The 576,716-nt window shown below is 39.9% G+C and overlaps 1 protein-coding gene and 1 long non-coding RNA gene across 2 annotated transcripts; both read right to left on the reverse strand.

The window, feature by feature from the left end:
- Positions 1-133,183: 133,183 nt before the first annotated feature.
- LOC149186782 (U2 small nuclear ribonucleoprotein auxiliary factor-like protein) lies at positions 133,184-420,399 on the reverse strand. Its single transcript, XM_089411123.1, has 7 exons — positions 419,930-420,399; positions 394,311-394,431; positions 307,933-308,094; positions 260,674-260,720; positions 176,611-176,770; positions 133,829-133,901; positions 133,184-133,735 (listed from the first exon to the last, which is right to left on the reverse strand). The coding sequence occupies exons 1-7, from the start codon at positions 420,125-420,127 to the stop codon at positions 133,693-133,695; spliced, it is 804 nt and encodes a 267-aa protein (XP_089267249.1). The 5' UTR covers positions 420,128-420,399; the 3' UTR covers positions 133,184-133,692.
- Positions 420,400-515,469: 95,070 nt separating this feature from the next.
- Positions 515,470-515,872, reverse strand: LOC149186783 (uncharacterized). The gene is made up of 2 exons (XR_016256154.1): positions 515,697-515,872; positions 515,470-515,558 (listed from the first exon to the last, which is right to left on the reverse strand). It is a non-coding gene; the product is annotated as an uncharacterized LOC149186783 (long non-coding RNA).
- Between the last annotated feature and the right edge of the window lie 60,844 nt (positions 515,873-576,716).

A 576,716-nucleotide genomic window follows, 5' to 3' on the forward strand; every position in this document is an offset into this window, starting at 1 on the left:
GCTGATGTTAATGGCCCTGTATATCGGAGGATCGTTGATCGCCCTTATGCCGATCCGCTGATCGCCGATATGCCGATTTGCCTATCGTTGATATGCCGATTAGATCTAGACCGTTGATCTGTTTCTTGATTGGACGATCCAGATTGCGTCGCATGTCGTTATTGCATCGCCCCTTGGTATCTAGGATCACCAATCTCCCGACCGCCGATTTAATCCTGGTCGTTGATTTGTTTTCCGATCCGATGGTAGAGAACGCGTGTCGTTGATCGGCATATCGCAATCGAAACGGCCTAGAGGTCCTGGTCTTATGCCTTGTGTTTTGCCAACCTAATTCGCCGATGCTGATCGCTCCATCGCATGTCTTAAGTCCTCGATATCGCTGATAGCCTGCCTTTCTCCGACCCAATATATTGGCAATCACTGATCGGGGGTTTTAAAGGCCTTGCGTTAAGTTTGCCCTTTGCACTTCTTTCGATGTGATTTTCCCTTTTAAGGCTAAAAATCCATTTTTTAGGGAAAAAGCCTCATTTTCCAAAGGAACAAGGCAATCTTCTTTCTGCCATAACTTCATCATCCGGACTCGGATTGGAGTGCTGTTCGCACCGTTGGAATCAAGGTGACAACTGCTTCGATCTGATGTCAAGATACTTGCCTTTCTGCCACTTTGAATTTTGAGCTTTTCCATGCCATTGTATCTAAAGATCCACCTGGATCAATCCTCCCCATTGAGGAGCTTTTGGACCGCCAAAAGCTTTATTAGTCAATTGGCAAGTGAGGGAATTGTTCCCTCACCCTTTCCTTCTCTAGCCATCTTGCCTTGATGGGATGCATCCCCTTGAAACCAACTCGAAGGTATTCCACATCTCCTCGCCGTGAAGTCCTGGTTCTTCTGTCAAGGATGATGTCTTCAGGTAACTCATCAAGATACTCTGGTGCAAAATCATCAACTGTAGGAACTATGCCCACCTCCTCAGTGTCCATAATCAATGGTGGTTCATACAGCTTTAAGTTCTCCACATTCACTATGGAGTACATCTGCATATATATTGGCAAATCAAGACGAAAGGCATTGTTTCCAATCTTCTCCAGAATGGTGAATGGACCATACCAGATTGGTCGCAACTTCTTCCCTTCTCCCTTCATCCTGTCCTTGCTGATATGGAACCACACTTTGTCGCCCACTTGAAATTGATGGTCGACTCGGTGTTTGTCATGTCGAGCCTTGTAACGGGCTTGACTTTTCTCCAACTGCTCTTATACTGCTTGGTGAATCAACTGGATTTGCTGAATGAACTGCTGAGCTTTGTCCCTGTCATTACATCCACTGGAGTCATCTTCCCTTCCAAAGACCATATCAAAAGGGTCCTTTGGCAGGTAACCAAAACATGTCTCAAATGGTGAATGCTGCGTAGATGAGTGCACTGCTCGGTTGTAGGAATGCTGCACATATGGGAGATGCATATCCCACAACTTAGGATGTTTCCCACAATAGCCTCGTAACAAGTGTACCACGGTGCGGTTGACAACCTCTGTCTATTTGTTAGTCTGTGGATGATATGTCGTGCTTCATTTAAGCTTGGTGTCCATCATCTTCCACAAGCTAGTCCAAAACTCCCCGAGAAAGCAAGAGTCCCGATCTGACACAATCGATGTGGGCAGCCCAAAATGGACCCAAACATGCTGAAAGAAAAGATAAGCAGTTTGCTCTGTAGTAATCTCCTTTTTACAAGGCATTAAAATACACATCTTACTAAAACGGTCAACGACGACATACAAATAGTCGTGACTCTTTCTAGACACAGGCAAACCTCCTACAAAGTCCATCGACACACTTTCCCATTGACGACTCGGAATAGGGAGTGGTGTGTAGAGCCCAAGTTTTCTATTAGAGGGCTTTGAAACAGAACACATCACACAACCCTTTACATAGCAAGTCACAATGTTCTTCATATGAGGCCAAAAACAAAATCTTTGTACATGACATAAAGTCTTTTCGACACCAAAGTGTCCAGACACAAGAGAGGTGTGGGCCTCTCGAATTACATGTACTCGTTCCCCTGTGGGAATACACAATTTACCAAGGTGATACAACAATTTCTCCTGCAAGTGATAGCTGTCCACCTGTGAACCATGGGTTAGTTTTGCATAAATCTCCTTAAAGTCATCATCGTTAGCATATTGTTCAACATAACTCTCAAAAGACAACGAAGCATTATGCAAAATAACAGAAGCAGAAATAGGAGGGCGAGATAGCATATCAACCACTTTGTTGCTAGTGCCCTTCTTATACTTTATTACCAGATGAAACTGTTGAAGAAAACCCATCCACCTGAAATGACGAGATTGCTGCAACTTGGTCTGTGACTGAAGATACTGCAAGGGCTGATGATCCGTATGGATGATGGTTTCCTTGCCAATCAGGTAGTGTTTCCACTTTTTCACACTCTGCAACAAGGCATAAAGCTCCTTATCATAAGTGGGATAGTTTATCACAACATGAGAGAACTTCTCAGAAGGGTAACATATCGGCTTCTTTTGCTGCATCAGTACAGCTCCCATGGCATAATTGTTGACATTTGTTTCGATCTCGAATGGCTGCTGGAGATCTAGTAAGGCTAAGACTGGCGCGGTGCTGATCTTTTCCTTCAATGTTTCAAAGGACTTCCGCTGTCTTCCTCCCCATTGGAAGACCTGTTTCACACTTGTCAATGTGTGCAGAGGTGCTACAATAACAAAGAAATTGGCAATAAATCTCCTCCACTACTGGACTGCACCTAAAAAGCTACGGACCTCGGTTACACTAATAGGCTTAGGCCAATTTACAATTGCTTCAACTTTAGAGGGATCAATTTTTAACTGACCATGACCAACAATATGACCTAGGTAACCCAAAGAGGTTTTCCCAAACCCATACTTTGACAACTTTACATAGAGTTCTTCATTTTTCAATACATCAAGCACTTTATTTACATGACACACATGTTCATTCCAACTTTTAATAAAGACAACTATATCATTTAAATATACAAGAACAAATTCATTAATGAAAGGCCTAAAGTGATCATTCACGACCCTCATGAAAGTGGCTGGAGTGTTGCAAAGTTCGAATGGCATCACCATCCATTCGAACAACCCCTGTTTGGTCTTGAAGGTGGTTTTCCACACATCCTACTTTGCAATTCGGACCTGGTGATAACCACTACGCAAATCCAATGCTGTGAAATAAATAGCAATCTTTAAATGATCTAATAAGTCATCAATGCATGGAAGAGGGTAGCGATTTTTCACCGTGATTTTGTTTAGTGCACGGTAATCCACACACATCCTCCATGTGCCATCTTACTTTGGGACTAAGACAAGCAGTGACCCACATGAAGAAGTGCTCGAAGTGCTCGACCTAATGACCCCTTGGTCCAACAATTCCTGCACCTGCTTCTTGATTTCCTCCATCTCAATGGTTGACATCCTATACATTCCAATATTTGGTAAAGGAGCATCATGTTGCAAATGGATCTCGTGTTGGATTTCCCTCTTTGGAGGTAATCCCTTCGGTTCCTGAAACAACTCATCATAATTAGAAATTAATTCACAAAATTCCTGTTTATGTTCCTGATCACAACCCTAGAAAGTATCAACTACTTCTGCATCTTTTTCCCTTACAACCATAAGCATGCAACCCTTATTGGAATTCACCAACCTCTTCATTTGTCCTGCACTGACAAGGCTGGCATTGATTTTATTTTGATGAGCCCTTACAATATATTCTACCCCATCTTTTGTGATTTGATATTTGTTTTCATGACGGAAAAAGATTGCCTTTCTATCATATAGATATAGACTCCCTAACACCATGCCACAGATATCTAATGGTATCACATCAAGTTCTACTTCATCCACTAGCTTAGAAGCGATCACAAATTTTACTTTACACTGCTTAGTTACATTCAGTTTTGCTTTATCATGTATCCATCCCAGCGGGTAAGGTTTCGGATGTGGTTTTGTTTCTAAGACGAGTTTCTTTACCAAGGATTCTGCAATTAAGTTTGCTTGGGATCCAGTATCAAATAGAGTTTCTACTTTGGTATTATTTATGACAACTCTGATATGAAACAATTTGATTCTCTTGCGATCATTAGGAAGGGACTCATTTACAAAACTTGTGCCTTCATGCAATTCAGAATTAACATGAGGTGTAAGGGTACCTTTTGTTCCCGTGGCTGTGATTAATGCTTCATTGCCCGAATCAGATTCAAGGTCTTGCTGCACAGTCACCACTGTCTTCTGCTTGCCTTTTCCTCCATACTTCTTCGGTCTCTTTTCTGGGTGCTGTTTCCAACAGTGATCGTCATCGTGACCTTCCTTTTTGTAATGATTGCAATACGACCTTTCTCCTTCTTTGGCTGCTACCATTTTCTTCTCCTTTCCTTTCCATTTCGCTTTAGATTTGCCATTAGGAGGTTTGAACGGTGGTTTTCTGGAATGATCATCTCTTTCATTTTTGCCCCTATTCTCAATATGAATTGCCTTCACATTGGTGGAGTTAATAGTAGTTGGTTCAAACAACAATAATGAATGCCCAATGTAACTATGTAATGAGCCAACGTACTTAGTTACTACTTTAGGGGTATCAAGTGCAATACCCAAATTCAGTGCTTGCTTTCTAAACTCCTCTGTAAAACTTTGAACATCTTGACCTTTGCGTTGCCTTTCATCTCTTTCATTTTTGCCCCTATTCTCAATATGAATTGCCTTCACATTGGTGGAGTTAATAGTAGTTGGTTCAAACAACAATAATGAATGCCCAATGTAACTATGTAATGAGCCAACGTACTTAGTTACTACTTTAGGGGTATCAAGTGCAATACCCAAATTCAGTGCTTGCTTTCTAAACTCCTCTGTAAAACTTTGAACATCTTGACCTTTGCCTTGCCTTAAATACTGCCAATTCATTAAAGCCTTTTGCTTGTAACCCAAGGGATAAAACTATTCCTTTAACGCAGAAATAAAATCAGGCCATGAGGAAAAGAGGTTACCCACATTCTTATTGCTCTGCAATTTGCTCTCCCACCAAATGAGAGCGGTGCTGCTCAGCCGTAGAGAGGCCAACTGAATCTTTGCCTCATCCTCCACGATCTGCTGAATCCTGCAGTAGACCTCAATCTGCCTAATCCAATTATTAAGCTTTTCTGCATTACTTTCACCATTAAACATGGGAAGATCAAATTTGACATCTAATTTAAAGAAAGGTTTCTTAGATGCATCCCTTGAATTTCTACGATTATGGTGGTGAGAGGAAGAAGAACTTTCACTCGTGGAAGGAGAAGGAGGGGGTTCTTCTCCACCATTTCCATGCGCTGAACCTTGTTCTTCTGGATTTCTCTCTTCTACTTTCTCCAGCCTTGAAAGCAACTGACCGACATTCTCTGCCATTGAATAGAAGGTCTTGCGGAAATTACGCTCCTCTTCAATACGAGCCTCATCTTCCATGTTTCTCCTTCGATGTGCACGCCCTGCTTCGGGATCGAAAGGCTCTAGTTCCCCTTTGCCTCTTCAGAGTCTGTTTCTTGTTAGCATACAATCATGCAATTCACATCTAAAAATACCTGCTTTGATACCACTTGATCCAGGGATCTTTTGCTTATAGATGTATCAAAAGAATCACATGTAGAAATTGCAGCTTAACATAGAAATTTAATGTGCACATGAGAGAAGAAGAAGAAACACATAAGGCATGAAAAGAAGACAACAAGACTTGATAATGAAGTTCGTCCAACTTGGACTATGTCTCCGGGCCCTGCTCGATCAATGGGGAGGCCTTCATTCATTAAATGGCATGAAAAGAAGAGAATACAATCATCAATTACATAAAAGGAGTCTTATACCTCCATTTTGAAAAATGGTTGAGAAATGGAGAACTCAAATGGAGAAATGGATAGCACCACTACGTCCGTGGCATCGAGAGGGGCTGAAAACATATAAGATTTGTCCAATTCAGACAAAATGCACTTTCGCCCTTTCCTGCAAGCTCTGCCTCGAACTGCATGCCAAAAATTCTCTCCCTCGTACTTTTTCCAATCATCGGGCTTTTATAATGTCTCTTTTGTGACAAAGACCGCTTAAATCAAGGGTTGTTTTGTTCAGAATAGAAACCGGTGGAGTAGAAGGATCAACGGGCTCAACTAATCATCGAGAATAGCCTCTTCTTTTTTTTTGTTCACTTGACAAAAACTCGTAATGCGATAATACACAAAAACTCGTAAAACACTAAAAATCTGACCAAAACCTTAAAAACCGGACTTCAAATATATCAAATCGGGCTTATAGACCCATCGGGTCTGGCCCTTTATCGCAAATCGCTATCGTTGATGTCAATGGCCCTATATATCGGGGGATCACTGATCTGCTGATCACTGATATGCCGATCGTCGATATGCCGATTAGATTTGGACCGTTGATCTATTCCTTGATCGGACGGTCCAGATTGCATAGCATTTTTCTATCGCATCGCCCCTTGGTATCTGGGATTGCCTATCTCCCAACCGTTGATTTAATCCTAGCCGTTGATCTGTTTTCCGGTCTGACGGCGGAGATCGCTCATCGCTGATCAACATATCGCAATCGAAATGACCCAGAGGTCCTAGTCTTATGCCTTGTGTTTCGTCGACCTGATTCGTCGATGTTGATCGCTCCATCGCATGTCTTAAGTCCCCGATATCGCCGATAGCTTGCCTTCCTCCGAACCGATATATCAGCGATCACTGATCATGGGTTTTAAATGCCTTGCGTTAAGTCCATCCTTTGCACTTATTCCGATGCGATTTTCCTTTTTAAGGCTAAAAAGCCATTTTTTAGGGAAAAATCCTCATTTTCCAAAGGAACAAGACAATCTTCTTTCTACCATAACTTCATCATCTGGACTCGGATTGGAGTGCCATTCACACAGTTGGAATCAGGGTGACGAGAACTTTGATTTGATGTTAAGATACTTGCCTTTTTGCCACTTTGAATTTTGAGCTTTTCCATGCCATTGTATCTGTAGATCCACTTGGATCAAGGAAAATGGTGAAACAAGGCTTGTTAATGTGCGAAGATGAGTAAAAAATGTGGAACGAGAAAACAAGACCACACTACCAAAATTGGGGTTTTCGAAGTAATGTCCTTCCTAAAACTATAGGTTAATAGGGAAGATTCCCTAGGACTAGGATTGAGGATTAAGCCCCCCATTTAAGATGAGGAAATAAAACCATGGTCAAAACCATTCCTTCCAAGTCACTCAATAATCCATGCCCAAGATGCCCAAGAAAAACAAGCATAAGCACCTGATTGGACAATGAAAAAACATACCTTTTGGGTTGAATTTCCCACCTTCTAACATATGCTCTTGACAAATGGACGATGGGACATATGACTGATGCATGGAACATAGATCAAATGATATAATATATCAGATACATTGATGGCTATTAGGGGATACTAGTTGCTGGTTTAAGAGATAACTAGGGGAAACATTCTTCTATGGGGTCACCCACTTTGGGTGGGTAATAGGCATCTAAGCTATTAAAATCATCTCAGAATCATGCCTAGCCCGGGCCACACTAATCCTTATCATGGATGGATATTTTGGTATATCCTCCCAGCTACTGTGAGTTTCAAACCTTAGTCGCTTTATATGACAAAACCCTCGAAATCCAATCATGCTAGTAGGATTTGACCCTTGTGGGTAATAATGAGAAGAATGAGATAAAACAATACCATAGTCGAAACAAAAGTTAGATAAGCCTATTAAACTTAGAACTTTTCCATTATTAATGGTGATTTTAGGTGGACACCGAGTCTTATAATTATCTTATGGTCTAGGAAACTCACAACAAATTCTTTAGTGGTCTTCTTTAGGCATAGCCTCTACCCACTAGGTGAATTAATTTGTGGCTGTTAGAATCTATTGTTATATGTTACTATAGTTGTTTTTAAATTCACCAATAAAATCCAAACACCATTATTGAAAGATTGTACTACAACTAGTTTCAAAGGTAAGGCGAGCACATATAATTTTTCTTGCAAAAATTGGGCATGGTTGACAAGACTTGACAATATGAACATCTATGAGTAGTGTAGGCCAATAGTACCTTGCTTTCAAGATTTTGTGTAGTGGTGCAAGTTGAAAAATTCCCCCCATAATATCCTTAATGGAATTCTTCTACTAGTTTGTGGGATTCATCTTTATTAACACATCTAAGAATAATTTCCTTGGGGTTTTTCTAACCCAGACCACCTTGAATCAAACAATATCTCATGGTTTTCAATCTCAATGCTCCTCTTATGATTAACCAAGTGCCCAAGACACGAAAGATTCTTTAAATAATAAACGATGTTTGAATAACAATCAAGATTTTCCAATTTATCTAGGACAATATTGACTTTTTCAACACTATCCAGTCCTAAAATCTTTTGTGTTCCTTCCACTGACATTTTAGCTAAGCCTTGCCCCTCTATGATCTTTGTAAATTTAATTTCTAAGTCATACTCTTGAATTTTTGACACCCATTTCACCGTGATTCCTAAACAATCCTATTGTGCTAAAACATCTTTAACAATTGGATAAAAAGATATAGGCTATAAATTTGGAATACCTGACATAACTTCTAAATATTTTAATTATTGAACAAGGGCATAAGCTTGTTTTTTATTAATATTGTACTTTAATTCTACATCCTAAGATTTTTACTCATAAAAGCAATGAGTAGTTCCATATTATCTTTGTTTTTACGCAAGAGTACACCAATAATCGCATCTTCAAAATCTCTTCGCTATCTGATCTAGATGAAGTCTCCTCTGGTCATGGTTATGAAACATTGAATAGGGCAAGATCATCCTTCTTTTATTGTATTTAATATGGGGACGTTCTATATTGACATATGTTGTGTAATCTTCATGCATGTAACAGTCTGATCATGCATGTACCAGAGTGTTATAGGGGCGAAGAACATGATAAAATTCGATGGAATTAAATTGAATAGGGAGCCCTTTAATTCTATCAATCATTAGAAAAAGTGAGGAATGATATCCATGTTAAATATTTCTCACTTGATCAATGATGAGTGAAATCTTCAAAGATCAAAACCTGCTTGATCCCTAGGTTCGAAAAAAGGCGCTGTCCTTGACATAAGGGAAACACTTTGTTGAATTGTTAATTTCCACTCTCAATCCCCAAGTTGAATTCTTGTACTACATCAGACTTATAGATAACCCCTGCACCTGTGGCATTTTAAAAACTTTACACAACAATGAAAATATGGTTATGTTCAAAATTAATTTGTTTATTTGTATTTTTATTCATGTATAGTATTTTTATAATTTAATTAATGCATCTTATTTAAATGTTTTTTTTTTTCTTTAAATTGCATATTGAAATTATAGAAACAAAGAAATGTATTTAATGAAATGATAATTAATATACTTATGAAGTGGAGAAGGGAAAGGAAATATTAAAGAGAGTTTGGATGGTTACGTGGAAGATTTATTATTATTATTTTTTAATTAATTAACTGTTTATCAATTTATTATGGTTTATTAATAATTAATAGAGGTTTTGTGGATCAAAATAAAAAAATAATTAAGTATTGTCTTCCATGTTGAGAATATGTGATGGAAAGTCCTAAGATACTTGTTCATTGGTAATATAGTGTTAGGTCCATAATAATAAAGGGTTCTTGATGTAGCCAGGCTTTGATACTATTTGATGTAAACTGACTCGCTTATTCTACTCTTTGTTAGTTGGTCTCACAGCTATACCCACATTTACAACTATGACCCAGGCTAATTCTTGTAAATAAAGACTATGGATTGGGGTTCCTTCTCCCTGCTGTGCTTCGAGCACTATCCTCACACTTCAACAATGTCCAACCAATCCTTGGACCCTTGTTCTTTACACCCAACTCTTGGCATTGGGATTTTCCTTTGTGCCCCTAGCTCCAACTCATTCCACGAATTTAGTTCCCGCTCGCAACCACAACGCTACAAAGCGCTCAACCCCAATCAATACCGTGGGTTGTATTATTCTTCCACCCACAGTGCTCTCACTCTTTCATTAACTCTCACACGCTGCATTGGGACACTTTTTCACTACCACGATCCCACATTTTGATGAGCGATATAACTATTGACTAGAAATTTTCTGTCACTCGTCTTTGTTAGTCGACAAGACCGCCCATCATTCGCCACCATTCCTCAACTTTTCAACACTTCATGGGTTGACAGTAGAGTGGTGACTGCTATGCAACATATGGGAATCTATCTGTTTGTCAGGTGTGTCAGTTGATGGGACTGCTCCTCACTCCATCGCCCAACATTCATTGCAACCTTGGCAAAATCCATCATGGCGGTGGTGCTGACAAAAATATACATGATTGGTTCTCGTTTATCGGGCCCGTTCGATGATAGGGCCACCAACTCCTTTGTTGATGTTCACAACGAGCTCTTAGATCTCGCTTACTTGCCAGTTTTAGTCGGTCATTGTCCCTAGTTGTCGTATCACGACCATATCTCATTCTTTGGACTCACACTTCAATGGATTCAGAGATTGTAAATCTTCTATGTTGTATTGCATTTAGATCTTAGAAGGCCAAAGCTATGAATTTTCCAAGTATTGACACGGGTGACTCTACGATCTCTCTTCATGGCTGCTCAAAGTTGCTTTGGTTGCGTAATTTCCACACATCTCTTTCTCACATGCAGGGATTTGACTGTCTTCGCACACAGTCCTTAAAAATCACTTTAACATTGAAATAACAACATATATAGGAACAATCATTTATAGGGGCAATCTACCAGTTCCAAAGCTTAAGGAATTAAAACACGATTTGGAAGATATTTCACACAACCTTTATATTAATCAAAGATCTATACAATCGGCTAAATTTCGCAATAGTCATCCCTCTCTTTCCCTCAGACCTCTCTGGTCATTAGCCGCCCTCTCGACTGCTTCTATTCTACTCTCTCTTCTATTCTTTATCTCCTCCTCCTTTATCTACCATCTTAACAAATTAAAATATCTATTACAATATGACGCTGCATTCATAACTGTCCCTCTTCTAGATGCAATACAAAATATCTCAACCTGTTATTTGGCTCTTTTACAATGTGGCAGATAGCCAAAAATGTCAACTCACCAAAACCACCTAAAAATCTAGATTCCTTCTAAAACTAGAACACTTACCCTTGCATTAAAAATTCCTAATATAGAAAAAATATAATTGAAAGCTTTCACTCCCTTATGGAAATTCTAAGATGCCTTCATTCTATATTGAACTTGAGAATTTATGCTCCTCCATTATTTCTAAGGGATATTAGATGATGCTCCAATAAAAATCTTCGTGAATAAACTAAACTAGTGATCTAGATCTTTTAAGTTCACAAATGCTTACATAATTGGATATAAAAGAGCATATTAACCAAGTAACTTAACACATGGAGAAGAAACATAAATCATAAAGCAACCATAAGATCAAAGGCACACGAATTATTTGATTACAGAGTTCACCCAATGTGGGTTGGCCCTGCTCAAAGTGGGGAGGCCTTCTTTCATTAAGTGGCAGCAAAGAAATGGATTACAATCAACTTTACGAAAATGACCTTTATACCTCCATTTCTAATGATGGCATGAAAATGGATACATCAGATGGAGAAACAGACTACATTGTTGGATTCCTGGTGCGAAAACGTACAAAAATGACTATAAACTTGTCAAATTATGACACTGGCACCTCTAGCCCTCCAAGGGAATATTTTCAACATCTAAATAGATTCCTCGCTCATGGTTCCACTACCTCTAGCCGCTCAAGGTTCCGTGCTCAGACCCGACCTGCTCCTCTGCTGCCCAGTCGAATGGTGAATTTGTGTTTATGTAGGATTTCGTGGGTGAAGTTTTCAAATAACAAGCCAACAACTTGTTGGCAATCGTCGACAAGTTATGTGGGGGCGAGATGGGTTCAAAACCCACCCACCCCATACTTGTTCGAATTTTGTTTTTAAAAAATGCGGCATATCTTTTAATAGGCGGGAGGTTTGAATGTAATGTGGGCGACCATTGTATATGTGGTTCCAACGGGGGTGGGTCCGCTGGAGGTGGCCCGCCCACCCTATGCAAATATGTATTATGTAATGCCGTTGGGAGGGGTGGCGGCCCGCCACCCCATATATATTATTTTTTGTTTTTTTGTTTTTTAATACAATATGGATGAATTTTTTTGCCAGTTTTTAAGGGTTACTGGATGAATTGAGGAGGTCACAAATTCAAACTTTCGGACTGCTGTTTTCCGTGCACCATCCTTTGGAAAAATTCTTGCCTTTTAGTCACTGCCACTTGGCCAAGTTTGACCACAACTTTGACTGGCTATAACTTGAGCATACAAAATCAGATTTGAGTGCCATTCACACCATTGGAATCAAGGCGATGAGCACTATGATTTGGTCCTAGTTTCACTTCCATTTGATGACTTTGATTTTTGAGATATTTAAATGCCACTTATATTTTTGGAGCCACCTGGATCATTTCTCCCCATTGAGGGGCTTTTGGTTCTCCAAAAGTATGAACACATCCTGCACACTGCCTGTGTCCATGTCAAACCACACTTTCAACATCTGCATTGCATGCAAATCTGGTACATTCTTTGCAATCACATACAAATCCACACATGACTCAAACAACCCCATACTTGCTAAGAGTTTATAACACACACTCTTTGGTCAAGTTTACATCATAAAAGAAACCAATACCCCAGCTATCAAAAAGGCCAAAAACATCATTGTTTCTTTAATAAGCGATGAAAAACACATCATCACTTTTACTATTATTCGCGCCACATGATTTACAAAATGTGGCCATGACAAGCTACTATATCTAGGAAAACCATCTCTTACTCAACAAAGTGAAGGGATCATCATCTTGTAGCTGATTTGCTTGATGAATAAATTTTCCTGCTCGTTTATTCAGAGGTGATTTCTAAGCCTTGAACATCTGAAACGTGGCTCTCTAGTGTTCGACCTCATTGCAGTGACTATAATGATTCTTTCTCCTCCAAAATTTCTGGATCATTTGAACGCTTATTTCTGGTGCGCCTCTGATAAGTTCCCATGGAACCCTCACTATCGCTGGAATGTGATAAAGTGATCTCATCATCTGTCATTGGTTGGTCACTGGCTGTCTTGGAACATTCCCCAACCTCTTTTTGGACATATCCAAGTCCTGCATTACGAGGAAATTCCTCCACTTTGATGAGTGTTACACAGTAATTTGTCACTGTCTCCCTGTCAGTCACCCTACTGTGTCAGGAATTCACAATAATCAAGTTCATGCCTTCTGAACTGGCCAAAAAACCCACTTTTCCAAAGTTTTCCTCATCAGCGCGTCTGTTTCCAAAATATCCGCGATGACTGGCACTTCATAACAGACCGCGTGCGCTGCCAGCGCGGAAGCACACGACTTTTCCGCGCTGATCGAATTTCATGACCAGCGCAGCCTCTGTTTGTATTTACCCGCGTTGACATGGCCCTTTCCATTATGTCTTTGCGACGTCAGCGCGCTAGACCAGTTATGCACCCACGCTGATCCAGTTTAGGCGAATTTGTTCCAACAGCCAGCCTTCCAGATAACTCCAGACTTGGTTGTTGGCTTTGTGAGTATCGCCTCCCTTCTATGGCATGTCTGTTCGACCCTTTGCAACTACTTCCCTTGAAGATAAGCTCATCCTTCCACTATTCAAGGAGACTCCTTCTCCTATATAAACCTCTACCATTACCATGAGCAGCTAGTTTGGAATAGCTTGGATTGTGTGGAGCTTATAGTGCTCAGATTGCTGCTACTATAGGTAGTTGGTGTGATAAGTGTGGAAGTGCTTGATAGCTTAGGGAAGGTTGTTTTGTGTTGCTTGTGTGAGAGAGAGAGTTTCTTGTCTTGGGAGAATCATTTCCAAAGGTGAATGCTTAAGAGACTTGCTGACTGGCCCCTCCTGAGAAGGATACCGACGTCAGAACATTTGGTTGTACTCTTCTCTGCTTGATTAATAATAGATGACTACTATTATTGTTCCATTCTCATTTGTCTATGCAATGGTTAATGTGAATTACATCCTTTCTGACTGATGTATGGTTGCTTTTATTAGATTTCACGCTTGTGTTTGTTTCCTCTTCGTGTGTGCAGGTATCTATTCGCGGAGATCGCGGAGGATCGTGACCAGCCAGAGCGAAGGAGCGAAGGTGGCATCTCTTCATCAAACAACAACGCTGGAATCCAAGTAGGTGTTCTTTGCCTACCTTTTAATTGCAATTAGGAACTTGCATAGTAGCATTGACTGATTGTTGCTAGACCCACTCTGGGCTAGTAGGGATCGCCTCTATCTGTAGAGGGGATTTGCCTCTCCAACAATTTGGCGACTCCGTTGGGGAACACAACCTTTTGTCTCTTGTGTCCATTCTTGTGTTTGAATTTGATTGTTCTCTCTTTTCAAGATTTGGGGATTGATTCTCTGCTTGTAGACTTCCTGGGTCCATCTGGGAAGTGTCTTAATTGTTAAAGGGTTTCTACCTTTGGTTTGGGAGCTTTTGCTTTGATTCTACTCGTTTTTTACCCTCAGCGCGGTTTAATTCAAAACAGACGCGCCGACGTCGCATACCTGCTTCTTTGTTTTCCCTGTCATCGCTCCTGTACGACTAACAGTCGCGCTGACCTCGTTTTTGAGACAACGCGCTTAATCCATGTGCTTCCGCGCTGATGGCGCAAAGTTGCTACAGGCCTTCTCTTGTCAGCGCCGAGTTGCTGAAGGCCACCCGCGCTGATCCTGTAGAGTTCATTTTTTCCCAAATTAGCCTCCTGAACCTGTTGCTTTGACTTTCCCCTCTTCTCTCCACTTGGTCTATGACTTGTTTTTCATTGCCTGAACTCTGAGGTACTTGTTTGCGAAGTCTTGTTCCACAGGGTTTCGTTTTTGCTCATTGTTTGATTTTGCAAATACCTTCCTCTTTGCTTTCGCTGCTTGGTTTGTATTTCGGCCATCACTTTTACAGTTGCTGGATTGTGTTGAATCTCTAATTGACTGGTTGTAACTCTCATCCTCCGGGTGTTTGCTCTTCTCCATTGATTTCACACTCTAGCCCTAGGGCATCTAGTGGCCGTGTGTGTGTCAAGCCTTCCGTAAGGATCTTGTTCTCTTGTTTGACCAGCCAACTTCAGATTTGTTTTTTACACTTGTTCAGTGATTGTTGAAGTGTTTTTGGTTGTGTTTCCGAGCGGTTTTTGCTTCTTCCTTGCTTGAAATCCTGTTTGTCTTGCCGAGCTTAGATCACATAGCTCGTGCGGAACTTGGTTTTCCCTTTGATTTGGAGATCTTTTTTGGATGTTTTGGGAACTTTGTGTGCTTTCATTAAGTGATTTGCTTGGTGTTCCTGTTCCTCAAAATTCATTTGGATGCTTTGTGCCATTGAAAGAAAATCAAACTAGTAGCTTTGCTTTCGAGAATTGAAAAGGAAAAGAACATTTCATTGATTCGCATTTTCAAAAGAAAAGTTTCATTTCCTTGCTTGTAGCTGCATTAGGTTGTTTGATTGCTCGTGTTCGTTTTGTTTGATCAAAAAATTCTTTACCTTCTCATAGCTAGAATTCATCGAACAAAATGGTATTCTTTGGCATGTAGTTTGCATCTAGGTAATTGTGAGAGAACACACGATAGGACCTGAAATCGAAACTTAATTCAAGGTCAACCATAAAATGAACCGAATGAATCTAAAAACGCATTGGAACTAAACGCAAACATCTAGAGGTCTAGGTTAGAGACGTGTTCCGGCATCTTTAAACATAGTCACTGTTGTTTCACATTATGGTTGGGTGATTCCTCCTTTTGTGACTCGATAGTGGTCTAACACGGACTGTGCTCCCACGTACCGTCGCGTATATAGGGAGACCCCACTAGGCTTTTATCCTTTATCCACAGGAAGCCGAGTCTGCCGCCTTGTGAACCGTAACGCACCGAACACAGCATTCGGGAAGATTGACTGCAGTACGGAAAGTCCTTGGCTCTCATACGATTGCTAAGGTGTATAAGCAGTTTTACGGGTCGCTTGGTAAACCCTATACCTAGAGTCTCCAGAGCAGTCACTTTTGATCCTTTTCGGACTCCCTAAATGAAAAGGTGCCTGTGAGCGTCTTGTCACTTCGTGCTCATTAAACATTCGAAGGAGACTGGAGTCATCTTTTCGTCCTTTTCTCGACTCTTGAAACATGAAAAGGTCAAGTTTGGTTCTTGTGTCTTAAAATTTATTTGGCCACGATAACATCACCTGGTTAGATCTTGTGTGCGTTAGTTTTGAGTAGGGTTTTTATCGTTAGTTTTCTTTAGGTTTACTAAGGGGTCTTGTCATCCTGGCTGACCCGTCAACTCCCGGTCCGAGTGATCAAGGTTTTCCATCTTCTGTTGCTCCAGAGGTACCAGTTGTAAGCGATACTCTTCCCATTGTTCCGAGTATCCAGCCTATCAACGTACGTGCCCCGGGCGACGAAGATTACATAGAAGATTGGAATCCTATCTGGGAGCCTGACAGCGATTATACCCCTCGTACTCCTCTCGGTATGTCGTCTCCGATGTCTACTTCCCCCATGGATGAGACATCTTCCAGCACAGGTGAGACACCCGTGGTGACGGACATTGAAACTCCGACCCCAGCTACCTCTCCACTCCCTCCACAATATCAGTCAGTGAGGGATAGGATAGCTGCTAGAACTACTTCTACGACTATATGGGATCCTAGTCTTATTGCCACCACGGGGCCCTTTATTTCGCGACCTCTTAATACACCTGTTACTTCAGGTCTTAATATGCCTGTTACCTCAGTTCCTACCAATCCAACCGTTTGTGTAGCGCACTCGACTCCGGTCGTCAGTGCTGTGACAACATCCTCATCTACAAACCCTGGAGCTGGTCCCTCTTACAGTCAGGGCCGGCCAGGGGTTTCGTCTGGAGTCATCGATCCTGCACAAAGTGCTCAGCCCTCTTCTGGTGGTGTTCCAGGAGCAGGGCCATATGATGCCCATGGGCAGCCCATTGTGGACCCAGATTACCAAGGTCCACTCTTTTATTATGATGCTAACGGTCAGTACCTCGAGAACGTTTCATCCCTGCCTCGTCAACCTTTCGTTGAGAACTCGGCACCGTTGGACGTTACGTATGATCCCGTTACTCATACTTTTCGAGGGCGCCGGAATCCTCCCGGACAGCCCCAAGGACCGCCAAATCAAGGCCAGCCGCCTTATGTGCAAACCCCTCAAGGGAAACCACTTTATGGCCCGCCTTACCCAGGACAATCTGGGGGCCCGCAGGGACAACCCTACCCGGGACAACCCTCGGCCATTGGAGGTCCGTCGTTTTCATATCAGAGTCAACCTACTGGATATCCAGGGCAACCTGGTACCCAGCAAGGTTACCCAACTGGACAACCAGGGCAGCCTTACGTTCAGCAAGGCCAACCCGGTTTCCAGCAGGGGTACCCATCTGGACAAGCTGGGCAAGTTTATACTCCTCAAAATCAACCAGCAGTCCAGCAGGGATATCCTCTTGGGCAGGGGGGCAACCCTACTTACAGCAGGGCCAACCTACTGCCCAGTCTGGTCATCTTTCTGGGCAGGGTGGGCAACCCTACGTTCAGCAGGGTCAACCCACTGCTCAATCCATGCATCCTTCTGGGCAAGGGGGGCAGCCTGCTATACAGCAAGGCCAACCCACTGCTCAGCCTATGCACCAAGGGGGGCAGCCTGCTATACAGCAAGGCCAGCCCTCTGCTCAGTCTGTGCACCCTGGGGGGCAGACGGGCCAACCTTCTATGCAGCAAGGTCAACCCGCTGTCCGCCCTAATCATCCATCTGGACAAGCTGGCCAACCTCAGGGTCAACCAGCTGTTCAGCCAGCTCAGTCATCCGTTCCGCAAGGACAACCCTTGGTGGTCCACGGACAACCTGGCACCCAGCAAGTTCATCCTGCTGGCCAGCCAGGTCCATCTCAAATCCAACCAAGTCAACCTTCGGGCCAGATGATCCAACCCCAGCCGGTTCAAGGACATTACTCTGGGCCTCAAACTCAAATGGGTTATCAAATGCAAGGTGGGCCACAGCCTCAACCTTCTTACCAGATGCAGCCTCCCTATCAGGCTCAGTATGGGGCCCAGCAGTCATATGGCTACCAACAACCCCAGGGGCAAACTCAGTTTGCCCCTTATCAAAATTATCAACAGCCACAGGTCGCTCCTTACCAAAATTATCAGTATGCCGCACCTGTAGGGCAAGTTGCTAATACATGGGGAGCTGGGGGGCAGACACAGGGACAACTGTCCGCATATGGCCAGAATCCGTATGGACAGAACTCCTATGGGCAAGGTCCCTATGCACCAGGCCCTTTCGGGCCGGGTCCATCTGGACAGGGCCCATGGGGGCAACCACCACCTGGTTGGAACCCTAATGTTGCCTCGAATCCACAGCCACAAATGTCCTTTAACCCTCAGTTACCATTCTTAGCAACGTTGGAACTGCCTGATGTGTCCAAGTTAACAAATGATCCTATTTTGCATAATCCATATTGGCCACCGGTTCCAACCAAAATACCATGTGATTGTCCAAAGTTCGATGGCAAAGCTGGTGAAGACCCTCAGGCCCATGTAATGACTTATCACCTTTGGTGTTCATCGAACTCATGGCTTGATGATTCTATCCGGCTCCGCCTCTTTCAGAGAACTCTCACTGGTTCAGCCGCTAAGTGGTATATCGAGCTGAATCGCGGCATGTTTCAAGATTTCAACTCGTTGGCTATGGCCTTCTTGACTCATTTTCAGTTACCTATTCGGTACGAGACTGGGACGCATCTCCTCACATCTCTCAAACAGGATACGGCTACGCACATCTCTGATCATATACATGAATGGAGAAGGCGTCGTCGCTTGATCAAATTTTGGATTCCTGATCAACTCCTGACCGATTGGTTCACGACTTCCTTTGTCCCTAAGATTGCAAAAGACATCGCAATGGGAGCGTGTGTAACTGAAGAGCAAGCAATCGCGCGAGCTCAGTACCTCGACTTAGTGTACTCTCAGTCAGGTACTTTGTATGAGTACTTGCCAGATGCCCCGAGGCCTGGACAGCCCAAGGCTCCACCAAAGCCTTCTGTTGATGGAGTCATTGGTTCTGTGAATTCGTCATCAAAGAAATCGGTCGCGAACCCTGGGAAGCAGAAACAGAACGCCTCTAACGAAAATGCTTCTCAGGGCCAATCAATTTCTGGGAGTACCTCCGAGGTAAACGCCGTTCAGTCCACCGCGGCGGACAAATCCTCGAAAGGGAAAAAGAAAGGGAAAGCTAAAGATAAATCTGGACAGCCCAAGCAGGATCCTCCTAAGCCTCCCTCCGAGGAAGGAGCTAAACGAAAACCTAAGTATCCTTGTCTCATCTGCGATGAGGATCACTATACCAAGGATTTCCCAAGGCGGTCCGAGGTTAGTCGACTTTTGAAAGGTGCTCCGGGGCCTCCTGCTGTGCTTAAAGAACCTTTCCCTTCCCAGCAGACCCAAATGGTGGCAGATCCCTCTCAATCCTCTTCCTCGTTCAGTTCTCAAGTGTTCATGGCTGGAACGATTCCCATCCATGTTTCAACTCAAGCGAAAGATTATCCATCTCCAGCCGGGAAAGAGCCGGAGATTCCCTCCAGCGCTCCTCCATCCAGTTCTGGTCCCCTTCACATTGAACGGCCCAGCACTGAGACGATCCCCCGACCCCCTCCCAAAGGTGTACTCAGGAATTCATCTTATAACCCCAATGCTTGTGCTGCCCAGCACTATAGCATTGTCGAGGATTTAGCTCAGGCTCCGTCTGCTATGTCCGCGTTAGAAGTCCTCCAGAGCTGCCCCTCCCAGAGGAAGTCCTTGCTATCAGCCATTGGTGGCATCGACCCGGCATATTCGGATTTAATTTCTTTTGATCTCGAGGGTTTCACACAGAGACTGCCCCACCAAGTGGCTTTCCTTATACATGTCCTCATCAATGGCAAAACGATTCACCGTACAGTCATTGATGAGGGTGCCTCAACCTGCATCATGTCTATTGCTTGCTGGAAGGCTATTGGTTCTCCTGCTCTGAGCCAGTCTCCTACGACCCTGGAAGCTTTCGATGGAAGAGAATCTCGTCCATATGGTATCCTCCCACGATTGCCTATCTCTTTAGAAGGGAAAACCGTAGAGGTAGAGGTTGAAGTTGTTGACGCTAATCTCACTTACAATCTCCTCCTTGGACGAAGCTGGACATACGCCATGCAAGCCGTGGCTTCCTCCTTGTTCCGTGTCGTTCGCTTCCCTCATCAAGGAAGAATCGTCACGGTGGACCAGCTGTCCTTTTTTGCTTCTTATTCTGAAGGAAATGTGCCGTTCGTGGAGCATACCTCGGATGAAACATTGTTTCTCATCAGCACCCTCGACCCGTGGTACGGGGACATTATCATATATTTGCAGACGTCTTCCTTCCGTCCAAATGTATCGAAAGATGCTCGACGGCGAATTCGTCACCAAGCTCAACCCTATCGCATTTTGGGCGATACCCTGTACTGCCTCGGCGTTGATTCTGTTCTCCGCCGATGTTTGACTCTCGAGGAAGCTGAGCGGGTGTTGAATGACTGCCACTCTGGTGCTTGTGGCGGTCACATGTCCGGATATGCTACCGCCCAGAAAATTCTCCGTGCTGGTTACTTTTGGCCTTCTATCTTCAAAGATTGCATTCTTGCCGTTCGCGCATGCCATGAATGCCAAGTATACCACCGGAAAATGCGTGCTCCTCCTGCACCACTGCACCCTGTTGTCACCGTAGGTCCATTTGCCAAATGGGGCATCGATTATACGTCCTGTAACCCTCGTTCGGCCGGGGGGCATGGGTACATCATCGTTGCCGTGGATTATTTCACCAAGTGGGCCGAAGCGATGCCTACATTGAACGAAGACGGTTACACAGCGGCGCAATTTTTATTTAATCATGTCATTACTCGTTTCGGAGTCCCTCAGGCTATCGTCACGGATCACGGAAAGAATTTCCGTAATCACATGATGACGGAACTAACAACCCAACTAGGCTTGCGTCAAGATAGTTCGACACCGTACTATCCACAATCCAACGGTCAAGTCGAGGCCGTGAACAAAGTTTTGATCACTATGCTTCAACGCACCGTCAATACGCACAAGTCTAATTGGCATCTGATGCTGTTCCCAGCCTTGTGGGCCTACTGGACTTCCGTGAAGGACGCCACCAGTTTCACTCCATTTCAGTTGGTTTACGGACTGGAGGCCACCCTTCCCGTCGAGTGTGAGATTCCTTCGTTGAAATTAGCTGTCGAGTTGCTTCCCAACACCACTCCGGTGGAGGAACGGCTTCTTTACCTAGAACGGTTAAACGAGACTCGTCGTTTAGCTTCTCTGGCTATCGAAGCGCAAAAGAAGAGAGTCAAGGCTCACTTTGACCAGAACATTCATCCTCGTTCCTTCGTTGAGGGAGACCTAGTACTGCTCTATGATCAAGCTAAAGATAAGCTGGGGGTAGGAAAACTCGAATCCATGTGGCTAGGTCCCTATATCGTGAAGAGAGTTTTACAAAAGGGCGCATATGAGTTGATTGATTACGAAGGAAATCCTCTTGACAAGCCCCGCAACGGGCTGTATTTGAAGAAATATTATGCATGACTTCATGCACCCAGTTTGTACATACGCGTGTTTAGTGTTTTTTGTGTGCATGATTTCATGTTTTGCTTTGGTGTGAAGGCTTGTTTGCCTCTTATTGTGTTTTCTCCTTCTTGTGCAGATGTCTAGTGCACCTTATGTTGGTTTCGCTGATGGCGCCTGCCGTAGTACTTGCAATTTGTCCTCTGCAGCGTGGGCAATCTATGATCCTCACAGAGAGTTGCTAGATCTTCAAGGAGTCTGCCTCGGTCGTACCACTAATAATGTTGCCGAATACAGTGCCGTAATTGAGCTACTAGCCGAAGCAGTTGATCTCGGCATTCGTGCAATGATGGTAAACCTGGACTCCCAGCTTGTCGTTCATCAACTCAACGGGCGATATTCCGTCAGAGACCAACGTATCCTAAGGTTGTATCTACGTGTCAGATTGTTAGAAAGGAATTTTGACTATATCACATATCAACATATTCCGAGATGATTAAACACGTTGACTGATGCATTGGCAAATCATGTGTTAGACAGACATTTGCGAAATAGATAAGCATCATACAAGAAAACATAGAAAACGCAATAGAGTAAAGCATATGTAAATAAGATATTTCTCAAGCATAGTTTGCATGCGTGCCGTGTGTGCTTTTAAGCTTGCATTTAAAACATTAAAATAGATGGGTCGTGTGTTGTGCAATTCATACATAAGATTACATTTGTACTGAACATTTGCATAGCATAAACAAAACATCATCACATGTAACAAGATCCATCCAAAAATCGGTATGTATATATATATATATATCGTGTGGCGCACTAAGGCGCTCAAAAATAAGTGTATATGTCAAAAATGGAATCACTGTCCTCAGTACATCCGAGACATATGTCTCTCAAAACATCAGTGGAAATAAACCTAGGCGACTACTGTGCTGGGTTATGCTCTCTGTAGCATACAGCTGCTCGTGCCACCCGCCTCAAGAGGCGGTGCATCCTGGGTTCCACCCCCACTGTGTGGATCTGATGAGCTATGGGGACCTCCTCGACCCCCTGGTAATCTGGCACCCCCTCCAGTAAACCCTCAAGGTTGCGAGCTACAGTCTCCGACGTGTCAACTCCTGGAGGAACTAGGGCCAGGGCTCCAGCTCCTTGCCCCTCTCTCCTAGCCTCTGGGGCTAGGCCGATGGGTCTAACAGGTCCCACATCTGCACACCGTGATGTTTATCAAGACATGTACATGAAAAATAAAAAACATTAAAAAATTAAAAAGAGATGAAGTGTCATACCTCCATCATCCCAATGCTCTCCCGCGGGCAGTGGCATGTCAGGATCGTTGCGGAAGTCCATACCGGCATATGGCCAGTCCTCTACGAAAATGACCTGCTGGTCCAACCACTCTCGAAAGTACACTCCCCAAGCCACTGGGCAGCCACCACCCCCACGCGGCATGATACGGGCCCATCGAGTGGCCCTCGTCTCCCGGGGACCTCTAGGTGGATCCACGGCCATGGTCTGTAGCCGCATGGCTGGCACCCGCTCCAGAATGAGCGGGAGTAAGAGCGACCCGTAGCCAAACTATTTCGTCTCCCCGCGACGACAGTTGCTAAGTTGCCTCTTCATGCTGTTTGTCACCGCCGTTGCCCAGTTGAACACAGTAGGTTGTAAGCACTCGAGAGCTAGCAATAGATGGGTCTTCGAGGCCTCATGGTTGGCCAAGCTCCCCGCTGCCCAGGTTACCATAAAGAGTATGGAACGAAGGACCATATCAGTCACCGTGGGAATTGACACCTTTCCACTTCGCGATTTTACCGCCTCTGGACACACTCGAGCCATGAGCTGGTCAAGTGTCTCGCCGCTGGGCCGTTGCCCCTCTATGATAGGCATCACGCCCCGGCGCGACAATCCAGTCAAAAAATAAATGTCCATGTGGTCAAACTCAATGTCACGGCCTCGGATGGTAAATTTGCCATCTACTGGGTTCCATGCCCTGATCAGGAACTCAAGCAGGTCAGGCTGAGCCCTCAGACGTGGAGTGAGAAAGAATTTCATGAATCCGCACGCCCGCATGGCATTTCGGCAATTCGCATCTGCAAAAGCAGCTATATCCTCGACATCATGGGCCCTCTCTTGCCACTGAAAGGCCATTGCGTCCTGCATGAGCATCAAAAAATATTAGAGTGCTGACTAATGAGTTTTTTACGTTCAAATCTTAAAAAACAAAATTTTACAGCGTCAGCGCGACTGTTTTTAAAACAGTCGCGCTGACCATGGCAGCCCGTTGTTTTTCCCCAGGTCAGCGCGGAAGAACACTGGTTTTCCGCGCTGACCGGGAAGGTGGTACGTGTAATTTTAATTCGATCAGCGCGGACCCGCGCGGGAAATCCGCGCTGACCGAGAGCGCACCAACGCTCAAAGAATTCGCCCAAACGGCCAATTCCCACCGTTGAAATGCTCAAAAAGGGACTCAAAATAGAGCGCATGGCAAGGGGAACCTACCTGGAGCAAGCCGTTCGATGAATGGTGTCCGCACGGGGAAGAATTCGCTCCGTCAACTTCGCAGCTTCACAACGTTCTCAAAGGCTCAATATGGTAACAATGGTAAAAATGACTATTTACCCTTCTATTTATAGTAAAAATGGCTTAATTAACTATAGATTTTACAAATGTGGGTTTTTGTCATGCTTTTACCATGGATTTAGCGCTTCTGTCAATGTCTTATGCCTTTATGCATGTTTTACTATGTTTTTAAACATGTCGAACAGATTTATGCGAGTATTTTTACTGTGCAGGTCCTCAGAAACGGTGAAGTCATAATGGTCCTAAATACACTTGGTCCCAAAAAATGTCGTCTTTGAGCTCTTTTCCGACATGAAACAAGAAAAGATGGCCGAGCTTCCTTTCAGCTCGTTAAAGGGAACGAGAGGCGGTCGTTTTAAGCTCTTTTTCCGACCGTGTAACTTAAAAAGATTGCCGGGTGTTTGTCGTTTCGCACTCGTTATTGGCTCTAAAACGACGTGTTTTCGACCGCTTTTTTACTTTTTCGGGTCGAAGGCACTATTTACGAAAAGTACTCCTCGATCGTAATGGTCGGGCGGTTCTTTCGAGCATTGTTTTATACTTTTTCGGGCTCGAGAGACACAACTTTACGAAAAAGGACCCCCCTGGAGTTTCCTTTTCCGCTGTCTTTTCAGACTCTCTAAACAAGAAAAGACGCCGAGTTTTTCCTTTGTCAGGCTCGTTAAACACTTGATGACATCGGGCATCGTCGAAATGACACTCTTCAAGCATATTCTATCCCCGTCAAGCTTGTCATCCAAAAATAACCGGGGTACCTGCCAAAAATGGTGGGGAAAATGAAACTGCAATTGTCGCATCGGCAGTATGTCGCTCTTGAACATGGCACTGGTCTGCATTCGTGTCGGGTGGGAATTTCTCATTTTGTTTCACAACTGACCTCCGTGGGTACGGGTTATCCTATTTGACCTCTCATTTGCTCATTGCCGCCGTCATCATACCCTCTGCTTATTTGATGTCAAATACTACCAAATCCACTGTCGTGCCGCCGATATGTTCAAGAGAAGTTGACCTCTGCAATAATACAACCTCATATGCTATCTCACACAAATCATTTTACCTCTGTCTCGTGTCAATGATGTGGGAAACATTATGACCCACCTTCGATCAAGGTCACTTCCTGTCGACTTCAGCTCATTATCCAGGAAGGTGACTTAGAGACTCCCTTTAGGTGCCTTAGAGCCTGCACGCCTCAATGGCAGGTTCTTCGTGTTCGACGCGAGGTTTTCATCATTGACCTCCGATCGAATGATTCTGCGGGTGTTCGACACCAGCTCATTGATTCACACGCTACAGATTGTGCCTATAGTACCTTGAGGACCATTGTCATTATTGGTGGTACCTCTCGTGTCTGTTAACAGTTCTCATCATTGACTGGTAATCAGACGATGTCCATGCATGTTCGACTTCAGCTCATGTATTCACATGCTTGGACTTGTACTTTGTTCGGGTCGGGACAGAGCGCAAGACCCTGGATCTCTCTCTGTTATGGTCCAGGTTGCGATTTTGTGGATGATCATTACATGACTCATTGATGGATGGCTGCGCCCATACTTGAGTCTTCATGGATGGCTGCGACCATACCTTATTATTATTTTGGTCTCTTTCGCTGGGTGGCTGCGTCCATTCCACAGACCTTTTCGCATGTCTTTCGGATGGCTGCGCCCATGCTTAGACTGCATGTATTTGATTATCAGAGACATTCGGTCCTTCCTGGTGGTGTTCCAGTTCGGCGAGTTTTGTAAAGCATTTCACCCCTCCCACTCTCTCGGTCTTCATGCTTTAGGGGGCATCTGTTACACAGTAATTTGTCACTGTCTCCCTGTCAGTCACCCTACTGTGTCAGGAATTCACAATAATCAAGTTCATGCCTTCTGAACTGGCCAAAAAACCCACTTTTCCAAAGTTTTCCTCATCAGCGCGTCTGTTTCCAAAATATCCGTGATGACTGGCGCTTCATAACAGACCGCGTGCGCTGCCAGCGCGGAAGCACACGACTTTTCCGCGCTGATCGAATTTCATGACCAGCACAGCCTCTGTTTGTATTTACCCGCGCTGACATGGCCCTTTCCATTATGTCTTTGCGACGTCAGCGCGCCAGACCAGTTATGCACCCGCGCTGATCCAGTTTAGGCGAATTTGTTCCAACAGCCAGCCTTCCAAATAACTCCAGACTTGGTTGTTGGCTTTGTGAGTATTGCCTCCCTTCTATGGCATGTCTGTTCGACCCTTTGCAACTACTTCCCTTGAAGATAAGCTCATCCTTCCACTATTCAAGGAGACTCCTTCTCCTATATAAACCTCTACCATTACCATGAGCAGCTAGTTTGGAATAGCTTGGATTGTGTGGAGCTTATAGTGCTCAGATTGCTGCTACTATAGGTAGTTGGTGTGATAAGTGTGGAAGTGCTTGATAGCTTAGGGAAGGTTGTTTTGTGTTGCTTGTGTGAGAGAGAGAGTTTCTTGTCTTGGGAGAATCATTTCCAAAGGTGAATGCTTAAGAGACTTGCTGACTGGCCCCTCCTGAGAAGGATACCGACGTCAGAACATTTGGTTGTACTCTTCTCTGCTTGATTAATAATAGATGACTACTATTATTGTTCCATTCTCATTTGTCTATGCAATGGTTAATGTGAATTACATCCTTTCTGACTGATGTATGGTTGCTTTTATTAGATTTCACGCTTGTGTTTGTTTCCTCCTCGTGTGTGCAGGTATCTATTCGCGGAGATCGCGGAGGATCGTGACCAGCCAGAGCGAAGAAGCGAAGGTGGCATCTCTTCATCAAACAACAACGCTGGAATCCAAGTAGGTGTTCTCTGCCTACCTTTTAATTGCAATTAGGAACTTGCATAGTAGCATTGACTGATTGTTGCTAGACCCACTCTGGGCTAGTAGGGATCGCCTCTATCCGTAGAGGGGATTTGCCTCTCCAACAATGAGATTCACAATCCTTTGGCCATTAATGTCGAGACCCTTTCCTTGATACCCCATTTTCTTCATCAATTTTAATCCAATTCCTGTAGTATGTTTCTCAAAAGTAGTGAAATCATCATCATAAAAAGTACATGAAATTGAAGAATCACTTTTTGCCTTAGGCTTGTTATGCTACAACTTTTCCAAGGCCTCATCCTTGGGTTGCAACTGATGTTGCAACCTTTTTTCTCCTTCTCTGCTTCTTGTAGGAGTCTCCTTAGTTCAACATTCTCCCCCTGAATTCTTTGGTTGATTTCTTCGATTTCTTGGAGCCATGCTGCATTTGGTGCCCTTTTATTTTTTGGCACAACATCTGCTGAAATATTTGTCTCATACATGAATCGAAACCCAAGTCGATGGGTCCTGTTATCACCCCAAGAAACTCACCTAGGTTGCATATCGGTGATGCTCGGGAACATTACAAATTCAACCAAATATAGTTGGATAAATGGTGGATGAATGGAACAAATGCTGCATATTCAAGCCAGATAACCACTTCTACTATGATTGACCCCAGACATGGGTGAACACCCCCAGACTACAAGGCTTTTAACCACCTGTTACTCACAGTTTGAGGATAAGGTGATAATGGAGAAGACTGACCACACCAGCAGATGCACATGACCCTGTGATGGCCGGCTGCAACCAGTTAAGAGGTCTGTAAATCTAGTTTCTAATGCACAGACAAGATGACAACTCTCTATGCATTAAACAATAGAAACCTGCACACATGTTCTATGATACATGCTAAATCCTAACACAGAGGTGGGATGACAACCCCTCTGATGCTAAACATTCACAACAATAGAACAAGTGTAAACAGGCACAGCCTGGAACAAGAAAGAGAAGTGGAAAGTGAGAAATAAACAACAAAAGAAGCTTGTATTAGCTGGAAATGAAGACGAGACGCTGCAGGTTACAAAGTAGTTACAGTCTCCAGAAGTCTAACCTTACAACATGGTTCTCTTCATCTAACACTCATCAATCTATTACATCTGTTTTTTGAGTATATATAGTGTCTCATTACACAATATCTCTGCTAAACATGCGTGGAGGAGCCAATAAATGGTCACCAACCGCATTTACATTTAGAAATGGGCCTTTGATACAAATCTGGCTGTGTTTAAATGGATTTGACCCTCTCTGGCAGCTGGAGTATTAACTGAAAGACGCCCCATAACTGATAAATGCAGTGATCTGCTCGAGGCTATCCTTTTCAATTTTTGGCCACTCTGTTAGTTAAATGCGGTTGCTGGAGAATCATTGAGCCGGGTGTAGGTAGCTGGCTGTCATTTTCCTTCGGCGGCAGTGGACAGTTGGGAATGGTACAGGCAACATGACAGAGGCGTGCATATGACAAAAACAACTATTGGTGGTCAGATCCAATAGAAGAACGATGGACATTGAATTGGAGGGAGCTATCGGGGGTAATATAGATGGAGGAATGAGGGCCGTTGGATTGAATGAACGGACGGTGGAGATCGGTCTTGCGGGGAAAGCTATACAATATGGCAAATACACTATTGAAGGCGGGCCTGCGGACCTGAAACTTTATGCACGGAATCAGTGACTCGCATCGGATCCGGCAGCGAATATCGCATCGCTATAATGGAAAACACCTTGTCGCATTGAAAGTGCCGATTGCGATGATGCTACGGACCCGACGGAGTTCATTAACAGTGGCTCATAATCACATCGCGTCCGATGTGGGCGGTCGGCAATCGGCGATCGGTGAGGCTGAACTAGACTTGCTGAAAAGCTCTGATTGTGACCTGCGACTAGCCCACGGACCCGATAGAGGTTTTAACCATATTTAAGACTGAAGAAGGGGCAACGCGATATCGCATCGGCGGGACCCAAGGGGTGTAGCCTTTATTCATATCCGATTGCCGATAGCAATAAAGGCCCAGACCCGACACACCATTTCACAATCATTTATCGTAATATCGCATCCGAGGGGCAATCGGCAATCGGCCATTGGCGATTGCTAGACACCCGACTTATGAGAGACCTGCTGAAAGCTCCGATAGCGATGAGAAATGAAAGTGCCAAGGCCATATGGTAGGGTCCTATAGAGGCTTTGCGCTTCACAATTAAGGACTAGGGTTAAACAGGGGCTTTGATGGATTTCGGAGGGATTTGAACGGGAAATGAAGAGGTTACAAAAGATAAAAATAGAGATAGCGGGGCTATGGAGTAGAAGGGACATGAAAGGGAAGGGAGGAAAAGACTGCTGCGGGCTACCTTTCTGAGCATAAACACACGACCGATCTGAACTTTGGCCCTCCAAATGTTTAAGTTTGTAGCAGAGCTAACACTGGCTCCTTCTGGGGATGAGATCCTCCCTGTGAGGTCTCAAGAACTTGCAGACCAATGCCTTCATACTAAACAAGCTTAAAAACATTTGCCTAGTGTCCATTGGGCATGGAGTCAACTAAGCATACAACATAAAACTGTAAAAGAACTTAATTACAAACATAAAAGCCTGAAAACATAAACTTCAAAATTTTCCCATTTGCAGGGCAACCAAAATTGTTTCTCCTGCTCTCAGCCCGGTTCATCATAGATCAGGACAGGATTTATTTAATCCCCCACCTCAAACAGTTTAGGACATTTGAGCTTTATAGGTAGATATGGATCAAATTTCATTCCCTTTCTGAGTATTTTCCTCCTTGGATGTTCTTGACAAGAGCCTCTGTACACCTGCTGAATAACAATGAATGCTGTGTACTTATTTTTATCTTCTATGGCCTGCAAAATAAATATGAAAGATACATCATTGTTTTCTTGTGCAGGGGACATAGAGATAACATTTGCTCCTGAATCTTTGTTTGAACAGCCCTCATCCAAGGAGGATTTCCAAAACTGTACATCCTCTCCCTCTATCATCTGGTAAGCTGCCCTTTCAGGCTGTGTGGGGGCCAACTGAGCAGGTTTCTGAATATCAAGACTGAGGTGATCAGTCTCAGCCTGGAGCATTGAATTATGTTCTGCTTCAGTGTTCAAGGGGCAGCAATGAGGGCTTTCCTCTTGAGCAGGCAAGGAAACAAAAGATGATGATGGAGAGCTTTCCTCTTCCTTTTCAATCACTGGACTGAGGACAAAAGCAGGCTGGAAAATTGGCAGATCTGCATAGTCATGAGAAGTTGGGCTGTCTTCGGGCACAAATTCTTGGAGGAAGAAAGGATCAGCTGCTGACTGCTGCTGCTCATAAGCTTGTTGTTCTGCAGGTACAACAAACTGATAAGCAGTGCTCTTGGATACTGCTTCTTCGTATGCAGCTTTTGTTAGGAAAGGAGCACCTTCCAAAACATGGACCTTCTCCTCCTCTTTATACAACTTTTCTTTCATGACTGTACTTTGACAAAGGGTCTTCACCCTTTGATCTTCGTTTGCATCTCTATTTCTCTGCAAAATCTGCAAAGGCGCATCTGCTTCCTCAGAGTACTGCTCAACCACTAATTTGGAAACTTTAGAGGACAAAAGCTCAATCATCCTAGCTAATTTATCAATCTCGGGCTCATAGGATGATGAGGATTCACATCCCTGACTTCTCCTATCAGCATCACCTTCAAGTCTTTCTGCAGCCAGAATGTTCGATTCTACTTCAAAGGCTGCAGCTTGCATTTCAGCCAAAGAAGTGCATCGTCTTTCTCTTAACAGCAGGCAGAACTGAGAATCGAAGGCATTGGCATAAGTAAGCATAGCAGAAGTAGGGGTGGGTTTTATTTCTGCTGGCATTCTGCTGTACAAATGATTGAATCTGATATTAAAATCGGACAACAGCTCACCATCTTCCCTCTGCAAGTTCCCAAATTCATCATGATAAAAGAGCAGATCTTTATTATTTCCCCAGTGCTTTAAAAATACATCATCTAAAGCATCAATGTCTGCAATGGACCTAGGGGGTAAATTTCTAAACCATGTTCTAGCTTCCCCATCTAGGCTTTGGACAAAAAGCCTCATCCAGACATCCTCTTCATTGATATCCAGGTTATCAGCGTAGCTATAAAAAGCCTCTAAATGCTCTTCAGCTGATACTCCTCCTTTACCAGTAAACTTTGGCATAAATTCTTGATAATCTCCAGCAGGCATGGCACGTAATGGGACAGGCAAGACCAGGGGTCCATACCTAGCGGCAATGATTCTTTCCATGACTGAGGTATACGAAAAGGATACTGGTGGACTGAGTGGAGTGAATCAATGAAAAGAATGACAGAAACAGAGGAATACGATGGACAACGTGGGACGCTTTTGTATGGACTGATATCCGAAAGGGAAATGAATGAACGGGAGCGGGATGAATCTCTGAAGGAAATACTTCACTAACAGAGATACATGGGACTTTTTCGGCTTACCTGATCCTGATGCTCCCTTCCGCAAAGTTTCTTCTGCTTATCGCTCTTCTCAGGATCAGGCACTGGCTAGCTAATGATTTCTGAAGATTTCTCCGAGCATGCTTCACGAACTAGACCAGAACTTCAATGTGGAGTTGCCAAAGGATGGTCTTCCACCAATGGAGTCGCCAGATAGAAGATTACAACCAATACTGTGTTCAAACCTTGTCTGTCATCAAAGCTTGAAGCTGTGTCGTCTCCCAGGGAAGCTGAGCTTCGATTCTCCTCTCCCCGAAAACGGCGCCATTTAATGTTATCACCCCAAGAAACTCACCTAGGTGGCATATCGGTGATGCTCGGGAACATTACAATTTCAACCAAATATAGTTGGATAAATGGTGGATGAATGGAACAAATGCTGCATATTCAAGCCAGATAACCACTTCTACTATGATTGACCCCATAAATGGGTGAACACCCCCAGACTACAAGGCTTTTAACCACCTATTACTCACAGTTTGAGGATAAGGTGATAATGGAGGGACTGACCACACCAGCAGATGCACAGGACCTTGTGATGGCTGGCTACAACCAGTTAAGAGGTCTGTAAATCTAGTTTCTAATTCACAGACAGGATGACAGCTCTCTATGCATTAAACAATAGAAACCTGCACACATGTTCTATGATACATGCTAAATCCTAACACAGAGGTGGGATGACAACCCCTCTGATGCTAAACATTCACAGCAATAGAACAAATGTAAACAGGCACAGCCTGGAACAAGAAAGAGAAGCGGAAAGTGAGCAATAAATAGCAAGAGAAGCTTGTATTAGTTGGAAATGAAGACAAGACGCTGCAGGTTACAAAGTAGTTACAGTCTCTAGAAGTTGAACCTTACAACAGGGTTCTCTTCATCTAACACTCATCAATCTATTACATCTGTTTTTTGAGTATATATAGTGTCTCATTACACAATATCTCTGCTAAACATGCGTGGAGGAGCCAATAAATGGTCACCAACCGCATTTACATTTAAAAATGGGCCTCTGATACAAATCTGGCTGTGTTTAAATGGATTTGACCCTCTCTGGCAGTTGGAGTATTAACTGAAAGATGCCCCATAACTGATAAATGCAGTGATCTACTCGAGGCTATCCTTTTCAATCTTCGGCCACTCTGTTAGTTAAATGCGGTTGCTGGAGAATCATTGAGCCGGGTGCAGGTAGCTGGCTGTCATTTTCCTTTGGCGGTAGTGGACAGTCGGGAGTGGTACAGGCAACATGACAGAGGCGTGCATATGACAAAAACAACTATTGGCCGTCAGATCCAACAGAAGAACGGTGGAGATTGAATTGGAGGGAGCTATCGGGGGTAATATAGATGGAGGAATGAGGGCCGTTGAATTAAATGAACGAACGGTGGAGATCGGTCTTGCCGGGAAAGCTATACAATATGGCAAATACACTATCGAAGGCGGGCCTGTGGACCTGAAACTTTATGCACGGAATCAGTGACTCGCATCGGATCCGACAGCCAATATCGCATCGCTATAATTGGAAAGACCTTGTCGCATTGAAAGTGCCGATTGCGATGATGCTACGGACCCGACGGAGTTCATTAACAGTGGCTCATAATCACATCGCGTCCGATGTGGGCGGTCGGCAATCGGCGATCGGGGAGGCTGAACTAGACTTGCTGAAAAGCTCCGATTGTGACCTGCGACTAGCCCATGGACCCGATAGAGGTTTTAACCATATTTAAGACTGAAGAAGGGGCAACGCGATATCACATCGGCGGGACCCAAGGGGTGTAGCCTTTATTCATATTCGATTGCCGATAGCAATAAAGGCCTGGACCCGACACACCATTTCACAATCATTTATCGTTATATCGCATCCGAGGGGCAATCGGCAATCGACCATCGATGATTGCTAGACACCCGACTTATGAGAGACCTGCTGAAAGCTCCAATAGCGATGAGAAATGAAAGCGCCAAGGCCATATGGTAGGGTCCTATGGAGGCTTTGCACTTCACAATTAAGGACCGGGGTTAAACAGGGGCTTTGACGGATTTCGGAGGGATTTGAACGGGAAATGAAGAGGTTACAGAAGATAAAAATAGAGATAGCGGGGCTATGGAGTAGAAGGGACATGAAGGGGAAGGGAAGAAAAGACTGCTGCGGGCTACCTTTCTGAGCATAAACACACGGCCGATCTGAACTTTGGCCCTCCAAATGTTTAAGTTTGTAGCAGAGCTAACAGGTCCATCTGCTACAATCCAAAGATTTGCAATCTTTATTTTGTCACCTGAGTCTCATCCCAGGTCAATTGGTCCACTATCTGCAAATCCCGCAACTGTAATCTTCTCATCATCCTCTAATTTAGATTATTGGTCTTGCTGCATAGTTGCAACTGTCTTCTGCTTCTCTTTTTTGTCATTCCTCTTAAGCCTTAATTCTAGATGCAGTTCCCAACAATTCTCCTCATCATTCCCTTCTTTCTCATAATGAGTACAATATGGCCATTCTTCTTTTCTCTTAGCTGGTGCTGCCTTCTTCGGGTGGTCATCTTGCTCATACTTCCCCCTGATTTCAAGATGTACAACCTTAACACTAGCTTCATCAAGAGACTTAGGTTCAAATAATAATAATGAATGACACAAATAACTATGCAAAGAGCCAATATATTTCATCAGTGTCTTAGAAGTGTCTAGTGGAACATTTAATGCTAGTGCTTTTTCTCTAAACTCTGTAAAATTCTGAACAATTTGACCTTTACTTTGTTTCAAATGTTTCCATTCCATGATGGATTTCTGTCTGTAACCCAATGGCTAAAATTGTCCTCTTAAAGCATAAATGAACTCAGACTAAGATGAAATAACTTTACGACTACTCTTACCACCTTGCTACAACTTTCCTTCTCACCAGACGAGAGTAGTGCCACTCAATCGAAAGGATGCTAGCTGGATCTTGGATTCATCCTCTTTGATTTATTGTATGCATAAATACGCTTCAGCCTGCCTTATCCATTGATCTAGCTTTTCTGCATTAGATTATCTACTAAATACAAGTAAATAAAACTTGACATCCATCTTGAAAAAGGGATTTTTAGATGCATTCCTCTGATTCTTTTCAGAATGATGAGAAGAGGAAGAAGAATAAATTTCACTGGAGGATAGAGAGGGAGGAGGCTCTTCTCATCCACCTTCATGATTTACCGAGGCATGATCATTTGGTTCTTTCTTCTCAGGCTTGATTTTATTCTCATATTCTGCAAACAATGTGTCAACTTTCTTTACCATGGTGAAGAAGATCTTATGATAACTTCACTCTTCCTCCAATCGAGCTTCCTCATCTGCCATGTTTTGACTTCGTGGTGCATGCCCCTCTTCAGGATCAAAGGATTTAAGTTTTCTTTCACCTCTTTGGAGCTTGTTCCTGGTTAGCATTTGCTCATGCGACTCGCATCAAGAAGACTAACTCTGATACCTAACTTTATCCAAATCTTTTAACTTCAAGGATGCTTACAAAATTGCATATAAAAGAGCATATTAACCAAGTAACTTAACACATGGAAAACAAACATAAATAATAAAGAAACCATGAGGTCAAATACACACAAACATTTTGATTATAGAGTTCATCCAATGTGCGCTACGTCTCTGAGCCCTGCTCAAAGTGGGGAGGCCTTATTTCACTAAGTGGCACCAAAAATGAATCCTATACCTCCATTTCTGATGATGGCCTAAAAATGGAGACCTCGACTAGAGAAACGGATTGCACGGTTGAATTTTTGGTGCGAAAATGTGCAAAAATGACTATAAACTTGTCAAATTCTGACACTGGCACCTCTGGCCCTCTAGGGGAATCGTTTCAACATCTAAATAGATTCCTCGCTCATGGTTCCACTACCTTTGGCCGCCCAAGGTTCCATACCTGGACTCCGCATGCTCCTCTGCTGGCCGACCAAATGACGAATTTGGGTTTATGTAAGATTTCGTGGACTTTGTTTTCAAATAACAAGCCAATGGCTTATTGGCAACTGCCAACGGGTTATGTGGGGGCGGGCCAGGTTCAAAACCCACACACCCCATACTTGTTCGAATTTTGTTTTAAAAAAATGTGGCATATGTTTTAATAGGGGGGATGTTTGAATGTAATGCAGGCCGACCATTGTATACGTAGTTCCAACGGGGGCGGGTCCGCCAGGGGTGGCCTTCCCAAGCTATGAACATATGTATTTTGTAATGCCGTTGGGAGGGGTGGTGGCCTGCCACCCCATATATATCTATATCTATATCTATATCTATATCTATATCTATATCTATATCTATCTATCTATATATATATATATATATATATATATATGGTCAATTTTTTACTTTATTTTTTTAAGTGTTACTGGACAAATTAAGGATGTGACAAATTCACCCTTTCCCACCGCTGTTTTCCATGTGCCATCCCTTCACCAAATTGATTCCTCCTTAGTCATTGCCACTTGGCCAAGTTTGACTAGAACTTTGACTGGCTATAACTTGAGCATACAAACTCGAATTTGAGTTCTGTTCACACTGTTGGAATTAGGGCGACAAGCACTACAATTTGGTCCTAGTTTTACTTCCATTTGATTATTTTTATTTTTGAGCTATTTCAAGATCACTTCTATTTCTGGAGCCATCTAGGTCATTCCTCCCCACTGAGGATCTTTTGGTCTTCTAAAAGCATGAACACATCCTGAAGACTGCCCGTGTCCTCATCAAGCCACACTTTCAACATCTTCATTGCATGAAAATCTGGTACATTCTTTGCAATCACATACAAAACCACACATGGCTCAAGCAACCCCATACTTGCCAAGCATTTATTACACACTCTTTGGTCAAGTTTATATCATAATAGAAACCAATACCTCAGCTATCAACAAAGGCCATAAACATCATCGTTTCTTTAATAAGCGATGGAAAACACATCATCACTTTTACAATTATTCACAACACATGATTTACAAAATGTGGCCATGAAAAGCTACTATATCTAGTAAAACCATCTCTTACTCAACAAAGTGAAGGGGTCATCATCCTGGAGCTGATTCACTTGATGAAAAAAATTTCCTGTTGGTTTCTTCAGAGGTGATTTCTGGGCCTGGAGCATCTGACACATGGCTCTCTAGTGTCCAACCTCGTTGCAATGACTATAATGATTCTTTCTCCTCCAAACTTTCTGGATCGATTTGGAACACTTATTTTTGGTGCGCCTCTGATAAGTGCCCGTGGAGCCCTTACTATCACTGGAATGAGATGAAGTGCTCTCATCATATGTCATTGGTTGGCCACTAGCTGTCTTGGAACATTCCCTAACCTATTTTCAGACATATACAAGTCCTGGATAACAAGGCAATTCCTCCACTTTGATGGGATTCACAATGCCTTTGCCATTAATGTTGATGCACTTTCCTTGATACCCCATTTTATTCAAAAAATTTGATCCAATTCATGTAGTATGTTTCTCAAAAGCAACAAAATCATCATCATAAAAAGCACATGAAATTGAAGAATCACTTTTTACCTTAGGCTTGTTATGCTGCAACTTTTCCAAGGCCTCCTCCTTGGCTTGTAACTGATGTTGCAACCTTTGTTTCTCCTTCTCTGCTTCTTGTAGGAGTCTCCTTAGTGTTGAAGAACCTAGGGAAAAGTAGTGTTGTGATGATTCTTCGTTACTTGATAACAATTTGTGGAGTCTTTTTACTTTTCTTGTTAGCTTATGCTTCTTCTTCTTCTTATTAGTGTATATGTGTGTACTTCATCAAACTTCTACCAAAACAAAATAACTAGAACACAAATTTTGGCTCTCTACCAAGGACAAAACCTCTCCACTCTTGAGAGCAAAGCCCTTTGTAAGTTTTCTCTTATTGAAGCTTCTTATTTGAACAACTGCCAAACCCTAGACCCTTGACTAGGATATCCTCCAAGCATAAGTCAAATCCTTCCTCTTTCAGCATTGTAACTTCCGGCACACGGACCTCTATCTTCTGACACTTTTTTCTTCCTTCTATAATAAGTAGTTCTTCTAGGAGAGATACTTCTACTTAGTGATATCCTTCACCTAAGGATACTTACTCCTTCTCTAGATCATCCGAGTTACCTTTTGATGCATGGTAGTAGGCTGAGTGTGATAGCACTGCAGCCCTAGTCTTCGCACGTGGGAGGGTCCTAACTGTAGGTATATGTCTCCTTCTAACTCCGCTTGAGGTCCTTCTCTCTTCTCTTGGATGGGAGGCCTTGTAAGCCTATTTAGAAGCCCAAACAATGATAAACTTGAGACTGTTATATTTCTGATGCTGTGACCACAGAGGTGACTCTATTTCTCGCACGTGTGACTATGTTTCTGTAGAAATTCCCACTGTAGATCAACAAATTATGCAATATACTAAAGCAAAATATCAGATCTACTTCTACAAACAAACTTGTGGAAGCTTAATCGATTTTGAGCAAGATCAAATAGAACACATATAACTGAGAATGAGAAAGCAATCACACATGAACACAGAAGAATACTCTGGGGAAAGCCTCAGCTAAAAACCCTGATCTGTATTATCATACAAGTGGAAATATGTTCGGATTACACAAAGCTTTAGCTCACAAGCTATCCAGCTCTTAGTACAATCCCTCTGCTGCTCATAGAAAGTCAAAGACTTCTCACAAACCTTCTCCTCTGCTCTCCAAGCCTCCTATTTCCTTGTACAGTTTCTCCTGGGGTCCAATGCTACCACCTGTGTGAATTCACCTCTCACCCTACTCACCAAACTCAGAAGTAACTGCGCAATCCTGAAGGAGATGATTCCTTCTACATGGATGAGTTTCCTATATAGGAAAAATCCTCCAACTGATAGTACACTGTCCCTTCCTCTGATCTCAACTGGGTCTCTGAATGAACTGACACACATGAGTTATTTATGAGAGAATATTCAGTTATCTGAAGTGCAACAGTTACATGCATGTATGCATTAACTAATTGAACTCACAATTAGTTCAACAAACTATTTGAACTAATCTAATTGGAATTAACTCAGTTAAATGAGCTAAGTAATTACAACTCATCCTGATCTCCTTTAATCAAGGGATAACTTCATCAATCAATGGAGAAACTGTTGCATGTCTTCACATAGACTTCATGTTTGATTTCCTACAACTAATTAGCTCAAGATGAATTAATTAATTATTTTACAAACAACTGCTAAGATCAAGTTCGAATTTTACTTCTCAATTTTAGTTCAGGGACTAACTAAAATTGGAATCTATCCCGAAATACTATTTATAGCAATGCTATTTTTAGAATTTCCATTTTTTAATTCCTTGTTGCTATGTCCAACACTGGTATTGATACATCCATGTTGCTGCTGGTCCTATCTCCCAACATGCATCCGCACTACACCTCCTCTCATCATGTTGCATCGTGCTTCCCATTGTTGCACTGAAACTTAGTTACTGATAAGTAAGTAATTGATCTCCCAACTGACCTCCTTGTTGGGCTAGAAACACCCTCTAATGCTGAAGCTCCATCTGCTGCTCCATCTGCATCTGTCTCTACCCACTCAGGCAGTCCTGCTAGCCCTCATCGGGGCTCCTATAGCAAGGTCTAATAAAAGAGGTTGGGTACCTCAATGATCCTGCTCCTATTCCAGCCTTCTTGGGACTGCCACTCTACATCGCCCCACCTCCGACTTGGAGGTATGGATGCATGTGATCCCTCTGCCCACTTGGATCGAAATTTCCCCCTATTGGAGCTCTCTGCATGAGTGGATTCCTCCACTCGGTCTCCTCTCGGCTTCTCTAGTTGTGGCTGCTCCACAATCTCCCAAAGCTGTTTCACCAATTGTGGCTCCTCCACAATTGTTTGAGACTTCTTCTGGCGCTGCATGTTGAAAGGTAATGTACTCCCTCTCAGCCACCAAGTCTCCATCAGTTGCCTTGCTCCTCAAGGATTTGCATGCATCTTGAACCTCAAGAGCATACATGTTCTTGACTCGTGAAGCGATCTGCTTCACTTGTCTCGTGGTGACGTGTCTAAGGAAAACCTTTCCCTTACTGAAGACTACATCATAGCCTTTTTCTTCCAGCATTGCGATTGATACCAAGTTTTTCTTCAGTCCTGACACATACTTCACATCTGTCAAGGTAATGTGAGCTCCCTGCTCCCTCTGAAAAACAACTATGCCTACTCTTGAGACACTATACTTTTCATCATTACCCATCGCTATGAGTCTCTGGAGATCTTTCTCCTCCAAGGTACTGAACAAACTCTTATCGCCGATCATGTGGAATGAAGCTCCACTGTCAAGAAACCAACCAAATCCCACCATGGATGAAACTAATGCCAATGCCTCACCTTCAAATCCTTCCTTGGATCCCATCTTGGATTTCTTTAGTGGACAATTTGTAGCAAAATGACCCACCTCATGACAATGAAAGCATCGCACTTTCAATTTGTCAAACTTCTTCCCACCATAGGAAGAACTCGATTTGGGATGAGAATCCTTCTCCTTCCCTTTCTTTGCTTTACTCGCTAAGGCGCAATTTTCTTCATCCTCCTTGGATGAAGAACCATCTCTGGTGCTTCTCTTTATCTCCTCTTGCATCAGATTCGACCAAAGTCGTTCCCAATCTGGCAATTTCTCTCTTGCATTTACCGAGTCTTGGTAGCTATGCTAGCTCTTAGGAAGACAGAGGAGAGCAAGACTCACCATGTCATCATTGGCTGTCGTGATCCCTACACTTCCAAGCTCATCCCTACAAGTGGTGAGCTTGTCCAGATATGTAGAGATCCTGTCGCCATTTTCACATTTGATTTTCCGAAGCTTGTCTTTTAGCGCCAGCTTCCTCTGATCGCTGCTGTTCTGATATAGATATTTCAATTTTTTCCACATTGAAAATGGTGCCTCCTTCCCATGGAGACTCGAGACTATGTGGTCTCGAACTCCCCCCAGAAGGATTCTGCTCACTCTAGCCCCACATTTCTTCCATTCCGCCAATTCTGTAGCATTAGCTGTTGCTGGCTTGGGGACTTCTTGATCAATGAAGTACTTTAGACCGTTTTCCTTTAATACTACTTCCATGCGATCCTTCTAGGCTATATAATTCAAGCTGCCGTCAAGGGAATACTCGAGTCTTAAACCATTGAATGCCAATGGTGAAATTTGAGATGTGATAAGAATTCGAATTCTATGATCATGAACTTCAACCTTCGAACTTCTCCCTTCTTTGTATACTGTTCTTCGCTTTGATCATCTTTGCTATGATACTATGTAGAAATTCCCACTGTAAATCAACAGATTATGCAATATACTAAAGCAAAATACCAGATCTACTTCTACAAACAAACTTGCAAAAGCTTAATCGATTTTGAGCAAGATCAAATAGAACACATATAACTGAGAATGAGAAAGCAATCACACATGAACATAGAAGAATACTCTAGGGAAAGTCTCAGCTAAAAACCCTGATCTGTATTATTATACAAGTGGAAATATGTCCAGATTACACAAAGCTTTAGCTCACAAGCTATCCAGCTCTCAGTACAATCCCTCTACTGCTCATAGACAGTAAAAGGCTTCTCACAAACCTTCTCCTCTGCCCTCCAAGCCTCCTATTTCCTTGCACAATTTCTCTTGGGGTCCAATGCTGCCACCTGTGTGAATTCACCTCTCACACTACTCACCAAACTCAGAAGTAACTGCGCAATCCTGAAGGAGATGATTCCTTCTGCATGGATGAGTTTCCTATATAGGAAAAATCCTCCAACTGATAGTACACTGTCCCTTCCTCTGATCTCAACTGGGTCTCTGACTGAACTGACATGCATGAGTTATTTATGAGAGAATATTCAATTATATGAAGTGCAACAGTTACATGCATGCATGCATTAACTAACTGAACTCACAGTTAGTTCAACAAACTATTTGAACTAATCTAACTTGACTTAACTCAATTAAATGAGCTAACTAATTACAAATCAAAGTACAACTCATCCCGATCTCCTTTAATCAAGGGATAACTTCATCAATCAATGGAGAAACTGTTGCATGTCTTCACATGGACTTCATGTTTGATTTCCTACAACTAATTAACTCAAGTTGAATTATTATTTTACAAACAGCTGCTTAGATCAAATTCGAATTTTACTTCTCAATTTTAGTTCAGGGACTAACTAAAATTGGAATCTATCCCGAAATACTGTTTATATCAATGCTATTTTTAGAATTTCCATTTTTTCATTCCTTGTTTCTATGTCCAACATTGGTACCTGAAATGATATTTATAGTGATGCTATTTTTAGCATTTCTTGTTGCCATTTTCAACACTCCCTCTCAACAAGAAAGGCATTCAACTCGAACCCGATCCTAAACCTTTGGAATGTTCTACATGCAACACTTCTCCCAAGTGTTGTTTCTCTAGCAACTCTAGGAACAAAAAAATAATCAACCTGAATCAGAATGATGCCTCTGTCATCAAAGACTCTGACTGCTATTGCCTCTGTCGACTGAAAACTCTGTAACTTTATGCTCTTCAATATTTGACTGCTCTAGCCTCTGTCACTTTGATCTCTAACTGCATCAATCACACTGATTCCTGCTACTGCATTCATGCTGCTACTGGTCCTATCTCCCTTCATGCATCCGCACTGCACCTCCTCTCATCATGTTGCATCGTGCTGCCCACTGCTGCACTGCAACTCAGTTACTGAGAAGTAAGTAATTGATCTCCCAACTGACCTCCTTATTGGGCTAGAAACACCCTCTGACGTTGAAGCTCCCTCTGCCGCTCCATCTGCATCTGTCTCTACCCACTCAGCTGGTCCTGCTACTCCTCATCGGGGCTCCCGTAGCAAGGTCTAATCAAAGAGGTTGGGTACCTCAATGATCTTGCCCTTATTCCAACCTTCTTGGGACTGTCACTCTACATTGCCCCACCTTCGACCTAGAGGTATGGAGGCATGTGATTCCTCTGCCCACTTGGCTCGAAATTCCCCCCTACTGGAGGTCTCTGCATGAGTGGATTCCTCCACTCAGTCTCCTCTCGACTTCTCTAGTTGTGGTTATTCCACAACCTCCTGAAGTTGCTTCACCAATTGTGGCTCCTGGACAATTGTCTAAGACTTCTTCTGGTGCTGCGTGTTGAGAGGTAATGTACTCTCCCTCTCAGCCACCAAGTCTCCATCAGTTACCTTGCTCCTCAAGGCTTTGCATGCATCTTGAACCTCAAGAGCATACAAGTTCTTGACTTGTGAACTGATCTGCTTCACCTGTCTCGTGGTGACGTGTCTAAGGAAAACCTTTCCCTTACTGAAGACTACATCATAGCCTTTGTCTTCCAGCATTGTGATCGATACCAAGTTTTTCTTCAGTCTTGGCACATACTTCACATCTGTCAAGGTAATGTGAGCTCCATGCTCCCTCTGAAAAAAAACTGTGCCTACTCCTGAGACACTATACTTTTCATCATTACCCATCGCTATGAGTATTTGGAGATCTTTCTCCTCCAAGGTACTGAACAAACTCTTATCGCCGGTCATGTGGAATGAAGCTCCACTGTCAAGAAACCAACCACATCCCACCATGGATGAAACCATGCATGCGAAGAGGGTGAAATCCAACTCGAACTGTGAGGCCAATGCCTCACCTTCAAATCCTTCCTTGGATCCCATATTGGATTTCTTTAGTGGACAATTTGTAGCAAAATGGCCCACCTCATGACAATGAAAGCATCGCACTTTCGATTTGTCAAACTTCTTCCCACCATGGGAAGAACTCGATTTGGGATGAGAATCCTTCTCCTTCCCTTTCTTTGCCTTACTTGCTAAGGTGCAATTTTCTTCATCCTCCTTGGATGAAGAACCATCTCTAGCACTTCTCCTTATCTCCTCTTGCATCAGATCCGACCAAAGTCGTTCCCAATTTGGCAGTTTCTCTCTTCCAGTTACTGAGTCTTGGTAGCTATGCCAGCTCTTAGTAAGATCGAGGAGAGCAAGAATCACCATGTCATCATCGGCTATCGTGATCCCTACACTTCCAAGCTCATCCCTGTAGGTGGTGAGCTTGTTCAGATATGTAGAGATCGTGTCGCCCTTTTCACACTTGATTTTCTGAAGCTTGTCTTTCAGCGCCAGCTTCCTCTGATCGCTGCTGTTCTGATATAGATCTTTCAATGTTTTCCACATTGAAAATGGTGTCTCCTTCCCATGGAGACTCGAGAATATGTGGTCTCGAACTCCCTCTAGAAGGATTCTCCTCGCTCTAGCCACACATTTCTTCCATTCCACCAATTCTGTAGCATTAGCTGCTGCCGGCTTGGGGAATTTTCGATCAATGAAGTCCTTTAAACCATTGTCTTCTAATATTGCTTCCATGCGATCCTTCCAGGCTATATAATTCGAGCTGCCACCAAGGGCATACTCGAGTCTTAAAACGTTGAACGCCATTGGTGAAATTTGAGATGTGATAAGAATTCAAATTCTATAATCAGGAACTTCAACCTTCGAACTTCTCCCTTATTTGTATATTGTTCTTCGCTTTGATCACCTTTGCTTTGATACCATGTAGAAATTCCCACTTTAGATCAATAAATTATGCAATATACTAAAGCAAAATACCAGATCTACTTCTACAAATAAACTTGCAAAAGATTAATCGATTTTGAGCTAGATCAAATAGAACATATATAACTGAGAATGAGAAAGCAATCACACATGAACATAGAAGAATGCTCTAGGGAGAGCCTCAACTAAAAACCCCGATCTGTATTATCTTACAAGTGGAAATATGTCTGGATTACACAAAGCTTTAGCTCACAAGCTATCCAGCTCTTAGTACAATCCCTCTGCTGCTCATAGACAGTCAAAGGCTTGTCACAAACCTTCTCCTCTACCCTCCAAGCCTCCTATTTCCTTGCGCAGTTTCTCCTGGGGTCCAATGCTGGCACCTGTGTGAATTCACCTCTCACACTACTCACCAAACTCAGAAGTAACTGCGTAATCCTGAAGGAGATGATTCCTTCTGCATGGATGAGTTTCCTATATAGGAAAAATCCTCCAACTGATAGTACACTGTCCCTTCTTCTGATCTCAACTGGGTCTCTGACTGAACTGACATGCATGGGTTATTTATGAGAGAATATTCAGTTATCTGATGTGCAGCGGTTACATGCATGCATGCATTAACTAACTGAACTCACAATTAGTTCAACAAAATATTTGAACTAATCTAACTGGACTTAACTCAATTAACTGAGCTAACTAATTACAACTCAAATTACAACTCATCCTGATCTCCTTTAATCAAGGGATAACTTCCTCAATCAATGGAGAAACTGTTGCATGTCTTCACATAGACTTCATGTTTGATTTCCTACAACTAATTAACTCAAGATGAATTAATTAATTATTTTGCAAACATTTGCTAAGACAAAATTCGAATTTTACTTCTCAATTTTAGTTCAGGGACTAACTAAAATTGGGATCTATCCTAAAATACTATTTATAGCAATGCTATTTTAGCATTTCAATTTTTTCATTCCTTGTTGCTATGTCCAACACTAGTACCTAAAATTCTATTTATAGCAATGCTATTTTTAGCATTTCTTGTTGCCATTTTCAACAATTTCTCCTTAAAGACTGTCCCTTTGACTTCAACTTTTAGTACTTCTTCATTGCACTAGAGGCTACTAAAAATGCCTTTTCTCCACCCTCACTTGGCTATCCTTCATTGCTGATTTCAAATCTTGATGATGTGTTGTATGAGGAGTGGACAACCTCTATAAATAGAGGTATGTCCCTCCTCTTTAGGCCGACTTGACTGTCTTTTAGTCCGACTTACAGTTTGCACTATAATTCAGTTTTTATCCATCGTTTTTTTGTTTGGAGACTTCGTTGATGCTAGGAGAAGATTTGCCTTATCTTGGAGGTGTTCCCATGACCTTGTACATTGACACACTTGATGTGACATGCCCTCAAAGTGTCTTATCATAATTACATTCTGACTTTGAGTTTCTAGAATCATTTTAAAATGTGCTTGACCTATTTTCAATGAGAAAGAAACTCATTGAAAAATATTACAAAAATAATTTCTTTTTTCTTGAATAAATACAAATATCAAAATTACATTTATGAAGAGCTAGCATAGTTACATTTCCTTCAACACTTAGTTCATCATTCTCCACCTGAATTCTTTGGTTGATTTCTTCAAGTTCTTGGATCCATGCCGCATTTGGTGCCCTTTTCGTTTTTGGCACAACATTTGCTGAAATATTTGTCTCATCACCCAAATTGGAACCCAAGTTAATGGGTCCATCTGCTACAACCCAAAGAGCTACAATATTTAATTCATCACTTGAGTATGATCCTAGGTCTATTGGTCCACTGCTTGCAAATCCAACAAATTTTCTCTTCTCATAATCCTCTAACTCAGATTCTTGGTCTTGTTGCATAGTTGAAACTGTCTTCTGCTTATCTTTTTTGTCGTTCCCCTTAAGCCTCAATTTTGGATACAGTTCCCAACAATTCTCCTTGGCATGCCCTTCTTTCTCACAATGAGTACAAGAGGGCCTTGCTTCTCTTCTCTCAGCTACTTCTGCCTTCTTCGGGTGGTCATCTTTCTCATACTTCCCCCTGCTTTCAAGATGTACAACTTTCACACTAACTTCATCAAGAGACAAGCTCAAATAGTAATAATGAATGACACAAATAACTATGCAAAAAGCCAATATATTTCGTTAGTGTCTCAAAAGTTTCTAGTGGAACATTCAATGCTAGTGCTTGTTTTCTAAACTCCTATGTAAAATTATGAACAATTTGACCTTTACCTTGTTTCAAATGTTTACATTCCATCATGGCCTTCTATCTATAACCCAATGGATAAAATTGTCCTCTTAAAGAATAAATGAACTCAAACCAAGATGAAAGAAGTTTACGACTACTCTTACCACCTTGTTGCAGCTTGCTTTCCCACTAGACGAAAGCAATGGCACTCAATCGAAGGGATGCTAGCTTGATCTTGGCTTCATCCTCTTTGATTTATTGTATGCAAAAATACACTTCAACCTATATTATCCAGTTATCTAGATTCTTTGCATTAGATTATCCACTAAATACAAGTAAATCAAACTTGACATCCAACTTGAAAAATCGATTTTTAGATGCATTCCTGTGATTCCTGTGAGAATGATGAGAAGAGGAAGAAGAAGAACTTTCACTGGAGGACAGAGAGGGAGGACGCTCTTCTCCTCCACATTCATGATTTGCCGAGGCATGATCACCTGGTTCTTTCTTCTTAGGCTTGATTGTATTCTCACATTCTGCAAACAACTTGTCAACTTTCTCTGCCATGGTGAAGAAGATCTTGCAATAATTTCGCTCTTCCTCCAATCGAGCTTCCTCATCTTCCATGTTTCAACTTCGTGGTGCATGCCCCACTTCAGGATCAAAGTATTTAAGTTTTCATTCACCTCTTTGGAGATTGTTCCTGGTTATCATTCACTCATGTGACTCTTATCAAGAAGACCGAATCTAATACCAAACTTGATCCAGATCTTTTAACTTCAAGGACGCTTACAAAATTGCATATAAAAGAGCATATTAACTAAATAAATCAACACATGAAAAAGAAACGGAAATCATAAAGCAACCATGAGATCAAAGGAACACAAAAAATTTGATTACGCAGTTCACCCAATGTGGGCTACGTCTTCGGGCCTTGCTCAAAGTGGGGAGGCCTTCTTTCATTAAGTGGCAGTAAAGAAATGAATTGCAATCAAATTTAAAAAAATGGCTCTTATACCTCCATTTTTGATGATGGCATGAAAATGGAGACGTCGATTGGAGAAACAAATTGCATGGTTGGATTTCTGGTGCAGAAATGTGCAAAAATGACTAAAACTCTCAAATTTTGACACTGGCACCTCTGGCCCTCCAAGGGAATATTTTCAACATCTAAATAGATTCCTCGCTCATGGTTCCACTACCTCTGGCCGCTCAAGGTTCTGCGCCCAAATCTTGCCCACTCCTCTGCTGTCCATTCGAATGGCGAATTTGGGTTTATGTCAGATTTTGTGGGCAGAGTTTTCAATTAACAAGCCAACGTCTTGTTGGCAATTGCCGGTGGGTTATGTGGGGACGAGGTGGGTTCATAACCCGCCCACCCCATACTTGTTCGAATTTTGTTTAAAAAAATGTGCCATATGTTTTAATAGGCAGGAGGTTTGAATGTAATGTGGGCTGAGCATTGTATACTTGGTTCCACCAGGGGCAGGTCTGCCTGGGGTGGCCCACCTAGCCTATGAGAATATGTATTATGTAATGTCGTTGGGAGGGGTGGCAGGGGTGGCGGCCCACCACCCCATATATATTATTATTTTTTGTTTTTTAATACAATATGGTTGAAATTTTTTGCCGGGTTTTAAGCGTTACTAGACGAATTAAGTAGGCGACAAATTCACCCTTTCTGACCACCGTTTTCCGTGCACCGTCTCTTTGCCAAATTTTTGCCTCGTTAGTGACTGCCACTTGGCCAAATTTGACCAGAATTTTAACCAGATATAACTTGAGTATACAAACTCAGATTTGAGTGTCGTTCGCACCGTTGCAATTATGGTGACAAGCAATATGATCTGGTCCTGCTTTCACTTCCATATGATGACTTTGATTTTTCAGCAATTTCAAAGCCACTTCTATTTGTGAAACCACTTGGATCAACTAAACATGTAACAATTATAATAGTGATATATAGAATACTAGAATAGGGAAAATCAAGGATGATCATTATGTTTGGGCACTAAACTAGATATGTGACAATAATAATGGTGATGTATAGAGTATTAGAATAGGAGAAAATCAAAGGTAATCATGTTTGAGCACATTTTTGAGGAACTCAAGAACCATCATTATATTTAGGCACATTTTCATAAAATAATAACTCATGATTTTTATATGTTTGTAATTTGAAAAATCACGAAATATGTAATTTGAAGACCACAAAATATACATTGCTTTATCAAATTTATGAATGATAAGTAACATGTTAAAAATATGATACACCTATATATTGTTACATTTAACTCAAAATGAAATTGCAACACATTCTTTAAAATCTCTAAAAATTAATGTCTGTACATGTGATCTGCTAGTCAATTTGATATGCAAAAATACCATATTGAAATATTTATGTGTTTAATTTATTTTAAGCAATTAAATTATAATAATGAAAAAAATATATGTCATTTGACTTAATTTTTTTTTTCTAATTTTAATAAACATCAATTTTTTATTTTGTAATTTTCAACTTTACAATTATATATATATATATATATATAAATAAAATTTAATTTTAAGAAAAGCCCCAAGAGTTAGCTCAATCGGTCAAATCAAGTGCCTCGCCAATGGGAGGTCACAGGGTCGAATCCCGAAAGCTCTTGGGGTTAGGTCAGTAAATAGGCCGAGGGGTGTTGATGCCTTCGGGTGCGTCCACTCAGTGTTGAACAACCCTGGATGTAGCGGCTACCCATTGACCCGGGTATCCATGAACCAGAAGTGAAAAAAAAAAAAAAAATAATTTTAAGAAACATCAATTTTTTATTTTGTAATTTTCAACTTTACAATTATATATATATATATATAATCTCGTACATATTTAAAATTATGAATACAATTAATATTCTCAATACAATATAATAATTTTGAAAAACTAATCTCAAGATAAGGAAATATATTATTTATTTTATTTTTTAATATTAATAATCAATAAAAAGAATTATTTAAAATATTTTTTTAATCATTATCTTATATTCTTATTATTAAATATTTCTATTTGCAAACAAATCAATAAGATTAATAATATCAAAAATAAAATATTTCTTTAATCATTATCTTATAATCTTATTATTAAAATTCACAAAATTGTAGATTTTCCACAAATTTTTGCTACTGCTTAATGAACAATTCTGAGCCTAGTTCTATACATAAGATACAAAAATTCTCTACTAGAGTGCAGCGAGATACAAAGAATAAAACATAGTCACATAGTTCAAGACACAATTCTTTTTTACTAGGGAACCCATATGGGAAAGTCCTCTGCTTGTTTGAGAAATTTATTGATAGAAAAATGGATCAATAGATCTCTTACAAAATAACTCTATCTCAATAGAAACCAATTTGATTTCTCTACTAGAACTAAGCTTGAAACACATGCAAGACTGTTGATCTCTGCTGCCCTCTACCAATTTATGCACAAACTTCTCTTGCACACCTGTTCCTCTCACAAGCTCCACGCACAAACTCATGCTTCCAATTGCTTGGTCTCACCAACTCGTGCTCACCAAAACAATGATTAAACTTGTGCCTTCGTTCGTCCTTTTAAAGGCAAATTGTATGGTTAGAAATAGTGAGTTATATGTTTGGAAATGACTAGTGCTTTTCTAGTTAACAACAATTAACACAACTTGTTAACTGGTTCCTCCTAAAGTTTAGGAGGTTAACTCCGCTTGTTCTTTCAGTTTCCAAACTAACTCACACTAGAAAATCAAGAAATTGACTTTCAATTTGAACATATCAGTTAACTGCTTCATGCACTCCTAATTTTTAGGGAAACTCCTAAATTTTAGGAACTTGACCATGCACAAAAAGAAACTCAACTTTAACTCCTTGAATTAAGTCACAAATCAAGGAATCACTTTTCTTGCTAATTTCAATGCCCCCTCTTAGCGAGGAAGGTGTTCTTGGAAGAACCTCATTCACTTGGATCTATCTATTGATTTGGGGTAACATCGGATGTGCTCTAGCCATGAAATTTGGTGGAGAGGTTAGGGCACATGAGATCTCCAATACCCAGAAAGAGTTTGGGAAGATTCTAAAGAGATCAGGAGATATTAAAATAATTAATATTTTTAATGGAGTCCCTAAGTCTAAACTTAGGGAAAATAAAATATTAATGTGTATTAATATGAATCTGTGTTAGAGTGGTCCAAAAGACATGGATCAAGCCATATATAATCTTAGCGATTGATTAGGGACTTAATCTCGATCGTTGAGATGTCAACAGGAAAAGTATAAGAGGAGGCTTTAGGGTCACTTGGAGAATACGCTAGAGTGATCAGTCATTCTATTCTCTAGAGCGGGGTTTGTTAAGAGAAATAGAATCAGTGATTGGGAGAGAAATTGAGGGGTATTGAGTACAGAGAGATAGAGAGGCAGAGATGGTGCCGGATAGCAGTAGAGCAACCAGAGAGAGAGACGCAGGAGCAGCCACTGCTCACGCAGGGCCACGCAGAGGCAGCTAAGTGCTGCGCAAAGCACCAGAGTGGCCACCATCGCTGGCGCATAGGCTTAGAGAGCTGATGTAGGGCCTCCTCGGGTCAACGCAGGCCAAGATAGGCTAACAAAGTGCCAGCGTTGGGTTAGGAGAGGTTGACGCAGTCAAGATTGGGCAGACGCTGGGGTTTCTGGGGCAGATTGGTGCTGAGTAGCTGCCGGAAGGATTATTCGGGGTTTCAGCCAATAGATTTATCAGAAACTGAGAGGTATTACTGCTAAGGAAATTCTCTGTTGGGTAGGCTAGTTTCGGCACCCAGATTGTACTATGATATTGCTTAATAAGAAAACCCTCAAATAGCTGCACCGATTTCTCGCATTGGGTTTTTCTGGGGACATTAGTCCAAAAATAATGGTGTCATATGGTGTGTTTGTTCTTGTTTCTTTTAGTTGCTGATCTGTAATATGTTGAGCATGCACTAGTGTTTATTTTCAGTATTTACATTGTAAATAACTTGTTAAGGGAAAATAACAAGTAGGTAGGAAAATCAGATAAAGTGCATGGAGGGTTTCTAACTGATTAAACTTAGAAACTTCAACATGGTATCAGAGTGTGATTGCAGATCACAGGAGGACTAAAATACATTAGCCGAGTGGAGCAATAGTAGCAGAAAACAGCTGTCCCGAGGTGACATAAGATGTTTCTAGCAACGCAGAAGCCATGGAGTGTGATGCAGAGCCATCCAGGGCCAAGCAGAGGAAGCCGGAAGCTACGCAGAGCCCAGAAAGGCTAGCGTTGCTGATGCAGAGGGCCAGAGGGCTGACGTAGGGCATCCCAGAGCTGACGCAGACCCATCTGGGGTGATGCAGAGCAAGCGTGAGGCAGAGAGGGGCTGACGCAGTTCACAGAGAGGCATTTGTAAGGGTCTAGAAGGCTGTAACAATATTGCAGAGTGGAGCTGGTGAGGTACTGTAGTCAGAACAATACCTGACAGAGCAGGGCCAAAGGAGTTGTTACCGAGGGTTTCTAGCTGAGGAACCCAGATTAGAAGTGTAGCTGCATAAGTCGATCAGAGTAGGGTCATCTCGACAAGTGGAAAAAGGATTTCTAGGAGGGAAATCAGGACTCAGAGGGAGTCTAAAAGAGAACTTATAGATGGGAAGTAGAGACTCAGAGGAGTCGAACAAAGAACTTCCAAGGGGGAAGTAGAGGAGCATCATGGCACTACACAGGGTAAGAGACCAGGATAGACTGGACGAAGCATCAAACTTCACAGTCTGGAAGGCCAAAACTTATTAGTGCTTGACAGGAATCGTGTCAAGAACTTTACCTTGAAGGTAATAGCTGTCCCAATCGACCCTAATGATAATGATAGGTACGAGGAGGCGATGGTGAGGGCTAAGTAAATTATCCTTGACGGGGTCAAGGATCATGTGGTACCACATATAGCCGAGAAGGAAACGACATTTGAGATGTGGGAGGCTATCAAGAAGCTGTACTAGCATACTTTTGTGCAGAGAAGAATGATACTTGAGAACCAGATGAGGTCGTATTAGATGAAGAAGGGTCAATCGATTGACGCCTTCCTCGAAGGACTGAATGAGATCCGAGACTAGTTTACTGCTACAGGAGCGACACCAGATCAGGAGCTTATGGTGAGGACAACCCTGAATGCTGTCTCAGAAGATTGAGAAGTATTTGTCCAGAGTATCCTGGGTAGAGGGACTCTCCCACCTTAGGACGAGATGTGGGCAGCTCTTCGCCAGGAAGAGATCAGACGACAGTCAAAGACAGGTAGCAACAACAAAGGGATCAAGGTCAAGTAGGAGGAGGAGGATGTGGCCTTATCATTTGAGGGAAAGCAGGAAAAGCAGAAGAAGAAATATTTCTCCAAGATCAAGTGCTTCCACTGTGGGGAGATGGGTCACTATACGACCCAGTGTCCAAGGAAGAAGTGTAACGGAGAGTCTTCCAAGACTAAGGCAGCGCCGACATGGGCATAGAAGGAAGTTTTGATAGATGATGATTGTGCCATGAGTGCACACGCACCACTTGAGAAGAAGTGGGGAGACATCAAGTTGTAGTCAGGTGGACTACAGGCGATGAAGGGTAGGATCCTTGAGGTACCTAGCCTCTTGGATTAGACCTTGCTACGGGAGCCTCATCGAGGAGTAGTAGGACTGACTGAATTGGGTAGAGATGGATGTGGATGGAGAGGCAGAGAGAGCTATAGTGCAGGAGTCACGAGACAACGTAGAGCTAGTAGGCTGCAGCAGTACGAGAGGTACAAGAGTGTTGCACTAGTGAAGAAAGGCACAGAGAGGTGTGCAACAATGTGATATTTAGGGAGTTTTTGCAGCAACGCAGAGGTCAGAGAGAGGGAGCACTTGTCAGTGACAGAGGGAGCTTCAACATTAGTGGGTGTTTTTGTCCCAATAGGGAGGTCATTTGGGAGATTAGTTACTTACTTCTAAGTAACTGAGTTGCAGTGAAACAGTAGGCAACACGATGCAACATGATGAGAGGAGGTGCAGTGTAGATGCAGTGCCGGGAGGAAGGACCAGTAGCAGCACGGATGCAGAGGGAGCTGTCGTTCAGATGTAGCAGTGGCAGTGGAAAAACCATGGGAAGAAGTATAGGTTGTAGCAGTGCAGATGATGTTGGGCAGGAAGGCCTAGCATCAACACAGGTACCGATGCCAGATGATCAGAGTAATACTCAGTGAGGAGTATTGCTAGAGCACAGTCCTCGCTAAGAGAGAGTGTTTATTTTGGGTAGCATTGGATGTGCTCTAGCCATGAAATTTGGTGGAGAGTTTGGGGCACAAGAGATATCCAATACCCAGAAAGCGTTTGGGAAGATTCTAAACAGATCAAGAGATATTAAAATAATTAATATTTTTAATGGAGTCCCCAAGTCTAAACTTAGGGAAATAAAATATTAATGTGTATTAATATGAAACTGTGTTAGAGTGGTCCAAAAGACATGGATCAAGCCAGATGTAATCTTAGACATTGATTAGGGACTTAATTTCGGTTGTTGAGATGTCAACAGGAAAAGTATAAGAGGAGGCTTGAGGGTCACTTGGAGAATACACTAGAGTGATCATTCATTCTATTCTCTAGAGCAGGGTTTGCTAAGAGAGATAGAATCAGTGGTCGAGAGAGCAGATTAGGGGCATTGAGTACAGAGAGATAAATAGGCAGAGATAGTGCCGGGATAGCAGCAGAGTAGTCAAAGAGAGAGACGCAGGAGCATCCAGTGGTCATGCAGGGCCACATAGAGGCAGCTAACTACTGCGCAGAGCACCAGAGGGGCCAGCGTAGCTGACGCAGAGGCTCAGAGAGCTGATGCAGGGCCTCTTGGAGCTGATGCAGGCCAGGATAGGCTGGTGCAGTGCCAGCGCTAGGCTAGGAGAGGTTGACACAGTCCAGATTGGGTAGACACTAGGGTTCTGGGGCAGATTGGTGATGATTAGTTGCGGGAAGGATTATCTAGGGTTTCAGCCAGTAGATTTATTAGAAACTGAGAGGTATTACTGCTAAGGAAATTATCTGTTGGGTAGGCAGTTTCGGCACCCAGATTGTACTATGATATTGCTTAATAAGAAAACCCTCAGATAGCTGCATCGATTTTCCCACATTGGGTTTTTCCAGGGACATTAATCCAAAAATAATGGTGTCATATGGTGTGTTTGTTCTTGTTTAAATTAGTTGCTGATCTGTAATATGTTAAGCATGCACTAGTGTTTATTTTTAGTATTTACATTGTAAATAACTTGTTAAGGGAAAATAACAAATAGGTAGGAATAAATCAGATAAAGTGCATGGAGGGTTTCTAACTTAGTAAACTTAGAAACTTCAACACTATCTTCAACTCTAACAAGTTCTCCACTGCTGCAGCTACTCCCTCTGAAATAGAAGACTTCCCTGCTTTCTTCAGCGGAACTTGCTTTGAAGACATGTTCTTTCACACCATTCTTTACGATTCCACAACTTTAGTCATAAGTGCCATGTACCCTATGTATCTCTGTGGCTACTTCTTGATGCTGGGAGACTCAACTCTCTTCTGATCTCCCTTAACCAAATCCTCTGCCCACTTGGATCGAACTCTCTCTATATTGGAAGTCTCCGACTGAGTGGCTGCCGTCACTCTCCCTGGGCTATGATCCTCATCATCATCATCCTCTTATTCAACCCAACTAAAAACTAGCTTAGACTGAAACTGAGATACTATCTAAGGCTCCATCTTGGGAGATCTATCCTGCTATTGCTCAACCATCACTTCTCTGCTCTATGCACTACTTGCCTTGCTACTCAAGGCTACACCTGTCTGTACCTGCAACTTGTAGAGATTTTTCACCATCACACCTATTTTCTTCTTACATCCATAAGCTAAGTGTTGGAGGTATGGCTTACCTCTGTTCAAGATCATATCATATCCCTTGTTCTGAAGGGTGGCTTCTAAAACAATATTTCGCTTGAATCCTGGAATATAAAGAAAATCTATGAGATGAAGGGAATTACTCGACTCCCTTTGAATGCTGACAATACCAAATCCTCTAGCTGCATACTGACCATCATCTCCTAGTTCAATATGAACCTGCATGTCCTTCTCCTTCAAGTGGCTGAAACTCTTATTGGTCTCGGTCATGTGGAAGGAAGCCCTTGAATCAATATACCACATACGACTATCTGTTGAGCTTTCCATGTAATATATCAATGAGAAATCCTTCTCGAACTGGGCAAAAAAGTCATCTACCTCCGTTGATGCAATAATATGATCCTTCCTGACCCCCTTCTTATTACCAAGACACTTAGAAGCACAATGTCCAAACTCATGGCAATGGAAGCACTTGATCTTACTTAGATCCTTCTTCTTTCCCTTCTCATTGGAATCAACGTTTCCTTGGCCCTTCATTAGTGGAATTTTGAGGCCTAAAATGGGTCTCTTAAGGAAATTATAAAATAATAGTGAAAATAATAAAATAATATTAGATTACATCATCAAATTTTAGAGGGAAAAAAGAAGAAACCTATTTTTTGAACTCGTATTTTCAACTTATCTCCTATGGGTTTTGTTATGTAACCATCTCACAAAATAGAAGAAAAGATAGATCAACAACTTCAAAATCAGCCTCTTCGAGGAGGAAACCTCCTTTACATTACACAAATGAATAATTATTGGATGATACAAGTGACAAGACCTCCTTTCTATATATAGGAGTATAAGGGGTTCCAATACAATTCGAGCCTATATAACAATAATATTGTAAGGGCACACCAATAACAATAGTGGGCTTCTATGGGGCATAATAATAACAACATGGGGACTATATGGGCACAATAATACAATAAGGAGGTTGCACTAATAACAATAAGGGGTTGCACTAGTATAGGGACCTAACATTCCCCTCTCCTTCAAAAAGTGTTGTCCTCAACGCTTGAGTAGTTCTGGATGCTTCTGTATAAAATGTTATGAAACTAGCTCACAAAAAGATAGAAAAGATAGATCAACGACTTAAAAATCAACCTTTTCGTACAAAAAAAGTTATAGCGAAAATGCCACTAGGACCTATTTGGAGCAGCGAAACCCCAGAATCCAAAGCTCTGATACCAAATGTTATGTAACCAACTCACAAAATAGAAGAAAAGATAGATCAAAGACTTCAAAATCAGCCTCTTCAAGGGGGAAACCTCCTTTACGTTACACAAATGAAAAATTCTTGGATGATACAAATGACAAGACCTCATTTCTATATATAGGAGTCTAAGGGTTCCCAATACAATCCAAGCCTACATAACAATAGTATTGTAAGGGCACAACAATAACAATAGTGGGCTTCTATGGGGCATAATAATAACGACATGGGGACTATATGGGCACAATAATAGAATAAGGGGGTTGCACTAATAACAATAAGGGGTTACACTAGTAGTACAGGGACCTAACATGTTTACTCAAATTTCAAGCGAGAACACTTGTTGGATGCATAGTTTTATTCCTCATCCAAGGAGTACCAATGTTTCATACTTTTGATGGACCCTGCAACACGAAAAATGAGAAATACATGAAAAACGTGATTGCAACAAAAGTATGCAACAATTTCATTAAAGGTCCATAGAAAGTATGCAACGATTTCATTAAAGGTGTTTGAAAAATGGGCGATTGGATTTGTGGGTCCAATACAACCACCAGGGAAAAAGACGGGCGCGCAGTACATTATTACTGCGACAAAGTATTTGACAAGATGGGAAGAAACAAAACCGGTGAAGACTGTAGCGCTTCTACAACCGCAAAGTTCCTGTTTGAGTATGTCTTGACAAGGTTTGGGTGTCCTAAGATACTGATGAGTGATAGGGGTACGCACTTTCTAAATGAAACTATTGCCGCGATGCTCGAATAATTTCAGGTTTATCATCAAAAGAGTATGCCCTATCATCCTCAGGAAAATGGTACGGTTGAAGCATTCAATAAAATTATGGAAAACACATTGACAAAGGTCTGCAACACGTAGAGGAATGATTGGGATGTGCACATACCAGTGGTCCTATGGGCATATAGGACGACGTGTAAGAAGTTGACAAGACAAACCCCGTTCAGGCTAGTCTATGGGATAGAGGCTGTGATGCCCATGGAGTATATTGTGCCGAGTTTGTGAATTTCAGCATTGATTGATATGGCGAACCACGAGACTATGGAGGAGCACCTCGCGTAATTGTTGGAGTTAGAAGAAGACATGTTTTTAGCAGGATTTCACCAATAGGTGCAAAAGGAGCGTGAAAAGGCATGGCATGATCGACATATTAAGCTGCGCACCTTCAAGGTGAATGATTTGGTCTTACTTTATGATATAAAATTCACAAAGTTTCCTAGGAAGTTTCAAATGCACTAGTTGGGACTCTATGTAGTCAAGGAAATTACAGATGGTGGCACGGTTCAGCTAGCGAAGCTGAATGGCGAATTATTTCTGGGAAGAGTCAATGGGAGTCAACTGAATTTATATCAAGGGGATCCTACCCTTGCTCAATGAATACATGATGATAGGATAGTATTAGTACTCCAGGCAGCTGCAAGGAAGTACAAGATAATAAACTACACTACTTGAAGACTATGAAAACGAAGTAATGGGGCTGCGCGAGGGAAGCTAGAAGTGCGCCAGAAGGAGCTGCGCCAAGAGAGGATGGTGCCACGCAGATGAATCTAAAAATAACTATTGGATGCACTATAGCTGATTGGATGGCGAAAATGCCATTAGGAGGAGTGGGTAGGGTGCATTTATGGCGCAAATCTTTGGAAATCTGTTGCAAAAGATGGATTTATGATCAGAAATTGGAGGGAATGGTCGGATTTGAATTTGAAATTGCTTATAAATCTAACATGCTGGCATGTAGTAGAACACTTTGCCTTCTGAAAATCACTTGTGAATTTTCTTACCTTAAGTCCATGAACCAAGAATATTGGGAGGAACTTCTTTCATGGTTGGAGTTGGAAAAATTGCCTGATTGGAGCTGTAAGATCCTCCTTGAGAAAATGACTGGTCTAGTAGAAGCCACTGTCTCTAAAGCCACATCCACTGAAATTACGTCAGCAATGGAAGCTACACCATCTGTGCCTATGACACTGAGGTTGTCTAGGCCTAAACCATCCACTGCTAAGAAAAAATAGAAGAAACCACAGGCTGTTCCGATGAGGCAGTCAATGAGGAAGAACCGTATGGAGGTTCAACAGAAAGGGAAGATGGACAAGTCAAAAGAGCCATACGAACCCTTGGATCTTGATGAAGAGGAGCTTCATGAAGGGGTTGAAGAGTTGGATGTTGAGGAGGGAGAGCCTATCACTAGGCTCTTGAAGTATATCCCTCCATGAAAGGGCAAAGTGAAGGTACCCAAGGATCCTGATAACACTAAATTCACAGTCTCTACACTGTTATTACAGGAGAAAGTGCTATTTGAAGGCACACTCTTAGGGCACATTTCCGCACTCAAAATGGAGGATTGGGATCTAGTTGATCATGAGAAATTCCCACATTTGGTGACAAAAAAAATATTTGGAAAAGATATACTAAGAGGAGACCAAAGTCACGTGACTGGAGCCTATGAAGTGAGTCATGGGGGTTGAAAAGGTTGGGTTGATAAATTTGCCATGTGTACTGCATTTTAGCAGAACCACTATCAACACGATATGCATACGGCAATTGCTTATACTGGTTCATGATGGGTGTCTTTGGTTGGGAGAGCCCATCCGCATCACATATATGCTGATCCACCGCATCACAAGGTTGCCCTACCAAGGGGTGGATCCAACCGAGGAGTTTGGAGGCAAGAGTAAATAAAAACAACTCACGAACTGAATGAAGAGCAAGTTTGGCTTAGTGAAGAAGTCACGTAACTACTCTGTCCATTCCATCATAGACAAGGCGGTGCAGTTTGCCGCCCAGATTTTGGCTTGCAAGGTTATGAGAAAGTGTTGCGCAGATGAGGTGTCGGCGTCAGTCATTTCATTGGCTACAAAATGTGTGAAGGGGGTTCCGTACAACTGGGCACAGTATCTCTACAAAGAATTTCTGTTGAATTGTCGCGAAGCATAGGACAATGAAAATGCATTCCACTATGCCTAGCTGCTGTTGTTAATTTCCCTAGTTGCGTGGAGACTGCCAGAATACAATTAGTTCTCTCCATAGGATGCCAATTTACCAGAGGTCATGAAGTTCACTTCGTTGTGGGAAACAAAGGATCCGGAGAGGGTCATGGAGACGAAGATATTCTGGGTGTTGGTCGAGATGGACCTCCACACGGTGATTAGCCAGAGGTTGAGGCTGTCACCTACCTTGTTTGAGTAGTTGGAAGCCTACGTGGAGTTTAAAGCATATTTTCACAACATATCCATCCGCACGAGACGAGATCCTATGAAAGTATGGTACAAGTTACTGTACCTAGTCAATGAGGCCGATGTGTAGGATATTGTGGGAAAATGACCGGGTGAGTAGCGACAACCATCAAATCTCGGCAATGGCACAAGCAAGGCGTGGAAAGTTCCTCTGCGCAAGCACAAGCAAGGTCGGGGAAAGTTCCACTGCCCAGGCCACAACATCACAGAATAAAAAGGAAGCTGATCAGTGCCACTCGGGAGAAAGTAGTGCAGAAAAAGAAAGAGGCTGAGTAGGCAACAACCCAAGAAAAAGCAGCACAGAAAAAGAAGGAAGCTGCTGACAAGGAGAACACCAAGAGGCCACATTGGAGGTTGAGGAGTTTTCTTCTCAACATACTGCAGACAAGGAAGGGTCCGAGGAGGAAGGAGGTGGTGGTGAGGAGAAAAGAAATCCATTTAAATTGCAGAAGCAGAGTAGGGAGACCACTTCCAGGCCCTGAAAGAAACAAAAATCTGATAAGCATGCACATGTGGATCCAATGTTCCTCATTGAGGGGGACTTGGATGAGGTCAAGGATAAGGCCCGTGACACAACGACGGAGCTATGGACACAGTTCGAACAACAATACGTGCAGACATTGGGGAATGTGTAGAAGGATCTACGTGACTTGCAGATTCAAACAGGTCGACTTCAGGTGAGCGTGGGACAAGCGAGTGGGATTCAAGTGAGCCTGCAGCAAGCGAGCACGAATGTGCTAGAAACAGATAGGACTCTGGACCTTAGAGTCATTCCATTACCAGAGGGATCTCTATGCACAGAGGCGAATGAAGAAAATTCCCAACTTAGACAGATCAAGGATGTGGGTGTCAACTTAGCCAAGCTGCTTATTCAGACCCTCCACACGCTTCATATGGGGGTATCATACAAGCTCAGGATCAGGGAACAACACGTGCTATCAGTTATCAGCGAGGTAAAGATGAACAATGAGCAGATATTCACCGAAAAGGCTTAGGCGTTGAAGGAAAAGGAAGAACTGGCTGCGCGAAGCCAGAGCTTGGAGGTGACAATTACACAGGCATGTCAGACGCTGCCAGAACTTCACATTCCAGAAGATACAACAGCAGAAATGAAGATTCGGAAGTTGGTTGCAGCGGTCAGAGAATCGAAGAATGAGGTCAACCGAGTAACATTTGAGTTCCAAATGAATATCTCAAAGCTCGAGTTGAAATTACAACCAACCACTCCACCAGAATTCTGGGAGCAGTGCGGAGCAACCATTAGGGAGAGCATGGCCACTTTGGATGCAATAGTCACGGTTTGCAAACTGATCTTCGAGAAGACAATGGAACTATGGATGACTCTGTAGGAGGACCCAAACTTGCAGAAACTTGGCACAAATATCTGAGAGACGCAACAAAAGTTGATGAACTTAGGGCGACTGTGCACACTTTGGCGCCTGTCCAACGCCTTGATCGATTGCAAGAAGGAAAACAACTACAATAAAAAATTAAAGAGATGTAAAGGAAAGAGGCCGTCTTAAAGGCCAGAATACAACCATGGATAGAGGAATCCAACCGACTTACTCTGTCAGTCCTAGAGAAGTTGAAGGCACTCCAGGAGACACAAAGGATGATGCACCTCGGGATGGAAGGCCCGAATACAGAAAAGCTGGTAGAGGAAGTGGAACAGGTCGTGGTGCAGGGTTCTGTTGACATAGAGGTGTTGAAGTTGGAGTTCAATGGCCTATGCAACAAGATAGATGCGCTAGTTGAGTGAATCAAGGGCGAGTCACCCAATTTGTGTTCGGGGTCTGTTGGGATGTGGTCCCTGGGGTCAATTTTGTTAAGTTTTGGGAAAATTTTGTAATATATTTTTATAGTGAATGTAAAGTCTCCATGAAATGTGAAAGTGGAGTGTGAAGCTAGTAGAAGTCAAAGGGGCTTTAGTCCCTTAGTTGGGTAGGTGATAGAGTTGTTTTGAGAGTCGCCCATGGTCCGCAGACCATGGTATTGTAAAGCAAATGCTATAAATAGATGAGTCTAAGTAGAAATCTAATAATGAAGAATCATTGTAAGGGAAATATGCTAAGGCAGGAAAGGTATATTTCCTATACTTAGGCGAAAGGGGAAGGCCCCTGTAGCTGAGTGTGCCGAGACCTTGGTAAGTCCACAGGTTAAGTGTGCGGGCCCATACAACTGGGTGCGTAGGGATAAGAAGTTTGTAAGTGAATGTTTATACTTAATAAAGACTGTTTGAGATGATTTTGATGTATTTGTGCCTTGTTAATTACTTATGCTAAAGTGTATGTATCTTTGCTATGTGATATGTTTTATATGAATTAATGTTTATTTACTGCACAAAACTAGTAGGTCTGTAATATTTTTACATGTTGAGCGTAGTTAGCTACCTTCACGAAGATCTGGGATCCATTTAGATAGATTTATAGTAGTTGAATGTTCGAAAGGGATAAAGCTACGCGAAAGTAGATCTAAGCCATAAGGATATTAGGAAACCATCACACATGACTTTGGATGCAGAAATCTGCTTCTATCATCCCCCAATACTGCTTCAAGTGAGAGTGCAACTTGCGCTATGCAGGTTGTTTCCAAAAGGACCAACAGTTAGGGTTTTTTTGGTTTTTTCTGATAACGCTGAACCTGGGTCAGGCCCCATCAAGCCAACACACGTAACTTGGTACTTGCAATAAAATATGATGTAGCTATTGATCCCTATGCCCTCTTGCGCTTTCCTTCTCTTCCTTTTCCTTCTTGCTCCAAGAATCCAATTATGCCACACCCACCAAGAGTGCTCCAAGAAAACTCTAAGTCTCCAAGAGTATGAGTTAAAGAGAGAATAATGAGAGAGCTCCAAAACTAAACTGAAAAAAGGTTACCAACTGATCCTCAGAGGCCCTTTTATGAATGAGGCCTCCATTTTCTTCATTTTCCTCCTCACATGCAACTTGTGACCTTTCACATCTTTTTTCTCCTAATTTCCATTATTTTCATAAATAAATGTGCCAAAAATGCCATTCTTCCTTTCGAAAGCCTTAGCCATTGCCTTTTCCAATTTCCTTAGCCATAAACAATCACAAGTGATCCCCATCACTAGGATTTTTCCCAACATTCAACTTGGAATAACTGTCCCATCATTTGTGGTTATTATTTTGTCTTTATTTATTTTTATTACATGGAATTTTCACTAGGGTTGTTACAGAACCCTCCCCCTTGGGGGAACACCATCTTCGGTGTTCAACAACACCTATAACCATAAAACTGTTGTAAGCAAAATATACTGTCGACGGAGCTTTATAACATAGCTCGATGCAATATTTACAATGATCAACCTGTTGAAAAACAAACCATTATGAAAACATAACAACATAATATCATAATGACATAACACCCATATCTCTTACTAGAGCTTTATAACATATCTCATGGTGGTATTTACATCCATATACATATGTACATATACAAAACATCACCAAAACATATATAAAAATACATACCAAAGCATATACCAAAATCACACAAAAACACCAAGCCAAAATCGCTTTGCCTCAACCAACAAACAAGGAAGGATACCTAACTGGCATCTGATCCGCCATCTCCCATGTAGCTTCATCACCTTAACTTGCTCAATTTCTCAGTTTTGAAGCATGAACAACTTTTTCTGAAATTTATGCGGAGGCTCCGACTAGAATTATCCATTTGGTTCCACCTACAATATGGACCAATCAATCACATGATCAACATACTTAATATACTTCCTAAGCAATGACAAATGGAACAAATCATGGACTTTCACTGCTGGAGGAAGTGTAAGTTGATAGGCTACTTTCCCAATCCTCTTAATGATACTGAAGGGTCCACAAAACCATGGTACCAACTTAGCACATGATTCAATCCCTAAGGAGCTCTTCTTCGGTTTGATGTGTAAATACACCTATTCCACAACTTGGAACTCCTTGAACAACCTGTTCCTATCCGCGTACCTTTTCTGCATTTCGTGTGTTGCCTTTAGATTCTTCTTTATAACCTGCATTTCTTATTCCATGTCTGCCAACATGTCTAGTCCAATCAACACCCTATTAACCGAATCACTCCAAATAATGGGAGTATTGCAACTCCACCCATACAATGCCTAAAAAGGACTCATGCTCAATGATTCCTGATAACTATTGTTGTGTGAGAACTCTACCAATGGAAGGTACTCTTCGCACTTCTGTTGTTGGTGCATCACATACATCCTCAACATGTCTTCCAATATCTGGTTGATCCTTTCTGTTTGTCCATCTGTTTGTGGAAGATATGCTGTACTGAAAGCCAACTCTATGCCCAAACCTACAAACAACTCCTTCCAAAACTTGGAAGTGAACTTTTCATCCCTGTCTGACACAATCTTCTTTGAAACACCGTGCAATATAACCATATCTATGATGAACACCTGTGCTACATCACTAGCTGAGAATGTAGACTTCACCAAAAAGAAATGTGCAACCTTTGTCAACCTATCCACAATAACCATGATGGAATCATGCTATCTCACTATCCTTGACAACGCTGTAATGAAGTCCATGGAAATGACCTCCCATTTCCACTTTGGAACGTGACTGACTGTAGCAGTCCACCTTGATGATTACATTATGCTTTTACTCGCTAACAATCAAAACGCGTAGCCACAAACTCTGCTACATCCCTCTTTAGATTCAACCAATAGTAAAATTTCTTCACTGCAGTTAATGTCTTCTGATAACCTAGGTGACTTGAATAAGGTTTCACATGAAACTCTCTCATTCTTACTTTCTTGAGCTCACTATTATTCGACACATATATCCTGTCTCAGAATTTGACAAATCCATCTGTTATAAGGCAATAGTCCACATCCTGTGTACTTGCACTTGTACTTGTACCATCACCTTTACCTGTACCATCACCTATACCTATATGTGTAATCTGCTGCAACCAGTGCATAATCTCCATATATCTGACATCTTGCTGACCTGCCGGCAAGATCCTATCTTGTAGATCTGTCCCATAGGAGCTCATAGCTTCCAAGTGATTTACCTATACCCGTTGCTAAGAGCATCTGCTAATATGTTTTCTTTACCTTTGATATACCAGATCTCAAAATCAAACTCAATAATCGTAGCCAACCATCGAGCCTGCCTTCCATTCAAATTCGGTTGTTCAAATAGATACAACAACCCACTGATCACTCATTAATGTGAACCTCTTGCCCAGGAGATAGTGTCTCGACATCTTCAATGCATTTATAGTCGTTGCCAACTCAAGGTCATGCATGGGGTAGTTCTGCTCATGCTCATTCAGTTTCCGTGACTCATAGCATACCACCTATCCATCATGCATAAGGATTCCACCAAGTCCTCTCTTGCAAGTATATGTGCATACTACAAACTCTTTTTTCGGATTTGAAATCTTTAGCACTGGTGCATGTGTCAACAACTGCTTGAGATGCTCAAAACTAACCTCACACTCCTCTATCCAGTTGAAATCCTTACCTTTACTTTGCAATGATGTGATAGGATAAGCAATCTGCGAGAATTTCCTGATGAATCTCCTATAGTACGCTTCCAAACCCATGAAAGATCTCACCTCATCCACATTCTTAGGAGCTACCCATTCCATGATGGCTCTTATTTTTTTTGGATCTACTACAATTCCCTCCTTGGAGACAACATGCCCCAAGTAATGTACCTCAATGTGAAAGAAACTACACTTGCTGAACTCAACATACAGTTGACGCTCTCTCAACAACCTCAACACCATTGCTAAATGATTGGCATGCTATTCCTCATTTTTATAATATACCAATATATCATCAATGAACACAATAACAAACTTATCCAAGTACAGACGGAACACATTATTCATCAAACACACAAATGTAGCTGGAGCATTAGTTAAGCCAAATGGAACTACAACAAACTCATAATGCCCTTACCTAGTCCTGAACATAGTCTTGTAAATGTTCTCCTCTTTGATGCGTACCTGATGATATCTGGATCATAGATCAATCCTCGAGAACACTACTTCTCCCTTCAACTGATCGAACAAGTCATCAATCCTCGACAAAGGATACCTGTTATTGATGGTTACTTTGTTCAACTGTGTGTGGTCAATGCATAATATGAGAGTTCCATCTTTCTTCTTCACAAACAATACCGGTGCGCCCCATGGTGATACACTTGGCCGAATGTATCCCTTGTCTAACATTTCCTTCAATTGCAACTTCAACTCAACCAACTCAGGTGTGCTCATCCTGTAAGGTGCTTTTGATGCTGGAGCTTCCCCTAGCACTAACTCAATAGAAAAGTATACCTCCCTGTGAGGTGGAAACTTTGTAATGTCCTCAGGAAATACATCCTTGAACTGTTGTAAAAATGGGTACCTGCTCAACGCATTTAAATTCTCAAATTCCTTACCCTTATTAGTAGACCTGTGCACTAAAAATAGCTTACACCCTTTTCTGCAACTACACTTTGCTTGCATAGATGTCACCATCCTAACTGATGTGGGTTTCTTCTTATCCTATAAGACTCTTGGTTCTCCATTGTCATCAACACACTCAATGGATTTGTCATAACAGTCTACCTTAGTTCTATGAAGATACAACAAATCCATATACTGTATGATCCCAACAGTAATACATTCAAATGTGTTGTGGTAGGCATACCATTCAAATCAAATGCACAAACTCTTACCCAATGATGAAATCACTTCTTTGTACCTATAGCTAACTACACTAACCAATATTTGGCATGCAATTCCTTACTCAAACCACACTTATCCACCAAGTCAAGAGCAACATAGCTATAATTAGATCCAGGGTCAATCAAAATAGAAATAAATTGATCACAAATCTTACCGTCCATCTCAATGATAGATTCCTGATGCTATGCTTATTTGTTATCCAATGTTTCATAGATGCGCAAAATACTCTGACCAACATCCCCAACAGTTTGTGCCTCCTGTGCACTATATATTTTAGGTCTACCACTCTGGTACTATGGACAATCCCTCATGCGATGATCTACTTCACAAGTCCAACACTGCAGGGGGTCCTTATTCTGCTCCTTAGATATGTGTCCCTGTCCTCTATCTGATGCATTGAACCTCTTAGGTGGTGCAACATTCTCCTTGTTACATGAATCCTATAGTCTTACTCGCTTCTTGTCCCATTTTCCTTTGTTCTTTACATTACCTCTCCAGCCTGGAGTAGTCCTAGATCTTTGGTTCGATTGTTCATATCAATACTTCAGATTTTGGATGCCCTCCTCTAATGATCTAGGCTCATCGAACTCGATCCTATATTTTAATGCCATCGGTAACCCAGCGGTGAATCTTTGAATTTTGGCCTTCTCCTCCTTGAGGTAAGGCAAATACCTCAGCAACTCCAAGAACCTGCTAGTGTATTCATCATATTTAATGGATCCCATATTTAGGTCATAAAATTATTTTTCTCTGTCATCAAAGTATCTCTCTGATAGATTCTTATTCTTGAATAACTACTCAAATTCATTCAAAGTCAAATATTCCTCATGTGTAGCTCTGACATTCTTCACATTTTCACACCAAATGTCCGCTTTACCTTTGAGGCTAAATGTAGCCACTCTCGCCTTTGTGTTCTCTGAATAGTCATGAAACCTGAAGAAATTCTTCATGCCTAGAAACCATGCCTCTACATCTTGGGGATTTCTTTACCTCTCCATCAAAAGTGGGTGGCTTTTCTTTCTTAAACTCATCTACAAAGTACCCCTTATCACTCCTCCTACAAGGATGATAATGATATCGATCATCATGTTAGGTCCCTATACTACTAGTGTAACCTCTTATTGTTATTAGTGCAACCCCCTTATTTCATTATTGTTCCCATATAGTCCACATGTTGTTATTATTATGCCCCATAGAATCCCTCTATTGTTATTGTTGTGCCCTTACAATATTATTATTATATAGGCTCTGATTGTATTGGGACCCCTTAGACTCCTATATATAGAAAGGAGGTCTTCTCATTTGCATCATCGAAGAATTGTTCATTTGTGTAATGTAAAGGAGGTTTCCTCCTTGAAGAGACTGATTTTTAAGTCATTCATCTATCTTTTCTATCTTTTTGTGAGCTGGTTTCATAACACTTGGTTTCAGAGCTTTGGGTTCTAGGGTTTTGCTGCTCCAAACAGGTCATCGTGGTAGTTTCGCTCTAAATTTTTCTATAAGTCTCAGAAGCTAAAACAAAAACTCATTTGAGCCTAAATTTTTCTTAACCTCGGGGCCAAATTTCAGATTTTGGATCGCTATATTTTTGGAGATATGATATGAGGAATTTAGGGTTTTTGCAGGTTCCACAATTTCATCTTAAACAGGAAATCGTGGCATTTTCACTATAATTATTTTTCTACGAAGGTTTATAATTTGAAATTAAAACCCATTTGAGCCGAAATATTGATGAATCTTGGGCTCGAATTTCAGATTTTTTTTTGCTACATTTGCGGAGATATGGTCCAAGATATTTTGGGTTTTTGCAGGCTCCCGAATTACATCCCAAACAGGTGACTTGGGGAAAATCATCATAACGTTCGCTCTGAGAATCATATTGAAATTTCGTAAAAAGTTACAAAAAGAGGACGACTTGTAGTTTTTGTTATATCCAGTTCAAGTCCTAAGGTTGAAACATTGACACGTGGAACTTCGTACAATTTCGCTCTACTGAACTAGTCTATAATCAGGTCATTGTGAGAGATTTAGCATAACTCTTCCTTGGAGAATCCAATATTGATTAGCCTTGTCGGGTTGGAAATAGGACTTAGGGGGCTACTTTAGGAAAAAATTTCAGAACTTGAAGACTTGAAATTACAGAGTTACAGTCGTTTAAATATTGAGCTCCTAAAAGAAAGAAAAATAATGACTCTAATCAAGAAAATAGAAACACCTAGTAAGCAAAATTGGATGGATGATTTGAAGAATACGATCGAAGCTAAGATAAATAGTTTTATATGTGACATGGAATCTAATATCAATGGTATGAAAGTAGATTTGAAGAAAGGCATGGAAGATTTGAAGAAAGACATGGAAGGTTTGAAGGAAGGTGGGACAAAGCTGCCACAAGAAAGGCCTCCTAATGAGGAAAAGGTAGTAGAGGAAACTCATGATGAGAAAAAAATAAATGTTAATAAATATTTCATAGAATATAACATTGGATTGAAGACTCACCATATTCCAAAGATCGATATGGGGAAGTTTGATGGTAAGGATCCCATAACATGGATACCATTGATGGAGAAATATTTTGATCTACATGATGTGCAACTGTTACAAAAGGTATGTATTGCATATTTATATTTAGAACCGAATCAATTTTTATGGTATAAAGGGCTTTTTTTCTCGTAAACCACTTGTCACTTGGTCAATTTCACGGAGGAAATGATAGCACATTATGAGGATACAAAGAGCAACACCTTCTTTAGCCAATTGATAAATCTCAAACAAAAGGGTTCAATGGTAGAGCACATTGAGGACTTCCAAAAATTGAATATAAGGGTAAATGATATTCCATAGAAGCAGAGGATTGATGTCTTCATAGGGAATTTAAAGGATAACATTCAATATGAGGTTCGTCTTTGGGAACCTGATTCATTGGAGAAGGCATTCAGGTTGGAAGGAAAAATTGAAAGCAAAATTATGGCAACATGAAATCCTACCACTCACAATTATAAAGATGGAAGTGTTGTTGCTCCTAGACTTCCACAACTTACAAGGTTGACACCACAAAAATCAGAAGAAAAAGGATAAAACGACCTTTGTTACAATTGTGATAGAAAATACACTAAATGTCATAAGTGTGCTGAGAAAAAATTATTTTACATTGATTGTGAAGAGGAGGAAGAAAAGGATCAAGAAATGCCAAGAGAAGAGGATACACACCAGGAACCAATCCCAAAGAAAGAAGAAATGAATTTGACCATATCTGGTAATGCATTGGTGGGAATTAACACTCCTCAAACTCTCAATATATAAGGACATATCAAGAAGAAAAAGGATAACCTCACTTTCGCACAGAATCGAATGAAACAACAGGCACATCAACATCATAGCGAAAGAATTTTTGACATATGCGATTGGGTATTTTTACGAATACAACCATACAAACAAATGTCCCTCAAGCAAGCTAAGAAGGATAATAAATTATCACCAAAGTACTATGGCCCTTACAAGGTGCTACAAAAGATTGGTACTATGGCATACAAATTGGCTCTTCCTGCATCTTCCCAAGTGCTCCTAGTTTTCCACATTTCATGCTTAAAGAATGTTATAGGTGACAAGATCCCAGTTCAAACAATATTGTCAGAACTTGACGAGGAAGAAAAAATCATATTGGAACCTAAAGCATTCACGGAAACAAGAACCTGATAGCTATGAAATCGATCAATTTCAGAGTATCTCATCAAGTGGAAGAACTTACCCGCTGAAGATTCCACCTGGGAGGACACAAATTTTATATAGAAGAATCCATAACTACTCAAGCATTGAGGATAACACTTTTTGAAGGAGAGGAGCATGTTAGGTCCCTATACTACTAGTGTAACCCCTTATTGTTATTAGTGCAAACCCCTTATTGTATTATTGTGGCCATATAGTCCCCATGTTTTTATTATTATGCTCCATAGAAGCCATCTATTGTTATTGTTGTGCCCCTACAATATTATTGTTATGTAGGCTCTGATTGTATTGGGACCCCTTAGACTCCTATATATAGAAAAGAGGTCTTCTCATTTGTATCATCCAAGAAATTTTCATTTGTGTAATGTAAAGGAGGTTTCCTCCTCGAAGAGGTTGTTTTTTAAGTCGTTCATCTATCTTTTATATCTTTTTGTGAGCTGGTTTCATAACACATCATGCCTGTCGGAACCAGAACTAGAACGGTACCTGTGACTATCCCTTCTCCTATCTGGAGTGTCCAAAATTCTGATATATCTTACAATGTCATCACTATCCTACCTATAACCACCATGCGACCTACTACCACCATGCGACCTACTACCATATGCCCCATTAGTTCTATCCTCTTTCTCATGGCTGATTCGAAGTGGCCCCTGTCGCTGCAAATATGACAAAATCTGAAGTATGACCGCATTTACCTCCACTAGATTTTCCTATGCCTTTATGATTATGTCATTATCTGCCTTACAACTCCTTATCTCTTCCTTTAAGCTTCTCAATGTACTTACCAAATCGGAAGAGTTCCAGACACCATACTACTCTTGAGATTCATAGGGAGAGTATTTGTAGTCAACCATCGTGCTATCCATTGATATTTGTCCTTGCAAGGTATATCATGTCAACTAAACCAAATCAAAATAAACCAACGTACCTTAGTATAGCTCGGGGAGGATACCCTGTTTGGAAGATCAACAAATTGACATGATACATGTATAACATAATGATGATAACATATAGAAACTTAATACATAATCATATGAGCATGCAACCATCATTATATCTAGGGTTCAATTATCAATGCATGACCTTAACAATAACACACACCATGACCTCATGCATGACAACAACTACTACATCACTATACACTTTACCACATGCAAACATGAACATGCATAAGCAATACATAACCAACTACACATATGCATAATCACATATGATCAAGCATGAATGAACGATACTTGAAATCAAACCTGCAAGAGTGATACATGCAACCAATCATACAAGAATGTAACCAAACATGCAATATTGTAACTAAACCTACTACAATGGTACATGCAAGCGACATAAATCTACATGTAACCATTCATACACTCACAATGATGCATCCCACAATAAAACACATCAACTCTACATGACGACAACACTACCACCATGAACAACATCATGAAAATGCAACAAGCACATGGAATGCAAGTGTGAGAGACACACATGCAACTGACATGCATGCATGACCAACACATAGCCCATCCAGTGCAAGGGGTGAACCATGCTTTGATACGACTTTGTAACACCCTCCTCCCACATCTACCCAAGAAACCAACCAGCCGGGGTAAAAATGCGACGAGAGGCCACAATGATATGATTCAACCTCCTAAGTAATGTTAAGCAAGTGGAATCGACGGAAACACACCATACACACATTCAAAATCATCTTGAGGACCCTTAAGAACCAATCCAACACTTTAGACAACTTGCCCTTGGGTCCCACTAATATTTTGGACTACTTAAGCCTCATTCGCTCTCATGCTATAGGCATGACAATGTCTAGAAGCCTAGAGTCACTCTCACAGGCTTGCCTGATAACATCTAGAAACTCATTTAGTCAGTGCTATGCCAACGTCCTTGGGATTTGAGCCACTTTTTTAGGCCCAGAGCCCAGGTCACTGCCCAGAATTGAACCATCTCTTCAGAACAGTAAAATAACATGGAAATGACAGTACTAAAGCAAATACTTGTTTAAGACGTTGACTGGACCCCTACTAGCCATGATAGACATTTCTTCAAACATATGACGAATATGTAATCTACAGATGTAAAGAAAAGTTTTGATCATAGGAGTGTCATACTTACCATCCATTAGGTCATAGATACATTGATAATTCAATTACAAGTAAAAATATGGTGAAAGCCATATATAACTGCTGTCATAAAAGACATACATAACAAGCATAATAGCAACAAAAATATTCATGAAAGTACAACCATATAGACCACATATAATCCATAAAAATGATCATAGAAATACAAGGACAAGTAACCTTTCATTAATGATACAATTTCCAAACCCGAGATGGGACTTCCACATTCCACCCGACTGTAGAATGGCTGAGCCAATTCTCTCTTCAGCCATTCACCCCCATGCGATTATTCGAAGCATGAATGTGGGATATCATAGAACACATCAATCAAAAATCATCCAGGGCTTCTACAGGCCATCCACCTCAACCCATCAAATAGTCATTCCACCTCACGACCGGACATCACAAATCCATTATCAAATCGGTCTCTGTCCAAGCCTTCCAGGGCTTCAGAGCATTTGTCCAACCAAGGCTCCAGGACTAATAACTCAACCCACAACTTTTACTGAGCTCCATACCGTTTGTCCAACCAAGGATATGGGACTAATAACTCAACCCAAGCTATTCGAGGGCTCCAAAGCATTTTTCCAACCAAGGTTACGAGACTAATAACTCAACCCAAGCTAAGGAAACATGAGAACCAACAAAAAACACAACAATGAAAATAAACCTACAATCACCATGAATATCCAGGAAATGGAAAGGCTAGGCAATCCAATGTCAATCCCGACCATACTCCATGCTAATGACAAATCATGACCAATAAACCACATGCATATGCCATGCATGCCAAAACTAGTGAAGGAAACATACATGCAACTCGCAAGAAAATTTGATTTAGCTGCTGATCCTGATGCCCTCTTGCGCTTTCCTACTCTTCCTTTGCCTTCTTGCTCCAAGAATCCAAGTATTCTACACCCACCAAGAGTGTTCAAATAAAACTCTAAGTCTCCAAGAGTATGAAATAAAGAGAGAATAATGAGAGAGCTCTAAAACTGAACTGACAAAAGGTTACCAACTGATCCTCATAAGCCTTTTTATGAATAAGGCCTTTATTTTCTTCATTTTCCATTATTTTCCTTCATTTTCCTCCTCAGATGCAACCTATGACCTTTCACCCATTTTCTTCCTAAGTTCCATTATTTTCATAAATAAATGTGCTAAAATTCCATTTTTCCTTTCCAAAGCCTTAACCATTGCCTTTGCTAATTTCCTTAGCCATAAAAAATCACAAGTGATCCCCACCACTAGAATTTTTCCCAAAATTCAGCATCGAATAAGTGTCCCATCATCCGTGATTATTATTTTGGCTTTATTTACTTTTATTACATGGAATTTTCACGAGGGCTGTTACAGACCATTTCTGATGGCGATCATTCTGCAACTTCCCTTGTGTCTGTATGAGCTGCAGGGGTCGGTGGTTTGTGTGGATGATCGTTTCCTTCTCCATAATGAAATTCTTCCATTTTTGGTAGACATGCACAATAGAATACATCTCTTTGTCATAGATGGGATACTTTCAGGCTGTGTTTGAAAGTGTCTCACTGTGATATGCCATCCATTTTCCTGTTTCCTTCTTTGTCTTTGTGGTGTTTTTCTTTGCTTGCGGCTTCAGCTGGTTGTCCTAGGTGGCCCCACCTTGGCTTTGTCCTTTGCTCTGCGTTTTGGTGGCATCTTTTCCTTGCTTCATATTCGCAAATCCAAAGTCTCTCCTACCCCCTCATCTTTCGTTTCTTTTGCCATGGGAGGCCATTGGTGTTGGGTGTGGAGACTGATTATCTTCTTTATTCAGAGGTATCACCACATTGGACCCTAGTCCGTAATGTGGCGGCAACGCCGCCCGTAATATTTGCGCTGCAAGGGGGGTCCAGGGGGGGGGCGGTTGCGATATTTGGGAGCCCCCCCTAGTGGGGGATCGGGGGCAGCGCCCCCGAAGCTAAAAATAGATGTAAAATTGCCTTGTAAAGTGTTGTAATTTTGTATTCAATTTGGGCTGTTCATTAGGTGGAGATTTGACGGTAGAAGTTATGTTTAATTTAGGGTTTTTTTCCCTAGAAGGCAACCCCTCGCTATATATGAGGGAATTGTATTGCGTCTATGTAGATATGTATTCTGAGTGAGAAAGAGAGAGGAGATTGTGTGAGCGCGAAGAGAGAATTACAATGGATCTGCTATAGGTTGTATCTCTTCAATTTGCTGGATAATATAAAAGGAAGGACTAGTTGTTTCTCGTGGACGTAGCTCTAATTGGGTGAACCACGTAGATATGTGTCTCTCTTGTTTTCTGTGTTTTCTATGTTTATATTTCTGCAATATATTTTATGTGTTCCATTGCTCTATAATATATAATTTTCTAACAATTGGGTTTTGCGAGGCTTGTCTTGCAAAGGTTCAACCAGATCGAGCCATAACCTTATACCATGACCTCGTTGGGGACATGCAAAGAAAATAGAGAAAGAGAAAACCACTCTTATACTACTAATCCACACTTATGTAGGAATGCAACAAAATACATAAATACCCATATACACAGAGATGAAGCAGAAATAAAACTTCATTTCATTAATATCAAATCACTGGGATATGCTTACACACATAAATAAAAATAATTAGCTCGGGCGATGGTAGCTTATCTCTAAGAAGAAATGTGGCATCTACATGCCTCTGAACTGGGTTAGAATGAGGCTCAAAGGCCTATTTATTATTTAGAAACAATGGAAAACCCTAAACATCCAAAAACCTAACCCTAGGAGATGAAGCGCCAAAATGGTGGGCCTCGTTTGGGTAAATTGGTACATCAACTTCCTAGGGTCGTAACTTTGGCATACGATCTCTGTTTGGCTACCATAATACCTCATTTTGAAGATCTTGAAAAGATGCTGAAAACAAACCAGGACACTAGATTTAGATTCTTTCGGTCTCTCTGTTTTCCCTAAAAAGCCTTTTAGTCCCTCAAAATGGCTCCAGAATTTTAGGACCTGAAAAACTACCAAAAATAATAAGTTGGGCTACAATTAAGGAATATAAAAAGAAAAAAGGGTGGGGGTCCAAGTGGAATAGGTAGGTAGCCACCAATATCCACCTAGATCAATCCTCCCCCCTTAGGAAATAATGGTCCCCATTGCGTTGAGTGCCTCCATGATATGGGGAAAATTCTGGTGAATTTGGTCCCTGGTGAGCCACTTGCCTTGGTGTAGGAGTTGGCCAGCTTTGACAACTCGATACAGTTGGATCTTTTGTTGGCGAGTGTTCTTGATATGTGTGTTCATGACATGATCTGTTGTGGCCTGTTCCATGCAGTCTAGGTTTAAGTCTGTTGATGTCAGATGTTTTTCAATGTCTAATGTGTTCAATAATGGTGGAGGTCCACATTGAACACTGGGTGCAGGATAAGGAATGGTGGAATGCTAAGCTCGAAATTATTGTCCCCTACAGTCTTAGTGATGGTGTAAGGCCCATATCGGAGCAGGAAAATATTGCGGTGGGGTCCAACGAGGTGCTCCTTCTGCAAATGTAACCAAACTTTGTCACCCACTTGGAACTTGTGTGGCACCCCATGTTGATCATGATGCTGCTTGTACTTAGCATCACTCTGTCCAATATGTCATGGACCTACTGGAGGATGTGCTGAATGTGCTCAATGAAGCTATTAGCCTTGACAATTTCAGACTGGACATGATCTGAATATGCTTGAGTAGCTGCAAATAGTATGGCCACATCAATGGGACATATTGGATGGAATCCCAACCCCACTTGAAAGGGGTTGTGGCCAGTTGAGCTATTGAGAGCTCTGTTGTAGCTGTGCTAGACATAGGGGAGGCTTCCGTTCCATGTGCATGGATGCTTCAAGTTGTTTATACGCAGAATGTGTACGATCATCCTGTTGACGACCTCTGTTTGGCCATCAGTATGGGGGTGGAAAGACATGGACTTAGTGAGCTTGGTATCCAACATCGACTAGAGACTTGACCAAAATGTACCTAGGAACCTGCTGTCCTGATCTAAGATAATGGATTTTGGGATCCCAAAATGTACCCACACTTGTTCAAAGAAGAGCTTAGCAGTGGCTTCTGCTATGATACTCTTCTTGTAGGTCTCCATAATTTCCATCTTAGAGAATTTGTTGATGACCACGAAAACACAGTCGTTTCCATGCTTAGTAGAAGGAAGGCCCGACATGTAATCCATGGAGATGGATTCCCAAGGTTGACTAGGAGTAGGCAGAGGAGTATACATGCCTTGCTTCTTGATGGTTGTTTTGGCAATGGCATAGAAAATGTAGGATATGATGTACCTCCCAACATCCCGTCGAAGGTTCAACCAATAAAAATACTTCTGCAACACTGCCATTGTTTTCTCTACCCCGAAACGTCCAGCGACCCTATTGTAGTGCGCCTCCAAAATCATCTTGGCACGCTCGTTTGAAGGAACACATATATGTTTTAGGTGGCATAACAATGAATCCTGGAGGTGAAAATTTGGAACTTGCTTACCTTCTAGGAGTGTTTGGTATGTGCTGCAAAATTCTGGATCTCTCTTGTAAAGATGTGGCCACCTCACAGTCTCATGCCCACAAGAGTTGAGCATAGTGGTCAGCGCCATGATTGGTGGTCGATTGAGGAAGTCTACAACATTTTTGGTGCTGCCCCTCTTATACTTAATTTTCAAATGGAATTGTTGCAGGTATGTGCGCCATTTCTGATGGCGATCGTTCTGCAACTTCCCTTGTGTCTGTATGAACTGCAGGGGTCGGTGGTCTATGTGTATGACCATTTATTTCCCCATAATGTAATGCTTCCATTGTTGGTAGACCTGCATAATGGAATACATCTCTTTTTCATAGGTGGGATAATTTTAAACTGTATCTGAAAGTGTCTCACTATGATATGCCACTGTATGCCCCTGCTGAGTCAGAATTGCACCAATAGCATAGTCGGAGGCATCCATCTTGATCCCAAATGGTTGTTATAGGTTTAGTAATGTGAGCACTAGTGCAGAGTAGAGGCGATGCTTCAACTCGGCAAATGCCTTCTATTGGGATTCAGACCAAAATAAATTTTCTTTCGCTTCGCCCTTGGTGACTTGACTTAAAGGCAAAGTGATATGAGAGAACCCCAACACAAACCTGCTATAGAAATTGGAAAGACCTAGAAAGGCGCAGAGATCTGTTAGAGTGGTTAGGGCTGACCAATCCAAAATGACATGTATCTTGGCTAGGTCCACATGCACACCCTTGTCATCAATGATGTACCCTAGATATTGAACCTAGGTCATGCCAAAGGTGCATTTCTCCAAATTGTCACACAACTTGTGTTGTTTCAGGATTTGAAGGACCTGTCGAATATGGTGGAGGTGCTCTTCCCAACTCTAGATGAAGATCAATTTTATCTAAATACACTACCACGAATGCATTGGTGAAGGGTCACAAGATGTCATCCATCAATCTCATGAATGTTGCGGGGGCATTCGTCAACCCGAAAGGCATGGCCAACTATTCAAAAAGATTCTCCTTAGATATGAAGGAAATCTTCCACACATCCGAGGGTTCGATAGGCACCTTGTTTTGGAGAATTTGGTATCTACGGATAAATACTAATTCCCTAGATAAGCAACCATATCTAGAACAACAAATTAAAGTATTTTAGTCTTTCCCTATAATCAATAGATAAGATGAGAAGATGAGAATATGTGATCTGACCATGTGAATATGTGATCTGAAGTCGAACATGGGAAGACACCATCTGATTACCAGCCAATGATGTAAGCTGTTAACAGATGTGAGAGAAATCATCGATAATGATAATGATCCTCAAGGTACTGCAATACATTCTGCATAGTGTGAATAGATGATTTGATGTTGAACACCATAGAAAGTCTTTTGGTCGAAGGCCATTGATGTCAACCTATCACCAGAAGCGAGAAACCTGCCATTGATGTATGCAAGCCTCAAGGTACTGGAAGGGTGCTTCTAAGTAAACTTCTTGGATAATGTGCTGATGTCAACAAGAAGTGACTCGTCGCAGGAGGGCCTTGATGTATCCCACATCAACAACATGAAACGAGTGTAGTGATTTTAGAGATGGAATTTGATTGACGACACAAGGTTCAGGAATGGAGGTCATGAAAATCAAGGTTTATGATATTGCAAAGGATGAATTTTGACTGAATGACTTCTCTTGAACATGTCAGCGACACTGAAATGAATTGGTAGCATGGACCCAAAACAAAGTGATGGATGGTACGAGAGACCAACAATGTGATAACCATCAAGCTAATAGCCAAACCCAAATAGTCACAGTGATGGAGTGAAAGTGTCATGTTCAAGAGCGACCTGATACCATAAAGTGGTTTTCCCCCTTTTCCAATTTTCCCCAGTCATTGCTGACCAATACCTCTTTATTTTTATCAAGCTTTAGGAGGATAACATATGCTTGTTGTATAATTCCACCCTTCGGGTGAATCCATCACTATTTTTATGTTTTAACAAGTCTAACGAAGGTGAAACTCAGTCTTGTCTAGATGGACAAGTTTTTCGCTATTGGATGTTTTAACAAGTTTAATGACAAAGATAACTCGGTCCTTTTCATGTTTAGAGAGTTTGAAAATGGAAAAAAAGAAAACTCCACAAGTTCTTTTTCATAAATTAATCTCCCAAGCCTGAAAAAGCGTAAAATAATACAAGAGAGAACCTATTGAACATGTTCAGTCAACATATTCCTTTTTCGTAAATAATCTATCTCAACCCGAAAAATGGTTAAACTTATACTGAGTAGATGTCGTTTCCAATCCATTAACGAGCTGAAAAGGACAAGAGCTTAGCAATCTTTTCATATTTCGAGAGTCTAAAAAGAGCTTAAAGAGGACTCCACTTTGAGGAATGAGTGGTGTCTAGGATAGCAACTGGTTTCAGTGATGTTGGAACTTCTCAAAACATGTTAATTTATGTGAAGAGGCTAGCTAATAAGACCACTTATTGTAGCTGCTCCTCAAAAAGGGTAAAACAAAAAAGTGAAAGCGTATGATCGGCCAAGAAGATAGTGACAATGGAAGGAGAAAAAACAAGGCTTATCTGGCGGAAGAGGCTGGTAGAATGGAAATCACGAGAGTTAAAATAGAAATGGGTTCATTTTTAGACAAGCTTGAACCATAGGGAACTATGCTTGGATTTAGTTTCATCTTTACACAAGCTTGAAACGAAAAACTATGCTTGGATTCAGTTTCATTTTTACACAAGGTTAAAACGAAGAACTATGCTTGAATTTAGTTTCATTTTTACACAAGATTGAAATGAAGAAATATGCTTGAGATTGGTTTACATGCCCCCAACATCGTGAAAGGGAGAGTCTCCTGTAACCAGATGGAAGTCGCTGCGGTGAAGCAGGACGATTATCCAACACCTTTTTGTCTTCATCCAGATAGGGACAAAGGTGAATGAGGTGATTCCCTTCACATAACCTACAGGGAAACTTAAATTTACCACTAGGTGCATGCCCCCAAGCTTCATTACATTCACCTAAGTAGACTACTTGTGGCTATCAGGTGGATGGAATGAAGGTTCGTTTACGAGATCAAGTGAAAGACTCGACTGGGATTTTACGAGATCTAATCAAAGACTCGAATTGGAACTTTGCTCTAGGGGACCTTGTTTCATTTTTTAATGAGCTTGACACAAGACAAGGAACTCTACTCAGATTCCTTGTTTCATTTTTTAACGAGCTTGACATAAGACAAGGAACTATGCTCATACTCCTTGTTTCATTTTTTAACGAGCTTGACACAAGACAAGGAACTATGCTCATACCCTTTGTTTCATTTTTTAACGAGGTTGACATAAGACCAGGAACTATCCTCATATCCTTGGTTTCATTTTTTAATGAGGTTGACACAAGACAAGGAACTATCCTCATGGGAGTTGTTTCATTTTTTAATGAGGTTGACACAGTAAAAGAACTATCCTCATTTTCCTCGATCATGACTCATAAGAGGTCATGAATTCCAAGAGGTTCTCATCAGATGGGAGAACAATGCTCTAGAAGGGATCCGTAGCAAGGAATCCATTAGAGAGATCTGGTTCCAATGCCCCCAGTACATAATGTACAACATCACTGAATTGATCGTCAGTTGATGTAGGCATGGAACAGGTTGCCACATAATTAACCCGTGGCGGGGATGATACCATTGGTACAAAAATACCATTTAGGGAAGATGGTTGACTGGAAGCCATATTTGGATTGGGAAATGAAAGTTGGTCAACGGTGACAATTCTGCCTTCATGCGGGAAACACATTACTCGAAAGAGTGTTGAAACAATAGCTTCGATGTCATAAACATAGTTGCGCCCAAGAAGTAAATTGTAATCTAAAGGGCCTGGGACTACCATCACATTCAGATAAATGATTTTTCCTCCCAAAGTAATAGGCAACTGAGGAAGGATCCCTAATGGTTGACTGGTTCCTCCGTTAAAAGCCAATAGATTCTGGGTATGAGGCACAAGTGGCGGCGAACCGAGCGCTTGACAAGCAGTGGAGGAAAGGATAATAACAGATGCACCTTCATCTATAATAGTGCTAGATACGATCATATTACAAACCTATAATATGATTTGGAAAGGCACATAAGAAGGAAGACGAAATCCTGCCAGTCGATTCCAATTAAAGGAAGTGACCAGACTACTTGGAGGGGGTACCATAGAAATGGGAGAATTAACCCATTGAGTTACGAGAACGGGAGGATTTTCCTCTTGTATTGATGGAACAGGAGGATTTCCCCCAAGCTCATTTGAATCTGAAGAAACGAAAATAACCTGAGTGGTATGATACTCACTCTCTTCGGGAAAAGTACGATTAACTGAAGGTGAAATCAGGTCAACTGTTTCCTCGACCTGTTGATTTGGGTCGGGTATAGACTCATAAGATTCACTTTCAGAGAGAGTGGGTTTAATTGACAGTTGATTTGAGTCAGTCAATTCATCAACTAGTGAAGATTAAGCGAGAGTCTCCTGTAACCAGATTGAATTCATTGCAGAGAAGCAGGACGGTTATCCAACACTTTTTTGGCTTCATCCAGATAGGGACAAAGGTGAATGGGGTGATTCCCTTCACATAACCTACAGGGAAACTTAACTTTACCCTTCCTTCCATGAACTTTACTACCACTAGTTGATGGTGTGTCACCAACATGATCTCGAGAAGTTGATGACACAGGATGATGTGAACGAGAAGACCATTCTTCTAATATATGAGGAATATCAAGACAATTTCGAAGAAGATGGTCTCCCACACAAAGTTTGCATGGATATCGAACTTTGTGAGGCTTGATGGACGGTTTCTCATCAGATGTTGCATTCAAAGAAATGGTTGCTTGGTTGCTCCTCTGCTGAATTTGCTTCTTCTTCTTCTTCCCTTTCTTCTTCTTCTTAGCCACCTGCTTACTAGTACCAATACTTTCACGAGGCGAAGAAGAATAAGGGGAGGAAGGAAAAACCAAGGAAGAGGGCAAAGGGTCAACTTTAGGATCAACTGGAGGTTGATTTTGTCCAGTTGGAGGTGTACTTGATTGCGGTGAAATCACGACATTTTGAACCAAGGAGGTTGAAAACAACCATACTGGCAAGCCAATGGTAATCCCGGTAGGGATAATGTAGCCATATAAGGAGCACCAATATTTCCAAATGGAGGAAAAGGACTAGGATTCCCATCAAAAGGAATTCCTTGATCGGTGGACTTCGGATTTGTTGCCATATGTCTCAACCTAAGACCAACTAAGGAGCAAGCGTGGAGGATGTTATCTATGGTCAACTAATTTTATTTTAATCAAAGTAACATAACAAAACAAAAGAGGTATAATTTAGGAAAAAGGTTTACCAAGCAATTGTGAACTGCAGAATACCTCCTGACGAACAAGAAGTACGGGCATGTAATCTCCCCGAATGCTGTGTTCGGTGTATCACAGTGTACAAGGCGGCCGACTCGGTTACCTAAGGATGGATAAAAACTTAGTGTTGTCCTCCCATATATACTCGAAGGTACATGGAGGCCCAGTCCGTATAAGTGCTGTCTAATGCAAAACCGCACAGCGAGAGCATTCCCATATACTTTACGTACTGTAACACCGCCCTATATACCCAAAGGTACATGGACGAGCTACGATATACTCACATACGTGGAATGAGGTATCACACTCGGAATGTATTGTAGTCAAATTAGCGACAACTGCTATGTTTTATGACGTCGGAACACGTCTCTAGCCTAGACCTCTAAATGTTTTTCATTAGGTGACAATGCTCCATTAGGTAAATTCAGATAAATTTTAAGTTGATCTTCTTTAGAATTTGCCTTTCAAGGTTCACCACGTGATGTATGTTTGCAATTCCTAAAATTCAACTACCATGATAAGCATTCTTTCCATTCAATTTAACAATGAAAATCCTAGCTACTTAGGGATAGAGCAATTAGATTTCTTTCGATCAAAGAGCAAAGAGCACAATCTAGTGCAATTTCCATACACCATTCCTATGAGCACACATAAAATTTTTCAATGCAACATGCATGTATTTCTTTTCAATTTCCTTAATGTGAATATGAACAAAGGAAATATGCACATACAATCAATCGATCTTTCATAAGAATGAAGACTTTTACGACAGTTCTGTTTCGAAGGAAAAGAAGACTTTACGACACTTTCTTTCGAACAAAGATTAATAAATTCTATTCTAAATTTGACTATAGAATTATAATGGAAAAGAAAACATTTAAGAAACATTAATCAATCAAGTGAAAGTAGGGCTAGACAAGGAGATAGAGACTTGTTCTCTGAGCCATGACATTCATTGATCAATCAGCAAGAAAACAAGCAGAGAAAACTTGGCCAAAAACACATTCCAAAGGTGAAAATTTCCCCTAAGGTGGATCAGTGTGGGTCAAAGAGGGCCTAATTGCATTGTAGAGTACTGTCTCTCACTTAAGGGTGCTCTGCAGAGCAATGTCCCCTGACCAAGCCTATGCTGATTCCTGAGAGGCCACTCAAGAGTCATCTAACCTCAATTTTTGACCAAAATTCAATGTAAAAGAGCTGAATTACAATCAATGAACACAATTAGGGTCTACAAGGATGTCCTAGGAGGTGGATAAGCTACTAGGAAAGAGGATCTTCCTGAGAAGATTTGCCAATTTTTTTATAGAGAATTTGGTATCTACGGATAAATACTAATTCCCTAGATAAGTAGCCATATCTAGAACAACAATTTAAAGTATTTTAGTCTTTCCCTATAAGCAATAGATAAGATGAGAAAATGAGAAGACCTACTTGTATTTTTGCTTTCCTCTCGTCTCCTTTGTATCGATCCTATCACTCCTTCTCGTACTTAATACGCTTGAGAAGTACCTGTAAACACAACAGAAAACAAAGAATCGATCAAAGCAAAAGATCTATTGAATATAGGTGAATGGAATCAGATACATTTCACACATATAAGCATTATAAGACAATAAAAACATATGGGAGAAAGATTCAAACACTTTATTAAATAGAAGAAGGAATTACAACCATTGTGTCTGATTCAAAGTCATTCCTCTAGCTTGGATCCCATCCACATCACATCAAAAGCATGACAAACTTGTAGCATTATAATACTTGCGTCAAAGCCAAATCTCACAACAACATTATCTCCTTACAATTCAACATAATCCAACCCCTGATCACTTAGATGAGTGGTAATTTTATAGGGAGATGAAGGAGGTTTTGTCATAGAAGGTGGCATTGAATGGCCTTCCATACTTAGAATTAGTTCCATGAAAGAAGGGATGAGAGGATAGGATGTATATTAACTCATTCCTCATCCATTTTTGAGCTCATAGGAGTTGGTAAGTGAGGGAACCTTCTAGATGACTCCAAAAGATAAGAATATTCCCCAAACCCTATGTGAATTTCGCTCAAACTCGCCCACCGCAGGTGAAAGGAAGCCTAAGTGCTCTGCAGAGCACCCTGGCATGAACTTAACTACTCTACAGCGCACCCTTACACGGGCCTACCTGCACTGGTCCCTTTAGAGGTCATTTCTGGATGTATTCAAGTCATGAAACTGTTTGGGAAGGAGGCATTCAAAGGGGTGACTTGTTTAGGGCATGTAGAAACTGAAATTAGGGTTTGATGAGCCCTAAAACACTGATTTGAATGATGGGATTGATGTGCCCAAATGGATCTATAACACACCTGGTGATAACCGAACTTAAATTCAAGCTTGTTGAAATATTTGGCCCCCTTGAGCTGGTCCAGAAGGTCATCAATTTGTGGGATTGGGTACCTATTCCGGACAGTGATCTTGTTCAACGCTTGATATTCAATATAGAGTCTCCAGGTCCCATCCTTCTTCTGTACAATTACAATTGGGCTCCCACAGGGTGATGAGCTTGGATTGATGTTCCCTTTCTACAACAACTCCTAAATTTTCCTTTGATCTCATCATTCTCCAAAACATAGCGTCGATAGATCAGTCCATTGGGTAGTGGCACTCCCGGGGTCAGATCGATGGACTCCTTGACCTGTCAATGCAGAAGTACCCCTGTAGGTGACGTGAAAATGTCCCTGTACTCCTTTAGGACCTTGTCCATATGCTGCTGCTGTGTGAAGGAGCCCTGTCTCGAAGTCATGGTGTTGTGGCCACAACCACCACACTATCAAAACCTGCTTTGGTAGCAAATTTGAATGGGTCCCCTAGAAGTTTGATCTTTCATTTCTCCAAATGATATCCATGCCGCATGATTCATGGATAACCCAGTCCAACCCTTCATTCATATCTCTCATCGAGACTTTTCTCAACCCTCATAATCATTCATGGTGCCCTATGCCCACACATATAATCGCCCCACTCTTTACCCCTCAAAACCTTCCATTGCATCTTTATTCCCATTATAACTCTTTTCGCTTTGCAAAGCATGCATAACTTGCCCTCTCCACTTATCACAATCAACACTAATACATAACGCACACCACTATACACCGGACCCGACTGCATTGTTAACCATAACACATATATATTTTAGGTCCGGAGCCCCATCACATATCGCAATCGACGGGGTCCAAGGTCTGTACATAAAGCGCAATGTGATCTACCAGACCCGTCAGGATCACTAACTACAATATATATATATATATATATATATATATATATATATATATATATATATATATATATATATATATATATATATATATATATATATATATATATATATATATATATTTCGGGTCCGGATCCCATCACATATCGCAGTCAAAACTCGCACGTTGATATATATATATATATATAGCGCGATGCGATATGGCGGACTTGCCGAACTATTAAATATAACATATATATTTTCGGGTCTGGTCGAATTGCATATCGCAATTGGCAGAGCTTGGGGTTTATATATATAGAACATTGCAATACACTGGACCTACCGAGGTTATTAAATATAACATATATATTGTCGGGTCCAGCCTAATCGTATATTGCAATCAGCAGAATCCGAGAATCATACTAAGGCGCACTGTGATATGGCAGACCCGACGATAATTATACGCCCGGGTATATATTATTTGAAATTTGGCCTTATGGCTCGGCTGTTGGTTTTCCTATGTATTGCTATAAAAGGCTGTGGTCCGGGTTTTCAAGGGAATATCCCGTAAAGTGAATGGTCCACTTTTAATGCATTGATTAAGCAATCCTTGAGTAAAAATGAATGTTATGGGAAAAGGAAATACATGTCACAGCAGGTTCGGTGGGTTGATAATCATAGTTTCTCTGCGTTGTAAGATTAAATAGAAATTGTGGTTGAATGCAAGATTTGTTTGTGAGCATGTTTATCATATTTGTCATATGAACTATTTCTGCAGGCGAGTTCAAGTGGACCCAGTTACGGACAAAGGTGAATTATATCAAGATGACACCTCTGCACCATCGGTGTCAATATTGCAAAGGCATGTTCTGCAGAAAGGGATATGAACCGCCATAGTGCATAATGGAGGCACGCTCCATGTCAAGAGGAACCACAACACCAATACATCAAGATGTTATTACCTCCAAACAAACCTTCAATCATGCCAGATGGGGAATGATGAGCACGGTGTCTTCAGTTTCCTTCAGGAAATGATAGGGAATAACGTTCGCTCAATACAGGTGCGAAAGGATGACACACAATCATTCTCTTTTAATCAACATCCATTCATTTCCCCAGAAAATGAAGTATCGCAGCAGAGATGCCTTCTACGTGTCAACAGTGACACCAACTGTTCTATGTCTGTGTATTCTGATTTGTATATTGAAAAGAATAGGGGGGAGGCGAAAAGTTAAGGGAAGACCGAGAGTCATTTCTAGGGGAATAAGTATTACCTCCGGATAGGAGAGGAGGGCTTTTTTTTGGGGGTAGAACAACTTTTGATTTATTGTGAGTAAAGAAGACTGTTTGGGTCTAAAAGGAGTGTTTTGTTTCAGATCTATTTTCTTCCTCTTTTATATGTTTGGAATCAGGGTGTGACTGCTTGGCTCGAAACTCACTTGTGTTGTGAGTGGAGCTCTTATTGAAATCACACCATTTTCCTGTGTCCTTCTTTGTCTTTGCAGTGTTGTTATTTTCTTATAGCTTCCTGGGTCACCCTGCCTTGGCTTTGTCCTTTTCTCTGTGGTTTGCAGGCGTCCTTTCCTTGCATCAGATTCATAAATCCAAAGTCTCGCTTTTTCTGTTTAAAATTCTTCTCAATCTTGACAGTGTATCGGTACATTGTTCCAAGCGAGGAGATGTCCAAGAACTTCATCTCGTCTTAGATGTACATGTGTAGATAGCCATGGTACTTGAGTACCAAATGTCACTCAGAATCCATGATACCTAGCTTCGTACGAAAGGTATGAAAAACATTTGTAAAATCTGGCATATATTGGTCCCTTCCTTGGCGTAGCGTGTTCCACTTTATGTATTTATATTCGTAGCTCCCGACAGGGTAATATTTTTCCTCGATGGATTCTCGGAAAGAATTCAAAGTGTGTACGACTGAAAATAGTGAAGATTCCATCTCATCCTTTAGTTCACAGTAGGTTTCCCACCATTACTTGACATGTGGGGTGGCTTTGAGAAGTGCAAAAGAAATCTTTTCCCAATTGGAAAAGTCATGAATTGAAAAATATCCTTCCAATAGATTTAACAATTTATCTATGGCATCTGCATCTATTTGTACCTCAAATATTGGAATATCAAAGTTAACTTGTACCTTAAAAGGAGTGGAGCCTCTAGAGTGGCTGCTGGATGAAGATGCATCATCTGTGTGTAGCCGTCAAAGGATCTGGGCAAAGTTATCCATCATTAATCTATTGCTCAAGGGATTCCTTGAGCATTATTTTGAAAGGATCTCCTGTCCCCTCATCTTTAGTTTCTTCTGCCATGGGAGGCTGTTGGGTTTTGCGAGTCTGGTCTTGCAAAGGTTAAACTAGACTGAGCCCTAACTCATTATACCTTGACATCATTGGGGATATGCAAAGAAAAATAGAGAAAGAGCAGACCGCTCTGATGCCACTAATTCAGAATTTTATAGGAACACAAAAAAATACATAAATACCCATATACATAGAGATGCAACAGAAATAAAAATTCATTTCATTAATATCAAAGAACTGAAATATGCTTACATACAAAGATAAAAATAAACTAGCTCGGGTGATGGTAGCTTATCTCTGAGAAGAGATGTGGTGGCTACATGCCTCTGAACTGTGTTACAATGAGGTTCTAAGGCCTATTTATTATTGAGAAACAATGGAAAACCCTAAACATCCAAAAACCTAACCCTAGGAGATGAAGCACCAAAACTGTGGGCCCCGTTTGGGTAAATTGGTACATCAACTTCCTGTGGTCATAAATTTGGCATACGATCTCCGTTTGGCTATCATAATACCTCGTTTCGAAGATCTCAAAGAGAAGGTTGAAAAAAAGTAGGAAACTAGTTTGGGACTTTTCTTGTTTCTCCATTTTCCCTAAAAATGTCTTTTAGTCCATCAAATCGGCTCGAGAAGTTTAGGACCCAAAAAACTGCCAAAAATAGTAAGTTGGGCTACAATTAAGGAAACTGAAAAGAAAAAACAGTGGGGGTCCAAGTGGAATAGACAAGTGGCCACCAATATCCACCTGGATCACTATAGGATTGGGTGCTTTGATCGTAGGCTCAACGATTGGGTGCTAAAGTCTTCGTGCTCCTATTAGGGGCCTATCTTCCTTTGTAATCCTGCTATGCCCTTGGTTATTTTGAATGCTTGTGACCAAGTTCCTCTCCCCTTGAGATCTCATCTCATTGGAAGTTATCCAATAAGGAATTAAAAATAGAGTTTCGATGCCACCTCCCTCCGATATTCTCTATAGAACTTAGGTGCTCAGCCCAGCTTTGCACTCTTAGTCCTTTGGGTCCTCATGACCAAACATCATTCAACATTAGAGCCCCTTTCATCGAAACCTTTTCAAAAATAAATTGCACAGGAGTTCCGATATTCACATCCCCGATATGGTTCATAGCACTTGGTGCTCGGCCCAAATCTTTGCCCTTGGTTTTCTTGGGTTCCCATGACCGAGTGCCAATCATACATCGGAGCCCATTCACCGGATCAAAACATTTTATAAAACAAATTTAAACAGGGGTTACGAAATCTATTTCCTCCAAAATTTCGACCTCCAAGATGACATCATGTTGAGGTCATCATTCCACGTGTCTCCTCTTGAGTGGTGACACATGTCATGCAGATTTGCCCATTAGGCCCCTGAAAATGCTGAAACTGACTGCCACATGTCCATTTTATGGCTATGTCATGCTGACGTCATCTGCCATGTCTTCTTCTCGGAGCTAATCACCTGCTGCCATGTGTCTTGTCGGAGGAGAGAGAAAGGGGTCCCTTGGTTCTTGATTTTTCATGTGATTTCCTTTGTGATTCTATTTTCCTTGCTACCTCGGGGCTTGTAAAAAATTGTAATGGGTAAGGAGTTACAAAACTCTGAGGCTTCCAAAATTAGATCGCTCTGAGGTTCCGATATCGAGTCCCGAGATACCTTCCTTCCCTCTGATTGCTCCGATATTCCATTTTAGGCTGGTTTTGGAATAGATTGCCAAGGTCCCTTTTTTGACCTCCAAAATCCTAGAGTCCCGATGTGCCTTTGTTTCGGTCCCCGATATTCTGAGTCTATCTCTAATATCCATTGTTCCAAAAATCGAGTCTCGATATTTCAGCTTTCCTTTTTCAGCTCCCTTCTAGATCTCAGCTTCCAAACTCTGACACTTCCTTTTGGATATCAGCTTCCAAATTTCAGCACTTCCTCTTGGATTTTAGCTTCCAAATTTTGACACTTCCTCTTGCATTTTGGCTCCAAAATTTTGATTCTCCCTTTGATTTTGTCCTCCAATTTTTGGCTCTCCTTGTTGGATTTGCCTTTAGTCCACCAGGAATGCACCTGTCCTTCTCTACACTAGGGATAAAAAAATAGGACCATTTTATACACATATAAGATGGTATGACAAGTGACAACATTGACTCCAATTGGGGATAGTGCATTATTGGCAAGGTATTGAGAACTTGTAGACTAGTAGCCTTTACAATTGGGCATGGAGTCAAACATAAATTGAACCCGTAAAACCAGAAAATCTTCATGGATATTTATTCATTGGGAGTTCTCTCCTCATAATACTTGAAATGTATAACTACAACTTCTAAAAAATGCAAATTAAACACTCACATAATCAGCTTATTTATGCACAACTCCTACTTATGTCCAAGGCTCAATTCACCCAAGTGAAGTCAACATTCCAATGATACCAACTCAAGATCTAAGTACTAGACCTTATGCCATTGTTCTCTAGAAAGTTAGTAATTAAAACATGCTTGTACCATTTTAATTTTTCAGGTAAAACATTTAATACATTCCCCATAATTGAGATATGTTTTTGACCAAAGAAATATTCCATATAGTCAGCTACTAGATCATAGAACTGATGAGAAAAAATTACAGTTGCCTCCCTTTCTTGAACAATTTCTAGGCAGTAATCTTTTTGCAAACGGCAGCCACATACACTGCTTGGCTCTTCAACTTTGTATCTTCTTGAAAACGTTGTTCCTAGTAAACTTCTCCCCACTCGCTGATAAGAAAATCCATTTGAAAATTTGCAACGATGTCATCCTCCTTTGAATCATATGAATAATAAATATTTGAATCTTCATCAACTTTATTGGTAGATTCCTCAACTTAAAAAACAAAGGTAGGTATAAACATGGGCCAATAAAATTGATCTACAACTGCTGATATATACTCAGAAGAAGAGGCTGTCTTTATATTTTGGGAGTCATCTTGTTCTTGTGGTTGTCTTGGGCATTGTTAGGTCCCTATACTACTAGTGTAACCCCTTATTATTATTAGTGCAACCCCCTTATTATATTGTTGTGGCCATGTAGTTCCCATATTGTTATTATTGTGCCCCATAGAAGCCCACTATTGTTATTGTTGTGCCCTTACATAATTATTGTTATGTCAGCTCTGATTATATTACGACTCCTTAGACTCCTATATATAGAAAGGAGGCCTTGTCATTTGTATCATCCAAGAATTGTTCATTTGTGTAGCTTTCCACCTCGAAGAGCCTAATTTTTAAGTCGTTGATCTATATTTTCTATCTTTTTGTGAGCTGGTTTCATAACATTTGGTATCATAGCTTTGGATTCTAGGGTTTCGTTGCTCCAAATAGGTCATCATGGAGTTTTAGATATAATTTTTTCTATATGAAGTTTCAGAAGCTAAAAAAACCCATTTTCACTGAAATCATTCTGAACCTCGGGTCCAAATTTCAGATCTTGTCTTGCTATATTTTCGCAGATATGATCCGAGGAAGTTAGGGATTTTGCAAGCTCTAGAATTCCATCGCAAATAGGTCATCATGGAATTTTTGCTATAATTTTTTTCTACAAAGTTTCAAACTCTGAAATTAAAACCCATTTGGGCCGAAATCTTGATGAAGTTGAGGCCATAATTTTAGATCTTGTTTAGCTATATTTTCAGAGATATGGTCCAAGACATTTAGGGTTTTTGCAGGCTCCAGAATTACATTCCAAATAGGTGACCTAGGGAAAATCATCATAACGTTCTCTCTGAGAATCAGATTGAAATTTCATAAAAAGTTACAAAAAGAGAAAACCTGTAGGTTTTTTAATATCAGTTTCAGGTCCCAAAGGCAAAAGAGGAACACGTGGAACTTCGTACAAGTTCGCTCTACTGAACTAGTCTATAATCAGGTCATCGTGGGAGATTTATCATAACTCTTCCTTGGAGAATCCAATATTGATCAGACTTGCAGGGTTGGAAAGAGGAATCAGAGGGCTATTGCAGGGCGCAATTTCAGGCCTTGGAGATACAAAATTACAGAGATACAACAGATTCAATATCGAGCTCCTACAAAGTGAAAAAATTTGTGTAGCTTTTTTTAAAGTTTTGCATAAGTTTGGTTGAAAAAATAGTTTGAAGGAATTAAAAGGGTGTGGAAGCTAAGATGGATGGTATAGAAGAAAAACTTAAAGGCAACATGGAATATTTAAAGACATATTTGACAAAGTTTCTACAAGAAATTCTTACTAATGGTGAAAGGGTGGTAAAGGAAACTCATGATGAGAACAAAAGAAATGTTAATCATGATTTCATAGACTGCAACTTTGGATTGAAGACCCACCATGTTCCAAAGATTGATATGAGGAAGTTTGATGGAAAAGATACCATAACATGTATACTACAGATGGAGAAATATTTTGATCTACATGATGTGAAACTGTTACAAAAGGTACATATTGCATATTTATATCTAGAATCAAATCAATTTTTATGGTATAAAGGGTTTTTTTCTTGTAAACCACTTGTCACTTGGTCAATTTTCACGGAGGAAATGATAGCACATTATGATGATACAAAGAGCAACACCTTCTTTAGACAATTTATAAATATCAAACAAAAGGGTTCAATGGCAGAGCACATTGAGGACTTCCAAAATTTGAATATAAGGGTAAATGATATTCTAGAGAAGTAGAGGATTGATGTCTTCATAGGGACTTTAAAGAATAACATTCAACATGAGTTTCGTCTTTGGGACTCTGTTTCATTGGAGAAGGCATTCAGGCTGGAAATAAAAATTGAAAGCAAAATTATGGCAACAAGAAATCCTACCACTCACAATTATAGAGATGGAAGTGTTGTTGCTCATAGCATTCCACGACCTACAAGGTTGACACCACAACGATTGGAAGAAAAAGGAGAAAACGACCTTTGTTACAGTTGTGATAGAAAATACAATAAAGGTCATAAGTGTGCTGAGAAGAAACTATTTTTCATTGATTGTGAAGAGGAGGAAGAAAAGGATCAAGAAACATCAAAATAAGAGGATATACACTAGGAACCAACCCCAGAGAAAGAAGAAATGAATATGACCATATATTGTAATGCATTGGAAGGAATTACCACTCCTCAAACTCTCAAGATAGATGGACATATGAAGAAGAAAAAGGATAACCTCACTTTCGCGCATAATCGAATGAAACAACATGTAGATCAACATTGCAGTGAAAGAAGTTTTGATATAGGTGATTGGGTATTTTTACAAATACAACCATACAAGCAAATGTCCCTCAAGCAAGCTAAGAAGGATAATAAATTATCACCAAAGTACTATGGTCCTTACAAGGTGTTGCAAAAGATTGGTACTATGGCATACAAATTGGAGATTCCTGCATCTTCCTGAGTGCCCCGAATTTTCCATGTTTCATGATTAAAGAAGGTTATAGGTGACAAGCTCCCAGTTCAAACAATATTGTCAGAACTTGAAGAGGAAGGAAAAATCATATTGGAACTTGAAGTAGTCATGAAAACAAGAACCCGACAACTACAAAATCGATCAATTTCGGAGTATCTCAAAAGTCGAAGAACTTACCCGTTGAAGATTCCACATTGGAGGAGGAGAATTTTATACAGAAGCATCCAAAAATACTCAAGCGTTGAGGACAAAAATTTATGAAGGAGAGGGGAATGTTAGGTCCGTATACTACTAGTGTAACCCCTTATTGTTATTAGTGCAACTCCCTTATTATATTGTTGTGCCCATGTAGTCCCCATATTGTTATTATTGTGCCCCATAGAAGCCCACTATTGCTATTTTTGTGCCCTTACATTATTATTTTTATGACAGATTTTATTATATTATGACCCCTTAGACTCCTATATATAGAAAGGAGGTCTTGTTGTCTATGTGGGGCCTGACCCAAGTTCATCGTTAGTTAGCCAAAAAAATCCCTACACTACTGGCCCTTTCGGCATCAGCTCGTGGAGCGCGGACCGAAGTCTCACCCAAAGCAGTATGGGGGGATGCAAGAACCAAGTTTCCGTACACTAAGATGGTCGTGATGTCGGGTTATACCCTTTGTTCCTACTTTCATGCAGGTCACCAAGCTTTAGGGCTTAGTCAGTCTAGCCCTTTATTCCGCCCTTCAGTACCCCTGCGAAGGTGTATGATTGACCTTCGTGCAGCCTTAACCTGTAGTCCAGGTACTTTCGCATTGCTATGACAGCGTATTGTACAGGTTCCCAAGTTATCTTATGTGTTTTACTTATCTTACTAAACAATCACAGTTAGCGCCGCGTAGACTGATATTCTTACTTGCGTTCAATTAACCAATATAATCACATACATTCGCGCATCACATAAACATTGTAAATGAAACCCAAAACGTAATATAACCAGATGCATTAACAGGAAATAAATACACAGAATTTGCAAAATACTTCTCTTTATTGATATCTTCAGATTATTATAGACTCTATTCGCCCTGCGCACACAGCTGCAGGGGTCTGCGCACTCAGCTGTGGACTTCCACCCTAGGCCTCTGCGCACTCAGTTGCAGAGCCTCTACCTACGCTAAGACCCGAACACTTAGACTTCTCTACCAAGACTCTTCACTTCATTCTTCGAACTACAACTAAAACTTACTTAGAGCTTACTTACTTAGCTCCTTTTTATACCATCCCATGGTCTACGGACCATGGGTGGATCTTTACAGCCGACTTTACACTTTACAAAATAAGGGCAGACAACCCTTTATGACTCTTGACACCTTCGCGCTCCGCGACCACAAAATGCGGAGACTTTACAACTTTATTACACAATTGACCCAAAACATGGGCTTTTAGCCCCAAAACTATCCTTGGGGGATCCCGTTTCCAACAGGTCTTGTCATTTGTATCATCCAAGAATTGTTCATTTGTGTAATGTAAAGGAGGTTGCCCCCTCGAAGAGGCTGAATTTTAAGTCGTTGATCTATATTTTATATCTCTTTGTGAGCTTGTTTCATAACAATCATATGCTAATACTTTGTTCTCCATCTAAAGGATGTAAATCACAAACTGGAGCTTCTTTGTTAACCCCATTGTTAACTTCCTCTTTTTGCGCATCTTCCCATGAATGGGATTGTTGTGGTTTTGCAGCACCCAACTCTCCATCTAAGTCATACAAATCATATAAAGGAGAACCCTCAAGTTCAACAAAATACGATCTTCGAGGGTTTGTTTGTAGATTGATAATGTCTCCTTCTTCCTTTTCTTTATTGTTGGGTAATGCTTCTTCATGCAAGTATATGTTTTCTTTGATTTGATCTCCACAGATATCTTCAACAACTTCATTATTCTTGGAAATATTTTAAACATTAAAATATTCACAACAATCTTTAAACAAAGAAGATGGTGGATATAATCTTTTGTAAAAATCATTATATGCTATATGAAAGCTCTTCAAATAGGATATTATGCCATGAGGTGAAACTCTGCCTTGAACTTTGTGTACCCCTGTAGGTTGGCAAACACAGTAGGTGACAACGCGGTTTGCGATCGATAGCCATGCGGATGTTCATCTCCATCAAGATCTAGAAGATCTTTCTACCCTTGATGCACTGAGCTTCCTTGGTTGCCCACAACGAAGCGTACTACGCTTCTTCTGGTAGGTTCGGCGTGACCGAGGGTAATTGACTGTCTTTTGGTAGCACCCATGCTACCAGCACAATAGACATCAAGAGCCACGCATACTGGAAGGTCTTTCTGAGCTCCTGTGCCTCGCGATAGTTCACAAGGAACTCACCGGAGAGATAGTGTGCCCAATTGAATTGGACTCCTTCGGCGCATTGGGTTGCAAGAGCAATGACTGGTGCTAGCACTTCATCTCTGCGACACTTCCTCATAACCTTTCCCACCAAGATCTATGTGGCCACCTTGAATGCAGTGTCACTGATACTTGAGATGGCATAGCCTCACGATTTCTTCAAAAGCTTAAATTTCTCCTTCATGGCCTCCTCAAGCGCTTTCTTGCCACCTTTTCCGCCAAACATCATGGCCATATTTTCTCCTGTGTAGGGTAGCCTTGTGATCCTATGGATTAATCCGTTGGTGATGGGTATTGGCTCCTCCAGCCACAAACACCCATCATGCACCAAGCATAGTAGCTTCTTGATGACCAACATTGTAATGGGGGTGCGGTTGTAGTGTGACACCCATAGTAGGTTGAGTAGACCTGCCTTGTCTACTCCCTTGAGCCACTTCCGTAGTTCCAATGCGGTTAGCTCGGTGGTTGTGTCAATAATGCGGTGCATCAACTACTTGGTCGACAAGTGCAGGAAATTCTCATGGTTAGCTAAGTCCCAATATTCCAACTTTAACATAGGAACCCACCCCAAGTGCGGTCCTTCAAAGACAATCTCGTCCGGCAGCAGAGGGGTTTGCAAGGGGACCTTGCTCTCGTCAATGTCCTTTGGCACCTTGGTCTTGCCCTTGTGCGGAGGGACGTACTCAGGAAACCGAGTGATAGGATCAAAACCCTGGACTTTAACTTCCTCCACGTCTATCCCAAAGTCCTCATCATCCATCAGGATGTATTCAATTTCTTCCTGCTCCGGTTCTAGGTTAATGGCATTGCCCTTCTCCTGTGCGGTGGGCTTGTCCTTTGGTGGATTCCTTCTCGGAAATGCACACACCGGTATTGCAGGATTCTTTCCCTTTTTATCCTTCACACTCTCCTTGGTTGGGGTCTGCTTTGGTCTAGGTGTTCGTGGTGATTTGGGAACTTTAGCTAATACTTTTGCAACCTACGGGGCAACTTCCTTTGCCTCCCTAACAAACTCCGGCACAGCCTCCTCGGCTGTCACTGCTTCAGTGTCCATAGCTTCTGCGGGTGCCGACATGATGCTATTCAATAGTTCTTGTGTCGCCTGTGGTAATTTCTCAAATGCCAAACTTGCTATCAGAGCTTCAAAGAATTCATGGTTCATGGGCGCCTGAGATCTCAACAACTCAATTCTCAAAATTCCAAGTGTCTTTCACTGGACATCCACCTGTAATTTATAGGGCATTTTGATTTCAAATCCGACCGTTCCCTCCCCCCCCCCTTTCGCTTCATTAATGCCGGATTGGTGGTAGATTTCCAAGGATCTTACCCATAAATTTCATCTTAAATGTCGGCTGCCCGCTCCATTTGGCCACATTTCTACCATCAAATCATGAACAATGACTTTAATGGTCACTTTTTGGCTGACCTACGTGATTTCTCCCTCGGTAGCGCAACTCCCTTCCCGTTATCATGAATCCTGTTACATTTCCTTGCTTCGCACAATCCTCCAATAGCGCAAATCCCCAACCCAAGCAGTGTAGTTTATAGTCCCGCGTTGCCTTTCAGCTTCCTGGAGTGCTAATACTATCCTACCCTCATGTAGTCACATGGCCGGATCACCGGTGTATGGCTTCAATCGGCTGCCATTCACCTTTCCTGGGAAGGGATCTCCATTCAATTTAACCAACTAAACTGCTCCACCGTTGGTAATCTCCTTAATGACATAACGCCCTAACCAGTGCATTCTGAATTTCCCTGGAAATTTATCAAACTTGCTGTTATATAACAAAACTAGGTCATTTACCTTAAAGGTGCGCAGCTTAATGTGCTGATCATGCCATGCTTTTTCACGTTGCTTTTGGACCTGTTGGTGGCATCCAACTAGAAATATCTCTTCCTCAAGCTCGGCGCGCGAGCCTCTCTTCCAGGGCTCCATGATTCATCATACCCGTGAGTGTCACTATGCGTAGACTAGGCACAATGTATTCCATGGGCATTACTGCTTCAACACCATATACAAGCCTAAAGGGTGTTTGTCCAGTCAACTTTTTGCATGTCGTCCGATAAGCCTGTTAGCGCTTGAAATTTCACCTCAGGCTGAGAAAGGTAAACTTCAAGGCAACATCAAACCACTTAGCCTCGTAGCTAGCCCTACGGGGCAGGAGAGGGCTCTCTTCGGTCTATCTCAGTAAATATCTTCAATGGGCGAGATGACCAATAGGAAAACACTGATTTTAGGCTAGTAAACTGATCAAGAGGTTTAAATTTGGGATTTTTAAAGTTTTGGTGGAAAATTAGGGAATGGCAATTTCGGGTGCGGGGATTGGACACAGTTTTCGCAGGGGGTTCTTTGGGGCAAGGTAGGAAACAATATTGATGCCTTTAATAGAGATGGATGGATGAGAATGACCGGTGAGGAGTTAAAGAGAGCAAGCAATAACCTTGAATTCCCTTTAAACAGTTGAAAACATTGATATTAAGCAAACTTAAAAGCAGAGCATGACAGTCATGAGTTCTACTTTAACACTTCATTTGCCTAATGTGCAGAAGGAAAAGTAAGGAAATGATTCACATAACACACTTACAAGTACAAAGAGAAACACACCATCAATACATGTGACCACAAGAATCCCAAAAAGGACTGCAAAACCCTGGTCTTCCTTTGCCAAAAATTGCAGAGATACAGTGAGTAATACAATAAGAGCTTCTCCCTCAAGAGTCCAACCCTCCAACCCCTGAAAATGATTAAGAAAATACATAATATAGACCATGCCAACCCATTCCCTAGCCTCTAGGGGTCGAGCTCATCCTTCTAGGAGCTGTTTCAACCAATTCTAAACTGAGCACTAAAATCTAGGCAGTCAAAACAACTTGCCTCTATAAGCTAGGAAACCAATTCATTCATTTAATTTTCACCTATCTCATGAATGAATCTTCTAGAAGAGATACATAAGTGTAAAAGTGTCATAAAATTACATCATTTACAACAAGGAGGATAAAAATCAACTCCAAAAAGTCAAACATAGTCAAAACTGCGTTTTGCTGAGCTGTAGGCTGAAATCCTGAGCAATTTGCCTGATGGGTCGCGTGCCATTCCTGAACGGGTCGCGCGCCTTTGAGAGCACTTTTGGGGCACTTCCAGGAGTCCAAATGGGGCAAGAGTAGGCTTGTTGGAAAGGTCTGGATTTCTACTTTCCAACCCAAGTGGAATTTCTGAATTTGGTGGTCATTTACCCCTCCAAAATTGCAATCTCCCAAGACTGCTTTCTGTGTGTCAAAAATGTGGCAGAAATTCATTTTTTGTTTGTTTTTTGAATTTCTGGAGGCCCAAAACTTCATAAAATCTCTTGGCAATGGGTGAGAATGTGTAACGTTTCATGAAAAATCCAGAAATGCTGAGTTTTCCCGGAACGGAGTAGCCAAATGAAAGGGTCGCGCGGGGGGTGAGACCCGTTGACGGGACAAAACCTGTTTTTTGCTTGAAAAAACCAAAAATGACCCAAAATGCTCAAAATTTCTTGGAATTTGTGCTGGGGCTGAGCTATTTAGTGCCATGCTCCTTCAAGGAAGCCTCGGCCAAGATGTGGAGGGGATCGGGCCTTTTTCTCCGTTTTTGTGCTTTGACCAACCGCCTTTGGAGCACCTTCATCTTTGCCTTGCACACGTGCATCTGTGCCCAATAATGATTCTTCATGTTTCTCAGCAATTTCTTATCTTGGTTGGCCTTAGCCAACAGCCTCTCTAAATGAGCATTGAGCCGAATAAGCATAGCCTCTCGCTCAACTGGCACTAAATCACCGGGTCTTCTTCGATTCAAGTTGCGGTCACTACGAATCCTCCACAACTCATCAAGAGTTTGCGCATCCTCCAACTGCTTGTTGTGCTGTTCTAGATATGAGATTGTCCATTGTGCTCCTTCTAATCTCTTCTGCAATGCATCATTTTCAGCTCTAAGGTGCTGAATGATCTCCTTTGACTCTAGGCTAGGAGAAGACATCAAGATCAACAAGCTCTATATCTGGAACACCTGATGGCCCCTCATCAATCCTGGGCTGTTTGCCCCTCTCTGATACCTGTGCTGCTGTCGGAGACGAGGCCCCTTCCACCTGGTGTGGAGATAACACTCGTGGTGCTGATGAAGAAGGCGAGACCCCTTCCACCTGGTGTGGAGAAAATACTCGCCTAGCTGCTGCAAATAAGGCCCTGTGGCCTCTCTGATAAGTGACCAATGGAGAAGAGCTGACATGGCTAGTCCCGGGGATATCATGCTGCTGTGATGGTCCTCCCTCCTCATGAACAATCTCCAGATGTGGTGGTGGTGCTGTAAAGAACTCACGAGAGATGAACTCCTCCCATGTGATGCCCTGCCGAACCAACTGATGTCTGACCACAAGCTGAATCAAACCGTAATGATAGAGGCTCCTATACTGCTGTGCTGGGCTCTTCCTCTGCATCAAGGGCACCATCCTCTCAATGTTCTGGCACATGAAAACAGGGATGTTCATCATCCGTACCCGTGTGAAATGCATCATCAGGCGAATATGGTACGAATATATCTGTGAAAATCTGCCCTCATAGGTGAAAAAGAGCATGATAAGCCTCATCATGGGAGCATACTCACTCCTAAAAAATCTGAAGGGAAATACACCCGTCAAATGTCTCATGAATGCAGGTCTAATGAAAGGCTCAAACTGAACACTGTCCAACATCCTGCGCTTGTTCCACACCTCTCCGACATTCGGTATCCCTGTGGCTTGAGCAATCATCTCGGGTGTCAATGTAAAATCCACCCCAGCAAGGTTCACATGTCCATCATGCAAATGCAAAACAAATAAGCGAGCCAACTCCCTGTGATGCTGAATCCGAGAGATCCTCTTGCAAAACTCATAACAAGACATATAACGGAAACATGATACTGCCATTGGACAAGCCTGCAAATCGGTCAAAGAGGTGGGCTCCTCTCTCCTATGATGACCGCCCTTTCCACCCTTGTGAGGCCTCCTCTGTTCCTCAAACTCTGAAGCTGATGCATGGTCATCACTTTGCTCATAATTGGTTTCGGTTTCTGACATTGTTTTAGGAGCAAAGTGGTTGAAATGTACTGCTGTTTCTGCTTTGCAAACTGCTGATTAAAATGCTTGCACAATTTAGCAATTTGTGGCTCCTTGGAAAATTTGCTGGCGGTTTTGCAGAGAGAGCGCTGATGGGTCGCGCGCCTCACCCAACGGGTCGCGCGCCTCTGACGGGTCGCGTGCGTTGTGAATTAACACTGGCGGAGGGTGCCTGACGGGTCGCGCGCCTGGTTCGACGGGTCGCGCACCTTCCCAACTCACAAACTTCACTCAAACTCTCTTGCAATGAGTTGCTCTATCACTTGGATGCATAATGAGGCTTGATAGAGGGAGATTAGGGCTTTTATAGCCTTGTTTGAATTAATTTCATATCATAACCCACTTTATAATGTTTTTCCATGACATTTTATAAACTTGACTTTTTGGTTTCCTTTTGTTCTGAAACTGATTGATTTGATGCTTTTCTTTGATTATTTTTGTAGGGATAGGATCTGAGGGATCTTGGCAAGGGAGCCAGGGTTATATGCTGTCCTTTGAATCATTTTGAATTTTTTACAATTTTCACAAAATTTTTGAGAAATGACTTTGGCTTTAAAAACAGGGTTTTTAAATCCAAGGTGAAAATTCACTGTACAAGATAGAATCTTTTGAAAAAACACTTTAAAAATCATCCCTCTGGCTTGCTGGGTACTTATTGACCTTCAGAGACATGAGCTTGAAGACAAACTTGACCAAAAACCCTAGACCTAAAAATTTGATCTCAAGACAATAGACAAGTAACCTTGACAAAGTTTAATGACTGAAACAAGCTGATCCAGCAGTGCCCAGAGGGGAATAAAGACACTAGCTCCTCCATCAGGGTTATGGCATGCCTAATGGAATGCAAATGAGATGACACTGATGAGACACCTACTTATGCAAATGCAAAGAGCTTTGATCGCTGATGGAGGGCTTCTAGACCGACTCTAACAAAGCCCATAGAACTGAGGGTATGCGTAGGTCCCAATCACTTCGCTGAGCGTTGCAAACTTTGTTCAGTGCATTTTCCAGCACCTTATTGAATGCTTCCACCATCCCATTAGCTTGTGGGTGATAAGGCGTGCTCTTATGGTGATATACCTTAAATTCCTCCATCAGCGCACTGATCATCTCGTTCAGAAAGTGCGTACCACGGCCGCTCATCAAAATCTTTGGACACCCAAATCACGTCAGTACATACTCAAAGAGAAAATTCATAGTGGTTGTGCTTGTACAATCCTTTAGAGGCTGTGCCTCCGCCCATCGAGTCAAATACATAGTCGCCGTGATAATGTACCGTGCTTCCATCTTCTTCCCTTAGGGCTGAATGGGTTCCACAAAATCTATTGCCCATTTCTCAAAGGGTTGTAACGTCATCTTTGGATTTAGAGGAAGCTCATCCCTCCACGATGCTCTGCCCATCCTTTGACACACATCACACGCCTTGCAGTAAGATTTAGAATCCTGATGGACGTTTGGCCACCACAACCCTGTGCGTAGAATCTTTTGCGCGGTCGGTCTCCCTACATAGTGACCTCTTGCGGTGCCCCCATGAGCATCCACGAGGATACTGCTCCTTTCAAACTCCGGTACATATCATTGTAATACTTCATTAGAACCAATTTTGTACAGATGCCCGACAATGACAGAAAAGTCTACCATGCGCACCACTAACTCCTTCTTCTGCTGGATGGTGTAACCTTCCGGGGCAGTTCCTATCATTAGGAAGTGTATGATGTCTTCAAAGTGACCATCTGTGATGCGCACTACAAATAGCTACGCGTTAGGCAATCCCTCCTCCAAATTAGTGGGCTCTTCCCCTATTTTGATGCGCGACAGATGGTCTGGTCCCACATTCAGTCGTCCAGGCTTCACAATAACCTCAAAATCATACTCCTGGAACAATAACAACCACCTACAGATTCTCCCCCACAACACAGGCTTATTGACCAGGTATTTCAACACGGAATGATCCGTATACATCTTAAAATGTCCACCCAACAAATAGTGTCTAAACTTCTGGAGCACGTATACCATGGATAACCTTTCGTGCTTGGTGGTGGAATAGTTCTTCTCAGCCTTGGATAACCTCCTACTTGCAAATGCTATAAGATGCTCCAATTCTCCTTCGCCAGCTTGTGTTAGTAAAGCTCCCAGTGCTATACATGACATGTCTACATGTACGTGAAACTCTTTCTTCCAATCCGAGAAGACTAAAATTGGTGCCGTAACCATTTTTCCTTTCAATACATCCAAGCTCTTCTGATAGTCCTCATTCCAACAAAACATGATATTCTTTTTCAACAACTTCTCCATAGGTGCGGTGATATGGGCATAGCCCTTGATAAAATTTCTGTAATACCCAGTATGTCCCAAGGTTGCGTGCAATTGTTTCACACTCCTCGGTGCCTCCAAGTTAAGTATCACCATGGGATCTACCATCAGTCCTTGTCTACAAACCACATGACCCATCATGGTCCCAAAAGGGAGACAAAACAGGTATTTCTTCAAATTGAGCGCAATCTGGTACCTCCGACAAGTATCTAGCATCAGGCGTAAACTTGCCACATGGAATTTTACCAACCCAAACACAGTCCAGTCATCAAAGTACACCTCCATAAAATTATGAATAAATTCCTTGAATGCGGCAATGACTACGCGAAAAAATCGCAGGTGCATTTTTCAATCCGAAAGGCATTATAGTGTACTAAAAACATCCCCAATCAGTCGCGAAGGTCATCTTGCTTCTATCCTCTGGCACGATTTTGATCTGATGGTACCCAGAGAACCCATCAGTGAAGGAGTACGCTTCCTGGACACCTACATTATCTAATACCTCATCAGTGAACGGAGTTAGGAAAGGATCATGCACGCAAGCGTCATTTAACTTCCTGAGATCTACGCATATCCTTATTTCATTCTTCTGCTCCTTTTCCTGTACCACCACTGGGCTTTCCCAATCAGATTCTTCTACGGGCTCAATGATGTCTACCGTGAGCATCTTGTCTAGCTCTAAGCGGACCTTCTCCTTATACTTTGGATTGAGACGGTAAGGTATTTGCTTAACCGGATTTGCGTCGAGTTTTAACGTGATCTTCATAATACCCAAGTCTCCTATTATCCCTTTTAGCTTTGTAAACTTGGTAGGGAACAAATCCTGGTATTCGCGGAGCAATTCAGTGACCTTATCCACCGTTGTGTCATCCCAGTATTCTCCAATCTTCACGAATTTGGGCTCCGCCTCCATACCAATATTTACTTGTTTCGTTTTCAGTGGCGCAGTTATATCCGGATTCTCAATTTTTGGTCCCTCAACCTCACGGTGACCCTATGTTTTAGGGATGTTAACCTTTAGTGGATCCTCATCTTCTTCTTCAGCAGTCACGTTATAGAATTCTAGCGCGTGGCTCAACTGAGTAGTCTAATCGGGTTGAATCAGATCCAAAGGATCCTATGGTATCCTAAAGATTGTTGCTTTCACTTCTTGTAGTGCTTTGTCAATACAGTGAAACCCATCTTCAAAGCTGAACGTCATTATGAATCCTTCACGCAGAATATCCCATTCACCTGTACCATGGCGGAGCTATGTTTCCAAGTACCAGTTCATCGGGATGACATCCAGGGTATGACAGAACAAGTACACCCATTCAAGTTGGGGTTTTGCTCCATAAGCCTTAGCCCATTTGGCCAAGTGTGCATGTAGATCATCCTTCCCATCATATTTGTCTGTTATTCGTACCTTCGGCTTCCCAAAGTGTGTTATCATCATCCTCATACACTCGCACCAATCATCAAAGCTACCCTTGTGCGTAACCCACCATCTTGTGGGCGTAGCACACAATGCCCAGTCCAAAGCCTGGAAGCGCTACTTCTCTGGTACTTCCCTCTCAAAGGCATCAAAAAATACATCTACATCATTCAAGCCATCGTAAGTGGGAAGATTTCTTACTTCTGATTACACACAACGCAACAACCAGGTCATCATGTTACAACTTAGCGTGGTTACTTCATGTAGTCGATTCTGCCAGCGCTCTAATTCTTCATCAGAATCCGAGGTGCAGGAACTCTTGCGATCCCATGTAATTCATCCATCCATTGTTGGATTCATCCAATCTTGGTCTCGTGCTGTTATCTTATATATGTAGTCCAAATCATCATCACTCTCATAATCGCGGACTGGTTCAGTATAGTGCAACCCTTCAACAGGATCTAGGGGTACTATTACGTGGAGCGATTTCTTCTCAAATATCATATTTCACTTCTTTAGGTTGATTACTCCATTTATGTCACTAGCCCAATCAATGCCAAGGAGCACACGGTAGGGGTTTCTGTCATCCACAATTTCTATTACCTCAAAGTCAGCTAACACGCTCGCGCCTTCAATATCTATAGTCAGTCCTTGCAGCTGTTCCATGGGGATGATCTTCTACTGATTTTCCATCCTTAACTGAATCGGAGACCACTACAGCGCGGGTCTTCCCATCCGCTCCCAAGTTTGCTTTGGTAGAATGTTCGTGTCTGACCCCAGATCCAAAATAACCTGATCCATTTCATATTCTCCTATCTGCGCGGTCAGTCTCATCTCTCATCCTGTCCTTGATTTATGCTTACCAATCTTCTGTACCACGTGTAGTTCACCCGGAGTGTTTCCGACACATCTATTTATAAGCTCCTGTAATCCCTTCACAGCCTTGCTGTTACGCAACGGCTTCATGCAGGTTTCTAGAAAGGTCGTAAGCATAGAAGGGTCCATTTCCTGATCAGGCTTATCCTTGCTCCCTGAGGTGGAGGCCTCAATGAAGCTCTTCTTTTCCTCCATGAACGTTTCACGTGCATACTCCAAATCAAATTTAGCCTCCTTCGCCAGAGCTTTGTGAACCCATGCGCTGTCTTCGGGCTGTTTCCCCTTATCATCGCCCATTGCAATTCCACTTCGGAGCACTATATTCACATTCGGATCCTCTTCGCGAGGCTCAGACCTCATCATTTGCAGGTTCTAAGTTGGCTGAGGTGGTAGCACCCCTTTGTCATGTATCCTTGCTATCAGCATAGGACAGTCCTCTGTCTCATGATCAAACTGAGTACAATATTTGCACGATGGTCGCGTTGGGTTAGTGCATTCACGGGCATAATGTCTTGGTCCTCCGCAGTTGTAGTAGATTAACTGTCCCTGACCTCTGCTAGGTCCTCCTCTGCCTCAGCCTCGTCCGCGCCCCTGAAATCCTATTCGCGCCATCCCAGCGTTCTGGTCAGGAGGCCGCGTTTCTGCCTGAACCCTATAGGCGGGTGTTCTGTCCATCATCAATTCATAACTTCTGTAGTTGCACTCATCATGACCTACTGAATTGTAGAAGTTGCAGAACAATTGTTGCGATGTTTGTACAATCTTCTACAGCAAATGATAGTTATCTATCGCATGTTTTCCTGCTACTTGACATATAGTGCACCACAATGTAGGCCCCGCACTGGTCCTGCTTGGGCTTCCGACCTAAAAGGCATCGGTACTCCTCCTGCAATATAGTTTGAAAAGACTAGGTAGTGGTCTTTGTCATGCCCCTGGCATTTACATTTCAGACACCATACCTCTTTGCGCACCTCTGGTCGAACTGTTCTATCCTGCTTCAAACTTTGCATTTCAAGGAAAACATTTTGTTACTGCACATGGATCTGTTGAGCCCCCAGATTCGGATCTTGCATCGGTGTTTCATGCACTCTCATTGCAATCTCCAAGGCCTCTGCCTGAGTCGTAATCTTCTGTTGTGACAGTGCAACCCTTAGGTGTGGTAGGAGCGAAGCCACAAACCATTCACGGTGCTGTCCATCTGTTAAGTTCATATTGGCTTCGCGGATTTTTCACTTCAACCTCTGATCCAATTCCCAAGGTGTCTCGCCTAGTTTCATTGTGATTTCCTTGAACCCCACAATTGACTGTGCCTCAGATTTAGGCCTACTGAATTCTTTATTCAACGCGGTCTAGATGTCTGCCACTCCAACATTTGGGTTATCATTAGAGTACTTTATGTACCAGGTTAGCATGCGATCCTGAAAAGCACTAACCAATGTTGCCTTCTTCATGTGATCATCTGTGACACCCTGAGCTTCCCATACAGCTTTCACGACGAACCAAAACTGGTCTGGGTCCTCATTTCCCAAGCCTTTAAACAAAGGCAGCTTCACTGAATTTTCCATGTTGAACTGTGGTGGAGGTGGTGGTGGTATGGGTGAAGTTGCAGGTGATGGTGGTGAAGTTGGAGGTGGTGTGGGTGGAGGTGGCAGTCACAGGAATCCCTGTCTTATTAACTAAATTTCACTTCGCGGAGAAGCCCACGCTACTCCCTCTTCATCACCCAATGGAGGTGAAATCAGTGGACTATACTCAGGACCCTTTGTTCCTTTGTTTATGTAATTCTTTCCACTTCGTGTAGCTCTGAACATTAGGGTAGCTACATAACCCATTTTTTGCACAATAACATCTTAATCTAGGTATTCAAAGACTTCAAGTACTTACCTCGTAGACCTTTGAAAAAGCGTTGCTCCGCCTCGCTGCAACTAACTGAGGTATCGACTATGAATTTAGTCACAAATCCTTCTATGATGCAATCGAGCCAATGATCAACAACATGGGCGATCTTATCCTTAGAGGCTTCCAATCTCTGTACCAGCTCCGAGGTCTAGACAATAGGTCGTCAAGTCTCCACCTTCCTTGGCTATCCTCTAGCTTCGTGATCCACTCATATAACTCAACTGGAAAGGAACAAAAAAAGATCTCGTGGATTTTTGTATACAGGTATTTGTCTAGACACTGTTCCTTTGTCAACCATGGATTTATGTTCTCTTGCACCACGAATTTGTGGATCTTCTTGTCCAACCAATCTTTGATCTCTTTCTTAGTTGGATTTAGTCACAAATCCTCCTATGATGCAATCGAGCCAATGATCAACAACATGGGCGATCTTATCCTCAGAGGCTTCCAATCTCTGTACCAGCTACGGGGTCCAGAAAATAGGGCCGTCAAGTCTCCACCTTCCTTGGCTATCCTCTAGCTTCGTGATCCACTTGTATAACTCAACTGGAAAGGAACAAAAAAAGATCTCGTGGATTTTTGTATATAGGTATTTGTCTAGCCACTGTTCCTTTGTCAACCATCGATTTCTGTTCTCTTGCGCCACGAATTCGTGGATCTTCCTGTCCAACCAGTCTTCGATCTATTTCTTAGTTGGATTCCAGTGATACGACATCACACATCTCTTATGAAGATTCCGGTCCTAGAAAGGGAACCATTTCTTGGTTGTGAGGGGCCTGACCCAGGTTCAACGTTAGTTAGCCAAACAAATCCCTACACTACTGGCCCTTTCGGCATCAGCCCGTGGAGCATGGACCGAAGTCTCACCGAAGTAGTATGGGAGGATGCTGGAACCAAGTTTTGCACCCTGAGATGGTCATGATGTTGGGTTATACCCTCTGTTCCTACTTTTGCGCAGGTCACTACGTGTGTTAAACTATATAACATTAAACCACATACCAAACATTACCTCAAATATGGTGTGGAGTCAATATATATATTCCAATGTTTAAACTTTGGTTATCAACTGTATGTTATAAATGGCGTGGGGAGGTTCCATGTATATCTGCCAATTCAATTGTATACTATGTTTAAGCCTTTGGTTATAACGAAATGCCAAAGGTTGATTATTGTATCAATGCTGACTATGGTAAAACCATATATTACATATGTGGCGCAACCATATACTATGTATTGCAATGTTGTTTTAACCTAACACTATGTTTTGCCAAACCAATCTAGGGAGGCCCACGAGTTTGACCGCGGGACCTCTCATGGGCATTATAAAATATTTCCCACTGCGCCAGAGCCAATGGAGTTATAAGGAGTCGAGTCTATAATTATTTTATATAGTGCTTGTAAATTCCTTTTGAGGCATAACTTGGCCAATATTAGGCCTTTTTATAATCTGAAAGTTGCGTTGGAGAGCTGAGGTGGAAGCATGTAAGTTGAAAGTAGCCATTGATGCCTGTGAGCAGTTTCCATAATGGTGAATTTTGATGTAAAGAGACTTTTTGAGCATTGTCAATACAACAGACACCCATTGGAAGTGGACCCAGAGATGTAGTCCAGGAGGGACGAGCTCCGTCATCAAATTTGTTGTGTTTGCTTCTTATTTTTGCTATTCATGGTTGATTTCAAATTGCAAGTTTTAAAGTTTAAGGCACATAAAAATCCATTTTCCTTATTAATTCACTTAAAAAGAAACCTTAGTTAATATTTGAAGAAATTGAGCAAATAGTCAATTCTGTTGTTTTTGGATCACTTGCATTCTGGTCAAAATATTTGGTCACACATTAGATTGCATAATAGGTGTCTTTAAGGGGGTGAATTGAATGGCCTTTCTTCAACTTGGCTCTGATACCCTGTTGATTTTTTCTAGTGCCAATTAGACAAGCACAATTTTCTACAACTTATAATTACTTCTAATGATATATGATATTAATTTAGCACATTATCATTATATACTTTAGAAAATTCAATTGTAAATGCAACAACAGTAGTTAACATCACATTAGAAAAGCCATGCACAATATACACCAAATTTTTTCATTGGGAAAACCAAACTAGAGAAAACACAATAATATTTCTAGAAGAAATTGTTCAATTAAGAAAAAGTACAATATGATATGTTCAATACAACGTAAACCAAACATGGTCAAATAGGATGAATTTTGAGCTTTTCAACTTCCCAGAAACTTGGTCAAACTCTACCCAAAAATACTCAATCAAAACAATTCAAACAAACTTCAGAAAACTTGGTCAACTATGGTTTAACAAATCTCGAGAAACTCGATCAACTGTGGTAAAAAAAATCTAAAAGAATTGGTCAACTTTGGTCAACATTGGTCAAACTCCAGAAATCTTCTTCTTTATCTCACACGTGTGAATAGAAGAACTATAGATCTGTTAGTGATCTGAATTATTCAAATGTTGGAGGTCGACTTGGTATTTATAGTGGTCAAAAGATGTGGGTTTTGACTAAGGGTCAAACCCATTCACATGGTGGGGTTGGCTTGAGCACCATAAAATTAATTTTAATTTTCTTTCTTAGTCAACTTGTGTAGATGGGGAATATCTCCTATAGCTACCCAAAAATTAACATAAATGACATGCATATGCCATTTTCAATATTTCTCTTTTGCCCCTTATATTTGACTCATACATATATTGATATTTCCTTTGATGTTGGTCTTGTTTCCTAGTATATGAAAACACTCAATGAAATTCATTGGAAAGAAACAAAAATGATACTTCGATATATTCGAGGTACAATTCAGTTTGGGATATATTACAGTTTAGGGGGGACTCTGTTACTAGTTGGTTTCATTGATTTAGATTGGGCTGGTAATCCTGGTGATTGAAAGTTAACTAGATGGTTTTTTGTTTTTTTTTGTTTTTGTTTTTGTTTTTTTTTTTTCGAGAAAAAAATCGAACTTTTCATTGCAAGACAAAAAGTTACATTGTATATGCTGTTGAGCGTTCAGGTGACTGTATGATTTTTAGTCATAGAGTGCTGAGATTTTGCATGAGGGATACCCCTTCCTGCCATCTCAAGAGTTTGGATTCGGTTCACTGATCAGTTGTGTGATCGAGGTCTCCTTAAAGCAGAGAACCCCCTGCTGAACGATCAGTTTCCTATGCATCTTAAGCAAAATTCATTGTTCCCAGTTTTTAGAGATTTCTGCTTTGGCTGATCCATTCCTGAGTCTCCTCAGAAGGGAAAATAACCCAAACAGGAATGAGTCAGTTATGTATTTTGATTTTTTTTGAGAAGTTTAATGGTTGTCTGTAGTGACTGTTCTGAACTAAAGAAACAAAAACAAAACAACAAAAAAAGAAAGGTGCCAGAGCCTTAGTTGTGGCTTCAAAGTGAGAAGTTTTATGCATATGGTGGACGATCCAACACACAGATCTCGTCCATCTCTTTGTCCTCTATTCACCAACTGCCCATATTTTGTTGCAGACCCTCTTTAGAAAGCTGGTCTGCAACATCATTGCGTTCCTTGTATATATGACATAGAGAGATGATGTTAAAATGAGTTTTTAAGTGCATGGTTTCTTCTAGAAGTGATGATAACATGTAGTTCTGACATCTGTTTGATCCATTGAACCATTTGACAATGTTTAGAGAGTCCTCGAAGATCTGAATCGTGGATATTCCCAGATGAATGAGCTAGCAAAGGAGGAGTTTTAAGGCTGTCAGCTCGACGAAATTATTGGTTCCATTCCCTAAGCCTACTGAGGCTTTGAGGCTTCTATGGGGGTTTAGGTGGATGATCAACCCTGCTCTGCATTTGTTTTCATGGCTGGAGGCCCCATCGAAGTATGCCCATGGAATCCCTTCCCTGATATTCTCTTCTATGTTCGGGCAAGGAAGCTCCTCGTGGGTGGGTTCAGGGATACTTGTGAAGATAGACGCACTTCCAATAGCTATGCTTTCCACCAATGGGATATGGTCTTGAAAGATGCTTTTGTTTCTTGCGATCCATAATCCCCAGGAGATGATAAGGGGCAGGTTCCTCAGGTTCCCTTCAGGATGTTGGGTCCACCATGATTTCCAGGCTGTTGCTATCAATTGCCCATTCCATACAGCCCTTTTGTGTATTAGGTCCCCTACCATTTTCCAGACTACTTGGAGAAGGAGCAATCCATAAAGAGATGCGAGATTGTTTCAGAGGCTGCTTTGCAAAGGGCACATCTTCCTGGTCCTGATTTGAATCTTTTCTGGAGGATGTCCCAGGTAGGAACCTTCTCCTTTAGGATACACTAGAAGAACATTCAGGCTTTTGCCAGGCATTGTAGTTTCCAGATTGAGGTTACCCACCAGTCCTGATTCCCCCAACCTTTCTTTGTCATTAAGAACTTGTATCCTTGTTTTGGGGAGTATTTCCCTGTCTCTGCATGGGCCCAAACTAATTGATTTGGTCTGTCTCTTAGTCTGACATTTGATCGAGACAACTCCGAGGTGAAGGTATTCCATTCCCTTGTCCATTGGGGGGTAAGATTTAGATCCGATCCTCAGAGCCATGCTTGACCCCAAATGGAGGAATGTCCATGGTTCTCTATCTGGCTAAGGTTATTTATGCCTCTGGAGTTGAGATAGATGGTGAGTCCCTGAGATAATCTGAAATATTCATTGCATCCTACCCAAGGGTCCTTCCCTAGGCGAACATGTTCACCATTTCCAACCTGTTAGGATAGGCCTTGTTCTATGATCTTAAAGCCTTCCAATGTTGCTTTCCACACCACTGATGCACTACCTTTATTTTTGGTTGGACTTCTGATCCAGTTTTCTAATGGCATTGGGTCGATATATTTCCTTTTTACCACTGTAGTCCAGAGGTTCTCCGATTTGATGAGCCTCCATCCCAACTTTGCTGCTAGCGCTGATCCGAATTCTGTTAGGTCTTTGATGCCCCATCCTCCCCATTCCTTTGGCCTTGCCACCTTATCCCAGGCCACCCATGGGAGTACTGAATCTTCCTTTGAACCTGCCCACAATAATTTGCTGCAGACTCTTCTGATTTTCTCCAGAATCCCTTTCGAGATCCAGGTTAGTGCAGCCTAGTAGAGCGGAATAGCTAGGAGGATTGATTTGATTAGTGTCAGTCTGCCAGCCCTAGATAGCCATTTGAAGCTCCAGTGGGAGACTCTTGATTCTATTTTTCCTATTAGCCAATGCCAGTCCTGCTTCCTATATGAGCAGGGTTTTAGATAAAACCCAAGATATTTGAAGCAGTCTTGGAGCTTCTGATCCTCAAAGGGCAAGTCCTCTTTGATTTGGGCTACTTTGAGCCTGTTGAATCCTTCCAACAGAAGTTGAGATTTAGCACTGTTTATTTGAAGGCCTATTGCTTTTAAGAAGAGATTTAGTAACCTTTTTAATTCTAGGGTTTCAGATCTTCTTCCTGTAGAGAAAAGCAGGATGTCATCCACAAATAGGAGATGGGTTATTTTCAGATTGGCTGCCACTTCCAGCCCTTGAATATTGCCTTTCCTTCGGGCATCATTGATCAGTTGGTTGAGTCCTTCCGCTGCCAGTAGGAAGAGGAGGGGCGAGAGGGGACATCCCTGGCGAAGTCCTCTTTGACTTTGGAAGAAAGAGGTGGCTGCTCCATTAATGAGAATAGAAAAGCTTACACTGGTTAAGCATCCCATTACCCAGTTTATGAATTCTATGTGGAATCCCAAGTGCATGAGAAGCATCCAAATGTACATCCAGCTGACCCTGTCAAATGCTTTAGATAAGTCAATTTTCACTACTGCTCCTTTGATTTTTTTTGAATGATACTGTGGATGGATTCCTGGGCTACTCCAATAGCTTCATGGATATTCCTTTCGTTCAAAAAGCCGAATTGTTCCCTTGACATGTGCCTGGATAGGATTGGTTTAACCTGGAGGGCTATCACCTTTGCTATTATTTTATAGATATAGTTACAGAGGGAGATCGGTCGGAAGTCCTCAAAGGAGGAGGGTTCTTCTTTTTTCGGAATGAGGGCTATGAAGGTTGAGTTGAAGGGCGGGTAGATTACTCCTTTCCTTCTGGATTCTTCAACCACTTCGGTTAGATCTTGCCCTAACTGCTCGAAGAAATGCTGGAACAACTCCACTGTCCAGCCGTCTGGGCCAGGACTCTTGTCTTTTGGCATTGCTTTTACTATTCCTTCCACCTCCCCCCTGGTGACTTCTCCCATTAGTTCCTGCGAGTCCTCTTCTTCCACATAACGAGGGAAAGTCTGGGCTATTTGGATCACTTCTGCCAAGGAGATTTCACCTTGGTCAGAGAAAAGGTTCTGAAAGTGTCTTATGCCCATCTGGGAGAGATCCTGGAAGGATCGGGCCTCACTGCCTCCTTCTTCTTTTAGATGCCAGATGGTGTTTATGTTCTTCCTTCCTCTGGCATAGTTCTGGAAGAATTTAGTATTTTCATCACCTGCCTTTAGCCAAATGGCTCTGATTTTCAATCACCATTGCTCTTCTCTTGCCAAGAGGATTTTATTCCTTTTGCCTTCCTGCTGCATGATTTTATTTATTTTTTTTTTTCCTGGGTTTCATATCCATCGGCTTCAGGGCTTTCAAGCCAGTGGAGATTCCTTTCTATTTGGATGAGTTCTTCATCTTCTTTCAGCTTCTTTTCCTTGGCCCAGTTCACTGTGGCTTTTTTAAGACGATTCAGATTCTCCATAAAGAGGAAGGCTTTATTGTCTGATTCGTTGGTGCTTGCTGGTCTCCAAGTGGATTTAAAGAGGGAGTTGAAAGAGTCCTCTTGAAGCCAAGCGGGGTTGAATTTGAAGGGGGCTGCTGGTTTTTTGGGGGGCTTGGATAGTTCAAGCAGGATTGGCATGTGATCTGAATTCCCACCTTCCCCAACCCACTGGCGAAAGACTGGTATTTTGGCAGTAGTTTCCTCCCGGAGGAGGAATCGGTCTAGTCTTTTTGCTACACGACCTTCCCCTGCTCTTCTATTTCTCCAGTAGGTCTGATCTTCAGTAAGTTAATGTCCAGTATTTTGTTTTCTCTGAAAAGGTTGGTGAAGAATTCTGACAGTTGATCTTGTCTGGCCGAGGGACCCCAAGTTTCAGAAGAGCCTATGGAGAAGTTTAAGTCTCCCCCGATAACCAGATTGGGGCTGTTCATAGAAGACTTGGAGAGTAGGGTCTTCCAGAAGTGGGCTCTTCCCTGGAAGGGTCCATAAATGTTTACTATCAGCAGAGAGGTACAGAGTTCTTGGGAGTAAACTTCCGTCCCTATCACCTGATCCATTCCCCAGGAATTGAGGCCTTTGAACTTCTCTTGCTTGTAAGCCAAGGCTAGGCCCCCAGAGTGTCCTTTTGCATCCAAAACCTGGATGATCCAGCTTGGCAGAATTTTTGATAATGTTTTGGAGACCTCTTCTCCAGCTCCCAGGGTTTCTTGAAGGAGAAGCATATCCAGATTGTAGTTCCTGATTACTTCTTTTAAGGCCAACTTTTTGGGTTGCTGGCTAACCCTCTGCAGTTCCAGGAGAGAATGATCATTGGATAACCTCTGGAAGGGGGTTTGCTACTCTAAGCGCCCCAGAAATGGACATCTACTTGCCATCTGCAATGTCTATCTTGGCTCTTAGCTGAGCCTTGGATAAGTTTGATTTTCGCCCTCTTGTCTTCCTATCTTCTGGTTGGGAGGATTGCATGTCAATGCCTCCTACTACCTCCAAGGTTCCCCATGGGGGAGGTTGTTTCTCATGGGGCTTGAGGTTATAAGGATTGGTGGCAATGAAGGGTTCCTCTCTCGGGGCCTCAGAATTGGAAGGAGCATATTCATGATTCAGATCTAAGTTGGGGATGGAAGTAATTATACTTTCCATTTGCATGGTTTCTGAAAGAAGCAAAGGAGCTACCATGTTCTGATGCCTAGAGGGACCAGGCATTGATTCATTTATATTTAAAGAATTTATAGGATAGAAAGAAGGTGGATTTAGTGCTAGACCCATACCCTCTTTGGCGATCGAATGGCTTCTTTCCATGTGAGCTTGAGAGTCCTGGATCGTTCCCGTCCCTTCGAGCTGGATGGGAGGCTATTGATCCTAGGTAGCTTGCTGCTGCTGGTCTGTTCCCTCTCCTGAATTCTTCCGGGGTCCCTCCATGTCTAGGTCCATCGACTCTTCCTCCTTGTTACCCTCTGCTGGCCTGGTTCTGAGAGTTTCCACTGATGATCCCCCTGTCCCGACCTTCTTCTTCTTTCCTCTGTGTCTGTGGGCCATCGGGCATTCTTTTGCCAAGTGTCCATAAATGTGACACCTGTGGCATCGGAATGGTAGGTGTTCATAGTCGAGTTGCTGTAGGTATTTGAAATCTTTGTAATGCAACTGTATTTCTTCAGCTAGTCCTGCCCAGGGAGTGAGGCTTACCAAGATGCGAGCCATCCCCATATCCCTGGTTTGGAGGAAGGACATGTCCATTTCCATGTACTTCCCTAGATGGTTCCCGATGGATCTGAAGACAGATTCAACCCAGAGGAAAGGTGGGAGCCCTGGTAGGCGGACCCAGACTGGTAACTCGTCGGTTCTTTCCCTCTGGGCGTCGAATAGGGGGTTCCATCGTTTGAATAAGATCGGTGTCCTTCCGAAAGCCTAGTTCCTGTCCAGTACCCAGTCCACTGCTTCTTTGTTTACAAATTTAACCATAAACCAGCCCTTTGCAAGCGTCGACACCTGGAAGGCTGAATTTGGGGCTTCCTTCCATTGTTGGGAAGCCCATTCTTGGATGAATTTTGCTGAGTATTTTTTTCCCCTTGCCCTTCCAACCAGTGTCAGATCTGCGACTTCCATGGCTTCATCTATTGACACATTTGTCCCCAGGATCAGGTTTGAAATTGATTCTTTTCTTTTTATTAGCTTAGGTTTTTTCCTCTTCTCCCCCTTCTGCCTCTGCCATGGCCCTTCCTCCCTATCCAGAACGATCATTTCCACATCTGCCACTTCTCGATGGATCTCGTTCATTCTACCCTCCTCCTGGGTGAGATCTCTTCCGTCCTTGGTGCTGCTTTCTGCTTGTTACTTTTCACTATTTCCCATAGCCCCCCCGAGTGTTACCTCCTCCCCTAGCTTTAGTCCCCGCTCCGCTGTCATCACTTCTTCTCCCAGCCCATCTTCAAGGTTCAGGATCCCCGCAAACCCTGGCCCCGGACTCAGGAGTTTTTGTTTAGTCTGCCTGTGGCTGTGTGGAATTTTGGATTTTGCGGCTTGTAGATGTGCAGTTCCCAGTTTCAGCTCTGAGCTGTTCCCTTCTAAGTTCCCTAACCCGCAACATATTACAACATCTTCTAGCCCTCCGGAGAAGAATAGGCTGAGGGGGTGAGGGTTTGATGTACTTACATGTGGATTTTTTGCTGCCACTTCTGCCGAATTGCCTAGAGTCTGTGTCTCTTGAATGAGAGGGAATTCCTTCCGACTGCTTAGGAAGGGCAGGCCTAGATTTCCCTCTAGCCGCCCTAGGGTATCCTTCAGGTCCCAGACCTCCTCCGAACCACGCGATTCCTTCCCAAGACTTCCAGCTGGATGAATATACCGTTCAATGTTCTAATCTGTAACTTCCAGACCCCAGACCGACATGATATCGCTAGGTTTAGGGTCCAGATCAACGGTGTCGTTCGGATAGACCATCCTCTTGCCGACTGCTCCTTGGTAATTACTGGCTGCGCCTTGGTAACTGCTGGCCATAATTTTCTCTCCTGATCAACCTTCCACCGTTTGCGAGCTGTAGACTGGGAGTGGTTGAGCTTGTAACCTGTTTTGTTAATCCCGTTTTAGTGCCCATGTCTTCCCTCATACACCGCACATGGATTTTCCCCGGTTTTGGCCTGGGGCTCGACCGTCGTCCTTTCCCAGTTGTCGCCTTTCTCGGGCCCTGCTCTGACATCCCTTCTCGTGCTGCTTCCATCCGTTTGCCTTCCGTACTCACCCCTGTCTCTGTCCAGGCCTCGTGGCCGTCACCTACAGGCTGTCTTGCCCCTACATCCACCTGGTTCCATTATTCAAAACCCTAGGTGTTCTTCCGTCTGCCATCGCCCCCCATTGAAATATTTTATTTATCATTCTTCTGATCAGTTTACTACATGTTATGTTTTCAATTTTGTTTTATGGCCTATCACTTGGGATTTCAAGAAGAAATAAGGTATTTATCTTTCTTTAGTAGAATCAAAATACCAAGCAATGATTAATGTATGTCAATAAATCTTGTGGCTTTAGTAGATCCTTTCAAATTTTTCATTCTAATAACAACATCTGAGAAACCTATGGTGTCACAATCAGAGTGACATCAAACTCAACAAAGATAAATTTTAGTATCAAAACAACAAACACATTAAGTTACAAATACGCTTCATTAAAAATATCATTCATGATCGTGCTATTGAGGTGCTATTTTTCCCTACAAAATATCAACTTGTATAAACTTTTACAAAGTCTCTTACGAAAGAAAGGTTGCCAAAAATTTAATTTGTGTTAGGAGTTTAAGAATTTTTCATTAAGGGGGAATACACTCTAACGCCTCCTTCCTTCTTGATTCACTTTTGTAAATCCTCCAATACCATCCCAAGTTTTTCTTAAGGGTGGATGCTAGGGTATTTCAATACTTAGGAGCTAGTTTATATCAACTTGGTCTAATGTGTCTTTAGGTAAAAGTGTGGTTCTTAGTGTGTTTCTTTAGTATGTATTAGTTGCATTATAATTTGACAATCATAATATGTTTTAGATATGTAGTGATTTGATGGCTCATATTCTCTTCAATACTAATGCCTATTTATTTATCTATTAACACATTATTATTCCATGATATCTATTTAAAGAGCATGGAGGGTTGTTTCCAATGATTGATTGTGAGAAATTATTTCATGCACAATTTTTTTTGCAATAATAATTTTTTCTTAGGTGGCCATGTTGGTTGGTGTTGTGGACTATTTCCCGCTTAGAGGGTTGTAACTAGATAAAAGTACTAGTGTGAGATATTTTATTTGGTTGTTTGAGTGGTTACTTAATGTGATCGTCCTATATGGAATGACCTATTTTCTCAAATAGGAAAATACAAGAGATAGGAAAAGGAATTTTCAAGAAGAAGTGATCAAATCTATTTGGGGACTTGAGCCAAAAAAAGCTCTGGGGTCCAATGGATTTCAATCCACTTTTTTGTGCACGATAGAGAAACATTAAGCATTATGTTTCCTATATGTTAAATTGGTCTAGAAGGAAGCTCTATCTCGGTGGTGGAATGAACTCTTCCTTTATTGCATGCATTCCTAAAGAGAGGATCCATGCATCTTTTTTTAAGTTCATGCCTATCTCCCTCTACAACATTGCTTTTAAGATCCTGAAAAAAACATTGACAAATTGATTAAAACAATATTATTCCAAATCTTATCTCAAAAAGTTAGTGGGTTTCATTCAAAAAGGAAAGTCATAAATAATATTTTCTCATGTAAGAAGAAATCCACCCTATTATAGGGAATTATGGAAAATAATAATTATTAAAAAGGATATGGCAAATGCTTTCAACAGGGTTTGTCATATTTTTGTTTGTTTGAAGTCTTACAAAATTTTGTTTTGTAGATTCTATTATTCATTAGATTAAATATTTGCATAGTAAGTCCATGTATAACATCCTTGGTGAATGGAAATCCCACAAGTCCCACCCCCTTCTTCCAAAGTAAAATAGGTTTACAACAAGGCTGTCTCCACTTCTCTATATCATTATGCCATATTATTTAAGTAGAGGATTAAAGCACTAAACCTTTATACGCATCTTCCATTTTTCAATTTGTTGATGATACACATCCCATGGGAGGAACCTTAACCATAATAGCTAAGTGATTTATGAAAGTTTTATATTAGTTTTTGAGTGCATCAGGGTGAAAGACAAACAAAGGTAAAAATCATATTTATGGGTGAAGCCCTCCTCCTCTTCTTTTGTAATTCATAACTATAATTTTAGAATTTTTCTATGTTTTGAATTTGCTACTGTTCAAATATTTGGGGGTACTTATCACCGTGGGTATCCATAGAGCTATAAACTTGAAAAATAAAGTTCAAAAATCAAGAATAAAATATGAGAGTGGAGATCCCAATGGCTAAATCAGATATGTAGAGTAGTCATGATAAAATTTGTATTGTTAGCCTTGCCTATGTATCAAGGATCAACTTGTTGGCTCTAACAAGGATAATGCAACAAATTGGAACATAAATTAGGAAATTTTTATGTCAAGGAAAGAAGACTAATATTGAGAAGTTTCATTTGTTTAATTGGAACATAGTGAGAGCTCCAAAGGAAAAGGAGGGTTGGATATTAATGATCCTTTGATTATAAACCTGAATTTAGGTGCAAATTTATATGGATATTGGTGATAGGGGAAAAGGAATAGTGGAAAACTAGTTTTATAAAAAGTATTGACAAGGCACTAAAATGAGATGCTTGGATCAAGTCATAAAGGAGAGTGGACCATCCATTGGAAACCTTGAAAGTTTACATATCATATCATCTAATATCATCTCACATGGGTTCCTAAACAGAAAAAATATCGAGACATGGGATGATAAAATCATGGGGTACAATAATAACAATATGGGGACTACATGGACACAACAATACAATAAATGGGTTGCACTAATAACAATAAGGGGATACACTAGTAGTATCGGGACCAAACATGCCCCTCTCCTTCAAGAAAGTGTTGTACTCAACATTGAGTAGTTTTGGATGCTTCTATATAAAATTATCATCCTTCCATGTGGAATATTCCACACATAAGTTCTTCTACTTGATGAGATACTCTGAAATTGATAGATTTCATAGATATCAGGTTCTTGTTTCTGTGATTATTCAGGTTTCAATATGATTTTCCCTTCCTCATCAAGTTTCGACAATATTGTTTGAACTGAGAGCTTGTCACCTATAACCTTCTTTAAGCATGAAACATGGAAAACTCGATGCACTTGGGAAGATGCAAGAAGCTCCAATTTGTATGTCATAGTACCAATCTTTTGCAACACCTTGTAAGGACCATAGTAATTTGGTGATAATTTATTATCTTGTTGATTTTTAATGTACCTTGGACAACTGGTTTCCCATGGGTTAGTCTCTACCTAGGGAAAAGTGTCCAAAATAATTCTTTTCCTAAGTGTGACTTTATAAAGTGAAAGTGACTTTATAAGTGGTAAATTCAATGTTAAATTATAAAGTGAAAAGTGAATTTAGACATAAAGTACAATGTGGGTACTTTATTTAATGGGTGAGTTAAAAAATATAAAGTGGGAATTAAATGCACATTCATTCTCATCCCTTGATCTAAATGATTTTGAGCCATTAGATATTAGGGTTGCCCAAAAGTCATTTAGGGAAACAAAAGGGGGGAAAGAAAAGAGAGACTGCATTCATTCTTCATAAGCAAATTGGAGAAGGGAGGCTGAGAGCTGGAGAAAAGTTCCGAAGGAGAAATTTGTTGCAGCAAGCTGAAGGAGTGATTTCTGGGCAAAGATGGGCATGGAAATCAAGGCATAGAAGACAACAGAAGGTATAGTACGAACACCATTAAATTTTTTGAGCTACACGCCGTTCGAGAGAAGTTTAATTTTTTTTGAAAAAAATCCGTATAGTATGTACGAAGTCCGTACAATACATATTTTCAGCTTCAATTGGGCACACAAATTGAGGAAAAGTGGGCATTGTTTTCAAGGAGTTTTGGGCTGAAGAGATAAGTTGTATTTTCCTGTTTTGTTTTGTCTGCAAATGTATTTTTCCTGAACTTAAATTTGAAGAGATCTCCAATAGGTTTTCCTCGGAGAAGATTGAAGGGGTTTTGCCTGGGTCTAAGTTGACCAAAAATCTGTGTGTATTTTTATGTGTGTTGCTGGTTTGGTTATGTTCATATTTATTTTCAACATGTGTTGACAGTCCCATGTGTTTTAATTTGAAAATTTAATTTCTAGAATTCTATATGTTGAATTTATGTTTATGGGAAAGAGCATTTAACTGAATGGGAGTGATAAGGTGAAATTAAAACCGGGTTGGGATTGAAGGAAACTTCTTTTTAGTCATCAAATTTCAACATGGTATCAGAGCTATAGGCTGAAAATTGCAGTTTGAATAATAGAAAATAGTTTGGGCCAACAAATAGTGCTTTGGACAACAAACTGAATTTTTGAACAACAAACTGATATTTTGGGATAGCAACGTGAAATTTCACACAGACTGAACTTTTGGGACAAAAAGCTGTGCTGGAAAGTTCATTTCTCCAATTTATTGGTTTTGTAAATTTTGGAAAACAGTCATGGCCATGTTCTTAAGGATAGAGACAGATTGGATGGGATATCCAACTATGCCATTTGGAAGGACATAATTCAAAGAGTGTTTGATGAGGCAATAATTTGGGACATAGTGCGGCAAGTGGTTGTACCTCCTACTGCGGTAGATGAACTTGTTGAATTCACAAAAAATAATGCAAAGGCAAAAAGGATTTTGATGGACAGTATGAAGGATCATGTGGTTCCTCAGGTGAGAGGAAACACATATGATATCAGATATGGACAACCCTAACCACTCTCTATCAGAGTACCAATGAGAGCAAGAAGATGGTACTCAAAGAAAAATTGAAGAACATTAGGATGACAAAGGTTGAAAGTGTAGTTCATTACCTTGACAGGATAGTTGTAGCGAGACTTCCTAAGTCTTGGGAGGTATTTGGAGATGTTGTTACCTCTAGGGAGAATCTTCCCAATTGGGACAAATTATGGGATGATTGTGTGCATCATGAGATACAGAAGACTGGTAGTGGTGGGGTGAAGATAGCAAATGAGGAGGATGTAGCCTTGACAGCCAAGGGGAAGAACAAAGGGAAGGCCAAGAAAGGGGCCTCATCACATGGGGCTAAGGGAAAGGAGAAGAAGAATAAGAAGAAAGATATGGATATGTCCAATGTCAAATGTTGAGCATGTCAGAAGATGGGACACTATGCTGCTACGTGTCCTGAGAGGAAGAGAAAGGGGAAGAAGGGTACTACAAATTCAATAGAGGTGGAGCAGTTTGCTTCACAGTTTGACCAAGACTTTGCATTTATTACTTCTACATATAGTAGGAGTACATTATCAGATGTGTGGTACATAGTCAATAGGGATTTTCGCCATATGGCAGGTGCACGGGAGTTCTTTTCAGAGCTTGCAAAGAGGGAACTCGATATTGAGATTGTACCACTAGATGACCGCACTATGAGAGCTGTTGGTGTGGGGATTGTAACCTTTGAGAGGGAGTCTTTGCCTCCTTTGAAGGTCATGGATGTTTTGTATGTTTTGGGGATGAATAAGAACTTTATTTCAGTGTTTGCTATGGAGGAGGATGGGTTTGACGTCACTTTCTCCGGAGGGAAGTTACTGAGGCATCCCAGGGGAGCTTCCATCACTTCGGCCAAAGTGATTGGAGTCCGGTCTGGGAAATTATACAGGTTCAGTGTTCAGTTGGCATGAGAATTTGTGAGTAGCACATCCGGTAGCACTCACACTAGTACCACCATCAGTAGAGACTTGTACAAGTTATGGCACAAAGGATGGTGCATATGCATCATGGAGCTTTGAGAGTACTAAGGGATATCACTACTGGAGTTCCTGATTTTAGTGTCGAGCATTATGAGGTCTATAGAGTGTATGCTTTGGGAAAGTACACCAAGTTACCATTCCCAATGAGTGACAACATATCTACACGTATACTAGACTTGATTCATACTGATGTTAGTGGCCATATGTCTCATGTGTATTTGGGTGGTTATGAGTATTATGTTATATTCATTGATGACTACTATAGGACTTGGATATGTTTCCTAAAGACCAAGGGTGAGATATTCAGTTGCTTTAAATATTATTGAATTGAGGCTTCTGTGATCCATATCAAGTTTGAGAGAATTTTTGGGCATAAATCACATGATATTTCTTTTGTCAATGCGTTTCGAACCAACCAGTGTGGTTCATCATCAGGATAAGTTGAAGAATCAGATCCAGCTTTGCATGTTAAATAGTGAGAGCGGAACCTCCAACGGCTATAATTCTAGATCAGGTAATGGTTAAAATGAATAACGGCTAAATTAGACTGGGAAACAGTTAGATGGACTGGACCAGGGGCATAACCATACTTAGTAAAGAAGTTAATTTAACTAAATATTAAAATATTAATTATTAAAATAGAAGTCAAATGGATATATTACCCAGAGGTTTTACTTATTATAAAAATTATATATTATATATATATATATTAAATTAATAGTTAGCTAAAAAGGTCATAATTATTTAATGAATATATATATATATATATATATATATATATATATATATATATATATATATGAAACTATTTGTATGGGGATATATGAAATTACATAGAGGTTAAAAATAATAATTTTTTTTTTTTTTTTTAATAAATATATCAATATATAAAATAAATTTATTGAATTAATAGTTAGTTAAGAAAGGCCTTAACTATTTAATGAAAATAAATAAATATATAAACTATACTCATTTAAATATTTAGATTCAATTAAATGTTTATTTCAATTGTAAATCCTAGATTAATTTCAATATTCAAGTAGTTATTTTTCTTTAAAAAAAAAAAAAACCTTATTCAAAGAATAAAGGCCAATGGTTACAAGAACAAGCTAACAACAAGGGAAGGGAGGAAGGGAAGAAAATGACTAGGAAGAGAGTGCTGGGACCCAACAACTACTGATCTTCCAGCCATCCTCTCTATTGAGATTGCTCGGCCTTTTTTCAATCTCCAGGGCTTCCCTAAATTTCCGGTGATGGAACTGCGAAACTCTAGCAAGAACACTAGCCTCTTCAATACAAACATGATGCTTGGTGATGTTGATGTGTCAAGTTGTAGGATGGTCCATTAGGGATCATGACATATCTCATCTATAACACTTGAGATCTACTTTATGAGGCCCTAATCGATGTGAGTCAGATGGTGACTCGGATACCTGAATTCAAGAAGAGCATGAAGGTACATGTCTGAGATGTACCGAAGGAAAATCTTACAAAGGGACCATTCCCCTCATTCCCCTCATGTAGCAGGTCCACAGGTTTGGAACAACCTGATGGGTTTACGATTTATGATTGGGAATCTCATGTATACAGGTGGAAGAAACCTCTTTATGGCTTGAAGTAAAACACCCTGGGCCTAATATGAGAGGATTGATAGCTGTCTGATGAAGCTGAGATTCACTAAAGGTGAAACCGATCCAAACCATTATTTGAAGGTTGTGGATGATAGACCTCTCATACCAACACCTTTTGAGAAACAACCTATTTCTGACAGGTGCAGACCCTCTCACTTGCAGAAGTAAGAGGGAGTTGGATTCCAGATATGGAATGGTAAACTCCAAGCCTGTGACTACCTCGGGGATCTTAACTTTCCGAAGTTATATGGTGGTGATGCCGGACCAGATTTGGGAAATGCCTCTGAGTTTCATAAACTCATATGCATTGATGTTCTTGGTGAACTTCCGTTCATATATATGCTTTGCAGTTAGCATGGTGAGCTCATATTTGGTTGAGCCTCACTAGATTGGTGTCAAGAATCTTCTAAGATGTCTTCAGGGCACAATCTCTCATGGATTGAGATACACTGCCGAAAATATGAAGCTGCATGTTTATTCGAATGCTGACTGGGCAGGCAGTGTGGAGGATCGGTAGAGCACTTCCCAGTGCTGGTTCTCTGTGGATTCTACTTCGATATCATGGATGAGCAGGAAGTAGAAGTCGGTTGCTATAAGCACCGCGGAGACCGAATACATAGCTACGAGTATGATCTCCTGTGAAGCTGCCTAGTTGTGGAAGCTCTTCAGTGAGTTGTTTGTACACATGATGAATACCACTGTGATTCTTTGTGACAACCAGGGGGGATTCGATTATTGACGAATCTCGTGTTCAATGATTGCTCCAGCAAATAGACATCAGATACTACCTTATCTGGGATATGGTAAGTCAATGAGCGAGGAGGCTCCATCGCATTGAGACTGATGTACAGGTCGCAGACACTTTGTCAAAGCCTCGGGTAAAGGTGAAATCTGTGATTTTCTCGAACGACTTGGAGTCGTTGAGAGACCTTCGTATAAGGGTCCTGCATGTTACATGCATTGAGCTCTGGGAGCTTTGGGGGGCTTAGGGTACCTACTGGAGCGACATACGACCACAGGGCAATTCACCCTCCCTTGGTGGTGCGCTATGTACAGGGTGACAGGTTCAACCTTTCCCTATGATACCTCGTGGCGACTATGGAACATGATGATTAGTTCTCCTGTGGGCCGAGATGATTAGTTCTCCCATGGAAACTATGGAACAGGATGATTAGTTCTCTTGTGGGCCAAGATGATTAGTTCTCCCGTGGCGACTGTGGGACAGGATGATTCGTTCTCCTGTGGAAAGGATGATTAGTTCTCCTGTCGAGGCATCCTACCCATGCAATCTGGGACTTATGGGAAGTACCTCTCAGCTGATCAATGAGTAGGGAAATGGGGTTAGGGACCATAGTAGTACTATCGATGGACGCATCGTTGTATCTACTATACTCCTTATGCTAGGATGACCTCCATTGATTTGGGATCAATGAAACTGATCTGGGATCAGTATGAGTGGTTTGAGACACTCTCTTGTGATATTGATATGGGATCAATGAAACTGATATGGGATCAGTATGAGTGGTTTGAGACACTCTCTTGTGATATTGATTTGGGATCAATGAAACTGAGTTCGGGTCAGTAGAGAATGGTATGAGACATTCTCAGTCAATTCTTCTTCTTCATGGTTCAACAGAGAAGAGCAGAGCTCCGAAAAGCAGAGCAAAGCAGAGCTCAGTAGAGAAGAGCAAAGCAGAACTGAGAAGAGCTCAGCAGAGAAGAGTAGAGCAAAGTAGAGCAGTACAGGGCACTGATGGAAAAGATAGTACAGTCGGACATATGGATCAATGGATGGAGTTCTCCCTAGTTGAGAGGGGGTGTTAGAATTGGAAACTAGGGCCAAACTCCATGTGGGTCATCTTATTAATGGCAGCTGATATTTTTCTTGGATCCATCTCATCGAGAGGTGTAGGATTGATCTAAAGGTCATCCGATTCCGATAAGTATTCATGGAGATATGAATTTATTTGTGTTATAAGACAATTTGTCAAGGTCGGCTAACAACCAAATAAACCCCTTATGTGCTCCACGATTTAGTATAAAAAGAGGTGACTTGATAGTCATTTCTACACACACTTCTTTCTTGATTTCTCTCCACTTGTCTTGGGTTTTAGTGGAAGAGAAATCTAGGAGTGGAAGCCCTAGACGTTGGAGGAAAAGAGGTTGCTATAGCCATAGTAAAAAAGAAGAAATACGTTGCCCTAATCTAGAGGACGTAGTCATGAAGAAAATCCCTAAACGCTACCAATAAGGAGCCCTAAACCTATACGTTGGTCCCTACCCTAACACAAAACTAAAGGCTGCCCTAACATAGACCTAAAGGCAACCCTCACTAAGACCTACACAACCCTAACAAAGCTATCCTAAGGCAACTCAAGAAGAAGGAGGACAATGATGTGAAGGGTCCGTTTTGGGCAAGAAAACATTTGTAATAAGGCCGAGCTGCTACAGGAGGTAAGCCACACGCCTAGAGGCAAATCTGGGCAAGATTTAGGGTGTTTCTCTTCACTGTTTTGGGTCCGAGTTTGAGGAGGTGACAAGGCCAAAGAGCAGCATTGAATCTAAACTGTTTGGTGAGGATTAGGGTGAACTTCTTCCTGAAATTGAAGGCCACAAATCCCTGTTGTAATTACAATGGGACAACAGCAAGGTATAGTACCGCTAAGATGCATGGGACAACAGATAAGATGCATGGTACAACAGCAAGGTATAGTACCGCTAAGATGCATGGGACAGCAACTAAGATGCATGGAACAACGACAAGGTATAGTGCTGCTAAGATGCATGGGACAATAGCAAGGTATAATGCAGTTAAGATGCATGGGACATCAACTAAGATGGATGGGACAACAACAAGGTATAGTGCTGCTAAGATGCATGGGACAACATCGAGGTATAGTGCTGCTAAGATGCATAGGGCAACAACTAAGATGCATGGGACAACAACAAGGTATAACAAGTTGTGATGGTACAACAGTGACATCAACAAAACAATGGGACAACAAGCAACCATGGTGCGGCAGTATGAGCAGTGACAACATTAGCAAGATGTCACAATATTGGAAGGTGCAACATAAGTTGCAGCAGTATGATGCATGGTCATGAGGTCCAACATTTTGATGATGGGAGCAACATGGTGCAGCACGGTGAGGTGCAGCATGATGCCGAGATGCAACACAATGATAGGTGAAGGAGTCACCTTGGAGAATCAGTTAAAGCAGCATGTCTTCAACTAATCTCATGTATCATCTTCTTAGAGATGATCTAAGCTCTTATTTAGACAAGTCAAAGTATTGACTTCTATTGTAAATGTACTATCTCCCTCTCTCTCTCTAATGAACTATTGAAGAACATATAAGAAGAATTGATCAAGGGTTTCCCCACATTGGGGTTTGTCCCTGGCTAACGCCACATCTCATGTCCTCTTGTCTTGGCTTGTCTTCTGCGATTTATGTTTATGTTCTATCTGTAGTTTACTTTAATGTTGATGTGATTGCTAATTTGGAAAAGATATTGAGCTAACTATGAAAATTGAAATAAATTGCTCTAAGCATAGAACATACCTAAAATTAACATTACTACATAATAATAAAAACCCTCAGAGTTGCTGCATCAGTTCTCTCGCATTGGGTTTTTCTAGGGATATTTGTCCAAAAAATATTGTCCTTTGTGTTGTATCTTTCTCTATTGTTCTATTCTTGGTTTAGGCATATTATTTAATTGGTGTAGGTTGCAGTGTGTTAGCTTCGATATTTGTTGTAGGAAGCAGTGAATAATTTGTTTCAATAATTAACAAATAGGAGAAGTTTAATCAAGTTGCTACATTAAGGATTTTGGTTTACAAAATTTTCACATTTCACCCCTCTGGCCAATATGTGAAGAGACTTGGGATAGTTGTGATCCTTACCTCATGGTAAGTGGTATCCTGCCCAAGTAAGAGGATGTAGGTGTACTACCACTGACTTTTGAGGGTCAAGTTGGGAAGATTAGTAGGCAATTATATAGTTGTGATCCTTACCTCTCGGTAAGTAGTATCCTACCTATTTTCCTTGGATAGAGGGTGGTAGCTTGATCTCCCCTTAATGTTAAATTCTTCTTCTTTATATTCGAGAGTGTTCAACAGATGAGCACATAAGAGCAAAGATGAGACGACTTGATTCAGTGATGGCGATGATGAGATGTTTAAGATGAGATTCATGATGCAATCAGAAATTTCTATCCACTGAGAGGGAGTGTTAATTTGGTAGCTCATGGACATATTCCCTCCTTTGGAAAACCTTCCCCATCAGTAAAAAAAACCTTCCTAGCCCTTGTAAGAATTTAATTTGGTCAAAAAATATTATTTTTAATGGAAAGCCGACAAGTGCACAAAAGTTCAGGTCGGCCTAAAGTCATAATTGGGTCTCTAAAGATGCATTTAAATACACATCAAAGCAACCTCATTTGAACATCATCATCACACTTCTCTTCTTCTCTCTTTTCTTGTGATTGGTGCATACATTTTTGAAGCAAGAAAGTTGAGCTCACATGTGTGAAGGGAAGAAGGCTAAATCTAAAATCTATGTTGATTTTTATGTTTGGGAACTTTGACTTGGCATATTGACTTGGTTTGATTTGCTAAATTTTGATTTTTGGAGGCTGTTATATTTTGTGGAAAGATCGAACTTTTCTGGGCACTTTGACCTTAGTTGATTGCAGATCTAAAACTGCTACTTGACCACAACAATTGACTTTGACTAGTTTTGGAAGCATTTTGGGATTGTTTTGACTTGACTTTGACCAACAAGGGAGGTTGAGTCTTTTGCTGCCAAGATAAACCTTTTTAGGGTTAATTTGATTGGTGAACGTTGACTGGTTAGGGAATCATTTGTTGCTATTGACTATTGTTGACTTTGACCAAATTGACTAGATTTGACTTTTGGGCTCATCTCTTGGATATTGGTTGGTTAAATGTTGGTTAAGTCAAAGATTTGACTTCGACTCTATTGTTGAATTGGAACATTGTAATCTCTTTGTTGATCATTTGATGACAATCGAATAGAAAAAGAATTTGAAAGGGTTTTCCAAGCAATTATTGTTAACCCATATTTGCATATTATTGCATTTTTCATTTTATTATAATAATTTAATATTTTAATTTCAGCGCTTTGTCCTAGCTACATATTATTTCATAATTAATTTAATTATAATACTTTAATATTTTAATTTTAGTTTTTTGTCCTATTTTAACGGCTAATATTTTTAGATTCATAGACTTTAATTTAGTCCATTTATTTGCCATTTTATTCGAGATTCCATTTTCCCCTTTTAATATCTATAGTTTTGATTTTTCTGAACAAGATTCCAAGCCATCTACCTCTTTTGTAACAATCTATTCTCTATTCATTCACAAGGTCCCTCAAAATTAAGAGCTTCCTAATTTTTTACCCTTATGTTTATAGCTAGTCCTTGCATCACTATAATGTCTATTTTTTAATTGTTTTGTGTGATTACCAAAACATATAAAAACACTTATTTTGTTGTCTTTCATACTCTATGCTCCATCCTTCCCTAGGTACCTATTGTTGTTTAATCAATTTTTAAATATGACCACGTTTTAGAGACCAATTATAAGAAGGCTTCCTAGATTGGGCACATTTTTAATGTCATATAAAGAATTCTTCACTACTAAAATAAAAATAAAATTCAAAGGAATATCTAGTTGATATCATATTCATCAAATGCAATAACTCACTAAGGTAAGCTTGCCAACTCTAACCCTCATTGTAAGTTAAGCTAAAAAGAAACAGCTACAAAGAACCTCTACAAACATGATTCTAATATTAATGAATAAAACTAGTATGTAATCTATTTCATTATAACTATATCAAATGGATAGGACTCACTAAGTTAATGTTCCCCAAGGTAACCTTTAGCATTGGATGGTAGGTTTTGTATGAAATTTTTTATAGTTATAATGGAAGCCTAGAGGATTTGACCTTCTGTCAAGCAAAGTGTGAATCTACCTAAATAATCACTGCCCCAATTGGTTTACAAACACAAAAAAAAAAACAATGATATATCTACTGATTACAATTAAAAAATGTTCAGATACATAAAAGCATGTTGACAGCCATTAAAAAGAATGGAATACCCTTAAGCTTATTAGTCATTAAAATCATGATTTAGTAATTGCTAATAAATATAATATGATACTAACTCCTTACGTAGCCAATCATCATACAACGCTACTTTATGTCCTTTAGTAACCTTCTTGAAAGGATCACCAATATATATGTGAACTCAGGAAATATGCATTGATTCCCTTGTGTTTTTCAATTTTATATTGATTAATTTAATGCGCTCTAAGTTGTATTGTCAAAAATACAAAATTGATACTAATGAGACTAATGTTGATGATCACCTCAAATTAGATATGTATGGATGATTAGTGATGCATTCGAATCATGATATCGTGATAGTTAGATATGTATTAATGGTTAGTGATGGATGAAATGATGCATACTTGCAAATTGTGTCATCATAAAGAGAACTATGTTTATGTATATTAATTTTAACATGTATTTTATTTATACTTTTTATTTAATTACTATGGGTAATTTAGGTTACTCAAATTTGATTAAATATTAGTTTTCAAAAGTCTTTTTAGAAGACTTGGGATTACGCATATAAGGAAAACAATTATAAAATAATTATGAGAAAAGGATTTTGATGATGCAAATTGTTTTATGGTCCACTGGATTTCAGCTATTTGGTATTATGCTATTTTGCTAAGCAAGTGATGAGGAACATTAAAAGTATTTTCCATCTAGTATCAAGAGTGAGTAGTGACATGCAATTTCTTGTCTTCTTCATTCATTTCTAGTTTCTTTGCTTAAAAACTGTAGTCGAGGGGAAGCAAAAAAATCAATTGAGTCGCAAATCAATTCATTAATAAGCCTTTAGTTAGTGCTTGGAACTAGCACTAATAATAGACATGTTAGATGCTCAGGAAATATCCACATTCATGAATAGCTAATTGTATTTCATACCATAGTTTTAAAATTCGGCCATTTTGAAACCGAAATGGCCGAGTTGATCTGTTTCGTTGCCCTCAGAAGTGACTCGGTAGAAGAAACGGTTCATTTGGCCGAGTCAGCCATGACTCGGCCGAGTCATGGCTGACTCGGCCAACTCGGCCGTTTCCATACTGACTCGGCCGAGTCACAAACAGCGGCCCTTAACCCCAGTAAAACAGCGATTTAACAATTTTTTAATGATTTTTTAAGGTGTTTGCTGATTGGTTTGGACTCCAATGTGTTTTATGAATTAGTTAAATGTTATTTGGGGTCCATTTCCCCCTCCCAAACCCTATTTAACACACTCAAATGCTCTGTACTATTGATATGCTATTCAAATTTCATGGTAATGTTAAATTCTTAAAGTAAAAGTGACATTCTCCTTAATCTTCATTTTCATCCTTTTACTTAAATTTTTAACATTACCATGAAATGACTCAGGATGTTTGAGAGTGGTTTCAGCCTCATTGGATTTCATATGGAGAAAGTGGAATTTTAGATTTCATTCAAAATCCAGCAGACTTATCAGTTTTTCAGGATTGAAGGATTGCAATGTTTCCATTGAATTTTGTCATGTATTAGGGTATGGAACTCGTATTTAATCAAGAGCACCAATCCCTCTATGTACCTTGATGTTAGTGACATTGGTTGTCGAACTCCTCTGGGATTCGCTCCCAAACCAGGAGCTTCTGAAAATGTCGCTCTCGCTCCCCACTTTCGCTCCTGCTCCCAAGTAACACTGAGCCAGATGATGTTGGCAACTCTAGCAGTAGCCACTAGCCAGTAGTACTGGTCACAGACTTTTGTTGTAGAGGCCATTTATAGCCTCCTTGGTTATGTGTTTTTGTTTTGATCTCTATATCATCATCGTGTATGTATTGGACAATGCACTGGGTGCCATTTTGATATAATGGATATATTCATGAGCCTACTTTGATCATATGTTGTCTTCTATCTATATTCTAATGCTGTGTGTTTGGAAACATGAATGAAAATCTTTAAAATTATGTGTTTTTATAAAAAATAAATATTTAATGTATTTTTTACAACGACCGAGTCATTGAAATCGAGCCGGCTGAGTCGATACCGAGTCGGAGTCGACCCTTGGCCGAGTCGGAGTCGGAGTTGGAGTTTTAAAACTATGTTTCATACAAATAATCATTTAAAATAAATGTCGATTTATGGATGCTTCACATCTATCACTCATAAGAAATACCTAGTCAGCAACATCGAATGACCGGTGTTTGGTGTTCCTAGGATCCAAAGGGACCATATTCATGTCATAATCTGTTCGAATATTGCACAATGCTGAGAAAATCGATTGGTTTACAAATAACTCTTACAACCAAATGGTTGGTCCTCAAGTTATATTAGGATAAGCTTTATAATGAGTTCTATGTGCTACATGAAAGCAAGGGAAGATCGTCCTTTTTTGAATTTTCTATCCATGTACAAAAACCCTTGAAGAAACAACCAGGTAAACTTTATGAGAAAGCTCTCTTTTGGGCACAATGTGCAAATTCAAAGCAACATCATGAAATCAAATTTAGGTGATTCCATGCAAGCTTGAAAAGCTAGGTACAGATGTACATGGATTTAAGCTAGCATTTTCATTTGACAGCTTGCACTGAAAAATTGCTGTGTTTGCAGCCATAAAGAACAAACTGAACGAAACACCTTACTGGCACATTGTGGCCTCCAGATTTAATACTTGAATTTCGATATAAAACAAGTAACATTATAAATTTAGCAACTTGAATTATATCAAATAGTTTCCTTGGTGACTATATATCTTACAAAAAGAAATGCAAATAACATCAGATTATTGTCATCTAGTGTATGAGACATCATGGAAGCCCTTACAAACAACATGGTGGCTGTAATATGATCTAAGGGCCACACGTAGTCTAGCAATAACCAATTTCTAATTAGCTAGTCCTCATCATTTGCTAAATGGGCACCTCCTTGCTTGGCACACATGCAGCATGTCAAGTAATAAAACTGAACTGTAAAAAGGGCCCAATTAAAGGAATTGGAACAAAGTTAAAAAACTCTTACCCACGGAGACTGTAGAGCCTATACCATACATAAAAAATGCAAATAACATACATCAGATTATTTTTATTGCCATACAGTGTATGACACATCATGGACGCCATTACAAACAACCTGGTGGCTGTAACCTGACCTAAGAGCCACATGTAGTCTATAGCAATAACCAATTTATAATTGGCTAGTCCTCCTCATCTGCTAAATGGGCACCCCTTTGCTTGGCCCTACACACATGCAGCACGTGCCATGTAACAAATCTAAACTGTAAAAAAGGGCTCAATCAAAGCAATTGGAACAACGTTAAATAGAACTCATACCTATGAGAAGCTGGAGCTGCTCGAACTCTACTTCTAGAAGTTGCTGGCTTGCCCAAGACATGAGATTGTGATTCTGTTGGAAATGAAACAACACAGGTACAAATATTATCAAGCAAAGGATGAAAGTTACATTATCTAAAATTTATTTCCAAACAAATCCAGCCCTGGCCTAAAGAAACCAATCTGTAGACTCCAATTTATTACATTATGCTTCCCAGCTTTTATAGGTAGACATCCAACAAATTCTATAGTTAAAAAACTAAAAAAAAATAATAAAAAAGAAAAGAAAAGAAAAAGAGAAGGTAAATTCACTATGAAATACTAATCGTGATGTAGCGATTTTATGGTGTTCTCAACGAAAAAAGTCTAGCCCAAACTCTTGTGTTGAATAAGATAAGATAGGTTCCTGCTCCACAACCACACAGCACCTAACATGCATCTTTTCCTCCACTAAGATGCAACAGAAACAAAGAAATAAATAAAGACAATTAAAAAGAAATAAAATATATACCATGCCACCTCAAAACATGCAGAAGAAAAGTTTTCACCTGAAGAAAAGGATGCGAGAACAAATAAAATCTATTAGTAGTCTGTGAAATAGGCAATTGCCTTTTTCAATAATACATTTTATTCAACATTCCACAAAGTTTCTGGGAAGGGGGATGTGGGAACAGGGAGACGCACAAGCGAGACATGTGGAAGCACCCGACTTTTAGGGAACTTCCAGAGGGACAGAGGGGCGTTGGAGTGTGTGTATATATATAAACATGATTCAAATTCAAATTCAATAATGAAATAGGGCCATTAGTTTATCAAATATTTTTGAGTTGATTTGATGGTGTTTTTGTTTGTTAAATTGTCAAAAATTCAATGTGTTTTGTCATGTTACTCATGTATGTAAATTTTTTTAATTTTTGTAACTTGCAATCCTTATTTTGCCATAGGTTCACCATTCAACTTCAAAGTTCAAACTTCATCTTAAAAGTTTAAAAATCAAGATTCAAGAGTTCAACCAAGTTACAAACATGCCAAGGAAATTGGACTCTCTGTGGGAATTTGGTGAACCTGATGGAGGGTTTGATAGAATAAACTTGTCTTGCAAGTTGTGTGGGCAGCATATGTCAGGGGGGGTTTATAGATTGAAGTATCACCTTGCACAAATCCCTAAATTTGATGTAGGGCCTTGCTCAAATATAAATCCGGAAATCATCCAAAGAGCCATGAGATCATTGGAAAATTTAGAGCACAATAGAGAAGCCAAAGAAGAAATGAAGAAGCAACTAGCAAAGAGAGTGTTAAGCTTAGGTGAACAAGGAAGTGGCACTAGTTCTACTTCAGCCTCAATATCTACAACCAACCCGGTAGCTGCCTCATCATTTTTTGTTCTTATAACCACGCCTAGTTCACAACCATCTATCACTTCAATGCTTAAAAAAATTGAGAAAGAACAAGCTGACAAGTTGTTGGCCAAATTTTTCCTTTGGAGTGATATTCCTTTCAGCATTGCAAAGAATAATCCATTTTTCTAGCCTGCTGTTGATGCTATTGCAATTGTTGGCCCAGGGTACAAAATCCCTTCTCATGATAACTTTAGAGGTCGGATTCTTCAAAATGAAAAGGTTGACTGCACCAAAAGATTTGAGGAGTTTAGGGCATCATGGGCACAAACAGGATGCACTGTGATGTCAGATGGTTGGACCGACCAAAAGGGGAGAACCCTTATAAACTTCTTGGTTAGTTGTCCCAAGGGGACAATGTTTATGAAATCTATTGATGCATCTTCACATATCAAAGATGCAAAAACTTCATGTGATTTGTTGGATGTGTTTATTTTGAAGGTGGGTGTAGAACATGTTGTCCAAGTCATAATGGACAATGCTGCAAATTATGTTGCCGCTGGCAGAATGTTTATGGAGAGGCATCCTACTTTATTTTGGATACCTTGTGCTGCACATTGTATTGATTTGATGTTGGAGAACATAGGGAAAATTTCCTTTGTCAAAGATATTGTTGAGTCATCAAAAAGCATTACAAAATTTATATATAATCATACATATGTGCCTAACTTGATGAGAAAATTCACCAACAACAAAGAGTTGGTGCACCCCGCCATTACACGGTTTGCCACCAATTTCATATCTCTTTAATCCCTCTTGAATTCTATGTGGGATGTGAAGAGAATGTTTCTTTCAGAGGAGTGGCGTGCTTTGACAATGAGCCGCAAACCAGAGGGAGAAGCCATATGCATATTAGTTTCATACCAGGAAGACTTCTGGGCGAGAGTGCAGGAGGTGTGCACCATTACTAAACCTTTGGTAAAGGTTCTTCGATTAGTTGATGGTGAGAAGCCCGCAATGGGCTATTTATATGAGGCCATGGTCAGGGCCAAAGAATCTATTCGAGCCTACTATGATGATAAGGGAGATGAGGGGTTTCAGAGACAACTCCTATGGGAAGTGATTGATGAACAATGGAACAACACACTTCGTCGTCTCATTCACGCTGCAGGGATCTACCTGAACCCTGCATTTTCTTACCTATGTGGGTTCGTATTTGATGCTGAGATCATGGATGGATTCTTAACCTGTGTTCAGAGGATGGTGCGATCTCTAGCAGAACGTACAGAAATCTCCAAAGAAATTGAGACATACAAGATGGCAGGTGGCACATTTGGCTTTGACATGGCTATGACTGATAGGACGACTAAAAGGGCAGGTATTTTATGGTTTGTTTCAAATTTCATTGTCTCTTCAAGTTTATAACTTCATACTTTGCTTCAACTTTCAAATTTCATTTTTTTTCTTATGTTTATTTAAAATTTTATTTGTAATTTTGTTGTAGATGCATTGTGGAGAATGTATGGTGCCAGGGTACCCCTTCTGCAAAAGCTTGCCATTCGAATCCTCATGCAAACATGTAGCTCCTTAGGATGCGACCGCAACTGGAGTGTATTTGAAAAAATACACAACAAGAAGCGCAACAGGTTAAATTTAAAACTTAAAATATTGCAAATTTCCAAATAATTTTTTGAATTCATTAAACAATATTTTTTTTTTTATAATTATTATTTCATGATCTTTGTACAAGTTGGAATCCCAATGACTTAATGACATGGTCTACGTCTACTACAATCTTCGATTGTGGGTGAGGCAATTTGAGAGGATACCTGATATGGAGGGCATCTCATTGGATGGGATTGACACCATTGCTGCATGGAGGGTTGAGGCCAAGAGGCCTCTCATGGAGTCTGTCGATGATTGGTTAGGGCAGGAGGTAGCGGAGGGGGAGGAGGAGGAGGAGGAGGCGGAGCAACAGGAGGAGGTGACACCACAGTTCCAACCATACAAATAGTTTTCCTTAAAACAAAAAGGAAAAAATAAATTGGCACCAAAGTTCTATGGACCATACCAAATCAACAAAAAGATTAGCCAAGTTGCATATTAGTTTAAGCCTTCCGGATAAAAGTCGTATCCACAACATCTTCCATGTATCATGCCTTAAAAGGGCACGTGGTGACCATCAATCGGCACAAATAACGCTTCCATCCTTAGATGATGAAGGAAGGGTCATTTTAGAGCCAGAAGGTATCATATCCATCAAGGAAAAGAAGCTCTGATATCATGTAATCAAGGAATACTTGATCAAGTGGAAGGACTTACCAGAAGAAGAAGCTTCTTGGGAGAATGAAGCATTTCGCCAACAACATCCGTCGTTACATATGCTTTGAGGACAACGTAGTTTTTGGGAGGAAGGCAATGTTATATAAAAATTAGGTAATTGTAATTAATAGTTTATTATTAGGCAAAGGGCATGATCAAAGATCATATCCATTCACCAAGAGGCACCCAAGGCAGTATAAAACCAAGGGCCTCCATCATCTATCTATTGATTAATAATAAAATATGTCTTTGATGAATCACTAAGTTCATCTATTCCAGTTTACAAAAAATATCATAATAAATATGAAAGAGTCAACAGTTCCAAAAGCTACTAGAAACTATAAAATACAAGTAAATCTATTATCTATTGCTAATGCTTGGGCCTCTTGCCACCACAAGAAAAGTCTAATTTCTAAGAAAGCATTTAGAATGATGAATTAGTTATAAAAAAGCATAAAAACATGGATTAAACCATATAGCATCTATCATCTAGTAGTTACAATCTTCATCAACCACAGGTACACAAGTTACAAGTTTTGATTTATATAGCATGTAAGGGTGCACATAACCAAAATAGCATCGAGTGCAATCCATCTCTGAATCGAAAATACATCAACAAACAGGCTCTAGATGGCCTCTATCATCCAAAAAAATCATGCTACAACAAATACCTACATATCATCAAAATAATTGCCTATATTAGGACCTTTGTCATTAATATCACCCTATAAGCATTAGCATAAGAGAGAAAAATGTAGCATGTCAAGTCAAGATTTTGTTTGAGTGATGGGTACATTTTTATTAGGGTCATAATAGAGGAGTTTGACAACCAATGTCACTAACATCAAGGTACATAGAGGGATTGGTGCTCTTGATGAGTTCCATACCCTAGTACATGACAAAATCCCATGGAAACATTACAATCCCCCCGATCTTGAAATCCTGAAAAAACAGATAATTTTGTTGGACTTTGAGTGAGATCTAAAATTCTACTTTCTCCATATGAAATCTAATGAGGTCGGAACCACTCTCAAACATCTCGAGTCATTTCATGGAAATGTTAAAAATTTAAATAAAAAGATGAAAATGAAAGATAAAGGAGAATGTCACTTTTACTTTAAGAATTTAACATTACCATGAATTGTACATCAATACTAGGGCCATAGGCTTGATCATTAGGCTACCTCACTCAAAAATTCTTGTTTCATTGAAAAAAAATTGTGTTTGCATAAAAAAATTGCTAAAAAAGCTAGGGAGCAACTTTTTTTTTAGGGAGCGCACTCCCAGGGTCGTTGCGCGCTTCGGGAGCAGGTTCGAGGGGGGGTGCTCCCATGCAACCCTCAATTCACCCCCCTCTCAATATTTCCAACAGTTTTCACTCTTAGAGTCTTAGTTACTGTTTTGTTGCTAATTAGTATGCAGTATTTTGTAAACTTTTAGAAGCAAATGCTTCCAACACATTTGATGAAGATAACCATTGCATTGAATTCTTCATTTCGAGAGGACCAAAATCAACCTAAAGATCACTCAAATCGGTAAAGGAAAAGTGTGTTTTTGCAAATGACTGGGTTTCAATTCAAAAACACACTTTTCCTTTACCGATTTGAGTGATCTTTAGGTCGATTTTGGTCCTCTCGAAATGAAGAATTCAATGCAATGGTTATCTTCATCAAATGTGTTGTCCAAAGTGGAATTTGACCTCAGTTGTATAATTTAACACTCCCTCTCAACTAGGGAGAATTCCACCTGTCAATACCTGTCCAACGATCATCATGTCATATCGTCATCATGTACCATCTCTGCTCATCTCATGCTCAACATTCTCAAATCTAAAGAAGAAGAAATGTTGCAGGGGAGCTCCAGCTACCACCCTGCCTCTATCGTCATCGGGGCGACTCTGCTACCACCCAGAATCATCATCATCATCGTCATCATCATCAGGGAGCCATAGCTACCACCTAGAACCAAAGACAATGGGCGAGACCAACCTACCCCAAGCATAGAGATCACACTCTATCCCAAAGTCCCTAACAATAGGTGAGATCAACTTATCGGGGGTAAGGATCACACTCTATCCCAAGTCCCTCAACCCATTGGCCAGATGAGAGAGGTTATCCCCTAAGTCACCACATTTGTGTTCGTGTTCGAGTTCGACGACTTTGAAATTCAAATAAAGTTCGACACCTAAAATTTTGCCAATAAAGTTCGGCATAAAATTCAACATATAGAAATTTGAAATATATATATATATTCAATTTTAAGTAGACAAAAACACACATGTGACATACATAAACCATTGTTACAGCGTACAGGGTTGATACATCAATATATGTTTAGTGAAGATGACATCGAATTCCAGTGCTCATACTTGGTGTATCAGTGCTACATTTAAGTTTTTAACCATACACCATATGCTTGTCACAAATTACAATGCTCTTTAAATTTGTGAGGAATATTGCAAAAAAATTATGAGAGATCATTCATCATAACGTGAGCCACATTTATGTTCCATAAATTAACACATAGATGACAAATCCTAGAAATGTCCACATCCACCAGTCTTGTCAATTACCATTACTGGATTTGTGAAATTTTAATGGAGTGTTTATGTTGAGAATTATTAACATGAAACACTAATGACAATGAAAATTCTCACGTGCTCTCTTCTATTTATGTCCACTCTCATTAACACCGACTATTGCTAACATTGAACAGTCACCGGCATATAAAATAAAACACAACCTGCGGCTGCAGGATGGAGACTCGAGAGCCGAGAGTGAGAGTATGGACACGTGAGGGATTGAGTAAGCATTAAGGGTCAGGGGATGAGTGTGCAGGAAGTAGCGACGAGAGTCGATGGTCATATGCAAGAATGAAATTCTCATGCCCGCCTAACCCTCGAAAACACCGAACAAAAAAATTCCTAAATCGAACTCCATCGAATTTCTGGCAAATTTTATCGATTTTTTTTCAAATTTGTCACGGGTTCGTGTTCGGCGAACAAAAACGAATTTGTTTGAATTGCTTTGAGATTCAGCGAATTTCAAACCCGAAGGATTAAATTCATCGAACTCAGTGACTTAGGTTATCCCACAGAGTGGGCAGGACGCTAACTGGGGCATACCCTAATTAGGGGAGATCTCAAGTCTGAACATCCTATCGATCAAAGGTCTCTCATCCCCAGGAGCCCTATAACTCCATTCCACACCCTGGGAGCTCAACCACGGGGGAAGAGCATTGCTCAGTGTTCTTGATTAGCCCAGAACCTTATTTGAAAGGGTCATTTCAACCAGTCCAAGCTTCTCTCTGAAGACCAAGAACTCCCCTTTCGGCAAAGCCTTGGTGACAATATCAACTATCTGCTCATGTTAATTTTTAGATAACAATGGTATGTTCTATGCTTAAACACAATTTACTTTAATGTTCCTTTAGCAACCCAATGACAAATTCAAATTATATCTAGTAGCAATCACATTAACTTATAAACATTGACAGTAAATGTAGATAGAGCATAAAATCATATGTAGAAAACAAGCCAAGACAAGACAGCACAAGATGTGTCGGATGCCAGGGACAAACCCCAATGTGGGGAAACCCTTTGATCAAATCTTCTTATTAATCTTCAATAGTTCAACAGAGAGAGAGAGTACAAATATCATAAGTACAAGCCCAAAACAAATCTGCCAAATCAACATTCAAACCAGCAGTTAATGCAGCCCTAACTAGAAAGTCAACAGTGGTCAAAGTTGTCCAAAAATGTCCTCCAAACAACAGTCCAATTCGGTCCTCTAGGACAGTCAGAGTCAACCCAAAACAATTCGGTCAAACCAAGTCAAAGGAGAGAGAAACACTGTTGTAATTTTTTGTAGTCAACTTGAAGTCAGTGCTGGTCAACCTATCCCAAACTCATCAATTTTTGTGCCAATAAATGAGGCCTAGAGAAATTGGAATTCTAGCCCAAAAACTGAGGTGAACGTTGGTCAACGCTTTGAAACTTTACCCTGTTTTGACCCAGAAAAACTCGGCCTTCCACCACACATGCGAAGAAGAGAAGTTGCCTCCAAGTGGTACGAACCAAACAAGAGAAGCGAGAGATGATGTGATGTGTGATGATGATGGTGTCCAAATGAGAGAAGGGTCACTCTTATTTATACAATTCGTTGAGGGTGAGGAGACCCATCCATTGGGCTTCATGAGCCTACATTTGACTGAGGTCGACCTTGACAATTTGTCCATAAGAAGAATAAATTCATAATTCCATTTCTACTTGTCAGAATGAGATGATCTTTATATCAAAATTGTACCTCTCTGAAAGAGGAATCCAATGCAATAATCATCTCCATCATATGAGTTGTCCTAAGGTGGAAGTTGGCCCTAGTTGTCAATTTTAACACTCCCTCTCAACTAGGGAGAATTCCACTTGCCAATCCATCATCGTGCCAACCTATCATCTTGAACCATCATGCCATCACTGCCCTGCTCTGCTTTGTTGAACCATGAAGTAATAATGAAGAAGATTTGATCAAAGGGTTTCCCCACATTGGTCTTTGTCCCTGGCATCCACCACTTCTTGTCTTGGCTTGTTTTCTGCATATGATTTTATGTTCTATCTGCATTTACTGTCAATGTTTATAAGTTAATGTGATTGCTATTGGATATAATTGGAAATTGTCATTAGGCTGCTAAAGGAACATTGAAGTAAATTGTGCTTAAACATAGAACATACTATTGTTATCTAAAAATTAACATGGTATCAGAGCTTAACTGAAGATAAAGCCCAAGCAAGAGTGAAGCAAAGCAATCACTAAGAGAAATTGTTGGACAAGGACTTGGAATTAGTCCCAATGACGACTACAACTTTCTTCAAATCTGAGGACAAGCTTAAGGACAAGTCCGACTATCACGCATGGAAAATGACTTTGGATTTGACTTTGGAAGAGAATGATGCCATGGTGTTAAGTTATGGTATGTTCTATGCTTATAACAGTTTACCTTTCTTTCTTATTATATTCCACAGATTAGCAATCACATGTACATAAAGTAAAGTGCAGATAGAACATTAAACGATCGACAGAAAACAAGCCAAGACAAGAGACACAAGATGTGGCGGCTAGCCAGGGATAAACCCCACAATGTCTGGGGAAAACCTTTGATCAAATCTTTTCTTTATCTTCAATGATTTAGCAAAGAGAAATAGTACAATAAATCTGATTTATATCAGCAGTAGCAAACCCTAGATCAGCAGCATCAGCATTAGCAGCTTCATCATCAAAACTAAGGTAGTCGATATCTCACAAACCGACCATCGGATCGGCTTGATTCCACCACCAAAAGTTGCAGCCTTCAGAGGAGGTTCAAATGAACCTACAACGTAGTTCAGAAGAGGAGGTTTGATGGTCCACGGTGGTCAAACTTTGGATCTGCAATTGCAGCTTCAGTTTCAGCAGCTTCCTTCAAACTAGGGCAGTCGATATCTTGCAAACCGACCGTCGGATCGACTTGATTCCACCACCAAAAGTTGCAGCCTTCAGAGGAGGTTCAGATGAACCTACAGTGTAGTTCAGAAGAGGAGGTTTGATGGTCCACGCTGGTCAAACTTTGGATCTGCAGTTGCAGCTTCAGTTTCAGCAGCTTCCTTCCACATGTGTGAGAGAGAGACTCTTTTCTGCGCAGTAGAGAAGACCCTCTTTTCTGCACAGGAGAGAGAGAGAGATGTGATGAGATGAGTGAGTGCAAATGAGGAAAAGTCCTCTTGTATTTATACACAACTGATGATGTTTGAATAGATGCGACTGTTGGGCTTCTGAGCCTACATGAGTTGTAGGTCGGCTTGATAATAATTCCATAATCAAAATAAATCCATATTTCCATAAATACTTATTGAAATCGCATGATCTTTAGATCAATCCTACAGCTCTCGACGAGAGGAATCTAATAAAAATATTATTAGCCATGAATAAGATGACCCGCATGAAGTTTGGCCCTGGTTGCCAATTTAACACTCCCTCTCAACTAGGGAGAATTTCATCTGCAATTTGTCTGTCAGTCGCTACTATTCATCCATCAAATGCACTACCCTATACAGCCTAACCCTTGCCCTGCTCTGCTCTATTTTACCTGTTCTGCTTTGTCTTGTTCTGCCCTGTACTGATCTGTATTGTTCTGCTCTGTTCTGCTCTGCTCTTGCATTGTTCTGTTTTGCTTTGCTTTTGTCCGAATTATGAAGAAGAAGAAATGATCAAGGATGTATCATACTGACTCAAAGTCAGTCTCAGAGTATGTACCACTGGTCCCAGACCAGTCTCAACCAACCCAAAGTCAGCGTCATAGTGAGTACAACTCCATTGGTCCCAGACCAGTATCATCCTCAATTGACTCAAAGTCAGTCTCAAAGTGCGTACTACTAGTCCCAGACCAGTCACAACTGACCCGAAGTCAGCTTCATAGTAGGTACCGCTCCTACCACTGGTCCCAGACCAGTATCGCAGTCTCAGAGAGTGTACCATTGGTCCCAGACTAGTCTCAACCGACCCAAAGTCAGCGTCATAATATGTACCACTCTCACTGGTCCCCGACCAGTACTGCACTGACATGAAGTCAGTCTCAGAGTATGTACCACTGGTCCCAGACCAGTCTCAACCGACCCAAAGTCAGCATCATAGTATGGTACAACTCCTACCACTAGTCCCAGACCAGTATCATTAATCCCAAATCAATGGAAGTCATCCTAGCGTAGGGAGTATGGTAGATACAGCGATGTGTCCATCGGTACTACTATGGTCCCTAACTTCATTTCCCTGCTCATTGATAAGATGAGAGGTACTTTCCATGAGTCCCAGACTGCATGGGTAGGATGGCTCGACAGGAGAACTTAATCAATCCCGTCCTCACAGGAGAACACACCAATCTTGCTACAATCGCCATGGAGAACACATCAATCCAAGCCTCACAGGAGAACACATCAATCCTGCTACAATCGCCATGGAGAACACATCAATCCAGGCCTCACAGGAGAACCAATCATCCTGCTACATAGGAGAGAGAATCATCCTGTCCCACAAGAGAGTGAATCATCTTGTCCCACAAGAAAGCGAATCATCTTGTCCACAGGAGAGCGAATCATCCTGTCCACAGGAGAGCGAATCATCCTATCTCACAAGAGAGCGAATCATCTTGTCCACAGGAGAGCAAATCATCCTGTCCACAGGAGAGCGAATCATCCTGTCTCAAAAGAGAGCGAATCATCTTGTCCCACAAGAGAGCGAATCATCTTGTCCACAGGAGAGCGAATCATCCTGTCTCACAAGAGAGCGAATCATCCTGTCTCAGTGTGCACCACCAAGGGAAGGTGAGTCACCCTATGGTCGTATGTTGCTCCAGTAAGAACCGCAAGCCCCCAGAGCTCCTAGAGCTCAATGTATGCAACATGCAAGACCTTTGTACAAGGGTTTCTTGACGACTCCAAGTCGCTTGGGAAAATCATAGATTAGATCTTTCCTCGGGGCTTTGACAAGGTGTATCGACCTGTACATCATCTTAATGTGATGGAGCCTCCTTGCTCATCGACTTACCATATACTAGATGATGTCTATCTGCTAGAGCAATCGACGAATACGGGATTCCTCAATAATCGAATCCCACCTCTGGTTGTTACAAAGAATCACAGTGGTATGTGTTCAAACAGCTCACTGAAGAGCTTCCCCAACCAGGCAGCTTCATACGAGTTCATACTCGTAGACATGTATCCGGTCTCGGCGGTGCTTATGGCAATCGACTTCTGCTTTCTACTCATCCATTATATCTAAGCAGAATCCAAAGAGAAATAGCACCAAGAAGTGCTCCAATGATCCTCCACACTACCTACCTAATCAGCATTCGAATAATCATGCAGTTTCATATTTCCGGCAGTGTATCTCAATCCATGAGAGATTGTGTCCTGACGACATCTCAGAAGATTCTTGGCACCAATCTAGTGAGGCTCAACCAAATATGAGCTCACAATGCTAACTGCAAAACATATGTTCGGACGGAGGTTCACCAAGCACATCAACGCGAATGAGTTTTTGAAACTCAGAGGCATTTCCCAAATCTGGTCCGACATCACTACCATAATTCTGAAAGTTAAGATCCTCGAGGTAGTCACAAGCTTGCAGTCCACCATACCAAATCTTTTCAAAATCTTCACCACATATTTTCCTTGAGATAGGAAAATCTCCCTTGGTTTCTACCACACTTCAAGTCCTTGGTTCTTCATTTCAAATTCAGAAGCCAACTCCCTCTTACATTTGTGAATGAGAGGGTATGCCCCTGTTAGAAAGAGGTCATCCACATAAAAAACCAGTATTAGAGGCTTGCCATCTTCAACCTTTAAGTAAAGGTTAGGATCGGCTTCACTCCTAGTGAATCCCAGCTTCATCAAGTAGCTATCAATCCTCTCATACCATGCTCGGGGTGCTTTCTTCAGTCCATAGAGAGCCTTTTTCAACCTGCATACATGAGATTTTCAATCATAAATCTCAAATCATTCGGGTTGCTCCACATAGACCTCTTCTTTGATCGAATCGTGCAAGAACGCGGTCTTGACATCTGTCTGATGTAGGTTCCATCCTTGTGAAGCCACAAGGGCTATGATCAAGCGGATGGCCGTATATCTGGCAACAGGTGCAAATATCACATCATAGTCTATACCTTCCTTCAGGGAGAAACCACGAACAACAAAACGAGCCTTATACTATTCCGTACTTCCATTTGCTGCTTGTAAAGCCATTTTGAAGTAACAATTGTCTTGTCCTGGGGTCTGGGAACTACTTCCCAGACATCATTCTCCATAATGGTCATAGCATCCTTCCATACTTGATGCTTGACGGCATCTGAGAATGATGAAGGCTCATTTTGTATGATTGTGCTCATACTGGTCAAGTATCCCTAATACCTGTTGGGTTTCTTACTTTCACAGAAGGTTCCTCGGGGTGCAGCATGTCTTTCAGCATCATCAAGTATCCCCCTAAGCCATGAAGGCCTCTTCCTGGAAGAGGAAGGCTCAGGTGGATAAATAGGATCCATCGGTTCTTCCACATCAGGCATTGTTACATCATCTACCCATAGAGACAACTTCCACAATTGTACGATGCCACACCAGTCTGCTCTGGCGTATGTGGTGTAGTAGTCTCCCTCTTAATGCCAACCTCAGTTATGCCTGAGTGAACCAACTGTAATATATCAGAGGTCTTGCTTAGGCTTGAGGGGAATGGTCCCCTTTTGAGCTTTCCTTCGGCACATCCCGAACATACACCTTCTTTTTCTACTCCAAATTCGGGCATCCCTATTACCATTTGTCTTACACCGGGTAGAGCTTTATAATGAAGGTGGGGAAACCTCCGATGCCAAAGTTCGGACTGAAGAGATGTGTCATAAGACATGACACCTACCTGACTTTCATCGACCTAATATAATGAATCAACACGAAACCCAAGAGTAAAGGCATCTTTAACATTATTTTTCGATACACGTACCTTGCCATCGCTGAAGGTTACCTTGTAGCCTTTGTCTTCCATTGTTGAGATGGACACTAGGTTCTTTCGGAGGTCAGGTGAATTTAATACATCCTGGAATTTCTAGCCTTCTTGAATGGTTGTCCTCTTCCTTGATTTCCAGCATTCCTTTTACCTTTGCTATTGAATTTTCCATCCTTTCGATTACCATGAGAGGGATTTTGATCATCATCACAGTGAGATTCCTTTCTATCAAGGCATTCCCTTGCATAGTGACCTGCTTTATTGCAAATGTAACATCGTCCTTTTCTTCCACCCTTAGGTCCAACCTTTCTTTTCGATTTAGACTCAGAATTATTTCTTTTCTTAGCATGAAAAGAAAAGGCAGCAGGAGGACCTTTAGGCAAGGGCATTTCTTGCTTTTCTACCCTTGTTTCTTCTAGAATGCATCTAGCCATTAATTCCTTGAAACCAAGAATTACATGATTGTTCAGAAGAGTGGTCCTGAACACGTACCATTCAGAGGGTAATCCTCCAAGAGTTGTGAGTGCCATTTCCCGATCAGAAAGAGTTTCTCCGATAGATAGGAGATCGTTCCTGATCTCGGTGATTCGTTAGAAGTATGCTTGCATAATCTCATCTTTACCCTTCTTGATTTCCCTCAGCTTATTTCTAAGAAACAAAACCTGATTTGCATTAACTTTAAATAAACTCACCAGTCTATCGTAGATTTCCTTGGAGGTGTTCAGGTCAAAGATGTAGGCCACCAAGTGCTTGTCGATAGAGTCTCGGATGATCTTTTTTGTTTTGACTTCTCCGGTTTTCCATTTGTACCTGGCAGCAGCGGATGCATTTGATGGAGGCTCAACAATATTGCCTCTCACATGGTCCAACACTCCTTGTTCTTCTAGGATAGCCTTGCCTATCTTCTCTTCGGTGATTTCTCTTGCTCTTGCTTGGGCTTTGTCTTCACCTCAACTCTGATACCATGTTAAGTTATGGTAAGTTCTAAGCTTATAACAGTTTACTTTTCTTTCTTATTATATTCCACAGATTAGCAATCACATGTACATAAAATAAAGCGCAGATAGAACATTAAACGATCAATAGAAAACAAGCCAAGACAAGAGACACAAGATGTGGCGGCTAGCCAGGGACAAACCCCACAATGTGTGGGGAAACCCTTTGATCAAATTTTTCTTTTATCTTCAATAATTCAGCAGAGAGAAATAGTACAATAAATCTGATTTATATCAGTAGTAGCAAACCCTAGATCAGCAGCATCAGCATTAGCGACTTCATCATCAACACTAGGGCAATCAATATCTCACAAACCGACCATCGGATCGGCTTGATTCCACCACCAAAAGTTGCAGCCTTCAAAGGAGGTTCAGATGAACCTACAACATAGTTCAGAAGAGGAGGTTTGATGGCCCATGGTGGTCAAACTTTGGATTTGCATTTGCAGCTTCAGTTTCAGCAGATTCCTTCAAACTAGGGCAGTCGATATCTCGCAAATCGACCGTCGGATCGACTTGATTCCACCACCAAAAGTTGCAGCTTTTAGAGGAGGTTCAGATGAACCTACAGCGCAGTTCAGAAGAGGAGGTTTGATGGTCCACGCTGGTCAAACTTTGGATCTGCAGTTGCAGCTTCAGTTTTAACAACTTCCTTCCACATGTGTGAGAGAAAGACTCTTTCCTGCGCAGTAGAGAAGACCCTCTTTTCTGCGCAGGAGAGAGAGAGAGATGTGATGAGATGAGTGAGTGCAAATGAGGAAAAGTCCTCTTGTATTTATACACAACTGATGATGTTTGAATAGATGTGACTGTTGGGCTTCTGAGCCTACATGAGTTGTAGGTCGGCGTGATAATAATTCCATAATAAAAATAAATTCATATCTCCATAAATACTTATCGGAATCGGATGATCTTTAGATCAATCCTACACCTCTCGACGAGAGGAATCTAATAAAAATATTGTTAGCCATGAATAAGATGACCCACATGAAGTTTGGCCCCGATTGCCAATTTAACACATGGACTATGTCAAAGGAAGAATAGTCGAGTCTCATTCAAATGCATCCGCAGCTACACAAACCAAGTATAAGAAAGGTGAGGTAAAAGCTAAGAAGATTATTGTTGATTCCATTCATAAGCCTTTGGTTGCATATATTTTTGATTTGGAAACATCTAAGGAGATGTATGAAAAGTTGGTTGGGATGTTCAAAGTAAACAATGCAAATCAAATTCTATTTCTCAGGGACAAGCTTAAAGATATCAAGATGCACAGAGGAGAATCCATCCAATCCTATTTCACGAGGATTACTGAGATCAAAAATGACCTTCTATCTATTGGTGAAATCACTGGTGATTGGGAACTCTCTCTTATTGCACTTGGGGGTCTTACAAGAGATTGGGATGTGTTCAACACTACCATTCTCAACAATGATAGGATTTCGGGATTTGATGAACTATTGGCCAGATGCACTCAAGAAGAAATAAGGATGATGGAAAGACACAAGCCCTCGAATGGAAAAAATCCTACTGTCTTCTCCGCTCATTCTAAGAGAAGGAACAATGTTGGTCCAAGGAATTAAGGACAAGGGTTCAAGTTGGGATTCAAAGAAGGAAGAAAAGGAAGGTGCTTCAATTGTAACAAGTTTGGCCACTTTGCTAGAGAGTGTCCTCACAAGAAAGATACTCCAAGAAATGATGACAACAATAACAACAACAACTTCAAGGGCAATGGCAATCAAAGGAACAACATGTTCAATAACAAAGGAAAGAGGAATGCTCCTGCTGCTCGAAATGGAGGTGGTTGTCCTCCCAAGAAGTCGAGAAACTCCAGGTATGATGAAGTTAATGTTGTAAAGCAAAAAGAATTTTATCTTATTTTTGCCCTCTCCACCGCCTCTCCTCCAGATACATTAGACCATTGGTTGATTGATAGTGGTTCCTCAAGGAACTTCACTAGGTATAAGCAGACCCTCTCTTAGTTGAAAAGAAGACAAATATGGAGATTATAATTGGGGATAATGGCACTTATCTCGTGAAAGGAACTGGGATCGTTACTCTTCACTTAAATCAAGGTCAAACCCTCTACTTACAAGAAGTGCTATATGTACCTGATTTGAAAAAGAACCTAGTTTCTATTTTTGCGATGGAAGATAAGGGTTTCAAGGTGTCATTCATTAATGGGAAGGTTCATATTTGGCAAAGGAATCCAAGAGATGCATTCACTCTAGGATTCAAGGTTGAAGGTCTTTATCAGGTTGGAGGAAGTTCGTTGGGAGCAATGACTTGTGATACTTCTCTTCAATCTAAATTATGGCACCGGAGATTTGCTCACCTTCATTTCAAAGCCTTACATGATGTAAGGAAGATGGTCACAGGGATGCCCGAATTCAACTTAAATCATGAAGGTGTTTGTCAGGGATGTGAAGCTGGAAAACATACAAGGGTACCATTCCCCTCAAGTGAGACTCAAACCACTGATATTCTTCAATTGGTCCATTCTGATATATCAGGTATGTTGCCCGTAACATCTTTGGGTGTATATTTGTATTATGTTATTTCTGTGGATGACTTCTCTCGCAAGACATTGATCTATTTCTTAAAGAAGAAGAATGAAGTATTCAAATGGTTCCTCTCCTTCAAAGCCTTGGTCAAGAACCAAACAAGGAAGAAGATCAAAATTTTGAAGACCGGTAATGGGATTGAATATGAGTCTAATGAATTCAAAGACTATCGTGGATAAGCGGGCATTGAGAGGGAGACTATGACCGCATATACTCCTGAACAAAATAGTGTTGCCTAAAGGAAGAATCATACTATCATTGAAACCACCTGGGCTTTGCTTCTTGATCAAGGTCTTTCGATGTTCTTATGGGGTTTGTCCTTGGCATCCGCCACATCTTGTGTCCTCTTGTCTTGGATTGTTTTTTGCATATAATTTTATGTTCTATCTGCATTTACTGTCAATGTTTATAAGTTAATGTGATTCCTACTGGATATAATTGGAAATTGTCATTGGGCTGCTAAAGGAACATTGAAGTAAATTGTGCTTAAGCATAGAACATACCATTGTTATCTAAAAATTAACAGCTCATTTGTCTAAATGTGGAGGAGTCTCACCGCTCCTCTCTACACCATGTCACAGATGTAATGATATATGATCTCGATATGTTGGACTTGTCGTGAAACACACGATTCTCTTACAAACAAATCCCACTCTTGTTGTCAAAATAGATGTTTGTCGTGTCCATAACCTGCTCAAATAGCTCTGCAAAGAGCTTCCTCAACCAAATTGCTTCACAACTCGCAAGTCTAGTTTCTATATACTCAGCCTCAACATTGCTAAGGGCTACAAACTTTTGCTTCCTGCTCATCCATGATATCATGGCAGATCCTAGACTAAAACAACATCTGGAAGTACTCTTCCTGTCGACAACATTACTAACCCAATCTGCATCTGTATATCCATGTAGTCTAATGTCTCCAGCAACATATCTCAATCCAAGGTTAATAGTCCCATGTAGATATCTCAATACATGCTTGGCAGCAACCCAATGTACATGGTGAGGCTCGGTCATAAACTAGCTCAAGGTGTTAACTGCAAAACATATATCGGGGCGAGTATTCACGAGAAACATTAGAGCACCAACCAGTTGTCTATACTCAGAAGGGTTTGCTAGGTCTGGTCCAACAACTTCTCCACACAACTTCTTGAAATTCATCTCCATAGGTGTAGGCAAGGACTTGCACTCAACCATGCCAAATCTCTCTAGTAGTTTCACAACATATTTTCCTTGTGAAAGGAAAATCTCGTCCGACTTTTGCCATACTTCTAGTCCCAGGAAATAGTGCATCAAACCAACTTCCTCTAAAATTCTAGAATGAGAGGGTCTGCACCTATCGTGAATAAGTCATCAACATATAATAGCAAAATGAAAAGCACACCTTGGACCATTTTGAAGTACAAGTGTGGATCAACATTGTTCCTTGTGAATCCCAGCTTAATCAAGTAATTGTCGATACAAGCATACAAAGCACGGGGGGCTTGCTTCAATCCATAGAAAGCTTTCTTCAATCGACATACATGGGTCTTCCTGTCATAAACTTCAAATCTTGGAGGTTGCTCTACATACACTTCTTCTTAAAAGCAAACCATGTAAGAAAGCAATCTTCAATCCATTTGATGGAGAGTCCATCCCTAACTTGCAGCAAGGGCTACTATCGAATGGATGGTTGTATATTGGACCACAGGAGCAAATATATCATCGTAATCTTCTCCCTCTTTTTGAGAGAATCCACAGGTTACGAACCTTGCCTTGTATTTTTCGATGCTTCCATTAGCCCCATGCTTGATCTTATAGATCCATTTGGAGGTTACCACAGATCTTCCCTTTGGTCTCGACACAATATCCCATATGTCATTTTTCATAATAGACTCATATTCTTCGGCCATTGCATCCTTCCAAACTTGTTCCTTCACAGCTTCTTCAAAGGTACTAGGTTCAACTTGAATCATATTGCTCATAGCTACAACATATGCTTGGTACCTGCATGGCTTCTTGCTTTCCCTGAAAGTTCCACGAGCAGCAGCATGTTTCTCAGCATCTTGTAGTGTGTCTTTGAGCCAAAGTGGTATTTTCCTAGAAGTGGATCACTTGGAGGAGGATCCAAGGGGTCCATAGGCTCCATGGGATCATCAACGATGTCCTTCTCGGATTCAGGCATAGAAGGACCTTCTAGAATATCCATATCATCACTCTTGTCCTTAGGAGGAGGAGGCGGAGGGAGGTCCCTTGCTTTTCTAAGAGCAACATCTTCATCGAATGTTACATCCCTGCTAACTTCAACCTTCCTTTGACCAGAAATATATATTCTAAATGCTTTAGAATCTTCACTATATCCAACAATCGTACCATTTCTCCCTATAGCTTCTAGCTTGTTTCTTTTGTCCTTCGGCACATGGAAGTATATGGGGCAGCCAAAAATTCGAAGATGACCAATATCGGGCTTGACACCTGTGAATACTTCCTCGGGAGTCTTGTTGTCCAAAGCTTGATGAGGCAACCTATTTTGAACATATACCGTTGTGTTTGTTGCTTTAGCCCAAAGGAACTTTGGCAACTTTTGATCATGGAGCATGGCTCGGGCAACTTCTACAATGGACCTGTTCTTTCTCTCAGCCACCCCATTTTGTTCGGCGGTGTAGGGCACACAATAGTCTCATTCTTAATTCCTTCCTTCTTACAAAAGTCTATAATTTCATTTGAGGTGTATTCCCCGCCGTTGTCGGACTTGAAGATTTTTATTTTCTTCCTTGTATGATTTTCAACCAAAGCCTTGAACTCTTTGAACATTTTGAATGCCTCACCCTTGTGCTTCAAATAGTATATCCATGTCTTCCTTGAGAAATCGTCGATGAAGGTGATGTAATATAGGTGACCCCCAAGAGAATGCACAGGCATTGGACCACATATATCAAATGAATGAGATGAAGAATTTCTCCCCTCTTGTTTTCACTAGAGAGGAATGATCCCCTTATCTTCTTTCTGCTAGCACACCCAGGGCATACTCCATCATGTTGAGCTTGAACATCGTGGATCCCAGAGACCAACTTCTTCTATTTTGGAAGAGCATCATAATGTAGATGGGTTAGCCTTCGGTGCCACAGCTTGCTTTGAAGATTTGTATTATGGACCATAGCTAGAAGATGTCTTCTTGTGACTCTATAGAGTCCTTCAAACCTAGATCCCAATGTGAAGGCATTTCTCATATAGGATCCAACAGGTCAAGAAAGTACTTTTCCTTTAATGAATGCAACCCTCATTCCTTTATCCTCCAAAGCAGATATCGAAACCAAATTCTTCTTTAATCCCGACACATATAATACATCATGAAGCAAGACAGATTCCCTAGAGTTCAAATGAAATTTGACAGACCCAAAGCCCTTTACGAGATGAGTGGTATTGTCACCAAGAATAATGTTCAAATTGGTCTCCCTCTCTACCAAATTAGAGAGAACCTCCTTATATCCAGAGAAGTGATGAGAGGCCCCACTATCAACCAACCAACTATCCCAAGAATCCGAAGGAGATGAACTAGATAATGCAAAAATAAGAATATATTCAGATTGATTAGTAGCATTGCCTTCATACCTGGAGTTCCTTGACCTCTTTGGAGGACGATAGCTATCTTCACGATCATTGGGGGAGTCTCTTCTTCTTTCATTCCTTCTTCTATCATCTCTTCTTTCATGTGACCTGTTGTTGTTGAAGCCACAGTTATTGTTGTAGGACCTTGAAGAGTTTCTTCTTGGAGCATCTCTCTTTTCGAGACAATCTCAAGCATAATGACCCTTTCGATGACAATTGTAGCACTCAACATCTCTATCTCGCCTTCTTGAATCCCTAGAATCTCGATTAGATTAAGGAGGTTTTCTTGATTTAGATAGCTTTCCCTTTCCTTTCTTGCATTTTTTTTCTTTCCTCGAGCAACATAGGCAATGGGCTCTCCTTCCATTCATCCTTGAACTCTTCCTCTAGATATCATCCTTGATTCTTCTTGAATGAGCTTTCCAACAAGCTCATCAAATGACGGGAACCTATTGTTGCTTCTGGTAGTAATGAAGGCTTCCAAAATGGGAGGGAGGTCTCTAAGAGTTATAATCACCAACTCCATGTCAATTGTGGTTTCCCCAATTTTTTGCAATTGATCTCTAAGACGAGATATCCTCATAATGTATGATTGCACAAATTCTCCTTTCTTCATCTTCGTATATTTGAGTTGATCTTTTAGGGAGATGACTTCATTCAAGTTATTGACTTCATACATGCCAGCTATCTTATCATACACGTCCTTAGACCTTCTCAAATTTCCAACATACGCAAGTAGATTGTCTTGTAAACCATCAGCTATAATTTTTTTGCTTTTAACTCGCCTTTCTTATGCTTGTTTTTCACAGCAACGAAAACATTTGTCGAAATGCGTAACTAGGTTCGGTCTTCATAATGACGTGTAATAATTGTGATTTTATGTAATTGATGAAAGGAAGAAAAATAAAATTATTATTGTTATGCTTGTCTCATGAGTTTCATGAGCAAGGAATTTTATTTTTAGTAATAGCTCCCATTGTGAGCCTTTAGGTTTTGTCATCTAGTCATAAAAGTCAAATTGAGTCAATGTCATGTATGAAGGACCCTTCTTGGGCATGTTACATTTTGTATGAGTCATTAAATAAGTATGAAAGCCCTCCAAGACAAGCACAAGACCTCTCCTTCAAGTCAGCTTCAAAATAGAATAAATGATCTCCTCCAAATGACATGTCGGCTCACTCTCCAACTTGTCGGCTTATTTGATGAGGAAACAACTATAAATAAGCAAGCTCCACCTCATTTTAGAAGCAAGGATTTTTGGTTAACATTTGAAGTTAGTAAGTGACGTGAAGGTCAGCGAAAGGGAGCCTTATGGTCAGTGAAAAGAAGGGAAGGAAGAACAAAGTCCCTAGCATTGTTTTGGGTCTGTTTTGAGAGTTGACGTTATCCACACGTGCAAGGAATCTTTGCTGTCCAAATTGCAAAAAGAAGCCGAAGTATAACAGTCAGATTTGAGCACAACACAAGGAGAAAGTCAAGGTGATACTCAAGCCGAATTCAAGGAGAAGAAGTCTGCTTCTAGATCAAGGAAAAAAAGGGTCTAAGTTGGTCCATCTGCATGACCTAGGGTTCTAATCTAGGACTGAAAATTGCAGGTCTGTCCCTAGGAACCAAGACTCAGAAAGGTAGCCGAGAAGGAGGAAAAATCGTGAAGTGTGTCTATTGTCGACACAAGGAAGAAAGAAGTCATCAAAGAAGGTTTATGACTTGGTCTTGGAGTGGAAATTAGGTCAAGGGTCTTGGTCTTGGTATTTGTCGATTGGAATCTCTATAAGAAGAAGAATTTGTTCGGGTTTTCCTCTCAAGTGGGAGAGGTTTTGGCCTTGGCTTATACCCTATATTTTGTGTCTCCTGTCTCTTTATGGTTCATGCATTGGTAGTTGTTCGATGAAGAATAATACTATACTAACATAAGTAAAAGAAGATCCTAATCTAAGAAGTAAAAAGCATTCACAAGCATTACTAATAGAAGAGAAATCACTTACCCTTGATGCCCTAGATTTCTCAACATGGTTTTAGAGCTAATGTGACTAAGTCAAGGAAGGGCATCTTATCAAGGGACACTTAAGGATCTATATCGAGGAACGCATCAAATTGAAGATCATCTTGAAGTCAAAATCTACAAAGGAAGCATCATAACCCTAAATTGAAAAATAAATCTACACCAAAAGAAGTCTTGGGGTCATCATCAAGAAAAGAAGGCCAAGACCCTACATCTACTCAAGTTGAAGAGATCTTCGAATCAAGGTAAGCTTGAAGTTTATTCATCCAAGAGAAGCACTTCAAGATCAAGATTATATCATCATCTTGAAGAAAGTAAAAACCCTAGATCAATCAAAGAAGCATTCCTAGGATCCGCTCTAAATCAGTTTGAAGTTGAAGCGTCTTGAAGACTATTCATCCAAAGCTAGATCAAAAGGCGTTGTCATCAAGATTCTAAGGCGATCTCTCTCTCGTTGAAGCAAGGTCCTTACCATTGAAGACATCACCAAGAAGTCATCATTGATCTTCATCAACAAAGACATCACCATCAAAGGATCCAAAGAGATCTCACTCTCTGTGGGATCAAGGATCATTCTTGAAGAAAACTACCTTTATCAAGGAGAAGTTTTCTATTCTCTATATCATCATCAACATCAAGGAAGCAACAAGAAGAAGGAGCATCCTATCAAGTAAGTATATTTATGTCCACATTTGAATCTGTCAAAATGTCTTTTTGCAAGGAAAGCAACAAATTGGTTGGGGCTTCAAACTATCTTGCATGGAAGAAAAGGACAGATCTGAATCTCATTGAAAATGAGGTTATGGAACATGTCAAAGGATCTATCACTAAACCAGGAAAGGAAGATGCTCAAGCTCTTGCAAAATATATGAAAGGGGAAGTTAGGGCTCAAAGGATTCTCATAGAATCTATCAAGGATCCCCTCATCCCATATGTATCAAAACTCGAAACTTCAAAAGAAATCTATAACAAACTGGTAGAGTTGTATTCCGTAAGCACTACTGGAGAAATTATCTCATTAAGGCAAGATCTCTACAAGTTGAAGATGTCAAGGGAAGATGGAATAGCCTTATACTTTATGAGGATATCTAAAATCCAGGATCAACTACAAGATTTGGGAGAAGTCATGTCTGATACAGAAATGACTAAAGTTGTACTAAATGCACTACCGGAAGAGTGGGGTAGCTTTACTTCAAGTATTTATGGGAAGAAAGAAGCTACTCCATTCCAAGATCTATGGTCACAGTGCAAGATTGAAGAATCTAGACTAAAGGCCAAATCTGATGTGGGAACAGGTGAGCAAAATCAAGCTTATGCTACAATGACAAGGAGAAACGGTGGAAAGTCTGGTTCTCGGAAAAAGAAAGGGGACATGGCTAAGATTCAATGTTATGGGTGTCAAGAATATGGGCACAACAAAAGAGATTGTCCAAAGATCAAGAAGGACAATAACATAAGAGGAAGAGAAGAAGCCCACATCACTGAAAAAGTGGAGGAAGTTGAAAAGAAAACGTCCAAGAAAGAGGAAGTAAGAGATCTCTATTATGACTGAGATAGTCTATCTCACATAAGTTTTTTTCAAGTTCCTAAGTCTTCTATTGTAAGATATGGCTATTATGATTCACTAAGAAAAATAATGGGATGCATCAAGACATCATAAAAGCATTGAAAGCAAGAGCTCGGGACATCATCATAGAGAAGCATAAAAGATGGTTGGAATCTATGGCAGTCAAAAATGAAGGATATAGCTCTTGGAAACCTCATTGGAAGCATAAGTGGCACTTATGGGAAAGAAAAAGCTCATCTAATACAAGGTTCATCATACATCTGTCAAAAGGAAACATCTGTTGGATGGGGATACTCTAGATCCCCAAGATTCTCTAATGGAATCTTCATCGAAAGGTTCACTGATCAAGAGAGGAAGCAAGTGTTTCATCAAGAATTCCAAACTTGTGGAACTCATGGGATGATGGTATGATGACATAAAAGAATCAGAGCAAGGGATTGAAGTTTTTTCAATCAACGGAGCTACTACATAAAGTCTGGATGACCCAAAGGAAAAATGAGGTATGTATGCTTACATTTGATATTGTAGAATCATGTCATATGGTTGCAGATAACATGGATCAATGCTCTATCTTCAAAGCATAATCAAAAGGAAGGATCTCCTCCCTCGAAGGAATGCAGAAATGCATGGGTCACACATTCACTAGATGAAATCAACATAATATGTCCTCATATGAAGTATGAGGTGGTTGACATTAATTGGAGGAACTCTGATTGGAAGTACCCGAGAATGAAATGTGTGAAGAAAGGAAGGAAGAGATCATGGATATGCAACCATGGAGAAAGGCAATCAACATCCAAAGACCAAGAAGATTTGACGAGGATACCTCCATGAAAGATATGAAGACTCTAATGGAGTCTGAAAAAAGAAAAAGACCCTTAACAATATATATCTTTGGGAGATGTGTCGATATGTATGCAGGATGCTGATGCAAACTAGAAGATGTCATGATGAAACACCATCACAATGGTAATTTTGATTTAAGTGTCCATTTCCTAGTTTTGAGCAAATATCTGGATGGGCTTATGCAGGTTTGCCAAGGGAGGATCAATGGATGTCTTCCATCACCGATGCCAATGTAGTAGGATGAAAGATCCTTTTGGAAACATGGCATGAAGAAGGTAGCATGGCATGAAGGAAGGTCAGATATGAACAGATAGATCACTTTCCGATGATGATATGACTGACTAATGAATAAAAGTGATGGATGGTTTGTGCCCTATGAAGAAGTCCCAAACATGAAGACTCTTAAATAACGAAAAGAAGTTCACGACATCGTGAGGAGTAGTTCTTCAAGCAGCTGGTTATCCCATCATCTCCACCTGAGGAGCTATTGTAGGTCCCTAATTAAGAGGGAGCCTAGAAACAAGTTTCTTACTTGGTAGAAACTTGGAATAAAAATACCTAAGCCAAGAGGGAGCTTAGGTACATTCCAACCATGGGGATATGTACATTCCTTTATTGGAATAGATATGTCTTCCCTAATTAAGAGGGAGAGATAGACACATCATTCTTGTCTTCACTTGGGAAGACAAAATGGAGTATTGGGTAAACATCTGGCATCCGATAATCTTTGAGGATGAGCTAGGGCATCCAAGACAAGAGTAGCCGTAGAGGACTAATATACTTTGAGGACTGGGAATCCAGGATAAGAATAGCCCTGATGGAACACGCCCTAAGAACCGTAGAAAAATCCAAAGTGAGGCAGTTAAACAATTCTCTTATCTTGACATTAACTTGTGATGTTTTTCATTATTATTATTTGTTCTTTCGAATTATCTTTTCTTATCATCAAGACTAATGCCAAGCAACAAAGAAAAAAGAGAACACAAGATGTAGGCACATTGTCAGGGAAAAACCCCACTCTAGGGGAAAACCCGATAAAAAGTCTTCCTTCAGTAGATTCAAAATGAGATGACCAAGACCGTTTACAACTTAGATCCAAACCTACCTCCCCATCCATTAAGTCAACCTTGTAATGTCATACTTTTAATTCTATGGTAGTTTGATCATGCCCCTGTAGCAATTAAGCCTCTTCACACTTCAGTCCTAGGTCCTTGTGATTTCACCAAACTTGCATTTTTTTAATAGCACTGAGCATTGAATTTCACTGTGATAGCACTGAATTTCCTGTGATAGCACCAAAACATTCATACTAAGATAGCACTGAACTCATTGTAGTAGCATCAAAAGATCCATACTGTGATAGCACTGAAATATTCATACTAAGATAGCATTGAATTCATTGTAGTAGCATCGAAAGATCCATACTGTGATAGCACCGAATTTTACTATGATAGCACCAAAATATTCTCACCCTGATAGCACCGAATTACTGTCCTTTTGGTTTCCATAGTAATCCGCATTGTCTTACAGTGATTGTACCAAACTTACTTCAAATATCTAAACTAATCTAGGCTTCTTCACTATAATACCGAAACTTGTCTCTGAAATTCTTATCCAAACTTCTTGTCTTGTCCTTAAAGCAAAGTCTTTATTCTTGTATATATAGTGGTTTGTCCATCATAAATGAGCTGACATGATCATCATGAAGAGATGTGTCTCTGTGTAGGCCGACATGTGTTCTTTTGAGGGAAGCCGACTTGATGAGGATTCTCTTTGAGGCCGACATCAAGGAGACTTTGATGGAGGAGGAGTTTTAACATGACAATATAGACTTTGACTCAAACTAACAATCCTAAAGCCTTCAATGGAGGCTTGACCTATGACAATTGACCCAAGCATGAAACCCATGCTTTAACAAGTCAATTCAATAATAATAAAAAATATTTTTGCTTTTCTTTTGACAAATACATTTCATTTTGACTCAAGTACAATTATGAAGACCGAACCTAGTTACATTCTTCAACACTCCCCCTTAACTAGGGAGGTATTCATATCTACATATAACCATAGGGGTACATGGAAGATCTCAAAACACATCATCTACAAAGAAGTTTAGGCACCACAATGCCATGGACTAGATTCATTACCAGAGTAATCTATCCATTGGTCTCTCAACAATCTAGGCACTGCAATGCCACGAACTAGATCCTTGACCAGGGCAATCTATCTGAGTGGGACTAAGATGGACTCAAGCTTTCAACCACTCTAGGTACCATCAGGCTTACTTGCTAACCATCAACCCAGGGATCCAGGTGCGTATCTGAGGTCAGAGCTCTATGAACAACGCCACCCTCCCTACTTCGGGATCCAGAGATCAACACAAAGTGTCGGCCAGATGTCCTCCCAAGCAATGCTTCACAAAGCCTCAACACTCCTCGATCCAACAGATCAAGAACAACAAATCTCTCCTGATCAAACTGTTCGGTAACCAACATGTTATCAAAAACTTTGAGAGATTTACCTATACAAACACAACCCCAATCAATAATATACATGTTCATAAATAAATACAAACCTCTGGGGTCTTTCGTACCACTAGATGTTGTTTCTCAATTTATCGTTGTAGGACTATCAACCAAATCTTTGACAAAAGATTCCTCAATCAAATTTTCTTTCATATTTCACATGCAACAACATATCCTCCAAAATGCATTCTCCAATCAAAACTATGATATGCCCTCCCTCTCAACCAAGGAGGTTCCTTCTATCCAGGCTCCCTCTTAATCTCAAGGAGATCTCTTCTATCTAGGTTCTGTCTTAACCTCAGGGAGATCTCTTCTATCCAGGCTCCCTCTTAACCTCAGGGAGATCTCTTCTTCTTATGACATTAGAGAATATTTCATGGCTTCCATCGTTATTATCAGAGTCATGCTTATCACATCTTACAATCATCTTCACCATCTTGAAGATGATGCACCTACACAACTTAGATAGCAAGTACAACCAAAACTATAGAAGCATGAGGTTAGCCATATCAAAATCTTATAATAACAGAAGAATTAAACATAATCAGCAAGAGATTATACTTCAATACTTCAACTTCTTGCCCAGGGTTTGTTAAACACTAAATCGCATCAACAACTCAAAATATTAAACTCATCTAGGGTTTCAATATTCTTTCAACGATATGACAAGTTCTTTCATATAGAAAACCCTATAAACAATTCAAACAAGTAATGTGTCTAACAATTATCAAAATTCATCTGTTATACTCCTCACTAGGATTTCATACATATCCTAGATTTCATACATGAGATTCAACAACGATCACAGCTTAATCAACAACATAACTAGCTTCTACTAGGGTTTGATGTACACCCTAGATTTATCATTTACACAATCTCAACAATCACTATATAAATTCATAGGTTCCAGATTGTCATATCATACATACTAGAGAATTTAACTACAAGGGTTTAACTGCAAAACCCTAGATTTCCCAAACAACATCATCCTAGAATATCAAACTTTAACTAGGGCTTGTTTCCAAACCCTAGGACTTATGACCATTAATAATTAGGTCAAGCACACATATCTAGGAATTCATTATCAGGCATAAGCACATCATATGTCAGACAATACATTAGACATATACCGACCTAGACCAGGCTAGGGATTCAACCAATGGACATATACCTAGGGTTTCATTCCTAGGACCTTACATTACAAGGGTTTTGCTTATAGACCCAACCAAACCCTAAATATCTAGGGTTTCATAACATAACAAAGCAAACCCTACATTACCAAAACCATCAAAGGTTCGGGATTTCAGACAACATCATTCAACCCTAACAAGTTAGGGTTTTCATGATCATGCCAAAACCCCAAACATGACATTATCATCAAAAACTTCAAATAGCATTTCCAATAACCCTAAGCAAGCTAGGGTTTCACACATTAACATTAGCATACCCTTAAGTTAGGGTTTTCCAGAGAACCTATCTAGGGTTCTATAAGAACAATCAAGGATGTAAGGAGGGTAGATTTATCAAGTGATGAATCACCCTAAACAAGAATCTTTATGATTCAAGACAACTAGACATAACGATGTTAGTAATGTAATGCAAATTACAAAAATAAGATGAACATACTTTTTATATTAAGAGAGTTTTTATAAGGTGTATAGTCTAAGACATACCTGGAGATTGACAAACCTTGGAAGGATTCCTTGAAGTGTCTTCTTTGTATTGAGCCATGATCTTTTATACCTATAATACATACTTACAAGCAAAACATGTGATACCAAGAACATGATTTAATTTCTCAAGTTAGATCTTCTACATAATCATGGAGGATGGAATCCTATGATATTGAAAATCAAGTTATTCCTTCTTCCAATCAATATTAGGACTTTTGCTTGACATCCTAGATTACTTATTAGGATTAAGGTTCTTGTATGTTATCTAGGGATTACATTCTTTTTACCCTAGACTAACTGTAAACTAGGACCATCTAAGATTAGATATATTACAAATCTAAAAGTGTACCTTGTATTTACATACCTCTGATTAGATAACTCATTAGACTTGTTGCAAGTGCATCTTGTTGAGTATGGAATACTTGCTTGATTTCCTTAAGTTGGTTCCTTGTGCTTGTACTTGATAGATCTCCATAGGCAGCTGTACCAAGTTCCATTCCTTCAATGAGTGGAAGACAAAATATACTTTTTCACTGCTTTGACCTTATCATTGCTTCAGCACTTAGTGCTTCACTATAAACATATCACTGAGCCTGAATCCTTCTTATGAAATCTATAGCGAAGTCATGACTGTGACTATGACTTTACCAAAAAACTATGAACCCAATTTCTGAAGTGATCGAGTTATCTCACTGTAGCTTACATCATACTGTAATCCTCATTTACTTCTGAGATTATATGTACTCAATGATCGAACTTGTCTCCTTGTGATTTTCACCAAAACTAATTCGAACTGTCTTGTTGAGGCTTGTACTTACCTTATACTTGTGATACTAGATGTCTCGAGTTCATCACTGCAACTTTTACGAATTCCTCACTGAAATTTGGTTTGAACTTCACTTGTTTTTGTGGATTATATCATTGTCCTGTGGAGCGAAGTTACATTTCTTCTAGACTGTGAGATCATCGAACCTTTCTCTCTGAAATGATTTGACTTTTTCACTGTGAAATTTTTGTTTCTCTCTGTCTCTTTAAGATATACCGAAATCCTCCTTCTTCAAGGTGTCTTGAAAAGACTGAACTAGCTCTCTGTAATCTTAATTCTATGAGCCCAGAGATGTCCTTAAGCTATGAACCTTTCACTGAGAATACTTCAAAGATGCATAAGCTCTGAAACCGGACTCGCTCTTAGAGGGCCACGTGTCCGAATCCGTTGAATCCGATACGATTCAACCTAAATTGAGTCCGGATTTCGTGACACATCGTCTCCAATTGGGACACGATCGAATCCGGATCGTGTCCCGATCGAACACATCGTGTCCTGAAATTCGGACATGAATCCGGAAAACTGGGACCCGCGCAACCAATAAAGGGCGGAAATGCCTCTTATTTTCATGATTTGTTGTCATTTCTTTTGCAATAGTTGAATTATGGGTTTGCTGTGAGGAGTTTGGATCAAGGAGCCAAGGGTTTGGAGCGTTTCAAGGAGATTCACGCAACAGGTAAGTGCATTTCCCCTCTATTTTTTTGCATTTGCATTACAACAGTTTGTATATGCATTTCTTTTACAAATTTGTGCATGTTTTGTTTATTTTTTTACAGTATTCATGGCTCAAACAAGGGCAGCAGGTAGGGGGCAAAGGAAGGGGAAGAATGTCCCCATTGGAGATAACCCTCCTCCCCCAATTTCATCAAAGTTTGCTACAAGTAATGTTGAGGGAAGACTTCCTCCTAAAGGTAACATTGAGAAATATCGTTTCTGGAAATATGTCACAAGAGAGGATGGGCCAAGTAGCAATGTGAAGGGAGGAGGCAATGTGAATTGGAGATGCCAATTTTGCCACAGTACTTTCACAAGCACATCTTTTCGTGTGAAAAGACATTTGTTGGCTTTACCAGGTTGTGGAGTTGGAGCTTGTACACAAGTTCCTTTACAAAAGAGGAAAGAAATGGAAAAAGAGTTCATTGTTGGTATGGCAAATGTGACTGCTAAATTAAAAAAAAAAAAAAAACCAAGAATGATGACCCCCTTCCATTTTTGAGTAAAGGCAGCGACAAATTTCCATTTGAGAGTTCTAGTGGGGGATAAGCAGCAAAAAGAAAGGCAATTTCACTTGGTCCAATGGACAAGATTTTTCAAAAAGAGAAACGGGAAGAGCTTGATCTTACCATTGCCTTTTTTCTATCAAAACTTCATATCCTTCAATGTTGCACGCTCACCTCTATTTATTGAGATGTGTCGAGCTCTAACTCACAAGGCCCCATCATGGTATGTGCCTCCTGGTTCAGAGAAGCTTAGAACCACATTGTTGATGAAGGCAAAAAAAGAGGTGCAAAAAATGCTTGAGCCTATTAAAGCATCATGGCCAACATCTGGGGTTAGCATTGTTTCTGATGGATGGACAGATCCAGCACGACACCCACTCATCAACTTCATGGTGTCTTCCTTGAATGGTCCAGTTTTCTTGAAAGCAGTGGATACACTTGGAGAATACAAGGATGCACAATATATGGGTGAGTTGTTTATTAAAGTTATTGAAGATGTAGGTGTTGATTCTTGTGTGCAAATCATTACAAATAATGCATCTGTTTGCAAGGTTGTTGGCATGATTGTGGAAGCTAAATATCCACAAGTGTTTTGGACACCTTGCATTGTCCATTCATTGAACTTAGCACTGAAATCCATTGCTTCTGATGTGCTTTGGATTGGTAACATTATTGAGGATGCACGACATATCCGTAACTTTGTACAAAATCATACAAATGCCCTCACTATCTACAAGGAGTACAACAATATATCATTGTTGAAGATTGCAGATACACGGTTTGCCTCTTCATTCATCATGTTGAAGAGGTTGAGGGAAGTCAAGACCGCTCTTGAGGCCATGGTTATTTCAGAGTTTTGGTCTTTTTGGAGAAAGACAAATCAACTAGCCTCTAAAAGAGTGAAGGACACAGTGCTAGATGATGCTTGGTGAGAGAGGGTAGATCTAATTATTCAGATCATGGACCCTATCATTTCTTTGCTTCGATTTGTAGATACAGACAAACCCATCCTAAGAGAGGTTTATTAGGGATGGGATTCCATGATTGAGTTTGTGAGGAGCATTATTCTACAGAGTGAGTGCCCCGACTATGAGACATCACCAGAGGCCTTATGTGGTACTATACAGGATATTCTTGTCAGCAGATGGGACAACAATTGCACACCTTTACATTGTTTGGCTCACTCATTGAACCAAAAATACTACAGCCATGAGTGGCTGAATGGTGGACCTTCCCGCGGATTCCCTCCTCACATGGATGGTGAAATTTCACAGGGAGGAAAGATGCATTCAAGCAGGTTTTTCAGGATAGAGCATTGCTTGATGAGGTGGAGGATGCCTTTGCGGAGTTTTCCACTGGCACTGGTCGATTTGCAGGATATGATGTGATTAGAGACAGGGGGGCTAAGAAGCCCTATTCTTGGTGGGAAAATCATGGGGCAACAAGCCCTCCTCTACAGCAGTTAGCCATGAGGCTCCTTTCTCGGGTGACTTTATCCTCTTGTTGCGAGAGGAATTGGAGCACATATGGGAATTTGTATAGTGTTAAGAAGAGCAGGCTTGAGCAGTCCAAGGCAAAGACAATGGTGTATGTGCACACCAACCTTCGTCTTATTTACAGGCAGAGGGAAGAGTGGTTGAAGGGAAAGACAAAGATGTGGGATGTCTTCCCTGATGATATGGGTCTGGACAACAGCGTTGAGTTGGCATTGGCCAACATGGATCTCAATGATCCAGTGCTAGAGCTTGTTAGATTTGATGATGGTGATACTGTAGAGGGGTCATCCTCCACACCAGCAGATGCAAAGACGACTTTGGATACAGGGGAGGAGGAGGATGCAGAGGAGAGCAGTGGTGACCATGATGATGAGGACAGTGATGCTGATTTTGATGATGACTATGAGGATTGATGACTCATGAGTCATGGGATACCTACTACCTTGAGGCTTGTATACTTGTAGTTGTTTTGTATTTTCTATTTCTATTGCCATTGCCATTGCACTACCTATGTAACACATTTTGATTTTGATGACTTAATGAGAAAACTACAATTGTCAGTGTCTTTATCTTACTATCTCGTCTCTCTCATATTGGATCATTGATGAATTGAATAGGTATTATGATTTACCATTTATGGATTTAGAATTTATGATTCATTGATTTATCATTTATGTGAAATGTATTTGAATTTTGTATGTACTATGCATGCTATAATGTTACTAACTTACTTTGTAAATAGTAAAACTTACATCTAGATGAAGATCTATGTTTGAAATCAATGAATTTGTATTATTAATGAGAATTTTTGTAAGAAATATCTAAATTTTTATATATCTATCTATCTATATATATATATATATATATATATATATATATATATATATATATAACGTATCCGAATGTGTCCTGTTTCGGGGGGTCAACATGTCTGAATCCGACACTCGAATCCCCATATCCGATGAATCCTGAATCCACATGTCAAGTTACTTAGTGCATAAGTGATCTTCAAACTGCCTTTGATCATGACCTAGCTCTGATACCATGTTGAGAAATCCAAAGTGAGGCAGTTAAACGATTTCTCTTATCTTGACATTAACTTGTGATGTTTTTCATTATTATTATTTGTTCTTTCGAATTATCTTTTCTTATCATCAAGACTAATGCCAAGCAACAAATATAAAAGAGAACACAAGATGTAGGCACACTGCCAAGGCAAAACCCCACTCTAGGGGAAACTCGATCAAAATTCTTCCTTCAGTAGATTCAAAATGAGACGACCAAGACCCTTTACAACTTAGACCCAAAACTAACTCCATCCATCAAGTCAGCCTTGTCATGTCATACTTTTAATTCTATGGTAGTTTGATCATGCTCCAGTAGCAATTAAGCCTCTTCACACTTCAGTCCCGGGTCCTTGTGATTTCACCAAACTTGCATTTTTGTAATACCATTGAGCATTGAACTTCACTGTGATAGCACTGAATTGCCTGTGATAGCACCGAAACATTCATATTGAAATAACACTGAATTCATTGTAGTAGCATCGAAAGATCCATACTATGATAGCACCTAATTTTACTATGATAGCATCGAAATATTCTCACTATGATAACACCAAATTATTGTCCTTTTGGTTTCTACTGTAATCCGCATTGTCTTACAGTGATTGTACGAAACTTAATTCAAAGATCTAAACTAATCTGAGCTTCTTCATTGTAATACCGAATCTTGTCTCTGAAATTCTTAGAACTTCTTGTCTTCTCCTTAGAGCAAAGTCTTTATGCTTGTATATCTAGTGGTTTGTCCATCATAAATGAGCTGACATGATCATCATGAAGAGATGTGTCTCTTTGTAGGCCGGCATGTGTTCATTTAAGGGAAGCCAACTTGATGAGAATTCTCTTTGAGGCGGACATCAAGGAGACTTTGATGGAGGAGGAGTTTTAACATGACAATATAGATTTTGACTCAAACTATCAATCCTAAAGCCTTCAGTGGAGGCTTGACCTATGACAATTGACCCAAGCATGAAACCCATGCTTTAACAAGTCAATTCAATAATAATAATATCAATATTTCTGCTTTTCTTTTGACAAATACATTTCATTTTGACTCAAGCACAATTATGAAAACCGAACCTAGTTACATTCTTCAACAAGAATTTGGGTCGGGTATGTTCCGAGAGTGACAATGATGGTGGTGTTTATACATCATTGGTCTAGCCATCATTGTGCTCAGATCTCGTGGAGAGATAAAGCTGTTAGTCAAGGCCTTCCCATGTGGAAATGCTGGGTGATATAATGCTAAACAGATGGGTTACCAATTCGACTCTTCTTATGAGAAATGCTTCAGATTGAGAATGACCAAGTACCATTATGAATACCTCCCTAGTTAAGAGGGAGTGTTGAAAAGTGTAACTAGGTTCGGTCCTTATAATGTCATGTGTAATTGTGATTTTATGTAATTGATGAAAAGAAGAAAAATAAAATTATTATTGTAATGTTTGTCTAATGGGTTTCATGAACAAGGAATTTTATTTTTAGTAATGGCTCCCATTGTGAGCCTTTATGTTTTGTCATCTAGTCATAAAAATCAAATTGAATCAATGTCATGTATGAAGGACACTTCTTGGGCATGTTACATTTTGTATGAGTCATTAAATAAGTATGAAAGCCCTCCAAGACAAGCACAAGACCTCTCCTTCAAGTCAGCTTCAAAATAGAATAAATGATCTCCTCCAAATGACATGTCGGCTCATCCTCCAACAAGTCGGCTTATTTGATGAGCAAACAACTATAAATATGGCAACTTGACCTCATTTCAAAAGCAAGGATTTTCGATTAAGGTCTGATGTTAGTAAGTGGTGTGAAGGTCAACGAAAGGGAGCCTTATGGTCAACGAAAAGAAGGGAAGGAGGAACGATGTCCCTAGCATTGTTTTGGGTGTGTTTTGAGGGTTGAAGTCATCCACACGTGCAAGGAATATTTGTTGTCCAAATTGTAAAAAGAAGCTGAAGTATAACAGTGATATTTGAGGACAACTCAAGGAGAAAGTCAAGGTGATACTCAAGTTGAATTCAAGGAGAACAAGTCTACTTCTAGATCAAGGAAAACCAAAGGGTCTAAGTTGGTCCATCTACATGAGCTAGGGTTTTTGATCTAGGACCGAAAGTTGCAGGTTTGTCCCTAGGAACCAAGACTTAGAAAGATAGTCGAGAAGGAGGAAAAATCGTGAAGTGTGTCTATTGTAATATTCCTAACCCAGAATATCCCTCAAAACCCCAGCAAACTCCAACCAAATACGTGCAAATGATATAGAAACCCAGAAGTAATAAATAATAGTGAAACAACATATAATAACATAAATCGGAAATATAAGAAGATACACAAGAAATGTAGCAAGAAAGGCTAAGCCATTTTATTATACTGAGCAATAAAATGAGTATATGGCACCTCAACTTGCACAAGGCAAGTGAAGAAATACTCTCAGAATGACAAGAATGGCCTCTCTGCGTGGATGTTGTTGCTGTGCTGCTGCTGCTGTTAGAGAACAAATGATGATTCGGGGCTGCTCCCTCCTCGGAAAAAGTTGAAACTCTGGATTTGGGCTCTACTCAAGAAACCCAGAAAAACCCAGAAAGCTTTTCTGGAATGGCCAACCCCTGAAAAACACCCTCTTGGGGTTCTGCGCAGTTCCCCAATGCCCTGCACTGCCACTGAGGAAAACCCCTCCAAACTCTGCTTGAAACACTGCTAGAAACCCTGCCAAAATCCTCCAATGGGATAAGAACTGGACCCCTGCTCAATCTCCCTGCATAAATCCACCTGCAAACCCCAATCCAGCACTGCAACCAAAAAGAACTGTGTTCCTCTCCAAGTGCTGCGCAGTCCTCCAAAAAGCTGATGAGACCAATGTTGTACGAAGCGGGGACGAAGCAGGGACATTTTTTGGAAGCAGGGATGCGGAAGCGTCATTTTCCAAAAATCTAGGAAGCGAAGCGTCCGCGGAAGCGTCTGCTATATATATATATATTTTTGCATTTATACTCAAAACAAACATCCCAAATACCAAATTAATTGTAGAAGACATGAAAACATGCATATTTTTGCATAAATCAAGATAGATATGGCATCCATGATTCCATTGTAGTTACTAGTATGTACAACAATCATCTATATTCTAGCTATTACAAACATACATCAAATTTTTAAGCATATTATAAAACATAAAACATTTAAGCATATTATAAAACATAAAACATAGAGCATATTATGATTTATCTAGCAAGTGAGCAAGTGTCAACATTTGTCATGTCCAAAATTCAAATAATAATGTTTACAAAATATGTCACTTGGTCACCGCCAAGACAAAAAAGGTTCAAAATTCAAATTCACAAGCCTACAAGTCTAATGAGTAATCTATGACAAAAAGTAGTAGATTGTGAATATATCTACTAATCTCTCCTCCTTCCACCACGAAGAGAACGTGGCGGCGGGCCTCCACGTGGTGGCAATGAAGAAGATGGTGCCTGTGGAAGTTGTGGCACTGAAACTGATGAAGAAGAACCCCCTGCTGTTGGTGTTGAACCATGGAACCTAGGGACCAAGGGACCAGATGGGGGTGGGGGTGGAATATCAACACGATCATCATCATCCTGGAATCGCTCAAAAAATTCATGCAAAAAAAGAAAAACACTAATTAACAAAAAAATTAAAAACATGAATTAGAGAAATGCTTTATAAGGAAAAATTGGAAAATTCATACCACAATGGACATACCTAGATAAGAGCATCCTCTAATTGCTCTAATTGCAACACTCCATCCTCCAAATTGGGCTCCTCTGGATTCTTGTCCCAAATCAACAGGTCTTTATTAGACTTTGCATCTTCACAGTAATGGGACAACAATCGCAAGCTGTAATGAACATAAACCAAGCTCTCTGCCTGGTCTAAACTCAACCTGTTCCTTTTAACACTGTGGATGAAAGAATAAGAGCTCCAACACCTCTCTGTAGAATAAGTGTTTATCACCTATGATAGCACCCGCAATGCCAAAGCCTGTAGAAGTGGAGTACCCCCTCCATGCATGTTCCACCACTCAAGAGAAGAAAAAGTCTCTCGATCTTTAATTGCATGCATGCTCCCAAATGGACCAGTGTTAAGCGTATAGTTGCTCACCTGTCTCCGTACCAATGCAGCCTCCTCCTCATCAGGGATTAATTTACTCAATGCAACCATATATTTTCTGTGAACCTCTTGATCTTGGTGTGGTTTTCTCCTGCTTCCCCCCCCCCAGGTGCTGGTGTTGAAAGCCATGATGGATGATAGTATTTAGGTGTCAAAACATATGCTAATGCATGCAATGGAACATTTATCATTTTCCATCGGTTTTCCACCTCTGCACGAATATAATTGTGCAAGGTGGTATCTCTAGGCTCAACAATGTCTTTAATCTGCCCCAACATGCTATCCATTTGCTCAGACACCTCCCCAATTACTAGTTGATCTGAATCTGCAAACTTGATCATGTAATAAATTGGTTTGGTGAATTGCAAAACATATTTAACCTGTGCCCAAAAGTAACTGTCAAGAACAGTGTCCTTGACTGCATTAGCACCATCTATGTCAGTGTTAATTTCATCCCATGATTCAACACACACTAGATTAGTTAAATCTTGTCTCACCTTCACTAGCCGCCTAAAGGTGAGGTAATAACTAGCAAATCTTGTCTTTGCAATTTTAAGCAACTGCAACTTGGAGTAAGTGCCATAGAAGTAGTTTACCCTTGTATGCCCTGTGATGAATTTAATGAGTTGCTTCCCTCTCCTGTAAAGCTCAGTAATCCACCCACATTCTTTGTGCTTCACAATATCATGCATCAAAAGGTTCAATGTGTGAACCAGGCACCCAGACCAAAAGATGCGTGGATAAGTACGCTCAATAATTTTTCATGCTGCCTTACAATTTGTTGTATTATCTGTGATCACTTGAACCACATTATTTGGACCAACATCTTTGATTGATTTCAATAGGAGATCTGCAATGTTTTGTGCAGATGCAGTGATGGAGGAGGAGTCATGACATGTAATAAATACTGCACCACTAGAAGAAACACCAAGAACATTTATCAAATGTTGGTTTCTAATATTTGTCCACCCATCTGATACAATGGATACGCCAGAATCTACCCACTCATTTGTAAAACGTGTCAAAGCTCTTTGAACCTTAGCTTTTTCTCTTTCTAATAACACTGTTCTAGCTTTCTCATAGTTGGGGGCCTTGTATCCTTTTGGGGCTTCATTGATGGCCTTTACCATTTCATGCCAATAGGGAGAGCGAAGCACATCGAATGGTACACTGCAAGCACAAAGAAAACGGACTATCTTTCCATCCACATCATCCCTCCCAACGACATTAAGGAAATCCCCTATTGTTCTTTTACCTCCAGAGCTTGCAGAAGTACCATGAGGAGATGAGCAGCTACCAAATTTAGAGGTTGCACCTGATTCATAATGAGTTTTTTGTTTCTTGTTTTTTTTTTGTGCAACCTCCTCTATTTGGATGTATTTTCTTCTTTCTTCAGTTGAAATGTTTGGGCAAATTTGTACCCCCACAGGACCCTTTTTTTCATCACTGTCCAGCACCCCACAAAGATGCCTCCTCACACGGGTATATGAACCACAATATGGTTTTCCTCCATGACAACCATGAGGGCACACAAATCTGTAAGATCCACCACCCTTTCCCCCATCAAGTTTGGTCACATAGTTCCACAAGGGTGTTAATGTAGCTTTCCCATCTTGTGTTTCAGTGTCCCCTTCAGGTTCATCCCCTTCCTCTTCAAACCCTTCCTCCTCATCATACATTGGGTCACTCATATTGGGACCACTGTCCTCTTGTGTTTCTTCCCTTCTATTCCTATTCCCCTTTGCCATCATTAAAACCAAGAGTGGAATGATACATAGAAGCCAAAAGAACACCATCTTGGAATATGGATATAGGTGGTGGACAACCTGTAAGTAAAGGAGCAAGTAGAAACAATGGGAAAGAGTAGGAGAGGGAGGAGAAAAATACAAAAAAATTGTCAAAAAAATAAGGGAGTTTGGGGTTTGAACTTACCTCTTTAGCTCTTGTAGATGAAGTCCTCCAAGCTCTTGCTCCAAGCTCCTCCTCCTTCTCCTAGCTCCTCCTCCTTCACTCCTCCAAGCTCTCCTCTCTTCTCCTCTCCTTTCCTCTCTTCTCTTCTCCTCTCCTCTCTTCTCTTCTCCAACTCTCATAAACTCAAAGTGAGAAAATGAGGAATGAATGGGGGCTTTATTCTCTTCATTCCTCACCTTAACCTCACTCTAACCTCACCCTAACCCACCCCCTTTATGCTAAGTTAACATAAATTAAAAAAAAATGATTTTTTGCCTTGCGCGCGGCCTCTTCCGGAAGCGTACGCTTCCTCCTCCAAAGCACCATGCTTCTGACGCCCGAAGCGTCGTACAAAGCGCGCTTCGGAGGCCTGGAAGCGGCGCTTCCGTACCACGCTTCCGAATTTCCAGGAAGCGGCAAAAAATTCGGAAGCGACGCTTCTGAATTTCGGAAGCGCGCTTCCGTACGGGACGCACTTCGGGGCTTAGAACCGGGGGGGGGGGCTTCGTACAACATTGGATGAGACTGCTGCTGAAATGATAATAAAACTACTGCTGAAATACCGATGGAAATACCTTGCCCAAGCAGGCACTTGAAGTCCCCTGGGGCTAAGGGTGAGATCTCCGAACGGAGACACTCAATGCACTAAACAGTTCTGCAGACCAGCTAAACAGCCAGCGTGCTCAGAAGTCAAAACGACTAGCTCAAAATACACATAACTGAATGATCCCAAAATGAGGGGGCTCCTATCTATTTTACAGCCTCTGCCTCTCACAATCCCTAGGCTCACCTCCTCCTGCGTGATTCCCCTCTTGCCACGTGTTCTTTTCTTCCTGTGCAGTTCCTCCATGTGTCTGTGTGGGCTCCATTTATGCGTCCCCCTTTGGCCCCCTTGGCTCCCCTTTAAGTCACAAAGTTGTGCAACCTAGGAAGTGACTTTTTATTCTAAAGTGAGTTATGTTCCCCCTTTCTCACTTTTTATTTACAAATAACTATAGAAGGCAAAAACTGAACAAAATTGAATATTCCAATTAGCCATAGCTAATTAGGAATATTACATCTATTGTTGACACAAGGAGGAGGAAATTCATCAAAGAAGGTTTGTGACTTGGTCTTGGAGTGGCAAATAAGTCAAGGGTCTTGGTCTTGATATTCGTCAATTGGAATCTCTATAAGAAGAAGAATTTGTTCGGGTTTTCCTCTCAAGTGGAAGAGGTTTTGGCTCTAGCTTATAGCCTATATTTTGTGTCTCTTGTCTCCTTATGGTTCATGCATTGGTAGTTGTTTGATGAAGAATAATACTATACTAACATAAGTAAAAGAATATCCCAATCTAAGAAGTAAAAATCATTCACAAACAGTTACTAATAGGCTCAAGTACTCTTGAATGAAGTCCAAAACATCATTTTGTCGAGTGTGATTTCCAACCTGACTTCCCATGCAACAAAGTTAGATGAGTCACCCAACTCATGCTCCTTGAAGAAAGAGGAAGACATTTTCACCGAAAGATTTTTCCCTCTTTCGATCAACTGCTAGAAAATGGATGCTCTTGCTCTACGTCTCTTGTGCTTGTCTTCACCTCAGCTCTAAAACAATGTTAATTTTTCATCAATTTGTTTTATGTTGCAACTATTACTTCAGCGATATCCAATAGCATCCAATTTAACAATTTACTTCTTCAATTATCCAATGACAGTAGAGCAATAGTAGATAGAAAAATTAGACAAATGCACAATGAAAGACAGCCAAGAGACACAATACTTGGTCAATGACCAGGGAAAACCCCACTAGGGGGAAAACCCTTGCAAATCTTCTTCTATTAGATTGTCTTCAAATGTTCAGCAGAGAGAGTACATCATCCAAGAGTCAAAGTCAAACTTTGACTAGCCAATATCCAATATCCAAAAAAATCAATATACCAATGTCAAAGATGATGAGGAAGAGTAAAATCTGGTCAACTGTCAAATCTGCAAAAAGTCAACAACAGTTGACTGCCTTAATGAGTCAAGTCAACAACAGTCAAATCAAGGTCAAATCTGCTCCAATTTAATTCAGTCAATGCCCAGTCAACGCAGCCTCTTTTGCTAGTCAAGGATTAGTTAAAAGAGCTCCAAAAACTTAAGTCAACCTTGGTCAATGGATAGAGAAATTTTGATGTCACCGGCAATTTTCTGCGGCAAACCAGAAAGTCAACAACAATCAAACTGCTCTAAATTCCTCGATTTTGGTGTCCTTCAATGCGGCCTGCAAAAATCGAATTTTTCCACCCAAAACCGAAGTCAAATGATGTCTATTTCACCCTGGTCAACGCTGGTCAACACCCTGCAACAGACCTGCAATTATCCTGCAACTCGGCCCAATCAGAAACAACCATCTGTCCTTCGCAAGAGAGATAAATCCTTCCAATCTGAGCTGTACAAACCAATCAGAATAGGAGAGAGAAGATGTCATGTGAGGTGATGAAGTGCCAAATGTTGTTTGAGGTCTCTTGTATTTATACGAATTCATGTAGGTGAAAAAGACACGTCCTTTGGCCTTCTTGAGCCTACATGTCGTTGTAGCCACCCTTGACAATTTGCACGAGTGGGTTTTAATTCAAAAAAACACTTTTCCTTGACTGATTTGAGTGATCTTTAGGTCGATTTTGCTCCTCTTGAAACGAGGAATTGAATGCAATGGTTATCTTCATCAAATGAGCTGTCCAAAGTGGAATTTGACCTTAGTTGTATAATTCAACAGTTGGGCTCATAACGTATATGAGATTCTTATTCATTCATGATATTTTAGACATCTATTGATATTATACATTGTTTGGACATGGCTTTATTGAATATCAATGAAAATTGGTTTCTTTATTCAATATATGTGTATATCTTTATTTATTGTATTCACTGATTTTTTCCCGATTCGATCAAAACTCTTCGCTCTTTTCCCTCGTTGATTTATTGTAAATTATGAGTCTGGTAACATTGGTATTTTGTCATCAAATGCATTTTAGGATGTGGAAATCAAAAGAAGTCGGCACTAATTTCAAATTTACTCTAGCTATACATGTTCATATTAATTTTGAATTTTCTAAACTTACAAACAGGGATAACTGAAATTGTATAAAACTGAAAATAATGGAAATGGGAAATTGAAACAATGAACAAATAACTTATCCAAAAACTCACCAGAAGGAATCTGTGTATGCAGAAGCGTCTTTGCATCTACCTGATTGCTTGTATCCAACATTGAAGGTGGAATAGATTGGGATGAAACCACCTTGCGTCCTCTTTTCTTGTTACCAAAACTGTATGCATCAAGTTGTTTCTGAAGCTTTTCTACCTTCTCCTATTGAACATGGGAAGAAAAGTTGCCAAATAATCAACTTCATAGCTATAAAAACATTATAAATGCATAAGGTACACTTTAAACTGGGAAATAAATTCTTACATAAAGAAAAGAACAATTATCTCTGTTAACACTCAGGTTCTCACTTCATGTAATAGTTCCAACCATAAGTGTAAAGACCCCAAGGGTGACTTTACCCACAGTCATATTGGTAGCCGTATCTCTCTCTTTTGGCTAGCTCGGCTAGCTCTCCTCCAGATCAAGGGGGAAATTCCTAAGGCAATCTGAGTCCAACAATGTATGAAGTAAAAAGGGTTATCTAGTTTTAAGGTTTGGTTGTAGCAAGTGAAATTCCAGATTTGTACTTTATGACATTTAGCTCAATTAAAGAATATAAAACAGCAAATATTTCTTAAGCTAATTAGCAAATCCAATGTCAAATATGGTGCTGGATATAATAGATTTGCATGCAGCAATTTAAAGTCTAATTTAGGGTAACAAAGTGAGGGCTTATTTGACTTGAGGAACTACCTGAAATAGAGCATTTTCTGCTGTTAATTTTCAAATTGCAAAACAGAAAATAAAATTGGATCTTTTACGAGTTTTTTGGTGGCTGAAAAAGGAGAATTAGTGCCTTTGTTTCCAGATTGAGCTATGGGGTCAGATGGGCCTCTTAGAGAGTTGTTTTAACAAAGTTTTAGAGACAAACGTAGCTGCAAATTGCATGCTACAGCAGTCCTAAGTTGGCTAGAAATTACTGTCAAGAAACTTAATTGTATTTAAATTCCTTCATTAAATTATCGGCTGGCATTAAATTATCCCAGAGGCAGAAGGCCACCGCGAAGTTGACGAACCACAGATAGAGAATCCAGACATCACCGCACCATTGAAAATTAGACAAGTGAACATCGGCACAGAGGCGGAGCCGAAATTTGCGAAGATTGGAGATTACTGGGATGATACCACAGTAGATAAGGTCGCCGAGTTGCTCCGTGAATACCAGGATTTGTTCCCCACCAAATTTTCAGACCTAAAAAGTATCATAGGAGACTTGGGCATAATGAAGATTACCTTGAAGCCAGACGTGAAGCTGATTAAGCAGAGGCCATATCGCCTTAATCCCAAGTATAAAGAAAAGATACGCTTAGAGTTGGACAAGATGCTTGCAGCGGGTATTATTGAACCGGTGGAGGAATCTGATTGAGTGAGTCCAATGGTCGTTCAAGAAAAGAAGCAGAGGGATGAAATAAGAATTTGCGTAGATCTCAGGAAGCTTAACGATGCTTGCATTCATGATCCTTTTCCAACGCCTTTCATAGATGAAGTACTCGATAATGTTGGAGGACAGGAATCATATACATTCATTGATGCGTTCTCTGGATACCATCAAATAAAGATCGCACCAGAAGACAGGAGTAAAACCACCTTCGCGATGGAGTGGGGATATTTACAGCATACAATGATGCCATTCGGGCTTAAGAATGCGTCGGCGATCTTCTCACGCGTAGTCATCGCGACATTCAAAGAATTCATTCACAAGTTCTTGGAGGTATATTTTGATGATTGGACAGTGTTTGGGCTAGTAAAGCACCATGTAGCCAGTGTGCACATGATGTTGGATACATGCCGAAGGTATCATATTGCGCTAAACCTGAAGAAATGCTTGTTGCGTCCCTTTTGGAATCTTGCTGGGTCATGTGGTATGCAGGCAAGGACTTATGGTGGACCCTGCTAAGATCGCGGTAATAATTAATTTGGAGGCACCAAGAAGTGTTAAACAGCTGCGCGCAACACTGGGCCACACTAGGTACTATCGGAAGTTCATCAAAAGTTATGCTCAGATTACCGCGCCTATGGAAAAGCTACTGAAAAAGGACGCTACATTCTGTTGGGATGAAGAATGTCAGCGGAGCCTAGATGTATCAAAGGAGAAAATGGTCACCGCACCAATCCTAGTCCTCGGATAGTCTTTTCATGTGCATGGAATTTCATGCTTCATGTATTGCGCTAGGAGTAGTGCTGACATAGGCCGGTGAAAGAGAATTGGATCACCTGTAGCATTTGCGAAAGGTAGAAAAGAATTACTCGATGACAGAGCGCAAAGGGTTGGCTATGGTGTACACACTCCAGAAGTTCAGACATTACCTGTTAGGCGGACATTTCAAGATGTACACCGACCATTCTGCATTGAAATATCCAGTTAATAAGCCTATGTTGGGGGGAAAATATGCAGATGGTTGTTGTTGTTTCAAGAATATAATTTTGAAGTGATTGTGAAGCCAAGAAGGTTGAACATGGGACCAAACCATCTGTCGCGCATTGAAACAAGAGAAGAACCTACTAATTTGGAGGAAGGACTGCCTGACGCGTGCTATTCGCAGTGCGCGTAGCAGATAATCACTTTGCGGACATTATCCACTTTTGACTACAGGGACGGCTCTAGAAGGATACAACAATCAACAGAAGAAAGAAGTGGTGGTGCGCGCGACAAATTTTTCTGTAATTGCAAACCATTTGTATAAGATGGGATCGGATGAGATACTTAGACGCTATGTGCCCGATTTTGAACAGAACAGTATCCTCGCTGAAGCTCATGTTGGAGCTACGGGAGGGCATTACGCAGGAAAAGCAACAGCACAGAAGATTCTACGCGTTGTATTGTGGTGGTCGACGCTGCATAAGGATTCTAAAGCCTATTGTAGGGCATGCGATGCATGTCAGAGAACGGGCAGGCCATCGTGGAGGGATGAGATGCCTTTGAGTCCGCATCGTCATTGTAGCCATTTGAGACATGGGCAATTGATTTTGTAAGACCGATTCAGCCTCCAGGCAAGACGACAAGGTGTGCGGTATATCATCATTGTGACTGAATATTTGACCAGATGGGAGGAGGCATAGCCAGTGAAGCACTGTACGGGGGCAACAACGGCAAAATTCTTGTCCGAATACGTATTGACTAGGTTGGTTGCCCGAAGGTTTTAATGAGTGATCGCGATACGCATTTTCTCAATGAAACGATTAGCGTGCTGACAGAAAAGTTCCAAGTTTATCACCAGAACTGTAAGCCATATCATCCTCAGGCCAACGGAATGGTCGAGGCCTTTAATAAGATATTAGACAATGCGCTAACGAAGGTTTGCAACGCGCAACGAAATGATTGGGACGTGCGCATACCAGCAATGTTATGGGCATACATAACTACTTGTAAAAAGCTTACTGGTCAGACACCTTTTCGGTTGGTCTATGGCGTGGAAGTTGTAATGCCTATGGAGTATATCGTGCCTAGTCTACGCATAGCGGCTTTCACAGGAATGGCAAACCGCGGAGCCTTAGAAGAACGGCTCGCACAGCTAATGGAGCTCGAGGAAGATAGATTTTTGGCTGGATTCCATCAGCAGGTTCAGAAGGAATGTGAAAAAGCTTGGCACGATCGGCACATCAAACTGTGCACCTTCAAGGTAAATGATTTGGTTTTATTATATGACAGTAAGTTTGATAAGTTTCCAGGAAAATTTCAAATGCACTGGCTGGGACCATATGTCATCAAAGAGATTACAGATGGTGGAGCAGTTCAGCTCGCGAAATTGAATGGAGATCCATTTCCGGGAAGGGTAAATGGAAGCTAATTGAAGCCATACACCGGGGATTCGACCCAATGACTACATGACGGTAGCACAGTCTTATCGCTCTAGGCAACTGCAAGGAGGCGCGGGACTATAAACTACACCACCCGGGTTATAGAGCTACGCGACAGGGGGGCTGCGCGAAAACGAATGATGTCACAGTACCAAAAGAAGCACGAAGGGAATTACACTATAGGAGGAGAGACCGCGCAGCACAACCATAAAGTAACTGTTACAGTCACTGTTCATGATTTGACTGCCAGGAGATGGTTAAGAGCGGGGGAGTGGCATTTAAGGCTGAAATCTGTGGCGATCTGCCGCCAAATCAGCATTTATGGATGGATTTTGGGGGGAACGGTCGAATTTTAATTCGAATTCGCTTATAAATTACGCGTCGTCGTCCAGCGAAAAACACTTTGCATCCTTATAATTTTTGTGTTGCGCTGTCGACTGTTTATGAATCCTCAGTTTTTCACTGATTTAATCGTTGCTTCTGTATTTGGTAAGTTACCCGAGGATACCAAGCGTTGATTCTCAGCACGATGTCCGATCCAGGAGAGACTGTTAGTACTGGAGGGGTTGTCACCTATGAGGGAGCTGCTCCAGAGGTAATGAGCAGGGAGGCTCCAGCTGATGTGCCTACGGCGCCGAGGTCACCTAGGCCGAAGCCTACACCAGTGACAGAGAAGTCCTCAAACCCAAGAAAAATAAGCAGAAGTTGCCCATGTCGTGCACGAGTCACCAAGGAAGCATGCTACTACCCAGGTCCACAAGAAAGAAAAACTGAGCGTTAAGGATAAGGGGAAAGTGGTGGATTTGGAGGCCGAAGAGGGCGCGGAGGACATAAACATCGACGAGGTGGATCCTATATCAAAGTTGTCAATTATATCCCTTCGCGCAAGGGAAAAGTGAAGGTACCTAAGGACCCAGATGCTGGAAAATTCCTCCTCAATACACCCCTGTTACCGGAGAACATCACTTTTGAAGGTCCGCGCTTAGCGTGGATCCCACATTTAAAGTTGGGTACTATCGGAATTTCATCAAGATTTATGCTCATATTACCGCGCCTATCGAAAAACTACTGAAAAAGGACACTACATACTATTGGGATGAAGAATGTCAGCGGAGCCTAGATGTATTGAAGGAGAAAACGGTCACCGCGCCGATCCTAGTCTTCTCGGATTAGAAGCAGGAATTTTGTTATATACGTAGGGGGGATAATATGGGGTACCAAGGGAGGTACCCAAGGTAATAATGTAATAATGGGATGGGCCATAGTAATAAATAAGGTGGTTAACCCATATCATGTAAGGGACCACAAGTAGTTAATAATAATGTAATGGGCCCATGGTATTAGTTGATGGTATGAGGGAACCATGGTAATGACCCATGGTATTGTATGTATGAGGCCTATATAGTCAGGATTTCTAACACATGGGCAGATGCAGAATGATTGTTCCATTTCTGAAAACAGGTCATAATAGGGATTCTGAGCAATATTGACGAAACTATGACAATTTCAAATTTTCGCCAAGTAAGTGAATTTTTCTCAAACCCTCTTCATGGAGATGCTATATTTTACAGGGAAAGATAATAGTCCTACTATTGAAGAATTCATACAGAGATACAAGTACATACATGGGACACATTGGAAGATTCTAATGAAGCTTAATATGAGAGATGAGGCTGAAAAATGGTGGTTATCACTTGACCACAAGCAGTTGACCAAACTTTCAGATGCAGAATTTGAAAAACTCTTTTTGGACAAATGGTCTCGGGCTAGAAAAAAGGAGAATGAGACACATAAGGGGTTATTTGCTATAGGTGTCTCCTTATTGCAGGTTCATGGATTGATTCAGAAAGAGAAGATCATTGTTTCTATAAATCCTAGTTGCAAGCATAATTTCATCAATGTTAATTTGGCAAAAAAATTGCAAGTTCCAGCAAAACAAATTGAAAATACACAGGTTGATGATGAGGTTGTTCAAATTTATAAGGATTTGAAGCTTTCTATGGATAAGTATGTGTTGCATGGTGATTTTTATACTTCAGAGATGGATGATAGGGATGTTGTTTTGGGATACCCTTGGATGGAATCAGTGGGTACTATCAATATTAATGTACAGAAGAAATTCCTGAAGCTCTGGTATAAAAAGAAGAAAATTACATTGCAGGATATTTCCATTAAGACCCAAACAAAGAATACAGAGGCAGTAGCACAAAGCTCTAATGACACTTACACATCAGATGATGAGCCTTTGATGGTTGACAATCAAACACAAACAGAGGCTGAAGCAGAAAAGGTTACAGGTACTGATACATCAGATGAGGACTCAGTGGTTGAAGTCATATTGGAAAAGAAGACACCACAACAGGCACCACAGCAGGGTGAATTAAAGAAAAAGACACCGTGGGTTAAAACTTCAACATATCATCACCCACATCACCCCGCAAGAAAACAACCAACAAGATGGCAACCGATTAGCCACAAGGACAACAACCCCCGTATGACGGATAGCGAGGAGCGAAGATCCACCTACTACACATCAACACAAAAGCGCTGCCATGGTCAACTTCCATCTCAAGCGAGCGAGGCACTAGCGAGATCGAGGGTTCACCTTTCTCTTGGATGGCTAGATGCACGTGCATGGTACCAGTGGACTACTCTTTTGAGTAGATCTTATTATTTGTGTTCTTCCCATGTTTCGGGGATGAAACATGCTAAGGGGGGTGGAGTGTTATATACCTAGGGGGGATAATATGGGGTACCAAGGGAGGTACCCAAGGTAATAATGTAATAATGGGATGGGCCATAGTAATAAATAAGGTGGTTAACCCATATCATGTAAGGGACCACAAGTAGTTAATAATAATGTAATGGGCCCATGGTATTAGTTGATGGTATGAGGGAACAATGGTAATGACCCATGGTATCATATGTATGAGGCCTATATAGAGGCTAGAGACTCCACATGGAGAGAGTCAAGGATTATTGTATGAACAGGCATATGGCTTGTGGAGTGCTCTCCTTCCTTAAGGAGTGAATGTATGGTGTTGCCCTACCTTAAGGGTTTGATCAATAAAGAATCATTTCATATTATTTCTGGGTTTATTTGCATTATCTTATATTTTCATATCAGATCTATAATATTTCCGGGCTAGATCTACAACAAATTTCTTGTGCATGTGGATGCTTCATGTATTGCACTAGGAGCAGTGCTGACACAGCCGATGAAGGAGAATTTGATCACCCTATAGCATTTCCGAAAGGCTAAAAAGAATTACTCGACGATAGAGCACGAAGGGTTGGCTATGGTGTACGCGCTCCAGAAGTTCAGACATTACCTGCTAGGTGGACATTTCAAGATGTACACAAACCATTCTGCATTGAAATATCTAGTTAATAAGCCTGTGTTGGGGGGCAAAATATGCAGATGTTTATTGTTGTTTCAAGAAAGCATTTGAAGTGATTGTGAAGCCAAGAAGGTTGAACGCAGGACCAGACCATCTGTCACGCATTGAAACAAGAGAATAACCTACTAATTTGGAGGAAGGACTGCCTGACGCATAGCTATTCATGGTGCACGTAGCAGATAATCACTTTGCGGACATTATCAACTTTCTGACTATAGGGACGGCTCCAGAAGGATACAACAGTCAACAAAGGAAAGAATTGGTGGTCGCGCATCAAATTTTTCTGTAATTGCAAACCATTTGTATAAGATGGGATCAGATGAGATACTTAGACGCTATGTGTCCAATTTTGAATGGAACAGTATCCTCACTGAAGCTCATGGAGGAGCTGCAGGAGGGCATTACGCAGGAAAAGCAACAGCACAGAAGATTCTATGCGTTGGATTGTGATGGCCGACGCTGCATAAGGATTCTAAAGCCTATTGTAGGGCATGTGATGCACGTCAGAGAACGGGTAGGCCATCGCGGGGGGATGAGATGCCTTTAAGTCCGCAGATGTCATTGTAGCCATTTGAGACATGGGCAATTGATTTTGTAGGACCGATTCAGCCTCCAGGCAAGAAGACGGGGCGCGATATATCATCACTATGACTAAATATTTGACCAGATGGGTGGAGGCATAGCCAGTGAAGGACTGTACCAGGGCAACAATGGCAAAATTCTTGTCTGAATACGTATTGACTAGGTTTGGTTGCCCGAAGGTTTTAATGAGTGATCGCGGTACGCATTCTCTCAATAAAACAATTAGCACGCTGACAGAAAAGTTCTAAGTTTATAACCAAACTGTAAGCCATATCATCCTCAGGCAACGGAACGATAGAGGCCTTTAATAAGATATTAGACAATGCACTGACGAAGGTTTGCAACGCGCAGCGGAATGATTGGGACGTGTGTGTACCAGCAATGTTATGGGCATACATAACTACTTGTAAAAATGTTACTAGTCAGACACCTTTTCGGTTGGTCTATGGCATGGAAGTTGTAATGCCTATGGATTTTATCGTGCCTAGTCTACGCATAGCAGCTTTCACAAGAATGGCGAACCGCAGAGCCTCAGAAGAATGTCTTGCGTAGCTAATGGAGCTCGAGGAAGATAGATTTTTGGTTGGATTCCATCAGCAGGTTCAGAAGGAACGTGAAAAAGCTTAGCACGATCGGCACATCAAACTATGCACCTTCAAGGTAAATGATTTGGTTTTATTATATGACAGTAAGTTTGATAAGTTTCCAGAAAATTTCAAATGCACTGGCTGGGACCATATGTCATCAAAGAGATTACAGATGGTGGAGCAGTTCAGCTCGCGAAATTGAATGGAGATCCATTTCCGGGAAGGGTAAATGGAAGCCGATTGAAGCCATACACCGGGGATTCGGCCCAATGACTACATGACGGTAGCACAGTCTTAGCGCTCTAGGCAACTGCAAGGAGGCGCGGGACTATAAACTACACCACCTGGGTTATAGAGCTACGCGACAGGGGGCTGCGTGAAAACGAATGATGTCAAAGTACCAGCAGAAGCACGAAGGGAGTTGCGCTATAGGAGGAGAGACCGTGCAACGCAACCAGAAAGTAACCAGAATGTCAGACACCTTTTTGGTTGGTCTTCGGTGTAGAAGCTGTAATTCCTATGGAGTATATCGTGCCTAGTCTAGGCATAGCAGCTTCCACAGGAACGGCGAACCACAGAGCCTCAAAAGAACGGCTCGCGCAGCTAATTGAGCTCGAGAAAGATAGATTTTTCGCTGGATTCCATTAGCAGGTTCAGAAGGAACATGAAAAATCTTGGCACGATTGGCACATCAAACTGCGCATCTTCAAGGTAAATGATTTGGTTTTATTATATGACAGTAAGTTTGATAAGTTTCCAGGAAAATTTCAAATGCACTAGCTGGGGCCATATGTCACCAAAGAGATTACAGATGGTGGAGCAGTTCAGCTCGTGAAATTGAATGGAGATCCATTTCTAGGAAGGGTAAATGGAAGCCGATTGAAGCCATACACCGGGAATTCGACCCAATGACTACATGACGATAGCACAGTCTTAGTGCTCCAGGCAGCTGCAAGGAGGCACGGGACTATAAACTACATTGCCCGGCTTATAGAGCTACGCGACAGGGGGGTTGCGCGAAAACAAATGATGTCACAGTACCAGAAGAAGCGCGAAGGGATTTGCGCTATAGGAGGAGAGACCATGCAACGCAACCAGAAAGTAACCGTTACAGTCAATGTTCATGATTTGACTGCTAGGAGACGGTTAAGAGGAGCGTGGGGCCGACATTTAAGGCTGAAATATGTGGAGATATGCCACCAAATTAGCATTTATGGATGGATTTTGGGGGGAAAGGTCGAATTTTAATTCGAATTCACCTATAAATTACGCATGGTCGTCCAGCGAAAAACACTTTGCATCCTTGCAATTTATGTGTTGCACTGTCGACTGTTTATGAATCCTCAGATTTTTGTTGATTTAGTCGCTGCTTATGTATTTGATAAGTTACCCGAGAATACCCAACGATTGATTCTCAGCATGATGTCCAGACCAGGAGAGACTGCTAGTACTGGAGGGGTTGTCACCTCTGAGGGAGTTGCTCCAGAGGTAATGAGCAGGGAGGCTCCAGCTGATGTGCCTACGGCACCGAGGTCGCCTCAATCGAAGCCTACACCAGTGAGAGATGTCCCCAAACCCAAGAAAGATAAGCAGAAGAAGCCCATGCCAGTGCGCGAGTCACCAAGGAAGCATGCTGCTACCCAGGCCCAGAAGAAAGAAAAACCGAGCGTTAAGGATAAGGGGAAAGTGGTGGATTTGGAGGCCGAAGAGGGCGTGGAGGACATAGACACCAAGGGGCTGGATTCTATACCCAAGTTGTTGGATTATATCCCTCCGCTCAAGGGACAAGTGAAGGTCCCTAAGGACCCAGATGCTAGAAAATTCCTCCTCAATACGCTCCTGTTATCGAAAAACATCACTTTCGAAGGTCCGCACTTGGCATGGATCCCCCACTTGGCAACATAAAACTAAATGAAGAGGGTCTTTTACAAAGAATTAGGTGTCACCGCGTTGGAGCCTGTGGAGTGGATTCGTGAAGTGAATTAGTTGGCATTGTTGAACCTGTTGTGGGTGCCCCACTACCACTGCTCCAACATCAACCTCATTGTGATCAAGCAGTTGTTGACCCTGGTGCATGATGGTTGTTTGTGGCTGAGCGCGTCATTCCCCATCACTGATATTCTGATCCATTGGATCATTGTTGCCGAACTCAGGGTTGAATCCGGCCAAGGAGTTTGGTGGAAAGAAGAACGAGCACGACCTCGTTGAAAAGATGAAGGACAAGTTCAAATTAGTGAAGAAGCCGTGTGGTTACTCGATCACCTCTCTCACCAACCCCGCGGTGCAGATTGCCACGCAAATTATTGTGGGCAAAGTCATGAGGAAATGTCGCGCAGACGAGGTTCTGACACCAGTGATTTCTTTGGCTGCCCAGTGCATGGAGGGCATGCAGTTCAACTGGGCGCGCTACCTTTGTAGCGAGTTCCTCGCGAACTGTCGAGAAGCGCAGGACAAGAGTAAAACATTCCACTATTCGTGGTTGTTGCTCTCCATTGTGCTCGTCGCTTGGGATCTGCCGGAGTAATGTCAATTTCCTCCTGTGGATAAGGATTTTCCAAAGGCTGCACAGTTTGCATCCCTCTGGGCAACAAAGGACGTCGCGCATCACAAAGACCAAAATCTTCTGGGTGCTGATGGAGGCGAGCATTCGCATGGCCATCAACCAGAAGCCACGATTGTCACCAACCGTGTTTGAACAGCTCTTGAACTATGCAAAATCAAAACAGATTTCCACCATGTATACATAAGGGCACAGAAGGACCCGCAAAAAAAGTGGTTTGACTTGCCATACTTGGCCACGGACGACATCATCCAGGAAACGATTAAGCGTTGTCCAACAGATTGGCATTCTCCATCCGATCTGGCCACAGGCACCAGCGAGTCCGCGGAAATGAAAAAGAAGGAAGCGGCCAAGCAAAAGGTCCAACAGTTGGCCAAGAAGCACAGAAAAGAGGCCGAGGAGAAGGCCTGAGTGGAAGAGGAGCGCGCCACAAAGCAGCAGGCCAAACAGGAAGAGCGCGACTCTGAGCGCAGTGATAAGTCTCCTTCGCCCAGAACAGAGAAGGAGGAGCAGTCAGAGCAGGGCAACGATGAGGAGCAAAGCACTCCCTTCCGAATCAAAAGGTACAGGGAACAAGGCAAGGAAGGGCCACAAAAGAAATCCAAAGCGACCAAGCCGTCACTGGATCCAATCACTCTGACAGATGGCAACCTTGATGAGATTGGAGACAAGGTACGCGATACCACCGCAGAACTGCTGTAGCAGTTCGAGAAGCAGCAACAACAGGCGCTGAGTATCTTTTAGAAGGATCTGTGTGAGCTGTAATTTCAGATGAATAGGATCTAGGTAGGCGTAGGGCAAATCAACGCTGCATCAAGTTTGGCACCGGGGACCACTCAGGCAGCAGAGATGGTTCGATCACTGGATCTTTGGGCAGTCGTGCTGCCAGATGGATCCTTGAGCGTAGAGGCAGCCAATGACAAGGTCATCGTAAGCTCTTTGAAGAACATCTACCTCAACCTGGCCGCGCTCCCGAACGAGTACCATCACACGCTGCAGGCAAGAGTGATAGCAGAGTTTTGCGCATGGGAGCAGCGCACACTAAGCCTGATAAGTGAATATAGAGTGAACAACGAACAGATGTTCATTGAGAAGTCCAAAGCATTGCAGGCACAGAGCGCTCAGCTGGCAGCCGCAGTGGCAGAAGCCTGCTGAACAATGCTAGAATTGAATATTCCAGAGGAAGCACCATTGGAGGCGAAGATCAGAAAGCTAGCTATGGGCGTGTGCGACGCCAAGACGAAAGTGGCTCAATTTCAGTTCGAGCTGAACCCGAAGATCACAAAATTCGACTTGAAGTCACAACCTTCAAGCCCGCCAGAGGTAAGGGAACAGCATGAAGCCACTGTAAAGGATCAAGTCGCAATGGCGGATGCCGCGGTCGGGGACTACACCGCACTGTTTGAGCAAGCCATGGAGATAATAACGACTCTGCAGGAAGATCCCAACCTGCAGAGATTGAATACAGAAGTCTGCGAGCTCCAGCAGCAATATGATGAAGTGAGGGCGATGGCGCGCACCGTTGCTACAGCACAACGCCTTGCCAAGCTGCAGGAGGCGAAGCAGCTGCTTACACAGGTGGAAGCAGCGCAAAAGAAAGAGGCAGTCCTCAAGGCCAGATTGGGGCCTTGGTTGGATGAGGCTTACATTGTCTCCGCCAACATTCAGGAGAAATTGGCGAACTTGCAGAATGCACAGTAGAAAATCAAGGAGAGCAGTGCAGGACCAACCACAAAGCAGCTGGTGGAACAAATCAAGCAAGCAGCCTCGCAAAGCGCGGCTGAGGTAGTAGTTGCACAAGTAGAGCTAAGGGATCTTCGCAGTAAGATCTCTGTGCCAACCGAGTGACTCGAGGGCGAGTCACGATCTTTGTGTTGGGGGCCTGTTGGGATAGGGTCCCCTAGGGTAAATTTTGGGGTAAAAGCCCAAGTTTTGTTGTATAAAATGTAAAGTCTCTGCAAGTTGTGGTCGCGGAACGCGTAGATAGTTAAAAGAGTCATAAAGGGTTTCAACTTTTACCCTTCTTTATGTAAGTCAAGTCGGCTTTTTGAGGACCTACCCATAGTCCGCGGACCATGGGATTGTATAAATATGTGTCTTAGAGAGTGTAAGGCATGAAGCAATAGATGAAGACGAATATAATGGGTCAATAGAAAGAAGAGCATAGAATTCTTAGAGTAGAAGGAAGGCTCTGTCGCTGTGTGCGCAGAGGCCTGGAGTAGAGCCCGCAGCTAAGTGTGCAGGGAGGTCTTGAGTCTATAAGTTGGAACTGATTATCAATAAAGAAGATCTTTGCAGAAATTCCTGTGTTTCGTCTATTTACTTCTGTTATGAATGAATGCACTTATGTTGTGATGAATGATGGGTTTATGAAATAATGATGTATTGATGCGTGACTTTATATGATTTATATTGTTACATGAATGCAATTAATGTTAATTGTTTACGTGAAGATTATCTTATCATATGTTAAAGTTATCGAACACTTAAGCTGATCTAAGTAATTACTGGGATAAAAGTAATCTCTAATGTGCGTAAGTAGCTAATTAGTCTGTCCAAGGTCCGCGGAAGACAGTGGTAGACCTTCACAGAGGTCTAGAGGCTGATTAAAGGAGTTATATTGATAAGCCATAAGGGCTTATCGATCTGCGCGAAGGCAGATTTAGGGACTAAAACGGCATCACGCTGATCTCTGGGTGCAGAAACTTGGTACCAGCATCCCCCCATACTGCTTTGGGTGAGACTTCAGTCCACGCTCTACGGATTGATGCCGAAGGGGCCAGTAGTGTAGGGATTTGTTTGGCGCAACTAACTTTGAACCTGGGTCAAGACCCATTAAGCCAACAAATCTTGTGAAACATAAACACAATATGTGTAGGAACTAGCAACTAAAACTTAATTTCAACTAAATAAGCAAATATACTGCAAAGGTTAACCTAATCAATGGTTTATTCATTGCTTTAATGTCTCCAACTACAATTTAACCTGAGGATAAAGATGCTAGTGTCTGTAATTTGCATGAAGCAATTACTCAAAATCACGAGAACATATCTTAACCCCTAGAGTTCAACTATAGCAGAAAAGACAAAAGGAAATAACATTGCAGAAAGATAAACACACCACACTTGCATCAAATTAAAGATTAACTATGAAATCAAATTGCATGAACTAAAGACCACCATGTTCTTGTGGAGTGAACTTTGTCTCTTAAGAAGTCATGGCAACAAAATACACTATAACATTAGAAACTTAAATCAAACTATGTGAAGAGGAATTTAAGAAGTTTTATTTATTACATTATAATATGGACATATGCTCCAAGAGTCCTCCCTTTGAAATGGTGAAGGCACTCTTATTTATAGAAAAAAATCTAAGATAACCAATAAGTTCAGATCCACAAATCTCTCCTAAGTTGACAAATTTCTCATGTGGCTACAACCAATTGCTAATAACTAGCAAGTAATATCTCTAAAGATCTTTCCACAAATCTTTCTAAAATATTTGATAATAAATCTTCCATGATTCTTTCCATCCAAGATGCAAGAGTGATCTTCCCAAATCTTCAAGAGTTGAAAGGGAAATTCAAATTTGACACTGAGTGGTAAAAATCTGCATTGAATTTGTTACAGAATCTGCATTTTCTTTAGTCATCACCAAACTCGCCCAACTTTCAAAGATAAGTGAAAAGATGCTACTTTTCTAATATTTAATCATAAACTTACTAAAAGTATTAGAATAAATGCATTGGAAAATACAAAACCTAATCCTGCATATAACATTAAAATGTTATTGGTTCAAGGTTACAAACAAGCAGAAAATGGTTAAAAATCAAGGAAAAGATTGGTAAAACGATTGGCATTTTACCATTAAGGTGGCTTCAAGAGTGTTATTTCACTAGGAAACTAACTAAGGCAATGAATGAAATGATATTGTTATGAATATAATTATGTAAAAGTAATAAATATAGATAATAAATAATAAACATAATAATATGTAAATAAGTAATAATTAGTTAAACAAAGAGGCATGTCTAAGGAGACATGACCATTCATAAAGGGACATCTGCTTGGTATATAAGCAAGCCCCTCACTCTCAATTGTATCATTATTCTCATTCATACATTTTAATATATATTCGTGTATCTCAATGGAGCTCTCTATACTCCAATGCTTCTGGAGTATTAAACCTAAAGATTTAACTTTGTTCGCTTCATTTGGTATCAAAGTTGTTTGATCCTCTAGATGCTCAGCCGCTACATAGATCCAGTTTGACCCAGGTCCTTGGCCATCGAAATTCGTCAACATTGTTGTTGTTGAAGCGTTTTGCTACTAGAAATTGGGGTTTCTCCATATCGCCATTTAGGCTTTTAGACATTTGATAATAAGAAAAGAGCACAAAAACAAATAAAGAATAAAAAAATCAAAATCAAAATCAAAATTTGAAATATAAAGTCAAAAAAAATTATTAGAAAAAAAATATAGTCTGATGTAAATTTTGAAGGAGAACATTCATATATATATATAAAAGGTTCTACATTATTGATAAACAGTGCATGATAAAGTCAAGAGGGAATCTTTCCAAATATCTTTAAAACTATACGTAAGAAGAGGAAGAGTAGATAATATTATCTTGATTCTTCATTAAGTGGTTTACAAGCTCGTGGTATTAGCAGCCCATGGTATTTTCAAGGTAAAAGAAGAAAAAAAGGAATACAAATCTCTTTATGTGAATGGTAAGTTTTACTTTTATGTGGAGAAAATTAACCGAGTCAAATGAACATAAGTGGACATATATTTTATATTATACTCCAAAGAGATGAATAGCCACGTTTCACTAGGGTTGTAACTTTTCAAAAAGAAAAAGAGAAGATTATAAGTATATATAGAAAAAAATAAAAATAAAAAAGAGAGAGATATTAAGGGAAATTATAAAGTTATAAAGGTATCAAAGGGTTTCAAGGTTTTTATAACTTGGAAAAAAAGGGTATTGTTATTGAAAGAAAGAATATTTTTTATAAAAAATACAAGGGAGTCAATTTGGAAATAAAATCAAAACGAAAGAAAGAAAGAAAGAGACGTATTATATTTTGAAGAAGTCCTTACTCACACGAAGAATATATAAGTTTCATAAATCATTCAACCAAATTATCAACAAAGCCAAAATGGAGCCTAATTCAAAAATATAAGAAGGAAGATTCTCCTATAAAGGTATTCCAATTATAGATTTTAGATTAATTAAATTAAAATGGTGTAATGTTGACACCTAATCCTCATAATTGGGTGAATATAATGTAAATAGATAAATGAATAATATGAACAGTGATCGGGAGATGAACTGAACAGTTTCTCCCTCGTGTATTTAATGAAGACCTACCTGAAGGAATAAACATGAATCAATTTTTGGTTGAGTTACTGCTTGGCCTGACATGGTATCAGAGCCAGCTCCTTTTTTTAGTTTTTATGTCCTTTGTAACTCCCTATTCTGCTCCTCTGCTCTCCATTCAAAAGCGTTGTCCATACTGCCATTTTCCCTGTCTAATGTCTGTCCCAATTGCTATTTGTGTAGCCTGAATGACCTGCTCCACGCAGTAGCCTGAACCGTTATCAGCACAAAATGACCTGCTCCACGCAATGACCTGCTTCACGCAGTAGCCTAAACGTTTGACCTACTATCGTTTCTTTTGCCTGAGAAGACTCACGAGAGCCTGGAGCTCCAATTCCATAACCGCAAGTTCATTTTTGTATTTGTTCAAAGATTTTTTCTTATCATGAAGCTGGCGTTTCAGGTGTCGATTGTGTTGATTAGCTTCAGTATCTGCTCGCGTGGATTTCAACTGTCTATCCAAAATAACTTCTAGAGAAGTCTGATTAAGCTTCTGTGATAGCAAAGCTTCTTTGCAGACATCTCTCATCCCATATTCCTCCTTGTCTCCGCCTTCAAAATCATCTGCGTCTTGGGCTGCAACTCTCCACCTCCACCATCCGAATGAGCTTGTCGTTGCATTTCTGTTATTCACAAAACCATGTCCGCAATCGATTTCTAGCTGTCCAATGTTTTCACAGTGTTTGAAATGAAAACATTGGTAGCTACAACAGAAAACTTTCATGGTAAGAACAAGCGTGGTGAGGGAAGATTTGGCGCTGTGTACAAGGGAACTACTTGAGATGGAACCATAATCCTGCGTGCTTGATAACCTGCGTACAAGAATCAAAGCACACCTGCGTGCTTCATTGTGTGATAACGTGCTTCATAGCTTGATAACATGCTTCATAGCTTGATAACCTGCGTGCTTCATTGTGTGGTAACGTGCTTCACGTACATGATACTTTTTGGTTCCATTATATGTGATGCTTTTAATGGGCATATATTACATTATATAAAATTACCATTGGGGTATATGGAAGATATATGTTGGAGCCTTTCATTTAGTTCTCGCATAAACAATGAGGTGAGGGAAATATGTTGCATAAAGGTGTAGCGTGAGGTATTGGCGTCCATATTGGTATATGAGGAAGAGATTTGAAATCTTTTGAGAATGCCTAGCTGATTTATGTTTTATATTTTCATTAAAGACAAAGACAGTACATGGAGAGAATGCCCTTTTGAAATGTAAAAAAAAAAATTACCATCAGAAGTACAATTTTATTGTATATTGGCAGAAGTATTTTTCTATCAGCAGAAGTTTTTTTTTTACAGAATGCATTCAATCATATCCATGGTGGGAATAGTTCTCACTGGCAAGGAGAACTATCCTGAATGGTCCCAGATGATAAAACACACCCTCATTTTCAATGAGTTGTGGAAAGGAGTGTGTGTCGGAGACGGAGACAATGAACCAGTACAACCTACCTCAGACAAAGAGCTCGTCATTTGGGAAAACAAGAACAGCAAAGCTTATGCATTAATCGCAGCATCTATAAATGAAGAGGTGAATCGCCATATTTCGTCATATTCAACTGCCTTTGAAGCCTTACAAAAGCTGAAAGAACTCTATGACTCACATTCTGCACTTGAAGTTGTTCAACTCATCATTAAACTCTTCACTCTTGAACTACAAAATAATGATCCTCTTGCTCTTGCATCTGAAGTAAAGACTATAATGCATGGTATCAAATCCGATAAGGTTGAATTGAATATTCCCCTTATCGCTTTTCTCAAGGCACTTTATCCTACTTACTCCAATTATCATGAATCATTGCAAGCAAATGGAAATCTCAAAGATATCACCTTTGACTCTCTTGTGAAAAAGTTTGCTGAAAGAGAGAAAGCTTTTGGAAAGAAGACAACCCCTAAATCTTCTGAAGAGGCTATGTGCCTTGCTCATAAAGAAAAAAATCCTGCTCAAGATTCTACAAGAGGAAGAGGTGGTCGAAGAGGAAGAGGAAGAGGAAGATATTTCAGAGGCAAGGGGGGCAGACATTCTCAAGGAGAAAAGGCAGATTTGCACTGCATTTGCTGCAAAAGAATTGGATCACATGATGCCTCTACATGCAAGCGACCATGGGACAAAATTGAGTAGAAAAGAAACCAACAGAAAGGTAAAACTAATGATACAGACAAAGGTAAAGCACCTAAATCCACTCACTATGTTGTGGCACAATGTAACATTGGAATAAATGAAGATTTATTTAATGCTTCACTTGCTTCTTGGAAAAACGCTTGGTTGCTTGATTCAGGAGCAACCTGCCACATGACTCATAGAAAAGATTTTTTTGAAGATTTCACTGACAATGTTGATGGAGCAGTATACATTGCAGACCAATCAAAAATCAAGCCATCAAGGCTTGGCACAATCAGGCTTAAACTGCCTGGTCTTCCAGACTTTCTTCTGCATCATGTTCTATATCTCCCACAGCTCAAGAGAAACTTGTTGTCCATGGTCCACGTCTGCTAGCAAGGTCACTCCATTCATATGTTTGATGGCAAGCTTGAGGTAAGAAAAGCATCTGACCACTCACTTGTCATGAGGGGAATAGAAGAAGAAAGGCTTCTCAAGCTACAAGGAACCTCTACTCGTGCACAACATTTCTCATACAATTCTTATCATGAAGAAGCTACACTTCCACCAAGTTTATTATGGCATGCTAGATTTGGACATTTGAACTATGACAATCTCCGCTTGTTGAAGAAAAATGGTGTTGTTGGTTTGCCTACAATTCCTAGGAAACTTAAGCAATGTGATGCTTGCATTCTAGGAAAGCATAGCAAACAGTGTTTTCATGATTCACATTCAAGAGCACATAGAAAACTTGAACTCATTCATTCAGATTTATGTGGTCCAATGCCTATTCCTTCTGCAAATGGAAATAAATATATCATGACATTTATTGATGAATACACCAGAATGTGTTGGGTTTATTTATTGAAGAACAAATCTGATGCTTTTCAAACATTCAAGAATTTTCATAAATGGATTGAAAATGATGCACAATCTCATATTGGGTCTATTCGCACTGATAATGGAAAAGAATACACATCAAATGAATTTGAAAACTATCTTCGCCAACATGGGATCAAACATCAAACAACTGTGCCTTATAATCTCCAACAGAATGGTGTAGCTAAAAGAATGAATAGGACAATCTTAAATATGGTACGATCCATGCTCTTCTTCAAAAATGTAAAGATAATGTTTTGGGTTGATGTTGTTCTATGTGCTGCATATATAAAGAATAGATGTTCATCTAATGCTATAAGAAACAAGACTCCATATGAAATGTGGTATGGACATGTTCCTTCGGTAAAGCATCTCAGGGTCTTTGGTTCCACCTGTTATGCCTTGATACCAAAGGTACATAGAAACAAACTTGGTGCTAGAAGTCGTAAGTGTATCTTTCTGGGGTATTCAAACACCTCCAAAGCATACCGCCTCTATGATGAAGTAAATAAGAAGTTTGTTGTATCTAGAGATGTAATTTTTCTTGAATCATCCAAAACTGACAATGTTGTTGAGCGGCAACTTGATCGCTTGGATAGATTCACAAAAGCAAAATCATTTCAAGAATTTGATAATCAGATTCCACATCTTGAAGGGGGGATTCCTATACTAGATCAACATGTGGAATCTTCTTCTGAAGAACACTCTCCCCCACATGAAACTCCAACAATGGATGATGCTTTAAGTGATGTGATTGATAGAATTGGGAGACTCAATCTTGATTCAGTCCCAACTCAATCAACGGAGCAGCGTGGGGGATCTGAAAAAGGTCCCCCAAAGTGGCTGACAAAGACGCTTGAAAGTGTTCATCTCGATGAGGTTGGAAAGACAGGAACTAAAAATTCAAACTGGAAAAATGGAGGTGATGTGGATGACTCTAATTCACCTGTTGATATGGATGTTTCTTATGATTGTAAATTGAACTTGTCTACAGATTTTGAACCAACTTCCTTCAAAGAAGCTGCTTCTCATGATGAATGGAAAGAAGCAATGCAAAAGGAGTATGATGCCTTCATAAAGAACGACACTTGGAAGCTTGTTGATCCTCCATTAGGAACCAAACCAATTGGCTGCAAGTGGGTCTACAAGAACAAGTATAAAGCTAATGGCTCACTTGACAAGCACAAAGCTAGGCTTGTGGCAAAAGGTTTTGCACAGAAGGAAGGGGTCGATTATGAGGAGACTTTTGCCCCCACAGCAAAATGGGCTACCATCCAGACACTATTTGCACTAGCAGCTCAGAACGGTTGGAAAGTCCATCAAATGGATGTAAAAACTGCTTTCTTAAATGGAGATCTAAAAGAGAATGTTTTTATGTCTCAGCCTGAAGCATTTGTTGTGAAAGAACATGAACATAAAGTATGCAAACTTGTGAAGTCCTTGTATGGCCTCAAACAAGCACCGCGAGCCTAGTATGAAAAACTAACTGAGCATCTTCTGAAACTCAATTTCAAACATTATGATCTTGATGATGCAGCTTTATTTGTCAAGAAAGTTGGCAAAACAGTTGTATATCTTGTGGTATATGTAGATGATCTTTTGATGACAGGGAACAATGAAAGCTACATTGCATCCATAAAGAAGGAATTGGGGAAAAGTTTTGAAATGACTGATTTGGGCTATGTTCATTACTATCTTAGCATTGAAGTAACCCAACATCCGAAGTCCATATTTCTTTCTCAAAAGAAATACATTGGAGATCTGTTGAATAGGTTTGGCATGACAGAATGCAATCCTCTTACTACTCCAATGGAACAAAACTTAAAGCTCACATCTATTAAAGGAAAAGAATTTGAGGATGCAACAAAGTATAGATAGCTTGTAGGAAGTCTCAACTACCTAACTACTACCAGACCAGACATTTCGTTTGTTGTTGGAATCCTCTCCAAGTTTATGCAAAAGCCTTGTGAGAGGCATTGGTCTGCTGCAAAAATAGTTCTAAGGTACTTGAAGGGAACTCAAGACTTGGAATTAAGTATACACAAGTGGACGACTTCATCTTGATTGGATACTCCGATTCAGACTTCGATGGAGACAAAGAAACTGGGGTATCTACTTCAGGGTATGCTATGAGTCTTGGATCAAGAGCTGTCTCCTGGAGATCACGCAAACAATCAGTTCCAGCAGATTCCACAACAGAAGCAGAATACGTGGCAACAGCTGAAGCAACAAAAGAAATTGTGTGGCTCAAGAAAATTCTTTAAGATTTGCAGGTAAAACAAGTACAATCAACTCCACTCATGATTGAGAATACCTCTACAATAAAATTGGCCAAGAACCCAAAGTTCCATGATCGAACAAAGCACATCAATACTAAATATCATTTGATTCGACATCATGTTGAGGCCAAAACAATCCATCTCCATCATTGTTCCACAAATGAGCAAATTGCAGACATCTTCACCAAAGCGCTTGGAAGAGAAAAGCTTGAACGATTCAGAATGATGCTTGGACTCACCAACATCCCTTTAGATTAAGGGGGGGAATGTTGACACCTAATACTCATGCTTGGGTGAATATAATATAAATAGATAAATAAATAATATGAACAGTCATCGGGAAATGAACTGAACAGTCTCTCCCTCATGTATTTAATGAAGACCTACCTGAAGGAATAAACATGAATCAATTTTTGGTTGAGGAGTTACTGCCTGGCCTGACTTATCCAAAGGAAAAATATTAGTACCACTCTATTAATCCAAATATTGCGGATAATTACATTAATATTAATTTGGAAAATCAACTATTAATTCTAGAGCCAAATATAGGCGAACGAGAAAGTCATTTTGGAGGAAAAGAATATGAAATTAATGATTTGCAAGTGACAATTGATCATTATGAGTACATATCTAAATTTTGTGTCGTAACTATGCTTAACAAAGAGGTTGACATAATTCTCGGTCGACCTTGGTTCAAGGAATTAGGTACATTCATTCTAAACACAAAAAACAAATTCTTGATGTTCCCTTACAAGAAGAAGATGGTCACGTTCCAAGACATGACAACAAAATCAGAACTGATAATGCCTTCATCAAAAGATCTTAAGTATATTGTGAAACTAATGTTTCAAGAGAATCCAAAAATAGTATCAAAGAAGCAGAAAGAGCTTGAAGAAGTCATATCCAACAAAAATAAGGAAAATTCATGTTTGAAGGAGCATAATCAGAAACTACTTACACAAGTGAGGAAATGTAAAGCTAAGAAACACCAGTTAGAACAAGAAAATAAAATTTTTGAAAAGAAACTCAACAAAAGTCTATCAAGAAAAGAAGAGGAAAGTTTATGCTTAAAGAACCTTAACCAAAGGTTATTAGAACAAATCAAGTGTTTAAAAGATGAGAAGCTTGAAGACCAAAATAAAGTTGATTCAGAAAATGAGGAACTCTTATGTCTCAGAAACCATAATCAAAGTCTACTCACTCAAATTAAGAAACTTAAGGATGATAAGAAATCATTGAAAAACAAATTAGAAGAACTTATCACAAAAGAAGTGTCGAAGTCTTCAATCCAAGTGGAAGAAAGAGAACAAATACTGATCCAGTCAATATCACAACTCAAGAAGAGGACAAACTAGTTGAAGTAAAGATGTACTCAGAAGTTGCAGTTCCAGCAACAAAAGATTCAAGTGAAGATCCAAAAATCAACCATTCAACTTTCATAACTAAAGTCATAACTAAAGGAAATCAGGCACTTCAAATAAATCAAGAAAATGACACAAACAAGATAAGGAAAAATCAAATCACTAGAATTCCTTATCGACATCCGAATCAAAAGAGTAGACAACTCAATCAAGCTACGTATTTAGAACAGAAACAACAAATTGACGTTTTGAAGAATACTAATGTCAATGTAATCCACTCAAGTGATAACAATTCATTACAAGCTTCCAATCACTGCAAGATTTGACAGAAGATTAATTTACGATGGCTTGATCCCTTCTCAGTGCCACAGTTTTGTTTGTCACTTAAAGGATCATATCAACTGGTATCGACAAAGATGACTGTCCCGAGACAAAAAGACATTCGCAGCAAAAAAAGATCAAACAGAAGACATTCGTAGCAAAAAAAGATCTCAATCCCTTTCATCAACAAGCTTTGAGGACAATTTTTTGAGGAAGGCAATGTTATCAATATAATTATGTAAAAGTAATAAATATAGATAATAAATAATAAACATAATAATATGTAAATAAGTAATAATTAGTTAAACAAAGAGGCATGTCTACGGAGACATGACTGTTCATAAAGGGACATTTGCTTGGTATATAAGCAAGCCCCTCACTCTCAATTGTATCATTATTCTCATTCATACATTTTAATATATATTCTTGTATCTCAATGGAGCTCTTTATATTCCAAGTTTTCTGGAGTATTTAATCTAAAGAACGAACTTTGTTCACTTCAGATATTCGCTGCATGTAGATTCATTTCCATAATAAAATAGCAAAGAATTTAAGGAGAAAGAACTATCACACCTAGTTTACATATATGCTCCTCCTTGGTTGCTTGAACTATCTTTGATGTTAAAATTTCTGAATCTAACACATTAGAAACCCCTACTGCAATTTCTAGTTTACTATCTCCTACTTGTTCTTTACATTAACAAGTTATTTAATTGCATAAACATCGAAGTAAACACAAATGCAGCCTTCACAGATATACAGATCATACACTGAAGTAAACAGAAACAATAACACAAGGGACACGGTTATTTTTGGACAATCGTCCCCCAAAAAACCCAATGCGAGAAAATCGGTGCAGCGTATAGACAGTTTGTATAATTACGCAGATTCGTGAATACAACTAGGGTGTTAGAAATGGCTCACCCTTCAAAGAATATCCTTGGCAATAGTACCTCTCTCCTGAGACAGATATTTCGGCAAATCAACAACTAGATGATCAATCCCACAGTGACTCCGGTCGTTCCTTGTGCTGGACAGCGAAAGTTGTTCCAAACACTACTCTGGAATAGCGTCACCCTCTCCGGCTTAGGATCTGCTAATCAGCTCCTAGTCTGCCCCACAGAATCTCCCAGTGCAACCTCTGAAGCCCTCTACGTCCTCTACGTCAGCCTCTATGGCTTCTGCGTCAGCCTCTATGGCCCTCTGCATCCTCTGCGCTAGCCTACTTAGCCTCTGTGTCAGCCCTCCTAGGCTCTGCGCTGCCTCTTCTGCAACTTAGTTGCCTCTCTGATATGTATTCTTCAGCCTTGGATTGAAATCCTTTGTTGAACTGCCCCTCACTGCAACTGATCTTTAACTCGATTTTCTTAGCAAACCCAGCCCCAGAAAATCGAATTCTTAATCTCCTTTGGTGTGTCTCCAACTAACCCTCAAGCCTCCTCTTATACTTTTCCTGTCGACAATTCAACGGCCGAGATTAAGTCCCTAATCAACGGCAAAGATTAGAACTCACTTGATCCTCGTCACTTAGAACTTTCTCACCCATTTTATATTAATACACATTAATATTTTTATTTTCCTAAGTTTAGACTTAGGTACCCATTAAAAATAATAATTATTTTATATTCTCTTCATCCGGGCGGAATTACCCCAAACGATTTTTGGGTCTTGGAGATCTCATGTGTCTTAGCCTCTTCACCAATTTTCATGGCTAAAGCACATCCGATGTTACCAAAAATCAACACTCCCTCTTAGCGAGGAATGTGCTCTAACAATGCTTCACCATAGAAGCATCACACTGATCCTGCGCATCGGTCCTCTATGCTGATGCTCAGCCTGCTGCCCCACATCCACTACACTGCTTCTTCCTGTACTACTGCCTATGACACTGCCACTGCCACTGCTACATCTGTACTGCAGCTCCCTCTCAACATGCCACATCATGCTGCCCATAGCATTGCCACTGCTAACTGATGCACTGCAACTCAGTGATCGAGAAGAAAGTAACTGACTTCCCCCAAACACTGACATCCCGGTCAGTCTGGAAGCCTCGTGATGTTGAAGCCACCTCTGCTGCTATTTTGTGCTCCCTCTATTGCCACTATGCTGCTGCAACTTCTTCTATGCCTCTCGCACTGCTACAACCTCCACTGCGCTGCTACAGACTTCTGCACTCGAGCACTGCGTTGTCGCTCCATCACACTTTGCTCCACCTGACACCTATCATCATGCTACTATCGTTAAGGGCTCTCGTAGCTAGATATGATCCAAGAGTTTGGGCACCTCAAGGATCCTGCCCCGGTTACGTAGTCCTCTCAACTACAACTCAATGTCTCCCCACCTCTTCTATAGAGGCACATGAGCACTCATGGCACAATCATCATCAGTCTCGACATCCTTCTCCGTCTTTGCTGGAGCAGCCTTTGAGTCAGAAGCTTCTCCCTTGCCTTTTTTCCTTGGGCACTGAGAAGCATAATGTCCCAGCTCCCCATAGTTGAAGCACTTGACCTTGGAGATGTCTTTCTTCTTCCTCTTTTAAATCCCTTGTTGTCCCGCAAATGCTAGAGTTGCATCCTCCTCCTCTTTCTTGATTCGAACTCCCTTATCGCTACTCCCTGCCTTAGTCAACCTCTTGATCTCTTCCTGTCGAAGAGTTGCCCACATCTCCTCTCAACTAGGGAGAGTCGCTCTGCCCAAAATGCTTTGGACAAACGTCTCCCAGTCCTCGGAGACTGCATTCAAAGCAGTCTTGACCATAAACTCTGGATCCGGTGTAGACCCCACGGAAGTAAGCTGGTCACGAATTCCTTGCAACCTAAGAAGGAACGGATCTATCTCCTCTCCTTTCTGCATTTGATATGACCTCAGCTGATTCTCTAATAACATCTTTTGCTGCACGGAAAAGCCCTGGTATAAGGTGGTCAGCGTCTGCCACATTTCCCTTGTTGTGTTCTTCTCAGCAATATGTGGTATGACATGATCCTTGACCACGTCTAGAATCATGCATTTTGCTTTTGCCTCGGCCTCCTCATACTTCTCATTTGAATTTGGGTCAACTGGGACACCTACGGTTTTCAAGGCATAGTCCTTGATGTGATGTTTATCCAGGATTGCCAGGATCCTGGCCTTCCAGATGACAAAATTGGAAGCCCTATCCAATCTGTCATGATCCCTCAATCTGTTCACTGCCATCTCTGCTCCTCTTCTCTAGACTCCATCTGAGTCTTGATTTCCCTCTCAAAAATCCTCTGGCCAACAGTGGAATCACTCCTCTCCAATCCTCCTTTGCCACTGCAACCCAGATCTAGATTTCCTGGCTAGAAATTTGTCGAGGTAGTGCTTCCTTCTACCTTGGTTCAGTCTCCTTAGACATTATTCTACACACACAGAAACAACATCCCACCAGCTCTACAAATAAAAATCTGCTTAGCTCCCTTAGCCCTGGCAACTAAAGAATTTGAACCCTTTCAGCTCTGCGCAATCACAATGAGAGTTCGATCAGCTCCTCCTGGCCACTGCGTCAATCCTTCCTGGCTGAGAATGTTGATATGGGGTAGCATCGGATGTGCTCTAGCCACGAAATTTGGTGGAGAGGTTAGGGCACATGAGATCTCCAATACCTAGAAAGGGTTTGGGTAGATTCTAAACAGTTTGAGAGATATTAAAATAATTAATATTTTTAATGGAGTTCCTAAGTCTAAACTTAGGGAAAATAAAATATTAATGTGAATCAATATAAAATTGTGTCAGAATGGTCCAAAAGTCATGGATCAAACTAGATCTAATCTTAGCCGTTGATTAGGGACTTAATCTCGGCCATTGATATGTCAATGAGATAAGTATAAGAGGAGGCTTGAGGGTCACTTGGAGAACACACCAGAGTGATCAGTCATTATATTCTCTAGAGCAGGGCTTGCTAAGAGAGATAGAATCAGTGATCAGTTTGTTGAAATTTGGTACCGGAAGACAGGTGGTTCCCTAAGGCTTTGATCTTTGGCCTAGGGAAAAGTGTCCAAAAAAATTTAATTTTTCTCCTAAAGTGACTTTATAATTTTTATAAAGTCAAATCTAATTTAAAAGTGACTTTAAGTGATAAAGTTACTAAAGTCTAATTTTAAAGTGACTTTAATAAAGTCAATGTAAAATTAGAAAGGAAAAGTGACTTTGGAAATAAATGACTAAGTGAGTCTTTATTAAAGTGGGGTGAATTAAAAAATAGAAAGTGAGATTTAAATGAGCATTTAATCTCAGCCCTAGATCTCAATCTATTTCAACCATTGGATTTAGGGATCACCCAAAAGTCACTTAGGGTTAGATTAAGGGAGGAAAAGGAGGAAAAGGTCATTCATTCTTTCATGAACAGATTGAGAGAAGGAGAGCAAGAGAGCAAGGGAGATTTCTGGACAGGGAGGAGAAGGAGACAGCAGCTTGGCACACATTCCAAGGCAGCAGTTTAGCAAATCCATACAGCTGAGTTAGCACAGTGAAAGGCAGATTTTGGCACAATTTTCTAGAAATTCGTACAGCAGTTTGCACAGAAATCGAGGAGCAGTTTGCTGGCACATTTTACAAAGAAATCCGTACAGCGTATTGCTATTTTTTCTGCACGCAAATCGAGGTCCGTGTGGTGTATTTATTGCAGGTCGTACAGCAGCATTTAAGGCTGAAAGTGGGCATGAAAATCGAGGAGGCCGTACAACATTTATTGTTGTCTTGTTTTGCTATTTGCTAGTGTTTTCCAGTTGGCTATGAGGCACGGAAAACGAGATAAGTTATAAAGTTTGCTCGCTGAATTTTTTGCTGAATATTTCTCACTGTAAAAAGCATTTTTCAGAAATAAGAAAGAGCTCTCGAACTGGTTTTCCCCAAGAGTTGTAGGGGGTTTTTCCAGGGTCACCTTGACCAAAAATCACTATGTTGAAATGTGTTAAATGGTTGTTTATACCTGCTGATTTTTTATTTCTGCATTTTCCAGCGTTCTGTAGAATTTCCAAAATTTGTGTTTTCAGCGAAATTTTATTTTTTCAGTTGTTGAATGTATGGATATGGGAAAGGGCATTTAACTATATGGGTGAAATAAGGTGAAACTGAAAACCAACGTGGGAAATGAGAAAATTTTTACACAGTTGCAGAGAGGGGCAGTGAGTACGAGGCAGAGAGGCAGGGACAGTGTCGAGAGACCAGTGCAGAAGCAGAGAGAGGCAGACGCAGAGCTAGAGGGAGCCACGCAAAGGCAACAGAGACTACGCAGAGCCAGAAGGGATCTGCGTCATCCACGCAGAGACTGCAGGAGCGACGCAAAGAGCCAGAGAGGCTGCGCAGAGCCTCAATAGGTTAACGCAGAGGGTTTCAGGCTGACGTTGGGCTTCAGATTGTGTTGGAGAGGTATTTCGCGAAGCAAGCTTTCCAAATACCTGTTTCGTAAGAGAGGTATTGTTGCCAAATTTTTTTATCTCTGTCAGGTTAGCCAGTTTGGCACCCAGTGTACTCAGAAAAGAGTTGCTTAATAATAAAACCCTCAGATAGCTGCACCAGTTTTCTCGCATTGGGTTTTTCCGGGGACATTAGTCCAAAAATAACGGTGTCATTTGTGTGCTTGTTTCTGTTTCCTTCAATTGATGATCTGTAATGTGTTGAGCATGCACTTGTATTTATTTTCAGTATTTACATGGTAAATAACTTGTTAAGTAACAGAACAAGTAGGTAGGAATAAATCAGTAAAGTGCATGGAGGGTTTCTAACGGGTGAGACTTAGAAATTCCAACATGGTATCAGAGGGTGGTTGCATATCACAAGGGAACTGAAGACATCAACAAAGTAGAGCAGCAGCAACAGAAAATAGTTGTCCCTAGTGACAGAAGTTGTTCTTAGCAGCAAAGCAGCAAGGAAGGGGTGATGCAGTGCCTGCGTCATCAAGCTCGAGACAAGAAGAGGTTGCGCAGAGGCTGAAGAAGGCAAAAACAAGCTCACGCAGAGCCATGCAGAGGCCAGGAGGGCTGACACAGTTGGCTGAGGGAGCTAGTTTGCCAGTGTCGGGACTGCGTAGAGCCTAGGAGCTCTCACCTTCAGGTTGCTGGGGTTTAAGAGGTTGTGGGTAAGTTGCAAAGTGGAGTTGGTGGGTACTGTAGTCAGAACAGTACCTAACAGGGCAAGGCCAAGGAGGAGGGAGTTGTTACCGAGGGTTTCTAGCCAAGAAATCCGGATCAAGGGTGCAGTTGTACAGACGATCAGAGTAGGGGGCATCTCGACATCGGCAGAAGGGTTTCCAGGAGGGAAATCAAGGCTCAGAGGGAGTTGTTACTGAGGGTTTCTAGCTGTGAAATCTGGATTAGTGGTCAGTTGCACAGACGATCAGAGTAGGGGGCATCTCAACATTAGCAAAAGGGTTTCTAGGAGGGAAATCAAGGCTCGGAGGGAGTCACGTCGAGAACTTCCAGGGGGAAGTAGAAGAGCAACATGGCACTACACGGAGTAAGAGACCAAGACAGACTGGACGAAGCCTCAAACTTCGCAGTCTAAAAGGCCAAAATCTTATCCGTACTTGACAGAAATCGTGTCAAGCACTTTGCCTTGAGGACAATAGCAATCCCAGTTGACCCGGCTGATAACGACAAGTACGAGGAGGCAATGGCGAGGGCCAAGAGCATCATCCTTGAAGAGGTCAAGGAACATGTAGTACCACACACTGCCGAGAAGGAAACGGCAAATGAGATGTGGGAAGCCCTAAAGAAATTGTACCATCATACTTTTGTGCAGAGAAGGATGTTACTAGAAAATCAGTTGCAGTCATACCAGATGAAGAAGGGAGAGCCGATCGACACCTTCCTCGGTCGACTAAATGAGATACGTGATCAGTTGACTTCCATAGGGGCCACGCTGGATCAGGAATTGATAGTGAGAACAACCCTCAACGTAGTCTCAGAAGATTGGGAGGTATTTGTCCAGAGTATACTGGGCAGAGCGACCCTTCCACATTGGGAGGAAATGTGGGCGGCTCTTCGCCAAGAAGAGATCAGAAGGCTAAGCAAGACGGGAAGCAGCGGCAAGGGGATCAGAGTCAAGCAGGAGGAGGAGGATGTTGCCCTAGCATCTAAGGGAAAGCAAGAGAAACGAAAGAAGAAGAACCTCTCCAAGGTCAAATGCTTCCACTATGGGGAGCTAGGTCATTATGCGACCTAGTGTCCAAGGAAAAAGAGCAAGGGAGAGGCCTCCGAGACCAAGGCAGCGCCAGCAAGGGCAAAGAAGGAAGTGGAGACAAACGATGATTGTGCTAAGAGTGCACACAAGCCACTTGAGCGGAAGTGGGGAGACATCGAGCTGTAGTCAGACGGACTATAGGAGATGAGGGGCAAGATCCTCGAGGCACCCAACCTCTTGGGTTAGACCACGCTATGGGAGCCCCGAAGAGGAGTAGTAGGACTAGCAGATGTGGGTAGAGGCAAATGAAGCAGCAGAGAGAGCTACAGTGCAGAATTCCCAGGATAGTGTGAGGCTAGCAGGCTGTAACAGTGCAAGAGGCACGAGAGTGTTGCACCAATGTAGGATGGCACAGAGAGGTGTGCAACAGTGCGAGATGCAGGGAGTTGTTGTAGCAGCGCAGAGATCAAAGAGGGAGCACTTATCAGCGGTAGAGGGAGCTTCAGCATTAAGAGTACTCAAGCCCAACAGAGAGGTCAGAGTTAGGAGATCAATTACTTACTTCTCAATAACTGAGTTGTAGTGCAGCAGTTAGCAGTGGTAGTGCTATGGGCAGCACAATGCAGCATGATGAGAGGAGATGCAGTGCTAACGCAGTAGTGGCAGTGGCAGGGCCATGGGCAGCAGCACGGATGCAGAGCGAGTTGTCGTACAGATGCAGTAATGGCAGTGGCAGAGCTATGGGCAGCAGTACAGGATGCAGCAGTGTAGAGGATGTTGGGCAGCAGGCCTAGCATCAGCATAGGGACTGATGCCGAATGATCACGGTAATACTCAGTGAGGAGTATTGCTAGAGTACAGTCCTCGCTAAGAGGGAGAGTTGAATTGGGGTAGCATCGGATGTGCTCTAGCCACGAAATTTAGTGGAGAGGTTAGGGCACATGAGATCTTCAATACCCAGAAAGTGTTTCGGCAAATTCTAAACAGTTTGGGAGATATTAAAATAATTAATATTTTTAATGGAGTCCCTAAGTCTAAACTTAGGGAAAATAAAATATTAATGTGAATTAATATAAAACTGTGTTAGAATGGTCCAAAAGTCATGGATCAAGCCAGATCTAATATTAGCCATTGATTAGGGATTTAATCTCGGCCATTGATATGTCAACGAGAAAAGTATAAGAGGAGGCTTGAGGGTCACTTGGAGAACACACCAAAGTGATCAGTCATTCTATTCTCTAGAGTGAGGTTTGCTAAGAGAGATAGAATCAATGATCAGTTGTAGCGAGGGGCAATGAGTGCGAGGCAGAGAGGCAGGGACAGTGCCAAGAGACCAAGACAGAAGCAGAGAGAGGCAGAGGCAAGGACAGTGCCGAAAGACCAATGCAGAAGCAGAGAGAGGCAGACGCGGAGCCAGAGGGAGCCACGCAGAGGCAACAAAGACTGCGCAGAGCCAGAAGGGGCCTGCGTCATCCACGCAGAGGCTGCAGGAGTGATGCTGAGAGCCTCAATAGGTTGACGCAAAGCCTAGCAGGGCTGACGCTAGGCTTCAAATTGTGCTAGAGGGGGATTTCATGGAGCAGGCTTTCCGAATCCCTGTTTCGTAAGAGAGGTATTGTTGCTAGATTTTTTTTATCTCTGTCGAGTTAGCCAGTTTGGCACCCAGTGTACTCTGAAAAGAGCTGCTTAATAATAAATCCCTCAAATAGCTGCGCCAGTTTTCCCGCATTGGGTTTTTCCGGGACATTAGTCCAAAAATAACGGTGTCTTTTGTGTGCTTGTTTCTGTTTCCTTCAGTTGATGATGTGTAATGTGTTGAGCCTACACTTGTATTTATTTTCAGTATTTACATGGTAAATAACTTGTTAATTAACAGAACAAGTAGGTAGGAATAAATCAGTAAAGTGCATGGAGGGTTTCTAACAGGTGAGACTTAGAAATTCCAATAGAGAAAGATGACTTGGCAATGCGTAGCTCTAATCTGCCCCTCCTCTACTTCTGCACTGGCCTGGGTAGCTAACGCAGCTACTGTGTGGGCTCCTCCCAGCTACTGTGTCACCTTCACCTGGCTCAGAATGCTGACGCAGGCACTGCATGATTCTCTGTGTCACGTTCTCTGCACTGCATCCCTCCTCCTTCTACATTTGTGGCTCTGGAACAGCGTTGTCTCTCGGGACAGCTACTTTTCTGCTGCAAATTCTCAGATTTCTAGGCTGGTGTCTTCAATCGCTTATGATCTGCAATCTGGTGGCCTGGGTGCAGGTGATATTGACAAACACCCTAGTCCTAATATAATTTCCTCTAATTCTGGTTGAAACCCTTCTTCAATCCTAACTGGAGTATCTATCATTTATTCCTAGATTGATTGTTTCATAATTTTCCCCCTTTTAGCCATTATTACCAATCCCTTTCCTTTAATCGCCCAACCCTTGTTATCGGGAACAATTTACACAATAGAGCCTCTTTCCCTCTATTAGAACTGTAATTCCATGGGAATTACAAAATACACTATCGGTAGGCTTTTGAGTGGAATTAATGCCATTGTGCATAAAATACACTATCGGCGGCTCCACACTACCATAAAGCGATTACCCGTGGAAATACACTATCGGCGGGGTTAACGGTCGTAGTGCTATTTCACAAGAAATTACACTATCGGCGAGGTTTTTACAAAGGACAACATTAATATACAAATACACTATCGGCGGTGCTTTATTCAAAAAAATGGAATAACACTATCGCAATCGCTATCGGCAGTTCCTATGGAACGGAACATAACATAACGGTCCTTTCGATGCGATAACACGTGGAGTTATCGGCAATCACAGTCAGTGATTCCAATGTCTCCTTGCCAGACTTCCTCCGCTTAAAGACTTGCGAATGCGATAAGCCACGGACCCGATAGGTTATTAAAGCCTCCTTTATATTGTTTCGGATCTGAAAGTCGCACTTCGGACGTCGGCGCTTCGAAGGGCTAGTCCCTCCCCGCTCCAACACTGCGATGCGATATTGGTTGCAAACTCGATAAGGGTATCGGCCACACTTAATAGAATTTCAAGTCCGGAACTCGATTCCGACTAAGTTTTCCACAGTTTTCCAGTGTAAACTAGAGTTTCTGCCTGCGGAACTCAACAATGCATATAAGGGAAACAGGGCATGCCGATATAAAGGAAAACCACTCCAACAGGCTTAAATCGAAGTATTAGTTGGAAAATAAGGCCAAATCACTATTATAAAGACTCAAAAGGGAAAACGAAGCCGAATACATGCATAAATACTAGTTTAACAGGCAAATACAAGTTCAGATGCACAGAAACATTTTCGGAGGTCACCACGCCTCTGGGATCGACCAATACACAGAGAAATCCCCTCTTCCTTTGAGAAATACACGATAAAAGCATGCGGTCCAAATCCCTTTACAATAACATCAAACTTACATATATACTGGTTCGTGCTAACAACCAGATCCTAAAACAGAGGTTCAATTTATTGCAATTATCAGTTCTGCAATACATCCTCCTCGAGAATCTCCATTATGCTTAACTAATCCTATCTGTTCAGCGAGGTATTATTCTCGAGAACCTCCACTATGGCTTAACTATTTAACATTTATTACATCATGATTTATCCCTAGATTCTATCTCTATGTTAAACTAGAAAAACATGGAAATTGATGGTTAAAGGATCCCACTCCTTTGCTTGTAGATTTTTTTGTATTTTTGGAATAAATTTGAATTTTTATTCCCTCCAAGTCTCATGCTCCTGAGGACAAAATTCTTCATGGGCTCCTGTCCATGAGCTCTTCTACAAAATTGCCCAGCTTCTGTAGCATGCTTTCTGTTACCCAAGTAGCTTCAGCAATTCGTTAATCATTCCATTTGACCAAATACTAAAAGTACTCCTGTCCTCTAGTTTTCTTGAACACTTTCTTGTCCAAAATCCTTTCTGGTTGTAATGCTTTTGCTGTAGGTAACTATTTTACCCATTCAATTTCTTGTGTTTTCTGATCTTCTTCTGTATCATCTGCAGTTTCACCTTCATACTTATACAGGTCAACAACATTTTAAATTGGAGATATTCCAACATCAGGGGGTAATTCAATTTCATATGCATTTCCAGAAAAATTCCTTAACACTCTACATGGTCCAGTTTTCTTGAACATTAATATGTTATACTCCCTCTTTGGAAACCTTTCCTTTCTTAGGTGTGTTAAAACCAAATCTCCAACTTCAAAGTTCATCTCTCTTCTTCTCATGTCTGCTCTGGTTTTGTACTTGATGTTGCTATCCTGTAGTTGTTGTTTCACTTGTTCATGTATTGCTTGCATTTCTGAAGCAAAATCTTCTCCCTCTGCACTTCTTATTTCATCTTTTCCCAAGTTTCTTAACTCGGATACTCCTCTTGGATGCATTCCATAGACTATATGGAATGGACTCTGTCCTGTACTCTTGTTAGGTGAGTCATTATATGCATATTCAACTTGTGCCAATACTCGATCCCATTGCTTTGGATTTTCTGTAGTAAGACTCCTTAAAAGATTGCCCAAACTCATGTTCACAACTTCAGTCTGTCCATCAGTCTGTGGATGATAGGCAGAACTGAAACTCAGTTTAGTTCCCAACTTCTTCCATAATGTCCTCCAGAAATGTCCAACAAATTTGGAATCTCTGTCTGAGACAATACTCTTAGGCAACCCATGCAATCTTACAATCTCCTTGAAAAACAAATTAGCAATGTGAGTAGCATCACTAGTTTTATAACATGGAATAAAATGTGCCATTTTTAAAATTTGTCCACTACAACAAAAATTGAATCATTCCCTCTTTGAGTCTTTGGTAAGCCCAAAACAAAATCCATACTTACCATATCCCAAGGCCTATCTGGAATTGGTAATGGAACATACAAACCTGTGTTTTGGCTTCTTCCCTTTGCATATTCACAGATTTTGCAAGTTTTCACATACTTCTCCACTTTAGTTTTTCGGCCAGAAATAAAATCTGTTCAACTGTTCATAAGTCTTTTCTATATCAAAATGTCTTGCAAGTCCACCACTATGTTTCTCTTTGATTAAGTTCTCCCTCATAGAACAGTTTGGTATGCACAGCTGATTTCTCTTAAACAACAGTCCATCTTGTAAGAAATAATCCAACCATTTATTCCTATCCATCAAAACAGGATTCTTACAAGCTTCAAATGCCTCTTTAAAATCTGAATCTGTTTCATATAATTCTTTAAGAAATTCAAAACCCAACACTTGAATTTGACTCTCTTGAAGTAATACATTTCTCCTACTTAAGGCATCTGCAACTTTATTTGATTGGCCATTTATGTGCTTCAAGACAAAATGGAAACTTTGAAGATACTCTACCCATTTAGCATGTTTCTAGCTAAGTTTTGGTTGTTGCATAATATACTGTAGTGCATGGTTATCTGAATAAAGTATGAACTCCTTTGACATCAGATAATGTCTCCATTTCTTCAATGACTGCACAACTGCATAGAACTCTTTATCATAAGAAGAATACTTCTTCTTTGAATCATTCAGCTTTTCACTAAAATAAGCTATAGGTCTGTCTTCCTGACTTAAAACACCTCCAATAGCTTCTCCGCTGGCATCACACTTCACTTGGAAAGGCTTACTAAAATCAGGTAGAACCAAAATAGGTTTTTCAGTGATTTTCTTCTTCAACAGCTGAAAATTCTTTTCTGCTTCAGCAGTCCATCTAAATGGTTGTTTATCCTTCTTTATGGTCTCAATAATAGGAGCATTGATCTTACTAAAATTCTTTATGAATTTCCTATAAAAACTAGCAAGACCATGAAAACTTCTTACCTCAAAAACACTTTTAGGTGAAGGCCACTCCATGATTGCCTTGATCTTTTTTGGATCCATCTTCAGCCCTTCAACAGAAATAACAAAACCCAAATACACTAACTCCTCCTTCATGAATGAACACTTCTTCAAATTCAGCAATAATTTCTCCTGCTATAACCTTTGTAAGACATAATTCAAATGTCTCATGTGCTCCTCCTTAGACCTGTTGTAAACTAATATATTGTCCAGATATACTATTACAAATTTACCAATAAACTCTTTAAGAACTTCATTCATGAGTCTCATAAACGTACTTGGTGCATTTGACAACCCAAAAGGCATTACTCTCCACTCATACAATCCCTCATTTGTCTTAAAGGCAATTTTCCACTCATCCCCTTCTCTTATCCTTATCTAATGATACCCACTTTTAAGATCTAGTTTTGTAAAATACCTTGCCCAACTCAAGCAATCCATTAAATTTTCAATTCTAGGTAAAAGAAATTTGTACCTGATTGTGATTTTATTGATGGCTCTTGAATCAGTACACATTCTCCATCCTCCATCTTTCTTTGGACTCAACATTGTTGGGACTACACAGGGGCTCAAGCTTTCTCTGATCAGTCCTTTGTCAAGCAGTTCCTGAACCTGCTTCCTAACCTCTTCATTTACTGTAGGAGTCATTCTGTAAGCTGCTTTGTTAGGTAGATTTTCTCAAGAAATCAAATCTATATGACGGTTGATTCTTCTAATGGGTGGTAACTCATTAGGCAAATCATCAACAATGATATCACAATAGTTGTCCAACATTTCTTGAATTTCAATGGGTAAATCAGAAACTTCCGTAGAAGTCATTATTACCTTGGGCTTGCAAATTACAGCAAAATTTACCTCATTCTCTTCAATCTACTGCAAGTATTCCTTTCCTCCCAGTAACAAAGTTTTTGGATCAGTCTTTTTTCTTGATGCATCTTCTTCTCCCATAGGAAGCAACGTATGATTGACAACATTTTTATCAAACTTGTAGGTGTTTCTTTTTCCATTATGCATAACTCCTCTGTCATATTGCCAAGGTCTTCCAAGCAATATGTGACACACATCCATTGGCATCACATCACATACAATTTTGTTCTTATATTTGCCCAACTGCAACTCCACTTCACACTGTTCATTCACTAGCAGCTGATGTCCCTTTTGTAACCATGACACCTTGTAAGGTGTTGGATGTTTCATTGTCTTCAGCTTCAATTTCTCCACCACTTCTATAGAGACCAAATTATCAGTGCTTCCACTATCAATGATCATCTGACAGCATTTCCCTTGAACCTTACACACTGTTCTGAACAAAGTCTTTCTTTGTGATGGTTCAACTATCTCCTTTGCTGGCTTGAGCAAAACTTTATTGATTACCAAAGATTCTCCTCTCTCTGGTATATTTTCTTCTTCTGTCACTGCTGTTGTTGTTGCTTCTCCCTCAACTTGAGCAACAATTGCATTCCTCTGGCTTGTTCCTGCATTCTCTGGGCACTCAAAAGCTCTGTGTCCCAGTTTGTTACATCTGTAACATCTTACTTCTCTTCCTCTTCCTCTACCTCCTCTTCCTCTAGAAAAACTCCCTCTGCCACTTGCATCACCTCCTGTGGTTGCATGTTGGGTTGAGCTGCTGCTAGCTCCATCTTTAGGTGCTGTAGATCTTCCTCTACCACCTTGACTTCCCCTTCCTCAGAAAGTACCTCTCCCTCTAGCAAACTGCTTCCTCATGAGTTTTTCTTCAGCTTTCAGTACCATCTGATAAGCTTCCTCTACTGTTTTAGGAGACAGTATACTTATCTCATCTTGAATGTCCATCCTAAGACCATTCACATATCTAGCCACCTTCTCATCTGTATCCTGAGTTTGTCTAGCTCTTATGCTTACCTTATAGAATTCCTCTGTGTATTCTTTCACTGTCATAGACCTCTGTCTAAGATTCTGCATTTGTCTGAGCAAGGTTTGTTGATAATTAATTCGTAGGAACTTACCTCTTAGCTGTGCTACCATCCTACTCCAATTTTTGATAGGTTGCTTGCCAAGTCTCTTTCTTTCTGCTTGCACTACATCCCACCAAAGCACTGCATGTCCTTTAGCTTGGTGACAACAAACTTTACTTTCTTCTCATCTTCTGTTTCTTCATAGTCAAAGAATTTCTCCATGCCATTGATCCAGTCTATCAATTCTTTTGGATTCAATCCTCCTTCATATATTGAAACCTCATTCTTTGGCCTAGCTGTGGATCTCAACACTGACTGGAAGAATCTCATCGCAAGAGTAACTGCTACAGTTTCCTCCTCTCCTTCAGCTTCAACCTCAGGCTCACTAATATCCCCATCATCTATATTTCTCTCTGTTGTTAATGCCTCTAATCTAGCCTGCATCTGGTGCACAGCTTCCATCACTTCAGCATTTGCAACTGGTCGACCTCTTCCACCACATCCTTGTCCTCTTCCAACTCTGAAAGCCATATTAACTTTCCTCCTCCTGTTTCTGAGATTCAATTCAGTGTCAAAAGGTTGCTCTGATACCACTAATGGTGGCCTGGGTGCAGGTGATACTGACAAACGCCCTAGTCCTGATATAATTTCCTCTAATTCTGGCTGAAACCCTTCTTCAATCCTAACTGGAGTATCAGTCATCTATTCCTAGACTGACTGTTTCATAATTTTCATCCTTTTAGCCACTATTACCAATCCCTTTCCTTTAATCGCCCAACCCTTGTTATCGGGAACAGTTTACACAATAGAGCCTCTTTCCCTCTATCGGAACTGTAATTCCATGGGAATTACAAAATACACTATCGGCGGGCTTTTGAGTGGAATTAATGCCATTGTGCATAAAATACACTATCGGCAAATCCACACTACCATAAAGCGATTACCCAGGAAATACACTATCGGCGGGTTAATGGTCGTAGTGCTACTTCACAAGAAATTACACTATCGGCGGGGTTTTTACAAAGGACAGCATTAATATACAAATACACTATCAGCAGTGCTTTATTCAAAAAAATGGAATAACACTATCGCAATCTCTATCGGCAGTTCCTATGGAATGGAACATAACATAACGGTCCTTCCGATGCGATAACACGTGGAGTTATCGGCAATCACAGTCGGCGATTCCAATGTCTCCTTGCCAGACTTCCTCCACTTAAAGACTTGCGAATGTGATAAGCCGCGGACCCAATACGTTATTAAAGCCTCCTTTATATTGTTTCGGATCCGAAAGTCGCACTTCAGACGTCAGCATTCGAAGAGCTAGTCCCTCCCCGCTCCAACACTGTGATGCAATATTGCTTGCGGACCCGATAAGGGTATCGGCCACACTTAATAAAATTTCAAGTCCGGAACTCGATTCCGACTAAGTTTTCCACGGTTTTCCAGTGTAAACCAAAGTTTCCGCCTGCGGAACTCAACAATGCATATAAGGGAAACAGGGCATGCCAATATAAAGGAAAACCACTCCACTAGGCTTAAATCGAAGTATTAGTTGGAAAATAAGGCCAAATCACTATTATAAAGACTCAAAAGGGAAAATGAAGCCGAGTACACGCATAAATACTAATTTAACAGGCAAATAAAAGTTCAGATGCACAAAAAGGTTTTCGGAGGTCACCACGCCTCCGGGATCAACCAATACACAGAGAAATCCCCTCTTCCTTTGAAAAATATGCGATAAAAGCATGCGGTCCAAATCCCTTTACAATAACATCAAACTTACATATATATTGGTTCGTGCTAACAACCAAATCCTAAAACAGAGGCTCAATTTATTGCAACTATCAGTTCTGCGAGACATCCTCCTCGAGAATATCCACTATGCTTAACTAATCCTATCTGTTAGCGAGGTATTCTCCTCGAGAACCTCCACTATGGCTTAACTATTTAACATTTATTACATCGTGATTTATCCCTAGATTCTATCTCTATGTTAAACTAGAAAAACATGGAAATTGATGGCTAAAGGATCCCACTCCTTTTCTTGTAGATTTTTTTGTATTTTTGGAATAAGTTTGAAGTTTTTTTCCCTCCAAGTCTCATGCTCCTGCATCACAATCCCTCTGATACCATGTGAAAATTTCTAAATCTAACACATCAAAAACCCCTACTGCAATTTTTGGTTTACTATCTCCCACTTGTTCTTTACATTAACAAGTTATTTAATTGCATAAACATCAAAGTAAACACAAATGCAGCCTTCACAGATATACAAATCATACACTGAAGTAAACAGAAACAATAACACAAGGGACACCGTTATTTTTTGACAATCGTCCCCAAAAAAACCCAATGCGGGAAAACCAGTGCAGCATATAGAGGGTTTGTATTATTAAGCAGATTCGTGAATACAACTAGGGTGCCAGAAATGGCTCACCCTTTAAATAATATCCTTGGCAGTAGTACCTCTCTCCGAAGAAAGATATTCCAACAAATCAACTATCGGATGATCAATCCCACAGTGACTCTAGCTATTCTAAACAGTGAAAGCTGCTCCAAACACTGCTCTAGAATTCCGTTACCCTGTCTGGAACTACGTCACCTTCTCTGGAACTGCGTCACCCTCTCTGACTCATGATCTGTTGATCAACTCCCAGTCTGCCCCACAGAATCTCCCATTGTTGCCTTTGAAGTCCTCTGCTTCAACCTCTATGGCTTCTGCATCAGCCTCTATGGCCCTCTGTGTCCTCTGCGCTGGCCTTCTTAGCCTCTGCATCAACCCTCCTAGGCTTTGTTGAAGAAAATGTACTAGGTTCGGTCTTCATAATGACATGATCTTTGTAAACAATGTAATAAAAGGATATAAATTATTTTTGTATGCCTTGCTACATGGGTTTCATGAGCAAGAAGTGGCACTAGGTGAAATACTTCTTCTTGATGTCTTTAGGATTTATTTATATGTCAAAAGAGTCATGCCATATGTATAGAAACTCTTTATGAGTTTATGTAAATGTATTCAAGTCTACAAAGTTGTGAAAAAACCCTCCAAAGACCAAGCATAATCCTTCAAGAAGTCTGCAAGCGAAAACAATGAAGAGGTCTTCATGTCGGCTCCAAATATGAATTAAAATGAATAAATATAAGTCATGTCAGCTCAAGGAATAGACACATCCGTTCATACTCATGTCAGCTCAATATAGGTTGCTCACCACTATAAATACCTCATCAAGGTATCCTCCAAACGCAGATAAGAACTTCGCATTTTTCCTCTCTGAAATTTCGGGTGAAGGAGCCGCACTCAAAGCTTAAGGTATCCACAGTTGAAGTGAACTAAACATGGGTACAAGGATCCGCAATCAAAGATGATAGATCTCGCATTATCTCTCTCTGAATTTTTCGCATTAAGGAGCAGTAGATTCGCATTGAATTAAGGCCTCCTTGTCTAAAGGCTTGACTGCACCTCGGATGGGTATAAGGTGCAGTCAAGTTGGATCCCAGATTGATGGAGCAACAAGGTCACCAAATAGACAGTCTCGGCATAGAGATGTCTCTGAGGTACAGTCGTGACCAGATCTCGGAGGTGTGATGAGGACGCAGTGTTGACCAAAGTTCTAGGCAAAATACACACTCGACATACCTATGACTTGAAGTAGAGAAGAGCTCAGATGAGGGTATAGTATTGTCTTGGCATATAAACCTCAGTGGTATTCCTGTAGCAGCCCAGACACAATGAACAGCAGTGATAGATCTACTCTCTCGGCTCAAAGAAGATTATGTTAGATGTTGTCTCAATCTACTATATATATATTACAGTCTTGGCATAACTCTGATGACGAAATAAGTTTCGGTGATGATCAAGAGATCCTTGGCATACCTGTGAAAGGAGACAATATTCGGATCTAGTATGATGCAGTCTTGACGTGCTACTAGGAGCAATAATAACCATGATGATCACAACCTTGATACAATGATGATAACAAGGTGCAGACACAAGATATGATCTTGTACTTGAAGATCATGTTCTTGATGAAGGTATAGAGATTACATCGGTGGTAATCTCTGGAGCAGTCATGATGCAGTAATAATGCAAAAGCAATAAGGGTCTCAATAATGCAGCACTGAAGGATTGATGTCTTGGTCTTGGAGAGGCAGAATGTGTCAAGGGTCTTGGTCTTGGTATTCGTCAATGTAATCTCTATAAGAAGAATTTTTGCGTGGGTTTTCCTCTCCAAGAGGGAGAGGTTTTGGCCCTAGCAAAAAGCCAAATATTTGTGTTCTTGCCTCTTTTGTTTTGATAGCAGTTTGATGAAGCTAACATACACACTATAATGATGAAAGAAACATCTAGCTAAGACAAACTGTTATCATGTAGCGAAGAATCATTCTAATTTATGTGTGCCCTAGATCTTCAACAAGCTCTGTGCTGCCTCTTCTAGCACTTAGTTGCCTCTCTGATATGTATTCTTCAGCCTTGGATCGAAATCCCTTACTGAAATGCCCCTCACTACAATTGATCTCTAACTCAATTTCCTCAGCAAACTCAGCCCCAGAAAATCGAATTCTTCATCTCCCTTGGTGTGTCTCCAACTGACCCTCAAGCCTCCTCTTATACTTTTCCTGTTGACGATTCAACGGTAGAGATTAAGTCCCTAATCAACGGCTAAGATTAGAATGGGTTGGTCCTCGCCACTTAGAACTTTCTCACCCATTTTATATTAATACACAGTAATATTTTTATTTTCCTAAGTTTAGACTTAGGGACCCATTAAAAGTATTAATTATTGTAATATCTCTTCATCCGAATTATTCTCACCCATTTTATATTAATACACAGTAATTATTTTTATTTTCCTACGTTTAGACTTAGGGAATTCCTCCAAACAATTGCTGGGTCTTGGAGATCTCATGTGCCTTACCGTCTCCACCAAATTTCATGGCTAGAGCACATCCAATGCTACCAAAAATCAACATTTGACAAGTACAAATTAACAACAATGATCTGTGATGAGTTCAGTTTGTGATTGAGTAATTAATTCAGTAGTACAAAGATGCAGATTCAGTTACCAGTATTTTGAGATCTATACGCAAGTCCTCTTTAGGAGAAGCGTGTACATACGCGAGTATGACTCAAAACAATAGCATATATATTCTAGCATATGGTTGATTAGGGTTTGTAGTAGCACCAGTTGGTTTATGTGATGGGTAACAATGTTTGGATTGGTATATTGATGAGTAGTGCATTGATATGATATTTTCTGGTTTAGTTTGATCAGTTGCAATAGTTGATTGAGACTTGGTGATTGATTTGATGATTTGATTGGTTTAGTGATTAAATAATTTGATATAGCAATCAGTTTCAATGTTGTTATCTAGTATTGGGCTTAAATGATGCTAATGGGTCCAGTCTGAAAATATGATGAAAAGTGACCTACAAGTTTGATGTTTTGGGTCAGGTGGATCCAGTATGAAATATTACGAAACCTGGTCCACGGAGGTGTTGAGGGATGGAGCCTTCAGTGAGGAGTCGAAGCTTCCTTCCAGAGTTAGATGGTAAATTTGATCAGTGAGTTGGAGCTCCCTTCTAGTGGGTGTCGTTAAACAAGATCAAGGGGTTAGAGCTCCCTTCTAGTGGGTGTTGGAGAACAAGAGAAAGTTGTGGCTTCTGCAAGTGGATGTCTGCGTACTAGTACGAGTCTGCGCCAGTACAAGATTGTAATATGTTTTCTTTTATAATAAAAGATGAAGACAGAGATGATGGCAATGGTGATTTTCTCCCACATTGGGTTTCCACCTAAAATTCTTGGTGTCCTCATGTGTTGATGTGTTGCTTATGTGTGATGATTTATTCTATTCTTACTGCTCATGGTTATTGTTCAATTAAAGGCTAATGAAGTAATAACACACTGGTTAAAGTAGAACAGATGATGAAATATATGAAAAGTTAACTAACTGGATATATGATGTTTCCTTTCATCATAATCGCATACATAGCCTAGTTTACTTTATGACAGTAGCGTACAGAAATATGAGTAAGAAATTGAAAGGTGTAAGTGTGTTTTAAAATATTGATTCACCGCCCCCCCTCTCAGTATTTTTCCCAACATAGAACACCTTCCTCACTATGAGAGTGTTAATTTTTGTAGCGTCAGACAAGTGTTCTAGTCTCGATTTGTGTCAAAGAGGCTAAAAACACGATATCTTTCAAACCCGTAAAAGGTTTCACGAGATAAGCTTGCGAAACTTCTTAATTAAATTAGTTAACCATCATTTAAATTTTAAATTTTTCGTAAGTCTAACTTAGGAAAATTGGTAAATTAATAAGAATTAATTAAGGAAAGTTGAGAAAGCTCTAAAAACTCACATGGATTGAGTTTGAGATAATCTTAGTCATTGATAACGATTTAATCATGGTAGTTGGTGATTCAGCGAGAGATTATAAGACAAGTCGATGGGGATGAAGAAGACACACTTGAAACAGTTGTGAGACATAGGGAGAGCGAGTTCCTTGGCAGATCGAGCTATCTAGTTGCAAAGGTTGCGCAAGGAATAAGAGTTCAAGCCAAAAGGAAAGCAGAGGCAAGAGGAGCAGCAACAGTGATTTCCGGTGGAGTTCCAGTGTTGGAGAATCAGTAGCAAGAGGGTCGCATTATTTCTTCAGTGAGGCTACACAGAGGCAGTGCAAAAGCTTAAGAGGGCAGTTCAATTCAGCTAAAAAGGAGGTCGATTTAAGAGCTAGAGACTGGGAATTTTTCCAAGAGGCCAAGTGAGTCATTTCTAGAGGCAGAGTCAGGCAGAACGACAGATTCCAGGCAGCTCCACAGGCAGTGCAAGTAGAGCTTGTGCTAGGCTGACGCAGGGGCATTTGAATGGCCCAAACAGAGCCATATTTTGGAGCAAGATCAGTTTCCAAGTGAAACAAATAGCCTCACAAATTATTTGGCCAAATTATTTTTGCTAGAGGATTGCCAATCGAGCATCTAGATTATTGTACTCAGATTTCGCTGCATAATAATAATAAAAATAAACCCTCATCTGCTGCACCAATTTTCCCTTCGGAGTTTTTACAAGGACTTTTGTTCAAAAATATTGGTGTCATTTTTATTGTCTGTGCATCTATTTTTCTCAGTTCCAGTGTATTTTCCACTGTGTAATTGTATTGTGAAGAATTGCAGTGTGATTTATTTGTTATTTGTCATAACAAATAAACTGCATAATTAATCAGTTAGAAGAATAAATTTCCAGTTGCCGCAATTTCAATGAATTTTCACAATGTCACTATTAATCATTAAGGTCATTGTCAAGAACAAAACTCTGCCTTGATTAGTCAAATAAAATGTCTATACTTCCTGCATTTGTTCTGCCAATGATCTGCCATCAATCTTATGTCATATACTTCTCAAATTGACATGCACAGGTCTCACTGTTATATCATTGGTAAAACCTGATCCAACTGCAAGCTCATACTACACAGGATTCTCAAGGATGCCTTCAGGATGCTGATGTACTTTGCTACTGATTCTTCTAGTGATAAATCTTTGTAGAACTCTGTTACAAATTGATCAATGAAGCCCTAACTGTTGCACAATAGTGTCAATGACATTGTCATAGAGATACACAACGATACATCAAGGTTACTGCTATAAGAAATACTACCATACACCTCACGTCAAGATCATAGTCATGTTGTGATTACAACATAGGGTTACTGCCAGAAATTGTCATGAATATTGTCATCGTAAAGGATCATTGCAGTCGTTGTCATATCTTGAAGATGCCACACACTGTAACTAAGGGTTACAGTCAAATCCAGTCCTCTGTCATATGCTTAGAGTACTGTAGGAGATCACGGTCATTATATGGTTCATACATCAGGATTTCTCCAAGGTTTACTGGGTTACGGTGTATTATAGGTTACACAACAATTTGCGAGCCACAAGACAGTTGGTAATAACAGAGAATGAGCCCTAGCAATGTAGCAAACCATAGTACAGAGCCACTTAATAATGCATAAGGACTGCAGACAGAGGATGAGTTAATTAGAGAAGACAGGAAATCTGGCGTGCAGGCTACATGAGTCAAACAAGTGATGTGAAGCTACGTGTATGCAATACTCAAAACCCATTTTCGGTGAAAAATGCAAGTTCTGCGACATATTCCTTTTGGTCAAGCATTGCCAATGTACTTGTCAGAATTCCCAACAGTATATTGTGCTATAAAACTTCATTGTTGCTATTTCATGCTACAAGGGCCCTATCTAATTTTATCATCAAGAAGGACAGCAGTTTCAAAGCTTTTTGGGACGAACACTAGATTTCTTTTTTTACTTCAGGTATCAACAAGACATCCACAGGAAGAGCTACAAACATATGCAAACATTACAATATTGCCCAGGTGTATGCCGTAGCAAGACCGAATTGTCTTGCAGGTGCAAATGTTTTAATTTGAGAGCCCTATGGCGAAATGCCACAACCCCAATCTTAATTTCAAAATGAAGAGCGAAACCCAATTAAGATTATAACCCAACGTTGAGATCTTCAAGAGGCCGCATGCAGATCATTAAGAACAGATTCAATTTTAGAGAGAAATTCCATTTCTTCAAATATTGTCCGTCAAGCAAAGAGAATACAATCTCCACCAGTAATCGAGCCTCCGTTGATGTGTCGCTGGTTCTATAGACACCGCAGAGATAGTGAACACCTGCAATCAGATTCGAAACCCCCAACGAGTCCCTAAAGATAAAAAATAAACGCGAGCTAAAAGAAACCCTTCCTGGTCGCAAGAATATTTTTTATTTACTTCACAGGGCCAAGAATGATTTCAGAGAGACAAATTGCTTGTGTGCTAACTGATGAAAATCAATCGTTATAAAGACCTTAAAAGAGTCTAGGAAGGGAGCCGACCTCCATAAACATTTGAATTTTTAATTTATTAAAACTGGAGCCAAACCTTGAGTTCGTTACCCTTACGAGGGAGAACTAAATTTTATATGGAGCTAAAAATTAATAATTAATGAAGCCAAATTTCAGCATTAAACGTTTAATACCCTTTTTGGACCATATTTAGTTTAATTTCCTCCAAATTAATTTTAACCACCTCCGCTTTTGGTCCTTATATTTAAGACATTGACTTTGACCTCCTCAACAAAGCTTAAATTCATCTTTTTAAAAAACGCTCCTTAACCTTATGATGTGTGCCATAATCCTAATAAATTATATGCTTCCACATCATTATCAAAGAGAATCTGCCACACCATTGTAATGACATGTCATCATCCATTCAAATTGCCACATCATCCATAATTGACATTGCCACATCATCATGCCTTCATTTGCCTAAGCCAATTGATCATCCATAATTGACACAACGACATCATCACGCCTCATTTTCCTAAGCCCACTGAATGATGCCACATAAGCATCCTTGGATGCAAAGAGAATCTACCACATCATTAGCCCTTGGGGTTTTGGACCCCTGGTTGGGGTCACTAACTTTGACAGCGCTTATCTCACAAACCGTGAGGACCCACAAAGAGCTCCACACATTAAGAGAACTAGCATGACGAAGAGAATCCAATGGTGAAGGTCTCCAAAACAAACTTAGTTATCTGCATCGTCAAAATCTGCAACAAGTGTGAGGTATGAACATCATCCAAGGAATCCAAACCCTAGAGCTAGGGTTTTACCAATGTATAACCTCATCCAAGACAACCAGCATACCGAGGATATCAATGACGACATTTTGCGCCTGTTGCACCCACTTTGACCTCTGACAACATACTCAACACAGGTGCACCTTACCAAAGCCTTGTTATCCAATGGTTACTACTCTCAAATTAACAAATCCTTTCATTAAGCCCTTCATCCCAAACCCAAAACCCTCCCATAGTCTCCTCCTTTGACCACAATTTCTCTATCCTACATTCATGGGATCACAGATCATATAGCCAAACTTTTGTGCAAACAAAACATAAAAACTTTGTTTAAGCCCCAAAATACCCTCCAACAACTCTTCATGTGGCAAGTTTTAAATAGGCCAAATAGGAAGGTCCTTTAAGGCTCAACTAAAAGAACATATTGTTGACACCTCCCATAATAGAGTCACAAAATCTGCTATTGTCGAGCATTCCCACATTTCAAAACACTTCATATGCTTTGAAAAAATCAAAATTTTAGCTTCTAATCCTTTCTAATCTTCTCGCATCATCAGAGGAGCCATTGAAATCGAAAAGAACCCCAACAACTTTAATCGAGAAGATGGCTTCAAACTCAGTCAATCATGGAAACCCACCATCCACCATCGGTTCCGTAATCCTTCCCTTCAGGCTATTTGGTTTCCTTCTCACGCATCTTCAATCATTGATTTCCTTTCAATTTATCCTTCATTGGATCATTTTATATCTTTCCTTTCATCTCTCTTTTCTTTATTTGTTTGATCCTCTAACTAAGGTTCTTTCTCTCCTTAGAATCCCTACCTATTGATTATAATATTACAATAAATTAATAATATAGTCACTTGATCCTTTGATCTTTCTCATGTCATTTCATTTCTCTTCTTTATTCTTTTGATCATTTAATTAAGAGTTCTTTCTCTCCCTATCTATCAATTATAATATTATTATATTAATTTGAAATAATAGAATCTATTAATATGATCCAATACTATGAAATATAATATAATACTATGATCTAGTACTAATAATATTAATACTAATACTAGATAAACAATATTTAGTAGTAACAATAATAATTTGCCTAATTAACAATCTTAATAATAATAATAATTTAATAGGATACCTTTTCTAACTGTTATTATTATTATTATTTTATTTTATTTTGTTTTTAATTTTTTTTAATCATTACAATAATCTTCTTGATTACTCAAGAATTAATTATAGCCTTTCCTTTCTTGAGCTTACCCAATCTTATTTCTAATTTATTATTTTATTATTAATTCCTTACAATTTATTTGAAGATTCAACCTTTAAATTTATTTAAAATATTTATGAATAAGCATTCAAAACCTTTTAATTAATCAATTAATTGTTCCTCCAATGGCCAATTATTATAATATTTTTGACCTTTCCTTCCTAGGTCTTACCCACCCCTATTTCTAATTTATTATTTTATTATCAATTCCTTCTTACAATTTATTTGAGCATTCAACCTTTACATTTATTAAATTATTTATGAATAAGCATTTAAAACCTTTTAATTAATTAATTATTATTTTTTCCTCTTATGACTAATTATTATACTATTTTTATTATATATATTTTTATCATTAGAGTAATATCCTTAATTACTCAATAATTATTTAATGATTATTTATGACCTTTCCTTTCTCGGTCTTACCCACCCTTGTTTTGTGATATCCCCAATTTCCTAAATTATTTAGGAATAGCACAATTTTGACAATGTTAGATTTGGAGACATTTTTGGCATTCGGACTTGGGAGAAAAAGGAAAATTACAACCTTAGTTGAATGTGGGGACCAAAAAAGAGGCAACTCGACCCCCAAGAGGCAACTCGACCCCCAAGAGGCAATTCGCACTTGTGAAGGAAGAGAGAGAAGAAAGGGGTGTGAACTGGTGCAATTCGCACTTGTGAAGGAAGAGAGAGAAGAAAGGGGTGTGAACTGGTGGAAGATGGGGTCCACCAAGGGAGAGAGAGCCAACAATTATAAATAAGCGAAGGAGGCCTCATTTCGTATCATTTGTCTACCTCATTTCAGAAATCGAACTCTCTTGGAGTTGTTGAGAAAAAGAAGAGAAGTGTTGTTTAGCACAAGAGCTCCAAGCCGAATTTCCACCCTCATTTCGGAGATCTTCGAGTATCTCCCTAGGGAGGAAATTTGGGTGTTCATTCCAAGCACTCACAGATCTTCATTATAGGAGCTATTTCCCAAGTTCTGCGAATTTCCTGGGCACAGAGGTAGCTCGAATTGTTCACTTGGGGGTCAGCGACAGCAGGTTAGGAGACCGACCAATTTGCAGAATATTTTCCTGTCTATGTCAGAGATTTTGTGGTACATTTGCAGGGGCTGAAGTGCAGGGATATTGAGGATCGAATTTATCTTAATTTTGGCAGTGTGCACCTCTTAATTGGGTAGGGCCCTTTTTATTGGTTTGGTGCGGGAACCATTCTAGCACTTGGGTCATCAAATTCCCCCCTGGGTTTTGCATAGCTTGCATGACCAAGCAGATATGTACCAATTTCTTCAAGTGGATAAGTATTTCACAGAGGCAGAGGTCTTTGCAGAAGAGGTCGAGGTAGAGGAGTGGGTCCTCACCCTTTCTCAAACATTGAGCTAGAGCAAGTTAGGGAACGTGAAGATTGGGACGAAGAGCACATGAAGAACCAAGGAAACCATGAGCAGCCTAAATAGCATGAGAAGGGCTGACTCTAGAGGAGTTGACAAAGCAGAACAAAGTCTTGATGGACATGCTAGCATAGTTGATGGGAGTGCATTAAGGAACCAGCAAGGTGAAGCCAACAATGGGGAAGGTGGTTCCCAGACAAGAGAAGGAATCCACACACATGTACGCACAACTCAACAAAACAACACCCATATGTATGGCTAGTCTAACTGCCTTACCATGCCTCAATTTCAGGATTAACTGGAGAGGGAGAGAGAGTCGGATACATTTGCATATTTTTTGAGATCCTTCTTAGACAAGTTTAATTAGTATGATGCGTTAGACCCCATGATTAGGAGGGCTCTATCATTTGGGGAGTTTTGTCATTTGAAAGAGAGGCATAGATCCAAAGTTGGGACATCATATAGAGGGGACTAGCAGAATCAGGATACCCAGAAGTTGGGAGGAAAGATTATGCTTTCCAACTTTGATGGGTCGACCGAAAGTTCAACCAAGGCATGGATACAAAAGCTGGACACTTACCCCCAGTTGAACCCCATGCGAGAGGCAGATGCGATTAGGTTCACCACCTTGCACTTGGATGGAGATACGCAAGAGTGGTGGTACCATGGGTTGGTTACGTTGGGGCATGCTACCATCACCTCTTACACAAAGTTCTCAAGGAGGCTTATAGAGAGATTTGACCAAAAGGACCCAGAATTGCACTTTCAGGAATTAGCAAATATGAGTTAGACAGGGACTCGAAGGCGTACATGGCAGAGTTCCATAGTTTGGCTATGATGGTTTCTGACAATTCAAAGGCGAGTTTATTATTAAGGGGCTATCAGAACCCTTGTGTGAATGGGTGAGGACTTATAGGCCCTTATCTCTATAAGACGCTATCACTGAGAGTAGGGACATGCGCGATGTAGTCCATAAGACTAGAGCATCAACACCTTCCAGACCCACCTTTCCTCAAAAAGGTAGAGACACCAGACCTCCACAGAGGGAGTTAGCAAGACGGGGGCAACTTGATTATGAGACTAGGAGGGACTTCAAGAGGAGGAAGCTTTGCTTCACTTGCTTGGAGCCATGGGCCCAGGACAAAGATGCACCAAGGGAAAGTGATCTGAGAATGAGATCTTAGATTAGTATTAAGGTATTACAGACTCATGTGCAGGATTTGCCTATATCATTTAGTGCAACGGATTGATAAGATTGCGAATAATATAGACAATGAGCAGTTAGAGAAACATAATAGACACACACACATAACACAACAAAATAATCAAGGAGTTCACCCAAAACTCTTGGGCTACGTCTCCTGGTCTAGCCTTCAATGGTGACCTCTCTATTATGTATTCAAGAGCAGAATTTTACAAAAGTGAGCTCAATTTGAGTCTCAACACAACAAATACAAAACAACAGGAGTTTACTTGAATCCCTCAAGTCTCTGTGAGTACATAGACTCCTCCTCTTGCTTTTTGTCTCTGTATTCCCTGTCTCAACACTGCCTCTCTCTGTCTCTGTCATTCAATGGCTTTTAAGCCAATCGACACTTGTCTGTTCAGTGTCCCTTTCAGGCTCTCTGGCTCCCGGCCTTTGTCCGCTCAAATCCCCTCTGAGCGTTAAACAATCATTTGTTAAACGTCTTCAGGGAAGGTGGCCACCTGTTCTGCAATGGAAGGGACCATCAGTGCATTAGAAATCCCAAAACGGTGGTTCTCTGTTCACACAGAGAAATACACAGAAACACTGTAAAAATCTGCCCAAACGCCTTTTATCGGACCTGAAATATTATCAATTCTGCCCTAGACTCCTATCGGGTCCGCCTTTGATCGCTATCGCAAGTCACAAGTGCCCCTGTGCCGTGGTTTCCTTTGTATTTGCGAAATACATTAAAACACAGAAAATCCCGACAAATGGCCTTATGGCGGACTTCAAATAATATATAGCTACATTTATAAACACTTTCGGGTCCGGTTTCATCGCATCGGGCACATTTTCTTTGTATTTTGTTTATTTAACGAAATTGCGAAATACATAGAAAAACCCATTTACCGGAACTCAAAATATTTTAGATTTCATTCATAACCCTGTCAGGTCTCGTTATCACAAGTCGCAAGTGTATCAGCCCCACTCCTTTGTATCACCCCGATGCGATCTATCACATATCGCATAGTCCTCGAGCCGTTGTTAAGCGCTCCCTTGTATTTTGCCGATGCAATATTGCGAGTTAACCTGGGTTGTCGATCTACGTGTATGATCGACGGTCCTCGTTGACTCGCGCTGATTGTTGTCGCAACTGTCATATGGTAGCCTCCGATGGACTCTGCTTGCCAACTCCAATTGTGATATGCCAATCGGATCTGGACCATTGATCGGCCAGATCTAACGGCACCTGTGCATTGTTGTTTAAGCCGTCGATAGCTCTGTTTTCATCATTTCTTCATGTTTTTTTTTGCCCGATAGTGTAATCCGCCTGTTGTAAAGGTTTTTCTCATGCGATAGTTTTTAAGTATTGAAGACTTAGAGGGTTTTTAGGATCCATTTTGGATCATGCCTTCCCACTGAAAAGCTTTTGGACCACCAAAAGTTGGTTTTTAAGCATCGATCAAGTGAGAATACAACTTCCTCACTTGTCCAATCTCTATCTATCGTGCACTGCTTGGTTTTGAACCTTTGAGTCCGATTCTCAGGTACTCAACATCCCCTCTGCGCATAGTTCTCACCTTCTTGTCCATAATTGTGTCTTCCTGCAACTCATTGAGATATTCAGGCAATAGATCATCAATAAAAGGCAACTAACTTTGCTCTTCGGGATCTTCAATCAATGAAGGTTCATACAGCGTCAAGTTCTCTGCATTAATGACTGAATAGATATGCATGTAAGCTGGCAAATCAAGGCGAAATGCGTTTTCACCAATTTTCTCAAGTATCTTGAAAGGCCCATACCTTATTGGTTTCAGCTTCTTCCCTTCACCTTGCATTCTGTCTTTGCTGATGTACAACCAGACTGGATCACCAACTTGGAAGTTATGCTCAATTCGGTGCTTGTCATGCCTTGCCTTGTACTGGGCCTGGCTTCTTTCTAGTTGTTCCTACACTGCCTTGTGAATTTCTTGGATCTGCTCAATGAACTTGGTTGCTTTGTCCACATCACGGTGTCCATCAACTACTATGTCTTTTCTAAAGACAAAATCCAAGGGAGACTTTGGTGTAAAACCAAAACAAGTCTCAAAAGGAGATTTCTGAGTAGAAGAGTGCTTGACACGGTTGTAAGCATGTTGCACATAACACAAATGTTCATCCCAAATCTTGGGATGCTTGCTACAATAGCCTCTGAGCAACTGGATCACTGTCATGTTGACCACTTCTGTTTGACCATCTGTTTGTGGATGAAATGTTGTGCTTTTCTTCAATCTGGTGTCCATCAACTCCCATAGACTTGACCAAAACTTCACAACAAATCAGGAATCTCGATCAGATACAAAGGAAGTGGGTAACCCAAAATGAACCCATACATGCTCAAAGAACAACTTCGATGTTTGTTCAGTTGTAATTTGCTTGTTACAAGGTATTAAAATACACATTTTGATGAACCTGTCCAAAATAACATATAAATAATCATGACCTTTTCTAGATTTTGGCAATCCCCCAACAAAGTCCATGGAAACAATTTCCCATGGATGGGAAGGAACTGAAGGTGGAGTGTACAAGCCTACTTTTCTATTACTGGGCTTGCTTTTAGCACACATAGTACACCCTTTAATATATCTAGAAACTATTTCATGAATTCTTGGCCAATAACAGAACCTTTGCAGCTATGCAACTATTTTACTTACCCCAAAATGACTTGATATTAGAGAAGTATGTGCTTCTCGGATTATGTTAACTCTTTCAGTTTGTGGAATGCATAACTTTTCCAAATGATACAAGAGTTGGTCCTTAACATAATAATCCAATTCTTCTACTTGTTTGCCATGACTTAAAGTTGCATATACATCTTTAAAATCTACATCTTGAGCATATTGTTCAATGTAGTTTTCATGCATTACTGAGTTATTCTTAAGTATAGTAGATGCATTTATGATTGGTCTGGATAACATATATGCAACCTTATTGTGTATGCCCTTCTTATATCTGATGACAAGATGAAACTGTTGTAGAAAACCCATCCACCTATAGTGTCTTGATTGTTGCAGTTTAGTTTGTGAGTGCAAATATTGAAATGGTTGATGATCTGTATGTATAATTGTTTCTTTGCCCATTAGGTAATGTTTCCACTTTTTCACACTCTGCACTAATGCATACAATTCTTTGTCATATGTGGGATAATTAACTACTGCAAAATTAAATGTCTCAGAATGATAGCATATGGGTTTACCGTGTTGCATCAACACTGCTCCCATGGCATAGCCACTGGCATCTGTTTCAATCTCAAATGGTCGTTGAAGATCTGGTAGTTCTAGTATTGGGGTTGTACTAATTTTTTCTTTTAAGGTGTCGAAGGCTTTCTGTTGTTTGCCTCCCCACTGAAACACCTTGTTCAATCATGTTAAATCATGTAAGAGAGCTGCAATCGAGGAAAAGTTAGCAATAAACTTTCCCCAATATTGTGCTGCTCCTAGGAAACTCCTAACTTCTGTAGCAGATTTGGGTTTAGGCCAGTTCACAATGATTTCGACCTTAGAGGGATCTATCATCAATTCACCACCCCCTACAATATGACCCAAATAATTTAAAGATGTTTTGTCAAATTCACATTTTGATAACTTCACATAGAGATTTTCTCTTTTCAAAACATCTAAAGTCTGTTTTACACGCTTCAAATGTTCTTCCCATGTTTTACTGAAACAAAAATGTCATCTAAATATACAATTACAAAATCATCAATAAAAGGTCTGAGTACATCATTCATAACCCTCATGAAAGTGGCAGGAGCATTAGTTAAGCCAAAAGGCATAACCAGCCATTCATACAGCGCTTGCTTTGTCTTGAAAGCAGTCTTCCATGCATCTTGTTCTGCAACTCTAACCTGATGATAGCCACTACGCAAGTCTAACTTGGAAAAGTAAACTTCTTCTTTCAACTGATCTAATAGATCATCAATGCGAGGAAGAGGATAATGATTCTTGATTGCTATTTTATTCAATGCTCTATAATCAATGCACATCCTCCACGAACCATCTTTCTTTCTCACCAGTACGATTGGAGATCCACATGGCGATGTGCTTGGTCTTATGAACCCTTTATCGAGCAGCTCTTGTACCTGCTTCTTGATCTCTACATTCTCTAAAGCGGATAACCTGTACATTCCGATGTTAGGCAATGGAGTATCTTGCTGCAAATGAATATCATGTACTATTTCCCTTTGGGTGGCAGACCTTTAGGTTCTTGAAATAGGATATCATATTCTGAAACAACTTTATCTAAATCAACTTTATGTTTAGCATCACAGCGTTCAAATACATTGGTTTTATCGCGTTCTTTTCCTTTACAACCATTAGTAAAAATTTCTTGCATGAATTTACAATTATTTTCATCTACCCTGAGTTTATGAGAGAATAGTTATTTTTGAGTTTATGAGCTCTTACAATATATTCTATTCCATCTTTAGTGAGTCGATACTTATTTTCAGCCCTATAGAAAATGGTTTTTCTATCATACAAGTAAGGACTTCCTAAAACAATACCACATATATCCAAGGGAGCTATATCTAACTCAACCTCATCTACAAATGTTGACCCAATAGCAAACCTAAATTTACATTGTCTAGCCACTTGTAGCTTTGCTTTATCACATACCCAACCTAATGGATATGGCTTCTTGTGAAGTGTTGTTAGTAATCCCAACTTCTTTACAATTGCTTCAGAAATCAAGTTTACTTGTGATCCACTATCAAATAAAATATCAATCTTTTGGTGCTTGGAAGTAACTCTAATACGAAAAATCTTATGTCTTTTCCTCTCATTATCTTCATTATCAATAGATTGTGCAGAATTACTTGTAGATGCTTCAAAAATTTTACCTTTTTATACTTATGGTTGTGATTGTTGTTTCATCACCTGAGTCTGACCCCAAGTCCTTCTGAATAGCAGCAGCAGTCTTCTTCTTCTTACCACCAAACTTCTTAGGTTTCAGCTCCGGATGCAAAGACCAGCAGTGTTCATCATCGTGCCCATCCTTCTTGCAGTGAGTGCATGAAGGTTTGTCTTTTTGTACAGCATTTGTCTTCCTCTCCTTCCATTTTAGCTTCTTCTTTTCCTTGTTCTTGCTTGCAGAGGGTTTTGATGATCCCCCAATCTCTAGGTTCACATTCTTGCCTCTAGCATCTAGATGTGTAGCCTGAACTGATACATGATCTGGGCTAGTGGGATTAAACATGAGAATGGTGTGCTTCAAATAGCTATGCAAACCACCTATATACTTTAACAAAGTTTCAGGTGAGTCTAGAGAAATGCCTAGAGTTAAAGCTCTTTTTCTAAATTCCTGGGTATAACTTTGTACACTTTGGCCCTTTAAGTGGCGAAGAGTTTGCCAACTCATTATTGCTTGTTACATATAAGCTAGTGGATAGAAATGTTTTTTAATGGCAAAAACAAACTCATTCCAGGTAGAAAGAATTTTACCATGCCTCTTCAGATAAGCTTGTGTCTTGTCTTCCCACCACACTAGTGCAGTTCCTCCAAGGCGAGGGCTAGCCAGCGAAATCTTGAATCTTTCTCCTTTCTAAATCAATGTTATGCACCCTGCAATATACATCAATCTGTCTAATCCAGTTATCTAGCTTTTCTGCATTTAATTCTCCATCATAAATTGGCAAATCAAACTTTACATCTAATTTAATCAAAGAAGTTTTCTTCTTTTTCTTTTCAGGGCTAGTTTTATGTGAAGAAGATGATGAGGATGGTGATGATGGAGTAGATGGTGGAGAAGGCCTCTCTTCTTTTCCTTTGCCTTTTGGATGGGCAACTAGAAGAGGTTCCTCTGCTCCTTTATCTGGTTGAGGTGCTGAAGTGCTTTCACCTCGACCTTTCTTAAACTCTCGATACATCTCTTCCACCATGGCTCGCATGGCCATAAAAATTTCCATGAATTGGGCTTCTGATTCCCATGGAGTTTCCTCTGTCATTCTCCTCTGAGAATAGACTCTCCCATTCTCTGTATTAGCCTCAACAAGCTCGCCTTCTCCTAGTTTGAGCTTTGACCTAGTTAGCATTCAAGAATCCAGCACGAGCTTGTCTAACCTTAGCAAAACCTAAAGGCTCTGATACCACTTGATCTGATAATGAGATCTTAGATTATTATTAAGGTATTACAGACTCATGTGCAGGATTTGCCTATATCATTTAGTGCAACAGATTGATAAGATTGTGAATAATATAGACAATGAGCAGCTAGAGAAACATAATAGACACACACACACATAATACAGCAAAATAATCAAGGAGTTCACCCAAAACTCCTGGGCTGCATCTCCTGGTCCAGCCTTCAGTGGTGGCCTCTCTATTATGTCTTCAAGAGTAGAGTTTTACAAAATTGAGCTCAATTTGAGTCTCAACATAACAGATACAAAACAGCAGGAGTTTACTTGAATCTCTCAAGTCTCTTTGAGTACACAAACGACTCCTCTCGCTTTTTGTCTCTGCCTTCTCCTGTCTCAGCACTGCCTCTCTCTATCTCTGTCATTCAATGGCTTTTAAGCCAATCAACGCTTGTCTGTTTGGTTTCCCTTTCGGGCTCTCCGGCTCCTGGCCTCTGTTCGCTCAAATCCCCTCTGAGCGTTAAACAATCATTTGTGAAACGTCTTCAGGGAAGGTGGCCACCTGTTCTGCAACAGAAGGGACCATCGGCGCATTAGAAATCCCAAAACAGTCGTTCTTTGTTCACACAGAGAAATACACAGAAATACTGTAAAAATATGTCCAAACGCCTTTTACTGGACCTAAAATATTATCAATTCCGCCCTAGACTCCTATCGGGTCCGCCTTTGATCGCTATTGCAAGTCGCAAGTGCCCCTGTGCCGTGGTTTCCTTTGTATTTGCAAAGTACATTAAAACACGGAAAATCCCGACAAATGGCCTTATGGCGGACTTCAAATAATATACGGATGCATTTATAAACCCTTTCAGATCCAGTTTCATCGCATCGGGCGCATTTTCTTTGTATTTTGTTTATTTAACGAAATTGCGAAATACATAGAAAAACCCATTTACTGGAACTCAAAATATTTTACATTTCATTCATAACCCCGTCGGGTCTAGCTATCGCAAGTCGCAAGTGTATCAGCCCTGCTCCTTTGTATCACCCCGATGCGATATTGCGATGTGATCTATCGCATATCGCATAGTCCTCGGGCCGTTGTTAAGCACTCCCTTGTATTTTGCCGATGCGATATTGCGAGTTGACTCGCACTGATCACTGTTGCAACTGTCATATAGTAGCCTTCGATGGACTTTGCTTGCCACCTTCAATTGCAATATGCCAATCGGATCTGGACCGTTGATCGACCAAATCCGACGGCTCCTGTGCATTGTTGTTTAAGCCGCCGATAACTCTGTTTTCATCATTTTTCATGTTTTTTCTTGCCCGATAGTGTAATCCGCCTGTTGTAAAGGTTTTTCTCATCCAATAGTTTTTAAGTATTGAAGACTTAGAGGGTTTTTAGGATCCATTTTGGATCAGAAAGGCCCATTATATAGAGGTCTTTTTAGATAATGAGCCAGAGGAGGATATGGAGCATGATGCCATTGGAGGAGAGGGTGAGCCTCAGGGCACAAGAGGAGACACGAGTTTCACAGTTCCCACAGCCGGTGTCATTGTTTCACGCATGGGGGTTCCGAGATACTTGACACTACAAATCAGAGGCACCATTCAAGGGCAGTGTGTGTCAGTGCTAGCAGACAGTGGGGCCACCCACAATTTTATTAATGCACAGATGGTAGACTGGAGAGGGCTACACATGGAAACCTTTAAGGGCTTCTAAGTACTGGTGCTAGGGAACCAGACCATGCAGTGCATGAGATATGTCTCCAAGTTGACCTTGACTATGAGGAACTATTCAGTCACCAACCACTTCTTTGTAATGAACATGCCAGACACCCACGTGGTGATGGGTGTCCAATGGTTGTACTCTCTTGGGCGTGTCACTACAGATTACAAGCCATTGGAGATGGAGTTTATGGGGCCCAATGGAAAGTTGGTTGTGTTGAGAGGCATGCATTCTTATCAACCACAGACAGTATCAGCTAACCAAATGGACGCAGATTTCCGATATGGGGATATAGCATGGGTCGCAGAGCTCATGATTTCAGAGACAGAGACCTAGGCGAGGCAACCACACCCAAATATTCTAACTATGTTGAAGAGGCACCAAGGGTTTTTCGGAGTCATTTCACCAAGCCGACCACCAGAAGGAGGCTTCGAGCACACGACTGAGCTAGAGGAGGGGGTCAATGCTATCATCAGTAGCCCCTATCGTCATCCTAAGGCTTACCGGATTTGACTGAGCGAGCATACAAGCGCTGCTAGCCTTGGGCCATATTAGGCCAAGTTCCATTCTGCTTGCTTCTTCAATGGTATTGGTGAAGAAGAAGGATGGGACTCTGCACATGTGCATAGATTACAAGGCCCTAAACAAGAAGACACTAAAGAACCAATACCCCATTCCGTGCATTGATAAGTTGATGGATGAGCTTAGATGGGCCAAGTACTTCTCTAAAAGATAGATTTGTACTTATGGTATCAATAGATTCGGGTGAGGGAGCAAGACATCCCGAAGATAGCATTCTTATGCCACTATGGGCATTTTGAGTTTCCAGTTATGCCCTTCAGGTTAATAACCACTGCTCTAGCTACTTTCCAGTCTTGCATGAACCACATGTTCCGCAAGCAATTGTGCAGGTGTGTACTGGTGTTCTTCGATGACATCTTGATATACATCAGGACTTGGGAGGAGCATCTACAACACTTAGAGGAAGTGTTGCACATCTTGGAGGAGAAACATTGTATGCCAAGATGTCTAATTATGAGTTTGGCCTGACAGAGATGTTGTACTTGGGCCATGTGATTGGAGAGGATGTGATGCATGTACATCAGGAGAAGATCTGGGCCATAATAGATTGGCCTACCCCTAGGAAAGTGAAAGAGTTGCAAGGATTCTAGGGTCTATGCACCTACTACAAACGGTTTATGAAGGGGTTTTCAGTATGAACTCATGGCACAAATGAGACTGGAATGCAACACGGTCTTCCCCTCAAATCTAGTATAAAACTGATACTAAGCTTAGCCCCAAATCTAGTATAAAACACAACCCTAAATATGATGTAAAACTGATATAAAACCCAGGCCTAAAATCTAATAGGAAAATGAACTCGGCCTCTTGAGGATTTTGGTAGCCCTGCAAAAATTATTTCCAAACTTGCTTCAACACCTGCAATAGACACAAATGGAAGGTCTGAAGTGATCTTCCACAAGAGCTAATTAGGGTGGCACTCGAAGTCCATTGAAATTAGCTATTGAGTTTCCTTTAAAACTCTTGAAACTCGCTTGAGTTTCTTCTCAATGTCAAATAGAAATGATAGGAATAGAATGTTTCCCAATTGAGTCCAACCCTCTATTTATAATTCTCCATTGAACCTCCTTCTAGCTTCTAGATTCTCCTTTTTCCTTATTATTTTATTGATGGGGCCCATTTTCCACTAAGAGACTTTTTGCCGCCATTTTAAATAAAATAATAATTTGCCTCCTTTCTCAATAAAATATTATTTTGTCGTCATTCTCCAATAAAATAATCGTTTTCCCTTCGCTCTCCAATAAAATATTATTTTGTCGCCATTCTCCATTAAAATAATATTTTGCCTCCCTTCCTCCAATAAAATATCATTTGTCGCCATTCTATTAAAATAATAATTTCTTCCATTTCTCACAAAATAATAATTTCCCCTTTTGTAAATATTATCAAAAACTTTGCAAAACTCCTAAGTGATTTTTGCATGCATAAAAATTGGGAACATCACATTCAAGTTACATGGTCTTCCAAAGACCAGTATCAGTGACAGGGATAACCGGTTCATGAGGGGCTTTTGGCAAGAACTCTTTAGATTGGTGGGGACCGAGCTTACACCCAGTACCAGTTACCATCCCCAGACCGACGGACAGACGAAGATAGTGAACAGGTGGCTAGAAGGCTACTTGCGAAACTATGTGACTGGGCAACAACAAGCATGGGTGAAGTGGCTACACCTTCAGGAGTATTGCTACAACACCACCTATCATATGTCCATCAGTATGTCACCTTTTTGCACTCTTTATGGTTATGATGCTTTGTCTTTTGCTAACATGGTGTTTGGAGATAGTCAGGCCCCAAGGGCTAGATATTGGATTCAGGAGAGACAAGAGATCCTAAGGGCTCTCAAGGATAACTTGCAGACTGCTCAAAACCAACAAAATATGTATGCAGATCGGCACAGAGTTGAGAGGTAGCTTGAGATTGGGGACTTAGTAGCACATGAGTTGGAGCTCCCACCAGGGAGCAGGGTACATAATGTGCTCCAGTGTCATGCTTGAAGAAGGCCCTAAGTCAACAAATTACAACTACTACAGAGTTGCCACCGTTGGATGATGGGGGCACTTGGTCTTGGTTCTAAAGGCTATTTTGGAAGTCAGAGAGAGGAAGCTCAAAAATAGGGTCATCCGAGAGTTCCTTATCAGGTGGAAAGACTTGCCTAAGGAGGATGCCACATGGGAGGGTGAACAAGTATGACAACATCCAGTATTGCATTTGGTTGAGGACAAGCAAATTTTGGTGGGAAGGACTATGATGTCCCCAATTTTCCTAACTTTTTTAGTAATAACACTATTTTGACAATTTTGGCTTTAGAGACATTTTTGGCAATGGGACTTTGGAGAAAAAGCAAAATTACAACCTTAGTGGAATGTAGGGGCAACAAAAGGAGGCAAATAGACCCCCAAGAGGAAATTCACACTTGTGAAGGAGGAGAGAGAAGAAACGGATACGAACTGGTGGAAGATGGGGTCCACCAAGGGAGAGAGGGCCAGCACTAATAAATAAGGGAAGGAGGCCTTCATTTGATATCTTTTCTCTACCTCATTTCAAAAATTGAACTCCCTTGGAGTTGTTCAGCACAAGAAGAGAGTGTTGTTTAGCACAGGAGTTCCAAGCAGAATTTCCACCTTGATTTTGAAGAACTTCTAGTGTCTCCCTAGTGAGGAAATATGGGTGTTCATTCCAGGCACTCATAAAGCTTCATTGTAGGAGTTATTTACCCAGTTTTGTGCATTTCCTAGGCGCAAATGTAGTTTGAATTGTTCATTTGGGGGTCAGCTACAAGAGGTTAAAAGACTAGTCGATTTGCAAAAGATTTTCCTATCTATGTTGTAGATTTTGTGGTACATTTGCAGGAGCTGAAGTGCAAGGATATTGAGGGCCAAATTTATCTTAATTTTGGCAGTGCGCAGATGTCATTGCGCAGAAGCCTGCGTGAGCGTTCGAGGAAGAGGAGTTTGGAGGAGATTGGGGCTGAAGACGAAGGGTGTATCCAGAGGATATTTTGTAGGGAGATTGGAGGAATTTTCAGCGGTGGGTTTGGGCATAATATAGCAGAGTGTTTCCTGTAGTGCGCATAGCCAACTAGAGAGGGCAACTCACACTTTTCGGAGCTTCCGAGGATAGTTGTAATCAACCCAAACCCTTTTTGGGTTTTTGTGTGTTTGGTGAGAGGAGGTAAAAGTTATTTTTGCAAAATTTTCCAAGCAATATTGAGGGAACAATTCCAATTTCACTCTAGCAATAGTCCACAAAATTTTTGGGCAGTGCACAGATTTTGTGGGGGAGCCATTCTGGCACTTGGATCATTAGATTCCCACATGGGTTTTGCATAGCTTACATAAGCAAGCCCAGGTTCCATTGTTCTCGTTCATATGCACCCATTTCTTTAGTTATAAATAAAATAGCTCACTTATTTTGCCCTATTTTTTGGCATACTAATTTATGTGTTTGAACTTAATTTCTATATTTTTGTTCCTAGTTCCAGTATTTCCAACAATGGTTTCAGCTATTCCAAAGCATCAAGTGGAACATGAAGGTGTATGTCAAGGATATGCCAGTGGCAACAATGTCAAAGGACCATTCCCTTCTAGTAACAATAAATCTAACGAGATTCTTCAACATATTCATTCTAACCTTTGTGGGCCCATGTCGCTGACATAGCTTGGAGGATATCAATACTATGTGTGATCTTTGTTGATGACTTCTCCCATGAAACTTGGATTTTTTTCTTTAAGGCCAAGGATCAGGTTTTCAGTATGTTCAGGGGTTCTAAGACTCTAGTGGAAAATCAAACTAGAAAGAAGATCGAGATCTTGAGGATAGATAATGGAGGAGAATACACCTCAAATGATTTCAAAGATTTCTGTAAAGATGCTAGGATTAAGAGAGAGTTGTTTGTTCCATACAACCCTCAACAAAATGGAATTGCTCAGAGGAAGAACAAGACCATCTTGGAAGCAACCAAAGCCATGATTCATGATCAAAAGCTTCCCATGTTTCTATTGGGAGACGTAGCTAATACAACAATATATGTTCAAAATAGAAGCCCTCATCGAGCCTTGGGGGACAAGACTCCTAAAGAGGCATTTCCTGGTGTGAAACTGGATGTTTGGACACATGAGAATATTTGGTTGCCCTGTCTACATTCATGTACTGAAAGAGAAGAGGTCAAAGCTAGAGGCTTCAGGAAAGAAAGATATGTTTGTTGGTTATTGTGAAAATTCTAAAGCTTACAGGATATATGTGCCAGGACAGAGGAACATTGAGTTCACCGAGATGTGACCTTTGATGAAGATGTTGCCCTTGGAAAAGCAAGGGACTCTCTTGTCCCTACCAGCACTAAGAGAAGAGATGATACTATGGATGTAGATGCAGAGCCATACATGCCAGAGCCATCCATGCCAGAGCCTGACCTTCCAAATGAGTTATGGAACCTTTGGATCCTTTAGATCCTCCTCCTTGTGATCTTCCTTCTTCTAAGAAGAGACCTTTGTGGCTTCATGATACAGTAAAGGGTGCAAAGAAACATTCAGCCCCTATAAGCACCTTCAGAGAAAGGAAGAAGCCTTGCAGATATCATGGATATGTTGCATTGATGAGCAACATCATACAATCTGAACCTAGCAACTATGAAGAAGCAGTGAAGGAACAAGTTTGGAGAGATGCCATGATAGAGGAATATCAGTCCATTCTGAAACAATCTAAACCTGGCAGCTAAGAAGAAGCAGTAAAGGAACAAGTTTGGAAAGATGCCATGACAGAGGAATATCAGTCCATTATGAAAAATGATGTATGGGAGGTTGTTCCGAGACCTGAGGGGAAGTTTGCAGTGACTTCCAAGTGGATATACAAAATCAAACATGCAGTTGATGGTAGCATTGAAACGCTCAAAGCGAGGTTCATGGCTGGAGGATTCTCCCAAAAAGAGGGAGAAGATTTTCCCATGTTTCCAGATACACTACCATCCGATCGATCATTGTTCTAGCTGCTAATCAAGGTTGGAGTCTTCAATCAAGGTTGGAGTCTTCATGAGATGGATGTAAAGATAGCTTTTCTTCATGGTATACCTAAGGAAGAAGTGTACTTGGAACAACCTTAGGGCTTTCAGCAAAATAACAGGAAAACCCATGTTTGCAGATTGAAGAAAGCCCTTTATGGACTGAGGCAAACCCCCAAGGCTTGGTATGCTCGGATCAATGGATATTTGATAAAGATGGGATTCAACAAAAGTAATGTTGACCCCAACCTTTACTTCAAGGTTTTCCAAGGTACGCCTTTGATTTTGGTTTTATATGTTGATGATTTTTTCATGATAGGAGCAGAGCCTATGATCATCCAGTGTAAGAGGGAGCTTGCCTTCGAATTTGACATGAAGGATCTTGGATTGATGCACTATTTCTTGGGCTTAGAAGTGTGGCAGGAACCTATAGAGATTTTCCTCAGCGAAGTAAAATATGTTGTCAAACTGTTGGAGAGATTTGGGATGGTGGATTGCAAATTCATGGCCACATCGATGGAGGCAAACTTCAAGAAGTTATGTGGTGAAGTTGCAAGACCAGATCTAGCGGATCCTTCTATGTACCAAGAGTTGGTTGGGGCTTTGATGTTTCTGGTCAACACTAGATTGGATATATGTTTTTCTATTAAGACCTTGAGCCAATTCATGGTGGAACCTTTGCATGCTCACTAGGTGGCCGCAAAACATGTGTTGACATATCTACATGGAACAATCAATCATGGACTGAGATATTCTTTCAGTGATGATTTGAGACAACATGGATATGCAGATGTAGATTGGGCTGGGAGTGTTACCGATAGAAAGAGCACATCTGGGTGTTGCTTTTTCCTAGGATCTACCATGATTTCCTGGATGAGCAAGAAGCAGAGATATGTTGCTCTCAGTACAGTCGAGGCAAGATATATTGCAACTAGTATCGCTAGCTATGAGGAAGTGCGATTGCGGAAGATTTTTGCAAAGCTATTTGATCATGTGCCAAATGCGACTACTATACATTGTGACAATCAAAGCAGGATCAAACTTTCAGAAAATCAAGTATTCCATGACAGGTCGCAGCACAGCGAGATCAAGTGCCACTATATCAGAGATATGGTACAGAGAGGAGTAGTGAGGCTCCAACACATCTCGACAAATGAGAAGGTTGTAGAGATTCTCATTAAGTCTTACCGAAATCAAAGTTCATATTCTTCAGTGTTGAAAAATCTAGGGCGGCTAGATTAGAGGATTTCTCTTACTTTGAAAACTACTTGTGATGTTCTTTTACTTAACTTGATGTACTTGTTATTAGCTTCTTCTTTCACTTGATTATTGTTATGTTCTTATCATCAAATAGCTACCAAACTATGAAGATCAAATAGACAAGAGGACACCAAAATGTAGGTTGCTAGCCTAGGTCAAAACATCTCCTCTTGAGAGGAAAACCCAGAAGAATTCTTTTTTTCTTATAGAATGTTCAGATGACGAATTCCAAGACTTAAGACCCTTGTCTAAGATCCCTCCAAGACCAAGTCTTCTCTTTTTGATGAGCTTGTCCTCCACAAAGTCAACCCAAGTTAACCTGCTCCAAATTTCAGATTTCAGCTCCTCCTTCATAATTTCATCTTGCTTCTTCAGCACTGCAATTTCAGCTTCTACTGTAGAAACCCTAATTTGGCACGTGTGAGAAAAGATGGTGAAATATGTCTTTTTCTTCCTTCGCTTGGGAACTACTTCTTCCTTGAAAACTTGACTTGCAAGATCATCCCTTTGATACCTGATTCCGGCTTCCTAATATGACTATAATTTTTCAGCCCATGCTGTAGTAATGGGAGATCTAGCCCTAAAGCAATGACTTTTCAAATTCAGTTTTGGCTTCCTTTTATCTCTCTTTTCTTTGCTAGGTATGAGACCTACCTTATGCTTTAACGAACTTGGATTGAGGCCCCCTACAAATGAGGTCGAGCTCTTTATATATAGGCTTCTTCATGGTGGTCAAATAGTTGTTAATGAGGACAACTTCACTGCTTGAAGACCGACTTGTTTCTTGTAGGCCGACTTGGTCTTGGAGGGAATCTTTTGACTCTTTTTGACTTACAAAAAATTCTTTTAAATGATAAAATATGCCCAATGGGGTCTTTAGATATGACAATGACTTCTTTGACTTCTTCACTCAATGACAAAACCTAGATGCACACAATGGGTGCTTGACCTACAAATAAAAATGCCCTTGAGCATGAAACCCTTGCTTGAAAATAATAAGAATAATATATTTTCTTTTTCTCTTTACATCAAATGCATAAAATCATTGTTGGAATTTCTAAGTTTAACTTGTAAGAAATTCTTCCTGTGCTATCTGATTTATTTCTTCCTACTTGTTCAATTACTTAACAAGTTATTTACCAAGTAAATATTGAAAATAAATACAAGCACAGTATCAACACATACAGATCAACCACTGAAAGTAAACAAATACACAATGACACCATTGTTTTTGGACTAATGTCCCCAAAAAAACCCAATGCGGGAAAACCAGTGCAGCTATTCAGAGGGTTTTATTATTATGCAGTTTCATAATACAACCAGGGTGCCAGAAATGGCTCACCCCACAGAGAATGCCCTCGGCAGTAGTACCTCTCAGTCGGAGATAGATATTCTGGCTAAATCACCGATGAACGATCCCACAGCAACAATACAACTTTTGTTGCTCTACGTCACCCTGATAGGGACTGTGTCACCCTATCCAACTCTCCAGCTCCAATTTGTCCCACGAAATCTCCCATCACTACCTCTAGAGCCTGCGTCAGCTTCTCTGGCCCAGCATCAGCCTATCTGGCTCAGTGGCAGCCTCTCGAGGCTTTGCATCAGCCTCTACAGCCTCTGTGTCTCACACGCTAGCCATCTCTGGCTCTGCGCAACTCCTGGTTGCCTCTGCGTGGCCTCTCGCTGGCTCTGCGTCAACCTCTCCCGGCTTCTGTGCTGATCCTCCCAGTACTAACTCTACCTCTCTGCTATGTATTCACTGCCCCTCAGCTACAACTCAGATCACTTCACTCAATTTCCTCAGCAAACCCTACCCCAGAAAATCGAGTTCTTGATCTCTCTCGGTGTGTTCTCCAACTAACTCTCAAGCCTCCTCTTATACTTTTCTCGTTGGTCCATCAACAGCCGAGATTAAATCTGTAATCAACGGCTAAGATTAGATTTGGCTTAATCCATGACTTTTGGACCCTTATAACACAATTTTATATTAATACCCATTAATATTTTATTTTTCCTAAGTTTAGACTTAGGAACTCCATTAAAAATATTAATTATTTTAATATCTCTCAAACTGTTTAGAATCTGCCCAAACCATTTCTGGGTATTGGAGATCTCATGTTCTTTAGCCTCTCCACCAATTTGCGTGGCTAGAGCACATCTGATGGTACCCCAAATCAACAATCATGATTACATTAGACATTATGAAGACCGAACCTAATTACACATTTGAACACAGAGAGCAGCTTGGAATGTAGCAGAATGTATCCCTCCTTGGGAGGAAACATTGTTGATTGAGAACATTGAGCATGTGCTCTTCCCCCATTCTTTCAACTAGCCATGGACTTGCTGGGGGGGTTGCATAGTGAGGCTCCTGAGCGTGAGGGTTGTGAAAATTTCTGAATCTAATACATCATAAATCCCTACTGTTATTTCTGGTTTATTATCTCCTACTTGTTCTTTACATTAACAAGTTATTTAATCATATAAACATCGAAATAAACACAATAGCAGCCTTCACAACTATACAGATCAACAACTGAAATAAATTGAGATAACACAAGGGACACCGTTATTTTTGGACAATCGTCCTCGAAAAAACCCAATGTGGTAAAACTGGTGCAGCAGATGAGGGTTTTATTATTATGCAGATTTCCGAATACAACTAGGGTGCCAGAAATGGCTCACCCAACAAAGAATGCCCTCGGCAGTAGTACCTCTCTTCGAAGACAGATATTCCATCTAATCAGCAATCGAATGAATAGCCCCACAGTGACGTCGACTGCTTCCTTAGCTGGAAAATGAACGCTGCTCCAAACTACCCTCAAGAACTGTGTCACCCTCCAAGGACTATGTCACCCTTCTACGGCTTTGCGTCAACTAATCAGCTCTCAGTCTGCGCCACGAAAATTCTTCAATGCAGACTCTTCAGCCCAACGTCAGCTCTACATCCTTCCACGCTGCCTGCTTCAGCCTCTTGGTCCTATGCGTCCTCTGCGCTGGCCTCCTCAGCCTCTATGTCAACCTTCCTAACCTCTACACTGTCTCTCTGACACTCTCTCTGCCTCTCTGCGATGTATTCTCGGCCTTCTGCCAAACTTCCCCTTGTTGCAACTGCTCACTAGTTCGATTTCCTCAGCAAGCCTCACCCCAGAAAATCGAACTGATTGATCTCCCTTGGTATCTTGGTGTATCTCCAACTGACCCTCAAGCCTCCACTTATACTTTTCCCGTTGACAATTCAACAACCGAGATTAAGTCCCTAATCAACGGCTAAGATTAGATCGAGCTTGATCCTTGTTATTTAGAACTTTCTCACCCATATTATATTAATACACATTAATGTTTTAATTTTCCTAAGTTTAGACTTAGGAACTCCATTAAAAATATTAATTATTTTAATATCTCTCCATCTGGGTGGAATTTCTCCAAATGATTTCTGGGTCTTGGAGATCTCATGTGCCTTAGCCTCTCCATCAATTTTCATGGCTAGAGCACATCCGATGCTACCAAAAATCAACACTCCCTCTTCGAGAGGAATGTGTTATAGTAATGCTCCACAATGGAAACATCACACTGATCTTCCACATCGGTACTTGTGCTGGTGCTTGGCCTGCTGCCTAACATCCCCTGCACTGCTGCTTCCTGCCACTGCTACCCATGACACTGTCACTGCCACTACTACATCTGTACTGCAACTCCCTCTCAACATGTTGCATCATGCTGCCCATAACACTACAACTGCTAACTGCTGCGCTGCAACTCAGTTACCAAGAAGTAAGTAACTGTCTTCTCCCAAATACTGATATGCTGGTTAGTCTGGAAGCCTTGTGATATTGAAACCACCTATGCTACTATCATGTGCTCCCTTTGTTTCCACTGCGCTGCTGCAAACACCTTTGTGCCTCTCGCACTGCTGCAACCTCTGTTGCGCTGCTACAAACTTCTGCACTCTAGCCCTGCCTTGTCACTCCACCATACTTTGCTCCACCCAACACCTGTCATCATGCTACTATCGTTAAGGGCTCCCGTAGCCGAATGTGATCCAAGAGTTTGGGTACCTCAAGGATCCTGCCCCTCTTATGTGGTCTTTCGACTACAGCTTTATGTCACCCCACCTCTTCTCTAAAGGCGCATGAGCACTCATGGCAAAATCGTCATTAGTCTCGACATCCTTCTCCACCTTAGCTGGAGCTGCCTTTGAATCGGAAGCTTCTCCCTTGCCTTTCTTCCTGGGGCACTGAGATGCATAATGTCCCAGCGCCCCACAGTTGAAGCACTTGACCTTGGAAATGTCCTTCTTCTTCCTCTTCCCTTGTTGTCCCACAGATGCTAGAGTCACATCCTCTTCCTCCTCTTTCTTGACTCGAATTCCCTTACAACTACTTCTCGCCTTGGTTAACCTCCTGATCTCTTCCTGTCGAAGAGTTGCCCACATCTCTTCCCAACTGGGGAGAGTCGATCTACCCAAAATGCTTTGGACAAATGTCTCCCAGTCCTCGGAGACTGCATTCAACGCAATCTTGACCATAAACTCTGGATCTGGTGTAGATCCCACAGAAGTAAGTTGGTCATGAATTCCTTGCAATCTGAGGAGGAAGTGATCTATCTCCTCTCCTTTCTACATCTAATATGACCTCAGCTGATTTTCCAATAACATCTTCTGCTGCACGGAAGAGCCCTAGTATAAGGTGATCAACGCCTCCCACATCTCCCTTGTTGTGTTCTTCTCAGCAATATATGGTATGACATGATCCTTGACCCCATCTAGGATCATGCATTTCGCCTTCGCCTTAGCCTCCTCATACTTCTCATTAGCATTACAGTCAACTGGGACAGCTACGGTTTTCAAGGCATAGTCCTTGATGCAATGTTTATCCAGCATTACCAGGTTCCTGGCCTTCCAGATGACAAAATTGGAAGCCCCATCCAATCTGCCCTGATCCCTCAATCCGTTCACTGCCATATGTGCTCCTCTTCTAGACTCCCTCTGAGTCTCGACTTCCCTCCTGGAAATGGGCCAACTAGCAAATCACTCCTCTCCAATCCCCCTTTCTTACTACAACTCGGATCTGGATTTCTTGACTAGAAATCCGTCGAGGTAGTGATTCCCTCTACCTTGGTTCTGTCTCCTTAGACATTGTTCTGCAGCTAACAGAAACAGTATCCCGCCAACTCCTCAAATCACAATCTGCACAGCTCCCTTAGCCTCAACAACTGAAGAATCTGAGCCCTTCAGGCTCTTCGCAATCACGGCGAAAGCTAAATCTGCTCCACCAGCCAACTACGTCAATCCTACCTGGTTGAGAAGGATGATGCGGCTCTGCATGAGCCTCTTCTGCCTCTCCCCGCCTCTGCGTTGACCCTTCCCTTGGCTCGAAACGCTAGCGCAGGGTCTGTGTGTGCCTCTGCATCACCCTCTAAGCACTGTGTCACCTCTTCTCTCGTTGCTTCAGCTCTGGAACAGCACTGTCTCTCGGGATAGCTAATTCTACTGCAAATTTTTCAGATTTCATCTGTTGGTGTCTTTAGTCCTCCCGTGATCTGCAATCAATCTGATACCATGTGAAAATTTCTGAATCTAATACATCATAAATCCCTACTGTTATTTCTAGTTTATTATTATCTCCTACTTGTTCTTTACATTAACAAGTTATTTAATCATATAAACATCAAAATAAACACAATAACAGCCTTCACAAATATACAAATCAGCCACTGAAATAAACTGAGACAACACAAGGGACACCGTTATTTTTGGACAATCGTCCCCATAAAAACCCAATGTGGGAAAACCAGTGCAGCAAATGGGGTTTTATTATTATGCAGATTTCTGAATACAACTAGGGTGCCAGAAATGGCTCACCCAACAGAGAATTCCCTCGGCAGTAGTACCTCCAAACTACACTCAGGAACTGCATCAGCCTCCAAGGACCGCGTCACCCTTCTATGGCTCTACGTCAGCTAGTCAGCTCTCAGTCTACCCCACGAAAATTCCTCAGCGCAGCCTCTTCAGCCCAACGTCAGCTCTGCAGCCTTCTACGTTGCCTGCATGAGCCTCTTGGCCCTCTACGTCCTTTGCGCTGGCCTCCTCAGCCTATGCGTCAGTGCTAGCTGCCTCTGCATCAGCGTTCCTAGCCTCTACACTATCTCTTCGACACTATCTTTGCCTCTCTGTTATGTATTCTCGGCCTTTTGCCAAACTGCCCCTCGCTGCAACTAATCACTGGTTTGATTTCCTCAACAAACCTCGCCCCAGAAAATTGAACTGACTAATCTCTTGTTATATACCTAGGGGGGATAATATGGGGTACCAAGGGAGGTACCCAAGATAATAATGTAATAATGGGATGGGCCATAGTAATAAATAAGGTGGTTAACCCATATCATGTAAGGGACCACAAGTAGTTAATAATAATGTAATGGGCCCATGGTATTAGTTGATGGTATGAGGGAACCATGGTAATGACCCATGGTATTGTATGTATGAGGCCTATATAGAGGCTAGAGACTCCATGTCAAGGAATATAGTGAAGGATTATTGTATGAACAGGCATATGGCTTGTGGAGTGTTCTCCTTCCTTAAGGAGTGAATGTATGGTGTTGCCCTACCTTAAGGGTTTGATATCAATAAAGAAGCATTTCTATCTATTTTAATCTTGTTATTCTTGGGTTTATTTATATTATCATATATTTCTGGGTTAGATCTACAACAAGTGGTATCAGAGCACTTTTCATATCAATAAAGAATCATTTCATATCATTTCTGGGTTTATTTGCATTATCATATATTTTAATATCAGATCTATAGTATTTCCGGGTTAGATCTACAACAAATGGTATCAGAGCACTTTCTTGGGCAAAAGTGGAGAAATTTTTTTTATTATTTTTTGCAGGATTTCGGGGGCGGCGAGAGTGCAGATCAGATCTGTACGTTTTGGTGCAAGATCTACTAAATCTAATCGCAGATCTGGATTATTTATGAAAAAAAGCCGATTTCAAAAAAAAAAATTGGTTGAATCAGAGTCCGAATGAAGGAGATATCAGGGCAGCGAGTGAGTTGCGGCACAGATCTGGACGTTCTGGTGCAAGATCTGCAAAATCTAATTGTAGATCTGGATTCTATGTGAAAAAATACCCGATTTCAAAAAAAAAAAATCGGTCGAACCGGAGTCCAGATGAGGGAGATATAGCTGATTTAAAATCAGCGCTTTTTTGCAAAAATTTTGGTGACGGCGGGAGAGTTGCAGCACAGATCTGAAATTCTAGTGTCTGGATCAAGATTTCTATCACATGGGAAGATGCAAAATGATTGTTCCATTTCTGAAAACAGGTCATAATAGGGATTCTGAGCAATATTGACGAAACTGTGACAATTTCAAATTTTCGCCAAGTAAGTGAATTTTTCTCAAACCCTCTTCATGGAGATGCTATATTTTACAGGGAAAGATAATGGTCCTACTATTGAAGAATTCATACAGAGATACAAGTACATACATGGGACACATTGGAAGATTCTAATGAAGCTTAATATGAGAGATGAGGCTGAAAAATGGTGGTTATCACTTGACCACAAGCAGTTGACCAAACTTTCAGATGCAGAATTTGAAAAACTCTTTTTGAACAAATGGTCTCGGGCTAGAAAAAAAGAGAATGAGACACATAAGGGGTTATTTGCTACAGGTGTCTCCTTATTGCAGGTTCATGGATTGATTCAGAAAGAGAAGATCATTGTTTCTATAAATCCTAGTTGCAAGCATAATTTCATCAATGTTAATTTGGCAAAAAAAATTGCAAGTTCCAGCAAAACAAATTGAAAATACACAGGTTGATGATAAGGATGTTCAAATTTACAAGGATTTGAAGCTTTCTATGGATAAATATGTGTTGCATGGTGATTTTTATACTTCAGAGATGGATAATATGGATGTTGTTTTGGGATATCCTTGGATGGAATCTGCGGGTACTATCAATATTAATGTGCAGAAGAAATTCCTGAAGCTCTGGTATAAAAAGAAGAAAATTACATTACAGGATATTTCCATTAATAAACAGGTAGAGTCCATGGAGGCTGAAGGAGAAGATGTTCTAGGGTCTAACGTATTAGATGATGAGCCAGTGATGATAGACAATCAAACACAAACAGAGGCTGAAGCAGAAAAGGTTACAGGTGCTGATACATCAGAGGAGGGCTCAGTGGTTGAAGTCATATTGGAAAAGAAGACACCACAACAGGCACCACAGCAGGGTGAATTAAAGAAAAAGACACCGTGGGTTAAAACTTCAACATATCATCACCCACATCACCCCGCAAGAAAACAACCAACAAGATGGCAACCAATTAGCCACAAGGACAACAACCCCGTATGATGGATAGCGAGGAGCGAAGATCCACCTACTACACATCAACACAGAAGAGCTACCATGGTCAACTTCCATCTCAAGCGAGCGAGGCACCAGCGAGATCGAGGGTTCACCTTTCTCTTGGATGGCTAGATGCACGTGCATGGTACCAGTGGACTACTCTTTTGAGTAGATCTTATTATTTGTGTTCTTCCCATGTTTCGGGGACGAAACATGCTAAGGGGGGTGGAGTGTTATATACCTAGGGGGGATAATATGGGGTACCAAGGGAGGTACCCAAGGTAATAATGTAATAATGGGATGGGCCATAGTAATAAATAAGGTGGTTAACCTATATCATGTAAGGGACCACAAGTAGTTAATAATAATGTAATGGGCCCATGGTATTAGTTGATGGTATGAGGGAACCATGGTAATGACCCATGGTATTGTATGTATGAAGCATATATAGAGGCTACAGACTCCATGTCAAGGAATATAGTGAAGGATTATTGTATGAACAGGCATATGGCTTGTGGAGTGTTCTCCTTCCTTAAGGAGTGAATATATGGTGTTGCCCTACCTTAAGGGTTTGATCAATAAATAATCATTTCATATTATTTATGGGTTTATTTGCATTATCTTGTATTTTCATATCAGATCTATAGTAATTCTGGGTTAGATCTATAACAAGTGGTATCAGAGCTACAACATCTCTCTTGGTATCTTGGTGTATCTCCAACTGACACTCAAGCCTCATCTTATACTTTTCATGTTGACAATTCAACAACCAAGATTAAGTCCCTAATCAACGGCTAAGATTAGATTTGGCTTGATCCTTGTTATTTAGAACTTTCTCACCCATATTATATTAATACACATTAATATTTTAATTTTCCTAAGTTTAGACATAGGAACTCCATTAAAAATATTGATTATTTTAATATCTCTCCATCCAGGTGGAGTTTATCCAAACGATTTTTGGGTCTTGGAGATCTCATGTGCCTTAGCTTCTCCACTAATTTTCATGGCTAGGGCACATCCGATGCTACCAAAAATCAACAAGGGTAATCCTTGGAGCCATGGATTTGGCATTTGGTTAAGCACGTACCCTAGTATGCATCCTACCCACAAATCACCTTTGTGTCATTATTGACCAAGGGCCATATTGAGATGGTTAAGCTTGCCAGGATTACCACCCATCTGGCCAATGGGTGAGGAGACTTAGGTGTGTGTGATCTTTACCAATGTCAGACGCGACTTCCATGGAGTCGGTTGTGGTAAATTGATCTCCCCTCATTGTTGGATGCAGGAGTTCTACCACTTGATCGTTGAGGATCAAGTTGGGTGAGAATTAGTCAGTGGACATAGGGTGTGTGATCTTTACCAAGGTCATTTATGACTGCCATGGACTTGATTGTGGTAAATCGATCCCCCCTATTGTTAATGTGGATCATTCTTCTTCTTCTATAGATGGAGTCATCATTGTTCAGCTGAGTTGAGATGAGATGATGGTGTAGCTATCAACGTCCCATATGTTGAGACATGTACATTTAAGATGAGACTTATGATGCAGCCGGAAATTCCTCCCTAGTTGAGAGGGAGTGTTGAAATTGGCAGCTTTGGTCATAATTTCATTCGCAAAATGATGAAAAAATTCATATTTACCAGCATAGATCCATCTCAAATACGGATCTAACATGAGCCGAGATGGATCCAAATTCTTCACTTGCAATTTTTTTTATGAGTAGATATAATTTAAATGTTTTATATAGTTATTAATTTTTTTTTTTTGGGATTTTTTAAAAAAATTGTTTTAGCTTACATGAGCAAAATTTCAACTTTGATGACACACAAACAAGGTTACACATCATACTAGGTTGTAGAATGAGCCTCTCGGCTCAATCAGTTTGACCAAGTCGGCCTCATGAACATCAAGTCGACCCCACATGTGTGAACAGCCACATCCTAAAATGCATATAAATAGAACTTCATTGAGCCTCATTTGGAGCATCTCATCACATCAATTCAATCTGAAATTCGCAAGAGTCTGCTCACACGTGCGAAGTAGTCAAAGCAACATTTTCTTCTCTGTGTTGACCAACATCTCTCTCTATTTTGACTTGCTTTAACTTGCGTTGACTTCGGTTTTTCAGGATATGTTTGACCAAGGGTTTTGACTGTGGTTGGACGCTAAACATCGCAGGAGACTTTGACTCTGTTTGACCGCACTTTTCATCTCTATTCTGGGCATGTTGACTGAGGTTGATCGCAGGTCAACTCTCTCTCCTTTGACCGAGAATTACAAGGACAAATTGACCAAGATATTGACTATTGAAAGAGACGGAAAATTAAAGTGATACGTTGACCATCTTCGACTAAGATATTCGCTCCTGTTTTGGCTCATTGACTTGGTTTGACCGCAGTGTTTGACTAGCGCGTTGACTACATGCTTTGACTGTGATTTGATCGAGGTTGACTATGGAAGTTATAGGCTGAAATTCAGCCCTTTGACAAAACTATTGACTGGTAACAGACTGTTGATTTTTCTCTCTCATTTGACTAGATTTGACTTGGTTGACTTGGAAAATCAAAGGTTGACTTTGACTATTTATGGATGTACAAATTGGATTATGTATCTCAGCTGAACATTGATTGAATATCTAAGAAGAAGAAGAATTGATTTTGGGTTTTCTCCCTTGTGGGGTTTTTCCCTAGCCTTTGACCAAAAATATTTGTTTCATTATGCTTGGTTATCTTCTATTGTGCATTACTATATATTGTTCTATCTATAATTATGTAACTACTACTAGGGTGAATGAAATTGAATGATACATTGTTTCAAGTAATTATAACAACAAAACTTATGGAAAATTAACAATAGGTATGGCCTCGACCCATTTCATGAAATAGTCCGTGGCAGTGAGGATCCACTTGTGCCTGTTGCTTGAATTATATTGAAATTCTCTGATGAAATCAAGACCCCATTATTAGAAAGAAACTTCTAACACTCTTAAGGGGTAGAGCAGGAAGGTATTGTTTACCAGTGAACAATTGGTACAATTGGCACTTCTTGACAAAGTTCAAAGTATCAGCGAAAATAGTAGGCTAGTAGTACCTTGCTCTCAATATTTTGTGTGTGATGGTCCTAGCAACATAATATCCCCCAAAAAAACCTATGTGAAATTCTTTGATCAAATTCTCAGATTCCATGTGGTTTACACATCGAAGAATAATTCCATCCAGGCTCATCCAACCAAGGCCATCTTGAGTAAAACAATATTTAGTCGCCTTTAGTGTAAGAGCCCTTATTTTGTGATCCACTAATTCGGGAGCAGCCGAATAATAACTAAATCACCAAAAACTTAAATCACTGGTATCATTAACTTCTAGAATTAAAAATATGCAACAAAAATAAACCAGAGAGATGAATCACACATTGCAAAATTAATTAACCCACAAACAATTCTCTTTCATTTCATTATCTGAGGGTTTTTCGACCAACAGAGATACAAGGAAAAATACAATTTGAAACCTGCAACTCGACTCCCTCAAAAATGAATTCAGCCCGAGTAAATTGGCCCCAAGGAAATCTGCCACAAGATGAAATCGTTCTAAAGAAATAATCACTAATGAAATAATAATTGAATCACCAAAAATTAAGATCATTTTAACTTCTAGAATTAAAAATATGCAGCAAAAATAAACTAGAGAGATCAATCACACACTGCAAAATTAAGTAACCCATAAACAATTCTTCGTCATTTCATTATCCAGAAAAATTGGGTTTTTCAACCCACAAAGATACAAGGAAAAATGCAATCTGGAACCTGCAACTCGGCTCCCTTAGAATGAATTCGGCCCACGTAAATCGGCCTCAAGGAAATCTGCCACCAGATGAAATTGCTTTGAAGAAATCGACCTCCAACAAGCAGATATGTGCCCTCCAGCAACTCGATCTGTGCCCAGCCACTAATGTGCACCGGAAAAACACCAACACTCCAGCAACTCAGCCTCCTCCAAACAAATATGATCTCCTTCCGGAAACTCACCCCTACAATCTCTATTGAACGACGAATAAACCAACACTCCCCACGTGTTTCGCGATATGTGCCTAACCACCTCTCATGGATCTGTTAACTCTGGCGATGTGTCCGTTTACTAACACCTACGAGTTTTGGTGTAACGAAGATCATAATTCCAACAAGTGGTATCAGAACCAAAGGTCTCAAGTTCGAATCACACTCGACTCGCATTAGGGACATTGGATAAACCAACACTCCCCACATGTTTCACAACATGTGCTTAACTACCTCTCGTGGATCCGTTAACTCTGGCGATGTGTTCATTAACTGCCACCCTGCAGGTTTTTGTGTAACAGAGATTGTGATTCCAACAATCTCCTCCAACTCAACCCTCCTAGATTCACTGAAACCCACTCATACTTCCTCCTTCTCTGCAGATTGGTCACTGAGCCACTCTCACTACAGAGAAAATCACTCACACACTTGTGCTCTTCGTTGTGTGTTCACATTCATTGCTAACCTCCATTTATAACCTTCATTGATGTTGATTTCCATAGGGCCTTCTATACTAGTAAGTACTTCTAATAATTTAATTCTTTTACACATTTTATTCATGATTTCATCATTAAGTAAATAACCAAAAGACATCAACAGTATAACATTTATGACAAAAGAATCATGAAGAGATAGCCAAAACAAGGAACACAAGAGTTTACCCCGGCAAAACCCAACAACCTTTTCAACAGAGAAATTCTTTAGTTCAATAGAGATACATCTTCGTCAAACACTAGGTCAAACCTGGTCCATCCTCCTAATCAAGTCATTTGCCCACAAAATTTGATCTGAATAGGTCTGCTTATAATTAGGCCTTTTTCCTTCCATAGAACTTGATTCTTCCATAGAAAATTTGGACCCTTCACAGAGATTCAGTCCAGCATTTCATCTTCTCTTTTCATTCAACACAAAGATTTGGTTCAGCACTTCGTCCTACTCCTTTTCATCCATCACAGAGATTCGTTCTTGCAACAGAGCACAAAGAATTTCGGTCCCTCAACAGAAGTACTAACACAAAAATTCATATGTGTGTGTGTGTGTGTGTGTGTGTGTGCTAGCCTAATGGGTACCTTTTAGACACTAGGCCGACTTGACTAAGAAACGGTCAACTTCATATTTTTAATCCTAAAATTCATTTTTTACAAATTCAAATTTTTATCTTTTACAATTGACATGAAGAACGTGTCTTTTAATATTTTCTTTTTGTTAAAATTGGCAACTAGGGCCAAACTCCATGTGGGTGATCTTATTTATGGCAGCTGATATTTTTCTTGGATTCCTCTCATCGAGAGGCGTAGGATTGATCTAAAGATCATCCGATTCCGACATGTATTCATGGAGATATGAATTTATTTGTATTACTTGACAATTTGTCAAGGTCGGCCAGCAACCAAATTACCCTAGTCAACCTCAACCTTGCACTATAAATAGAGGTGGCCTTCAAGTCATTTCACACACACTTCACTCAAGATCTCTATCCACTCGTTTGGGTCTGGTGGAAAGAGAGGTCGAGATGATGATGCCCTAGACGCAGGAGAAAAGGAGACAAAGAGAGATGCCCTAGCCGCAGATTAAAGGAGGCCCTAATTCTCTGTCCTAAAGGGGATAAAACCACAGTGAAGAGAGGCTCCTACACTTTCCAAAGGAGCCCTAATCCACAGCTTAAGAAGGCCTAAATCCGCAGTCTATTGAGCCCTAATTCACAGCTAAAGAGTGACCCTAACTCCGCAGCAATTAGACCCTAATACGCAGCTACAGGAGACATAATCTGCTGGTCAAAAGTTGTCCTAACCGCAGTCAAAAGAAGGCTTAGTCACAGCAAGAGGGAGGCCTAAGTTGCAGCCTAGAAGGAGGCCTCATACGCAGCTCAAAAGAGACCTAGCTGCAGTCACCTAAGCCGCTGTCATGATGAATGATAAAATCACATTGTTGTAGGTGACAGCATAGCCTGTTTCAGGATTGTTTGGGTATGATCAAGCTGTTCTTGAACTCGGTATGTTGGGCAGAAGAATCTGCAAAAAGGAGGAGCTACAGACTGTTGTTTAAGGGTTGTTTGGATCACTGTTTGAAGGGACCAAAGCTACAGTCCACTGCTGGGCTAGGCCGCAGGCCATAACCAGCAGTTGGGGCCTTTTTAGGAGTTGTGTTCAAAAGGTTAGCAGCCTATAAGGCAGCGTATCATTGGAGGACTGTATGAAGGCTAGAAGGCTAGCAGTAAATAGGTGAACTGTGGGGTATGTTTAAGGTGTTGTGCCACTCAGAGCTTGTGCCCTAACAAGTGACCAGGTCTGCCATGAAATGCACTAGTCCTTGCAGTGTATGAAAGATGCCAGATTAGCAGCCTTGTCATGATCAGTGAAGCAGCGAAGGAAGGAGAGTCTTATTGAAGGAAAGCCTCAGTATTCTGGGTAATTGGTTGAGTTGTTCTAGGCCTATCATCTGCTGCATATCTTCAGTCCTTGGTGTCAGAATTCTAACCTCATTGTGTCATTTTCATGGAGAAGATCTTTGAGCTCCTATTTGGCAAGTCAAGTATTGACTTCAAATCATTGTACTCTATTTCTTTCTCTCTGCTGAACTATTGAATAATATAAGAAGAATTGATCAAGGGTTTCCGCACATTGGGGTTTGTCCCTGGCTGGTGGCACATCTTGTGTCCTCTTGTCTTAGGTTGTCTTCCACTGTTTAGGTTTATGTTCTATCTGCACTTTACTATCATGCTGATGTGATTGCTAATCTGAACATTGACATTGGGCTAATATGAAAAATTGAAGTAAATTGCTCTAAGCATAGAACATACCAAAATTTAACACTTTTTGACCCAAGCCTAAAGAACATGCTTACAAAATACATTAAAGTTTAAAATAGTAATTATGAAGACCGACCATAGTTACAAAATTCAACATTTGAGTCCAAATATCTAACCCCACTCTCCCCTCTAAAAACATCCTGAATCTTCCTTCTAGAAACATCTTGAAGATCAGCAGTTGAGATTATTTCTATGTCACTTAAATAATTAAATGATTTATCCTTATAGTCCACAATAATTAATTGACTTTAATTATTGTACTTTTCCTGAAAACTTAGGAAATAAGATAAAAATCACTAGAAGAGGCAAATAACGTCTTCTGCATGCTAAGACACCAAGCAATTCTGTAAGACCTTCCAATGCTACTTGCATCAATAGTTTTTAGTCCAAATTGAATTCTGGAAGAAGCGTCACAATCAAGGGTCTGTAATGAACAATCGTAGAGACCTAAGAAGTCTTGATGTTGTGTTTTGATGATTGAAATCTTATTATAAGTTGTAAAGGCTTATGAGCAGGTTATAGAAGTTTTGGATACAATGACAAAACAAGTTCCAAGAAGGGGATCTGGCTGACAAGATTGATGAACATGTTGAGTTGGGCATGGACATCTTTCAGTGATAGTGATTACAGCAAAGGAAGTACTTGCAAGATTGGCTGTGACAATGGCAGTATTTGCAGGTCGACAGTGTTGTGACAGCATAACATAAGTTAACTATTGGACAGAAGCAGTGGCAATTCAGGGTCATTAACAACAGTGATTTGACAGGTGATCATAGCAGTGGTTGTGTGTACAGTGATCATGTGCAATGGCTAAGTAGCATAATCTATTTTGTTATCTTCAAGGTGGTAGGGTTGTGCACGGAGGAGACCGAAGACTCCTTTAGGTTGGTGGCTAAGAATATCTTCATTCTTTAGAGTGGCAGGATGGTGCTAAGGCAAGTTGGTTCTTGTGCAGCAGAGGGTGTTGGTGCATCGTTTCAGTTGGAACTGATAAAATCAGGGGATTGGTGCCTCCTTCCAGTTGATGTTGGAAAATCTTGGAAGTTGGTGTTTTTTATGTAATCCTTAAGATATATAATAATAGTGTTTTGTGGTTTTCTCTCGTTTGGGTTTCCACGTAAAAATCTCGAGTATTGTGTGTGATGTTCTGCATTGTTGAATGGTATTGTTAATTGTTAATGTTTACATGATATTATTTATATGTTAAAAAGTAACCAAAATTGATTCACAACCCTTCCCCCCCCCCCCCCCAAATATTGGTGAATATTCCAACAGTTTGCACATGCAAGGTAATGGTAAATTCCATCTAGGATTAGTGGGTGACTCGTCCACATTAGATATAGGCCTAATGGTTAAGAGCATGTGCTTCTTCATAAGGGGTCACATGTTCAAATCCAGAGGGGGGTAGAGTATGTACATCTTTGTAGACTCCAGCAATCAAATTGTTGCACAAAGGCAAGTCCCTTGTCCCGTAAACAAGGGGGTCTCATACACCAATTTGGTGTTTGGCTTGGCTGTGACCTTAAAATTAGATAATTATTATTATTATTATTATGAATTTAAACCTTACATTTTTTACTCCACGTATACATCGTCAAAATGTACATCCTACCTCTTGTTTCCAGAAAGAGAACAGCAAGAGCCAGTAAACCATTTCCAAGTATTTCTTGGCAGATTCTGATAAGAAAATTATAATTCCATGCTGTAAATATAGCCTTTTTCTAAATACATTTCAAAAAGAGGTGTGGGCAGATCCCATGACTTAGAAGGTAGTTAAGAAAATAATAAAGAAACTAAAGGTTTAATACTGTTAAATAATGTTGTTTCTATACTATAAATTCATCTTCTGCAAATTGTAGCTATTTTTGAGATGGAATCCTCTAAACGTCTGCAATTAAAGCACAATACACAATATCTAGCCCAGGTGTTAATATACAATATTTTGGTGAAGCTCGAGATTATTTTTGTATTGCATTTATAAAGAAATTTCAACATGTTATCCTGATGGTTATATTCCATGTTATTTTAGATTTATGACTTGCTTTCACACCCGCACATTGTATTTACACTGATGCACTCCTTTTAGTCCCACTGACCTACTTTTGTGGTCATTTCTTGGGCATTAATACATTATCTATTGTATCATATCTTATCAAACCTTTTTCTTATGCTATCTAAAGAGGGCCTTACCATGCTTTCTCAAGAGCCTCACAGAAATAGGTAGGTCAGTAATTTGATAGATGAACATATAAGCTTACATAGACAGAAATTAACATAGGTCGAGTCATTGCAAAAGATAAGCACAGTTAACCCCACAGATGAAATAAGCACACAAATCACCTTCAGTAACACAATTTTCAAAACGTTATCAGTGTCTGTTTTAGACTCTAGTCACACCTTCTGCTGAGTGACGTAGATATGGATTTCTCAATTAAGTGTATATAAAGGACTTTTACATACCTTTTCTACAGCCAAAGTGGCCGTCAACTGAGATATGCGTCCTTGTTCTGTTCAAACAAAGAGCATGTAAAAGATCTATCAGCCAGTAGAAGAAAAGTATGGCTCTTAAAGAAGCTCCAGTGGAAGAATGTTTCAAAGAAAGTATGGTTTACAAGAAAGCATACTAATTAGAATAGTATTTTACTGAAATTAAGCATGCACTGAAAAGTTGGAAAGAAGAAAATGCAAAAATAATCTACTCATATCACTTCACCCTTAATGTCATTGTCACGTTTCTAGGTGTAAACACAATTGGAGTATATTTGAGGATCTGAGTGCATTCAAACAAAGAAATTATACTCCTTACAAAAACAGCTAAATGATTTGATTTTCAAGTAATATGACTGTCAATGAGGCACGATCAATTGTCAAAATCATCTATGAGGATCACATAGTCTTGGAGTAGATCGATCTCTCCTTGGATTGGATTGCAAAGAGTCATCCACCAACTTTTCCACAAAATGTGACTTTATCTAAATGGACTTAGAACCTCCTAAACCACTGAATGTGGATGAGTTAAGGTGGAGAAACTGTGGGGATAGCCCCTCAAAAGGGAGTTTTTCAACAGAAGCAGAGGTTAATACAAATGACATTCTTGAGGAATCAGCATATGATGGTGATCCTAATGAGTCATGGCTCATGACTCCTGACAATGCTTACTACCTATATCTGGGTTGGATGAGTTTTGGACTTTATTGGCCATCTATTGCCTCAACATTTATGTATTATGTCTAAATCTATGAATTAGTTTCTCAAAACATTACCAATAAGTATCCCAGAACATTTAAATTATGTATTTAAATGTGATTTTTCCTATTTTCACCCCTGCATGCAATATAAAGTATCAAATTTGCATATTTGGCATCGAATTGTTCATATATCCATTCTTACTCATGAATTTATATTTCTTTTAATAAAATATTTTGAATATTTATGTATTTTTTAATTTTTCCAAGTCAACTTCGAGTTTTGTGACTGAGGTTAAAACAAATCCAAGCTGAAGGGTTCACTGAGCCTGATCCAGATTCCAATCCCGAGAAATATAGATTTGGTACACATGATATTGTGTATAGAGAGTGCTATATACATAGCATGCAGAATGTCCAATGCTACCTGCCAGATGTACCTAGCAGAGAAAGGAAGAGAAACATCAAAGTTGGACAAGGCACTGGTCAAAGTTTCAAGTCCAAAAGTCCTGCAGGGCAATTTTGCCCCAACTTCTTCTCTCTTCTTTCTCTATGCAATTTCTGTACCCCATGAGGGAATTGTAAAAGATGTCACTACCATGATGAACTTATGTATAAGGAAGTTGCTCCAGAGTGTTTTTTTCATTTAATTATGTTTTGCTTTTTAGAGATTAATAATTAATTGAGTTTTTTCACTCACATCCTCCAAAGCTAGATTGTGTCTTAATCCCTGGGCCCTAAAGGTGCTATTTAAGTCTAGGATCAATGTATATTACCATGCTAGGCATTATATCGAGTCTTACGGAATTGCATTTGGTTTTAAAGGATTTTTTAATAATTAAAAATTTCCCACAAAAAGAAAATTTTAAAATAAATTTCATGTCATAAATAAAAAGTGGTACTAGAATGTTTCATAAGACATCTAGGTACTCGATTTTCATCCTCAGAGTACCCATATTACCTTAGAACCCCTTTTGGGTGAGAATTTTGATTTTTTCTTTAGGAAAAATCAATTTTCCTCGAAAAGGTGAGAAAAACGACAAAAAAACAAGAAATTAAATAAAAGAAAACATGTTTTTCCTTGTCTCTAGTCAAACTAGTGCTCTCAACCACTTGAGAAAGGTTGATGAGGCACTAAGTAGAGTTCACAACACATGTGGCTTTGGGAGGAGTTTCCAAAAAAGGGGATGCAAATCCAAGGACAGGGACATGTCGCTCATATTGAACACGAGAATGCGACAACGCTCAGGACAGAAGTTGTCACTCGGATCCCTATCCTCTCTGTTTAATTTGTCTCCTAATTGCCGACTAAGGGGGGTAGTCCCTATGGATGAAAAGATAAACCACTTGTTGGGAACCAACAAGTGAAGGAGACACAATTGAATGGCCTTGTTACAGCTTAATTTTGCAAGGGTCCTACGAGGGGTTCCAAAGGGACTACTACTAGATCAAGTGACAACAATGGGACAAGACCAACTGTCACCTCGGACAATGTCCCCAGTGCTTTAAAGATTTTCACCGATGGGAGGAGTCCCGGTATAGGGAAATCACTAAAATGATGAGGTCAATAATGATGCGCAATGTGATTTCCAATGCCCATTCAAACATGAGGCTTAGATAATAGGTTTCTTGTTTTAGAAGCAAAAGAAGGGCTCTCCAAGAAAGGCTTAAGGGAAGGATGACCTCGAGTTTAGGAATATTCAAAAAATGATGAATGCTTAAGATCAAAACTTCAAAAATCCCTCACTTATGATTGATGTGTTTATACTAGGGTTCAAAGTGAGGCAAGGATGGCTCATTCAATGGAAAGATTCAATTAAAGTGTGAGTTTTGGGCGAGCCTAGGGTGACTTTCCACAAAAAACCCCTTGAGATAAATACTATAAGAGACTAAGGGTTGAGAGATATATCATGGTAAAGGCTCATCCAATGATAACCTATAGTTAAAAGAAAAGGCTTTGAATGATGAACTACAAAGTGGGAAACCTTCAAGAAATCCCCAAGTCAAAGGAGCTTCAAGGGTTACCTCTTCGTGTGATAGCTAGGGCATCAATTTATTTCAAATTCCACCATCGGAATTCGTTCAAAACTAGAGGATACCTAGAGGAGACATAAATGAAGAAATTTGTTCGGATTGAATCCTAGAATTCCTCCTCCCTAAAATTTCACACGAATCCCTAAAAAATCTCCTTATCCTTAGCGAACAAAGAAAAGAGGTGAAAGAATGATATTTCGTTAAGTTAATGTGATCACCATGGAACTGGGAATAGTGCTTACTCTATTGGGAGAATGGAGTCAAGAATGAGATTGATTTAGGGTTTTGTTCTATCAAGGAGGCTAATTGCAGTTTCACATGGCCTAATGAAACAACTACCTAGCTACAAGGATTTATACTTCGACTTGTCAAAAAATGGAGTTTTAGGGTTAGGTTTTCAAAAAAAAACCCTAGGAACATTCGCTTTTTCTTGCCCAATGAATAATGCATGCAATAGATCAAGACTACCAAAGTGATTCAAGATTTTCGCAAAATTTGGAGCAGAAGCAACATCATGATGCAGTTTTTCATACATTAAACATATAATGAAAATTTCGCATAAAAGAGAAACCTACATGGCAGAAAAAGTATATCCATCCATCACATTTGCAGGAGAGAACCTACAAAATAGAATAGCATTAACCCAAACATCAAAATGCATTAAATAATCTCCAATTCGTCCTTCAATAGCTATAGCAAAATTCCAAAAGAAAAATCGATCCATATCCAAGTCATGATGAGTTACAAATGAGGCCTCACGTGTATTTATATGAGCCTCTAATAGATCAATGAGTCTAATAGCCTAGCAAACCCCTAAAATTGTCTCTAATGTGAAAAATAACACCCTAATTGGTGACAAGCCCACCAAATAACTCCATAGCATGAAAAATAAACCTCTCAGGAGGGCCGAAATGATAATACAATAGCTATGAGGGTCATTGGAAGGCCTGGTGAAGTCCAACATGTGCCAAAATGGATGGAAGGGCTCCAAAAATAGTAATGAAGGGGTTGGCCCCTTCATCTCCAAGCAAATAACCTATAGTGCCCCCAAGTGGTTGTGGAGTCACAAAAACATCATCATGGGTCTCCAAGTGGATTGAACAAGCCTATATCCCATCTGTAAGGGTTGGAACAATGATGCAAGCCCTCCTTTTCTCTCCCATGGTGAGACACATCCTCATCTGGGCCCTAAAATAACTGCCAAGTGTGTGGTGCAAGTGTGTAGCCGATTGGGCATGGTAGTCCAGGTACATCATCATCGTCAAATAAACGAAACACGAACGAGTATTGAGCTGAGCTGAAGGATCCCATGATGTGGTTATCTTCTCTCTGTTATAGTGGAGGCCAATGGCTCTCTACGTTCACCCTACAAATTCCAATATGACCCTCTAGAGGGCTTGGACCCCGTATAGGGAGACCAAACCCCAAGACGAAGACCCACCTACAATCCTGTATAAGATCCAATGCGTCTCCTCACCTTCCAGTACAACAAATCATCAATGTAATTGAGTAAATGAGCTTACAAATCATGGAACCAAGTGGACACTTCACAATGGCATGCCCTTCCATAATGGGCTTTAGAACGTACAAGTGTCTCCAAGTTCAAGAAGGAGGTTAATCAAGGACTCTATTAAGTGGTTTCAACCTCTAAGGGAGTGACAAGTCCATGGTAAATCCCTCAAGTGGCAGGTGTCATGTGATATAATGATGGAACGGAGTGGGACATCAAGGGAAGTCACATGCCACAGTACAAGGGTAGCCATGATGATAGAAGCCCAAATTTGGGTGTATGAATGTAGGACGGAGCAATCATGGTACATGAATTACCCTGACCTTTGTTTTTCTACCCTTCTTCATATGACTTTGCCTTTTATTGATTTTTCTTATATAACTGCTAGGGGGCCCAGGGGATGAGAGCATGATGTGAATGATGTAGCAGTGAATACCCCCTTAAGGTTGAGCAATTCATCGTCCACCAGGGGTTGCAATAAACATGGGTTCCTTAATGATGAAGGGGGCTCATATAGGGGCCCTAGGAACCAAGGTGATTGCCATAATGATCGAGGGTAGAACTCATGTTGGCTTTTGCCCACATGCTAAATTTGCATGTCCCAGCCATCTTTTGCATCTTCTGGTACATTTCCTATTGAGAGTGGCGAAATTATGCCTTGTACTTTTTTTTTAGCTGCATCAACCTCTGGGGCATCTTTGCAGGTCCGACCCAAAGTGTGGACAAGGGGAGGGGGAGGCTAACTCCTTGTGGACCCAATGGACAAATGTCGATCCAGATGCGAAACATTGTGAAAGGGGTTATAAAGAGTGAAGGGGAGTGATGTACCTGGGGTCGGGAAACGGGGCCAAACAACCAAAATTGGGATTTCCCATGTAATGCCACTCCTAAAGCTAGTAGCCAATAAAGGTGATCCCACGGGACTAGGATACAAGGTTAACCACCAAGTTGGACAAAGGAGACAAGTACAAACCAAGCCCATTCTTTTTGCCAAATCCCCCCACTAATCCATGCCCAAAAGTGTCGATGATAAGTAAGCCAAAATACCCAACTACATAATGAAAGGCCATACATAATGATCATAACAGATGGGCAAGGGAGCATAATGGTCGGCTCAGGTGGTGGGGATGGTGGCACATTGAGCTATCTGGTGGCTACAAGGGGTTGTTGGCTACCGACTGAGGACCATCTAGGAGAAAAAATTTCTCCTATGGATATCACCCACAAGTGGTGGGTAACATCTAGCTCCAACTAGGACATGATCTCTCAGAAGAATGCACAAAAGTACTTGAATGGGGAGGTCATGAGAATTCCAACAATCTCTTAGGACCACAAACTTGTTACCTACACATCAAAGATTCAAGCACACGGGGTAGCATGTTTTTGCAACGTCTCATGATCGCCCATGCTTATATTAGGCCATAAAAATCGACAGGAAATAAAATTTATTGTTAAATGCAATTCTAATCTAAATGCATCTAATTTAGCATGATAATATCATATGACATTAGTTCTAATGCGGAAATCAACATGCAATGCATCTTATTCTAACATGCATATGATATTACGCAAGTACTAAGTGTAATCATAGACCCAATGCAACCAACATATCATCCAATCAATATGAGAACACCTACTCTGCTTACTCATGCAATAGATCCAAAGGTAAGGGCATGAATGGCCATATGGAAGGTCGCAAGGGTGGGAGGTGGGAAAACGAAATGACCACACATAGGGAATCATGGGTGAAAAGGGAATGACGGGATGCAACCTACTCCATGTGATCATCTTCTTTAACCAAAAGATAGAGATATCAACAATCAAACTTATAAATCTCTTATGAATGGCAACCTCAAGCATATCATCTTCGCTATGGCCCCTTCTTAAAAATAGTGTAACTAGGCTCGGTCTTCATTATGTCAAATATTGTAACGATGTATTTTTGTATCAAAGAATTATTTTTGCTCCAATTGAGAGCCCTAGACAAGTCATGTAAAATGAAGACAGTCATGTATTATTATTCATGTAAATGTAATGAATGTAAGTCCTTCTAGATCATCAATGAAATACTCCAACGTGTACCCACAGATTTATTGCAAGGAAACTGCTCAAAGAAAAACTATGGAAGCCTTCCAGATTCACGTCGGCCTAATTAATTAATCAAAGGACATGTCAGCCTAATCTAGGCTCATGTCGGCTCAATGGATGAAAGGGTAAGCCTATATATAGGCTACGTTTGGCTCCTCCTAAAACACAATTCATTCACTCTCACTCACGAAGAGGAGCAGCAGCAATAAGGTCGAAGGAAGGAAGGGTAGCCGCAGCAAGTGAGGAGGTATGTTCCCTCATGCGAAGACATCAACGAGTCTGCTCTCCCTCATGGCATTCAGATCTGGATTAGGGTCTTGCGTTTCATAATTGTATGGTTGGGTTGAAGGGTTGTTCTAGCCGCAAATACAAGAAGGAGATTGATGTTGAAAGGTGCGAGGGTATCGTAGGGCTAGGAGAGCCCTAACTCTATTCTCATATGTGCATTCGTCTAAAATCAAAGGCTTCTACCCTCGTTGTTCTGGGCAGTCGATATCGTTGCCTTTCGAAGACCTATAATCAAGTCCTAATCATCACTACAACAAAGTATGAGGGATCTACATGAAATGCGAGGATAGATCGAGGCTAGAAGAGCCTATCCGAATTGGTTGGTGAAGACTATCATGCTCATTCACTGCAGAAACGTACAACATGATTGGGTACACGTTTGGAGGTGTTGTCATTTGATGTTGAAGGCATTTCTGAGACAAAGTTTGGGTCATGTAACTTCTCAATAAAGATTCTGTTAGCACTTGAAATTTCACCTCAGGCTGAGAAAGGTAAACCTCAAGGCAACATCAAACCACTTAGCCTCGTAGCTAACCCTACGGGGCGGGAGAGGGCTCTCTCCGGTCTATCTCAATAAAGATCTTCAATGGGCGAGATAACCAATAGGGTAACACTGATTTTAGGCTAGTAAACTGATCAAAAGGGTTGATTTGGAATTTTTAGGGTTTTTGGTGGCAAATTGAGGAGTGGCAATTTTGGGTGCGGGGATAGGACACAGTTTCTGCAGGGGGTTCTTTGGGGCGAGATAGGATACAGTATTGATGCCTTAGATTGAGGTGAATGGATGAGAAAGACAGGTGAGGAGCTAAGGAGAGCAAACAATAACTTTGAATTCTCCTTAAACAGCAGAAAACATTGAAATTAAACAAACTTAAAAGCAGAGCATGACAGTCATGAATTCTACTTTAACACTTCATTTGTTTAATGTGCAGAAGGAAAAGTAAGGAAATGATTCACATAACACACTTACAAGTACATAGAGAAACACACCATCAATACATGTAACCACAAGAATCCCAAAAAGGACTGCAAAACCCTAGTCTTCCTTAGCCAAAAATTGCAGAGATACAGTGAATAATACAATGATAGCTTCTCCCTCAAGAGTCCAACCATGAAAATGAGCAAGAAAGTACATAATATAGATCATCTAACCCCTTTCCCTGCCTCCATGGGTCGAGCTCACTATCCTAGGAGTTGTTTCAACCACTTCTAAACTAAGCACTGAAAACTAGGCAGTCAAAACAACTTGCCTCTATAAGCTAGGAAACCAATTCATTCATTTAATTTTCACCTATTTCATGAATGAATCTTCTAGAAGAGGTACATAAGTGTAAAAGTGTCATAAAAGTACATTAATTACATCAAAGAGGATAATAATCCACCCCAAAAAGTCAAACAGGGTCAAACTGCGTTTTTCTGAGCTGTACACTGAAATTTGGAGAAATTTGCCTGACGGGTCGCGCGCCTTTGGGACCACTTTTGGGGCACTTCCAGGTGTCCAAATTGAGCAAGAGTAGGCTTGTTGGAAAGGTCTGTGAGTCTACTTTCCAACCCAACTGGAATTTCTGAATTTGGTGGTCATTTGCCCCTCCAAAATTGCAATCTCCCAAGACTGCTTTCTGTGTCTCAAAAATGTGGCAGAAAGTCATTTTTTGCTTGTTTTTTGACTTTCTGGAGGCCCAAAACTTCATAAAATCTCTTGGCCATGGATGAGCATATGTAACTTCTCATGACAAATCTGGAAATGCTGAGTTTTTGCAAAATGGAGTTGCCAGGATGAAGGGTTGCGCGGGGGGTGAGACCCGTTAATGGAGAAAACCTGTAAATTGCCTGAAAAAACCAAAATTTACCAAAAATGCTCAAAATTTCTTGGGATTTGTGCTGTGGCTAGGCTATTTAGTGCCTTGGTCCTTCAGTGAGGCCTCGACCAAGATATGGAGGGGATCGGGCCTCTTTCTCCTTTTTTGTGCCTTGGCCAACCGCCTTTGGAACATCTTCATCTTTGCCTTGCACACGTGCATTCTCGCCCAATAATGGTTCTTCATGTTTCTCAACAATTTTTATCTTGGTTGGCCTTAGCTAACAACCTCTCCAAGTGAGCATTGAGCTGGATAAGCATGGACTCTCGCTCAGCGGGCAATGGATCACCGGGTCTTCTTCGATTCAAGTTGCGGTCACTACGGATCCTCCACAACTCATCAAGAGCTTGCTCATCCTCCAACTGTTTGTTGCGCTGCTCTAGATATGAGATTGTCCATTGTGCCCCCTCTAATCTCCTCTGCAATGCATCATTTTCAGCTCTAAGGTGCTGAATGATCTCCTTCGACTCTAGGCTAGGAGAACTGACATCAAGATCAATAAGCTCGATAGCTGGAACACCTGATGGCCCCTCATCAATCTTGGGCTGCTTGCCCCTCTGTGCTGCCTGTGCTGTTGAAGAAAGCGAGGCCCCTTCCACCTGCTATGGAGATAACACTCGCTGAGCTGATGAAGAAGGCGAGACCCCTTCCACATGCTGTGGAGAAAGTACTCGCCGAGCTGCTGCAAATAAGGCCCTCTGGCCTCTCTGATAAGTAACCAAAGGTGAGGAGCTGACATGTCTAGTGACGGGGATGTCATGCTGCTGTGATGGTCCTCCCTCCTCGTGAATAACCTCAGGATGTGGCGGTGGTGGTGTTGTGAAAAGCTCACGAGAGATGAACTCCTCCCATGAGATGCCCTGCTGAGCCAACTGATGTAACACCACAAGCTTAATCAAACCATAATGGTAAAGGCTCCTATACTGCTGTGTCGGGCTCTTCCTCTGCATCATGGACACCATCCTCTCAATGTTCTGATAGAAGAAAACAGGGATGTTCATCATCCGTACCCGTGTGAAGTGCATCAATAGGCGAATATGGTACGAATATACCTGTGAAAATCTGCCCTCACAGGTAAAATAGAGCATGATGAGCCTCATCATGGGAGCATACTCACTCCTAAGAAATCTGAAGGGAAACACTCCTGTCAAGTGTCTCATGAGTGCTGGTCTAACGAAAGGCTCAAAATGAACACTGTCCAACACCTTGCGCTTATTCAATACCTCTCCGACATTAGGTATCCCTGTGGCCTATGCAATCATCTCGGGTGTCAATGTAAAGTCCACCCTGGCAAGGTTGACATGTCCATCATGCAAGTGTAAAACAAATAGGCGAGCCAACTCTCTGTGGTGCTGAATCCGAGAGATCCTCTCGCAAAACTCATAGCAAGACATGTACTGGAAACATGAGACTGCCATAGGACAAGCTTGTAAATCTATCAAAGAGGTGGGCTCCTCTCGCCTATGATGACCGCCCTTTCCACCCTTATGAGGCCTCCTCTGTACCTCAATCTCTGAAGCTGATGCCTGGTCATCACTCTGCTCATAGGTTTCGGTTTCTGACATTGTTTAAGGAGCAGAGTGGCCAAAATGTACTGCTGTTTCTACCTTGTAAAATGTTGATTTATATGCTGTTTCAAGGGGACAAGGAGCACGAGGGGAATGTTAGGGGAGGGACACCTTTAAAGGGAAAATGGGAATAAATATATAAAACAGGGATTTAAGGGAAAAAACATTGCAAAAATCATTGCATATGCATCATTATATACATTGTTTACATGGGTATAATGAGAGGTAGGATTAGGGCTTGATTCTTCATTTTTTAAGGAAAAGGGGTAGGGTTTAGGTTTTCTTTACAAATTTAAAAGGGAAATTTATATAGAAAGACAAGGAAAATGACATGGGAAATGGGAAAAATGATTTACAAGGGAAAAAACTTAAAACAGCATAAAACCCTTGGCATATTTTACAATTTTAAACCACAGCCATATATAGCTTTTTCTCTTGCACAATGAGATCTTTAAAACATGTATTCATGATGTCTTTAACCATAACAAGCAGCAATTTGTAAGTTGGAGGGCCTACCTTAGGCAATTTAGCAATTTTGTTGGCTCCTTGGATGAATTTGCAGGTGATTTGGTAAGGAGGGCGCTGACGGGTCGCGCGCCTCACCCAACGGGTCGCGCGCCACTGACGGGTCGCGCCCGTTAGAAAATAACACTGCTGGAAGGCGCTTGACGGGTCGCGCGCCTGGTCTGCTCACAATTTCGCTCCAACCCTCGCCCAATCTCTCTTGCAAGTGAGTTAGATGCACAATGAGGGTAAATGGAGGGAGATTGGGCTTTTATAACTTTGATTTGAAATAATTTCATGCCCAAACCCACTTTATAATGTTTTTCTTTGACACTTTATAAAATTGACCATTTTGGTTTCCTTTGTCTTGAAATTGACTCATTTAATGCTTTTGCTCGATACTTTTTGCAGGGATATCATCTGAGGGATCTTGGCAAGGGAGCCAGGGTTACATGCTGTCCTTGGAAGTTTTTTGAAATTTCATCACTTTTTACAAAAATTTGAAAAATGACCTTGGCTTTAAAAACAGGGTTTTTAAATCCAAGGTGAAAATTAACTGTACAAGATAGAAATTTGCGAAGAAACATTTTGAAAATCATCCCTCTGGCTTGTTGAGCACTTATTGACCTTCAGAGACATGACCTTGTAAACAAACTTGACCAAAACCCTAGACCTAGGAATTTGACCTCAAGACAAGACAAGACAAGCCTGAAAGAGATTAAGGACTGAAATGACTTTGATCCAGCAATGCCAAGAGGGGGACAAAGACACCAGCTCCTCCATCAGGGTTATGGCATGCCTAATGGGATGCAAAAATTGACACTGATGAGACACCTACTTATGCAAATGCAAAGAGTTTTGATCGCTGATGGAGGGCTACTAGACCGACTCTAACAGATTCTATAAGAAAGAGTTCAAAGGGTTTTTCCTCTCAGATTTTGGAGAGGTTTTTGCCCTGGCATGGTGCCAAAATCTTGTGTACTTGTGTATTTTGATCTTCTTGTTTCTGGTAACTGTTTGAAGATAATAATAGATAAGAAGCAAAATCTAAAGAAGTAATATCTCAAGCAGCTATCATAATTAAGAGAAATTGAATAATTCAGATTGCCCTTAATTTCTCAACATGGTATCAGATAAAGGTTCTACAAAGGGCATGAAGAAGATCAGAACTTCACACTTTCTGTCTGAAATTTCGTGTGAAGGTATACGCAATCTAGAAGGGAGAGATCTCGCATATCTTTGAGATCTGGTATGGAGCAGATCCGCATTGAAAAGGGTTCAAGTATCTGTCTGCACCTTGGATGGGTATAAGGGCAGACAGACCAGGTCTCGTCTCGGTGGACATTACAATATGTAGATCTGTCTCTTGTGGTCTCGATATCTATATATATATATATATATATATATATATCTTAGTACATCGTTGCTATAGCCTTGGCATACCTATAGGTGTAGTCAAGAAGGATCTCCGAAAGGATAGACAGTCTTGGCATAGATAAGATCTCAGTGATGCAGCAGAAATCTCAGTGTTAAAGTTATGGTTTTGGTAAAAGCGCAGAGATGATCTTAGTAAAAGAACAATAAAGTTCTCAGTGAAGATGTGACATTAAAAATAGCAATCATGATCTTGTTCTTTTATGAAGACAAGGTCATGGGCATGATCTCGGCTATGATGAAGTCAAGGTCTTGATCCCTATCTCAGTGTAGCTATCATAAAGACCTCGTTGTTATGATCTCAATAAAGGTACAGCAATGATGATCTCGGTGAAGGAGCAACAAGGATGATTGCAGTCATGGTGCAGCAGTGACCTAATTGAAATGCTAGAAGACGTACTCTCTGAAATGTAGTAAAGAAGGTCATCTTCATGAGATCTCAATTGGGAGATCTGAGAAAGATGATAAGAAGACAATCATCTATTTTTTCTTAATAAGCAAGATGTCAAGTGTCCTTCGGACGAGGAAACTAAAGGAAAGAGGGAGTAATAGATCTCCAGTATGAATGAGATGGTATCCCTCTCAAAAGGATCTTATCAGAAGTCCTTGCAGATATGATCATAGTAAGAAGATGCATCGTGGCATCATATGGGAATCATGAAGGACATAGCTCTTGGGAATCTCATTGTACATTAAAGGAAAGGAAGAAGTCATCCAGGACAAAGGAAGCATTTGCCAGATGGGGATATACAAGATCTTGAAGATTCTCTGATGGAAACCTCAGTGGAGGATCCCCTAGTCAGGAAAGGCAGCAAGTGTTTCATCAGGAAATCCAACTTTTGGAATTCATGAGATGATGGTCCGATGACATGAGAAATGAAGCAGATCAAGGGATTGAAGATCTTTTCAATCAAGGAAGTTGTTGGAAGTAGCAAAGGTAAAACGAGGTGTGTATGCTTGTGTTTATATTTAATATTGTAATATCATGTCATATGGTTGCAGGTAACATAGATCAAGCATGATCAAAAGGAAAAATGATCTCCTCCTCTGAAAGGATGCAGAAGGACATAAGTCACATTAGATGAAATCAACATAATATCCTCATATGAAGTATGAGGTGGTTGACTACGATTGTAGAACTCTGATTGAAAGCTCCTGGGATGGAAGATGCGAGGATGGAAGAGATCATGAAGTATGCAACCATGATGAAGGCAATCAACATCTAGAGGATCAGGAAGACTTGACCAGGAAATCTCCCGAAAAGATGTGAAGACTTTGATGGAAGTCTGAAAAGATGAAAACCCTTGACAACAGATATCGTTGGGAGATGTGTCAACATGTATGCAAGATGTTGATACCTACAAGAAGATGTCATTGGAAAAAGACCATCACCAAAAGGTAATATGTGATTTGTTTTGGTGTCTAACCTCTTGGAAAAGTTTGGGTATGTGTGTAGGGCCATGGTAAGAAGAGTTGTGAAGGATGCCACAACTATGTACCTCGTGATCTAGAACTATAACCATTGAAGGAAAGGTGAAGATAGATGGCCCTATGAAGGAAGCCCCAGATGTAAAGCCAAGGAGGATACTTTCCAAGATGACATGATGACGGAAAGTGATGGATGGCTGAACCCTACATATGAAGAAATTGATGACATCGAAGTCTTGGATCATCAGTCAACTAGAAGACCCTATAAAGGTATTGATGATAGAGTCCCTGGGTAAGAGGGAGCTCTGGGAGGTTTCGATGTGTAAAGGAACTCGAGATAGTTTCTGAGTGAAGAAAAACTTGGAACTCATCCCTGGTTAAGAGGGAGAGTTAGACACGACATTCTTATCTTCAGTTTGGAAGAAAGAATGAAGGATTGAGTAATTATCTGGCATCCAACATTCTTTGAGGATGTGGTAGGGCATCCAAGACAAGAGTGGGCAAGAGGACCGATATTCTTGAGCGTTGGGAACCCAAGATAAGAATAGTCCTAGTAGGGCATACTCGAAGAACACCTAGGTGGGTATGACCCTAAGAGAGACAATGATGATGTGTGCCTATCAGTCATTGGTCTCGCCAACATTGTGTGCTCTGATCTATTTGAGAGATAGAGCTGTTAGTCAAGGCCTTGTTATATGGAAACAATGTTGGTTGAAATGATGCTAGAACAGATGGATAACTAAACTGACTCTTTGCTTATGAGAACTCTTGTATCGAGGATGTCCATGTACCATGTATGTATGAATACCTCCCTAGTTAAGAGGGAGTGTTGAAAATAGTGTAACTACGTTCGGTCTTCATTATGTCAAATATTGTAACGATGTATTTTTGTATCAAAGAATTAGTTTTGCTCCAATTGAGAGCCATAGACAAGTCATGTAAAATGAAGACAGACATGTATTATTTATTCATGTAAATGTAATGAATGTAAGTCCACCTAGATCATCAATGAAATACTCCTACGTGTACCCACAGACTTATTGCAAGGAAACCGCTCAAAGAAAAACTATGGAAGCCTTCTAGATTCACGTCGGCCTAATTAATTAATCAAAGGACATGTCAGCCTAATCTAGGCTCACATCGGCTCAATGGATGAAAGAGCAAGCCTGTTTAGCTCCTCCTAAAACGCAATTCATTCACTCTCACTCATAAAGAGGAGCAACAGCAATAAGGTCGAAGGAAGGAAGGGTAGTCGCAGCAAGTGAGGAGGTCTGTTCCCTCATGCGAAGACATCAACGAGTCTGCTCTCCCTCACGGCATTCAGATCTAGATTAGGGTCTTTCGTTTCATAACTGTATGGTTGGTTTGAAGGGATGTTCTAGCCACAAATACAAGAAGGATATTGTTGTTGAAAGGTGTGAGGGTATCGTAGGGCTAGGAGAGCCCTAACTCTATTCTCATATGTGCATTCGCTCTGAAATCAAAGGCTTCTACCCTCGCTGTTCTGGACAGTCAATATCGTTGCCTTTCGAAGACCTATAATCAAGCCCTAATCATCGCTCTAACAAAGTATGAGGGATCTACATGAAATGCGAGGATAGATCGAGGCTGGAAGAGCCTATCCGAATTGGTTGGTGCAGACTGTCATGCTCATTCACTGCAGAAACGTACAGCATGATTGGGTACACGTTTGGAGGTATTGTCATTTGATGTTGAAGGCATTTCTGAGTCAAAGTTTGGGTCATGTAACTTCTCAATAAAGATTCTATAAGAAAGAGTTCAAAGGGTTTTTCCTCTCAGATTTTGGAGAGGTTTTTGCCCTGGCATGGTGCCAAAATCTTGTGTACTTGTGTATTTTGATCTTCTTTTTTCTGGTAACTGTTTGAAGATAATAACAGATAAGAAGCAAAATCTAAAGAAGTAATATCTCAAACAGCTACCATAATTAAGAGAAATTGAATAATTCAGATTGCCCTTAATTTCTCAACACCCCTATCATTTATATTGGGCTTTCTAGCCACCACAAGGTCATGATCGGAAGGAAAGGGAGATCGATGACATGGAGAGATACAACAAGCAGGTTGCTCATGATGATCACACTTAGGAGAGAGAGAATTCCTCCTCATTAGTGATAGCGCATGGAGGGTTGAGGAAAGGGTCCACATAAGACTCAACTATAACCCTAGGATTGTGAGGAAAGACAAGGATCCTATTGATATCGTCATCATCGGTGTCATAGATAGGGTCCTTGTCAAAACGATGCTCATGAACTTCCCATTTCCCCTCTTCAATATGTAAGTACTCATTGATGTCAATGCCCGAGGGGTTAGCGAGGCCATTTCCCTCAAGGGAATCCCCTTCTTCATGATTCTCCTCATGCTTATTGAAGGCTTCCTCTTGAATGTCAATTACTTGGCAAACTTGGAAATGCTCAAGGAAGCTATCAAATAATTCCTCAATAGATGAGATTTATGTAACCATGAATTATGACCATGGAGGGATCTCATGAACAACATCATGAGGACATCATGATGAACCAACTCAGATTATTTGGCATATGCGGAAAATCTTGCCACATGATCAACTGCAGATAGTGGATCACCATCAAACTTGGGTACCCCACGTATGATAGTCCAGGTAAGACACTTAGGGCGTCCAAGAATGCGAACGATGTCCAAGGCAGGGAATTCATCAAAGAAAGACATCCTATTAAGATATACATGTAAATTATGTGGGAGTTGCCAAGGTGAATTTAGAGATGCCTAAAGAAATGATTGCCTCACCCTACAAGAATTAACCTTAAAGTTCAATGAAGAACTAGGGCTTCGTTCTTCCAACGTAGTCGAAAAGAATGATATGTCAATATGTCATATGGGGAACAAGACACGTCTCGTTTCCGTGGAAATGGCGCCAAAAATGGTACCGCTTAATTTAGCAGGGGTCCTAGGAGGGGTTCCAAAGGGACTACTACTATATCAATATGCAACAATAGGGCAAGGACCCAATGTCACCTTAGCCAATGTCCCCTGCTCTTTACGAACTTTCACAGATGGGAGGAGTCCCAATATAGGGAAATCACTGAAATGATGAGGTCCATAACGATGCACAATGTGATTTCCAATGCCCATTCAAAGGTGAGGATTAGATAATAGGTTGCTTGTTTTAAAAGCAAAAGAAGGGCTCTTCAAGAAAGGCTTGAGGGAAGGATGACCTCGGTTTCAGGAATATTCAAAAAAATGATGAATGCCTAAGATCAAAACTTCAAAAATCCCTCACTTGTGATTGATGTGTTTATACTAGGATTCAAAGTGAGGAAAGGATGGTTCATTCAATGGAAAGATTCAATTAAAGTGTGAGATTTGGGAGAAGCTAGGTTGACTTTCCACGAAAAACCACTTGAGACAAATACTATAAGGGACTAAGGGTTAAGAGATATAACATGGTAAAGGCTCATCCAATGATCACCTATAGTTAAAGGAAAAGGTTTCGAAAGATGAACTACAAGGTGCAAACCTTCAAGAAATCCCCAATCAAAAGGAGCTTCAAGGGTTCCCTCTTGGTGTGATAGCTAGGGCATCAATTTATTTGAAATTCTACTGTCGGAATTCATTCAAAACTAGAGGATGCTTAGAGGAGACATAAATGAAGAAACTTGTCAAGAAGGAATCCCAAAATTCCTCCTCCCTAAAATTTCACCAAGCCCTAGAAAATCTCCTTATTCTTAGGGGACGAAGAAAAGAGGTGAAAGAATGATATTTCATTAAGTTAATGTGATCACCAAGGATCTGGGATGAGTGGCTACTCTATTGGGAGAATGGAGTCAAGAATGAGATTGATTTAAGGATTTGTTCTATCAAGGATCCTAATTGCAGCTTCACATGCCCTAATGAAGCAACTACCCAACTACAACAAGGATTTAAACTTTGACTTGTCAAATAATGGATTTTTAGGGTTAGGTTTTCAAAGACGACCCCTAGGAACATTCGCTTTTTATTGCCCAATGAATAACACATGCAATAGATCAAGACTACCAAAGTGATTCAAGATTTTCGCATAATTTAGAGCACAAGAAGCATCATGATGCAGTATTCCATACATTAAACATATAATGAAAATTTTGCATAAAAGAGAAACTTACATGCCAGAAAAAGTATATCCATCCATCACATTTGCAAGAGAGAAGCTCCAAAATAGAATAGCATTAACCCAAACATCAAAATTCATTAAAGAATCTCCAATTCATCCTTCAATAGCTATAGCGAAATTCTAGAAGAAACAATGATCCAAATCAAAATCGTGATGAGTTACAAATGAGGCCTCACTTGTATTTATATGAGCCTCTAATAGTTCAATGGGTCTAATTAGACTAACAAACGCCTAAAATTATCTCTAATGTGCAAAATAACACCCTAATTGGTGACAAGCCCACCAAATAGCTCCATGACATGAAAAATAAGCCTCTCAGGAGGGTCGAAATGATAATACAATAGCTATGAGGGTCGTTGGAAGGCCTAGTGAAGTCCAACATGTGCCAAAATCGATGGAAGGGCCCCAAAAATAGTAATGAAGGGGGTGGCCCGTTGATCTCCAAGTAAATGACCTATGGTGCCCCCAAGTGGTTGTGGGGGCACAAAAACATCCTCATTGGTCTCCAAGTGGATCGAACAAGCCTGTATCCCATCTGTAAGAGTTGGAACAATGATGCAAGCCCTCCTTTGTCTCCCATGGTGATACACATCCTCATCTCGACCCTAGAATAACTGCCTAGTGTATGGTGAAAGTGTGTAGCCAAGGTGGCATGGTAGTGTAGGTACAATATCATAGTCAAATAAATGGAACACGAGCGAGCATTGAGTGGAGTTGAAGGATCCCATGATGGGGCTATCTTCTCTTTGCTAAAGTGGAGGCCCATGGGTCTCTACGCTCACCCTACAAATGTCAATATGACCCTCTAGAGGGCATGGACCCCGTATAGGGAGACCAAACACCAAGACCAAGACCCACCTAAAATCTTGTATAACATCCAATGTGTCTCCTCACCTTCCAGTACAACAAATCATCAATGCAATTGAGTAAATGAGCTTACAAATCATGGAACCAAGTAGACACTTCACAGTGGCATGCCCTTCCATAATAGGCTTTAGAACATACAAGTGTCTCCAAGTTCAAGAAGGAGGTTAATCAAGGACCCTATTAAGTGGTTTCCACCTCTAAGGGAGTGACAGGTCCATGGTATATCCCTTAAGTGGAAGGTGTCATGTGATATAATGATGGAACAGAGTGGGACATCAGGGGAAGGCTCCAAGTCACGTGCCACAGTATAAGGGTAGCCATGATGAGGGAAGCCCGCACTTGGGTGTATGAATGTAGGAGGGAGCAATCATGGTACATGAGTTACCATGGCCTTTGTTTTTCCACCCTTCTTCATATGTCTTTTTCCTTTAATTGGTTATTCTTATATAATTGCTTAGGGCTCGAGGGGACTAGAGCATGATGTGAATGATGTAGTAGTGAATACCCCCTTAAGGTTGGGCAGTTCATCGCCCACCAGAGGTTGGGGCAATCATGGGTTCCTTAATGATGCAGGGGGCTCATATAGGGACCCTAAGAACCAGGGTGATGGAAATAATGATAGAGGTTAGAGCTCATGTTTGCTTTTGTCCACGTGCTAAATTTGTATGTCCCAGCCATATTGTGCATCTTATGGTACAATTCTTGTTGAAAGTGGCCAAATTATGCCTTTTACTTTCTTTTTAGTTGCATCAACCTTCGGGGTATTGTTCCAAACCCGACCTAGAGTGTGTACAAGGGGAGGGGAGGCTAACTCCTTATGGACCCAATGGACAAATGTGGATCCGAATGGGAAATATTGTGAAAGGAGTTATAATGAGCAGAGGGGAATGATGTATGTGGTGTCGGGAAACAGGACCACGTAACCAGAATTGGGATTTCCCATGTAGTTCCATTCCTAAAGCTAGTAGCCAATAAAAGAGATCCCACGGGACTAGGATACGAGGTTAACCACCAACTTGGATAGAGAAGACGAGTACAAACCAGTCCCATTCTTTCTGCCGAATCCCCCCACTAATCCATGCCCAAAAATGTCCATGATAAGTAAGCCAAAATACCCAACTACATAATGAAAGGCTATACCTTCAGGGTTGGAAGGCCCACCTTCAAACAGACAAACATAACAGATGGGGAGGGAACATAATGGTTGGCTCAGGTGGCGAAGATGGCGGCACATCGAACTATCTGGTGGCTGCAAGGGGTTGTCAGCCGAGAACCATCTAGGAGAAAAATTTATCCTATGGATGTCACCCACCGGTGGTAGGTAACAGGTCTAGCTACCTGGTGAAAATTAAAGGAAAGTTTAATTATTTAGCACCACTTAATTAGATTTATTGAAACTATCAATTAGAGACCAATGCCTTGGGAGTCAATTTACAAGCACAATACGAATTAAAACTCCAAGTTACCGGATGAACAGTTACTGCAATATGCAAATCTATCCTATATTAAGTGCAAGTCCTGGATTCTAAGTGAAATACAAAATCTTGGTAGATTTTAATTAGAAGCCCTATCTAGGTGAATCCTTACTCTCAATTGTTTTGAAGTTAATCTAGAATGTAAGTTGTAGAAGGAAGTCCAAAAGGAGGCTGTGGCCTCATTAACAATACCTCCCGTGGAGTTCTAACCACCCATGTGTCTCCATTCCTACAAGGGATTGCCCACAAGAGAACTGTAAGGTCACCTATGTTAACCACAAATGAGGATCTAAACTCCGCAAGTTGGGTGAGAAAGGTTGTCCTATCTTCTTACAACCAAGCTTATGCTTGGAGGTTTATTTTATTATTGCATTTCTAACCTTAGAATGAAATGCAAAATGTGAGTGAACTAATCTGATTATGTACTTCAAATTATTTTGATTCACACGCTTAAATATGAGAGCAATTAGGTGAAGCACTTAAGTACTTATCCCAAATGAAGCAAGATGGAACACAAGAGAGATCACAATTGGCACTTGTTATCACTTATGATCACAATAGTACTTAAAGAGACAATATTAGCTAACAATTCCAAGATCTTATATTTGTGATTAGCAATATGAACTTGAAATCACAATGCTTCAAGATATGATGCCCAATTTGAATTACTCCACTAACTCAATGCTCATCAATGATTTTCAATTATGAGACAATAAGTGACAAGATATCAATAACAAGATCTCTTTAAGCTTGATATGTCAATTAGAAACAAAAGAGACAATAATAACATCCACCACAATGATTATCCAAGATTACTATTTATGCCAATTAAGATTCACTTTTGCCACCATGAAATCAATGCTTATTGTGAGAGCACAATTATCTTGAAAAAAAGATTACTAATAGTGATTTCTCAATGTGTGATTAGATGCAAGGAGAACAAGATCAAAGCATTCAAGGGATCTTTTTACCACTTCAAAGATAAACAAGATTTCTCAATAACAATCACTTAACACTTCACTATTAGCTTAGAAAGACTTAGAGATGAGTTTTTATGAGTGTCAAGCCTTGGCAAAGTGATTTCATGTTGCTCCTACCTTGTATATCAGACCTGTATATTCTTATATCAGACAATAAGAAAATTATATCAGACTTCCAAATTCACTTAGCACATCAATCACTAAGAGCAAATAAATTTGATTAGCCTTTTATATCAAGTGTGCAATGTTCTTAGGCTTAGCACTTTAGAAATGAATATATGAGATTAATACCACTGTTGCAAGGCTACTTCAGATCTGATCATGAAAACAGTGAGGGCAGGAAGGGGTATGAGAGCAAACCCTTGGCCTAGAGGCCTTGTTCAATGGAGAGATGGGCTTCTTGTATGCACTAGAATTCGTTCAAATGCCTGCAGTACAAGTATAAGCTTGACAAATGATAGATCAGCCCTCTTATGTTTGAAGCTAGGGCTGCTAGTGCTCTCGAGATGCTTCCTCAACCAGTCATAGGTTTGCAAACCAAATTGTTAGTTTGAAAAACAATGGATTAATGGCAAAATTGATATGTAAATCACTTTAAGTTTAAACCCTTGCCAAATTTACCATAAGCCTGCAACCACAAAGATTAGTCCCAAAAAACAAGTGCCAAGACCACAAAATTGCCCAGAAAAGACTGCAGCTAGGGGATAAAGGCCTAAGGAGGTCTGCGTTAGAGCTAAAATGGCCAATACAGCGTACAGCTTTAAGCCCTCTAAGGCCTGCAGCCAAGGGGAAAAGCCCTTAAAAGGGTTGCCGCTAGCAAGAAAAGGCCTCAAAGGCCCGTGGCTCACAAGAAAGAGGTCACAGAGGCTTGCGGCAAGGAGAAAAAGCCTTCATAAGGGTTTCCACTTGGGAAAATAAGCCCAAAAGTGCCGTGGCTAAGGGAATGAGGCCCCTTGGGGGTTGCAGCCTAGCAAAATAAGCCCACAAAGGGCTGCAGCGGGCCTAAAAGGTCTTAAAAACCTTACGGCTAGCCTCCAGGAGACTCCAAATCCTCACAGCCCCCTTACAACAAGAGAAATAACCCAAAAGAAATTATCAAACCCTCCTCCAAAAGTTGTGGCTTCCTTCTTAGGGCTAGACGGCTCCTCCAAATGGGCTAGAAGCCTCTCAAACCCTAGCCATTTATGCTAGGTGAGGGCTAATGGCTTCTAAAATTCAAAATCTCTTCTAATCCTTGAGCCAATGTACCTGCAAAAAATGAGAAATAGAGGGTCAAGAACCCAATATATACAAAAAAACCCCAATAGCTATACAAAATAAAAGGTTAGTATTTGAAAATACAAGGGCTAGTGGAAAAATAATTTTACGAATATTCACAAAATAAACTTTGCTCTCATTGGCATATTAAAAATTTATGGCACAAGTAAAAAAATTTGAAGATAATGAGAAAAAAATTTGAATTTTTGCAAAGCCCTCCTGCATAAAATTGTTAGATCAAGACTTGGAGCCAAACAAGGGTGTAATCCCCTCACAGTGTGTGAACTTGGAGGCCAAGGGCTAGAGCAACCTGTAACTCAATGCACTTCAAATGATAGATTATTAAGTGAAAAGGGGTTCGATTCACACAAAAGATCTATAAATCTGGAGATACCTGCCAGACTTCGCTAGATCTAGAGTGTTTACTCTAACCAAACACCTAAAGAAAGATACTTGTGCTAATAGATGTTCCTACTACTAGCAATTGAAATAATAATCAACATTATAATAGTTCAAAGCATATCAATAAATCATCCAGCACATACCACAGATCAGCAAGCGAGAGACACCTTGAATTGAACCCCAAAGACTTTTTATTAAGTGCAAAGAAATTTCAACAGAGCCTTGCTCAGTACATCAGATAATCGTTACATCATCCAAAGATGAAATGAGGAGCTTGATAGCTTCCTTATATAGAAAATGAGAGAAGAAAACCCCTCCAAGTGGAAAATAACGACTAGTTGGGTTGATCCTCGTCAAAATAATCTCATCCATCAATCTTCATTTGAAATAACTTGATCTCCTCCATCGATTGAATTTTATTTTTTTATTTTGAGGAAAAAATCGAATTTCTCTTAAAATCCCTTTTTTCTTAGTCCAAAAAATAATATTTTGGACTTTTATCCTCAAAAAATTCACTTTGACTTAACCACCAAGGTCCAAGGGGTCAATTTTTCTTAAAAAATCCATTTTTCCCTTCGTGGAGGACCTCAAAATTTAATTCCTTTTTGACCCACGAATTTTTTATGATTTTCCACTTGGAGAGAATTTAATTTCTCTCAAATTAATTTTTTGACTCAAAAATAATTAATTTTCTAGCTAATTATTTTCTTTTTATTTTTGCCAGAAAAATTAATTAAAAGACTCAAGAGGGGAATAAATATTTTTCCACCCTCTAAGTGTGTCTATAATAAAATAATTTAGCCATGGTGTCTAAATATGAGTAACCATGCACTAAATTATTCCTAGATACACTTTTACATCAAATAATTACAATATCAACCCTTAGAAAGGGCAATACACATTTGACATAGGCCCTCAAGACTTTACCCAATTTTGCAACAAAACACATGTTCTAGTATGAAAAATACATAGACTCGATAAACACTAGGACTCACCTAAGACCTCATCAATGAGTTCCACCCTAGCTTTGGGGTATATCTAGGAGAAAAACTCTACCAATTATCCATGTTTAGAAACACATATAATTTGGTGAAGTTAAAAAAACTCCCTAGGTTGAAACCCTTTGAGATGAATCATAGGCTTACCAAGGTGTTATTACATGGCTTAATAGTCATACTACAACCATTTACAATAAATTTGCAGAATTTGGGATTACAATGATAAAACTGATGTTGAATGATGACAATGATATTTGAAAAAAATTGTCCACTACTTTGTACTCTACTTCTTGGAACTGTTGACATGTACATGGTCAACTAGGCATAAATCCCAAGGAGGTTAGCATAGATCCCAAGGACAATCTGACCCTCCCTTGCACATGTGGCAGTTTTGAGTGTTAGTTTAGTGGTGTATAGAGGGAGTTGTGGCCCATAACTCACACAAGTGGCAACTCTCTCTTAGGCTAGTGCAGATTCTGAGGTCGTCCATCCCCCTCTCGATATATAAATTGAAGCTATCTCTCATTGTTATGAGAGTTTGAACAATTAGGGAAGAGATTTCTATTGTGCTTTGTAACTGCTCTATTGTTTTGGAATAAAAGGAAGGCTTTGGAGGCTACATGGTGTACTTATCTTATGTGGTTGCTTGATCCTCATATGAGGTAATATTACTGATATGTTGTCTTGAATTTCTTGCTACTATAGGCCTTTTAAAGGGTATTGTTGCCCATAGGAGAAGATAAACAAGCTTGGCTATTTGTTTACCTTCTTCTTGTCTTGCATTTGGAATTCAAAATTATATGTTCTTCTACTTTGATTGCCATGTTTTTCTAAAGTTCATATGCAAGATTTCACCTATTTTAACTACTTTCTTGGCAAGTTGTTTTTAAGAAGTTGCAGGTGCCTCAAGATTGAAGGATCGAATTATCCATTGCCCCTCAACACATAACGAGCTACATTGCCACAAAACACCAACTCTAGTCTCCATTTGCTTGAAGATTCCACCCAATTTCTCCCCCTCTTCTTGCTTACAAGTTCTAGAAAAATCTCATAAAATTCCTTCTTATATTTTATGAAATTTCATTGTCATATCTAGCAATTTAAAGTGCTAATTTGTGTTGATTTTTTAGTGCAATTAAGACGAGCACAATTTTCTGCCATATAATTACTTCCAATGATACAATTTATCTTCTTAGCACATTTCTGATCATTAAGCAATTACACTTCAGAAAACTTCAACCATAAATACAATAGGGCAGTCGAGTATAGGAAAAGTAGCTAGGTTCAGTCTTCATAATTATCTTTGTACTTGTATCAAAAGCAAAAAGAAGAAAAAAAGATTTATATTATTATTATTTCTTTAGTCAAGCATGTTCTCCATGCTTCTAGGTTTTGTTGAATCAAAGAATTGAATGAGTCAAAGTCCATTTGGACTCTTTGTAAGAAAAGGAAAAAAAATTGTCAAGTCAAAAAGAGTCCAATTGTCATCCATTAATACCAAGTAGGCCCTCCAGATGGTCAGGTCGTCCTACTCAACAGATCTAACCTTCACATTGGCAAACAACTATATATTGGCATGAATCCTCCACCAAAAGGCAGGTAATTTCATTGAAGGTTTGTGGCAATTTTGAAGGCAAGTAAGCGAGTTTTTTTATGTCATGTGGAGTATGGCATAGATGCAAGTTTTCTGTGACAAAATAATCTTTAAGGATGCAAGTTTTCCTGTGATCTGTGATCTGAAAAGTTGTGAGTTCCTGAGGCAATATTTATGTAGTGATATGCGAGCTAAAGGAGGACTACCTTTGTGACAATATGTGAGCTAAAGAAGGACAGTATCGTGAGCCATAGAAGTGTGAAAAATTCTAAACTGAAATTCTATTACTGCAGCAAATAATTTATTTCACCTACTTATTATTCTCAATAAGTTATTTACGAAATTCCTTCAGCAAATATTAAAATAAATTCTACTGCAGTTATCACACAATTACCCAGAGAAAAAATACATGCACAAGAATCAATCACATCAACACAGTTATTTTTCGACAATTGTCCCCGGAAAAACCCAATGCGGGAAAACCAGTGCAACGGATGAGGGCTTTATTAATCTTCAGCGGTGATTGCTTTTACAAGGAATGATTTTACAGAGAAACTGAAAGAAAACACAAGAGACTTTCCCTTTGAGACCATCTGACATGTTGAAGTTTCTAAGTTTACTTAGTTTAGAAACCCTTCATGCACTTTTTTCTAATTTATTCCTACCTACTTGTTATTTTTCTTTAACAAGTTATTTACAAAGTAAATACTGAAAATAAACACCAGTGCATGCTCAACATATTACAGATCAGCAACTAAAAGAAACAAGAACAAACACACCACATGGCACCATTATTTTTGGACCAATGTCCCCGGAAAAACCCAATGCGGGAAAATCAGTGCAGCTATCTGAGGGTTTTCTTATTAAGCAATATTAGAGTCCAATCTGGGTGCCAAAACTGGCTTACCCAACAGAGAATTTCCTTAGCAGCTATACCTCACAGTTTGAGAGAAATCTCCTGGCTAAAACCCTGGAAAACCCTTCCGGCAGCTCCTCAGCTCAAAACTACTCTGCAACCCCAACGTCTACCCAAACTGGACTGCGTCAGCCCCTCTCTTTCTCACGTTGGCCCTGCGTCAGCCTTTCTAGGCATGTGTCAGCCCTAGGAGGCCTTGTGTCAGCTCTAGGAGCCTCTGCGTCAGCTGTGTTGGCCCCTCTGGTGCTCTGCGCAGCACTTGGCTGCCTCTGCGTGGCCCTGCATGAACCCTTGCTGGCTCTGCGTCACCCTCCTTGGTTGTTGCGCTGCTCTCCCGGCACAATCTCTGCCTTCTCTGTTTCTCTGTACTCAATGCCCCTCAGCTGCTCTACCGATCACTGATTCTATCTCTCTTAGCAAACCCCGCTCTAGAGAATAGAATGACAGATCATCTAGTGTTCTCCCCAAGTGACCCTCAAGCCTCCTCTTATACTTTTCCTATTGACATTTCAACGACCAAGATTAATTCCCTAATCAACGGCTAAGATTAGATCTAGCTTGATCCATGTCTTTTGCACTACTCTAACACAGATTCATATTAATACACATTAATATTTTATTTTCCCTAAGTTTAGACTTAGGGACACCATTAAAAATATTAATTATTTTAATATCTCCTGATCTGTTTAGAATCTGCCCAAACCCTTTCTGGGTATTGGAGATCTCATGTGCCCCAACCTCTCCACCAAACTTAGTGGCTAGAGCACATCCGATGCTACCCTGTGATCTGTGATCTGTGATCTAAAAATTTGTGAGTTCTTGAAGCAATATTTTTGTAGTGATATTAAAGGAGGACTACCTTTGTGACAATATGTGAGCTAAAGAAGGACAGTATCGTGAGCCATAGAAGTGTGAAAAATTTTAAACTGAAATTCTATTACTGCAGCAACTGATTTATTTCACCTACTTATTATTCTCAATAAGTTATTTACGAATTTCCTTAAGCAAATATTAAAATAAATTCTACTGCAGTTATCACACAATTACGCAAAGAAAAAATACATGCACAAGAATCAATCACATCAACACAGTTATTTTTGGACAATTGTCCCCGAAAAAACCCAATGCGGGAAAACTGGTGCAGCAAATGAGGGATTTATTAATCTTCAGCAGTAATTGCTTTTACAAGGAATGATTTTACAGAGAAATTGAAAGAAAACACCTGAGACTTTCCTTCTGAGACCATCTGACACTTTGGAGACCCTGCTCCCACTTTTGCGTCACCCCTGCGTCACTCTGATTGACCCAGCATGGCTCTGAGTGGCTCTGCGTCCCTCTGCATCAGCTTGTGTAGGCTCTGCGTCTCTCCTCTGGATTGCGTCTCTCTTTCTACGCTGTCTTCCACTGCCCCTGTGTCACCTCCTCCTCGATCACTGTTCGTTGTTGAAGCCCTCCTCTTCCTCCACTCTGCAACTCCCTCTGAAATTGATCTCCTCTTCCTTGAGAATCGAATTTCCTTGAGATATTGAGTATCTGTTGGTGTGTCTCCAAATGACCCTCAAGTCTTCTCTTATACTTTTCCTGTTGATGAATCAACGACCGAGATTAAGTCTCTAATCAACGGCTAAGATTAAAACAAATTTGACCCTCATCTCTTAGAAGCTTCTCATTCTTATCTTCATTAATACCAATTAATATTTTTATTTTCCTAAGTTTAGACTTAGGAACCCATTAAAAATATTAATTATTTTAATTTTAATAACTCCTCATCCGAATGGAATTTCCCAAAACGATTTCTGGGTCTTGGAGATCTCATGTGCCTTAGCCTCTCCCCCAAATTTCAAGGCTAGAGCACATCTGATGCTACCAAAAATCAACACTCCCTCTTAGCGAGGAATGTGCTCTAGTAACGTTTCATTATAGAAACATCATACTAATCTTCCGCATCACTACCTGTGTTGATGCTTGGCTTGCTGCCTCACATCCCCTGCACTGTTGCGTCCTGTACTGCTGCCCATGACACTACCATCGCTTCTCCTGTACTGTTGCCCATGACACTGCCACTACTTCTCCTGTACTGCAGCTCCCTCTTAACCTGTTGCATCATGTTGCCCATAGCACTACCACTGCTAATTGTTGCACTGCAACTTCTGATACTTATCCATTATTGAAATGGATTCTTTACCATCCCAATCTTCTCCGTGAAATGAACAAACTTTGTTCTCCTAAGAGCCTTGGTGAGGATGTTTGCCACCTGTTCTCCTGTAGGAGTGTACCTCAACTGTACTACCCCTCGTTGGACACAGTCTCTGACAAAGTGACACCTGATATCAATGTGCTTTGACCGATCATGAAATACTGGATTCTCAGAGAGCTTGATGCAACTCTGATTATCACACATGATCCTAGTCGCTTCCATCCTTCTCCTGAATAGATTCACAAGCAATTTCCTAAGCCATATGGCTTCGCACGAAGTTGTGCTAGCTACCATATATTTTGCTTCAGCTAAGCTCAGAGCCACGGATTTCTATTTCCTACTGCACCAGGAGGTCATTCCTGATCCAATGTTGAAACAGTACCCAGTTGTACTTTTTCGATCTACTGAACTTCCAACCCAATCTGCGTCAGTGAACCCACTCAACCTGATGTCATTGCCTCTGGTGTACACAGTCCATGCTCGATTGTTCCTTGTATATACCTACGAACATGTTTGGCTGCTGCCCAATGCGCCCTCTTAGGTTCTACCATGAACTGACTGAGGGTGTTGACAGCAAAACAAATGTCTGGCCTGGTATTGACCAGATACATCAGGGACCCTATAAGCTGCCTGTACAAGGTAGGATCAACATCTTCATCTTCTGATGCTTCAATCTTCTTCCATTTGGTGATCATTAGAGTAGCCATAGGTCTACAGTCCTGCATTCTGAATCTCTTCAGGATTATTGTAGTATATCTCCCTTGTCCCAGGAAGATCTCACCCTTCTGCTGCCAAACTTCCAACCCCAGAAAATAATGCTCCTGTCCCAAATCCTTCATGTCGAATTATGTGGCTAGGTTCTTCTTGCAGTCTTTGATGAGCCTGGATGATCCAGTCAGGAAGAGATCATCCACATATAACACAAGGATTAGAGGCTCATTCTCTACGACCAGATAGTAGAGATTAGGGTCTGCGTCACTCTTAACGAACCCCATCTTCTGCAAGTAGCCATCAATTCGACTGTACCATGCCCTAGGTGCCTGTTTTAGCCCATACATGGCTTTCTTTAATCTGCATACATGAGATTTCATCTTGAAGTGGTAAAAAAACTTCTGATATGCAGAAATATATGTATAAATATTTTATTAAAAGATGAATTGACAGATGATGAATGTTTACAATGGGGTTCCTGGCTTATATACTGCCATGGGCACCCTTTCGTCTTAATTAAACCTAAAATTAACTAAATTTTTACATAACATTGTCTTCCTCTCGAAGAATGCTTTGTCCTCAAAGCATACGTAACGACGGATGTTGTTGACAAAATGCTTCATTCTCCCAAGAAGCGTCTTCTTCGAGTAAGTCATTCCACTTGATCAAATATACCAAGATGATCAAGGTCCCACACTTTAAAAGGTCTTGGATTAATCTCGCAATTTTCCTTTTTTGGTGATGTGGATATCGGTATGGCTTGATGTTGACGGAGTCTGATCTTGCCTTGACTTCTATTGTATGCTCAATTTCCCTATTAGGCGGCGTCTTCATAGGTAGGTCTTGAAATACTTTTTCATGCCTCCTAATTAGATCTTGTATCTCTGGTGACTTTTCACTGGTCATATTTGCAGATAACATTTCTAACTGGTGACATTGTACAGTGTACTACATAAGCGAGTGCTCCTTTTCGACTCATCTTCATCATCTGAGATGATGATACAATTTGATTCTCTGGTGCTTGGAATCCGTGTAATTTGTACTTTTGACCTCCCCATTTGAATTTTATAAATTGTACTTGATGGTTGGCGACATAAGTACCTAAAGTTCATAGCCATTGAATACCTAAGACTACATCTACTCCTCCTAACGATACCGTGAAGAATGAAGACTCTAAATTAAAGTCTTGAATCTACAAATTGACCTTATGGCATTTCCCCACCTTTTCAATCTTCTTACCGTTAGCTACCATCACTTTCATGTTTGGTAAGGGAAATGAAAAAATATTGAGTCTCCTTGCCACGGTTGCATCTAAAAAATTGTGTGCTACCCGAGTTGATGAGAACCACTATGTTGTTCTTCTTTATGTGTCCTTTTAACTTTAAACTCTGAGGTTGTGATATACCTGTCATAGCTGATAATGACACTTGCGGTATACTTTCGTCATCTAATTCTGGCGAGAATTCTGGGGCGTCTTCTGTTTCTTCTATGTCATAATCTTCACTATTCGAATCATTGGTTGCTTCACAATTATATAGGTTCTTTGGTTCTTTTCCTTTAGCACATCTATGTTTGGGGTCCCACTTCTCACCACAACGTTTACATTTACCCTCTTTTATCCTTTGCATTTTCACATTAGATTTTTCATCTTCACGACGATGTGGTGGAACATATCTCGTATTATTTGAGTCCACATACTGGGGTATACTTCATCTTGAATATGTTTTTTCTGCTTTTGACCAAAATATTGGTTCGAATTTCTTTTCGGCTGTTTTTGCTTTTCGTCTTGCTACTTCTATTGATGTAATGTCATGCATCTCAAGCTCTGTTTGTAAATGGGCTTTGAGTCCCGAGATGTATGATTGAATTAGACGAGATTTTGATAACCTAGGTACTCGTGTTACTAATGTCTCCCATTCTTGAGTGTATTCATCCACACTTCCTTTTTGTCGTAATTTGATGAGTTTTGAAAAGAACTCTTCTTCCTTTACACCTTGGAATCTTTTAAAAAATGTGTCCTTAAATTTTCTCCAGCAAATGACGTGTGTTATCTTTTTCCACCATATACCAATTATATGCTTCTCCTTCCATTTTCATGGATGCGTGCCTGAGCTTTTCGTCATCGTCATTGATGTCATATATCTCAAAGTATTCTTCTGCTTTATTTATCCATGCAACATTGTTTTTTTTCGTTTCCATCGAATTTAGGCATCTCGACTTTTGCTCTTCGTTGGTATGTTGGTAATGGTTGAGCGAAAAAGGGGTGTTGATTGGTAAAGGTATCCCAAAGTTGCTTGTTTGTAAGGGTTGCATTACTCACTTCTTGGTGAGGTGTCGCTGATTTTTTTGGGGATTCAACTTTTTCATGAGAGTCTGTTGACTTTGTTGAATCTGATGAGATGTGCTCTTGATTCTCTTCTTTTTCTTTTAGTAGTTGTGTAGGTGTACAATTCGCCTTTTTACACAGAAGTTTCGGCATTGTTAAGGCCTCACTAATTTCTACCTCTGTTTGGACACGATTATTTTCCATCTTTATTTCTATTCAATCTGTCATATCTTGAAGTCTTTTGATATTGTCAGTCTGCTTTTTGATATTGTCAGCTTGCCTCTCAAGCTTGATATGGAATTCATCTAATCTTTTACTGACCTCATCGTGGTTGCTATGTATCTTATGCTCTGCATCCCACAATTTTTTTGGAAATCCGCCATTGTCATTGTCGAGATTGAGCGAGTTTGTGGGGGCGTGTATTTATCTGCCAGCTTAAATAATTTTTTTTAAATAATTAAATTAAATTAATTAATTTAATTATATGACATAAGTACTTTTTTAATTAATTAAAATAAATTTAATTAATTAAATTAACTTATATATATATATATATATCACTTTTAATTAATTAAATTAACTTTTATATATATATAACTTTTAATTAATTAAAATAAATTTTAATTAATTAAATTATATATATTATATATAATATATAATATAATTATGTATATATGTTATATATATTATATATTTCACGTTATATATATAAATAAATGTTATATATATATATATATATTGGAATATATATCTTTTACGTTATATATAATTTTATGTCTACCTTCACGTCTGCTGGTGGGGGAGGTCATGTTCCCCGAAATATCACGCAGCCATCATAAAGGAAGGAGCCCACGGCTCACACCAGGTCACCGCAACGTTATTCCACACAGAACTTGCCGCAGGTTCGATCTTAATGGTAGCAAAAAATCGACTGGCGGGAGGCGGAAGCAGCAATGTAGTGGACAGACGCAGCGATAAGGCGGGTGGCAAGAGGGCCGAATGGCACGATTTCGATGGAAACGACGGGAATTGTGGGTTTAGAAATGGCATAGGCAACGGAAGTGGTGTGCGGACTGGACGTGGGTTTTAGCTTACCCGCAGAGAATTGTATGGCGAAAGTGCATGGACAGGGAGGTGGACGAACAGATGCAGGGATCACGATTGGCAGCGGATGGATGCGTGAACCCAGCCAGGCGAGAGGATTCGTTCGCTCTGATACCAATGAAGTGGTAAAAAAACTTCTGATATGCATAAATATATGTATAAATATTTTATTAAAAGATGAATTGACAGATGATGAATGTTTACAATGGGGTTCCTGGCTTATATACTGCCATGGGCACCCTTTGGGGAAAGGGCATGATCTTATGATCGTTCCCTTTCGTCTTAATTAAACCTAAAATTAAATAATAAACCTAAAATTAACTAAATTTTTACATAACACCTCTCATGTGTTTCAAAACCTTCTGGTTGTTCGATGTATACTTCATCTTCTATTACCCCGTTCAAGAATGTTGTCTTCACATCCATCTGATGAATCTCCCACCCCATCTGCGCTACAAGAGATATCACAGTCCTAATAGAAGTATACCTAGCTACTGGGGCGAAGGTTTCTTCGTAGTCTATTCCTTCCTTCTGAGCATACCCCTTAGCCACGAACCTGGCTTTGTATTTCTCCACACTGTCGTCTGCAGCATATTTGACCTTGTAGATCCATCTCGAACCTACCACTGATATGTCCTAAGGCCTAGGTACCACTTCCCAAACATCAATGACCATTATAGAGTTGTATTCCTCCACCATAGCATCCACCCATACTTGATGTTGAACGGCCTCCTGAAAACTAGAAGGTTCCCCAACTTGAGCTACTAAGGCATGATATCTATCTGGCTATCTTCGCTCCCTTTTACTATTCCTGGGTGCACCAATGAAGTCTTCTGCATCCCGTAGAATCTGTCGGAGTTCCCGGCTCGTTCTTCCACTAGTAGTAGGTACATCTGTCAACTCCTCTTCTTCCTGAGATTCCTCCTATTCTGAAGCCTTGTTTTCAGGAGGATTTATGGTACTAGTTTTCGTTGGTTGAAGTGGTCTGACCAAAAAATCGTCTTTCGACTGCTCCTCGGAAGGCATTTCTCGAGATTTTCTGAAAGCCCTATCCTCCATGAACTCTACATCCCGTTGAACCACTACCTTCCTACTCCCTGGAAAATAGACTCTATATGCCTTAGCATTCTCGCTATATCCCACAAGATATCCTTTCTCAGCAGTTTAATCTAATTTCTTTCTCTTCTCTTCAGGTATACGGCAATATGCCAAACTCCCAAATATCCTAAAATGACTGCCTTTAGGTGTTTTCCCAGTGAAAACCTTCTTCGGACTGATTTTGCCCAATGCCTGTGAGGAGTCCTGTTCTGGACATAAACTGTCATGCTGCATGCTTTGCCCACAGGAATTTAGGCATATCTTGATCATACAACATTGCCCTAGCTGCTTCCACAATAGTCATGTTTTTCCTTTCTGCCACTCCATTCTGCTCCAGATTGTAGGGAGTTGTCCACTCTCTTTTGATGCCTTTCTTAGCGCAAAAATCGGTGAAGTCCTTGTCAACATACTCTCCACCATTGTCCGAACACAGAACTTTTATCTTCTTTCCTGTCAGATTCTCCACTAGAGCCTTGAACTCTTTGAATCGACCGAAAAGCTCATCCTTGGTTTTCAGAAAGTAGATCCAAGTCTTCCTGGAATGGTCATCGATGAAAGTCACAAAGTATTCGGCACCACTAAGAGCTTTTGTGGACATCAGTCCATAGATGTCTGAGTGTATCAATCCTAGAGGTATCTCGGCTATCATGGTGAACTCCTTCTTGTCAATTTTCGCGGCTGCAACCTTCAAATCATGCTTCTCATCCTTATCCTTTTTCTTCAAAGAACACTAGGATGCATAGTGGCCCATCTCGCAACATCTGAAGCACTTCACCTTGGAGACTTCCTTCTTTCGTCTTTATTGCCCCTGCTACCCCTTGGATGCAAGGGTTGCATTATCCTCCTCCTCCACTATGGGCTTTGACCCACTGCTACTACTGCTCCCATCAAGTTTGACCTTGAGCAGGTCTCCCCTCAGTTCTTCTTGTTTCAGAGTTGCCCACATCTTGTCCCAATTTGGCAATGTTGCTCTGCCCAGGATACTCTGGACAAAGATCTGCGAATCATTTGAGACGAAATTTAGAGCCAATCTCAATAACTCTAAGTCCTTAGGTGTATATCCCGCAGCTAACAGCTCATCATGGTCTCCTTCAGTTTTGTGAAGAACAGATCAACTCGCTCCCCCTTCTGCATCTGAGCAAATCTCAGCTTCTACTCTAGGTACATCTTTTGTTGCTCGGAAGATCCCTGATACAATGTGGCCAAGGCATCCCACATCTCCTTAGTGGTCCCTTTGCTTGCAACGTGGCACACCACATGATCCTTGACTCCATCCAAGATCATCCTCTTCGCTTTAGCTATCTCAGCTCTATACTTCTTCAGCGGATCTGCATCCGCCAGGACAGCTACCACATTATCAACATACATCTTGAGGGCATGCTCATCTAGAAGGAAAGTCATCCTAGCCTTCCAGATGGCATATAGTTGGAAGCAATGTGGAAAAAGTCGAAGTCCGGATTAAATCGGCAAGGGTCCAAAAGTTGAAAACTCGTTAAAGTCTGGAGTTTTTTGAAAAAGTCGGCAAAATTAAAAAAACACAAAAATATTCATTTTTTTTTTAACATCTAGAGTATCCACAACATCAAATAAATGCATTTCGACATAAACATGTAAATAAAGCTAATATATAATATGTATATGAAGTCTAGCGCTACATCACATATCAAAATAGTGAATCAACTCCTGAATCTTGAGTCTTCTCTGAGTTTCAACTCTCAAGAGTCAAAATATCAACAAAAAATATAATAAATGTATATCATAAGTCATCTAAAAGTCATTAGGTAATCAGTCACTGAGCTCCTCTTCCCCTTTTACGAGAATAGGGAATGACTTTGCCTTTTCTTCTAGAGGAAGAAGGCCCAGCCCCTGGAAATACAAATGGAGTCAGTCGTCCTCTAGAAGCCGATAAAAGAGGTGGCCTCTGTCCTATGTTGTTGTTGCCCATCCTAGATGGTGTCACCTCCTCCTCATCATCCTCATCTAGCTCTGCCTCCTGACCCTGATGTTGCTCCTCCTCCTCTACCTCTAGCTCTCCCTCCCCTACAACTGCTACCTCCTCTAGATCCACACCTAACCAATCCGGGATCGAGTCCATGGTCGGCCTCTCAGTCTTGACCCTCCATGCAGCAGTGGTATCAATATTGTCCAATGAGATGGCTTCCACATCAAGAGGTGTTTGAAGTTGTCTCACCCACAATCGAAGATTGTAGTAGACGTAGACCATGTCATTGAGGCGTTGGGACTCCAATCTGTATTAGGATCATAAAATGTAAATTAGTACTTAGAAAGTTTAAATATTAAAAATAATCAAATGAATTCAAAAAAATTAATTTGAAATTTTTTTAGATTTTGCACTTTTTGTTGTGTATTTTGTCAAATACACTCCAGTTGTGCTCACACCCAAAGGAACTGCATGTTTGGATGAGCACTCAAACGGCAAGCTTTTGGAGATGGGGTACTCTGTCACCATAGCTTGTCCACCAAGCATCTACAAGTTAAAGAAAAATGAGAAACATAAAAAAAACATTGAAATTATAAACTTGAAAGTTTGAAACAAACTAAAGCTTACCTGCCATTTTGGTAGTCCTATTCTTAATAGCCATTGTAAAACCAAATGTGCCACCCCCCATCCTACATACCTCCATTTCTTTAGAAATATCTTCACGTTCTTGCTCAGATGACACCATCCTCTCCACACAAGTGAAGAATCCATCCATCACCTCAGCATCAAATCTGAAACCACAGGGGTAATAAAATGTGGAGTTGAGGTAGATACCTGCAGCATGAATGGGGCGATGGAGGGTATTGTTCCATCACTCATCAATCACTCTCCATATGACCTGTTGTTTCTCTAACCCCTCATCTCCCTTATCTTCATAATAAGCACGAATGGCTTCTATGGCCATATCCATGGCCTCATACAAGTAGCCCATTGCGGGCTTGTCTCCATCAACCAACCGAAGAACCCTTACCAAAGGTTCTGAAATGGCACGCACCTCCTCTACTCCTGCCCAAAAGCTCTGATCATATGAAACTAGTCTGCATATGCCCTCTCCCTCTAGTTTGCGGTTAATAGATAAAGCACGCCAATCCGGTGAAAGAAACATGCTCTTCACATCCCACATAGAATTCAACAGAGACTGAAGAGATATGAAAGTAGTGGCAAATCGTGTAATGGCAGGACGCACCAACTCTTTGTTTTTGGTGAATTTTCTCATCAAGCTAAGCACAGATGCATGATTATATATAAATTTTGTTATGCTCCTGGATGATTCAACAATATCCCTCACAATAAGAATCTTACCTATATCCTCCAACATCAAGTCAATGCAATGAGCAACACAAGGTGTCCAAAACAAGTTAGGATACCTCTCCATAAGCAACTTGCCAGTTCCAACATAATTTGCGGCATTGTCCGTTATGACTTGGACAACATTGCTTGGACCTATTTCTTGAATGAAGAGGTCCAACAACTCACATAATGTACGTGCATCTTTAATGTGTGCAGATGCATCCACAGATTTCATAAACATTGTCCCCTTGGGACAACTAACCAAGAAGTTAAGAAGGGTACTACCCTTCTGGTCAGTCCAACCATCTAACATGACTGTGCATCCAGTTTGTTCCCATGATGTCCTAAATTCCTCCAATCTAGAAGTGCCATCAGTCTTTCATCTTGAAGAAGAGACCCTCTCAATTCTGCAAAGGTGGGGGCCTTGTACCCTGGGCCAAAGACAACAACAGCATCAAACATAGGTTGGTAGAATGGGTTTGTCTTGGCAATGTTGAAAGGAACATCACTCCATAGAAGACACTTACTGACCAACCTGTCAGCTTCTGCCTTTTCCTTTTTTTAAGTGTTGATTTGATGCCAGGTTGTGCACCAGGTGTGGTTCTAGGAACAAAAAAAGATGAGATAGATAAGGGGTTGGGACATATGGGTGAGGAAGGTGATGCTGAAGAAGCACTGTGAAAATTCTATCACTGCAACATCTAATTTACTTTTCCTACTTATTCTTCAATAAGTTATTTATGAAATTCCTTCAATAAACGTTAAAATAAATTTTGCTGCAGATGTCACACCGTAATACAGAAACAAACACATGTACAAGAATCAACACATTGACACAGATATTTTGGACAATAGTCCCCGGAAAAACCCAATGTGGGAAAACCGGTGCAGCAAAGGAGGATTTTATTATTCAGCAATTCTTCAGTACAACAGGGTGCCAAACTAGCTTACCCACAGAGAGAAAAAATTCTCCAACACTTCTCCTAGTCCCAGTGTCAGCTTGGCCGACCTCTGCGTGACTCCCGAACACTTTGCGTCAGCCCTGGGCCTCTCTGCGTCACCCAAGCAGGCCCTCTAGTGACTCCGCAGTCTCATGCTGCCTCTGCGTCTGCCTGAAATGCCCATGCGTCTGCCTTTCCTACCTTAACTTTGGTCTCCAGTGGTTGATCCCTTCTCTCTGTTCCGTACTTGCTGCCTCCTGACTGCTCACCAGACCACTAGTTCGAATCTCTCAGCTAACCTCACTCCAGAAATTGAACTGACTAGTCTCACTCAGTGTGTTCTCCAAGTGACCCTCAAGCCTCCTCTTATACTTCTCTTGTTGAGAAATCAACGGTCGTGATTAAGTCCCTAATCAACGGCTAAGATTAACTCTGGCTTGATCCATGACTTTTGGACCCTTCTAACACAGTTTTATATTAATTCACATTAATATTTAAACTTAGGGACTCCATTAAAAATATTAATTATTTTAATATCTCCCAAACTGTTTAGAATCTGCCCAAACCATTTGAGTATTGGAGATCTCATGTGCTATAGCCTTTTCACCAATTTTCATGGCTAGAGCACATTCGATGCTACCCCAAATCAACAAGCACTGCCACTCTCAATTCTGCCCACTCTTGAGGGCCCTACAAGTTGGAATTTTAGTGCTGCCCTGGTGTCTTTTCCCTCCTCTTTATCCATCAACAATTGAATGGCCCGTCGGATGATTTCTGGAGATATATTTGGGCAAAGGTCAACATTTTGCCCCGGAATTTGCCCCAAATGGAATATTAATTTGTTGATACCTCCTGACATATGCTTGCCACACAACTTGCAAGTCAAATACATTCTATTGATCCCCCCAGATTCGGGTATAGTATCAGGTTCACCATATTCCCACATAGCGTCCAAAAGCCTTGGCATTTTGTTTTAAACTTTGAACTTGAATTTAAACTTGGGCACAAAAAAAAATTGAAACAAATTGAAAATTTCCCATCACATAAGAAGCAAACACAAATGCAATAGTTGATTTTAGATTTTAAATGCCTCTTCTCAGTCACTTGAAAACACTCAGATTCAGTAAACAAGGGTTTGACTTTTTGTCATTTTATTCTTGAAAGTTGAAGTTTTGCTTCAATCTAGATTCTAAACAATATTTCCCTTTCAAAATTCTAGGCAAAAATAAGATATAAACAAACTAATAGAATTATAGAGAATTACAGAAAGATTTAAGAAGCCATTTGTGTAAAAAAAACTAAGAGAGAAATTAAAATACATACCTAGCAACAGCAATTCGGCACTTTGAATCTCTCACGTTGAGCAATGGACAAATCTCCAAATCCCCACCTCAAAACTAGCAAATCTTCTCCTCTAGGGCAATGGCAAACAGCTATGAATCTCCACAACACCAAATGGGAGAAAAAACAACAACAAATGATATTATTTTCGGCCTTTTTGGCCTCTATCCGCAGTCTGGGAGGACAGCCAACTTTTTGGGTCAACTCCCGATAAAATCAGGCATAAAACGATTTAATCGTGATTTTCTTGGGACTGGAAAAGTCTGCGAAAAATCGGCCGATTAAATCGTTTTGCTGAAAAAATTGCCATTTTGGGATTTAATCCTAATTTTTTGCAGACTTTTTCCACACTGGTAACTTGGAAGCCTCGTCCAATATGTCCTGATCCCTCAAGCCACTGGTTGCCATCTCCTCCGAAAATTGTGGAACAACTCCCTTTTTCTCCCTACTCCGTAGCTCCTAGGCTGACTTACACACTCCCTGATGGAGCTAGTAAGCTGTTGTTCCTTTGTTGCTCAGCAATTGAGAAATGTTGATTTCCTCGAGAAGAAATCACTAAGGAAGTATTCCATCACTATGCTCTATTGCTTCTTTCTTCTGACGTATTTTTCAGCCCGGCAAAGCAATCCACTGAAAAATCTATGTCCACCAACTGCTCCTCACGTTGATGCTCAGTGCTGCTCCCTCTGCCATGGCAAAATTCAAACTGGAAGTTCTTTCTCTCCGTCAACTCACTTAGAGAGAAACTACCTCGAATTTTCAACCCTCCGGCTAGAACTGTGCAAACCCTCTGGGGTTTCGACTTGCTGCCTCCTGCAGCTTTTCGATTTCCCCTTTTTCTCAGCGTTGGGGTTTCTGGTTCTGCTCTTCTTGTCTCACCTGCACTAGCTCTGATACCATGTGAAAATTCCTAAGTCGGAATCCCTACTGCAGCAAACTGATGTTACTTCTCCTACTTCATTAAATCATGCAAGTTATTTACTGTGTTCTACGGTAAATATCGAAGCAAATACATCTGCAGCCTTCACTTAATTTACATATATGTGGAAACAAAATACTGAGCAAGAAAGAAAATACAACACATAGGACACAATTATTTTTGGACAAATAGTCCCCGGAAAAACCCAATGCGGGAAAACCAGTGCAACAGCTCTAAGGATTTATTATTATGCAGGAGAAATTCTGAGTACAATTCTAGGATGCTCAACTAGCAATCCGATACAGAGAGAATACTGAACAAAAGACTAGTGAAATGATCTCACCCTATCACTGGAGAATCAGTGATTGATCCTGCTGCTCTGGAGGCTCTGCGTCACCCTTTGCATGGCCTCTGCACAAAACTGCGTCACCCTGGGCAGCTTCTACGTCACCCCTCCTGGGTATTACGTTGCCTCTCCTCTGGATCCTCTGTTGGTTGAGAAATCGACTTTCTGCCTCCCAGACTCACACCCTGGCTTTCGGCAACTAAACTTCGACTTCCCTCATCAGGAACTCGACTTCCCCTCAAATGATTTCGTTGCCTCTGCATCAGCACTGCGTAGGCCAGTGTCAGCCTTCCTCTAGACGTCTTTCTGTTCTCTCTCTGCCCGGTACTCTCCGGAAATTCCTTCTCCCGGATTCTCACTGCCCCTTTGCTGCAAGATCCCCTCAATCGATTTTCCTCCTTAGAGCTTCTCACCTTAGAAAATCGATTTTCTCAATCTCTCTCTTGTTATCTTCCAAATGACCGTCAAGCCCCTTCTTATATCTTTCTGTTGGGCAACCAACGGCCTAGATTAAAACATAATCAAAGGCTCAAATCGTTTTGAGTTGATCCACGGCTTTTTCTAGAAGAATCACCCCTGATTAGATTAATACCCATTAATATTTTAATTTTCCTAAGTTTAGACTTAAGAACCCCATTAAAAATATTAATTATTTTAATAAAATCACTAATGGGTAGAATTTCCCAAAATACTTTTTGGGTTCTTTCGAATACCTATGCCCAAGCCTCCCTGCAAAATTTGACGCTTAGAGCACATCCGATGCTACCCCAAATCAACATGATCTTCAAGCTACCTTTACTTGTCACCTTAGCTTTGATACCATGTTGAGAAATCTAGGGTAGCTAGATTAGATGAGATTTCTCTTAACTTGATAATTGTTTGTGATGTTCTTTAACTTCAACTTGTAGAATTTATAATTAGCTTCTTCTTGTCTGATTAGTATAGTGTTCTTATCATCAAACAGGTATCAAAACATGAATATCAATAGAACAAGTGGACACAAGATATAGGCTGCTAGCCAGGGCCAAAACCTCTTCATGAGAGGAAACCCATAAGAATTATTCTCTTCTTATAAAATCTTCAAATGATGAATTCCAAGACTTTTAGACCCAAGAAAAAGACCCCTCCAAAACCAAGTCAATCTTCCATGTAGATGAGCAACAAATTTTGTCCTTCCAACAACTTTAGCAACTTCAACCTTAGCAACTTTCTGCAACTTCAACCCCTAGCAACAATTTCGGCCTTTACTGCAGTTTTGCAACTTTCTGCAACTTCAACCCCAACAATTTCAGCCTTTACTGTAGGTCTGCAACTTTTCGGCCCTACTGCAGCAGCTACAACTTCACACATGTGGGATAGATAGGCTATTTTAGGCCTCCTTACTCCTTTTCATGGTTTGCTTCTTCTTTCTTGAACAAATAGATGATATGTCTTGTCTTTTGATCACGGATTTTGACCTTCCTTGGAGATCTGAAATTTTGTCCTATATAGCTGCAGAAACCCTAGCTTCCTCTTCGCATGTGTGAGAGATATTGACCCAAAAACTTCAAATTTTGTTGTCTTCTAGTCCTCTTGTCTTTCGCTCTTCTTTCTTGCTCTTCTACTTCTTCTAGTGATCAAACTTCTTGGATGATTTTCAAATGAGGTCGAGTTCTTCTTATAAATAGGCTTTCTAGGAGTGTGAATTACATTTAATGAGGTCGACTTCTTCTCTTGCAAGTCGACTTATTCTCTTATAGGCCAACTTGGTCTTGCAGGGACTTTTGACACAATTTTGACTCAAATAAATTCTTTTGACTCTTTACAAAAAGGCCAATGGGGTTTATTACATATAACAATGACTATTTTGACTTCTTCACTCTATGACAAAACCCTAGAAGCAAATAATGGGTGCTTGAACTAAAAATAAATTGACCTATAGCATGAAACCCATGCTATAAAATTACAATAATAAATTTTCTCTTTGTTACATCAAATAAGTAAAATGAAGAATACATAAGATTTTATGAAGAACGAACCTAGTTACATATTCCAACAAAGTTTTCTAAGCATTTTCAGCTATGTTACTGAAAACATGGGGGTGAAGTTAAGGATCCGCGAATCCACGGATTTGATCAAGATCTACATGGGATCCACTAAGTGGGCTTTTTTTCGAAAAATGAAACTATATCACATTGTTTAAAAGCATTTCAACCAAAACGTTAGCATATTTCGTGCTTTTGGAGGCAGATCCTATGATAACGAACTCCACTGTGTGCGGGTTTCAAAAATTAACTATTTTTTTGGCACATTCACTTAGCATCTAAGAGGGTGATTGTTCCGAGTGAGAGAGAGGGCGATTGTTCCAAGAGAATAAGATGGTGTTTTAAGGATTTCACCATGAAAGGATTTTATCGAGTTTGAACTAGTGTTTTCTATATCAAAGGTCCTCATAGGATATGTTGACATAAAGTAGGTTACCATATAAAGTATATAACAGTGTTGCGAACATCTCGATAACATCCTGATTTTATCTCGAAATCACGATTTTTTGGCCTAGCCAATGTTTGCCGATTTTTACTAATATTTTGATGGTATCTTGATTTTGCCGATGTTTGCCGATTTTTACTGATATTTTCCTGATTTTTACGATTTTTTGGTTTTCCAGACCCTTGCCGATTTTATCCCGATGTCGATGTTCGAAACATTGGCATATAACTTAGAAGTGAATGATCTAACTTGTGATTTTATTTTGGAAGATGTGGGAATTTATTATCTGATCTGAGTGGAAAGTGGTATTCACCCATGGTATCCACCTACGGTATCCACTTGCAATATTCACTCATGGTAAAAGAGATGTAACTGAAGGAGGCATCAAAAACACTATAAATATCAAGCTTCACCCTTCAAAAGGACATATTCTTTTTCACAATGTAGCGGTAAAAGGATACATTCTTCAAAATATTTATATTATTTGTACTTTTCGTTTCCCTGTCGTATACAGATCCTAGATTTTCAAAAATTTTACAGAGTTGTATCTGAATCCACATCCGAATCTATATCCGTGTCCAATATCCATACCCTAGTAACTTATATTTTCAGTCATTTTCTAGTGTTGACGTCAAGGTTTTATTTGTTTTTATATGCCTTATTAACCGTCAAAAATTATTGTACCTTTGTCCCAAGTTTACTCTCTAATTTAGCCTTCATTTCCTTATTCACTATTTTCACATTTAAATTCCCGATTGTTATAGACTATCCTATTGCTGCAATTTTCTGATTTAAAATGCTACTTTATAGCAGCGTTGAATATTTTCTTAATTTGGTGGGTTGGAAAACTTATTTGAACCTCTTTAGGCCACCTTAGCATTTAGATTGACCCATATATTCCTTGAACCCAAACTGAGACTCCTTCAATCACCTCAAACCCTAATTTGTTATACATTCATTTGGTGGACTGACATTGTAGGACCCTTAGGGGGCACTCAGCTCAAGATCATTGGGTTACTTCATCTCTAAGCCCTACCAGAAAAGCTTCCCTTGGGTTGAATTGTTTCCATCACTGAAGAGAGGGGAATAGTCATTGAGGTGACAATCATGATACTCCTAAGTGTTGCACATTGTCTAGATCACCTAGTGAGGCTTTGCACTACACTGCTAGATATTGCTATAACAAGGTGCAACAAAAACAATTCAACCAAAGACCTCCAAATGCAAGAGAGAATCCTCCATACGCAAGTTTAGTTTAGTTTTTTTTTTTTTCTTTGAATGTGATTTGTGTTCATTTTGTGCCAATATGTATTGCAATATTCTTTCCATATTAGAATAAATAACTCCTGGCCAGACAATCTAAAAGTTTCTGTTTAGAATCTAGGCCAGAATTTTTGGTAACTGGCCCAGACCTGCTTCTTTATATTTGTATTACAATACCAACCGGTTAGGCTGTGGCACTTTCTAATACTAAAATATTCATTGCTGTTAAAAAGAACTCTATAAAATATTGCCCCAATTAACATCACAAAGCAAGAAAAGAAACTTTCACCACTGCTCACCCAGTTCATTTTTTAATTATATTATATGGACAGACCACCTTCAATTTGAATATTTTATATTTACTTTATCCTGCATGACGTTCAGTTTTATGAATTCCATATCATACGTAATGTGAAAATACAAAAGGAAAACTTGTTCTCCCACATGAAACATAAATTGGTTGAATTTATTACTTTGTATCTAAAGCGTGCGCCTTTGAACGATGATGAGTATAAATAATTCAAACATGATCATAATTAAGTACTACGTTTTCAATATATAGAGCAACAGATGGTAACTCTAATAATATTTGAAGTATTACCTTTAGGCTTTCCCTGAAGCAATGGGAATTTATTGCATCAAGAGCTGCAGTCTACAACTCAGTATGAGGGAAATGTGTAATTCCTTCCATATTCAACATCAAGTTGACACGTGTCCTTTTAAAAAAAATAATCTAAATAAAAAAGCAATGTTCATTGTTGATATTACAACACAAAGGAGATATGGTAAAAATATTTCAATCTCCCTCTCAGCCATAAATAAAATTTCAATGTCATGTGAAATAATATAATTTAATATCAACTTCAGAGAAATATATATTATAAAGTAATGAAAAGTGAAAAAGAAAATCTTATATTTTGAATTTTCACATTTGAGTCAGACGTATAATTCTTATACTATTTGGATATCCATATGAACTAATTTACTTCAATATCAACTACATATAGAACATTCTCTCTTTATATATATATATATATAATGTTCAAAGAGAAAAAGTAATTGAAGGGTAAAAAATTCAATTACTTCCCAATAAGAGTAATAAGAGAGATGGGTAATACACTCAATTTTTCATATAAAATTAATGTAGCGTTTAAAAGATATTATTAATGTTAAAATTTGGGTCCCAGAGGACAAGTGGTTCCCTAACGCTTTCGAACTTTGGCCTAGGGAAAAGTGTCCAAATTTATTTTTTACTTTTCTCCTAAAGTGACTTTATAAGTGGTATAGTCAATTTAATTTAAAAGTGACTTTGTAAGTGTTATAGTTACATTCTAATTTAAAAGTGACTTTATAAGTGGTAAAGTTACATTCTAATTTAAAGGTAACTTTATTAAAGTCAATGAAGAATTAGAAAGTGACAAAGTGACTATGGAAATAAAAGGCTAAGTGGGTCTTTATTTAAGTGGGTGAGTTAAAAAATAGAATGTGAGAATTAAATGCACATTTATTCTCATCCCTAGATCTAGATGAATCTCAGCCATTAGATATTAGGGTAACAGAAAAAGTCATTTAGAAAATAAAAGGAGAAGAGAAGAGAAAAAGATCAATTCATTCTTTCATGAGCATTTGAGAGAAAAAGAAGAGAAAGCAAGGGGAAAATTTCTGAGCAGTGAGGAAGTGAAGGAGAGTAGCAAGAAGACATTTCAGCAAATCTGGGCAGCAACATTTATTGGCACGTATCCCAAGGCAAAACTGTACAGCAGGAGAAAAGCACAGAAATCGAGGAAGAGGGACAGCAGAAATGGCACAAATTTCTAAGCAGATTTGGGCACGAATTTCGAGGCAGTCGTACTGCTAAAATTCGTATAGTTTGTACAGCAAGTTCTCGGCACATTTTTCGAGGCTGGCCATACAACATTTAATGTTGTTTTATTGTTGTAAAAATTTGTGTTGGCTGTTTGCTGATTGGCACGATTTTCGAAGTGGAGTTCAAGCACGAAAATTGAGATAAGTTGTAATTTGTGGTTGCTGGAATTTTTACTGTGTATTTCAGTTTCTCTGTAAAAGCATTTTCAAAAATAAAGAAGAGCTCTCAAACTGGTTTTCTCCAAGAGTTGTAGGGGGTTTTTCCAGGGTCACATTGACCAAAAATCACTGTATTATTTTCTGTGTGTGGCTGTCATAATTTTGTTGTGTTTTATTTCTACAATTTCAGTAGTTGTGAAATCTCTAAATTTGTGTTTTCCGAAAACTATTGTCATTTCCATATTTTAGAATTTTTATTATGCTTGGATTTAAAATTAAATACATGGAGTGATAAGGAAAATTGATAACCGGAGTGGGAGTTGAGATTTCTTCAATTAATAATAAAAAATTCAATGTGGATAACAAATAATATATTTTATACACAAGGTTTGGCCATATTGACATGTATTTAAAAATATATTAATAACAACAAAAAAAAACATTTTAATGTGTACAATGCAGTCATAAATAAATATTTAAATGTCCATGTTAAGTAAAATATTTCAATGTTAACTATGTATATATTATATATGGTTAGTAAAAAACCATGTGCATTACATAAATTAATTGAAAAAAATAATTCTTATGGTTGAAACATTTCTAGTAGTCTCAATATTCTACATTTTAGCCCTTTTCCAGATATATTTTCAGTGAATTTTGCTTGAAATCTTACAATAATTTGTGCAATTGAAAGTTTAATCTGTGTAGTCTACATAATCCAAGTCCTTAAGTGGATTTTCAAATTGTCAAATCCATTTAAGCATTGGAAAATACAATTTAAACAATTATATATATATAACCAGTATAGATCTATCTTAAACACGGATGATCAAGCACCGAGAGGGATCAACTCTCTCAAGATGCAAACTATTTTTCAAATTTTGCACTCCAAAAGAGGTTGCAAACCTCAACAGATTTGATCCCTTCTCAGCGCTTGCTAGATCCATGGTTAAGATGGATCTATACTGGCAAAAAAGCAAACAGAACTAGTAGCACTCACAAAAATGTAACATTTTAACCTTGTGAACATGGGGATGTTATCAAAGCAACAATGAACATAATCCCAATTCTCGATTATTACTAAAATAATTTAAGCAAACTTACTAGTTATGACATGTCCATTGCTACTCTGAAAAGTGAGGCAAGAAGAATACCTGTCATTAAAACATCAGACTTTTGTTTAAAAGACTTGAAGAGCTCCACAGAAATACTTCCCATTGCATCACTAGCTAATGGGTCTGCAAGTTTTTCCAGAGATATTGAAATGCGAGGCATGCCCTTTGACTTCTGGGCTATAATCTTGGCAGAGGTGGCACCTAGAATCATCAGCATTTAATAGACATTTAACATCTTAGAATTTGAAGCATAAAGTTTCCTAAAACTCTAAACATTTGTTATCGCTTCTAAACAAGAAAGCTTATTATCTCAACCTGTCATATAATTTTTTCATCAATGTTATTCAAAAATTGGGGAACAAATCAGACGTTCTTGCTCAATCACGATTGCAATATCATCTGATCAATAATATCAGTCCATGCTCCATACTGTCCAATTAACTTTTTCATTCAGAAATTTATTTATTTCATGAGATATGTTAGAGAACCACGGAAATATACAGGCAATGATGCAAGCCAGAATATGAACAAGAAAATGTACTTGATTCATTAAAAGCCTTTTACATCTTCTGATTTCCTCTTTATTAGATGGGAGACGTACATTGAGTACGTTGTGTAACTCCCCGAACACCCAATCACTAATTAATACCATAAATCATCATTACCTTTTGACAAGACTACATAACTTTAAGATAAACTGCAATTAATGTGACCATTATACCCTTCTATGATGGTCATATTGCATATGGCTGTTTGAAGACAAGAACAAAATCTCTCGATGAAGCAAGGTATCTACAACCTGTTACCCCTCAGTTTCACATCAGGATGGCCACATTTGTTTGACAAGATTGTCTCAGCATCTAAGTTGATCTCATGCATCATTTCAGATGATGTATGAGCCCAATGTTCCATTATCAATTGTGCTTTCACGGGATTGTTATTATGTAGCATGATGAGCCAAAAGTTGTGATCCTGTATCTTACGTATTTTCATCAGACCATGCTTAATGATCTACACAAAGCATCTTTTTTACTTAGGTGGTTTCTCTACACTCCTGTGGTTTGTCATGGCCCATCCTCTTAGTCCCCATTTCAAGGCTATTCCAACCCTTACGATGTTGGAAATTCAATTGCAAACATGAATTTCTGATCATGATAATCACTTGTGAAGATATTTATTATTCCCTTTTAGGTCTTCTTTGTTATTCATAAAGTAATTATCAATTTAACAAGAGAAACAAAGATCACAGTGCAAAGATATAAAAGACACCAGAAGTTAGGCCAGAGGCTAAGGGAAAACCCATCAATCCTTTCCTTATAAAATCTTTCATCAACAATAGAAATCCAAGTCAAACTAACCAGTAACCCAAGTGCCAAGTTAGCCCTCTATCTGTCCGTAATACTGTTCACAAGACTGTCACAAATATGTCCTTAGGATGACATATATCACTCGTACTTCATCACATAAATACATGCAACAGAGATCGAATCTGTGCCTCAGAAACTGCCACAGGAACCTCGCTCTTCATCACATAAATGTATGCTTCAGAATCCGGGTCTGTACCTCAGCTGTCACAGGAACTTGCGTCTTTGTCACAGAGTATACCACAGACAAATTCGGATTTCTTTGCTACAAAACTTATTTTCTCAATACTCCTCTTCTTCTCGGCATTCTTGTCTTGTCTTCTCTTTGTTCTGGATCAGGGATAAGTTCATCATTGAATCATACTTTGGAGGAAGTCGAGTTGCATATATCTATATATATATATATATATATACACACTTCTTGGAGGGGACTGAATGGGTGCCAATAGGAGCTGAGTCGACTTGGCAGATGGACTTTGACCAAAAAGACACATAAAAATTTATTTCTCTTTCTTTTCAAAATATCCAAATGGGACATATGAAATAAATTCTTGTTGACTTCTTTATAAAAACATAATGATAATATTATGAAGACCGAACCTAGTTACAATTCCAACACTCCCTCTTAACCAGGGAGGTATTCATAATGACTCATCAGGATATTCTCAAGTTGAAATATTCATATAAGAAAGGATTCGGATTGATAAGTATCATTGATGATAACATCATCATAACCAGCATTGTCAAATTACAAAGGCCTTGACAAGTAAGCTCTATCTCTCCACTTGATCAGAGCACAATGTTGGGAGGCATTAATAGGACACCACTGCCTCTCCAAGGCACAATACTACAGCTGGGTTCACCAGAGTATGTCCTTCATAGGACCACTTCCTACTAATCACAAGGAAATGGCAGTCCATCGAACCATTATTTAACCAAGTCCATGTACTTGACTTAGGGTGTCTTGACCATGTACATGTCAACAGTTCCAAGAAGCAGTGTACGCAGCAGTGGATAAAAAAAAAGTTGAGTCAATGTCATCATTGTAATCCCAAATTCTGCAATTTTATTGTAAAAATGATTCTAGTATGACTATTAAGCCATGTAACAACACCTAGGTAAGCCTTTGATTCTTAACAAAGGGTTTCACTCTAGGGAGTTTTTTAACCTCCCTAAATTATTTGTGTTTCTAAACATGAATAATTAGCATATTTTTTCTCCCAAGCATCCCCCAAAGCTAGGGTGGAATCTTCTGCTAAGGTCTTAGGTGAGTCCTAGTGTTATCGAGTCTATGTATTTTTATCATACTAGATCATGTGTCTTGTGTCACAGAATTTGGTTGAGTCTAAGGGGTTGTGTCTATTGTAAAATTCCCCTTCTATGGATTTTTCTGTAAAATCTTGATGTAAAAAATATTTTGGTGAATGGTTACTCATAGTTAGACACCATTGCCAAAAATATTACAGTGTGGAAAAATATGTGTAATCCCCTCTTGAGCCTTTTATTTAATTTTCTAGCAAAAATAAAAATAAATTAGCTAGAAATTGTCAAAAAAATAAAATGAGAGGAAAAATTAATTTCTCTCCAAGTGGAAAAATTATCAAAAAATTATTGAGGTTATTTTTCAAAGCGGAAAATTCAAATCAAAATTACAGAGTCTCGTTTCCAAGGCAAAAGGACCCAGTTCAGAAATTCGTTGGACTGGAAATACTATTTTTCCCGCAAATCGAATTTTTTAACGAGGGGAGTAATTATTTTGCACAAGTTACGACAATTCTATTTTTGAAGATTCTCCAAAGGACCAGATGCACCTAGAAGTTCAATTTTCTCAAGGGGTCGAAATTTTTGGAGATTTGTGCAATGGTTATCAACGGATAAAATTATTTTGGCAAGGATCAAGCCTGGGATCAAGTCAAACTAGTTGGATTTCCACCTGGAGGGGTCTATAACTCTCATTTTTTCTACATAAGCAAGCCTAAGGCTCCTCATTAGGCATCGATGATCAATCTGAGTTTGGGTCTTGTAACGAAAAACCCTTAGCAAGTTGTGTGTCAAGTTGCTGGATGTAATTTCTCTTTTGCACTAATAAAATCAATGACTTTGGGGGTTTATCTTGCAATGGTGTTCCTTAACTACTTCTTGTGGTACTTTTATTCTGAATCGTGCTCTAGTGCTCCACTGAATATAATTGCTTCAGCTATTATTTCGTTTGCCAATGGTTAGATTATCAATTTGCACAGGTATCTCACATTAGGTACTGGTTTAGAAAAGCATTCTAGCTCACTCGATCTAGCAGGTATCTCTAGATCTTGAGGGTTTTAACATGTATTTAGCCCCTTATGATCTAATAAAGTTTTTTTATGTGTAGAGACAATTTGATATTCAGATCTTGGGCGTGAGGGGAAGTCTTCGATTGGACCAGCCAATTCCTGAGACAAGAAGTTTAGAAACCAATCGTGTTAAATCTTCCTAGTCTTACCTAACGATCTGTGTGCAGCAACTTGGCCATGGCATGAAATTAAAAATTATTTCTCCACTCAAATTCTCTTGTCTCTTGTCTCCTATGTCTGTTTGATGAAGAACGTTAACAACCTAAGTAAAACAAGATCCTAATCTAAAAGAAGTAAAATCACTCACACGCAGTTATTAATAGAAGAGAAATCACTTCATCTCTATGCCCTAGAGTTCTCAACAAATTTATCCCTTGATTCCTCTTCACTTGGATAGTGGTTCCATCATTTGAAATTCGTCTTTAAAGGTGTCTTGACTTCCTCCTTGTTTTGGCCCTCTTAGATGACTATAATGACTCGGCTTCTTCAGCAACAGATAGTACCCAATCTTCCTCGCACGTGTGAGAGATTTTCACCCTAAAACAGACCCAAACAATCTTGTTCTTCCTTCGCTAGGATAGGAGGCTTCTTCTTGTCCCTTGATCAAACTTTCTTGTGCTTGAGTGAGTGCTCTTCAAATGAGGTTGATGGCTCTATATATAGGCTTCTTGACACATATTTTTAGGTCGACTTGAAGTGTCCTTAGGTCGACTAGTTGCTTCATGAGGCCGACTTGATGCTTGCACATTTGACATGGTCTTGGAGGGTCTTTTAACTCAAATAATTTTTCTTACAATATGTAACATGCCCAAATGGTCATTCATGTTGAATTTTCTAAATGTTACCCATTAGAAATCCCTACTGCATTATCTAGTTTATTTCACCTACTTGTTTATTCCTTAACAAGTTATTTAACCATATGAATACTGAAAATAAACACAAATGCAGCCTCAACTCATATACAGATCATTACTTGTAATAATAGACAAATACACAAGGGACACCGTTATTTTTGGACAATCGTCCCCAGAAAAACCCAACTTGGGAAAACCGATGCAGCAGTTCTGAGGGTTTTATTATTAAGCAACTTTCTTGAGTACAACTAGGGTGCCAAACTGGCTCACCCAACAGAGATATCTACACAGCTATAATACCTCTTCTCGGAGACATATATTCAGCAAGTCTGCCTCACGAAAATCCTTCTGGTGCTTCTCCAAGGCTCCGCGTCAGCCATGCTAGCCTCAGCGTAGCTCGAAAACCCTTTGTGTCAGCTTTCTGCCTCTCTGCGTCAGCTCTTAGGCCCTCTGCATCACCCACGCAGGCCCCTCAACCTCTGCGCAATCTCTAGCTGCCTCTGCGTAGCCTCCTCAGTCACTGCGCTGACCTTCTGGCACTATCTCTGCCTCTTTGCTATGTACTCACTGCCCCTCGCTGCAACTCAAATCACTTGTTCGAATTTTCTCAGCACAACCCCACTCCAGAAAATCGAACTAATTGATCAATCTTGGTGCATCTCCAACTGACCCTCAAGCCTCCTCTTATACTTTTTCTGTTAAGTCTTCAACGGTCGAGATTAAGTCCCTAATTAACAGCTAAGATTAGATTTGGCTTGATCCATGTCATTTAGAACATTCTCACCCAGTTTTATATTAATACCCATTATAATTTTAATTTTCCTAAGTTTAGACTTAGGAACTACATTAAAAAATATTAATTATTTTAATATCTCTCTAACCAGGTGGAATTTCCCCAAACCATTTCTGGATCTTGGAGATCTTATGTGCCTTAGCCTCTCCACCAATTTTCATGGCTAAAGCACATCTGATGCTACCCCAAATCAACACTCCCTCTTAGCAAGGAATGTGCTCTAGTAAGGCTCCACCACTGAAAATCACGCTAATCTTCCAACACCAATACCTCTATTGATGCTTGGCCTGCTGCCCAACATCCACTTCATTGTTGCCTCTTGTACTACTCCCCATGGCTCTGCCACTACCACTGCTACATCTGTACTGCAGCTCCCTCTCCATCCGTGCTGCTGCTGGTCCTTCCTCCCAACACTGCATCTGCACTGCAACTCTCTCTCAACATGTTGCATCATGTTGCCCATAGCACTGCCACTGCTAACTGTTGCACTACAACTCAGTTACTAAGAAGTAAGTAATTGATCTACCCAACTGTGGAAGGCTAGGGGCAACAACACAATACAATCAGAGCTCTGATACCAAATGTTATGGTTGCACTAATAACAATAAGGGGTTACACTAGTAGTATAGGGACCTAACAATAACTAGGTCAAAACAGAGTATTTGTTACAATTGGCAACTAGGGCCAAACTCCATGTGGGTCATCTTATTTATGGCAGCTGATATTTTTCTTGGATCCCTCTCATCGAGAGGTGTAGGATTGATCTAATGATCATCCGATTCCGATAAGTACTCATAGAGTTATGAATTTATTTGCGTTATAAGACAATTCGTCAAGGTCGGCCAGCAACCAAATAAACTCCACATGTGCTCAACGTTTTAGTATAAATAGAGGTGGCCTTCAAGTCATTTCAACACACTTGGGATCTCTTCCTCTCTCTACTTGTTTTTGGGTTTTAGTAGGAGGAGAGATCCTAAGGAATAACGTTGCCCTTATCCAGAGGGCAGAAAGCCAAAACTGCCAGAAAAGTCGAAACTGCCGAAAAAACTGGAAATGCCGAAAAAGTCGAAACTGCCAGAAAAGCTGGAAAAGACGGAACTACCGGAAAAGCCAGAAATGTCGGAATAGTTGAAACTGCTAGAAAAGCCAGAAAAGCCGGAATTGCTGAAAAAATCGGAATTGCCAGAAAAGTCGGAAAAGCAAGAAATGCCAGAACAGCCGAAACTGCCAAAAAAGTTGGAACTGCCGGAAAAGCGAGAAAAGTCGAAACTGCCAGAAAAGCCGGAAAAGCCGAAACTGCCGGAACTGCCGAAAAAGCCGGAAAAGCCGAAATTGCCAGAAAAGCCGGCATTGTCGGAACTACAGGGAACAGCCAAAACTGTCGAGAACTGTCGAAACAGCCGGAGCATCTATCTTCGAAGGAGAGCAACATGCAAGGGACAACTAACTAACATTGGGACAGTTGTATGGTACTTAGCAACAAATACAACAAGCATGCAATGTTATAGCTAGCATGCAAGGGACAACTAGCATGCAACAACAAGCATGCTAAGGACAACAAGCATGCTAAGGACAACAAGCAAGCAAGGGACAATAAGCAAGCAGGGTGCAACCAACACATAGGTCAGGATGGCAACATGGTGCAGCAATGACACATAATGCAGTATAGTGATGGGTACAGTCATGATTAATGAAGCGTGATGAGATGCAGCATAGTGATGATGGGTGCAGCATGGTGCAGCGCGGTGAGGTGCAACATGATGACGAAATGTAGCACAACGATAGGTGAAGGAGTCACCTTGGAGAATTAGTTGAAGCAGCATGTCATCAACTGATTTCATGTATCATCTTCTTAGAGATGAGCTATGCTCTTATCTAGATAAGTCAAAGTGTTGACTTCTGTTGTAAACGTACTATCTCTCTCTCTCTCTATTGAACTATTGAAGAACAAATAAGAAGAATTGATCAAGGGTTTCCCCACATTGGGCTTTGTCCCTGGCTAGCGCCACATCTTGTGTCCTCTTATCTTGGCTTGTCTTCTGCGATTTATGTTTATGTTCTATCTGCAATTTACTTTAATGCTGATGTGATTGCTAATCTGGAAAAGATATGGAGCTAACTGTGAAAATTGGAATAAATTGCTCTAAGCATAGAACATACCTAAAATTAATAGTATTTGACTTTCTTGCAACTTGGATTTGTTCTTCAATCTTCTGCGATTTCGACCTTCCTTGAAGCTGTCGAAACCAACATCGAACGAAGCGGGGATGTTTTTTGGAAGCGGGGATGCGGAAGCATCATTTCCTAAAAATCTAGGAAGCGAAGCGTCTCGGAAGCATCTAATTTATATATATTTGCATTTATATTAAAAAAAACATCCCAAATACCAAATTAGTTGTAGAAGACATGAAAACATGCATATTTTTACATATATAAGGATAGATATGGCATCCATGATTCCATTGTACATCAATGATTAATTATTCAAGCATCAACCATCTAGATTCTAACAATTACAAACATACATCAAATTTTTAAGCATATCATGATTCATAAAACATAAAACATTTAGAAGATAAAATCATCAAACATTCAAGTAACTTATCTAGCAAGTGAGCAACTGTCAACAAGAGTCATGTCCAAAATTCAAATAATAATGTTTACAAAATAAGCCACTTGGCCACCACCAAGACTCAAGTGCACACTGAACTAAGAGAACTAAGACAAAAAAGTTCAAATTCACAACAAGACTACAAGTCTAACCTATGACAAAAGTAGCAACCTGTGAATATATCTACTAATCTCTCCTCCTTCAACCACGAACAGGACTTGAGCCTCCACGTGGTGGCAATGAAGAAGATGGTGGCTCTGGAAGTTGTGGCACTAGCAGTGGAACTGACGAATATGAAGCCCTTGATGTTGGTGTTGAAGCATGGAACCTGGGAAACAAGGGACCGAATGGGGGTGGCATCTCAACTCGATCATCATCATCCTGGATAAGAGCATCTTCCAATTGCTCTAATCGCAACACTCCATCCTCCAAATTGGGCTCCTTTAGATTTCTATCCCAAACCTTAAGGTCTTTATTAGTCTTTGCATCATCACAATAATGGGACAACAATCGCAAGTTGTAGTGAACATAAACCAAGCTCTCAGCCCAGTCTAAACTTAACCTGTTCCTTTTAACACTATGGATGAAAGAATAAGGGCTCCAACACCTCTCTGCAAAAGAAGTGTTTACCCCCTGTGATAGCACCCGCAGTGCCAAAGTTTATCGAAGTGGAGTAGCACCTTCATGCATGTTCCACCACTGAAGAGAAAAAAAATTCTCTCGATCTCTAATTGCATGCATGCTCCCAAATGGACCAGTGTAAGCGTATAGTTGCTCAAATGTTTCCATATCATGGAAGCTTCCTCCTAATCAAGGACTAATTTATCGAATGCTTTCATATAACCAAATAGAACTTCTGGAGCTAGGTGTAGTTTTCTCTTGCCCCCCCCAGGTGTTGGTGTTCAAAGCCATGATGAATGATAATATTTAGGTGTCAGAACATATGCTAAGTCGTGTAAGGGAACGTTTAGCATATCCCATCATTTTTCCTCCTCTGCATGAATATAATTGTACAAGGTGATAACTCTAGGCTCAACAATGTCTTTAATCTGCCCCAACATGCTATCCATTTGCTCACACACCTCCCCAATTATTGGTCGATCTGAATCTGCAAACTTGATCATGTAATAAGTTGGTTTGGTGAATTGTAAAACATATTTAATCTGTGAGCAAAAGTAACTGTCAAGAATAGTGTCCTTGGCTACATTAGCACCATCTCTATTAGTGTTGATTTCCTCCCATGATTCAGAGGTCGCCATATTAGTTAAAGCTTGTCTCACCTTCACTAGCCGCCTAAAGGTGAGGTAATAACTTGCAAATCTTCTTTTTGCAAGTTTAAGCAACTGCAACTTGGAGTAAGTGCCATAAAAGTAGTTTACCCTTGTATGCCATGTGATAAATTTAATGAGTTTCTTCCCTCTCTTGTAAAGATCATTAATCCATCCACATTCTTTATGCTTCACAATATCATGGATCAAAAGGTTCAAAGTGTGCACCAAGCACCCAAACCAAAAGATGTGTGTATGAGTACGCTCAATAATTTTTCCAGTTGCCTTACAATTTGTTGCATTATTAGTGACCACTTGAACCACATTATTAGAACCAACATCTTTGATTGATTGCAATAGGAGATCTACAATGTTTTGGGAAGTTGCAATGATGGAGGAGGAGTCATGACATGTAATAAACGCTGCACCACTAGCAGAAACACCGAGAACATTTATCAAATGTTGGTTTCTAACATTTGTCCACAAGTCTGATACAATGGATACCCCACAATCCACCCACTCATTTGTAAAGCGTGTCAAAGCTCTTTGAACCTTTGCTTCTTCTCTTTCTAATAACATTATTCTAGCTTTCTCATAGTGTTGAAAAGTGTAACTAGGTTCAGTCTTCATAATGACCTGTAATTGTGATTTTTATGTAAAATATGTAAAGAAGAAGAAAAACATTATTGTAATGCTTGCATCATGGGTTTCATGAGCAAGAGATTTTATTTTAGTTAAGGCTCCTATTGTGAGCTCTTAAAAATTTTGTCATCTAGTCATAAAAAGTCTAAAGAGTCATTGTCATGTATTGAAGACATGTTACACATTGTAAAATGTCAACTTTGTTTTGTAAGTCACCCTCCAAGACCTTGTCACTAGCCCTCACTCAAGTCGACCTACAATGAAAGGATGATTCGAGAAAGATGAAGTCAGCCTACCCTTGTGATCATGTCAGCCAAATTGTCATGAACCAACCACTATATATAGAAGTGCTCAGCCTCATTTGGAGGAAATCAATTCAGTGAAGCAAGTCTCTAATATCAAGTGCGAAAATCATCTTAGAAGGAGCCCTAAAGTCAGTGAAGGATGAAAGAAGGACAATGAAGGATAGTGTCAACATTGGGGACTATTTTTGGGTTAGTTTACCCTCACACATGCGAAGGTTGCAGATCCGAAGTCATCAAAAGGAGGTCGAAAGATTGCAATCACATCAAGATGATCTTGTTTGGGTGAAGTCTTCGCTAAAGGAAGCCGAGTAAGAGAGAGAAGAGTCTCCCTCAAGGAGAAGACTATTCAATAAGCTAAATTGATCTAGGGTTTTTGTTGTACAGAAAAGAGTTGCGGACTTACAAGAATAGGGCGAGATTATGAAGGAAGTCGAGAAGAGCAAGAAGAAGGGCAGCGTTGATCTAAGGGAGAATAGGAGGCTTGTGACTTGGTCTTGGAAGGGCTCTAGTGTCAAGGGTCTTTGTCATGGTCTTGGTATTTGTCAATTGAAGGTTCTATAAGAAGATATTGTTTGGGTTTTCCTCTCAAAGAGTGAGAGGTTTTAGCCCTGGATGACAATGTATACACTGTGTCTCTTGTCTTTGTATTGTTCATGAGTTGGTAATTGCCTTGATGAAAATAACACAATAATAACACAAGAAGAGGATCATAATCAACAAGTAAAAAGACACTGACAAGCAATTATCATAATAGATAAATCACCTATCTTTTGATGCCCTAGATTTCTCAACATGGAATTAGAGCTAAGGTGACAAAGTCGAGAAGCGACATCTAATCAAAGAGACACACAAGGAACGAGTTTCAAGGAAGGGATCAAAGTGAGTCAAAGAATACCAAAGCAAAGTTTCAAGATCTACATCATACCGAAACCCTAGATCGGAGAAATCTACTTCAGCAAAAGTCTTGGTATCATCATCAAGGAGGAAGTAGAAAGAAAGACCAAAACCCTAGAAGCATTTCCGAGATCATCATATAAGGAGTGGAAGCTTTTTCAAAAGACTAAAGAAGGCTAGATCGAAAAACATTATCATCATCTTCAAAAGGGTTTGTAAAGCAAGCTCTCTCTCATTAAAGCAAAGCTTTAACCTTTGAAGAACTTCATCAAAGTGATCTCTTTACCAAAGGGATCAAGAGTACTCCTGTAGAAAGAATCTATCAAGGAGTAGTCTTCTACTATCTATATCACTATCAAGTTAAAGGAGGAAGCAAGTGGAGAAAGCAGCATCTACTCAAGTATTTTGATGACTTCATCAGAATCTATCAAAATGTATTTTTGCAAGGAAAGCAACAAATTAGTAGGGGCTTCAAATTTCCTTGCATGGAAGAAAAGAACAAATCTAAACCTTATTGAGAATGAAGTCATGGAACACATCAAGGGGTCAATAACCCAACCTCCTAAAGAAGATGCTCAAGCACTTGCTAGATACATGAAAGGGGAAGTGAGGGCCCAGAGGATTCTCATAGAATCCATCAAAGACTCCCTCATACCATATGTATCAAAATTAAATACTTTCAAAAGAAATATACGACAAATTGGTAGAGTTGTTTTCCAATTTATACTAGGCATCAAAGGCCATACTTAGACTAGGCATTTAAATAAAATCAACCAAGATTCTTGCATTTCACATAAGTCCTAAGAATTGCATTTCATATAGGATAGTTACGCATTAAAGCAGCAGTTGTCCATCTGATACTTGGTCTTAAAATTTGTAAAGCAAGAGTGTTGACTCCATAAGGCACTGGTTTCAAATCTATATATCTAATCGAATCCTTAATATCTTGCTAAATCTAAACAAGTGCTAGGCCACTCAACTGTGTCTCCCAAACTAGTTGGTTCCCAACTTGTCCTTCGTCATTTCATTTCCATAGGGTCTACCCCCCATAGCCTATTGTTGGGAGACAGCTTAAACGGAGAGGTTGGGGATTAGGGTGACAGCCCCCGACCTGAGTCGTTGTCGCGGTGCCTATACATTTTGAGCGACAACATTTTTTGGTGTCATTGTCGCAGTTAGAGTTTTTCAGTGCTTGTTCCTAACGACATTTTTCTAATCATCTAATCTTTTCTGCCATTCCTTAGCCCGTAAGCGGCAAAACAATTTTTTGTGTCATTGTCAGGAACCAATTTATTGGACCTTGGCTTTGCGACATTCGTCTTAATCATCTCCATCTTCTCATTTCTCATCTTTTCATTGATCTCGCCAATGCCACATTTTTTGGCACCATTATATCACTCCATCTTTTCATCACCTTATCTCTTTACTCTCACTAATCCTTCCATCTTCTCCATCTGCACCTTTAGCACCTGGACCTTTCGATTGGTTTATTGTTTGGGTGGTTGTTAGTTTTTGGTAGCATCGGAAGTGCTCTAGCCTTGAAAATTGGTGGTGAGGCTAAGGCACATGAGTTCTACAGAACCCAGAAACCGTTTGGTGAAATTCCACCCGGATTGTATTTTATTAAAATAATTAATATTTTTAATGGAGTTCCTAAGTCTAAACTTAGGGAAACTAAAATATTAAAGGGTATTAATCAAAATATGGGTGAGAATGATCTAGAAGGTAGATCAAGTCATGTTTTAATCTTAGCCTTTGATTAGAGACTTAATCTCGGTCGTTGAAGACTGAACAGGAAAAGTATAAAAAGGAGGCTTGGGGTTCATTTAGAAACACACAGAGAGATTGAGGAAATCGATTTTCTAAGGTGAAAAGTTATGGGGAGGAAAATCGATTGGGGAGATCTTGCAGCAAAGGGGTAGAAAGAATCTAGGAGAAGGACCTTCCGGAAAATACAGAATAGAGAGGCGGAGAGAGCTTACAAAGAGGCATCGCAGTAGCCAGAAGAGTTGACGTAGAAAAGTTGCCTGTCGCGCAAAATCCAGAACTGTCGGAACTACCGGGAGAGCTAACGCAGAGGTAGCGCAGTTGCCGGGAGAGCTGACGTAGAGGCAGCGCAGTAGTCGGGAGAGCTGACACAAAAAAGCTGCCTGTCACGCAGAATCTAGAACTATCGGAACAACCAGTACTATCGGGAACTGCTAGAACTGTCGGGAGAGCTGACGCAGGGCTTACGTAGAGCCAACGCAAAAATAGTCGAGGTTAGCCAATCTTGTGTCGGATCAGCCAAAATTCTGTCGGGTGAAGTGAGGTAAAACTTGCTCAAATTTTCCGCCAATATTTTCTCTGTAAAGGATTGCTAGATGAGCATCCTAGATTTGTATTCAGATATTTCTCCTACATAATAATAAACCCTCAAAGTTGTTGCACCGGTTTTCCTGCATTGGGTTTTTTCGGGGACTATTGTGTGCAAAAATAAATGTGTCCTATGTATCTTGTTATTTGCTCTAGTTTCTATTTCATGAGATCAAATATTTAATTAGTGTAGGTTGCAGAAGTAATTTGCTTCAGTATTTAGAAGAATAACTTGGTTAATGTATATTAAAAATCAAGTAGGTGAAGAAGATTCAGATTTACTACAGTAGGGGTTCCTTCGAGTCCAGGAATTTTCACAGTGGCGACTACACTTATTCATCCATTATTTCTCAAACAAGAAGCCCTCCCTGAAATTCATTTGTTTATCCCTGACTAACGTTTCAGGTTTTACCTTTTGTATCTTGGAGCTAGATTCATGTTCAAGTGGCGACTCCACTTCTTTCATTTCTTACAAGAATTTCTGCTAGAAGCTCGCCTCTTGTGGATCTATTGATTTTCTTGAGCAAGGATCTCCCTCTCTAGCATCCATCTGGCCCCTCATTTTCCCTTAAAGCAAGTCATCATGGATGACTTGTTTGCTCCTTGTGATTTTACTAACTTTCAAGGAGCTCCACACAATTTCCCACCTTCAGTCGAAGTGGTCATCAATGAGGTTCTCCCTTTACGAGGTAACAAAGCCATTATTACCGAGACTCACCATCATAATGTCAATCTTTGCATAAGCGAGTGTCGCCCATATACAGACTATGAAGATGTGAAGATGCAGCTTTTCATTCTCACCTTAGGTGATGATGCTTTGGATTGGTTCACTAAGTTCCCCAATAACACTTTTGATTCTCTACAATCAATCATTGATGCCTTTGAAGATAAATATGGAGATAAGAGAAAGGTCAAAGCGAAAGTTGAAGTAAAGGAGACTAAAGAAGCTGAAAACGACCTTATCAAGAAATTAACTCAAATGGTTAAGGATATGCAATTGAATCAAGCACAAGTAATCAATAATATGGAAGTCAGCCAGGCTCAAGTTATTAATATGGAACTTAATCAAGCAAACTTAATAGAAAATCACGCCAAAGAAATGGGTCCATGGAAGATAATCAGGTCACTTTTCAAAGCAAGTTGTTGGTTATAGAAGAAAAACATGCAAAGGAAATGGAAACCATGATGACTACCATCCAAAATCGTTTGATTACCATAGAGGAAAATCATGTCAAAGAAATGAACTCTGCAAAATTGTTTGATGGCCATGAAAGCGAATAATGATAAAGTGATAAAGACTATGGAAGAAAATCATGCCAGGGAAATCAGTGCTATGAAAGTTAAGCATTCTAATCAAATGACTATTATTCAAAATAAGTTGGACAAAATGGAAAGATCACATATACAGAAGTTCCAACCCAAGTCAGATAATAAAGAGCCATCAATAGATCATAAGCCTCCCTGTTCGCTGAAGCAAGCTCCATCTTATTATGAGGAGGTCATTTGTTCCATTAAAAAGTGGCTAAAAGAGAATGACCCAGATAAAAAGGAACCTGAAGGAAATCGAGTTAATACCTACCAGGTCAATCTAGCACCCCTGACAAAGCAGACGCAAAATGAAGAGAGGCATGTCACGAATATCTTGGATACTTCATCTGAAAATTTTCAAGATCAAGCAGAATGTTCTACATCATCAGCATCATAGCCCACCACAAAGAAAAGTATGAAGTAGAAGAGAAAAAGAAAGAGGCTTGACAAATTTGATGTCCATACACAACACAACATTGGGATAAGTCAAAGTCCTAAAATGATTAGGATTACACATGGCACATCAAAGAAACAACCTATGGATCTGCCAAAGAGCAGGCAGAGGCTAAAGAAGGATTTCATTGAACACATTTGATGCCATGGGGCATCGTCTATATTTTATTTCTAACCCTACTCCTTGTTTTTTTTTTCCACTGGAAAAATCGTAATCTTTCATTACAAGTTGAAAAATTACATGTTGTAGATGCATTGGCATATGTTGTATATTCTTCCACTGCATGTGGAAATCTGTGAAGCTGTTAAGTCTGATCACAAAAGGCAAAATGAACCATCACGCAGGATGTTCCTTAATCTATCTGTTAAAAATATGAAACATATTGCCACGCAGGGCATCATATATTGTCTGTTTCAGCTATGTACAGGAGTTCAAAAAAGTATCAAAAACAGATCTATATCTCATGGGCTGTCCGCCCTATAGTAGTGTGTATCAATATATGGTCGATGATAGTACTGGTAAAAATCTGTGCCTCGCTGCTCCTGGATCAGCCACACGCCTCTGGGAAGTGCCGTAGCCTCCTTGGAAAGTTGGTCGGCACTGCTGTTGTGTTCCCTGTAGATATGTTGACAAGTGATGTCAATAAATTGAGCCTTCAGTATATGAATATCATCCAAAATGGTTCTGAGAGTGTGTGTGTGGCATTCTGTATTATTGTTGAACCAATCAATGATAATCTTAGAGTCACCAAATATATGGATATGCATGCAGTTGTGCCCCAATGCAAAATGCAAGAGATGACGAAGAGAGATAATCTCAGCAAAATTGTTTGTGCCAGGTCCCAGCCCCAGTTTGGCTTTGTAGAAATGCTGATCATTGATGAATAATATAAAACCACCCCCACAACCCTGTTGTTGTGCTGAGCCATCAAAGAAAGCCCATGGAGTGCTATGGTCAATTTGTGGAGGGTCACGCGGGCTTCTGTTCCTGGGCTGTGGCGGGTCAGGCAGCGCGTTATAGGCAGCAATAATGAGAGAAATAATGTGCGGCCAGATAGCTGGTTTGTCATCAAAGATCAAACGATTCCGGGCTAACCATATGTACCAGCATGTAATAATAGGCAAGCTTTGAAGTTTTGAATTTTTATGGTTGTAAAACCAAGATTCCCATGAACGAATAATATCGTCACCCTCCCATTTGCCTGTATGCTGGATAGCATTTGATATGGCTTGCCAAATTGCAGTTATAGAGGGACAGTTTAAGAACAAATGTGTGCAGGATTCAGATGATTGTTTGCAGAAAGTGCACCAGGTCGGACCGTATACAGCGCGGCGCATAAGATATTCCCCCGTGGGGACAACTCCTTTTAGTATGCACCAAAAAAATAATTTCTGCCTGGGGGGTGCAGTGAGTTTCCATACAGTATGCCACCAAAAGGAGATCGTGTCCGGGACTTTATGCGAAATCAGTGTAAGGTACCCCGACTTTGGGGTGTATATACCATTTCCTGTGTGGTACCAAATGAGTTCATCCTGTCCCTGTTTGATCCTTATATGTGATTCTGCTAAGGCATTGATATATTCCAGCCATTCCTGATGCCAAACAGGTGGAAGATTGATTTGATTAGCTGTTTTCCAGCGCTGTTCAAAAATGGAGGAGTTTTGTGGATCAGCAATGTCTGCCAGAACTCTTATCTCCTGTGAGTGGAGATGCTGTATGAGGGCATCAGGTAATATATGTCTACCTCCACAACCAGACCAGGGGTCCATGCCAATACGAGCTAAGGTTCCATCATTGACCCTCCAAACCAGATTGTCCCTGATGAGAGGCAGAGAGTTTAGGAGAGCTTTCCAAACAGAGGATATGCCTGTTTTTGGCCAGGTGGGGAGACGAACCCAATCCAGGATATTTTGCGGCCAAATGTATTTGTTGTATGAGATGTTGGTCCATAGATTGTTACCAGTGAGAAGAGTCCACCCCATTTTTGCAGCGAGAGCTTGGGCAAAAGAAGGGAGATCTTTTAGCCCCCATCCTCCCCATTTTTTGGGAGTGGCGATCTTCTTCCATCCAACCCAAGCAAATATGTGTTTTTCCTGATTCCCATTCCATAGGTACCTGTTGCAAATTTGATGTAGCCTCGCCAAGATGCTTCTCGGAATCCAGGCTAAAGCCATCCAGAACACCGGAGTAGCCTCTAGTACAGCTTTTACCAGGACGAGCCTGCCAGCTCTGGAGAGGTATCGATGGCTCCAGATGTTAAGTCTCTTCTCCAATTTAGCCACTAGCCAGATCCAGTCGGTGATCTTAGAGCTGACGGGCTTAATTCTAAATCCCAAATATTTTAGACCATGATCTAATGGGAGGATGGTATATGGAAAAAACTGTTGAGCCAGGTGAGATTCATGGATGGAGGTTCTGGATAAAATGATAGATGATTTGGAGTGATTTGCAAGCATACCAGTAGCGGATGAGAAAAGATTGATAATGTTAGAGAATGACCGAGAGTCACGAATGCTGCCATCCAGGAAGATCATAACATCATCCACAAAGAGAAGGTGGGTAAGGAAGCATTCATCAGTAATCCTGAGACCACTAAATTCCCCATTTCTTTTAGCAGAATCGATAAGCCGACTCAAGGCATCCATGACGATCAAGAAGAGGAGGGGTGATAGTGGACATCCCTGTCTCAGTCCGCGTTCAGAGTGAAAAAAATGGGATGCAGAGCCATTTATCAAAACACTGAAAGTCGGGGTGGTAATACAGGCCATAATCCAAGAAATGAAATTTTGGGGGAACCCGAGATGTATAAGGATCATTTTGAGATAGAGCCAACTGACTCGGTCAAAAGCTTTGGCTAAGTCAATCTTGAGGATGATGGCCTTCTGGTGCTTGGTCCATATAGAATGAAGAGCTTCCTGAGCTGCACCAACAGCTTCATGGATCTGTCGATGTTCCAGGAAAGCAAATTGATGAGGAGCGATATGACGTGATAGAATAGGGCGGATGCGATTAGCAATGATTTTAGATATGATCTTGTATAGCACGTTACAGAGGGAGATGGGACGGTAGTCATCAAAGGAGGAAGGAGAATCGGATTTGGGAATCAAGGCGATGAAGGTGGAGTTGATGGCATTGTACATGGATCCGGTCTCCCGACATTCCTCAATCACCCTCAATAAATCATAGCTAATAAGCTCGTAGAAAGCAATGTAGAATTCAATGGACCATCCATCCGGCCCCGGGCTCCGGTCCTTCTTGAACCATTTGATGGTGCTCTCTAGCTCTTCAGGAGAGACAGGATCAAAGAGATTTTCCGCCTCTTCCTCATTTACGAATCTGGGAAAATAACCCGCTATATTAATGATCTCAGCAATGGAAGAGGCCTGGGGTTGCTTGTATAGATTTCTGAAATGGGAGGACCCCAACTGTGAGAGCTTTGGGAAAGTATCAGCAACATCTCCTTCAGGTGTAGGGAGACTCCATATAGTGTTATTAACCTTCCTACCCTTTGCAAAGTTATGAAAAAATCGGGTGTTTTCATCACCAGCTTTTAGCCATGTAGCTCTACTCCGAAGACGGATGGATTCTTCCCTCTCCCTTAAGATTTTTTGTTTCTGTACTTCGAGCTCTACCAGGTGTACTTTGTCTGCAGCAGTGATGAAGCCCAAACCTCTTTCATCAGTAAGGGAGGAGATTTCAGATTCAATGTGCATGAGCGCAGTATTATCCTGTTTGTTCTTTTCTCTGGCCCATTCTATTGACAGATGTTTTAGCTGTGAAAGGTTCATGCAGAACCCTTTTGCCAGTGAGTCCACTCTATCAATAGGATTTTGTGTCCAGAAGTCCTTGACCAGCTTGATGTAGGAGGGGTCCTGTAACCATCCGTGATTAAATTTGAAGGGAGCTTTTGGCTTTTTGTTTGGCCCCGATAGCTCCAGATAGATAGGATAATGATCCGAGATTCCTCCAGTTCCCACCCATTGCTTGTATAAGTGAAGCTGTCGAAACATAGTGCCCTTCATAATGAATCTGTCCAATCTGCGTGCCAGTGCAGCTTCCCCAATGCGTCTGTTCCTCCAGGTAGGAAGGGATTTGATCATGGGGACATCAATCAAGTCATGGCGCTCCAGAAGATCAGTCATGAAACCAGTGATTGGGTCGATCTGCGCAGATGAACCCCAGGATTCACTGTATCCCAGGGAAAAATTTAGATCCCCTCCAATGATAGTATTCTCTGCCGAGAGAATGTGTAGGCTCAGGAGGCGATTCCAAAAGGCTTCCCTTTGTTGGCAAGGACCATATATGTTTATAACCCTGAGCTTGGTACCCAGGTCTGCCGAGAAGAGGTCGAGACCCAGAAACCCGGGTCCCCCCCATGTCCCATGTGCCTTGATAGATGCAGGGTTGTATCCAATTGCAAGGCCCCCCGAACGACCCGATGAGTCCAATGCCGTAAAGCGCCAACCCGGGGAAATGGAGGATAGGGCAGCCGAAATGGAGTCAGCAGGACCGAGGGTTTCCTGGAGGAGGATAATGTCAACAGGCAATGTATCCATCATCCTTTTTAGGGCTAGTTTCTTGGAGGCACTAGCTAAGCCTCTGCAATTGAAGGATAGGCATTTCATGGGGGAAGGTTGCCAGGGGTGTTCATAGCTCTAAGAACCCCAACAATGGTGGATTGTCGCCCGGAGGCAACCTCTGCACCCGCCTTCCTGATAGCCTTTGTAAGGTGAGATTTTCTACCACGAGCAGATAAAGGGATCAGGCTGGGTGATGTGGTACCCAGCCCAGCAATCTTCAAGTGTGAGCCAATTGCGTGAGGGCGAGGACGAAGATTGTAATTATGATATGCACCCCCGGATGACGAAGGGGAAGAGAGAGGCGAAGTGACCATGTGAGTGGATGGAATGGAGGGGGCAATAACCGGAGAGGAGGGTAGAGTGCAGTGAGCCACAGACAGTGAGGGAGCGAGAGAGGATGCACCAGATGTGAAAATAGACAAAGAAGGGAAAAGAGATGTACCCGGAGCGGATGTAGATGCTGAGGCCGCCCGAGCTCTGGTGACCGGAGATGGTGCGATGCCATGCGCCGATCCAGGAGCCTGTGAGGGAGAGCTGGAGGGTATACCTGTAACCGGAGTGCGTTGTGCAGGCGGAGATGTAGGCCTCGATGGTATGGTGGATGCCACAGGGGTCTCCTCTTGTTTTTTATTGAGAGGGCAATCCTTAAAAATGTGACCAACCCTGTGACAGCGACGGCATCTGAAAGGCACTCCTTCGTAGTCTAGGATTTGAATCCGAGTATATCTGCCCCAGTGAAGTGTTATCTTCTCCTCTAAACCATCACGAGTGTCCAGGTGAACTAAAATACGGGCCAGTGTTCTGCTCCTGGATTCAACGAAAGTTCTATCGTGATCCAGGTATGTACCCAGCGCGTTCCCTATGCGCATGAAAACCTCTTCATTCCAATACTGGAGAGGGAGGCCAGGGAGCCGAACCCATAGTGGCCCTGCCCCTATCTGCTCACGTTCAGGGTCGAAAAGGGGGCTCCACCTTTTCAGCAACACCGGCGCCATCTCAATGTGCCAATATCTGGCCAGCACCAAATCAGTATAATTTTCCTTGGCAAAGTGAAGGGCGAACCATCCTCGGGGAAGGACCTGCACTTCAGGGAGTTCTTTAAGAACACCACCCCAAATCTCCTTTACCCAGAGGGTAAGCCGAGTAGCTGAGTATGCGCGCCCTCGGACATGCCCAACCAGAATGGTATTAGCCATTTTTGCTGCTTCCCCTATGGCAGATGTCTCGCCGAACCGGATGGATATATCCCTGGAAGTAGCTTTGACGCACTTATTCCTCTTCTTACCCGTGCGCGGAGCAGAAGGATGATCCGCAAGGGGGTCCGGAGAGCTATCCAGGGGGGGCGCCTTCGATGAACAGACCCTCACGGCAGGGGTCTCAAAACATCCAGAGGGGGAATGTCGATAGGCAGAAGGCCCAGCCCCCGACGAGAGAGGCGGATCGGTCGGTGCGGCAGCAAGGAAGGAGGAGGACGGAGGGTGAGGATCAAAAGATGGCGACGGGGGAATAACGGAGGACAGGAAATGTAGGGTTCCCGGGGACAGCGGGGGAAGATCGAGACCAGGAGATGCAGTAGGCAAGGAACCCTCGGGCACATGTGAGGGGGAGGTAACCGGGATAGTGATCACCGGGGAGGGATGAGAGGAGGGGAGCGACGAATAACCAGAGGACGGCGGAAGGAACGACGGACGGTCGAAAATAACCTGAGAATGAAGAGGGTCCTCTGTATAGTCTACCTCCTCTTCTGTTTCCATTACATCACCGACAGAAACGGATGCCATATTGAAAATGACAGGTGGCCTGAAAAGCCGGGCCAGGTGAAACAGGTAGCAGGATCACGGTTACCTCAGACGCGCGGAAATCCTCAGGCATGAAGAGTTAGGGTTTCTGAAGCCCTAACCGAAACCCTCGCGGTTAGCCGCAGTGCGCTCCATCTTTCCAACCCTACTCCTTGTTATTTATTTATGTCGTTAATTAGTTTTTATTTCAACATTCCATTTCATAAATTAAATTTTATTTTCGTTTCCTGTTAGTAGAGCTTCTATTTCATATGCTTAATGTCATATGATGATTTTGGGATGATATTTGGATGGACACTACTTATATGAATTTGCGTGTTGTTTGTGTTGTATAATGCTTAATGTCATATGATGATTTTGGGATCATATTTAGATAGCAGTACACTTTTTCGCAAAGGGATCCCATCATGTTCGAGCATTCAGATCATCTTGGATTCATCAGTCATCAGTCTATCAGAGTTGTAAACCCATTCTGCAGTTTGTAATATAAATGATCTTAGTAAGACCATAATGTAAGTAACAACCTAGGTAACCCTATTATTTTGGTGACGATTTTCATCCTAGGAGGTTTTTCGTCTCACTGATGCATCTGTGTTTCTAAACACAGATGTTCGGCAGAGTTTTTCTTTCCAGCCTCACCCCAAAGCTAGGGTGGATTTTGTCGTCAAGATCTTAGGTGAGTCCTAGTGTTCTAATAGAGTCTTTTGTAAAAGTGATTTGGGAATAATTTAAGCTAGTTGACTAAATTATTACAAATCACTTGGTCTACTAGATCATATTGAGTCGCAGAATTGAGTAAAATAATTGAGAGTCTATAACGAAAGGGTTTTCCCCCTTTGAGCATTGAAATGTAATTATCTTATGTAAATAATATTTTAAGCATGGTGCTAAAATATTAGAGGGTTGGAAAAAATCATCAATCCCCTCGTGTGTCAATTAATTAAATTTTCTTGCAAAAATAAATTAAAAATCCTAACCCGGAAATTTAATTAATTAGAATCAAATTAATGTCTTAGGGAAAATAAATTCTCCAGATAAAAAAATCGTAGGTCCTAGAAAAATTAATTTTTGAAGGCCCCCACCAAGGGAATATTGAAAACTTCAAGAAATTTTGGACCCTTGAGCCTTGGTGGTTAAATCAAAGTCAATTTTTTGAGGAAATTAGTTCAAAATAATTAATTTTGAGCTAATTAAAAATGAATTAAAAGATAAATTCGAAAATTCCTCAAAAAATAAATATTTCGACGATGGAGATTAAAAGATAATCAAATCTTTATCAACAGTCAAGATTACTTTGACGGGGATCAAACCAACTAGTTGTTTATAGAATTTATCTATAAATTAAAAGTCATTTGTCTCTCGAATGATTCAATCTTTGAATCATGTACTAGCTCTCGAAACTCTCTTGTAATTTTTCTGGAATAATAATAACGCAAAATTCTTTGGGGTTTTCATTGATGGTGGTGTTTCTCTCCTACTTCTTATGGTAATATTGTTTTTAATGCTCTGTTGAAATATATTTTAGAAGTTGTTGATTATTAGCCTTTGTGGAATAACTTATTGCACAGGTATCTTGCTTAGGTTATTGGATCTAAGATAGCATTTTAATTCAATTAAATTAGCAGGTATCTCTAATTTTTGAGAATTATAGTGTTATTTTATATCTCTATCGATCTGACAACTTGATTTGAGTGTGCAGAGATATTTTATATTCGAAAGTTTGGGCGTGAGGGGAAGTCCTTGGTTGGACCAACCAACTCCCAAGGCATAGGAACTGAAGAGCCTTCCTAATTAAATCCCGAGACTTATCTAACAAAGTTTCTCTTGCAGGGTTTCTTGGCTAGTGCCTCGATTGAAATTATTTATCTTTTATATCCTGCATTTAATTGATAGATCTGGCTAGGAAAAGCTTGATTTTACTGATCTGGGAGCGAAGTTGGACTCATACTCCTCAGATCCAATAGATTTGTATTCTATTTGTATAGATCTAATTAATTTGTAAAATAAATTTTAAATTTCTAACCTTTGGGGTTTTTGGTTTTAATTTTATTTATATATCTACTTGGGATCTGGTTTTGTTAAATTTAGATAACAATGGTATGTTCTATGCTTAAGACAATTCACTTCAATGTTCCTATAGCAGCCCAATGACAAATTCCAATTATATCCAGTAGCAATCACATTCACTTATAAACATTGACAGTAAATGCAGATAGAACATAAAATCAAATGCATAAGACAAGCCAAGCCAAGAGGACACAAGATGTGGCAGATGCCAGGGACAAACCCGAATGTGGGGAAACCCTTTGATCAAATCTTCTTATTATTCTTCAATAGTTCAGCAGAGAGAGAGTACAAATATAAGCCCAAAACAGATCTGTCAAATCAGCAAACAAATCAGCCCTAACCAGAAAGTCAACGGTGGTCAAAGCTGCCCCAAAACATCCTCCAAACAGCAATCCAATTCGGCCTTCAAATCAACTAAAAATTCTTTGGTCAAACCCAATCAAAGGAGAGAGAAAGATTGTTGTAATTTTCCGCAATCAACCCTGAAGTCAATGCTGGTCAAACCACTCCAAATGCCTCGAGTTTTGTTCCAATAAATGCGGCTTAGAAAAATCAAAATTCTGGCCCAAAAACTGAGGTTAACACTGGTCAAACTCCCCTTGGTCAACGTTGGTCAACGCTCTGAAATTTCAGCTTGATCTACCCAGTAAAACTCGGCCTCCAAACACGTGCAAAGTAGAGAGGGAGTTGCCCAGCCACACGTGCAAAGAAGAAGAGTAAAGCCTCCAATGTTGTATGTGTTAGTGTCAGTCTTTCCAGCCTTCCTCCAGTGATCAAATATGCTCTTACAAAGTGATTTTGAAGTGTCAAGGTCAAATTTTGTCATTTCAAAGAGTTTTCAAGCAAAATTTGGTCACTAGGCATTAGGTCTAGGGTTTGCTTTAACTCCTTCTAAAGTTGTCCAAATGTCGGTCCATGTCACCATTCAGCTGAGTCTATCATCATTCATAGGGTTGTCATTATCATCTCAGTGTCTAATGAGTCATTTTACACCTTGTCCATGCTTCAGTTGCGCCCAGACAGGGTCATTTCCCTCTCCTAGGGTTTTGAAAGCTAATTTCTCTTGGATGGTCAAATCACTAGCAAAACTTGTATCCAGATGTTCATACACCTTCCCCTATCTTTCATGTACCTTATCCAACACTTCCCATCACTGAGATCCCCCAAATTCCTCATTTTTGCACAAACCCTAGTTTCTAGCTACAACCTGGCAATTTTCTAGGTTTGGCCTGTGTTTTGCCCTTTTGGACCCCTTCCCCTCGCTCAATCTCTGAGATTCCACTTTCCCCTGCTTCCTAACATCCCTCCCCACTCCCAAAAATTTCCCCAAGAATTTAGAAGCCCCCTATCCCCTTCATTTCGCTCCATTTCAACAAAATTCCTTGTTTCACACATCGGGACAAGTCGCACTCAACTGATGTTCCAGAGCAATAAAAGATAAATTTTGGAAAACTGAGAAAGGTTTTTGTCCATAACATGCCAAAGAAGAAAAACCTCCTTCACTTTTTGTACAGGTGTCATGGTTTTAGAGAAATGTCAAAATTGCAATCGCCAGATCCAAGGAGGTTGGCCAAGGCACTAAAACGACGGAAAAGGCCCGATCCACTCCAAATTTTGGCCAAAACCTCTTTGACTGAGCATGGCACTAAATAGCTCAGCCCCAGCACAAATTCCAAGAAATTTTGAGCATTTTGGGTCAATTTTGGTTTTTTCAGGCAATTTACAGGTTTTGTCCCTTTAACGGGTTTCACCCCCTGCGCGACCCTTCATCCTGGCAACTCCTTTTTGCAAAAACTCAGCATTTCCAGTTTTGTCATGAGAAGTTACATATGCTCATCAATGGACTTGAGATTTTATGAAGTTTTGGGCCTCCAGAAAGTCAAAAAAGGAGCAAAAAATGACTTTTTGCCACATTTTTGAGACACAGAAAGCAGTCTTGGGAGATTGCACTTTTGGAAGGGCAAATGACCACCAAATTCAGAAATTCCAGTTGGGTTGGAAAGTAGACTCACAGACCTTTCCAACAAGCTTACTCTTGCTCAATTTGGCCACCTGGAAGTGCCCCAAAAGTGGTCCCAAAGGCGCGCAACCCGTCAGGCAGAGGCGCGCGACCCGTCAGGCAAACTTCTCCAAATTTCAGTGTACAGCTCAGAAAAACGCAGTTTGACCCTGTTTGACTTTTTGGGGTGGATTATTATCCTCTTTGATGTAATTAATGTACTTTTATGACACTTTTACTCTTATGTACCTCTTCTAGAAGATTCATTCATGAAAAAGGTGAAAATTAAATGAATGAATTGGTTTCCTAGCTTATAGAGGCAAGTTGTTTTGGCTGCCTAGTTTGTAGCGCTTAGTTTAGAAGTGGTTGAAACAGCTCCTAGGATAGTGAGCTCGACCCATGGAGGCAGGGAAAGAGGTTAGATGATCTATATTATGTACTTTCTTGCTCATTTTCATGGTTGGACTCTTGAGGGAGAAGCTATCATTGTATTATTCACTGTATCTCTGCAATTTTTGGCCAAGGAAGACCAGGGTTTTGCAGTCCTCTTTAGGATTCTTGTGGTTACATGTATTGATGGTGTGTTTCTCTATGTACCTGTAAGTGTGTTATGTGAATCATTTCCTTTCTTTCCCTTTTGCATATTAAGCAAACGAAGTGTTAAAGTAAGAATTCATGACTGTCATGCTCTGCTTTTAAGTTTGTTTAATTTCAATGTTTTCTACTGTTTAAGGAGAATTCAAAGTTATTGTTCGCTCTCCTTAGCTCCTCACCTGTCATTCCGGACCATCCACCTCAATCAAAAGCATCAATACTGTCTCCTACCTCGCCCCAAAGAACTCCCTGCAGAAACTGTGTCCAATCCCCGCACCCAAAATTGCCATCCCCTCAATTTGCCACCAAAAACCCTAAAAACCCTAAATCAACCTTTTGATCAGTTTACTAGCCTAAAATCAGTGTTACCCTATTGGTCATCTCATTCCATTGAAGATCTCACCGAGATAGACCGGAGAGAGCCCTCTCCAGCCCCATAGGGCTAGCTACGAGGCTAAGTGGTTTGATGTTGCCTTGAGGTTTACCTTTCTCAGCCTGAGGTGAAATTTCAAGCGCTAACATACTGGCGACCATACTGGGGAGAACAAACTTGTTTGTGGATTGATGTGTTTGTTTCATAAGTCTTAGACGGAGCCTGAAGTTATGCCAGGTAGCCTTCGAAAACGCTTTTGCTTTGCATAAGCAGAAGTAGATAAACGCTGCTTCAGTCCATCTCCGTGAGCTTGTGAATACAACACTTCATTTGCATTTTACCCCAGTACATGTATCAAGTTCAGATCTGATTGTTGATAGTGGACAACGATCAGACACTGACAAGGCTGAAATCATTCACTGGCGACTCCTTCACTGAAAAATCCAGAGATCAATGCTTCATGGTGACTTCACTGCAGGAAGATCAGTGGCTTTGAGCTTTTCAAGATGGATCGGATCGCAAGAAGATATGCTCCCTTGAGCCGAGATCACATCCCTGGTTTTCCAAATAAAATTCCAAAGGTAGATTGGTCAAGGAATTTGCCTACATTTAAAGATGATGGTAAGAAGGATGTTGCTTTACATCTAGTTAGATTTCATATGCATATTCGCAAGTTGAAGGTGAATTTTCCTGAAGATTGCTTGATGAAGATATTCTTGGCCACTCTGGAAGGTAAAGCCCAATCATGGTATGAAAGTTTGTCGTCTGCTTGTATTTACTGTTTAAAGGATTTTCATGCTATGTTCATTGAACAATATAAGGACTCTTATCCATCATTAAATTTAGTTCAAGGCTGTTGCAAGCATGCTTATAGTTTTATTGAAAACCTTGAGAAATATTATGAAGATGATAATTTTATGGACGTTGAGATTATGGAGGCTCTGTATGAGAATCCATTTCAGCAATTTGAAGATTTTCATATGGTTGAAAATGAGGAAAGAGCAAATGTTGTTTCAGATCTGTCCATAGAAGAAGACAACATGCAGGTAACGCAGGAAAGTAATGTTCCAATCTCAGAAAGTGATGATGATAAATCAGATCGGGAGATAAATTGTGATGAGGCAAAACATGTTGTTTCGGATCTCATAAAAGAGAGTTGTATTGTCGCGGCTGCCTCAAATGAAGAAAATGGAGTAGCAGACCTAAATGCTCTCATTTCACCAACACTAGATCTTCATGAGGAGGTAGTTCATTGCCTCTATGAAAAACAAGACAATATCTTCGTTCAAGTAAGTGAAAAGGTTTCTCTGGATGAATATATGATAGCTGATAGAAATGTTAGTGTTGGGTTTCACGAAACATCTGAAATTTCTTTTCTCGTGTTTGATGAATGTAATGAGAATCTAGCTGTCATATCACATGAGGATAACCCACCGTATATTCAAACTACAAAAGATCAAACCATTCAGGATTCCGTTTCAGATTCTTCCTCATATGTCTCATGTTTTGAAATGTTATTTCAAGAGGAGATCTGCTCGTCTACCTGTTCAGAGTTTTTTGAAGCCCATGAGCATACTTTTACTGAAGCACATGATGAAGGCAGATCAGAATTTGAAACAAAGGATACCTTGTTCTTTCAGCAGGAGGTGGCAATGTCAAGTCTTCATGTTTTCCAAGATCCAATGGCAGATTTGTTACAGTCAGCAGTGAAAGCGATTATTGCAGTATTCAGTGATGAAGGAGAATATGGTCGGCTATATTTTTGGATGCCCAGTTACCAGTATTCATTGTTGACCAGAAGATCTGATCAGGGGAATCAATCAAGAAGGCATCTGCTTGATTGGTTGCATTGGCATTTTGATATAGTTTGATGGTATATTGTCTTGTAAGAAACAAAGGTGGTTGTCATCATGATTTCAAATCTTGATGGACTGCTGCCCTTCAATAAGCTTTGTAAGTTCTTGTTTTCGTTAAGTCAGTCATCAGTCATTTATGAGTCAGTTTTCAGTCATGTTGGTTTCATAATTGTGTCCGCTTGAGTCAGGTTTCAGTCAATAAGTGAGTCAAAGTCTTGTGTCGTTTGCCGAAATAATGACTCCATCGCCCAATGGTTGAATGCACTGGTCTGCTCTCCCATAGGTCTGAGGTTCTTGGCACCTCCAAGGAGCTACCATCCCCATTGGAGCCAATGTTAGTGTCAGTCTTTCCAGCCTTCCTCCAGTGATCAAATATGCTCTTACAAAGTGATTTTGAAGTGTCAAGGTCAAATTTTGTCATTTCAAAGAGTTTTCAAGCAAAATTTGGTCACTAGGCATTAGGTCTAGGGTTTGCTTTAACTCCTTCTAAAGTTGTCCAAATGTCGGTCCATGTCACCATTCAGCTGAGTCTATCATCATTCATAGGGTTGTCATTATCATCTCAGTGTCTAATGAGTCATTTTACACCTTGTCCATGCTTCAGTTGCGCCTAGGCAGGGTCATTTCCCTCTCCTAGGGTTTTGAAAGCTAATTTCTCTTGGATGGTCAAATCACTAGCAAAACTTGTATCCAGATGTTCATACACCTTCCCCTATCTTTCATGTACCTTATCCAACACTTCCCATCACTAAGATCCCCCAAATTCCTCATTTTTGCACAAACCCTAGTTTCTAGCTACAACCTGGCAATTTTCTAGGTTTGGCCTGTGTTTTGCCCTTTTGGACCCCTTCCCCTCGCTCAATCTCTGAGATTCCACTTTCCCCTGCTTCCTAACATCCCTCCCCACTCCCAAAAATTTCCCCAAGAATTTAGAAGCCCCCTATCCCCTTCATTTCGCTCCATTTCGACAAAATTCCTTGTTTCACACATCGGGACAAGTCGCACTCAACTGATGTTCCAGAGCAATAAAAGATGAATTTTGGAAAACTGAGAGAGGTTTTTGTCCATAACATGCCAAAGAAGAAAAACCTCCTTCACTTTTTGTACAGGTGTCATGGTTTTAGAGAAATGTCAAAATTGCAATCGCCAGATCCAAGGAGGTTGGCCAAGGCACTAAAACGACGGAAAATGCCCGATCCACTCCAAATTTTGGCCAAAACCTCTTTGACTGAGCATGGCACTAAATAGCTCAGCCCCAGCACAAATTCCAAGAAATTTTGAGCATTTTGGGTCAATTTTGGTTTTTTCAGGCAATTTACAGGTTTTGTCCCTTTTAACGGGTCTCACCCCCCGCGCGACCCTTCATCCTGGCAACTCCTTTTTGCAAAAACTCAGCATTTCCAGTTTTGTCATGAGAAGTTACATATGCCCATCAATGGACTTGAGATTTTATGAAGTTTTGGGCCTCCAGAAAGTCAAAAAATGAGCAAAAAATGACTTTCTGCCACATTTTTGAGACACAGAAAGCAGTCTTGGGAGATTGCACTTTTGGAGGGGCAAATGACCACCAAATTCAGAAATTCCAGTTGGGTTGGAAAGTAGACTCACAGACCTTTCCAACAAGCCTACTCTTGCTCAATTTGGCCACCTGGAAGTGCCCCAAAAGTGGTCCCAAAGGCGCGCGACCCGTCAGGCAAACTTCTCCAAATTTCAGTGTACAGCTCAGAAAAACGCAGTTTGACCCTGTTTGACTTTTTGGGGTGGATTATTATCCTCTTTGATGTAATTAATGTACTTTTATGACACGTTTACTCTTATGTACTTCTTCTAGAAGATTCATTCATGAAAAAGGTGAAAATTAAATGAATGAATTGGTTTCCTAGCTTATAGAGGCAAGTTGTTTTGACTGCCTAGTTTGTAGCGCTTAGTTTAGAAGTGGTTGAAACAGCTCCTAGGATAGTGAGCTCGACCCATGGAGGCAGGGAAAGAGGTTAGATGATCTATATTATGTACTTTCTTGCTCATTTTCATGGTTGGACTCTTGAGGGAGAAGCTGTCATTGTATTATTCACTGTATCTCTGCAATTTTTGGCCAAGGAAGACCAGAGTTTTGCAGTCATTTTTGGGATTCTTGTGGTTACATGTATTGATGGTGTGTTTCTCTATGTACCTGTAAGTGTGTTATGTGAATCATTTCCTTTCTTTCCCTTCTGCATATTAAGCAAACGAAGTGTTAAAGTAAGAATTCATGACTGTCATGCTCTGCTTTTAAGTTTGTTTAATTTCAATGTTTTCTACTGTTTAAGGAGAATTCAAAGTTATTGTTTGCTCTCCTTAGCTCCTCACCTGTCATTCCGGACCATCCACCTCAATCAAAAGCATCAATACTGCCTCCTACCTCGCCCCAAAGAACTCCCTGCAGAAACTGTGTCCAATCCCCGCACCCAAAATTGCCATCCCCTCAATTTGCCACCAAAAACCCTAAAAACCCTAAATCAACCTTTTGATCAGTTTATTAGCCTAAAATCAGTGTTACCCTATTGGTCATCTCATTCCATTGAAGATCTCACCGAGATAGACCGGAGAGAGCCCTCTCCAGCCCTGTAGGGCTAGCTACGAGGCTAAGTGGTTTGATGTTGCCTTGAGGTTTACCTTTCTCAGCCTGAGGTGAAATTTCAAGCGCTAACAGTATGACCCAATCAAGAGAGAGAAGAAGTTGAAATGAGATGATGTCCAAATGTGGAAAAGGTCTCTCCTATTTATACACTTCGTTAAAGGTGAAAAGACACATCTGTTGGGCTTCGTGAGCCTACATTTGACTGGAGCCAACCTTGACAAATTATCCATAGGAGAAATAAATTCATAATTCCATTTCTGCTTATCAGAATGAGATTATCTTTATATCAAAATTGTACCTCTCTAAAAGAGGAATCTAACGCAATAATCATCTCCATCATGTGAGTCGTCCTAAGGTGGAATTTGGCCCTAGTTGCCAATTTTGACACTCCCTCTCAACTAGGGAGAATTCCACCTGCCAATCTATCATCATGCCAACCTGTCATCATGTACCATCATGCCATCACTGCTCTACTCTGCTCTGCTGAACCATGAAGTAATAATGAAGAAGTGATCGAGAGTGTATCATACCACTCTCCACTGACTAAATCCAGTCCTTGATCCCAGATCAAGTTGTTGAACACCATGCATCCTAGTCACAGGGAGTGCGACAGTACATGATGCAGGCATTGATAGTGCTATGGCCCTAACCAAATTTTGCCCAACTCATTGGCAAGATGAGAGGTACTTCCCATGAGTCCCGGACTTTATGGGTAGGATGTGTTTCGGGTTCATAGTTTTTAAAACGGCCTAGCTAACCGGTTACCGGTCTAACCAGCCAGTCAGCAGGGCCACCGGTTGGAACCGGCTGAAAAACCCAGTTAAGGAGGCACTGTGGCAAGAATTTGGCCCTAACCGGTCCTAAACCAATCCTAACCGGTCCTAAACCGGCCGGTTACCTGCCATGGCCACTGAGGACCCACAATGTGGCTTTTCCAAGGTAGCTTAAGGGTTTTAGAGGGAAATTAAGGGTGCTTCCCCTCCAAAAACACCCTCTCCAAGCCTTTAAGGAACAAAAACGGTTAAATGATCTTGTTTTTGTGCAATAAAACCTTCGACTGAGGAGGAACCAAATGATGAACAAGGCACCTGATCTAGATCCCATTGTGTTGGACAATATTGATCCAACATCAGAATGGGTGGAGGAGACTGAAGATCTTGTGTTTGAGGCTGACTTTGATATCGACATGGCTTTAGCGGGGGATGAAGCAGATTTTGTGGCGGCATCAGAACCAGGATCAGTAGCGACATCAAGGAAAGGCAAAGAACTAATGGAAGGCACTAGTCGTGCAAGTCGATAAACTCGTGCTTCCATTAGGTCCACTTCTATTGTTATTGATGGCATTGCTACTAAGGTTGCAGATCAAGCTGAGGCATCCTCAGACTCTGAACCAGATGATGTCTATGTAGCTCTTGATGATGATCCTGTGGCTAGTAGTGGTGATGAACTTGATGATTGATCATGTGTACACAGTAGACTTGTAGTAGGCCAATGGCCTCGTAGCCTGCAGCATTGTTTTTGGACTTTATAGGCCATTTAGAGCCTCATTGTTTAGGTATTTTGCTATTTTGTCGATGATATGTTGCACTCGGCGCCATTTCAATATATTCACCTTTACATGGTATATAAATGAGCAAACTTTGCATATTTTGTCTCTATTGGCTTGGAATCATGGTTTTAAATCTTAAAAATAGTTTTGTTTCATTAAAAATTAATTGCTTAATGTATTTTTCTAAAACCGGTTCGTTTAGCCCAAACTAGTCCCGGTTAGACCGGTTCCGGTCGGTAAATCGGTTCATCAGGTGGACCAGTCCAGTCACCGGTTCCAGTTTTAAAAACATTGGTCGGGGTACCAGTAGGAAAAAGTGAACCACTCATCCTACTCATATGCCATAGGAGAAGGTGAACCACTCATCCTATGCATATGTCAACTGTAGGGGAAGGACTCACCCTACATGCATGTGTCCAAGTAGGGGAAGGAAACCACTCACCCTACACACATGTCAACCATAATGGGGTATCAAAGGGGAAGGTGAACCACTCAACGTGTATCCAGCGCACCACTAGGGGAAGGTGAACCACTCACCCTGTGGTCACTCATAGCTAGCTCGAAGAAGTACCCCACACCCTCAAGAGCTCCTAGAGCTCTGTATCCAACTCATAAGAGGGTCGTTCCACGACTCCAAGTCTCTCTCGGAAGGTTAAGAATTTGACCTTCCCAAGAGGCTTTGTGAGAATGTCTGCAACCTGCTCATCTGTCTTGATGTGATGGAGCCTAACTGCTCCTCGTTGAAACATATCCCGGATAAAGTGGTACCTGATATCAATGTGCTTGGAGCGGTCGTGGAACACAGGATTCTTTGATAGATGAATCCCACTGTAGTCGTCGCAGAAGATCACAGTCGTATCTAGCACGTGCTCAAATAGCTCACTGAAGAGCTTCCTCAACCAAACTGCTTCACAACAGGCCATACTCGCAGCAATGTATTCGGCCTCAGCGGTGCTTAGTGCAACCGATTTCTTCTTCCTGCTCATCCAAGATATAGAAGCAAACCCCAAAGAGAAGCAGCACCCAGACGTGCTCTTATGATCCACCACACTGCCAGCCCAGTCAACATTTGAATATCTATGTAGCCTCAAATCCCCAGCAATGTATTTCAGACAAAGTGGATAGTGCCCCGAAGATATCTCAAGAGATTCTTGGCAACAATCCAATGAATGTGATGAGGCTAGACCATATATTGACTCAACATGTTCACGACGAAGCATATGTCAAAAAGAGAGTTGACCAAGAACATCAGTGCTCCCACAAGTTGACGATACTCGGTAGGGTTCGTCAATTCGGGCCCAACAACACTTCCACATAGCTTCTTAAAGTTGAGTTCCATCGAAGTAGTCACAGACTTGCAGTCCACCATCCCACATCTCTCAAGTAGCTTCAAAATATATTTTCCTTGAGAAAGGAAAATCTCACCTGGCTTTTGCCAGACCTCCAATCCTAGGAAATAATGCATCAGTCCTAGGTCCTTCATCTCGAACTCGGAAGCCAACTCCCTCTTGCATTGATGAATGAGAGGGTCATCACCTGTTAGAAAGAGATCATCCACATAAAGGACCAAAATGAGAGGTTTGTCATTTTCAACCTTGAAGTATAGGTTCGGGTCAGCATCACTTCTCGTAAATCCCAGCTTCATAAGATAGTTATCGATCCTCTCATACCAAGCCCTAGGGGCTTGCTTCAACCCATAGAGGGCTTTCTTCAACCTGCATACATGTGTCTCACGATCTTGAACCTCGAACCCCTCAGGTTGTTCCACATATACTTCCTCCTTAAGCGAACCATGCAAGAAGGCAGTTTTGACATCCATCTGATGAAGGTTCCATCCTTGCGAGGCAACAAGGGCTATGATCGAATGGATGGTGGTATATCAGGCAACTGGTGCAAATATCTCATCGTAGTCTACTCCTTCCTTTTGAGAGAAGCCTCAAGCTACAAATCTGGCCTTGAATTTCTCAGCACTCCCATCAGCTCCATGTTTGATCTTGTAACCATTTTGAAGTGACCACGGACTTATCCTTGGTTCTAGGAACCACATCCCAAACATCATTCTTCATGACCAATTCATACTCTTCGTTCATCGCATCCTTCCAAACCTGTTGCTTCACAGCTTCTTCAAATGTACAAGGCTCAGATTGTACAATGGTACTCATGGCAACTAAGTACCCTTGGTACCTATTCGACTTCTTGCTTTCACAAAATGTCCCCCTCGGTGCAATGTGTTTCTCAGCATCTTCAAGAGTATCTTTAAGCCACAAAGGCCTCTTTCTTGTAGTAGCAGGCTCACTAGGAGGTGGATCAATGGGATACATTGGACCTTCAACATCGGGCATCGGTTCATCGGACAGAGATTCATCTTGCTTTTCTACATCAACATCATCATTGGCCTTCCTAAGAATGGGAAGATCTCGAATCTTTCTAAGAGAAGAATCTTCATCGAAAGTGACATCATGACTTAACTCCACTTCACTTTGACCAGGCACATAGATTCTATATGCTTTCGAAGTTTCATTATAGCCCACAAATGTTCCTTTCTTCCCAGATGCATCTAATTTGTTTATTTTCTCTTTCGGCACATGAAAGTATACGGGACATCCAAAAATTCTAAAATGAGTAAAATCAAGTTTCTCACTGGTGAATACTTTTTCAGGTGTCTTGAAACCCAAAGCTTGATGTGGGCATTGGTTTTGGACATACACAGCGGTGTTGGCAGCTTCTCCCCATAAGAACTTCGGAAGACCTTGATCATGAAGCATAGCCCGAGTAGCTTCAATAATAGTACGATTCTTCATTTCGGCAACACCATTTTGTTCAGGAGTATAAGCGGTTGTAGTCTCCCTCTTAATGCCAACTTCTTTATAGTCGTCTTTGAATTCATTAGACTCATATTCGGTCCCATTATTGGTCCTCATAATTTTGATCTTCTTCCTTGTTTGATTCTCGACAAAAGCTTTGAAGGACAAGAACCATTTGAATTCTTCATTCTTCTTCTTTAAGAAATAGGTCCAAGTATTGCGAGAGAAATCATCCACAAAAATAGCATAATACAAATATCCACCCAAAGATGTCATGGGCAACATACTTGATAGATCAGAATGGACCAACTAAAGAATATCAGTAATTTGAGTCTCACTTGCGAGGAATGGTCCCCTTGTATGTTTCCCTGCTTCACATCCCTAACAAACACCTTCATGATTCAAGTTGAATTCGGGCATCCCTGTGATCGTCTTCCTTACATCGGGTAAGACTTTAAAATGAAGGTGAGCAAATCTTCGGTGCCATAATTCGGATTGAAGAGAGGTGTCACAAATCATTGCTCCCAATGGACTTCCTCCAACCTAATAGAGACCTTCAACCCTGAATCCTAGAGTGAATGCATCTCTTGGATTCCTTTACCAAAGGCAATCCTTTCCATCAACGAATGACACCCTAAAACCTTTGTCTTCCATCGCAGAAATAGAAACCAAGTTCCTTTTCAAGTCAAGTACATATAGCACTTCTTGTAAGTGAAGGGTTTGACCTTGATTTAAGTGGAGAGTAACAGTCTCAATTCCTTTCACGAGATAAGTGGCATTATCCCCAAGTATAATCTCCATATTTGTCTCATTCTCAACCAAGTTTGAGAGAGCTTCTTTGTACCCAGTGAAGTGCCTTGAGGCACCACTATCAATCAACAAATGGTCCAATGTATCCGGAGAAGAGGTAGTGGAGAGGGCAGAAATAAGATAAAATTCATTTTGCTTTGCAACATTAACTTCATCATACCTGGAATTTCTCAACTTCTTGGGAGGATGACCACCTCCATTTCGAGCAACAGGAGCATTCCTCTTTCCTTTGTTATTGAACCTGTTGTTCCTTCGATTGCCATTGTCCTTGAAGTTGTTGTTGTTATTGTTGTCATCATCTCTTGGAATATCTTCTCGTGAAGACACTCTCTAGTGAAGTGACCAAACCTGTTACAATTGAAGCACCTTCCTTTTCTTCCTTATTTGAATCCCAGCTTGAACCCTTGTCCTTGATTCCTTGGACCAGCATTGTTCCTTCTTCTAGAATGAGCGGAGAAGGTAGTAGGATTGTCTCATTTGAGGGCTTTTCTCCTTCCATCATCCTTATTTCTTCTTGAGTGCATTTGGGCAATAGTTCCTCATATCTCAGAATCCTGTCATTGTTAAGAATGGTAGTGTTGAACACATCCCAATCTCTTGTAAGGCCCCCAAGTGCAATAAGAGAGAGTTCCCGGTCACCAGTGACTTCTCCAATAGATAGAAGATCATTCTTGATCTCGGTGATCCTCATGAAGTAGGATTGGATGGATTCTCCTCTATCCATCTTGATGTCTTTCAACTTGTTCTTGAGAAAGAGAATTTGATTTGCATTGTTCACTTTGAACATCCCAACCAGCCTTTCATACATCTCCTTAGATGTTTCCAAATCAGAAATATATGCAACCAAAGGCTTATGAATAGAATCAACAATAATCTTCTTAGCTTTTGCCTCACCTTTCTTGTACTTGGTTTGAACAATGGCGGATGCACTTGAAGGAAGCTTAGTTATTCTTCCTTTGACATAGTCCATGGCATCATTTTCTTCCAAAGTCAAATCCAAAATCATCTTCCATGCATGATAGTCGGATTTGTCCTTGAGCTTGTCCTCAGTTTTGAATAAAGATGTAGTCGTCATTGGGACTGGTTCCAAGTCCTTGTCCAACAGCTTCCTTTAGTGATTTCTTTGCTTCACTCTTGCTTGGGCTTCGTCTTCACCTCAGCGCTGATACCATGTTAATTTTAGATAGCAATGGTATGTTCTATGCTTAAGGCAGTTTACTTCAATGTTCCTTTAGCAGCCCAATAACAAATTCCAATTATATTCAGTAGCCATTACATTAACTTACAAACATTGATAGTAAATGCAGATAGAACATAAAATCATATGCATAAGACAAGCCAAGACAAGAGGACACAAGATGTGGCCAATCCCAAGGCCAAACCCCAATGTGGGGAAACCCTTTGATCAAATATTCTTATTATTCTTCAATAGTTCAGCAGAGAGAGAGAGAGAGTACAAATATAAGCCCAAAATAGATCTGTCAAATCAGCAGTCAAATCAACAAAGAAATCAGCCCTAAACAGAAAGTCAACGGTGGTAAAAGTTGCCCCAAAACATCCTCCAAAAGCAGTCTGATTCAGCCTTCAAATCAGCTCAAAATTCTTGATGACTGTCACAAGCATTCCCAAAATCTGAAGATACATCAATGATATAAGCATTTTTTTTTAAAAGCAAAGACAGAGAAGTAAGCAATCTCGAATATTCTGACCATTTAACATAAAGTTTCTCTTTGCTGTCCTATTATTTGCTGCTCTTTTGTCACTGAAGCATAAGTGATTTTCTGCTGCTCCTCTAACATTGAAAATTTTGCTGTTGTCCTAATTAGCATTTTACCGTTGTAGTTTATTCTGAGATCTGAAGTCACTGTAGTTATATTTTATTTCATTGGGTTTCAGTAGTAGGTTGAAATCTACAAGAAAACATAAATAGCTCTCTGCTGCTACAAAATTTATCCTTGGTTCATAATAAATACTGTGTTAAGGGACAGCTAGCATTAAGTAAAATATTTTTGTTGACAAGAAAGATATCATTGAGGACTGCTTGCATATTGAAAAATCAATGTTTCTTGATAATATTAATTACGTGGTCTAATATCGTTGCCATTTTGAGTATCTTGGTAAAACAATTGTTATATTTGGCATACCTTGGAGCATTGAATGATCTCGTTATATTGTGTTGAGATAAAGTAAGAATATTTATGAATCTTATTGCAGCCTTCAGACAATCATCATTCGCATACCATTTTGATATCTGAAGGTAAATAAGCATTCTTGCATTTATTTAAGGCACATTGTGGATCACTGCTTATCATAAATCAACCTTTGGGCATCTAAAGTTTAGATTGGAGATACTTTGTTTGAAGAACATTTTTTTGATCTCGTTGGCTAAATATCTAAGCAAGCAAGTGATTTGATTGTTCATGATTCTTGTTTAAGGTTGGACAAATGAGCCATTGGAAAAGCATCAGATTTAGCTAAGTATTCTTGGCTCATTGGTTAATATCTCTCATATTAGTGATTGCTCCAAAGAGATTCATTGAGTGGATTTTATCTTCTTCTTGAGATATCTATTTGTTTAGCACATTGGCATTCATCCTTGTAATTGAGATTGTCTTTTGATTTTCTTAAATAACTACTTGTCGATGTAACTCGAGAATCACCATAAACAAAGTACTTAAACATTAACAATCTCGTCTTAATAATCATCCTCTAACTTCACATAGCATTCGCATCCTAAGCTAGTAGTGCGTATTAAAATTGACCTCCAAGCATAAGCTTGGTTGATAGAGAGATAGAAACATCTTTGCATTTTCTCTTGAGAAGTCTAGCCTTTCTAGTATCTAAAACGGTGACCTTGCAGTCATTAGAGCCACAGTCTCTGCAGCGCTAGAGGCACCGGATACATTAGATTTCAAGGAGAGGGATCATTAATCACACCCTCGTGTGCTTCACCTTGACTTCTCTCTGCCATTTACTATAGATTTTAGGTTCAATATAGATAAAGATCAAAGGCCATACTTAGACTAGGCATTTAAGTAAAATCAACCAAGATTCCTACATTTCACATAAGTCCTAAGAATTGCATTTCATATAGGATAGTTACGCATTAAAGCAGCAGTTGTCCATCTGGTACTTGGTCTTAAAATTTGTAAAGCAAGAGTGTTGACTCCATAAGCCATTGGTTTCAAACCTATATATCTAATCGAATCCTTAATACCTTGCTAAATCTAAACAAGTGCTAGGCCAATCAACTATGTCTCCTGGACTAATTGGTTCCCAACTTGTCCTTCATCATTTCATTTCCATAAGGTCTATGCCCCATAGCTTGTTGTTGGGAGATAGCTTAAACAGAGAGGTTGGGGATTCGGGCGACAACCCCTGACCTGAGTCGTTGTCGTGGTGCCTATACATTTTGAGCGACAACACAGTGGAAAATATTATGAAAAATCAAAAGATATAATAGCCGAAAATTCAACCAATAACAATCTTTTTTCACTTTATTAAACTCTGGAAAATTTTGGGTTAGACCCATAGAGAAAATATACAGAGAAAATTTTAGTTGTATGAGAATCTATAACTCAGCCCACAAGGAAATTGGACTCCTAAAATTCAACCTGTCAACTAGAAATCAGCGCCCAAGAATTATTGGCCTCCTCTAGAGTTGCTCCACCTCACCTACTCACAGCCTCCTCAAACTTGTTGTACGGCTTGCACACCCATGCAACTCGACCTCTCTAGATAATTCATCCTCCTCCAAAATCAGCCTCTTGGCTATTGTCCTCGGCCTCTCCAAGGCTAAGTTTGTCGAGCCTAGACTCAAGGATGAGGATGAAGGGTGTCAATCAAAATGACTAACGACCACCAACCCAAAGAATGGAGATGAACAAGGGGAAAGATGGAAAATGGTAACTATGGAATATCTTGAACACGCTAATTCAATAAGAGCCTCCCCAATAATGCCCTTCCTAAAACCCAAAGGCCTCAGAGGAGGTCCCACTAGACTAGGATCAAAGACTAACCTGCCAGGTGAAGTAAGCGAACAAGAATACAACCACAATTGGTCAATCATCAAGTTTACCTTTGATGAATGGAGAACAAAGATTAGTGAAGCCATTCAAAGTCATCTATCCTCACCAATTCTTGATCTATCACAGCCTCCCCAACTACAGCCAACTCATAACAAACTTGTGAGATCATGGTGAGATAACATTCTAATATATATGATCTAATCATCTTAGTGCCCATGAGTTTCTTCTTCAGCACCATATTTCTGTATTGGTTATCGCTCTGGTATAGTTTCGTTAAAGCCTCCCACATTTCCCTAGCAGTCTTCTTTCTGTATATATCAGGGATCACATTATCCTTTATTCCATCCAGCAAAATCCTCCTAGCTTTCAAATCCTTTTGATTAGGGATGGCCAATTGTGTAACATTGATAGGGGTTCGATTTTTTGTTCAGCAAATTCCAAATGTTGTTCTCCATTAGTACCAATGCTATCCTCTCCATCCAAAGACTATAATTGGATGCACTCTCCATCCGACCTTCATATCTCAACCCAATTGCAATTGTTGTCCCAAACCAAATACCCAACCAAAAAACAAATTATTGCTGGAAAATTATTTGTTGTAAACCTATGACAAATTGATCTCCCAATCCTTTAGAGTTTCTGTTATGAAACCAGCTCACAAAAAGATAGAAAAGATAGTTGAACGCCTTAGAATTCAGTCTCTTCGAGGGGGCAACCTCCTTTACATTACACAAATGAACAATTCTTTGATGATACAAATGACAAAACCTCCTTTCTATATATAGGAGTCTAAGGGATCACAATATAATCAAGCCGACCTAACAATAATAATATAAAGATACAAAAAAAACAATAGAGGGATTCTATGGAGTACAGTAATAACAATATGGGGACAATAGGGGCACAACAATATTAATAAGGGATACAACTACAATAGTAATGGGGCCATCACTAGTATTATAGGGACCTAACATGCCCCTCTCCTTCAAAAAAGTGTTGTCCTCAACGCTTGAGTAGTTCTGGATGCTTCTGTATAAAATTCTCATCCTCCCATGTGGAATCTTCAGTGGATAAGTTCTTCCACTTGATGAGATACTCTGAAATGGATCGATTTCGTAGCTGTCGAGTTCTTATTTCTATGACTGCTTCCGGTTCCAATATAATTTTTTCTTCCTCGTCAAGTTCTGGCAATATTGTTTGAACTGGGAGCTTGTCGCCTATAACCTTCTTTAAACATGAAACATGGAAAACTGGGTGCACTCGAGAAGCTGCAGGAAGCTCCAATTTGTATGCCATAGTACCAATCTTTTGCAACACCTTGTACGGACCATAATACTTTGGTGACAATTTATTATCCTTCTTAGCTTGCTTGAGGGACATTTGTTTATATGGTTGTAGCCGTAGAAATACCCAGTCACCTAAATCGAAACTTCTTTCGCTGCTATGTTGATCTGTCTGTTGTTTCATTCTATTTTGTGCCAACACAAGGTTATCCTTTAAGAGTTGGAGAACTTGTTGTTGATGCTCAATGTGATGTTCCACTGCTTGAACCTTAGAATTTTATCTTAAATATGATGTGATGGATGGTGGCTGATATCCATAAAGTGCCATAAATGGGGTCATTTTTGTTGCAGTATGGAAGGAAGTGTTATACCACCATTCAGCCAGAGGCAACCATTTGACCCATTGTGTCTGTTTATCAGATACAAAGCAACGAAGATATCCTTCCAAACATTTGTTTACTATCTCAGTTTGCCCATAAGATTGAGGATGATAAGATAAGCTATGAGCTAACTGAGTACCAAGACAAGAAAATAATTTTGTCCAAAAATTTCCAGTAAAAATGGGATCTCTATCACTTACAATAATCTTTGGGTTTCCATGTAGCTTTTGAATTGTTTCCACAAATGCCGTAGAAACTGTATTGACTTTAAATGGATGTGATAATGCACAAAAGTGTGCATACTTGATAAGTCTGTCAACTACAACCATGATGACACTCTTTCCCTCACACTTGGGTAAACCTGTGATAAAATCCATTGAAACCTCCTCCCAACGTTGGCTTGGAATGGATAAAGGTTGTAATAGACCTGGTGACTTAATTGTTTCAGCTTTATTTTGTTGGCATACCAAACATTCCACCACAAACTTTTGAATATCCGATTTAAGGCCATCCCAAAAAAATTCCTTCTTATCCCTGTGGTAAGTTTTTAAAATCCTGAGTGCCCTCCTAAAGGAGAAGCGTGTAATTCCAGAACAATCTTTTGTTTGAGTTGGGAATTCTTACAGAGGTATAAGCGATCTTTGTACCATAACGAATCATTTTTCCAGCTGAATGTATCAAATGTACTAGAATCTTGTTGTAACTTTCAAATAAGTTCCCACACGTCTTCGTCATTCTTCCATTCCTCCCTTGCTTCGTTTATCCAATCTGGTTGGATAATAGAAATGGCGCACAACAATGCTTCCACATCCTCATTCTTTCTTGAGAGTGCAACTGCCACAACATTTTGCTTCCCTTTTTTGTATATGATTTCAAAGTCATAACCCAGCATCTTTGTGACCCATTTTTGTTGTTCTTCAGAGAATAATCTTTGTTCTAAAAAGTATTTAAGGCTATCATGATCCGTTTTCACCTTGAAGTGTCTTCCCATTAGGTAGGGTCGCCATTTCTTAAGTGCATGTAGTATTGCCAACATTTCGTTCTCATAAATAGCTGTGTAAATACTTTCCTTTGATTGGACGACTTTCGAAAGCAATGGGTCTTTCATCTTGCATTAAAACAGCACCAATTCCATTTCCAGAAGCATCACATTCCACAATAAAGGTTTTTGTTAAGTCTGGTGTAGCTAAGACCAGTGCTTGGCACATTGCCTCTTTAAGATGTTCGAAGGCCTTTGTTGCTTCTGAAGTCCATGAAAATGCTTCTTTCTTCAACAATGTTGTTAAAGGTGCTGCTATTTTCACATAATTCTTAACAAACTTGCGATAATACCCTGTCAACCCGAGAAATCCTCACAAATGCTTTATGGATGTGGGGATTTCCCATTCCTTAATGGCTTTAATTTTGCTAGGGTCTACCTTAACTCCTTCATGAGATAGAATATGACCCAGATATTCCACCTCTTGTACTCCAAAGAAACATTTGGATCTTTTTGCATATAATTGTTTCTCCTCCAATAGTTGTAGCACCCTCTCAACGTGTTCAACATGATCCTTCCAAGACTTGTTGTAGATTAGTATATCATCAAAAAATACTAACACAAATTTTCTAAGGAAGGGTTTGAAAATGGAATTCATCAAACCTTGAAATGTAAAAGGTGCATTGGTAAGGCCAAAATGCATGACCAAAAACTCATAGTGACCCTCATGAGTTCTAAATGTTGTTTTCGGAATGTCTTGAATCTTCATTCTGATTTGATGATATCCTGAACGAAGATCTAACTTGGTGAAGTAAATTGATCCATGCAATTCATCCAATAATTCATCAATGACAACAATGGGAAACTTATCTTTAATAGTGAGATTGTTGAGCTCCCTATAATCCGGACACATGTGCCATGATCCATCCTTCTTGTGCATCAATACTACTGGAGCAGAGAAAGAACTTTGGCTAGGGTGAATTATACCAGCCTCAAGCATTTCTGCAACCATACGTTCAATTTTACTCTTTTGGGCATAGGGATATCTGTACGGCCTAATGTTTGGAGGAACACTTCGTGGAATCAAATGAATAGCATGATCATGATCACGAAAAGGTGGGAGACCTTTGGGAGTCTCAAATACCTTGGAATGATTGTCCAAGACTTTTTGGAGATCTAGAGAAATAGATGATTTCGATGTGGAAACATCTAGCGAACATAATTGTGCAATTACACCTCATTGTTCCTTTTTTAGAAGCTTTGTCATACCGTTAGAGCTTATTATCTTTCCCGGTTTCCCTGCAATACCCCTTAATTCAACTTCCTTTCCTTCTGCATAAAATTTCATGAAAAGTTCTTGAAAGTTAAAAGCTATTGTAGCCAAGGATTGTAGTCATTGGACTCCTAGTACCACATCAGCACCTCCCCTTGGAATGGAAAGCATTGGGCTATTCAATACATATTCTCCCATGGATTGCTTGATATTATGGCACTTTCCAGAGCAATTTATCGTTCCTCCATTTGCAACCATCACTTGACACTCTGGTGCTAGATATAGGAAGCAATTCAATTATTTTGCTATCTTACAATGAATAAAATTGTGGGTACTTCCTGAATCAATCAACACTATTACCTTTTTCTTCCTGATATGTCCTTCTATCTTGATCGTTTGAGGAGTGGTAATTCCAGCCAATGCATTACAAGATATGGTCGGATTCATTTCTTCATCTAGGCTTTGTTCCTGGAGTATATCCTCTTCTTTTGACCTTTCTTGTTCATTTTCTTCTTCCTCTTCACAATCTATGTAGAATAATTTCTTCTCAGCAAACTTATGACCTTTAGTGTACTTGCTATCACAACTGTAACAAATCCCTTTTGCTCTTTTTTCTTCCGATTGTTGTGGTGTCAACCTTATAAGTTGTGGAAGGCTAGGGGCAACAACACTTCCATCTTTATAGTTGTGAGTGGTAGGCTTCCTGGTTGCCATAATTTTGCTTTCCATTTTTCTTGCTAACCTGAATGCCTTCTCTAATGAATCAGATTCCCAAAGGCAAACATCATGTTGGATATTATCCTTTAAAGTCCCTATAAACACATCAATCCTATGCTCCTCTGGAATATTTTTTACCCTTATGTTCAATTTTTGGAACTCCTCAATGTGCTCCATCATTGAACCCTTTTGTTTGAGACTTATCAATTGGCTAAAAAAAGTGTTTCTTTTTGTATCCTCATAATGTGTTGTTATTTCTTCCGTAAAAATTGCCTAAATGATAATTTGTTTACGAGAGCAAAGCCATTGATACCATACAAACTGATTTGGTTCCAAATATAAAGTTGCAATACGTACATTTTGTGTGTTTTGCACATTATTGAGATCGAAAAATTGCTCCATCTGTAGTATCCATATTGCGGGATCCTTGCCATCAAACTTCCTCATATCAATTTTTGGAATATGGTGGGTCTTCGATCCAACGTCAGAATCTATGAAATCATGATTAACATTTCTTTTGTTCTCATCATGAGTTTCTTTTACTACCCTTTCACCATTAGTGACTATTTCTTGTAGCAACTTATTCAAATTTATCTTTAATTCTTCCATCTTATCATCCATGCCATCCATTTTAGTGTCCATGCCATTCATCTTAGCTTCCATGCCATCCATCTTAGCTTCTACGCCTTTCTTTAAACAATCCATCTTAACTTCTACGTCTTTCTTTAAACCATCCATCTTAGTTTCTACATCTTTCTTTAAACCATCCATCTTCAATTCTGTTACTTTTTGTGCAAGTGACATTTGTTGCACTTGGTCTCATAATTTTGATATATCATGTTGCATTTCTTCCTCTTCTTCATGAGTCATGCTAGAACTTTCAAGTTGCTTACTAGGTGTTTTCATTTTCTTTCCTCGGGGCATCAATTACCGATAATAATGCTTTACTATGCCCTTTGAATTCCTTCAAACTAATTTTTCAAACCAAACTTATGCAAAAATTTAAAAAAAACTACACACATTTTTTCACTTTGTAGGAGCTCGATATTGAACCTGATATATCTCTATAATTTCGGATCATCCAGTTCTGAAATTGCGACTTGCAGTACCCCTCTGTGTCCTCTTTCCAATGCCACCAGTCTGATCGAATTTAGATTCTCCAAGGCAGAGTTATGCACAATCTCCCAAGATGACCTGATTATAGACCTTTCCAGAAAAGCGAACTTGTATGAAGTGCCACGTGTCACTGTTATGACCTTAGTAACTGAAAAATATACACAAGAAACTACAGTCCGTCCTCTTTTTGTAACTTCTTATGAAATTTCAATCTGATGCTCGAAACAAAAGTTATGACAATTTTCCCAAGGTCACCTGTTTGGAATGTAATTCAGGAGTCTGCAAAAAGGCCAGCTTCCTCAGATAATATCTCCGCAAATATAGTGCGAAAAGCTTTGAAATTCGGACCCTAGGTTCAGCCTGATTTCGTCTCAAATGGGTTTCTTGTTTCGCTTCTGAAACGTCGCAAAAAAAAAAGTTATAGCGAAAATGCCACGATAACCTATTTGGAGCAACGAAACCCTAGAATCCAAAGCTCTGATACCAAATGTTATGAAACTAGCTCACAAAAAGATAGAAAAGATAGTTGAACGCCTTAGAATTCAGCCTCTTTGAGGGGGCAACCTCCTTTACATTACACAATTGAACAATTCTTTGATGATACAAATGACAAAACCTCCTTTCTATATATAGGAGTCTAAGGGGTCTGTTGACCCCTACTGGTCAACTACCCATGCAGTGCACCCCGTTTTTCTTGACAGAAAGAAGCAGCACCTGATCAACATGTCCGTGCCATCCTGCCATCATCAGCAGTTTGATCTTTTTGATTGTAAACCCAGTCTGCATGTATTAACTGTAAATAATCTTAGCAGACATGAAGTCATGTATGTAATTTGCCTAGGTGGACCTAACTTTCTGATGATAATCTTCGTCCCGGAAGGTTTTTTGTCTCACCGATCCACGGATCGGCAGAGTTTTCCTTCAAACCTGACCCCAAAGCCGAGATTGATTTTGTCATTTGAACTTTAGGAGAATCCTAGTGTGTTGATCTGCTAGATTATCGTTGTGTCGCAGCGCTGGGTGTTTTGTGAGGGTCTGTATTAACTGGGTTTGTCCCTTAAGATGTAATTTTGTAAAAGTCATGATGTAATGTGTCCTGAGGGTCGAGAAATGTTTTAAATCCCCTCATGAGTCCTAAGTCCTAGGTCCTAGGTGATGTTTCCGAAGGTTTAGTTCAGTGATCCATTTTAAAATGAATTAAAAAATTAAAAAATGAATAAAAATAATAAAATAATGAAAAATAATAAAAAATTAAAAAATCAAGCAAAAACCCTAACTAATAAAATAATAATTTTTTAAGTGAATAAATCGACGGATGAGATCAAGAGATGTCTTGATCCTCATCAACGGTCGAGATCATTTCCACATGGATCACTCGAACTAGCCGTTAGGATCATTTCCTTTATATAGGGTCTTAGGGGGTCATTTCAATTGATTCGATCTGTGAGTCTAAGACTGAAGAAGCTCTCTTGTAAATCTGTTTCTGGTTAATAAAAGAAGACTTTGGGGTCCATATCTTGCTGGTGTTACTCTCTTGAAATGCTGTGAGATTGTTTAAATTTTCTGCATATGTTATTTTCAGCCATTAATAATAGCTTTTTGTAGAGTATTGTGAGCACAGGTATCTTGTTCACTTGCTGGGGTTTGGGTGCTGTTAGGGTTTCTGAAGTAATGGCAGGTATCTCCATTACTTCATGAGATCTAGCAGCATTTTTGCCCTCTTTATTGACAGTTGTTTTGAGCTGTGCAGAAAACATCATTGAAGGAAATTTGTGGGCGTTCGGGGAAGTTCTCGGCTGAACCAGCCAACTCCCGCAAGCATTTTCTGCTGAGCCCAGTTGGATTTGATCCTGGGTTTATCATTCGGTTTATTTTTCCTAAATTTGCATGAGAAATTTTCTGAAGTTTTTTCACAGTGACGATCTGAAATTTCTGATCTTTAAAATTTTTCTGTGCTTATTGCTGAATCTGGCTGTTAAGGGGCCAAATCTGTACATTAATCAGCTGATCTAGGGTTTCAAGTTTTTGTTTTATGCAGTTTTTATTAGGGTTTAGGGTTTTTAGGTTTCATTTTATCGCATGAAAATTTCGAAATTATTTTTGGCAGGTAAATCAGATTTCGCCGTGGCTCCCATGCCCTGCTGCCGTGCCCAGAACTGGCTCAGATTCGATCTCAGTTGACACCATTCCAGTTACTAAGTTCACGTGGGCTGGCTAACTTCAGATTTCAGTCTCAGATCCAAGCCACAGGAAAATACCCAGCACTGATCCAACTTGCAGTGAAAGAAAGGAAAAGTTCTGGAACAGCGTGGGGAACAAATGCAATTTAGGGACGACTGGCGAGATATCTACAAACAGATTGCCGCCGTCACTTGTAGTAAATGATTTTGGGAGTGATTGCATGTGATTGATAGCCATTTCCCCTGCACCATCTAAAATTAATACGCAGTCCCTCCACCGTCAACTGTGTATCAATTGTTCTGCGTCCATTTGCACAGTGCATAACTCACGTCACTTGTGGGAGACTGTAAGGGTTTCAAATTTTAAATCACTATCATTGCACTGGATTAACGCCATAAAAGCATTGCTGGTGCGTATGAATGGTGCTGCGTTGAATGATTAATATGTGTTGATCGCTTGCTGCCTGGAGATGCTGCGTGATTTTTCCTCATTATCGGGCCAGAACTTGCTCAGAAACGTGCCCATTCCATCCACGCCGTCGACTGTTCAGATTTCAACGCTGGTTATCCGCAAGGCTTTCTCTGAAACGGGTTCTCATTTCCCACGCTGCCATCTTTCGCCGACCTACACGCACCAGAAACATCACAAAAAGAGAAGGGAAGCAGTTCGAATTTTATTGACGGGCCAGGTGAGAAACCCTTGAATGCATCGATGGCACTCTGCATGGACTGAAAGCTGCTCACGTCAGTCGTTGAGGGTTACGATTCCGCCTTACCAGTCACCGCAGACATTCTCAAACAACCGTCGAAGATTTGCAGCCAAATCTCTGTCACGCTGCTCAGGTAATAACATAAATCCTTTTTCGATTTTGGTGAGGGATATCACGTGGTTCATCAAGGTAATCTCAGGCGTAAACATTCAGCGTTTCGATATTCAGTTTCTTTCTTCGCCGTGGTTGAATTAGTGTCGTGCGTTTCTCTTTTAGTCTTCATATGTATATAGTTACGCTAGGGTTCACTGTAACATTCCTTTGCATTTTTATTTCGATGCGTTTTGATTGTTTCAGCATAGGTTCATCGCAGGTTTAATTTAGGTTTTTGTTTTTTACGTATTTAGATTTTAATTCATTTTTTATAGTTTCATTTTATCACATATAAAAATCAAAATTAAAAAAAAAAATGCGTTTATGTTTAGGCTTGTTTAGAATTTAACTTTATTTTTATTTTTCGATTTAGAGTTTAGTCTTTAGATTTTTGTTAGGTTTTAAATATTTAGATTTTAATTTGATTTTTAGGATTAATTTAAATTTTGTATAGTTTAGTTTTATTTTTATGTTTTAGATTAATTTTTAATTAGATTTTAAATAGATTTTAATTTTTGTTTTATTTTGGTAAAATAAAAATGCAAAAAAAAAAATTTCTTAAAGGTTTTTTTTTTTTTTTTTTAATGATTAGAATTTAGTTTTAGAATTCTAACCTTTTAGGATTTTTAATTTCCATAATATTGAAAAAATAAAAAAAAAATTTAAAAAAAAAAAATTTGTGGAAAGCTAGTCTTGCCCGTATCAATGGTTTTTTCACGTTATATCTTTATTGCTGAGATCTAAAGTTTTCAAGCTGAGATGCGAAATTGATATCTGGTTGATGGTTTATGATTCTCATGGTGATTTAAAGCATTCATCTTTTCTAATTTTTAGCTGCTGGATATCGTGTTTCTCATTCTAAGAGCATTGTTTTTTTTAGGCTGATGATAGATGGTTGCTTTTCATGGTCCATGTTTCTATATCATTTAAAAAGTAATCGTTTCAACATTAACTCCACAAGGCACTGGTCTGCTAAATTAATCAAATCCATCGAGTGCTTTTTTATATCGTATCTCGTGTCTCCCAACCAACTGGTCGACAGTTGGTCTCATCACCTCACAGGGTCTACCCCCCTTAGCCGCGGGAGACAGGCTTAAACGGAGGGATCGGGGATCAGAGTGACAGCCCCCGGTCCGAGCGTTGTCGTGCCAATCTGCGCGACAACATTTTTGGCGCCGTTGCCGGGGACAGAGTTTTCCTGTTCCTGGAGTTTCATCGACATTAATCTTCTCATCTCTCATCTCTCAGTTGCGCTGGCAGATTCAAATATTCTGGCATCTTTTCATCACATATCAGCAGATTCTCTTCGGTTTTGTTTCTTGTTTGGGTGGCGACTCCACTTTCTCATTTTTTCCCAGACGAGAAGCCCTCCCGCATATCTGTTTGTTGATTACTTTTTGGATCTTAGAATCAGTTTTATTGTTCAAGTGGCGACTCCACTTCTTGCATCCTTTGATTTTCTTGAGCAGAGCTAGTTCTATCATCCATCTGATCCCTTATTGTTCATAATGGATTATTCATTTAAACCATGTCGTTTTACTCACCGTCTCCATGATCTTCCGGAGGAGGCCATTCCTGAATTACCTATTTTTTCAGATGGTGATCCAATCGCTGCTAAAAGGCATCTAGACTTGTTTATTCGCTTCATGATCATATATTGCAGACCCCCTCAGTTTAGTCATGGTGATATCAAAATGCGTCTATTTGTCCTTTCTTTAGAAGATGATGCTTTGAATTGGTTTAACAGTTTTCCTAACGATTCTTTTACTTCTTTAAAAGACATTATAAATGCTTTTGAAGATAGATATGGTTATCCAAGCAGCTTGCCTTCTGCCTCTAAAATTGTGCAACAGAATAAAAGTAATCATATTAAAGGTTCAGCTGTTGAAGACGATTCTTCATGTCAGAATGTGTCATCCACCGAAAATATTGCAGATCAAGTTCATAACAATGAAAAGGAGGAGCAAAAGCAAATAATACAAGATTTAATGATGCTGGTGAGAAATATGGAAATCAATCAAACTAATTATGTCAATGATGTGAAAACTTTATGCACCCACCTGGAAAAACGTAATAGGGAGATTGAAGTCACGCAAAATCAGCATGCTAAGGAAATTGAGGCCATGAAAACTAAGTATGAAACAGAAATTAGAATCATGCAAAGCAAGATGTCAGTCTTAGAGGAAAATATGGTGACCATTAAAACTGATCATGATAGGGAAATTGACTCTATGCAAAACAAGTTATTCACTATGGATGAGGAAATGACTATCATGACATTCAATCATAATAATCAGTTGGCTGACATGCAAGCGAATCACAGAGAAGAAATAAATTTTATGCAGCATTGCTTGATGGACATAAAGGAAGAAAATGTTAAAGTAATAAAAGATATGCAAGAACACCATGCCAGACAAATCAGTGCTATAAAGGTTGAACACTCTAGACAGATGGACGCCATTAGAATACAGATTCAAAGGTTTCAGCAATTGGAAGATGAAAGAAATCAGGTGACATCAATAGATCAGGAGCCTTCTCATGTGTTGCAACAAGCTCCATCTTATTATGAGGAGGTTATTGATTCGATTGAAAGATGGTTAATTGAAGGTGATCCGGACAGACTTAAGAATGATAAAGATCAGATGCGGGCTAAAGAAAGACATATCATGCACACTTCATCTGATAGTTTTGAAACAGAGAGTTCCTGGTCATCAGTAATTAAACCAGCCAGAAAGAAAAAGCGCAAGAGAAAGAAAATGAGAAGAAGATTTGACGCATCAGACGGCCGCGAGCAGCTTGATTTTCGGATAGGAAAGAGTCCTACCATATGCAAAATTGGACATGGCACATCCGACAAACAGCCGACAGATTTGCCTGAAAGCAGGCAAATGCTCAGTATGCACTATATTGAAAACATCTGATGCCGTAGGGCATCCTTTGTATCGTATTTCTAACCCTACTCCTTGTTTTTTCCGCATTTTCGTTTCTGTTTTAGATAGTTAATAAATGAAGAGCTTTTATCTTTATTGTGCTTAACGTATATGCTGATTTTTGGATGGACGCTACTTATTTTTGTGTTGTATGGATGCAGATTCTGGATTCTCACATTCCTGCAAGCAGCAACGTGTCCCCAAGTAGAGCCAGATGTTGACCCCTACTGGTCAACTACCCATGCAGTGCACCCCGTTTTTCTTGACAGAAAGAAGCAGCACCTGATCAGCATGTCCGTGCCATCCTGCCATCATCAGCAGTTTGATCTTTTTGATTGTAAACCCAGTCTGCATGTATTAACTGTAAATAATCTTAGCAGACATGAAGTCATGTATGTAATTTGCCTAGGTGGACCTAACTTTCTGATGATAATCTTCGTCCCGGAAGGTTTTTTGTCTCACCGATCCACGGATCGGCAGAGTTTTCCTTCAAACCTGACCCCAAAGCCGGGATTGATTTTGTCATTTGAACTTTAGGAGAATCCTAGTGTGTTGATCTGCTAGATTATCGTTGTGTCGCAGAGCTGGGTGTTTTGTGAGGGTCTGTATTAACTGGGTTTGTCCCTTAAGATGTAATTTTGTAAAAGTCATGATGTAATGTGTCCTGAGGGTCGAGAAATGTTTTAAATCCCCTCATGAGTCCTAAGTCCTAGGTCCTAGGTGATGTTTCCGAAGGTTTAGTTCAGTGATCCATTTTAAAATGAATTAAAAAATTAAAAAATGAATAAAAATAATAAAATAATGAAAAATAATAAAAAATTAAAAAATCAAGCAAAAACCCTAACTAATAAAATAATAATTTTTTAAGTGAATAAATCGACGGATGAGATCAAGAGATGTCTTGATCCTCATCAACGGTCGAGATCATTTCCACATGGATCACTCGAACTAGCCGTTAGGATCATTTCCTTTATATAGGGTCTTAGGGGGTCATTTCAATTGATTCGATCTGTGAGTCTAAGACTGAAGAAGCTCTCTTGTAAATCTGTTTCTGGTTAATAAAAGAAGACTTTGGGGTCCATATCTTGCTGGTGTTACTCTCTTGAAATGCTGTGAGATTGTTTAAATTTTCTGCATATGTTATTTTCAGCCATTAATAATAGCTTTTTGTAGAGTATTGTGAGCACAGGTATCTTGTTCACTTGCTGGGGTTTGGGTGCTGTTAGGGTTTCTGAAGTAATGGCAGGTATCTCCATTACTTCCTGAGATCTAGCAGCATTTTTGCCCTCTTTATTGACAGTTGTTTTGAGCTGTGCAGAAAACATCATTGAAGGAAATTTTGTGGGCGTTCGGGGAAGTTCTCGGCTGAACCAGCCAACTCCCGCAAGCATTTTCTGCTGAGCCCAGTTGGATTTGATCCTGGGTTTATCATTCGGTTTATTTTTCCTAAATTTGCATGAGAAATTTTCTGAAGTTTTTTCACAGTGACGATCTGAAATTTCTGATCTTTAAAATTTTTCTGTGCTTATTGCTGAATCTGGCTGTTAAGGGGCCAAATCTGTACATTAAATCAGCTGATCTAGGGTTTCAAGTTTTTGTTTTATGCAGTTTTATTAGGGTTTAGGGTTTTTAGGTTTCATTTTATCGCATGAAAATTTCGAAATTATTTTTTGCAGGTAAATCAGATTTCGCCGTGGCTCCCATGCCCTGCTGTCGTGCCCAGAACTGGCTCAGATTCGATCTCAGTTGACACCACTCCAGTTACTAAGTTCACGTGGGCTGGCTAACTTCAGATTTCAGTCTCAGATCCAAGCCACAGGAAAATACCCAGCACTGATCCAACTTGCAGTGAAAGAAAGGAAAAGTTTTGGAACAGCGTGGGGAACAAATGCAATTTAGGGACGACTGGCGAGATATCTACAAACAGATTGCCGCCGTCACTTGTAGTAAATGATTTTGGGAGTGATTGCATGTGATTGATAGCCATTTCCCCTACACCATCTAAAATTAATACGCAGTCCCTCCACCGTCAACTGTGTATCAATTCAATTGTTCTGCGTCCATTTGCACAGTGTATGACTCACGTCACTTGTGGGAGACTGTAAGGGTTTCAAATTTTAAATCACTATCATTGCACTGGATTAACGCCATAAAAGCATTGCTGGTGCGTATGAATGGTGTTGCGTTGAATGATTAATATGTGTTGATCGCTTGCTGCCTGGAGATGCTGCGTGATTTTTCCTCATTATCGGGCCAGAACTTGCTCAGAAACGTGCCCATTCCATCCACGCCGTCGACTGTTCAGATTTCAACGCTGGTTATCCGCAAGGTTTTCTCTGAAACGGGTTCTCATTTCCCACGCTGCCATCTTTCGCCGACCTACACGCACCAGAAACATCACAAAAAGAGAAGGGAAGCAGTTCGAATTTTATTGACGGGCCAGGTGAGAAACCCTTGAATGCATCGATGGCACTCTGCATGGACTGAAAGTTGCTCACGTCAGTCGTTGAGGGTTACGATTCCGCCTTACCAGTCACCGCAGACATTCTCAAACAACCGTCGAAGATTTGCAGCCAAATCTCTGTCACGCTGCTCAGGTAATAACATAAATCCTTTTTCGATTTTGGTGAGGGATATCACGTGGTTCATCAAGGTAATCTCAGGCGTAAACATTCAGCGTTTCGATATTCAGTTTCTTTCTTCGCCGTGGTTGAATTAGTGTCGTGCGTTTCTCTCTTAGTCTTCATATGTATATAGTTACGCTAGGGTTCACTGTAACATTCCTTTGCATTTTTATTTCGATGCGTTTTGATTGTTTCAGCATAGGTTCATCGCAGGTTTAATTTAGGTTTTTGTTTTTTACGTATTTAGATTTTAATTCATTTTTTATAGTTTCATTTTATCACATATAAAAATCAAAATAAAAAAAAAAAATGCGTTTATGTTTAGGCTTGTTTAGAATTTAACTTTATTTTTATTTTTCGATTTAGAGTTTAGTCTTTAGATTTTTGTTAGGTTTTAAATATTTAGATTTTAATTTGATTTTTAGGATTAATTTAAATTTTGTATAGTTTAGTTTTATTTTTATGTTTTAGATTAATTTTTAATTAGATTTTAAATAGATTTTAATTTTTGTTTTATTTTGGTAAAATAAAAATGCAAAAAAAAATATTTCTTAAAGGTTTTTTTTTTTTTTTTTAATGATTAGAATTTAGTTTTAGAATTCTAACCTTTTAGGATTTTTAATTTCCATAATATTGAAAAAATAAAAAAAAATTTTTTTTGAAAAAAAAAAAATTTTGTGGAAAGCTAGTCTTGCCCGTATCAATGGTTTTTTCACGTTATATCTTTATTGCTGAGATCTAAAGTTTTCAAGCTGAGATGCGAAATTGATATCTGGTTGATGGTTTATGATTCTCATGGTGATTTAAAGCATTCATCTTTTCTAATTTTTAGCTGCTGGATATCGTGTTTCTCATTCTAAGAGCATTGTTTTTTTTAGGCTGATGATAGATGGTTGCTTTTCATGGTCCATGTTTCTATATCATTTAAAAAGTAATCGTTTCAACATTAACTCCACAAGGCACTGGTCTGCTAAATTAATCAAATCCATCGAGTGCTTTTTTATATCGTATCTCGTGTCTCCCAACCAACTGGTCGACAGTTGGTCTCATCACCTCACAGGGTCTACCCCCCTTAGCCGCGGGAGACAGGCTTAAACGGAGGGATCGGGGATCAGAGTGACAGCCCCCGGTCCGAGCGTTGTCGTGCCAATCTGCGCGACAACAGGGTCACAATATAACCAAGCTGACCTAACAATAATAATATAAAGGTACAAAAATAACAATAGAGAGATTCTATGGGTATAGTAATAACAATATGGGGACAATAGGAACACAACAATATTAATAAGGGATACAAATACAATAGTAATGGGGGCATCACTAGTATTATAGGGACCTAACAGTTTCTCGCTTTGATACCAACTTAAATATTAAATAGCAAATCTAATTTATATCCCAAGCAATTTTTATACCCCAAAAAAAATTGTTTAACCCAATCAATTATTTTTTGAAATTGCTAAATAAAAAAACACCAATATTTAACAAAAAAAATTGCAACAGAGACACAGGGAGAAATTCAATCATACAACAACAAAATGTAAACCCTCCAATTTATCCTTCACTTTATTTCTCGAAATAAATCAAGGTTCACTTACAGGGAAATTGGCCCACAGATATTACATAGTTTTATACAACAATAGAACTTGGAAGATCTCAGCTCTCAGAAAATTGGGCTCCCCTAAAAAACTCGGCCCACTAAAATGCCAATCTACATCTCGGCTCTCCTAGCCGCCACTCGTACGACCCATGTGTTGGATGATCCTCTGACCTAAACCTATTTGTAACTCATATGTCCTTCCACACCAACCCCCAACTCATGCTAGCTAAGTCATGGCCCTCTCGTGCTCAATAGCTCTGCCTCCACAAGTTTGCTTCTCTGGAATTTTTCATTGCAACACTTCTTTCTCCTTAGCCCTAAGTCTCTCAATCTTCTCTTGAGAAAATTACTCTCTCAATGACTATGATGAGTCTCTCTTCTCCTTGGGATTTCTTTTATAACTTCTCATTAAGCTAAATCCCTAACATTAATCTCTAAAGCAATGGATGACTAGGATTAAATCCTAACCCACTTGAGATCAACAATAAAGACTAGATCTAATTCACTAAGGTGAATAATTCATTTTTCTTTAGAAAACCTTACTAGAATAGCCAACCTTAATTAATTAGTCAATCAATGTGCTTTTCCTGAGTTAGACTTAGGAAAGAATCATAAAAGTCACTTAATAAATTAAGTAAGTACCTAGAGAGGTTTGGACGACTCTCACATGCTTGACACTTAGCCTATGCAGAAGTACCTATCTGTTGCTATAATAATCAACACTAAATTGGGTAATGTTATTCCTTCTTTTATGTTATCCTCAAAATGTTGTTTATGGATGCATTATTTGTTGGTTAAAGTTGTCATTGATGTCAGTCTCGCATTGTCGAAGACCTAGCATTATTGAAGATTGAAGTATCATGACAAACCCCATGATCTGAATTGGATCATTATATTGTTTGTCATCCACCTTGATGCATTTTGAGTGGAAAAAGTGGAGGAATCAGCTCATGGGACCGTTTTTACCGGCGGGACCCAGTTTGGCGAAACAGCGTATGAAACCTTCTGAGAGCATTTTTGAGGCATCAAACAACGTTTTTTGGGGTAAAACTTTGTCGCTTTAGCACCGCATCTTTTCATGTTATTCTACACATAGAGACCTTTCCAATGGCGCAAGAAGCATGTCAATTGGAGTCCGTATGCAAAAGTCATGCCACTCAAAAGTTGACCTTGTTGTTTCACACCTATAGTTCGAAGCATGGCGCGTCAACCCCCATTATTTATGGAAAAGGGGCTAGCCACGTGTTTGTGTTGTAAAAGACTCTAGAAGAGTCTATTTTGTAACTCTAGTTAAGGGTTGATGTAGTCAAACTTAACCACTAGTAGGATATCAGGTTGTGTTATAACTGGTACTAGGAGGAAGAGGCATTTCATTCTTTTGAGAGCATTTTGTTCCATAGTTGAGCAAAAATGGCTAGGAGAGATAGGAGGTCGAGCACACAAAGAAGATATGTGCACTGTAGCAACCCATGGGCCATAGGCATTACTTCTTTGTACCTATAGCCATATTTCTAGACAAAGAAAGAGAGCGAAGCGACCTCACCTTTAGCTGGGTTCCCGAAAGGGTTTCCCAGAGAGCATATCTTGGGTCTTGTGTGTGTGTGCTTATTTTGTCATTCTCTACTTTTTTGCATAATTTCCATCCACATGCATGCACTAATTACAGTGAAATCCACAGACCTTAAAGTTTAATAAACTGTAATAGTGTAAAATTTTCAGAGTTTTAATATAATATTATTAGATCTGTTGTGATGAATTGTCCATTGGAATATCCACGGCAGTTTACAGATCATTTGGTATCAGAGCAGGTTTCTTTGGGTATTTTGTGGAGATTGCAAGGATCTAGATCAGCGGGGCCAAAAATCGTAAAACCCTAATCATGGGCAATGAATCTGTAAACAAACCTCATGATCCTGCAGAGATGGGGTTTTCGTGGCTCGAACAACAAGTAGCGGATATAAACCACAATGTAAACCTCCTCATGCAGACCCTAAGCAATAAGTTGGGGATATTTGGAGAAGATGGGGATTCAAATGTAGAGGAAAAATCAGAATGGGGATCAAAAGATCGGGGAGAAACGGAGAACCAGTCGAAGAAAGGACCCGAAAAAGATCAACCCAGTTCAAGTGTCGTGAACCAATCGCAATCCATGTTTAAAATGGAAACAAAAGTCGATATCAAGTCGTACCACGGCGAGATTGACGCTCTGAAGCTGAACCACTGGTTGCAGCAACTGGAAGTTTATTTCAGTGTCCATCAGATCGAGGAAGGGCAAAAGATCTCATTCACGCGGCTGAAATTAGAGGGCCATGCACTGACTTGGTGGGAGAGCCACACGGAAACCCTGAGGTTGGAGGGAGAACCTCCAATGACTAAGTGGGAGGATTTCAAAACCCTCATTAAGTCACAGTTTATCCCATTGGGTATGTGGAGGACCAGTGGATCCGGTGGCATTACTTCAAGCAAAAGTCAGGCCAAAGCGTGCAGGAGTACACCACAGAATTCAAAAAGATGGCTATAATGTTGGGTATCTCTCCAAAGAACCCAGATGTACTCCTCAAGTATTTGGGGGGTCTACACTGCCATCTGCGTGAGCAAGTGATGTTGTTCAAGCCCAAATCAGTGGACGAGGCTTGTGTACAGGCACAGTACCTGGAGAACATAGGCCTGAAAAGAGCACAATCAAGTGGATCGAAGCAGAAGGAGCAACAGGAAGCTTCTAAGGAGGGGAAGAAGAAGCAAAAAAGGGGGAAAGATAAAAAATAGCAGCCACAACACACCAGTGCAAAGATCCTAGCAACCACTGCAACATTGATGGCCATACAGAGGAGAAGTGTTGGAAGTTGCAATCAAAGCTAAACCCGAAAAACAAGAAGAAAGATAATAAGAAGAAGAATCTCATGGCCACTGATTCGAGCAACCATGTTGAAAACAGCTTGGACGTGGATTAGAAGATTGTCTATACATCAGTGCAGAAGGAGGTGAATCTGAGTAGCCTTCAACAACAAGAAGAGAAAGAAATGACCAAACTCTTCCATATAAAGATACAGGTCAAGAAGACAAAGATTGATGCTCTGTTTGACTCAAGATTGCAGGCGAATCTCATTGTAGCAGAGTTGGTCAAGAAGTTGGGGCTGGAAGTTCGTGATCATCCAAACCCATATCCACTAGGATGGGTAAATAAGGATGCAGAGCTGAAGGTAACAAAACAGTGCAAAATTATATTTGCTATCAGTGTTGATTTTATTGATGAAGTAGATCTGGATGTGGTTCTCCTTGATGTATGTGGAGTCGTGTTTGGGAGTCCATACATGTATATGCGTGACACAATATTCATGAGGAGAGTTAAGCAGTACCGGCTCATCAAGGATGGAAAATTGTTCATCATCAACGCGCACAAAGGCAAGTCAAAAATTTCACTAGTAAGTGCCAACCAAGCCAACAAATTGATCAGTTCCAACAAAAAGTATGTTTTATTGTTTTTAAGAGAAAGTCAATCTGAAGAGGAGTCAATAAGAGGCAAGGCATCCCTGGAGGGGTGTACTAAGAAACAAAAACAACAATTGGAGGATTTGTTACAGGCATACAAGGATGTGTTCCGAGAGCTTAAAGGCTTACCACCTAGGAGAGAAGTGGATCACGAGATTCAGCTATTTCCAGACTCCTCATTGCCAAATATTGGGTTGTACAAGCAATCTGTTATAGAAGCAAGTGAGGTGAAAAAACAGTTGCACCAGCTGCTGGGACAGGGTGTCATCCGACCAAGTACATCACCATGTGGGTCACCCATCTTCATTGTGCCAAAGAAGGATGGGACTTGGCAGATTTGTATAGATTACAGGGCGTTGAATAAAATCACACTCAAGAACAAATACCCCTTGCCCAAGATAGACGGTCTGCTAAATCAGGTGCAACAAGCAAAGTATTTCACCAAGCTGGACTTGAAGTTTAGATATCACCAAGTTCGAGTCAAAGAAGAAGATACATGGAAGACCGCCTTAAAAACCAGGAAAGGTTTGTATGAGTGGTTAGTTATGCCATTTGGCCTATGTAATGCACCAGCTACGTTTATGAGATTAATGAAATGACATACTGCGCCATTTTATAGATTCATTTGTTATTGTCTATATATATGATATGCTAGTATATAGTGCTACTTGGGAGGAGAATATTTCGCATTTGACGCAGGTGCTAGAAACATTGAAGAATCACCAGTTGTTAACAAATCTCAAGAAGTGTGAGTTTGCTCAGCAGTCTTTGGTGTATCGCGGGTCTGTGATTGGTGGAGGAGAGCTGAAGATAGATCCTTCCAAGATGGAGGCCATCATGAAATGGTTGGTGCCTACTAATGTTTCTGAGGTCAGGAGTTTCATTGGGGCAGCACAGTACCTGAGGAAATTCATAGCCTCGTTTTCAATGGTAACAGCACCGCTCCACGCCATAACAGCAAGTGGCAAGAGTTTCCAGTGGGGAAAAGGTCAGCAGAGGGCTTTCGAGGAGTTAAAGAAGAAGATCAGTCAAGCACCAGTTCTGGCATTACCAAAATTGCAGCGACCTTTCGAAGTGGAAACAGATGCGAGTGGGTATGCTATAGGAGTTGTCTTGATGCAAGGAGGAAGGCATGTATGTTACCATTCTGAAGTTTTTCATTGGGCAGTTCTTAACTACCTTACCTACAACAAGGAGCTCTATGCCATGGTGCAAGTTGTGAAGAAGTGGAAGCACTATCTGATGGGAAAGGAGATAGTAATCCACACAGATCACCAACCGTTACAGTACTTGCAAGCCCAGAGTAAGCTACAGCAGGCCAGGCATTACAAGTGGATGGGGTTTTTACAGTAGTTTCATTTGCTGATAAAGTATAAGAAGGACAGCACAAACAAGTTGACCGATATGCTTTCAAGGTCACCCACATCAAAGATTACAGCTTTGGGGACTCTTATGCACATGGAGCCATTCAACCATGATGCATACAGAGAGGCATATTCAGAAGATGAGAACTTCAAGGAGGTGTATCAGTAGTTGCAGAGTCAGAGTCATGTGCACGATGGTGACAACATCGTTGACTACCATCTTCAGGATGGGTTACTCTACAGGTTGGATAAGTTATGTGTTCCTAAAGGTGAGTGTTTGCAGCTAATTAGAGAGGCTCACACCTCCAAGGTTGCAGGGCACTTTGGTGTAGGGAAGACTGTGGCTAACTTGCAGAGGTATGTGTATTGGCCCAAGATGCAAGAGCAAGTAGCTAGGTTCATAAGAAGATGCATGTTTTGTTGTACCAGCAAGCCTAGCAACAGGAAACAGGGTCTATATCATCCCTTACCTGTAATTACCCGTCCTTGGGAAAGCATTTCCATGGCCTTTGTGGGAGGTTTACCGACAGCCAAGAAGGGACATGACTACCTGTTCGTGGTAGTTGACAGGTTCAACAAGACGAGTGTTCTGATGCCCTATAAAAAGACCATCGGCGGACAAGAAGCAGCAAACTCGTTCTTTGGACAAGTTTGGGTACACTTTGGGATACCAAGGAGCATCATTTCAAACAGGGATACAAGATTTCTCGGTGCATTCTGGACTACAATGCGGGAGAAGATGGACACAAAGTTGAAGAGATCTACATCATTCCATCCACAGACAAATGGGCAAACAGAATTAGTCAACAAGACTTTGGTGCAACTTCTGAGGGGATACAACCAGAAGCATCTGAACACCTAGGATGAAAATCTAGCATATATACAACATTCTTATAACAGAGTGTTGATTTCTAGTAGCATCGGATGTGCTCTAAGTCTCAAAATTTGCAGAGAGGCTTAGACACATGCATTCTCAATATCCAAAAATCGTTTTGGGAAATTCCAGTAGGAGACAGTTTTATTAAAATAGTTTATTATTTTTAATAGAACCCTAAGTCTAAACTTAGGAAATTAAAATAATTAATAGGTATTAATATAAATTGTGGGTGTAACTTCTAGAAAAAGACAAGGATGAAGCCAAAATGATCTAAGCCATTAATTAGAAGTTAATCTGAGTCGTTGGTTGTCCAACAGGAAGATATAAGAAGAGGCTTGAGGGGCACTTAGAGAACACACAAGGAGAAGATCAAAAGTTCGATTTTCTGAAGCAGAGCGGCTACCGGAGAGATTTTCGATGGTGATCTTTTGCAAAGAGGGACAAGGATAGCATCTGAAGGGAAATCTTTCCCAATCAAAGAATACTTAGTAGAGAAGAGAGAGAGAGAGGGATCCAGTAGAGGCAATGCAGAGCCAGAGAGGCTGAGCAGAGCCACGCAGAGGTAGCGCAGAAACCTTAAGGGAGTCAAAAATTTGCTAGAGGGTTCGATTTCGGTAGTTGGAAGTCAGGGTGTGAGACCAAGAGAGCAGGAGTCAGAATCTCAGAGGCAAATCGATCAGCCAGGAAGAGTGACGCAGTGCCTAGACAATGTGACGTTGGACTGACGCAAACACTGCGCAGAGGCAGCCAAGGGTTGTTCATTCAAGGGTTGGATCAGCTAGGACTTGCAATGATAATGTGAGGTAATCTCACAAAATCTCTTTGTCAGTGATGTTCTCTGTAACGGGATTGTCGCGAAGGCATCCAGGCATTGTATTCATAAATTACTACTGCTTAATAATACAAACCCTCAGCTGTTGCACCGGTTTTCCCACACTGGGTTTTTTTGGGGACATTTGTCCAAAAATAACTGTGTAAATGTGTTGTATTTCTTTCCTGTTCAGTTTCTTGTTTCCGCTTATAATTTAAATGGTGTAGACTGCAGTGTATTAGTTTCGATATTTACTGTAGGAAACAGTAAGTAACTTGATTCAGAAATTAACAAGTAGGAGAAACTTAATCAGTTGCTGCAATAGAGATTTGGGCATCCAAATTTTCACACAAAGCAGTCCACACTTCTACAGGAAAGTCCCCATTTGAGACTTGTTTTGGATATTTTTCACCTTCACCTTTGGATATTGCATATGGGCAGCAAGGAGTGAGGGAAGATCTTACAGGAGATGCTTTGAGGGCTAAAAATTTTATAGAGAAGATCAGGCAAATCCATCTACAGGTACAGGAAACACTGCAGAAGTCACAGGAGAAGTATAAGGCCAGGCATGATCAGCACAGAACAGAGAAATCATTCAAGGTGGGAGACAGAGTATGGCTACAGTTGAACAAGGAGAGGTTGCAGGGGCCTAGTAAGAAAATCAAGGCTCTAAGGTATGGTCCCTTTGAGATACTGGAAAAGGTGGGTGATAATGCCTATTGACTCAATTTACCACCATATATGCGCATTTATTCAGTTGTGAATGTAGAGAATTTGAAACTCTATGAGCCTTCCATGCTAGATCAAGAAGAGGAACAGGTCCTACCTTTTGTGGAGGATTTGGCACCAAACACTCAAGCAGAGTTGACAAAAGATACAGTTTTGCAGAAGAGGTCCAGAACTACAAGACAAGGCAGCATGACCTTTGGCAGACTGGGTTGAAAGGACAACTTCCAAGCAAAGCTAAATAGTACACCAAAGAGAAGGTAGAGGAAAAATTTCCTCACCTCATTCAGTAAAAGCTTTTGGGGACCAAAAGCCTCCCAAAATGGGGAGGTGTGATCTAAATTGGATCATTATATCGTTTGTCATACACAGTGTTACTTGGGAGCGAGAGCGAAAGCAGGGAGCAGGACCGAAAACGGGTGCGGGAGCGACATTTTCAGAAGCTCCTGGTTTGGGAGCGAATCTCGGAGCATTTTTTATATAATATATATATTTTTTATATTTTGATACATATATGTCAACAAAAACATGTAGAATGATGAAATAGATATAAAATACATAAAAAAAACATAGATTGAACCATATAACAACAATCATCTAGAAGTTATAACCTTCAACAACCATGTCCACAAGTTAGTAACATAGTAACATACAACATATTGAGTCTCATGATTCATCAATCTTAAAGTTTCAAGCTTTCAAAATTCAATATATAACATCTATCATCATTGGTCACCAACGTTGTACTTGTAAGCTAAGTGTAACCATTACAACAAATAATATTTAACATGAAATGAAATGTTATAAAATGAAATGAAATGAAACAACTTTCAACTTTCATGAAGCATAATATTCATAATTCATTACTAATGAGTTATAATTGCCAACTTCAAACTTAAATTGTCATATATTGTTTAAAAAAATATCATAATAAATATGAAAGAGTCAATAGTTATAAAAACTACTAGAAACTAGAAAAGACAAGTAAATCTATTATCTATTGCTTATGCTTGAGTCTCTTGCCACCATGAGAAATGTCTAATTTTTTAGTCTTGTTGGAAAATCAGGATCTTTGTCATTAATATCACCCTCTAAGCATTAATATCCAGAGGTATCTTTGTCATTACCTCTTTATCTATATAGGTATCTTTGTCATTAATATCACCCTCTAAGCATTAACATAAGATAGAAAAAGCATAGCATGTCAAGTCAAGATTTTGTTTGAGTGATGCGCACATTTTTAGGAGGGTCATGATAGAGGAGTCGACAACCAATGTCACTAACATCAAGACACATAAAGGAATTGGTGATCTTGATTAAATATCCTAATACATGACAAAATTCAATGGAAACATACAATCCCCCAATCCTGAAATCCTGAAAAACTGATAAGTCTACTGGATTTTGAATGAAATCTAAAATTCTACTTTCTCCATATGAAATCCAATGAAGTCGGAACCACTCTCAAACATCCTGAGTCATTTCATGGTAATGTTAAAAATTTAAGTAAAAGGATGAAATGTCACTTTTACTTTAAGAATTTAACATTACCATGAATCGCATATCAATACTAGGGCCATAGGCTTGATCATTAAGCTGCCCCATTCAAAACTTACTTGTTTCTTTGAAAAAAAATTGCATTTGGAACATTACTGCAAAAAAAAATTGAAAAAAAGGCTAAACACTCTCGAAGAGGCAGGGAGCGTTTTTTTTTAAGGAGTGCACTCCCGAAAATGCTCCCTAACGCTCCCGAGCCGGTCCCGCTCGGAGCGCGAATTGGGAATAGGAACGAGAGGGTGGGAGGGGGGGAAGGGAATAGGAGTGGCTCCCCCGCAACCCTGGTTATACATATCGATGCATTTGGAGTCGAAAAAGTGGAGGAATCAACTCATGGGATAGTTTTTACCGGCAGGACCTAGTTTGGTGAAACAGGGTCTGAAACCTTTTGAAAGCGTTTTGGGGCTTCAAACAAAAAAAATTTGGGGGTAAAACTTTGATGCTTTAGTGCAGCACCTTTTCATGCTATTCTACACACAGAGAACTTTCCAACGACGCAAGAAGCGCGTCAATCAAAGTTTGTATGCAAAATTTATGCCACTCAGAAATTGACCTTCCTGTTTTCACACCTATAGTTCGAAGGATGTTGCATCAACCCCCGTTATTTATGGAAAAGGGGCTAGCCATGTGTTTGTGATGTAAAAGACTCTAGAAGAGTATTTTGTAACTCTAGTTAAGAATTGATGTAGTCAAACTTAACCACTAGTGGGCTATCGGGGTGTGTTATAACCGGACCACTAGGAGAAAGAGGCTTTCCATTCTTTCGAGAGCAATTTGTTCCATAGCTGAGCAAAAATAGTTAGGAGAGATAAGAGGTAGAGCACACAGAAACGATTTGTCCACTGTAGCAGCCCACGGGCCACAGGATTACTTCTTTGTACCTGCGGCCATATTTCTAATAAGAGAAAGAGAGTGAAGCGGCCTCACCTTCCAGCTGGGTTTTCTCCCAAAAGGGTTTCCCAGAGAGCATATCTTGTGTCTTGTGTGTGTGTGCTTATTTTGTCGTTCTCTACTTTTCTGCATAATTTCCATTCACATGCATGCACTAATTACAGTTAAATCCACAGATCTTAAAGTTTAATAAACTGTAATAGTGTAGAATTTTCAGAGTTTTAATATAATATTATTAGATCTGTTGTAACGAACTATCCAATGGAATATCCACAGCAGTTTATGGATCACCCTAGGCGCCGAATGCCTTGATAAAGCCTTGGTTGAAGCTAGCCCTACCATGATGTAGATAAAGAATGATGCCCTAAGTATATGCATGGATGAAACCCTAAGATGACCTAAGCACGAATATATGCTAATAGTGATAAATCCCTATATGCATGGAAATCCATGGAGGCACTGTTCTGTTAAAGAACTTGGACAGCTTGACAGCAATGACAAGTTTATTGTCCAACACAGAGGCACTAGTGCGTGGGTGTCTTGGAATACTCATTAACTATTGAGAAGACAGATTGATTCAGAAGTTGTGATGTTTGTTGTGGACAGACAATGTCTAACCATAAAAGAAATCGACTAGCCCAAGATGAAGCCTAGAATGATCCTGTTACAAGGAGATGACCAGGCAAGCTGTCAATACCATATTAAGATATCAGTCAAAAGAAAAGACAATGCACATATACATAGGAGACATTGATCTGATCATGCACAATCAGAAGCAGCTGAGGGCTTGGAATATGGAAAATAAATTTAACGGAACCTACAACTACAAGTCAAAGCCTTGGTGATATCAGGAACATAACTCACACCTATAGCGAACTCAAAATAATTTAAATAAATGTTAAAAATCAAACAGGTCGGCTTCTTTATAGTCATGTCGGCCCTCGTAAAAGACATGATTGTTCAGATATGCTCGAACAAGTACAAATATAAACCCCGCCTCCTCAGTTTTGGCAAGAAAAATTCGTCAAGCACTATAGTAAGGATTCGGATCTGATGTGATAAGTAGACAAAAAGAAGGACGAAGGCTCTTAATGATTGAGCGTTTTTTGTAGTTTTTGTTAAATACAATTTCTGAAGCTCTTCTCTGTGGTAAAAGTTCATGGGTTTTTCAGGACATTTTTTTGCAACAGTGCTAGACCTCCTTAATCTATCCACAGTTCTTATTGTAACTCAAACTTGAGACCAAAAAGGAAGTCTCGGCCCTTTTAAAAGAAAGAAGCCTCGATCTTGAGAAACCTCCTGAAGTTCGAACTTACCTTCCTGCAACTTTTGGATCTATGGAGATATTCAGAGATCTCAGGCTTGAAACCTTAAGCCTCGGACTTGTGGAAACCTGAGGCACTCGGATCTGTGAAATTTCAAGCTGTAACAGTTTGGACCTGTTTCAAGAATAAACTCTGAACCTATTACAAGCATAAACCTCAGAATTGTTGCAAGTATAATCTGCAGGTATGTAGGAGACCAGAGCTCAGACCTTGGGACATTTTGGACACAGCACGCAGAAGCAGACCTTATACTCTTGGAGCAGCAGACCTGTGGAGAAAGATTGTTTTCAGACCTGTGCTAGCTATAGAATAATTATTTGATCTTTGAACAGAGTTCTTAGAGCAGACTTCCTGACTCCTTGTTGAACCAGTATTCTTTGAACATATTGATCAATCATTGGAGCAGATTTTCTATAACAAAGTTTGGAATTGATTCTTGATTAGAAATTAAAGACTATCTTGGAAACTTATTGGAAGACAATCTTGAAACAGCTATTAGAGGTGCCACTAAAGTCTTCTTGAAGAAAATTTGAGTAGAGAAATCTGAGAAAATCTTAAAGACAAGTTTGGAAAGGACCTGTCTTTTTTGTAGTAGCACAGACCTGAGAGTGTATTGGAGCAGACCTATGATACTTGACTTGAAGTCTTGACATCATTTGAGAGCAGGTTTTGTGGAGCAGTTATTGAAAACCCTTGAAGCAGCCTTTTGGACCAGAACTTGGAAACACTCCTCATCAGACCTTGAAGATTTTGTTGAGCAAACCCATTGGAGCAGTTATTGAAGATCTTGAAGCAGCTTCATTAAAGAACACTTATAGCAGCTGTGTTGAAGCATAGTCAAGGAAGTATTAAAGAAAGAGCATTGTTGAAGCCCTCATGGAGTAACCTTGAAGAAAATTGTTGGTGCAGACATGAAAAGTGTTGGAGACTCCTACTGAAGTTGTTGAAGCTGACTTTTATCCTTGAAGCAGATATGAAGATGTTGTAGACCCTTTGAAGAAGCCATTGAGGAATTAGAATATTGTTAAAGCAGGTTTTGAACTATTTGTTTAAGTTTCTAAGTCTAACAGTTAGAAACCCTCCATATACTTTCTGATTTATTCCTTCCTACTTGTTCTGATTAATTAACAAGTTATTTACCATGTAAATACTGAAAATAAACACAAGTACATGCTCAACACATAACATATCATCAACTGAAGGAAACAAAAACAAGCACACAAATGACACCGTTATTTTTGGACTAATGTCCCCGGAAAAACCCAATGCGGGAAAACCAGTGCAGCTATCTGAGGGTTTGATTTATTAAGCAGTTTCAGAATACAATTGGAGTGCCAAATCCGGCTCACCCAATAGAGAAAAAGATCGACAGTAGTACCTCTCCTTCGGAGACAGATGCTCCAGCTGAAACCCTGGATAAACACTCTGGAAACTCCTCAGCTCCAATCTGCCCCACGAAAAACCCCAGCGTCAACCTCTAGGGACTGCGTCAACCTCTTCTGCCCTCTGTGTCAGCTTTCCCGGCAGTTCTCGGCAGTTCTGGCTATTCCCAGCAGTCTCGGCTTCTGCCCTCTACGTTAGCTTTCCCGACAGTTCCGACAGTTCCCAGAAATTCCGGTTGTTCCAGAAGTTCCCGGCAGTTCCGGCTTCTGCCCTCTGCGTCAGCTTTCTCGGCTGCTGCACTGATCCTCTCGGCACTATCTCTGCCTTTCTACTTCTATATTCACTGCCCCTCAGCTGCAAATCCAGATCTCTCTCTCAACTTTCTCAGCAAACCCGGCCCCAGAAAGTCGAGATCTTGATCTCTTGGTGTGTTATCCAAGTGACCCTCAAGCATCCTCTTATACTTTTCTCGTTGACAAATCAATGGCCAAAATTAAGTCCCTAATCAACGGCTAAGATTAGATCTGGCTTGATCCATGCCTTTTGGACCATTCTAACACAGCTTTATATTAATTCACATTAATATTTTATTTTCCCTAAGTTTAGACTTAGGGACTCCATTAAAAATATTAATTATTTTAATATCTCCCAAACTGTTTAGAATCTGCCCAAACCCTTTCTGGGTATTGGAGATCTCATGTGTCTTTGCCTCTCCACCAATTTCCGTGGCTAGAGCACATCTGATGCTACCCCAAATCAACACTCCCTCTTAGCGAGGACTGTGCTCTAGCAATACTCCTTACTAAGTATTACTCTAATCAACCGGCATCAGTCTCTGATGCTAGGCTTGTTGCCCATCATCTGTACTGTTGCATCTCGTACTACCACCCATGGCTTTGCCACTGCCATTGCTGCATCTATACGACAGCTCCCTCTGCATCCGTGCTGCTGCCCATGGCCCTGCCACTGCCACTGTTGCGTCTGCACTGCATCCCCTCTCATCATGCTGCATCGTGTTGCCCATAGCATCGCCCTGCTAACTGCTGCACTGCAACTCAGTTACTGAGAAGTAAGTAATTGATCTCCCAACTTTGACATCTCTATCAGGCTAGAGAGCGATATCTCCCTCATCCAAACTCCGATTCAGCTGATTTTTTTTTTTTTGGGTATTTTTCTGCAATGAATTCAAATCTGCTATTTATTTCTGAAAATTTTGTACATAAATTTTCAGATCTGCTCTACAAAGTCTTGGCCCAAAACTCAAAACTTTGAAATCTCCTCTCAGTATATTGTTCTTGCTTCATCACCTGTGCTCTGATACCATGTAGAATTTTGTAGAATTTTTCCTACAAATCAGCTAGCTTTGATACCATGTAGAACTTTTTCTACAAAACAACTAGCTCTGATACCATGTAGAAATTTCCCACCTATAGATCAACCTGGTAATGCAATGTACTAAAGCAAAACACCTGATCTACTTCTACAAAACATTAAGCGGAAGCATAATCGAATTCATGAGCAATATCAATAAGAACACATATAATTGATAAGAAGGAACCAATCACACATAACACAGAAGAATTTACCTGGGGAAAGCACCTGCCTAAAACCCCATCTCTGTATTATCAATCAAGTGGAAATATACTCTAGATTACACAAAGCCTTAGCTTGAAAGCTATCCAGCTCTCAGTACAATCCCTCTGCTACTCATAGACAGTCAAAGGCTTCTCACAAACCTTCTCCCTCTGTCACTGACAAGTGCTCCCTCTCGGACCTCTGCGCTGCTGCAACAACTCCCTGCATCTATCACCATTGCACACCTCTCTGTGCCATCCTGCACTAATGCAACACTCCCATGCCTCTCGCACTGTTGCAGCCTGCTAGCCTCACGCTGTCATGGGAATCCTGCACTGTAGCTCTCTCTGTCACTCTATCATCATCCATCTCTACCAACATCCGCCAATCCTGCTACTCTTCGGGGCTTCCATAGCGAGGTATAATCCAAAAGGTTGGGTACCTCGAGGATCCTGCCCTCATCTTTTGTAGTCCTCTTGACTACAACTCAATGTCTCCCCACTTTCACTCAAGTGGTGTGTGTGCACTCATGGCACATTCATCCTCTGTCTCCACTTCCTTCTCTGCCCTTGTTGGCACTGCCTTGGTCTCAGAAGCCTCTCCCTTGCTCTTCTTCCTCAGACACTGGGTCGCATAATGACCCAACACCCCACAGTGGATGCATTTGACCTTGGAGAGGTCCTTCTTCTTTCGTTTTTCTTGCTTACCCTCAGATGGTAGGGCAGCATCCACGTCCTCCTCCTTGATTCTGATCCCCTTGCTACTGCTTCCCGTCTTGGTCACCCTCTTGATCTCTTCTTGGCGAAGAGTCACCCACATTTCCTCCCAATCTGGAAGGGTCGCCCTGCCCAATATGCTCTGGACAAACACCTCCCAGTCTTCTGAGACTGCATTCAGGGTTGTTCTCACCATCAACTCTGGATCTGGTGTGGCCCCTATGGAAGTCAGTGGTAATATTCCTAATTCGCCATGGCTAATTGGAATATTCGATTTTGCTTATTTTTGCCTTCTATAGTTATTTATGAATAAAAAAGTGAGGAAAATGGGACATGACTCACTTTTAGAATAAAAGTCACTTCCTAGTAGCACAACATTGTGACTTAAAGGGGAGCCAAGGGGGCCAAAGAGGGACGCAGGAATGGAGCCCACGCAGACACTTGGAGGGACTGCACAGAAGGGAAGAAACACATGGCAAGAGAGGAATTACGCTGGAGAAGGTGGGCCTTGGGATTGAGAGAGGCAAAGGCTATAAAGGAGAGAGGAGCTTCCTCATTTTGGCATTCGATTATGTGCATTTGAGCTAGTCACTTCGACTTAGAGCACGCTGGCTGTTTAGCTAGTCTACAACACTGTTTAGTGCATTGAGTGTCTCCGTTCGGAGATCTCACCCTTAGCCCCGGGGGACTTCGAGTGCCTGCTCGGGCAAGGTATTTCCATCAGCATTTTTGTCGTAGTTTCATCAGCATTTTTGGCAGGAGGATTGAGCATCTTGGAGGACTGCGCAGCACTGAGAGGGATGACGCAGTTCTTTCCGGCAGGAGTTCTGGATTGAGGGTTTGCAGCAGGATTTGTGCTGGGAGATTGAGCAGGGGATCAGCCCTTGCATATTGGAGGGATTTGGCAGAGGTTTCAGGTAGATTACTGGAGAGTTTCATTCAGTGGCAGCGCAGAGCATTGAGGGACTGCGCAGAACCCCAAGGGGGTGATTTTCAGGGGTCGGCCATTTCAGAAAAGCTTTCTGGGTTTTTCTGGGTTTCTTGAGTAGAGTCCGATTCCAGAGTTTTAGCCTTTTCTGAGGAGCGGAACAGCCCCAAATTCTCATTTGATTTCCAGCAGCAGCACGGCAGTTCTCTAGCAACTGGGATGCAGATCAGAGAGAGGCCATTCCTTTGCTATTCTGAGTGTATTTCTTCACTTGCCTTGTGCAAATCGAGGTGCTATCTTTCTGATCACCTCCTATGCTCATTCTATTGCTCAGTATAATAAAATGGCTTAGCATTTCTCTCTGCATTTCTTGAGTATCTGCTTATATTTCACGTTTATATTATTATATATTGCACCACTGTCATTTTTATCATTTTGAGCTTCCCGGTTATTATATCATTTGTACGTATTTGGTTGGGGTTACTAGGTTTTGGAGAATATCTCTGAAACGGGATATTACATCAGTTGATCTCGGACCTCCTTCAATCGACTGAGGAAGGTGTCGATCTGTTCTCCCTTCTGCATCTGGTATAACCGCAACTGATTTTCTAGAAGCATCTTCCTCTGCACGGAAGTATGCTGATACAACTTGGTCAGGGCCTCCCACATCTCCTGTGTCGTATTCTTCTCGGCAATATGTGGTACTATATGATCCTTGACCCCGTCAAGAATGATACTCTTGGCCCTCGCCATTGCTTCCTCATACCTGTCATTGTCAGCTGGGTCAACTGGGACCGCTATCGTCTTCAAGGCGAAGTGCTTGACACGATTTCTGTCAAGTACGGATAAGATTCTGGCCTTCTAGACTACGAAGTTTGAGGCTCTGTCTAGTTTGTCCTGGTCTCTTACTCTGTGTAGTGCCATTCCGCTACTCTTCTACTTCCCTCCTGGAAGTTCTTGATGTGACTCCCTCTGAGCCTCGATTTCCCTCCTGGAAATCCTTTTGTCGATGTCGAGATGCCCCCTACTCTAATCGTCTGTGCAACCGTACCACTAATCCGAATTTCTCGACTAGAAACCCTCAGTAGCAACTCCCTCCTCCTTGGCCTTGCCCTGTTAGGTATTGTTCTGACAACAGTACCCACCAGTTCCACTCTACAACTTATCTACAGCCTCATAGACCCCAGCAACCTGAAGGTGAGAGCTCCTAGGCTCTGCGCAGTCCTAGCACCGGCAAACTAGTTCCCTAAGCCAACTACATCAGCCCTCCTGGCCTCTGCGTGAGCCTGTCTTTGCCTCCCTCAGCCTCTGCGCAACCTCTTCTTGGCCCGAACTTGATGACGCAGGCACTACGTCACCCTGCCTTCTTGTTTTGCTACTAGGAATAGCTTCTGTCACTCAGGACATCTATTTTCCGCTGCTGCTACTCTACTAGGCTGATGTCCTCAGTTCTCCTGTGATCTGCAACCACCCTCTGATACCATGTTGAAGTTTCTAAGTCTAACAGTTAAAAACCCTCCATGTACTTTCTGATTTATTCCTTCCTACTTGTTCTAATTAATTAACAAATTATTTACCATGTAAATACTGAAAATAAGCACAAGTACATGCTCAACACATTACCGATCATCAACTGAAGGAAACAAAAACAAGCACACAAATGACACCGTTATTTTTGGACTAATGTCCCTGGAAATACCCAATGTGGGAAAACCAGTGCAGCTATCTGAGGGTTTGATTTAATAAGCAGTTTCATAATACAATCTGGGTGCCAAATCCGGCTCACCCAACATAGAAAAATCTCGACAGTAGTACCTCTCCTTCGGAGACAGATGCTCTGGCTGAAACCCCAGATAAACACTCCGGCAACTCCTCAGCTCCAATCTGCCCCATGAAAAACCTCAGCGTCAACCTCTTCTGCCCTCTGCATCAGCTTTCCCGGCATTTCCGGCTATTCTCGACAGTTCCGACTTCTGCCCTCTGCGTCAGCCTTCCCGGCAATTCCGACTGTTCCAGCAGTTCCGGCTTCTGCCCTCTGGGTCAGCTTTCCTGGCTATTTCGACAGTTCCGGCTTCTTCCCTCTACGTCAGCTTTCCCGGCTGCTGCGCTGATCCTCCCGGCACTATCTCTGCCTCTCTACTTCTATATTCACTGCCCCTCAGCTGCAACTCCAGATCACTCTCTCAACTTTCTCAACAAACCCAGCCCCAGAAAGTCAAGATCTTGATCTCTTGGTGTGTTCTCCAAGTGACCCTCAAGCCTCCTCTTATACTTTTCTCGTTGACAAATAAACAAGCGAGATTAAGTCCCTAATTAACGGCTAAGATTAGATCTGACTTGATCCATGCCTTTTGGACCATTCTAACACAGTTTTATATTAATTCACATTAATATTTTATTTTCCCTAAGTTGACTTAGGGACTCCATTAAAAATATTAATTATTTTAATATCTCCCAAACTGTTTAGAATCTGCCCAAACCCTTTTTGGGTATTGGAGATCTCATGTGTCTTTGCCTCTCCACCAATTTTCGTGGCTAGAGCACATCCAATGCTACCCCAAATCAACAGTATTGTTGAAGCCCATTGAAGACATCTTGCAGATATTTTGAACATAATCTTGTAGACCACTTGAAGACATTTTTGGAGCCTTATTAAAGAAGATCATTCAATGCTCGTCGCAGAAAATATCGGAAGCCTTGAAGAACTATTGAACCCACCTTGAAGAATAGAAGCAAAGGGATGGAGCCCTAGAGGATTGGAGTCCTTAAGAAGACCAAGTTGGAGCCTGAGGCACTAGAGAGAAATGGAGTCCTCAAGAAGACCAAGTTGGTGTTTGTGTTGAATTTTCTAATTCTATCCATTAGAAAATTAATTTGTATTATGTTGGTTTATTTCTTCTACTTGTTTAAATTCGAACAAGTTATTTAAAACATTTAAATACCGAAATAAACACAATATAGTCACAACATCTACAGATCAACAACTGAAAGAAAACAAACACACAAGTGACACCGTTATTTGGACAAATGTCCCCAGAAAAATCCAATGCAGGAAAACCGGTGCAGCTATTATGAGGGTTTATTATTATGCAATATTTCCTTGAGTACAACTGGGTGCCTAACCGGCTCACCCGACAGAGAAAAAATACACGACAGCAATACCTTTATATTCAGAAACAGGTATTTAGAAAACTTATCCCACGAAACCCTCTCCGACACAACTAACGCTCAGCGTTGGCCCTTCTGGCCTTTGTGTCAGCGTCCTGCTGACCTGCGTCAGCCCCAGGACCCTCTGTGTCAGCCCTCTGAGACACTACGCAGCCTCTGGGACCCTCTACGTCACTCTAGCAGCATCTGCGTGGATGACGCAGTCCCTCTGGCCTCTATGTTGTCTATGTTGGGCTCTGCATGGCCTGAACTGGTTGCTACTCTTGCTCTCCCTACCTCTGCGTTGGTCTCTCAGTACTATCTCTGCCTCTCTGTCCAGTACTCACTGCCCCTCGCTGCTGATCACTGATTCACTTTTTCCTAGCAACCCCGCTCTAGCAAAATGAATTACTGATCACTCTGGTGTATCCTCCAACTGACCCTCAAGTCTCCTCTTATACTTTTCCCGTTGGTCCTTCAACAGCCGAGATTAAATCTCTAATTAACGACTAAGATTAGATTTGGCTTAATCCATGACTTTTGGAACTTTCTAACCCAGTTTTATATTAATACCCATTAATATTTTATTTTTCCTAAGTTTAGACTAGGAACTCCATTAAAAATATTAATTATTTTAATATCTCTCAAACCAAGTACAACCTGTCCAAACCATTTCTGGGTCTTGGAGATCTCATGTGCTTTAGCCTCTCCACCAATTTTCATGGCTAGAGCACATCCGATGATACCCCAAATCAACAGTTTGGTGAAGTATAGGTTAGAGCCTCCTTGATTTGAAGATTGGAGTCTTCATCTAGGGTCGGATCCCTGAAGAATTATTGCACAATTTGGAATTTGATTATTGTAAAAGAGGATTGGAGTCCTCGTTGTTCTTACTAATAAAGTTGTGGTTCTTTTGTTATACATTTTGTGTTCTGTTTATAAGTGATCTTAACTCGCATAAAAATAACAATTGTAAAAGAAATACTCATTCAACCCCCTTCTCAATATTTCCAACATTATTTCTATATGATTGATTGAATGCACACGCATTTCATTCTAAGAAATTCGTAAGTGTTGGAGTTCATCTACCTCTGTGATCTCTCTAGTTGGATTTCAGCAACGTGGGACAGCAAGGAAAGGGCCTTTGTAGCTTGTACATTTCAACCTCAATTATCATCCTTTCCTCACTAGGACAACGTCCCATGAACCTTGATTTGACCTTATATAACCGATCAAAAGACACTAGTCTTCATCCACTCATCCATCTTACTTCTTAATATTTATCAATTTGTTTTGCTAGAGCTAACTCTTCATTTTACTTCGAACTCCATCACTTGAGTTCTAGCGGTCCTATTCTATTGTAGAGTTGAGGCTTCTGTGATCCATATCAAGTTTACGAGAGATTTTTCGGCGAAAATCACATGAAATACCATTTGTCGACGCGTTTCAAACCAACCAGTGTGGTTCATCGTCAGGACAAGTTGAAGAAACAGATCCAGCTTAGCATGTTAAATACACTGAGCAGAGCCTCCAATGGCTAACTTGACCAACAACTAATTTTGACTATTGGACCGGGGTCAAAACTTTTTTAATAATTTAAGGGAAATAAGTTATATTAGGTGACCAATCCCTTAAAATATATATAAAAATATATAAATATATAAAATAATTTTAATTTGTGTTAATAGTTAGTTAAAAAGGTATTAATAAATAATTAAAAATTATAAGTTATTTAGTATTTAAATGGAAATTAGTTATATAAAGGACCTTTCTTATAATATATGAATAAATTATATGTATATATAAATAGGTTGTTAAGATACAAGTTAGTTAGAAAAAATAAATAAATAATAAAAATAAAATAAATGTAAAAAAGTAAATAAATAAATAAGAAATTAGATGGTTAAAATATATATATATATATAAAATAAATAAATAAAATAAAATAAAAATAAAAATAACGAGAAAAATAATATTAAGACAACTAAAAAAAAAATAGATAAAAATAAATAAAAATGAGAAACTAACATTAAGTTAACATATTAAAAAAAAACTATTAAGTTGATCTAAATATCTAATAAAAATAAATAAATAAATAATAAATTAGTTAAGAAAGTAGATGGTTATAATAATAATAATAAATTAATTAAGAAAGTAGATGGAATATAAAAAAAAAAGGAAGGGGGCAGAAAAAATGACTAGGAAGAGAGTGCTGGGACCCAACACCTACTGATTTTCCAGCCATCTTCTCTATTGAGATTGCTCGGCCTCTTTTCAATCTCAAGCGCTTCCCTAAATTTCCGATGATGGAAGTGCGAAACCTTAGCAATAACACTAGCCTCCTCAATACAAACATGATGATTGGTTTTCTCAGCATGTTCAGCTAAAGCGGAAGACTTAGTTCGCCTATGCTTAAGGTCCGTTGCATGCTCACTAATCCTTTGATTAATGGAGCGACCAGTCTCCCCAATATAGGGGGTCCCACAGGAACAGGGGATCATATACACACCTTTCATATCTTTAGGGTCGATAGGATCCTTCACTGATCTGAGGGACATACGAATGGTGTTCAGGGGCCTAAAGGTCACAGGGACACTATGCATCCTGAGAATCCTTCCAATCTTATCAGTGGTCCCCTGAACATACGGAAGATGGACACCTGGAATCCGTTCCTTCAGTTCCCTTTTAGTCAGAGAATTCTTGGTAGCTTTAAGGAAAGCCTTCTGACCCATGTATCTACTATAACCATTCTCAACAAAGACATCAAGGAGATGGGATTTTTCTTTCTCAAAACTCTTCTTATCCGAGATCCTTAGGGCCCGAGTAGCAAGGGTATTGAGAACACCCATCTTTTGAGCCGGGAAATGGTGGGAACTGGCATGAAGATACTGCTCTGTATGCGTTTTCTTCCGAAAAACTTGGTGGGCAAAGGAACCATCACTATTCTTAGAAATAAGAATATCGAGGAACGGAAGGCAACCATCAACTTCCTGCTCCTTAGTGAACTTAATGGCTGAGGATTGATTGTTGAGATGATCGAAGAAGAGATCTAATTCTTCTTGGCCGTGAGACCAGATAACATTGGTGTCATCCACATACCTTTTCCAAAGCTTAGGCAAGAATCGGGAAGAGTTTAGAGCCTTGGACTCAAAATCTTCCATAAAAAGATTAGCAACGACAGGGGAAAGGGGTGAGCCCATGGAAACCCCGCAGGTTTGCTCGAAGAACTCTCCCTCAAAACTGAAAAAAGTAGAAGTGAGACAGATCTCAACTAACTTGGTAGTGTCAGGATCTGTTAGGCGGTAGATCACCTCCATGGCCTCATTAATAGAGATGCAAGTGAACAGGGAAACAACATCAAAACTAACAAGAATGTCCCCAGGGTCAAGCTTAATGTCCTTGAGTTCATCAATAAAGGAAGCAGAGTCTTTTATGAAGGACTCCGTACGACCAACTAAGGGCTTGAGCTTTAACGGAAGGAACTTAGCAAGAAGGTAGGTAGGACCTCCAATGGTGTTGACAATGGGCCTTAAGGGAGCTCCTTCCTTGTGAATCTTGGGGAGACCATAGATTCTAGGAGTGATAGGGTTGCTCTCAATGAGTTTATGGTGCAGGGAACTCATTGAGCTAATGGATTTAATGGCAAGGGCCACATTCCTAGCAACCTTCTTTAAAGGATTTTTATGAAGCTTTTTGTGGCTACCACTATTATGAAGATGATCCAACATCTTGCTGCGGTAATCAACCTTGTTAAGAATTACGGTAGCACCACCCTTGTCTGCCTTTAGAACAATGATATCCTTGTTCTGGTTTAAGGATCTGAGAGCTACTAATTCATCCTTGCTAAGGTTGCTCTTAGGGGGCTTAGCCTTTCTCAAGACAACCGCACAATCTTGCCTAATAGTATCCTTGATCCTATCAGGTAAACCTCTGATCCCAAACTCTATGTCACAAATGATATCATCCACAGGGATTTTCTTAGGGGCTAAGGCAAAATTTAAACCTTTACCCAAAACTTTAAAAACAAAAGGGGGAAAGGAGAAACTGGAAAGATTTATAACCCTATTATTAGAATGAGAAGAAAGGTAAAGATTATGTTATAGCTCTGATACCACTTGTTATAGATCTAACCCAGAAATATTATAGATCTGATATAAAAATATAAGACAATGCAAATAAACCCAGAAATAATATGAAATGATTCTTTATTGATCAAACCCTTAAGGTAGGGCAACACCATACAATCACTCCTTAAGGAAGGAGAACACTCCACAAGCCATATGCCTATTCATACAATAATCCTTGACACAATTCCTTGACATATAGTCTCTAGCCTCTATATAGGCCTCATACATACAATACCATGGGTCATTACCATGGTTCCCTCGTACCATCAAACTAATACCATGGGCCCATTACATTATTACTAACTACTTGTGGTCCCTTACATGATATGGGTTAACCACCTTATTTATTACTATGGCCCATCCATTATTACATTATTATCTTGGGTACCTCCCTTGGTACCCCATATTATCCCCCCTAGGTATATAACAAATTATTAATACCATTAGTACTATTATTCTTATTATTTTCCATGTTAGAAATGTTTGTATTAAACACTGAATCCTTATTAATCTCGACCATCAAATTATTATTATTATTATTAATGAATTTATTATTATTATTATTATTATTATTATTATTGTTAAAATTATTAATATTATTATTAATACAATAATTATTATTATTATTATTATTATTAATGTTATTATTATTATTCATATTATTATTATTCATATTATTATTATTCATATTATTATTATTATTATTATTAATGTTATTATTATTATTCATATTATTATTATTATTATTATTATTAATGTTATTATTATTATTCATATTATTATTATTATAATTAATATAAATATTATTAATATTATTATATGATAATAAATTACACGTAGGATCACTAACAAAGAAAGAAGGGCAGGAAAGGGGATCGAACCCTCGCTGACCACACCAGACCAGCCTGCCAAATCAACTCCGGGCTCCGAGGTCTTGCTATGCACCGAGGAAGTGGAGCTATCATTAGGTGACAGCGTACTCAAAACCACCGGATCAGAACCCTCGCTGACCACACCAAACTGGCCTGCCAAATCAACTTTCGAGGTCCTTCTACGCATCGAGGAACCGGAGCTATCATTAGGAGCACGCGTACTCAAAACCACCGGATCAGAGTCCTCGCTGACCACACCAAACCGGCCTGCCAAATCAACCCTGGTTTCGAGGTCCTTCTACGCAACGAGGAAGCGGAGATATCAATAGGTGAAAGCGTAGATTAAAACCCCAGATCAGAAACCTTCAGCGCTGGCTTGGAACCTGAAGATGGCATCGACAGAGAGTTACCCACAGCCAGGTTGTTGTCATGCGAAACCTGACTTACGCCTGGAAAAGAATTGCGTTCTGGATGATTGGCGACAGGAGGAGAGCACTCATTAGGGAAGCCCTCCTAACCCAAAGGAGAGTTGGTCTAAAGTGTGAAGAAGGTTTGTGAGGTGACATTGACACCTCTCCTAGTTCCTCCAAGGCCTTCCTTGAGCTTTAGGACATTATCTCAAGAAGTGATAGTTTCAAAGATAATAGGTACCAGTCAAAAAGAATGGTTACACACACAAACACTTATTTATTTTTAGAATGTATCTTATATTAATAGAAAATTATTTACAAAAAAAAAGAGAAAATAAATTTAGATAGGTGTATAAAGAGATGTCTCATATCCTCTTCCTTAGCAGTACTAAAGCAGTAATAATTAAGCTCTTTAGCATCTTATGATCAATAGATATCCTCTAGCTAAGAGTTGCATGCATACCTCTTTTCACCAAAACATGACACATACAAACACTTAGCAAGGCTTGCTCAAAGAACAATATATACCCGAATGTTTAACCATAAATAAATCCAACCATAAGAACCTTATTGAAACAGAATCTTCAGAGGACAACACAATTAGAGAAACACAAATGGCTGCTCAAAATTCAATCTCAAACTGTTTTAAACATCAGAAAAACCCACAACGTGGTTAGATGTCACAATATCCAAGTTTGTCTCTTTTGACATTACCATGGCATAAGCAATGCCTCTTGAACAATGGATGTCATTATGACATTAGCAATGCATCTTGACCATTCGATGTTATCATCACATGAGCAATATATCTTAATCATTGGATGTCATTATGACAGAGCAATGCAACTTGACCAATGTTCAAACCTCAAAAAGTAATTACATTCTCAAACAATATTTTCTTTGGGCCCTATTACCCACCAAAAGAGGGTACCCCTAAGATAATTTTTCTCCTAATTATCTTCTTTCAACTAGTAGCCAGCAGCTCCTAATAGCCTCCTTGTACCCGATATGATGTGTCGTTTTATCTCTGTTGACTGCATCAGCCATATGTTTCCTCACCCATCTGTCAAGAGCACAAGTTAACAATCCGATCCAAAAGGTGTGTTATTCATTATGAATCAAGTGCTTATGCTTGTTTTTCATTTGGGCATTTGACATGGATTATGGGGTGACTTGGAAGAATGAAGGGTTTGACCGTGGTTTTGTTCCCTCACATTAAATGGGAGGGTTAATCTTCAGTCCTAGTCCAATGGGACCTCCCCTAATGGCCCATGGCTTTAAGAAGGACACTACTTGGGAAGCACCAATGGCTTTAGGAAGGGCACTACTTGGGAAGCACCAATTGAGATAGCGTGGTCTTGATTTCCTCATTCCATCTTTATCACTTCCCTCCATACATTACGAGCCCTATACTTCATCTCACATCTTTGGTCCACATGAACATGGGTCCACTACATTCTAGCACACCCCCTCCCCTTGTCCACATATCTGGTTGGGACTAGAACTTTGCCCCTAAAGGTTGATGCAGCTAAAATAAAAGTAGAAAGCATATCATGGCCACGAGCAAGAAACAAAAGAAGAAAAATTATAAAAAAGCAAAAGATGGCTAGGACAATAATATTAGCACGCGGGCAAAAGCCAAGCATGAGCTCTATCCCATATCATTATGGCCATCACCCGATTCCTGGGGCCAATGTTGCCCTATTACATCACTAAAAAGCAACCCTTACATGTCCCAACCCCTAGTGGACAATGAACTATTGTTGATTTGGGGTAGCAGTGGATGTGCTCTAGCCACGAAATTTGGTGGAGAGGTTGGGGCACATGAGATCTCCAATACCCAAAAAGGGTTTGGGCAGATTCTAAACAGTTCAGGAGATATTAAAATAATTAATGTTTTTAATGGAGTCCCTCAGTCTAAACTTAGGAAAAATAAAATATTAATGTGTATTAATATGAAACTGTGTTAGAATGGTCCAAAAGACATGGATCAAGCTAGATCTAATCTTAGCCGTTGATTAGGGACTTAATCTCGGCCGTTGATTTGTCAACAAGAAAAGTATAAGAGGAGGTTTGAGGGCCACTTGGAGAACACACTGAGGGTGACCAGTCAATTCAATTTCCGGAGTGGGGTTGCTGAGAAATTGAACCAGTGGTTTGGAGAGCAGTCAGGAGACAGCAAGTACAGAATAGAAAGACGGGAGATCAGCGCAGAGGCAGAAAAGGTAGACACAGGGCCAGAGGAAGCCACGCAGAGGCTGCAAGAGTGACGCAAAAGGCCAGAGAGGCTGCGCAGAGCCTCAGTTGGTTGACGCAGAGGGTTTCAGGCTGATGCAAAGGTCAGTAGGGCCTACACTGAGTTCGAAAGAAGTGCTGGAAATTTGTCTATCTGTGGGTAAGCCAGTTTGGTACCTTGTTGTACTAGAAAATTGTTGAATAATAAAATCCTCCCTTGCTGCACCGGTTTTCCCACATTGGGTTTTTTCGGGGACAATAGTCCAAAATAATTGTGTCAATGTGTGCATATGTTTGTTTCTGTATTACGGTGTGATATCTGCAGCAGTATTTATTTTAATGTTTGTTGAAGTAATTTCATGAATAACTTATGATGAAATAAGTAGGAAAAGTAAATCAGTTGCTGCACTGATAGAATTTTCACAACTGCCCCACCACTAAGGGGGTAACCACTGCTACACATTATACATAACAAGCTCTCATTTCCTAGAACTTAAGCAATAATACAAAGAAAAATCAAGAAAAGACTAAAGACAATAAGAGGGGTAGAAAAACAAAGGTTGGGGTAACGCATGCATTCATGATTGCTCCCTCCTCACATTTGTATGCCCAGAATGTGCATTTTCCCATCATTGCTACCCCTTTGACTATGGCATATGGCTCTAAGACCCCTTTATCCCCCTTTTGTTCCATGATTATTCACATGCCAGCTATTGATTAAAGGATGTACCAGGGACCTGTCAACCCTCATCATGGGCTAGGCAACTTAGCAGGGGCCCAAGTCCAGTATAGGAGCATTATGACACCCTACAGGTGAAGCGTTGAAAGCCATGGGACTCTTATTGCTTGTAGAGCATCATTCCATTCCATGGGAACCTACAACACCACCAGCAGTTTGCACTTTGCCCCACATTATTCATGAGATGATGCACTTGGACTAGAGTGCCCCAGTCGGCTTAGCAGTGTACACAGGGTTTGGTGATTGATCCCAGGCCCAGATGAGGTTTGTCTCACCCCTTGAGACATGGGAGGGCTAGCACCATTCTCACATCCCTCAACATCAGAGCAAAATCAAGCTAATCTATCACGAGGAGACCCATGAGACCCAATTTGTGCCCCAAACACAAAACTGGGGTCCACAGGATGATTTGCACGAAGATTCAAGGGCCAACCCCCATATCATGATTTATGGAGCCCTCTACACTCACTTTGGCACTAGAGGAGCCCAACACATGCCCTAGAAGGGCCTACACATGCATGAAATCAGCATTTCAGCCTCTCTGTGGGTTAATTGTTATGTTTTTACATTAGCTATGAGGTTGGCTTGTAACCTAACTTAGTGTTAGCCCATTATTTTATTACTTGAGGAGATTTAGGCTAAAGTTAGAGATCACTGGACATGTATATATTGGAGAGAGAACATTCCATCTCTCATCATCAAACTTGTGAATTTCGAACCCCTCTTAGAGAATCTACACTTGCTTCTTGTGGGTGATTTTGGAGATACTTGGATGCATGTTGATGTATTGAAGCTGATTTTGACATTCTTTGGAGCTATTTCTTAATCTAATGGAAGGATAAGTGGAACCTATTTGTGTAATATATTTTTCTTGAATGTCTAATGCATGGACCTATTGATTCTAGGTTAAAATTTTATGCCCTAATTTGTTGAAAATCAATTTATCAAAGAATATCTAGATGAACGTTGTATGCATTAATCATTGTAACATGTAATGAATGTTCTTAGTGAAGTAGTTGTTATTCTCCATCAAAATCCATTATTCCATTAAGTAGGTAATTGTTTAAATTTTGATAGCTAGGGCATCAAATTTTGACATCCTTAAAAGGGAATTAGGCTTCTCTGGCACATCCTTGACTCCATATACCCATAAGACCAAGGCACCAATCCAATCACTTGATGATCAGCCATAAATTTTATCCATAATTTTCTCTTCTCAAACCAGTCGTTTTAAGGATAGGGCGAAAATCTAGGGCTTATGGCGAAATTTTAGGGAAGAGGCTTTTTGGTGATTTGAGAGCCTAAACATCAAGAGATAGGTCTAGTCTACCTAGCCTATCAATTTGGTGGGCATCCACTCAAATTTCATCCATAAAATCTCTTGCCCTAGTGGTTGCTCTAAGAGGGAAACCCTAGTTTCTTTTCCCCTCAACTTGAGGACTTTCTTAAGGGTTTCATGAGCCTTGGATTAGCTGAATATAATTGTAAGAAACCCTTTCCCTCAATCCTCGACCTTGTGAATACCTATTATCATTGAAAACCTCCCTAGGTCTTGAGCCTTGATTTCTAGGGTTTTTCTTTGATAGTGATTTGCTTCTTTGAAGCCTTATACCATTGTTGTGCCTCCATCTTGAATGAGGACTAGTGGGGTGTACCTTATCATTAGCATATCCATTTTAAGTGATTCCTCCTTTATCGGGACTTCTCCCATCGATGAAAATCCTTAAAAAGCAAGGGGTTTTGGCTGAGGTGACATTGGGCCTCTACCCCATTGTTAGCACTTTGTCTAGCTCTTGTCTTGTAGGTTTCCCTCTCCAAGGCCTGCTAGATTTTGTGGTAACAGGCCCACTGTCATTCTTTTCAACGGGCATCATGAACCGTAAATCAAAGACATCCAAAGTTGAAAACTAAAGTGAAATCATCTTTCATTGCTAAGTGATTTTTGCAATTTGTTTAATTGTAGATATCAAATCCATCCCTTAGCTGAAGGGCAACTTGTATACATTCAATACATCGTAAGTTATCAAGACAACATTGCACCACCACCAGCAACTATTCATGACATGACGCCTATGTAATTAGTCTAATGTTGTCGTAACTCCCAGCTTGAGGTTTTAAAAAGTGTTGAACTTGAAAATTGTTCTTTACAAATAACTTGACTGTACCTATTACAGAGTTGTGTTTACCAACACTTCACAACTTCAAAATGATTATATTTGTAATTTAAACTCAACCAAATACAATAAATAATTAGTACACACATTAGATATGAAGGCTTTATAGTAATTTATGTATAATAACATCAACTTCATAGAGATTCCCCAGATTCCCCATTGGCTTAAGTTTTCCAGAAAAACAGTTGCTTGGAATTGCTTCAAATTTTTCTTCAACTTCATAGAAATTCTCTAAGTTTTCCAAAAAACCAGTTCCTTAGAATTGCTTCGAATTTCTCTTCTTGTAACATTTATCCTCGATAACAAAGAGGGCAGAAACTTCCTTTGACATATTTTAGTTTTTAACATTCCATGCATCATAGTGTTATTAATACAACACCGCACCACCACGTGCACCCATTCATGACATAACAAAAGCCCTACTTGTAGTTAGTTTAATGTCTTAATAGCTCCCAGATTGAGGTTTTCAAAAGTGTTGAATCTGAAAATTGTTCTTTGCCAATAGCTTGGCTGTAGTTATTACAGAGTTGGGCATATTTCACAACTCTAGAATGATTCTATTTGCAATTTAAAATTGACCAAATACAACAAATAACATACACATCAGATATGAAGGCTTTATAAAATCTTTAAATATAATAAAAGAAATTTCATAGAGAATCCCCATTAGTTTAAGTTTTCCAGAAAACCAGTTGCTTAGATTGCTTGAAATTTTTCTTCAACTTCATCAAGATTCCCCATTAGCTTAATTTTTTCAGAGAACCAGTTGATTGGAATTTCTTCAAATTTTTCTTCTTTGAAACATTTTACTTCTTCAACAAGGAGGGCAGGAATTTCTTTCATAAATATCAGTTTAAACCAGAAAAAGGACACACCATAACCACCGATGGAACTAGCAGGCCCTCCAAGAACAACTCTAACATTGTCTGATGAAAATGCAGCTTCAAGATAGCTCAAAAAATCATGCCATGATCCACCAATTCCAACTTCATCCCTCTACAACAAGACAAAACAAGTAGTAAATATATGAGAATGTGAAAAACAATAATGAAATATATTTTTCCAAAGATTGACCACATCATTCAATATTTGAGGATAACTGATATGAAATGATTCGGGAATAAGAATAAATGTTGCATTTATATTCAAAACTTCCTGTGTTTTCCATGTTAAATAAAGGTCCCTAAAGGAAGGAAAGTAAGAGTTAAAGGACTCGCACTTAAAATTAAAAGGTAAGTTGAATAACCTCGCTTAAAGGTACTGTGATCTAATGCTTCCTATAAAAATACCATATATGGATATAAGCCATATAAGAAACGTAAAAACTTTAGCTATACTAAGCATACTTAGAGGGTAGCCTCATATTTAGTATTGTAACAAATATAAATTCATTTGATTCCTTCAAGTGGGAATATAGTTCAATTTCAATTCTTGAGGAATATAATTGAGAATAAACATGTCATCGCACTTTCTTAACAAATTATTTTGGAACTATTACTGTCCAAACTAGAAGTTTCATTAAAGTCCTTACTGTTGAGAAATCTAAAGGGTAATAGTTAGGATGATTTCTCTTTAGCTTGATAATTGCTTGTGATGTCGTTTTACTTTTTCTTACTTATTAGCTTCGTCTTGTATTATTATGTTATTCTTATCATCAAGCAGTTACCAAAACAAGAAAATCAACAGTACACAAGAACACAGGATATAAGCTGCAAGTCAAGGCCAAAATCTCTCCACTAGAGAGGAAAACCCACAAATCTCTTTTGTTCTTATAGATTCTTCAATTGACGAATTCCAAGACCTCTAAACCAAGGCCAATACCTCTCCAAGACCAAGTCCGACCTTCTTGATGATGTGTTGTCCTTGTCCAAGTCAAACCCAGACAAATCTCTTCCTGTAGCACAACTACAACCCCCAGCAACAGAATTTTGGCCTCTACTATAGGTCTGAAATTTTCGGCCCTCCTAGCAACAGTTGCTTCCACACACATGAGCTTATTTCAGGCTTCCAAGATTTCTTGATACGTTTGCTTGACTTTCTCCTTCTTCTAGGGCTAGAGGATAACCCAATGAACCTTCCTTTGACCTTCTTTCTACACTTTCTCCAAGTTTGATCCTCCAGTAGCAAAACCTTAACCCAGGAGCAAAAACCCTAGTCTCCTTCCTTCGCACGTGTGAAGAGAGAGAGAGAAATTACCCAATCACTTGCTCTTCGTCCTTCTTTTTCCTTCACTAGCCTCTTTCTTCTTCTCCTTTGCTTGCTTGATGAGAGAATGAATTGTGTACATAAGAAGTCAAGTTCCCTCCCATATATAGGCTTCCAAGGTGGACGAATTACCTCAAATTAGGCCAACTTCTTAGCTGGCAGGCCGACTTGGTCTTGGAGGGTATTTTGACACTTTTAAACACACAAATAATTATTTTTACAAGTTACATTGTGCCCAATGGTGTCTTAAACATATGACAATGACTCTTTTTGACTTCTTGACCTAGGACAAACCCTAGAACCACTCAATGGGTGTCTGAACTCTAAAATAAAAGACCTTGAACATGAAACCCATGATTCAAAAAAAACAATAATAATTTTTCTTTCATTTTATAATATACAAGAATCAAAAGTACATTTCATATTTATGAAGATCGAACCTAGTTACACAACACTTACAAGATGCTAAGGTGGCACCACACAAGACAAGTGCCCACTATCACCTTGGCACAAGTCCCCATTCTTTAGACCAACTCCTACAGAGCCAAAGAAGACTTCTCTGCACTAATATATTCTCCACCACATTGGGTAGTGTTGCCTCAAGATCTAGCAGGTCTTCTAGAGTTGTTCTCTGCAAAGCAAGCACTGGACTAAGTGACAACAATAAGGTGTGGCCCACTGTCACCACAACCACTACCCATTGCTCTTTATGGACTTTCACCAATGGGAGGCTTCCCGATATATAGGTCATCTACAAGAGATATTCTAGGCTTAAAGGTTCGAGGTGACATAAAAGACTACCAAGCAATGGCTCTTCTTAAGTACAAGGCTCAACCAATGGAAAAAGGGCAATTTGCATCTTCTAGAAAGGCCTAATTAAGCACCTACACCTAGGGTTTGAGAAATAGCATGTGAAATGAAATATCCTCAGGTCAATGTGCCAAGAAAAAGTTTCCAAACTATAGTCAATGGCATATGATGATATATTAAGGAATATATTAGTTGAGGGAAAAATAGCGATGGCGGGTGCTCAAGTGATTAGGGTTTCAGAAGGTCTGCTCTGTGTCGCCGCTGCTCCCAAAGATCAGATTTGTTTTGGAACTGCTTGGTGCCTGGCCGCTGGGTTCACAGAGCTCGATTCTCCCCTTTGGTTTTGGCCCGGATCCTTTGCTGGAAAGGAGTATCATGGTTTGAATCAAAGCAAACAGAGACCGGAGGTTTTCTCTCCCTTCTTGGCTCAGGTCGTTTTTCTCAGGGCGGATCTGGGCACCTTTCCTCATTGCCCTGGGCGTTTTGGTTCAAAGCAACCGGACCCTACCCAGTTTCGGGTAGTTGTGCTCTCCTCCGCGGGTGTCTCGCCCTGGCTAGGCAGCTTTGTCTGCGTCTATAGGAAAAAGATGCGGCTGACTGTTCCTCTGCCCCCCTTCGGTATGCCGCGGGCCCGATCTGCCGCTTTCTGGCAGTCTTTTAAAAGTTTGGTTGAAGACCAAGTATGGGGCGGGAGCTTGGGTCTGGGTTCCCTGCGGTTTGAGGCTCCCCTGTTCACCTTCGCGCAGACTTGGGTAGTTGCCATCTCGGCAGCGAGGAAATTTATGCTCTGGACTCCCCTCTCCAAGATCTCCTTTCGTCGAGAGGTCCGGGTCTCCCTGATTCTTACAGGTCCTCCAGATACTTTAAATGAATGCCGGAGAATCGACCATGGCAAGCCAGTTCCCCTTCCTGTACTGGAGAATCAACTAGCAGAAGGATCCAGGCAAAAAACAAAATTAGCAATAAAGGATTCCGGTCTTGAAGTGATACAAATCTTCATCAGAACCCTGTCAGGGAACACGATCTGCAAGCAAATAAGAACAGGGATGCTGATAAAAAACTTAAAGGACGAAATACAAGAATTATTCGGCATATCAGCAAGCCTGCTGAGCTTGGTTTATGCAGGACACATTTTACAGGAAAAATTTACAGTGCAGCACTATGGAATAGTGAGAGATTCAACTATTTTTCTGAGTATGAGGCTGAGAGGTGGAAGTTTCAGATCTAGCTCAAAGGGCACAGGTTCGTTCAAGGATGCTGTCAAAGGAAAAGGGGATACCACCAACAAGCAAGCACCACCACAAGATCTGCCTGGTCCTTATATAGTGGAGCAAAGTAAGCAGACACCAGTTTTGACAATCGATCTGCCTGAGGTAAACAACTTTCATGCTGATTTCTCTTCCTTGGCAGTCATTTGTAGATTCAATGGCTTTTGGCCTAAAACAGATGCTTTACGGCATTGGATCTTTTCCACATGGTCACCAAACTGTGACATCCATTTATGCTCCAAAGGATTTTTTATTGTAAAATTCGACTCAGTTGAGGAAAAAGACCATGTCCTCCATGAGGGGCCATGGTTCTGGGGCAATGCAGGACTCTTCACGACCCCCTGGTTTCCGGGTTTTGACCCCTCCTCTATGGTGGTCTCCAAAATGTCGGTCTGGGTCAGGTTACATAACCTCCCGCTTCATTTTTGGCTTCCCAAAGTTTTTGAAGCAATGGGGAATGCAATAGGCAAATACATCAAGCAAGATGTGGAAAGAATTGCTAGATGCATACATACTTTTGCCAGAATCTGTGTCGAAGTTGACCTCAGTCAAGGGCTTCCTGACAGCATCATTCTGATCCATAACAACTCCCAGTGGAAACAACCACTAGATTACGAAAACACGGCCTTCAGGTGCCGAGGCTGTCAACAGACAGGTCACCTCCGTAATAACTGTCCTCAAGTCAAAAGAGAAAACAAAAGGAACAAGAAACAAGCAAAAAAACCAAGAGGCTGGCAACACACAGAGAACCCAGAAGAAGAAACAGAATACAAGGAGGCACATCCCAACATCCACATGACACATGATGATGATGATCCAATTGGGGGCGAAGCCACGGCTTCCTCTCCCATAGCAATCAATAAAGTTCACATGCCGCCATTGTTAGGATATTCCGACACATAGGATATAGTTAAGTTCAACTTGGTCTAGTATAGAGTTAGGTTAGAGTTAGGTAAAGTGTGTTTCTTTACCGTTGTACATTTTGTAACTTACAATCCGACGGTCACGATATGTAGTGATCCGACGGTTCACTCTCACCTCGGTATTACCGACACTTGATCCGTGGCTTGACACCCGATTGGTCCATGAGTTCTATTTAAAGCGCATGGAGGGTCATTGTTCGGGTAATCCGTGCATGAGAGAAGCTTATGTAAATTTTCATTCTTTGATTAATAAATTGTCTGTACCCACGTTGGGACAGGCCGTGGACTGTTTCCCTCCTTGCACTCTGAGGGTTTTAACCACGTCAAAAATACTGGTGTATTGATTTGAGATCTAGTTGTGAGCGGTGTCCTTTTGGTATTCTTCTGTGGAACTTACCCTGTAAATTCCTACATGGTATCAGAGCTATTTGAGGGCCGCGTCCGTTGGTGATCCAAATCTGAAGCCGGTAGAACTGCATGCGGCTGTCGTTTCCTAGATCTGCTGTTTCTGACTGCTTTCGGGCCGAGAGGACTGCTCTGTTGCATTCGGAGCATCTGTTTCAGTGAGGAACCCCTTTCGTTTCACGCGAAAAGGTTTCCGGTAGCCCTAGCTGCGTCATTTTTCAGATCGGGAGGTATACAGTGTTTTTTTTTTTGCAGTTTACTGTCATTTTCTCTCTGCTTATTTCGGTTTCGGTTTATTTAGCCTTTTTTTTTCCCGGATCTATACCTTTCATTTCTGCGTATGCTCTTTGCCCTGCGACTCTGTGCGATCTGGGCAAATCAGAAACAGAAAGAAAGGATTTTTCTCATGCGTATGCTCTTTTCCCTGCACCTTAGTGTGATCTCGGAAAATCAGAAACATTGAGGAAAAATATTTAGTTTTTCGGCTAAAAGCTAACTTTGAGTTTTTTTTAAAATTTCTAGTTTTTTGGCTAAAGCTAACTTCGAGCCGTAAGGTTCGTTTTTCTTTGGATATTCGTGTTGGGTTTTGTGTTTTGTGTTTTGTAGGGGAAAAGAGTCTTCCCAAGGCAAGCACGCAAATCGAGGCCCCCCCCCCCCCCCCCCTCTCTCTCTCTCTCTCTCTCTCTCTCTCTCTCTCTCTCTCAAATCTTTTGTATAGATCAATTGGTTCAAAGACCTTTTAAGAGAGTAGAGGTCTTGGGTTCAAGTCTCCATTTTGTGGGGGCGGATTTTTTTCATTCCCGCACATTCGCGCACTTTGCCGGCAACGTCAACAATTTTTTTTCAAAAAGCCATAACTTCTTCATCCGGAAGCCTTTTTCAGAGCCGTTTTTTTTAAAACCGCCTATTTTTTCGAGATCTATCCATTGGACCACTCACTTTCAGCATCTTCAGCTTCAGTTGTTTTTCAAAAATGGAAAGTCCATGCCAAGTCATTCTTGACAGCACTAACTACTTCCAATGGGTCGCCTACATGGGAGATTTACTTAGAAGTAAAGGTCTCTTCAGAATAGCCACAGACCAAGAGAAGAAACCCAAAGATGAAGACAAGGCCGAAAAATGGGAAAATCGACAAGATCAAGCACGTGGCTTGATAGGAATGTCTGTTTCTCCTGATCTTAGATTCCACATTGCAGAAATTGAAACTCCTCATGAAGCATTAGAAAAACTTGCTAAAGTTTTTGGGATTAAAAATGAAATTAGATCCCATCAACTTGAAAATGAGCTGCTTACTTTGGATCCTAATAATTTTTCTTGCATTGAAGATTTCTTGTCAAAATTCAAGAACCTTAGATATCTCTTGGAAGGTGTTAAAGTTAAGAAAGATGATGGTAACCTTATTTATTCCATCCTCACTAAGTTAGGGCCAGCCTACTCTGTATTTGTTTCCACTTTCCATTCTACCAGGGAAGCTTTCATTTGTCAAGGCAAAGACTACAAGCCCCCTTCCTTTGACTCCTTTTGTGATTCCTTAATAAGAGAACAAGAAAAACTCTTACACCTTGGTCTTCTTAATCTTGGAAACTCTTCCACAAAAGCGTTAGCCGCCCAGCAGTATCCAAATTCAAAGAATCCTAAGAAGTCTTATCCTCAAAGGAATGGTCCTAAACCAACTCAGCCTCAAGATGAAAGATCATTTCAGCAATATGATAAGCCCAATAAAAACAAATGGAAGAAGACTGAAAGACATTGTAACTTTTGTAATCGAGATGGCCACTTAGAATCTAAATGCTTTAAGAAGATGGAAGCCTTGGAAGCCGCAATGAAGAAACATAACATCCATCTGGAGCCTACTTCAACTTCAACTTCCGGAACGGCATTTTCTGCATGTCATCGTCAATCATCTCAGTCTAGTTATGCATTAAATGTATCTTCTTCTTCTTCTCATTCTCATGAGTGGCTCATTGATTCTGGAGCCTCTTGTCACATGGCCAAAAACCAAGCCATGTTTTCTTCTTTAAATGATTGTAACACCAAAAATATATATGTTGGTGATGATAGATCTCTTAATGTTGTAGGGACTGGAACTGTTCATCTAGACAATGGTCAGTTCAATGATGTATTATGTGTTCCAAACTTATCCTGCAACCTTCTATCTGTCTATCAGATAACTCATTCAGGTGAAGGTAAAATCGTTGAATTTTCACCTCATGATGTTGTAATCAAGGATCTAAAAGATCCTAAACAGATTCTAGCTACTGGTCTTGCTGATGATTCCAAAAGGTTGTATAAGTTTCACAACTTTGGGTCATCCCATCTTCCCTCAGTATTTGTTGCTCATAATGATGAAGTGAGCAAACTTTGGCATGAGCGGTATGGTCACTTAAACTATCGCTCCCTTCAGCATCTCTGTAAAGAAAACATGGTGACAGGTCTTCCTATGGTATCTTGCAAAGATGGTGTTTGTTCCGGATGTGTACTCGGAAAACATCATCGGGACAGTTTTGACAAACGTGCCTCTTGGCACGCCTCAGCCCCTTTACAGCTTGTGCACAGTGATTTATGTGGTCCTCTTCCTGTTGCTTCATTCTCTGGCTGCAAGTACTTCTTAACTTTCATTGATGATTTCTCTAGACGCACTTGGGTATACTTCTTAAAACTCAAGAGCGAAGTATTTACCACCTTTTTGGCCTTCAAAGCATTCGTTGAAAAACAATCTGGACATCAAATTCTTAAGCTAAGAACTGATAATGGTGGAGAATATGTTAAAAATGCATTCATCACCTTTTGTACCGAAAATGGCATTCAAATGCAACATACTGTTCCATACACTCCACAACAAAATGGTGTAGCTGAAAGGAAAAATCGCACTTTAAAGGAAATGGCTAATTGTATGCTGCAATCTAAAGGACTCAGTCTTAGTTTTTGGGCCGAAGCAATTAATTGTGCAAATTATATAATCAATCGCACTCCTACTAAGGTTCTAGAGAATATCACTCCAGAAGAAGCTTGGAGTTCCATTAAACCAGATGTAAGTCACTTTCGTGTGTTTGGAAGTGAAGCATGGGCCCATATTCCAGATGAAAAGCATAAAGCCTTAGAACCTAAGAGTGAGAAATGTACTTTTGTTGGATATTCTGAAGATGTAAAAGGCTATAGACTTATTCCATTTAAGTCCAAAAATGTTATCATTAGAAGAGATGTAAAATTTGATGAAAATAAATCGGCCTGCGAGCCTAGTCCGGCGGATGTGCCACCTCTTCCCATCTCTTCTATCTTTGAGAACATTTCTTCTTCTGATGATGAAAGCGAGGATGATAATCCTTCCCCACCTTCTCAGGATCCTCAACTTCCAAGATGGGTCCGTGCTACTCGGGATGCAGCAGGTGATCTTGCCGGTGATCCTACAGATCAGCGACGTACACGTTCTCAGTTTGAAAGAGCCTCTTCTTTACTGGCTCAAGCTCCAGTGAATCATGATCCTGACACTTTTGCAGAAGCTTCAGGCCATCCACATTGGGAAACAGCTATGAATGAAGAATATCATTCATTGATGACAAATGATACATGGGATCTTGTTCCTCTACCAAAGGGACGCAAACTTGTTAGATGCAAATGGGTTTACAGAACCAAGTATGGACCAGATGGGAAAGTTAACAAACATAAAGCTCGTCTAGTTGCTAAGGGCTTTTCACAGGTTGAAGGCATTGACTACACTGAAACCTTCTCTCCAGTTGCCAAAATGAACTCTATCCGCCTTGTTCTTTCCCTTGCTGCCTCTTTAAAATGGGAAGTACATCAAATGGATGTTAAATCTGCCTTCTTGCATGGGGACTTGCAGGAAGAAATCTATATGGAACAACCCATTGGCTTCATACAAACAGACTCCAGCCTCGTTTGTCGCCTTAAGAAATCCCTTTATGGCCTCAAGCAAGCTCCTCGAGCTTGGTATGCCAAAATGGATAGCTTTCTTTTAGAATCTGGCTTTTCTAGGTGTCATTCTGACAATACTGTCTACACCAAGAAAGTGGGCAACTCTCTCATCATCCTTGTTCTTTATGTTGATGATCTTATTCTTACTGGTAGTGATCCCAACCTTATAAACCATGTGAAGTCCAGCCTTAAAAAGAAATTTGAAATGACAGACTTAGGACACTTACACTATTTTCTCGGTCTTCAAGTCTTGCAATCCCAAGAGGGTATTTTCCTTTCCCAGTCCAAGTATGCTTGTGATATTCTTCGTCATTTTCACATGGAAGACTGTAAGCCAGCCCCTTCTCCCTTTCAGTCTGGAGTCAAACTTTCAGTCTCTTGTACTTCTCCTGAAGTTGATGCTACCTTATACCGTCAACTTGTCGGAAAACTCTTGTATTTAACCCATACTCGTCCTGATCTTTCCTTTGTTGTTGGCCTTGTTGCTCGTTTTATGCAAAACCCCCGTGAAAGTCATTGGAAAGCAGCTAAAAGAATACTTCGTTATGTTCGAGGTACAATACAGTTTGGGATTCATTACAGTGCCAAAGCAGCTCCTCTGTTAGTTGGTTTCACTGATTCTGATTGGGCTGGTGACCTTGATGATCGGAAGTCTACTGCCGGTTATGTCTTCACTCTTGGTTCAGGACCTATTACATGGGCTTGTAAGAAACAGGCTGCCATTTCTCTTTCGTCAGCAGAAGCAGAGTATCGTGGTGCCGTGGAAGCTAGTAAGGAAGCCTTGTGGCTTCGTCAGATCCTATCAGAGTTTGGCTTTGAGCAGCAGCATCCAACCACACTTTGGTGTGATAATCAAAGTGCCATTCAGCTATGCAAAGATCCAGTCCAGCATCAGCGCAGCAAACACATTGAACTACACATGCACTTCATCAGAAAGCTCATTCTGACCATGTTCTTGAAGTGCAATATTGTCCAACGGATGATCAGGTTGCAGACATCTTCACAAAGGCTCTCACAGAGGCGAAGTTCACTAAACTTCGATATATGCTTGGAGTTCAGGAAGTTGTCACTAAGGGGGGATAGGCTCTAGTGCCTCCTTCCTTCTCCTATTGTGTCATATTTGTAAATCCTTCAATCCTATCCCAAGTTGTTCTTAAGGGGGGATGTTAGGATATTCCGACACATAGGATATAGTTAAGTTCAACTTGGTCTAGTATAGAGTTAGGTTAGAGTTAGGTAAAGTGTGTTTCTTTACCGTTGTACATTTTGTAACTTACAATCCGACGGTCACGATATGTAGTGATCCGACGGTTCACTCTCACCTCGGTATTACCGACACTTGATCCGTGGCTTGACACCCGATTGGTCCATGAGTTCTATTTAAAGCGCATGGAGGGTCATTGTTCGGGTAATCCGTGCATGAGAGAAGCTTATGTAAATTTTCATTCTTTGATTAATAAATTGTCTGTACCCACGTTGGGACAGGCCGTGGACTGTTTCCCTCCTTGCACTCTGAGGGTTTTAACCACGTCAAAAATACTGGTGTATTGATTTGAGATCTGGTTGTGAGCGGTGTCCTTTTGGTATTCTTCTGTGGAACTTACCCTGTAAATTCCTACAGCCATAATCCGAGAATTTGGCAACTCAGGGAATGTTGGACTCTTTGTCGAAGAAAAATCTAGTTCTTGAGGACACTAGCGGGGCTAAAAGACATCATTCTCCAGAACACTCCGATTCAGATAAGGACGCTCCTCGTATTGTGGAGGACTCCTCTCTCGTCCTTATTTCATCCTCTCCAACTCAAGGGGAATGGTGAAAGGTTGAGAAGAAAAAGGGGAGAAAATCATAATTTCCCTCCCTCTTTGTATATTATTTCTTTCGGTCTCTTTCTCTTATCTATCTTTTCTTTCTTTTTCTTGTCCTCCAGCTGAGGCTATTGTGCTGGTTCTTTGCCAACCAGTTGAGGATGTTGAGCTGGACTTTGTTAACCAGCTGAGACTCTTTTCTTCTACCTTTTTTAAGGCAAAGAACGAGTCTTTCGGAATGCTCTGCATATACTTTGTAACTCTCTATTTTTATTAATGGATGGTTCGCTTTTTTCTGTGGAAAAAAAGTCAATGGCATATGAAACCTTCAAAAAGTCCTCTGTTATGAATAAAGTGTATATAAAATAAATACAAATAATGTAAATAACAATAATAATGATTAATTAACTAATAATTAATAGTGAAGAGGCATGTCTCTAGGACATGACCGTTGGTGAAGAGGTATCTGCCTAGGGTATATAAGCAGGCCCTCACCCTCATTTGTAATCATCTCATCAATTATTTAATATAATATTCAATATACAATTATTTGTCCTACAATGGATGTTTTTGTCTTCGAAGTATTCTGAAGATTATTGTAGGTATACGAACCTTGTTTGTAACATTGGTATCAAAGCATTCCTCTGAGTATACGAACTTTGTTCGTTACATTGGTATCAGAGCCACGTCTAATCCGGCTTTTCGCCATCAATTTTTGTCAACCTTTTTGTCGTCGCAATTCAAGTGTTTCGCTACATAGTTGGAGGTTCTCCATTTTGCTAAATTCATCATCAGGTCTTTGGCCATTAAAAAAAATATTAACAGAACAAAACAAAATATATATATATATATATAGTATATAAAAAAAGGTTGAAGAAAAAAAAGAGTATATATATATATGAAAAATAAAATTATAAGAAACTTAAAATTAAAAAAAATAATAATCAAAAAATTATTATAAAAAAAGAAGAAAAATACATATTACAAAAAAAAAGATCAACTTACCTAGTTGGCCCGCATACACCCAGTCGTCACTCCTCACAGACCCGCAGTTGTCCCTCGTTGACCTATTGCTTGCACTCTCAGACCCCCACTGGCTGCGGCGACTTCCTCAACGAGCCGCCATTCGGCTGGCAAGTGCAAACCACGACCCACGTCCGTGCATACCACTGTCGCTGCCCCGACGTTGTCATAACCCCAACTCCACCATAGCCACAACCATAGTCCATCACTATTTGAAAACTCTTCAACATTGCCACATTCCACCCAGCCGCCCATTCGAAATTGTAGCCCTGCTGTCCGCGACAAATCTACACCACCTTTTCCAACAGGTCGCCACCTTCACCAAAGTAGCCATCCATCCAATTATCGTGCGTCAATAAAGCAATTACCGCCGAACAAAAAAAAAAAACAAAAACAAAAAAAAACAAAAAAACAAAAAACAAAAACAAAACCAACAACAACAACCAAAACAACAACAACAACAACAACAAAACAATTAAAAAATAAATAAAAAATTAAAAAATTAAAAATTAAAAATTAAAAAATTAAAAATTAAAAATTAAAAACTAAAAAAATTAAAAATTAAAAAAAAAAAAAAAACAACAACAACAACAAAACAAAAAAAAACAACAAAACAAAAATAAACAAAAACACAAAAAAACAAAAAAAAACAAAAAAAAAAAAATAATAATAATAATAATAATATAATAAAATAAAATAAAATAATAAAAAATATAAATATAAATAAAAAATATAAATATAAATAAATAAAATTAAAATTAAAATAAAATTAAAATTAAAATTAAAAAATAATAATAATAATAATAAATAAATTAAAAATTAAAAATTAAAAAAAAATAACGCTCTTGTCAAAATACCACAGGCCGAGTTTCGCCAGCATTATCTGCAACACAGTGACCCTGTCAACTATACAAAATAGCAGTCGTCATCAGCTTTGTTGCACGCTTCAACTGCCAACTGCGCTACAACCAAATCCGTTGAAGCTACGGGCATTTGCCACCATACACCCACTCAACCACCCATTCGAATTGTACACCACAATAGGTATTTTTTATTGCTTATTAAACAAACATACCCTGAGCAGGCGTGACTGCAAGATAGTAATCAAAAAATATATTTTTAAGGGTCACGATTTTTGTTCAAATGTCGTCATCCCTATCATCCAATTAATTAAATAATCATCCAAATTAACTAAAGAATATGTATTGTTAGGGATAATAAATTTGTGCAGTACTCTCTAAAAGTACATTTTGTACTTATCTGTACCTTTGAATTACCATTGAATTTAAGTGTAAGAGCAATTGGTTTAGTCAGGCTAAATCAATTTGTTAAAAATCATCAACTATCATTTTGCAAATTTACAACAAATATCACAGTATAATGCAAATTGTTCAAGAGAAAGAAAAAAAGGAAGGAAGGTTTATATACTTAAGGGTTATAAAATTAAAAAGATTTTTGTTAAAAAAAAAAAATATATATTTGAGTCTCTTTATTTAAAATACAAAATTATAAAAGGACAAATTTTATATAATTGAAGAACAAAAAAAAAAACATTAGAAGGTTGTTTTTCATTGACATCCAAGTATCATTGACAAAATTATTGATTAAGCAAATGGAATTTAATCCAGAAACAAAGGATGGACGATTTTCCTATAAGGGTATTTTAATCACACATCACGAGTTAATTACATTAAAAGGGACTATCCAAGGGAAAAAAGTTAATATTGCTATTAGTACAAGCAACAACGAAAATTACATAAATATTAATCTGGGGAATCGACTATTAATTTTAGATGCCAATGTAGGCAAAACAACAGATTTTTTTGGAAAAAAATACGAAATTAATGATTTACAAATAATAGTATATCATTATGAGTACATATTTCAATTTCGTGTTGTAAAAATGTATGACATAGAGGTTGACATAATTCTTGGTCAACCTTGGTTTAGAGAATTGGGTGCGTTCATGTTAAACATAGAGGAAAAAAAAAATTGATGTTTTCTTATAAGGGAAAGATGATCACATTTCAAGACATGACAATGAAGTCAAAATCGATAATGTCCTCATCAGAAGACTTTAAAGATATTACAAAATTAATACCTCAAAAGAATCAAAACACAATACCGGAGAAGCAAAAAGAGCTTGAGGAGGTCATATCCAATAAAAACGAAGAGAATTCTCGTTTAAAAGATCATATCCAGAAACTACTTGCACAAGTCAAAAAGTGTAAAACTAAGAAGCACAAGTTAGAACAAGAAAAGGAAAGTTTCGACAAAAAGCTCAACGAAAGTTTATTAGAGAAAGAAGAGGAAAATTTATGCTTAAAGAACCTTAATAAAAAAATATTAGAACAAATTAAGTGTTTAAAAGATGAGAAGTTTGAATGCCAAAATAAAGTCGACTCAGAAAATGAGGAACTCTTACAGCTCAAAAATCATAATCAGAGTCTACTCACTCAAATTAAGAAACTTAAAAATGATAAGAAATCATTGAACAACAAATTAGAAGAATTTATCACGAAAGAAGTGTCGAAGTCTTCAGTCCAAGTTGAAGAAAAAGATATGAACACCGATCCAATCAATATCACAACTCAAGAAAATAACAAACCAATTGAAGGAAAAACATATTCAGATGTTGCAATTCAAACAATGGAAATTCCAAGTGAAGATTTTGTAACCAACTCAACAACCTCAGTACCTGAAGTAAATCAGAAAATTGCCACACACTTGATAAGAGGAAGTCAAACCAAAAGAATTCCTTATCGACATCCAAATCACAAGAGCACACAACTCAATCAAAGTGTGTATCTATATGACTTGAAACGGAAACAACAAATTTATGTTCCAAGGAATACTGAAGTTTGCAGAAGCCAATCCTATGATAACAATTCATTACAAATTTCCAAGGATCATATGGTCTTGTATCAACAAAGATGAAAATTTTGAGACGAGAAGATATTCGAAATGAGAAAAAAGATCAAGCCCTTTTATCAGTAAGATTTGAGGACAAAGCTTTTTGAAGAGGAAGGAAATGTTATGAATAGAGTGTATATAAAATAACTACAAATAATGTAAATAACAATAATAATGATTAATGATTAAGTAACTAATAATTAATAGTGAAGAGGCATTTCTCTAGGACATGACTGTTGGTGAAGAAGTATCTGCCTAGGGTATATAAGCAGACCCTCACCCTCATTCGTAATCATCTCATCAATTCTTTTATATAATATTCAATATACAATTATTTGTCCTATAAAAGATGTTTTTGTCTTCGAAGTAATCTAAAGATTATTGTAGGTATACACACCTTGTTCGTAACATTGGTATCAGAGCATTCCTCTGAGTATACGAACTTTGTTCGTTACATTGATATCAAAGCATTCCTCTAAGTATACGAACTTTGTTCGTTACATCCTGTAGTTGAAGCTTAGCCAACCTAGAGTTTTCCTAGGGAAAATTAGCTAGAGCGAGAAAAATTAAGGCCTGAAATGGATAAATTAGCCACCAAGGAGGTTGATTTTGAGGCAACCAAGTCTATTCTTGATGTTGAAATCCTCCACCACCTTAGATCTTAATTCTAAGCTAATTCGCGCCAAGCCCTAATTGAAGTTGTTTATCCTTAAGAGGACTGAATTTGTGAGAGAGTAGATAAGTGAAATTGATTTTAAGGATAAGGTGAGGTTTGATGACCAATTTGACAAGGCCAGTGCCTAGTCCTTGGGTGGATGGAGCCTATGCATGTTAAATATTAGCTAATTCTTGCAAAGAAGTAAAGATGTTTTGATGCCTTAACAAAAAACCCTTGTTATCTTTGTGAGGGGCTAAAGAGACTTGGGAGAGCTACAACGAGAGTTCACCAAGGGGATTACCATTCACATTCCCTATATGAGTAATGCATACAATGAGGATATCTAGATTATATTCAATTAATGTTGAAAAATCAATGGTGCAATAGAAAATCTCGAATAACCAATACATTCCATACATTAGACATAAAGTCAAAAATTCATCAATAACAAAGTACACTTACAAGATGAAAATGCATGAATAATCAATTATTGATCCAAGGTAACTTCTCCAATGCCAAGAAAATAGCTCCAATAGACAAAATACTCCATAGATCACATCTTCTCCAAGATACAAAGAGGTTGAAAATCTCCTAGGAGGACCGAAATAGTCACAAATGATGATGCATAGAAAGAATGATCCTTTCCCCTATTTATATGAGGTGGATGACATCTAAATAGCCTAATAAGCCCCTAAAAACAAGTTGATGACAACATATGCTTGGGTTACAAGCCAACCCACCAACTTTAATCACAAATGCTCCAATAAGCCCACACGTGTGAGCCACTAGGCTTCTAGGGCTGACGTCATGCATGAAACAGCCTCCAAATGCCATGTCCAAGTGCCATGAGGTGCCAAATATGATGTAGAAGCATGTGAAAATCAAAATTTGAGGGTTGGTTCTCAAATCCACCTAAATGGCACCATGTGGTTCCAAAATCTAGCTAGGGCACTATTACCGCTCATTCTAGCAGGGGTATTACCGCTCATTCTAGCAGGGGTCTTACAAGGGGTTCTAGAAGGACAACTTACTAGACCAAGTGGCAATAATGGGACAAGGACCCAATGTCACCTCAGTCGATGCCCCCCGCTCTTTACGGACTTTCAATGATGGGAGGAGTCCTGATATAAAGGAAACCACAAGAAGGAAAAAGTCAATGATAAGATATGTAGTGATTCTTAAGGCCCATTCACAAGAGAGGCTCAAATAATAGGCTTGTTTGCTTCAAAAGCAAGTTAAAGGGCTCTCCCAAAAAGGCTAAGTGGGGAATGTCAAGACCTAGGTAAAGATAGATCAATATGATGGTGATGCCTAGATCAAGGCTTCCCAAGGAAAGGAGAATGATCTCTATTGTAGCTTTCATAAGATGTTTTGTCATATAATGAATGGGACCACAAAGAGACCAAGGACACCCAAACAAGGCGTAGGGTTTATGGTGATTTTCAACAAAATATCTAGGTCAAGTAGAGGTGAAATGAGGGATCACTAATAAATGAACTTCCGTTGACTTTTCAAGCACACTAGACCCATTGAAAGGTCGCTAACCAAGAAAGACCTAAACCAAAACAATTTTGGAGCTAGGGCTAAGTGTTTCTCACAAACTGACTGTGGAATTGGATCCAAACTTGGAGGGCTAGTAGAAGACACCCCAACGCAGCTCCTCACCAACTTGCTCTGCAAGAGGATGGCTCAAATGGATTTCGTTGGATGCCCTAGCTAGACCGTCTAGGGTTAGGGCCGAATATTTTTTAAGGAGGTAAAGATAGGTTTTTAAGTGATCACCAAGGACAAGGATCAGTGCCTAGACAAATCGAAAGAATGGAGTCAAGATTGAATTTGAATTTTGTGATTCTTGTTCTACCAAGGAGTCCTTGTAGCCTCGCTAGCCTAGAGAGGCACTAGTTAGGTCACAAGAGGAATTTACACTTCAATTTGCAAGGTTTGATGGAGTTTCAAGGTCAAAGGTGCACAACCCACCCTTAGGAACATTCGCTCTTATTGCCAAGATGATTAACATATGCAACAAATCAAAATTTAATGTGTTTGACAGATTCACATTAATTATTAAAGCACAAGTAAATCATGACATAGCGTTCCATACATTAGACATAAATCACAAGAAAATTTTGCATGAAAAAGTACTTACATGACAAAAGAGTATATCCATCCACCATATTTGCAAACATGAAGCTCAAAGATAAGATAGCAATAACCCAAACATCAAAATGCATCACGGATCATCCAATTTGTCCATCAATTGCAAGTTTGAATTCTTTTTGAGAGAAGGAACCCAATCCAAGTGATGATGAGAGATACAATGAGGCTCTCCTATATTTATATGAGCCTTTGAGGTATTCAAATGGCTTAATTTAGCCTAATGATGCCCCTATAATAAAATAATGTGGAAAACAAGATCACTTTGGTGACAAGCCCACCAAATAGCTCCAAAATATGAGTAATTAGCCTCTCAAGAGGGCCGAAATGATAGAATAGTAGCTAGTAGGGCCGTTGGAAGGCCAAATGAACTCCCTCATGTGCCATAATGAATAGGAGGGCTCCAAAAACAATGATGAAGAGGGTGGCCCCTTAATCTCCAAGTAAATGACTTGTGGTGCTCCCAAGTGGTTGTGGGGGCACAAAGAGTGTCCTCATGGGTCTCCAATGAATTGAACAAGCTTGTGCTCCATCTGTAAGGGCTACAATGATGATGCAAGCCCTCCCTTGTCTCCCTAGGTGAAACAAAAACCCCATCTAGGCCTTGGATCGACTGTCAAGTGTGTGGTGCAAGTGTGTAGTTGATTGGGCAATGTGGTCCAAGTGCAACATCATCATTGAATAACTGGGACACAGGTAAGCAATAAGCGGTGCTGAAGGATCCCATGGTGTGGCTATTTGCTCTCTGTTATAGTGGAGTCCCATGGCTCTCAACACTCACCCTACAAGTGCCATTAAGACCCTCTGGGGGCTTGGATCCCATATAGGGAAACCAAACCCCAAGATGAAGACCCACCTGCAATCCTGTGTAATATTTGTTGTAGCCTGACACACACACCTACCAGTTACTGAGAAAGCCCTTAACCCCACAAGGTGTGGTTGATGGCAAATTAAAGAGATGGGATTGTCACCTATTCCCAACTCTCTCTGTTTAAGCTCTCTCCTAGGTCAGCTAAGGGGGTTGGTCCCTAAATGGAAAACTAAGTTAGAAAGGATGTGAGGTTTCTAGGAGATGTTAGAGTGAAAATGGATTACTTGTCAAAAAATAACTTGTTTCCAAAGATTAAGCAAGCATATGGATAAATGAGCAAATTTCAATGGCATATTCAAAGCATAAACCAATGCCTTTAAATAAATAACAATAGCTTGCTCAAAAAATGAAATCAAGATACAATGATAGACAATCCCACCAAATCAAATGTTAGACCAAGATAAGCATATAAACATCAATTGCAACTATAAAGGAGATGGTACTTGAAAGTAAATGCCCAAATGACAAGATAATGACATCAATTACTCATGAGCTTAAATGATCATCAAAGCAACAAATATATGAGATAACTTCAAAATAGAGTTGCACCAATGAAAGATATTCCAAGTACAAGAGAGTTAAATGTTGCAAAAGTAAAATAATTCACAATACTTGCATAATAAATGCCTCTTGTAATAAAAGTGATATTTGCAAATAAAACTCCAAGTAAATCTAAGATAGCATAAATAGGAGAATTGCATTTGCAAGTAAAGTAAAGTTGTGATGTAGATGTGCTCTTGGTTTATTTTATTAGTTGTATTCTAAAGAAAAGTTTCAATTGAACTCACGTCCCCATACTTTACCCTCGCCCGGAAATCCGAATCTCACAGTGAAGAGTCAATAGGGGTGGAGGGTCCCTAGAGTCTATACAACCAACTTAAGTTGGAGGTCGATTTTAGTGATGCTCGAAAATGAGCGCAAGATGCATGTCAAATTTCCCAAGGTAGATTGCAATGCTTGATAAAAGAATTGAATAAGATTGATGGCCACAATAGTTTTGCAAAAGGAACTTCAACTTGAGAAAATAGAAGATGACTAACTTGACATAAAAGTAAATAGTTGCTTTGGAAAATAAACTTGTCCAATACCCAATGCTTCAATATTCAAGATATAAAAATGTAGCATAACAATGAGGAATAAATGATTATTAGACAAATGCCAAGCTAAATGTGTCAAAGTTTGCTAGAAGTAAGAGAGTTGCTTGCATAAGAGTGAATTGCTTTGAAATAGAATGTGAACTTGTAGCTTGTAGCAACAAAGATAAATGGTGCAAGCTTGTAGCAAACTTTAAGAAAGGAAATGTGATTGCGTTACTTTCCAATTAGAGCATGCATATTATGTGAAAATGAGAGAAATGGAAATGTTAGCAATCAATCCACCCACAAACTTCTCTCCCTAAATGGAGAGATAGGATGCCATGGGAAAAACCCATACTCCCACAACAACAAAAAGGATTTTTTTATTATTATGGTGTTACAATGAGGTTAGAGCCTCTTTGAGGGTTGCCCAAGAAATAATGGGAAATATACAATATGAGATCTTGTAATAACACGGAATTCCCATCAAACTATAGGAGCCTCAAGAGAGATGAAATGATTCTACAACCTGAAAGAAAAAGCTACCAAAAAGTGCATGGCCTAGCCTCCTTGATAAGTCCTCCCAATGCCCACGGCCTCCTTGGAAATGAGCTTGAACACTTGAGGAGGATAGTTATCAAGCAGGACGTGAGGTTTGAGGAGGGTATAGCTCTGAGGGAATCCTTGGAGTGAGAGCGGGTTGGAGTACATGAGGAGGAGCATACTTCAAAAACTTGTTGATCGGCTAGCTCCTTCTTAGCTCGAATTGCATCTAGCACAATATCTCTCAACTCAATTCACGATTCAAGGAAAGTCCTCTTATCACATGCTTTGCTTCGTTCTCCCACTTCTTTAATTTATTGTCAAAAGCCTTGGTAGCCTTCAACACATACCTGCAATCCTCACTTTTGAGAATTATAGGAGAATGTCAGCTCCCTCTTAATCTTAGCTTTTCTTGTATCCATCTTGCAACTTTATCACCCTTTCCCACGTCATCATCATTGTGCCATTCTTTCTAGGGTTTCTGGCCAGGGTTTCATTTCCAAACTCTAGGGCTTTAATACCCTTCAAATATTAGTTTAGGGTTTACAAACCATTTTTCGATCCAAAAGCCTGAAGCTTAAAATTAAAAATACAATTGACCAAATTTAATATTGACCAAATACAACAAATAACATGCACATTAGATATGAAGGCTTCATATGAAACAATGGCTAATGTAACTCATGTGTGTTGAACCACCATCATGGGATGTTAATTTTTCAATGTTATATGTTGTAACAATCACTTTAACAATTTCTTCTTTCAGTAGCAATCACTTTTCCAATTTAATTTCAATCACCCAATAACAATAAGAAATTGTAGATAGAACAGTAAACAATATGCACAATAGAAGACAACCAAGATCAATGAGACATAGAGATTTAGGTCAAAGACCAAGGAAAAACCCCACAAGGGGGAAAACCCAACCAGATTCTTCTTCTATTAGATGTTCATCAAATGTTCAACAGAGATACATAGTCCAAGTACATCCAACAACTAGTCAAATGTCAAAGCCTTGACCATCCAAGTAAACAATCCAATATCCAATCAAAGATGATCATAAAAGTCAAATCTGGTCAAATACCAACCCTGCAATTTTCCAGCCCAGTAAAAGTCCAAGTCAACAGCAATCAATGCAACCCTAACTAGTCCAAGGTCAAAGAACAAAATAGCTCCAAAAAGTTCAAACAACCAGTCAAAGAATGTGGTCGCTTTTTCTCAGTCAAACTCGATCAAAACATATCCAAAACTCCAACAATTATGTCAAAGTAAATAGTTGACATGCGGTCAACCCTAGCCTCAGACCTGCGGTCAACAATAGTCAATTTTCCCAAAAAACTTCGGTCAACAGCGCAGTCAATGCAACCTTCCAGACCAGCTCCAAAAATCGATCATACCAAGTCAAATCACCCAAAGTCAATGTTGGTCAAAGATGCCAAAAACAAAAAAGTCAACACAATCAAATCAGAATCTCTCTCTCTCCTCCGCACGTGTGAACTTGGCCTTGCAATTTTAGAAGTGTACGAACCAATGAGGAAGACGTGACGAGAGATGTAATGCCTCCAAGTGATGTCGAGTTAGGTCTATTTATATGTGATCTTGGGGGTCGAAATTCTCCTTTAGGCCGACTTATACTTTTCAAGATGACTTGGACCCACATTAAAAAATATATTTTTCCATGTGCAAAAAATAGTTTTTCCAAGTGCAAGTGGGGTCTCCTTAAGGTTTGTTGGGCTTCTCCAAGCAGGGAATTTCTCCCTTAGCTGCCAATTTTCAACACTCCCTCTCAGCTAGGGAGGAATTTCCGACTGTTGGAATTTCTAATTCTAACCCATTAGAAATTCTTCATGTACTATCTGGTTTATTTCACCTACTTGTTTAATTACTTAACAAGTTATTTAACCATATAAATACTGAAAATAAACACAAGTACAGTCTCAACATCTACAGATCATCAACTGAAAGAAAACAAGCACTCAAGTGACACCGTTATTTTTGGACAAATGTCCCCGAAAATACACAATGCGAGAAAACCGATGCAGCTATTCTAAGGGTTATTTTATTATGCAGTCTTTCTGAGTACAACTGGGCGCCTAACCGACTCAACCGACAGAGAAAAATACACGGCAGCAATACCTCTATATCCGGAAACAAGTATTCAGAAAACTTGTCCCACGAAACCCTCTCCAACACAACTAAAGCTCAGTGCTGGCCATTCTGGCCTCTGCGTCAGCCTCCTGCTGACCTACATTAGCCCCAGGACCCTCTGTGTCAACCCTCTGAGGCACTGCATAGCCTCTAGGACCCTTTGCGTCACTCCAACAGCCTCTGCGTGGATGACGCAGTCCCTCTGGCCTCTATGCTATCTTTGCTAGGCTCTGTGTAGCCTAGACTGGCTACTGCTCTCGCTCTCTTTGCTTTTGCACTGGTCTCTTAGTACTGTCTCTGCCTCTCTACCTCGTACTCACTGCCCCTCGTTGCTGATCACTAATTCAACTTTGCTTAGCAACCCCGCTCTAGCAAAATGAATGACTAATCAATCTAGTGTATCCTCCAACTGACCCTCAAGCCTCCTCTTATACTTTTCTCGTTGGTACTTCAATGGCCAAGATTAAATCTCTAATTAACGGCAAAGATTATATTTGGCTTGATCCATGACTTTTGGAACCTTCTAACCCAGTTTTATATTAATACCAATTAATATTTTATTTTTCCTAAGTTTAGACTTAGGAACTCCATTAAAAATATTAATTATTTTAATATCTCCCAAACCGGGTACAATCTGTCCAAACCATTCCTGAGTCTTGGAAATCTCATGTGCTTTAGCCTCTCCACCAATTTTCATGGCTAGAGCACATCCGATGCTACCCCAAATCAACACCGACTACATCATGGGTCTCATCTCGGATGTACATGTCTCATCATTATTGTTGCATCATATCATATCTCGTCTCTTGCTCATCTGCTGAACAATGATTTCTCAATCTAAAGAAGAAGAATCATCATAGGGGATATTATTTTGCCACCCTATATCCAATGACAATAGGGGAGAGACCACTTACCATGGGACGTAAGGAGTAGAAACATCCTATTGTTCGCTAATCTTCCCACCTTGACCCTCAAGAATCAGGTGGTAGAACACCTGCATCCTCTAACTTATGGGAGATACCACTTACCATGAGAGGTATCAGACACATCCCAAGTCTCCTCACTCATTGTCTAGATGGGTGGTGATCCCAACAAGCCCATCTTGTGGGTAGGATGCATACAGGGGTATACTCGACAATAGGGGAAATACCACTTACCTTAGGTAAGGATCAAACACATCCTACTGTGACAATAGGGGAGATACCACTGACTACATTCCACACAAGTTTGCGCACAACCAATTCTCCTAAATCCCAGTGCACTTGTGCTTCTATTCTTTAGGATACAATTCTTGCGCTCCACAATCAAGGCTCTCACTCACAAACTCATGAGCTTTGTCTTGTCACACGCCTTTGTGCACAAAATAATTGTTAATTTACTTGTGCCTTCATCCTCTCTTTATAAGTGAACTTTGATCCATGCAAGGAAGCCCAACTTAATTTATAACTCAAGCTCTAATAGCAAGTTAGCTGAGAGTGTTACTCGCTCTCCTTCCAATCAACATTGGAGTTGTTAACTCGTGTTCTCTCCAATCAACACTGGAGATCTAACTCGCTCTTCCTTCAATCAAGACTGAAGACTAACTCACTCTAATTGAACTGTTAATTGCCACCTCGTTCTATAGTCAAACTAATGAAGACTTCCACTTAACTAAAGCTCCAACTCTACGCATGCTAACTTGATGATTATTCCAGTAAACTAGAAATAACTCATCCTAACTGAAGTCTAACTCATGAGGACAATTCGAGGTCTTCACTGGCTAAGGCACAAGCCAGAAGACCTTGCTCGCTACATTTTCAACACTACAGATGGCACACTCTCACTAAGGGGATTGTTTTTAAGCTAGAATTGTGGTCATTAAGTTCATCCCCACCTCACACCTTCAAGTGTCAATGCAATGTTCCACCTCTTGATAGGTGGCAGATATCCAACACTTCAGGGTCTTGAGAAGCATCTTGTCAAGGATATTTTTAAATCAATTTTTTTTGTAAGTTCCTCTATTTGCATTTAATGGATTCAACTTGTAATTTTCCTCTACATGATTATTGGATGGTAATGCATTACATTTGAATTTTGCACCTGCTTATCCTCTTGGCAACTTGAAAACTATATATCTTCATAACTAGCGTTTGTAGGAATTATTTAAGAGTAGGTTGCGTTCTATATTAAAAAGGTATGTGATATTGGATGTTTCAAAAACATGGTTATACTTGGTACTTTCTACATATATCACTTTTTCATAACACAATCCTAATATTCTATTTATTGGTTCTATTGTTTTATGTTTTCTTCATGAACATGGCTCCTTGGAATTTTTCACAGTAATTGACATCATTGCCTTGATACCACTTGGTGTAGTGCAATAATCAATATAACAAATTTTAATATATAAATGATGTTGTTTATTATCCCTTATAACCAATAATATATATTGGAAAATAAAGGAAATCAAGCTAAATATTCCTTAGAATGTCATTTCTATTTGAATACGTTAAAAATGAAACTAGTAAGATCACTGTGGTTTGCATAAGGAAGAGTTATGAAATTGGATAAAGTTATTTCTTGTATTTTTAAGGGTGGGAAGATAAAAGGAATTGGTGCTCATCCTCAACCTCCTTTAATCCATATGAAACTAGTAAGATCACTACGGTTTGCCTAAGGAAGAGTTATGAAATTGGATAAAGTTATTTCTTGTATTTTTAAGGGTGGGAAGATAGAAGGAATTGGTGCTCATCCTCAACCTCCTTTAATCCAGCTAGCAGTGACACTATGGAGGTCATGAGCATTGGTCTTATCTTGGCAATATTCATTTTATTCTTTAAACTCAGTTTCATTGCGGAGGTCATGAGCATTAACCCTGATTTTAGCAATATTCATTCTGTTATTTAAGCTCATAATGCTGGAAAAACAATTTGATTCCCCAATTATGATTTATGGGTATTTATAGTATTTCAACTTCCTTGTATTAATGACTTCATTGTCATTCTAGATCTTATCTTTCAACTTCATAAGGATGTAAATTTTATTGACCATATTACTAATTTGATTGTCTAGTTTATGTTCTAGTAGTTTACCGAAGCCTCAAGATCTCTAACCCAACATCTTTTAAATGTGTGGAGGCTGCTACTCATGGAAGAAGCCAGAGCAATAACAAGCAACTAGTGACAGTGAAAATTGTATATATGCATGCAGTATGTATGTTTTTATATATGTAAAAAAAAAAAAGTATAGACCAATTGGGTTTAATTTGGGTGGTTGGGAGGAATGTTTGTTAGATTTAATTTCCATAAGTGACATGACATGATGAGTTCATAAGTCACAGTCACATGACATGATGAGTTCATATCATGTAATGGCTTCGAGCCTTATTGTTAAAAGGCCTTGGACCGTTAAGAATATCTCACCCATGGCAACAGGCTGGAAGGTGGTGTGCTTTATTACATGGAATTAATAAAAATAAATGTGTGTATATGGAAACACACTCCGCGTGTATATATATAGAGAAGCATATATATCTACACTTATACAGGAAAGTGACTGTTCACCATACCCATCCTTGATTAATAATAGTTAAAAGAACACATCATAGAGTCTAGTAAAAGAATTAAGCATTAAGAATTCAGAAATTCAGAAAGCTTATAAGATTTTGCACATGGACTTACATATTTAAGACCTAACAATAAAATCCTAGGTGAATTAGGATTGCAACTTGCAATCCCTGTGAATATGATTTGGACTCATAGTGTCAAAATTACTCACAAGTTCCTCCAGTTGGTCCAGGGTTTTGAAAGCTTGCCACGTGTTGGCATGAAAGTCAGTGATTTGAAGCCGTAAGCTGCCGTCATTTAGAGCGTGGATGAAGAATATCATTGGCAACAAAGCATGGGGCGCCGCTGTCTCCAATTCTGCTTTAGCCTCTCCAAATACGGGGTGGAAGCCTTCTAAATTTGCCGACATTCTGTTTGCTCTAGTTTAAGCTCTGTACTCAACCAATTTGACACAATTCCGCCATGATTGTGCCGAATTTGAGTTTGTAGTACAGAGCACGCTAACCCAACCAGGTAAATTGGTTCGCTCTGCCTCCCTTACCGCCAGCTCAATATTTGAACTTCATATTTATACCCGATAGAACACACCATTTGGTTTTTATAATATGTAGACGCCTTTCGTTCGGCGCTATTACTACCCTAGAGTGACCTTCATATTAGATCCATCCAACGCTCAGATTTTATTTCCTTATTGAATGCACGAACTAACGATGATAACAAACGTGTTATTTTTATACCCAAAAAAAACTTTTGGCTTTTAATTTTTAAATGAAATGAAATGATATTTTAAGGTCCACGAGACTAAAAATAGTCTATGAGATCATTAGTTCCCTGTTTTCGCTCTTTGCAATTCAGTGTTTTTCCGATTCAAATTGATGATGAGTTGACCCAACCTTCCAACAATCCCCTCGCCAAAAGGACAATGCCAAGAAACTGATGCTAACATGTTCTCATAACTTTTTCTCATGTCTTTGAATGCAGGGCATTCCAAAATGAAATGTTTTTCCTATTCCATAGCCCCAGACATGCAAAATGTACACACCCGTTCTTCCTAAGCTTCTTTAGGCCTTTTCACACCGAAGTTGATGTGAGATGGTCCTTAATTGAGCAATAAGAACCTTTGCCCTCCACGAAATGCTAGCTCCAATGAACTCTTTTTTGTTGTAAATCACACGTAGGGTTGAATTTACCAATGTAATATTTCTTCTTTCTACCCAACTCGTTTCCCCATACCTTTTTACGAAACTTCTCCATAACAAAATCCTTTAGCTCCTTGCTATTTGTGGGACAGGCATTGAGGTAGATATTCCATTTTTCCATCCATGTATAGTTTTGTTTCATCCATGTTTTCTTTCTTTCACTCATGCCTTCATTGAAGATAACATTAGGCCATTACCTACTCTCATTTGTTTAACTAGTGGCTTTGCCCCAAAAATTATGGAAATTTTTACAAGATTTTGATAAAATTTGGCAGTAACTTTTGTAATCTAGATCAAAATTGTTAAATTTCGAAGTTTTGGATGCATGGGGGCTTTTGATGGTGCTGAATCTATTTCTGGTATAAGATTCAAACACTTCTACTACCACCAGATTTTTTCAAAATAAGTTTATAGTGACCATTTTACTTTTGGATAAAGTCATTTTTAAACATATTAAAGTTTTAAAAACAATAAATTAGAAATTGAATATTTTGAAAATTAAAAAATAATATTTAATTTTTTAAAATATATATATATATATTTTTTAATTGGTTCATCACTATTTTTATATGGTTTTAAATTGAATTGTCAATATAAAAATTATATTAAAAAATAAAAATAAAAATCTAAATTAAATTATATTTGCCTAGTGTCATAATAATTCAAACTTTGTTACAATACCATGAATGAATACCATAACTTATCAATACCATATGCTCAAAAATCATAATTCATTGCAAAATCAAAATATTTTATTTTATAAAGTTGTTATAAGGGATTAAGTTTTTTTTTTTCTTTTTTTTTTTTTTTTCTTAATTCGATATGTATAAACTTAAATCCAAAATAAAGTTTGATATATATAAACTTTTAATTTGGTAATTGATAAAAAATTTGATCTTGCAAAAGATTATGGAGTTGTTATTATATATATATAATTGAGCTGAGAGGCTCATTCTATGGTCGGGCATGTGTAAGTCTGTATGTTCGTTCGTTCGTCCATCGAGTTGACACGTGCCTCTCTAAAATAAAAATAAATTATGCTCTAAATAAAACTAGCAATTGCCCCTAAAGCTGCAAAGATACACCGAAAGAATAACAGATGTGCCTCTTTAAAATAAAAATAAATTATGCTCTAAATAGAACTAGCAATTGCCCCTAAAGGTGGAATTTAAAAACTAAATCACTAAATATTAAAAAAATATCATTTCTAATAAAGTAAATATTATATAAAGATTGATCCCCATCGAAGGTCAGTGACTCATTCCCCAAGCCGCACAATGGGTTTGGTCGCTCTAATCTCAATCTTGCTCTCCCAATTTCTGTCAAATTTTTTGCCCACCCTATATCATTCCAACATCCATTCACTAATTTCCTATCCTTCCAAATGCCATTGATATGCCTTCCACTCAATGGACTTTTGGTTCCATTTTAAAATGGAGATGTTTGACATCTCTGCAAGTTTCAAATCTAATAAGAAATTTGTTAGCAAGACATTTTGTGTTAGATAGAAATAGTGGGCAAATTTGTTTTATTTTGTTTAATGGAGAAAGAGAAATAGTCTGCAAATTTTTTGTTGTTTTTTTATTATTATTAAAAGGTTTTTGAAACTGTTAAAAGGGAAGTTGTCAATCTGAACTTCGAGAAAATTAATATACATTTTTCGAAGATAAGTGACAGGTTAATTGAAGTTCAATATAATATTCATGTATGAATAGGAAATAAAGAATTTAATGGTCAGCCCATGTTTAAGGCCCGGATCTACTGGAAGACATACAGTTACTCCATTTTCATTACCCAACTAACACATGCATATGTATTGACTTATTACGAGATGCACAGTACCATTCACGTGCATTTGACATCAATAAAATATGCCCCATGGTTTAAGAGTGTGAAGTTCATTGTTACAATTGTAATTTCTAATCCACCATGGTTGGTATTTGTTTGCGCCAAGTAATTCTGTGAAAATGAAACAAGAAATGATAATTATGAGTCGATCCTAACCTTGGCTTTATTATTCTACTAATTGGATTTGCTAATTCAAACGGAAAATCAATCGATGGGATCAAAAGTTTTATGGCGCAATAAAATCATACAATCTATTCTACAAGACTGGAGACTGAAAGTCTGAAACTGCTTGGAAGTTGAGACATGGGTTCAATCACTAAACCTCCAAAGGAGGAAGCTCAAGCTCTAGTGAAGGACATGAAAGGGGAAGTAAGGGCTCAAAGGATCCTTATATAATCCATCAAAGATCCCCTCATACCCTATGCATCAAAATTGGAGACATCAAAAGAAATATACGAGAAGCTAGTAGAATTATTTTCCGTAAGTACTGCTAAAGAAATGATATCATTAAGACAGAACTATACGAGATGAAGATATCAAAGGAATAACCTCATACTTTATGAGGGTTTCCGAAATACAAGACCAACTACAAGAGTCAGGATAAGGAAATGACCATTGTGATGCTCAATGCACTATCGAAGGAATGGGGCAACTTCGTATCAAGCATCTATGGAAATAAGGAAGCTACCCCATTCAATGAACTTTGATCATTATGTAAGATTGGAGAAATCAAATTGAAGGCAAAACGTGACTTGGGATCAAACGAACAAATTCAAGCATTTGTTGCCATGTCTAAAAGATAAGGAAAGTTTGGGAAGTTTGGCCCTTATAAAAAGAAGAAGAATATGGCAAAGATCCAATGCTATGGTTGTCAAAGAATATGGGCACTACAAATGAGATTGTCCAAAGTTCAAGAAAGACAACAAGAGGAAAGAAATAAATGAGGCTCATATCACTGAAGAAGTGGAAGAACCTGATGAGAAGAAATACAAAGGGATAAATCTTCACTATTAGGGTTTCTCCAATACATAGCAAGGAGAAATGGGAGGTGAACATACCTCCATCGTGGCACTCAATATGAGAAGCATTATGATGAGATACATCTTAGTAGAAGATGACATCATATTAGAAGCATACCATTGAAGCAAGAGCTCGTGATATCATTAGAAAAAATTGAAAGAATAGATGAAGTAGAAGTCTACATGGATGTAGCAATCATCATATAAAGGAAGTAACTCCTGGTAACCTCATTGAAATCATGTGTAGTGCATATGGTTGAAATAAAGTCATCTAGCATGATAGAAGGAATTCATCATACATCATCATCATGAGAAAGTAGCTTCTGTCGGATGAGGATAATCTAGATCCTTTGTTCAAATTTTCATTAGAAGGTTCACCTCTCTTGGAGGAAGCAAGTATCTCACTGAGAATTCCACCTTGTATGGGATTCATTGTTTAGAAGGATGATGGTCTAGTGAAAAAGGAATGCAGCATGTCAAGATGGTTGAAGTACTCTCAATCAAGGAAAGGAAGTTATTGAAGGAAGCCTAGATGACCAAAAGAAGGAAATGTTGAAAAATGTAACTAGGTTCGGTCTTCATAAAATGCATTTGTCAAAGTAAATTTTATTATTGTTACAATGACTTATTAAAGCATGGGTTTCATGCTTGGGTCATCGTTTTATTAGTCAAAGTCCCCATCGAGGACTCTTAGGATTAATAGAGTCAATATAGTCATTATATATTTTATGAGATCCTTCTTGGGCTTTCGAACGCTATAAAAAGAATTATTTTTGAGTCAAAAATAAATTATGCAACCTCCACACCAAGTCGGCCTCAAGGAAGGTAATTCGACCTCAGTGGAAGGCTATATATACAAGGTAGTTCGACTTCTTTTGAGCATCTCACTCTCTCAAGCATAGTTCGATCTTTGGAAGCTGGAAGATGAGAAGTGCAAAGTTGAAGGAAGGGTCCAAAAGGAGTGTGAGTTTGGTCAAGGTGAAAGAGAGGAAAAAGATCAAAATTTTGGCGCCCCTCTCTCTCTCTCTCTCTCTCTCGTGCCAGATGGTTTAAGAGATCCAAGTCTCCTTGTCTAGGTCAGAGTTGTTGCTGATGTTGGAAGCCGCCAAGTTGAAGTTGTTAGGGTCGAAGTGTTGCTGCTACTAGATCGAAGGTTGGATCGTAGAAGGAGAGACTGGCTTGGTGTGGAGGAGGTCTTTGTCTAGGTAGAAGAGTCTCAAAGAAAACTATTAAAGGAAGAGATTTTGATTGGGTTTTCCCCTAGACAGGGGTTTTTCCCTAGTAGAGTGCCTACATCTTGTGTCTTATGTTTTGTGATCTTCATGCACACATAATTTGGTAATTTCTTGATGAAAGGTAATATAACAAATAAGTAAAAGAAGCCAACAAAATTCACAAGTAATTATCAAGAAAGAGAAATCTAACCCTAATCCTACTAGCATTGATTTCTCAACATCGTATCGTAGCTAAGGTCGAAGATGATTGAAGATCACCTCGCTGGCTTAAAGGAGATGATTTCTCCCTCTATGATAAGAATGGGATTCACTTCTACAAGAAGATGGATCAAGAAGATTGTCTAGTACTTATTCAACAAGGTCATAAGTCAAGGGTTCTTATCCGCAATTATAGGATCCCTCAATGATGATAATGCATGGATCATTGACAATGGAGTTGTTGATTTTTGAGTAGCTTGGGAGATACTCCAAGCCCTAGGGTTTGGGGATTAGAGGACAAAGCGCCACAAGAGTCACTTGTGGGCTTGGAACCCAAGTTTGGGGTTTTGCACCAAATCGTGTTTTGGGCATTTCCATGGAGCACTTTGGACATGTGATGGCATGAGATGATAGAGGGTGGAAAGGAGAATCCAATGCTTCGAGAATCATCGAATTTTGAGTTGTCCTTAGTGAGATATGAATTTTTAAAGTTATTTGACGGGTTTTCACATGTGTGTCAAGGTCGGCCTAAGGTTATTTTAGGCTTGTGACAGTTGTTCAAGCCCTAAAGGTGACATTGGAGGATCCCTTATATTAGTGTATAAATAGAAGGGGATGGAGGAGTCATTTCCTCATCCAAAAGTGCAACACACACTTGAAGATAAACTCGTTGGAGAGGAGGAATAAATTTGTCTTAGCCGCAACAAAGGATGATTGAACAATGTAGGCCAAATAAGTCTGTTTCAGGGTCTGTTTAGAGGGCCGAGTTGCTGGAAGGAAGGTCGAGGCAGAGGAAGGTTGTTTCAGGGCTATTTGAGGTGTTTCTTGGGCGAAGAAGCCTTGGGAAGGCAATGTAGGTTGTTGTGGGTAGGCCGCAGGCCTTACCTCATGGTTTGAGGGAAACGTAGGGTGTATTAAGGGTTGTCTATGCCTTGAAAAACAACCAAGGGAGTCAACACCTCTCTAAGGATAGGTCGCAGCCAGGGAGGGTTGTTTGGGTGACTGTTTAGGGGTTGTTGCAGCAGTCCAAGATGCCCTAACCAGTCACAGTCACAACAACAGTATTGCAGACTTGAGACAACAATTTTGATGTCTGTTGGATCCTTGTTTTTGGGTCAGATTTGGATCAATTTACCTTGTAGCTTGTGGGATCCATTTGGATGACTTTTCGTGGTGGTCAAAATTCCATCTTAGGAGCAGAACTTGCAGTGAAGTATTGGGCATCAATGGTCTGGTGAAGGGTAGCGTGTTGATAGCCCAAAGTATCACTCGGCGAGCTATCTTAAAGTGACGAAGAGGAGTTGAAGTTTGGGTGAAGATTGGTGCCGAAGTGCAGTACCTTGATGGAAAAAGGTGACTATTAGCTTGATATTTTGAAGCTCAGGTATTGGCCAACCTAGAGAGCAGATTGGATCAACCTGTGTACACGCAACAGAAGTGACTTGCAGTAGTCTTAGGTGGCAACCCTCCTGGACTCTCGATCTGTTGTCCTTTGAAGGACTAAGGGGCGGCTAGGGAGAAGTATGGGTGCGAAGGACTAACATGACAATATACGACAAAAAAGCTGCAACGAAGATTGTCATTGTATCTTGTATACCATAGACAGTTGTATTATTCAGATTTGGTTTAACATAATGAAGATTTTTATTTTTTTTCTAAATAAGACTGAGCTAAAATATATTACATCGAGAGCCAAATTACATTATCAGTATTACACCAGGGCCGCGACCCTGTAAAACTGGTCCTGGGACCAACTGTAAACACGAGAAAGTTCATAACAAGGATACAAAAGCTGGAACCAGAGTGACGCTTACGTAGCCGACACATGGACTGAGACAACATAGACACTTAATCAACACATAGACACCATAACAGAAGTAACAGATAACCGACACCATCATAGAGATGAACTGAAGTACAAAAAGACTGATTGCAGACATATATGTGGTCGCAAGGAGAGCTGACAGCGAGAAAAATCATGCAGAGGAACCTGGAGCGCGCACTAGTCTTCATCCGTGGTCTGTGGCTCGTCCTCCATCTTGCAGCAGGGAGGCTGGAGAATTGCTTTGCCCTTACCAACATTGCGTTGTACAGGCTCGCTTGGACCAGCACCATGGCGCTGCACAGGCTCGCTTGGACCAGCTCCAGGGTCATGAACAGGCCTCAGCATATCAATGGCCGGAAATTCCATGTCCACAGTCGGGACATCCCCAGGAATCCGCGGAAGGTCAGCATGGGGAGCATCATCATCACCCCACGGATTACGGCAATGCTCAACTGAAACAGTGACGAAGAAGGTCGAATTGGCCAGAGTGCAGGGAAGGCGATATCTTACCATCGGATGTTCTGTATGCCCGCAGTCCATTCTTTCCGGCGGTTCCACAATTCTTCCTCTGCCCGGAGGCCTTCCTCTCGGTCTTCTGTGCTCAGAGGAATCTTCTATGGAGGAGGAGGGGGAAGGGGCTCTTCCACTGAAACTGCCCCGCCGACTGGTACCCCGAAGCCGTTCACGTTGCATTCTGAAGGAGAGCGGATGGCGGGTGTGTATACACAAATTGTTCCCCTGCACCAGACTCCCAATTCCCCAACAAGACTGCGGATTGAAGGTATGCAGAACCTCCAAACGACCAGGCTCACAACTGAACTGCCCAGCTTTCCAATTGCCCAGGTCTGTGGCACCTGAACCGTTACAATCGCTCTCACAGCCAGACAGAGAGCCGAAGTAATGAGCTTCCGCCCCTTCCTTCCAGATCAGAACCGGTGCAGGCGAAAAATGCAGAGGAATGTCCGCGAGCTTTCGGCTTTGAAGAGCCATGGTTAGCGTTTCAATGCTGGCAATGAATGTCGAAGGGACGGCTCTGCAACCAGTATTAACGACCCTCCTTGAATGCTGCATGCCTGCGAGTTTAAGGCGTGTCCTTTGGGTGTACTTGGCTTGTCCGGGCGGACACCTGCCCTGTTGACAAGCCATGGGCCCTATAGCGCTAACAACCACCCGCATCCGGGGTTAACATAATGAAGATTGGGTTGTACATTATTGTACAATTTTGTTAAAATTTGTGTATACTTATGCATATGTGATTTACTACTTTATATTTTCCATTGTGCAAAGTAGTTCTTGTTGAGATTCTTGGTTTGGTAGCATCAGATAATTTAAGATTCTAACCTAGACCCAAGATCGTGGAAATTCAACAGGAGCATCAAAGCATATGACAGGGGAAAGTAAGCAACTAGAAACTCTATCAAAGGAACCATCCTCTCATCCAGTGGAATTGGGAGACAACAAAATCTATATTGTTAGAGGCCTAGGATCTACATCTTTGAAGCTGTAGTATGGAGAAAAACTACATCCCAACAACATACTATATGTTCCAGGTTTGAAAAGATTTTTCTTTCAATTTCTTGCTTTGAAATTAAAGGGGATAGAGTTTTTTTTGTTGATGGAAAGGTCTTGGTCTGGGGAAAATATTATAGTATTGATAAAGCTAAGGTCATTAGAGTTCGTGAAGGAAGTTTGTATAGAGTCATGACACCACCTCTATAAACCCTAGTTCATATGGAAATATCTTCTATTGAGCTATGACATAGAAGATATGGTCATCTTCACCACACAGTCATTCCTACTCTTAAACATCTAATTCATGGCATCCCTGATATCAAAGAAGATCATGAAGGAGTTTGCAAGGGATGGTCTTTGGGAAAACATACAAGAAAACCATTTTCAAATAGTGAAACAAGGTCTAAAGAAATATTAGACCTCATACATTCTGATGTGTGTGGGCCCATGTCTGACAAATCACTTGGAGGTCATCTTTACTATGTAACATTTATTGATGATCACTCTAGAAAGACATGACTTTATCTTCTTAATAAAAAAGATGAAGTATTTGAGAAATTCATGGAGTTTAGATGTGAAGTGGAAACCCTAACCGAAAGAAAGATAAAAACTTTGAGATCTGACAATGGTGGGGAATACATTTCTAAAGAATTAATTGCATATTGTAAAGAAGCGGGAATTAAGAGGGAGCTTATTGTTCCTTACTATCCAGAACAAAATGGAGTGGCCGAAAGAAAGAATAAGACAATTGAACAAGATGTACGAATAATGCTACTTGATCAAGATTTGCCAAAGTTTCTATGGGGAGAAGTCCTCATAGAATTCTTGATAATATGACATCCGAGGAAGCATTTGATGAAGAAAATGTAACTAGGTTCGGTTTTCATTATGACTTGTAATTATAATTTTATGTAGAAAAGAAACAAATAAATTTATTATTCCTTGCATCATGGGTTTCATGAGCAAGAAGTGTTTATAGGTCAAAGACTTCTTCTTGATGTCTTTAGGATTTGTTGTCTTGACATAAATATTATAAAGAAGTCATAAAAGTCAAGGTCTACTCTCCTAAGCAATTGTCACTATCCCTCTGGTAGCTCGACTACGAAGAAGACAGTGATCTCCTTACTGGGAATGTCGGCCTATTTCCAAGCACTCATGTCAGCTCACAGTGCAAGAAATAGTCACTATAAATAAGGAATAATCTCACCTCTAAACGACCATCATCTTTAGACATCTCTAATGAATACAGTGAAGAAGTGAAACGAAGAAGTATCACCGCACGTAGAGGATTGGGTACAGGATATACTCTCAGGTTACATCTTTTCGATAGCAAGTAACCTCAGCGAAGATATATTGTCATAGGACAGTATATAAGTGACTCCAATTGTTGAACGAAATCTATAGTAAGTCGAGGTTGTGACTATGACTAGAAAAGAAGGAAGCCGAGACTTAAACAGTACCGAGAACTGTGAAGAAGACCGAGACCTGTGCCTGGATAGTAAAGCAGGAAGGAGACCGAGAATCTCCTTAGACAGTGACAGTCCAAAGAAGGAGACCTGTGACAATACAGTGAGAAGTAAGAACCCTGTCATTTGAAGAACGAAGACTACATTGGGATAGTGACAAGTGTGTTGGAGGTAATTTTGTATCTAGTGTTTTCAAGGGTCTTGGTATTCATCAACAAATATATATAAGAAGAGATTGAAGGGTTTTTCCTCTCAAGAGGAGAGGTTTTTGCCCTGGCTTGGAGCCAACATCTTGTGTACTTGCATTTTGTTGATCTTCTAGTTTTGATAACCGTTTGATGATTAATGAACACACTAACATAAAAGAAGTTAACTAAAGGGAAGACATCACAAGCAGTTATCATAAAGTGAAGAATCATTAAGATATTGTTTTTCCCTAGATTCTTCAACAACATTTACAGGAAAGAAGCCAAGTGTGGACCATCTCCAAATCTTTGGGAGTCCTACATATATCCATGTTTCAAAGGACAATCGAAAGAAGTTGGATTCTACAAGCATCAAAGGGATCTTCGTTGGCTATAGTCTCTCTTCATTGAAGGCATATAGAATCTACATCAAGGAAGGGAGACAGATTGAAGTAAGTAGGGATGTTATATTTGATGAGAATTAAGCTTAGAAAAAGTTGAAGGATATTCCTATTGATTTCGATGACGAATATCTACCCGTATTTGAAGAAGAAGAAGTACAACCCTTCTACAATTCAAAAGGAAGAAGAAGGACCAAGTGATCCTATTCAAGTTGTGCTCATACTGAGCACAAGGAAGAGGCCAAATTGGTTAAAACCAACTCTTGAAGATGCTAAAGGGCATGGAGTTGTGAAAGGGACCTTCAGGGAAAGCAAAAGGCCGAAGAGATATTCTGGATATGCTACATATATGACAAGACTAATTGAAGCAAAACCATCTAAATTTGAAGAAGTTGCTCATCAAGAAGTATGGAAGAAAGCCATGTAGGAAGAATATCAATCCATCACGAAGAATGAAATTTGGGAAATTGTTCCTAGACCTAGTGAAAAATTGATTGTCACCTAAAAATGGATCTACAAGAACAAACACGTTGTTGATGGAAGCATAGATAAATAAAAGGCCAGATTTGTTGCAAGGGTTTTCTCTCGAAAGGAAGGCATAGATTATGAAGCAACCTTTGCACCCACTACAAGGTATACCACCATTAGATATTTGGTTTCGTTGGTTGCTACAATGGGATGGAACATCCATCAAATGGACGCGAAGACAAGATTTATGAATGGGACCATCGATGAGGAAGTATACATTAAGAAACATGAAGGATTTGAAGAAAATAGTAAGGACACTCATATCTATAGAATTAAGAAGGCGCTGTATGGTTTGAAGCAAGCTCCTAGGGCATGGTATGCAAGAATGGACACATACCTTCTGAGAATTGGGTTTTTAAAGAGTTCCCCTGATCCCAATCTCTACATCAAGGTTGTGAATAATGAGCCATTCATTATTCTATTATATATAGATTATCTATTCATCACAGGTGTGGAGAGAAGAATATAAGAATACAAGAAGATGTTGGCAGCTAAATTTGGGATGAAGGATCTAGGATTGATGCACTATTACCTAGGTCTGGAAGTATGGAAAAATCCCAAGGAGATATATTTGGGGCAAGGAAAGTACATCATCAAGTTGTTGCAGAAATTTGGGATGATGGATTCCAAGCCCATGACTACTCCTATGACCACCAATCTCAAGAAGTTGTGAAGTTCTGACTCAAGTCTCATGGATTCTACCTCATATCATCAGTTGGTAAGTTATTGATGTATCTGGTAAATACTAGGACGGATATATGTTTTGTTGTGAACATCCTCAATCAGTTTCAGTTGGAGCCTCATCATGATCACTGGATAGCTGCCAAGCACATATTGAGATATCTTCGTAGTACGATACATCACTGCCTGAAGTATAATAGCAAGGAAGTCAAGTTGATTGGCTTCACAGATTCAAATTGGGGTGGCAGTGAGACCGATGGAAGAAGCACTACCAAAGGATGCTTTAGTTTGGGATCTTCCATGATCTCATGGATGAGTAGAAAGAAAAATCATATTGCTTTGAGTAGTGTTGAAGAAAAGTACGTGGCTGCATGTGAAGTAGGAAAGGAGGTTGTATGGTTAAGGAAGCCTATGACAGATTTGTTTTAGAATCCTCTACATCCTACCGTGATTAATTGTGATAACCAAAGTTGTATCAAGATGTCTGGAGATCTAGTGTTTCATGCTAGGACAAATCATGTCAACAATAAGTTCCACTATATTAGGAACTTGGTGTAGGATGGGATCGTGAAGCTACAATGTCCCGACAGATGATCAGGTAGCTGATATAATGGAAAAGTATCTTCCTAATAAGAAGTTTGAGTATCTTAGAAGCATGATAAAAGTTTAGAAGATATTTGTTGAGGCCTTGTGTGTGAGACACATTGCCTGGGAGGAAATCTAGCCGACACTATGAGTTGATGTCTAGTTCCTGAAGTAGGGAGGGTGGCGTTGGTCTTGGAGATTTGACGCCGGATACACACCTAGATCCCTGGGTTGATGGTTAGCAAGTAAGCTTGATGGTACCTAGAGAGGCTGAAAGCTTTAGTCCATCTTAGTCCCACCTGGATAGATTTCCTTAGTTAGGAATCTAGTCCATGGAATTGTGGTGCCTAAATTTTTGAGAGACCTTGGATAGAGTTCCTTGGTAAGGAATCTAGTCCATGGCATTGTCGTGCCTAAACTATTCATAGTTCATATAGTTTGAGATCTTCCATATGAATACCTCCCTATTTAAGAGGGAGTGTTGAAAAATGTAACTAGGTTCGGTCTTCATAAAATGTATTTGTCAAAATAATTTTTATTATTGTTACAATGACTTGTTAAAGCATGGGTTTCATGCTCGGGTCATCATTTTATTAGTCAAAGTCCCCATTGAGGACTCCTAATATTAATAAAGAGTCAATAGAGTCATTGTATATCTTATGAGACCCTTCTTGGGCTTTTAAATGTTGTAAAAAGAATTATTTTTGAGTAAAAAATAAATTATGTAACCTCTACACCAAGTCGGCCTAAAGGAAGGCAATTTGACCTCATTGGAAGGCTATATATACAAGGCAGTTCAACTTCATTTGAGCATCTCACTCTCTCAAGCATATTTTGATCTTTGGAAGCTAGAAGCTAGAAGCTGGTAAGAAGTGCGAAGTTGAAGGAAGGGTCCAAAAGGAGTGCGAGTTTGGTCAAGGTGAAAGACAAGAAGAAAATTGAAATTTTCGTGCCTCTATCTCTCTCTCTCATGTGAGCTGGTTTAAGAGATCAAAGTCTCCTTGTCTAGGTCTAAGCTGTTGGTGATGCCAAAAGTTGCCAAGTCGAAGTTGTTAGGGTCGAAGTGTTGTTGTTGCTAGGTCGAAGGTTGGATCGAAGGAGAAGCTAGCTTGGTGTGGTGGAGGTATTTGTCTAGGTAAAAGAGTCTCAAGGAAAACTATTGAAGGAAGAGATTTTGATTGGGTTTTCCCCTAGATAGGGGTTTTGCCTTGACAGAGTGCCTACATCGTGTGTCTTGTGATTTTGTGATCTTCATGCACACATAATTTGGTAATTGCTTGATGAAAGGTAATATAACAAATAAGCAAAAGAAGGCAACATAATTCATAGGCAATTATCAAGAAAGAGAAATCTAACCCTAGTCCTACTAGCATTGATTTCTCAACAGGAAAGAGGTATGTATGCATGCATGTATTTAATTGATACATGTCGTCATATGGTTGCATGGGTAAATGCTTTATATCATGATCATGATTAAAGAAAATGGATCTCCTCCTTTAGAAAGGTACATGAAGGCATGGTTCACATATTGACTAGATGAAATCAACATAATATGTCCTCAATGGAATATGAGGTGATTGACAAAGATGAAGGAAATATGGATGGAATTTCCTTGGGAGCAATATGTAAAGAAAGAAATAAGAGATTGTGAAAGTTGCAACTATGGTCATATAGAAAATAAAATCAACATCCAATGACTAGAAGAATTGGCCATGACACCTCCATAGAAAAGGCATGAAGACCTTCATAAGGTCTGTAAAGAAAGGAGACCCTTGACATTGAAAGTCTTGGAGATGTGCTTATGAATGTGTAGGATGATGATATTGCAAGCGAGATGTCATGATGAAAGGCCATCACAAAAGGTGATTTGATTTGATGTTCATTTTTTTATTTTTGAACAACATTTGGATGGATTAATATAGGGCTATGGAAACAGAGTTGCAGATGTCACCTACCACTAGCACTCATGTGGTTGGATGAAATATCCTAAAGGAAACATGACTTGGAAGAGATAGTTGTATGAAGAAAAGCCAGATGTGGATTAGAAGGTCCCTTTCTGATAAAGAAAAGGATGACATGACTAACATGGTTCGTGAAGGAAAGTGATGGATGGCCAATGCCCTGGGAAGAAATCCCAAAAGATGAAGGCTCCATAATGATGAAGATGAAATTCATGACATCGAAAGGTGGAGCTCTTCAAGCAACTAAAGGTCCCCTGATCTCCACCAAAGGTATAAGAAATATGTTGTTCAAAACAAGTCCCTAGTTAACAGGGAGCTTAGAAACAAGTCCCTGGTTAAGACGAGATTGGGTACATTCATTTTATAGGAATCGAGATATCTTCCCTGAGGAAGAGATAGACACATCATTATTTTCTTCATGTTATGGAAAAAAGAATGGATGATTGGGTAAGCATCTGACATTTGATACTCTTTGAGGATTAGGTAGGGAATCCATGATAAGAGTAGTCATAGAGGACCAATATTATTTGAGGACTTGGAATCCAAGATAAAAATAGTCTTGGAAGGACATACCCTGTGAACACCCACGTGGAGTATGTGCCTTAAGAGACAATGATGATGGTGTCTATAATTCATTGGTCTTGCTAGCATTATGCTTTGATCTTGTGGAGAGATAGAGTTGTTAGTCAAGACCTTGCCATGTGACGATGTTGGTTGGTATGATGCTAAACAAATGGGTTACCAATCTGACTCTTCTTATGAGAATTCTTCAGATTGAGAATGTCCAAGTACCTTGTATGGATTATGAATACCTCCCTAGTTAAGAGGGAGTGTTGAAATATGTAAATAGGTTAGGTATTCACAATGACATACATAATCATGATTTAATGTATTTAATGTAAAATGAAAAACAAATTTATTATTGTTGCTCTTAAGCCACAAGTTTCATGCTCAAGGAAATTTATTTTATAGGTCAAGCACCCATTGAGTGCTTATAGGTTTTTCATAAATTCAATTGAGTCATTGTCATGTATTGAAGACATGATTGGGCATGTTACATATTGTAAATAAAATTTATTTGAGTAAAAAATAGAGTCAAAGAACCTCCAAGACCTTGTCAAGGGGCTAGCAACAAGTCAGACAACAAAAGGGACAAGTTGGCTTAAAGATAATATTTTGAACCTCTCAAAAGCCTATATATAAGAAGGAGCTCGACCTCATTTAGATACACTCTCAAGCAAGTTCGATTTCCTCAAGATAGAAGTTGGAAAGGATGAAGAAGGAGAACAAGATCGAATTTTTTGGCCTCTCTCTCTCTCTCTCTATTTTGTTAGGGTTTCTACAGTTACAGGGCAAGACGAAATTCTGAAGTTGCATCGAAGCTGTGAAGCTGCATCGAAGTTGTGAAGCTACATCGAAGTTGTGACGTTGTTGTTGTGGCTTTTTCTATCACCTGTCGCACAATTGCTTCAGAAGATATAGAAGCCTCCTAGAGACAACCTTTGGGTTGATATGAGACCAGTGCCTAGGGCATCCGAGACGAGTGATTTTGAAGATTATCTAAGGTATTTTTGTTGCACTCCATATGTCACATAATTTGAATAGGATAATTCAGGGGCTTGGTTCAATAGTCTTTCATCAAGGTAAACTCAAGAAAACACATAGATCTAAATACTCGAGGGGTTAAATATGGTTGATCTCAAAAGGAATGTATTGGTTCTAGTGGCCGACACACAACAATAGGAAGCTTAACATTGTTGTTTAAGTATAGATGAACAAGAGGAAGGAAAGGAGGGAAATCGATGCATAAGGCTGGACATAACACAAAATCATAAGCAACAATATGGAAGAGTGAGGAGATGAAAACGCAGAAAGAGTGGAGCGTGAATTAAGGTCTCAAACTCTATGCCCCCTTGAATACATTTATTACCAAATAACATTAAGTAAACATGTGCACATTACATGTATTGTAGGCTATTAAATAACACAAGTAAATATGTAGTTAACACATGTATTGTTACTACTTAGCAGCAAATATACAACCATGAATGAGAGTGATACCAACAACTTCATTACACTATTTCAGAGGAGGAAAGACATACATGAAGTGATAAACAAAGGGGAAACATACTGCACATTTCTCTGATTGGAATCAACAAAAAAATTTCATTAACCTTCAAGATGGAGTCCAAATCACCAGTCCGTTACATTCAACAATTGTATCAGCCCAACGACCTCATGAACAAGCAAATCGAACCAAAATGGAACCACAAAATTCTGGCCTCTTGGGTATAGAATTACAAAACCTCCCTTAAGTGCTTCTTCCCTCTGTTTATAAGGAGAGGGGAAGCTTTGAACAAAAATCACAAAATATCTCAACCGAGCTCTAGCTGTCTTGGCGTGCTATGGTTCTATTGCCCAAAATCATTACAATCAGATTTGACTATGTTCTTGAAAATGTAATATTTACAAAATAATAGAGACAAAGGAAAACTGAATGATGGATGAGGAAAATATTTCCCTGCCATTCCTGTGATCGCCTCTAATCAGGCCACACATTTTCCGTGAGCTGCCTCTCTCGTTGCTTGACCAGTTCACCTGTCGCTTTCATGTTAATTGCTTGAATTACCACTCTCTAGAGCCGAGAGTGATCAACTGTGGTTGCTTGTCATAATGCAAAAATGAAGATTGACCTGACAATGTTTCATTGCATGACTGCGTGGAGCTCCATGTTGAGGAATTATTGCTTCTTGAGTCCCATACCTCCATTTACCTCACTGAAGATGTGCACGTGAAGTAATCAAATTCATTTCTGCTGCCACAATTGTCCTTGGTTTCTTGTTTCAGAGTCTTCCACAGGATTTTCCCTTTTTAATTACCAACTCCTTTGTGCCTTCATTTAATATCGTAGCTACCGACCCATCCATCTCTTACTTCTCTTCATTACACTATCAGAACTTTACTCATCGAGACTTTTATTCTTAAAAAATGTTACGAAAACAAAGTTCTGATGTTCCTTGGCCCCTTTTGTTTAGCCCCTTGAAAAGTGTATCCCATAAGACCGGTCGCTGTGACCTGTCGCTTAGCCTTAAGACGCTAGGGCATTTAGACTCCTTCTAGATGCTATTTTTCCTTTGTTAATAGCTCTCTGCCCCTAGTTCTTTAAGTTCTTCCAGACCACACGCTAGCCAAATATTGGAGCCCCTCTCATCGGAGGTTTCCAATTAGGGAAATAACATGGGAGTTGCAATATTTCAATTCCCTAATCATCGATATGATGTCATCACTTCCACGTGGCACCTCATGAGGGGTTACATGTGTCACCCAGATTTGCCTCCTTAGGTCCCCTCAAAACGCCATAACTGTTTGCCACAACTATTGTCATACCGCCATGTCATGCTGACATCAGATGTCACTGTAGTTTTATCGGAAGCAATCATATGGTGCCACATGTAGCTTATCAGAACCAATCATATGTTGCCACGTGTCCTACTAGAGGAGAGAGAAAAGGGCTCATCTACCTTTGGTTTTGTGATGGAATCCTTCGTTAATCTTTATTTGAGTCCCTCGACGGTTTTTACACTATTGGCACATTACCCTTGTCGCAACTTTTTAAAGGTTGTCACCTACAAAAGTTATGATGTTGCGATATTGCGATCCTTCGATGTCCTTTGAGCTCCGATACTGCCTAACGCCATGATCGCCAATATGCGATGCGTTGGTATGCATGCAATCTCCGATATTATCTTTCTCTGATGTGCAATCGTCGATTTGCAATTGGCGATATCTCTGATGCGTCGAACACCGATATGCCTGAACCTTCGATACCTGATCTCCGATATATCAAACTTTTGATATTCCTTCTTAAGGCTTCAACCCTTGAATTTTAGCAGACCATATCTTTTGATCCAGGAGTCCATTTTTGGACTTCTACATATAATTGGAAATATCGTTCAAAGCACTTTCCAATGGAGAGGGTCTGATGTATGCTTTGAGTCCTTCTACTACTTGGAAAATGACTGCAAGATCCTCTGCTCTTTTGCATTATTTTGACATCACTTGGCACCATTCAAACAATTTTGCAGTAAGTGATAACAACTGCATTGAAGTTGTGAAGTTGCAGCTAGGTCGAAGTTGTGAAAGGTCGAAAATGTGAATCTGCTGGAGAGGTCGAAGTTGCTAGAGAATCTGCTAGTCGAAGTTGCAGAAGAATTTGTTGGGCAGAAGAATTAACTGGAGGTTGAAATTGAAGGAGTTGCTGAAGAAATGCTAGAAGGAAAGATTGTCAAGGGACTTGGTCTTGGAGGGTCTTGGTTAAGGTTCATAGGTCTTGGAATTCCTCAATTAAAGTCCTAGAAGAAGAGAAGGGTTCTTATGGGTTTTCCTCTCAAAAGGAGAGGTTTTGGCCTTGGCTGATAGCCTATACCTTGTGTCCTCTTGTCTCATTGTTCTTTATTGTTTTGGTAGCTTTTTGATGATAAGAACACAATAATAATTGAAATTGAAGAAGAAGCTAATCAAGATAAGTAAAAAAAGACATCATAAGAAGTTATCAAAGTAAGAGAAATCGCCCAATTTAGTCGCCCCTAGTTTTCTCAACATTTTGGAAGGATAAAAGGGTCTTCAGTTCTAAGTAAAGACCTAATGGTTTTGATTGTATCATACTTTTTGAGATTAATTGAATCTGACTGGATCAGAAGTTCTCGAGTTTACGGCCCAAATATTCTTGTGATGACACTTTCCTGTCTGTGTTTTCTTATGGTGAATGTTTTTCTTTCCAAGTGATTTTATTTGATGTGTAGTCTACAGTAATTGTAATTGATTGATGAGGCAAAAATGACGAAGGCAATGATCAGGGGGAAGGCGAGCATCACTAGCATGAAGGAAAGACGGGTGTTGCAGGATGGCCCTCCTCCTGGAGGATTCCCTCCCGTCCGCTACAGTAGAAGGATCCCAAACAAGGGCCTCGAGGCAACCGTTGTGTCTTTGGCCTTCTATCGACATCATCTCACATGACGTGTACAAAGTCGGTCAGGGAAACAAACATAGAAGAGGCGGTCTTGATAGCAACTGCGGCCTTGGATGCAAGGGGTTTCTAAATGGTGGCAAGTATGGAGGAGACGTTGTGGATGCCAGTGGCTTATGGCTCGACAAAAGATTTATCTCCTCGACGCTGGACGTTTTTGGTTTGCACAGGGTTGATCTGCTCTTCCATGATGGTTTTGGGAATCTGGAGAGACTGGGATAGGGGGGGCATTACACGAGAATGGATCTATACCCTACTCAGGACAAAGAAGGCCTTACTGTTTTTTTGGACAAAGTTTTGAACCTCAATGACAACAGGGAACCCCTGTGGAATAATAAGACTCTGCATGTCAAAGATTTTCTTGTACACTTCAGTACAAAGGAGCCTCTTGTTTTTGTGCCCATCTCTGAAATTTTATTTGGACAGTATGAGCATGAGGCAAAGAAATTACAGTTTTTACATGCCTCTTTCTGGACAGAGGCTGCATTATTTATCTCTATATTTTATCAATGGTTTTTGTCGAGGGTTAATGGTCCTTATCATTTCCCCAACAAAGGACTAGGGTTGCATGCAAGGCAATCCGCCCTTTTCACCAGGGTTGGGCACAGATCGAAGGAAAGAACAGAGGAAGAGAAGAAGGGGGTTTTATGCAGCGTAGGTACATGGCATCATCCACCAAGCGAGGAAGGCAGAGGATTAACCCCAGATCCAGAGGACTTATATCAGATCTTCATCAAAACCATATATGGGAAATCGTTAATGATATGGGTTTGGGGAACGGATCTGGTGATCGATCTGAAGCAAAAAGCCCAAAAAGTTACAGGTATTTCTATTTTATCTCAAAGTTTGATATTCTCTGGGAAAGTGTTGCAGGAAGAGATCTAGTTGAATTATTATGGGATCCAACGTGACTGCACCATTATCCTGAATCTAAGATTACAAGGCGGGGCCACAGGAGCAAGCATAACAATAAGAGAAAATCCAACCAACAAGGGTCAGACTTCTTTCAAAGACACACTAAGAGGGAAACCTACAACACAGGATAAACAAGCCCCAATTCTAACAATTCCAGGTCCATACATTGTAGAAAATATAGAAAAAGCGCCAAATCTGTCCATTAAATTACGAGAAGTAAGTGATCTCTTCACTATTTTACACACAAAAACCATCATTTGTCGCTTTAATGGATTCTAGACAAAATATGAAGAGCTTAATGAATGGATCTACCTCAACTTAGAGAGTGTGATATTTACCTATGCGCAAAGGGTTTTTTGTAGTTCAATTTGATACCCAAAAAGATTATAATTACATCAGAAATGATGGGCCATGGTTATGGGGAAGGACGGGCCTCTTCGTAACCACATGGGTCTCTGGGTTTGATGCAAACAAAATGGTGGTCACAAAAAAGTCGGTATGGGTTAGGCTACATAACCTTTCACTTCCTTTTTGGCACCATCAGGTTCTAGAAGGCATAGGGAACTCTCTCGGAAGGTACCTAAAGACAAATCGAGAAAGAATGGAAAAAAGGATCTTCACCTTTGCACATATTTGTGTGGAGATGGATTTGAGTAAAGGTCTTCTTGATTTAATTAATCTGACACGCAAAGATTTTAAGTGGGTACAATGGTTATATTTTGAAAATACTGCCTTTAGATGCAGGGTCTGCCATCAAATAGGGCATATGCAAAATACATGCAAACAAGCAAAGAAAAAAACAAAGAGAACACAAAAGCAGAAAGGATGGAAATTTCTAGAACCCCCTTCATCAGATGATGAAGAAGAAGAACACAATGAAACCCAACAACAACAGGAGACAGAAAAACAACAAGTCTCACAAGAGATGGGAGATGAAAAGGAGGAAGATCAGAAGAAACAACCAGAGAATCCAAATAACTCAGTAGTTAATCCAGCCCTTGAAAGCCAAGTAGAGGAAAATAACAACAACCAAGGCATTGGTGGAACTAAGTGAACACATGTTTCCAAAATCTCTGATTCAGATAAATATATCCCAAATCTTACAAGCAATAATCAGCTGGCAATCGTCACTACCTCTCCACCTCTAGGGGCTTGGCAAAAAGTTCAAAAGAAAAAAGGAAGAAAATACAAGTCCAACTTAGCTGGAAATGTGTAATTTATTTTTTTATAGGTTCAATACTTGTGTGTGTTATGCACACGTGTCCTTCATGACAACCTCTAGAATGCTTCAATGCATCTACTAAATGTAACTTTTCATTTTTATTAATAGAAAGTTACTAATTTTTTCCTTGGAAAAAATATTTGTATTTGTAATTATTATTTAAGCTAGTATGATGTTATTATTATTTAAGTTATGATTTTGGAAGGATAGAAGGGGGTTTCTTTTAGTAAATACCTAGTGGTTTTGGTTGTATCAGACTTTCCTGTCTGTGTTTTCTTATGGTGAATGATTTTCTTTCTAAGTGATTTCATTTGATGTCTAGTCTTCAATAATTGTAGTTGTAATTGTCATTTAAGTTAGTATGATGTACTTATTATTTAAGTTATCATTTTGGAAGGATAGAAGGGTGTTCAGTTCTGAGTAAGGACCTGGTGTTTTTGATTGTATCAGACTTTTTGAGATTAATTGAATCTGACTTGAATCTGTGTTTTCTTATGGTGAATGTTTTTCTTTCTAAGTGATTTCATTTGATGTATAGTCTTCAGTAAATGATTGAAAGCAAAGGTTCCAGAATTCATCATTGATGCTTCGATTTCCTACAATCAAATACTTTCACGTTTTCCATCTAAAGTTTCTTTAGGATTAATATTTAATGCCCTATTGTAGTGGACTGTCATCTCCCTTCAACTTTCAACTACCATGATAATTTAAGTGTCTAAGAGAGTATTATCTACCCTACCTTTGATAATCCATAGCTAGGTAATAGAGGATCCATCAGATTTCTTGTTAATATTCAAACTGTCATGGATCCATGCCCAATGGATGTTTCACTCTGCCCTACCACATGTTAAACCATATTCTACTTAAGATCTAGCCATTGTATTGAATTAATAACTAGTTATTGAGGTGACACTTGGTGACTGAGTTTTAGAGAGATCCCTCTCTAGGTTAGAAGGGCTAGCTTCCAATCTCCAAGACTGATTTAATGTTACCTCATAATTTCCTTCACAACTAGGAAAATTTTGAGTGATAATATGTACTCTGCGTGATGTTGTGCATTGTGAAGTGGTTTTGTTAATTGCTAATGTTTACATGAAATGATTAAAATTGTTAAAAAGTGCCCAATATTGATTCACCCCCCCCCTCAGTATTGGTGAATATTCCAACAAAAACTTGACTAGATTTATATTGTTGTTGAAAACTTCTAGTAACTTGTGTATTTTGTTTGAATATCTTGACGTTTCGGGAGAACACTTCACCCATATTCAGGGACAAGAATCTTAATTGATGATGGAAAGAGTGATGGACCAAGATATATAGAGAATGGGGGAAAATAGCAGTTAAAGAAAGTGAGATTAAAGGGAATGTTGCATACATAATATCTGTTATATTTATATTCATATAATCTACATTACAACATCTCTCACTTGCATGAGGATTAGAAAAGGAAAGCGATAATGTCTACTCCACATATAGTGTTGATCCCTCTTAAATTTGTATGGATCTTAGGTTAATAACTAAAGTTGAAAATCTTGGGAGTTGCAACATTATTGTTGCAGTACTGAGGGCCATCAGTCAACATGGGGAAGATCCCTCAAACCATGTTATGAAATTTCAACTATGGTGCTCCTTTGACACTATCATGGATGATTCTATATGAATTAGGTTAGTCCAAATCGTACTCACTAGAGTGAATACTAAATTGTATATTGAAGTAGGTGCTAAATCCTTCCTTCTTCACTTTACCAAATTTCCATGATATAGGGGTCAATTTTTTGATCAAATTTTCCCAAATCACTTCCGCACAAATCACATATGATGTCCATGAGTGGCATAAATGACATAGTATGTCTAAATGAATATTTAAGGCAATATTTTATTATATTGGTTTCTAAAATCTCTCCCTATTATCAATAATGATGTGGCCACTACCATGCGTTAGTTGGAAGATGATGGCAGTCTCAAAGTGCAACACTTTGATCTCATTTATGCGCAATCCACCTATCTCTACTCAATCGTTCTCGATGCACCCCCATCATCATTCCTTTGAGTGAAAAACATTAGGATCATCCATGTTGTTGATGGTGATATTGGGTTGATTTTACACATACCTAACTAATATGGTAATATCAACTTCTCCCATGATACCAACCATTATGGCCATCACTATGACAAATCCATCTCTTCCCATGATAAACTAACACTTCATATGGCTAACTTGTGTATAATGGGATTTACAATATGCCATATTCAAGCTCCAAAAACCTTTATGATGGGCCACAACCCACACATATAAATGCTATCATATCAAACTCTAGAAAGCATGTACACAACCTTTTGTGCACTAGTAAAATTTGTAATAATGACCCATCTTCATTATATGCGCTCTTCATGGGATCAAATACTCAAAACAAAGAGCCTAACTAAGATGAAGAAGAAGAAGGAGAAGTAGACACGGAGAGAGAATTGACCGGATCCTTAAGTGATCTTATGAAAACATGGAAGGAAAATCAGATACTTCAAGCAGAAGTCATTGAAAAGCAAAAGGAACTTGACATAACTCTAACATAAATAGATAGTCTCAAGGAATGGAAGAAGGAGAAAATGAAAGATGCTGAAAAGAAGAATAACACCATTGATGAAAAGGAACAAGAAATTGGTCACTTAAATTTGAAGGCAAAAGAAGCAGAAAGAAGAGAAGGTATTTTGACAAGTCTTAACTATGCAGGTGAAGCTCCATGCAACGAAGGCACAAATTCCAATGCCCCCTAGAGCAAGGTTGGAGAGAAGCTCGAAATCAAAGTTACAATCCTTCAGAATCCAAATCAAAGTGAAAGACAAAAGAATATTGAAAGTGTTGCTCTTCCAAGAAGTTATGTTGAGGTAATCAAGGGCAAGGATCAACAAAGGACTAAACCTCTTTTAAGAAAGAATGTATTCAAAAGATCAACATCATCAAGGCAAGCCATCTCATCCAGGTACCCTAGTGTATTTCCTGGTTATTGTTATTCATGCACAAATTTTAGGCATAAGGCTAGGGATTGTAAAGATTGACATGGATTATGTTAGTGTCAGTCTTTACAGCCTTCCTCTAGTGATCAAATGTGCTCTTACATAGTGATTTTGAAGTGTCAAGGTCAAATTTTGTCATTTCAGTGAGTCTTCAAGCAAAATTTGGTCACTAGGCATTAGGTCTAGGGTTTGCCTAAATGTCAGTCCATGTCACTATTCAGCTGAGTCTATCATCATTCATATGGTTGTCATTATCATATCAGTGTCTAATGAGTCATTTTACACCTGGTCCATGCTTCAGTTGCCACCTAGGCAAGGTCATTTCCCTCTCCTAGGGTTTTGAAGCCAATTTCTCTTGGATGGTCAAATCACTGGCAAAACTTGTTTCCTGATGTTCATACACCTTCCCCTATCCTTAAAGTACCTTATCAAACACTTCCCATCCCTTAGATCCACCAAATTCCTCATTTTTGCACAAACCCTAGTTTCTAGCTACAATCTGGCAATTTTCTAGGTTTGGCCTGTGTTTTGCCCTTTTTGACCCCTTCCCCTCACTCAATCACTGAGATTCCACTTTCCCCTGTTTCCTAACATCCTTCCCCACTCCCAAAAATTTCCCCAAGAATTTAGAAGCCCCCTATCCCCTTCATCTCGCTCCATTTCGACAAAATTCCTTGCTTCACACATCGGGACAAGTCGCACTCAAATGATGTTCCAGAGCAATCAAAGATGAATTTTCCAAAACTGAGAGAGGTTTTTGTCCACAACATGCCAAGGAAGAAAAGCCTCTTTCACTTTTCACACAGGTGTCATGGTTTGAGAGAAATGTCAAAAATACCGGCGAGAACAAAGGTGCTCCAAGGACGGTTGGCCAAAGCCTCTTTGACTCAGCATGGTACTTGATTGGGGACTCCCAGCCCAAATTTCAAGAAATTTGGAGAAAATTTTGTCATTTGTGAATTTTTTGTGCAATTTACAGGTTTTTCCCAAGAACTGGTCTCACCCCGGGTGAGACCAGTTTGAAGGGCTGCTCGGAATTTTGAAAACTTGGCATTTTTGGAAAGGGAATTCAAAAAGAAAAATTACCAATACTTGGGAGAAGCCTGATTTTGAGTTTTGAGCCTCCAAAAGCTCAAAATACACCTAAAAAATGACTTTCTGCCCACTTTTTGAGTTGCAGAAAGTGACCTTGGGAGAAATGGTTTTTGAGGGGTCAAATCAACACCAAATTTAGAAATTCCACTTGGGATGGAAAGTAGACAGGCCAAGCTTTCCAATGAGCCATCTTGCACCTGATTTGGACCAGTGGAACCCACTCAAAAATAGCTGTGAAGGGGCGCGACCAGAACTTCCAGATTTGCCAGAATTCACATTTTTGGTCAAAAAACACTGTTTTGACTATGGTTGACTATTTTTACTTGTAGATGAAGGATAAATGTAATATTTTCATGGCACTTTGGTAGTTTTTATCTTTCTTTACCCTTCTAGAAGCTTCCATGATGTAAAAAGTGAAAAATTAATGCATGGATGAGTTAGCTAAGTAATAGAGGCAAGTTGTTGGGCTGCCTATTTTCTAGTTCTTAGTTTAGAATTAGTTCAAACTGCTCCTAGGAAGCTGAGCTCGACCCCTAGAGGTGGGGAAAGGAGTTAGATGGTCTAGATGGTCTATATTATGCTCTCTCCTTCTCATTTTCATGGTTGGACTCTTGTGGGAGAAAGCATTATTGTGTATTGTACATCTACTTCTGCAATTTAAGGAAAGGAAGGCCAGGGTTTTGCAGACTTCATTGTGGATTCTTGTGGATCATTGTGTTGATGGTGTGTCTTCTAATTGTTACTGTAAGTTTGTTTATGTGTTACATCTCTCTTTCTTTGCTGCTAATTGAACAAGATGAAGTGATAAAGTTTGAATTCATGCATGCCATGCTCAGCTTTTAATTCTGTTCAATATCTATGTTTTCCACTGTTTAAAGAGGATTCAAAGTCCTTGTTTGCCCTCTTTAACCTCCTCTCTTTCTTCCCTGATCACTCATCCAAGCCAAAGGCATCAGCACAAGTTCCTACCTTGCCCCAAAGATCCCCCTGCAAAAACTGTGCTCAATCCCCGCACCCTGAATTGCACTCCCTCCAATTGCCACCAAAAAACCAAAAATCTTTAAATCAACCCCCCTTTATCAATTTACTAGCCTAATATCTTTGATCCTAATTGGTCAGCCTAATTATATTATAAGATCTATCAAATCTGACCCGAGAGAGCCTTCTCATACCTCGTAGGGCTAGCTACGAGGTGAAATGGTTTGATGTAGCCTTGAGAGTTTGTCTATCTCAGCCTAGGTGAATTCCAAGCGCTAACATATTGGCGACCATACTGGGGAGAACATATTAATCGTTTGCTCATTGTCGTGTTATTTCATAAGTCTTAGACGGAGCCTGAAGTTACGCCAGAAGCCTTCGAAAACGCTCTTGTTTTACATCAGCGTAAGTAGATAAACGCTGCTTCAGTCTATCTCCGTGGGATTTGTGAACATAGCGCTTCATTGACACTTTACCCCAGTACATGTATCAAGTTCAGATCTGATTGTTGATAGTGGACAACGATCAGACACTTGAAAGGCTGAAATCATTCACTGGCGACTCCTTTCACTGAAGAATCCAGCAATCAGTGCTTCATGGTGACTTCACTGCAGAGAGATCAGTAGCTTTGAGATTTCTCGAGATGGATCAGATTGCAAGAAGATATGCTCCCTTGAGCCGAGATCACATTCCAGGTTTTCCGAATAAAATTCCGAAGGTAGATTGGTCAAGGAATTTGCCTACATTTAATGATGATGGTAAGAAGGATGCTGCTTTACATCTAGTTAGATTTCATATGCATATTCGCAAATTCAAGATCAATTTTCCTGAAGATTGCTTGATGAAGATATTCTTGGCCACTCTGGAAGGTAAAGCCCAATCATGGTATGAAAGTTTGCCGCCTGCTTGTATTTACTGTTTGAAGGATTTTCATGTCTTGTTCATTGAAAGATATCAAGCATCTTATCCATCATTAAATTTGGTTCATGACTGTTGCAAGTATGCTTATAGTTTTATTGAAAGCCTTGAGAAGTTTTATGAAGATGATAATTTTATGGATGTTGAGATCATGGAGGCTTTGTATGAGAATCCATTTCAGCAACATGAAGAGAACCTAGAGGATTCCCATAGAGACGATCATGAAAATTTGCAACAGGACCAAGATCTTAGTATGGTGGAAAATGAAAAAATTTCGCCTCTTGACAATCAACAGAAATTGCATGAAATGGATCAACAGTATGAGGAAAATCTGTATACTCCTTCACTTGAAATCAATGAAGACAATCACTGTTTGAGCAGAAGAAAACAAAAGGCATTATCTCCTTTGTCCGAAGAGGAGATAGATCAGCTCTTGAGAGGTCTTGCTCCGGCTCAAGTTAATGCAGATTTGCAGTGCACACATGGTCAAGAAGATGATGGTGGATCTTCTTCCTCTTCTGAAAAGGATGACAGTCTTGTAAGCAGCTTTATAGATCAGCAGGTTGAAATTTGTTATATGGCTGAAGATGGTGAAAGAGAAGAGCTCATTTCAGATCTGCCCACAGAAGAAGACAGCATGCAAAGCCTGCATGAGGAGGTAATTCAGTCAGTTCATGAAAATCAAGATGAGATCTTCATTCAAGTAAGTGAAACAGTTCCTTTGGATGAATTTATGGTAGATGATAGAAATGTCATTTTTGCACCTCAAGAATCAGCTGAAGTTTCTTTCCTTATGATTGAAGAATGTAATGAGAATCCGGCTGTCATATCATATGAAGATCACTTACCATATTGTCTGACCACCGAAGATTATAGCATACAGGATTACCTTTCAGATTCTTCATATGTTTCATGTGCTAAAATGTTTTTCCAAGAAGAGATCTGCTCATCTACTTGTTCAGAATTTTTTGAAGCCCATGAGCATACTTTTATCGAAGCACATGATGAAGGAAGATCAGAGTTTGAAGCAAAGGACACCTTGATCTTTCAGCAGGAGGTGGCAGTGGCAAATCTTCATGTTTTTCACGATCCTCTAGCAAGTTTGTTGCAGCCAGCAGTGATAGTGTTTATTGCAGTGTTCAGTGATGAAGGAGATCACGGTCAGCTATGTTTTTGGATGCCCAGTTACCTGTTTCTATTGTTGATCATGAGATCAGATTGGGAGAATCAGTCAAGAAGGCATCTGCTTGATTGGTTGCATTGGCATTATGATATAGTTTGATGGTATTTTGTCTTGTAAGAAACACAGGTGGTTGTCATCATGATTTCAAATCTTGATGGACTGCTGCCCTTCATAAGCTTTGTAAGTTTTGTTTTAAGTCAAGTCATGAGTCATTTGTGTTTGGTCTGTTGAGTAAGTTTTTCAAGTTATTTCAGTTTTCCATCGAGTCGGTTTGAGTCAAGCATCAGTTAAGTTTCAGTCAATTGTCAAAGTCAAATAAAGTTGTTTTTGAGTTGGTCACATGTGAATAAATTGACTCCATTGCCCAATGAATAAAACACTGGTCTGCTCTCCCAAGAGGTCTGAGGTTCTTGGCACCTCCAAGGAGCTACCATCCCCATTGGAGCCAATGTTAGTGTCAGTCTTTACAGCCTTCCTCCAGTGATCAAATGTGCTCTTACATACTGATTTTGAAGTGTCAAGGTCAAATTTTGTCATTTCAGTGAGTCTTCAAGCAAAATTTGGTCACTAGGCATTAGGTCTAGGGTTTGCCTAAATGTCAGTCCATGTCACTATTCAGCTGAGTCTATCATCATTCATATGGTTGTCATTATCATATCAGTGTCTAATGAGTCATTTTACACCTGGTCCATGCTTCAGTTGCCACCTAGGCAAGGTCATTTCCCTCTCCTAGGGTTTTGAAGCCAATTTCTCTTGGATGGTCAAATCACCGGCAAAACTTGTTTCCTGATGTTCATACACCTTCCCCTATCCTTAAAGTACCTTATCAAACACTTCCCATCCCTTAGATCCGCCAAATTCCTCATTTTTGCACAAACCCTAGTTTCTAGCTACAATCTGGCAATTTTCTAGGTTTGGCCTGTGTTTTGCCCTTTTCGACCCCTTCCCTTCACTCAATCACTGAGATTCCACTTTCCCCTGTTTCCTAACATCCTTCCCCACTCCCAAAACTTTCCCCAAGAATTTAGAAGCCCCATATCCCCTTCATCTCGCTCCATTTCGACAAAATTCCTTGCTTCACACATCGGGACAAGTCACACTCAAATGATGTTCCAGAGCAATCAAAGATGAATTTTCCAAAACTGAGAGAGGTTTTTGTCCACAACATGCCAAGGAAGAAAAGCCTCTTTCACTTTTCACACAGGTGTCATGGTTTGAGAGAAATGTCAAAAATACCGGCGAGAACAAAGGTGCTCCAAGGACGGTTGGCCAAAGCACAAAAACGAAGGAAAACGCCCGATCCACTCCAAACTTTGGCCAAAGCCTCTTTGACTCAGCATGGTACTTGATTGGGGACTCCCAGCCCAAATTTCAAGAAATTTGGAGAAAATTTTGTCATTTGTGAATTTTTTGTGCAATTTACAGGTTTTTCCCAAGAACTGGTCTCACCCCGGGTGAGACCAGTTTGAAGGGCTGCTCGGAATTTTGAAAACTTGGCATTTTTGGAAAGGGAATTCAAAAATAAAAATTACCAATACTTGGGAGAAGCCTGATTTTGAGTTTTGAGCCTCCAAAAGCTCAAAATACACCTAAAAAATGACTTTCTGCCCACTTTTTGAGTTGCAGAAAGTGACCTTGGGAGAAATGGTTTTTGAGGGGTCAAATCAACACCAAATTTAGAAATTCCACTTGGGATGGAAAGTAGACAGGCCAAGCTTTCCAATGAGCCATCTTGCACCTGATTTGGACCAGTGGAACCCACTCAAAAATAGCTGTGAAGGGGCGCGACCAGAACTTCCAGGGGCGCGACCAGAACTTCCAGATTTGCCAGAATTCACATTTTTGGTCAAAAAACACTGTTTTGACTATGGTTGACTATTTTTACTTGTAGATGAAGGATAAATGTAATATTTTCATGGCACTTTGGTAGTTTTTATCTTTCTTTACCCTTCTAGAAGCTTCCATGATGTAAAAAGTGAAAAATTAATGCATGGATGAGTTAGCTAAGTAATAGAGGCAAGTTGTTGGGCTGCCTATTTTCTAGTTCTTAGTTTAGAATTAGTTCAAACTGCTCCTAGGAAGCTGAGCTCGACCCCTAGAGGTGGGGAAAGGAGTTAGATGGTCTAGATGGTCTATATTATGCTCTCTCCTTCTCATTTTCATGGTTGGACTCTTGTGGGAGAAAGCATTATTGTGTATTGTACATCTACTTCTGCAATTTAAGGAAAGGAAGGCCAGGGTTTTGCAGACTTCATTGTGGATTCTTGTGGATCATTGTGTTGATGGTGTGTCTTCTAATTGTTACTGTAAGTTTGTTTATGTGTTACATCTCTCTTTCTTTGCTGCTAATTGAACAAGATGAAGTGATAAAGTTTGAATTCATGCATGCCATGCTCAGCTTTTAATTCTGTTCAATATCTATGTTTTCCACTGTTTAAAGAGGATTCAAAGTCCTTGTTTGCCCTCTTTAACCTCCTCTCTTTCTTCCCTGATCACTCATCCAAGCCAAAGGCATCAGCACAAGTTCCTACCTTGCCCCAAAGATCCCCCTGCAAAAACTGTGCTCAATCCCTGCACCCTGAATTGCACTCCCTCCAATTGCCACCAAAAAACCAAAAATCTTTAAATCAACCCCCCTTTATCAATTTACTAGCCTAATATCTTTGATCCTAATTGGTCAGCCTAATTATATTATAAGATCTATCAAATCTGACCTGAGAGAGCCTTCTCATACCTCGTAGGGCTAGCTACGAGGTGAAATGGTTTGATGTAGCCTTGAGAGTTTGTCTATCTCAGCCTAGGTGAATTCCAAGCGCTAACAGATTATTATCAAGGTCATTATCAAAACCATAGAATAAAGCTTGCAAAAACATAAGGCATATATCAAAATGGCATCATCAACATAAATTATATGTTAGTTGCTCTGTCATTTAGGTATCATATAGAATTCTTTAAGTGCCATAACTATGGACACATTGTTCATGATTGCGGAAGCATAATGAAGTCTTCCATAAGGGAAAACATTGATATTAGGCATAAGAAGGTTTGGAGAAGAAAACAAAAGTAGGAAGAACATGTGAATGAAGACATCCCATAGGTCATGCTCACAGGATTTGTAAAGTTGCAAGACCATGATGAATCTATAGGTACAAAGGAAGATGTCAAAGTTCAAAATAATCTTGCAGTAGAGCAGGTTCATATATCATTTTAAACAATCTAGCTTGAAGACTTGTGAATGTTGAAGAGGGGAGTCTTAGTAACAACGATTACATATTTGAAAAGCTATCATTTGAGAAGTTTGAGTTGAGAAGGTAGATTCACAGTGGTTTGATGAATTTTTTTTGGAATTTCTCATGTCAGATAGGTTGATTTATTCAGGTAGAATTCAATGGTTATTGATTACATAAGTATGTATTCAATTAGATTTCAAGAAGTCATCAGAACAATGAAGTGACAGATTAGTCAACGTTAGAACAATTTCATGGCACATGGACATAGATGAATTTTCGAGACATATAAAGATTGAGATCAAGAGAATTGCAAAATGACTTGTTGTCATTGTCACAGAGGTGAATTTTTCAGTAAAGCGTATTGACAGGTGGAATCAGCTAGTGGACAACCATGAAAGGCACAACATGACAGGGGGAGAGAAACAATCAAAAGGAGAAATGAAAATTGGAGGAAGACAAAGGGAGATACTTTGTCAAGGGGAGTTACCCTTTTCCATTGACTTAAAATGGGGGGAGAAATGAAGAGAGGAAGGTCAAAAGCATGAAAACAGGGGGAACAATAATTGCAGGGGGATTATGGGTGTTGTTATCAATGACAAAGGGGGATATTGTTGAATGGTGTTGTAATTGATGTCAAAGTCAGTTGTTGTTAAACAACATGAATAACACGTCATCTCTAGATGCTCTTGACAATGCCTTAAAGAAGCTTTCACATGAATGCTTTAATATATGTCAAAATGCAATAATAGGAAGCACCAACCAAGAAGCCCCACACTTCCTCACACTTGTTGAGATAGTTGAACATGAAAATGCATTCTATACCATTACCATTTGATAGTGATCGCCATGTGGTTTCCAATAGCAGGTGGCACTCCTCGTAGCTCCTTACGTTTGAAGAGATATGTCATTTTGAGGATATTGGACCCCATTGCCTGGGCCAAATCTCCATCGATTGGGTTGGTTTCCATTGAAAATGCTTGTTTAAAAGGAGTTTATAACCGTTTCTATTTAGAGGGATTTTTTAGTTGCAAGGTTGCCCCATTCACAACTAATATCATTTGAGGTCAACCCTAAAAAGAGGAATTTAATTTTGTAAAATAAACTTTATTAAATGGATGAGGTCGACCCAAATATTAAGGGTGTTTTGTTTTAATAAAAAATAGAATTGACAAGTCGACTCCATTTTTTAAAGGGATTTTTGAAGCCATTAAGGGATAAGTTGGCCCCAAGTAAGCTCCCCCTTGAAAACTATATATTAAGGCATCCGTCTAGCATTTTATATGTGGTTAAAATTATGTATTCTTGCTCTAAAATATTAGGTTGTTGACAAGAGACGCAAGAGAAACAAAGGAAACAATCAAATCAATATATGAATTTGTTTTGGTTTGATATCGATTTCAATGTGAGAGATCTGAGCATTTGTTTGTTGTGTTCTCTATTTTACTAGTATAGTTTGAAGATGTTGGGAAGATAACAACTAGAATGACTGAGATCGTGGTTCATAATCGTTCATTTTCATGGCACTAACATCTCTCTTATCTAGCTTCAATCTCCGTAATGATCTGAGCCCACGAGGACATAAATGCAGATTTGGTTGCATAATGGAGATAGTACCTAATTTTTGTTTGAAGAATTAAACTTTCATGCATTAAAACATAGTTTATCTGGCTTAATTGATGCACTAAGGTATTGGTATGTTCCACTCATTCTGTGGATTATTTTGGCACAATTTTGGCTTGTTCTAGTTTATGTGATTTGGCACAGTGTTTTATTTCTATGATTCGAAATTAATTGTCCACTAGTGATTTTCATAGTTAAATCTGAGTAACTCATTGATTGGTTTATACTGACATGACAATTATTTATTTTTTGGTGTAGAGCTCTTGTGGGTCTATTTTGGAACAATGTCTTGTGGATTTGTTCTTACATCTCTTAATAGATCAAAGTGAGCTTTGACTGGGTTATGCTATAAAGAGTTCAAAAAGCGTAATGGTGATATAATGGAATCACTTATTAGGACCAATCTTGTGGCAGTATGAAAATTGTGTACCATGGAGTTTTGCTTGATACAAAATCGTGATATGCAACATTGATAAGTACATTGTCATTTGGTTGAAATATTTTCTTGAGGTTATTCTATTATGAATTATTTGTACAAGAGAATAATTTGCTAGGGTTTCTAGTGAAGTATTAAAGACTAAGATGCTAAAATTTGTTGACAAGTGAGTTTGGGCTGATCACAAGATGACTATTCTCTTGAAGAGCACTGTTGTGGCAAGTATCGATTGTTGATAATAAGTCAGAAGTCGTGGCTTTTAATTTCTATAGATATATGATGAGTTATGTGACTTATGTGCATTAAGTGAATTTTGTAATGTATGCTTGGTTTCTTGTTGTGATGAGCTTGATGAGGACTATTGTTGATTATTCACTTACCAAGTCTGGAGTTTAACAAAGTTGCAAGCTCCCTATTGCCTTATAACATACTATATGGTTGATGTCGGAATTGGTAGCATAAGCATTACAAGGTTTATATCTACATGGTTGAGTGAGCAAGGTTGGTTGTTGAATTCCGCTAATGATTGATATCGCTCAGTGTTGCAATATTCCTATTTTAGTTGTGAATGCGTGAGAAGCAAAGAGTAGTTGATGTGTGAAAAAGGAAAATTGTGAGAGATTGTGGCATTATCATATAAGGCAAGGGCAACAAGCAAGTTGAGATATCATTGATTAGCATATTTGTTATATAGTGACATTAGTACAATGTGTGTGCAAAACATAGTGACAAGTATATGGCTCAAGTATAGTGACAAGAGCGGTGGCGTTGCCATTAGTATTATGATAATGTTATAACAAAATACTAGTAATTGACCATTGCATAGAAGAAAAGACATTGCAGCGACAATGTAATGACAATATTGACACCATTGACACCAAGGTTATTGATAGCATTGGTTGGACAATGATCAGAGCAATGGATGTATAGTGTCGTGATCAATAGAAATGGAGAAGCAACATAATATATCTTATTTAGTTATCTTATTTTAAGGGGGGATGGGTGGTGTAAGGTGGAGATTAAAGTATCCTTTAGGTTAGTGCTTGAGAACACTTTAAGGTTGCAGAGTGGTTCCAAGGCAAGTTGGTGTCAGTGTAGCAAGTTGATGCTTGCAAGGTGTTGGTGCATCCTTTCAGTTGGAGCTGATAAAAATAGGGGGTTGGTGCCTCCTTCCAGTTGGTGCTTGATAGTCTTGGAAGTTGGTGCTTTTTGTTGATGTAATCTTTAAAACATATATAAAAAATGTTTCATGGTTTTCTCTTGTTCGGGTTTCTACGTAAAAATATCTTGTTTACTATGCATGATGTTGTGCATTGTTAAGTGATATTGACATATTTTAATGTTCACGTGATATGATTAAAATTGTTAAAAAGTACCCAATACTGATTAACCCCCCATCTCAGTATTGGTGAATATTCCAAGAAAAAATTAACTAGAATTATATTCATCTAATCTACATTACAACATCTCTCACTTTTATGAGGATTAGAAAAAGAAAGCGACAGTGTCTGCTGCATGTATAGTGTTGACCCCTCTTAAGTTTGTATGAATCTCGGGTTGATAAGTAAAGTTGAGACTCTTGGGAGTTGCAACATTTCTGTTGCAATATTGATGGCCATCAATCAACATGGAGAAGATCCCTCAAACCATGTTATTAAATTTCGAATATGGAGCTCCTTTGACCATCATGGATGACTCTATATGAATTAGGTTAGACCAAATCACACTCACTAGAGTGACTACTAAATTGTATATTAAGGAAGTAAGTATTTCAAATACTAGTTTTGTATCCATTGCTATATCCTTCCTTCTTCAAATTACCAAATTTCCATGATATAGGGATCAATATTTTGATTAGCTTTTCCCAAATCACTTCCACACAAATCATAAATCATGTCCATGAGTGGCACAAATGACATAGTATGTCTAAATAAATATTAAAGGCAATATTTAATTAAATTGGATTCTAAAATCATCAAGTCCCACTAGCACAACTGGTTGAGGATGGGCCTCATTAGCAAGGCGACCTAGGATCAAACCTCATGAGGGGTGGTTGTGCCCTGTGCTAGGGGGAAGATACATGCTAAAATATCTAGTCAACATAGGGTTGGAGTGTCCCAGGCTGGGCGCGATCCTCAGGTGAGACTAACGAATTATATTCCCCTGGGTCACGGCTCCTCAATCCACAGGTCAAGCCTGGAGGATCACAGATAACTTGACAAAAAAATAACTTCTAAAATATCTCCCTATCATCACTAAAGATGTGGCCACTACCCTGTCTTATTTGAAAGATAAGGGAATTCTCAAAGTGCAACACTTTGACCTCATTTATGCCCAATCAACCTATATCTACTAAATCATTATGGATGCCCCCCAACATCCTTCCTTTAAGCAAAACACACTAGGATCATCCATGATGTTGATGGTGTTATTGGGTTGATTTTACACATACCTAAGTAATATGGTCATATCAATCTCTCTCATGATATCAACCATTATGGAAATCACTATGACAGAGTCATATCTTTCCATGATATAATGTCACACCAGTGTTAGCACATCAAACTCTAGAAAACATGTACACGACTGTTTTTGCACTAGTTAAAATTGTAATAATCACCCATCTTCATTATATGCACGCCCCCCACTATGTGAATCATTATTGTTTATTAGGGCCCTCCACAACACATCCTTACTTGCCTTAGGTGGGCGTTAATTATGTTCAACCTTCATCAACTCAATAAACCCAAGCTTGTGAACAACTAAACATGACTAATCTCTCAAATTCACAAAACATGTGGAAGAAGAATTGGGAGAAAAAAATTCTAGATCCAACCTTAAGGGAAATGGGAAAATGCTCCTAACGCAACCAATAACATTGGGGAAAATCCTAACATCACAAACCAGAATCAAAATCTTATCCCTAATAACCAACCCAAGCATCTTGCAAACAAATTAAGACCAACTTACATTGTGCCCTTTGTGCTGCATAGGAGAAATATACTTATCGCTACCCTCAAACTAATAATTTTAAGTGGTTAAAGGAGATACTAAGTAATCCTAGTTCTAATCCACAACAAGGGAATGGTAGCAATCAACAAAAACACACTAACATTTCACAACTAGCTATGCTACAAAATCCTTTCCCTCATTAAAGAGTAGTGGAAAATAAACAAGAGATCTCAGACTCTAATTGACCCTTTGGTTCTAGACAACATTCTAACTCTTCACAACCATGATATCCATTCCATTCTAATATATACATGACATTTTCAAATGTACATGTTCAAAACATAATCAAACTTACAACTACAACTACCCAAACCAACTAAGTAATGAAGAAAATCCACCTCAACTAGTGGTCGTTTGTAGATTCTACATCCTAGTGTGACCATACACCATGTGTACCAAAGGCACTTCTACATCACACTACTCATAACCTACATGTGGCGATTTCTCTTAGCTACAATATTGTGGACTAATTAGGTTAATAACCTATTGCCATATCATCACTAGAAGTCCTCCAAACCTATCCTTCTTAGAAGAAGGCCTTACTATTCATTATAGGTGCCTTTAATTTGTCACATTCTGACTTTCCAGACCTTTGAGAGAGAAATATGAGTCAAGGTACCTTTATCCATTGTGTTCCAAATCCTTGTCACGATAAAAAAATCTCATTACCCATAGATGTATCGTTAACAAAGGTGCATCTACTTTTGTCATGTCCACCATGATATAAAGGAATTTAAGCTCGCTTAAGCTCACCCATCCATAATTACCGTTTGCAACTATGATTTCCACCCCTATGAGCTTAAAGGGATCTTTAGAATCTCCTCATCAATCTAGGGTTAAGATGGTTTTGATCAACATAGAGATAGTGAATGCACGACTTGGTTATAATATTGTTATCATACCCAACTACATGTATGTCATGCCGGTAGTTTCCTCCTTAGAACTTCAATGCTATAATTTTCCCTCATATGTGCAAATTGTTATGTTATATCAATTTACATATTACAAGCCCCATCCATCTATCAACCTTAACAATGTATTGTGTATCATAAGGGCCTATCCTCACCTTCCATATTACATCAAGATGGTCTAGGAATATTAAAATATTCCTCATTGCTGAGAGAATTTCAAGGTTGTCCTCCCTAATATCATCACGTAGGATCATCCCCCATGTGCATAATCATATACAATGACGATCCATTTGTGACATTATCAACCACCCAATGCCTCTTACCATTGATACCATGCCATCATCAAGTGAGGGTACCTTGCCTCCTTGTGTTAGGGTCTTACCGTCAACCCACTATTTAGATACTTTATTAATGTAAGATGCCACCTTCATTGAATAAGGCTCATTAAATAGTTAGTTAGTAGTCATTAATTTTAAAAAGGGCCCTCTTTGTTGATAAGGCCCAAATTAGTGAGTTGGATATAATTATAAATGGGTACATAGGTAGTTAAGATTATTTATGGATAGCTATATATTGAGTAGAAAATTATATAATGTTTTGTCAAGAATTTTTATTGTACTTAGAACATTGCACTTGGAGGTTTCCCATTTGAAGAGGCAAGTGAACATAACTCTCTATTTTTTATTATCAAATAGATATTTCTTAGAGTTTGTCTCTCTTTTCTTGTGTTACAGAATTATAGACTATATTTATGCGATTTATATAAATTTACATGGTTAAGTACACTACAAGTGGAATTGTAGCTCTTTATTGGCCATGATGTGGGATAATTATTTTCTCTTTAATGATTTTTGATGAAAAAGGAGGACAAAACCATTAAGGTTAATTTGAAACTTTATTTTATAAAAATTGGAGAGTCCAATCCAATAGACGAATTAATCTAAAAGAGACACCTAATTTAAGAAAAAAAGTCATTGAAAATAGAGTTTGAGAAGTGGAGGTATCGTTGATTTAAAATCCTTTTTTAGGCTTTTTCCCAAGAAGGTTATGAATTGCACATAATGGATATCTTTTGATAGAGATCATATATTTTAGTCAAACTAATGCTAGTAGATTCAAAGGAGTAGCAAAATTTCATAATTAGGGTCATAATAACCAATACGCGAATTAAAATAGAAGTTGAGATCATCTTACATTTTCAACCTTAAACCCTACCTTGCACAAGTTATTTTCTTGTAATTTTAAGAGCTTTTTTTTGGGTTAGAAAGCTCATTAATTTTTAATTATTTTTAGAAACATATTTCAGTCTTTAAATAACAAAGTGACCTATCATCTTGAAGGTAAACAATGGCAGGGAAAGAATACACATATGAAATACAAGTGGAATCACATTGTTGGAAACCCTTGTAAGCCCTATTGGTAACCCTTCCAGTAGCACTGCATAAGATAGTACCTATACATGGAATCTCAATTCCATGTAATTTTGGTATTAAAGAAGTCCGCTAGATATACATGAAATCTACTTTAAGCAAACTAATTGGTCATCTTGTTGCTATAGCACACTAAGAACAACACTTAGGGAGATCACTCTCTAGTAGTTGTGTAGTCAAGTAGTATGAATAAGAGCATGATTGAGCCTTATTAGTTAGTGCCCTGAGATATTAGGTTGAGTACTACTATTGGACCCTATGCATATACTAAGGAACTAGATCCCCTAACATTCCCTTATCCTCAAGAGTCAGTGAACTCTGTTAGTAAGTTCACCCATGACAAAAACTTATAAACCACCTTATACAACCTCCTCAAACAATATGACAACCCACTCTACTTCAGATAGGTTGAGAAATTTGGATGAGAAGTTTGATAAGAAGATAGATAAGAAGTTCCAATAACACAATTAGTAAAGCCTATCCAACTTTGAAAAGATGTTGACTGAGAAGTTGTCAGATATTCTAGTTCAAGGCATACCAAAAGAACAGCATTGGTCTGCATAACATATTGAGCCACACCAAGAATAAATTTCTAACTCGTGACTATGTAGCCACCCATAACCCTCTTTAACTACACATATCAATAGACTAATGGATAATAACATATGTCACCATTGTCCTAAGGTGAACTTGAACTAGTTTTATGATTCATACATATCAAGATGGGCCACCCAGACAAAACCTTACTTCACCCTCTAGAGCATTACTGATGACATGATGAAACTTAGGGTGGGATCCTATTTTTAGATTTGGAATAATGGAAATGGTGGGAATGGCACAAAAATCCTATTTAGGCTTCATCGCATTGATTTAGTTTTGTAAATCTATCCATGCACATTTCAAGAGACAAACTCACTATTTATGGTGACTTATCAAGTTACACCAAATGAACTTAGTAATGGACTTTAGGGGAACCTTTCAGAAATTAGGCATATTTATAGAGAAAATAATATATTTTGTTATGCAATCAACTCACAAAATAGAAGAAGAGATAGATCAACGACTTCAAAATTAGCCTCTTCGAGGGGGCAACCTCCTTTACATTACATAAATTAACAATTATTGGATGATTCAAATGACCAAACCTCCTTTCTATATATAAGAGTTTAAGGGGTCACGATATAATCAAAGCCGACATAAAAATAATACTGTAAGGGCACAACAATAACAATATTGGGCTTCTATGGGGCACAATAATAACAATATGGGAACAACATGGGCATACCAATAATAATAAGGGCTACAATGACAATAATAATGGGGGAATACACTAGTATTATAGGGACCTAACATGCCCCTCTCCAAAAAAGTGTTGTCCTCAATGCTTGAGTAGTTCTCGATGCTTCTGTATAAAATTCTCATACTCCCATGTGGAATCTTCAACGGGTAAGTTCTTCCACTTGATGAGATACTTTGAAATTGATCAATTTTTTAGCTGTCGAGTTCTTGTTTCTATGATTGCTTGAGGTTCCAATATGATTTTTCCTTCCTCGCCAAGTTCTGGAAATATTGCTTGAATTGGGAGCTTGTCACCTATAACCTTCTTTAAGCATGAAACATGGAAAACTGGGTGCACTCGAGAAGATGCAGGAAGCTCCAATTTGTATGCCATAGTACCAATATTTTGCAACACCTTGTACGGACCATAATACTTGGTGGTAATTTATTATCCTTCTTATCTTGCTTGAGGGACATTTGTTTGTATGGTTGTAGTCATAGAAATACCCAATCACCTACATCAAAACTTCTTTCGATGTGATGTTGATCTGCCTGTTGTTTCATTCTATTCTGCGCCAAAGTGAGGTTATCCTTTCAGAGTTGAAGAACTTGTTGTTGATGCTCGATGTGATCTTCCACTTTTTGAAGCTTATAATTTTCTCTTAAAGATGATGTGATGGATGATGGATGATATCCATGAAGTGTCATAAATGGGGTAATTTTTGCTGCAGTATGGAAGGAAGTGTTATACCACCATTCAGACAAAGGAAATCACTTGACCCACTGTGTTTGTTTATCAGTTACAAAGCAACGAAGATATCCTTGCAAACATTTGTTCACTATCTCAGTTTTCCCATCAGATTGAGGCTGATAAGATGAGTTATGAGCTAACTAAGTACTGAGACAAGAAAATAATTCCATCAAAAATTTCTAGTGAAATGGGATCTCCGTCACTTACAATAATCTTTGGGTTTCTATGTAGCTTTTGTATTGTTTCCATAAATGCACTAGCATCTATACTGGTTTTATTTGGATGAGATAATGCACAAAAGTGTGCATACTTGGTAAGTCTATCAACTACCACCATGATAACACTCTTTCCTTCGGACTTGGGTAGACCCGTGATAAAATCCATTGAAACCTCCTCCCAACATTGACCTGGAATGGATAAAGGTTGTAACAGACCCGAGGTCTTAATTGTTTCAACTTTATTTTGTTGGCAAACCAAACATTCCGCCACAAAATTTTGAATATCATATTTAAGGCCATCCCAAAAAAATTCCTTCTTAACCCTGTGGTAGGTTTTTTAAAATCCTGAGTGCCCTCCTAACTGAGAGATGTACAATTCCAAAAGAATATTTTGTTTGAGTTGGGAATTCTTACAAAGGTATAAGCGATCTTTGTGCCATAACAAATCATTTTTCCAGCTAAATGTGTCAGATGTACTGGGATCTTGTTGCAAATTTTGAATGAGTGCCCACACTTCTTCGTCATTCTTCCATTCATCGCTTGCTTCATTTATCCAATCTAGTTAGATAATAGAAATGGAACAAAGAAATTCTTCCACATCCTCATCCTTTCTTGAGAGTGCATCTGCAACAACATTTTGCTTCCATTTTTTGTAGATGGTTTCAAAGTCATAACCCAACATCTTTGTGACACATTTTTGTTGCTCTTCTGAAGATAATCTTTGTTCTAAAAAGTATTTAAGACTGTCATGATCTGTTTTTACGTTGAAGTGTCTTCCCATTAGGTAAGGTTGTCATTTCTTAAGTGCATGTAGTATTGCCAACATTTCCTTCTCATAAATAGGTTTGTGTAAATACTTTCTTTTGATTGGACAACTTTCAAAAGAAATGGGTCTTCCTTCTTGCACTAAAACAACACCAATTCCATTGCCCGAGGCATCACATTCCACAATAAAGGTTTTTGTGAAGTTTAGCATAGCCAATACCGGTGCTTGGCATATTACCTCTTTAAGATGTTCAAAGGCCATCGTTGCTTCTGGAGTTCAAGAAAATGCATCTTTCTTCAGTAATGTTGTTAGAGGTGCCGCTATTCTCCCATAATTCTTAACAAACTTGCGTTAATACCCTGTCAACCCGAGAAATCCTCACAGATTCTTTATGAATGTGAGAATTTTCCATTCCTTAATGGCTTTAATTTTGCTAGGGTCTACCTTAACACCTTCATGAGATACAATATGACCCAGATATTCCACCTCATGTACTCCAAAGAAACTTTTGGAGGTTTTTGCATATAATTGTTTCTAATCCAACAGTTTCAGCACCTTGTCAACATGTTGAACATGATCCTTCCAAGACTTGTTGTGGATTAGTATATCATCAAAAGATACTAACACAAATTTTCTAAGGAAGGGTTTGAAAATGGAATTCATCAAACCTTGAAATGTAGAAGGTGCATTGATAAGCCCAAAAGGCATGACCAAGAATTCATAATGACCCTCATGAGTTCCAATTTGGTGAAGTAAATTGCTCCATGTAATTCATCTAATAATTCATCAATGATTGGAATGGGAAATTTATATTTAATAGTGAGCTTGTTTAGCTCCCTATAATCGAGACACATGTGCCATGATCCATCCTTCTTGTGCACCAATACTACTGGAGTAGAGAAAGAACTTTGACTAGGTTGAATTATACCAGCCTCTATCATTTCTGCAACCATACGTTCAATTTCCCTCTTTTGGGCATAGGGATATCTGTAAGGCCTGATGTTTGGAGGAATAATTCCTGGAAGCAAATGAATAACATGGTCATGATCACGAATAGGTGGGAGCCCTTTGGGAGTCTCAAATACCTTGGAATGATTGTCCAAGACTTTTTGGAGATATGGAGAAATAGATGATTTCGATGTGGGAACCTCTCGTGAATATAATTGTGCAATTATGCCCCGTTGTTATTTATTTAGAAGTTTTGTCATGGCATTAGAGATGATTATCTTTCTCGGTTTCCCTGCTGTTAGCACTTGAAATTTCACCTCAGGCTGAGAAAGGAAAACTCCAAGGCAACATCAAACCACTTAGCCTCGTAGCTAGCCCTACGGGGCAGGAGAGGGCTCTCTCCGGTATATCTCAGTAAAGACCTTCAACGGGCGAGATAACCAATAAGGAAACACTGATTTTAGGCTAGTAAACTGATAAAAAAGGTTTGAATTGGAAATTTTAAGATTTTGGTGGAAAGTTGGGGAAAGGCAATTTTGGGTGCGGGGATTGGACACAGTTTTTGCAGGGGGTTCTTTGGGGCAAGGTAGGAGACAGTATTGATGCCTTTGATAGAGGTGGATGGATGAGAATGACCGGTGAGGAGTTAAGGAGAGCAAGCAATAACCTTGAATTCCCCTTAAACAGTTGAAAACATTGATATTAAGCAAACTTAAAAGCAGAGCATGACAGTCATGAATTCTACTTTAACACTTCATTTGCCTAATTTGCAGAAGGAAAAGTAAGGAAATGATTCACATAACACACTTACAAGTACAAAGAGAAACACACCATCAATACATGTGACCACAAGAATCCCAAAAAGGACTGCAAAACCCTGGTCTTCCTTTGCCAAAAATTGCAGAGATATAGTGAGTAATACAATAAGAGCTTCTCCCTCAAGAGTCCAACCCTCCAACCATGAAAATGATTGAGAAAATACATAATATAGACCATGCCAACCCATTCCCTAGCCTCTAGGGGTCGAGCTCACTATCCTAGGAGCTGTTTTAAGCAATTCTAAACTAAGCACTGAAAACTAGGCAATCAAAACAACTTGCCTCTATAAGCCAGGAAACCAATTCATTCATTAAATTTTTTGCCTATCTTATGAATGAATCTTCTAGAAGAGATAAATAAGTGTCTAAACATCATAAAATTACATCATTTACAACAAGGAGGATGAAAATCAACTCCAAAAAGTCAAATCCAGTCAAAACTGCGTTTTGCTGAGCTGTAGGTTGAATTCCTGTGCAAACTGCCTGATGGGTCGCGCGCCTTTGGAGGCAGTTTTGAGGCACTTCTAGGTGTCCAAATGAGGCAAAAGTGGGCTTGTTGGAAAGGTCTGGATGTCTACTTTCTAACCCAAGTGGAATTTCTGAATTTGGTTGTTAGTTGCCGCTCCAAAATTGCAATCTCCCAAGACTGCTTCCTGTGTGTCAAAAATGTGGCAAAAAGTCATTTTTTGCTTGTTTTTTTGACTTTCTGGAGGCCCAAAACTTGGTGAAATTTCTTGGTAATGGCTGAGCAAGTGTAACTTTCCATGAAAAATCCAGAAATGCTGAGTTTTTCCAAAATGGAGTTGCCAAACGAAAGGGTCGCGCGCGACGCACGACCCATTGGTGAAGAAAACCTGTTTTTTGCCAGAAAAATCACAAATGACCCAAAATGCTCAATTTTTTTTGAAATTTGTGCTGGAGTTGAGTTATTTAGTATCATGCTCCTTCAAAGAAGCCTCAGCCAAGATGTGGAGGGGGTCGGGCCTTTTCCTTCGTTTTTGTGCTTTGGCCAATCGTCTTTGGAGCACTTTCATTCTTGCCTTGCATACGTGCATCCGCGCCCAATAATGAATTTTCATGTTCCTGAGCAAGTCCTTATCTTGGTTGGCCTTGGCCAGCAACCTCTCCAAATGAGCATTGACCCGGAGAAGCATAGCCTCTCGCAAAATTCATAACATGAGAGGTAGCAGAAACATGTGACTGCAAGTGGACAAGCCTGCAAATAGGTCAAAGAGGTGGGCTCCTCTCTCAAATGGTGACCACTCTTACCACCCCTGTGAGGCCTACTTTGTATCTCAACTTCTCGTGTTGACTCACGGTCATCACTTTGCTCATAGTCGGTTTCGGTTTCTGACATGGTTTCAAGAGCAAAGAGGCTGGAATGTACTGCTGCTTCTGCTCAAAAATCTGCTGTTTAATTATTGAAATGCTGTTTCAAGGGGACAAATAGCACAAGGGAAATGTTAGGGAAGGGAAACTTTTAAGGGAAACTGGGAAAAATATATGAAATAGGGAGTTTAATGGAAGGAATGATGATATATCCCATCACACAATTATCATTTGCAAAGTTTTTATGAGAAGCAGGGTTTAGGATTAGATTCTTGATTTTTTAGGAATAGGGGTAGGGTTTTAGGGCTTTTGGTATTTTTGGTAGAGAGATTGAGTAAAAATGATGAGGGAGGTGGAAATAGGATGTAGGGAAAAAGTGGGGGTGAAAAGGATAACCTTGAAAACAACAAGACAAACCCTAGCTCAACCAACACTTTGACCTTCTTGAGCAAATATGCATTGGATTCATTATTTCAAAATGATGACTTTAAAATACATTCTCATGCTTTTCAAGCTTTGGCAAACAATGTATTTTAATGATGAGAGGCCTACCTGCAACCTTGAAGCAATCCGGGGTTATTTAGCAGCTTACTGGCGAAATTTGGCAGAGGAATTCCCAACAGGTCGCGCGCACTGCCCAACGGGTCGCGCCTGTGTAATTTCTGAACTGGAATGGGCAGCCTGACGGGTCACGCTCGCCCAACGGGTCGCGTGCCAGTCTCAATGGGTCGCGAGCTTTTGCAGGAGGCTTTTGGAGGCCTTCTCGATGTCAGAATTGGGTGTAGGATAGCTCGTTGGAAAGGTCTTTGAGTCTACTTTCTAACCCAACTAGAATTTTTTAATTTGGAGTTCATTTGCCCTGTCAAAAATCAAATCTACCAAGACTGGTCAAAAGTGCCAAATGAGGCTGCCTCAAGGAAGAGTGTTGTTGCAGTCAACTTTTGAATGCCTTCCTCAACCCCAAATTGAGCTCATGATATCTCATTGGAAAGATATTTGTGTCTAGTTATCATTTTACCCATCAAGCAAATCATTTGGCCAACCAAGCTAGGAGAAAACTTGATTTTACCAAGGTCACTTCAGAGGTGTCTTTGATTCTCCTAAGGCAACGGTATTCTTGACATTTCTCTCAAACCATGACACCTGTGCAAAAAGTGAAGGAGGTTTTTCTTGTTTGGCATGTTTTGGACAAAAACCTCTCTCCGTTTCCCAAAATTCATCTTTGATTTCTCTGAAACAGCTTTTGAGTGAAACTTATCCCGATGTGTAGAACAAGGGATTTTGCCGAAATGAAGCGAAATGAAGGGGATAGGGGGCTTCTAAATTCTTGGGGAAATTTTTGGAAGTAGGGAGGGATGTTAGAAAGCAGGGGAAAGTTGAATCTCAGAGATTGAGTGAGGGGAAGGGATCCAAAAGGGCAAAACACAGGCCCAACCTAGAAAATTGCCAGGTTGTATCTGTGCGAAAATGAGGAATTTGGGGAATCTCAGTGATGGGAAGCATTTGGTAAGGTACTTTAAGGATAGGGGAAGGTGTATGAACATCAGGAAACAAGTTTTTCCGATTATTTGATCGTCCAAGAGAAATTGGCTTCAAAACCCTAGGAGAGGGAAATGACCTTGCCTAGGCGCAACTGAAGCATGAACAAGATGTAAAATGACTCATTAGACATTGACATGATAGTGACAACCCTATGAATGATGATAGACTTAGCTGAATAATGACATGGACCGACATTTTGACAACTTTAGAAGGAGTTAAAGCAAACCCTAGACCTAATGCCTAGTGACCAAATTTTGCTTGAAAACTCTTTGAAATGACAAAATTTGACCTTGACACTCTGAGACCACTTTGTAAGAGCATATTTGATCACTGGAGGAAGGCTGGAAAGACTGAAACTAACACCTACGATACCCCTCAATTCAACTTCCTTTCCTTCCCAAAACAATTTCAAGAAAATTTCTTGAAAATTAAAAGCTATTGTACCCAAATATTGTAGCCATTGGACTCCTATTACAACATCAAAACCACCCATTGGAATAGAAAGCATTGGACTATTCAATACATATTCTCCCATGGATAACTTGATATTATGGCACTTTCCTGAGAAATTTATGGTTCTTCCATTTGCAACCATCACTTGACACTCTGGTGCTGGATATAGGAAGCAATTCAATTCCTTGGATATCTTACAATGAATAAAATTATGGGTACTACCTGAATCAATCAACACTATTACCTTTTTCTTCTTGATATGTCCTTCTATCTTGAGAGTTTGAGGAGTGGTAATTCATGGCAATGCATTACAAGATATGGTCAGATTCATTTATTCTTTCTCTAGGGTTGGTTCCTAGTGTATATCCTCTTCTTTTGAGTTTTCTTGTTCCCTTTCTTCCTTCTCTTCACAATCTATGTAAAATAATTTCTTCTCAGCACACTTATGAACTTTAGTGTATTTGCTATCACAACTATAACAAATCATTTTTGCTCCTTTTTGTTCCAATTGTTGTGGTGTCAACCTTGTAGGTTGTGGAAGGCTAGGGGTAGCAACACTTCCATCTTTATAGTTGTGAGTGGTAGGCTTCCTTGTTGCCATAATTTTGCTTTCAACTTTTTCTTGCCAACCTGAATGCCTTTTGCAATGAATCAGGTTGCCAAAGGCGAACCTCATATTGAATTTTATCCTTTAAATTCCCTATGAACACATAAGTCCTATTCTCCTTGAATATATTTACCCTTATACTCAATTTTTGGAAGTCCTCAATGTGCTCCGCCATTGAACCCTTTTATTTGAGATCTATCAATTGACTAAAGAAGGTGTTTCTCTTTGTATCCTCATAATGTGTTGTCATTTTCTCCGTAAAAATTGACCAAGTGACAATTTTTTTACGAGAGCAAAGCCATCGATACCATACAAAATGATTTGGTTGCAAATATAAAGTTGCACATTATGGAGATCGAAATATTGCTCCATTTGTAGTATCCATGTTACGAGATCCTTGCCATCAAAATTCCTCATATCGATCTTTGGAACATGGCGGGTCTTTGATCCAATGTTATATTCTATGAAATCATGATTAACATTTCTTTTTTTCTCATCATGAGTTTCATCTAATACCTTTTCGCCATTAGGAAGCATTTCTTGTAGCAACCTTGTCAAACCTTCCTTGAAACCTTCCATGTCTGCTTTTAAACCATTCTTAAAATCTTCCATATTATCTTTCATGTCATCCATATTAGCTTTCATGCCATTATTCAATCCTTCCATGTCTGATTTTAAGCTATTATTCAAACCATTCATCTTAGCTTCCATTTCATTTTTGGTTACTCTTTGTGAGAGTGAAAATTTTTGCACATGATCTCATAATTTTGATATATCATGTTGCATTTCTTCTTCTTTTTCATGCGTCATAGTAGAACTTTCAGGTTGCTTACTAGGTGTTTCCATTTTCTTTTTTCGTGACATCATTAATGATTGTTATGCTTCACTATGCCCTTTGAATCACTTCAAATTATTTTTTCAAACAAAACTTATGCAAATTTTAAAAAAACATGCACCTTTTTTTTTTTCTCTTTGTAGGAGCTTGATATTGAATCTTTTGTATCTTTGTAATTGCAGATCTTCAAGGTTTGAAATTTAGTTTCCTAGTATCCCTCTAAGTCCTATTTCCAACCCCACAAGTTTGATTGAGATTGGATTCCCCAAGAAAGAGTTATGCCTAATCTCCACAATGACTTGATTATAGACTGGTTCAGTAGAGCGAACTTGTATGAAGTGCCATGTGTCCCTATTTCAACCTTTGGACCTGAAAAATATACCCAAAAAACCGAACTCCGTCCTCTTTCTATCACTTTTTACAAAATTTGAATATGATGGTTAAAGAGAAAGTTATGATGATTTTTCCAAGGTCACCTGTTTGAGATGGATTTCGGGAGCCTGCAAAAACCCTAACTTCCTTGGATCATATCTTCGAAAATATAGCAAGACAATATCTGGAATTTGGACACTACGTTTATCACGATTTCTTCTCAAATGGGTTCTTTTTTCTCTAGCTTCTTAATATTCGTAGAAAAAATCTATAGATAAAATTCCACTAGGACTTGTTTGAAGCAGCAAAACCCTATAATCCAAAGCTCTGATATCAAATGTTATGCAACCAACTCACAAAATAGAAGAAGAGATAGATCAACGACTTCAAAATTAGCCCCTTCGAGTGGGCAACCTCCTTTACATTACATAAATGAACAATTCTTGGATGATTCAAATGTCAAAACCTCCTTCCTATATATAGGAGTCTAAGGGGTCACAATATAATCAAAGCCAACATAACAATAATACTGTAAGAGCACAAAAATAACAATATTGGGTTTCTATGGGGCACAATAATAACAATATGGGGACAACATGGGCACAAAAATAACAATAAGGGCTACAATGACAACAATAATGGGGGAATACACTAGTATTATAGGGACCTAACAAATTCCTTCTATAAAGAATGTTTCATTTAATATTAGTGACCTCAAGGAGGGGATATGAGCATAAGTCAAGAGGAAACACCCTCCTACATGGTTAGACACAATTTATATGGCCGTAGAAGTTGAGATTTTGATTAATGCACAAATAAAAAACTGAAATTCATTCCTTACACTTCTCCTACCTAAGGTAATTCCCTAAACACAACTACTAGTCACCCCTTGAAAGCATGAAGCTTGTCTCCAATGAAATTTGTAGACTGCCAAAAACATGGAATTTTTTATAATTATGATGAAAAATATGACCTAGATCATAGGTGAAAAGAACAAAAAGAACAAAACATTTTCCAATTTTATATGACTACTTAGGCCTTGACCAAAGACATAATTATTGAAGAGACACTACAGTTACAAGTTGAAGGCACCAACACTCCAAATCAAGAAAATACAAAACCTCTATTTCTTCATGAAGAATCCCTAATCTCTCCACATGCATTATTGGGCATTTCAAATCCACAAACCTTAAAAACTCACAAGCTACATCAAGCAGCGCTAGTTGATAATGGTAGTGGTCATAATTTCATTCAAAAGAGAGTGGCAAAAGGATCCCATTGTTCTGTACACCCTGTGCATAACTTTAAAATCATGATTGCCAATGAAGGTAAGATGAAATGTGGGGGCACATGTGAAATTTTAAACTCCAAATGGGAGACTAATGTCTTAAAAACCATCTATTTTCTATCAGTATAGGTGGTTGTGATATATTATTGGGAGAAAAATGGTTATGCACATTAGGACCAATCATAATGGATTTCAAAGAAATCTATATGAGTTTCACTAAATAGGACACACACACAGAATTCGATGGATTTGGGTAGGATCCCATAAAATATTTAGATCTCATCATATGGAGAAGTTATTAAAGAAAGGCCACTTTGGATTTATTTCGCAATTTAATGCCATACAAGTTATAGATAATATATTTACCCAAACATAATCATTTGGAATTGGATGTAGAGCATTCCCTTTACAGATTTGATTGCTTTATAATCCTGTCTAATGTTTAATGCAAATCCTTTTATATTTATTGTAGATATTGCAAAATTCTCATGAGATTTTACTAGGTAAATGTGTGAGATTTTGACCATGATCAATGATACCATTGGATTTGGTTGATTTCCAAAAGGTAACATATGAAATTTCATTGATGGCTAAGACATTGGAAAAATGTTTGGGGTTGAATCCATCGATGATCCATGAAATATTTGGGTTTCACTACGGTAACCCTTTGGATTTTATCGGCTAGTGAGTTCATATGGGGTTAATGAAAAGTTAGGAGTTTCATTGTGTCGACAAAATATTTTTTGGTTCACTTTGGTAATCCTATGGATTTTATTGATGGCCAATGAGCTCATGGGGAGTAAAAGAATGCTAGGAGTTTGATTTCATCTGTGAAGGTGAAATATTTTGGGTTTCACTTAGGTAACCCTTTGGATTTTACAAAAGGTTCAAGGAAGAGTTAGGAGATTGACTCCATTGGTGGCAAAATGTTTTACATGGATAAGTTTTGGATTTCAGATGAAACCTTCAACCTTCAAAATTGTGCATGTGAGTAATTTATCAACTTAATGATGATATTAATTAAATGTATTATATTCATTATTAATCAATATGATTATTTGAACTTAAATATATTGAGTTGTTAATTAAATATTAGATTTAATTATATGTAAGGTGAATTCTTGGTGCTAAGGGTGAATATCTTCAAATGCTAATATCTCAATGATATGGACTCAATTTTTAATAAAATTGATATCACTAGAAAGCTCTCAACAAGTAGAAGATGATGGAAATCTCATAACATATTTTTGAGTTGAGTTAGAAAGGTGGAAATTTGATACCCCATACACTCAATATGATATAGAAGAGGTTAAGTATGCTATAGGTGGTATTAAAGCACAGTTCAGACACTAGGCCTAAAGGGCAAAAAATATACCACAACGATGAATTTGGAGTAAGATAGAGATATTAATACTTATGTTCGGAAACAATAGTACTACTCGAGATGACTCCAAATGAGTCTGGTTGCTTGCATTTGACCAACAATGTAGATGAAAGAGTGTTCTCTGTGAGGAGTCATGCTTGGAAAAATTGTACCATGGGGAAGGCAGGCTAGTATCAAGAATCTATTCCTTGTGAATGATGATGATCTAGGAATCAACAAAGGTATAAATAAAGATGGAAAGTGTGGGGGATGCAATTTGATGTATGTGGATGTGTATATGTGAGAAACTTGTCTTGGATGACAAGGCATTATGCCTTAGAGTGAACAAATGCGGTTAATGAAAATATATGATTACTATAATGACTTGTTGATTTTAGGGCTTATATTTATTTTGGATTTGTTATTAATTAGAATACTAACTTAAACTTGAGCGTGAATTGCAACTGTAACAAATCTTTGTTTATGGGTCAATGCATATATGGCCAAAGTAATTAAACATGTTGAAAAATCTATTTTCCATTTTTTTTAAATAACAATGGTATGTTGTTTTAGAACATAAGAAGGTTTATAGCAACATAAGAGGAAGGAATGTTCAACGGGATGGTGTAGTACAATTTGGGAAAGGTTCCACATAATAGAGAAGATGGGTTTGATGAGGGAGGAAGGGCTGATACCCCTCTTGATTTGGTAGAAATATTGAGAAGCTTGAAAGTTGAACTTGAGTGTTGCAAGGATACTCACAAGAAGCTCATCCGAGCTTAAGAGAAGATCATTAGAGCCCAAGAGGAGTAGAAGGAGGTCAATACAACACTCTTACAAGGTATGTCAGAAATTTGGGGGCATCTATAACATGGACCAACTGCTAGTAGCATGAACAGGCATAAGTCAAGAGATGCTCCTAGCCCATCTAATATTCAGACATATGGGCCAACAACCAACAATAAGTGGGTCAAATAAAAGGTCATTGAAATGATAGCGGTGCAGAGAGGAGTACATGATTCATGATAGTATTTACAAGGACAATGAAGGGAACATTTTTAATGTCCAAGAGGCTACTACTGTGGATGGAGTAGCTAGAAGCAAGCCAAACATTTATGCAATGATGAATAATCAACAAGAAGAACATTGTGTTGGAGTGGTGGATATGGAATAAAAATAAGTGTGCCATGACATGGCTAGTGTAACTATCTACAAGAAAATAATTGTGGCATTTCGAAAGGAAAAATCACCGAACATTGGTAGTGAGGCTAACAAAAATGAGGAAGTGATGGAAAACATATTCTAATATCATTAATAATTTAAAAGAAAGCCTATGGCAGGGCTATGAAACTTGATGTTAATTAATAGGACAACAAGCACATGTTAAAGCAGTCTTGAATTATATATTATGACAACTTGTATATATATAAATGCAAGGTGGGGGAGGGAATCCATAAATTGAATAAGAATTTTTTTTATGAAGTTTTGTTGCATAATCTTGATTTGCTAGGTTATATATGAAGTTTCCAAGTGATCTTGATAAGTAAGTGCAGAAGTCGCATAAGAGGATAGATTTGAATATTTAACGATAAGTCAAGGTGGACTTGACTAGGCCATAAGCCGAATTAACTTGAGCCTAAGAATACTCAAGTTATGGTTGATACCTAAAAGATATTGAAAATGAATAAATGAGTAAAACGAATTAACTATTTATTTAACAATGTTGCGGCACATGTTTTAATTGATTGACCCACAACTGATGCGTGATAAATTGGTGCATTGGAAAAGGTCCAAGTTGTTCTCAAAAAAATTATATTAATTATCACTCACTAAAGTAGGATTTGAGCGAAATAAGTGCCTTCAGTGTAGAATTTCCCACTGTAGATCACCTGATAATGCAATATACTAAAGCAAAATACTAGATCTACTTCTACAATCAAACTTTGCGGAAGCTTAATCAATTTGAGCTAGATCAATCAAAACACATATAACAGAGAAGAAGAAATCATACACATGAAACACAGAAGAATACTCTGGGGAAAGCCTCAGCTAAAAACCCCGATCTCTGTATTATCATACAAGTGGAAATATGTCTGGATTACACAAAGCTTTAGCTCACAAGCTATCAAGCTCTCAGTACGAGGCTCATAGACAGTCAAAGGCTTCTCACAAACCTTCTCCTCTACCCTCCAAGCCTCCTATTTCCTTGCGCAGTTTCTCCTGGGGTCCAATGCTGCCACCTGTGTGAATTCACCTCTCACACAACACATTAAACTCAATAGTAACTGCGCAGTCCTGAAGGAGATAATTCCTTCTGCATGGATGAGTTTCCTATATAGGAAAAATCCTCCAACTGATAGTACACTGTCCCTTCCTCTGATCTCAACTGGGTCTCTGACTGAACTGACATGCATGAGTTATTTATGAGAGAATATTCAGTTATCTGAAGTGCAGCAGTTACATGCATGCATGCATTAACTAATTGAACTCACAATTAATTCCACAAACTATTGGAACTAATCTAACTGGACTTAACTCAATTAACTAAGCTAACTAATTACAAATCAAAGTACAACTCTTCCTGATCTCCTTTAATCAAGGGATAATTTCCTCAATCAATGGAGAAACTGTTGCATGTCTTCACATAGACTTCATGTTTGATTTTCTACAACTAATTAACTCAAGATGAATTAATTAATTATTTTACAAACAACTGTTAAGATCAAATTCGAATTTTACTTCTCAATTTTAGTTCAGGGACTAACTAAATACTATTTATAGCAATGCTATTTTTAGCATTTCCATTTTTCATTCCTTGTTGATATGTCCAACATTGGTACTTGAAATGCTATTTTTAGCATTTCTTGTTGCCATTTTCAACACTCCCTCTCAACAAAAAACACATTCAACTCGAACCTGATCCAGAACCTTTGGAATGTTCTGCATGCAACACTTCTCCCAAGTGTTGTTGCTCCAACAACTCTAGAAACAAAAAAATCTCCCAACTGACCTCCCTCTTGGGCTAGAAACATTCTCTGATGCTGAAGCTTCCTCTGCCGCTGAGAAGTGCTCCCTCTTTGACCTCTGAGCTGCTGCAACACTCCATGCATCTCGCACCGTTGCACACCTGTCTGTGCCATCTTGCATTGGTGCAACACTCCTGTGCCTCTCACATTGTTGCAGCCTGTTAGCTCTGCACTGTCTTTGGATTCCTGCACTGTAAATCTCTCTGCCGCTCCATTCGCATCTACCTCTACTCACTCATCCAGTCCTGCTACTCCTCATCGGGGTTCCTGTAGCAAGGTTTAATCAAAGAGGTTGGGTACCTCAATGATCCTGCCCCTATTCCAGCCTACTTGGGACTATCACTCCACATTTCCCCACCTCCGACCTGGAGGTATGGATGCATGTGATCCCTCTGCCCACTTGGCTTGAAATTTCCCCCTACTGGAGGTCTCTGCATGAGTGGATGCCTCCACTCGATCTCCTCTCGGTTTCTCTAGTTGTGGCTGCTCCACAACCTCCTGAAGCTACTTCACCAATTGTGGCTCCTCCACAATTGTCTGAGACTTCTTCTGGCGCTGCATGTTGAGAGGTAATGTACTCTCCCTTTTAACCACCAAGTCTCCATTAGTTGCCTTGCTCCTCAAGGCTTTGCATGCATCTTGAACCTCAAGAGCATATAGGTTCTTGACTCGTGAACCGATTTGCTTCACCTATCTCGTGATGATGTGTCTAAGGAAAACTTTTCCCTTACTGAAGACAACATCATAGCCTTTATCTTCGAGGATCACGATCGATACCAAGTTTTTCCTTAGTCTTGGCACATACTTCACATCTGTCAAGGTAATGCGAGCTCCATGCTCCCTCTGAAAAACAACTGTGCCTACTCCTGAGACACTATACTTTTCATCATTACCCATCGCTATGAGTATCTGGAGATCTTTCTCCTCCAAGGTACTGAACAAACTCTTATCGCCGGTCATGTGGAATGAAGCTCCACTGTCAAGAAACCAACCACATCCCACCATGGATGAAACCATGCATGCGAAGAGGGTGAAATCCAACTCGAACTGTGAGGCCAATGCCTCACCTTCAGATCCTTCCTTGGATCCCATCTTGGATTTCTTCAATGGACAATTTGTTGCAAAATGGCCCACCTCATGACAATGAAAGCATCACACTTTTGATTTGTCAAAATTCTTCCCACCATGGGAAGAACTCAATTTGGGATGAGAATCCTTCTCCTTCCCTTTCTTTTCCTTACTCGCTAAGGCACAATTTTCTTCATCCTCCTTGGATGAAGAACCATCTCTGGTGCTTCTCCTTATCTCCTCCTGCATCAGATCCGACCAAATTTGTTCCCAATCTGGCAGTTTCTCTCTTCCATTTACGAGTCTTGGTAGCTATGCCAGCTCTTAGGAAGACCAAGGAGAGTAAGAATCACCATGCCATCATCGGCTGTCGTGATCCCTACACTTCCAAGCTCATCCCTGCAGGTGGTGAGCTTGTTCAGATATGTAGAGATTGTGTCGCCCTTTTAACACTTGATTTTCCGAAGCTTGTCTTTCAGCGCCGACTTCCTCTGATCAATGTTGTTCTGATATAGGTCTTTCAATGATTTTCACATTGTAAACAGTGTCTCCTTCCCATGGAGGCTCGAGACAATGTGGTCTCGAACTCCCTCCAGAAGGATTTTTCTCACTCTAGCCACACATTTCTTCCATTCTGCCAATTTTGTAGCATTAGCCGCTACTGGCTTGGGGACTTCTTGATCAATGAAGTCCTTTAAACCGTTGTCCTCTAATACTGCTTCCATGTGATCCTTCTAGGCTATATAATTCGAGCTACCATCAAGGGCATACTCGAGTCTCAAACCATTGAACACCATTGGTGAAATTGAGATGTGATAAGAACTCGATTTCTATAGTTAGGAACTTCAAACTTCGAACTTCTCCATTCTTAGTATAATGTTCTTCGATTTGATCACCTTTGCTCTGATACCATGTAGAATTTCCCACTGTAGATCACCTGATAATGCAATATACTAAAGCAAAATACTAGATCTACTTCTACAATCAAACTTTGCAGAAGCTTAATCAATTTGAACTAGATCAATCAGAACACATATAACAGAGAAGAAGAAATCATACACATGAAACACAGAAGAATACTCTAGGGAAAGCCTCAGCTAAAAACCCCGATCTCTATATTATCATACAAGTGGAAATATGTTCGGATTACACAAAGCTTTAGCTCACAAGCTATCCAGCTCTCAGTACAATCCCTCTGCTGCTCATAGACAGTTAAAGGCTTCTCACAAACCTTCTCCTCTGCCCTCCAAGCCTCCTATTTCCTTGCGCAGTTTCTCCTAGGGTCCAATGTTGCCACCTGTGTGAATTCACCTCTCGCACAACACATTAAACTCAATAGTAACTGCGCAGTCCTGAAGGAGATAATTCCTTCTGCATGGATGAGTTTCCTATATAGGAAAAATCATCCAACTGATAGTACACTGTCCCTTCCTCTGATCTCAACTGGATATCTGACTGAAATGACATGCATGAGTAATTTATGAGAGAATATTCAGTTATCTGAAGTGCAACAGTTACATGCATGCATGTATTAACTAATTGAACTCACAATTAATTCCACAAACTGTTGGAACTAATCTAATTGGACTTAACTATGTTAACTAAGCTAACTAATTACAACTCATCCTGATCTCCTTTAATCAAGGGATAACTTCCTCAATCAATGGAGAAACTGTTGCATGTCTTCACATAGACTTCATGTTTGATTTTCTACAACTAATTAACTCAAGATGAATTAATTAATTATTTTACAAACAACTGCTAAGATCAAATTCGAATTTTACTTCTCAATTTTAGTTCAGGGACTAACTAAAATTGGAATCTATCTCGAAATAATATTTATAGCAATGCTATTTTTAGCATTTCCATTTTTCATTCCTTGTTGCTATGTCCAACATTGGTACCTGAAATGCTATTTATAGCAATGTTATTTATAGCATTTCTATTTTTAGCATTTCTTGTTGCCATTTTCACCATTCAGTCATACAAAGAACCTTGGGGATAATGACAAGAGACTGCATGTCAAATAAGGTTAAAGAAGGAGCGATATGAATTCCTTGAAAAATCATTAGTTGATAATGAATGGACGTGGTGATCATATAGAGATGAAAATCAACGAGGATGTAGTAGTTGGTAAGTTGAAGGAAGTGGGTAAGAATTCGTTTAGTTTGAAATTGTTTTTTTTCCCTTTTTTATTTATTTATGATATATTTGCCATGAATGCCCAAGAGGGGTATGGTTAAGGAAGAAAACTTCCATCACAGATTTGCTAAAACATTAGAAATATCTGCAAGCTATCATGATGGAAAACAACTAGATTAGCAAGCAATACATTCACTAGTTAAAGAAAATTTATGGTGGGTAATGCAATAAGGGAATGAATGGATATGAATGATGTTAAGATTGTTCATAAGGAACACAAATATGAATTGTGACTATTCTGATATGTAAATGCATGCATGTCATAAAATAATCAATGAAATATGATAGAAGTATGGTTACATTTGATATGAATATGATTTCCAAAAAAATATTAATGTACATTTGATGCATTGAATGCATGCATGATTGTGTAGTACAAGCTTTAGAATAATTTAGTGTTAAGGAAAGAAATTATTGTTAATGCTTATGAGAAAGTATTAAGTGTTGAAGTGACTGGTGTAAATCCCTCACTCTCTTAGAAAGTAAAGTGGTAAAACTAACTGCTAATAAATTTTGAAATGGATATCTCAGTGGAGATAGTGAATATGAAACTCTCAACCTAGAGATAATTTTGTTTGTTGGCATCAAAAGTATGATTGCCATATGAATTATTTGGAATGAGTGTGATGATATTGGAGGAATATGTAATGAAGTTATGGGTATTAATTTTTCGCAACTACGGTCAAATTCCACCTTGGACAACTCATATGACTGAGATGATGATTGCATCATATTCTTCTTTTCGAGAGGACCAAAATCGACTTAAAGATCACCTTATTTGGACAAGCAAAAGTTGGTTTTTGAATTTATTTACTCATGTATTTTGGGTTAGGTCGGCCCTAAGCACATGTTAAATTGGACAGGTCGGCCTCAACCCCAAGTGGACCCTCATGAAATCCTATAAATAGAAGAGACCTCAAGCTCATTTGGACACATTTGATCAATCCTTCTTCTCTTCTCTTATTGTCTTGGTTCGCACAAGTCTGACAAAGGAAATCTCATGAAAAGAGTCCTAAAATACAAGGTTGAAGCTCACACTGATCTAGGGTTTTTTGGATCTTGGACGCTTACATGTCACTGAGTATTTTCGTCCCAACATTTTGGATGAGACTCCTATCCCAAATGGTGTGAGGTCTAATTGGGACTTCATACCGTGGAGATCCCCTAACCATTGGTAATGCATTTCACCTTGTTAACACAACCACACAAGCAACATGAAAGAAGGCGAGGATCAACTAAAGCAAAATCAAATTAGTCCAATAGGTAGAGATGGATGAACAAAGAAACAAAATTTTGAACTTCCTCGAGAAATTAACTGAAGCAAGCTATCTCCTTCAAAAGGATCAACTCCTCTAAGAAGACCCTTCACAACAAAGTACTCAAATTTCTTTAATGGATATTGTTTTATTTGTCTTAACTTTGACCACAAAGAAACTATTGTAGATCAAAAAGAAGTAAAGGATCTTATCAAACCTTAGTGAGCACCCCTATCAAATCTAGAAATTTCTACAATGATGGAATCAAGAACTTCAATTCATTCAGTCCATCATTGGATTACATTGAATGTCTCAGGTGAAACAATTTTGGTTACAAAGCTCATGATTGTAGAAGCAATATATTAAGGTTTGAAGATAAAAAAAGAAAATAAGAAAACATCAGTAGAAGTCAAAGTAAGAAGATATGGAAAGGAAGCAAGAGCAACAAGAGGAATGCAATCTATCTTTATGTGCTCAAAATAAAGACAGTCAATGGTATATAGACAATGGATGTTCACATCAATGATAGGAGATAAAAACAACTTTCTCTCTCTGAAGGAGGTCAAGGGTGGTAGTGTTATTCTTGGAGATGATAGATCAACCAAAGTGTTATGCAAAATTTTCACGAATGTGGACAAAGGTCAATTCCATAGGTCTAATGGTCTGACCTAGAATAATAGAAGATAAAAAGCATGAAGTTTTCCTTTGAGAAATTAGAGAATGGGAAATAAGCCTCCCTGGAATAAGAAGCAAGATTTCATTTCCTCCTCGCTTGTAAGCTCCAATTGTAGCTCCAAGTTCTATAATTAGAGTCTGCACACACAACTAAAATAAGAAAAGGATCCATAACATCCACGTTGCATAATCTAACAACTATATTCAATGAATCAACATGGCATTGAAATACATGAGAGAAAACATAACACAACAAATATAGGAAAAAATATACTCTTTGAATTAATAGAAATAGGAGAGAGTTTATAACCATAAATAGTAGCTGACTTTGTAGATATCTCCCCAAGTTGACTTGTCCTTCCTTGTCACAAAGCACACCTCAACCTCAACCCTAATGCATATATATGGTGACTTCTTTAGGGTCAAAGCAGCAACTAAAAGGGTGCTATTAATCTCGAATATCCAACCCAGACCTAATGGGAGGCAAAAAATTTATAGGAGGAGTATGGTAGTTTAGGAATTCTTATCCAATTACCAATCTAGGTTTGAGATCCACTTATGGTGGGAGTATGAGCTCAAGGGATAAGAGATGAGGTTTCCAAGATAATATTCAAATTCTCTATTCATGATAAATGGTTAAAACTACCTTGGAATCTTCTGGAAGAGGAAGCTTGAGAAATATTTTTTTATTTTTCCCAAATTTCTAAAATCAACGCACTTGCATATGGGAGAAACATGTGCTGGCCAACATAGGTGGACACGCATGCCACATGCATTGAATGTAGGTGAATAAGGAGGCAAGGTCCAAAAAAATCAAACCTTTTGGAGAGTTCATGCTTAGGCTTTGTGAAGGGATGATGACAACATGTTCAGGGATATTGATTGATTCGGTTTGCAGGATTATTGACCAGAGGTGAAAAACGGCCTGTAACAAATTTCCTCCTAAAGTAAAAAGTCATAAGTGACAGCTGATGACTAAAGTGATTTACCTTGTGACAAGTCCGAATCAAGAAAAACTGGTCGAGATCATCATCTGTTACAATACATTTGCATCATTATATGACTGCTGAGGGAGGCATACCAATGCTCAACACATAAGCCAATATTACATGTAAAATGATCAAGAAGTTGCATCCACTGATGACAAAGAGCGAACCCATGTTTGGATGACTGTCCGTATGATCATAGCCATCATAATTTGTAATATTGTATTAATCCTAAAATCGCAGCCTAGATGGATGAAACTAAATCCAAGGTCTTCTATCTTGTTCAGTCAATCACGTGATGTACGAGTCTAAGCATGGGATAAATGACCTGAAGTCAAACATGGTAGACACCATATGATTACTAGCCAATGATGTAATATGTTAAGAGATGCAAGAGAAACTATCAATAATGTTAATGTCTCTCAAGGTACTATAGTATAATTCGTATGGTGGATGAATGAGTTGAAGTCGAACACCACACATGATCTTTCGGTCGAAGGCGAACGATGAAAATCTATCGTCGATAGCGAGGAAACTTGCCATTGATGTATGCAAGCCCAAAGGTACTAAAGGGAGTTTCTAAGTAAACTTCTTGGATAATGAGATAATGTCGACAGGAAGCGACCCGTCATAAGAGGGCCTTGATGTATCCCTCGTCAACGACACGAAACTAGTATCAAGAAATGAGACAGAATGATGTTGATGTGGAACTGGTTTAGAAACAACAAAAATGAATGAAGGTTGAAGAGTATTGCAACAAATATAATTTCAAGGACTTCTCTTGAACATATTGGCAACACTGTATGGAGTTGGCAGAATTGACCCAAAACCGATTGCAAAGGCTTTTGATATGGTGTGATTAACCAAAGAGAAAAGAAAATTTCCCAACACAATAATCACGGAGATGAAGTGAAAGAGTGTCATGTTCAAGAGCGCCTCACTGCCATTAATAGGTCAAGTACTCTGTTTTCCCAATTTCCCCAACCATTTCTTATCAGTGCCTCTTTATTTTGACGAGTTTGAGGAGGATAACATATGCTTGATCTATAAGTTCATCCTTCGGATGAAGCCCTCTGAGTATTTTTAATGAACCCTGAGAAGGAGTGGTTCGGTATTATCATGTTTGACGATTCCAATGCTGTTTGATGATTTTACAAGTCCAACGAAGGTGTAACTCAACCCTTTTTCATGTTTAGAGAGTTTGAGAAAGAGGCGAAAAAGAAAACTCCAAAGGTTCCCTTTTGTAAAATTGTCTCTCAAGTCCGAAAAGGTGGAAAATGATACTTAGGAGAATCTCTTAGCCATGTTCAACTAAGGTATTCCTTTTTCGTAAATAGTCTATCCCAGTCTGGAAAAGGGTTAAACTTATATTGAGTAGACACGTTTTCATTTACTTTAACAAGTTCAAAAAGATAAGTGCTTGACAATATTTCCATGTTTAGGGAGTCTGAAAAGAGCTGAAAGAGGACTCCTCCTAGAGGAATGAGTGGTATAAAGGGTAGCATTTGGTTTCGGTGATGATGCAATTTATCAAAACACGTAGAGGTCAAGAGGCTGGCTAATAAGACCACTCATCGCAGCAATTCCTCAAGAAAGGGTAAAACAACCAAGTGAAAGTGTATGATTGACCAAGCAGACGTTGACGATGGAAAGAAAAAAACAAGGCTCATCTGGCATAAACAGGTTGAAAAAATTGGAAGTCACAAAGGATAGGATGAGAATGGTTTCATTTTTACACAAGCTTGAAACATGGGAAATTATTCTTGAGATTGGTTTGCATGCCCCTAACATAATGTCTCAATTCTAGGCACATGCTTCCAAGCTTCATTTCATTCACCCAAGTAGACTACTTGTTACTAACAGGTGGATGGAATGAAGGTTCATTTACGAGATCAAGTGAAATAATCAACTGGGAATTTACAATATCTAATCAAAGACTCAAATTGGAAGGGGATCTGTTTCATTTTTTAACGAGCTTGACATAGTAAAAGAACTATTCTCAAAGACCTTGTTTCATTTTTCAATGAGCTTGACACAAGAAAATGAACTCCACTCCAGGACCTTGTTTCATATTTTAACGAGCTTGACACAAGAAAAGGAACTATGCTCCAGATACCTTGATCATTGCCCCAGGAGGCCATGGCTTCCAAGAGATTCTCATTAGATGGAAGAGAATTTCTCTGGAAATGATACATATCAAGGGATCCAAAAGAAATATCAGGCTCTAATGTCCCCCATAAATGACTCACCATATCTCCTATTGGATCTGGGTCAAAATAAGTTGAGAAAACAATGAGAGGCTCCTCTTCAACAATAGGTAAGGGCATGGGATAGGTTTCCACATAATCAATTTGTGGTGGGGGAGATACCACTTGCATATAAGGACCATTTAGGGAATCTAATTGATTGGGAGTCAAATTGGGACTAATGAATGAAGGCTGGTCAATGGTCACGATTCTTCCTTCATGCGGGAAACACATCACACGAAAGAGTGAAGAGACAAGAGCTCCTATGTCATAAACATAGCCACACCCAAGGATTAAATTAAAATCCAAAGGGACTTGGAATACCATCACATTGATATAGACAATCGTTCGTCCTAAAGTAATAGGCAACTGAGGAAGGATCCCTAACAATTGACTGGTTCCTGTTAAAAGCCAACAAATTCAGGGTAACGAGCACAAGCTGCGGGGAACTGAAAACTTTCCAAGCAATTGAGGACATAATACTAATAGATGTGCCTTTGTCTACGAATATGCCAGGTACGAGCATATTATAAGCCTGTACTATGATCTAGAAGGGAACATAAGTAAGAAGATGATATCCTACAAGTTGATTCAAATCAAAGGAAGTGACCATACTACTTGTAGGGGTGTTGAAGAATCTAGGGCATCTAGGTAGGATGAGATTATTCTGACAATGATAACTTTTGTGAAGTACAATTTACTTTTATTATTACCACAATCTTCTCTTATTATTATTAGTGTGTGTTCTCTTACTTCATCAAACAATTACCAAAAAAAAAGGAGACAAGAACATGTTGAGGGCCCGGAAATCGGGTCAACAACAAGGGGGATACCCACCCGGTCCGAAACTTGGTTGGCAGCTCCTTGTCCGTTTGGTATAGCGGGTCCGACTGGGGATAATGGGACCAGTTTCCCAATGTAAGGGGTGTGTGTGTGTGTGTAGAGTTTGATGATGCTGATCTAGAAGTAATTTTAGAGCTAATTCAATTCTAACTCCTAAACTGACTCTATGCTATTGTAATCTAATGAAAACAACACATCTAATCTACGCTAACCCGGGGTATATTTCTTCTATTATGCGATCTAAAAAGATTTCGAACAATAACTGGTAATAAAGATCATTCAGCTATCATAAGAATATAAATCAATTAAGATAAACCATTCTGCATAAAAAGTTAGGCAAAACAGTTGTGAACAGCATATCGCATAATAAGTTATTCATATGTCAAGCACAAATAAATGACTCCACCGTACAGAAGTGCCAAATGGTAACCCACACATTCATACATTAACATATAAACAACTAAAACTGCATATCACTCTAAGAATATAAGCAGAAATTGGTCAAGAGATAAAAGTACCATTTATGACTGATTTCACTCACAAACTTCAAGCAATAACGATTTATCTCTACTTGTTCTAACATCTACTAAGAGTACAGAAGTGCAACATCAGTAGCAGACATTAAAATGCAAACATTAATAAACCTCGATCCATTCATTCATCAAAACCTCCTCTGAGGGTGCAGAAGTGCATGTTCCGAGGACAAGTTTTTGACAAATTTCTGGACCCTTCTCCAATGCAATGAGAAGGGTTAAAATACTACTTCCTAATTCTAATAATAGTATTATTACAAAATTTAGGATGCGGTTTTCAAACGACCGTCCTTTTTCTAATCTAGTTGAAGGAAAAAACAACATTCTAAATGAAGTCACTTATGAACTTGGTCCTTAAAGTTGCAAGTGTTCAGCATAGGCTTGAGAAGAGTCGGCTGACTGATTTCTGCGCTGAGCTGGGCTGCGAAAACGGCATCTACGAGAGCTGGCGCTACCTTTTCGGCTGCGTTTGTAATGCATTTCACCGTCATCCATTGGCTGTGCGGTTTAACCAAGTACGTCCAGTAACATTCCCAATTCAACCTAGCCAATGCTTGGATTGCTTTCCCTTTTGCCTGCGCTTTCTGCCTCCATTCTGTTTCCAGTTGCAACTTGTTTGGTAGGTACCCCGGGGTGGTCTCTGCAATTAAATTGGCCCTGTGTAAATTCTCATTTACACAGTCGATAAGAATGCTTGCCTGTGTTGCCGCTGTCTCTGCTGCTCGCTCCGCCTGCCTGATTTGATCGTCCCATTTATTAAAGAGCAACTCCTTATGATTTTCATTTATCCTGGGTGCACCTGCCCTTTTGCCTTCATCATCATCTTGCCAAGTCAAATATTCTGTCACCTTCTTGTCATTCTGATCATAGTCACTCCGCAAGTCCACCACTTGACTGGTGATTTTGTCGCTCAGCTCACAATAGTGACTCCACTGTGATATTTTACGTCCCAACTCTTCCTGTTGCTGCAGTAGTTGCTCGTTTAAGCCAATAGATTCTGAAATGAATTCTGCCAGCTTGGGCTCATCTTTATGCATTTCTTGTAAAGTCTGCAATTGTTTTTCTTTCTCTTCGAGACTCCTTTGATAGCCTATCTGCATTTGTTGAAAGTCTTCCTGTATTTTCTCGAGCTGTCTGGAAGCTTCAGTGTTAGCGTTGGCTTGTTGCAACTGTTGTTGTAGTAGCTGTATATGATTTTCTTGTTCCTTCAATAGTTGTTGAACTTCCGAGGCCTTGTCAATAGTTGCAGAAGCATATGCTCCTGCAATCTGAGACAGCTTCGTGAGATTTTCAGTCAGATTATTATTGGGGTCTTTCCATAAGACGTCCAAATGTTCAGCATCTTGCGACAGTGTATTCTCTAGTTTTCTTTTCTTTCTCTGTCTCCTTACAACTGCTTTGTGTTGGGGACTATAGAATACATCCAGTGGGGGAATTTCTTCTACGTTAAGTAGAAGCTCTGAAGGTGGAGCGATGGGAAGGTGTTCTGCTTCTGCGGCACTACTGACTATGGTCGAAACCACTTCTTGCACCACCTGTGTATTATTCACAGGTGTTTTCGGGGCTTGCCCTTTAAGATTGATCAATTCATTGAAGGTTTCCCACTCTTTATCTAGCTCTGTTGTGACAAGTGGTGCTTCGATGACAGGAGGGGGGAGATTTCTTGGTGGGGAGGCGATAACTTGCTGTTGAGACATTGCACTTGACTGAGCTGTATCTTTGGTTGTTTCTTCATTTTTTTTCTTGGTCGTAAACAGACTCTTTAGGATGCTCAGATACTTCTTGCACGGCGTTGGACTTAGATCTGGAAGTGCTAGAGTTTTCACTGAGGCTGATGCTTGGAGTTGGTTCTCTAGCAGGCAGTCGCAGCTTCTCTAGCGGAATACTGGCCAGCCTTCTTTCTCTGTATAACGTGAATTTTTGGAGGTCACCTGGAGACAACCTCGACTGAGCTTCCCGCAAAATTTCTTGGAGCGAACTCTTATTCTGAAACAGATCATCAAACAAATCTTTCTTTCCAGAGAACACTCTTATCTTGACATTCGTTGTGAATTCTTGGGCCACATCATTTGGGTCGAATGGCCTCGCTGGGAATTTAAATAATTGAAGACACGTCACATTCTCCACTTCGCCAAAAGCGTGTCCTACATCGAACAAAGAGAAGGCCCCACAAGTTACGGGAAATTGAGGCCATATGGCCTTCTTCTTGTCCTTTAGGTCTTTGGTCAGGCCGCCTTCAGAACAGGTTTGATAAGCGATTTCCCGAGCCAAAAGTTTATCAGGGACATATAGGGGTAGGACATGTGGAGGTACAGTGCTTCCAAAAACTCTAATGTAAGTAAACCATTCTTCCCCGAACCATCTCGCGATGGGGATGATGTCAATTTGGGCCTCGGGAGAGCACCTTGGGGGGTCTTTATCATACATTATTCTATATAGGGGCAAAATAAGCCCATGGAAAATCTGGTAAAAGTGAGGGGCAAACTGGGAATCCCATAATACCTTATGATAAACATGGATGGGCAATGGGTCTTGGGTAGTCCATTTCCAACCCATAGTAGGGAATTTAGATACAAGACAAACAGAATCCATAATATATGCAGACAGATAAAAAGGAGGATAGACCCTTTGAGACAAGGATCTTTTAGACCGGTAATTGATAACAGCTGTGTATAGATTATCAGAAAGAATTTTGGCCCAATCTATAATGTCGGCGTTTGTGGCAGCATCAATTAATGGTAGCCATTCGAACGAAAACTTGTTGATATCCGGCATCCCAAATAACCTACAGAGCATGGCCGCAACAAAACAATATGGAGAGGTGAGGGAACCAGTGCTGTACATACCGTTTTTATCCTTTTTGAGCGGCTCCTCTTTTCTAGACCATTCTTTGGTGGTGTCTGATAGATCTGGGTTCTCAGCTGCGAACTTCTTAACAAATTGTGCGTTATAGGTCGCTTGTGGTTCAGGAAGATGATACATAAGCTTCAAATCTTGCGCATCAAACGATCCGATGAGCCCATGTCCATGAACTTTGAATTGTCTGTTGTTCAAGTCTGCATCATCCAGTATCCACTTGATCATGTCTATATATGGTAGAATTTTGGGTGCTGCTATTCTGTGAAAGAACGAACATGCTAGGTCCTCTAAGGATGCCTCAGAAGAGCGTGGTGCACCCGCGACAGCAGCAACCTTCATTATTCTAGGTTTTTCCTCTTCTAGCAGCCTGTACATGCTTTCCCATGTTGATATCCCTGCATCTCTGTTACAGGCTGTGTCTGTATACAGAGGCGCCATCTCCTTAGTCTTCTCCTTTGCTTCAGAGCTTTGAGCTTTATTTTTCTTTCCCATTTCTCTCTGCGTTTGGGTCTGAGTCGTCTTAGCTCTTCGTTCCTGCAGATTACGAGTGAAATGGAAATGACTGATCCAGAAAGGTGATGGGAGAGTTTTAAATGCAACAGATCAATCAAATATGCCACCTTACGTGAAGCAAATCTCTACCAAGGCACGCGTCTTTAACCCATTTAATAACTGACAACTAATTCATTTACTATCATTAAAAGCGCATGATTTTGGGTCAGATTATGGTAAGTGGCTTTTCTTTGAATGGCGTGCCCGAAGGATTCGTACTGGAGTGATTTATGATTTGCTGACGTAACCTCGCATGTCGCGCGATCGCTAATCGCATCATCGCAAATCGCAAGGATGTAGCATCGCAGCGATCGCTAATCGCATCATCGCAAATCGCAGAATTTTGATGTTTGTCAAATCTTGCCGGCTCATTTCTGCGATATGCGATCTAGTGATCGGCGTTATCGCAGATCGGTGAATCTTTAAGTTTTTCTTTATGGGCACTACTTTGTTGCGATGCGATTTTATTGTTAACACGAGGGTCGTGCGCATATCGATTTTTAAAGAGAAATGAAGATATTTCCTATCCTTTTGCAACGCGACTTTAAAGATTTTCTTCTCATCATAAACTTAGGCTTAAAATATCCAAGAGGCTTTTCCTAAGCATATGATTGTAACCTCAAAAAGAAACTCTTGCTTTTCCTAAAAATTAACTAAGGGTCCCCATTCATTTAAGAATCTTAGTTGATACTTAAATGAACTAGGGGGGGTGTTGCTGGCCACAACAAAACACAAGATGTTGGCTCTCAACCAGGGAAAAACATCTCTCTCCTAGAGAGGAAAACCCTTTGGAAAATTTCTTTTATTAAAGCTTCAATTGAAAAATGCCAAACCCTAGACCCTTGACAAGAAGATCCTCCAAACACAAGTCAATCCTTTCCTTTTGAATCGAGATCAATTCCTCCTATGGCACCTTGACCTTCTTCTTCATCCTCATTCAAGTGATAGATTTGCAACAATAACCCTAGTTATACATACCCTATGAGAAACACTCTTCCTTATTGTTATTCACTTGAGGTGGAGCCTTATTTGATTGGGGGGAAGACCTTATTCTTGACTCATCCAAGCTCTCTTTTTTATTGTTATTCGCTTGAGGTGGAGCCTTATTTGATTGGGGAGAAGACCTTATTCTTGAATCATCCAAGCTCTCTCCTTACTATAGTTACATATCTGGGATGGAAACAATGTGGTCTTTTTCCTTCGCATGTGTGGGAGGATATCTTCATGAATTGATGATTTACTTGTCCTTCTTCCTTGACTTTAAGTGTCTCTTCCTTCACTTCATGAGGATGCATAATTAGTGACCTTCCACTAGCTCAATCGAGAATCTTCTTATAACAGTGATGGCTGATATGATATAGCAGTAGAATGAACCCTTCCTCTTCGCACGTGTGACAAAAATCTGTCTCTAGATCAGTCCCCCAACTTCGGCTAGGATGCTCCTCCTTACTGAAATAGAGACCCTTTTCTTGCTTTTTCGCACCTCTTCTAACCCTCTCCTCTTCGCTGATTTCAGAGATCACTTGATAGTCTAATTGTGAGGTCGAATGGCCCTATATATAGGATTCTGTTCCTCCTATTGGCCCGACTTGATCTATTGAGACCGACTTGTCCTTAAAATTCTAAATTACTTCTTTTGTTGAGGCTCAAATATGGAGGAGGCTCATGACTTTGCTTGGAGGTCATTCTTTGACTCTAGTACATAGTTTTTAATGGTGTAACATGCCCACATGGGTCTTTGACAATTACATTGACTCTTTGACTTTCCTAGAAGCACTCAAACATGTGCTTGACCTATGCAATCAGCAAGAAACTCATTTTAACAGTTTACAAAAATAATAATTCTTTTCTTTTACAAGTACAAAGATCAAAATTACATTTATGAAGACCGAACCCAGCTACACTTTCTTCAACACTCCCTCTTAACTAGGGAGGTATAGATAAATCACTTTACAAGGTGTTTGGACCATTTCAATCTGAATAATCCGCATAAGAGAAATCAGATTGGAAATTCATTTGTTATAACATCCTAGTAAACAACATTGTTTCCACAACAAGGCCTTGACTGACAGCTCTTTCTCTCAATAGATCAAAGCACAATATTGGTGAGACCAATGACTATAGACACCTTCATCATTGTCTCTCAAGGTACACACCCACCCTGGTGTTCACTGAGGATGACCTTCTAGGACTATTCTTATCTTGGGTTCCCAACCCTCAAATAATATCAATGCTCTTGCCTACTCTTATCCCGGATGCCTTACATATCCTCAAAGAGCATCGAATGCCAAATGATTACCCAATATTCCTTTATTTCTTCCCAAATGAAGACAAGAATGATGTGTCTATCTCTCCCTCTCAACTAGGGAAGATATGCCCATTCCTGTAAAGGAATGTACCCAAGTTTCCTCTGACCAGGAACTTGCCTAAGCTCCCTCTTAATTAGGGACTTGTTAGATCTCCCTCTTCAACTAGGGGCTCTCCTTTTCATCAACAACTTCTTCTTTGTGGGTCCTTCAGTTTCTTAATCAATTTCTTTCCTTGATGTCATGAAATTCAGTCGAGCTTCTTCCTTGTAAGGCATCAACCATCGATCACTTTCCTTCTTAGTTCATCATGTCATTCCTTTCTTCATGGAAAGTGGCCTTCTTGATACATATTTGGAACCTTCGTCATATGACTACTTCTTTCTCATCATGCCTCTTTTAGGAATTTCCATCCATCACATGAATGCTAGTTGTACTTGCACTTACAACCCTTGTTCCAGTAGCCCTGCATGAACTCATCCAGATATTATTCAAGAAATCAAAACATAACATTAAATCAAACAGTACCTTACGAGATGGCTCTTCATCATGACATCTTGTTGGATTGAATCATCATCCTCCTGCATGTTCATATCTCCAAGGCCTCTCCCGGTGTCAAGGGCCCTTTGATCTTTTTCTTCCTTGGTCAGAACTTCCGTGCCTTATTTTAGGAGATGTCTCAACAAATCTGTCGGATGTTGATTCCTAGTGTCCATGGTGTCCTTTTATCCTTGATATCTTTTCCCATATGCTTCTTTATAGGTTCTCTTGTCAATCACCTCATACTTCATATGAGGACATTTCTCATGTTGACCTTTATCAATGTGTGAACCATGCTTTGGTCATATTCTCAATGAAAAGAGATATACCCTATTCTAGACCATCCTTCCAGAGAAATTTTCCATGCTCATTAATGTAAATGATGACATGACTTAACATAGATGCATACATACCTCATCTTAGTTCTTTCCTTGATTATCTCAGCTTCCTTTGACAACTTCCTAGATTGATATTACCTCAATCTCCTTTGTTTTTCTACATCTTTCCTTGCCTACATATCATCCTTTCTTGAATCCCCCATAAGTGGAATTCCTATCAAGACAGATGCTTTTCCTGAAAGTCATGAACCCTCTATTGAATATTTCATCGGAGGATCCTTATAGTCCTCATTTGGCAAATGCTCCTTCATATTGATGATAGTGGCTTTCTAAGATGATTCTTCCTGGTCATGATCATTCCTTTATGCATTCAATGGTTACATCCTTCCTATATGAATATCCTTATCTGAGCTATCTCTACATAATGCTCCTATATTCCCGAAGATGCCATTCTCATAAACCATGCATTATATCCTACTGTTACATGCTCCTATGATACCCAAAACTTTAAAGAAGACTTATGTGAGGAAGTTGATCTTAGTCATAGTAGAGATCTAGAGGGTCCTCCTTCTTCCGTTTCTTCTCTTCTTCCTTCACTTCTTAGGTAATGTGGGCTTCTTCTCATTTACTATTATTTCTGTCCTTCTTGAACTTAGGGCAATCCATCTTATAGTGTCCATACTCTTGGAAGCCAAAGCATTAGACTTTGGACATGCCTCTTTTACCCTTTCTCTGTGGACCAAACTTGCCAAATTTCCCTTTTCTCTTGGCCATAGCAGCAAATGCCTGCTCTTTCGATCCCACATCATATTTGGCTTTGAGTCTAGTCTCCTCAATTTTTCATAGAGACCAAAGTTAATTCAATGGGGTAGCTTCCTTCTTGGCATATATACTTGATGTGAAGTTTCCCCATTTTTCAGGTAATGAATTGAGCACCACAATTGTCATCTCTATGTCTGATATAAATTCTCCTATTTCCTGTAGCTGGTCTCTCATCTCAGATACCTTCATGGAGTACGAAGCTATTCCTTCTTCCTTGGATATCTTCATTTTATATAATTCATTACGTAACGATATCACTTCTCCAACTATATTAATTGAGAATAGCTCCATCAACTTATCATATATTTCTTTAGATGATTCAAGTTTGGAAACATAAGGAATGAGAGGGTCCTTGATGGACTCTATCAGAATCCTTTGAGCCCTTGTTTCATCCTTATTATATTTTTTTATGGCTTGAGTTTTTTTCCTTTGCAGGAACAATGACATTCCCTTTGATGTAGTCCATAAATTCATTTTCTTTAAGAAGTAGATCAATCCCTCTTTTTCCATGCAAGGAAATTAGTAGTCCCAACCAATTTGTTGCTCTCCTTGAGAAAAAACATTTTGATATGTTCAGAAGAGGACATAAAAATACTTACTTGAGAGTGTTAGTGATGAAGAGATATTGCTGATTCCTTGATGATTGAAGCTTCAGTTTCTTGGATCTTGGAGTTCTTTAAGATGCTTCTTTCAAGGTACCTTGTGAGAGATTTGCTTGTTGATGAAAACTTCTCAATGTGTAGATCTGGAGATCTTTAATGATGGGCTTGGATCTGAGTACCTTCCTTTGAAGGCAATGAGTATTTGATGTAAACCCTTCTTGGATGAATCTTCTTGAATATGCCTTTAGATGGAAGGCTTTCTTTTGTTCCCAGAATGGTAGTCCTTCTTGATCGATCCAGGAGAGGAGATAGTAATCCTCCATGTCTTTGATGTATATGGAACCCTTGCTTGTGGATATGATGCTTCAACATTTGAGTGCCCTTGCTTCTTGATCTTGATGCTTCGATCTTCTATGTGTTCTTGAGATGCTCTGCCTTGATGTGTCACCTTAGCTCTGATACCATGTTGAAGAATCTAGGGCATCTAGGTAGGATAAGATTCTTCTGATGATGATAACTATTTGTGAATTACTTTTTACTTTTCTTATTAGCATAATATTCCCTTATTATTATTAATGTGTGTTCTCTTACTTCATCAAACATTTACCAAAACAAAAGGAGACAAGAACACAAGATGTTGGCTCTCATCCAGGGCAAAACCTTTCTCTCCCAAAGAGGAAAACCCTTTTGCAAATTTCTCTTATTGAAGCTTCAATTGACAAATGCCAAAACCTAAACCCTTGACAAGAAGATCATCCAAGCACAATTCAAGCCTTTCCTTTCGAATTAAGATCAATTCCTCCTATTTCACCTTGACCTTCTTCTTTGTCCTCCTTCAAGTGATAGATTTGCTACAGTAACCCTAGTTATGCATACCCTAGGAGAAACACTCTTCTATATTGTTCTTCGCTTGAGGTGGAGCTTTCTTTGATTGGGGAGAAGACCTTATTCTTGACTCATCCAAGCTCTCTTCCTTACTGTAGTTACAAATCTAAGATGGCAATAGTCTGGTCTTTTTCCTTCGCACGTGTGGGAGGATATCTTCACAAATTGATGCTTTACTTTTCATTTTTCCCTCTTTAAGTGTCTCTTCCTTCGATTGATGAGGAGGCCTAATTAGTGACCTTCCACTAGCTCAATTGAGAATCTTCTTATAACTATGATGGCTGATATAATATAGCAATAGAATGAACCCTTCCTCTTCGCACGTGTGACATAAATCTGTCTCTAAACGAGTCCCCAACTTCGGCTAGGATGCTCCTCGTTACTCACTGAAATAGAGACCCTTTTCTTGCTTTTTTCACACCTCTTCTAACCCTATCTTGTTCGTTGATTTTAGAGATCACTTGATAGTCCAATTGTGAGGTCGAATGGCCCTATATAGAGGAGTTTGTCCCTCCTATTGGGCTGACTTGATATAGTGAGGTCGACTTGTCCTTAAAATTTTGAATTACTTCTTTTGTTGAGGTTGACATATGGAGGAGGCTCATGAATTTTCTTGGAGGTCATTCTTTGACTCGAATACATAGAGTTTCATGGTGTAACATGCCCACATGGGTCTTTGACAATTACATTGACTCTTTGACTTTCCTAGAAGCACTCAAACATGTGCTTGACCTATGCAATGAGAAAGAAACTCATTTTTACAATTTACAAAAATAATAATTCTTTTCTTTTACAAGTACAAAGATAAAATTACATTTATGAAGAACGAACCTAGTTACACTTTCTTCAACAAGGGGGTGCCATGGGAATGGGAGAACTGCCCCTTGTGCTATGGGAAGGGGAGAACTACACCCCTGTTCTATGGGAATGGGAGGATTCCCCCCCTGTGCCGTGGGAACAAGAGGATTTCCCCCAAGTTCATTAGAATCTAAAGGAACGAGAAGAACCTGAGAAGTATGGAGTTTACTCTCTACGGGAAAGGTAGGATCAACTAAACTTGGAGTTGAGTTAAACATTTTCTTGACTAATGGTTGGTCAGGAATAGACTCATGGGATTCACGTTCAGGAAGAGTGGGATTGACTAGAGACAGATTGTGATCAATCACTTCATCAACTAGTGGAGGATTAGGGGAAAGCTTCTCGTAGCCAGCAGGAAGACGATGCTGAGAAGCTGTAAGGTTTTCCAACATTTTTGAGGCTTCATCCATATATGGAAAAAGGTGAATATGATGATTCCCTTCACATAACATACATGGAAACTTAAATTTACCCTTCTTTCTACGAACCTTATGATCAATAGTTGAAGGTTTGTCATCAACATGATCTCCAGGAGCTGACGACAAAGGATGATGTGAGTCTGTGGACCACACTTTTAATACCTTGGGAATACCAGGACAATCTCTTAGACGGTGGTCACCCTTACATAACTTGCAATGGAATTTAACTTTATAGGCCTGATTGGAAGGTTTCTCCATACTAGTTGCATTCATAGCAATGTTTTCTTGGTTTCCACCTACTTAAGTTTGCTTCTTCTTCTTCTTCTTAGTTTCCTAGTTACTAGAATCAAGACTTCACTAGGAGAGGAGGAATAAAGGGATGAAGAAACAACATGTGAAGAAGGCAAAGGGTCAATTTTAGGTTGATGTTGTTAAGGTGGAGGAGAACTTGGTTGAGGAGCAGTTTGGACATTCAGAACCATAGGGGTCGAAAATAACCAAGTTGACAAACCAATGGTAAATCTAGGAAGGGACAACATTTCCATATAAGAAGCACCAATATTTCCAAGAAAATGAAAAGGACCAAGATTCCTGTAAGAGGGGTTTCCTTTATTGGTAGACTCAATAACTGTATCCATTAGTCTCAACCTAAGATCCACTAAGGAATTGTTCCACGGGGAGGATGTTGTTTTGTGGTGAATTAATTGATTTTAGAAGTTAAAGATGTTAAAATATGCAACTACGGTAAATTCCACTTTGGAAAAATAATTTGATGGATATGATGATATCATTGAATTCCTCTTTTTGAGAGGACCAAAATCAACCTAAATATCACTCAAATCGGATAAGGGAAAGTGTACTTACGAAGGAAAGCCCACATATGCATATTTTAACAAGGTCGACCCTAAAGCAAATTGGACACCCTTGGAAGCCTAGAAATACAAGTGACCTCAAGCTCATTTGGACATCACCAAGAATCTTCTTCTTGTCTTCTTAATTGATTGGCTCGTAGAGGTTTGAGGCAGGGACGACAACAAAGGTTCGCAAAGGCCTGAAATTACAAGGTTCGAGGCTCACATATGTTTTAGGGGTTTGAGCTACAATCGCTGGCTTGCCACATGGAATAATCGACCACAGTCACAAGCATCACAGGCTCAAGGGAGAAACTTGAAACCTTCAGTCGCACACACAACTCCTTATCCATGCAACCAGGAAGTTTGACTGAGTTTTGATCATTGACCGCAATTGACTGCAAATGGGAAAAGTTGTCTCTGAGATATTTTGATGCTGGAAACATATTTTTGATTATTGTTGGGTTGTTTTGATGGATGATATTGTATTGGGCTCATTGTACTCTCTGCTGAACATTTTATGACAATCTAATAAAATAATATTTTTCAAAGGGTTTTCCCCCTAGTGGGGTTTTTCCCTGGTCTTTGACCAAATCTGGTGTCTCTTGTTGATGTGTTGATTGTGTCCTTTTTCATTGCATCTATTGTTCTATCTTCAAATACTATTGATGAATGGAAAGAATAATTGTTGTAGATTTGAGGCTTCTGCGATCTTCATTTTGTGTAGTGTTATTTTTCAGAGTCATCGCATTCATGATTTTATTGTATCGACGTTTCGAACCAACCTCTGTGGTTCATCATCAGGATCAGATGTGTGAAAAAGTCAGTGAATAATGGACCAATAAATAGAGGATAGGGTTGGGAAGATAATGAATGGAGCCGACAGGTTTGCTAATGCTCAGAAATAAATTTAATTTACTTAATTAATTATTAATATTTTTGATATTTGTATGTTTATATTATCATGATATTTATTATTTTTATTAATTACATGATAGGGAAACTAAAGCTTATATAAAATTAAAATTTTTTGAATGTTATTTTAACGAGATCTTCATAAAATTATTTGAATGTAATTTTAATAAAATCTTCATAAATTTTAATTTAATTTAATTATTATTATTATTAATTTTTTTTTTTAGGGTTCTTGATTAATGTTATTAATTCAACTATTATGATGTTATTTATTCAAATATTGTGATGTTATTAACCCAAAAGTTTTTGTATTAATTATTTTAGTTTACATTAATTAATACTTACTGTTATTTATTCAAACATTATATGATGTGATAATTATGATGCTATAATATTTCAAATATTATAATGTAAAGTACAAGTTTCAATTTTAATTAATTTGTTGTATTATTGATGTTAAATTTATTTAGTTTAACATTCAACATCTAAATTTTATTGCTGAGGAAGTTCCTAGGTTCTAATGTTGGATTAATATTATGTATTGATCTATAAATGATTTTGTGGACTATTTCCGTTGCTTCATCTATAGGAATATTTGTATATAGCGCCTTTACATCAAAACTTACCAAGATGTCATTTTGGTCTAGTTTTATGTGTTTGATCTCATTAATGAAGTGATGGGAGTCCTTGACAAAGGAGCTAGTGTTTCCTACCATAGATCAATGCATAATATTAATCCAACATCAGAACCTAGGAACTTCCTCAGCAATAAAATTTAGATGTTGAATGTTAAAACTAAAGAAATTTAACATCAATAATGCAACAAATTAATTAATATTGAAACTTGTAGTTAAACATTATAATATTTGAAATATTATAACATCATAATTATCACATCATATAATGTTTGAATAAATAACACTAAGTATTAATTAATGTCAACTAAAATAATTAACAACTAAAATAACTAATACAAAAACTTTTGGGTTAATAACATCACAATATTTGAATAAATAACATCATAATAGTATCATAATAGTTGAATTAATAACATTAATCAAGAAACCATAATAATAATAATAATCAAGAAACTTGTCCTGACGATGAACCACACTGGTTGGTTCGAAACGCGTCGACAAAAGATTGGTTATGTGATTTTGCCGAAGACTATCTTAACAATGTTATGGATCACAGAAGTCTAAATTCCTTAATAATAATAATAATAATAAAATTAAATTAAAATTTATGAAGATTTTATTAAAATTACATTCAAATAATTTTATGAAGATTTCATTAAAATTACATTCAAATAATTTTAATTTTATATAAGCTTTAGTTTCCCTATCAAGTAACTAATAAAAATAATAAATATCATGATAATATAAACATACAAATATCAAAAATATTAATAATTAATTAAGTAAATTAAATTTATTTCTGAGCATTAGCAAACCTGTCGGCTCCATTCATTATCTTCCCAACCCTATCCTCTATTTATTGGTCCATTATTCACTAAATTTTTCACACATCTGATTCTGATGATGAATCACAGAGGTTGGTTCGAAACGTCGATACAATAAAATCATGAATGCGATGACTTCGGAAAATAAAACTACACAATAATAATTGTATTTGGAAAGATTTCTAATTGAAGTATTGAATTGGGCTAAAGTAATTGACACATCATAGAACAATATGAAAAATTAACATGCTATCATAGCTAAGGTGAAGGACAAGCCCAAAAGGAGACAAGCATTGAAGCAATCATCTTTGAAAAGTTGAAGGATCTAATCTAGTCAAGTCAAGATGTCCTCCTTCAAGGAAAATGAAAAGTTGGGTGACTCATCTAATTTTGCTGCATGGAAAGTCAGGTTGGAGATCATAGCTGATAACAATGATGTTCTTGATTACATTCAAGGAAAAGTACCTAAGCCTCTAGAGAATGCTTTTGTTGCTGTAAAGAACAAACAAAAGAAAGGTGAGTTAAAAGAAAAACAAATTATGTTTGATGGTTTACAAGGTAATCTACTTGCATATGTTGGAATTTTGAGAAGGTTTAAAGATATGTATGATAAGATAGCTGGCATGTATGAATTCAACAATTTGAATGAGATGATCTCCTTGAAATATTAACTCAAAGACATGAAAATGAACAAGGGAGAGTCTGTGCAATCCTATAGTATGAGGATACATCGCCTTAGAGATTAATTGCAAAGAGTTGGGGAAAATGTCTCTGACATGGAATTGGTGATCGTAACTCTAAGATGTCTCCCTCCTGTTTGGGAAACCTTCATCACTACCATAAGCAACAACAATGTCCTCCCGTCATTTGATGAAATTGTTGGAAAGCTTACTCAAGAAGAATCAAGTATGATATCTAGAGGAGGATTTCAAAAGCATGAAGAAGGAGAACCCGTTGCATTCGTCACACAAAATAATAAGAAGAAAGGAAAAGGGGGTCCATCAAGAAAGCCTCCACCTCGAGATACAAAAAGAAGGAATGGTAGAACATCATCTCACATTGAATGCTACAATTATCACAAGAAGAGTCATTATGCTCGAGATTTCCCTGAGAATAACAATGGTCCATCTACAAGAAACAATAGGTTTGATGATAGGAGAAGAAGAGATGACCGCAGGAATGTTCGCAATGGAAGAGATGAAAGACGAAGAAGAGATGCTCCAAGTAACCATGAAGGAGATCGCCATCCTCAGAAGAAGTCAAGATACTCCAGGTATGAAAGTAATGTTGGAAAACAATATGAAAATATTCTTATTTCCGCTCTTACTAGTTCCTCTCCTATAGATTCGTGGGATAGTTGGTTGGTTGATAATGGGGCCACTCATCACTTCTCTAGTTATAAGGAAATTCTCTCTATTTTGGTGGAGAGGGAGTCAAATTTCAAAATCATTCTTCGAGACGAATCCACTCATCCGGTTAAAGGTTTTGGGTTTGTCAAATTTCATTTGAATTCAGGAGAATCTATTTTGCTTTGCGATGTGATGTATGTGCCAGGGTTAAAGAAGAATTTCGTATCAATATCTGCGTTGGAAGACAAAGGGATGAGGGTTTCCTTCATTATGGGAAATGTTCTTACTTGGCCTGTTGGATCACCTATGAGAGATGCATTCACATTGGGATAAAGATATGAAGGACTCTACAGGGTTACTGGAAGACCAATTCTAGCATTGGTCCATGATACTAATCATATGAGCGATCTATGGCACAGAATATTGACCCATCTACATTATGATGCTCTTCCGAAATTAGAGAAATTGGTCTTAGGGATTCCCAAGGTTCAAGCCCAACGTGATGAAGTATGTCTAGGATGTGCCAGTGGGAAGAAGATAAGAGGACCAGTCCCCTCCAGTGAGAACAAGAAAAATGACATCCTCCATCTCATTCATTCCGATTTGGGTGGTCCAATGCCTATACACTCTCTTGGTGGCCATCTCTATTATATCACCTTCATTGATGAATTTTCAAGAAAGACATGGATATATTATTTGAAGCACAAGGATGAAGCCTTCGAAATGTTCAAGGAGTTCAAAGCTTTGATCGAAAATCAAACATGGAAGAAAATCAAGATATTCAGGTCTGATAATGGTGGAGAGTACACTTCGAATGAATTCATTGATTTTTGCAAGAAGGAAGGTATCAAGAAGGAAACGACTTTGCCCTATAATCCCGAACAAAATGGAGTAGCTGAAAGGAAGAACATGTCTATAGTAGAAGTCGCTCGTGCCATGCTCCATGATCAAAAGTTGCCAAAGTTCCTTTGGGGAGAAGCAACAAATGCTGTCACATATGTTCAAAATAGGGTGCCTCACCAAGCATTGGACAACAAGACCACCGATGTTAGGTCCCTATAATACTAGTGTGTTCCCTTATTATTATTGTCATTGTACCCCTTATTGTTATTGTTGTGCCCATATTGTTATTATTGTGCCTCATAGAAGTCCACTATTGTTATTGTTGTGCCTTTACATTATTATTGTTATGTCGGCTCTAATTATATTCTGACTCCTTAGACTCATATATATAGAAAGAAGGTCTTGTCATTTGTATCATCTAAGAATTGTTCATTTGTGTAATGTAAAGGAGGTTGCCCCCTCGAAGAGGCTACGTTTTAAGTCATTGATCTATCTCTTTCTTCTATTTTGTGAGCTGGCTGCATAACAGCCGAAGAAGTGTTCACAAGTGTCAAGCCCAATGTTATTGTTGTGGGGAAAAATGCCTATGCAGGACGATCCTATCCACCTAAGGTGTGACAGTGCCTTAGCAACAAACAGAAACAGCTATTCTAGTATTCTTCCTTTATGAATTAAGAATGAAGAGAGATAGATGGACTAACCGATGTCTTCCGTTTGTCCCTCGATCCGGTTTCTCTTCTCTTTGAGAGTTCCCAGCTACTTGCCTTCTCGCTCGCCCAGCTTCAACAGGTTCCTGTAAGATCACAAGAAGGGAACACTACACAAAGACATAGATTCATATTCATAACTAGTTCAGGATTAGAAATAAACTAAACATACTAATGCAATCATACATCAAAGATACATCAGTATATAGGAGAAACCAAGATAGCTTTATTGATGAATAACAAGGTTCAGGAGGAGATACAACCAAGAGAGTTCCAATCCAGCATCTACCTCCCAGCGAATGAAATCCTTTCTTCACCTCCCTTCAAAGCATTAAGCACCCAATGATTCCAATCTCAAACCAACAGCAATTCTTTGCAATAACAAAATTCCAGCCTCCTGGATCTCATGGAGGAGAGATCCATATATAGATGTTTGGAGAGAGGATGAGTCAGCTTGAGATCTGACTAGTGTCCTCTCCCTCTGTCAGTTCTTGCTTCCACTTGGAGACTAAGAGCCTCTTACTCATCACTAGTCGAATTCATTGAGGCAAGTGTCATTGGAGAAGATTCTGGAAGCTTCCAGGGTCTTTCCACCTCGTTGAATGAACTTGCCATTTGTCATTTCCCACTCAGCGCACCCTGGTAGTGCTTCTACCTGCGTTGCAGTGCACCTAGCCAGTGTAATCTCTGCATTTCAGCGCAGACAGCTAGTGGAGCCTCTGAATTGATCCTGAATTGACTTGTTTTTGAGCAGTTTCTGGTGGAGAACTTCTGTGAATTGCTGTGGTTTGTTAGCCTTGTTCCTCTAGGGGTAGGAACAACATGTTTAGGGACTTTGGATCCCTTGGATTATGGACATTTCATGCTTATAGCTGTAAGGCACAAAAATGTCTATAACAGTTGCCCCCTAAAGTATGAGGCCGTTTATCGGGTGAAATGCTTTATTAGGAGGATCCGAAGTTCTTTCAATGCTGGGAGGAGACCTGTAATACAATACAATACAATACATTATTTTCATACTTTTTCACGATCTAGCTGAGGCGGGCATTCCCATGCTCAGCTTTATAAATTCATTTTCATGTACATATAACAGACAATCGTCTGATGATAGACTGATGATTCTGATAGAGCCATCATCCTTTTGGTAGGATGATTATCTGTGCTGTAAAGCTGTACATTTCTATGTCTTTATTTTCTGAATATATATCGCAGCCCGGATGGATGAAACTAGATCCGGGGTCTTCAATCTCGTCCGATCTTCACTCTAAGTACAAGTCGATCCATGTGAGAATTGTTCTGAAGTCGAACATGGAAAGACATCGCTTGATTACCAGTCAATGATGTAAACTGTTAACAAGCGCGAGAGGAATCACCGATAATGAAGATGACCCTCAAGGTACTGCAGTACAATTCACGTGGTGTGAATAGAGGACTTGGCATCGAACACCACGCAAAATCTTTCGGTCGAAGGTCATTGATGTATACCTGTCGCCGGAAGTGAGAAACTTGCCATTGAGGCATGCAAGCTTCAAAGTACTGAAGGGGGTGTTCCTAGATCAACTTCTTGGATAATGAGCTGATGTCGACAAGAAGTGATCCGTCAAAGGAGGGCCTTAATGAATCCCACATCAATGACACGGAACGGAGCTAATGATTTTGATGGAGGTGAAAACGATCCGATGACATATGATTCAGGGTGGCGGTCATGAAATAGTATAATGTATGGTAGTGGATGGGACACAGGTGACTTCTCTGAACGACTTCTCTTGAACATATGGCGACACTTATGCGATGGATCGGTAGCATTACCCCAAATATGGATGGTATGGCGAGACCATGGCGATGTGACCGGTGAATGAAACAACCCAACCCGATTGTGGTACGGAGGAAAAGTGTCATGTTCAAGAGCGACTTGCTACCATCAAAGTTTTCTTGAGTTTCTCCCAATTTTTCCCCAGTCATTGCTGACCAGTACCTCTTTATTTTTGTCAAGCTTGAGGAGGATAACATATGCTTGTTCTATAACTTGCCCTTCGGGCAAGCCCATCGCTATGTTTTAACGAGCCTAGCGATAGTGAAACTCGTTCTCGTCTAAAGACAAGTTTGTTGCTATTTCATGCATTTAACGAGTCTAACGAGAAGGATAACTCCGTCCTTTTCATTTTTAGAGAGTCTGAAAAGGTACATAAAGTTAACTCCAAAAGTCCTTTTTCGTCATCTAATCCCTTAAGTCCAAAAAAGTATAAAACAATACAGAAGGGATGAGTTTTCGATAGTTTTAACGAGCCGAACAAAACAAGCGCTCGATCTTTTTGTGCAATAATCCCTCAGGTCCAAAAAGATTAAAATCTAGAGGAGGGATAGCACTTCCGGTCGCTTTAACGAGTTGGAAGGCCGAAACTCGGCAATCTTTTCATATTTTACGAGTCAGATGAAAAGAGCTTAAAGAAGACTCGTCTTTTGAGGAACGAGTGATAAAACGAGTTAGCAGCTGATTCCAGGTACGGGTTGGAATTTTCCAATCACGACAGTGTCACAAGGATGGCTAGTGAAATCACTCTTTGCAGCTGTTCCTCAAAATGGGTAAACAATCATATGGAGGTGAACGATCGGCCAATGGAAAAGTGGAGGTGATGGGCAAACACGACCAAGGCTTTAATGGCTGATGATATTACATTCACGGTGGTTATTTACCGGAATAGTTCATTTTTTAACGAGCTTAAACGCGGGTGGAAACATTTGCTCGATCTTATGTTTATTTTTTAACGAGCATGAACTATGCGCTAAAACTGCTCGGATCTTGCGTTTATTTTTTAACGAGCATGAACTGTGTGCTAAAACTGCTTGAATAATCCAGTCATATGATAAGAATGTCTCATTAAGATTCTATTTTTTATGGAGCTTCATCTTACAAAGCTATGCTCCGCATCCTTTCATTATGCAAGTTCGGAAACGACTAATCCTACGAGTTTAAAGGGTTAGACCTACAGGTTTAAAGGGAGGACCTAAAAATTTAGAAAATAAATAGCCGCCACTTGCTTGCACTCCAAAAGGTTTGCATGCCCCCAGGTATAAAATATGGTTTCAAGGTTACCCCTTCTTAGTCCAATAAAACATTTGTTTTACCGGGAGAGGCCTACCTCTTTCAGGTTACCAAAGATTGTCTCATTTGCACAGCAAACAAAACATTTCTTCGGCGATGCCTACCGAGATAGACAAAGGTGAGTGACAACGAGCGCCAAACACATAACTTTGACAAGAGAATCTTATTCCAGAACAACCCCACTTCCAACCACGGACGGGGTACGGACTAGTCATATTCTCCCACGGAAACCTACCTTATACCCAAAGTTTTCCTGCCGAAGCAGACCAGGATGCATGCCCCCTGGGTTCCAGTCATATCCCTCCGAATTACTCGCGCTCATCGGGAGGACGGACCGTGGGTTGAGACATTTCTTGCGTGAAGAGACCATTTAGGGAAGGTATATGACTATTTACGATGCGTGATCCAGGAAATGAAAGTTGGTCCACGAGCTTGACCACTCTTCCTTCGTGCGGAAAACACATTACTCTAAAGAGTGAGGAGACGATGGCTCCCATGCAATATATATAGTCTCGTCCAAGGAGTAGGTTATAATCCAAGGGTCCTTGAACGACCATCACGTTCATTTGAACGGTCTTCCCTTTGAATGTGATAGGCACATTGGGGAGGATCCCTAAAGGTCGACTGGTCCCTTTATCAAAGCCTGTTAGATTTCTCATTTCAGGCAAAAGCGCTGGCGAACCAAGCGCTTTCCAAGCAGTGGAGGAAAGGATACTCACAGATGCCCCTTCATCAATGATGGTGCCAGCCATGACCATTCTGTATATTTGGACGATAATTCTGAATGGTATGCTTGCTGGCAAACGAGGTCTGCCTAGTTGGTTCCAGTCGAAGGAGACAACTAGGTTGCTTGGTGGTGGGACTGAGTAAACGGCCGGGTATCGCTCTGACGAACTTATTTCCTGCGATAAAGGAATGGGGGGAGTGCCCCCGTGTTCGTCGGAGTCTGTGTTGATGAAGAGAATTTGGACAGTGTCGTCTTTATTCTCTTCTGTGATGGTATAATTCGAGGATAGAACCTCTGAAGGCAAGACCGGGTCAACTGCCGCCTTGACCTTTTGACTTTCGTCAGGTATGGATTCAGATGGTTCATCCTCAATGATAGGTGCTTCGGCTGACCACCTGAGCGGGCCAGCCGGGTTCTCAACTGGTGAAGGACTTGGCAAGAGTTTTTGATATCCAGGAGGAAGCCGCGCTGGTAAAACCGAGCGATCTTCCAAAACTCTTTTAGCCTCATTTAAGAAGGGACAACGGTGGATGGCATGGTCGCCTTCACACAGTTTGCAGGGAAATCTAGCTTTCCCTCTCTGTCCTGTGGCTTCACTTTCACTAGTTGACGGTGTGCTGTCAACATGGCTATCAGAGGTTGACGCCACCGAATTGTGCAAACGGGGAGACCAGTCCCTTAGTATCCGAGGGATGCAGGGACAATCTCTGTGGAAGTGGTCTCCCTTGCATATGACACATGGCGATTTAGGCCTAGTCAGTGCTGTGTGTGGATTTTTGTCAGACGACACTTGTTTGCCCCCAGTCGCTTTTGGCTCCTTCTTCTTCTTCTCTTTCTTCTTCTTTTCCTTCTTCTCCTTAGGAACTTGGTTTTTTGTTTTACCAGTTCCGTCAAGCGAAGAGGAAGGAAGAGAGGAAGAATTATATGAAGTAGAAAGCTGGTGGGTAACTCTGCTCTGGTCTAACTGTTGATTCGACTGTTCAGGAATAGTGGTGTTCTGAACGACATTGGTTGAGAAGAGCCAGATCGGCAAGCCAATTGTCAGTCCTGGAAGCGATAATGTGGCCATATGGGGCACACCAACATCTCCCCAAGAGGAGAAGGGACTAGGATTTCCACCAAGGGGAATTCCTTGGTTGGTGTGCTCCATTTCCTCAACCTAAAGATCAACGTAGGAAAAAGGGGTGATTGTTCCGTTTAAAATAATTTTTAACGATGCTTTAGACACAACTTGCTTTTTCAATTTTAAAGAGTCGAGAAAAAGCTAAAGATGACTCTAGTCTCCTTCGATGTTTTAACGAGCCGGAAGTGACAAATGCTCGGATGGACTTTTTCCGTTATAGAGTCTGAAAAAGGCCAAAAGGAACTTCTTTGGAGTTCTAGGTAGAGGGTGTGCCAAACTTTTCGCAATACCGCAGAATACTTTTTAAGGTACGGGCGGTCAATCTTCCTGAATGCTGTGTTCAGTGCATTGCGATCAGTAGGGCGGCCGACATGGCTTCCTAAGGATAAAGGTTTTATGCCTATAGGGGTCTCCCAATATATACTCGACGGTACGTGGGAGCACAATCCGTACTGGCGCTGTCGTCCCTCAGGAGGAATCACCCACCATCAGCGAGATCGACAGTCACCAGGCTTTACGACGCCGGAACACGTCTCTAGCCTAGACCTCTATGTTGTGCGTTAAGTTACAAAGCGTTGTTAAGTTCATTCAATTTATTTTAGGTTGATCTTTCTTAGAAGTTTGCCTTTTTGGATCACCACGAGATGTATGATACAATTCCTAAATGCAGTCTAAAGATGATAAGCAAGCTTTTATATCTTTTCAACAATGAAAATCCTAGCTACAAAGGGAAAAGAAAGACGCCATATTTTCTCAAAGAGCAATCAGCACACGCTAAATGCACTTTTCCTAAATCAAGCATGCAAACTATCAAGATGCAAATGCACAATGCAGGTGTTTGTTTTCCGCTCTCTTAATATTGATGCCTAAAAAGAAAGCTTTTTGTACAACTTTGAATTTGCTTTTAAATGACAAATACAAACAAGTTTACTTTTTCGAAATCAAAAAGGGTAGAAGAGAATACAACACTTTACGACTTTCGAAATGAACACTTGTTTCGACACTTAAAAGAGACAAACTCAAACCAAAAGCAAAAGTAAACGTATAATCAACTGTCAATCAGCCAATGAACTCTCTCCTAAGATCAAAATCAACAGATCTGAATCAAGGGCTACAGGTCGACTATTTCACTCTTGCAAAGGAAAACTGTAAATGACGCCACAAACACATAAAAACACTCACAGTCTTTTTGTACAAAAGGAGGCGGAATTAAAGCAGAGAAAAGGAGTTTCAGATAGGTATACTGACTGATAACAGGCTGCAAAAAACAGAGATAAAACTGAGCTAAAAGAAACAGAGAACCACAGCTGCACAAGGCAAAGACTGATCAGCGCACTCCTAACACAGAGGTTTTGACATTCAGCGCAGGTAGCCTTCACGGGACCTGCGTTGAAATGCAGAACCTCTTCACAGAGTCTGCGCTGAAGCAGAAACGAGAGTTGTTTCTGGGTTTTGGGTTACGGTTTGCAGTTAAATCAACAGTTTTTGGCCGGATCAAAGCTATCAATTAGGTACAATCAAAGGGATGATTTGAAGGAGGGCTAAGATCTATCACAAAGGATCATCAAATCATTTGTGAGTCCATTGTTCAGATCATAGATAAATCTAGTGATTGGATCAAAGCAACAGCTGTCTACTTTGCATCTGAAAATAGCAGATGCAGTTCGATTGCTGCTCTTGAGTCTATGAAACAAACAATGATAGAGACACAAATAAAATGACTAAACAGATCTCCCCAGTGGAGTCGCCAATTTGTTGTGGGGAAAAATGCCTATGCAGGATGATCCTATCCACCTAAGGTGTGACAGTGCCTTAGCAACAAACAGAAACAGCTATTCTAGTTTTGAAGAGAGATTCCATACAGGCTGGTAGAGATTCCCTGTTCTTGTGGTAAAGTTTATATAGGGGAAACAGGGAGATCCTTTGGAGTTAGAGTAAAAGAGCACATCAGTGATATTTCTAGAAATAGGTCTGATAAATCAGGTCTTGCAGAGCATGCTTGTTCCTCCTCTCACTATATATGCATGGAACAAGCTAAATTAATCCACAAGGAAGACCACTATTTAAAAAGAAGAATTAAAGAGGCTATAGAAATTGAAAAATCTTCGAATAATTTGAATAGGGATGATGGTCTTAAACTAAGTAATACCTGGAAACCCTTGTTAAACAAAATAAAGTAACTGTAACTTATACAAATTCTCCCTTAAGGCAGCATTTGCAAGTCAAGAAAGTAAATAAATTAATATATATATATATATATATATAATTACATAAATTAATAACTAAATTCTATTAATTAACTAATCAAAATTTAAATTTAATTTAAAATAATTTATTTAATTAATTAATTAAATTGGTTTTATTTCAAATTTAGTTCAAACTTATTTTATTTTAGGCCAAATTAATTTAATCTTATAAAAAGTTTTAAATTTATTAATTAAACTCAATCTAAATATTAATTAATTCTGTTTAGATAATCTTCGGCAAAATCACATAACCAATCTTTTGTCGACGCGTTTCGAACCAACCAGTGTGGTTCATCGTCAGGACAAGTTATTAATATAGTTTAAAATTTATTAATTAAACTAAATTTAAAATTAAATAAATTTAAAATTAATTTAATTAACTAATTAATCAATTAAATTGATTAAATTAAAATTTAGGTTAAATTAGTTTTATTTTTTAATTTAGGTCAAATTAATCTAGTTAAGAAATTTTACTTTTAATATAAATAACTAAATTCTATTAATTAACTAATCAAAATTTAAATTAATTTATAACAATAATTTATTTAATTAATTAATTAAATTGATTTTATTTCAAATTTAGTTCAAACTATTTTTATTTTAGGCCATATTAATTTAATCTTATAAAAAGTTTTAAAATTTATTAATTAAACTCAATCTAAATATTAATTAATTTATTAATTAATATAGTTTAAAATTTATTAATTAAACTAAATTTAAAATTAAATAAATTTAAAATTAATTAATCAGTTAAATTGATTTAATTTAAATTTAGGTTAAAGTAATTTTATTTTTAATTTAGGTCAAATTAATCTAGTTAAGAAAATTTTACTTTTAATACAATTTTAATTTTTTTATTTTTTTATTTTTTATTTTTTTAATTAAAGTATATAATTTAAAACATAATTAAAATTTATTTAATCCTTTTAGTTTAAACCAATTTTACTTTTAAATGAGGCCAAATTACTTTAAGTGAATTTAAAAAAAAAGAAAAAAAAAAGAGAAGTTTTAAATTTATTAATTAAGCTCAATTTAAAAATTAATTAATTAATTAATTGATTAATCAATATAGTTTTAAATTTATTAATTAAACTAGATTTGAAAATTAATTTAATTAATTAATTAATTAACCAATTAAATTGTTTTTATTTGAAATTTAATTTAAATTAATTTTATTTTTAATTTAGGTCTAATTAATCTAGTTAAATAAAAATTTACTTTTAATATAGTCTTAAATTTATTTAAAAAAATAAAATAAAATAAAATAAAATAAAATAAAATAAAATAATAATAATAATAATAATAATTAAAATTTATTTATTCCAGTTATTAATAAATTGATGAAAATCAAGCCGACCTCTCCAAACCTAGGTTAAGCTATCCATCCTTCTATTAATAGGTTCTCACTCTCTTGACTCTCTCTTCTCAAAATGCAGATCTCATTACCTTGATGATGGACTCACCTTGCTAGTCCGAAACGTCGGTTTCAAAATCGCTCATAGGTCTTTCCATTAATTAAATATTCTAGTTTTCTTCCTTTATGAATTAAGAATGAAGAGAGATAGATGGACTAACCGATGTCTTCCATTTGTCCCTCGATCCGGTTTCTCTTCTCTTTGAGAGTTCCCAGCTACTTGCCTTCTCCCTCGCCCAGCTTCAATAGGTTCCTGTAAGATCACAAGAAGGGAACACTACACAAAGACATAGATTCATATTCATAACTAGTTCAGGATTAGAAATAAACTAAACATACTAATGCAACCATACATCAAAGATACATCAGTATATAGGAGAAACCAAGATAGCTTTATTGATGAATAACAAGGTTCAGGAGGAGATACAACCAAGAGAGTTCCAATCCAGCATCTACCTCCCAGCGAATGAAATCCTTTCTTCACCTCCCTTCAAAGCATTAAGCACCCAATGATTCCAATCTCAAACCAACAACAATTCTTTGCGATAACAAAATTCCAGCCTCCTGGATCTCATGGAGGAGAGATCCATATATAGATGTTTGGAGAGAGGATGAGTCAGCTTGAGATCTGACTAGTGTCCTCTCCCTCTGTCAGTTCTTGCTTCCACTTGGAGACTAAGAGCCTCTTACTCATCACTAGTCGAATTCATTGAGGCAAGTGTCATTGGAGAAGATTCTGGAAGCTTCCAGGGTCTTTCCACCTCGTTGAATGAACTTGCCATTTGTCATTTCCCGCTCAGCTCACCCTGGTAGTGCTTCTACCTGCGTTGCAGTGCACCTAGCCAGTGTAATCTCTACATTTCAGCGCAGACAGCTAGTGGAGCCTCTGAATTGATCCTGAATTGACTTGTTTTTGAGCAGTTTCTGGTGGAGAACTTCTGTGAATTGCTGTGGTTTGTTAGCCTTGTTCCTCTAGGGGTAGGAACAACATGTTTAGGGACTTTGGATCCCTTGGATTATGGACATTTCATGCTTATAGTTGTAAGGCACAAAAATGTCTATAACAGTTATCCATCTCCATATCTTTGGATGCCCTGTATACTTTCATGTGTTGAAGGACAAAAGAAACAAGTTGGAAGCTTCAGAAAGAAAAGGTACATTTGTTGGATATTGTGAAAATTCTAAAGCATTTAGAATATATATTCTTGGTCAAAGGAAGGCTGAGACTAGTAGGGATGTAAAATTCGATAAAGATGCCACCCTTGGAAAAGCAAGGGACCTTCCTCCTCTTGAGAAGAATGATGATATGGATATTTTGGATGGTCCTTCTGTGCTTGAATTTGAGACAAATATTTTTGATGATCCCATGGATCCCTTAGATCCTCCTCCATGTGATCCTCCTGCCAGGAAGAGGCCACTTTGGCTTCGTGATACATTACAGGATGACGAGAGACGTGCTCTCGTTTGAAGATAATTTATAGAAAGAAAGAAGCCATGCAGGTACGAGGGATATGTTGCAACCATGAGCACTATGATTCAAGCCAAACCTCCCACATTCGAAGAAGCCGTAAAGGAACAAGTTTGGAAAGATGCTATGGTCGAAGAATATGAATCAATTATGAAGAATGATGTATGAGATGTTGTGCCGATATTGAAGGGGAAATATGTGGTGACTTCGAAGTGGCTATTCAAGATCAAGCATGGAGTTGATGTTAGCATTGAAGTACACCTTATTATTGAAGATCAAACTTGTTATAGAAGTACACCTGATATTAACTACATTTAGCATTAAAAAACATTGTATCTACATAATCATTTAATTGAAATTGAATCACTGATAGAAGAACTACTAAAATATGGAATCATCACAAAATGTAATTCCTATTCATCTATTAATATTTAAGTTAGAAAAATAATATGGCTCATTTAGGTTATGTATTTATTACATGGGTTTAATAACAAAACTATCATGAAAGTGTTTCCCATCTTATTCATAGACACGACATTAAATGCTTTGTTTCGATCAAAGCACTTTTCCAAACTAGACTTATATTTATAGTGTTATAAAAAACCATATACTTTTAGAAGATTTTCGAAGCACTACCTTTAAAACTCCCAAGAGGCATTATGGATCAAAGATGGCATTGTTTGGATTAACTAAAGCATTGGCGACATTCCTGGTTGCAATGAACAAAACATTCCAACATATCTAAAAACATATGTTTGTTTTCTTCAATGACATACTCATCTACAATAAAACTTGAAAATAGCATCTTAGGTAATCCAGATGAAGTATTATCCATCATAAAATAAAATTAGATGTATGTAAAAAAATGAAAATGCATATTTGAAAAAATAAGGTTGAACATCTTCAGCAACATGACATTTAAATTGGGATACCTTGAACCATGGGGACACTTTGATGTAGTGGTTGAACGTGTGGTTGCACTTAGACTGACTACATTAAATGATTTCATGGCCTATGCAGACATATGTGGATCAAACCCCACCCCCATGTCCTTAATTTAAAGTCAAGGATCTTAGCTCAAGTGGTTTGGTGAACAATTTATTTCCCCAGCTGAGTAGGTTCAAGTCCTTGGAGACGTTGTAACCAAGCCATTAATGGAATTTATGGAGTCATATTTGGTATAATAGTGGTAGTCAATCTATCAAAGTTATTGATTCTCAGGAGATTCTCATTACAATTTAGAAAAACATAAAAATATGACATTTAAATTGAGCATGAAAGTAGATCCAAACAAAGCCCACAATGGGCAACACAATTGGTGATTGCCATATTATGAAGTATTATGTAAAAGCAAGAAATTCAAAGTTCAAATCCCACATGGGTTAAGCCAACCAAAAAAGGAAAGAAAGTAGATCCAAACAAGATTGAACAATATTAGAATGATCAAAACTCGAAAACATTTCAAAATAAAAAAAATATTTTTAAAGTTTACATGGTGCTGTGCAAAATTTGTAGAAACCTACACTCATTGTAGCACCCTTATCATATTGAAAGTCATATTTACTTTCAAGAAAAAAATTAAATAGAAAGAAGAAGTGATAATGTTTTTTAATGTTTTCAAGTCCAATATAGCTTTGGTAGCTTTTTCTAAACCATTCGTAAACAAACATTATGCATCCATATTTGGAATTTTGGAATTGGCATAATAACAATGCAATATGGTTACCCAATACAAATCAATACTACTTAAAGTGGAAAACTCAATATTAAACCATTCATAAACAAACATTATACATCCATATTTGGAATTGGCATAATAATAATGCAATATGGTACCTTAATACTATTTAAAGTGGAAAACTCAATATTATAAAACACTTAAATTCACTTATGACACAAAATTTCATAATTATGTACACTCTAAGCAAATGACATTCATATTTATTTGCAAGCAAATTCTTTTATCCTCAAACATGACATTGTTAAATATCTTTTGTCACAAAAAATATTAACTAAGCAATAAAAATAGATAAATATAATATGAACTTTCTAACTTTGAAACTTGGACAAAATAGAAAACATAAGTCATTGTCTATGCTTCATTTTGGTGTGACGATAAAAGCACTGCATGCTTCATTTCCATAGTCATATTTAAGTGGATTGATGAAGTTCATGTTGAATATTGTCAATAATCCCAAAATTCACAAAATCATTGAAAATATCAATTAAAATCCAATATTTCCATAAAAACTGAAATTTTATATTACAAGGATCATTTTTATCTATCACCAGTACCCAAAATTAAGAGAGAAATTTGAAAGATTCACACAATTATCTATAACTGGACACACATGTTGTTTAAACACTTCCTACACTACTTAGTAATCACTCTCTGGGAAAGGAATGAAGAATGACATATGTACACACGCATCTGAATGCCAGATATTTGAAATAACTAACAAAAATCTTCCATACCTAATGTTGCTACAACCTTTTCATAATCCAAATCAACATTAGGAAGAGATTTCAATGAACATCATTAATGAATTTCCAATATTAGAAGGAAATGATTGTATATTTGTTATGGTTGATAGGTTAACTAAGTATGCACATTTCATGACTATAAAGAATATTGATACAACCAAAGTACTCATGAATGTATTTACTAAATATGTATATAAATTACATGGTTTTGCAAAGGCAATTGGCAGTGACCAAGACCTTAAATTCAATGAAGATTTATTCCAACAAACAGGTATGTCATGCACTATGCTCAACTTGCCATCTACAAAGTTAAAATTGAAAACTTAAGCAAATGTTCAGCCTGCCAATTCACAAACAAGGGTAACATTGAAAATTTAGACAAACGTATTGAGGTTTATCTTCAATTCTTTGCTACTAATAAAAAAAATAAATTGTCTCAGTGATTACACTAGGTAAAATGGTGGTTTAACTCTACATACTAATGCTAAGATGAGTCCTTTAAAGCCCTATGTGGTTGTCTTTCCTGAACTTAGAGATTTTTACAAAATTGACATACCAATTCCCACTGTCAGGGATTATTTGGAGGAATCCCAAAACATTATGCATATCTTAAATAAAAGCTCGGATTATGCTAAGATGAGTCTTATGACTCTCCTAAACTTGGAGATTTTTACAAAATTGACAAAACAATTCCCACTGCCAGAAACTGGAGGAATCCCAAAAGATTATGGATATCTTAAATAAAAGCTTAGTTAAGACTCCAAACAGAGTTGAACGACAATTGCTTATCATTGGTCCAGACTAAGGTTCTGAGGGTATTCACTATGTGTATGTCTTCAACCATATAAACAATCATCTCTCAAGCAAGGGAGAAAAAGAAAAAGAAGAAAACAGAAGTTAACACCAAAAATCTTTGGTCACTACCAAATTAGAGAAAACATAAACAAAGTTTGCTTGTATCTCCTTGCACATATTTTGTCTAAAATAGAAATTAAATCATTTCCCAATACAAATATAATTCCAATGGCTTAAAAAAAAAGAATAAGCTCATCTTGGACCCAAAGGTAGTTATCAACAGATACAAAATATTTACAAGCTAAACAAATAGCAGAGTACCTCATCGAATGGAAGAATTTATCAATAGGTGATGCTTCATGGGAAGGTGAAGAATTAAATGCTATATATCATTTTCTTTTCATGCTTTGAAGGGCTACTAACGTAATTAATCACCATTTATATATAGTCATACAACTGTTCATTGTGATGTTGCTTCTCTATTGACATAAATAATCATAACGTTGAAATTGGATTTCTCATCTTCCTAATTTGCATATTTCCTTGCTTGCATGTCTATATCTTTTTTCCAAAAGAAAACATTGTGGTAAAACCCAAGGGGTGCTTCACCGTATTTATAAATGGCAACCCTAGTTTACTTGATGGCACAGGTTAGTGCCAACTAGCCACCTACTAGCACATAATTAATTAAATCTTCACTATTTTGAAGTAGGTTTATAATTATTTTGTGCTAAATATTCACTATAGATTTATGTCATAAGACACTTTCAAAAAATTGAGATGGTAAAGACTTGAATTCATATGTCACGCCCAATTATTTACTAAATATTAATTCACTGATAGATTATAGTAGGGGTTGAAAGGACTGCAACCGAATTCACAAACTTTGTGACATCCTTCAATATTTTGATATGGTTTTATTTGGTTGGATTTCCAAGCCATGGTGAGAATGAGTACCTACTAAAACTGGAGTCAGCTGAAAATAAATAAACATAATATATCATGAGCAACTTTAATATTAAACAAACTCTTTGTTGATAGGTGAATAGTTCACGAGGCGGAAGAAGCATGATTCAAAAGTACAGCCCCTAACAAGACTACTTTTTCTCTTTCCTTTACTTTGGTTTGATATATTATCCTGAAAAACAACAAACAAATTTAGGACTGTCTGCCACTTGAACAAGTAAAATTCATATTAAGAAATGCATTGGAATTAGAGTGAATAAGTAAAAGACTCCTTTTTATATGATTCAACCATGAATATGATTATTCTTACCTTGTCTCACTTCGCCACATCTCTGTCATTAGCGCTTCACCAGGGTAGACATGCATCAAAAATCGGCCTAGAACACCTTTAACAAGAGATGGTTGCCCTGCACAACAACACTTGATGACAGCCCTTACTGCAAATCCGAGTATGCATAATCCATGTAGTATAGGCCGAGAAAACCTTTCAAGGGAGAAATGACATGTATAAGTCAAATGGACAATCATGATAATAGAAATTAAAAAAGAAATATATTATATTAATTCCCCCTAAGGATGAAACCTCAATGGTATCGTAAACGACACTTTGTAAAGCAGGATAGGGACAGCAAGCATGATCTCAATTTAAAATACTTAAACACCACCCTAAAATACTCTTCAAAAAATATTCAAATATGTCAAGCATTGATAATGTTAAAGGTTATATTATACCAAGATGTTCATCCCTTGCCAACAGTCCAGACCAACACCGACAGTGACTACTCCTCGAAAAAGGTACATGCCTAAACCTATAGGCATACTTCCGTGAAATAAAACAAAAATGGAAATTATTGGGACATACAGAGTGAGATAATTTTTGCAAGGCAACCTGGTTGCCTATATTGGAAGTGTTCAAAATGAAATTCCAATGCTGCCTTGTATAGCACCACTTGAGATCCCTCTGATCTAATTTATTGATCAGTGTTTCTGCTAATGACAAGCTAGTAAGTTTTGTAACCTATTAAAATAGAGGTTTGAAACAGGGCTGCGGGGGAGCGGCTTCCTCCTCCTTGAATCTGCTCATGAAGCGTGCTCCGAGTGGGAGTGCATCGGGAGTGACTCAGGAGTGCTCTCCCGCGAGAAAAAAATTCTCTCCCTGGCTTTCTTCACAAAAAAAATTGTGCAAAGATGTTACGAACACAGATTTTTTTCAAAGAAACAAGAGTTTTTGAGTGGAGCAACCTAATATTCAAGCCTATGGCCCCAATATTGATATGCAATTCATGGTAATGTTAAATTCTTAAAGTAAAAGCACTTTTACTTAAATTTTTAACATTACCATGAAATGACTCGGGATGTTTGAGAGTGGTTTTGACCTCATTTGATTTCATATGCAAAAAGTATAATTTTAGATCTCACTCAAAATCCAACAGACTTATCAGTTTTTTAGGATTTCAAGATTGGGGGGGATTGCAATGTTTCCATTGGATTTTTTCATGTACTAGGGTATGGAACTCGTATCTAATCAAGAGCACCAAGCCCTCTATGTAACTTGATGTTAGTGACATTGGTTGTCGAACTCCTCTATTGGGGGGGATTGCAATGTTTCCATTGGATTTTGTCATGTACTAGGGTATGGAACTCATATTTAATCAAGAGCACCAAGCCCTCTATGTACCTTGATGTTATTGACATTGGTTGTCGAACTCCTCTATCATGACCCTACTAAAAATGTACCCATCACTCAAATGAAATCTTGACTTGACTTACTACGCTTTTTCTATCTTATGTTAATCTTAGAGGGTGATATTAATGACAAAGATCCCAAGATAGGCAATGATTTTGATGATATGTAGGTATTTATTGTAACATGATTTTTTTGAATGCTAGAGGCCATCTAGAGCCTATTTGTTGATGTATTTTTGGTTCAAAAATGGATTGCACTTGATGCTCTTTTGGTTATGTGCACCTTTACATGCTATATAAATGAGAACTTGTAATTTGTGGACATGTGGTTGATGAAAATTATAACTACTAGATGAATGATGTTATATGGTTTAATCCATGTTTTTATGTTTTTTATCACTAATTCATCATTCTACATGCTTTTGTTGACATATATGCATCAAAATATATAAAAATATATATTATATAAAATTCACTCCCAAAATCGCTCCCAACCCGAGAGCTTTTGAAAATGTTGCTCCCCGCTACCACTCCTGCTTCCCGCTTTCACTCCCACTCCCAAGCAGCCATGGTTTGAAATGATTCCACAAGGGGGGAACAAGTACAAGCATGTAGATTGTTGAGAAATCTAGCACATCAAGATTAGGTGATTTCTCTACAATAGATAATTGCTTGTGAAGGATTTTTACTTCTTAGATTAGGATCTTCTTTTAGTTAGATTATTATAGTGTTCTTCTTCATCAAACAACTACCAATGCATAAACCATAAAGAGACACAGAATGCAGGCAATCAGCCAGGGCTAAAACGTCTCCCACTTGAGAGGAAAACCAAAATGAATTCTTCTTTTTATAGAGACTTCAATTGACGAATACCAAGACCAAGACCCTTGACCTATTTTCCACCCCAAGACCAAGACAAAAGTTCCCTTTCACTGCTTCTCTTTCATGCCCAAGTCAACACTTGGTCCAACTGCTTGCCTTTCTTTGTACCTCAGCTATACTTCAAATCTCAACTTCCCTTTTTCTCTGCTTCAGGCCTGCAACTTCTTGAATTCCTTTAGAAACCCTAGCACATGTAAATGATCAAATTTGGAACCTTGATTCCCTTCGCTTTAGGTGGAGGCAGCTTTCTTGGCAACTCAGCTTGATAATGAACTTGTTCCCTTCCTTAATCTGTCCTTCAAAGGAGACCGTGATACCTCAAATTCTTCTACAGTGGACAATAGCCTTTCTTCGCACGTGTGGAGTAGATCAACCCAAAACAGATCAGAAATGACCTCGGTTGTATTCTCCCTTTCTTCACTTGGTTATAGGCTTCCTTGATGAACTTTGCACCTCCTGTTGCAGACTTCTCCTTCACCGAAATTCTATGTTTGAAATGAGGCCGAGCTGCCCTATTTATAGTGGTTGGAGCATCCATAATAAGCTGACTTGAACTGTGGGTGAGCCGACATGTCTTTTGGAGCAAATTCATTATTTCATTTAAGGTCAACTTGAAGGAGATGCTTGAGCTTGGTCTTGGAGGGCTATTTGACTCTTTCATTGACTCATATACAAATGTAACATGCCCAAGAAGGGTCCTTTATACATGACATTGACTCAGTTTGATTTTATGACCAATCCTAAGGGCTCATAATGGGAGCCTTACCTAAAAATAAAATTCCTTACTCATGAAACCCGTGAGACAAGCATTACAATAATAATTTTATTTTTCTTCTTTGCATCAATTACATAAAATCATAATTACACATGTCATTATGAAGACTGAACCTAGTTAAACTTCTCAACACTCCCTCTTAACTAGGGAGGTATTCATAATAATACTTGGCCATTCTCAATATGAAGAATTCTCATAAGAAGAGTCAGATTGGTAACCCATTTGTTTAGCATCATATCAACCAACATTGTCACATAGCAAGGCCTTGACTAACAACTCTATCTCTCCACAAGATCTAAGCTCAATGTTGGCAAGACCAATGATGTATAAACACCCTCATCATTGTCTCTCTCAGAACATACCCCACCTGAGTTCTCAGGGTGTGTTCCATCAAGACTATGCTTATCTTGGATTCCCAGTCCTCAAAGAATATTGGTCCTCTTCAACTACTCTTATCTTGGATGCCCTAATTCATCCTCAAAGAGCATCAGATGCCAGATGTTTACCCAATCCTCCATTCTGTTTTCCCAAGTGAAGACAAGAATGATGTGTCTATCTCTCCCTCTTAATTAGGAAGGACATACCTATTCCAATGAAGGAATGTACTCATTCCTACGGAAGGAATGTACCTAAGCTCCCTTTGGCTTAGAAATTTTGCTTCCAAGTTTCTACCAAGTAAGAAACTTGTTTCTAGGCTCCCTTTTAATCAGGGACCTACAACAGTTCCTCAAGTGGACATGATGGGAAAACCAACTGGTTGACAAACTCCTCCTCACGATGTCATGAACTTCTTTTCTTTATTCAGGAGTCTTCCTGTTTTGGGACTTCTGTTGATTTGGGGTAGCATCAGATGTGCTCTAGGCCTCAAATTTGGCAAGGAGGCTTGGACACATGTATTCCAAAGAACCCATAAAGTGTTTTGAGAAATTCCACCCATAAACAATTTTATTAAAATAATTAATATTTTTAATGGAGTTCCTAAGTCTAAACTTAAGAAAATTAAAATATTAATGGGTATTAATCTAATTGTGGGTGTAACTTCTAGAAGAAGCTGGAGATCAAGCCAAAATGATCTGAGCCTTTGATTAGGAGTTAATCTAGGCCATTGGTTGTCCAACAGAAATATATAAGAAGGGGCTTGAGGGTCATTTGGAAAACACACAAAGAGATCAAGAGATCAAATTTATGAAGTGAGAAGTTCTCAGGAGGAAATTCGATTGAGGAGATTTCTTGCAGTTGAGGGGCAGGGATAGTTGGGTTGGAGTATCTTCTCTGGAACCCCGAATACTCAGCAGAGAGGCAGAGAAGCACCAGAGGGGGCAATGCAGACCTAGGAAGGATTGACGCTGGGCTAAGAGGGCCCACACAATGCTTGACGCAGAGCCAAAAGGGCCAGCACAGAGGCAGAGCTATCTTCTAACAGAAGTTCGAAACTTGCCGGGGAGCTGCTGGATCAGCCGGGAGGGTTGACGTTAGAGCTCCAAGAGGCAAGGAGACCCAGCACAAAGCTGACGCAGAGCCTCAGAGAGCTCCATGCAGGCCCACAAAGTTACTGCGAAGGGGCAACACAGTTGTAGCTGGGGACAGTCAGTTCAGCTGTCGGATCAACCTAGATTTTCCGGGTGGAGTGAGGTAATCTCACTAAGTTTTTTGCCAATGTCTTTTTCTCTATAACTGGATTGCCGAAAGGGCATCCAAAGTTGTATTCAGAACCACTGCTTAATAATAATAAACCCTCAGAACTGCTGCACCAGTTTTCCAGCATTGGGTTTTTCCAGGGACATTTGTCCAAAAATAACGATGTCTATTGTGTTGTATTTTCTTTCTTGCTCAGTCTCTTGTTTCTGCATAATATTTAATTAAGTGAAGGCTGCAATGTATGTATTACAATATTTGCCGTAGGAAACAACAAGTAATTTGCTTAAAGGAAAATAAAAAATAGGAGTAATATCACCAATTGCTACAGTAGGGGTTCTTGTTGAGGAATTTTCACAACTTCTTCATAGGGCATAGACCATCCATCGCTTTCATCCATGAGTCAGTCATGTCATTATTCCTTTCATCGGAAAGTGATCCATCAGTTCATATCTAGCTTTCCTTCATGCCATACTGCTTTCTTCATGTCATGTTTCCTTAAGGATATTTCATGCTACTACATGGACATCATGGGTGGAAGATATCCATAGATCTTCCCTTGGTAGCCCTGCCCTGCACAAGCCCGTCCAGATATCATTCAAAAGTAAAGGAATGAACATTAAATCAATATTACCTTTGTGATGGTATTTCATCATGACATCTTCTAGTTTGCATCATCATCCTGCATACACATTGACACATCTCCCAAAGATATATATTGTCAAGGGTCTCTTTCTTTTTCAGAGTTCATTAGAGTCCTCATATCTTTCATGGATATATCCTAGTCAAATCTCTTAGTCGTCGGATGTTGATTGCCTTCTTCATGGTTGCACATTCCACAATCTCTTTCCTTCTTTCTTCACACATTTTTCTTCCTAGGAACTTTTGATCAGAGTTCCTCCAATCACGATCAACCACCTCATATTTCATATAAGGACATATTATGTTGATTTCATCTAAACAATGTGTGACTCATGCTTTCCTGCATCCTTTCAAAGGAGGAGATCCTTTCTTTTGATCATGCTCTCGAGATAGAGCATTTATCCATGTTTACCTGCAACCATATGACATGACTCTACAATATCAAATGTAAGCATACATACCTCATTTTTCTTTTAGGTCATCTTAGAATTCCTTCAACAACTTCCTTGATTGAAAGAACTTCAATCCCTTGATCTGCTTCACCTCTTTTGTCATCATACCCTCATCCCATGAATTCCATAAGTTGGAATTCCTAATGAAACCCTTGCTTCCTTTTGATTGGTGAACCTTCCGACGAAGATTCCAATAGAGGATCTTGAGTATCTTCATCCAATAGATGTTTCCTTTTGACAGATGTATGATGAGCCTTGTACTAGATGACCTTTTCTTTATTTTCCCATAAGTACCACCTATGTTACTAATGAGGTTTCCAAGAGCTACATCCTTCCATGGGTGAATGCCATGGACTTCAATTTCAACCATCTTTCACGCTTCTCTATGATGATGTCACAGGCTCTTGCTTTCAATGCTTCTATGATGCCACGATGCATTCCATCGTTTTTTATAGTGAATCATGATAGCCATATCTTAGAAGACTTAAGAACAAGAAATTGAAAAGAAATTAGGTGAGAAAGACTATCTAAGTCATAGTAGACATCTCTTACTTCCTCTTTCTTGGACTTCTTCTTTTCAGCTTCCTCCACTTCTTTGATGATATGGGCTTCTTCTCTATGTCTTTTGTTATTGCCCTTCTTGAGCTTAGGACAATCTCTTTTGTAATGCCCATATTCTTTACATCCATAGCATTGAATCTTAGCCATGTCCTTTTTCCTTTTCTGAGAACCAGACTTTCCAAATTTTCCCTTCCTTCTTGTCATTGTAGCATAAGCTTGATTTTGCTCACCTGATCCTACATCAGATTTTGCCTTTAGCCTAGATTCTTCAATCTTGCATAGTGACCATAGATCCTGGAATGGAGTAGCTTCTTTCTTCCCATAAATACTTGAAGTAAAGTTACCCCACTCCTCTGGTAGTGCATTTAGTACTACTGTGGTCATTTCTCTATCAGACATGACTTCTCCCAGATCTTGAAGTTGATCCTTGATTTCAGATATCCTCATAAAGTATGAGGCTATTCCTTCTTCTCTCGACATCTTTAGCTTGTAAAGTTCCCGCCTTAATGAAATGACTTCTCCAACAGTGCTTCCGAAATACAACTCTACCAGTTTGTCATAAATTTCTTTTGAAATTTCGAGTTTTGATACATATGGAATGAGGGGATCCTTAATGGATTCTATAAGAATCATTTGAGCTCTAACTTCCCCTTTCATATACTTTGAAAGTGCTTCAACATCTTCTTTTCCTGGTTTGGTGATAGATCATTTGACATGTGTTGATTTGGGGTAGCATCGAATGTGCTCTAGCCACGAAATTTGGCGGAGAGGTTGGGGCACATGAGATCTCCAATACCTAGAAAGGGTTTGGGCAGATTCTAAACAGATCAGAAGATATTAAAATAATTAATATTTTTAATGGAGTCCCTAAGTTTAAACTTAGGGAAAATAAAATATTAATGTATATTAATATGAATTTGTGTTAAAATGGTCCAAAAGACATGGATCAAGCCAGATCTAATCTTAGCCGTTGATTAGGGACTTAATCTCGACCGTTGATATGTCAACAGGAAAAGTATAAGAGGAGGCTTGAGGGTCACTTGGAGAACACACCAGAGTGATCAGTCATTCTATTCTCTAGAGCGGGGTTTGCTAAGAGAGATAGAATTAGTGATCGGGAGTTGCAGCTGAGGGGCATTGAGTACAGAGAGACAGAGAGGCAGAGATAGTACCGAGAGAGTAGCGCAGTAGCCGGGAGAGTGACACAGAGCCAGCCAGGGCTCACACAGGGCCACGCAGAGGCAGTCGGGAGTTGCGTAGAGCCTCAGAGAGGCTAGCGTCGCTGATGCAGAGGGCTAGAGGGTTGACGCAGGGCCTCCTAAGGCTAATGCAGACCCATCCGGGGTGACGCAAGGCTAGCGCTGGGCAGAGAGGGGCTGATGTAGTCCAGAGAGAGGTTGACGCTGGGGTTTCTGGGGCAGATTTGTGCTGAGTAGCTGCCGGAAGGATTATCCAGGGTTTCAGCCAGGAGATTTGTCAGAAACTGAGAGGTATTACTGCCAAGGAAATTCTCTGTTGGGTAGGCCAGTTTCGGCACCCAAATTGTACTATGATATTGCTTAATAAGAAAACCCTCAGATAGCTGCACCAGTTTTCCCACATTAGGTTTTTCCAGGGACATTAATCCAAAAATAATGGTGTCATATAGTGTGATCGTTTCTGTTTCCTTTAGTTGCTGATCTATAATATGTTGAGCATGCACTAATGTTTATTTTTAGTATTTACATTGTAGATAACTTGTTAAAGTAAAATAACAAGTAGGTAGGAATAAATCAGATAAAGTGCATGGAGGGTTTCTAACTAAGTAGATATAGAAACTTCAACATGGTATCAGAGCGTGATTACAGATCACAGGAGGACTAAGGACATCAGCCGAGCAGAGAAATAGCAACAGAAAACAACTGTCTTGAGGTGACAGACGTTGTTTCTAGTAGACCAGCAACAAGGGAAGGGTGACGCAGTGTCTACGTCATCAAGGGTGAGCTGGGATGAGGCAACATAGAAGCTAAGGAAGGCTAAAAGAGCCTCACGCAGAGCCACACAGTAGCTGGGAGGGTTGACGCAGTTGGCTGAGGAGGCCAGGTTGCTAGTGCTGGGATTGTGCAGAGCCTAGGAGCTCTCACCTTCAAGTTGCTGGGGTTTAGAAGGCTGTGGGAATATTGCAGAGTGGAGCTGGTGAGGTACTGTAGTCAGAACAATACCTGACAGAGCAAGGTCAAGAGGAGCTACTACCGAGGGTTTCTAACCGAGGAACCCAGATCAATGGTGCGGTTGCACAAGACGATCAAAGTAGGGGGAATCTTGACTGTGGCAAAAGGATTTCCAAGAGGGAAATCAAGACTCAGAGAGAGTCGAGAAGAGAACTTCCAGACGGGAAGTAGAGATTCAACAGGAGTCGAACAGAAAACTTCTGGGAGGGAAGTATAGGAGCATCATGGCACTACACAGAGTAAGAGACTAGGATAGACTGAACGGAGTGTCGAACTTCGCAGTCTTGAAGACCAGAATCTTATCCGTACTTGACAGAAATCGTGTTAATAACTTCACCTTGAAGGTAATATCTATCCTAGTCGACCCCAATGATAACGACAAGTACGAGGAGGCAATGGCGAGGGCCAAGAACATCATCCTTGACAGGGTCAAGGATCATGTAGTAGCACACATAGCCGAGAAGGAAACGACATTTGAGATGTGGGAGGCTCTCAAGAAATTGTACCAACATACTTTTGTGCAGAGAAGAATGCTACTTGAGAATCAGTTGAGGTCGTATCAGATGAAGAAGGGAGAACCGATTGACACCTTCCTCAGAGGACTGAATGAGATCTGAGATCAGTTGACTGCTATAGAAGCCATGCCGGATCAGGAGTTGATGGTGAGGACAACCCTGAATGTTGTCTCAGAAGATTGGGAGGTATTTGTCCAGAGTATATTGGGCAGAGGGACTCTCCCACCTTGGGACGAGATGTGGGTGACTCTTCGCCAGGAAGAGATCAGACGGCAGTCGAAGATAGGTAGCAGCAGCAAGGGGATCAAAGTCAAGCAGGAGGAGGAAGATGTTACCCTAGCATCTGAGGGAAAGCAAGAAAAGCGGAAGAAGAAAGATCTCTCCAAGATCAAATGCTTCCATTGTGGGGAGCTGGGTCATTATGAGACCCAGTGTCTGAGGAAGAAGAGTAAGGGAGAGTCTTCCGAGACTAAGGCAGCTCCAGCACACGCAGAGAAGGAAGTTTTGATAGATGATGACTGTGCCATGAGTGGACACGCACCACTTGAGCGGAAGTAGGGAGACATCAATCTGTCGTCAAGCGGACTACAGGCGTTGAGGGGCAGGATCCTTGAGGTACCCAGCCTCTTGGATTAGACCTTGCTATGGGAGCCCCGAAGAGGAGTAGCAGGACTGGCTGAGTCAGGTAGAGATAGATGCGGATGGAGCGACAGAGAGAGCTACAGTGCAGGAGTCCCGAGACAGCGCAAGGCTAACAAGCTGCAACAATGCGAGAGGCACAGGAGTGTTGCACCAGTGCAAGATGGCACAAAGAGGTGTGCAACGGTGCGAGATGCAGGGAGTTGTTGTAGCAGCACAGAGGTCAAAGAGGGAGCACTTGTAAGCGACAGAGGGAGCTTCAGCAACATAGATGTAGAGGGAGTTGTCGTACAGATGCAATAGTGACAGTGGCAGAACCATGGGTGGCAGTATAGGATACAATAGTGCAAAGGATGGTGGGTAGCAGGCCTATCATCAGCATAGGGACCGATGACGGATGATCAGAGTAATACTTAGTGAGGAGTATTGCTAGAGCACAATCCTCATTAAGAGGGAGTGTTGATTTGGGGTAGCATCAGATGTGCTCTAACCATGAAATTTGGTGGAGAGGTTGGGGCACATGAGATCTCCAATATCTAGAAAGGGTTTGGGCATATTCTAAACAGATCAGAAGATATTAAAATAATTAATATTTTTAATGGAGTCCCTAAGTCTAAACTTAGGGAAGATAAAATATTAATGTGTATTAATATGAATATGTGTTAGAATGGTCCAAAAGACATGGATCAAACCAGATCTAATCTTAGCCGTTGATTAGGGACTTAATCTCGGCCGTTGATATGTCAACAGGAAAATTATAAGAGGAGGCTTGAGGGTCACTTGGAGAACACACCAGAGTGATCAGTCTAGAGTTGCGAGGGAGGCCCCCCCCCCCCTCGAACCCGCTCCCAATCCACGCTCCAGGCGGGAGCGTGCTCCCGATAAAAAAAATTGCGCTCCCTGTTTTGTTCGGGAGCGTCGCTCCCCTCGCTCCTGGAGAGAAAATTAAAGCCCGGGAGCGATCACTTCTGGAGTGACGCGTGCTCCGCCGGGAGTGATTGCTTCGGGAGTGACGCGCGCTCTGCCGGGAGCGAAAAGCGCGAAAAAAATCGCGGACGCCAATTTTTTTTTAATTAATTAATTTATTTATTTTAAGGGCTTGGGGGGCATTTTGTATTTCATTATGACTTGAATGAGTTGAGGAGAGCCAAGGAGATTGCGCAAAGGAGCGAGGAGCGAGCGCCGAGGAGCAAGGAGCAAGCCTGCAAGGAGGTTAGTAACTTAGTAATTTAGTAGTTTAAACTTTAGTTACTTAGTAATTTAGTTTAGTTTAGTTAGTAATTTAGTAAATGTATAACTTATTTAGTAAATGAATCATGAATCTAAATAAATTAAATTAATAAATAGTAAATACTAAATAGTAAAACTAAATACATTTTTAATTTTCTCATTCCCATTCCCATTAAATTTTGCAGATTCAAAAGCCTACAAATATCAAACATCATGGACCTGGTTATATTTCTTGGCATTTTCTTCTTCTTGGTCCCTTTTCTGGTTATTATGGTGCTGGAGAGTAGGAAATAGAGGGGCCAAAATGAAGAGGGGGATGAAGAAGCTGGAGAAAGTGGATTTGATGAAAACCCCGGTGAGGAGGAGCTGGAGGAGGGTGAACACGACTCTCAAAAAACTAAACAAGACCAAACCCCATTGTGGAAATATGTTAACAGGCCTGAAGAAGGGAAAGGGGGTGGAACCACTAAATTTCATTGCCCCCATTGCAACAATAATTACACAGGTTCATACACCCGTGCCAGAAAACACCTATGCAAAGGCCATGGGATGGAGATAAACAAATAGGAATCAAACCTTGTGTAGCTGTGTCAGCAGCAGATAAAGCTAAATACATAAGGGAAGAGGAGGAAGCCCAATACAAATCTAAAAAATCAAGGGGTTTCTTTGAATCAAGCTCACAATCACAAGCACAAAGAACTCCTTCAGCATCCTCCCAAGGCAGTGGATATGGAGGCATAGGGTCACCAGCTTTAAGGCGTAGAACCATATCAGATTTCCTTGATGGGGGTTGTAGGAATGATGTGGATTCAAAAGTTTACAAGTTTCTCTATGCATGTGGGATACCATTCAATGTTCTTCGCTCACCTTATTGGCACGAAATGGTTTCTGCCATAAATGATGCCCCTAAAGGATACAAGAGCCCTGGGTATGACAAGGCAAGAACCGTTGGACTTGATCATGAAAAAGCAAAATATCACATTCTTTGAATAGAATGACAAGTTCTTGAATTGACCATGGGGTGTCCATTGTATCTGATGGATGGACAAATGTAAAAGGCAAGCCATTGATAAGTGTTCTTGCTGTGTTTGTTAGTGGTGCCATCTTTCTAAATGCATATGATTACTCAGACAAGTTCAAGACCGCCATCAACATTGCAAAAGCATTACTTGAAACAATTGACCGTATTGGGCCATACAATGTCATCCAAGTCATCACTGATAATGCTCCTAATTGTAAGGCAACGGGAGCAATTATTGAGGATAAATACCCCAACATATTTTGGTCTGGGTGTTTGGTTCATACATTGAACCTTTTGATGCATGATGTTGTTAAGAACAAAAATGAACAATACAAATGGATTGGTGATTCGTACAAGAAAGGCAAACAAATGATAAAATTTATTACAAATCATAGCAATACCCATGGCCTTTCCCACAGTCACTCAAGATTGGAGTTGTTGAAGATTGTGAGTACTAGATTTGATAGCTATTACCTCACCTTCAGGCACCTTTTGAAGGTAAGAAAGTCATTGGCTAGCATGTTATCAAGTCCACACTGGCAGGTATTAAAGGAAAGGGCTACAAATGCAGCTGACAGGCGAGGTTTTGAACTGGTGGAGGAGGCCGCTCTTGATGGTATGTTTTGGTCAAGTGTGAGGCAAGTATTGGATTTCACCAAGCCCATTTATCACATGATTCAGTTTGCAAATACAAATAAACTAGTGATTGGTGAGGTGTATGAGCAGATGGATACCATGTTGGGGCAAATAAAAGATATTGTTCATAACAAAGATCCTGACTTGTACAAACTGATTCACGATTGTGTGTGTGTACGATGGAATAAACTTAATCTTCCAGTACATTGCTTGGCATATATCCTTACGCCAAAATACTACTCTACATCTTGGTTGGGCCAACCTGCACTAGGGGGTGGGATTAGGACCAAACCCCATTTAGATGCAGAGGTAACTAGAGGATATTTGGATGCATTAGAAAAGTTGATACCTGACAGGGAGGAATGTGCAGCTGTGCGCCTTGAAATAGGCAGATACTTCAGTGGCACTGGTTTGTTTGGTACCTTCCAAGCAATGGAAGACAGAGACAGATTTGATTCTCTCACATGGTGGGAAACATATGGTGGCCAAGGACTTTTGCCAAAATTGGCAAAAAAAGTTCTATCACAGGTTGTAAATACTTCTTCTGCAGAGAGGTGTTGGAGCACCTACAACTTCATACATAATGTGAAAAGAAACAGACTCAATGAAAACCAGGTAGAAAGCTTGGTTTATGTGCACTACAACTTGAGGTTGTTGAGTCATTATTGTGATCGGGCTTATGAGGATCCCACATATAAAATTTGGGACAACCACCCAGAGGATGACAATTTGGAGGATGGAACTATACATCTTGAAGAACTGGAAGAGGAACTTATAAGGGATGAAGATGAAGCAGCTGCAGCAGCCATACCACCTCCACCATCCAATAGTAGTGCTCGAGTTCCGAGTCTTGTTCCTTTGCTGTCCCCACCTCCATCTACACCCTCACGTGGAGGGCATGTGCCTTCTAGTTCTGGTCGTCGGTCTGTGTGGGAGACTCCTAGAAGACCACCACGACCTGCTCATATAGGAGACTCTCGTGGCAAGGGCCACATGTAGATTTACAGTTTACTTGTCTTTTCCAGTTTCTATTAGTTTTCATAACTGTTGAGTTTCGAGTCCTTAACTCTTGACTCTTGACTCTTTCATATCATAATGATATTTTTTGTAAACAATATATGACTATGACAATGAAATTTTGAAGTTTGAAGTTGGCAATTATAACTCATTGGTAATGATTGTGAATTATGAATATGATGCTTCGTGAAAGACTAAAGTTGTTTCATTTCATTTCATTATTCATAATTCATTTTATAACATTTCATTTCATGTTAACAGTTAGAACTTAGAAATATCTAAGATATTATTTCTTGTAATGGTTAAACTTAGCTTACAAGTACAACTTTGGTGATCAATGATGATAAATGTTATATATTGAATTTTCAATTTCGAAAGCTTGAAGTTGAAACTTTAAGATTGAATTTGATGAATCATGATTCACGAGACTCAATATGTTGCAGTTGTAATATGTATGTTACTAACTTGTGGACATGGTTGATGAAGATTATAACTTCTAGATGATTGATGTGATATGGTTCAATGATCAATCTATGTTTTTTTATGTTTTTTTATATCTAATTCATCATTCTACATGTTTTTGTTGACATATATGTATCAAAATATAAAAAAATATATATTTTTAAAAAATCACTCCGGGATTCGCTCCCAAACCGGGAGCTTCTGAAAATGTCGCTCGCGCTCCCGTTTTCTCTCTCACTCCCTGCTTTCGCTCCCGCTCCCAAGTAACACTAGATCAATCATTCTATTCTCTAGAGCAGGGTTTGCTAAGAGAGATAGAATTAGTGATTGGGAGTTGCAGCTGAGGGGCATTGAGTATAGAGAGACAGAGAGGCAGAGATAGTGTTAAGTTATGGTATGTTCTATGCTTATAACAGTTTACTTCTTTTTCTTATTATATTTCATAGATTAGCAATCACATGTACATAAAGTAAAGTGCAGATAGAACATTAAACGATCGACAGAAAACAAGCCAAGACAAGAGACACAAGATGTGGCGGCTAGCCAGGGACAAACCCCACAATGTGTGGGGAAACCCTTTGATCAAATCTTCTTTTATCTTCAATAATTCAGCAGAGAGAAATAGTACAATAAATCTGATTTATATCAACCGTAGCAAACCCTAGATCAACAACATCAACAATAACGGCTTCATCATCAAACTAGGGCAGACGATATCTCACAAATCGACCGTCGGATCAGCATGATTCCACCACCAAAAATTGCAGATTCCAAAGGAGGTTTAGATGAACCTACATCGAGGTTCAGGTGAGGAGATCTTCTAGTCCACGTAGGTCAAACTTTACTTCTGTAGTTGCAGCTTCAGTTTCAGCAGCTTCCTTCAAACTAGGGCAGTCGATATCTTGCAAACCGTCCGTCGGATTAACTTGATTCCACCACCAAAAGTTGCGGCTTCCAGAGGAGGTTCAGATGAACCTATAGTGCAGTTCAGATAAGGAGATCTTCTAGTCCACGCAGGTCAAACTTTACTTCTGCAATTGCAGCTTTAGTTTCAACAGCTTCCTTCAAACTAGGGCAGTCGATATCTTGCAAACCGTCCGTCGGATTGACTTGATTCCACCACCAAAAGTTGTAGCTGTCAGAGGAGATCCAGATGGACCTACAATGCAGTTCTAAGGAGGATATCTGATGGTCAACACTGGTCAAACTTTGGATCTGCAGTTGCAACTTCAGGTTCAACTGCTTCCGGCTTCACATGTGTGAGAGAGAGACCCTTTTCTGCACAGTAGAGAAGAGACTCTTTTCTGCGCAGTAGAGAGAGAGAGATGTAATGAGATGAGTGAGTCCAAATGAGGAAAAGTCCTCCTGTATTTATACACAATGTTGGTGTTTGAATAGATGTGACTGTTGGGCTTCTGAGCCTACATGAGTTGTAGGGCGGCTTGATAATAATTCCATAATCAAAATAAATTCACATCTCTATGAATACTTATCGAAATCGGATGATATTCATATCAATCCTACACCTCTCGACGAGAGGAATCTAATAAAAATATTATTAGCCATGAATAAGATGACCCACATGAAGTTTTTCCCTGGTTGCCAATTTTAACACTCCCTCTCAACTAGGGAGAACTTCATCTGCAATCTGTCTATCGGTCATTACTATTCATCCATCAAATGCATTGCCCTGTACAGCCTGACCCTTGCCCTGCTCTGCTCTATTCTGCCTGTTCTGCTTTGTCTTGTTCTACCCTGTGCTGATCTGTATTGTTCTGTTCTGCTCTGCTTTTGTCCGAATTATGAAGAAGAAGAAATGATCAAGGATGTATCATACTGACTCAAAGTCAATCTCAGAGTATGTACCACTGGTCCTAGACTAGTCTCAACCAACCCGAAGTCAGCGTCATAGTGAGTACAACTCCACTGGTCCTAGACCATTATCATCCTCCACTAACTCAAAGTCAGTCTTAGAGTGCATACCACTGGTCCCAGACCAGTCTCAACCGACCTGAAGTCAGCTTCATAGTAGGTACCACTCCTACCACTGGTCCCAGACCAGTATCGCAGTCTCAGAGAGTGTACCATTGGTCCCAGACCAGTCTCAACCAACCCGAAGTTAGCGTCATAGTATGTACCACTCTCACTGGTCCCAGACCAGTACTGCACTGACACAAAGTCAGTCTCAGAGTATGTACCACTGGTCCCAGACCAGTCTCAACCGACCCGAAGTCAGCGTCATAGTATGGTACAACTCCTACCACTAGTCCCAGACCAGTGTCATTGATCCTTGATCAATGGAGGTCATCCTAGTGTAGGAAGTACGGTAGATACAACAATGCGTCCATCGGTACTACTATGGTCCCTAACTTCATTTCCCTACTCATTGATCAAATGAGAGGTACTTCCCATGAGTCCTAGACTGCATGGGTAGGATGCCTCGACAGGAGAACTAATCAATCTTGTCCTCAGAGGAGAACACATCAATCCTGCTACAATCGCCATGGAGAACACATCAATCCAGGCCTCACAGGAGAACACATCAATCTTGCTACAATTGCCATGGAGAACAAATCAATCTAGGCCTCACATGAGAACACATCAATCCTGCTACAATCGCCATGGAGAACACACCAATCCAGGCCTCACAAGAGAACACATTAATCCTGCTACAATCGCCATGGAGAACACATCAATCTAGGCCTCACAAGAGAACACATCAATCCTGCTACACAGGAGAGCGAATCATCCTGTTCCACAAGAGAGAGAATCATCTTATCCCACAAGAGAGCGAATCATCTTGTTCCAGTGCGCACCACCAGGGGGGTGAGTCGCCCTGTGGTCGTATGTTTCTCCAGTAAGAACCGCAAGCCCTCAAAGCTCCCAGAGCTCAATGTATGCAACATGTAGGACCCTTGTACAAGGGTTTCTTGACGACTCCATGTCATTTGGGAAAATCACAAATTAGATCTTTCCTCGGGGCTTTGACAAGGTGTATCGGCCTGCACATCATCTTAATGCGATGGAGCCTCCTTGCTCATCGACCTACCATATCCCAGATGATGTCTATCTGCTGAAGCAATCGACGAATACGGGATTCCTCAATAATCGAATCCCACCTCTGATCGTTATAGAGAATCACAGTGGTATCCAATGTAAATCCAAACAGCTTACTGAAAAGCTTTTGCAACCACACTACCTCACAGGAGGCCATGCTAGCAGCAATATATTCTGCTTCGGCGGTGCTCAAAGCCACTGACTTCTGCTTCCTGCTCATACAGGATATCGAAGCAGATCCCAAGGTAAAACAACACTCGAAAGTGCTCTTACGGTCCACCACACTGCCTGCCGAATCAACATCATTATATCCAAGTAGTCTCACATCTCCGGTAGTGTATCTTAACCCATTAGAGATTGTGTCCTGAAGACATCTCAGAAGATTCTTGACACCAATCTAGTGAGGCTCAAACAAATATGAGCTCACAATGCTAACTGCAAAACATATGTTCGGACGGAGGTTCACCAAGAACATCAACGCGAATGAGTTTTTGAGACTCAAAGGCATTTCCCAAATCTGGTCCGACATCACTACCATATAACTTCTGAAAATTAATATCCTCGAGGTAGTCACAGGCTTGCAGTCCACCATACCAAATCTTTCCTGAATCTTCACCACATATTTTCCTTGAGATAGAAAAATTTCCCTTAGCTTCTGCCACACTTCAAGTCCTTGGTCCATTTCAAATTCAGAAGCCAACTCCCTCTTACATTTGTGAACGAGAGGGTATGCACCTGTTAGAAAGAGGTCATCCACGTACAACACCAGACTGAGAGGCTTGTCATCTCCAACCTTAAGGTAAAGATTAGGATCGGCTTCACTCCTAGTGAATCCCAACTTCATCAAGTAGCTATTGATCCTCTCATACCATGCTCGGGGTGCCTGCTTCAGCCCATAGAGAGCCTTCTACAACCTGCATACATGATATTTTCAATCATAAATCTCAAATCCTTCAGGTTGCTCCACATAGACCTCTTCTTTGATCGAACTGTGCAAGAACGCGGTCTATCCATCTGAAGTAGGTTCCATCCTTGTGAAGCCACAAGGGCTTTGATTAAGTGGATGGTCATATATCTGGCAACAGGTGCAAATATCATAGTCTATACCTTCCTTCTGGGAGAAAACCACGAGCAACAAAACGAGCCTTATACTTTTTCATACTTCCATCTGCTGCATGCTTTATCTTGTAAAGCCATTTTGAAGTAACAATTGTCTTGTCTGGGGTCTGGGAACTACTTCCCAGACATCATTCTCCATAATAGACTCATATTCTATGGTCATAGCATCCTTCCATACTTGATGCTTGACGACATTTGAGAATGATGAAGGCTCATTTTGTATGATCGTGCTCATGATGGTTAGGTATCCCTGATACCTGTTAGGTTTCTTACTTTGATGGAAGGTTCCTCAGGGTGCAACATGTCCTTCAACATCATCAAGTATCCCCCTAAGCCATGAAGGCCTCTTCCTAGAAGAGGAAGGCTCATGTGGATGAGGATCAATCGGATCCATGGGTTCTTCTACATCAGGCATTGATTCATCATCCTTTTCTTTCGGTTCCCTGGTGTCGGCTTCTTGAGAGCTCCTCAAAGTCAGAAGATTGTCCACCTTGCTGAGAGCCATATCTTCGTCAAAGGTGACATCATGACTAATCACGACTTCCCTTTGACTGGCTACATAGATTCTATAGCCTTTAGTATTTTCACCATAGCCCACGAAAATTCCTTTCTTTCCAGATGCACCCAATTTATTTATTTTCTCTTTCGGCACATGAAAATATACAGGGCTTCCAAATAAAATGAGAAACATCAGGTTTCTTACCAGTGAACATTTCTTTAGGAGTCTTGGAACCCAATGCTTGATGAGGGCATCGATTTTGTACATATATGGTGGTGTTTGTAGTTTCAACCCATAGAAACTTCGGAAGTCTTTGATCATGTAGCATGGCCTGGACAGCTTCCACAATTGTGCAGTTCTCCCTTCCCGCCACACCATTCTGCTCAGGAGTATGTGGTGTAGTAGTCTCCCTCTTAATGCCAGCCTCAGATATGCCTGAGTGAACCAACTGTAATATATCGGAGGTCTTGCTTTGGCTTGAGGGGAATGGTCCCATTTTGAGCTTTCCTTTGGTACATCCTGGACATACACCTTCTTTCTCTACTCAGAATTCAGGCATCCCTGTCACCATTTGTCTTACACCGAGTATAGCTTTGTAATGAAGGGGGGCAAACCTCCGATGCCAAAGTTCAGACTGAAGAGATGTGTCATAAGACATGACACCTAGCGGACTTCCATCGACCTGATCTAATGAATCAACACTAAATCCAAGAGTAAAGGCATATTTAACATTATTTTTCCATATACACACCTTGTCATCACTGAAGGTTACCTTGTAGCCTTTGTCTTCCTTTGTCGAGATGGACACCAGGTTCTTTCGGAGGTCAGGTGCATTTAATACATCCTGGAATTTCTAGCCTTCTTGAATGGTTGTCCTCTTCCTTGATTTCGAGCATTCCTTTTACCTTTGCTATTGAATTTTCCATCCCTTCGATTACCATGAGAGGGATTTTGATCATCGTCACGGTGAGAGTCATTTCTATTAGGGCATTCCCTTGCATAGTGACATGCTTTATCGCAAATGTAACATCGTCCTTTTCTTCCAGCCTTAGGTCCAGCCTTTCTTTTCGATTTAGACTCGGAATTATTTCTTTTCTTAACATGAGAAGAAAAGGCAGCAGGAGGACCTTTAGGCATGGGCATTTCTTGCTCTTCTTCCCTTGTTTCTTCTTGAATGCATCTAGCCATTAATTACTCGAAACCAAGAATTACATTATTGTTCAGAAGAGTAGTCCTGAACACGTACCATTCAGATGGTAATCCTCTAAGAGTCGTGAGTGCCATTTCCCTGTCAGTAATAGCCTCCCCAATAGATAAGAGATCGTTCTTGATCTCGGTTATTCTTAAGAAGTATGCTTGCATACTCTCATCTTTACCCTTCTTGATTTCCCTCAGCTTATTTCTAAGAAACAAAACTTGATTTGCATCATTAACTTTAAATAAACTCACCAGTCTATCGTAGATTTCCTTGGAGGTGTTCAGGTCAGAGATGTAGACCACCAAGTGCTTGTCGATAGAGTCCCGGATGATCTTCTGTTTTGACTTCTCCGGTTTTCCATTTGTTCCATGCAGCAACGGATGCATTTGATGGAGGCTCAACAATATTGCCTCTTACATGGTCCAGCACTCCTTGATCTTCTAGGGTTAGATTGATAGTCATCTTCCATCCGTGATAGTCAGCTTTCTTACAAAGCTTGCCTTCGGCAGAGTGTTGAGGACCCCATAGTTCTTTTAGGATAGCCTTGCCAATCTTCTCTTCGGTGATTGCTTTTGCTCTTGTTCGGGCTTTGTCTTCACCTCGGCTTCGATACCATGTTAAGTTATGGTATGTTTTATGCTTATAACAGTTTACTTCTTTTTCTTATTATATTCCACAGATTAGCAATCACATGTACATAAAGTAAAGTGCAGATAGAACATTAAACGATCGACAAAAAACAAGCCAAGACAAGAGACACAAGATGTGGCGGCTAGCCAGGGACAAACCCCACAATGTGTGGGGAAACCCTTTGATCAAATCTTCTTTTATCTTCAATAATTTAGCAGAGAGAAATAGTAAAATAAATCTGATTTATATCAATAGTAGCAAACCCTAGATCAACAGCATCAGCGTTAGCGGTTTCATCATCAAACTAGGGCAGACGATATCTCACAAACCGACTGTCGGATCGGCATGATTCCACCACCAAAAATTGCGGCTTCCAGCGAAGGTTCAAATGAACCTACATCGCATTTCAGATGAGGAGATCTTCTAGTCCATGTATGTCAAACTTTACTTCTGTAGTTGCAGCTTTAGTTTCAACAGCTTCCTTCAAACTAGGGCAATTGATATCTTGCAAACCATCCGTCAGATTGACTTGATTCCACCACCAAAAGTTGCGGCTTCCAGAAGAGGTTCAGATGAACCTACAGCGCAGTTCAGATAAGGAGATCTTCTAGTCTACGCAGGTCAAACTTTACTTCTGCAGTTGCAGCTTCAGTTTCAGCAACTTCCTTCAAACTAGGGCAGTCGATATCTTGCAAACCGTTTGTCGGATTGACTTAATTCCACCACCAAAAGTTGTGGCTTTCAGAGGAGATCCAGATGGACCTACAGTGCAGTTCTAAGGAGGATATCTGATGGTCAGCACTGGTCAAACTTTGGATCTGCAGTTGCAACTTCAGGTTCAACAGCTTCTGGCTTCACATGTGTGAGAGAGAGACCCTTTTCTGCACAGTAGAGAAGAGACTCTTTTCTGCACAGTAGAGAGAGAGAGATGTGATGAGATGAGTGAGTCCAAATGAGGAAAAGTCCTCCTATATTTATACACAACGTTGGTGTTTGAATAGATGCGACTGTTGGGATTCTGAGCCTACATGAGTTGTAGGTCGGCTTGATAATAATTCCATAATCAAAATAAATTCATATCTCCATGAATACTTATCGGAATCGGATGATCTTTATATCAATCCTACACCTATCGACGAGATGAATCTAATAAAAATATTATTAGCCATGAATAAGATGACCCACATGAAGTTTTGCCCTGGTTGCCAATTTTAACAGATAGTGTCGAGAGAGCAACGCAGTAGCCATGGAGAGTGACGCAGAGCTAGCCAGGGCTCATGCAGAGGCAGCCGGGAGTAGGCTCATCAGAGAGACCAGCGTTGATGATGCAGTGGGCCAGAGGGATGACACAGGGCCTCCTAAGGCTGACGCAAACCCATCCGGGGTGACGCAGGGCCAACACTGGGCAGAGAGGGGCTGACGCAGTCCAGAGAGAGACTGACGCTGGTGTTTCTGGGACAGATATGTGTTGACGAGCTGCCGGAAGGATTATCCGGGGTTTCAGCCAGGAGATTTGTTAGAAAATGAGAGGTATTACTGCTAAGGAAATTCTCTGTTGGGTAGGCCAGTTTTGGCACCCAGATTGTACTATGATATTGCTTAATAAGAAAACCATCAGATAGCTTCATCGGTTTTCCCACATTGATCAAACCAGATCTAATCTTAGTCGTTGATTAGGGACTTAATCTTGGCCGTTGATATGTCAACAGGAAAAGTATAAGAGGAGGCTTGAGGGTCACTTGGAGAACACACCAGAGTGATCAGTGATTCTATTCTCTAGAGCGGGGTTTGCTAAGAGAGATAGAATTAGTGATCGGGAGTTGCAGCTAAGGGGCATTGAGTACAGAGAGACAGAGAGGTAGAGATAGTGCCGGGAGAGCAACGCAGTAGCCCGGGAGAGTGATGTAGAGCCAGCCAGGGCTCACGCAGAGGCAACCGGGAGCTGCGCAGAGCCTCAGAGAGACCAGCGTTGCTGACACAGAGGGACAGAGGGCTAACACAAGGCCTTCTAAGGCTGACACAAACCCGTCCGGGGTGATGCAGGGCCAACACTGGGTAGAGAGGGGCTGACGCAGTTCAGAGAGAGGCTGACGTTGGGGTTTCCGGGACAGATTTGTGCTGAGGAGCTGCTAGAAGGATTATCCGAGGTTTCAGCTAGGAGATTTGTCAGAAAATAAGAGGTATTACTGCCAAGGATATTCTCTGTTGGGTAGGCTAGTTTCGGCACCCAGATTGTACTATGATGTTGCTTAATAAGAAAACCATTAGATAGCTGCACCGATTTTCCCACATTGAGTTTTTCCAGGGACATTAGTCCAAAAATAATGGTATCGTATGGTGTGATTGTTTCTGTTTCCTTTAGTTGCTGATCCGTAATATGTTGAGCATGCACTAGTGTTTATTTTCAGTATTTACATTGTAAATAACTTGTTAAAGTCAAATAACAAGTAGGTAGGAATAAATCAGATAAAGTGCATGGAGGGTTTCTAACTAAGTAGATTTAGAAACTTCAATTCCATAACCTCATTTTCAATGAGATTTAGATCTGTCCTTTTCTTCCATGCCAGATAGTTTGAAGCACCAACCAATTTGTTGCTTTCCTTACAAAAAGACATTTTGACAGATTCAGATGTGAGCATGAATATACTTACTTGATAGGATGCTCCTCCTACTTGCTGCTTCCTTGATGTTGATGATGATATAGAGAATAGAAAACTTCACCTCAATGAAGATAGTTTTCTTCAAGAATGATCCTTGATCCCACAAAGAGGGAGATTTCTTTAGATCCTTTGATGGTGATGTCTTTGTTGATGATTATCAATGATGACTTCTTGATGATGTCTTCGATGGTAAGAATCTTGCTTCAATGAGAGGGAGATCGCTTTAGAATCTTGATGACAATGTTCTTGGTCTTGCTTCTCTAGAATGGAACTTTGTTGGAATTTCTAAGTCTATTTGTTAGAAATCCTTCATCTACTTTCTAATTTATTTCTTCCTACTTGTTCTGTTAATTAACAAGTTATTTACCATGTAAATACTGAAAATAAATACAAGTACATGCTCAACACATATAGCTCATCAACTAAAGGAAAAACAAGCACACAAGTGACACCGTTATTTTTTGACTAATGTTCTCGGAAAAACCCAATGCGGGAAAACCAGTGCAACTATCTGAGGGTTTTATTATTAAGCAGTTTCAGAATATAATTTGGGAGCTAGAAATGGCTCACCCAACAGAGAATGCTCTTGGCAGTAGTACCTGTTAGTCAGTGACAGATATTCCAGCTAAAAACCCTGGATGTACTATCCCACAGCTCTCAGCTCCAATCTGTCCCATGAAATCTCCCAACGTCAGCCTCTAGGGTCTACGCCACCCTCTCTAGCCCAATGTCAGCCCAACGTCACCCAACTAGCCTTGCGTCAGCCTCTAGAGCCCCTGTGTTATCCACGCTGGCTCTCTCTGGCACTGCGCAACTCCTGGTTGCTTCTGCGTGACCTCTGGCTGGTTCTGCGTCAACCCTCTCCCAGCTTATGCGATGATGCTTCCGGTACCATCTCTGCCTCTCTACTTTTGTATTCACTGTCCCTTAGTTGCAACTCTGATCACTCCTTCGTTTTCCTCAGCAAGCCCTGCCCCAGAAAATCGAATTCCTGATCAACTCGGTGTGTTCTCCAAGTGACGCTCAAGCCTCCTTTTATACTTTTCTCGTTGACAATTCAACGGCCGAGATTATGTCCCTAATCAACGGCTAAGATTGGATCTGGCTTGATCCATGACTTTTGGACCATTCTAACTCAGTTTTATATTAATTCACATTAATATTTTATTTTCCCCAAGTTTAGACTTAGGGACTCAATTAAAAATATTGATTATTTTAATATCTCGCAAACTGGTTAGATTCTGCCCAAACCATTTCTGGGTATTGGAGATCTCATGCGCTTTAGCCTCTTCACCAATTTTCGTGGCTAGAGCACATTCGATGCTACCCCAAATCAACACTCCTTCTTAGTGAGGAATGTGCTCTAGTAATACCCCTCACTGAGCATCACCCTGATCATCCGGCATCGGTCCATATGAGGATACTAGGCCTGTTGCCCAACATCCTTTGCACTGTTGCATCATGTACTGCTACCCATGGCCCTGTCACTGCGACTGCTGCATCTGTATGACAGCTCCCTCTCATCATGCCTCCCATAGCACTGTCACTGCTAACTGCTGCACTGCACCTCAGTTACTGGGAAGTAAGTAACTGATCTCCCAACTCTGACATCCATTAGTCCTACTACTTCTCTTCGGGGATCCCGTAACAAGGTATAATCCAAGAGGCTCGGTACCTCGAGGATCCTGCCCCTCATCGCCTGTAGTCTGTCTGGCTACAACTCGATGTGAAATGGACTACAGTCATCATCTGTCTCCACTTCTTTATCCGCCCTTGCTGGCACAACCTTGGTCTCAAAAGCCTCTCCCTTACTCTTCTTCCTCGGACACTAGCTCGCATAGTGACCCAGTTCCCCACAGTGGAAGCATTTGACCTTGGAGAGGTCCTTCTTCTTCTGTTTCTCCTGCTTTCCCTCAGATGCTAGGGCAACATCCTCCTCTTCCTCCTTCTTGATTTTGACCCCCTTGCCACTGCTTCCCGCCTTGGTTAGCCTTCTGATCTCTTCTTGACAAAGAGCCGCCCACAGTTCCTCCCAATCTGGAAGGGTCGACCTGCCCAGTATGCTCTGGACAAATACCTCCCAATCCTCTGAGACTGCATTCAATGCGGTCCTCACCATCATCTCCTCATCTGGCGTGGCCCCTATGGAAGTCAGCTGATCCCGAATCTCCTTCAATCGACCAAGGAAGGTGTCTATCTGTTCTCCCTTCTGCATCTGGTATGACCACAACTGATTTTCTAGTAGCATCTTCCTTTGCACGAAAGTATGCTGATACAATTTCGTCAGGGCCTCCCACATCGCATTTGCCGTGTCCTTTTCGGCAATATGTGGTACTACATGGTCCTTGACCCCGTCAAGGATGATGCTCTTGGCCCTCACCATTGCCTCCTGGTACTTTTCGTTCTCATCCGGGTCAACTGGGATTGCTATCGTGTTCAAGGCGAAGTGCTTGAGACGATTCCTGTCTAGAACGAACAAGATCCTGGCCTTCCAGACTACGAAGTTTGAGGCTCCGTCCAGTCTGTCCTGATCTCTTACCCTGTTCACTGCCATTTCACTGCTCCTCTTTCGACTCTCTCTACTTCCCTCTTGGAAGTTCTCAGTGTGACTCCCTCTGAGCCTCGATTTCTCTCCTGGAAACCCCTCTGCCAATGTTGAGATGCCCCCACTCTGATCGTTAGTGCAGCTGCACCATTGATCTAGATTTCTTGGCTAGAAATCCTTGGCAGCAACTCCCTCCTCGGTCTTGCCCTGTTAGGTACTGTTCTGACCACAATACCCCACTAGCTTCACTCCGCAACTTACCCACAACCTCCTATGCCCCAACAAACTGAAGGTTAGAGCCTCTAGGCTCTGCGCAATCCCGACACCAGCAAAATCCGCACCTCCTGGCCACGGGCGTCAATCCTTCCTCACTGAGAAAGATGAATAGGCACTACGTTGGTCAGGTCTGCTCCTCTCTTCCACTTCGTTGATCCTCTTCTCGACTTGAACTGATGACATAGGCACTGCGTCAACCCTTCCTTGCTGCTTTTCTGCTAGGAACAACTTCTATCACTCGGGACAACTGTTTCTGCTGCTGCTGCTCTACTCGACTGATGCCCTTAGTTATCCTATGATTTGCAACCACGCTCCAGTACCATGTTGGAATTTCTAAGTCTGACACGTTAGAAAGCCATCATGCACTTTACTAATTTATTCCTACCTACTTGTTTTGTTAATTAACAAGTTATTTACCATGTAAATACTGAAAATAAATACAAGTACATGCTCAACACATACAGATCATCAACTGAAGGAAAAACAAGCACACAAGCAACACCGTTATTTTTGGACTAATGTCCCCAGAAAAACCCAATGCAGGGAAATTGGTGTAGCTATCTAAGGGTTTTATTATTAAGCAGTTTCAGAATACAATCTGGGTGCCAGAAATGGCTCACCCAATAGAGAATGCTCTCGGCAGTAGTACCTCTCAGTCGGAGACAGATATTCCGGCTAAAAACCCCAGATGTACAATCCCATAGCTCTCAGCTCCAATCTGTCCCATGAAATCTCCCAGCTTCACCCCAACTAGCCCTGCGTCAGCCTCTGGAGCCCTTGCATTACCCATGCTGGCTCTCTCTAGCACTGCGCAACTCCTGGCTACTTCTGCGTGGCCTCTGGTTGGTTTTGTGTCAACCCTCTCCCAGATTCTGCGCTGATGCTCCCGGTACCCTCTCTGCCTCTTTGCTTCTGTATTCACTGCCCCTTAGCTGCAACTCTGATCACTCCTTTGATTTCCTCAGCAAGCCCTGCCCCAGAAAATTGAATTCTTGATCAACTCGGTGTGTTCTCCAAGTGACTCTCAAGCCTCCTCTTATACTTTTCTCGTTGACAATTCAACGACCGAGATTAAGTCCCTAATCAATGACTAAAATTAGATCTGGCTTGATCCATGACTTTTGGACCATTCTACTCAGTTTTATATTAATTCACATTAACATTTTATTTTCCCTAAGTTTAGACTAAGGGACTCCATTAAAAATATTAATTATTTTAGTATCTCCCAAACTGGTTAGATTCTGCCCAAACCATTTTTGAGTATTGGAGATCTCATGTGCTTTAGCCTCTCCACCAATTTTCGTGGCTACAACACATCCTATGCTACCCCAAATCAACAAATTTGATGTATAAGTCCTTCAACTTGAGGAGGGTCTTTGAGGTCTCTTGAGATGACTTGAGGATTCCAAGACTTCTTTCTAGTGTAGAGTTCTTCTTGATAGATCTTGACTTCTAGATTCGCTTTGATGCCTTCCTCGAGTGTCCTTTGATAAGATGCCCTTCCTTGACTTTGTCACCTTAGCTCTAATACCATGTTGACAAATCTAGGGCATCAAGATTAGATGATTTCTCTATGATAGATAACTGCTTGTGAATGCTTTTTACTTCTTAGATTAGGATCTTCTTTTAGTTAGATTATTATAGTTTTCCTCTTCATCAAACAACTACCAATGCATAAACCATAAAGAGACAAGAGACACAAAATGTAGGCGATCAACCAGGGCCAAAACCTCTCCCACTTGAGAGGAAAACCCAGACGAATTCTTCTTCTTATAGAGACTTATTGATGAATACCAAGTCCAAGATCCTTAACCTATTTTCCACCCCAAGACCAAGACAAAAGTTCCCTTTCATTGCTTCTCTTTCATGCCGAAGTCAACATTTGGTCCAACTGCTTGCCTTTCTTTGTACCTCAGCTAGACTTCAGATGTCAGCTTCCTTTTTTCTCTGCTTCAGACCTACAACTTCTCGGCTTCCTTTAGAAACCCTAGCATGTGTAAATTATCAACTTTGGAACCTTGATTCCCTTTGCTTTAGGTGGAGGCAACTTTCTTGGCAAATCGGCTTGATAATGGACTTGTTCCCTTCCTTAATTTGTCCTTCAAAGGAGACTCTGATACCTCGACTTCTTCTGCAGTGGACAATACCCTTTCTTCACATAAATGACCTCAGTTATATTCTCCCTTTCTTTGCTTGGTTATAGGCTTCCTTGATGAACTTCGCACCTCCTATTGCAGACTTCCCCTTCACCGAAATTCTGTCTGAAATGAGGCCGAGCTAGAGCACATCCGATGCTACCCCAAATCAACACTCCCTCTTAGCGAGGACTATGCTCTAGCAATACTCCTCACATAGTATCATCCTGATCATCCGACATCGGTCCCTGTGCTGATGCTAGGCCCGCTGCCCATCATCTTCTGCACTGTTGCATCCGTACTGCAACTCCATCTACATCTGTGTTGCTGCCCATGGCCCTGCCACTGCCACTGCTGCATCTAGATTTCACCCCTCTCATCGTGCTGCCCATAGCACTATCACTGCTAACTGCTGCACTACAACTCAGTTACTGAGAAGTACGTAACTGATCTCCCAAATCTGACCTCTCTGTTAGGCCAGAGACACCCTCGATGTTGAAACTCCCTCTGTCGCTAACAAGTGCTCCCTCTTTGACCTCTGCGCTGCTGCAACAACTCCATGCATCTCGCACTGTTGAACACCTCTCTGTGCCATTCTGCAGTGGTGCAACACTCTCGTGCTTCTCGCACTGCTGCCTCACGCTGTCCTAGGAATCCTGCACTATAGCTCCCTCTGTCGCTCCATCTGCATCCGTCTCTACTGACATCTGCTAGTATTGCTACTCTTTGGGGCTCCCGTAGCAAGGTCTAATCCAAGAGGCTGGGTACCTCGAGGATCCTGCCCCTCATCACCTATAGTCCGTTTGACTATAGCTCGATGTCTCCCCACTTCCGCTCAAGTGGTGTTTGTGCACTCATGGCACAGTCATCGTCTGTCTCCACTTCCTTCTCTGCCCTTGCTGGTGCATCCTTGGTCTCAGAGGCCTCTCCCTTGCTCTTCCTCCTTGGACATTGGGTCGTATAATGACCCAGCTCCCCATAGTGGAAGCACTTGACGTTGGAGAGGTCCTTCTTCTTCCGTTTCTCTTGCTTTCCCTCAGATGCTAGGGTAGCATCCACTTCCTCCTCCTTGATTTTGATCCCCTTGCTGCTGCTTCCCGCCTTGCTAAGCCTTCTGATCTCTTCTTGGCGAAGAGTAGCCCACATTTCCTCCCAATCTGGAAGGGTCACCCTGCCTAGTATGCTCTGGACAAACACCTCCTAGTCTTTTGAGACTACGTTCAAGGCTGTTCTCACCATCAATTTTGGATCTGGCATTGCCCCTATGGATGTCAGCTGATCCTGGATCTCCTTCAATCGATCGAGGGATGGGTCGATCTGTTCTCCCTTCTGCATCTGGTATGATCGCAACTGATTTTCTAGTAACATCCTTCTCTGCACAAAAGTATGCTGGTACAATTTCTTTAGGGCCTCCCACATCTCATTTGTCGTTTCCTTTTCGGCAATATGTGGTACTACATGGTCCTTGACACCGTTAAGGATGATGCTCTTGGCCCTCGCCATTGCCTCCTCGTACTTGTCGTTATCAGTGTTGAAGTTTCTAAATTTACTTAGTTTAGAAACCCTTCATGCACTTTTCCTGATTTATTCCTACCTACTTGTTATTTTCTTCTTTAACAAGTTATTTACAAAGTAAATACTGAAAAAAACACCAGTGCATGCTCAACATATTACAGATCAACAACTAAAAGAAACAAGAACAAACACACCACATGACACCATTATTTTTGGATCAATGTCCCCGGAAAAACCTAATGTGGGAAAACCAGTGCAACGATTTGAGGGTTTTCTTATTAAGAAATATTAGAGTACAATCTGGGTGCCAAAACTGGCCTACCCAACAGAGAATTTTCTTAGCAGCTATACCTCATAGTTTGAGAGAAATCTCCTGGCTGAAACCTCAGAGAATCCTTCCGGCAGCTCTTCAGCACAAAATTGCTCTGCAACCCCAGCGTCTGCCCAAACTGGACTGCGTCGGCCCCTCTCTGTCTCACGTTGGCCCTGCGTCAGCCTTTCTAGGCCTGCGTCGGCCCCAAAAGACCTTGAGTCAGCTCTGGGAGCCTCTGCGTCAGCTACGTTGCCCCCTCTGGTGCTCTACACAGCACTTGGCTGCCTCTACGTGAGCCCTTGCTGCCTTTGCGTCACCCTCATTGGTTGTTGCGCTGCTCTCTCGACACAATCTCTGCCTTCTCTGTTTCTATGTATTCAATGCCCCTCAGCTGCTCTCCCGATCATGGATTCTATCTCTCTTAGCAAATCCCACTCTAGAGAATAAAATAACTGATCATTTGGTGTGATCTCCGAGTGACCCTCAAGCCTCCTCTTATAATTTTCCTGATGACATCTCAAAGGCCGAGATTAAGTCCCTAATCAACGGTTAAGATTAGATCTAGCTTGATCCATGTCTTTTGGACCACTCTAACACAGATTCATATTAATACACATTAATATTTTATTTTCCCTAAGTTTAGACTTTGGGACTCCATTAAAAATATTAATTATTTTAATATCTCTTGATCTGTTTAGAATCTGCCCAAACCCTTTCTGGGTATTGGAGATCTCATGTGCCCCAACCTCTCCACAAAATTTCGTGGCTAGAGCACATCCAATGCTACCCAAAATCAACACTCCCTCTTAGCGAGGACTATGCTCTAACAATACTTGTCATTGAGTATTACTCTAATCATCCGGCATCGGTACCTGTGTTGATGCTAGGCCTCCCTGCCCAACATCCTTTGCACTACTGCCCATGGTTCTGCCATTGCCACTGCTGCATCTGTATGATAGCTCCCTCTGCATCCGTGCTGCTGCTGGTCCTTTCTCCCAGCACTGCATCCGCATTGCACCTCCTCTCATCATGTTGCATCGTGCTGCATACTGCTGCACTACAACTCAGTTACTGAGAAGTAAGTAATTGATCTCCCAATCTGACCTCTTTGTTGGGCTAGAGACACCCACTGATGCTGAAGCTCCCTTTGCCGCTGACAAGTGCTCCCTCTCTGACCTCTGCGTTGCTGCAACAACTCCCTGCATCTCGCACCGTTGCACTCCTCTTTGTGCCATCCTGCACTGGTGCAACACTCCTATAACTCTATTGTTTCTAGATTTTTATGTTAGAATAATGGTGGTTACCAAGATGTTGGTATGGGTGAGACTACACAATCTCCCTCTCCCTTTCTGGCACCACCAAGTTTTAGAAGGTACTGAAAACACATCGGGGAGGTTTCTGAAGACAAATCAAAAAAGAATTGAAAAAGGTTTTTTTAACTTTGTTTGGATTTGTGTAGAGATAGACCTTAGCAAAGGCCTACCAAATCACATCCACCTGATGCATAAATATTTTAAGTGGAATCAAATATTAGATTTTGAAAACACGTCATTCAGGGGTCGAATTTGTCTACAAACATGACATTTGAAAAACACATTCCCATAAGCTAAAAAGGTTACAAAAAGGATAAAGAAAAGACCCCAAAAGCCAATCCACATCTTTCAGAGGATGAAGAAGAAGAAATAAATGAGAATCATCAAAAAGCGAAGGATTAGGGCTAATATTCTTGCTAAAATGCAGTGATTTCTCCCATTGCAGTCGTCATCTTTGGAGATGAGATTTAAATACCTTTGTTTCTATCTTAAAATAAATAATTATCACAATGAGGATTGGATGTGGATGATCAGAAAAGTGGAATAGAGAATAAATCTTTGGTGTTATAATTGGCTATCATTAGGTGGTAGAATGATTTTGGTAAAACCGATATTGGAGAATATTCAGGTATTTTGGTTGTCTTTGGCAAAAATTCCTTCTTGTATTCTTGTTGTTATCAGACACATGATTTTAATTTTTTGTGGGCTGGGAAAAGTGACAAAAAGAATATTCATCTTGCAAACTAATCTATACTTTCGATCCCTAAAAAGCTAGGAGGATGGGGTTTTAAAAAGCTTTCCTGGGTTTCCAAAGCATTAGCTTTGAAAAATCTGTGGAGAAGTCTATTTGGGATGGGTATGTGGAGTCATGTCATTATAGAAATATATATAAACAAACAAACGATTGTAGAATGGATAAGAAAATAGTCATATTCTTTCCACAAAAAAGGTTCCATGGTTTGGAAAGCTCTTATGACATCCTATCCCCATCTCTTCAATTAGTTAGCTTGGAAAGTGGGGGATGGAAGGCAAGTCATTCTTGGCAAGGATCCCTTTATTGGTGGGGCCAAAGTATACAAATTGTCTTGAGAGTTAAGGCAAGCTATGGCAGCAAGGGAATTCACCTATCTTCATGATATAAAAAATCCTCTCTATTCCCAACTGCATCAAAATTATTGGATAACAGCAACTGGTTTGGGATTAAGGGATGCTTTAGCAGAGGAATGGAGCTATTACATAAAAGAGTTAAATCTTAACGGAGTAAGATTAAATAACTGCAGGGACTCTTTGGTTTGGAGTTGGGAGTTCTCTACTAGAAAGATCAAAGCAACTCAACATATGATGAGATTGTTGACTCAAAGATGGAACCAACTGATAGATGGTGGTATAGATATATCTGGAAATGACATATTCCTACCAAGTTAAGATGCTTCATATGGTTGGTACTTCACAACAAAATCTGGACCTAGCAAAATCTCCAAAAAAGAGGCTTTCAGGGACCCAATGGATGTGTTTTATGCAAACATCAACAAGAAACTACCGAACATATTTTGAACAATTGTAATTTCACACAAGATATTTGGTCTTCTGTTCTATAGTTTTTAGGCATTAAGGAAGATATGAAGAAGTCTTATTTTGAAGAAATCCTTTTTTCTTGGGAAAAGAAGTACAAGCATCTTAGTACTTTGCATATATTTCTTACTTGGAATATTTGGCTATTGAGAAACAAGATAATATTTAGAGATTATAAGCTATATATTCCGATTTTAATCTCCAAAATTGCTTCACAATTTCGGGAATTTATTCCCCTTCAGAAATCAATACCGCAGAGAAGAGAACAATTCCAACAAATATCTCAAGATCTTCCAATAGGATTCTTTGATGGGGCAGCACAGGAAAATATGTGTGGAGGTGGAGGGATGATTAAGTTGACAGAAAATAGGTCCATCCAATATAAAATTGGAATTGGCTTCGGAACAAATACCAAGGCTGAATTGATTGCTGCATGGAATCTTTTGATGATTGCAAAACAAAAAAAAACATAAATCAACTAGATATTCTTGGGGACTCAAAATGTGTTATCATTTAGCTGTGCATGGAATCTATTGATGATTGCACAACAAAAAAACATAAATCAATTACATATTCTTGGGGACTCAAAATGTGTTATCAATTAGCTGAAAGGAGAGGCTCGCTTAAAGGTGTTAAGATTAGAAGCATGGAAACTAAGAATAAGAGAAATTATTTCGAAGTTCCAAGCTATTAGTTTTCAACACATATATAGAGAGTTCAATGCCACAACTGATATGCTCTCAAAGAGAGCATTAGAATTGGAACCAAGATTAATTATCTTTGATGAGCTCATGGACGGCAAGATTCAAAGCTATTTTACCATTTCAATTGATCACTTGCCATAAAGCACAATACTCTTGAGGCCAGTGAATTTTAAGAAAATATGAACAATATTCTACTAGACAGACTTGGACAATAGGAAGTCAAAATGCAATAATTAAGTATCTCTGTTAAAGGGTTGTATTCTTCAAATCAATGTTTGTTGATTTTACTGGATGTATACTGGAACATAATTAGTTAATGTCTATTTGTCTTTATTTTAGTCAAGTCAATGTCACAGGGAGTCCACAGCTATATTACTCTGACGTGTATTAGTTTTTTTCGCACATCTCTAATTTATTACATAGCTATGTCTGGTAATTATCTAAATTTTTTTATATTATTGAGAATCTTTTTTTTTTAGAATGAATAACAAAAAAATAACTCTTTACGGTGAAAAAAAAACTCATGCATATCGAGGGAAGTTTTGAGCGGTGAAAGTTTCATTTGAGTGGTCATCAGGTACGAATTTAGGTTAAGGTTAATTAGTTAAAGAGGCCCATGGACCATACATGAGTATAATCCGTATTTCATTTAATATCCTCCAACACATGTCTTACGTTTCGAACATATTCCTGTCCTTTATTTAATCTCTTTAAAATGCATGGAAGGTAGGAACCTTCATTTCTCCATAGGTTGGTTTCTTTATAATTTTATTTTGTGTTATGAGAAAGAAAGAAAGAAAGAAATTATTTTAACGTCCACGAGGCTAAAAATAGCCTATGGGACAGATTGCTTCTTCATCTGCTTGATGTATTCGGCCCTTTTTCTGTGAAGCTTCACAATAAATGCTCCCAACTTCTCGACCCCTCGCTAAATAGATTATCCCAAGAGCTAGCTGCCAGCATATCTGCTTAACTTTCCATGTTGTCTTTGAAGGCGTCACATTCTAAAATGAAATGTTTTTCTGTTTCCACTTTTCCTGAAGGACAAAAAATGCATACCCTTTCTTCCCACACTTCCTTTGGCCTTTTCTAGTGCCCTGTTTCACAACAGAGTTAATGAGAACTAGTCTTTAACTAAGCAATAAGAATTTTGGCTCTCCAAGAAATATTGGCCTCTATGTATGCTTTTGGTTGATGATTATGAGTGGGATTAAACACTTCAATATAGTAATTTTTCTTTCTTCCTAGCTCCTTATCCCAATTACGTTTGTGGAACTTTTCCATAACAAAAACTTTTATCTCTTTGCTATTTATGGGACACGCGCTCAAGAAAATACCCCATTTACTAAACCATTTTTTATTTTGCTGCATCCAAATTTTTTTGCTCTTACACAATCTATCATTAAATACAACCTTAGGCCATCTACCCTCTTCCATTTGCTTAATTTTTTTAAATACCTAATGACTCGCACCATAGCAATTTCTTCAATAGGAGCAGTCCCTATTTCACTTAACAAGATATCATAAGGAACTGCACTTTTAATCTTAAATTTGTTTATAATCAAATGCTTCTGAATTTTCTCAATTTGTCTCCGCTGCATGTCGGAGGTACAACTAGCCCATAGTTCACAACCATAGAGAATCATCGGAATCACTAGAAGCCCAAAAAGAGTATGAGTGGTCTTCCAGTCCCATAACTCTGCCTCTCTACACTTATTTTGAAAAGCATAAAATGCTTTCCAACCCCCAAAGTTCTTTTCTTTCTACAACCATTCCAGCTTAGATTTTTGGTATGTAAGTTATATTAAGTAACTTTCTTAAGAGATGAGATAATGATGAGAGCTAAGGGTAAGGTAGTTTTGTTTTTATTTTTATTTATATGTTATTTAATATTTGATTTTAATTTGATTTAATTCATAATGATTTTTAATTTAATTTAATTATTTTAATTCTTTATTATTTGTTTTTTCATGTTATATTAATTTATGATTTTGTAATTAATTTTGTAATTAATTATATGTTAGTTAATATGTATTTTAATTAATTTATTTTTATTTTTATTTTTTATAATTAGTTTAATAATTGTATTTTGATTAATTTAATTAATTTATTATGATATTAATTGTAATGTATAATTATGATTATTAATTCAAAATTAAGATGTTAATTTTTTATAGTGATTTTTTTACGAGTTATAACAATATATTAGATGTAGGGCAAATATGAAAATTCAAGTAAGCAATTTTTTTATTACAAGAATATGAGAGAAGTCATATAGTGAGGGAGGCACGAGACGAAACTGACAGAAGGTGCCAAGATCTAATTGCGGTCAAATTGGCGACAACAATAAGCTAATTATAATTCCCTTGCATGCAGTGCTTCACTTGAATTTGTAATATGTTAATGTTTTGGTTCCATTTCCCTTCACTCATGAAGACTTCTTTTATTGGCAATGCATGTCAATCACAAGAAGAAAATGTAAATCTTGGTGGCACAAGAATGCTAAATGACTCAAACAGGGGCCATGAACATGTGAAGGTATGTAGTAACTCAATAGCATTTTTTGTAGATATCTACAAGACCTATATGCTTCTATTTTAGTGTTATTCAGATTTTAATGTTTTAATATTATATTTACTGTTTTCTGATATGTTATTGTGTTTTAATGTAATATTTGATTTGTGCATAATGAAATCACATATATGATTTTAAAGAAAAAATTGTTACCTCAGGAGTTCTAAAATATGACAAAATTGATGCACCTGAACATTCCCAATTGATGCCAAATCCTGCTGGTATTTCAGATATTGACTTAGCGAGTGTACATTATTCTGTTAGTTCAGTATCTATGTATGTTTTTGCAATTATTTTTTTCCTAATATTTATGTATACTTTTTTGTTTTTGACAATGCCCATTAACTCCAACAGGGCATGACCTACTCTAGGTAGTTGAAAAAGTGAACATATTAGATCAATATGGCAGTGCTATTGCTGGTATTGGATGAATTCAACCACTTTCTATCATCCATGGAGTGCTACTTGGTCCTGAAGATGCAAATGTAAATGTCATTAATGTCACAAGTAACATCTCCCTTCCGTATGAAGATAAAATAGATGGATGTGTTCGTTTGAAGGAGAAGGAAAAGAGTTTCAATCAATGGCCAAAGAAGTATCTGGAAAAGTCATCGATCTAGATGGTCTTCTTGTTCTTGTTATAAACACGTTGTTGTTGTTATTGTTGAGAGTATTGGCTAGTGCTGGATTGCTGTCATGAAATAGTACTAGATCAGTGATCATTTTTATGAATTCGTGAATAATGAGTTGCAAATACAATTATATATTTCAGTAGTTGACTTTTAATATATTGTAGTACTTGATATATATTGACTTGATGTAATTTTCCTTGATAACATAGACATTCTTTGATATTTTATTTGTGCTTTTAGTAAAAAATTCATTGGAAATGAACATGATTGAGTTACCTACAATTATACTTTTCCTTGATAGGAATTTGTCATTCTTGATATTTTATCATTTATTTAGAAAAACTAGCTAAAATGGATGCTAAGACATTATCTTTGCCATCCTCACATGTCCTTTTGATGATGAACATCTTCATAGTTTTCTTACGAAGTGTGAATAGATTATCCAAGTACTTGGTTTAAAATACTAGAAATTTTCTCTGTAATGAAATAAAATACTTCGAAGATTTTGTTTCTCAGACCATGATAGACTATGCTGCTCCAAGGTAAATTAGTTTTAAAGTACTCAAGTAAATAAGTTATTTGTTTGATTGTACAATTTAATGAGATATAAGAGAATATGAAGAATGTGGTTGTTGTGAGCTCATCTAGATACAAAAACATATCTAGATATAAAACAACGTCAGTGTGAGATTTACGCCAAGGGCAAGTTGGGTAATTGTAATTAGATATATCACAGGCTATCTGGTATTATGATTTTGTAGCTTTGTGAAGTGCTAAAATTAGTCATCCCTTAATCGTAGCTACCTGGAATGATAATTTGTTTAGTGAAGGTGAGACTGAGAATGAGAACGGATTTGGGAAGAGAAGGGTTTGTATCATAGGAACATGGATGAGTGGTCTCCTTGCAACCAAATATTTACGAAGTCTAAAACTGAATATCATAGTCTTTGAAGCAAAATTAGGAATAGGAGGCACGTGGAGAGAAAAAAAATCTTCAACAAAGCTACAAACCCCTTACCCTGCCTTTGAATGATTTGCAATGGTCAAGCCATGTAACTATCCAATTCGCCTCTCACTCTGAGGCATTGGACTACTTCCACAACTATGCTGAACATTTTGGATTGCTTAACTACATTCAATTCAATTACAAAGTGGTGGAGATTTGATATAGAGAAAAGTATTGTGAAAAGTGTTCAACTCATGCTGGATTATGGGGTAATAATGGAAGCCCATATGCAGACAGTGCAGTTTAGGAAGTGGATGTGTAGAAAGGCAATGTAGAATCCATACAGGTACAAATTGAAAATAATCTAGAACATGGTTGCTCCATGTTATGCATGAGATTCTTTTTAAATTTCAATAACACTATCCCTTTTGATTTCTATTGACTATCTTTTGTTTGATGGGGATATCAATCATTGTGAGATGGGAAATGCAAGAATATGTGTTCCTTGGGACTTTGACCTTACTCCTATTAAATAATTTTTCATATCCTATTATGGAGGCCTTTTAGAAGGAATGGAAGTTGACAATGAGGGAGCAACTTTTGCTTTGTATTTACAGCTTGCCCAAATATCTGTCTAAACCTTGGTTTGATATGTTCAAGGTTGTAAATATTAATTTCAATATGTAATATATTATCCATTTTGGTAAGACTAGGATATGCAACTTCTGAGGAGGATATGGTCTCTGATTTAAATGTGCATGAGCTAGTATCTATATTCCAATACATTTAATGCGTTGTTTAGTTTCAAGGTTATATTACACAAGTACAAGACATATAAAGAGTTAATGTGTCACCACCACCCAAGATCCCATTTTAAGGGAAAAATTCGTAGGAGAACTAGAACGTGTCATTAATTTCTTCTTCATGCTTACCCAAGAGGTTTGTGAACTTATGCCTAAGAAGGGTTTCAGAACTGATGTCGTCCATGCAAATATGATAGAGATGGATAAAGAGGTTATAAACAATAATGAGAAGCTTGAAAATATCGATCTTTCTTTTCTACTTTAGTGTGCAGTAAAGATTCACCCAGAAGCTGCTCAATATTGTGTTCAAGCATAAGATCATGGTCTGGATAGGGCCCTAGACCAAGCGCTGATTAAGATTTCAAAGGAAGCTCTAGAGAAAGGTATACCTGCTTACATGAATATTCCCATGAATATTTTCAATAGAGTTTTCGGTATAATGCTTAGCCATGAAGTTAAAAAAAGATACAATATGACAGGTTTTCCCACGGACACGTTTTATGTAAAACTCTTAGGAAATGCAGGTTAGAGCCTTGGGAAATTCCTTTGTTTAGGTTTTACCCTAGATCTAGAAAGAGACAACAATGATTATGTTGGAAAGGGTTTATCAGGAGGCAATATCATGGTTTACCCTCCTAGAAGAAGCCAATTTGATCCTGAATAAAGCATTATCATTGGGAATGTTGCTCTATATGGGGAGAAGTGTACTTCAATGGTATGACAACAGAGAGGTTTGTGTGAGGAATTTAAGTGTGAAAGAAGTGGTTGAAGGAGTAGGAGATCATGGATGTGAATACATGACTGGTGGAACTATGATCATCTTGGGAAAAAATAGAAGGAATTTTGCAGTTGGAATGAGTGGAGCTATTGCTTATGTTCTTAATGTTGATGGAAAATTTGATTCAAGATGCAATTTCGAGTTGGTAGACCTTGAAAATGTTGAAGAGGAATATGATGTAATTCCACTGAATATGATGATATAATAACACCTACGTCACTCTAATAGTCAACTGGAAAGAGAAGTCCTTGCTGATTTTGAAGCTTTCCTCCCAAAGTTTCTGAAAGTATTCCCACGAAACTATAAAAGAGTATTGCGAGAAATGAAGGTTAGGAAAATTGTGAAGGAAGCAGAGGAGGTTGAATTGATGAAGAAAGATGCCTTTGAGGAGCTGAAGAGGATGGAAAAAGTTGCTTCAAATCAATAAAGAAAAAAAGTGACGAGGCTTACAAGGTACATTTTCATGTAGTTCAACTCAGTTTTTCCTTTATTTTTAATTTCAACTGTATAACATGTATATCATCATGAAATATTAACTCCACTATATAAAATCCTTGATACTTTCAAATTATTTGACAATGTCATCAAATATTAATTTGTATAAATGTTGAGTTGATGGATTGGTCATGGGGCTTGTTATCACCCCAAGAAACTCTCCTAGGTTGTATCTCGGAGATGCTCAGGAGAATTACAAACTCAACAAAAATGTTGGAAAAATGGTGGATGAATGAAAGAAATGCTGCATATTCAAGCCAGATAACCAATTCTACTGTGCTTAACCCCAGACATGGGTGAACACCCCCAGACTACAAGGCTTTTAACCACCAATTACTCACAGCTTAAGGTAAAGGTGATAATGGAGAAGACTGACCACACCAGTAGATGCACATGACCTTGTGATGGCCGACTGCAACCAGTGAAAGAGGTCTGCAAATCTATTGCTTAATGCACAGACAGGATGATAGCTCTCTGTCACTAAACAAACAGAAACTTGAATAATACATTCACTGAAATAAACAAGACTTTAACGCAGAGGTGGGATGACAACCCCTCTAATGCCAAACATCAAGAATTTGAGACAAATGCATAACAGGCACAACCTAGAACAAAGAAGAAGAAGTGGAGAGTGAGCAATTAGCAGCAAAAGAAGCTTGCATTAGCTGAAAATGAAGACCAGACACTACAGGTATCATAGTAGTTACAGTCTCCAGAAGTTGAAGCTTACAAAATAATAACATTCATCAACCATCATCACTCTGTGTTCTGGATATATATAGAGGTTGATTACCAAAAATATCTGCTAACCTATGTGTGGAGGGGTCATAACTGGCTACCAACCGCATTTACAATTAGATATGGCTCTTCTGCTACAATCTGAATGTTTTAATGGACAAAATCAGCCTTCTTTGATATTCTGAAGTCCTTCTCTGGCAGTTGGAGTAAATTATGGATTAAATTCCATGCCTAATAAATGCTCTTCACTGCTCAAGGTCGTCCGTTTTGTCCTTCGGCCATGCTGCCGATTAATTGTAGTTGTTGAAACTTCATTATGCAGGGTACAGGTTGTTGGTTGTCTTCATTCTTTAGCAGCAATGAAGGGTTAGGAGTGGAACAAAGAGTAAGGCGGAAACAGACTGATCAGAAGAATGAAGCTCAGTCGTTGGATCAGCTAAATCAATGGTGGAGATCGATTACAGAGGCCATCGGGAGGCTCAATAATTGGGATGAATGAGGGCCGACGGATCAAGGGAATGAATGGCTGAGATTGCACAGAGGAAGCCATCGGGAGGATGCGCGGGCCGAGTGAATACGGGTCATCGGATCGCAGTCGGGCAGATCCGACGACAATTAGGCGCATAGGCTGCAAGGGTTTTAATGGTTGGGTTGGGCGGTTTCCCCGCACCGCTTATCGGGTGTAGTGGTTTTCGTACAAGAAGGCGTGATCCAACAGTTTCGTGACGCGTGGCAGCCCAATACCACTGTTCGCGCGAGTTATCGTGTGCGTAGGTCACGTGATCAGGGAATGCGTCAGCCGTCGGATCGGCGATGGACAATGAGATGGAGGGGAAGAAGCGCGTAGTTTAACGCGCTGGCAGAGAACGAAGACCATTAGATCATGATGATAAATGGCTGTAAATGCAAAGGTGACAGAGGATTAATATGGGTACGGTCTCGTGAGTTAAGCACCCGAGGAGAAGAAAAGCGGGTTGTGCAGAGTTTCAACGAGATTTATAATATTTAAACAGAACTGTACGGGAGGCAAGAAAACAGCGTCATGGAGAAATTTAGAGCAAGCAAAGGAAAATCAGGGTTAGGAAATATGAGCGAGAAGAAAGGGAAGGGTGAGTAGTGGCGTAAAAATGCATTATCGGGGTTTAAAACGAGGATAAAAAAGATTTATGGATGAAGCAGATATAACAAGGATTGTGGGAATATAAAAGAAATGGAGGATGAAGGACGAAAAGACCGCTACCAGAACTTGAATTTGCCCTTTAACCAATGAAGTCAATAATAGAGCTAACAGGGCTAACATTTCTATCTAATTTGCAGCAAAGTGAACAAAAAGTGGTGGCAGAGAGACCTGGAAAATAGATAATGTAGTTAAGCACTATGGTTTTTTGATGTATGAGTATCAGAGTATTGCATACAAAGATGTTGCAACATGGATAAATGATTGGAAAGAAGTGGTCGAGGAAAACAAGCTAGGGCCACTACTAAAGACACAATCAGCTAGGTGTATGGATTGTGGAACCCCCTTTTGTCATCAGTTTATAGTTCAGACATCATTTATTTGCCCCTAATTTTTTAATAAAATAGAAATTGAAAGATAATGTGCTTATAAAATTCAAACTTCATATGTTATATTCATTATCTAAGTGTTTCCTTTTTGTATAATGAAAAGATTCTTAATTACATTCCTTGTTCCTGTATCTTTTTTGTTTTGCTAGATTGTATACTTGTTTGTATTTTGAACATGTGAAACCTTTTCCTCCATGCAGGATAAAAATACATTTCCTCTTGGGAACAAAATACCTGAGTGGAATGAATTAGTTCACCAAGGGCATTGGCGAGAAGAATTTGATCAGCTGCTGGAAACAAACAATTTTCCTGAATTCACTAGACATGTATGCCATGCCCCTTGTGATGGTGCATGTGTACTAGGAATCATTGAAAATACAATATCTATTAAAATTATTGAATGTGCCATCATTGATAAAGATTTTGAAGAAGGTTGGATGGTTCTACGTCCACCTGAGAAGAGGATAGGGTATGTGTCTTTCATTTATAATTCTTAATTCCATTCTTATGATGCTTATCATTTTGAAAATAAATTGTTTATTGTCTATGATGTGGTGAACTAGATCTTGATATGGATTGGTCATTGGGTGCAAGAAGAAAGTTTTTTATAGTGGGCATTGGGCCATTTGGTTTGGCTGCTGCTAATCAACTTAATAAAGATGCGCACTTTATCACTATTTATGAATGTGTTGATTGAATTGGAGGTCTGATGATGTATGGAGTTCCTAATATGGAAACAAATAAACTTGATGTTGTCCAATGACATTTTGTTGTGATGGCAGAGGAAGGTGTGAATTTTGTTGTGAATCTCTTTTCTCTGTGGAGAAGCTTCACGCTGAAAATGATGCTCAGTTTTGGGAATGTGGTGCAACAAAACCAAGGTACACTTCTATATTTGATTTCAATTCAGATTTTACCCATAGGAGTTGAGGTCTTTCTTATATATATATATATTACATTATACAAGAAAGACCTCAACTCCTATGGGTAAAACAGATCTTCCTATTCCCAGTTGTGAATTAATGGGAATACATTTTTCTATGGAGTTCCTTCATTCAAATACCAAGAGTTTGTTGGATAATGGATTGCAAGATGGAAAGTTTATTTCTGCAAAAGGGAGAAGGGTGGTTATCATTGGAGGAGGAGACATTAGAATTGATTGTATAGAAACAACCATAAGACATGGATGCAACAATGTTGTGAATTTGGAGCTCCTTCCACAACCCCCCAATTCTCGTGCTCTTGGGAATCCTTGGCCTCAATTGTCTTTGTTCATCTTCATATAAATAAAAATTAGTTATCTATTATTTTCTAGCATGTTGTACCCTACTATAATTCCATGATTGTGGGTCTTTGTTCACTTTTTGGCAGTGGCCTAAGTTTTTCCAAGTAGATTATGGCCACCATGAAGTTATTACCAAGTTTGGTAAAGATCTCACGTCATATGAAGTGTTGACAAAAAGATTTATATGATGACAATGGAAATGTTAAAGGGCTTGAATTGATCAAGGTCAAATGGGAAAAGGATGAGAGTGGAAAGTTCCAGTTGAAAGAGATGAAGGGAACAAAGAAGATTATAGAAGCATAACTTTTTTTCTTAGCAATGGTATTTCTTGGACCAGAACATGTAATCTATATTTTTCTAAGCAACAAATTGCTGCTGAGGTGATATAAAACTTTAAATTTTGATTGATAAGCACAATCTAATGATTTTTTAATAAAATTAGTTTGAATTAGTTTTTTTTTTTTTTTTTTTTGTTTTTTTTTTTTTTTGTCTTTTTTTTTTGTTTTTTGTTTTTTGTTTTTAATTTTTTTGTTTTTGTTTTTGTTTTTGTTTTTGTTTTTGTTTTTTTGTTTTGTTTTTTTTTTTTTTTTTTTGTTTTTGTTTTTTTTTTTTTTTTGTTTTGTTTTTTGTTTTTTGTTTTTGTTTTGTTTTTGTTTTTGTTTTATTTTGTTTTGTTTTTTTTTTTTTGTTTTGTTTTTGTTTGTTTGTTTGTTTTTGTTTTTGTTTTTTGTTGTTGTTTTTTTTTTTTGTTTGTTTTGTTTGTTTGTTTGTTTGTTTTTTTTTGTTTTGTTTTGTTTGTTTTTTGTTTTGTTTGTTTGTTTGTTTTGTTTTGTTTTGTTTTTTTGTTTTTGTTTTTGTTTTTTTTGTTTTTTTTTTTTTTGTTTTTGTTTTGTTTTGTTTTGTTTTGTTTTGTTTTTTTTTTTTTTGGTTTTGTTTTTTTGTGTTTTTTTTTTTTTTTGGTTTTTTTTTTTGTTTTTTGTTTTTTTGTTTTTTGTTTTGTTTTGTTTTGTTTTTTGTTTTTTTGTTTTTTTTTTTTTTTTTTTTTTTTTTTTTTTTTTTTTTTCGCTTGAAAAAAGCACAATCTAAGGTCCAATCTAAATTTAGTTGACAATAGTCATTGCTAGACTATGTTTTCTTCTTCAAAATTGATTAATTCAATGATTTTGTAACCTTCCCAATCCATAACATTGAATACACATATTTTCAACATTTATATTATGTGTCTAAAAGATATTATACATACACACTGTATTTTCTAGAATTCCTCCATTTACCTCACTCTAATTTCATTTTTTTATTTGGTATGATAGATTATTGCAGAGAAGCTTGATATGGAAAAGGATATCAGGTTAAATTTCAAAGCCACTTTGGTGATTTTGGCATGAGTATTGATGGTGTTTTTGTTGCTGGTAACTATAGACCTGGACAATCACTTGTTGTTTGGGCCATTGCTAAAGGAAGACAAGTAGCTGCTCATATAGGTAAATTTGTGATGAAGGAAGACCAGTTGATCACAACTTGTGAAGATAGAGTGGAGGACAAGGATAAACACCCAATTTTCACTTTCAAAACATAAGTGCCCCCTGGGAAACTTGTTGTAGAAATTCGTAATCCCAGGAAAAATGGAAACAACATGCCAAACAGGCCACTCAAATGCCTTGTTATTGAAGTTGTGAAAGGAATCAAAGGGTGAGTGCTCTGCTTTGAGTGTCTCACATTATTTTTTATTAATACTAAAAAGGAGGGTCTTTTGGAAGCATCAACTGCCTGGTCCAAGGCCTTTGTGATGGAAAAAGGGTATATACGAGACATTTTAGTCCCATGAGACATTTCATCCTTTGCATTTATATCCCATTTTATGCCTATGTACATTGGCTCTGACATTGATGTTTGAAATCCATAATCATGCCACTGGAGGAGTGAAAATGAGGTTTCCTAATCATTTTTCTTGAATGGCACCTGAATTTTCTCTTGGGATTTTGCACGATGATAGATGTTTAGTGGTGCAAAAGGATAAATAAGTCATTGTGTATGGAAGTAGTTGATAGATAAAATCAGAAAAATGATTTAAACAACAAATAAATTCTCTGTTTGAATGACAAATCCAAGAAGCACTCAAGATGTGCACGAACATGACTCCTAGTCCTACAACCATTGTGCAAGTTTTTTTTTTTTTTTTTTCTCTTTTTTGATATGTTATTTTCCAGTATACTATTTAATAACTTCATCTACATTCTTTTATTTCTGGATTTGAAAATTGAAATCATGTCAGTTGTTAGGCATGCTAATAATGACCTTACTTTCAGTTTTGTTTCTTTTAACTGAAAAGTCTATGCAATAGAAAACCTAATCCATCTAGCCTTTTAAAGATGGTATTTAGATTCTGATGAAATGATAAATAACGCTGTAGGTTGTATATCTATCTTCCCATTTCTTTTATCGTCTTCATATTTCTTCATTTACTATTTATTCTTTGTCATCTCCCATGTTTACCTTCTTCTTGCTCTTCTATTATTTCAGTTTCATTCATTTAAAAGAGTTCAGTGTGATGTGAGCTACAAAATCATGTATAACATACATCAATATCCATTAATCATACTTTACAGAACCTATGTTTTTAACAAAATCTTGCTTTCTTGTCCTATTTGTATACTTTAGCCAATTTTCCTTTGAATCTTATTTTTCCAGAGAGTTGTCAACAGTCCTAGATCAAATACTAAAATCATTATTTATTCATTATTGAGAACATTATAACCAAATCCTTTTAATATATGTATTGTTCTAGCATCACTTAAAAACTTTGATTGGAGTTTGTTCTAGCAGCACGTTGACCAACAAATAGAAGAAAACTTTATGTGCATCAATAATGGAAGGAAGTAAAAATATATATTAAGACCAGTGGTTTTATTTCTAGTTTGTTGAAGGCGTCTTCTTCAAGTTTTGATCATGGTGGTGTTGCAATCCTAGCTAAGGTCTAGAAGCTACTTTCCACCATGAAGGAAATACATACGAGAAGCAATGATGAAGATAGTTTTTCTGGGTAGGGGTTGAACTCACAAATTTGTTTGCAAATACCTTTGGTGTAGTTAGAAGAGTCATGGGGCATTTCAAAGAAAGGATTTGAGAGCTTTGGGGCGTTGATGTTGTTTTTGATGTTGTTCTGAGTTTCTATTCTAAAAGTGAGTATGGATATCTTCCCTTGATAACAACCTTTAAGAAAAGCCAAGTAATTTGTCTTAGATTGTTGCATATCTCTTTTTATATGTTTTCTTGTCAATTTTGTAGTGCTTTAGAGCTCGTTTGTTTCTACTCTTGTAATTTTAATCCAAACCTTATCACTTTATCTATTTGTTCATTTTTATTAAATTATTGTTTGCTGTATTGTACTTCAACTCATTGTATTTTTACAAAAATAAGCTATTTATTTCGGTGCCCTGGTGTTTACGTGTGACTTTTGTCTACTTGGTGAGATCCTTCACGGAAAAATTTATGCAGATAATTCTCACTAATATGAAATAAAATGTAGGAAGATTGTTTACATATTCTATGTTTATTTAATAGCATTGGCTTCTACATTACATGTTTTTGAACTAATGTTTGACTTTTTCTTGGATACCATGATGGAGCTTTTTAATGGATAAGATGAGATGATCAGGCGTATAAAACATTTTCAATTTATAAAATCCCTACCAATTTTTGTTTAGGAGGATCTCGAGGAATGAGGCTCAAATGTTGTTCTCAAATCATCCATAACAACTAAAATGGCCGAGATTGTGTAGTTATTACTTAAGTGCATGAAGGTGATGGAAAATGCTACTTTTTTAAGTGAGAAAATTCAGGTAAAACTTTTATGATGAGTGTGGTGTAATGTTATTTTCTTGTTAAAATGGAGCCAATGTATTTTATAGAAGTTAATAGCTTAAGTAAAGAACTAGTGCAATTCAAGCTAATTTACTTATTATATATGATAGTTTTTGTTATTTCTTATGAACATAAACACTTGCTGGAGATGAATTTAAAGTTAAAATGTGAAGGACTAGAACTCTCCTTTATTTCCCTTGTGATTAAGGTGATTAAGACTCTCCACTTTCTCTAGTGAGTGGGGATTTTCTTTGCATTGCTTTTGTGAATAGTGTCAATAAAAGTCCTGAAAAGTTTTGCTATATGAGTAATTCTTTTGTTTTGAAGACTTCAACCGTGTATTGAAATAGTTTATTGTTTTCAAATTTTTGTTATGAAAGTTTCTTAAGACCTTGAGAGTGATGTCTTTTGTTAGGACTGCTTTTGAGGCGCAACTCAAATGGTTCATATTTAGGGAGATGTGAAAAGGTTGCATGAAGTTGGAGCCCTTGATGAACATATACAACCTATTACTAAAGAATTCTTAGAAGAGGAAGACATAATAAATTTAGAAGGTGTTGTAGAGGCTACAACCACCCTCTAATTTTTTTCCTTAGTCTATTTTGGAGCCTCCCTACCAACCTTACGTAGCACTTTGTCTTGCTTCGTCAAGAACTCAAGCTTTAGTGTTTTCCTCGCACAAAGGTAGCCTGTCGATCACAGTTGATCCATTCCCCTCACATGTTGCTCACTCAGACTTGGTCCAGTTATAGGCTGAGCAGATTCCCCTTGAAAATTGCGTATTTCTGGAGGGCAACCATCCTTCCCTCCAGGAATTGCACAATCCTCTCTGACAACTTGTTGGGCTCCAGGATTGTGCAATCCTACCAGCCAACCCTCCTAGCAGGATTTGCGCAAATATTCCCAGCAACAGGCTATTTGGCCTAGGATTTGCGCAAATATGGGCAAAAATCAACTTCTCTTCCCAGGAATTGTGCAAACCCCCTAGGAAGTCAGCCCAACTCACAGCCAGGAATGCACATTTTTCCTAAGTAGTTGAGTAGCAACATGCATGAACAGTCTGGTTGACCAATTCCACATGGGACCGAGGAAACTTGACTTGCATGCATGCATGACTGATTCTTCTCAGAATAAAAAGAGACAACATGCAAAAGGCATCCCATGATTCAGAGAGTTATTTTTAGCAAACGGGGGTTACATGCAAAATTATTTTAGAAGTTTCCCTCAAAGTGTCGCTCTTTCCTAAATGTGTGGCATGCGCGTCATGCGACCAAACTTATTTATTCAACGCATCAGATCTCATTCATTCACATTGATCTTGGAGCTCTAACCTCCCACAACACATCCATGGTTCTTTGACATAGCCAACTCAGCGATTCGTGGGTAAGTGGCCTCAACTTGTCTTTTTCAACATTTCTGTCGCTTGTTGTGTTTTCGCTTGTGCGAGTGTTGTTTGCTTGATTTCTTTGAATGCTTGTTGTCATTTACATGTATTCTAGCTTGTCCCATATCTGTTTTAGTTTTCGTTGCTATCTCACTGTTGTCGCATGCATGAAACTGTTTTTCACGGACATTTGCCCAATCAGCGAACTGCCTCACCCACATGCATGTTGATCTGTCTGTTGAATATTTCATTCATGTTTTGCATGCACTATCAATCACTTTTTCTATCACTTAGTGTCACAATGCATTTTACTATCTTTGTTGCTTTCAGTTACCTATTGGCGAGTCCGACCAACCTTGGCCCGGGCTTTGCCTTCACCAAAGCTGCATTGCGTAATCTGGGGAAGGGAGGCTCACCTTCCTCCCTAGAAATGCACATTCTTGCCCAGCATTGGCCTCCAGGACTATTTTGCGCATTTCTAGATGAAAATGGATCCTTGGTCCAAGAAATTGCGCAAATCTGTCCCTGGGCCAGTAGTCCATCCCAGTTGGAATTGCGCAATCCTAGCAGCCAGCTGCCTGATTGGATTGCGCATTTTACTGATCCAGCAGCCAGTCCTACCTCCCTGACAACCCAGACTACCTTTTGCGTAGTTGTGGAAGCTAGTCACTCAGCCTCCCAGTAAAATTTTCGCAATCTTGCTCATCATTTCCCCAGGTATGTGTTGTGTCCTTCCCCATATTTGCTTTTTTTTCACTAATATATTTCTTGCCATGCATGCTGCTTGTTTCCAGATATTTCAGGTGTTCATCTGTCTCAATGGCTTCCAAGAGAACATGATCTCAGTACATTGATGGTATTGCAACTGGAGAAGTAGCTGAGCAAGTGTCCTTGGGTTTGCCGATCTACGAAGATACGAATCCGTATCTAGACAAGGACATAAAACTTAAGAGGAAAGAGGTGAATGAAGCATTCACATGCACTTTTGGGGAAGACCTAGAAGACTGTCGAGTGTATGTGAATATTCATAAGTCCAGCTTGTACCGAATTGCATGTAGATGCCCCACGTTCCCATGCATGGACATGATTCACTGGACCGTCTCTCACACTGACCCCGAGATGATGACCTTGAGCAGTGTTAGTGGGACGAAGGTTGCAATCATCTGGGCACAAGATTATGATGAGATGTATTAGATGTTCGAGCCCATGACTGTCATGACCCCTCCATTCAGCATGCCCAATAGTAGAGCTCACTCCAGAGACATTTTGAAGGATTGGGTAAAGGAGCCAGCTCGCTTCATGATGACACGCAACCAAATCTACAAGACAAAGATATTGAGGAAGGCGTGCCTATACTTGGTCATATTCGCATGTCGACTGAGTGGCCAAGCAAGCACTAAAACCTTTCCTCAGAGTTGGGTGATCGTATTGGACCAATTGGCTAGAGAAGGAAGACCATGCAATTGGTCTGGCATATTGTCTCACCAACTGAAGGAACAAGTCATGAAGGCTTGACAGTCACCTGAGGGTATGCATGCAGATATTTATATGTCCACCTACATTCTAGATGCAGTCTGTGCCCGACATGAATTCCTGAGGTTGGAGTGGGCATGGTCACCGACAAAGACTGTTGTGAACACGTATTTCAAGTTGTTGTCTGAATGCAGATTTAGAGGAGTGATCATACGGATGTCCGACCATTTTTTCACCCCAATGTACAAGTTGATATTCGAACCAGATCCACCATGCATGTCAGATGAAGTGATGAAGGCATTGCTAGGCATTGTAGATTGGTATGCCTCACCGTTCGACACGTTCATCCGACTGTTTAGTGCGGAGAAGTCTCCGCATGTTCTGCCAAAGTTCACCTTGGACGTGCTTGTCATGCAGGAAGTAGCGTACCACATCTCGGTAGGATTGACAGCTAGACTGCAATGGAAGAAGAGGGCACCTTGGCCCACTCTTTCATTGCGGATTGGGTTATATGAGATTCAGAGTATCAAACAAGCGGATGTCAAAGAAGAACAAATGAGGAAGTATCCTTTCGAACTCCGAAGCTTCAACCCGTATGACCCACATTGCATTGTGAAGGATCACTATGCGAGAGTTCAGTTCAATTGGATCCATGGGGCATGTCATTGGGCCAAGGAGGACTCATGGAGGTACTGCTACAATTCCTCCAGACCCAATGAATAGGTCAGCTTTGCTGTAGATTGGTTAGCAAAGCAGCATGAAGCAGCATCACGGAGAGCACCAACAGTAGCAACAATAGCAGCAATAGCAGAGGCAGCAGAGCCAAGCATACCTGTGCATGAAAAAGGAAAGGGGAAGATTGTCGAACGCATGGAGGAGGAGAAAGCTGTAAGTTTCGAGCAGATCCACTTGTAGAACAAGAAACTATGGCTATTTAGGCGAAGAGGCAACAACGTGACAAGCGAATCGTGCAAAGGAAGAGGGACAAGAAGAGAATGGAAGAAGCAGAGAACGAGTTGCATGAGCTGAGGGAGCAACTCTGAAAAGAACAAAAGCTACGCTAACAGGAGAAGGAAGCGCAACAACAGGAGATTCAGCAGGGGGCGCATCATGTGCAAACATATGAAGCAGTGCGCATACAAGTAGTTGATTCATCTGAACAATTGGCATCAGGTTAACAGGGTGAACCATCATAGGGATAAGACTTTGCACATGAGATAAAACAGGCGCTTGAATAGTTGGATGCATACATGGAGCAACAAGAGTTGGAACAAGACACCGACCTCATGCCTCACCACAAAGAGGTCGACTCACCTGCTTCATTGCATCTCGATGATGAGCAAGTCTTGAATGACCAAGGAGGCACTGAGATCCTTGGTGGTCAACCAAAAGCAGAGATGCACAACATCTCCTTTGACGAATCTCATTATAGAGTTGTGCAGTCTCAGAGAGTACCGACTCCAGAGGACCAAACATCCCCTGCACAAGTTGAAGAATAAGTGATCGTGACTGATGTGCACAAGCATCCAGCTGCTTTGGCTGATGCAACTAGAGTTTATGCCGAAGTCAATATCTTAAGTGTTTGTTTCCTCATAGCTGAGAATGAGTGAATGGCGAAGGAACTACAGGTGGCCAAGCAAGGAGGAAACTTGGTGATAATGTCCACTTGAACTGAACTGAAGAAGGCAATATTAGATGAAGTATTGTCCCTGGATACAATTATGCGAGCATTGTACTCCAAGTTTTGTACCGTGCACCAAGTAGTCGTCCATCTCCACAGATTGTAGCAATGATGTGCGAGAAGAGAACCCATCTTGAAGACATACATGCTGCTGCTGATAACATGCAAGCATGGATGATGAAGTACAAGGGAGCCCTGCTTCACTTGCCAAAGATGATGAAGGCCAATGAGGTCGAGCTGCAAGCACGTATCCGCAGTCATATCTAGAACTATGAAGACCTACATCAACTCATCACTAGCATACAAGCTTCCCATGCATGAGTATTCAAGAGCATGGATGTTATAGTGCACACCCATGCGATCCCATCACTTGGGACTGTCACCTAAGCGAAGAGAAAGAAGCAGGTCTGGCAGGAGATTTACTCATACTTAGACGAGTTGATGCAGACCACCACCAACCCAAACTTGCCTATCAGTGCAGAAATCATGCGCAAGTACGTTGTTGGTCTAGCCACATTGAAGACAATGATGCGCATGCTCTCAGATGAGTTGGACAGGGGAGCCTGAGCAGTGTATTCAGATGTTATGGAGGCAAGGTTAAGGTTTCAGAAGGATCTCATAGCAGAACACACGGATACTATCAAGGACTACCAATCTTGGCATCAATATGTCACTGTTGATCATCATGAGGATGTCGAGCAGTTGGACTTCTATGGTTGTCTAAGTCCAAATGATGTCTAGTTTGGCTTGTTCAAGTGATTGTTCACATGGGTACATGTGCATTGTAATCTTGAGTCATGTCAAGTGTAAGCCGAGTCTCAATAGTGGATGTAATAGTCATAGAGTAGGTGAAGAGTCATGATGGTAGTTGAATGGTCACAAAGGGGAATGTCAAGGGTCACCCCACCCTTTGCCATAAATAGTCCCTAATGACTCATTGTATAGGCTTTTGGTCAGCCAAGCTTCTACTAAGACTATCTTGAGGAAGGCTTGGAAAGTATTGTAACACGCCTTGGCTTCTCCACTGCACGGAGCTAGTACATCTCTTTGGAGGAGCAAGTGGATGTGGCTATAACATTCCACTGTTGGGGCTAGCAGGTTTACATGGATGTATTGTATGATTGTGAGATACACTTCTTTATATAATAAGAGTCAACACATTTTCATGCATATGTTATTATTGTAGTTGGACTGCTCTGGTTGCCTTAATGATATATGTTGTTTAACTTACGTACTTGTGTATGAACCAATTCACATGCAATTATATGAATCTTGTTGTTAATGTATTGATATGTTGTTAATGCTGTCACCGTCTGTGTTGGCTGCTCTGCCGAACATCAGACAGACCTTTCACATGAACCTTGTTGTAACAACCGTCGCACTCGTCTTAGACTGATCCATGAATGTTGTACGTGTTATCTTACCTTGTATTATGTGACTTCAACATCTGAGTGGACTACTCCGCTGGAAGCTGTGCATGTCCTTTTGTGTTGTGTGTTACTAGTCGAGTTGGGACTGATCCCTTTCAACCTAGAACTCACCTTCACCTCCTTCCCCCTTCGAAGTGTTAGAACCTCTCATACACCTTCCTTGACTCACTACATCAATCACACCCTTGCTACTGACAGAGGTATCTTACTTGCCTATGTGTAACATAGTGGTCAAGGCATTACTGTACGATCTACTGTTGGGACTTCTTACCGGAGAGATCCCCTTGACATGTTGGCAGATCCAACACCGTCAACATTTCTGGCACTAGAAGGAGGGCCTGATGACAAGCAGTGCCCTCTCATCCAGTTTTGAAACTTTGCATATCTTTCATGGAGTCTTGCACTCTTCTTCCCTCGAGGTGTTTTTCGAATCGTGAAGATGTCTCCATCTCGGGGAAGATTTTTGATCTCTTGTCCACTCACACGTATGATCGTGAAGGCGAAGTGGCCTGGCCTGAGCACTTACATAACTTTCTTTCCATGATTCATAAGGAATATGAGTTTTTTGACGAACAGGCCGATTTGCTGCTTGCATACACACTGCACGAATCTCCATTTCGTTGGGTGCTCAGCCTACCAGTTGACACTATGCACTCATTTGAGCACTTGTGTGATCTTATTGAAGACACGTTCTATAATTTTGATCCAAACCATCTTGACCAGAAACTGTTACAGCGATGGAAGTCTCCACGTGAATCCCTTATTGATTTTTGGCAATGCTTCCGTGACTTGCAGTTTCAAGCTCCGAGGAGCCAGATGAAATTTGATTATCTTTGGGACTGGTTCGAGTATTTCCTTAATAAATCTGCCCGTCCCAAGAGTAAGCTTGATATCAAGCCTCGCTCAAGATTCTTCATTGATGGAACTGTGCAATCTCATGTGGGAGTGGGCACTGTCTCAACTGGATGTTTGCCTCCCTCTCATTCAACAGGTCCACCACTGCCCAGTGATGTTGAGGATCATGCTCACACACATGTTCATCCTTCATACTCTCCCAACATCACTCCACTCAATTTTCATGCAGATTTGGTTGTGAGTCCTTCAAGTTCCCATATGCATTCTTTTCTTCGACCTTCGTCTTCGCACTCAGGTGTTCCTCCGGATGATATTGTCTTGTGTTCGTCCATTCCAGGCTCTTCACTTGTTGTGAATGAGGAACAACCCATTGATGGAGTTGGTGTTGCAGAAACAACATTTACTATCATTCATGAAGAGTATGAGTGGGAGCTTGAACATCAACACTCTGAGAAGGATGACTCCCTTCTGTCCGAGGTCCCTCCATTCTTTCCTAACCCCTTTGGTGAACCTGCCATCCATGATTTTGCATGTGTGTCTTCATCCATGAATGCACCCATTGTTGATCACTTGTAGGACTCACTGGATGTTAGTCCATCATTCGACAATGGAGAGGATATGTTACGAGTTGAAAATCCACTTGATCCTTCATTTTTCTTTTTTGGAGATACATAGGATGAGTTTGTTCGCTTCTTATCTACCCCTCTGTTTGATTCGTCTGATCATGAGGATGCCGAAGAATTCATTGATTTTTCTGATCGTGGCGGTCGTGATCCATTTAATTCCATTTTTTATTATCATGAATCTATCACAGTTGATCTTTCGAAGCCATTGGTTTATGATGATCTACCTGATGATGAAGTTGAGACACCCAAGACTGTCAAGGCACTTCAGCCCGAGCTGATGGTTATGTCAGGCCCTCGCTCTCTTGGGGTTAGTCTCACTTCCGATCATGAAATTGTTCAATCACCCAAGGCTCCTCATCACTCATCTGTATGCATTGAAGATCCATCTCACTCACAGATCACACTTCCTCCACTCGAATTGCACGATCCCATTTCTCATGAATTGGAGGAGTCTTACATTGCAAGCACTCGTTCGCGACACAAGTTATCTTTGTTTCTTTCATTTGCTTGCATGTCATATTCAAGAGTGTGCTTATGCTTCAAAGTTGCACATAGTGTCCCACAGCACCACGATAAGTCCATGGACTGCCCGTCATGTACATGCACTCACTCATGTCCCATGGGCACTTCGAAACACGAAATGTGGTTGTCATCATTGTTATATCTTTCTTTCTTGCTGGTTCGCACCACTGGGTTGCTCGCGGACCAAGCCTTCACCAACATGGGTCTAACAATGCACCGGTGGCTGCAATGGAAGTATCACTTCACGTGATCAGGCCCATACACCATTAGTGTAGGAGTAGGAGTAGTGTTTGATTTCAGTTGTTTGCTTGCATGCTTGTTTTCTTATATGCTTTGTTTGCTTGTTTGTTGCTTGCTTGTTTACTTAGTTTCTTTGTTTCACTTTCGCTTCTGCTTTTGCTTTGCTTTGGTGTTTGTTAGCTCGTTTGTTTTGTTTGTAGGTTAGTCTTGCATGAAACCATGTATGACTCTTGAAGCAATCTGGGTAAAGTACAAGAGGGCTTGTACAACTATTACTGCTTGGTTCTCTATCATCTTGCCTCTATGTTATGAGCTTGTTACTTTTAGTCCATGATACATCGAAGGAAAATACGTACTGTTCGAAGTGAACCTTGGTGAAGACACAATTCTTGCGTACTAACTAGTGTCACCTTCTCTAGTCGGTTGTTTTTGGGTTAACCCTTATCAGCTCAGTCAAGTAGAGTAAGGTGAGGGGGAAACCTTAACAGGCACGTCAGATATATAATAAACTACTTCTCTGCTGGAACAACCTCTTCTGCTCTCAATAAGTCAAGATCCCTCTCCCACCTATGAAATGAATAAGTTCTATGCACAGTGAAAATGAAAATGAAAAAATAAAAGGTAAAAAAAAATTCAAAATTCAAAAATTCAAAATGAATAAGGCGAAAGAAGAGAAAGGCTTCTTGCGCAAGGAGGTGATGCAAGTAACTCCGCCGGGGTACTGACTAGGCTCGTTGGCAGCGGAGCCATGTTTTTGATCCTATATGACTCCACCAGGTACTGCCCAGGCCTATTGGCAATGGAGCAACACCAGAGATGAAACTAAGACTTTGACGACTATACTGCTTGTGCTCCTATATACCCCTCAACCTCAATTGAAACAACTGTGTTACCTTGGCTTGGAATGTGTGTCAATCGACCAAGGTCTTGGCAAATGCTACATCTTACAATCAAGTTAGTGTGAAACCAAGATGATCTAAGAGTTGAACAATACTTTTGGAGGTGTTAGACTTGCTTTTCACGAACAAGGTCTATGCAGAGAGCTGGAGTTCAACCAGTGTGTCGCCAAGTGTTGTAGTGGCTACAACCACCCTCCAGAATTTTTCCTTAGCTTGTTTTGGAGCCTCCCTACCAACCTTATGCAGAACTTTGTCTTGCTTCGTCAAGTACTCAAGCTTCAGTGTTTTCCTCGCACAAAGGCAACATGTTGATCAGAATTGATCAATTCCCCTCATAGGCTGCTCACTCGGACTTGGTCCAGTTGCAGGCTCAGAAGCTTACCCTTGAAAATTGTGCATTTCTGAAGGGCAACCAACCTTCCCTCCAAGAATTACGCAATCCTTTCTAACAGCCTGTTGGGCTCCAGGATTGCGCAATCCTGCCAGCCAACCCTCCCAGCTGGATTTGCGCAAATATTCCAAGTTACAGGCTATTCAACCCACGATTTGTACAAATCTGGGTTGCAGTTGGCTACTCTGTCGAGGAATTGCGCAAACCCCTTGGGTAGTCAGCCCAGTGCACAACTAGGAATGCACATTTTTCCCAATCAGTCGAGCAGTTGCATGCATGAAAAGTTCGGTTGACCAGTTCCACCCGGGACTGAGGAAACTTGACGTACATGCATGATGATTGATTTCCTGGAATAGAAAGAGACAACATGCAAAAGGCATCCCATGATTCAGGGACCTATTTTTAGCAGCCGATGGTTACATGCAAAGTTGTTTTAGAAGTTTCCCTCCAAGTGTCGTTTTTTCCTAGATTTGTGGCATGCGCATCATGAGACAAAACTTATTTATTCGACACATCAGAGCTCATTCATTCACATCGATATTGGATCTTTGACATCCCACAACACATCCAGGACTCTTCGACAGATCTGGCTTAGCGATTCGCAGGTAAGTGGCCTCAACTTGTCTTTTTTCAGCATTTCTGTTGCTTTTTGTGTATTCACTTGTGTGAGTGTTGTTTTCTTGATTTCTTTGAACACCTACTATCATTTACATGTATTCTAGCTTGTCCTAGCTCTATTTTAGTTTTTGTTGCTATCTCACTGCTGTCACATGCAAGAAACTATTTTGCACGGACGTTCGCCCAACCAACAAATTGCCTCACCCACACGCATGTTGATCTGTTTGTTGAATATTTCATTCATGTTTTACATGCACTGTCAATCACTTCTACTATCACTTAGTGTCACCATGCATTTTACTATCTTAGTTTCTTTCAGTTGCCTGTCGGCGAGTCCGACCAACCTTGCCCCAGGCTCTGCGTTCACTAAAGTTGCATTGCGCAATTTGGGGAAGGGAGGCTCACCTTCCTCCCTAGAAATGTGCATTTGTACCCAGCATTGGCCTCTAGGACTGTTTTGCACATTTCTAGAGGACAGTGGCTTCTTGGCCTAAGAAATTGCACAAATCTATCCTTGGGCCAGCAGTCCTTCCTAGATGGAATTGCGCATTGCGCAATCCCAACTGCCAGCTGCCTGAATGGATTCCGCATTTCGCTGATCCAGGAGCCAGTCCTGCCTCCCAGAATATCCAAACTACTTTTTGTGCAGTTCTGGCAGCCAGTCACTCATTCTCCTAGTAAAATTTGCACAATCTTGCTCATTAGTTCCCCAGGCATGTGTTGTGTCCTTCCCCGGATTTGCTTTTTTCACTGACATATTTCTTGCAATGCATGTTGCTTGTTTCCAGATCTTTCAGGTGTTCATTTGTCTCAATGGCTTCTAAGAGAACAGGATCTCAGGACATTGATGGTATTGCAGCTAGAGCTACAGCTGAGTGTAGGTTTTAACCCCGTACAAAAATTACTTGCATGCGAATTCTAAGAAAATAAAATAAACAATGAGAGAGCATAACACATAAAACACATATGCACAGATATTTTCCCCTGGATCCCAAAAGCGGGATGACCAGACTGATTTTTCATTATGTTCCTTTCAATGTAACAATACATATATATACATGTCAAAGCATCCAATACCATGGACCGAAAACCATCGCGCCCAAAACTATGTGCAAAAACCATGCACAAAACCATATGTAAGTTCACCCACCTAATATAGGGTCCAATTTTTTTTTCCCCAGGGCACTGTTCCGGACCCTGTAGAGGGGGGCTAACCGCCTTTCTAACCCCCTGGTTAACTAGGATAGCTAGTCATGGAAAGAATATAACACAACCCAACATTATCGCACTTATTGTTTTCTTTCCAAGGGGGCCACAGGAGAGCTTAGTCATTTATCCAGCCCTGCAACGCTCCATTGTTTCTCTACACCAAGAGAACTTCTCAGAGCTCACAAATTTTGTCAATGCATCTACAGTATTCTTTAAAGTGCCTACCTTTATCAACAACATCTTTTTGTCTTCTATCATATCCCTCACAAAGTGATACTAAACATCAATGTGATTTTTCTTTGAATGGTAAGCAGGGTTCTTTTCCAAGAAAATTGCACTTTGGCTATCATAGTCTATTCTTATAGCTCCATGTACTAACCCCATACTTGAACACAATCTCTACAACCAGACTGCTTCCTTGCTTGCATGAGTGGTTGCCATGTATTCTGCCTCTGTAGTTGATAATGCCACTACAGATTATTTCTTACTCATCCAACTGACTGCACCTCCAAATAGGTTAAACACATACCCATTTGTAAATATTCTCTGATCCAGATCTCCAACCTAGTCTGCATCAACAAAGCCATGAATATCCAAAACTCTATCCAATCCTGGTCTTCCTTGGTAGCACAAACCATAATCACTAGTGCGACGCAAATACCTGAAGACCCGCTTCACTGTTTTCCAATGCTCCTTCCCTGGTTTTGACATAAACCTACTCAATACTCCCACTGCATGTGCAATGTCTGGTCTAGTACATACCATCACATACATCAAGCTACCAACTGCACTTGCATCTGGAACACGGGACATGTCCTCTCCCTCTTCTTATGTCTTGGGACACTGTTCAACAGATAACTTTACACCTATAGGAATAGGAACCTTCATTGGTTTACTATCCTGGATATTAAACCTTTGTAGTATTGTCTCAACATACTTCCTCTGGTTTAACTAGAGCTTCCTCTTTGCCCGATGTCTTTTAATTTCCATGCCCAAAATATAGTTTGCAGCACCAAGATCTTTCATGTCGAATTTGGAGGACAATTGGGTCTTCAAATCCTGGATAATTTCTTTGTCATTTCCAACCATCAACATATCATCCAAATACAAGACCAGATAAATAACATGGTCACCAATTAATTTAAAATACACACAGTGATCTGCTTTGCTTCTAGTGAAGCCAAGTCCTCGTATAATTGTATCAAATTTCTTATACCACATCCTTGGTGACTGTTTTAACCCATATAGAGACTTCTTTAACTTGCATACCAGTTCTTTCTTACCATTCACCGCAAAGCCTTCAGGTTTCTTCATGTAGATCTCTTCTTCCAGATCCTCGTCAAGAAACGTTGTCTTCACATCCATCTGTTCTACCTCAAAATCAAAAGCAGCAGCAACATATAAAAGTAATCTAATAGAAGGTACCTTGGAAACAGGAGAAAAAATATCACCAAAATCAATTCCCGACACCTGGGAATAACCTTTTTCTACCAACCGAGCTTTGTATTTCTCCACCTTTCCTTCTACATTTGTCTTCTTCTTGAACACCCATTTGCTGCCAATGGGTTTCCTTCCAATTGGGAACTCCACCAGATCCCAAGCCTCATTTTTGTACAAAGATGCCATTTCATCAACCATGGTCTCTTTCCAGAGTTTGCCATCCTCTGAATCTACTGCTTCCTTCACAGTTCTGGCATCATCATCAGTAATAGATAAAGAAAAATTTGAACAGAAAGCAGATGGACTATACCTTTCTGGCTGCCTTCTTTCTCGAACTGATCTTCTCACAACCGGAGTTTGTGGATGTTCATCTTCTGATTCCTCTTCTATTGTAGAGTCTGATTCTTCCTCCTTTAGCTCAAACTCTATCTTCTCAGGTTCCTTTGGTTGGAATTCATGTTTAATAACATCTTTCACCTCTTTCAACACCACATCTCAGCTGTACAAAACCTTCCATTCTTCATTGGACACTCCCGTTGGTTTAGTACCTGGATCTATCGTGATCCACTGATCTTTATCCACCAATAGATCCTCCATCTCAAGTTTCCACAACTCAAAACTCTGACCATTAAATTTCTCGATCCCTATCTTTCTATTGCTCACCATCTTCTTTCACCACCATAATCGATCCGGCAGATCTGCCACTGAACAGGGTCTACCACAGGCCCAAGTGAAACCCCTAAGCAACAAAGGCGTCCCCTTGAAGCCAAAACATATCTGATACCAAATGTAGGTTTTAACCCTGTACAAAAATTACTAGCATACGAATTCTGAGAACATGAAATAAACAATGTGAGAGCATAACACATAAAACAGATATGCACAGAGATTTTCCCTGGATCCCAAAACTAAGACTACTAGATTGATTTTTCATTGTGTTCCTTTCAATGTTACAATACATATATATACATGTCGAAGCATCCAA

The sequence above is a fragment of the Pinus tabuliformis genome, chromosome 3_1 (assembly GCF_031772625.1).
Source record: "Pinus tabuliformis cultivar Carrire ecotype Pingquan chromosome 3_1, CPIR1, whole genome shotgun sequence".
Lineage (NCBI taxonomy): Eukaryota > Viridiplantae > Streptophyta > Pinopsida > Pinales > Pinaceae > Pinus > Pinus tabuliformis.

Bases quoted from the DNA above. Each gene is read 5' to 3' on its own strand.
- LOC149186782 (XM_089411123.1), bottom strand. From the start codon at position 420,127: ATGTCGGCAAATTTAGAAGGCTTCCACCCCGTATTTGGAGAGGCTAAA. The intron at 260,721-307,932 runs GTATTCTTCTTG...TTGTTTGAACAG, and splicing joins GTCTGATGTTTTAATGACAG to AACAAGGACGCATATCTCAG. The intron at 176,771-260,673 runs GTATGTAAAAGT...CATGTTCAATAG, and splicing joins CCACTTTGGCTGTAGAAAAG to GAGAAGGTAGAAAAGCTTCA.